At 37.4% G+C, this 489,221-nt stretch overlaps 1 protein-coding gene and 1 pseudogene across 2 annotated transcripts; one reads left to right on the top strand and one right to left on the bottom strand.

Moving 5' to 3' along the window:
• Positions 1-47,111: 47,111 nt before the first annotated feature.
• Positions 47,112-478,557, top strand: Arid1b (AT-rich interaction domain 1B). Its single transcript, XM_087193427.1, is given in 23 exon segments — positions 47,112-49,273; positions 49,370-49,964; positions 97,155-97,349; positions 189,195-189,344; positions 222,699-222,809; positions 359,594-359,837; positions 391,627-391,716; positions 407,900-408,079; positions 416,564-416,891; positions 418,896-418,995; positions 418,997-419,025; positions 433,234-433,379; positions 440,243-440,352; positions 441,077-441,235; positions 447,121-447,330; positions 450,095-450,299; positions 455,510-455,648; positions 455,897-456,069; positions 461,063-461,213; positions 466,411-466,507; positions 468,303-469,086; positions 471,461-471,591; positions 473,948-478,557. Coding segments are annotated over 23 exon segments (7,305 nt in total). The 5' UTR covers positions 47,112-48,014; the 3' UTR covers positions 475,667-478,557.
• LOC101704259 (dnaJ homolog subfamily C member 21 pseudogene) lies at positions 462,400-464,083 on the bottom strand (annotated as a pseudogene). Its single transcript, XR_015444013.1, has one exon. The product of XR_015444013.1 is annotated as a dnaJ homolog subfamily C member 21 pseudogene (transcript).
• Positions 478,558-489,221: the final 10,664 nt, after the last annotated feature.

Genomic DNA, 489,221 nt, shown 5'->3' with positions numbered 1-489,221 from the left:
TGCAACTTACTTTTACAGGAGTCTGGTATTTTTCACCTTTGAGGAACAACTTGTCCATTTAACCCCTTGAGCAAAAGTTGAGAACAGATAATCCCAGAAAGCTGAACTGTTTTTATATCCACACCTTTAAATCTTGGACTGTGCTTTTGGTCTGTTTTGTATACATATGATCAAAATAAGAGAGGTTGTCTTGTGGTTTAATGTAATAGTATTTATTTACAAACCACATACATTGCAAGTTACATAATTGGACACTTTACAAGTCACACATATCTTTAAACATGGGGATTCTTTGACTTGAACAAGTTAGAATTGCTAATTTTTTTTTTTTTTTTTTTTTTTGGTACCAGGGATCGAACTTGGGACCTTGCGCTTGGGAGGCACGCACCAGAACCACTGAGCTAAATCCCCAGCCTTACAATTGTTAATTTTAAATGCCTTTTGAGCTGAGGAGAAATACTAGAGAAGAATTTCCTATAAGCCAAATTAATACACTACTTCCTATTTTGTTTTTTTGGCAGCTTTGTTTCTGCTGGAAAATATTAGTTCCTTAATGTTACTCATTGTGCACTTAATTGAATATAATATTCTATTACTGTACATGCACTTCAATATTTGTAAACACAAATGCTTCAGAGTGAGAAACCACCATAAGCTTAAATGAGGGAGATGGAGAAGTGAGTGGGCTCATGAGTGGTGTTGCCCCTCTGAGTCTATGGAGAGAGTACTGTGATGAGCCTGCAGTTGAGGGCTTACATGTCCTTTTGTATAATTTGGCAAATGGAAGATACATGTCATCGTAAAACCATCTGGGGTACTTGGGGCAATGATAATGTTTTCTACCTGATTTATTCATATTATATTATCCAGGATGGGCTTGATTTTAAAATTATATGATTTGTACCGTATTTGACATTTCTAAGAACACAGCTAAAAGGAAAAAGAAAAATGCTTATTATGTATTACATAATACTTGCTCAATCTACCTCATAGGACTGGCATGAGAAGCAAATAAATTTGAAAGCTCTGAAGACATTGCAAACTGAACTATTCACATGCATGGATAGATACATCTTTGAATTACATTTTAGCATTCAAGTAAACATGAAAACTTCCAGTGACCAATTTAATGCATTCCCATGAAAATGTTGAACACAAGGTTTTTGGGTTTGTTTGTTTGTTTGTTTTAAATCTTTAGCAGCTTTCTTAAAGTATAATTTACATATTATGAAATCCTCTCACTGTAAGTATACAACTGTGTGATTTTTTAATAAATGTATACAGGTGTGCAGCCATCACTAGAATCCAGTCTTAAAACATTTCCATGATCTTTGTTTTGTTTTGTTTTGGTACTGGGGATCAAACTCAGGACCTTGCACTTTCGAGGCAGGCAGTGGAACCACTGAGCTAAATCACTGGCCCCATTTCCATGATCTTAAAGGTTCCTTCATGCCATTTGTAGTTAATCCCTCCTCTTACCCCCAGCCCCAAGTAGTCAATGATGTGATTTTTGTCAGTGTAACTTTGCCTTTTCCAGACAAAAAACACAAATAAAGTCGTACAAAGAAAGTCTTTTGCATCTGGATTTTCATTTAACATGTTTTTGAGATTCAGATATCAGTTTTGGTTCCTTTTATTGCTGAATAACATTCCACTGTATGGGTATATCACATGTTATTTATCCATTCACAGCAAATGAACATTGGGGTCGTTTCCAGTTTTGGGCTATTATGAATAACGCTGCCACGAACAATCTCATACATATTTTTGTTTGTATGTTTTCATTTCTCTTGCATATATTCCTAAGAATAAATTGTTAGGTTTTTATAGTAAGTTTATGTTTAACTTTTTTAGCAACTACCAATCTGTTATCCAAAGTGGCTGGATCATTTTTCATTCTTACTAATAATGTATAGAATTTTAAGGTTTTTCACATTCTCAGCAACACTGAGTATGATCTGTCTTTTTTGACTACAGTTATCCTAGGGGGTAGGTAAACAGGTAACTCATTGTGGTTTTGATTTGCATTTCCCTAATGATTAATGATGTTAAGCAACTTCTCATGTGGTAATTAGCCACTAGTTTATATTATTTTCTGAAATGTCTATTAAAATGTTTTACCTATTAATTAAAACTGTGTCAATTGCCTTATTATTGAGTTGGACCCTACTATTTTTTTGCCATTAATTACCATTTCACCTTATACTGACTTAATGCCTTCTCTCATTCTGTCATCTTCAACTGTTACTAAATTTCTTTACAGTTAGTTGACTTTTAGTTTACATATATTTTATTTCCCTAAACTTGACTTTTAAATTCTCTCTGGAAGAAAGCTTTTTCTTTATTTTTTATAAACAAAGTTTAGGGCTGGGGATTTAGCTCAGTGGTGCCGCCGCCTGCCTTGCAAGCGGGAATTCCCGAGTTTGATCCCCAGTACCAAAAAACCCCAAAAGAACAAAGTTTAGCCACTCTGAAAATAATACATCATCAATAAGTATTTATTGCATATATGATAAAAGCTTATCTTTATGTAAATATTTTCAGAGCACCTAGTGTCACAATTTAATAAGTTGCACTGTTATTTTTTGTATTGCTTATTTTGCACATGAGAGGCTTTACTTTTAAAACCATTTTCTGGAGGAAGAAGTGTTTCAGAGTATATACTTGGACAAATTTAATTATCAGAGATAAGTTATAAGGACTTTACAGAAACATTAAAATGTATATCAATTAACTTGTTTAAATAAATTCACATTTTTAGGGCTTATTTTTTTTTTGCAAATTTCCAAGTGCTTTAACAAAAATAGCAATGACATAATTGATCACAAATGAGGACCTCTCTCACGTATACCCAAGAGTAAGTAGAAAGCAAACCAATACCTCTGCCATCACCAGTACATTAGAACAAAAGAAAAGATTTTTAATTATAAATATAAATTTACTCAAAAAAATTCACTCATGTGTAAACCTGAAAGTAAACCCAAAACAACTCCCTCTATTACTAGTAAATACAAGGAAGAAAAAAAAACTTTTGAGCCTTACCTGGAAGAATGCCAAAGATATACACTTGAGAATATTTTAAGGTAATTAGCATTTTTGTCTCTGTGTCAGTTAAAATAGGCTTTTGCCTGCTACTAATTTTCTTTGGGTTACTGAGACCATTGTATGAATGAAGGGCTGTTAAAGGCCATTTATATTGTGCAAACAGAGGCACAAATTAGAGAGGGCATGTTAATAAGGAAAGGGGGTTTATGAGTGCTCAATTATGAGCCCAGAACCTGTTTCTATTTTAGAGGAATAGAAAACACATCAATCTTGCTTTTAGAATATTTTCAATTAAAATGAGCAGCACATGGCACACTAAGAACTACCAAAGGCTACGGCCACGAGGATTTTGAAGAATTCTTCCATACCATTTTAGTATCAAAACTGATATACACATAATGGAATGAAATATAATTTGAGATTCCAGAAGACCAAGGTCCCTGAGCTGCAGAAGAAATTCTAAAGGAAAAGAAACATAAAACTGGACCATCTGTTTCACTTTTCAACATGCAACCTTTAAAGTAGAAAATTTGGAAGAAGATGCTGTTTAAAACCTGAATCAGGATGAAATGCATGCAGTACATATACTCACAATATATCATTAACTCCCTCTCTCCTAAAAATAATCAATAGCATCTGCAAGTCTAGTTCTGCATATTAAAAGCAAAGCATGATGTTAGCTGCACAGAACACAGTTCCTTTCTCCTTCTCACACTTAAGACAATAGTGAGTAGATTCCTCTCCAGCCTTAGGCAGCACCTCCTGCCTAATTGGAGTAAGAAAAGGGAGGCATCCACACCGCACAGAGAAATGTTCAGGGAGTCTAATTGTGGTGTGCATAAACAATTATACATGAGTATAGTTTTACACCTGTTTTAGCCATTATTTCCAATTGCCTAATATCATTGTTTTTGATAGGTACTTAAGAAAACATTGCAAGATACTGTTCCTGCAGCTACTTTTTTTCCTGAGAAATACCTATTTCAGAATTATAAGTAACCAGATAGCCAGTGTTTGAGTAAGAACATCCATAGAGTGGAGATCCATGAAATTAAACTGTGAAGTGGCAGTGTGGATGGGGGTGGGGTAAAGGCCTTTAGTCTCAAAGTAGAAAACCCACTAGCCCCTAGTGCTAGCCATTAAGCTTAAAGACAAACTTCTGCAATGCATGATTGTGTTGGATTCTTCGTCTTTCTGTTTCAGGTGGTGCTAGTTCTCTCTCTTGAAACCTTTGTTAACTCAAGGCTGAAGTGCCATTTAAAGAAAAAGAAAGGCAAAGAAATGAGCAATAGGAAGCCACAGTGAGTCATTTGTCAATGTATCCTTTCTTCACTGGGGAAGCAGGCTTCAGGGTGATGGGATCATAGGCTTTATTTTGAATTTGTCTGTTATAACTTTAAACCTTCCTTCAACACATAGGGTTCATGTCTGAGATATAATGTCTGTTGCTATGGAAAGATTTGTAATGAACCATATTACAGTGTTCTGTTAGGAATGGGAAACTGTTACCAGATAAAACAAAACAAAACTATGTGAGCACATATTTCAGCCATTAGAGAAAAAAAACTTTAAAGGCCTTTTTCATATTGTGTATCTTGAAAAGTTATTCTGCATCCTAAGATCCTTCATTGCTGCAAAAGCTAGGGATAATGTTATAGATGTTGATTACTCACAATATATAATTTAAGCACCTCCTAAATTTCCATCTCAGAATTGGTTCCTTATTGCAGTTCTAATTTCCACACAAAGATCTGCTGTTGCCTCCACAGAGAGGGTTCTTTTGATATGATATCTGGGTTCCTCCTTACTAAACAATTGACACACCATGCAATTGTACTGTGAATACTTGCTAGTCATGAGAGCAGCACTGTTTGAAATTGAAAGGTGGGGCCACTTTATAATCTTGGCTTTCCTAGAAAAGTGCAACAATTTTTCAGACACAATCTAAAAATGTTCAACCTTCACACTGTTCTTTTTATTAAACATTGAAAATATATAATATTCTTTGTTTCAGGGGTTTTTTTTTCACAGTAGTATGTTGTATGATGCTAACTCCTACATTAGGATAGAAGCAAACAAGAAAACACAGTTGTCAGGACTGTGTATGGATTCAGACAGCCCAGCTCTGCCACTTATGAGCTGTGAGACCCTGAGCTACATTTATAATAACTTTTCAGCATTTATTTGCCCAGACCTATACCTATAATAAGTCTATTTCATAGAGTTAAGATGGGAATTAAGTGAGATAGTTCTGGGAAAGCACTTAGAACTGTGCATGGCACATAGCAGTTCTGCAGGAAGTGCTAGTTTATTGCATCGGAGCATGTCATCATTCTATAATGTTTATTCTTGCCTTTTTTGTGACTATGCAGCCTCTTCCTTGACTCAGAAGAATTTAATGTTGTAGACTCTGTGGCAGTGTGGAAGGATGCTTAAAAAATGAAATGCTTTTCAAATTTCCATTTGAAAAAATGGGATACTTTCCAGTGCCCCACAGGTAATACTAAGAATATAATTGACAGTTACCACAAAACTGTGAGGACAGCTTGGTCTTCAATATGTAATAACTATCATTCCCTTTTGGCCTACTGTCCTGCTAAAAGCTCCATTCTGGATCTACACAATAGAAATTTAAAAACAGTTTATCTAGGTGTACATGTTTTACATATATCCTTTAAAATCTTTGTTTATATCAACAACTTTAGTGTAGTCACTCTTTCCTACTTACAATCCTTATATGTTATCAAATGTAGAAAGAGGTTTAAAATAATTTTGATGATTACCCCCAACATATGCAAGGTTTTACTGGTGTCCCAAGGTTAGTAAATGGAAACATACAGAAAGAGGCAAATAGCTCAGTCTGTACATCTATGCTGATACCTGAGGTTTCAGCCCAGCCCTGGAATTCATTGTCAGCATTTTGTATTTATCTGCAAAATTATGTTTTACTCAAAACATAATTTGGTACAGTCAAGTCAATCTGGCTCAAATTGAATAAATATTTTGTTCTTTAAATGCTTTTTTTAAAAAAGTTTATTTATATACTATCTCTAGTGTGGTCAAATTCCCCTGTAAATATTATCTAATTTATTCTAATACCATCTCTAAGAAATAGGATGCATTTGTCTTTATTATTAGCATCTGGTGTAAGGAGATTCACATTTACTTTGTCGGAAATCACCAGGAATAAATCTCATGTAGACACTAATGGAAAATATAATAGGAGATAAATACAGGTATGCCTGCAAATGAAGATATTTTCCCACCTTTGAAATCTGTTGACTAAAAAGATAAAAAGTGGAACAACTTATGATGATTGAACAGTAATAAAAAGCAGCATTTAATCTAAATGTCTCCTACCCATGATTGCAGCATGCTAAATATTACTCAGTGCTGGGAGTCTGCTGATGAGCTATGTAAATGTTTCCCAATAAAATTAAATAGATTAGATTTGGAAAGAGAATGCTAATCTTTTGAAGGCTTTTAAGGAGTCTTCTTTTAAAACTTTTCTGAAAAATATAATTTAAGATTATGTCATAGTTTCAATAGCCTTGCCAGGATGTACGCCATTATTTCCATATGGCTTGCATAGGTAGGGATGACCATAATGTTCAAGAAGTTCTTGTCATCTGTGATTCTTTATTGTTAATTTTCATTGTGTATTTTGCCTGCTACTTTGTTTTGGTTGTCAAAGTTTGTTACTGAGACAAGACTAAGATCATCCTGCTCTGACAATCACAGATTGACTCAGCGTGACACGCCATGAGGTGAGGCTAATTGCTATTAATACTGGAAGGATGAATAATCCTATCAAAAGAAGACCAGTTACTTAAAAAATAAATAAAGGGAGGCAAGGATACATTACATGAAGGGACAGCTTGATGAGGGGAAAACTATTAACCTGCAAGGAGACAGCTCCTTGCTTTTGATTTAGCAGTTGTGAGCAAGACTACATTTATATTAAGTCAAAAGGAAACGATTCTGCTGATTCATTTGTAGACTAAAATATTAGCTTTTCTTATATGTAGAAAGAAGAGATCCTCTTGTGATTCTTAATTGTTAGTGCAAAACACCATGTTAGGTGGGGTGATGGGAAAACCATCCTCTTACTGTTATGTATTGTTAATCAGTCAAAAGGGGTAACTGTATCAGGTCCAGAGCACAATAATCTAAACCAATGCTTCTCAATCTCAGATATACCTGAGAATCTCCAGGATCTCAATGCATTTCAGTCGCTGACTCAAAATCTCTGGGATGGGGCCAAAGAGTCTGCACTAGAAAAGCTCACAGAAGATTCCCCGAGGCTGACTCAGGATCACTCTTTAAAAAGTCAGGCTTCAGACAATTCTTTTAAAAAGATCTCTGCACAAATACAGTGTAACCTGTTTTGTGAAAGTCTGGGATCAATAAAGACCCTCAACTATACTGAGGATGGCTGGATGGGGAGACTCTGATGTAACAAACAACCAAGTGCCATCTCTGTGTTCTGTGCTGCAGAACTCTTAAAACAATGATAACATCCAGGAGTTTCTTTCATTAACACCAGCTTCATTCAAGTTAGGCTCATCACTTTAGGAAACGGAGTGGCATCAGGATAACAAAACAGCCATTTTCTCTGTAAATGAAAATAAAAAAAGAATAAATGTAAAACTTCAAGGATTCCTTTAAGAACAACTGGAATCACTGGTAAGGTTAAAGGTAAAATGAACTGGTGTGAAAAGGCAGAGGTTTCCTGGTTCTCATAAGAGCTTCATAAGTAGTCTCCTTCAACCCCTCTCTTCCTTATGGTCTCCGTTATTAGATCGCTACAGAAACTATTCTTCTGCCCAACAGACTTCAGGGCATTGTGCATCTCCTTCATCCTCCCCACTGACTAAGCTGTGAAGAGAACACTATAAGGATCACACAACATGTACACCTCATCCATTCAGCCTGTACCCAGGCCACGCTATTTATTAGTAGCTACATACTGGTAAGATCATCTGACACCCCTCAGCATGAAGTCTGGCATTCTGGGCTCTTGGATACATTAATCTTAATCAAACCTCAGATAGTTGAATAGGAGGGATAATATTGAATTGCTTTGAATAATTAAGAGTGCATTTGAGTTGGGAGAGTTTTAAATGGGAAAAATGAGTTTCAGAAACTTGAATGCATACTAAATACTGTAAATTTTGCATGATCACAGACTATCATTTATTCTTACTCATCCAATAAGTATATGGGTATGGCACATAGACTGAAACACAGACATACTTGAACAGATAATAGGAAAGCAAATTACAGATATATATGGACAGTATGTGCATTAAAGGTAGATGAAGGTTGATGATATCTTTCTATATATGTACAGTATATGTTACATTCATGTAACATAGATCTATATCATTGTTATGCACATTTTATGTTTGTATACATAGATTTATCTATGTAGATTTATATATAAATCTATGTATGCAGATACAAAATATATAATCTGTTGTCTTTAAAACCATGAAATTGTACATATATCACACTGATGTCTTTAAATCTGGAAATAAAATAAAATCTCTGATGATGATTTCATGACATTATTGAAGGCTATTTATTCTAAAATTAATTTATTCTCTAACCTACAGCACAGCCTTTTAAAAAGTTGTAATGCATTTATCAGCTACTAACTCATGTAATGTCTTCAGCCTACTCTACAAAGACAAATTTATTTCTGGCATTTAATACAATATTTCTTCATTCCAGTACACATAACTAGAAAGTGAACATGATATAAAATGTGACACAGAAAGACCCCCCTCCTAAATGCATGGGAGGAATAGGTGAAATAAAACAACCTCCTCCCCAGATGTTAGAACCAAGGGACACAAGTACCCTTGGTTAGAACCAAGGGACAGAGTACCCAACATCCACAAGTTAAAGGAGGAGAGGTTTAATTTGGCTCATGGATTCGGGGCATTTAGCCCATGGTTGGCTGATTCCAAGGCAAAAATATCATGGGAGAAGGGTGTGGCAGATCAGAGCTGCTTAGTCCATGGCCATGAGGAAGCAGATCAGGGGAACAGTGCCATATGAGGAAGAGACCAGAGACCACGTATAGTACCCAAGTTTACCCACCCAGATACATCTGGAAGTGTGCTTTCTGAATCTGCTAAGCAGCTTCCAAGCCAATCAAGCTGACAGTTAATCTTAACCATCATATAAAACAAAGCCAAAAGAGTTAGTGCTGGTGCTATAGATACCTGTAGGGGTTTTAGCCCTGGATAAAGGCCCCTGGGAAAGAGGATGAGCAAGAAAAGACAGATCCAGGAACAGATGATAAGACCTTAGACTCACTGAAATCAGCTCCCTGCATAAACCTGAGAGCCTCAAAAAGGAAATTTAGAGAAATCCCACTCACAGATACTCAGAAGTAATGTTTAACTAGCTATTGAGGCATCCCCTGGCACAATCAAGTTAACATAAAATTAACCATCTCAGGCTTTAACATATGAAGGGGGAAGGTGACACAATTTGTACATCTTGTAACAGAATCCTGTCTCTGAAAAACAGCTGAACCCACTAAAGATGAATACACAACAACAGCAACAAAATATTTCAATTTTAGTATGTGTGCTGCTGAAGAGAGCACAGCAACAAAATGTTATAAAGCACAAAAAGAATAAAACTGTCATAGAAAAGAAGAGATCAGAAGCAAAAATAAAGAGAATTATCACCAAAACAATTGCAAATAGCATAACAAAATCAAACACACTCTAAAATAAATGTGCTTAAATTGAGTAAAGAGATTTTTTAAAAAGAATTGAAAACATAATGATACAATAGGACACTATGCAAATAAGGAATAGGCAAATTAAAAATAGAAATGGAAACATGGTCCTTAAAATCTTGGTAGATAGGTTAAAGAGCATATTAGACATATCCAAAGAGAAAATTAGCAAACTGGAAGATACATACAAGGAAATCACCTATGATGGACTATAGGGAGAAAGAGATTGAAAGGATGAAACAGTGGTTCAGCATTAAAGATATAACAAGAAGGTCCAATATATCTCTAGTCATCCCAGGGAGACATTGGAAGAGAGTAGGAAATAGGAGAGAGGCAATGTTCAAAAAAGAAAATCAATGATTGTTTTCTATAATGGCATACAAGAATCTAAAACTTGAATATGTATACCAATTCCAAAGCAGGAAAAACAAATATATGTATAGCTTGAGAAGTACCCAACAATTCAAATATTTCCCACGAAGGAAATCTCAATAAATAGGAAAAAATTGGTTTCATGTAGAACACAGTCTCTGATCATAATACATTAACATTAGAATTAATAACAAAACAGTAGCTGATAGGAAAATGAAAATGACCCAACTATCAATAAAAAGAATGTGAAAAGCCCAGACAGTCTCCAACTTATAAAAGTTCAACATATGGGGGCTGGGATGTAACTCAGTGGCCCCACCCCAGCCTAGCAAGCACAAGGTCCTGAGTTCAATCCCCGATACTGAAAAAAAAAAAGTTCAACAATATTATAATCTCTACAGTGAGTTTATTCAGAAACAATCCAATCAGAAATCAAGGAGGATCTACATTAAAGCATAAACGGAATCTTCTTAACTACTTCTTCACCTTAATACATAAAAAAATAAAAATTTTAAGATATTTGGTGTATAGTTTTACCTGATTATTTATAATTCTAATTTCATATGCAAATACTTTTCCTTTTTCTAGTGGCTATCTTTAAGACTATTTTGTTAACTTCTATCTGATCTGGATACCAGAGGACTATATTTTGTTGGTACTTTATAAAGTACTTTTACATACATCCTGTTGTCATCTAATTTCCCCATCTCCTTAATGTAAATGAGAAATGCATTTGTGACATCCTTAACTAGCATGCAAATTACTTAACAATATGCAAATGAACAAATACTGGTAGAGTCAGAAATTTCTTGCCAATTGATTTTTACTTCCTGTTACAGTATATTAGAGACTTTATTCAAGTATCCCAGTGAATGCAGCCTTACAGAGGAAAATACTGACAGTAAGAGGACTAAGGGGCTTGAAAAATACTATTCTCCCACTAGTATTAAATATTAAATATATTTCAAAATAGATTTGTTGTTTCATTGATTAAAAAAAAGTCTAAATAGATTGGTAATGGAGTGTAGCATAAGTACAAAAGTTTTTTTCCCTTTAAAAATTAAACATGTAAGAGTTTATCTTTGAAAAAAATTAATCAATTTTAAAACTATGATAATTTTAAAATTAAAACCTAAACTTCCAGTGAGGGATATGTTCACGATGTTTCTTTAATAACCCATAGAAGTGTGCTTTGGGAGGATTTTTGTCTTTGCACATGCTTGTTAGTAAATTGTAGTTGTTATTCCAGATAAATAGGTGGCTGTGCCTTGAGAAATGTTGGATAGGTCCAGTACAATTCCCAAGCCCAGGAACAACCAAATGGCAAAGCATTTAACAAAATAATTCTCTTTGTTTGTTTGTTTGTTTGGTGTATATTATTGAAAGGTCTGCTGTCCTTTTCACTTATGTGGAGTTAAATGTTTCAGCATGGATCCTGTCTTGACATAAATCCTTTCTAGTCACAGGCTTCTGCAAGAAATTCAATCAATTCAATGTCCTTAAAGATTTAGTGAAGATTGATGGTGACAACAGGGAGGGGTTTATTCCACACTGCAAATGTTGGCCCCTGAGTCCCACTGAACATCTCTTACCCTGGGTCCTTAGCCCTCAGGGGCCCCTTCCCTGTGCCCTCTCCAGCACAGTCTCACCTAGAAACACTTTCCATCCTTCCTCCTCCAGGATTTTCTCCCCAGTGATCTTATGTGCCAGGTGCCCTTCGCCCTTACCCTAGTAAGAACAACAATTCAGTAACCTACCCTTATCCAAGCACCTAATAAATAGCCAGCCCTCTTGCTTCAGGAATTTAACTTCAAAGAGCAAGGAGGCCCACATCCAACAAGTATTCTATCACCAATAAAAATTAGTTCTTTATTAAACTACCTGTACTGAAATGTTTCCCCCAAACCATCTTTGTTTTATGAATAAATTAAAATGTAAAATAGGGTAATTTTAAATATTGACAATCTTCTAACAATAGATTAACTGTATTTCTAATTTTTTAGACATTTCATAATTAGAATTTGAACTTAGTTTGGGATAGAGAGAAACCTCAGGATTTAATCTCGTGAGACTTGGGCCTTTCTGAGCAGGTTCAAAGCCCAGTGGGTATCTAAGGATTTTAGAAATTCAGGTATCACTTTACTAAGATTTCAAATGCCTTTGAATTCAATTCTTATTCTAATGAATCTCAACAGATGCTCAATAAATATCTGTTTAATGAATGGGAAGGTCTGTATATGTTGTCACCTCCCATTAATACTTGAACAAAAAGTGTGCCTATCTTCTGATATGTCTACTCCTTTCTCTTTTACTTAATCAAAACAAAACCCAAAATGCTTTGATCTCCATTGTGCAAATAAACAAAGAGAAAAAAAATAAATATTAATAAAATAACAGTATTTTATAATAAATGTAATGTGAAATATTAAATAAAAAATGTTTTAAGCAATTCAACTATATGTGAGAAGAATAATTCTGACTACCAATGTTACATTCTCTGACTTTATTAAACAATTTGAACCTGAAATAATGATTTGATAAGCATAGTTAAATATGTTATTTCCATATGTAATCCTAGAATCATAAATTAATAAAATTTGGGGAGCTAAATGAAAGAATTCTCAGAGATTTAGAAGAATTAAGGAATTTTATTTCACATAAATCAACATTATTTCACCAAGCATCATTGTTATTAATTTTTCTACTCCAGAGCTATTTCAGAGAGAATTTCTATGTTAAGTAAAGTTAAAAATTAGCTACTGACACACCCTACCGAGGTCCCCAGTCGCGCGGAACACACGCCGAAACAGCCTGCTGCAGACAGGCGGGACTGCCCACACCCTACCGAGGTCCTGAGCCGCGCGGAAGACACCGAATCACCCCGCTGCAGACAGGCAGCCACCTGATTCCACACTACAAAGACGCACAGGACACCAGACCATCAGACCAAGGTACTGAGTCCCACTGTTCCCGGCCCAGAGGTAGGGGCTTCTGAGCCGTCGTCCCACTGCTCCTGGTCCAGAGGAAGGGGCTTCCCCGTCGCCATCCCTCCCGCTGCTCCCAGCCCAGAGGAAGAGGCTTCTGGGCCACCATCCCTCCCACCGCTCCTGGCCCAGAGGTAGGGGCTTCTGAGCCGTCGTCCCACTGCTCCTGGTCCAGAGGAAGGGGTTTCCCAGCCACCATCCCTCCAGCTGCTCCCAGCCCACAGGAAAGGGCTTTTGGGTTACCATCCCTACCGCTGCTCCTGGCCCCTGTTCCACCTCTCCCAGCTCAGAGGAGGTAATCCGTGCAGGTGCTAACAGCCCCTCGCCCCAGTCGAAATGAGAAAACACATAAATAAGTCTCAAAACCAGACTTCCAGATCACCTACAGCAGCCCCAAAGGGAAATGAGATGGAACACTCTGATACTCAACCACCTGGACCCAATGAACTGGCAACAAAAGGGGATCTGGAAAAAATGAAATCAGAAATAATTTCTCAGAGAACAGGAGAAATTGTGCCCCTAGTGCAAGACATGATTAATAAATCTAGAGAGGAGCTGAGGAACATGATGGAATCCCAACATAAGAAACAAATGGAATCCATAAAACAGATGCAAATAGATTTCCAGGACATGAAAAACTCCAATGAAAGTCTACACAGCAGAATGAGCCAAGGTAAGGACAGAATTTCAGATAGAGAAGATAAGATTGCAATTAGTGACCAGGAACAGAAAAATTGCTTCAAATTATAAGGGAACATGAGAAATCAATCCAGCAGCTGCTAGATGATGCAAAAAAGAATAACGTAAGACTGATTGGGCTCAATGAAGAAACAGGAGAGAGTGCAGATGACATAAAAAATCTCTTCACAGAAATAATGGCAGAAAACTTCCCAAGCAGGGGAAAAGAGCTTGACATACAGATAAGTGAGGCATATAGGACTCCAAATAGCCTTGATCAAAAAAAATCTACACATAGGCATATAATTGTTAAGATTCCAGAAACTCAACAGAAGAACAAAGTTCTCCAAGCAGTCAGAGAAAAGAAACAAATCACATACCAAGGAAAGCCCATTAGAATCACAGCGGACTTCTCAACACAAACCATCAAGGCAAGAAGAGCTTGGAGTGACATATTCCAAGCCCTAAAAGAAAACAGCCTCCAACCCAGATTGATGTACCCTGCAAAGTAACTATCTTTCAAAATGGATGGAGAAATAAGATACTTTCATGACAAAGAACACCTTAGGAACTTCATGAATACCAAACCAGCACTCCAAAGAATTTTACACAATAGCCTAGGAACAGACATTGAGGATCACAACCCCAGGAAGCAAAGCAGAATGAACCCATCTGGCGTGACAAGAAATTAAATGTAAAGGGGGAGAACCCAACAAAAAGAAAAAGTCATGGCAATGACAAGTCAATATGTTTCAGTTATAACCATCAACATTAATGGTCTCAATTCACCAATCAAAAGAGATAGACTGGCAGAATGGGTCAAGAAGCAAAATCCAACAATATGCTGCATACAAGAAACACACTTAATTCAAAAGGAAACTCATAGACTGAAAGTTAAAGGGTGGAAAACAATACTCCATGTGACAGGAACCCGAAAAAAAGCAGGAGTAGCTATCCTCTTTGCAGATCAAGGAGATTTCAAACCAACACTGATGAAGAGAGACAAAGAAGGACACTACATCCTTGTAAAGGGAAGAATCCAAGAGGAAGAGATGACAATCATAAATATTTATGCACCAAACACTAGTGCACCCAACTATATAAAACAAATACAAACAGACATGAAAAGTCATATACACACTAATACAATTGTAGTGGGGGGCCTCAACACCCCACTGTCACAAATAGATAGATCAACTAGACTAAAAATAAGTAATGAAATACTAGAACTCAATCGAACTCTTAAACAAATGGACTTAACAGATGTTTACAGAGTGTTCTACCCCACAAAATCAGAATACACATTCTTCTCAGCTGCACATGGGTCATTCTCCAAAATAGACCACATACTCACACATAGATCATGTTTAAGTAAGTGCAAAGGAATTGAAGTTATCCCCTGTATATTATCAGACCATAGTGCGATGAAATTGAAGATCCATAGCAAAAGGAACTCAAAAAATTTCATAAAAAAAAAATTTCATAAACACATGGAAATTGAACAACACACTTCTGAATAACCAATGAGTCACAGAGGAAATTAAAGAAGAAACCAGACAGTTCCTTCAATTAAATGACAATGACAATACAACATATCAGAATCTATGGGACACGATGAAAGCAGTCTTATGAGGGAAATTCATAGCAGTGAATACACATATTAGGAAAACAGAACAAGCCCAATTAAACAACCTGATGTTGAACCTCGAGCTTCTAGGAAAAGAAGAGCAGGACAACCCCAAAGCTCATACAAGGGAGGAAATTATAAAGATCAGAGGAGAAATCAATGCAATAGAGGCTAAGAGAATGATACAAAAAATTAATGAAGCCAAGAGCTGGTTCTTCGAAAGAATCAACAAAATTGATAAACCCTTAGCCAAACTTGTCAGAAAAAGGAAAGAAAAGGCCCAAATCCATGCAATTAGGAATGAAAAGGGTGAAATGACAACAGACCCAGCAGAAATCCAGAAGATCATCAATACCTACTTCCAGAACCTATATGCCAATAAGATGGACAACACAGAAGAAATGGACAGATTCCTAGATACATATGAATTACCAAAGTTGAACGAAGAAGACCTAAAAATTCTGAACAATCCAATATCAACTAATGAAATTGAAAATGTAATTAAAAACTTATCAACTAAGAAAAGCCCGGGCCCTGATGGCTTCACTGCTGAATTCTACAAGACATTTAGAGAGGAACTGCTGCCACTACTGTTTAAACTCTTCAATGAAATGCAAAGGGAAGCAATACTCCCAAATTCATTCCTGGAAGCAAGCATCACCTTGATCCCCAAAGCAGAGAAAGACACAACTGAAAAAGAGAACTATAGGCCAATCTCACTAATGAATATAGATGCAAAAATCCTTAATAAGATACTGGCAAACAGAATGCAGAAGATCATCCAGAAGATCATACACCCTGATCAAATGGGATTCATCCCAGGGATGCAGGGATGGTTCAATATACAAAAATCAATTAATGTAATACACTATATCAATAGAGCCAAAGACAAAAACCATATGATTATCTCCATAGACGCAGAAAAAGCATTTGACAAAATCCAACATGCATTTATGATAAAAACCCTACAAAAAATTGGACTAGATGGTCTCTACCTCAAACTGATAGAAGCCATCTATGAAAAACCAACAGCCAATATCATACTACATGGTCAAAAACTGAAATCCTTTACACTAAAATCAGGAACAAGACAAGGATGTCCACTATCACCACTCTTGTTCAATATAGTTCTGGAAACATTAGCCATGGCAATTAGACAAGAGAAAGAAATAGAAGGAATAAAGATAGGAAATGAAGAAGTCAAATTGTCATTATTTGCAGATGACATGATACTCTATATAGAAGACCCCAAGAACTCCACCCAAAGTCTTCTAGACTTAATAACCAAATTCAGTCAAGTAGCTGGTTACAAGGTCAACACACAAAAATCAATAGCTTTCCTCTACACCAATGACAGACTCACTGAGAGAGAAATAGGGCAAATAATTCCTTTCACAACAGCATCCAAAAAACTGAAATACCTAGGAATCAACCTAACGAAAGAAATCAAAGACCTCTTCTCTGAAAACTATGGCACTCTGAAAAGAGAGATTGAAGATGATATCAGAAAAGGGACAGACATCCCCTGCTCCTGGGTAGGAAGGATTAATATAGTGAAAATGGCCATACTTCCAAAACTGCTATATAGATTGAATGCAATTCCAATTGAGATCCCAGCAGCATACTTCATAGACCTCGAGAAAACAATCCAAAAATTCATTTGGAGCAAGAAGAGACCCAGAATAACAAAAGCAATTCTAGGTAACAGAGACATGGCAGGGGCTATCACAATCCCCAACCTGCAACTATACTACAAAGCTACTGTGGTTAAAAAAAAAAACAGCATGGTACTGGCAAAAAAACAGACCTGAGGACCAGTGGAACAGCTTAGAAGATGCAGAAACAACGCCAGACACACTCAGCCATCTCATCTTCGATAAAGGAGCCAAACACCCTCACTGGAGGAAAGATAGCCTCTTTAATAAATGGTGCTGGAAAAATAGGGCTTCAACTTGCCAAAGATTAAAACTAGACCTATATCTCTCACCATGCATTAAACTAAAATGAAAATGGATTAAAGATCTAAATATTAAAATAGAAACTCTGAACCAGTTGGAACAGAGGTTAGGTAGAACCCTTGAAGACATCCGTGTAGGAAAAGATTTTATGAACAAAACCTCAGTTGCCCGTGAACTAGCACAAACAATCAATAAATGGGATCTCTTCTTAGTAAAAGGCTTCTGCACAGCAAGAGAAACCACCAGCAGTGTGAAGAGACAACCCACAATCTGGGAAAATATCTTCACCTGCTTTTCCTCAGACAAAGGTCTACTATCTTGAATCTATAAAGAACTTAAAAAGATCAGACCTCCCAAATTTAAAGACCCAATCCCAAAATGGACATCTGAAATGAACAGACATTTCTCACACAAAGAAGTAGAAATAGCAAATAAATACATGAAAAAATGTTCAATATCACTCGTCATTCGAGAGATGCAAATGAAAACAACGCTGAGATTACACTTCACTCCAGAAAGAATGGCTGTTATCATGAAATCAACCAATAACCAATGTTGGCGGGGCTATGGGGAAAGAGGAACCCTGCTCCACTGCTGGTGGGAGTGTAGACTGGTGCAAGCACTGTGGAAATCAGTATGGAGATACCTCAAAGAACTAGGACTGGAAGTCCCATTTGACCCCACTATTCCACTGCTGGGGATCTTCCCCAAAGAATTAAAAGAATCATACCACAGTGATATATGTGTGCCCATGTTCATAGCAGTGCAGTTTGTAATAGCTAAAACTTAGAAACAGCCCAAATGCCCATCACCTGGAGACTGGATCAAGAAAATGTGGTTTTTTAATAAAATGGAGTACTACTCAGCCATAAAAAATGAGAAATTAGATACATTTATAGCTAAGTGGATGCACATTGAGGCAATACTCTTAAGTGAAATAAATAGGACACACATGTATAAATACCAAACAGTTTCTCTGGTGTGAGAAACTGAAAGTGTAAATAAGGACTAAAAGTATCATAGGTAATGTGAAATAGGAAGAAAAGGGGCAAAGGGGAAGGAAGTGGGAGGGATAGGGGAAAGGATAGAAGGGAATGGGATTAATAGGAGAAAATGGAAAAATAGGTACAAAATCTTTGTAAATAGGGAGGACTGGAGGGGTTGAAGGGAGGGCTGGGCAAGGGTGAAAAATAAGAACCAAGAGAGACTATGTAAAGGTGCAAATTTCCAATGATGAATGTCATTATATTGTATACCTAAAATGTACCAATGATTAGAATGAATAATCGATAATGTAAAATAGGAAGAAAAGGTCCAAAGGGGTAGGGGTAGTGGGAGGGGCAGGGGAAAGGAAAGAAGGGAAAGGAAAAAATGCTGAGAAATGGAAAAAATGGAAATAAAGTCTTTGTAAATAGGGAAGGGTGGAGGGGGTGAAGGGAGGGCTAGGAATGGGGAAAAAATAAGAACCAAGATGCATTATATAAAGGTACAATTCCCAATGAGAAATGTAATTGTGTTGTATACCTACCATGTACCAATAAAATAATTTAATTTAAAAAAAAAAAACTTAGCTACTGACTAACAGTATGCCCTGTGATCTGAGTTTCAGCAGTGGTGTTCTATAGAATTGTGTGTACTCTAACAGTTATTTTTTTTTTCAGTACTGGGAATTGAATTTAGTTTCTCATGCATGGTAGACAAGTATAGTACCACTGAGCTATATCTCCATCCCTTAACTGTGATTAATTTTTTAAGCAAGGCTTAGTCTCCTGAAAAAAATGTAAAACTTCAGAAGATACTTGAAGACATTTTGGAAAAAAGAGTATGGAAAAAGAAGGGGAATCTGGAATGTGTCCTCCAAATATGACAATGAAATAGAAATGATAAAGAAAATAATTTGGCAAAATAATTAAGGACAAAATTGTAAAGAAGGCTTCAAATCTCCATGAACATTCTATGCCTCATATTCTTAATTTATTTTATGGGAAATTGTGAGACATGAAGATGGTCATCATTATCTTTTACTTTTCATTGTTCTTTCCTAATTTTTCTTCTTTCTGAAATATAAATCTATCTTTGGGATAATGACTATATATTAAAGTTACATTAAACAACTATTTTAAGATTAAATCAAGTAGAAGAATGCACTTTCTTTAGAAAAATTTAATAAGCCCAGGTTGCCTAATGAGAGATTTAAATAGAAATGATTTTAAATCAAATTCATCTGGGATAAAGGGGCCTACTGGCAAAACTAAGAATATTCTTTCAAGTAGAATATTTATTACACATTCTTGGAAAAATGGTTTTCATATGTCAGACAAGAAGTTACTTCCTTAATATTTAAATGTTCTAACATATTAATAAAAATATAAACAAGTCACTTTAAAAATAATAGTTTTATTTGTAAGGGAAGAAACTGACCAATAAACATCTCAAAATTCAAGCTCATTTTTACGGTAGAAACAAAAATGTCTAAAACTGAGAAATGAATTTTTGTCTTTCATATTGCCAGGGATGAAAACATTTGCTATAAGGTGGAAATCTGCCTTTTCAGGTATCATCAGTAAAAGTGTAAATTGATACAACCTTTTTAGAGAATAATTTGTTAGGATATATTAAACTTTAACATATAAATTTAACTTTTAAATTTAAATAACACATCCTTTGATCTTCCAATGCCAATTAGAAATATATCCTACAGTTTCTCACACACTTAATCAAGAACAATCTTTACTATATTATTGTAAATAGCCAAAAGTAAGCTGAAGTTTCATCAGTCAGGATTTGAGTCTCTTCCACTTTATGGCACATCTTTATTTGCATGCAGATGCTTAAAAGCTGCAAATAGAGTTTTATTTATTAGCAGAAAAAAGATGTCCAAGATAAAATGTTTTGTGCAAAAAATAAATAAATGGTTTTGTATAAAATAAATATTTTACTGGGCAGTAGGAGAGTAAGAAGTACTTTTGCTTTGTACACTCTTCTGTTCTGAACCATTTTTTTTCCTTCTCTTTATGTTTTGGAGGTCATTCTGTTTTGTTTGTTTATGTGTTTGTTGCTATGAGCATGTATTATTTTTATAATATTTTATAATAAATAGTGAAAATCCATTTTACTTAGGATCAATTATTTTCTTTTTCTTTTTCTTTTTTGGTACCGGGTATTGAACTCAGGTCCTTGTGCTTGCGCAGCAGGCAGTGAAACCACTGAGCTAAATCCCCGGCCCAATATTTTCTTTTAAGGTCCCCAAATTTTCAGGGCACCACAACATATGTACTTTTTTCAAGAACAAGACTGAAAATATGATGAGCGCTTTTTTTCTTTTCTTTCATTTCATCCTTGGTTGAGAGACTCTTTGATACTATAAAGATCAAGATGCCTCCAAGGTGAGAGAAGATGTGTAAGAAAATTGGCCTCACCAGGCCTCAAAGTGGGCTTTAAAAACAAAAGGTAACTGTGCTTTTATTAACAAACAAACAAAAACATAATTACATGCAATACTTTTCCATGGCTCTTGTTGTCTCAATTGGCAGCCTTAAATTTTAAGTAGGGGAAGGCAGAAAAGAATGGGAGGCAGGAAATGCAGCAAATATTCCAAAGCCCTCTTCTGTAGGATAGATCCAATCCCAAATAGCAGAGAAGTTATTTGGGATTAGAGGAAATTCTAAACAGCAGCAACAACTCAAATCAAAAATATTTTACTTCACATCATGTAGATGTCAGCTATAAGTTGAGAAAAAATAAAATATTCATGTTACAGGAGAGTGGTTTTTGCAGACTGAAAAGTATCTATGATATACTTAGAAATGCTTACTCGTATTTCAGTGACGTTTTCTTGTATTGGACTCAATGCACCAAAAGGAGGAATAAAAAGAGAAGAGAAATAGGTTGTCCTAATAGCTGTCTTATTTTTCTCTCTTATTTTCTTATTTGATCAAATTTTCTTGCAAACTACTTTGCAGATTAAAGTTTATTTTAGAAGGCAATGCCTTGGTTGAAGCTGTTTTTCAATAAGGAGGAGGATGGATTAAATTGCCCTCTTCCTAATTGCTTTGTGAAGCCTTCCCTTCTTAATCTCACTGTAGTTTCTTAAGAAATGAGGCACTTACATATCTCAAGGGCTTAAATGGAGATTTCTGCTGCAGAGGGTAAAGTAGAGAGTTTGCTGCATTAATCATTGAATAACATCAATCAAGCATCCACTTGGGCAGTTAAATTTCTGTTGAGCAAAGTACAGAAGTACCTGGGGACTGTCTCTCTCTTTGTAAATGGTGTCATTAGAATTTGTCGTGCAGACCTTGTAAAAATAGATATTTAGATACAAACAAAATTATTTTAATACAACACAATGTTAGGCACCTAATGTGCAATATTCTACAGAAAGGTGCTAGGTAAATAAATTAAATGTCAAAATAAACTATTGAGGGGCCGGGGATTTAGCTCAGTGGTTTCGCCGCCTCCTACGCAAGCACAAGGACCCAAGTTCAATCCCCAAAACCAAAAAAAAAAAAAAAAAAACTATTGAGGAAGGACCTGAGTTTGATCCCCAGTACCAGAAAAAAAAAAAAAACACAAACAAAAAATAAACCATTGAACCAATTCCTTACACTATTAATTACCACCTTACTCCAAACTTATCTACTTATTGTGGTAAGAATACTCTTTTTAAACACTGTTTTGATTTCAGATCCATGTTCAGAGACTATAATAGGTGCGTATTTTTCCACCGAAAATCTATATTGCTGATCCATGTTGAAAGGTTTTCTAACAATTGACTCTCTTTTCTTTAATTTCCCTTTTAAAAATTATTGCACATTCACATTATTCTCACTAGGATAGAAAACAGGTGAATTTGCCCAATAATTTGTTTTTTCAGTCCAAATCAACTTCTCCCATCTGCAGTGCCTCTCACCTTCTCTTTCACCATCCAGATCAGCCCCATTCTGCTGTTACCATCTTTTGTCCTTCCAGCCAGCTTGCAGAATGCAGGTGCAAAGCAGTGTATTTACAGTAAGGAAGTTATGGAGAGTTTAATTCTGCTTTCCAGGACTTTAAGACAACTCAATGCATTCTTAATTGTCATTGTTGGAATATGAGCACATCGCAGACAAAGGTATTCTTACGACTTTCTCATTCTCACTAAAATGATCAACATCTACAAGAAGCTTCTTGATCTAGTTAATTTTGAGAAGCTCAAGAATCTCACAAAAAACCTAGAAGTGACTTCATTTGAAAATCAAAAGAAGTATATTGGTTGGAAGAGTCAATAATGGAAAAGTGTTATGTATTTGTAAATTTATACTATAATGAAATTCAAATCAAAATCCCAATTATGTTTTTTGTTGTTTTGTGGAAATATTTTTTGAAAAGCATTTTAAAATTCATCTTGGATGGGCCAGGGATTTAGCTCAGTGGTTTTGCCACCTGCTGAGCAAGCGCAAGGAACAGAGTTCAATCCCCGGTATCAAAAAAAAAAAGTGCATCTTGAGTGGTGAATTGACATTTATAGGAAATATTTTTTTAATCAGAGAGGAAATGCCATATCAATTCTTTTATATTTTTATTAAAAAGCTAGAACAATTAAAGCAATGTAATTGGTAGAGAAACAGATATATACATCACCAGAGTACAGCTGAAAGTTTGAAAATGATCTACGAACATATGAAGAATATAGTTTCCTAGAGATAACAATTTGAATCAGTAGTTAAAGGATAACATATTTTTTAAACAGTTGAAATATTTGATTAACACTTGGAAAAAGAAAAATGTTGGTTCCTATCATATGACAAAACAAATACCATATGGATGAAGAATATCAAAATGAGTCAAATAAAAACAAAACAACAAATAAAAGTACAGGAGATATTGTAGGTAAATCTTTCTCATAATATTTTACAGAAGAGACTGTTTAAAGTTGATATCAATGTCAAAGACAGAAAATTAAAAGGAAGAGAAATCCTAATAAATATTTTAAATTTTACACAAAAATACCATAAACAAAGTGTAACAACAATGAACTGCCTGAAGAAAATATTTACATATATAAGACAAAAAGAAAAAAAAGACAAAAAGATCAACTATTGAATATACAAAGAGTCTTTCCAAATCAGTAAGAAAATGATGATTGCCTTAATATAAAAATGAACAAGGAACTTACAAAAAAAAAACACAAGTGGAAAACAAACACATTTTAAAAATATTTAGCAGTATTAGTAATGACCTATTTCACTTGCAAAGATTAGAAAGAATAATATTTAGAATGGAGTTTATGTGGAAAACTGGAACAATTTTATACCTTGGTCATGGAAGACTAAGGTGGTGTAATCTTGTGAAGTAAAATTTGGCAATTCCCAGAGAATTTAAGAGGATATCATTTGACATTCCATTAGAAGCAGGGAAATATATGAATACAGGAATGCTTATAGCTGATGATCATAACAGCAAAATATTTTGGAAAATATGAACTAGTTAAGAAAATTCCAACTAGAGCTTAAATAAGATAGAAATTTATTCCCTAGCTATGTGAATAAAGTCTTAGGATAAGGACTCCATGGAAAATATGGCAATTCCATGATCAAGTTCCTTGACCTAAGCTCCTTCTCTCTTAAGTCCACAATCTCCTCAACACGAGGATTCTACTTTGTGGCCCAAGATAGATACTTGATTTCTAAGTGTCTGATACACATTCTTTTCAGTAAGGTAGGTGGAAAGAGGAAAGGCAAAGTTCTTGTCTTAAAGATACTTCCTGAGTGTTGCCCATAACACTTCAATTCAGTCACATGATCACAATGAACTGCAAAGTAATTTAGGAAATAAGTCTATTACAAACATCATTGTCAACTAAAAACTAGAAGTCTCATTACAAAGTAAGAAAGGAAGTAGGAATATTAGAAGACAACCAGCAGTCTCTGCCACATAACCAAAATGTGAGTTCATAAATAGTTCAACAATAAATAAATGATGGTATATTTAAACAATGAAATTCAGTACTATACAATTGTTAAAATGGTAATGTGAATCTATAGTTGTCAACATGGAAAGAGACACACAATGTACTATTATAATTATTATTATTAAAAAAGTTTTTTGGTTTTTTGAGACAAGGTCTTGCTATGCAGTTCAGGCTGGTCTTGAACTTGAACTCACTGAGTAGCCCATTCTGGCCTCAAACTCATGGCCATCTTCCTGCCTCAGTCTCCCGAGTGCTGGGATTACAGGCTTGTGCCACCACACCTGGCTCAGAATATATTATTGAAACACAAAAGTGGCTCAAGAAATTGCTTTTATGACCTTATCTCTTTATTTCAGCCATATTGTTTTATATATTCTATTTACCATATTATAATATGGAAGGTTTTGTTTTCTCTACTACCTACCAGACTGCTTTATTTTGTTTCCTTTTCTCCCCCTTCTATGGTTTTAGAAGATATGTGCTCTTTCCCTTTTGGAGGTCACCCAATAGTTCTCATATTTTCTCTTATCCTGTTTTTGTTGTGTGGCATGTTTCCCCTGTCTTTTAAAATCTCTCCAACCTAACCCTATCCCTAACCCTAATCTTTATTAGGGTTGCAGGGTATGCTATGCATAATAGTCTTCTTCCTTTCTAAAATTCAGAATCAATATGGAGAAAGAAATGTGGGAAGAGGCAGAGATAAGAGATTTGAAAATTAAAATACAATATTGGCTTTATTCCAGATAAGGCTGATTAGAAAAAGATTTTAGATCTGTGGCCAGGGTAGTCTTGCTGATACTTAATATTCTTGAGTCAAATGGACTTAGCCCCTAAGCTACAGAGAGACAACATGTCTCCCAGTTGAGGGTGGTTGCTCACCAGTAGAACACAGGCAGACAAGAGTGTAGCTTCCCTGGGGGCAGGCAGAACTGGAGGGGAGGGAAGAGCTGGGACTGAGCCAAGCAAGTTGAAGTCTTTTTCCTAAGCTTTTCAACACCTTCACCTTGCAGAGGAAAAGTTGAGGAATCTGAGAGAAATTAAAATTGTTCTTATATTATCACTTGTGTAGACTGGAGTAGAACTCTTCTCCTCTGTATGCACATGTAAGTGGGAAATAATTGTTTTTCTAATAATTATTACTATTATTGCCATTCTTATTAATGTTGCTTTCTATAGTTTCTGCCAAGGTTTAATTTCCCACGGAGTCAATGTGCAGCTTTGGGGCCCCTAACTTGCATGGATCTTCCCAAAATCCAAGAGAGCAGCAGCCCCAGGACAGATAGAAGAATGGGGTCCTGTCAACCTGGAAGTCATTCTTCTTGCCCTTGTGGTGATCCTGGAGCTCAAGGGGATGCAAGGGCTTTGGGTACCACTTTTGCATTTGATAGATCTCATGGAACACCAGCATCTTTCCTAAGGAGAAGAATCTGGCTGATACATGGCTCTATTCTCAGCCAAAGGGCCATGTGACTTGGCTCATGATCCCCTTGGCACACCCCACTGTTGAAAACAACCCTGGCCAGGTAGGGGTAGGAGGAATACTGGGAGTGGTGAAACCCTGTCAACCTTGACCAGCTTGCTGTGATAGTAAGATCAAAGGGTTGGAAGTATTTGAAAACTCTCCCACCACTACCAGTAATGAATCAAGAAGCTAAAACAAATGTTTCCCAACTATGACCAAATAAAAAAACAAAAACAAAATTTGACCAGCTGTGTGAGAAGAGTAATTGATCTTTAGAAGACTGATTTATCTTTTTCCTGTCTTTGTATAAAATAATATTTAAATCATTGTCACAATAAGAGGTGTTCAAACAGTATTTGGGCAAAAAGTATAAGGAATAAAATGCATTACAAGGGGGATATATTGCTTATATAAATAAAAAATGTTGTATTTTTGGATTGTGTGAGATTTTGTACCATTTAACTATAAACTTTTATTTGTTGTGGTTTCTAGTCTCAGTAAATCTAAACTTTTATACCTAATTTTTATTAGTAATTTGGTATTCTTTTGTTAAAATATCTCCCTAATTATTAAAGTCTTTGATCTTACAAAGTTGGATCTATCTCTGTGCTCTTTGTTTTACAAAACCATTGGCTGAATTTTTTGCTTGCATTAGCTTTTTGATTCACACACCCCCCCCCCCCCCGCCCCTTGGGTCTGTTTTCTTTTTTTTTGGACCGGGGATCGAACTCAGGACCTTGCGCTTGCAAGGCAGGAACCACTGAGCTAAATTCCCAGGCCTTGGGTCTGTTTTCTTTCTTAACCATTGGTATCATTTGGTGGTTCTTCCAGTGAAGGTCTGTTAATGGCATTCTCTGATAGGATCATCAGTTAGTCCTAGCTCTTGAATGAAACAGCTTGATTCTGTCCAGGATTTTTCCTCTCTTCATCACTTTACAGTATTTCACTTGTGACGTGTGCCAGAGAAATGACTTGTTTCTTTGAAGGCAGATTGTCTTTTCTCTCTGTCTGGTTGGCATTTCACTCTCCTGTACTAAGTCTGAATTTTTTATTTAACCTGCAATGGTCTAGTATACTTTTACAGTCTGAGGATTTATGTCCTTTTTCAATCTTGAAAAGGTGTCATTCTTTAGCCTTCTATGTTTAAATTGTTTTAAATAAACACTGAGCAGATACAAAACAGTATTTTTTTAAAATATGTAAAATATAAAGAGTTATGGGGAAACTTCCTTCTGATAGTTAACTGTGGTGTCAATTTGAATAAAAATACCTAGATGATTGGTTTAGCACAGTTCTGAGGGTACATGGATGGCTGACTCACTAAAGAGGGAAGACCCACCCTGAATGTGAGTTGCACCAACCAATAGGCTTTTAGCCTTGATGGAATACTAAGAGAAAGAAAAAGTTGGAGGAGCTCCAGTCTTTGCCATTGCCTTTGGATACCTGCCTCCAGCCTTCCATTATAGACCCCCAGCTTCCTGATATGAATTTGCAAGAGCCTCTGCAGTGAGCTCCAGGTCTTTGACTTTGACTGGATCCTCCAGCAATCTAGCATGCACATGGCCCTTTTGCATTCTTCCACCCTGACTCTGCAGACAACCAATGTAAGCTTGCCTTGTAAATTTTTATATACCTCCCAAAAGTATATCATACAACATCTATATCCTCACCACCAAGTGTAGGAAAAAGGCAAAAAGGGCAACTTCATTACTTTGAATTCCCCTTTGGCCCTCACTAACTCCACCTATATCCACCTTTATCTTAAACTTGATATTTATCATCTTTGTACTTTCACAAAGAATATATATTGTTATGCACATTTTAAAAACTGTATATTGTTAGACTAATGCTGTGTATATTGCTCTTCATTTTGCTTGCTGCACTCAAAATTATATTCCTGAAATTCCTCTATATTTTGGGGTACAGCTGTAATTTAGCCATACTCATTGCTATACAGTATTCCATCACTTATATTTTATGCATTCTCTCAATGGACATTGATTTTCTTCTAGTTTTTTTCTAGTAGTAGTAGTGCTTCTCCAAGCATTTTCATAAATGCCCTCTGGAGCTGGATAAGAGTGGAATTGCTAGGTCATAAAGTATGGTGTCTTCATAAAGCAAAACTGTTTCAAAAGGGTTGTACTAATTTACATACCAATTAGCAAAGTATGAGACTGCCTTACTCTACATGCCTGTCAGTGCCTGATAGTATTACACCTTGATTTTTGCCAATTTCATGAGCATATATCAAAACAAATTTGTGTTGCTAATCTGGGTGCTAATGAAATTGAGTGACATTTTGTACATCTATTGGTCATTTATGTTTTCTTTTCCATAAAATGCTTCTGTAATTCTTTTGACCACTTTAAAGATTCAGTATATCTTTTTCTTATTGATTTATAAGAATTATTTACATCTTCAGGATATGAATCTCTTGATAATTTTATATTTAGCAAATATCTCCTCCCACTCTGTGGCTGTTCATTTCATTCCCATTATGGTTTCCTTTGATAATTTTATTTCCTACAAGAAAATGTTTATATCCCTGAGACCATACAAGTATTATATTAAATTCTAAATTTGTATAGAGTTGTTTCTCACATATAGTCCATTAATGCAGTATTATGGCTTAAATTTAAATGTCCCCCAAAAGTCTCAAGTACTGTATTCTGACGTGGGGCTTTTGAAAGGTGATTGGATGGTGTGGTCATTGTACTTATCAGTATATTAATTCAGTGATGAGATTACAGCTGAATGTGCTGTTAGGTGGGGATTACTTGGGGAAGTGGGTCACTGAGGGCATGATCTGGAAGGGTGTATTCGTCTTCCTGTCTCCTCTCTTCTCTCTGTGCTTCCTGGCTGCCATAGGTTGAGCAGCTTTTCTCTGCCAGGCCCATCTCCCATGTCATTTCTGCCTTGGAGTCAGCCAACCATGAGCTGAACTCTCTCTGAAACCATGAACCAAAACAAATCTCTCCTCTTTAAGTTGTATGTGTCAGGTATTTTGTTCCAACAACAAGTAACTAACACATACATCTAGAGTTGGTTTTTGTGTGTGATGTGATATGGGGGTATAAGTTCTAATTATCTTCATATATTTTATCAGTATTTTATATGTATATTTTCTTATCTCTCATCTCACTTAATATACAAAAGATATATTACAGGAAACAGGAAAATGGCATTCTGAGGGAAATTTTTAGCTTTAACATGTACTGGCTGAAAACTATGTAGTTATGTTTTCAAATTTGGAAGTTAAAGAAATAACAGAAAAAAGAAAATAGGATAGGATAGCTCTTCAGCTTTAGGACCTGGGCACAGGTGCTGGGTGCGGGGCTGAGGGAGTGATTAGCTACATTCACAGCCCTTTTTATTTTGAGTTAGGGTCTTGCTAAGCTGCTCAGGTTGAGATGCTCCCACTTCAACTTCCACAGTAGTTGAGATGTCAAGTGTATGTTACCATGCCTGGTAACATTCATGTCTTATCTGCTCACATATTTACAAAGAACAATTTTTTATTGGCCACTGAGAAATTCTTAACTTCCCAACATAGAGAATTTGTAGTCCCTGTGCTTTGATCATGATCAAATAACACACAAATAAATTTCTTTTTTGTTTTTGTACCGGGGATCGAACTCAGGATCTTGCGCTTAGAAGGCAGGCGCTGGAACCACTGAGCTAAATCCCTGGTCTCACACAAATAAATTTTTTAAAAATAATAATAGTTCAGTGGTGAGACACTTGCCCAGCTTGGGTGGGGCCTGGGTTTGATTCCTAACACTGCAGCAAACAAACAAAACACCATATAAGCAATGGATTGATTAAATAGAAGACATACAGATGATAGACAAGCTTGGGAATCCAAAATATTCCTCTTTGAAACAACTAACAAAGTAAGTCCTGTATACTCCGTTGATACTAAAGAAAAAGAGGAAAGGCACAAGTTTTGTTAGTGACAAAGGTGTTATGAGTTCAGCTGCAATAGAGATTAAAAAGGTAAGAGAATGCTATTAATCAACTTTGTGCCAATAAAATTGAAAATTTGAAAAATATACTTTTCCAGAAAAATGTGTATTAATTTTTCATCTTTTTGCTTAACTCTCTTGTTAAGTCTCATAATTTCTGTGAGTAATTTTAGATTTTCTACATAAAACAACCATATAACATGTGAATTATATCAATATCTTCTGTCATTATCTCTTTGAATGTTTCTACAATTTGTTTTCTGGAATGTCTGTTACAAGTATGTTGGAACTTATTCTGTCTTCCAGGTCTCATAATCTCTTTTTGTTTTGGTACCAGGGATCAAACTCAGGACCTTGTGCTTGTAAGGCAGGTAGCGGAACCATTGAGCTAAATCCCCGGCCCTCATAATCTCTTTTTAATATGTCCATCTTGTTATCTATATCACATCATGCGTGGCTTACTCAGATCTATTTTTCAGTTGACTTTTTACATGATGACTTAACTATTCATTGAGTTTTTAATTTGAATTAATTACATTTTTATTTCCAGGAGTCCAATTTGATCCTATCTCAAATCTGCTTATTCTCTGTTCATATTGTCCTTTTGTTCTTTTGGCAGTACTGGAGATTTAATCCAGGGAGTGCTGTGCTACATCCTTGGCCCTTTTAATTTTATTTTTGAGACAGGGTCTGGTTGTGTTCCTAAGTCCCCCAGGCTAGGTTCAAACTTGTAATCTTCCTGCCTCAGCCTCCTGAGTGCTGGGATCATAGGCATGTGCCACCACACTGCAATTCAATCCTTCATTTATTATTACTTTTTAAAACCTTGAATCATTTTAAACATAATAATGTTTCTACTCTCTTTTGGAGTGTTCAGTTTTGGTAGTGAATCTTTTTTTTCCCCTTTTTTGTTTTCTGGGATCAAACTCGGGATCTTGCGATTGTGAGGCATAAGCTACATCCCCAGCCCAGTAGTGAGTCTTTTGGCCTTTCCTCATTTTTTCATATGATCTGTAGTTTTTATTGTGAGGTTGTATCTCATATTAAACAGGGATAGTCCTTTCTGAGAGATTTGTCTCTGTAGTGAAAATTCACATTTGGTTCTCAAGGTTCTCAGCGTTGGCAATCAGAGTTCTATGATGGGCATCAGCCCATTTTGTTTCTTCTTTTCTAACTTTTTGTTAATTTGTCAGCTGGATTCTCACTCCAGAAGGCCAGAATACAATTAGATCCCACTTTAGGCTTGGGGTTTTAATTTCTTAGAGAAGGTAGTTCATTTTGCTCCACACTCACAGCCCTGAATTCTGTGAGATTTCTAGAGACTCTCCTTAATTCAGCCTCTTCATTTCATATAATCATCTAGTAGAAACATTATGCCATGTTTTTGTGTCCATATGAGTTGACATTCCAGCTCTTATGCTTTAGGTGCAAGTCCTGTCAGTCCAGCATTAGTGCTCTGGCTTCAAAGGTTCTTTTCCTTCACCTTTGACTCTATCCTCTACATTTTTTTTCTCTACTGCAAGGAATTGAACCTCACATGCAAGGCAAGCACTCTACCACTAAGGTACATTCCCAGCCCCCTTGGTTATCTACTTTTAAAAATGTAGTTTAAGAGATGGGCACAGTGAGTGAAACATGTCTGCAGTTCCAGCTATTTGGGAGGCTGAACCAGTAGGTTCTCTTGCGCTCAGCAGTTTGAGGCTAGCCTGGGTAACATAGTGAGGCCTCATCTCTAAAACAACAACAACGAACTCCACAAAATTTGTGTATTAGTAATTTTTGTTATATTTTATCCAAAATGTCTATGTTTTTCTTTCAATATTGTTTCTGCATCTGTTCACCTTGTTGCTGAAACCAGAGTGCAAAAAGTCTGGATTGCACTCATATTTATTTATTTATTTATTTATTTATTTATTTTGGGTACCTGGGATCGAACTCGGGTCCTTGCGCTTGCACAGCAGGTGGAGAAACCACTGAGCTAAATCCCTGGCCCTACAATGCTTTTATTATTTGAGACTATAAAATAATTTCAAGTTTGAAGAAAATTTTTATGAAAATTGGATTAGTATATCATATTATCACATAGTTCAGAAAATATTTTGCTTGTAATTATTAGGTTTAAGCAGGAGATGTCACACAATGTTCTAAACTTACATTAGATTTGACCAAGAATGCATTGCAGTGAAACATTACCAATTCAGACTAAAAGAGGGAAATGAATCTAAGCTAATTTAAAATTTAAGTAGTTTTAATACCTTTTAATTTCTTCAGGTAAATCCAATAAATTGAATGGCAAATGGTATCAATTAGGAAATTTCCTATAATAAACAAATAGAACATATTAGCTGTTTTATGCTTCTAAATACAAAAAAAAGTCCCCATCTGCCTATATACCCCTCAATCCTTATATTATACTAGTTATCATTAATTTAAGTATACTTGGAATAGTTGGGCTGGCTGATAATTTTCTAATTGTCTGTCTAGGATATAGGTTTCCTAAGATCTTAGTTTTTGGTTTTGCTGGGGTTTTAAGTGTGGGGGGGCATTGTTTTCTTTCTTTCTTTGCTTTTGTTCGGAGAGAGTCCTGCTATGTTGTTCAGGCTGGTCTTGAACTTGCTATGTAGCTGAGACTGGCCTTCAACTCATGGTGACCATCCTGCCTCAGCCTCCCGAGTGCTGGGGTTACAAGTGTGTGCCATCATGCCTGCTTAATTGTTTTCTTTTAGAAAGGAAGGATAATGAAGGAAGGCAAGAAAGGAGAGAGGAAAGGAAAGATAAAACCTGACCAAATATATGTTTCATACATGTTCTTCATACCTAGCATTTGCCATTCCAAATTATTGTTATCCCTAGCTAAAAGAAGTAAAGAAATTCTTTAAAACTATAGGGCCAAATTCAGCCCAGGCAATGGAGGCAGGTGAAGCAGTGCTGGCTTTGCCAGGATCTGAAGTGCATGGCCTCAGGTTACAGGAATTCCCTGGAATGCAAACTAGCTGAAGATGCCTCCAAACTAGCTGGAGATGTTTAGAGTGAGGCGTGTGCAATCCCATGCTCTCCATTTACTGGTTGCATAACCTTTCCTAAGTTATTTTACTTCATGTTGTTCGCTGTGCTTATCTGTAGAAAGAGATATTACCCAGTTCATCGGATCCTCATGAAGATCAAATGGGATGGCTCATATAGAGCCCATTGCACCATTGTACCATGCTCCATACAGGAAACATGCTCTCCCTGGGAGCTGTTTTTTTTTTTTTTTTTGGTACTGGGAATTGAACTCCGGTCCTTGCACTTGCATAGCAGAAAGCGAAACCACTGAGCTAAATCCCCAGCCCTCTGGGAGCTGTTTTACAGTTACTGCAGCTCCGCTGGTAAGAGATAGGTGTTGGGAAGTGTTCAACAAAGAGGGAGCCAATATTTGGCAATCCGGGGGGAAGCAGCACCGATTGCAGTTGTCAGCACGTAAGGAGGCCATAGCAATGGGCCAAGAGTTGAGGGACCAGATGCCATTCCCAGCAGAGGGTGGACAGATAGAACTGACCTCCTGTAAGAGCATAGAAAAGCTCCAGGCTCAGAAAGATAGAATAACAGGCAAGATTCAACTGCTAGAACTCAACCCCAAGAAACAAGACAGGACAAGTTTAGCAAAACTGGTGGACAAAGCGAAGTCAGAATTTCTGCTACAAGGTACAGAACAGCACCGGAAGAGTAGCAGTGCAGGGAAATGGATGGCTGTCCAGTCTCAAAGCAGGTAGTCCTGGCCTTTGACATCCAGCACACGCTACCCCACCCAGACCCAATTAACTTACTGGTGAAGATTAATGCTTGTTTTTGTCTTAGCTTCATAGATTAATTTTGAATGTATACCCTATTTACATGACTAAAATGTCTTAGCTAAATAGAAAGGTGTATGTGGAAAATCTTCCTTCTACTATCCTTCTCATTCCATTCTTCTATCTTCTACAGATAATCACTTCTAACAGATACCCTTTCAGTATTTTTATTTTTACAAACTATATATTTTTATTCCCTGTCTGTTATACAAATACAGTGCACTGTATGTACTTTGGGTTTTTTTTAACTTGACATTTTATAGATTTCTCCATACCAACAGACAGAAATCTCTGTTCTATTTTATAACTGTATAATACTTCACTATGTGGACATCTCATAGTTATTTTGAACAAGATCTTTATTGCTGAACACTTGGGTAGTTCCTAATCTTTTGCTGTTATAAACAATGTCACAAGACATCCCCCTGGACATATGCCATTTTATACTTTTTACAAGGTATAGTAAGATAAAAGCTTCAAAGTAGAGTGTTTCGGTCAAAGGGTAGATTCACTGGTAATTCTGTTAGCCATTTACGAAACCTCTCCAAAAGAGCTGATCCATTTCTCAATCTTACCAGCGATGTTTGAGATTCCTGTGTCCCACAGTCTCACCAACAGAGGGTGTCAAACTTTTGGATTGCCATCAGCCTGGTAGGAATGTTATAATTTTGCAGTCTAACAAAAGGCAAATTGTATTTGAAAAGCTCCCAACAAATAATACTTTATTATTGGAACAGTGTTTGTTCTTCTTTTCCTTTAAAAAAGCAAACATCACAGCCCCAATTACTTTGTGTTTAGTTATGAAGGCTTAGTTATGAATGCTTAAACTTGAATCATTCTGGGTATAAAAAATTTGACTGGAGCAGATAAGAAAGACATGGAGAGCTGGGGATTTAGTTCAGTGGTTCTGCTGCCTGCCTCGCAAGCACAAGGTCCCGAGTTCAATCCCCGGTACCAAAAAAAAAAGAAAGACATGGAAATTAAAGTTACAATTAATGACTTTGATCCTGAAAACCATCTGGTCTTCTGTCTTCCCTTGAGTCCTCCTGGTTTCTGGACACCATCCAGCCTCTGGATCCTCATAACCCCAGGTTGAGCCCCTTTCCTGTACTGAACAACAACTCCCTGTCCATGGTCTTATCCAAAGCAGTCACCTCACACACATTTACCTGTAACATGATGGATGCAGTGGAAAGAATTGTTAAAAACTTGCGTGAACTACAATTAGCAGATTAAGAACAGAGGTCCCACATCTGCATGGCTCACATCTGAGGAGGCATAGCCCAGATTATTTTCAATAAATGACTACTTCCTCCTCCTCCTGTTGCTTTTCCTCTTCGTCCTTCTTCCTTCTTTCCTTCTTTTTTTTTGCGGTACTGGGGCTTGAACACAGGGCCTTTGCAGTGAGCTACATTTCCAGCCCCTCAACTTTTTAAATTTTATTACTTTGAGACAGGGTCTCACAAAGTCACTAAATTGCCCAGGCTGGGCTCCAATTTAGAATCCTCCTGCCTCAGCCTTCCAGAGTACTAGGATTACAGATGTGCTCCATTTTACCTGGCTTCTCTGTGGAACTTTCATATGGAGGCTTCATATACATTTTCCCCAAGACTTTTAAATTTAAAACTTTTGAAACAAAAAATTAAATCAGAACTTGACACAATCATACATGTCAAGACTGCATGGGACATATGCAGCACCTTATATTTGAATGAAAAAAAAAAGATATTAATCCAAAGCATCTGGAAAATACATCTCAACTCAGCTGCAGTTAGCCTATTTTTACATCAATTGTGCTAATAATTTTACTTCTCAGTAATACAAAGATATATCTAATATTTATATCTATAATTTGAATAACCTTGACTACTTTGGAAGCACAGTGAGAAAGCTTCAGCAAAAGTAGATTTTTCTTATAGTGCCTTCAAACAGAATCTTTTCTGTAGGGCAGCCATAAAGCCTTTTGCATAGCAGTTGTAAGTTATATATGTGCTCCTCTTTACAAAAAACTCACAGCCCCCATGTAGTTCCAGACATTACCGATGGCTAGAAATAATTAAAGCAATTTGTGACAGCTGTTTCTGGGTCTTTGCCCCTCATTTCATGGAGCAGAGAACTTTTCTTTCAGATGGTCCCAAGGCAAAATCCTGCATTTTGTGAAATAGGGAGTCTGGGGGGGATTCTCTAACTAGGGAGCAGAAGGCTGGTGTTCCCCAACTGTGGGAAAGTGGTCACTGTTACCTCAGAGTCCCAGCCATACAAAGACCACCATGACTCGGGTTCAGATGAGCAGAGTGGCTGGCACTTGTCTTACAGAAATATAGCTCTATAAATTGATTTTCTGAAATTGTTGCCAAGGTCGCAATTTGAGGAGGATTCTGCTCAGTTTCCTGAGAATAATGGATTAGGAAGGACACATTCTTATGCATAGGGTGTTTGTGGCTGCCCAGGAAGTATCATCAAAGCTCAGATATTCCAATCACATTGGTACCACACTTAGGAAAGGGGTGTTGGCATATTATTCCTCTGACCGGTTTTAGAGGTCATTCAGATATGAGAGAATCAAGTCCTATGTTAGGACCTAGAAACACACAAATATAGGGTATCCTCTGGAGCACTCATTCCAGGGGGAAATACAAATACTCACAAATATTTACAATATCATGTAGTGAGGGCTAAAATAGTGATGCCTAGGTTTCCTATTCGAATGGAGGTGTAGAATAGATCAGAAAGCTTCACAGAGGAGTTTGGGTTGAGTTTAACAGATGGTAGTTTTATTTATTTATTGTTTTGGTACTGGGGATCAAACTCAGGACCTTGCACTTGCGAGGCAGGTGCCAGAACCACTGAGCTAAATCCCCGGCCCCAGATGGTAGTTTTATACCAAGCAGTGGGAGGGAGTTAGAAAGCAATAATGTCAGAGTGGAGAGGCTGGGGAGAGCCTGGTGAGGTGAAGAATAAGAAGTGGATTCTATAGGAACTACTTCTCAGAGAGGATGGGTTGTGAACTAGACTTTGGAGGAAGTGCTAGACATTCAGGGGAGTGACATGAACAGAGGAACAGAGAAAAAAACCAGCTAAAGTGGGTCAGGGCAGACAGGACAGGCACAAGGCACTCCATCGAGAGCCAGTGGCCCCAAGGAAGGGAACCTGAAAGAGAAAGAGCAGAAACTGCCTCAGGGCCATAGGGCTGGTGGCAGGAGGAAAAATGTTGGTGAAGGAAAGGGCAAAAATACAGAAAGAACTACAGGTGAGAATGGTCTTGGAGAAGTTGGGGGGAAAGAGAAATATTTTTGAGACCCAAGAGTCATCAGTTGGCCAGCTGATCCATTCATCTGGGATAAGGAAATCAAACACTGTGCTAGTAGCAGCTTCTTTTGTTTTGTTTTGTTTTGTTTTGTTTTGTTTTTGGTACCAGGGATGGAATCTTGTGCTTGTGATGCAGGCTGTGGAGCCACTGAGCTAAATCCCCTGCCCTAGTACCGGCTTCTTTCGAGTCAAAGATTGTCATATGTCCTTGAAACTCCCCATTCCACCCCATCTTTGAGTCTCTTCATATGTATTTGGCACTTTGAAGGACCCAGTTAATCTAAATAGACCTCCCACTCTAGGTTTAATAAACTAGAATAGAATTATAGAACACCACACTTCAGAAATCAATATATATTTCCAAAAGATATGAAACTGAGGAAAGCCAAGAAAAGACAAAAGGGTTTTCCTAGAGGAAGGTCACTAGAAATCAAAGATGGAAAATTTCCAGTGGTCAGATGAGTTAGAAATCATAATGTGGCAGGAATTATGAAATAAAATGGAGGCAGGCAAACCTGTTGTCCAAGGGATTTGCCCAAAGTTGGTCAGCAAAAAAAAAAAAGGTTATTAATTGGGAGGGCTAAATAATCTCATTCATCTTTCACAGTTTTAACCTTGAGCCTAACATTTCTATGAATTTGTGAATTATCTCACATTGCTAAAGGAGTCTAGCCTACTCAAAGATAAGTGTATCAAGGGGTAAATTACAATTTGCAGCATTGTTTCTTTTAGACTCAATGTTTCCAATAACAGCTCTGACTATCTCAGTTATTCTACTCTCCTCTGTCCCTTTTCCCCTCAATCTCATTTTTCCTTCCTTCCTTCTTTTCCTCCTGCCCTTTCTTTCCTTTTTTTCCTCCTCTTCCTTGTGGCACCCTCATTGGGTGAGGTAGGATCCAATCTCCAGGTACCCTCCAATCCTTGTCATTGCAGCCAGAGGGACCCAGGAGGCCCCACACAGCATGGTATGGGTTCCAGAGAACTAGGGTTTGCAGCTCCAGGTACTTCTCTTTTCCATATGGAATGCACAGTACTTAATTATTACCTCCAAGGCAAACATATTCTGCATCACCCATTGTCATTTTAGCCACAGAATCATAGGCTTCTCTTGGGTCTTCCTAGCAAAGATTCTCTCAGTGTCTATCTTCATCTGCCAAAAGCCAATTGCAATGTAGTGGTGACAAACCCTGGGATCCCAGACTTTAGAAATGGGCTCAGGATCCACAAAAGTCAATTGTTTGGATAGAAAACAATAGTCCCCTCTCCCCATTTTTTTTGCAATACTTGGAATTGAACCTAGAGCCTATATACTTAGCTACACCCTAGCCCCTTTATTTATTAAAAAAATGTTTTTTAGAGACAGGATTTCACTTAGTCACTAAGTTGCCCAGACTGAGCTTGAACTTGCACTCTCCTGCCTCAGTCTTTTAGAGTGCTGGGATTACAGCTTGAACAACCACAACCAGCTGGTATATTATCCTTCTCTACCCTTAGTCAATTAACATTTACTGGGATTCTGCAGTGATGCTGTACAAAGTGGAATTTGTCCCCAGCATCACAGCCTCCCCATTCACTGCAGACCCTTCTCCTTTATCTCTTCTGGCTAATGCCCATACCTTCTCTCTTGTTTTCTTCTGCATTAAAGCAAGGCTTCAGAAAAGAATCTGAAATCAATTCATAATAAGGTATAAATAACTGATAAACGTTCAAGATGTTACTCGTTCCAAGCAAATTTATATTTTGACAGGGCCCAAGGCTTTTAGATACATTCTTTTTTTTTTTTTTTTTTTTTTTTGGTACTGGGGATTGAACTCAGGACCTTGTGCTTTCGAGGCAGGCATAGCACCACTGAGCTAAATCCCCAGCCCTCCTTCATACATTCTTAAAGGGGAAATTCTAATCACATAGCAGAAAAACTGTTTGGAGTTGAGTACAGTACATTGGATTTCCTAAAATCACAAAACAGATAGCTGTTATATTTAGAAATCAAACCTCTCTCTCATTCTCCTTACCTGTTTAATCCTAGGCAATATGTTAGCTTTATAATCTCTCATTTAACTCTTACCCTCCCTGTGCCCTTAACCCCATATGAAGTGATACTATTTACTGTCATGTACATATACATGTACATCCTGGTACATCAAGGTACATCCTGGTACATCCTGGTACAGCAAGGTCAAGCCAGTTGTCAAAACTTGCGGAGCCTGTAAATGTAAAGGTGGGTATGAATTCATCCTCTGTAGGTCATGAAGTCACTAGCAGTAAGGTAATACACTTTTCTTGTGGTAGGAAACAGTTTTCCTGCTTGCCTCTTGGCTTTTAAGGAACATATAGAGCTTTAAGAATTATTTTTTCAAAAGGTATCTTTAAAAATCTTTTAAAAATTTATCTTTGTTTTTCTCTGAACTCCCCAGAGTTTGTATATGTCATCCTTACAATTATGTTCCCAAAATGAAACATAGTGGCCTGGTCTATTTTCACTTTTTAGCCTATGCAGGATATAAAAAATAAACAGCAAATGGTGAAAAGTTAATGAGATTAAAAACGTGAGTTCTTAATAATCTGTAAAATAATCCATGGGCTTTTCTACATGTTTTGTTGGTCTGGTTTCAAGAACCACAGGAGTTTTACTACACTTTAGAAAAGGGTGACTATTTTGCATTATTTCTCTTGGGATCAGTGGGAAACTAATCTCACAGAATCTTGTACTAATGATTGTCTTGTTTATAAACAAATGCCATGCTAGACTAGTACACACCAAGGCTTATTGTGATGTGCCCAAGCCCTATACATGTTCAAAGCACTCTGTAATACTCTCTGCAGTTACGTATCTCATGGCCACATGATGCTCCATTAACTAACAAGAATAATGAAGAATTTACTTAGAGAGGAAGATGGGAAATTAGTCTCTGAGAATAGGAGTCCTCTGAACACAGCATATACATTACCTTACCATAATAGGTAGATCTGACTTTTTACAAAAAATTCCCTGTACCCTTTAAGTAAAGAACAAACAACAACATAGCTCAATGGTTCCTCTGCCTCCCTCGAAAGTGCAGGGTTCTGAGTTCGATCCCTGGTACCAAAAAAAAAAAAAAAAAAAAAAGAACAAAGAACAACAAAAAAGAAAGAAGTTAGGAATCCTTTTATTTAATTAATTTATTATTATTTTTGGTACCAGGGATTGAACTCAGGACCTTGCACTTGAGAGGCAGGCAGCAGAACCACTGAGCTAAATCCCCAGCCCCAGGAATCCTTTTATTTTTAAATGAGCAGTCTCACAGAAAATCGTGGTTGCCTAAACTACATAAGTTCCCTGAAAAGAAACATTGAACTTTAAAATACATGTGATAATTTTACTTGTATGTTTGTGCGTAGCCACACATTTCTCTGAACAATGAAGTACTAGGAAGGTTGTTTTGAGTGTGGGGAAAGATATAAGAGAGCACAGGGGTTTGCCTTTGAGGATAATCCAGCTGGAGAAATGGAAGATCCTCAGTAAGTTAAAAAAATTTATATCAAATACTTAGGCTGGGGATGTAGCCCAGTGGTAGAGCTTTTGCCTACTATACACAGGAGTCTAATCTCCAGTACTGCAAAGCAAAAACAAAACAAAACACTTCCAGTGTGCCAGGCACTGTGCTCAGAGATTTACAGGAACTATTTAATCCAATCACTAGCAGCCTCATGGAGCAGGCACTATTACTCTCTGTGTGTTATGTGGAAGGAAAACCAAGGTTTGAGGGCCACTTCACTCTCAAAGCACAGTTGTGGGGATTACTGTATATGAGAAAGAGTAATGGATTGAATCAGTTAGATTTGGTTTCCTACTGAAAAAAAGACTCAAACAAAACAAAGCCAGAAACTTGGTAGCTTAAACAAATAGAAGTTTGTTTTTTCTCTCATAAATGAAATCTATGAGTAGACAGTAATTGAGTAGCCTGATGCACCAACTTAAGCACGTACGAACCCCTACTGCAGAGGGAATCTGGGAAATGTAGCCTTTAAAAAAATAGTAGGTGGTCACGTACCCAGTTAAAAATTGAGGCTTCCATTACTAAGGAACAGATCTTCGTCTAGGCACCTTGCTTTTCTGCCCTGTGTGCAAAGTGCTGGACACAGCATAATTATAGTAAATGTCCAGTAATAATAATTACAAAGCCCAGAGGAGCCTCAAGGTGGCTTGCTTCACTGATTAAGCACAACTATTTTTGTCTGTCACTGTGCCCAAATAGGGAAGAGAGTAAGAAGCAAATGCTAGGTGCTTCAAGCACTACCGGCTGGAGCATCAGCTCCCAGGGCTTGCTTCTCCTCTCCCTCCTCCAGAGATGCAACGTGGTTTTCCCTAAGGTTTCACACCTGTGGAAAGATGGTAACAAGCCAAGTCATGGAGTTAAAACAAGAATACTGCCTAGTCCTGGGCATTTCCTAACCCAGGATTCTGCTTTCTTCTCATGCCTCCTTTCAGGGACTGCAATTGAGAGCTCTGGCCCCTGGTAAAAGGGAAGAACCAGGGAAGATAAGCAGTCATACTGCACAAAGGTCATTTACATCAATGACAATACACAAGATACCCCTGGTGCTGTGCAAACAGGTGCTCCAGGGAAAGGTGGCTTGTAATAACTCATGGTTAAGTGTCTCATGCAAGAGCTCATTTTTTTCTGAAAAGTTTTTCTATGGATCATCTCTGCTATAGTTTCACTCTTGAATCCTTCCTTGCCTTCTACTGTATGGTAAAGACGTGTTCCCCAGTGCGGTGCTATTGGGAGCTGGTGAACCTTTGAGAGGTAGGGCTTAGTGGGAGGTCTTTAGGTCATTGTGGGTATGACCTTGAAGGGCAGAGGGGAACCTCCCTTCTCTCTTTTGCTTCCTGGCCATGCAGTGAGCAGCTTAATTTGCACATGCTGCTACCATGGTTTGCTGCCTCACTACAGCCCCAAAAGCAACATGGTTAACCAACTGTAGACTGAAATCTCCAAAACTCTGAGCTAATATGAACCTTTTCACTTTATAAGTTTATTATGTCAGGTATTTGTTACAGGAATGGAAAGCTGACAATTTCAACCTCACATAGGCTACACAGGACAGATGACACTCAGGTCACACACACACACAGATCAGTATTATGTAGATTTCAGGAGTTGCTCTCAACTTCCTAATCTGCTGGCTTCATTTAGGTCTTATCAGAGCAGTGTAGGGTAGGAAAACTGGGTAGGAGAGGGGAATACAGTGGAACCACCCGAATAGTGGAATAAAAGCTGGATTTTCCAACTGCTTCATATATTGGTTTGGGCCAAGTAGGGGTGGAAAGGAAAAAGAAGCAAGAGGTGAGACCTTGATCCTTCCATTCCTCACTTCCTCATCTAATCAACTCCCCAAAACTTCATTGTCATTTCCTCGCTGATCCTCAGGAAGAGAGAAAGCATACAGGCTGCTTTACATAAAGTAGCAGGTGACATGTCATCTTCCAGTGGACTCATTCTGTACTAGGACTCAGTGCGTAGAATTAAGGCTCAGACTGAACCACAGCCCCCATCCATCTCCTTGGCCCTGAGCAGTGAGCAGCCTGATATTCCTGAGTGGCCAACTCTTAGAGATCAGGTTTTTTAAAATTTTGGTACTGGGGATCGAAATCCGGACCTTGCGCTTTCGAGGCAGGCACCGGAATCACTGAGCTAAGTCCCTGGCTCCTCTTAGGGATCAGTTTACTTATCCCCATCCCTTTGATTCCTTCTACTCCATCCAACTCCACCATGTCTCATCTCTCGCTTGAACTATGTTGCCAAATAAGTCTAAACAGTTATTCCTACAGTTAGGATGACCAGATTAAAGCATGTTCATCATAATTCATCTTTTTAACTTTGTGATGTATTACCAGATGATATTGCCTGTAAGGCCATATGCATTAATTTAAAAATAAATGAATTTTAAGAGTTGTTCTTTGAGAATCACACTTGTATTGCATTGTATTTTAGAGGCCAATTATATCATATCAAATTAAAAAAATGTAAACATTAAAATAAACTAGTTTGAATATCTACTTTTTCAGTACTAGGGATTTAATCCAGGAGTGCTCAATCAACCACTGAGTACATCCCCAGTCCTTTTTTATATTTTAGATAAGATCTCACTAAGTTGCCCAGCTGGCCTCAAATTTGTGATCCTCATGCCTCAGCCTCCAAAGTAGCTCGGATTACAGTGATATGACGCAGCACCCAATTTGTTTCTTAATATACTGAGTGTCAGTGTGAATTTGATTGGGATGAGTGTGGCCAGGCCTCCTTGGCCTGAGGCCTGAGCCTTAACTCCTTGGACCTCACCCTCAATCTAACACCGATCACTCTGCCTCCATGTCTAACATGCTGACCTTCCAACAGCCAGTGGATTCTTGCTCTACCCAGATCTGATGTCAGCCCCTGCTAAAATGTTACAATTATTCTTACTGGGACATAAGATCCAATTTAATCAGGTCTGCCGGACCCAGTTTACCTGCTCTACTCTACTCTTCAGCACCACCGGCCACTTGGTGTTTGTGTCTCTCTTCCTTTTCCCGGTTGATTTTTTTTTTTTTGAGACAGGGTCTTACTCTGTAGTAGTTCAGGCTGGCCTTGGACTTGCCACAACCCTTCTGCCTCAGCCTCCCAAGTGCTGGGATTATAGGCCGGTGCAGCCATGCCCAGTTTGTCCTTGTTTTTTGTGTTCAGCCCAAACCACAACTTGGGGAGTAGTGGAGAGATCCTTCACTTGGCCCCCAGACTCTTTCAGGCTCCATATTTCCCTCTTAGAGCCCTATATCTTTCCTTCAGTGCCTATTACGGTTTAGCAGTTATGCATTAACTGATCATTTGATTAATATTTAGCAGGTATTCAATGTTGTAAATTCTTATGTTTCTAGTGTAATATTTATTATACATCTTTCAAAACATGAACAAACCATAAAAGCACAATGTTTTAAAATGTAAGAATTGTTTTCTTCATTTATATCATGACTGTTACTATGTTTCTAGGGGCTTTGGAGATAAAGTGTAGTGGCCTGATGATAAGTTTGACTTAAGTTTCTGGAAGTCCAGCCTCAACAGTGACAGGTCTCTGGTGTCAAGTCAGAGATGTGTAGACTGGAGAGTTAGGGTCAGGTGCCCACTGATGGCAACAAACAAGGCACAGCTGCAGAAAGTGCTATCGGATGGGAAGGCTGAGCTCTTCTCACCACTAGCCAAATCCTCCATGACATCTAAGGGCAGACTTCAGTATGTTTCAGGGAAATTGTTCATGGTTTATGTTTTGTATTAAGGACAGGACAAAGTATTATTTATTTTTTCCAGGACAGGCACAAAGTATAGATCCTAGGTAAATTTGTTGAATGGTTCAGTGTAGTTTATCCCCATTCAGTTTACCTTCCCTATAATTTTCTAGTAAGTGTAATACCACTATTTCACATGGTTCCAAATTTATTTAAATTATTTTTACCTACTTTTTCTTTTCCAAATCTTCCCTAATTGTTTTGGATTCTGAATTTATGGATCAGTGATAATTTGCATAGTTGTTTCAAATCCAGTGCTGTATCCCGTATCTTGTACTGACTCAGAGTTATTCACTGCTAATGTCTAAATCGGAGAAGTGAAAAGGACAATTGTTTAGTGCTTTTTAAAGTCCCTGACCAAGATCAGTAGGGAAATCCCATTAGCTCCATTCATCCCATTTCTCATAAATTTAAAAGGAAAGCAAGTATCCAAAGCCTTATTCTTTAATAGTTCTTATTTGTAAAACCTTGACAAGGCTTTATTCTAAATTGCTTCCAAATTACTTAAAGAATACTGAGAAATATGATGGGCAGTGAATCGTGATAGCTTCAGTCATCGAGTAAATAAGTAGAATAGTAAAAGGGGACTAATCTGAAAGCAAACAGAGTATGATGGGCCACGACAAGGCAAAATAACAGAACTGTAGAATTCTTAAACTGCCATCTGGCTCAATCCTCTTTCAGTGGGCAAGTTGAAGAGCCTTTTATTCAGTGCCCTAAAACTTATTCAAAAGGAGCAGTATTTGAATATTAATATTTCCACATAGTAGGGAAAAGAGAAAGAAAACCTTTTGTAACCAAAAAGGAATGTTTAACAAAACACTGGGTAATCCTCCGCTACACAGGAAGGTATGGGGAGTACCCTGTGGGTGGGAGGTTTGCATCTCGGGTGCAGAGTAGCCAAGGCCTAATGTAGGCAGCTTTTGGCCAGCATCTCCATGACTTCCTTGTGATTACAGCAACTTGTTAAAGCTGTCGTTGTGGTTTGAAATTTATGCAAGAAGTGTAAGAATAAGGAACTCATTAAGAAAAATGAACAATGATTTCTATTACTTCATCAAAACAAAACAGTAAGATTGAACTGTCATATAGAATTGAGGCAAGGGACATGATAAAAATTATAAGTAATAGATGAAATTGTGTTTTTGTGAAATGTGGGCCGATTTCATTACTTTGGAACAGATTCTCTGACAATTGCCATTTTGTTTATTAAACTGTGGATTTTTAAATGAAACTAAAGCTTTTATTTTGTTTTCTTGAGAAAGTATGTTTGAAAAGTTGAATGAGTCTACTATTTTATCTTCAGCAAAGATACTTTTAAAAAGGTGTTTTCATTCCCTGTGGTTTAAGAGACAACTAAGTCCTGGTGGCTTTGTGTTGTGCTTCTCTTACAAGCTGCATTGCCTTCTGTCTGCTTTAGGGTGTGGCATCTGCCATTGGGGAGGAAAAACTGGCATGTGTCGCCTTTTATAGCAGACTGATTTCATTGTACTGGGGGGGGCCCTGTTTATTGCCTCCTGGTTCCAGTCTTCTAGTTGACTTGGTGAAGCAAATGGAATTAAAATTTCAGCTTATGGTAACTTGTTTTTCTTTTAGTTTCATGATTTTCTGACATGGAAAAATATTTCTAAGCAAAGAGCCTGAGCTAAACTTGGTGACTTATTTTCCCATTTAGAATTACTTGTGAGAATAAGTCACAACATATGGCTATACTTGTATGAATTGACTTTGATATATTTTATCAATTTAAAATACATTTTTATGATTACATGTATATATTTAGTTGACTATCAATATCCAAAAGCATTAATATCTAATTGATTTTAGAATATTTGTACTATATAGACACACAAAAGACATTTATATTTGCATATGAAAAACTTTAAAAATTCAATTTATGTGGTGCAACTGTATAATTAGTACATATTTGAATATATAGAGAGAAAAATCCAGGAAAAAATGTCAAAGGCACAGTAACAAAGATGTAGTATTCTCCTGGTGAAAACTGATGAATGATTTGGTGTGAATTCATCTTAGGTTTTGTTATTCTCTCATGATGATATACCTCGTTTTCCAGTTGTTTGCATCAAATTGCAATGTGTTGTTTCTATACTCTATAATGACCCTTGGGTGTGCACCTGATTCCCCCTCACCAATTAGTCACTTTTTTAATCTATCGTTTTCTATTTAGTCATGTGACATATCTACACTTGGTCTAGCAAAGACAATCACAGAAACTGAAATAAACTAATTTTTAGGAAAAAATGAATTAAATAATGTTGGAAAATGACACTGTCCACAAACCTCTTGTTAATTTCTGCCAGCGTGACCTCTGGGAAGCTCTGGTTTCAAATGCTTTCTCTCAATGACAACTGAGTCAACAGTAGTACAATCCAGCTACTGCTTAGGTTAAGAAGAGGTGCTATCAAAGACATTCAAAATTTTACTAGGTGGTACACTCATAATAGAGACATTTAGAACACTTAAGAGTGATAAAAAGATACTTTTTTTGAAAACAAAGTATGGAATATATCTGCTTTAGGATTTGATTCGACTGTTTCATATTATTGATCTTTGTTAAATACATTGTCTGTTTACTTTGGTTTTGTTTCACATTACTTAGCAATGAACTCATATGGAGGGTTAACTGCACACATTAACCTCTGAAATATGATGAAAGGTGTCAAATAGATTTATGAAGACAAGAGATAAACCTTAACTGTCGCTATTCTGGCATCAATGGTTAAATTGTTCACGTGAAAGTTGGATCATAACTCGCCACCTCACATATTTGAGATTGAGAGAAGACAAGGAAGTTCATTGTAGGAAAAATGCCCCTTTGGGAATACTATGGGTTTTCATACCTATTTAAGATACCCTAAAAAGGAATTACATAAACATTATCTTTGGGGCTACTATAGTCAATCATAAACACTTAGTGAGCACCTGCTGTGTATAAGGCACAGCACTCTTTGAATGCTAACCTTCACTTGTCTTTCCTAATTTTGCAGTTGGAAGAAGTTGTGGGAATTACGCTGAGGCCCGAAATCAAAGCAGAGAGGCCAAAGTTCTGAAGAAATTACATAACTCCTGGGAAGGACCGTGTTTCTGCAGAGTGCCTCAATAGTTTCTTTATCCGCTGGCTCCTCGCACCTCAGAGGCTAACAGACAACTTTGTTCCCCAGCCCTTCTCTCTTTTGTCTGCTCGTCAGACTCGTTTTCCACCTTTGTATCGCTCCTTTTAGACGTGAAAACAAACACACGTATGCCGGTTGGGAAGAAGACAGCGGCACGAGGGGACAGCGCAGCCCGCGCCCGCGCCACGCCGCCGTCTAGGGGCTGCCGCCCGGCCGGTGGATCCCCGCGAGGCTGCAAGGACGCCCGGGGCCGAGTCCAGTCCGCGTTTTGCGAGTGCGCAGGGCTCATCAGCGAGAAGTGGATAATAGCTCGCACGGCTCCCTCTCAGGCCATGCTGGGCCCGATAGGCTCAGCTAGTCGTGTATTTACCCATATCCGGGTTAGAGAGGAAAAGAGAAAAAAGTTTCATTTAAACCTGAACCAAAAACTTTCACCATGAAAGCACACAGCGGGAGCAGGCCCAGACCGTAAGGCGTGCCCCCGGCGCGGCTCCCGCGGGCCAGCGGAGGGGGAGGGGTCGGCGCTTCCCGGCGGGCCGCGTGGATGCGCACAGGAGGGGCCGCGGACTAAAAAAAGTGGGGGGTATTGTTTTCCTCCGGCCCCCGCCCGGCCGCGCCACGCCGCGGTGGCGATCATGGCCGCGCGGGCAGCAGCGGCGGCGGCTGCGCGGGTGCGGGCGGGCAGCGGCGAGCGGCGGGCGCCCCCCGGGCCGCGGCCGGCGCCCGGGGCCCGGGACCTGGAGGCGGGGGCGCGCGGCGCGGCGGCAGCGGCCACAGCGACTCCGGGACCCATGCTGGGGGGCGGCGACGGCGGCGGCGGCCTGAATAATGTGCACCACCATCCTCTGCTCCCCCGTCACGAACTGAACATGGCCCATAGCGCGAGCGCCGCGGCTGTCGCTGCCGCCGCCAGTACCAACAGCGCCAAGAGCGGCGGCTCCGAGGCGGCTCTCAAGGAGGGTGGAAGCGCCGCCGCGCTGTCCTCCTCCTCCGCGGCGGCGGTGGCGGTGTCCTCTACCTCCTCGTCGGGCCCGGGCTCGGCCATGGAGACGGGACTGCTCCCCAACCACAAACTGAAAGCCGTTGGCGAGGCCCCTGCCGCGCCGCCCCACCACCACCACCACCATGCCCACCACCACCACCACCACCACCACCACCACCACCATGCCCACCACCTCCACCACCACCACCACCACCACGCACTACAGCAGCAGCTAAGCCAGTTCCAGCAGCAGCAGCAGCAGCAGCAGCAGCAGCAGCACCAGCAGCAGCCGCCGCCGCCGCCGCAGCAGCCTGTTTCCAACAGCAGCAGCCTGGGCGGCGCGGGCGGCGGCGCGCCTCAGCTCGGCCCCGACATGGAGCCGCCGAAACATGGAGGCGCCAAGGACAGTGCTGCGGGCGGCCAGGCCGATCCCCCGGGCCAGCCTCTGCTGAGCAAAACGGGCGACGAGGACGACGCACCGCCCAAGATGGGGGAGCCGGCGGGCGGCCGCTACGAGCAACCCGGCTTGGGCGCGCAGCCGCCGCCGCCCGTCGCTGTGCCCGGGGGCGGCGGCGGCGGCTCTGCGGCCGTCTCGGAGTTTAATCATTACTATGGCAGCACTGCCCCTGCTAGCGGCGGCCCCGGCGGCCGCGCTGGGCCTTGCTTTGATCAACATGGCGGACAACAAAGCCCCGGGATGGGGATGATGCACTCCGCCTCAGCCGCCGCCGGGGCCGCCGGCAACATGGACCCCCTGCAGAACTCCCACGAAGGGTACCCCAACAGCCAGTACAACCATTATTCGGGCTACAGCCGGCCCGGCGCGAGCGGCAGCGGTGGCGGCGGAGGAGGAGGCAGCGGAGGAGGAGGAGGAGGAGGAGGAGGAGGAGGAGGAGGAGGAGGAGGAGGAGGGCGGCGGCGGAGGCGGCGGCGGCGGCAGCGGAGGAGGAGGAGGAGGAGGAGGCAGCGGAGGAGGAGGAGCAGGAGCGGGAGCTGTGGCGGCGGCAGCGGAGGAGGAGGAGGCAGCGGAGGAGGAGGAGCAGGAGCGGGAGCTGTGGCGGCGGCGGCCGCGGCGGCAGCAGCAGGAGGCGGCGGCGGCTATGGGGGTTCGTCCTCGGGGTACGGGGTGCTGAGCTCCCCCCGGCAGCAGGGCGGCGGCATGATGATGGGCCCCGGGGGCGGCGGGGCCGCGAGCCTCAGCAAGGCGGCCGGCGGCGCGGCGGCGGGGGGCTTCCAGCGCTTCGCCGGCCAGAACCAGCACCCGTCGGGGGCCACGCCGACCCTCAACCAGCTGCTCACCTCGCCCAGCCCCATGATGCGGAGCTACGGCGGCAGCTACCCCGACTACAGCAGCCCCAGCGCGCCGCCGCCGCCGCCGCCGCCGCCGCCGTCGCAGCCCCAGTCCCAGGCGGCGGCCGTGGCGGGTGCGGCGGCGGCGGCAGCGGCGGCGGCGGGCGGCCAGCAGGCGGCCGCGGGCATGGGCTTGGGCAAGGACTTGGGCGCCCAGTACGCCGCCGCCAGCCCGGCCTGGGCGGCTGCGCAACAAAGGAACCACCCGGCGATGAGCCCCGGCACCCCCGGAGCGGCGCTGAGCAGATCCCAGGTAACCCCGCCGGCCGGGCCTGCTTCCGCCGGGCCTCGCGCGCCGCCCGCGAGCCCGCCCGACTTTCTTTCTTCGCCGCGCACTTTTCGCGTCTGTTCGCGGGGGTGGCGGGGGCGCGGCCGCCTCCAGCCGGGAGCCACGAGGGCCGCGGCGGACCGGGCCTGGTTTCGGGCCCCGACTGGCACCCTCTCCGCTCCCGCGAGTCCCAGGCCCCGGGACTGGGTCGAGGCCCCTAGGCCCCACCCGCGGGGCGGTGGGCCCGGTTCGGGGCTTTTGTGCCGAGGACGTCCCCGGGCCGGTTTGGTCGGGGGCGGGGGCTGCCCAGACCCGCTTCGGTGGCGCCAACAATGTGCCTTCGCTGGGCCCAGAGGGAGGAACTTTCTCCCACCGAGGGCTACAGTCCTGCTCTTAGCTTCTGAGGTGGAGGCCGGGGAAATAGGTTAGCTTTGTGACAACCGGGGCGGGGGGGGGGGGCTTTTCTGAGGTTCGGTGCGGGCTTTGAGTTTGGATGTTTACGGGCAGGAATCAGACCAACATTTACCAAGACAAGGAGATGAAATATTCTAAAATACATCGATTCGTTCCTAAGAATAGCTGGGGAAATCCATTATTGGGTTTAGAGGCTGCTTGATAAAGAGTCACCTTCAACAGAGAGGCTATGTTAGAGGACCACATTCCGGATCGATTGAACTTGTTTTGATCACGGACTAGGCATACATTTTATTTAGTATATCTAGTAAGAAAGCAGACCTGTGAAAGTGGATCTTTTGGGGGTCGTATTTATTTGGATTTTCTTTATTTTCTTGCCACCCAAGTCCTTCGGCATTATTAGGAAGTGTTCTGCTCTCTGTCTGTTTCTTGCTAATAGGCTGAGCCTAAAGACCGACTTGATCTCCTTTGCAAGGTTTGGAATTTGAATTGTGGAGGTAAACTGGCTGTAATAGTCTCCAGACAGCTGCCTCTGAGTTGACATCTAATCTGCCATCTGATTGGCTCCCCTCTCACCATTGGGCATTTAGCACTGCTGATGTAAATAGAAGTGCTGAGCAGTACAGTCACAAAAATTCTTGCCACAAATAATAACTGAACTCTCTTACAAGTAGATGGGAGGTTGAATATTATTTAGAGCTTAAATTGTTATGAATCAGTTATTAATAAGAGGATTAAATATAGAAAAAACGTTATGTTGGTGTCCAGTATTAGACATTTACAAAACTCAGATTTTGATGACAGTCTTACAATATGGACATTAGGTGTGTCATGGTCTTTAACTGTAGGTTGAAGATATGACTATTGAAAAATAAGTCACAAATTATGCACCTTTTGAATTTGTAAACCTTTTATAAAAGTCTGCTCTTCACAGATTCACCTGTGAAAAATTTGAATTGTATCAACAGACTTTGGAGCTTCAGCCTCGTAGTTTAATTAAACACATAGTTTAACGTTAAAACATTTAAAAATTGTTGTTTAACAATATCTTTTGGTGATATTTAACTAGTTTTATAACAAGACTAAGACTGTATATTTCTAGTGATTTGTGTTTTGACAGTTGTGATTATTTTAAGATGCTTGTGAATGAGTTTTAGTTGGAATTGACATATTTGAAAACCACGAAATGAGAAAGATCTATAATTTCTGCAGAAAACAGTTATTAGGGAAACAATGGTTATTCCGTTGAAATATTAAAATCATTTTATATTTGTTTGTTATTTGGAGAATATAGAAATCCCCCAAGAATCTTTTCCCCTTAGATGAGGTAATGTGAGCCTTTATTGAACTCCTTACACAATGATTAGGAAAACTATATTAAAGGCAAATTGTACTGGGTGTGTTTCTTCAAAGTAATTTTTCTTTCATATACATCTCTATGCTATGAAAATCAAAACATTCTAATCTGCTAGAAGGGATACAGTATTTGTGTTTTTATTTAGCTCATTTATTTTAGGAAGGTGTACTTTAATAATAATCATGTATTAGAGAGACTTGTCAGTGAAGAAAGAATTTAACAAATAATAATGTGAATCCGAGGCTGAACAGCGCGGTATCTAATGCTTTCAAATTCTTAGTTAATGGAGTTTTACTTTTAATGATAATGTCTTCCTATTCTTAATAGAAAACTTATTTTATTTTTGATGAATACAAAAAAATTAAAGAGAAATAAGCTCCAGTAATTGATTTAAAAAAGATTTTCTTTGTCAGCTTGCTTTTAAATGGACAGTTTAAAACTCCCGTCTTTGTAAACTACCAATGATTGATATTAGAGGCAGATATATAGGTCTATATTACTTTAGAACATTATTATTTAATGGTACCATCATTTTAAGCATTTTGTTTTCTTCGAATGAGAGTGAATGCATTATGTCCTCAATGTGACCCTTGGCAATAGCTTTTTTTTATCTTTGAGGGGAAAAAAAGGATGGACATACGACCTAGATTCACAGATTTCTCTTTAGGTACATTACTGATAACGTGTGGAATGTGCTTTTTTTTTTTTTTTTTTTTTACTTTTTGGAAGGTTAGTTATTTAGTATTTATTATGGTAATTATACTAGAAACAGTCATTTGTCTAAAATATTATTGAGCTGTAGGTTATAAAATAACTATTGAGTCATGTTAAATTGATGAGGTTTTTGCTTTTAATACATTTAGTTTCATTTTTGATTTTAGGAAATGGATTATTTTGAGTGGCAAATGTTCTTGTAATTGAGAACAAAATGTACACACATTTAGGAGGAAGGGTCTTTTTAGAAAATTAAGAGACTTGAATAAACATTTTATGAATCAGTTTGTTACTGGATTTTTTTGAGGTATTCTGATAGAGCAGTTTCAAAAGAAATACCGAAGTCACCTCGCATACATTTTATGATAAACAGTTTTGTATTGAATTCCATTCATAGTGTTTTGTATTTTATAAAATATACAATATAATTTTAGAAAGAGCTTTATTTACCATTAAAAGTAATTAGCAGGTTTACAAAGCAGGCAGCTGCAAACTTGTTTCGATAACCTTAAGATGTAAGATACATTGTATCATAAGATCACTCTCTGCTTCTCTCCCCATGAAGTTTTTATCTGCTATTATAATTCTTTTAAAACATTTTTGCGCCCTAAATATAAATATTTGCCAAGATACGGATGGCTGCTGTATAGTTAGGTGGACTTAGTAACAGTGTTTCATAGAAAAGTCCTGTTAGTAAACACACAAGAAGGAAAAACATAACAAAATGTCTGCAGTTTCTGTTAAATGCTATAAAATTATTTTTGGCTTAAAATTGTTTTTACTGGGGACTTAATTGGTTTTTATGTTACTTAATTTTGATAGTTTTTTCTGTTATTTAATGTCAACAAATCTAAGTGATCACTTAAATTTATGTTTATATTAATACTAAAGTATTTAGGGAAGAAAATATTCTTTCTTTTGCTCTATAATGGAAAATATTAAACCTTTTTTTCCTTTGGTTTTGTTTGTATTTCACAATATGTTTTTGGCCAGGCTTTTTATACTTGTTCTGTTTTTCTTAGCATCGTATTGTATCAGAAAAAAAAAGTGTTATGGATATAAAAATAATCTGGATCATACTTAGATACTTTTACTGATGTACTTAAACTCTAAATACTGTGTTCCTTTACTGGAATGGAAGAAAATAATGTCTTTTCTCATATAAAAATAGCATTAATTTTGGTTTGAGAATGGATTTTGAAAGTATAAGACAGTGCATTGGAAGACAATTTAAACTCATTTGATTTACTATCACAGACATCTTTTAAAGAAAACAGGTGTAATAGAAAAGGGTTATCAGTTCTGTTTATGAATAGACTTTATTCCCTTATAATTTTGGGCTAAGCCTGTCTTTAAAAATGACCTCTGATGTAATAGGAACAGTAATTTCTCTATGTTTCTTTCTCATGGACCTCACCAGGAAATTGAGAAGATGATCGGTTCGTGGATTTAACCCTGTCTTCTCCTACAACTAGAGTGGTTTGATGTAAAATTTGCTACGGGGTCCATGGAATTTTCCTCCTTGTTTTGCAACCAGTTGGAGATGCAAATTTGGATAAACTAGCATAGGAAGCTGTCTTAGCTTTTTGCCTATCCTGGATCTAGAGGCGTTTCCCAGTGCTTTGCAGGAGCTGACATTCCCCAGGTCCTGAATCTGTATGCTTTAAACCATATTTTGTGGAGAAGGGGCTAATACTTCATTTGTGTCACTTTCAGTTTGGGTTGTGTGTAGATTTGTTAAATTTGAGGTTGATGTTTATGTTTGATAGAAATGTTGTGTGTCACATAAAATAACAGATTTATGGAGGCTGAAAATGAATATTAATAAAAATTTAATCCCATTAATTTTTTTTGCAGTATTTAGATTTTCAGAATGGATGCTATAATATTTTTATGACTTTTTAGAATGCTGTTTCTGCTTTAGGGCCATACAGTATCTACCTCTTAGGTCATTTTGAAATTGGGTAGGCTTTGGTAGCATGCTTTTTCAGAGGTGTCTTTTCCTGTACAGGAGGATTTATGATTCTGTGGACATGCACAGTTGCACTGCACACTTGCTGTGTTTGCATACTTGAGGCTGAGGAATCCCAAGTTCTAGTTCCCTGTGGTGTGGGGGAGGAGCAGCAAGCAGAACTGCACATCCACCAAGAATATTCTTATATGTCATAGATGTAGAATAGTTACAGTATTTTACTCTTTCCAGTTTGCAGGCTATTTGCATAAGACTAAGTAAGTGGTCCTTTTTGATTTGATTGGGTGATTCTGATCTAAAATCTTGGACATACTGTAGTGACTTCTTGTCTTAGAAATTTGGTGAAAAGAAAATGATTTAGATTATTTACTTATCACTACCTGTGTGTCCTCCTACATCTGAATAAATTGTTTATTAATAGACATTCTATAGTTTTAACCATTTATGTTGATCAGTGACTAAATTTATTAAAGTATAATATGTGGCTCCACAGTAAGTTTTGACCAAGATATGGTTTTCTTTCAAAGTCTTTGACTTGGAGTAATTCTAAGAAAACTGTTTCCTAAGACTTACTTGTAAATTTGAACAGGTTCCAACAGGCAGTTTTCAGACCCACTTCTGTGTGGATCATTGCCAAGAATATTAGAAAGCTACTAAGTTTGACAGATGAATAATGATGAAATTAATTTGTTTTTTGAATGATATTTATTGCTGAGAAAGAGACTGAGGTCTTAAAATCTTAAGTATGTCTGCTTCACCAGTAGACACTCTTATTTCCATTATTAAAATCAGTTAGATGGCAGAAGAATCACGAATAGATCTGTCATAACCCGACAGTTCTTTTGAATTGACAGATTCAGCCTCTACTGACTGTCTTCTGTAGGGCACACTTCTCAGTGTTCTGTTTGAGCTTTGAGGATGAATCTTGAAAATCAGGCAAAAAGTCATTCCTTATGGCACCTCTGGAAGGGGACCATATTTGACGAAATCTAGAAGAAAATCCTTGGTGACAATACTAACACACTTTTTTGTAGTAGGATGCTAAATAATTCCTTTAACGTGGATGTCCATTTTTTTTTTACAGTGGGAAAACATAAAGTTGATCATTTTAACCATTTATACAGTCCAGTGGCATTAAGCACAGGCACAGTCCCCACTATCCATCTTCATCTCTTTTTCATCTTCCTAAACAGAAAGAAAAATATTTTTTCTCCTTTTTTTTCCAGTCAAACTTTGAAATTATTATCCACTAGGATGTATTATAAGTAATCTTGTTTTTATGACCATTAACCTTGTTACTGCATAGTTTATTAATTGGTAAATTCTTCCTCGGGGTTCCATTGGAATGTTAGTGATTTTTTTTTTTTTTTTCAATTTGTTACTTCCTCTCCATTCTAACTTTGGGATAATTTTTTTTTTTTTGTACCAGGGATCGAACTCTGGTCCTTGTGCTTGCGCAGCAGGCAGCGAAACCACTGACCTAAATCCCCGGCTCTCTTTGGGATAATCTTCATAGATTTGGACTTTTTGAGATGTATTCAGTAGGTTAGTTGTTTCATTGCCAGATGTGTCATTAAAAGTTTAAAAGCTTTTCAGAGCCTTTTTAAAGCTTAGAGGTTTGTAGTATTTTTGTTGAGAGAGTCCTGTAACTTTGTGGGATGGTAGGTCTGGAAATGAACTCTTACCACGATCACTTACTACATTTTGTATTTCTCTCACTGTTTGCCTTTTAACCTCTTTTTGAATTATTAGTTTTATCTTTCTACTCTTAGTAAAAATCATTCGTATTGGTAAGTTTTTTGCAACCTAAAGCGAACAGCCAGCCAGCTGATGCTATGTCCATGTTCTTTCCTAGTGTCTTCTGCCATTCATATTTGTGTCTCACCTCATGTTGTTAGTTTTTAGTCCTCTACAGAACTACAAAACATTTTTTGTACATGGAAAAATTACTGAAGACTTGGCCATTTAATTAAAATTTATGGTTCACTGTAAAGGGATACTTCTTAGATCCTTTCTTATTAACAGGTTGTTTTTAGTGTGTAAAATATTAGCTATTTATTTATTGTAGTACTGGAGATTGAATCCAGAGCCTGGCATTGAATTACATCCCCAGCTCGCTTTTTACAGTTTTTGTTTTGAAGCAGCGTCTTGCTAAATCACCCAGTCTGGCCTTGAATTTGAGATTCCTCTGCCACAGCGTCCCCAGTAGCTGAGAGTACAGGCCTGTGACATGATGCTTTGCTTAGAGTTATATTTTAACTGCTGTTGCTGATGAGATGTATTTGCCTGTTATATGATCAGTTATGTATATTTATTTTTTATTTTTTGAGACAAGGTCTCACTATGTAGCACAGGCTGTTCTTGAACTTAAAGCTGTCCTTGAACTTGAAGCAATCTTCCTGCCTCAGCCTCCCAAGTGATGGTCTGACAGGCAAGTGGCACCATCTAGCATGATCTGTTAACTATTTTTTTTTTTTTTTTTGGTACCGGGGATCGAACTCGGGTCCTTGCGCTCTGTTAACTATTTTTAACACTAGATTTTCTAGAGAACACATGGGAAATGGCCTGTTATTTTAAGAGACTATACTGGGAAAGCAGTACCAGGGATTTTGGTACTGGGGATTGAACTCGGGACCTTGCACTTGCAAGGCAGGCAGCAGAACCACTAAGCTAAATCCCTGGCACCTCAACAGTTATGTCTTTAAGGTGTAAACATTTAGCATTTTTTATGGTGTGAAGTATATGCTAGGTAAATATCTGTTTACAATCAGTTGACAAGTTATTTAGTGAGCAGCCATTTCCTCAGTCAGCCTTGTGGCAGGTATAGATAGTAGCTGGCATCTGTGGTGCTGCTACTTTCAGTGCAGATAATACAGGTAGAGTACTGCCAAAGCTTGCTTCCATAGTACTGGGATCATGGAGTTTTTGGCATCATTGACCTAGAACTCCCTCTCTTAAAAAGAGTGTGAATAGTAGTCCTGTGGGTCAGCAGTCTAGTGACCTGAATTTTTGCTGTGGGGGGAGTGGATTTTGCCAACACAAGTAATTGTTGGTTGGTGTAATACAGCTGATGTTATCTAGTGACTCTTGCATTTCTAACAATCAGTTACTGGCTTTGTGCCAGGGCAAAATGTAGCTCCACTACAGAGAATAATAAGAAAGGAAAATAGAATCATAAAAATTTATATAGAATGGTCCTTTTTATTTTTTCTCAGTTTTTTATATTACATAGATTCTTGGAAAAAAAGTTAAACAGTCTGCTCAGATTTAGGAAGACACTTAGATTGCTGGGGTATTTTTGGTAACTGTTTAGATAATGTATGCTGGCTGAGGAGTAAATTCAGCTACTGCTTCTGGGTCCTGAAATAAACCTTTCAGAAAGCAAGGCACTGATGATTGGTGGAGGCAGTTCCGGAATTCTTAGCATCATCTTCTGTTTCTTTTTGTGATGAACATCTTAGAAGTTTAACCACTCAACATACTTTATAGCCTGATACTGAAATGATTGGTAATTCCAGAATTGATCTAATTTGGCATCTAGTTGTTGGAATCTGAAGAACCAAATTTGAAGTTTCAGTGACCATATATCAAACTATAAACCTATTGTAAGGTCCTGTAAATTTTCTTTTTCCAGCTCACATTTTTTATAATAAATTTATCTTACCTAAAGAGTTATGGATGACTTTAGATATAGAAATGTAAAACATTGCTGCAGCTGAGTATCTTTCTGAGGAAGTAGACTTATTTCTGAAGCAATTGGCATACTGGGTGTTCATTTATTTCGGAGTTTCTGAGGATTTATGAGAGAGTTAGACTGTATTATGAGGCATCCTGATGTAATGGAAACTTCATGGCTTGGAGCTGGTGAGACCTTGGTTTATTTGTGGGCTTCCGTGCCTCTTGTCTCTGCCATCCGGCAGGGGTTCTATTTCCTTGTCTGGAACATTGCTGTGTAGTGGAGGTTGTCAGGGTAAATCCTGTGACCTCTGTATGTGGTACGTCTCTTCTTTGCCCACCTGCCTTCCCATGGTGGAGCTGGCTTTCTTGTTCTCTGTTCCTGCCTCACTTTAGGGTGTGGTTGAGGATGGCCTCAGTCAATTAGGTGACACTAGCCCCTTCCAGCTGCAAAATTTTGTGTTCTTTTGAATTTGAACCAAGAGTGCCTATTTAGCTAAGTACTGCTGCACAGCTTATTAAAGATCTGACATATTCAGTGATTATAAACTTGAGACCTGTGCTGTGCTCAAATTTAGTGTATTCCACTATAATTTTTCTTGTAAAGTGTAGTTTGGTACTGATTAAGACTCTTGGATTTTGTTACTAGTGGAACTACTGTGGGCTTATGTTGTTGGACCCAAGTTGCCATTCCATTGACTGTTATGTTCCCTTTTAATACTTCATAGACCTTTTCACATTTGTGAATTACAAAAATGACTGGCTTTTTAGAAGCACTTCTTTTACCAAGGAATAAAAATTAAAACTTTGGAGTCTTAGCACTTCTGGGTAGTACACTGTGATTTCTTATTAGCTAAGTAACTTGCTTCTCTGTCTGCTTCATCTTCATTGAATACATTGTTCAGATTTGGTCCCTGGCAAAGTTATAATTAACTACACATGAAGGTTAGGACTGCTTTTTAAATAGTCAAAATTTGGAATGTCAAATCCAATGTCAAGGTCCTGCCTCAGATAGAGAGCTGCTTGTTTGTTTTATGCTGAGATTTATGAAACTACTACTAGGGACAAAATTCTATTGTGAACAAATACTTCCTCAGTACTACTTGGTGTTTTAGGATACAAAGAGTAGATATAGCATATGATTCATAATTTTCCCAGGTGAATTATCATAAATTTGTGGCACTTTACAAAGTGAGAATTAAAATGAATGGCTACATTATTCTGCAGTTTGTAGGCAATGACTGTCTCCCTCAAAGTATATCATCTAAAGAATGTTTGGAGAGTAGTGGGTAATGTATCCGAAATAAAAATTTCATGAGGAAGATATTACTCGATTCCACTATTAGCCACAAGGAAATCTCTTCAGTCAGTGTTGACTGTCTCCAGTGGAAGGCCAGTGTACAGAACTTGGAGATTGTTTTTGAGAGCTATGACATTGATGAGAAAGTGAACCTAATTTGTATTTTGTTTTGGATGTCTTTTTGTATAGTGATGGTGATTTTTTTTTAACTAAAATGTCTTCACAATTGTAGCATGTAGCACTTAATATTCAGGTCATTTAATTTCACCTTATTGTACAGTCTTGTGTATGTCAAGGATTTGGGATGCAAGCTTTGTGTCGTCATAGCAAGAGCATGGGCATCAGAAACGTGTAGAGCCTATTGTGTGCTTGACATCTTGTTGGATGATAGGCTTGCTTGGTGACTAGGGTCTGATGACTAAGGACAAGTAAACTTGCTACATAGTGCAGTGTAAAGGAATTAGGTAGGACATGTGTTGTTGTTAGGGAGGCCTTTCATATGAACTAGGTTAGGGTTTGGGGTAAGAGCAGAAAGCTTCTACTGATAAGCAAAGACTTGGTTTTCAGTAGAAGGTAACCAGGTGAAGAGGTGAGAGAATAGAAGGAGGGCAAGGGCAAGAGCCATAAGTGAGCAAGTTAGAGAACCCTGGAAGATCAGATAATTACTTACTAGCTGTATGACCTCAGACAAGTTACTTCTCATCTCTGTGCTTTGTATATTTCTAAAGGAGTGGAAAAGAACACTGGTGGAATTTTTGTGATTAGACTTCATAAAGTACAATGAAAGGGATATTTTAATAGAGTGACAAAAAATTTTACTTTCTCATGGATAGGGAGTTAAAATGGCATAGGTGTGGTTGTGTATTCATTAATTTATCAGCCTTTTTCTCTTAGAACAAATAGGTTAATACATAGGTCAGTAGACTAAAGAATACAGAAATAAACTTACACAAATACAATCAACTTTTGTGTTGAAGTACATAACGATTCAATGGAGAAAAGATAACCTTTTCAACAAATGTTGGTGAAGAAACTGAGCATCTCTGAACATAAAATAAATAAAATAAGCCTGAACCTTAAACTAGATCTCATGCCTCATACAAAAAAGAAAGAATAGATTAATGTTTGAAGATTTTTTTTCCCGGTTGAAATTATTTCACACCCTTCCCTCCAACCCCATGTCTTTACCTTGACAAGTGTTTAGGAAAAATAAGTTATTGGGCAATTCTAAAATACATGCTATAGTTTTCCTGTTCCCCCCTCCCCCCAATAGTCATGTTTTTAACTGGCAGGGAGAAATAAATTTAGAAGATAGATATTTGATTATAACTTTACTACCATCAACAAATACCTAGCACCTTTTGAGTAGTACACTGAACCAGATAGATATGCAGAGAATATTTTCAAATTGCTAAACATTGTGTTCATTATTTAGGATAGAGGGATGTCCTTAGAGTACTAAGTAAATATTAGTGATTAATTAAATGAAATAGTTTGTTGGATTTTTTATATTACTTACTATTCCACTTAATTAGAAATGTAGATTGAATAACTATAGCCTCATAGCAATCAAAATTTTGAGTTGAGGGAAGTTGTTGGTAGTCATACAACCTCTAAATTGGATCTTTTGCTTCTGATTAATTTTCTCCATGTATTAAGTAGGTTAAAATTATAGTCACAATTGTTAGGAGTTTTCTGGTCTTGAAAAATTTCCGTTTCCCTCTTTGTGCCAGCTCTATCTAATTTCATTTGACTGATGCAAAAAACATGGAGGAGGGGGCCTGCTTACCCAGTTGGAAGCTCACTTATAACTCCCAGGTTTCTCCTCTTTCACCTGATATCCACAGTATATAGCAAGACTGTCCTTCCTCCTCCATTGTGAGATATGTCAGAACTATGATCACTTTAAAACACTAGTATTTACTTTTATTCTTCATTTGATTAGTGAAGATGGGAAGCAAAAAGCTTTGTCTTTTTTTTTTTTCAGTACTGGAGATTGAACTTAGGGCCTTTTTACTGAGGAACATCTCCAACCCTTTTTTATTTTGACATAGAGTTACTAAATTGCTAAATTGCCCAGGATGGGTTGGAACTTGTGATCCTCCTGCTTCAGCCTCCCAGAATGCTAGGATTACAGGCATGTACCAACATGCCTACCTTGTGTTTTGTCTTTTGCCATGATTAAGTCTCTGTAATTCCCTCATATCTGTATTACTAGTGAGGAGAGACAGAAGAATGGAGGAAAATGGAAAATAATTTTATTGAAGACATTTGTATTTGAACAGTTTAAAGGAATATGATTTTTTTTTTAGTGTACCCTTTTCTGGTCTAAGTAGTTTCACACTTCATTGAAAAACTAGTACAAAGAAGTTATAATCAACTGTCAAGATTTTTTTTTTTTTTTTTTGGTACCGGGGATTGATCTTGGGTCCTTGTGCTTGCGCAGCAGGTGGCGAAACCACTGAGCTAAATCCCCAGCTCTAAGATATTTGAAACAACTTGTCAGTGTGTTGAAATTTTATTCTCAGTGCATCTAGAAATTCCATATAAATGTATTTTATGAAGAGGAAAGTGTACTAGCATGGCTAAACTGATAAAGCTGAGATGTAGGTTTGTTTTCTGTATGTGCATTTTTTAAAGCAAATTTCAAAATTTCGCACGTGAGATAAACTAGGTAGTGTGTACAGCATCACATGATCAAAATATTTTTCCCTTTGCTGCTGCCAGAAGCTATCTATTGCTTTTCAACAATCTTACTTGCTGGGCATCCTGCCAAGATGTTTAAGTCAACCTCTTACGTGAGCTGTTCCATTCTTAACCTCTCTGACTGAAGTGCCGTGACCTTCACATATGTAGATTAGCCATGTGTTCTGTGAATTGAAACTTGCTGCCTCAGGAAGAAAGGTTTTTCTTTTTATTCCACTGGGAATTTGACAGCCATTCATCCCTGACCTGGGCAGAGGTAATGCAAGGAAATTGGATTCACATGGAACATGGACAGATAACACAGGAAGGCAATGTGTATAGGCAAACAGGCTTTCCACCTGGTCCAGGATGAAAACTCCTGTGGTGTGGGTGATGAGCCCAGGTGCAGGATCTGCAAAGCAGCAGATGGACAGATTACTTGTAGTGTCCCCTTAGAAAAAGAAGTGCTCATTGGGGGCATTTCTAATTAGTCTTGACTGTTCTTTCTCTTTCTAAGTTTTTGAAATATTTTTAAAATTTTTATTTTCTAATGCTACTTGAGAATTAAATACTTTTAATATTGTGTGCTATCATGAACTTAAATATAACATTTAATTTTGATGAACCTGTCAAAGGTAGAAGTCATTAGAAAATCAGAGAGATGAATGTATGACCTGTGTTGGGAAAAATTCTTTGTGCTGTAAAATTCTGAAATGAATTGATAGTTTTGCTCACATGAGGATTCTTGCTTGGTTTTGTAATGATTAATAAATGTAATTAATAAGCAATGAGATTTTGGATTTTTATTAGATAAAACTAGTTTTAAAGGATGTTTATCTTTGCCTTGTTAATAAACATACTTGGAGTTTGACTCAGCATAAATAATAGTCATGTTACTTGATTAGGTGGATATGACAGTATTCAGAAGGAAAGTTCTCATTGAGAATCATAGATCTGAAGTGGTACTCCAGTATTTTCTTGGCAAAAGGCGGGGTGATGAGAGCAGTCTGAAATTTATGAGAGCTTTTGTGTGCCTTTCTGGCTGAGCTTTTGCTTTGCAGTTAGGGTTTATGAAATGTTATAGGTCAGAATATACCTTCACAGACATAGGGAGGAGGGGAGTCATTGTAGATACCTATCTGTCTATGTGGGGTGCAAAAGAAGTTATTCCTTAGGTCTTCAGTATGGGGAATATGCCTAATGGGCATGGTAGACTAAGGTGGAAGCAAAGTAATCTTTTGACTCAGAAACTTTGGCAAAAATAGGTGATCACGGTCATGCAGAATATGAGGCATTCAGGGACTTCCATCTTGCAGATATGAGTAAAGGTGTGATGGGCCCTATACAGCAGGGTTCCTGTGCTACCAGCATCTCTGCTGTGCTACTGGGAAGATGGATTATCAGGCACATCCACAAAATTAGATTAATGGAAGGGTAGAGGTAGAGTGGTGGCTAGCACCTAAAGAGACAAAATAATTCAGTGATTGGTGAAATAGCAAAGTGGACATGTAATTAATATCAGAGTGGCCAAATGCAGAGTGATCCTCCTGGGAGAAGGGTACATAGAATGAAAGAGAGTGGCCAGCTGGGTGCAAGTGAGGCAAGAAAAATGTCACAGTGGTAGTGAGTCAGTAGTAAAGGCTTGCATGACTTTTATATTTTATTTTTGGTACCGGGGATCGAACTCGGGTCCTTGCGCTTGCACAGCAGGTGGCGAAACCACTGAGCTAAATCCCCAGCCCTTGCATGACTTTTAAAGGTGGCCTGCCTAGGATAGTTGTGTGGGAAAGTGAACTTGGCCTCTCATTCTAATCAGGACTGATTGGTAAAGTTCTTGTAAATATACTGCTCCTCATTCTCGGTCTCTCAAAGAATGCAAGTTTAGAGACTTAGGATAGCAGTAAATAATAGTGCTATTATAAATAATAGTAAGAATAGCTGCAGCTAATGAATACCTACTATGTGTGCCAGCCACATTGTACATATTACTACAATTCTTTCAGCAGAGTGCATAGCCTTATTATTATCCTTGTTATACAGACAAGCTAACTGGTAGAATTAAGAAATATTTTCAATACCTAGGTTTGCCTGATGTTAATGTCTATATCATTTCCACTTAATGAGTATTTGCAAACCTTTTTGTGCATGAGAACCAACGAAGGAGGTGGACATTCAGGGGCACTGTCAGGCCGTTTAGTGCTAGGAGGCCCATCTTTGCCTCTCAAGAGGTCATTGAAGAGCTACAGGTAAAATTTCAGTTAACATACTTTTTGGCTGTTGTTAATACATGTAAAATTGCATAGTTACAATTGAAGAGCTTTTGTTGTATGGCTCCATCGTCGTTATTAGACAAAGAAAAGGAAGGTGTGGTACAAAGATGTAAAAGGGTACAAAGGGTGGGTATTGAGTTTTTCTGGTAGTGTCAGCAGACATAAATTTACATTCATCTGTCAGGGTAACTCTGGACTACAATCTGGATTCTTTAAGTTATCAAAGGAGACTGTGAACTGTCTGTTGATGTTTGAAGAGAAGGGTAGGTTCTCTTCCATCTAGGCTTAGGCAGTAGGAATGACTGTCTGATGGAGACCAGAAGATAAGAGAAACCAACAAAGCAATATGAGGAACCAAGAAAATAAAATGTAATGATTATTATATGCCCAAATTGCACTTGATCTTAGCCAAAGGCCGAGAAGCGGTATGTGCCCAAATTAACTATGATGATGGCCAAACACCAAGAATAGCATACTTAAAAGAATCAAGATATTAACATGCTCACATAGTTTGTATGTCTCACTGCAGGGCAGCTTGAACCACTGGTGATACATGCATGACTGTCCCATCCGGTGGCTTTTTATTAATTTTATTAGTAAAAAGTGATCAGGTCTCTTTGTATCACCAGTGGTACAAGCCGCTCAATGGGGACAGTCGTGTATATACCACTTGTGGTTCAAGCTGGTGAGAATGTGTTAATGAACAGTACAGCAAAAAACAAAACAAATACAGAAAATAAATCAGAAAAACAAAAAACCCACATATGACAGAAAACAGCTCTTATTTTTTGGCAAGGTTACTTTATGACTTTTATTCATGATTATGTCTTTCTTTGCTGATGCCACACAGCCCCTTCAGAGCCAGATTCAGAGGTGTGGGAAGGTTTTATAGCACTCAATGAAATGCCTCTTGGCTTAGCTGAAGAGCCTCTTGGCTGCATAGGACTCAGGTGTTGGGAAGGGTGCTAAACCTCTTAGTCTTTCTCTTCTACCTTATGAGTAAGGTTCTGTGCTGGGAAAAATTTCCTTTTATGTCCACAGCTGACACAGACTCTCTGTCTCTCTGTCTCTGTGTTTCGTTTCTGTCTCTCTGTCTGTCTCTTGTCTCTGTCTCTCTGTCTGTGTGTGTCTCTGTCTCTCTCTCTGTCTCTCCTTTTGAAAGACGGGGTCTTGCTTTGTGGTCCAGGCTTGCCCTGAACTCACTATGTTCCACAGGCTGGCCTCAAACTGGCAGTCCTTCTGAGTGCTGGGATTACAGGTGTGTACCACCATGCCCAACTCCTCCTCTCTTTTAAAATTTGTCAGTAAAGCCAAATCTCACAGTTATAAGAAAATCAGTTTGGCTCATAACCTTGTCTTAAGCAAGCAGTGTAAATTAAATTCCACTTAACCAATACTGCAGAAGTGCCTGCATAGTATGAAAGATCAGAATGCTGGCTGTTCATGTATGTTTTCTGGGTTTTTGACTTGTGTTTTCTTTGCCTCTTACTCATTAAGATTCCTTAATTAATGGTCAGACCATTTCCAAGTAACATACCCTCATAATGTTGTTTTTAGTATAATTAAAGGAAAGTTTTACTTCTTATGTTCTATATTATAATTATATTTTATGTTACTTTATTGCTTATAGTAACATATTACTAATTCAATCCTCAAGATAGTTGAACCAGTCATCTTCATGGAGGTGGTTCCCTTTTTATAGGGCAGTGGTCAAGGGGGATTAAAAAGAATTGAACATGTTTACCTAGTAGGCAGATATGGATAGGTGGAAGAAATACTTACTTGCAACCCAGAATTCATTGTTTAGTATAAGTCATGATACATATAAGAAGGAATATTATGATATATAAAATGGTTTAAAATGATAGATATATTGATCCATAAACATTGGTTCTAGGACTGAGGACCTGATAATTGAAAAGCATAGGACATGAGAAAAAGACTGGATACTTTCAAAAATTAGTTATTTTAGTAATGGGGCTATATGTGAATATGTAACCAAGATCAATTAGGAACTATCAGAGTTATTTCTGAAATCTTGCAAATGCTCAGCTTACACCCCATAGGTCACAGTACAGTTATCAGAGGTAGCATTACTACTCTTTTTTTTTTTTTTTTTTTTGGTACCGGGGATCGAACTCAGGTCCTTGCGCTTGCAAGGCAGGTGATGGAACCACTGGGCTAAATCCCCAGCCCAAGCATTTTTACTCTTGGTAGTTGAAGTAGAAAGTTGCAGACCTAAAGTCACCTTAATTTCCTTGAGGATGGGAGGACAAAGTGGTACTGACACAGAGTTCTTGGTTCTACCCCAGAGGTGAATGGTGAATTGTACAGTATTATAGCTTGTGTGTGTGTGTGTGTTTGTGTGTCTGTGTGTGTGTGTGTGTGTGTTGCCAAGGATGGAACCCAGAGCCTTCTCACTGAGCTGTGTTGCCAGCCATTTTTAATTTTGAAACAGGGTCTTGCTAAGTCTCTAAGTGCTGGGATTGCAGGAATGTGATCCCACACTGGTGGTATGGTAGTTTTTTGAAGGTATTGTTGCTTTTGGATCATTCTGTATGGTTAGTTCTGGACTGTGGTTTAGGACATACTGGGTTTGAGATGTGTTCCAGACAGTTAGTTCATTGGATGTATTTGAGTTGGTAGAATGTTGTTTTTTTTGTTGTTGTTGTTTTGGTACCGGGGGTCGAACTCGGGACCTTGCACTTGTGAGGCAGGCACTGGAACCACTGAGCTAAATCCCTGGCTCTGAGTTGGTAGAATGAAAACAGGGATTCCGAGTGAGGATGCCAACTTTGGTCTGTTGTTGGTGTTTGTGTTGAGAGGGGGTTCTTGAGATTGCCCTTGGGAGTGTGTACATGGAGGAGAGAGAATGCTGAAGACCTTTAGGGAGCACTAACATTTAAAGATTTGCAAAGGAGATGGAAACTTTGGAGAATCCATAGCAGCATGGGAAATGAAGGCTTCTGGCAGGAAGAAGGGCACAGCCGTGGTGAGTGCCAAGGAAAGTCAATTAGAGTAGGTGATGCCGTGGCTGCTGGAATCCAGATCTGTGGAAGATGATCAGGAGGGAGGCAAGTTGCAGTGGACCAAGAAGTGAACATGAAATTAGAAAGAGGCTTTACATTGGTTGGAAGAGGGGTGGAGATTTTTGTTTTTAAAAATCTGTTTAGTGGGGAGAGAGGTAGAGTAGTCCTTTTGACAGTCATTTCCCTCTGTGCCCAGGTGCTTTGTGGGCTTCTTCACGTCTGGGTTTCCTAAATGTCTCCTGACTGGGAGCTGCTCAGATGGCAATGGGAAGCCTGAGTGTCTGGGTGGGGTTGTGTCTGGAATATGGGAGGATTCCTTGTGCACTTATGATCTGGAGTTCGCCTGTTTAATCCTTGTAACAATCCTAGTTGACAGTTGTTTTTTGTCCTCATTTAGTAGATTCTAAAGAAATGCAGAATGAGGGCTGAGGAGACTTGTGCTTTGACCTGACTATCAGGTGATAGCGAGGAGAGTCAAATCTTAGTTAACTCCCAAGTGAATGCTGCCCTTTTGTTTCTTTAAAGGGGGTGTTTTTTTTTTTTTTCACTAGATTTGTAGGCTGAAGGAAAGAAGTCATTTTGTATGAAGATTATCTGCAAACATTTCCAGAAAATAAGTTTTGTGATATATTGAACTACCAGTGTGTTTTGGGTGTTCTTTATCTCTTTGTTCAACTGGTTCATCACCTTGAAATAATGTGTCAGGTGGTCTGGTGAAGACTTCTCTGTCTGGAATGACTTCTTAAAGCAGAAATCATTGCATTTGGGGAATCAGCTCTGTTGCCATAATCTTGGCTTAAGGCAGTGGCCAGTGGAGGTAAAAATCTTTACATTTTTTTTTCCTTAAATTCTTTTCTTGGAAATTTTTAGGTATTCAATACATTTATATTTATCATTGGGTGCTTGTACTTGTACATGATGTATCTTGGTTTTTATTTTTTTCCCCATTACCTGTGCATCCTTCACCCCTTCCACCCTTCCCTATGTACATAGACTTTGTTTCCATTTTTTTTCTTTTCTCATCATTTTTCCTTTCCCTTCTTAAAGGTCCAAAGGGGAAAGGACTTTACATTTTTCTTTACTGTCTCTATAAAGTCTTGTGTTTGAAGGTGGTCATTTTAGGATTGAACACTAAATACATTTTCTCTTTGTGTATAGGTTATTCAGTGATAGTATTGGAATGTGTTTTCTTCTATGCATTTATAACGAAACCACTCTTTAACTTACAACCCACATAAGTGTCTACTCATAGGTATTATAGATTATAGGTCAAATTCTCTCACACTACATGGATCCTCAAAGGGAAATCAATTGTTTTGGCATTGTGCTGAAATATTAAGTATTAAATAATGAATAATATGATTTATTGAATGAGGAGTAGATGTCAAGCACAGTGCATTTCTATGTGGTGCACTCACTTTACAGGGATGTAAGCAATGGCCCATTTGGGGTGAGACCATGGCACACATCCAGGACACAGAACCCAGTTATTCTGATTCTGCCTTTTCAAATAATACACTTTATTTCTCTCAGCTGTGGTTGAAATTAGTAGAACCGGACAAGTGGTCTGAATTTATATTGTAGAAATTTAAGTATACTAGTATTTCTTATTTGTCTGCTTGCTGGCATGGATATTACTTAATACTCTGCCAGGTACTGAAAAAATTTATGAAGATCTCTTTTCCTCAGGGGATGTCATTTGGCTAGATAGCGATATAAAACAGAATCGTGGAAGAAGCTGCACAATACTGTGACTCTTAGGCCATAGGTGAAACAGGAAAGTCATTTTCTTCTTTTGGGGGTCCTGGGAGACAAGACCCAAGATTGCCAGTGGGATCCCCTTACCCCATGGTAAATATTGTCATTGTGTATGTCCCTTTCACCCTACCAGCTAGGAAGGAGTTTTGAACTGTAGTTTTTTTTTTTTTTCCTGATGAAAATGTGAAAAGGATCTTTGTATTTGGGCTAGTTTCCATTATCATCCCCTTCCTAAAGGAAAACTTAGAATCAGGACATATGACCAAAGAATCTTTTTTTCTAGCAAAAAGCCTTTTAAGCATTAAAAGTAAGCTTTAGAACTTCTCTGTCAAGTATGGTAGTCTTTCCACATGTGACTATTTAAATTGAAATAAAATAAAATGAAAAGTTCAGTTCTGCAGTTGCTGTAGCCATGTTGTCAGTATGCAGTAGCCCAGATACAGCATCAATCTACAACATTCTCATCATTGTAGAAAGCTCTGTGGAATGGTCCTCTGGAGTCTTTGGTTGCATTTGGTAATATTTAAAGGAATGTAGGCAAATGAGTACTGTGCACTGCTGTCAAAGTGCAGAAGATGAGCGCCTTGTATTTTGGATGCCTATAAATAGATCAAGATCTTAAATAATTATTTTTGAAAACTATCTGTGGTGTAATCAGCAGTATGCATACAGTAATCTCAAATGAAAAATAATAACAAAAACAAGAACACAATATTGTAAAAAAAGATTTCTTTTTGTTCGGAAGCATTCTTTCAGGGCTCTGCTGTGCTAAGTATCTTAGGAACAGGGAGGGTGTCTGGTGTCTCTTTCTCTCCCTCTCTCTCTCTCTCCCTCTCTCTTTCCCTTTTTAGGTTTTATTTGCTTATACCTTTTCCCTCCTTGTGGTGATGAGGATTGAACCCAGGGCTTTGTGCATGCTAGGCAAGTGCTCTTTGAACTGCATCCCTAGCCCATCCTTTTTTTTTTTTTTCTTCTTTTTCCTTACCTTCCCCCTTCTTGTTCCTCTTCCTCCTCCTGCTGCTGCAGGTGCTACTCCTGCCTCTCGCTTTTTCTTTTTGAGACAAGATCTTTATGTTGTTCAGGCTGATAGGGAGCTCCTTGGCTCAAATGATTCTCCTGCCTCAGCCTCCCAGGTAGTTGGGATTATAGGCACATGCCACTGTGCCCAACTCTACTTTTCTTAAAATAGAAGAGATGTTGCTGCTATTTGGAACCCAGCATGTAGAAAGCTCTTTCACTGGATTTTATTTTATAGACACTGAAAATACATGTAAGACTCGTTAAGTGTTTTCTGCAGCATTTGATTTTTATCTGTGTCACAGTTTGAACTTTAACCAATGAGCTATTTATGAATTTTACTGTGGAAAAAAATGGAATTGCTTTCTCAAGATTGACTAAAATGTTTTAACTCTTCATAGCAAATGAGGCATGAAACAAATTGTCAAAAGGATACAAATCAAATTATTGTACTCCTGTGTGTTTAGCTGGCTGATGCTGTTCTAGTGAAGGTGAGAGAGCCCAGCAGATAAACGTGTCATCGGCACCTTTCTTCATTTCTCCTGCTTGATTTCTCACAGTTTGGCTTTGCTAAAGGACCTCACTCTATGTCAGAAAAATCACAGCCCTTCTGAAAGTGTTAGATCATGGCGTTGCCATGAGGAGTAATTAGGAAGTGCTGTGGGCTATGGATTAAAAGAAATAAACATACTGTTTGCAAACATTTTACTTCACATCATCATTAGGTGAAGCACAATTTTTTAGTGTCTTTGAAAGCTTGATTGCCTGTAAAGTATGTCAGTAGTTCTTTATGCCCAAATTCTTTTCTATTCATTCAGTGTGTATGTTCTTCTCAGAATAATACCCTGCTTTGTAAGATTCTGTAATTTGAATAATAATGCTTGAACTCAGAGGTAATGAAGTATTTAAGTTTTGGACTTTTTACTTTTAAAACAGCAAATGTTAATTTAAGCATTGCTAGAGGCATAACAAAGAATAGATTTTGGCTACTCTTTCATTTTTCTTTTTCAGGCTTCTATTTAGGTTCTTAGGTTAGAATATCTTAAGGTATAGCAAATAGAACATTACAGCTGTCCTAGCCCATTGGGGCTTTTAATTTTAAATGTAGACCATAGCATGGCCAAAGTAGTTGTTCTATACTGATTGTGAGGAAAGAAGTTTTAAATAATGAGAAAGATTACGTTTTGGTCTTGTTTTTTGTGGTTAAATATTAGTTAAGGTTTTTAATACTGTATTAAAGTACTTTTAGTATCTTATAAGTAGAAGAATATATGAATAGATGTAAACTTAGGTGTTTGAGTATGTATGACCTGCGTACTTTGTATCTGTATACATAGAATTAATTGTATTTAATATAGTCATATTTAATATAACTACAAATATAGAAAACAGAAAAAGCATAAGCCTGTTACACTAATAGAGTTGATAGTATTTTTGCATCTTTCTATATAGCTTTCATTCCTAATGGGTGTATATGTGATTGTGAGCACTTTTTTCCATCCTATCCCCCTTTAACTTAACATGATAACAGTAGATATTTATAAAGCATATAATAAATTGATTATACAACCCCCAATCAACTGTGCTTCCTTTTTCTTGGACTGACATAATGGACTGACTCTCTAGTATGCAGAGTATGCAGAGATGATTGAAATTTTTGCATGTGATCTTGTACCTTTATTAAACCTTTTCAATGAAGATTTAAGAACCAGCATTTTATGTAAGGAATTTAGCCCATATTTATGAAGTTATGTGATAGAAATGCTTGTGTATTTCCTGTGAGTTTTTACATATTCAGAAGAAAAAGGATCTTGCAAAGATTGTGGTGGCTGATGTTTGCCTTTGTTAGAGGGCACCAGAATATTTTCATTTCCCTCTCTTTTGCTTTGCTGTCATGTTTGAGCTGTGTAACTATAGCTACTTTTTCTCTTCATCCTTCTGTATACTTACCTTATACTTATCTAGACCTCATTTGGCTTTTGTTTTTACATTTATTTATGATTTCCCTCCTTTCTCTTCAAGTGAATGTCCTTTTTTTGCTTTCATTTCAACCCCCTCCACCCCCCCACTCCCCCTTCCTTGGTCTAGTTTCTTTTCTTTTTCTTTTTTGGTCCAGTTCTTCTCCTTCTCAGCTGCTCACATCAAGTGGATCCATATTTTACCTTGGGTGGGTTTTCACTTTACATTTTTCTGTTTGTCTGCTGATACCTTTTGCCAGTCACATGAACAGTTTGGCTTCTCTTCATCTTTTATAAACAGCTACATTTTTTTCATCCGCTAAACAGGAACAGCAATACCTAATTTTTGTAATTGTTATGGGGACCAGATTAGATGACATATGCAAAGCATATAACACAGTATAAAACAGTCCATTAAGTGCTAGCAACAGTAGAGGTAAAAGCTGTAATGAAGAATTCCCTGATACAACAGAAAATGTTTCAAAAGAAAGCCATTTGATATTGGCCTGAATCAGGGGCAGATCAAAAAGGGCTTTGTGGATCATAAAAAGATTATATATTTTTTTATAGACAGTAGAAGCCACTGAAAAATTTTATCACCAGGTGATCTTATTACCAGGAGATGTGATTTGGTTGGCTAAAAACCCTCCAAAACAAAACAAAAAATGAAAGCCCTTTTTATACGTTAAGGGCTCTATCTCTTTTTCCTCCTAAAACTATAAAATTTAAAGATTGGGTGGTGTTACTAATTGCAAATATTTATGATGTAACATGCAATTAGAACAAGAGTTTAACACGCAACATCTTGCTAAGTAAGCTTCAGCACCCTCCAGACAAACCCTTAACTGCTTAAATGATAATTGCTTATTATAACTGCATTTGTTTACTTATACTACAGAACACACTTCCCTCAATGTAACCTAAGTATTGCTGAGTGTGGGGAGGCTTTTCTGGGGTGAACCTTTGTTTTTCTGAGAGTGTGGTCTTGGCTTCTTGGATTTGAGTCTTCAGGCACATCTGACGTGGACATTGCTCTCAGTGTCCTTGCTAGACTGGGTACTTAGCGAGGATGTAGACAGAAGGTATTCAGTCCACCTGACTACCCAGCTCTGCCGCTTACATTTTATGAAATGGTATGATTACAGTCCCTAGGTTCTGGGGGTGGTTTTGAGGGTTGAATGGGGGAGATAGTATGTTAAAGCATGTAGGAAGTATTCTCTCACCTTGGCTACGATTAGTACCTCTGCTGCTACTAGGAAGCTTATCTGTGGGCTGGTGAGAGTTTACCTGTAGGAATGTTCTCTCTGTTTTTAGAGGTCTTAACCAGAAAAATTTTTTTATCCACATGTCACCTTTGCTTTTTTTCCCATTTCCATACTAGGATGGAAGGGAAGAGTTACCTACATTTTACAATTTTGGAAACTTATGATGTGATGTTTTTCCAGTTTTCATTCCTGGTTTACATAATGGCCAATCTGCCTCCATCGCTTTCTCTAAATTATGTTCAATATTTGGTCCCTAAATCTTAAGCTATAAACATTCTTGACCTTCTGCTTCCTTGTCCATTAAATGGGGATCAAGTAGGCTTCCACTTGTGTGCATTGCATTATCTAGGTTCTCAATAAATGATAAATTCACATACAGCACATTAAAGAAACTTTGAAGCATTTATTTATTTATTTATTTATTTTTGAAGCATTTTTTTAAGAAGGCAAGGCTCACTCATTTTTGGAAAGTACTTCTTGTTTGTGAGGTAGGGATATTGCCTTCCATTCCCTGGATAAAGCAGATTCTCTCTGTGCTTGCCTCATTGCCTGGCGACTGGTTTGGAGGCATCCTGCTCTCAACTAGCCTTTTGTCTTGAGAGCACTTTTCCCATGAGAATACATTTCACAGGCTTTGTTAGAGCATCACTTTCCACCCAAAGTTCAAATGTAGATTGTTTTATTTTATAATGATAATTTCCAAAGTGCTTCTCTAGTCCTCTAACTTTGGGAAGTTTGGTTAATATTCCTGTCTTATATGGTGCTGTATAGACAAGGTCTATAACATTGTATTAAAGATGCACAGGACTGTACAGAAAAATAAAGATGGGTTGTAAATCTGAACAGTGGGTCATAAGTCCAAACAGTCATTAAATGGGTTGTTAAATGAGGAATATCTATATATGGCTGAACTGAAGCACATTGTCTTGGTTAAGGATACAGCATGGATTCATACTAGATCTTGTGACCAGATTTGGCCCAAGTTCTGTAGTTTGCTAACTCCTGGACAGTATGCACCACTTCTTTACAGTTTTCATTCAAAACTTGCACAGTATTTCCACCTGGGTACCTCTGTTTACACAGCTCTGTATTCCCTAGGATCTTGGTTTAAGAAACAGCACTTGGCTAGCATGGAGCTAGGAGGACTTTAGATTATCAGATGAAGAACCTGGGGTCCAGAGAGAAGTGTATCATCCAGTTTTGGAAATGGATGAATAAGAAGCATGGACATCTTAAGCCAGGTTTCTTGATTCTCTAGTCAGTAAGTGTCTTTAATTTTTTACTTCCTATCTTTTATTTGAGGTTCTTTTGTACTCTAGGCATTCTGTCAGTTCCTTAAAAATTTCCCAAAGGTTTGAGTTTTATTCTTTTTTTTTGGTACCAGGGATCGAACTTGGGTCCTTCTGCTTGTGAGGCAGGTGGTGGAACCACTGAGCTAAGTCCCCAGCCTGAGTTTTATTTTTTTGTTGTCAGTGCATATTAGTTATACAGAATAGTGGGTTTTGCTTTTGCATATTTGTACATGCATGTAACATACTTCGATCATTTTCTCTCCTTCCCCATTACCTCCCTTGCTCTTCTCTCCACCCTTGATTTTTATTGTTTTTTTTAAATTAAAAAAGTATAGTATGTGAATACATTTTCATCATAAAAGATTGAACATTGGCAAAAACATATATATCAACAATTTAAAATATCTTTACACCTGGGTGCAGTGGTACATGCCTGTTAGGAGGGTAATACTATTCCAGGCAAATTCACAAGAACTTGTCTCATAGTAAAACAATTTAAAAAAAAGAAAGGATGTAGCTCAGTGTAAATTACTTGCCTAGAATGTGTGGGGTCCTGGGATCAATCCCCAGGAAGGGGAAAAATTTCTTTTACTATTTTCCAGACTGTTATTATACTTCTTTCTAGTTGACTTTTTATTTTAAAATATTGCATGTGAACATATACAGTGGTATAAACATAAACACATATACGTAAGATCATACTTCTGTATATGTATTCTTCCACTGATTTTTTTCCCCCTTCTGCAGCCTCTTTTGGGCACATCCTACTGGGTTTGCCTTTTTCCTTTGGGTGTTTTTTATGGGGGGTGGGTAGGAAAGATTCTCAGTTGTCTAAGTAATCACTGAATAATGAAAATGCTAAAAGTACTGGATATTGCACCCAAGTGCTTTAGCATTAAGTAAGCTATACTCTCCCCGCCCTTGTTTTTTTAGAGATAGTGTCTCACTAAGGTGCTCCAACTGACATAAAACTTGTGATCTGTCTACTTCAGCTTCCCTAGTAGCTGAGATTACAGATACTGGCCACCATACCCTGCTGTGACATCGTTTTCTGATAGCCTTAGCTGTAGTTCTGGACATTGCCAGGGTTTCTACCAGAGTGTGATACAAAAATGCAAGCTGTCAGGCAGATGCAGACATTTCAAAGTAACTGAATTCAGTAATTGAAATTTCAAAAGTAATTGAGAGAAGATGCAGGCATTCCTATTTGGAAGGAATCAGGTTTATTTTATTTTGCTAGTTTTGCTGATGTATATCATTTTCATTATATCTAGTTAGCTTTAGAAATAAGAGTGGGGTGAAAAGAAAAAAGGATGTATGGTGATACAGATCTTGAAGTAAGCTAGTTCCTGTACATTTTTAAGTGCACACTAACTAGATAGCCAATTCAAATGTAGGTTATAACTTTTAATAATACCTCTTGAAGAAAAAGGAGTCTTCACCTCCTTGGCAGTCAACTACATGGTGCTTTTGTGGGCTTGAGCCCTAGCCTGAACTGACCATGAGGCAGAATGGCTAAAGTCAGTTCTCTTCTAGTCCGCAAACCATGGATTGCTTTGGAATCATATCTTTTTTCCATTCATTCTTTTTTTGTAATTCAACTTTTTTCATTTTCAGCTGAATTTAAAAAATGTATTTTAAATATAACAGCTTTCCATAAAAAGCTCTTTGTGTAATCTGTATGCCATACATTCAAATTGAAAATAAGAATGCTATCTGAGTTGTTAATAAAGACTTATTACCTGATTTTAAAATACAAAGCAGTATTCTGCTTTTCTCTGTTTTTTTTTTTTTTTTGGTACCAGGGATCAAACTCCGGTCCTTGCTCTTGTGAGGCAGGTGGCAGAACCACTGAGCTAAATCCCTGGCCTCCTGCTTTTGTTTTTAATGAAAGGAAGCTTTTAAAAAATTAACATTTTTAGAGGCAGTAAAATCTTTGATTAAAAACAATGTTAAGAATTTTTATTTAATTGGGCTTTGGGAGAAATACTTTAAAGTTTGTACAGTTGAGTTTGTTTTATCTTTATAATTCTAAGTTAATCAAAGTAACATGGCTCTGGGCCTGGGATGTAGCTCAGTGGCACTGCACCTGCCCCATAAGTGCAAGGTCCTGAGTTCTATCCCCAGTACCAAAACAAAACAAAAGTAGAAACAAAAACAAAGTCACATGGCTCTGAAAATCTGAAATATTATTTTTTAGAGATTTAAAAATTTGTTGTACCTGTTTTTTTCAATTGCTTTACTGTTACTCTTTGAAAAGCAAAACACTCATGACCTAGCTTTAAGTATCTGATGTCTTATTTTTGGCCTCCTTTTGTTGCTTTGTGGCATCTGAAGGTTGAGTCTGTTGTACTCTGTGGACTGTTGTGCACTGTCACACCATGACCGACCTGATTACAAAGCAAGCAGCACATGATGTCCACATAAAGTCTTTTGGCCTTTGCTTCATATATTTGTGAAAGATGTGGCCATTCTATATTCAGGATGTTTAATGGAATATTGACATTTTGCTGATCTAGAAACCTGTGCATAAATTAGGTTTTCATTTAAAAAAAAGAAATTTTACACTTATAAAGTTTTAACCCCATTTTAATTTTGAGATCTAGTTGAATAGTCCCTGGAGTGCTCTTTCACTACTGCAGTATAATTTTTTCGTATGATACATGATTTAGTTGGAAACAAATTGGTAACAGCATGCTTAAAGGAAGCAATTTAATAAACAGGATTTTAGAGAAACCTAATCAGAATTGTAAAATATTCGTGAGTCAGTTTCATTTAATGGAATTGCTAGGTTACATGTAGCATTTAGATATAAATTTGGGCAAATCTGTGACACCATTTTTAAGAGCATAGAAATGGTGAAGTTAGGCATGTGGTGCGGATATACAATCCTCTGGAGAGCTGAGGCATGAGGATTGCAAGTTCAAACCCAACCTGGACAATTTAGCAAGTTAGAGAGACCCTGTCTCAAAAAGGGGGTGGGGTGTAGAGAGGTAGCTCAATATAAAGGTCAGGTTCAACCCTCAGTACTGCCAAAAGAAGAGAGAGAGGACCCTCCACCTTGAGTTTGTTGGTTCATTCAGAAATGGTTCAAAAATAGCCTTTTTCAGATCACTTGGTCTAAGGCCAATTAGACAGTGGTGCTAACTGGCTATAGCTTGTGACATGGTGTCCCAAATTAAGGTCAGCATGCTGGGCAAAGCCAGCTGTTTGAAGATGGGCAGTTTGTTATGTGGTCAGGCAGCATGAGAAGAGCAAAGAGATGCAGCCTTAAACTTGAGAAGTTAAGCAATCACCTGGGAAACCAGTAAGACAGATCACCAAAGAATAGGATTGCAGGATGCAGTGGCAATTGGCAAGTGGCAAAAGGCTGTGATTTATAGCCTCTTTGCTGCTTATGTGAAGTTTAGACAGTGAAATCTAAACTATTTTAAGTCATTGTCAGCAGATAGGAACTATTACATAGTTTCGATTAGTTTTGACCACTTGCTTTCAAGCCACAAGTTTGTGCATGCTTTCCTATATTGGTATCATTGCTAGTATTTCTGTGGGTTTTTTTTTTTATGAGTTAGAATTTAGGTTGACCTCTAAGTGCATTTTAATTGTCATATTTAAATGACATGTACAGTGCTAGGTTCTGGGTATGAAAAGTAGTAGCTGCCACTTAATTTCAGCCCTCCCTGTGGCGCATCCTGGTTTGATTGATTAATTGATTGATTTAGAGACAGTGTCTTGCTGGCCTTGAACTCACTATGTAACCCAGGCTGACCACAAATTTGTTTCCTGCCTCAGCCTGGAATGCTGGGATTATAGGCATGCCCCACAATGTATGGCCTCATCTTGTTTTCTAGAGGAGGACATTGAGGCCTGTAGAAGTTGAGGAAGTTGCTTTCCTCACATCCTCCTCATGAGGGAGCCAGAATTGGGTCCCTGCTCCCAGAATTGGGCTGGGAATTCTTTTGCTCATCTTGTTTAATTCAAACAGCAGTCCAGGAGACGAGTAAACAGACAATTGCAACCAGAGCTCCTAATATTATAATAGATACTTCTTCCTAGTGCTCTGTTTGTGTTAAGGATTCTGGTTAGTGAAAATACCAGAATACCAATACCACTACTTTGAGCAGTGAGTCCTACCTGAAGGAGGTTAGGAGCAAAACTTGTTTGGATGTGGGAACAAGGAGCAGCTGTGTGAAATGCATATAACTTGTACTAACTTGTGGATTAGTTTTCTTTTGCCACATAACAAATTTAGTGGTTTACTTTATTATCTCATACTTTTTTATCTTAGTGTGTCTGTGGGTCAGGAGTCTAGGCAGAGCTCAGCTGCCCACTGCTTAGAAGTGCAGAGGCTGTATGGCATTCTCTTTTATAGGAATGACAAGGCAAGGCTTTTGCAGTCTGTTGGCAGAAGTAACCTTGTTGCTGTGGAATTCTGAGTAACTTGTTTTCAGTACCCCAATGGAGGGAGAGTCTTTGTCAAGCTCTACTTTCTTCTTTTGTTTCAGTTTTAACTTTTTTTATTAGTACATGTTTGCAGTATATAATGATTACATTCCTGGTGGGGAGTTGGTACATGTACATGACACATCGTTTTTCACCCCCTTCCCTTCCCCTCCCTATCCCCTCCTACATCCTTAGTCTTCTTCTCTTTTGCAAATAGGGAGTGTTTGCAAAATATAGGCAAACACTCCCTGTTTTCCTATTATCTATCTCTTTATTTTGCTCTTTATTTATATTTTGGGTTTCTCATATAAGAGAAACCATGCCTGTTATAAGAGCAACTGTGTCCCTCCTTTTCCAAACAGACTATTATAATCCTGAATGTACCTTTCTAACTGCACTTTCACTTTGGTCCTCATGCCTGTTTGTGCAGCATCCATTTTTATTAATTTTGTAAAGTTTTTTATTAGTACATGTTTTCAGTACATAATGATTACTTTCATTGTGGGGACTTGATACATAAACATAATGCATTTTATTCCTATTTTACATTATCGATTATTCATTCTAATCATTGGTATATTTTAGGTATACAATATAATGACACTCATCATTGGAAATTTGCACCTTTACATAGTCTCTCTTGGTTCTTATTTTTCACCCTTGCCCAGCCCTCCCTTCAACCCCTCCAGTCCTCCCTATTTACAAAGATTTTGTACCTATTTTTCCATTTTTTCATATTAATCCCATTCCCTTCTATCCTTTCCCCTAGCCCTCCTACTTCCTTCCCCTTTGCCCCTTTTCTTCTTATTTCACATGACCTATTATACATTTAGTCCTTATTTACACTTTCAGTTTCTCACACCAGAGAAACTATTCGGTATTTATTCATGTGTGTCCTATTTATTTCACTTAAGACTATCACCTCAATGTGCATCCACTTAGCTATAAATGTCTCTAATTTCTCATTTTTTATGGCTGAGTAGTACTCCATTTTATAAACCCACATTTTCTTGATCCAGTCTCCAGTTGATGGGCATTTGGGCTGTTTCCAAGTTTTAGCTATTACAAACTGTGCTGCTATGAACATGGATGCACATATATCACTGTGGTATGATTCTTTTAATTCTTTGGGGAAGATCCCCAGCAGTGGAATAGCGGGGTCAAATGGAAAATAGGAAGAAAAGGTCCAAAGGGGTAGGGGTAGTGGGAGGGGCAGGGGAAAGGAAAGAAGGGAAAGGAAAAATGATGAGAAATGGAAAAAACGGAAATAAAGTCTTTGTAAATAGGGAAGGGTGGGCGTGAAGGGAGGGCTAGGAATGGGGAAAAAATAAGAAATAAGATGCATTATGTAAAGGTACAATTCCCAATGAGAAATGTAATTGTGTTGTATACCTACAGTGTACCAATAAAAGAATTTAATAAAAGAAAAAACATAATGCATTTTAATTTTTTTCACCCCCCTCCCCCCATTTCTTCACAACTGTTCAATTTTACCTCTTGGAATTCTCTCACTGATTTTTGGACATATTGTAGCTTTTTGTACTTGATATGCATCTGACATTGTGACCTGTTCTAAACAGTCATTGTGTGTGGCTCAGTGACTCTAGAAACGAATTCTTGGTACTTCTCTCAGAGAATTCAAAGCCCTTTGTAAACATTACCTTATCAAACCCTTAGGGTGAGCCAAGTGAACACTGGCAACTACTAGTTACCCAGAAGGCGGGTGACAAGTAGTACAGAGACTAAGGAGGGCCTGCCCTTCTGCCCAAACACAAAGGTATGCATGCTGGTCAGATTGTGCCTAAAAGGCCCCTGATGGGCTGTTGCCATGTTTGCCAGTGGTACAGGGGTGGGAGGGTGGTGGTGGGGTGGAGTGGATGTGCCAATTAATTCTCTTCAACAAGCCAGCAAATAAAACACCTTTCGTTACAAGATAATAGTGAATTTGTAAGGTGATCCTTCTTTTTAAAGGAGTTCTGTGGACACACATAGGAGTCAAAATTCAGGTCAATTCAAAGTGACTCATTTAAAAGAGGCCCTGTTTGGAATTGGATCCAATGGGGATTGTTTTAAATCAGTCTCCCCTCTACTCAGGAAGTTATTTTATACCTTTGAAATGAATCAATTTAGGGTCAGCCCTGCTTTTCTGGAATGCTGAGGATGTGGAAATGCAGCTCTGAGCTTGAGGGGGAAGTTACCAGGTCCCTGATACTTAAGAACTTTTGAAGAATTGGGTATTCTTTCTGAGGAGGCATAATGGAAAAGCCAGTTTGATGCTTACCTGAGTACATTTTTTTTGGTACTGGGGATCAAACTTGGGTCCTTGTGCTTGCGAGACAGGCGGTGGAACCACTGAGCTAAATCCCCAGCCCTGAAATATTATTTTAATGGTAATACAGGCACACTTTTGGAAGAATCATAGGTACTTAATAACTTTTAAAAAATCCCCTCGTTTATCCCTTGTTGTATAGTACTCTTATCACTTTATTTTACATGAAATATTTTATATCCTAATATCTCTTAATTGATTGTGAGGACAGGTTTTAAGGTCAAGACCCATCAGTTATAATGGAATATTGCATAGTAAGCAAAAATTTAAATGAGCACATATCTAACAATAATAGATTTTCAAATATTTTTGAAAGGTGAATTCATACTTAATATGTTTCATGTATGCTTAAAATGTATATATTTTGGTATCTTGGACATAAATTCCTAAATTTTCTGGCCCTTTGTTTTTATTGGAAAGTATAAGAAAGGAAGAGTGTGGGACATCGAAATGGTGGGGAGTAGAGAAGTGGTCTGCCAATCTGAGACAGTGCTGTGTTTCATCTTGATATGGCTGGAGCAAGGTGTATATTTTGTAACATAGGTCAGAGCTTAAGTGTACTGGTAAATCTGTGCTTTTACATGTAGGTATTTTTTAAGACAGTAAAAATCCTGATTTTCTGAACTCTAGATTTGATATTAATTTTTGGCAGGAGGATGTGGATCTGAGTTTAAGGATCATGAAACACTTAAAGCTTTCAGGTTGAAGAGTGTAATATGAATTATTTGATTTTTCTCCTTTATCCCTTTCTCCCCTCACTCATTTTTAAAATAGCAATGCTTTTCATACTGTCAAAATTTCATGTTGTGACACCCTACTCAGAAGTTATGACAGCAGGGTAATGACAGCAACTGCCTCCTGAGAATCAATCAGGCAATTAATTTTGTAAATGAAATGCTGATTATACAAAGCTTCACATGAGAGGCCCAGTGATTAAAATCAATTTAACAAATTGTTTCAGGTGGGACTTGATTAATAATTTGCAATAAATGGTAAGGATATATGACCAGCATACCTTGATACTGTTACTATCCAGGTATATATAAAAATCTGAAGGCAAGCTGTATGTTCTTAGCTACATAGAAGAGGTAGAGCTTTATGTTCTTTATACTTTGTCTAGACCTAGCCAACAATGAAATGGAATGCATCATTATATTTTTATATCATCCTAGTTCACATTTGCATGTGTTCTACTTTAAAAATAGTTAACCGACAGGATTGAATTCACTAAGTGAAACAGGTGTTTTTCTGTATAGAATGTTTTACACTCTTCTTGTGGTAACCATGTTATGAGTCTTAAAGAGTAGCATGTACTTTTTAGACATTTTCCATTCTTAATTATGGTACTACCAATCAACATAGCTTGGGAAATATTGTAAGAATACTAGAAAGAATGACATTATGCATGGAAATAAAAATGTGTGTTTGGAGCATTATAATTTGAATCCAAGAGAAGTCACATTTAGAATAGACACAGCTGGATGTCTTTCTAGCATTCATACACTAAACATTTATTAAGTGCCTGTCACAAGCCAGACTGCATATCAGCTTTCATGATTGTTGTTATTTATGATTGACACCTCTAGGAAGCTGGTATAATATTACTTAAAAGAAGATGGCTTGGAGAAAGTAAGGGTTTAGGCACACTTGGGTTTCTTCTAGCGACTCTACTATGTTAGAAGTTGAGGCTATGAGGAGAATTATGATGAACAAATATTTCTGGCCTGAAGAAGCTAATTGATGAGAGAGACACATAAACCTAGAGTTGTAGTTGGCTGTGAAATAAGAGTTGTGACAAATGATGGGACTCCTAAGAAAGTAGAATATTTTATGCAGTGTACTTTATAGGTATTGGAAGAGATGTTTGGGTTTACAGAGTAGTCAGAAGTATGCTGGGTATGGGGCTGGTATTCTAGACTTGAGATGGAGTTGTGTTCTGGAGAGGGGCCATGAAAGTGTGCAAGAGAGCTGGGCTAAGACCACAGATGTGCCAGGTGTGGTACTTGAGGTCAGCCTGGCTTGGACTTTTATATCTGGGTTTTGACTTTTTATTTATAAGATTTCTGGTCGAAGAATGAGGCAGAAAGGAGAAATATCTCCAACAGTCCACATTCTCTTTGATACCATGACATTTGGAAGGTCTGTTAGAGAGGAGGGCTAATTCTAGAATTACAGAATGTTAGAACTTCAAGGGGATTCTCCATTCAGCTCATCTCATCTTTCCCATTCCCTCGTCTTACATCTGAGAAGCCTGGAGACTCAGAGGTGTGAAACTGGACAGTAATAGTCTCTGACACTTCTTTGAGCACCTACTCCTTCCAGGTATTGTGTTGTTTCTTATCTACTTTGTTCTAAGAATTTCATTAGAAGTAGGCATTATTATTATGCTAACTTTTCCACCTAGGAAGCTGAAATTAAGAAAACTTGTGGGATCTGCCCAAGATCACACAAGAAATGGCCAACCAGGTTGCAGGCCAGTGGCCTTGACTCACGCTATGTACCTGATGCAATCTACTGTCCCAAAGCTTTGGAAATTCCTCTAACTAGAGTTGGAGATTTAGATGTAAAGCCCCCTTTTGCTTAGCTCAGACCTTCTTCTAACATAGCATGCTCCCAGACTGTTAATTAGTTGACTGTTTCGGAATTAATCTCAGAATCCTCTATTTCCATAGAGGTTCTGTCAACTATGGCTTTGGGATAAAGTCCATACTGAATTTTAAGAATCCCAGGTGTGTTTCCATGTAGCTACTTTCCTTCTTTTGAACTTGAGTACCTGCCAGACTGCCCCCTGCCCTATGAGGCCTGGTCATGTTTCATCCTCTCTTTATAAGAAAGCCAGGCTCACATGGAAAAAGTGGTGATCATAGAAACATTTCTTGAAACTTCTAAAAAAAAAATATGGGAGAGTTCTGGGTTAAATGAGGGCATGTTTTATACCTCTACGGCTAATTTGAGATTTTTTAAAAAAAGCATAATGCAGTAATGTAAACTAAAAGATTATATGTTGACTGTAAAAACCTAAAAAGGTAATTTGTGGGAACAAGAATATACCTGGGTACTTCTTACCCCCCAGGTCATTTTTAAGGACTTAAAAAAATGTGTTTGAATATATATCTTTATTTATTTATTTATTTTTTTGGTACTGGGGATCGAACTTGGGACCTTGCACTTGCGAGGCAGGCACCAGAACCACTGAGCTAAATCCCTGGCCCTCAATTTTATTACTTTAGGGAAAGGACCCTCACCTTAAACTTACAACATACACATTTTTTTCCTGAATATATTCTTTTGTAGATTTTGGCTTTGTTACTTCTCTGTGTTTCTTTCCTCCTTGTTTTCTTCCCTTCTTTTAGCCTCTTTAGGTTTAAATCTGCCAGAGTCCCAGGGACTTTGCCCAGTTGTGGTTTTCAGTTCTGTGGAGCTGGGCAATCCCCTTGTAGAAGTGAAGTGTAGTAGTACTCATTTTGGTTGCCATTTATCCTTCGTCTCTTTTATTTTGCCTGTTTTAAATTTATAGGAAAGTTGCAAGAATAGTAATCACATACTTTTTGCTCTGATAGGTAAAATTTTAACATTTTTCCACATTTACTGTATTATTCTGTCTGTACATCCTTCTGCTCATCCATAATACATTTTCTCAAAATCTTTGAGGGTGAGTTGCATACACATTGTCCCTTTATTCTTTAATTCTTTAGAGTGTAATTCCTAGGAATAAGTGTATTTAGATACCTCAGTGCAATTATCACTGTCAGTAAATTTAACTTTGATAGAATAGTTGAACTTACACTCCAAGTTGTAATTTTGCCCATTGTTCTAATAAGTATCCATGGTAATACTCTTTCCTTTATTAGGATCCTGTCTAGACTTATATTTTGCAATTAGTTGCCCATGTTTAGAATATAATATTCAACTACGTATTAGTCATGTTACTTTTTTCTTTGAACATCCACATTAAAGTCAGTATCCAAGGTGTGATTAACATGTACAGTAGATGTTTAAATATAAATAATTTATTGCAGTAAAAGACACATTTAATATTTCCCTTTATTCTATCGTTCTTGCCACTTTCTGAACGCAGTACCTTAGACTGCTCGGCCATCCTGACATCTTGACAGTTTCTTAAACAGTTCTGAATGTCCTTTTTCCTGAGTGTCTTTAAGAGGTATGATCCAAAGTACAGTGAATGCTGCTGCTGAGTGTATCCAGTGAAAAGGCAAGTTTGTAAAAACATTACAGTGTGTGCACATCCACTTTATTCACTGCACCTGGCACTATGCAACTTCTGGCTCATCCTCAAAGTTAAGCTAACTATGACAGGTACACATTTTAAATCAATTCAGGACATTGAGGCAGCCATGACAGTGCAACTAAAGTGGACTTTCAGCGAAGGTGGACTTCCAGAGCTGCTTTAGAAAGTGATAAGAAGGATGGGATAAGTATGTTCAAAGAGAGGGGGGAGTATTTTGAGAGGGGTTAATGGCAATCTATCTTTCACTGTTTTTTAAAAAAGATATAAACATTCACCAAATTTTCTAATCACCCTGCATATACTTTTACTTAATTATGTCTCTGATAAAGTAGATCCCTAATAAAGGTATATCTCTGAAAAGCATTTTAAAGTCAGGGGCTGGTAGCTTGCATGTCAGTATGGCATATACTCCCCCCCCGCCCCGAAATAGGCAATTCAGTTGGTGGTTTAATTGGCATTTTCTATAATACAGTTTTAAATTTTTTAATTTTAAAAATTAGTAAAGTAGGGATGGCTTATTGGTAGAACACTTGCATACATGTGCAAGACCATGAGTTTGATGGTAAGTTTGTGAGAGATGTGATGGCAACCAAGCAATAGTGGAGGAGAAGTCAGTAACTTTTCTGGTTTCAGATACAGCTCTGATACATCTTTGGAATTGTTTTTCCATGCAAATCACACTTAAAAGTCTTTCCAATCATTGTCTGTAATGGTTATTTCCTCTTAAAAGATGGGAAAATTGAGGCTTAGAGCTTGTGAATAAGTTACTCCACATTAAATAGCTATTTAGGAGCAGCAGAGAGAGATGAACCCAGACCTGCCTGATGAGAAACTTGGTGCTCTTTCTATTGTGCTAGATGTGGCAAGTTGGTTTCTGCTTGTGTGGAGAATGTGATAATTGGCAATGGCTGCTGCCCGCAGCTCCACTGAGCACTTGGGGAATTAGTGCTGGAATTGATTAGCAGTGTCTGTCTTCTGCACAGTGGTGGAAGAGTGGAGGGTTTCCATGCCTCACAGTGATTATTCTGGCATTATTCTTCCCTCTAATAATGTTAGTGCTAAAATCCATCCTCTTTAAAAGCCTTTTATAGCTGGGTGCAGTGGTGCATACCTGTAATCCTAGCACTGTGGTAGACTGAGGCAGAAGAATCACAAGTTCAAGCTTAGCTTGGGCAACTTAGTGACTTAGCTGGTATGCAGAGAAGTCTGCTGGTGGCTTTCCTCAGCACCACATAGCAGCAAATAGTCGGGGAAAATTTGGCACGTTCATACAGATCTTCCTTTCTTGATTTAGATCTGTGTTTTTAAGGAAAATACACCATGTTATTCCTTTCTTAAGAGCCTGCTGAGAGGCTGTTACTAATGACATATGATTATGAACAATATTACATGCTTAGAGATGTAAATGTTAGAAAATGGTAAGGCCATGATAAAAGCATAACAAGTTTTAGGGGGCTGCAGGATAACAAATTTTAGGGAAAATGGAAATATATTCCATTACTATTTTAATATTTCTTTTAGATCTAATTTAGTCTTGAAATAAACAATATATATGCACTTTCATTTGTTCATAAAGTTACTATATTTGCTAAATTGAGTTTAAAAGTGTAGCTTAGTCAAACAGTAATTTACTAATTGAATTGACTTACAAGCAGTTGAGCTTTGGGGGATTATGCTGATAATAGGTTTTTGCCAAATTTTTTTTTTGGTACCAGGGATTGAACTTGGGTCCTTGTGCTTGCGAGGCAGGTGGTGGAACCACTGAGCTAAATCCCTGGCCCTGCCAATTTATAAAAATCAGACAAAAACTGGAAAACCCAAATAGTCCTTTCTGAACTTATTCTAAAGATACTAGATGATAGCTATAAATGAGCTTAGTATTGGTTTTCCCTACTTCATCATTCATATTCCTATGGGACAGTCTACATAAAAAAGACATTTATGAAGTAGTAATACAAATAAATGTCATTACAGACTTTAATTGGTGCTCTGGAGGATCAGTGCAAGGATTTTCTGAGAGGATCCTGCCTGAGGCTGGTGTTCAGGGAGTGCTTCTCTGAGGTCATCACGTTGGACCTAAGTTCTGCCAGAGAGCAGAGTTGATAGAAGTAGTCACATATTTATATTTGAAGGCCCAACACTAGGAAAGTATTTGTTTTTTCTAGAGCCTCATGGAGGCTGTTGTAGTTAGAGGAATGGGTATCCAGCTAACTGACTTGGGGAGGAGTTGGCATGATAGAGAGGGAAAGAAGGGATTAGAGTTTGGAAGAGTTGGAGAGTGGAGAGAAGATCGAGGCAAGAATGCTGGATGGCAGTTGGGTGTAGAACTCAGGCTCAGAGGAACCAGCTGAGGGTGACACAGGTATATGGGGAGATAATGAAGCCAAGGCTTGCATGAACTTGTGGAAAGTGAAAATTTGTCTACAGTAATGCATGATTCTTTGCCTCTTTTACTTGCCATCAAAAAGCATACATTCATACAGCATACATGCTATATTGAGGAAGCTATTCCTTTTTCTCTTCAACATATGTCAAGCCAGGGGATTGTACTAAGTGCTAGGTATGAAAAGACAATGTATAAGACAACATTTTCAGCTTTAAGAGTCTGCAGGGGAAACAAGAAAATAGATTAAATTATTGAGTGATTTTGCTGACTTCATATACTAATTTGTTAAGAGAAAAAGAAGAGATTTAGGAAGCTTTTGCTATATGATAAATCCTGTGGCATCTCATTTAATCCCACAGCAGCACTCTCAAGATGAGTGTGACTGTGTTCTATTAATGGTGAGCCTAAATTTACATAGCTTGATAAGTAGTATAATTAGGATTCACATCCAGGTTTGTCTGACTCTAAACCCTGTGCCATTTCCCTTATATCTTTTTGCTTCAAGTTCTGTTTCTAATCTTTGGACTACTTATTTTGTATATTAGAGAAGATAAAGGAATTTGAAGTTCTTGAAAGATTGTCACCCAAAGGCAGATATGGCAGGTCTTCTGCTTGTACACAAGAGTAGAAAGGGATGAAAAGTGTGTTGGGCCCAGTGGAAAATTGATTGATGAAGATCATCTTCTAGATACTGATGCCTGGATTTATGTAAATCTTTATGAATGGTTCTGGTGGTCAGCCCGAGGTTCTATCTTCTTCTTGTACCTCTACAGTATTTTTATGTCAGTGGAGTGGATGAAGAATTGAATGAAGTAGTATGCTGATCTCAATGATGGTTGCTAGGAAATACAGTTAATATGTTGGATGTCAGAATCAGGACCTGAAAAAATAGTCATCGGTATAAACAGTGATCTAAATAAACACATTGGAAATAAGCAGAGATAAAGAGAAACCTCTGGTAGTAGGGTCACTTACCTATCTGATGTAAGATAGGGGAAGTGGGGTTTAGTCACAGCCTGTGGAGAGGTGGGAATGCCACGGAGAGTGCAGAGATCTTATCTAACCCTAACCCTAACCCATTGGTACAAATGTAGGTTCTAGAAAAAGGTAATCAAGAACCTGACCATACTAGCTTTTGTGTTAGGGGACTAAGAATGGCGTATTTCACTCAGAAAAGGAAGATAGCTATAGCTGTTTCAAATAATCTGCCAAAGGACCAAAGTAGAAACCATAGGTGCAAATTACTAAGAACTGACTTTGTAATGTAGGAAGAGGGAGTCCATAGCCTTCATGGTTGTAGACACTTTGAGGAGATTCATACATGCATCAGTGTGTACCAGTGAAGTTCTTCTCAGTTCTAAGGTTCTGTGTTTCATTGCTGAATCTTTTGAGGGTGTCTTAAGAATTATGATTGTGCAGGAGTGTATGAAAGTACTTTGGAAGTACATGATGGCATTTGTTTTCATTATTTGATAATGCAAGTCAGGGTCTTTGAATTTCAGGAGGTGGAATGTTCTATAGATCCCAGATAGTATATGCTAAACTTGGAGTGTCTTTTTTTTGGTACCAGGGATCGAACTTGGGTACTTGCACTTGCGCAGCAGGTGGCAAAACCACTGAGCTAAATCTCTGGCCAACTTGGAGTGTCTTTAAATCATGGATACATTTTTTTTAGTGTCCTTAAGAGTTGAGAATCATGGCTGATACAATCATAGACTTTTACTTGTAATCAGTAGTTTACTTTGTATGTAATTTACAACATGATAATATTTTATTGATAATATTAATTTAAAATGAGAATCTGATTTTAATTTACACTCACAAAAATATGTAGTTTGGAAAGAATACTGTATTATATATGTCTATTTCTGGCCTGTTTAATAATAATATACATATGAAAAATGAGCTTTATTAAAACTTATACATCAAAACATGTCTATTTCAAATAGCAGCACAATTAGAAATTGCCCATTGTCCCTTTTTTAATAGTACCACTAATTTTTACATGTGATTGCCGTATATATATGTATATGTATATATATGTATGTATATGTATATACACACACACACAGAATTGACAAAAAAATTCTCATCTTGTGCCCTTTGAATGTCACTCTTTGATTCCAAAAATACATTTGTTCTTAGCTCCTTACCTAAGGAATTCAAAACCAAGATCAAACAAATTGGCAGTGTTCATCTTTTGAAGTAGTGTGAGCTCTCTCTACCTCTTCCTCTGTGTTGTTGATGCCATCATTGTTAGAGGGCACAGTAAAATATCCTTTCCTACTTGTCTAATATCTTAGAATTCTTCTTCTCCTCATTCCCTTCCCTTCCTTCCTTCCTTCCTTCCTTCCCTTCCTTCCCTTCCTTCCCTTTCCTTTCCTTTTCCTTTCCTTCCTTCCTTTCCCTTTCCTTTTCCTTTTCCTTCCCTTCCTTCCTTCCTTCCCTTTTCCCTCCCTTCCTTTCCTTCCCTTCCCTTCCCTTCCCTTCCCTTTCTTCTTTCACTTGCTAGCTATACTGGTGATCAAATCCAGCGGTATTCTATCACTGTGCTACATCCCTAGCCCTTTGGTTTTTATTTTGAGATAGAGTCTGAGTTACTTAGGCAGGACTCACACTTATGATCCTCCTGTTTCAGCTTTCCTCAGTGCTGGCATTGCAGGCATGTGCTACTGCACCTAGCTACAATTCTACTTCTTGATTCTTTCTCTACCATTGAATAATGTGTCAGGTAGTCCTTTGTTGACAGAAGGCCTTCTTGCAGTGTATTAGTAACAGATTTGAAATGCTGGTGTTTTTGTTTAAGTCTTAAAAAACAACCATTTTGTCATGAGTACAAGTAAAACCAAGTGTGTTTAGATGCAAGGCTGTGTTTTCCTACCCCAATCTGGTGATCATGTGTGAACCTCTGATGTTCTGCCACTCTTAATGTCCTGCCACTTTTTTTTTTTTTTTTTGGTACCGGGGATCTAACTCGGGACCTTGTGCTTGCTAGGCAGGCGGCAGAACCACTGAGCTAAATCCCTCGCTCTTCTGACACTCTTAATGTTCCGTGTGTTAGGTAGAGGAGAGAGTCACTTTGGTAATTGGCTCTGTGGTAACTGAGAATCTTGAAACTTTACGGCTTGAAGAGGACTAGGCAACTCTTTATGAAATGAGGGAAGAGAATCTTTGGTGTCTCACTCTTACTTTTGGTAAACTGGTTTTGTGGCTATTAGGTATACTGACCAAGAGTGTCAATTATATATATATATATATATATATATATATATATATATATATATAGCATCACTAATTTTTACATGTGTCTGATGTAGCAGATATGTAAAATTAGTGATGATATATAATTGACACTCTTAATTGACAAATGTCTAGTTAATTAGTAATGTTGAGGGTTTTTTTTTTGAGAATATTTTCCTTTATGTGATCAGTCAGCATTCCCAAAGTTATTGAGTAAATACAGTCATCAAAGTCATTTGTGTGAGGGCCGGGGATTTAGCTCAGTGGCACCAAGCCTGCCTCACAAGCACAAGGTCCTGAGTTTGATACCCATTGCCAAAAAAAGTGTAAAACCTAAGACATGGCCATTTGGGTCCACATGAAAGGTAAGAATTCATGCATAAAAAGTGAAAAAGTAATACATGAGTGAAACAATACACGACAACCCAGAAGTCTGTCAAATGCCAGCATCTGGGAGATCCCTGACAGGTGCTACCCACAGGAAGTGCTGCTGGGGTGTGGTAAAGGGGACAGGTGACTGGGCGAGGTTGCTGGTAGGGATCAGGGTCCTTTGTACCCTGTTGATTCTGCCCAGAGTGGGTGGATGCTAGACAGACAAATGCTGAACAGCTGATTGTAGTCCCCATTCTCCTTTATCCTCCAGCCAAAATAGTGTTTATACTATGCTTAGGGAAAAATAGAGGCTTTTTAGAGCTGTATTTAGACAACATCACAGAAAAGCCAATGCAAATTGCTTCAAGATATGACAACTATTTACAGGTCACTGTGGCTGCCCCTGATCATTATTAACATAGTTTTCACATAGCTATAATTTGTGTGCATATCAATTTTTAAAATTTCCTATTATTTTCTGTGTACTTCTTGGGTCTCTATACCTACTGTGTTGATAGGTTTTTGCTTGGTCAAAGCTTGTGTAACTGTTGAGTAGTTGGGTTATTTCACTTTTTCTTCTTTGAACAGTTATAGGCAGATGCAGGATTCCAGGTACTAGGTAGCCCCTTTCAACTCTGAGATCCTGTATGAGTCTTTACTAATTTGATGTTCACTGTAATTGTGAAGGTAGGTAATGTTTCTCAATGAGTGAGCAAACTGACACACTGCTTAGTCAAGGTCACAGATGGTGGCAAGTGGTGGTCTGTGTGATGGTGTGGTGAGTCCTGCAGCTACAGATACCTCTGGGTGAAAAGCCCTTGCCCCACTGGAGCAAGAGTGCACAGGTGGAACCGGATGTTACCACTCTGAAAGTGTAGTTGTTACCAAATTATCTCCAAAGGAGTTTTATATTATTTTAAATCTATTGGTTCAAATACTCATATACTCACATCAGGTTTGAGTACTTTGGCTCATTTTTTTTTGATAAGAGTATTGAAAAGTTTTCATTAGTGACCAATATGAGAACATTTTCCCAATGATTGAAAAGGAGAGCTGTTTCATTGTGTGATTTCTTTATTAATCCAGATATGTACATATAATTGTAGATCAAGATATGATAATTCTCCTTTCTGTGGGTTTTTGTGAATCCTTTCTAATATTTGGTTTAAGGAATTGGGTTGAGAAAATCATAAGGAAACCTTTAATAAACTATGCCTTTAATTGATATTTAGGAACAAATGTAACTACATATTTTTACTATAAGTACATGTGTAGGTGTACTGTATAAGATTGACACTGAAGGAACTTTTAAGTATAAAAAGTACAAAGCCATATCTAAAGTATACTAGAAGTGTGTATTAAGTGAGTTGTCCTGTATCTTGGTAATCTTAAAACAGTACCTGGATTCCTAGATCAGCCTCAGAAATCCTACTTTTTGCTGAACTGTGCTACACAGTATGCTTAAAATCTGTACACAATTATACATTGTACTCCTGCTTCCTTAGTTAATAATCACACAGATGGGAAACCTTAGGCTATTGGAAGATGTAGGGACTCAAAGAAGACCCAGCAAAGAAAGGCTATCTTTCTCTCTGTGTGTGTGTGTATGTATGTGTGTACATACATATGTATCAAAAGTTTATTCGAATATGGTGGAATTACATCGAAGTTTTATCAAGTAATAAAATTGCTTTAGAAGCTCAGTAATTAAAACCAGTCTAGACTGGGTAAGAGCTTTTTGAAAATGGTGGGCTTCAAAGCATTTGTCTTGATGGAATTGAAAAAGTGCAGAAGTTGTAGGATGCTATCTAGAAAAGAAAAATATGCTTGGAATAACCTACTTGGACAAGTATTTGAAGATCATTCTTAACGTAGATGGTGTCCCTGATACAGCATAAATTTTGTGTGAGAAGTAAAAATGGTTATACTCTGGAAATACATCAATGGAGGATAGATGATAAAAATGTATAATTGTTTCAGGTTATGTGACTATGAGGAACAATTATCCTCTGTGTTTTCCAGAAGACTCTTAAATTTGACTTGGATTTTGGTTTCTTTAAAGAGCTGGTAGTAAAAAGCAGGGGTTGAGGTACTGTTGTGAATATTTTATTTAAAAATAGTTAAGGGTACACAGTGGAGTGAATTTGAATTGTAGATGAATACTTAATAATAGACATAAGGAAAGTTAAAATTAAATAATTTGTACTATTTGAGTATCTGTTTTCATATCTAAAGTCCCATTGGTTTGATGAATTTTGAAAGGTTAGATAAACTATTTCATGCTTTTGATTTTTAGGACTCTCAGGGTTAAGCTAGCATTTTTTACATGAGTGCAAATTAACTGAATTTTAAGCAGAACTGTGAGTTGGCAGCAGAGATGAAACAGATATTACAAAACAGTTTTAGACGCTGATAGATGAATTTGCTGTACTATAGCATTATCTATAGTATTAAAATATAGAGATTATAATCATTTTCCCATTTAAAGTTTTTGGTTTAATTAAACCAGTTTTTGTGGGGCACTATTAAAAGGAAGTAAGAAGACCTTTCTAATGCCTTGGGCTCTCTGGATCAAATGGGAAGATAGAGCTGTTGCAGAGCCCCATGTTGGACAATTAGCTTGAATTGTGATTTATGCAGCCCTTCTGTGGGCAGCTTATTCCCTTGGCTGGTTTTAAAATCACCAGCCCAGCCTTCAGTTTTCACACTTCTGTAGAAAGTTCTGTTTTATCTTTTAAAAGGAAATCTGGAAGATAATTACATTTTGCTTTTCTCAGGCGTAATTTGTAATGTAAATAGTTGTGCAAAAACTTGTACTCCTAGATTTTGGTGTTACCATATCTATATCAACATGTGTTTATGTACATTTGGTTGTGAAGCCAGCATTGGTTGCATAATAGCAATCATTGCATTGTTTTGAATGAAACCATATGTTCTCATCCACCTTCTGTCATTTTAAGTATGAACTTTTTCTTGGCTGATGAAGATAATAGTTAAATTCCATAAAATTGTGAATTTGGAGCAGATCTGTTCCCTGTAGGAGGTTGAACCTAGAGCAAAGCATCTGTTTCCTCCTATATTCTCCACCCATCTCTGCTGCCCTCAGTTGGAATTCTGATGGTCTCCTTCAGTACATGTCCAGGGCCACCACTGAAGCTGTTCATATTCCTGCTTCTAGTGCCTGGCACAGTGTGCATAGTCACTAGTGAAATCATTAAAATCAGTACATATAGTCCAGTCACATCATTAAAATGAATGTCAGTTAACAAGAAAGAGGAAAGGAAAATGCCCACATGCGGTCTTGGGGTGGGAGAAATATGAGTGGAAGGAGACTGGTAGTTCTCCCAGCCTTTTCAGTTTGGGTTTGGGAGCTCATCCCTGGCTCTGCTTTCATCTCTGCTTCCTGCCTCCATTTGTAGAGTTCTGGTTTTCATCCTAATCTCTTGAGACTACCACTGTCCTTGCCTAGGTCATTAAGTACCTCTTAGTCAAGTGTAGTGAAATCTTTTAACCTTCACCTTAGTGGACTCCTGTGCTGCATGTGACAGCCCTGTTTCATCAGAGCATATGACTTTTCTCCCATGACACTATACCCTGTGGAATCTGACCACAGTTTCTGATAATTCTTTGGCTTCTTTATGGGCTCATTTTCCTCTCTTTTGCTTATATGATGATCTCTAAGACTTGTTTCACTACCCATGGTTTTCTTTTCATATAGTCTTTTAAAATAAAGTTTGTGGTTTTACTTCCTTCCTCTTTGATAATTTATCTAGCATTTATTGAGCATTTATTACATGCCGAACACTTGTTTGACTTATGCCCTGGAGAGGTAATAGTGAATAAAACAGAAAATCCCCTGCCCTCTGGGTGCATACTTCATCAACATGAATTCTCTTCTCATTTTCTAGATCAGAACTTACTCCCCTAGCACAAACTCAGTGTGTCATTTTCTTCTGAGTATTTTTACCTGGAATTCCCACTAGCACCTCAGCTTTCATGTGTAGAACATGGGAGAGGGTGGCGCCACTCTCACTGTGTACACCATCTCACTTGTTTTACCACCTGTCTTCTGTCACTTCCTAGTCTTTAAGTCCTTCTGAGTGTGACTGGAATCTGGACTTGGTGTTTCCTTGCTTTGCTGACAGTTCAAGACTGCAGCTGCACCTGACAGTGCAGTACCCGGACCTGCTTTCAGGTACTTTCTGACAGAGCAAGTTTACTGACTGGTGGCTGTGAACACCAGCCCTCTGTAAAAGCACTTAGTGGTTCATCCATAAGATGATATCAAGTGACCTTTATGCACCAGCCCCCTCCTGTTTTCTGCCTCCTTCAGCTGCTTTTCTGCAGACTCCTGCTTCAGTTGATCCAAACTGCTTACATTTCCTCAATACACCAGGCAGTTCGTCTCCCTTGAGCCCACGTCTTGTGCTGCCTTGCCCCTGCTTGAACCTGTTATTCCCATTTATCTTGGTAATACTCAAGCCTTCCATTGAATCCCTATGTACCATGTAAATATCTAGTCTGGCACACGGTAGGGATCACTGCATGGTTTTGAAGGAAGAAAAGATCTGTTGAGTAGATGCCATTGAGCATTGTAGGTTTGGATCAGGGACTTCTTGCACTATTCACTCTGCCTAGGGTTTAAGGGCCCGCTGAGGCCCAGCTCCTGGCTGTCCTCATGCTTCGGCCTTGAAGCCCAGGAACTGATGCATTAGACCAAAAATAAAACTCAGAGTCTAGTTTTGAACTGATTATGTTTGATAAGATGCTTACTTATGCAGGGAAGATGGCTTGTGACTGACTGGTAGTCTGGAGCTTATTCCTGAATACCAGTGCTCTTTGAAAAATTTTACCCTAGAAATTTGTATTATCTAAAATCTGCCCTTTCACTTTTTAAGGAACACTCAGATATGGTCATGCTTGATCAGGACTTGCAGACTCAGGTCTAAAGAGAAATTGTTCTAAGGACATGTTGAAGTCAGTATTACTAATCACCTAGTATCCTTTGCCCTTATTCCTAGTAAGTTGGAAAGAGTGGAGTGAGATTAGTAACTATCATGTTCATTTCCTATATGCATAATAGAATTTCCGATGCTTAGGATGCAAAAATCTTCCTTTGTATTGTTTACTTCAGATCCTTCTTAATTGTTAAAACTTTCCTAAAAGTTAAAAAAAAATTTTATCCATTTAGGTTTTTTTCTAATATTCTTCTGGATTTTTGGCAGATCATTGGTTTAATATTTTCAAAATTAATAGTTGTGTTTTGGTTTTTTTTTGGTGGGGGGTATCGGGGATCGAACTTGGGTCCTTGCGCTTGGGAGGCAGGCGGCGGAACCACTGAGCTAAATCCCAGGCCCGGTAGTTGTGATTTTAATGTGTTAACATAACAAAACATTGTCTGTAATGAATAATAAATTGATAAACCTACCTCTTTGTATATTTCTTCACAGGGCAGTCCAATGGACCCAATGGTGATGAAGAGACCTCAATTGTATGGGATGGGCAGTAACCCCCATTCTCAGCCACAACAGAGCAGTCCTTACCCAGGAGGCTCCTATGGCCCCCCAGGTGCACAGCGGTACCCCCTCAGCATACAGGGCCGGGCTCCAGGGGCCCTGGGAGGCATGCAGTACCCGCAGCAGCAGGTGGGTACTAGTTTTTCTGTCCTCCCTCCTTTTTTGCTGGTAGCTTTCTCTGTCTATAAGATTGGTGTTAAGAGAATTAGGGACACTTCACTGGTTACTGCTTTCTTTTAGTTTTTGTTATTTCTTTAAAGATAGAAAGTTGAACATCTTACAACGAAGTGGACAAAATGCTTATTGGTAGAAAGCCAGTAAGTGCTACTTTTATTTTAAAGATGGGTCATGTCATAATTTTGCAGACAGTTGTATAGATGTAAGCTCTGAAGTGAAGTTGGCATTCTCACATTTCTGAGGTCACTGCCAGATTCTGAGTTGTGAATAGGCTATCGTTAGGTGAATTTTCAAGTCATTCAGAAGTCTTCTGGGAAGATAGCATTAGCTTGAAAAAATTAATTATTTTAATTATTTTGCTTTCATTTCTTAGACTTTCTTCTATATCTGTTGAAAAAGATTTATGTATTTTTTTATGGGGATTTGATCTAGATTTTGATGAGTTTTGTGTTTTTACTTAAATACAAGACATTTCCTGTTCTTGAACAAAAGATCTGATCTTTTTCTCCTTTTCTCCAGAATCAAAGGAGGAACTGGAAATGACCATGCACCTTCTAGCAGTATAAACCTACAGTCTTGGATACTTGAGAATGTGTCCTTGTTATGTTGACCCAAGGAAACATGAAATTTGGAAAAGACTGAATTAGATTTAGACTTGTTAGGGTATTTAGTTTCTAGAAATACCAGAAAGGCTTATTTATAAATTGCCATACTGTGCCTGACACCTCCAGGGAGTACATCAGGCTGGTGTGTGCTTTGCTACCTTCGGACTAGAGCATGTCGTAATGCTGCCCAGTAACCTATTCTGGAGGTTAACAGCACTTTGTCTCAGGAAATTCTCTGTGTTTGCTCAAAAATCTTTTATAGGGTAAAAAAGGTGGATAGCCTTTGCTATTGTCAGGAGATTTCACTGCCCAATTATTAAAAATTAGCTATTTAGAATGCCAACAGTCACATACTTAATTGTACTTTTAATTTCCCCACATTACTCCTTTCTTTGAGCAGTATTTTGGTTCTTTGAGTAAAAGTCTTTAGTTGAGGCTGCCAATTTTGAGAAAATAATTTGTAAATGATAAAAATTAAGTCCTTTTTGTCTCTGTTTCTGATTACCTTTCACCAGTCCCCCAACCCCCAGGGAACCCTTTTAGAGTTTTAGAACTATGTCTTTATGGAGGGGAAGAAATCCTAGGCAGGTAAAGTCCTCCTTGTCTTCTATAGTTGATTTGATTTGGAGCAGATAGTTCCATATGCTACTCTGGCCACAAAAGGAGAAGAGGCAGAGAGGTAGTATGCAGTAGTAGGGCTAGTGGAAGAAGTGCATGCTTGCCATGCTGCCTTTTGTTTCAGTACCTTCTGTCTTATCATATCTTCCTGATATGAATGAGGTTGGAAAGTTGTTTTCAAATGGTACTTTTTAGGGCAAGAACTAGGTGCTCCTATATCTCTTTTCTAATTTTAGTATATGTGCTGCCGAAGCAAGCACTTTTATCTCTTTTCTGAATACGTTAGTCTTGCTAAAAGTTTGAGACATTGACTCAGATTGTAGAACTAAAGTGGCAGTGAAACAAATGGAGAGAGTATGTGAAGAATAATTTCTGAACCTGGGAAATTTTATTATCTCCTCTCCAATAAATAAGGCTAAAATTAAAGGACATACAAAAATATAGTATGTATAGGGTCACTCATTTTTGTTAGTTTTTGGTTTTATTTAATCTTGGTGACTATTCTATACTTGTATAATGTAACAACTCTTAGTTGAGGGAAGAAATTTGTGAATATTGCTTATCAAGTATTTCAGCAAGTTTTTAATTAAGATTTCAGGTTAGACATTTTATTGATAGTGAAAACGAATAGCTAGCCATTTTATTGCTAGCCAGTTCTAAGTGCACAGTTCTTTCTGATAATGAGAGGAAAACAGTTTGTATCTGGTATGAAACTGTATATCCTGGCTGCGAAAATGTCAGGTTTTCATATTGAGTTAATTGTAATCAAGGGTCTGAATACTCTGTATTGCTTTTTCACCCTTTCTTTTAGTTATAATACAGCTTTGAAATACAGTATCTTGTTTTGAAATTTAAAAAGCTAAAAGTAGCTGTGAATACATTTTTGAATGTGTGTAACATTTTAAAGGAAATTCAGAGATTTTATAACATAGGTCCATGTGAACAATTCTTAATCGATTTGAAATGGAAAAGAATTAGTGAAGGATTTGAGTAAAAGTTGTTACAGCGTTGTTTTGTTAGCTTGAATCTTTGGTGAGGAATTTTCAATGAGTTGCTTTGTTTACAGGTTTTGGGAATTATAAGTGTGTCCACAAACTAGTTCCTGGCACTGTGATTGGCTGCTAGTCCTATCCATTTTCTTCCAGGATTAATTTAATTGGCTTAGCATTGTTATAGTTGTGACTGCTAATGTTCTTCAGGGGAAGAGTTGAAAAATAATTATGATGTTGAGTATTTATTGAGTGGACATCACCACCTAGACATGACTTTGCTTTGGATGCCTTCCAGAGCTTCCTGTGTTTGGTTTGTGAACCTCTAATGAGCTGAATCCAGTTCATTTAATATTGCTCATATATTTCTGCAAAGGATTAAAATGTAGGAATTCAAGTTTGTAAATTGAGTTGCCCACTTACAAGCCGAATGGTAAGTTGTCTTTGGCTCAGAGGTCACAGTTTGATTCTTGGCTGGCATTCCATTCCTGTGATAGGAATTTTAAATGACTGTTCTGTTAAAAAGAACTGCAGTGCTTGTATGAAATTTAACATGGATAATATCTTACTTTTAAAATTGTTTTTGGTCTTTGACAGTCAGGAGGAACTTAGCCACTGGGTGTTTGATTTTAGTACAGTATTAAACTCCTGATTCTTGATTTGTATGGTGATAATTTTATTTTTAAAATGTACTCATCACTGGATCATCAAAGCATGACATGACAGTAGTATATCATTTTTGTCTTTATTAACCGGAACTAGATTTGTGATCTTTCACTTGCTGATTCTCCCATGTCATCAGGCAAATACATGCCTAAAGAGATTAGTTTTGCATGTTTTCCTAAAAACTGGTCTACTTGGGTTTTTATTGAGCTGAGATGGGAAATGAATTTTCTATGCCTCTGTGGAGAATGTTCTGCCTCCAGGCTCCTGGAATTCAAAGCTGGGGATGGTTAACAAAAATATACTGGTTGATTTCATTTAATGCAGAACTACATAGATATATAATTTTTAAGGTTACTAGAATCTGTTTTTTGGATTTTTTTCTTTTTCTTTTCTTTTTTTGTACTAGGGATCAAACTCATGACCTTGTGCTTGCAAGGCAGGCGCCGGAACCACTGAGCTAAATCCCCAGCCCTGGATTTTTTCTTTTTAAAGACACCAAAGTATTTATTTACTGGATCAGGGTTGTGGGTGAGCAGAAGTTTATTCCATTTTTCTTGTCCTCCGTGAATATTTATTCATATATGAACTTTTGCTAGCTTGCTTTAAAAAAGGATTTTTATGGCCTGGGGATTTAGTTCAGTGGTTCTGCCGCCTGCCTCTTGAGTGCAAGGACCGGAGTTCAATCCCCAGTACAAAAAAAAAAAAAAAAAAGATTTTTATGGCTGAGTATGGTGGTGTATGCCTGTAGTTCCAGCTATTTGGGAGGCTGAGACAGTAGGATTGCAAGTTCAAGGCCTGCCTGGGCAACTTGGTGAGACCTCATCTGAAAATGAAAAATAAGTAAATAAAAAAAATGGGTTGGGGTAAAGCTTAGAGGTAGAGTACCGCCTAAGTTTAATTCCTAGTAATGCAAAGCAAAATAAAGACAAACAGAAATCCTAAAAACAAACAGAAAACACTCAGGATAAAACGACTACAGAAGTTGAGTTTTTTATTTAAGTGAAGCAGATTTTAATTATGCAATGTGAGATTTTTTCCCTGAGTTTTCAGGTTGATATTTTAACTATCCTTACTTTGTTGCAGATATTTGATAGTGTGATGCCTGTTGAAATTATACAATTGAGGAAAGGGAAAGAAAATAAAATGAGCAATATAATTTCATGAGTGCTTTTATAATGAGAAGAAATGATTTAGTTTTTTTGTTTTTGTACCAGGGATCGAATTTGGGACCTTGCACTTGTGAGGCAGGCAGCGGAACCACTGAGCTAAATCCCTGGCCCATGATTTAGTTTTTTTTTTTTTTTTGGTACCAGGGATCGAACTTGGGTCCTTGCGCATGATTTAGTTTTTTAAAAATCTATATTGTGAAAACCTTTACAACAAACAGTGGAATATGCTCATTCTTGAAAGTGGCAAAATTAAATAGAAATGTTATTTTTGTTATAGTGATCTATCTGAACTTAGCACTTAAAACTAAAAAGTGGATTAAAAACAGGTTCCTTTTTGAAGAGATCTTTCAGAAGCAGTATTCTAATTTGTGTCTAATTTATCATCTGTGCTCTTTGGTTATATCTATTTTGCTGCGTATTTTTTGAGTTAAATACTTATTTCAGAACATAAGCATTTTATTTGGTAGCTTCTTTACAACCCGACACATTTCTTCCAGTGCAAATGTTTATTTTGGCAGTAGTTGTTTCTAAAAAAGAGATAAACATTACAATCATCTGACTAAAATAAATATTTTCTCTGGGGTTATTAAGGCTGCCAAGCAATTTCTAGGATTCACACCTTTGTTACTTTATATTATTGGTCAATTCTGGGAAATATTTTCCTTTTGAGTGTGACTGAAATCATATTTTGATACAATGTTAACAATATCTCTAAAAAGAAAGAATAAGTAGAGAGAGGAGGGCTGCTTAAAGACATAAAAATTCCGGAGTATTTTTGACATGAAATGTTTGTTGGACTTGGTATATGAATCCTAAATGTGATTTCAGGGGTCAAGGCTTAATTTTGGTTTTGTCTAAAAAACAACTTAGACCTTATGTTTTTGAGAAGTGTGATAGGGTCAGAAAGGAAGACTTGACACAGTGGAGAGGAGTGAATGTCCAGGATCTGTTTTATGTTCAGACTTAACTTTTGAATAGTGTCTGTATTTACTCAGAGACATTGACCTGTGTCTTTATGTACACATGTGCTTGCACATATATTAAAATAGAATGTTTGTATGATGGTATTCTCTCAATGAGATATTTGTGTTCATATTAAATGTTATGTGTGTGTATATATATATCTGTAAATACACAACTAAATAAAATGAAGGTGATTATTCTGGCTATCAAATAATGAAATGCTATGGGATTTCATTAGTTATGATATCTACAGCATTTTCAGACATTCATGTTTTATACTGGGAGTGATTCAGAGCCAAGCAGCTTTGCTTATGCACCTGAAATGTTTGAAGTCCTTTCAGCTGATTGCACGTTGGTATAAACAGTAGCCTTTTGTTGGGCATGTTTTGTCTTGGTTTCCTCAGTTGTTCATCAGCACTGAACATGAAGATATTTAAGGTTTACCAACAAAATGCAGTTACACCTTACATTTCTGCTTCCAAGTAGATAACAGATGCTACTAGCTTTGATGCCAAAGTTTCCTATAGATGGGAGTTTTGTATCACAAAAATATTTTTGAAAAGATTTATAGATATGGTAATTTTTATTTTCTCCTTAAAGTTTCAATTTCTAGAATACTTACATGGTTTTATTTACCTTTTTTATTATAGTTGGAAATAACCATATTTGGTTTTTTTTTTTTGGTACCAGGGATCGAACTCTGGCCCTTGCACTTGCGCAGCAGGCAGCAAAACAACTGAGCTAAATCCCCAGCCCCGGAAATAACCATATTTGAAACATCCAGTATATCATTGGTAGACCTGTGTTAGAAGAGATTGCATTTTTGAGTTAAATATAGATTTTTAACTCTTTAGCCTTTTTCCTAAGAAAGGAAGACAAGATCAGATTATAGTTGAAAATTTAATGAGAAAACGTAAGATGATTTCACTTTTAGTTTAGGAAGCTACTATAGTAGGAAGTTTATATTGATACATTTGCTTTTTACTGGAACATTTATATTCTAGATATCTTGAAGATTATATACAATGTAGAGTGCCAGTTCTCTGCTGATAGTTTGTAGTATTTCATCATACATATGATTTCTATTATATATTTTTCCACATGCAGACTTTGAACTTAAAATTTTTGATAAGCTTTTCTATTAGAGTTTTATTTTTGAGATCTAAATCTTAATTGTATGCTTCAAGTTGTATTGGAATTATTTGAGTATATTGGAAATAAATTTCACTTACTTGCTTCTACCAAAGAAATGTTAAGTATGATATTTATGTTAAATTTTAATAATTCAAATAAAGGCAACACTTACCATCTGTAAAATCAACCATCCACATTACTTAAGTTTTATCTGAAAAACATTGAACCACAACAAAAGTTCCATGAAATAAATTGAAAAAGAAAGCAGTTAAGTGGTATATGTCAGATGAGTATCAAACTTTGCTAAATGTTAGAATTTCCTAGGCCACGTTAGACATCCCCTAGGAATGTCCAGATCAATGCCATCTGACTATGGGTGTCTCATTTTCAGAGGTCCCGGCCCATACCCACATGACTGCTCTCGGCAGCCTTGAGTTGGAGTTAGACCATATGAGTCATAATGAGCTGCTCATGCCCTTTGAAAGCTTGTTAGAGATCCACATGGATCAGAGATTCACTGTGTTCTAGAGGGGTGAAATTGGCCCAGGATCAGGGGAATTGGTGCAATAAATTTTTTTCTAGTTTTTAATTTTACTACTTGTAAAGTTATTCTCAGGTAACTTCTTTTGAATACCTGTTGTGCTATATGTAGCACCTTGGGAATCCTTATTGACATATGGAAAATTTCAAGGTTGACACACTAATTGGAGCCACAAAAAGAAGCAAGGAGAGACCTACTTATCTGTTACTTACATACATTACCACTGTGAAAGTAGTTCCAAAAATAAGTCCATATAGTGCATCAGTGGGATAAATTGTATAAAATTAAGTTGGACTTTTGAAATAAGTTTCAGATTTATGTTATATGCCATTACTTTCATTTCTCTTTAGCCACCGTGAGGGACTAGATGGCTTTGCTTGTTTTTTCTTTTATAACAAGTTTTTTTCTAAGGGTGCAAAAAACTTGTTTCTTTATATTTATAGCAAACCAGTAGTTAAATTCTTTACAGCAAAATATTCTTTATAACATTTTGATTATTTTTATATGCAACAAATTTATTAAGGGTATTTTGCCCTTCTAGTTTTGAAAAATAACTTTAAATCTCTCGTAAATGAAATTAATTTTAAAAAATGCTACAGCAGAAAAAGATGATGGATGGGAACCTGAGGGGAGAAAAGAATTCTAAAGGAAAAGATCCAGAAAGAGAGAAGAGGGCAGCCCTATTTCTGTTAGAAATGCCCTGTGAGTCCCTCCCTTAAGCCAGGGAGTCTGGCCTAATGCAAGCTTCTCCAGGAAGAACTACCCACTGGAGCCAGTATTAGAAAGGTGTGAAATTCTGGTGCTGAGACCTGAGTATGGGAAGTGTATATGTATGATACCTATATCCCTTGCGTACTTAAATAGCCTCATCCCAAAATTTTAGTCATCAGATACTCATTTGCAACAATGGCAGTTACCCAGCTTCCCGGTTACTACAGAGAAGTATGTTTAATGTAGGAAACAAACTGTAATCCAAAGAAGTAGCTGAAGTCATGTCTCTTTATTGGTACAGTATTGACCGAAAACAAGAACAATAACTACTTAAACAGACCACCCAGTGAAATTGGCTTTTGTGGATTAGTCAAAGGCCAAGATCCAGGTCAAATTCTGTAAAACTTCAAACATACAGAAAGAAAGCAAGGCTAGGTTAGTACAAAAATATACAAATATTAAATGTAAAAAAATGGTCATTTTAGTTAATTAGTAGTAATTTATTTTTACTTAATGATCTTGAGACTTGGCAAAATGAACTTTCCCTGGACAAATTTAGGGATGAGACAGGGATGAATACTTGCTGGTAAAGCAACTCCCATCTCCAGAAAGCACTACAGAAAGGACAGGCAGGGAACATTTGCCTGCACCAGGCACCAGCGATAGAGGAAGCAAACTTGCCAGCAGTAGAACTTAGAAGGCTAAAAGTCAGAATTAGATATTCCATTATAATCATCACTACCATCATTTTCATTGGTTCAGGGAGACCTGGGGAAAAGGAAAAAGGGCAGAATAAATAATTATTGGCCCATGGGCTCTGTGAACCCAGATACTTTCATAGAGTAGGCAGCCAAAAGATGGACCTTTCTTTCCTTTAATTAGCATATTGCCTTGGAATTCCCAGCATGATTTTCAGATATCTAAGTAGCCATTTTCCAGACATTTTAAATGTTTTCCTCCTTGGAGGTTCTCAGTGTCCTGGATTTCATGGAGAAATAAGGCTTACCAATTCTTTCTACGTGAACATCCTTTGCCATTGGTCATGGAAATGACATGGTCTTATTCCTATGAAACTAGCTAAATTTTGATGGTGTAGACTCAGAGGAAAGTCTAGAATTCTCTTCCACATCATCTTGGGTGCCAGGGAGAGCAGACTATTTTTTTTCTGGAGTCTTGCTGAGTTCTCCCCCATTATTTTTTCTGAGAGTAAAAGAAGGCAGAGTGTTACACTGGCGACATCATTGGCCTTCAGGACATCAGATGCATCACAGCACACTTAGAGTAATTCCAAGAATTAAAGTATGTTTTCTACTATATGTATCAGGCCAGGAGAGTAATAAAGTACAGAACAGAGGAGGAGGGAGGGGACTTGAGGAAGATTCACCTCCGCCAGGAAATTAGTAATATTGCCGAAAGACTGAAATTTGGAAATAAGAAACATGCATCATTTACTTCTGAATCAAAATCTTCTATGATCAGTCAGACAAAGAATTTGTCACTTGAATATATCCAGTTTGGGAGAGAGGCTGTGAATTTGATTATTGAGTTCTAAATTGTGGAGGCAGAGTTTTTTTGTTATTAAGTTTTTATAGAGAACACACAATTATTTTCAAAGTTCCAAAATTTCCCTCCCTTTATCTCCTTTTGTGGGTTTCTTACCTCAGTACATGGCAGCCCCATACTTTGTTTTCAAGGGCCAAAACCCTTGTCATCTGCTTTTTCTCAAGCTTTTACTCTGTTAGATGAGTCCATTGACCCTTCAAAATACATTCAGTACTGAGCATTTTTTACCACCTCCCTGGGTCTACTGCCTTAGCCCATATGCACTGTCTCCCATGTGGATTGTCTCAGTGGACTCCTTGCTGGAATACCCTTGCCACACCAGAGTCTGTTTTTAGTATATAGCAAGATGGTTCTTTCAGAGGTTGTATGGCAGGCATTAGCTGTTCTCCTGATATTCTCCATTTTACTTTGAGGCCTTAGGGCTCTACCACCTTTACACAATGTGTGCTTTAGCCTTCCCGGGACTGTCTTTCCTTCTGGGAAACCCCTTGGCCAGAACTTGGCAGGGCATTCTGTCTTTCTTTTTTAAGATATGTCCTTTGACTTCAGTGAAACTGTATGCTCTTTCTGCTTACTACCTGTTTTATTTTTTCCCCTCCTTGTGTCACCACCTGGGCTGCGGTTGTACCTTTGTTGTCTTAATTTTCCTCTTAGAACACAAGCTCTGGGATGGCAGGGACTTTGTTTTACTCCTGTTGTAGATTTATCATCTAGAACTGATATGGTACTACACAGTACTTTTAACAAATGAATGAAAGACTTTGCAGAATTCTAGACTTTGGCCAATGACATCTATCCAGCCCAGTGCAAAAATGTCCCAAGTGTTTTAGTGGTGTGTCAACACCCATGATCAGCTGCAAGGTGGACCGCTAACAAAGGCTCTCATAGACCCCAGTGAAATCCCTGCTTCTGGTGCGCTAATACAAGGTTATAGATGGCCATGAGGCTAGAGGTTGTCTTTTTAACTTTGCCTTGAGATTCTCAAGGAAATTGTAGTGTGCTAGCAGGCTGGTTTCCTGTCTTGCTTGTTACTGTAGGTGTAACTTCAGTGGCTTCTTTCTTGTGATATTAATTCTGTTCAGTAGATTGGAAATGTAGTTACTTTACTTCATAGCAAATCATGTTTTTGGGATTCTCTCTTGTACCAAGTATAGTAAGTACATGAAGCAGGTAAGCAGAGAGCCTGGAGAATGGGTGAATTAGATCTTTACACTAACACTGGTCATTGACAAAGCATGTAAAGGAAAGCCCCCAGATAGTTTTTATGCAATACAGACAATAATTCATTTCTTTTTGGTAGGGATTTGCTGCCCTACAGAACAGGATTCCTTCATAGTGAAGACAGAACTCCATGTTAGTGGAAAAATGGGGCTGGGAGTTTAGGTATCAAGTCTTCTGTGTGGGACTAGTCATATCATGCTTACATTGGAATTGGGGAAAGGTGTCTTTATGGAGAAAAATCTTTTATATGACATTTTAATCATCCAAAGCTGATAGGTTGAGCCCACTATTCTTACCAGACATTATTTTCACATGTTTTATGGGGCCAGAGCTCTTCTGTAAAACTTAGCTTTTAGAAAGAGTGTGTTATAGATTTGGACTGTTGCCAGTAAGCTTATACTACACCATAGCCTGTTCCAAAAAGTGGGGGTCATGACCCCACCTAGAATGAAGTTGGTTACACTAAGGAGTAAAGGAGACAGATTTAGGTTGCTTCCCTAAAAACTATCTGTGACCTTTGTTCTAGAGGAGGATCTAAGAAAATGAGTAATTTTTCCTTTTAAGGAAGTACAGGAATTTAGTGCCTCAGTGTAAATGTTGTTCTTACAGTAACCACCATCATCATGATCATGTTCATTATTGTCTTCTTTCTGAGCCCAATTTTTTTAAAATAAGAGAAACTGTCACCTACATAACAATAATAACAATCTCTTTGCCAGGTCTTATACCAGATACTTCCACACAGATGCTCTCATTTAACCCTTACATGATTTTGTTTTTCTCTGTTTTATGAATAAATGAATTTTATGAATGATAGCTTATTTTTGTCAAGTGCTTACCCTGTATGTGGTCCTCTTTCATTTGGATTAACCTACATGGTCCTCATGATGCCTTTGGAGATAATTGTTGTTACTAACTCTAACTTAACAGGTGAGGAAATAGGGAAGTGAGGTTAATCAAACTGCTTAAATTCTAATGCTTGCTACGTGGTAGAGCAAGGATTTCAGATCCATAGCGCTTGAACTCTGCATCCATTCTAGCACTGATTATGATTCTAGTAGAACTACAGTGCTTCTCAGCACTGAGAGGACAATTCATTTGAATTTTTAAATAGACTGATTATAGAGTAGCTTTATCTTGACATTGAATGCTAATTTCATGGAAAGTCTTACGTCTTTTATCATGTTGAAAACTGTTATCTACTGTGTCCATTATTAGTGGACAATTTTTTGTGGTAAAATTCACATAGTATTAACTATTTAAAAGTATACATACATACTGTGGTGTACTAGTCACCTCTGTCTAGTTCTCAGATATTTTCATTGGATCTCTGTACCAATTAAGCAGTCACTCTCTGTAGCCTCCTTTCTCTCAGTTCCTGGTAACTGCTACTTGCTTTCTAACTCTAGATTTATTTATTCTGGATGTTTCCTAGATAATACAATCATACAACATGTGACCTTTTGTGCCTGGCTTTTTTTTACTTAGCATAATATTTTCAAGATTTATCCCTGTTGTAGAATGTGCCAGCATCTTTTTCATGGCTATATACTACTTTATCATATGGCTATACCACATCATATTTATCCATTAATCTAATAATGGACATTTGGGTTTTTTCCATCTTTTAAGTGTCATGAATAGTGCTGTTATGAACATTTGTGCACACATATTGTTTGAATACTTGTTTTCAATTCTTTTGGTTACATACCTACAAATGGAATTGCTGGATCATTGGTAATTTTAAGTTTATTTCCACAGTGACTGTGCCATTTTACATTGAAAGCATGGGATTTTAGCATTGGTTTTTTTATTTCCTGAGACTTTACTAAGTACCAGGGCATCTGGCTAAACTCCATATGTTATTTAATTCTTACCAAATCTATAAGATGAGTAACACCACTTAGTTTGCCAGTGGGCAAATAGAGGTTAGGTAGTTTGCCCAAGGAAAGTAGTGAATTTTGCTTTTCTTTGTAGAGAGTGTAACCTTGAAGACTGTCCAGCTCAGAATTTCTCAGTGTGTGTGACATTCCACTGGTGTTAGAGCCATTTTGGGTGTTGCAGACACAGCATTACCTAACATTGATCATCCAGTAAGAAAGTTCTTCTCTCTCCCATTTAAGACCAAAGGGTCATTGGCCTTAGAGTGCTTTAGCACCATCCTAGCACTTCCCAGCCTCTCTTACCCGCTGTTCTCCTTCCCCAAAACAGGTCTCACTTGGCTTTGGGCAAGCATCATTATCCAGTTAAAGTGTAGTTGTACTGTATTGTCTTCATGGTATTTAGTTTTTGTGATTATCTTCTATTTATGGCAGATAGTACTGGTTTTACATTTATGGTGCTAAACACATAAATTTTTTTTTGTTAAAATACAATTATTTGAATAAAATGATTAACTTTAGAGAAAAACAGTTCATACTATAAGTTGAGTGTACTTTCAGTTTTACATAGCACATATATCTTGAACGTTTGCTGTGTGTTTTCATGTACCAGTCACTGGGGAACATCAAGATGCTATAACCAGGCCTTTGTTTCTGAGGACCTTGGAGGGGACACTGCAAAGAGAGAAGTTGAATAGAGATGTAAGTTGAGTAGTGAGACTAGGTATAGATGATTTTCCTTGTGCAGTAGTAATATGGAGCAACACTTACATGGGTGAGGTAAGAAAGGGGGAGCTAGTAGAGCCGTTGGCCTGTATGAGTGAAAGTTGATCTTTTGCATTCAGGTAAATTTGATATACTTTTGTTTTTAGTTCATTGAATTGAGAGACTTATTAAGGTCATTAATGGTTTAGTTTAGTTGTCATTAGACATTTCTATGTCACAATTCCCTTCTCATCCAATTCATTGTTGGTGTACACAAATGCTAATAATTTTTGTGTGTTCGTCTTGTATCTTGCTGCATTGCTGAAATTCATTATTAATTCTAAGGGGTTTTTTTTTGGGGGGGGGGCTGGGGATTGAACTCAGGACCTTGTACTTGCCAGGTAGGCGTGGTGCCACTAAGCTACATCTCCAGCCCACTAACGGTTTCTTTCTTTCTTTCTTTTTTTTCACTAATGTTTTTTTGATGGAGTTCTTTGGGTCTTCTATGTAGAGTATCATGTCATTTGCAAATAATGATAATTTGAGTTCTTCCTTTCCTATATGTGTCCTTTTTATTTCATCCCCTTGCTTGATTGCTCTAATGTTTCAAGTATTATGTTGAATAGAAGAGATGATAGTGGACATCCTTGTCTTATTCCTGATTTTAGGGGGGATGCTTTTAGCTTTTCCCCATTTAGTATGATGTTGGCTATTGGTTTGTCAAATATAGCTTTTATCATATTTAGGTATGGTCCTTCTGTACCTTTCTTCAGAGTTTTTATCATGAATGGGTGTTATATTTTGTTCAAAGCCTTTTCTGCATCTGTTGATAGGATCATACGGCTTTTGACCTTGCTTCTGTGTGTGTGATGTATTACATTTGTTGACTTATAAATGTTGACCCATCTTTGTGTCTGAGATGAAACCTACATCATCGTGATGTGTGATCTTTTTGATTATGTCCTGCATTCTATTTGCTAATATCTTGTTGAGAATTTTTGCATCTGTGTTAATTAAGGAGATTAGCCTGTAGTTTTCTTTTTTACTTGGGTCTTTGTCCAGTTTTGGGATCAGGGAGATACTGGCTTCCATAAATGAATTTGGAAGCATTCTATCCCTTTCACTCTTTCAAGAGCTTGAGGAGTATTGGTGATATAACATCCTTAAAGGTTTGGTAGGATTCAGCAGTGAATCCATTGGGTCTTGGGCTTTTTTCAGTTGGTAATTTTTTTTATTACTGTGTCAATTTCATTGCTTGCTATTGTTAAGCATTCTTATGTCTTCTTGGGTTACTTTTGGTAGTTTGTATGTATCTGAAAATGTGCCCATTTCTTCAAAATGTGCTAATTTGTTGGAATATAATTTTTTGAAGTAGTTATTTTCTTTTGGATTTCCTCAGTGTCTGTTGTGATTTCACCTTTTTCATTTCAGTTGCATTGATGTGAGTCTTCTCTCTTTCTATTGGTAAGTCTCGCGTGGAGCTTACCTCTTTTATTTATACTGTCAAAGAACCAGCTCTTCAATTTGTTCATTTTTTTTTTTTACTGTTCTTTTAGTCTCAATTTTATCGATTTCCACTCTCATCTTTATAATTTCCCCCCTTAATTTTGATTTAGGGGTGGTTTGTTGTTTCTTAAGTACCTTAAGATTTCTCATAAGGTTGTCTATTTGAGCTTGCTCTGTTTTCCTGATGTGAGCATTGAAGGTGATGAATTTTCCTCTTAGAACTGCCTTTAATAGTGTCCTAGAGGTATCAGTGAGTTGTACCACCATTGTCCATTAATTTCCAGAAGTTTTTAAAATTGCTTCTTTGATTTCTTTTGTGACCCATTGGTTGTTTAGGAGCATATTGTTCATTTTCCAGGAGCTTTTGTGTTTTCCAAAATTTCTTTTATCATTAATTTCTATTTTCATTGCACAATAGTCTGGTAGTATGCATGGGGCAATTTCTATTCTGTTATATTTATTTGAGCAGGCTCTGTGGACTAGTATGTGATCTATTTTGGAAAAAGTACCATGTGCTGCTAAAAAGAATGTATACCCTGTTGTATAGGAGTGGAATACTCTGTATATATCCATTAAATCCATATGTTCAAGGATGTGGTAATTTATTGTTTTTTTTTGTTTAGTTCATCTATTTTTTTGTGAAAGTGGGGAGTTGAGGCCTCAACTCTTCAATTAAAAGACACAGACTGGGGGCCCAGGATTTAGCTCAGTGGTTCTGCCGCCTGCCTCATATGCATACGGACCCGAGTTCCATCCCCAGTACTGGAAAAAAAAAAAAGACAGACTGGATAAAAAAACAGAATCCAACAGTCTGTTGTATTCAAGAAAGTCATCTAATCCAAAAAGATATTCATAGACTAAAAATTGAAGGATGGAAAACAACATTTCCTGTGCCAGAACCCCCAAAACAAACAAGGGTAGCAATTCTAATATCAGACATGGTAAACTTCAAGGTAAAACTGATTGGAAGAGATAAAGACGGTCACTACATAATAGTTAAAGGAACAATCCAACAAGACAGCATTGATAAACAACACATATGCACCAAATACTGGAGGACCTATCTTCATAAAACAAAAACTGCTGAAATTGAAAGGTCAAACACTAACAAAATCATAGTAGGGGATTTTAACACCCCACTTTCGCAAAGAGAGCTTAATTTTTTCCACAGTTCTAGTCGCGAACTGAATTGGATGAGAACTGAATCAAATTTCCCTATAAAGTTAACATTGAACCTAACCATTGAATTTCTTTCGGTTCTTGTCTAATTTGGTTTGTGACCAGAATTGTGGAAAGAATTAAGTTCATGAATTGAGGTACCACTCTATATGGAGATTTTTAGTAGGATGTTGCCTCCCCATGAAGAATTTTTCAGCTTTGTATGTCCAATGCTTGTATTTACTTCTTTTGTTATTTACTTTAAGTGCTTTTGACTTTGTCCCTGTGTTTTGCTGAAAGAATTACATCTGGTTATAACAGCCTCCGCAGATTCAATCTTGCTACACTTTTATATGATAGTCTTTGCAGTTACACTTCCCCCTTTTGTCCATTTTTTATGCATGACATGATAGTTCATTATTTGTGGTTGTTCTGCAGTGAGGTAAGTGAGGCGGGGTGGCGAGAATGGAAGGTGGTTGGATGAGGAGTTTTAGACACTTAAGTGGGGAAATTTGAAGAGGGGAGTAGTGGTAGACGGGAAGAAAAGGTTGATGTGGGGTCTGGTTTTATTGGAGTACTTTTAGTTGAGTTGAGGGGTTAGTATTGAGAGTTTTCAGAGGATATTTTGTCTGGGCAAGTGTGAGACGAGAGAAAGGGGGTTTATTTTGTGGTTGAAGAAAGCTGTGTGGTTGTCAGAAATTGCTGGAATGGAGGATAATAAGCTAAATAAGATTTGAAAGAGCTAATGGGTTAGAATGGGGAGGATCAAGGATTAATACTAGAGAAGATAGAAGTGACTGTGAGAGGGCTAAGTATGGGGAATTTAAAAACTTGGGAGGAGGACTTTGTGTGTTTGGAAAAGAATAAAGAAATATGTTAATAGTATTGTCTCAGGAGTTTGAGGTGAAGAAACTAGGTAGGGAGCTGAGATGGAGGGAACCTAGACACCTATTAAATCAGAGCCAATTAAAGAACAAATACCCCAAATAACGACCTAATAAACATAGGAAACCATAAAAGCACATAACATAATCCCATATTACTAAATAAATGAAGAAACATATAAAAACTTAAACCTAAAAGATGTCCAATGGGAGCACAGACTAAATATTCCAATGAGACATTGCATACGTGATTCCCAAGTAGCTTCTTTGCCAGTAACTTTGTCAGTAACTTGTCTGATCCTTCTACTGCAATACTGAAACTAGTTCAGACTCAGGAATTTTTTCCACCAGGTTGCAGGCATTCTTTTGGAGTCAGAGCCAGTCTGAGTTCTTGGGTTAGAAACTCTTGCTGTCCCTCTTCCTGGGTGTAATAGTGGATTCAGCAGACAGATTCACTAGCATGAAATTGACCACTGAATCAGGATTATTCCTATGCAATCAAATCAGCCACAATAGAAACAGGCTAATCTGTTAACTGTGGTATCTGTTCGGGCTAGTTGAGATATAACATATGATGAGATCCTGCTTTGGGGTCTACCTTTAGTCTAGAGAGGAAATCCACAGTTATAGTAGTATAATTCTTCATGACAACCCAAACCTGGATCCACAGTTAATATGCAACAAATGTGATGACTGTATCTCCTGTAGTGCAGTATTCAACAGTAATTTCACAAAATCAGTTATCTAAAGCCCAGGGTGTTGGGGAATGAGTAATGCCAGAGAAGGGAAGAGAAGAGAATAAAGAGAAGAAAGGTGATTTTTTTGGGGGGGGTGGGGGTGAGTGGGTAAGTCTTCTGCAATGTGGTATTCCAAAACGGTGCTGGTGTAGAGATCTGCTTACAGTGAGAACACGGCGCCAATGTGAGCTTCTATTCCTGTGTAACTCAGGCTGAACCTGGCCTCTGACCCCAGGCCCGTGATCACCAGCTCCTGCCTCTCAGTGGGACTCCTCCCAGTCTGCTCTCCACCTGCTGACTGTCTCTTGTGGTGGTTTTTCCCCTCTTCCGTTCTGGAAACTTGGGAGTGTGAATTGTGGTTTGGGGCTGCTAGGCTTCTCTGGGACCTAGGTTCAAACACTCGGCCTTCCCCTATAGTGATGTCCCCTCCAGCTCTCGATCTGTGATTGTGGCTGTGGATGCTGCATTCACCAACTGTTGACGGTGGAAGGCCACTCTGGCAGCAGTGTCCCTCGTTTTCCTTGGTGGTTCCAACTGCTGATGATTTTTTGGTCAATGCCATGCTGTTCTCTGTGAGCAAAAACAGTTGTTAGTTTCGCTTTGTCTCCCGTCTGGCAGCTAGCCAGCCATTGTCAGTGGCACTGCGCAGTTTCTCCTTAGCGATGTGATCTTTTTCTTCTGTATCACTTAATCCTATTTTCTTCTCCTCTTGTCAGTTCCCTCCTGGTTCTTGGTTAACCTCCACTCACTTTGATTCTTCTCCAAGCTATTATTTTCCAGACTGTAGATGCTGCCCTGGAGAAGCTGAGTTGCTAGCACTCATTGCTCTGCCATTTTGGGAAAACCCCAAAATTTTTTCTTTACCCTGCTCTGATATTTTGATTGATGAGTTCAGAAAGCAACAGAAATGCAACTTACAGACTGGATGGATCTTGTTTGATTTTTTTTTCTTTTATAAAGAAGAGAAAATGAATAGCCAGCATTTAAGGCTTCCAGAGTAGACAATACCTCCATGTATTAGGAAGGAACAAAAATGTAGTGTGTCCCCCAACATTGTTTTAATCCGTACTTTTAAAAAATGGGCTGTGATGTCTGTTAACTTCATTTTCATCTCAAAGACCATACTAAACTGAGCCTGTATCATTTAATTATAGCACTTCTATGGCAGTTAAATTTACTTATAAAAATAATTCATACATAGCCAGGTGTGGTGGCGCACACTTTTAAACTCAGCACTTGGGAGACTGAAGTGGGAGGATCACTGAGAGTTCTAGGCCAGCCTAGAATCCATAGTGAGTTCAAGGCCAGTCTGAATTACATAGGGAGACTTTGTCTCAAAAGGAAATTTTTTTCATATTTGGAATGGCACTGTACAATGCTAATGAATTTTGCTTTTAGAGATAGAGAAGCCACCAAAAGTCTAAACTAATATTCAGATAATGTTATCAGTACTCTAAACTTTTAGTGTGGCATGTGTATTTAGGTGAATGATATGGAAATACATAAAGAGGATGAATTTTGAGTAAAATCTTACTTGTCCTCTCCCATTCCTCTATCATCTTTTTCTGTCACAATTTTTGGCTTAAATGAGTGTTTAGCATTTACGTTCTGTATATAAAATAGGGCCAGGGTTTTAGCTCAGTGGCATGGTGACTGCCTGGCAAGCACAAGGTCTTGAGTTCAATTCCTGGTACTGGGGTGGGGGGAGACTATATAAAATAACTGTTGTTGAGTCATGAACTGTGAATGTATTTCCTTAGGGTGCACTTTGTTTTTTCCAGTTAGTCTGACTATAACAGACATTGATTTGGAAGTAAGCACACTTGGCAGGTTGCTTATTTCCAGTTTCCTATGACTTTCTACAGTAGTGGAGATTTCCTTGTCAGTTGGAATGCTCCTGGAAACCGCCCCCCCCCCCATTCCCTCGGTTCTGTCCTTTATTACACTCACAGCCTGTTGCATGTGTATGGAAAGACATCCTGTAATTCTTGGAAATACTTTGGCCTTCTGAAGGTTGTGTCTTCTGTGCTTATTTCCATATTTTGGTGGGAAGCTGGATATGGTGGTGGTATATGCCTGCAATCCCAGCACTTTAGAGGGGCTAAAGCAGGAGAATTACAAGTTTGAGCACAGTCAATTTAGTGAAATCTTATCTCAAAAAATGAAAGATAGGCTAGGGGTATAGCTTAGTGAAACAAGGCCCTGGGTTCAATCCCCAGTACAGGAAGGGTGGGGGAGGGTGCAGGGAAGCGTTAAGTTTCTCTGTGTGTTAGAAAGATGCCCTTTCTACCCCCACATACCCTCTCCCCTCTCCAGTGAGTAATTTCTTTGATAATTTCCTCATCTTTATTTTCTTTGTTCTTGCTCTGGAAATCATATTAGTTGAATATCATAAATACTGTATTGATCTTTTAATTTAAAATCTTTTATCTACTTTTCATTTGTTTATCTTTTCTGTTTTATTTCATGGCAAAAATGACTGGTTCATTTCTCAACTGTTCTAGTGAGTTTTAAAATTTCTGTTTTCATAGTTTCACTTTCCACAAACCTGTTTTTGTTCACCCAAATGTCCTTTTTTATACCATCTTATTCTTATTTCATAAATACAGTAGTTTATCTCACTGAAGATGGTTTTTAGGATTTTTTTTTTAAAAAAAGGTTTCTTCTGTCATTGTCTTTAGCTGTGACTGTTCTGCTGCAGTTTTGGGAACTGGGACTTTTCATTTGAGGACCCTCACTATTGTTTTCTGTATCTCCCTTCTTCACCAACAACTCATTTGCTTTCAGAGAGGAAATGGGTTTATCTGGAGATCTTGATGCTGAATGGGAGATACCTGTTACCCATTTTGTATCTCTTTTCCTTCAGTCTTTCCAGATGGTAATCCTCTTCTAATTTCTCACGGATTGGGTTGAAGATTGGGAAGGGAAGCTCAGAATTACTCCTTGTACTTTTTTTTATCCAGCCCCCTGTCACCATCTGATTCTTGAGTCTTTGGGTTCTGTGCTTTAATTAGCTTGCTTTTCATCCTCTCTTGTAGAATAAATTAAAACTTTATCACTTGTCTATCTGCTTTTCACTTCCAAAAAAATTTTTTTCTTTTGGTACTAGGGATCGAACTCGGGTCCTTGCACTTGCAGAGCAGGTGGCAGAATCACTGAGCTAAATCCCCCGGCCTCACTTCCAAAATTTTTTGACCTCTTATCTGCTATTGCCTCACCTCATGTTTTCGTTGTTCTTGTAGATTTATACTTTAAAGCATTTACTTTTTTATAAACTATCAATTTAATGGGATTCTATGAGAGAGTAGAGATAAGCATGTGCATTTAATTCGTCTGATTACTGGGAATCTCTTTTTTTGGGGGGGGGGGGTACCGGGGATTGAACTCGGGACCTTGTGCTTGTGAGACAGGCAGCGGAACCACTGAGCTAAATCCCTGGCTCTACTGGGAATGTCTACAAAGACATTTTTAATAAAGCAGTTTTCTTGCCAGCTTGTCATCTACATGTGAGGTTTTACTGTGTGCTACCTGGTAATACTGGAGTTTTCATTTGCTGAGAGAATTTGTAGACTAAGTCTATGAATAGAGGGATGAAGGCCACAGCTGAAGTCTCTGGTTAGCAGGGACCTACCCTAAGAAGCTGTGTGAGGCCATGGCATTTGTTTAGTGAAAAAGCATCATGGAACTAAGGAAGTGCTGTGCAGTGGAGAATGACCTCCCAGCTGTGTGGGACCAACAAGGTGGGTAGGAAGTGGGGGGCCATAGGCTTCATCCCATCCAGAGGAGGGAGTGGGGAGTCTGGGCTCAAGTAACCATGAGGGAGAACTGAAAGGAGAATCTCGCAGACCAGGATGTTGTGGAGGGAGAGTTTCTAGGTTAATGTGGGGGAGAGTAGATAACTTTATTATAGTTAAGGACACTCCTAATATTTTAAATGTTAAGGCTATACTGAGTACGGATACATTCTGTTATGTCTTTAATGCACATTTAGAGGTAGACATAATTTTTGTGATTGTCTTTTGCTTTTAGGAGAAAAAACTAAATTAAGTAAAATATTTTAAGGTTGTATTTAGTCAAAAAAGAAACTTTGGGCTGTAATCTGGCTCTTCACAGATCTCTGTGCTCATTGATGCTGGTGGTTTTCCAAATGCTGACAGCTGCAGAGCCCTTCCCACCTCTCCCTGAATCCCCTGAAAAATCCAGCCAATGAAACAGTAAATGAGGGAGTGGCTGCTGTGATTGAAGTCTCTGGCTTCTTGATCTCCATCTTGTCTTGTTATGTGACCATTGTGTTTTCAAAATGTTATTAAGAATCATGACAGACTTTCCCAGTTTTCAGTCCTCAGAGAAAGATGAAGGGCTGATCATTTAAGACAGAAAATTTTACTCATGTCTATGTTTAAATGTAACTTTTAGCAATAAAAAATGAAATGAAAAGAACCTTCTGATTAATACTTATTAGCCCAGAAAATTAAGTTAACCATAGTAGCATAATCTTCGAGCTCTTTAGTATTCAGTTGTAATGTTGTCATGTTTGAGGTTTAGCTAAGGGAATAGCTTCGTGATATCTATATGTGTGGCCTATTGCCAAGACCAGTGTGAAACTAAAAACAACAGCAAACTGTTAAGAGTAATTATAACAAAAGTCAAGTTTGCAGCCTTATGTGTCAGGAATAAGAAACAAGAGTCCAATTTATTTGACCATTGTTTAGTGTTGACATTACTGTTTACATAGCTATCATATGGTCTTTGAAACTGAGCATGATCTTTCATCATGAACCATTACTCACTTTTATCAGTTTTCACAAGTTATCTTTTATGCCTTCATTACTGTTAGAACACTACTGGATTGGTTAGTGAGCAGAATAGCTTAGAAACAAATCTTACATAGAGACCACCATCTTTGTTGGAGGTTGTTAAACTTCTCAGTGCACTGTTGGTTCCCTGGTGGTGGCCTTATCCTTAGGCCCCCTTAACTTAAAAATACTAGGTGTGTGGTCTTGCCAGCTGGCTCAAGGCCAAGCTTTTAATAGTCTTGTCTGGCCTGGGAATCTAGCTTAGTGCAGGGAAGTGCACAGGGGCTTCTCCGGCTGGATTGTAGGGAGGCCATGCTCCTTGCTAAGTCTTATCTCTGTCATCATAAATAAAATACAGGAGTCATCTGATGCCAACCTTTCACTGATATCTTTTGGTAAGATATTTGTTAAAATAACCGAGGAAAGACAACTTTAAATAAAATTTCCAAAATTTTCTTTTTTGGAAGCCTGTTTTACCATCTGCTATAGAGAAACTTCGCTGCCTAAAGTGCTTGTACTTTAGCTAATTAATTGAGTACCAGGATCCTGGAGAAACATATTTATTAAATGTCAACAATTTGGGTACATTTATAATTCATTTTTGGTCTTCTGTGTCCAGTGACATTTTTCCTGAATTATGTCCAGAATTTCCTTGGGATTCTCTGTGCTACTTTTTATTCTAAATTGCTACTTAAGATTGTTTTGAAGGTATTCATTTGTTGCCATAATTATTCTCCATCTTCCCCTAATAGTACCTGGAAAACTATGTTTGTCTCCTTTTTTTATGCCCTTTTCATACTAAAACCATGGTGTTAAAATTTTAAAAAATCTATAAAGTAAATAAACTCCAAACTTTTCTTTGTTATTAAACATTGGTCAGGGATTTGGCAACGTAAAGAATAATGTTACTGAATTTTTATTACAAATAATTTTTAAGTCATATCCTATAGTCAGTCAAGATGTGTGTGACCCAGTCCTAAGACTTGCAGTGTTAAATACCAGAATATCACTTAATTCATTGAGTGAAGTGTCTACATTTATGTGGTCTAGGACACTCAAGTTTAAATACTTCTGTGTAAACTGTTTCTTTGCATGTATTTTTGTTCTGAAGAGCATACAGTCACATTAAATCACTTGATAGAAGGGGAATAAGAAAAAGACAAATATTTGTGTGAGTTTTTTTGGGGGGTTGTCTTTTTTTGAAAAGACCCTTTAAAGAATGTAATTGGTAAGCCAATTGTCACAGATGGGTGGACTTCAGGGAAGGGAGACCGTGTCATTAGCCTTGACATTGATTATTGAGGGATTGTTGTACACTTTCTTTTGGATTGAAAAATGCATGAAAGGACTTTTTTGCTGCTGTGCTTGCCGAAACCTCGTGACTGTCTTTCTGGTATAATTCCTGTGACTGTTTTTCTATAAATTGGTATTAGCTTGAGCTTGAAGTATTCTTGCTTGACTCTTTGAACAGATAACCCTTGACAGATTTAGCAGAGTTACTCAACACAGAAGTGCTCACCATAGGCAAGAAATATTTACGTGCATTGAAGTTGATGTCCAGAGGGCTGTGTGGCTCGTGCAGGAGCCTGTACAACTGCTATGCTTCTGTTTTGAGTCATCACCTCATTCATTCAACATAGAAAAGGTTGGATGGAGAATGGGAGATCTCAAAAGTTTAGGAATAGTGCTGGTTAAACCCAGGTGAACTTGTTAGTAAGAGTTTGTGTGTTCTTATTATAGCATTTTGGGTGATTTTGGACTTCAGTGTTTTTATTTATGACTGAACCCTTTCACAAGAAATTACTTAAGTATTTTTCCCTTTGAGGATCTGTTTCTAAAACCTAAGCTTTTTGTGAATTTATGGCAATTCCTAATTTTGTAGGATGAGAAAGCCATTAAAACACTCCTTTTTGAGCCGTCCCCAGCCCCAAGGAAGAGCCTCCAGAGCCGCTGTACCACTGTCCCCAGCACGGAGGAGCAGAGCTGCCCCCAGCGACAAGGAGGTGAGCCCTGCGTGCACCAGCAGCAACCCCTGCCCCCTGTTGAAATGAGAAGACATGTAAACAAGTCTCAAAACCAGACTTGCAGATCACCTAAAGGAACCCCAAATGGAAATGAGATGGAACAATCTGATACTCAATCCCCTGGACTCCTTGAACTGGCAACAAAAGAATATATGGAAAAAAGGAAATGAGAAATAATTTCTCAGATAACAGCAAAGATGGTGCCCATAGTGCAAGACATGATTCATAAATCTAGAGAGGACAGATTAAAAAAATAGAGGCGCTGAGGAACATGATGGAATCCCAACATAGGAAACAAATGGAATCCATAAAACAGATGCAAACAGATTTCCAGGAGATTAAAAACTCCATTGAAAGTCTACGCAGCACAATGAGCCAATGTGAGGACAGAATTTAAGATACAGAAGATAAGATAAGATTGCAATTAGAGACCAGGAAAAGAAAAATTTCTTTAAAATAGTAACGGACCACAAGAAATCAATCCAGCAGCTGCTAGTCAGTGCAAAGAGGATTAACATCAGACTAATTGGAGTCAATAATGAAACAGGAGAGAGTGCAGATGACATTAAAAAAACTGTTCACAGAAGTGATGGCAGGAAACTTTCCAATCAGGGAAAAAGAACTTGACCTACAGATAAGTGAGGCATATAGGACTCCAGCTAGCCTTGATCAAAAAAAAAAAAAATCTATACATAGGCATATAATTGTTAAGATTCCAGAAACCCAACAGAAGAACAAAAGTCTAAAAGCAGTTAGAGAAAAGGAAAGCCCATCAGAATCACAACAGACTACTCAACGCAAACCCTCAAGGCAAGAAGAGCTTGGAGTGACATATTCCAAACCCTAAAGGAAAACAGCGTCCAACCCAGATGGAGGTACCCTGCAAAGCTATCTCAAAATTGATGGAGAAATAAGATACTTTCATGACAAAGAGCACCTTAGGAACTTCATGAATACCAAACCAGCACTCCAAAAAATGTTAGACAATGTCCTAGGAACAGACAACAAGGATCACAACACCAGGAAGCACATCAATGAATCCATCTGGCATGACAAGAAATTAAATGCAAAGGGGGAGAATCCAACAAAAAGAAAACGTCATGACAATGATAAGTCAATACGTATCAGTTATAACCATCAATGTTAATGGTCTCAATTCACCAATCAAAAGAAATAGACTGGCAGAATGGGTCAAGAAGCAAGATCCAACAATATGCTGCATACAAGAAAAACACTTAATTCAAAAAGAAACTCATAGACTGAAAGTTAAAGGGTGGAAAACAATACTCCATGCAACGGGAACTCGAAAAAAAGGAGTAGCTATCCTCTTTGCAGATCAAGTAGATTTCAAACTAACACTTATTAAGAGAGACAAAGAAGGACACTACATCCTTGTAAAGGGAACAATCCAAGAGGAAGAGATGACAGTCATAAATATTTATGCACCAAACACTAGTGTGCCAAACTATATAAAACAAATACTAATAATACACATGAAAAGTCATATAGGCACTAGTACAGTAGTAGTGGGGGACCTCAATACCCCACTGTCACAAATAGATAGATCAACTAGACAAAAAATAAGCAACAAAGTACTAGAACTCAATCAAACTGTTGAACAAATGAACTTAACATGTTTACAGAGTGTTCCACCACACAAAATCAGAATACACGTTCTTTTTAGCTGTACATGGGTCGTTCTCCAAAATAGACCACATACTAATAGAACATGTTTAAGTGCAAAGGAATTGAAGTTATCCCCTGTGTATTATCAGACCATAGTGCGATGAAATTGGAGAGCAATAGCAAAAGAAACCACAAGAATTTCATAAACACATGGAAACTGCACAACACATTTCTGAATAAACAATGGGTCACAGAGGAAATTAAACAAATCACACAGTTCCCATAATTAAATGACAATGACAATACAACATATCGGAATCTATGGGACACGATGAAAACAGTCTCATGAGGGAAATTCATTGCAGTGAATATGCATATAAGGAAAACAGAGCGAGCCCAGTTAAACAACCTGATTCTGAACCTCAAGCTTCTAGAAAAAGAAGAGCAGGACAAAGCCAAGCTTATAAAAGGGAGGAAATTATAAAGATCAGAGGAGAAATCAATGCAATGGAGACTAAGAGAACAGTACAAAAAATCAGTGAAGCCAAGAGTTAGTTCTTCAAAAGAATCAACAAAATTGACAAACTCTTAGCTAACCTTATCAGAAAAAGGAAAGAAAACTCCCAAATCCATGCAATTAGTAAGGAAAAAGATGAAATTAACAACGGAGCCAGCAGAAATCCAGAGGATCATCAATACCTACTTTGAGAACCTATATGCCAGTGAGGTGGAAAACACAGAAGAAATGGACAGATTCCTAGATACATATGAATTACCAAAGTTGAATGAAGAAGACCTAAAAATTTTAAACAACCCAGTATCAATCAATGAAATTGAAAACGTAATTAAAAACTTACCAACTAAGAAAAACCCAGGCCCTGATGGCTTCACTGCTGAAATCTATAAGACATTTAGAGAGAAACTACTGCCACTACTGTTTAAACTCTTCAATGAAATTGAAAGGGAAGCAATACTCCCAAATTCATTCCTGGAAGCAAGCATCACCTTGATCCCGAAAGCAGAGAAAGACCCAACCGAAAAAGAGAACTATAGGCCAATCTCACTAATGAACATAGATGCAAAAATCCTTAATAAGACACTGGCAAATAGAATGCAAAAGATCATCAAGAAGATCATACACCCTGACCAAGTGGGATTCATCCCAGGGATGCAGGGGTGGTTCAACATACGCAAATCAGTAAGTGTAATGCACTATATATCAATAGAGCCAAGGACAAAAACCATATGATCATCTCAATAGATGCAGAAAAAGCATTTGACAAAATCCAACATGCATTTATGATAAAAAACCCTACAAAAATTGGAATAGATGGTCTCTACCTCAAGCTGATAAAAACCGTCTGAAAAACCAACAGCCAATATCATACTAAATGGTCAAAAACTGAAATTGTTCACACTAAAATCAGGACCAAGAGAAGGATGTCCACTATCACCACTCCTGTTCAATATAGTTTTGGAAACATTAGCCACAGCAATTAGACAAGAGAAAGAAATAAAAGGAATAAAGATAGGAAATGAAGTCAAATTGTCATTATTTGCAGATGACTTGATACTCTATATAGAAGACCCCAAGAACTCCACCAAGTCTTGTAGACTTAATAACCAAATTCAGTAAAGTACCTAGATACAAGATCAACACACAAAAATCAATAGCTTTCCTCTACATGAACAACAGACTCACTGACAGAGAAATGGGGCAATCAATTACTTTTCCAATTACATCCAAAAAATTAAAATACCTAGGAATCAACCTAACAGAAGAAATCAAAGACCTCTTCTCTTAAAACTATAGCACTCTTGAGAAAAGAGATTGAAAAGGATATCAGAAAATGGAAAAACATCCCCTGCTCTTGGGTAGGAAGAATCAACATAGTGAAAATGGCTGTACTTCCAAAATTGCTATATAAATTCAATGCAGTCCCAATTGAAATCCAAGCAGCATACTTCACAGACCTGGGGAAAACAATCCAAAAATTCATTTGGAACAATAAGAGACCTAGAATAGCAAAAGCAATAGTAGGCAATAAAGACAAAGTGAGGTTATCACAGTCCCCAACTTGAAACAATACTGCAAAGCTACTGTGATAAAAACAGCATGGTAGTGGCAAAGAAACAGACCTGAGAACCAATGGAAGAGATGAGAAGATGCAGAAATAACTCCAGACACACTCTGCCACCTCATCTTTGACAAAGGAGCCAAACACTCTCACTGGAGGAAAGATAGCCTGTTTAATAAATGGTGCTGCAAAGAATCAATAACTGGGATCTCATTAAAAAGCTTCTGCACTGCAAGAGAAACCACCAACAGAGGTAAGAGAAACCTACAATGTGGGAAAAAATTTTTACCAGCTATTCCTCAGACAAAGGTCTGCTATCTAGAATATATAAAGAACTGAAAAAAAATCAGACCCCCCCAAATATAAAGACCCAGTTCAAAAATGGGCATCTGAAACGAACAGAAATTTCTTAAGCAATGAAGTAAAAGCAGCAAATAAACATATGAAAAATGTTCAACATCACTGGTCATTCGAGAGATGCAAATGGAAACAACACTGAGATTCCACCTCATACTAAAAAAAATGGCTACTATCATGAAATCAACCAATAACAAATGCTGGTGGGATTGTGTGGAGAAAGGAACCCTTATTCATTGTTGATGGGAATGTAGACTGGTGCAACCTCTGTGGAAATCAATATGGAGATACCTCAAACAAGTAGGATGGAAGTCCCATTTGACCCTGCTATTCTTCTTCTGGGTATCTTCCCAAAGATTTAAAAGAATCATACCACAGTGATATATGTGCACCCATGTTTATAGCAGCACAGTTTGTAATAGCTAAAACTTGGAAACAGCCCCATTGCCCATCAATTGGAGACTGGATAAAGAAGATGTGTTTTTTTTTAATAAAATGGAGTACTACTCAACCATAAAGAATGAGAAACTGGAGACATTTGTAGCTAAGTGCATGCACATTGAGGCTATACTCTTAAGTCAAATAAATAGGATACATGTGTAAATACCGAATAGTTTCTCTGGTGTGAAAGAAATTGTAAATAAGAATCAAAATGTATAATTGATATCCTGAAATATGAAGAAAATGTCTAAAGGAGTAGAGGAAGTGCGAGGGGTAGGGGAAAGGAAAGAAGGGAAAAGAAAATATATGAGAAAAGAAAAAACATGCAAACAAATCCTTTGTAAATAGGTGAGGTTGGAGGTGGTGAAGGGAGGGCAGGGGAATGGGGAAAAAATAAGAACCAGGATACATCATGTAATGGTACAAGATTCCAATGATGAATGTAACTGTATTGTATACCTAAAATGCACCAATAAAGTAAATGGAAAAAAAATAAATAGTGCTGGAAAAATTGGGTTTCAGCTTGCCAAAGATTAAAACTAGACCTTTTGGGGCTGGGGATTTAGCTCAGTGGTTCCAGCACCTGCCTCGAAAGCACAAGGTTCCGAGTTCGATCCCCAGTGCCAAAAAACAAAACAAAACTAGTCCTGTATCTCTCACCATGCACTAAACTAAAATAGAAATGGATTAAACATCTAAATATTAAAAGAGAAACACTGAACTGGTTGGAACAGAGGTTAGGTAGAACTCTCGAATTCATTCATGTAGGAAAAGATTTTATGAACAAAACCTCAGTTGCCCATGAACTAGCACCAACAACCAACAAGTGGGATCTCTTCTTATTAAAAAGCTTCTGCACAGCAAAAGAAACCATGAACAGTGTGAAGAGACAATGCACAGTGTGGCAAAAAATTTTTACCTTCTGTTCCTTAGACAAAGGTCTACTATCTAGAATCTATAAAGAACTTAAAAAAATCAGACCTCCCAAATTAAAGACCCAATCCAAAAATGGGCATCTGAGATGAACAGATGTTTCTCAGACAAAGAAGTAGAAATAGCAAATAAACGTATGAAAAAATGTTCAGCATCACTGATCATTGGAGAAATCCAAATGCAAACAATGCTGAGATTCCACCTCACCCCAGAAAGAATGGCTGCCATCATGAAACCAACCAATAACAAATGCTGGTGGTGCTGTGGGGAAAGAGGAGCCCTGCTCCACCGCTGGTGTGTTGACTCGTGCAACTCTATGGTATAAATCAGTATGGAGATACCTCAGAACTAGGACTGGAAGTCCCATTTGACCCAGCTCTTCCCCTGCTGGGTATCTTCCCCAAAGAATTAAAAGAATCATACCACAGTGATAGATGTGCACCCATGTTCATAGCAGCACAGTTTGTAATAGCTCAAACTTAGAAGCAGCCCAAATGCGCATCAACTGGAGACTCGATAAAGAAAATGTCTTTTTTTAAAATAACATGGAGTACCACTCAGTCATAAAAAATGAGAAATTATAGACATTTATAGATAAATGGGTGCACATTGAGGCGATACTCTTAAGTGAAATAAATAGGACACACGTGTAAATACTGAATAGTTTCTCTAGTGTGAGAAAGTGAAAGTGTAAATAAGGACTAAAAGGTATAATAGATAATGTGAAATAGGAAAGAAAGGGGCAAAGGGGAAGAGGAAGTGGGAGGGGTAGGGGAAAGGAAAGAAGGGAATGGAATTTATATGAGAAAATGAAAAAATGGAAACAAAGTCTTTGTAAATAGAAAGGCATGGAGGGGTTGAATGGAGGGCAGGAGAATGGGAAAAAATAAGAACCAAGAGAGATTATGTAAAGGTGAAAATTTCCAATGATAAATGTCATATTGTATACCTGAAATGTAACAGTAAAAATAATTTTTTAAAAAGTCCTTTTTTTTAGGCTGTTTCTGTTTGTAACCTAAGGGTATATTGTAAGGTGCTGAATAAGAACCATTTCCAAATCATATTGCAGAAAAAAATTTACAATAATGAGCTATGTGTAACTAGAAAGAGATTTACTTTATTTCCAGGTAAATGATGGAGTCTTCATTTGTTGGGCAGTGAGAAAATTGTTTTATTTTTTTCTTTTTTTCATTTTAAAGTACTACTTATAAAAGATTTTTCAAAAATTATTCCAATGCAAGAAGTAAAAGGCTAAATCCTCAGAAATCCCGGAGATAAAAAAGTCTGTGTTTTATACTTCCTAATAAAGTTTTAATTGATAGGGTATAATATTACAGATACTCCTCTGCAACTTTCTTTCCTTGGTTAATCAATCTTAGACATTTAAAGTATCATTCCTTTATCCATGTTTAGATAATGCTATGCAGTATTCTTTTGTGTGTATCTGTCATTTAATGAAACAAGTTTCTGGTTGTGGGATGATGCACTTGATTCCAGTATAGAACAATTACGAGTGATGTTGCAAAGAATTCTTCCTCCTATCTTTAAATAGTTTGGGAAAGTAATTCTTTAAGATAAATTACTAGAAATAAAATTGAAGGGTCAAACAATCAGGATCCCTGCTCCTGTGTGAATTCAACTTTGACTAGTCATATATGATTTGAAAAGTATTCTTTCCTGTATCATTATAAATTAGGATCATAGCAAACTACTTTTGGTGGAAATTTATTTTTTGGATTAGTATATGGTTCAAAATGGGATTTTTTTGGTCATATATTATTGTCTTTTAGCCTTTGATCTGCCATTGAAAAGCCTGAAGAGTTTAAAAACTTTAAATTTTGCTTGCATTTGTAATAGATGATTTAAAGAATGATAAATACAGTCCATTTAGTGTGGACATTATTTTCTCCTGTTTTATAATCTGTAATAGATACTAAACATATTAAGAAACATCTTTATTTTTTGCCTTTGAGTTTTTTTCTTTTGGATTTTATAGTCAATGTATGCTAAATTAAAATACAGAAAGTAGACAATGTCCATGGGTCCATATTTATGAAGTAATCACTGTTACATGCTTAACAGAATGTGAGACAGTTTGGATCTTAGGCCCCTGGGGAATTTTTAAGGCATTATTGCCTGAAAGGATGACAAGTAAGATGATAGAATAGGGTAAATTGAAACACCATAATCATTCCTTATTGTGAACTGAAAAGTGTAGTAATTTTTAATAATCATGAAGTGGTTCCTCATTATAATTAATGTTAATGGTACAGATAAATATTTAACACAGAGGAAGTTTTAAGTCTTTTTTTTTCTCTGAAAATTGGAGTCAGACCTAATATTTCATAATTTCCTATGGGCAGGAAGAATTATATATTTAACTTTTATCAAGCTTAAATTGGTTGATGATGCCCAATTTATCATTCCTTCTTTGAAACCATATTGAATTTAAAAATTGAAAGGGAAATGTCTTAACCTTTTTTCCCTTGACAGGAGAAATGATAGGTGTTTATTCTGAAATATCCAGATAAGATAAAAGAGTATGCAGGCACAAAAAATTTCCAGTTGTCCTTCCACCCAGAGATAACAACTGGTGGTTAACAAGGTGTTGTTAAAGCTTCAGAACTTTGCATATTTGTTTAATAAATATTTATTAGCAGTACTGGGTTCTGTGTGATCATATTATTACCATGTTGGAATGGACAAGCTCTGTACACAGGGAAGACTGCCATAAAACTAAGCCTTGAACAGGTAAAAATCAGTAACATGATGCTGTGTGTGTGGAAGTTCCAACCAGGACAGTGAGCAGTCTGGGTCTTCATGCAGCTGAGATCCAGGGTCCAGAACTTCTGAATTTGAAGTGGAAAGATACCTTACTTGTTCTCCAAACACTGTCCAGTTGTGTAGTTTATCCTTTTCCTTTGTATTTTTTTGGTAGTCTGTACTTGCTGGTTTGCTTTTCTACTCCTATTTAATTGTATATTTAGGAAACAACAAAAAATGTGTATGTTTATGAAGAAAACATTTTTTGACAGAATCTTCCCCTTCTTGATGGTGAAGTATTGCTTCTAAAGGCTCTGGAGTCTAGGTTAGTACAGGGCTTGCCTTCTTGGAACTAGAACCGTCCAACTAATTGTTGTGCTATTTCAGACCTGACTTTAATGTTCAATCTGTAGGGTGTCAAGAGTGGTTTTGAAGTGGGCCTTCATGATGTAATATGGAATTTTGCAGCTATTATGAAAGTTAATACTTTTGCAATTAAATGACTAAATACAGTAAACTTCTTACTGCCATAGTTAATTTCTTTGAATATTTATTGGCCGAGTGCTTTTTTCATAGAAGAGTAAAACAATGAAAAAGTCCAGCACAAGTTCAGAGCTGATTTGGCTTTTTAAAGGATTTGAATGCTTGAATAAGTTGACTGGCAGTAAATAGATCCTTGTAGATTACGGCTTGAATCTACCTCTTATTTTTTATAGGTATTAGGGAGGTATTGTTACCTTTTAGTGTTAGGCTGGGTTAGAAAAGGGATACTTTCAGATGTGCACGTACTTGTTATTTACATATTTCCTTTATAATTTTGGAAAATTATCTCCAGCATATGCACATAGAAACTTTGAATCAGAGTATTTTGCTCAAATTGTAGACATCTTCATAAATTTAGTTTTTTTTAACTCTTTACTTAAGTGATTTAGACTTTCATTAACTCAGCTGCTGCTGCCACACCTTCTCACCTGCTCCTCTTCCTCCACTTCCTCTCTCTTCTCTTTTCTTCTCTTCTCTCTTCTCCTCTTGGATTGATCCCCACTAGGCAAGCACTCTACCACTGAGCTACATCCCCACTCCAATTCAGCATTTTCATAACAGTTGGTCTTACAAGACTGTGCCTCTTTTCAACCAGAAGAATATAATTTCCTCTCCTCTGACCCTAAATTTTACCAAAACTGACCCCTAAGAAATATGTCAAGACTTAACTCCAGATGATTATACAGCAGATTAAACTGTGATTTAATTACAGTTGACTCTCTGGCTGTATAATAGCTAATGGCTTGTATTAGACTTTCCCATGCCTTGGAGCTATGCTAATTTAGACCTTTCAGATATACTCATTTGCTGTCTCAATACATGGCTCAAAATAAGACCCTTTCTTTTTATTTTTGTGTAGTTCTAATATTGGATGTTTTTCCCTCCTTTAATTAAGGGGACAAAGGCAAAGAGGTTCACCAAACAAGCAGGTTTGAAAACCCTAACCTTCCTTTTACCTTGGTGAACTTGCTGTAAAATTGAGTAGAATGCTGAGAAGGGATAATGCCTAGAAACTGTGTTTCCTTAAGGAAGGTACTCCATACATCATTTGCACTTAAAGCAATCAGTGTGACTGCTGGAATTATCAAGAATATGGTACAGGGTGGTACTTTATAATCTTTCAGTGCTTAAGGACTGGATGAATAATTAGAAATTTAGAACTCTAGTCTTAACTCTGCTTTAAAGCTTAACAAATTGGAATTGTAGTATTTAGGTATGCTGGTATTGAAATGTGTTGTGAGGATAGGTGAAAATCTCTATAAGAGTGATTTGAAATACTTTGATATAGTCTTTAAAATAATCTTAGTGTTGAAGGTCCTAAGACTGTCCTGAGGATGAACTTTACTTCCACTGTGGGCATGATAATGGATCCCAATAGTAGTTCCAGGCCTCTGAATTGGTCCTTTTGGGGCCCACACTTCCTTTCTAGGGAGGCATTGGTTTACACAAGAGTCCTCCTATAGGTTGGGGTAGATCACAGCTGGAAGCTGCTGGAAGCTTCTTTCTCTTTCCATTTACACATTTTGTGGTAGAAAAGGTGGATAGAAATGTTTGACTTGTTGTTTTCTCTGATTAGCCAACATAGTTTCCCTTGTCCTGTGTTGTTTCATTATGTGACTAAGTACTTCTCATTTGCTTTTGAACTTTCAGGTTCAACCTTATCCTGAGAGGTGATTTTTTCATTTATGAAATGGGTCTGATGATATTACTTGCTCCATAAATTTTTATGAAGGTTAAGTGACATGCATAATACAAGGAATATAGTGGTGTAACTCACTTAAAACTGTATTGTTTTTGTGTGGAAATGTGAATGTTTGCTTAAAACAATATTTTTGGTGAATTGAAAATTGTCACATTCTTTTCTTTTATGAACCAAAGGTAGCTAACAAGTACTCATTTCTCCTCTTCCTCAAGCTCCTTTTTCTCCTCCTCCTGCTCTTTTTGGCTAAGGATCGAACATAATTGCTGTAGTGAGCTTACAATAAGCTTGAAACTGCTATTTTTTTGCTTTTGAGTGATTATTGCCATGTATTTGGGGATTTTATATGGAATTCAGGAAATTATGATTCTTTGTGACCCAAACCTGAGGCAGTTTAGGAAGCTTTGGGGGCTGGGAGGTCATTCCATCTTCCCTACTCTTTCCTCTCAACCCCTAAAACTCATGCTTGAGTATATGGGGCTCATTTAGCCTTTCCAGACTGAAAGGGGTTGTTGAGTCAGTTCTCAGGATTGACAAAATTGACTCAGGCCAAGGAAATTTAGATTATTCTGTGGCGCTTTAGATCCAGTTGACATAAATGATTGAGGAGAACCTATCCCTAGCCCAGTGATCCAGTTAATGTGGAGTTGTATCTGTCTCTGGTATCAACTAACACGGTACTCTATGGGTGTTGTGTCTGAAATATATAGGACACAGATGAAACAGTAAAAGATTTGAGAGGTTTTATTATTATTGAGAGTTCATTTCTTTTGCAAAAATGTTATAGCACATTAACTGCTATAATTACCATAAATAATTAAAACAAAAACATCATCACCAGAATAAATGAACAAATGTGTTAGGTTGTAACATGGGCTTCTCTGTTTGATTGCTTCGTGCTGTTAGCATTCAGCTAATTATTAGGCAGTTTTTGTTCATTTGGGCCATTTGATAAGACCTTTGTATAAATTATTATGAAGAGAAGTTGGGGATGGGAGTAGATGCTTATTATATGTAATGGAATATATGCCATTGAAAGTAAAATCAAAGTTGTAGTAATGTCGCCAGTGCCAGTTTGAGTTAATAGGAATAAATGAATGAACAAACCCTGTGGAGAAATAATAAAATTTCAAGAGGATATAGATACTACTTCTAGAGTCAATTAATGAGCAGATTGCCTTTTGGTTTATAAGAGCTTGGAAATTAACCAGAATTTACTCTGAAAGCGGACATTAAATACAAAAATACTGCTGTGGGGCTGGCGATTTAGCTCAGTGGTTTCGCCGCCTTCTGTGCAAGCTCAAGGACCCGAGTTCGATCCCCGGTACAAAAAAAAAATACTGTTGTGTTCAAGTGGGAATGATTTCACTTTCTGCAGAAGATGGGTATGTCTTTGTAGAAGGTGTGTTCATGTAGATGCATATGGATGAGGTACGCAAAAGGCCTGTCCACTTTTGTGTGTTTTACATAGCGTTAAGACATGTCTACTTTTATGTTTTGAGAAAATACTGTATTATATATTCTAGGCAGTTTTTCTGATAAAAGTTGTAAAATAATTACATTAAAGTGAAATTTAATAATCAAGGCAAGCAATATGGTAGCTATATGAAAATTGCTTAACAGTGAAATAAATCCTAAGAGCATCAGAACAGCCCATAGTTTTCAGTGGGCTCCTCAAATATGGTGTGTGTTTATCTTTTTAAAATCCCACAATTAGAGATGGAAATATGTAATTGATTTACATCAGAGAAGTTAGCTCTGGAATATAGGAACCATCTGGCTGCTGTCTTATTCTTGAGATCCTTAGAGATGCCACAGCACTTCTATGAAAAAGACAATCGTGGAAATACCAGAATGAAAATAAGATCATGTTGTTTTGTTCTCTATGATCAGAATTTTAAGGGCAAATTTGGTTATGTTAAGAACCTATCATTTTCATGTATCATAATGATACCTGTGTTCCCATGGACTGGTTGTATAGACCGGGGGCTCTGGACTTACCTAGGTGCTGGGTTTTTTGTAGGGCTATGGTGAGAATTGAATGTGTTCATGTGTACTGAGCTCTCAGAACAGAGTCTGGAACAGTGTACATACTCAGTGCGTTTGTTTTGTCTGAGGTTAATTCAGTTGAACTTCTTGCAAGTGCCACGAGGAGAGATGTCTACATGCTTAAAAACAAATGCAACTCTATGCATTTGTAGGAGTACCTATCTGTATGTGTTGGCATATGTCTTGCACTTTTCAGGATGCATTGAATGATAATATTATAAAGACATAACTGTCCTGCCCTGTGTATGTCATATGCTGGTCTTAGTATTTGTATATATTAAGTCATTTAACTTCATAGTGATTCTATGAGGTGTGTGCTCTTACCTCATTTTACAGATGATGAAAGTAAGGCAGGGGAGAGATGAAGTAACTTCCTAAGTACTTCTAGTAGAGAAGCTGGGATTGAAGCCATGTAGCGTGGCTCCAGACTATTATGTTAACCATTGTGCTGTGCTGCCTCCCAACATTACACATTCCATCTTGTGCTCATAAACTTGTGTTCTCACCCTCTTATATCCACATGTTTGTATATGTGTGTGTGTGTGTGTGTGTGTCATAGCCTGTTTATTGCCCTGTAAGTGTATCATCATATTCACATAAAAATAAATGCTGTCAGCTTTTAAAAATACTTAAATGCTTCAGTCTGATAAAATGCATTACCTTTGCCTAATTGTAGAAGGTATCATTCATATTTTGGTGAAATTGTGGCATAAAATGCAAGAGGAAGAAATGTGGGAAAAAAACTGGAGAAGTGATTATGCATCTCTTAACTTGAACAGCTGAGTGGGTGGAGTTCTGGTGACCCAGGGTTGAGATGGGCTCTGGCCTTAGCTGTTACTCCAAGGTTTGAGGGGCCCAGGTAGGCTTGTGGTTGAATCTTGTGGTGGCAGCATTGTGCTTTAGGAAAACGTGTATTTCTTGCCCTAGGGTTATGTGACGTATCATGACAAATAGAAAAAGTAGTAAGATCCAGAGTTTGCTAGGTGATTTTAAATTAGTAATCTCAATTGATTGTCATCACAGCATCCCTATTAGGGTGCTGACATTATTATCATTTTTTGCATAAGGAAATGGAAGCTTAGGGTAAGTGACATTCCCATGGTTTTACAGTTTTGAAGTGTCAAAGCAGAATCATGGTTTTCTGATGACAAACCATGTTTTCTGTTTTTGTCACCTATAGTTTTAGGAGAGTGTTACACAGCCCTATCTCCTCCAGTGTGTGGCCCCTTCAAAGCTGAAATGCCAGCTATTAGCTGCACAACAGAAAAGACAAGGGGCTCAATGGATAGAAGCAGAGGCCCTAATCTGGGTCCAAACTTCTGTGATGGGGTTTCTGACAAATCATCTTGCTCAGGAACATTGTTATTTGTTGGCCTCCCTGGGCTAACAGCATGAAGGAGGACTTTTCTGAAATTTGTTTGGATTGGAAATTCTGGGTGGAACTGGAGTTGGAAGAGGAGCTGAGTGGCTAAGGTGCTGATCATTTTCCTGACACTGCTTTTATTTTCTGTTGTTGAAGAGGCAAAGAGACACATAGCTTTCTGCTCCATTGGTAAAGATGTGGTTAGTTTTGCATTTGAAATATAGATGAGTCAAAAATGTGTAATGTTTTTCTTTTTTGTTATCCTCAAACCTTTGACCTTAACTCTGAAGTGATACTGTGTTGGTGAGCCCTTGGTACTGCCACTTGTTCCCTGGCCATATATAAGAGCTAAGTGCAGTAAGAGCTTGGCTTCCCTTAGGAGTCGGTATTCCTTGTGCAGTGACTTGCATAATACTTAGATTTTTAAAAATCTAGTCTTTCTTTAAATGCTTCAGTGTTTGCTGGCATGCTGTTGTGTAAATGTGAGAAGAAAACTGTTGAAAATGTAATTATTTTATAATTCATATACCAGCATTTTATATGGAATGATGCTTAAGGCAGCTTCTCTTTCTCTGTGTTAAGTGGAACTAAAGCTTTTCTAAATTAAAAGCTATAGGTTGCAAAACATGACGTGGGTTTTTTTTTTTGCATATGCAGTTATTTCTGTATCACTGAGTTGTCCTTTCAAACTTGGTCTAAATGTGCTTAGAGATTACCATCTCCTTCCCGCAGTTTGGAGGGGACACAGAAAGACTAAGGTAAAAATCTGTCATTTCTAATATTTTCATTCAAACTTTCACACCTTTCTTGTCTAGATACATAATTGCATTCCGCAGGAGTTGTTTCAGCCATTTGGTCTTGTTTTTATTTGTGTGAGAGGGGAGGTAAGTGAGGACGTGAGATGATAATGAATAAAAACATCTAAACTTACGGATACATTTTCTTATTATGTAGAATTTGTTTTCTTAAGATTTTCAATACTTTACTCTCAGATTCTGTTTTCTGAAGTTGGTATAGCATTGCTTAATGGTTTAACAGTTCTTCACAATTGTATTTAATGTTCAGAATTTGTATATAATATTGGGAGGATTTGGGATTGCTTGGATAATTTATTTTTGTAATGTCCTTTTTTTAAAACTTAAAAATCTTATCTATTTTGGCTTCAATTAGAATGAATGGCCACAGTAGGATTTGGAAATGAAACATCGTGGAAGCCTTTTAGTGTAAACTGCTAATGATTTGTAATAGGAACAAGATGACCATTAAAAAGTGGGATTTATGTCCATAAAAGAATAGCATGATAAAAGGATCTTATTACTGTAGTCCACAGCTGTAAATTTTGATCTTCCTGCAAGTTAATTATCTAAAACCCATACCAAGCTGAAGGCAATTGTTCACTCTTTCATTTTTCTGGGGAATGGCTGTAAGAGAAGAAAAGGATTTTAGGCTTTATTTGGCAAAATGGTGGCTCAAACTTGTATTTAATGGGATGTTTAGTAATATCAATAGAACATTATTTAGTTAAGATGTAAATAATTGATTCTTGAGGAATAGCATTCTATATATTTTATAATCAGAACAGAGCACTTAAAATAGTAATCTTTTTTTCTCCTGATACTCTTCTAGCCTGAGGAAATCTGAATCTTTTTGGTAAAAGCCTTTGGTCTACCTGAGCAATCCCTTTTGTTCCTGTTACTTGACATTTTGTGCAGACAACATTCTTAGAATTTCTCTAATGCAACAAAGACTTGGTTTGGAAAAAGACATACATTCGGGGTCCTCAGAGAATAATAGAAAGGCTGGTATATTGACAGCCTTACACACTCTGGTAATTAGTAGAATAGAGATATAGAAAGAGCTGTAGGATCACAGGTGATACTGATTGTACAAAGGATAGCATAGGTAGGCTTTATGGGAAAGGTAGATCTGTTAGCCAGCTTTCCATTGCTGTAGCAAATACCTGTGATAAATCAATTTACAGACAGGAAAGTTCCACATTTTGGAAATTTCAGTCCATGGTCAGTTTTGTCTATTGCTTTGGGCCTGTGATAAGGCAGCACCTCATGACAGGAACACATGACAGGGGAAGTCCCTCAACTCATGGCAGCTGGGAAGCAGAAGAGGCTTATGGTCCCAGTATCCCCTTCAAGGGAATGCTCCCAGTGACCTAACTTCCTCCTAATAAGCCCTACCTCTTGAAGTTTCTACTACCTCCAATAGTGCTCTAGGCTGGTGACATGAGCTTTGATGGGCACTTATCCAGACCATAGTTGTAGCAGACATCTGAATTGGGTTTTAATGAAGGAATAATAAGACTCTGTGTATGTGTGAGAGTGTGTGTATGTGTGTGTGGGAGGTGGAGGGATATTCTTGAAAGTGGGTGTGGTTTATTTTTTATGATCTTCATGTGATGTTTTGTATTGATGAACAGTAACCTGGAGAACATGGTACAAATTTGGATTAGGAAAGTAGACTGGGAACCTGTTGAGAATGTGAATAGTTTGACACCATTCCAACAAATCTGAACTATCATGTTCAAATAGCCCTTTCTGTTTTTATGGAGATTTTTATTGAAGTAGTTCTGAAGTCTGTACCTTCAAAAGGTGATATTTGGCAGAGTGAAGCGTGGACTAGACAAGAAATCTGGAAGAAGGTGGATGACAAGAGAATGACACTTAGGGCTTGTGATGTGTAGAAGCAGCAAAACTGATGGAGAGTCTAAGCAAAAGGGCATTTTGAATACTGAATACATGGATCTTTGTGACCAACTGAGGATTGAGTAAGGTAGGGAAGTCTTTCAATATGATTTTCTAGGGTATAGCTTGGGTACCTGGGTAGATGTTAGTACAAAATTAAAGGAATCCAGGAGTGGGGACAGGTCTAAGGGAAGATAGTGACTTTCCTTTTGAACATAATTTGACTTTATGGTGGAAGAAAGCTTGCAGGAAATGAAAGTAGTCAGTGGTGAGTTAGGAATATGAGTCTGGGGAGCTGTGGATGTTGAAAAAGAAATTTGAAGTTCTGTTCTAAAGTTATTGTGTGGTTCAGTGGTTCTATGCCTGGCCTCCCATTAGAATTACTTAGGGCACTTTACTAAGTATCCACTGTGAACCCCATCCTTTAGTCCCTGGTGGTCCAAGAATCTGTAACCAGAGTCAAGAATCACAGTCGTGGGCTGGGGATTTAGCTCAGTGGTTTTGCCACCTGCTACGCAAGCGCAAGGACCTGAGTTCGATCCTTGGTACCAAAAAAAAAAAAAAAAAAAAAAAATCACAATCGTAGGCCCTTCATAGAACTCATAGCAAAGGAAATGTGTACATTGCTCCACAAAGAGGCTTGGACAAGCCTTGCTTCTCAGATGTTTACAGAGTGATTGGCAAAGGAGGAGACAGTGCAAGGTATGATCAAGAGGGCAATGAGAGGAAAACCAGAAAACAATGGTGTGCTGAGAGATGGGTGCGTCCTTCGAAAGGCTGGAGGGGCAGGGCAGTAATATCATGTGGTACAGGAGGGTCCTTAAGTAGTAAGGATTAAGAGGTGATCAGAGACACTTTTTGCAGTAATTTGACTGTAAAAACCAAATTGTAGTGGTTTGAGGGGTCAATGAGGAAAAGAGTGCGAGGAGGCAGTGGATGCAGATTGTTTGAGACCACCTTTTATTCTAAGAACTGGGAGTGTTTCTGAATTATTGAATGCCAGTTATGTACTCACATGGTGCTGGAACCTCAGAGTGTAAACTTAGGACCAAATCAGTCTTCTGCTTTTGAGGGGCAGTCTTCCAAAGAGACAGGTGAATGAGTGAAGACTTAGTTCAGATGATGAGATGAATAAATAAGTCATTAAGAAAAAGTAGGTGGGCAGAAAGAATAGCACGAGGCAAAGGTGTGGTGAGGTGTTAGTCATCTTTGAGTGGCACAGGGTCCTGTACTTTGTTACATGGGAGATCATACTGGAGGAAGTACCAGGTCATAGAGAACTGCGAAGCCTATGTTGGGAAGCTTGACTTGATCCTGTAAGCAGCAAGGAACTTCTTTAGTTCTGAGAGTGTTTGAAATCAATGTTTTAGACTGCTCGATTTTTTATTACTGCTTGTGGGGGCCAGAAGAATTTAAAGAAAAAGAAGCTAGAGACAGGAAACCATCTAATTGGAGTTCCTGCACAAAAGACCAGAATAAATTAGGAGCCCATTGGGTCAGTGTGGCTATAAGTAGTGGGAATAGAATGGAAAGGGATATCTGTAAATCTGTTCAGAAAGGAAATAGGGTATGGGGGTTGATTATATTTGTATAAGTAGTTGCAAAATGGGAGAGGAGGAGTTTTGGATGGCTCCAGATTCCTTGCCTTGGATGGAAGGGAAGATTGTATAACTAAGAGCCTGAATGTAGAAGCAAAGGCAAATTTGAGGGTGATAATGAGTTTAATTTTGGATCTATTGAGTTTGAAGCTATTATGTTAGTTATACATGCAGTGTGGGTCTCCTACATATCATAGTTTGACTTGGGATTTTTTTTGACTTTATGATAGTGTAGTAGCCTAGCCAGGCAACATTTCAGTACAGTGTTTAGTAAATTAGGTAAGATGTTTAATAATTATAGAATAAGCTTTGTATTAGATGACTTTGCCCTACTGTAGGCTGAGCACATTTAAGTTTTCTGAACACATTTAAGCTAGAGTAAACTAGAGTAGGTGTATTAAATGCATTTTTGACTTAATGATGTTTTCAACTTACAATGGGCTTATTGGGATATAACGCCCTTGTAAGTCGACTAGCACCTGCCACTGAGGATAGTGGAGGGAGCATTTTCTTTTTTCTTTTAAGAATCTTAAAGCAGCATATCTACTCCATTATCGTAAGTGTTCTTATGAAATACAAGACAGTTGTATTTCTATTTTGTAGATGGGGAAACTGAAGCAATTGAAACATAACGTGATCCATGAAGTGGATCCCAGGTTAATGAATACTCAATTCTGTTTTCTAATTAATAGAATAATTGCAAAAGTGTGAATTTGCCTATTGGGTGGCTGAAGGGCACATTATTTTTCTGTCTGTGATGCTGCACACAGCTCCTATGCAGTTTGGTTGGGTACTAGATCTCTCTTTTTTTTTTTTTTTGGTACTGGGGATCGAACTCGGGTCCTTGCGCTTGTGCAGCAGGCGGCGAAACCACTGAGCTAAATCCCTAGCCTGGGTACTAGATCTCTGAGCCCTTGTCCAGACTCCATCTGCAGAACTAGATTTGGGGGCTTGCAGTGGGGTGGAGGGATGCCAAGCACTCTGAGTCCTTTTCAGCTTGAACTATCTGTATTTCTATACTTGCAGTATCATCATCTTGAAACTGCTCTTTGAAGTAACTAAAAAGTCTTAAACTCCTAACAAGTGACTTATTTTCTTTCTTTTTTTTCCTGCAAGGACAGAATGAAAAAATTATGTTTGAAGAACACAGTAGGCTGGAAATCACTTGTGAAAACTACTTTTATATTTTCTTAAAACTAATCTTCATAGAAACAAAGTCGAATGAGCTCAAAGTTACTGAATGGAATGCAGGGTATACTGGGAATTGTAATGTTTTTGTTTGTTTTTTTTTTAACCTCTTGGTGTTGTGAAGATTAATAATCTTGAAGTCCTCCGAGGGGGATAAGGAGACCGACAGATTGTTTATCTTGTCTTTCAAAAGTGTGATTTGAGGGCTCGGGATTTAGCTCAGTGGTTCTGCCACCTGCCTCGCAAGCGCAAGGTCCCAAGTTCGATTCCCGGTACCAAAAAAAAAGTGTGATTTGAGCAGTGAATAGACTCTCACCATCTCCCTTTGACTTTTAGGTTGATTCTAGGTAATGGTAAGACACACACACGCATGCACGCATACACACACATATAGTATGGCTTTAAAATTTTCTTAACCTATGATACTGTACTTCCTTTCAACTAGCAATCTTTAGGTATTTCTTTTAAGCTAGATTTAAAAGAATATTAATTAAATTATATATTTAAATGGTTAGAAAAAGCCATGGTTCTACATGATTTGTCGTCAGAGACAGAACTTACCACTCTTTCTTCCCTAGTTCCACCCCACAGGCAATCATGTAAATCTCCTTTAGCTGTTACTTGCAGTAAACCTTCATGTTTGGATATTATCCTTGTGTTGCTATATTTTTCAATTAGTGTTCTCTGTTACTTTCCCACCTGGAAGAAGATGATTTAGGACTCTGTTCTCTCCTTACTTTCACAAGGTTTGACACTTCTCATCTTCTCATCCTCCCAATATAGATTTGCTTTAATTTTGATTTGATCACTGTTATATTGTTGAGACTGTTAGAAATGAGCCATGTATCAAATTATTACTATTTTCTATGCAGCTCTTTGTCTTCCTGGAGTAAACAGTTTACCTCAGCAATTTCCTGTCACTCTGCTTTACAATCTTTATCAGCTATAACTTCCCATCTTTCCTTATGAGATATTTAGATCCATCAGGTATGTTATTATCATATGTTCTAGAGGCTTCTTTTAGAGCTTTCTGGCTTTCTGCCATCTCTCTGGGCTCCCTCTCTGTCTGAGGTGCAACTTTTGTCCTTGGATCTCCCTTTATTATCCTCCTGAAGATTTTCTTCACCTTAGGTTGGATTTCTTTTTGGGGTGGGTACCAGGGGTTGAATTCAGAACCTTGTGCTTGTGATGCAGGCACGGCACCACTGAGCTAAATCCCTGGCCCTGGGTTGGATTTTTTTTTTGGTACTGGGGATCAAACTCGGGACCTTGTGCTTGCGAAGCAGGCTTGCGGAACCACTGAGCTAAATCCCTGGCCCTGGGTTGGATTTTTGATTTTCTGTATTCTGTATCTTCCTTGTTTTGATTGGAGTCCATCCTCCAGCAGCTTTACAGAAATGTATAAAGAAGTAAAACTTTAAGGTCTTGTATATCAGAAAATGTCCTTATTTTACCCTTATACATGGCTTATAGATTGACTGGGAATAGAGTTTTGAAAAATGTCTTCCTTCAGAATTTTGAAGCAATTCTTACCTACCAGTTTCACTGTTATGAAGTCTAAAGCCATTGTTTTTGCTTACTGATCCTTTGCATGTGACCTCTATAGATACTGTCTCCTCCCACTCTCTAATGTTATGGGAACTTTTTTTCTTCCAGTGCCTTTAATTTTCATCTTGGTCTAGTTTTGCCCATTGCCTTGTGCATTCTATTCAGTTATGCAAACTCTCTTGAATTACTTCATTTCCCTTCTCACTTTATTTTTACTCTTCTCTCTTTCTAGAAGTCTTTATCACTGGATATCATGGACTTAAATTTTTTTTTTTTTTTTTTTTTTTTGCAGTACTGGGGATTGAACTAAAGGCTTTGAACATGCTGGGCAAGTGGTCTACCACAGTTATAACCCTGGGCCCTTTCTAAGAAATGTTATTTTGAATTAGGATCTCTCTCAGTAGTTCAGGCTGGCCTGAAACTTGGCAATCTTCCTGGTTTAATTTCCAAAGTAGCTGTGGCTATAGGTGTGTACCATCACACCTTGCTCTGTACTTCTAACTTGTTATCTTTTTTACTATTTTTCATGTCTTCTTGTTCCCCTTTCTAGAAGAGTTGTGGAGTTCCAGTGTCAGATTTTTAATTTCCAGGAGCCTGTTCTGATCCTCTCAGACTCCCTCCCTTCCTTCTTTTCCTCCTTCCCTCTCTTCCTTTACTTTCTTTTTTTTTTTTTTGCTCTTTTGTTTTAATAGAATCCTGTTATTTCAGGGTTGACTATTTTATCTCTTTGATATATTAGTAATTATATTCCATTTTGCATAGTTTCATATTCTTCTTATTTGTTCTTTTCTGTTTGTTTTGGTTTCTACCTTTGTCTTAAAGGCTTTCCTAAAACCCCTGGTTGTTTGAGTTTCTGGGAAGGACTCTCCTGTGGGGTAACTGATGGGCTGTGTAGGGGTATTGTGGGCACTCTAACCCCAATCTATGTTGACATCTGTGCTGTTGGACTGGCCTGAGATTGACCACAGGAAGAAAGTTGATGGCAGGTTGTTGTTCAAGGGAGTCTCAAGGATCAGTAGATGTCACTGTTAGACGTTATAACATTGATCCCGAAGAACCTCTGGTGTTCCTTCTGCAAGGAGTAGATCTCCGGGCTTTTGTCAGGATGAAAGATGAAGAGTTAGGCTTAGTGTGAGAGGCTATTTCCCAGTCAACAGGGTTAGCTTTTAACTATTCCTCCTGATTAGGTGTCATCCCGCCCCACCCCCATCTCACCACACCCACATATTATCCACCACTCTGCCCCCAGTAATTCTGATGCCACCAAGATATAAGCCTCTTGAAGATTTTTGCCATTGGGTCCAGAACTTACTGTATTTAGGTGGTTAAGTTAGTATTCATCTGTTGTGGTTTCCAAAATTTTGTTACTGTTGTTTCTGTTCTTGTGGATTTTGTTTTTATAAAAACAATTAATAGGCAACAAAATGCAAGCTTTATTGGTATTTTTGTTTTTAGGAAGGAATGATAGTAGATTTTATCATTGAATCTGCTATCTTTATCCAAACATTTCCCTGAAGGTCATAAATATGTAAGTCATAAAATTAAAACAGTTTAGCTACTTTTACATTTGGAGGTCTGACTGATGTTGTGTGCCACTTTATAAATAGTTTAGTGATTTATGTGAATATGTACATAAAACTGTGGGTTACAATCTGTCTAATACATAAACAGTTTTCACAGACATTAAAATGTAACAAACAGCTACCAAATAACTATCTACACTCAGTGATCTTCTTTGAGTGGTTTATACTATTTGCAAAAGTTGAAAACTCAGTTGATTTTGTGTCATGGAAGTTACTTCATTTAAGTGCAACTTAGTGCATTTTTTTTTTACAGACATCTGAAAATTACTTGTGACCACAGTCTCTGTATCTGAATTGAGCATGGTCAGACACAGTGCTGAGCTATTATAATGCTGTTTCAGAAATACTTTCCTTTAAAAATGTGTATGTGTGTATCTTTTCCTTTCTCCAAGAGAACAGCATACTCTCTCATCCCATTTCAGGGAATGTGCTAGGTTGTCCCTAATGCTGTCACCAAGTACACCTGGCAAAAGGTATATAAAAGTTATTCCTGGGCCCACTGAAGAGTAATAAAGGAAATTATCTTGATGGATATTAAAGTGTTAGGTTTTGAGGTGGCCTGAATTGTTTCCATTGAAAAGTTTGGGACTGAACTGGTAGGCATTCTAGGACAGGTGGAAACCCTGGGCTGTACTTGGAAGCTGCAGCCTGGGAGGCTGGGGCTACAGCCATAGGATGCTGAGCGGGAGACACCTCACTGTTAGTATGTGGACAGCATTCCTGGGAACTCATTTCCTTAGGTGTAGACTGTACAAGGAAGAGTGGGACTCTTCTCACCTGAATGATGTGAGGTGCAAACACACAGATTCCTGTAGAAAACTGGTCCAGCCATTTCTTTGGAATATGTTTGAGTTTTTAAAAAACCGAATATAGTGAAAAGAACCTGGGCTGTGTCATTATCAGAAATATTATGTTTCTTTTCTTTTTCTTTATATATGAACTTCTCTGAATGTATTATTTTGAAGTTTCAAAACAATGCTTTGGAATTACTTATGTTTCCTTTAGGCTTTCTAAATGTTTATCTCTTCAGAGTAAGCATAAGGAAGAGAATCTAGTTTTGGTGTGACTTTTTAAAAATAGCACTTCATTCTAGAAGTCATCCAATAGATCTCAAGCTCCTCTTCTTCACATGCCGTTCCCTTTAAATCTCATTTTATTCATTGAGTCCAAGATTCAAGTCCTCTATGGATAAATAAGCTTTTATGAAAAGGATGGAAAAAACCACATATTTCAGAAATGAATTTAGTGTTCAGAATGAGTTGCTATATTAGTAGTGGATGAATTACTACTTTATCATTCAGCATTATTGCTACAGATCTCAGTTTATTGGTGTTACAGCAGTTGAAGTAGATGGGTCATTTTTTTTTTTTTTGGTACCTGGGATCGAACTTGCATCCTTGTGCTTGCGGGGCAGGTGGTGGAACCACTGAGCTAAATCCCCAGCCCTCATTTTTTAACACGATGTTTCTGTGAGAAAAATCTTGTAACAAGCTGCCAAATGAATATCTAACTTATTACCATTGATCAGTTTTCCACATGGTCTTTACCACTGGCCTGTTGGACCGTTTGGGTAAATTGTAACTTAAAACATATGCTTAATCATTCTTCTTTTTTCCTGGAAAGAAAATTGAGGAAATGATGTGTTTTGTTGGTTTTTGTCACTGATGTATGTGGGTGCTTCTATTGTATCATTATAACGTTAGGATGAATGTAAAGGATGAAACCTAATGTGATGAAGAAATGGCTATAGAATATAAATACTGAAAGGATTTGTCTGTCTGTTCTGACTGCTGTAACAATAATACCGTAGACCTTGTGGCTTTATAAACCATAAACATTTATTTTTCACAGTTCTAGAGGCAGGAAGTCAAAGATCAAGGCCTTTGCAGTCATTGGTGAGCACTGCTTCCTGGCCTTGTCTTCCCTTCCCCCCCATCCGTGGTGGCCTCATTCATGGTGGGTCTGCCTTTATGACCTATTGCCACACAAAGGCTCCACCTCCTAATTCCATCACCTAGAGTGGTAGAATGTTAGCATAGGAATTTTGAAGGGGCACAACCATCAGACTGTATCAGTTTAAGAAAAAACAGATAGCTATTCTAAACCACTTAGAATTATACAGGTTGAGTCTTTAGAAACAGACTTTAAATTAGACAATTTTGGTCAGTTTTTAAGAACTCTTATGGTGTTTTCTGATACCATAACATCAAGGTGAAACTGAAAGACTTAAGAAGAATTTGGGAAAATTGCTATGATAGAAGTACATAACATTCTAAGGTTAGTGATTATCAGGGCATATAGTTTTATTAGAAGTGGCTGAAGGAAAAGATATTTGATGGTTTTAAACTTAAAATGAATATAGTCTTTTTACTTGTAATGCATTAAATTGTCCATGCTGTCTGTTGACATCTTTTATTTTATTTTGTTATACTTTATATGATTGATATATATATTTAAAGATTTGGAAGTCTGTTTTCAAATTTATGTCAGAAGTGACCATATTCTAAGATTTAATACCTTTATCTTTTTTTCTAATGATATGCCTTAATTATTTTCTCCTTCCTGAGACAAAATACCTGACACCTGCAACTTTTAAAGCAGGAGATTTTTATTTTGGCTCAGTTTCAGAAGTTTCAGTTCATGGTTAGCAGGCTCAAATGCAGAAACAGCATGATGGTAGACAGGGTAGCAAGCTTCTCACATCATGGTGGCCAGGAAGCAAAGAGAGAAGGGGAAAGAGGAGGGAGATACAGTATACCCTTCTAGGTCACACCTACAGTGACCTGCCTCTAACTAGTCTCCAAAAGCCCAGGCTCTGAACAGGTAAGACTGTCAGTGGACATTCTCGATCTAACCCATAAAATACAGTGGTACCTTGGTTCATAAACTCAGTTCTCTCCACAATTCTGGTTGCAAACTGAACAGGATGAGAACTAAATCAAATTTCCCCGTAAGGTCAACATTGAACCTACCCATTGAATTTGATTTGGTTCTTGTCCAACTCCATTTGCAACCAGAATTGTGGAAAGAATCAAGTTTGTCAACTGAGGTACCACTGCATTTCTTTTGAAAACAACAAACTGTTTTTTTGTCTCTCATAATTTGTCTTGATATAGTTCATTCATCATCTATTGTTTCTACATCTGTTAAAATTTAATAATAGTGTCCTCTTACTGGAAATTTGTACCTAAGTTTTTAGATGAAAAAAATCTGTTTAACTTGAAGATAAACATTGATGACTCTGTTAAAAATACTAGCAGGATTTTATAATCAAATTAGTGAATTTATAATTTGTTAGTTTGCACAAATTTGTTTTTTTTCAAAAGTATGGAATTAAGTTGCAGTGACCTGTATTAACTTTTATTCTAAGGGATTGGAGCATGTAAAAACCAGTCATTTTGATGTTTTTCTTCACACTAATATGGTAGACTTCTGAGCATACAAGTGGAAGACCATCAAAAGTTAATAAAAATGTCAGATAATATGTAAAGAGATAAATTGTCTTGAATAAGCTATAAAGTGAATTTCTATATAGCAAATTTTATAAGCATATTGAAAGTCTTTTTTAAAAAAGTGATGCATTCTTAAGGGGGAAAATTGGTTCTGAGGGCTAGTAGTAAAATTACACTTAAAAACTTTAGACACCTTGAAACTAGTTATTTAAAAATAAGAATATCATTTCCAATTATATTTTAATATCTTTAGCAATAAGATAGGGCAAATGGTTATTACAGGTATTACTGGTTTTCTGGTACATGGTCTTCATACAGCAGTCAGTAGTGGGGCTGGAGCAGGGCTAAGGCAAAGGCCAAGATGCTGATGTTGGCCTTCCCAAGGAGTCATCATCCTGGTGGCCTGCTTGATTCAGGACTCTGCTGCTTCTGTCACTCACATTGCTCTTTTACCTCCAGATAGTCCTAGCTGGGTGTAACACCCAGGATTGCAGTGTTTCTGAAAAGTAGGAAAGCCAGTGTCTAAAATGCCACTCCTAGCCTGACCTTGCTTGCTAATGGAGATGCTTGTCCTCTGTTCTGTTGGGCAATCACAGAGGAAGCCCAGGAGAGCTGCTTGCTTCACAGGGAATGCCTTCCCCATACTTTTGTAGTGTACTAGCAAGTCTTATTCTGGACCCCACCCCTGGCTAAGGTGGAGAGGCAGGTGGGTTCTGGAGGGGACTCTAGTAGCTTTCTGATGGCTATTTATAGCCAGACCCTACCTGACTGTGAAAACAGAGCATCCATCTATAACCTGATGCAAGAGGCCCAATACACCTGCAAATGCTATCTTCAGTGGTTAGGGTAACATGGAACAGATACAATTGCCACTTAAGAAATTATTTAGGCTTTCATTTTTTTTTTATACTTATGGTTTTAAATTTTTCCTATGCTTTAGAGCTATATTTTCAAGAATTTGCTTTGAATTAAGTTTGCTAAGAATTCAGGGTTGTCAAAGACTGAGTCCGTTTGGGAACTTAGAACTCATGGAAAAATGTGGTGCCTGGAAAATAGAAATACTTTTGAAGTAGTACTTAAAAGTGTAGCATTTATCCCATAGGTAGAGATAAGAACCACTAATTATATTGTATTTGGACACAATATATGTTTAAACATTTAAAAAAATTGTGTCACATTGGAGTCTAGAACCAATCAGAATTAGAAAATTTTTCCATACCTCTTATCATCCTGGAGTAGTATTTAGTAATGAATCTTTTTTCTAAAAATGCTATAAAACTTTTGATAATCACCCAAAACTTTTGTATATGTTTTATATTTGAGATTTTCATTCTTGTTTTCTAGGACCTTAGGACTTTTTGACATTGGCCAGAAGGGGCTTTACTGTTTCTCTCCAGAAGTTTTATAACTATAATATATGTGATTTTTTTCCTCCCTTTTTGTCAGCCTGGAAAAAAGAAAGACTGCCCATTAGTGAAGATACTCAAACAAATTTGAATCTACAGCCTATGAATTGTGCAGCCTGTGTACTGTTGTTCTTTATGTTTACCCTGTACATAAGAGGTCAGTCTGTGTTGTAGTAAAGTGACATTTTTGGAGGTCAAGGATACCATAGCTTATGCATGTCTTATATTTACTGGCATAGCCCCTGACAAGTAGTAGGTGATGAATAAATACTTATTAAAAGAAGACATGAAATGAATGCTAAGTGAAGCACATGGAATGGTATTTACTTATGCAGAGGACAGTATAAAAAATAGTCCTCGACGGAAAGAAACTAGATTTCTTGGACAATGCTTTGAACATTATGTAAGGTATAGTGACTAAAACCTAAGATACATAGGACCTGAGACATTCTGGAGTGATTAAGTTGCCCAAGGCCACATCATTAATAGGTGACAAAGCCAAGATAGAATTCTGGTCTGGCTGAATCTAACCCTATTGTTCCTAATTATTATTTCATCCCACATTTATGAATTTGTAGGTGCCACATGGAAAGAAATAGTCTGATTTGAGAATGTTACCTTCATATATGCTTTTATGTGCTTGAAGTCTTTGGAACAGTGTATAAGAAAGAGTAGGATAGTCTGTGTGTCTGTGTTATCCTCCCACCCCCACTGTAAATGATGATTTCTTTGTTGTAAGGTTTTGGGATGGTTACTCTGCAGGCTTATGTGTGATGATATCAGTACCTTGCAGGGTGTAACATTCACTTGAGTTTTGCTTTTCCTCCTTCTTGGGGAACCACATTGGCTTCTTGTTATGTGAATAATCTGTGTGTGTGTGTGTGTGTGTGTGTGTGTGTGTGTGTATGTGTCTGTCTGTCTGTCTGTCTGTCTAGTACTGTAGTACTGGGGATTGAACCTAAAGCCTTTCCACTGAGCTACATCCCCAGTCCTTTGTAATTTTTTTTTTTTTATGGTACCAGAGATCGAACTCAGAACCTTGCACTTGCGAGGCAGGCGCCGGAACCTCTGAGCTAAATCCAGCCCCTATCCTTTGTAATTTTTGAAAAATTTGAAATGGTTCCTTGTTAAGTTGCCCAGACTGGTTTTCAACTTGTGATCCTCCTGCCTCAGCTTTCCAGAGTGCTGGGGTTACAGATGTGCCCAAACATCCAGCTGGGATATGTTTACTTACATGAAGACTTAGTTTTCTCTTTTTGCTTTTCTCCATTTTCTTAAATTAAAAAAAAAAATTGTTAAGTGAGTTAATACTTGAATATACACATATATGCTTGGATGATTATGTATTATATATGCACATACTCATTTACTTAATACCTATGGCACTGAACTGTGCTGCATTAGAGAAAGAGCTGGAGTAGAATCTTTGTGGAATGAAATAGACCTGTCTTAAAGCAACAGTTGCTTCTGAAGATGAGGGATCTTACACTGCAGTTTCTTTTTAGTAAACAAGGGTTGTGAGTATTAGATGAGGATTTCATGTGTAAAAGCCTGGGACCTGGCACTTACTGCTTAATGCTCCTTTTCCCATTTCATCTTGTCTTAGAATCACTGCTGGTCAGATTAATTCCTCAATCTTTAGTCTGGTTTTTTTAATGGTTTTATAAACTTGCATTGATAATTTCCATTTAGCAAGATAGAGCTTTACAGGAGCCCACATAGAGTGAGATAGATTGTGAGAAATACCAAGACCTCCTAAGCTTTTCCCCCACCTGCCACCCCTATGCTGGAGATGTTGATTCAGCCCATGAGCCTACTGGAGTGGTCATCCTGTTGGAGTGGTCACAAGCTGCTTCTTACCTGGAATCTCTACTTATCTTCCCATCCACACTATGTGTTGGACAGGCTTATGCTGTAAGATTGGTCTGTGCACTGCACATTTCTCAGGCTTTTTCTTTGGTATCCTTCCTTCCACCTTTCCATAGCAGCATGTAGGCTGATGTGGTGACCACATGGACATTTCCTGTTAGCCAATAAGCTCACCAGGAGCTGGGGAGTGTAGCTTTCTTGTTCCTGGCTCTTGCACAGCACTTGACAGATACAAATTTCTTATGGAATATGGGTTCAGTAAGTGGGACCTGCTTGTACATTTTGAAATACATGTAAGGCTAATATGTAGCTTAATGACTGGGAGATTCTGGGTTTGTCCATTGGATAGAATTGTCACTCTAATTGTGTGATAGTTTGACCAAGCAACTGCTACTGACATATTATAAGTTCAGAGTAAGAAATTTCTTTTCTTTGAAAATATCCGTCTTAAGAAGAAGTTACCACAGTTTGAAAAGAGTAACTAATACTAGACTATGATTACTTTATACTTTAAAAATAATTAGACATGAGCATCTTTGTAAATTTTGATGGAAAAATTTGTGACTGACATCTGAACTGGAGAAACAGTGATTCTCAGTATAAGTGAAAGAATGACTGTATATCCCCGAAGATACAGAGCAATATATTTGCACTCTATAGCTGTTTGTTTTGGTGTAGTCTGTGTTGTTCTAGTTTGTTTACAGATTAGCACTGTGATGTGCAATGTGAATTATTTAACAAATATAAAAGAATCTTATGTAGTTCTTTACTGTAATACTTTAAGTACATTAAGGACTTCTCTTCACTGAGTGTGTTTGACTCTTGTTTTCTAAAAGATAAGCCTGATTTTTACTCCTCTTATCCCTGTTGACAGTCCAAGGCATTCAGAGTCAGGGGGTTTTGGATCTGCACTCCCACTGTCTCCAGCCTCAGTATTACCAGCTGCCTACTATCGTGTTCCTCAGGTGTCCTGAGTGTCCACAGAAACAGCTACTCCTGTACTTTCCTGGCCCATGATGCTACCCTCAGTCCTCGGTGACTGTGCAAAAAATCCTACCAGATTGTGTCGTTTTCCTGTATTAAAGGCTTTTTCAAATTCAGGTTATTTTATTGTATGAGATATTACTATACCCCATTCTGACTGATTTAGTAGGCATTTGGTCTGGGGATTTGTTACATAATTTATATATATATATATATATATATATACACACACACACATATATATGTATATATATGTATGTATATATATATGTATGTGTATGTATATGTGTGTGTGTGTGTGTGTGTGTGTATATATATATATCAATCATACTCTGGTATTACACATTCCTCTAAACTAAAAAGTCAACAAACAGACCTTTGATACCTGGCTCACTGGCATCTCCTTTGCGTGGATCTTTTATGCTGGCCCCACAACCTCCCCTCTCCATCCCATTCTTGTTTCTGATTCCTCTTACATATGCCCCCACACTTTTTAATGTACCCTCCACTGTGACTTGGAATTGTGACTTGGAATCCTTCATCTCTTTTCCTGTCTCTCTGGTGAAACTCCATTCCCTCCTAGGAGCTCAGCTCCATTCTCCTTCACGGAGCTTTTTGCTTTATACAATACGTGTCATTCCTTAAGTGTATAGTTACTGCATGCTGAGTCTTGAAGGTCCTTAGGAGCAGGAGCCACAACTTGACTATATTGATTTGGCATGAAGTAGAATAGCCTGTTCATAGCAACTGATTGTCTACTTTTACCTGATAAAATTTGCAGTGTTCTTGGAAAGGCTATTTTTAAATTGCCTGTATGAGTGCAGATTGAGTATCTATTTTCCAAAATGTTTGGGGTCAGAGTATTTCAGATTTTGCATTTTTTTCAGATTGTAGGATAAGTTACCTTGAGGATAGGACCCAACTCTAAACACTATTTTTCATATATACATGATACATATAGCCTAAAGATAATTTCATACAATATTTTTGGTGCACCTGTGTTTTGACTGAACCATCATATGAGATCAGGTGTGGAATTTTCCATCTGTGGTGACATCAAGCTAGAGGTCAAGAATTTTCAGATGTTGAAGCATTTTGGACTTCAGATTTTCAAATTATGGGTGCTTAACCTGCATCTGGATAGGAAGTAGTATCTAGATAAATCAGTGAGGCTGTTAACCATTCATTTACTCATTGTTCCTCATTCTTTTATTAAACTGGCAGGATACCGTTGTGCTATGAGGTGTCATGTAGCAGAAAACTTAGTATATATGTGGAAAGAAAAGAGTTCTTTAGTTTCAAGAAATAGTTGTGAGTATATATTGGGTGATCAGGTTTCAGAGCTTTACAAAATAATAAAGAGTACTGTAAGCCTAATAATTTGTATCCATCTTTCTGTTCACTTAGTGACATCTATATTTTATTCCCTAAAAAAGGAAAGAGAAATTTGCCAGTTATTCAAAATGAATTATACTTGTATTATTCAATGATAAAAGCTAAGTGAAGTGGAATGATTCATATTGATCAGCTGAAATGTATTCCAGATTAATGTTTTTATTATTTTTATTGCATACTCCAGATTTAGTGTGAAAATGATGGAACCTTAACATTATTATAGTCTTTCTCCCTGCCAACTTCTCACAAAGATGCCAAACTTTGCTCAGATTTAAACAGTATCATGCTTTTTGCTAGTGAGCTGTTGCTTAAAATGAATTTCTTAGGAAAAATCACAAAAAAGATGCACTTATTGTGTATGTTTTCTTTTCCTTAATAGAAGAATGGCTTACTGCCATGCTTTGTTGTTGTTTAATATTATAGAGGTTTTACTGCAGCTCTGTTGGTGATTACAAGAGTGCTACATTTTGGCTAACAAATGTAGCAAATGTGATGAAAATCCCCTATGTTGTACATCGCTGTGAATAAGATGTTTATATAACATGCTAAATACTTCTGTTAAAGAATTGCTTTTCTGAAATTGCAAATTCCATTCCAGATTTTATTATTACTGAAGTGTGCTATTGAATTCCAAATTATATGGGCATTTTAAAAGCATCTTTAAAATTTATTGTCATACACTATCCTTTTTGAAGTTGGCCCTCAGAAAAGATGGAGAATTGTATGTTTAGCCAGCACTATTGGCTTCCTTATTGTACCTACTAGGCACTAAGTGGGGTTATTTAAATTTGTGGAGGTCTTATATTTTGGAGTAGACAGCACTTATGTGACCATGCAGAAAAATCCTGTGCATAGAAGAGTCAATCTGTATTTTATTTGTAAAATGCTGTAATGGTGTTCTGACCCTGAACTTGAGGCCCTGTTGCCTCAGCCTCACCCATTCTGGCCCTGTGACCATTAGGTTGAGTCCTGGCTTCCCCCATGCACTTGAACACTGCACATATCCACATGTAGTTTTTATCCTCTTTTCCTTCACCCAGAGTATGGCCTGCCTAGCTTTCTTTCTTATAACTAGCTGATCATCTCTACCAGGATGTGTCCCTGGTAACTCCCCTCTGGGTGTCCCATTGGTGCTTCTTTCCCCACTGTATCATTTGTTTTATAAAATCACGGCATTGCTCAGTAACGTAAACCATCAGCCTGGAAGTCATCCTGTGTGTGTTTCCTTATTGTTCACTTCCAAAGATTATACCAAACATTTTCTATTCTCTTTTTATAGCCTCTGATGTGGTTGAGACCATTGCCATCTCTAGCATGACAGTTGCTATAGCTTGTCAACTGGTGTCTTTGTTAGTTGTCTCTCACTTCCAGATTATCTTCACTTTTAGGATGACGGTGTAAGTCCTTGGAATTGAATATTAAAAATTTCTGTATATGTGTATAGATATATTTTTATGGTAATTATATTCTCAAAGAGTCATTGAATCCCAAATGGTTGAGAATTGATTATTGTTTAAGTATTCTTTCCTGTAGCGCTTTCCCAATAGTCTTGTTGAAATAAAATGTAAACATATTGTTACTGTCCAGCTTAAAGTTCTTCAGTGAGCAAATACCTGCTGTAAAATAAATGCAAACTTGCTAGCTTGGCACCTCTAAACTGACTCCTGTCTTTTTCTACTTTCTCCTCCCAGCCTTCCATCCTAGGGAATAACTAAGGGAATAACATGTTACTGAAGTACCTGCAGCTGAAATGCTACTACTGTGTGTTATTGTACTCATGTTTTGTTTCACCCTTCCCTCTGGCTGAAATTATTGCCATGCCCTCCTCCTGTTTGCTTTACATGTCCTTTCTCTGTGTAATCTTCCTTGCCTCCCAGCTCCTATCTGCATTCACACACATCTACTTCAGTTACCAGTTATCTCCCTAAATTAAAATTACTTGTGACTAAATGTGTCTTCTACTGTACTTGTACTTTTCCTTAGTATTTTCAAATTCTTGCATAAAAGGCTTCCATAAACAATAATAATGAATGCATTAGAACTGTCTGCCTCAGAAAGCTGGGTACATGTGCTCTCTGGACCTTTTTCATAATTATAAATCCTTGGCTTTTGATCAGTTACCTAAAATCTTTTGAAGGATTGGGCTTCTTTCTCTTTTCCTATATATTTAATCAAGTGGTTGCCCTTTGCCATGCCTCTGATAGCCAGGTATCATGTGCCGTCTCCCGTTTTTGGTCTTCTGTGCTCTGTTGTGGAATACTGTAATAGTTTCTTTGTTTAATCTTCCTATCATTTGAGAAACTACCTTTACCAGGCAGAATTCTTAGTTGTAAGCAGCAAAAACTGAGTGTGCCCAGTGCAGGCAGAAAAAGAATTATTGACAAACTATTGGGAAGCTCGCAGAATTTGCCGGAAAGCTGAAGAACTTGACCAATAAGGAGAGTAGGAACAAGGGAGGCAACCACTCTGTGAAGATGGTCCCTAAACCGGGTTACAGCTACAAAGCAGTTATCCTGCCACTGTCACTTAGCATGCAGTGCCACAACTTATACCTCCTTTCTCACCCTTCCTCTTATCCTGGTAACACGTACATGAACACACACCTGACATTGGGTATTACTGTGCACACTGCTAGGAAATATTCCATCTGTCTTCATTTCCTTGTGTTACAGCAGCGAGTCAAAGACCATATGCATTTGATTGGCAGAGTCTCAGGCCAGTGCCCAAGTTGGCAGTAAGTTTGGGAAAACTGCCTTTTTGAGCTCCTTTTATTAGACCCATAAGGTGAGGAATTACCAAATTATCAGAAGAGCTTCATAGACTGGGCAGCCAAACCAGGTACAAACACTATTGCTTTAGTACATGGCCTGCATGTACTTTAGGAGAATTTCATTGGGGAGATAAGTTGTATTGTCACATTATTGTTTGCTTTTGACCACTTAAGATGTGTTTTTGCATCAGCATCCTTTTCGTTGATCTTGATAAGAGTATTTGTAATGTTTTATCAAGAAAGAGGTAAGTAGACTGCCCAGTAGAGTCTTTACAAAGGACAAGTAGCAGTTAAGGACAGCTGAGCAGCCTCTGTCTCCTAAGCTCAAGGTTATCCCTTCCATGCTAGCCTATCCATTCTGGGCCTCATGCAGTACTGCATAGAGGGTTGGGAAGGTGTGTTCACATGATACCCCTCACGCGCAAAGGCCTGAGATTGTGCATGAGTGGATCTGGTTCTGTGAGGGCTAATTTGGCATTTTATATTCTTGTTCTATCTACTTGTGTTGTTTAATGTTCTAACAACTCTCTGGTTGACTGCAGCCATATGTCATTCAAATGAAACCTGCAACTTTGGCATTGGTCTGACAATCAGTGAGCCGTGGATCACAGCAATAAAAATTATGAAAACTGTCTGTTTATTAGACCAGTGGAATTTATAAGCACTGTTGCTGTTGTGCCCCACAACTCTACATTCTGGCAAATGATAGTACAGTAGATTAAGCCTTTGTACCCCCTCCCCCACCGTGAATTGTGTATTTCTTCCGCACTTGCAGATTGCTGTAAAAGCCAGATAGATGAGTACTTTAAAAGATTATAGCAATGGAAAATGTGTTTTGGGAATGAATTGCCGCAAAACAAATATCATAAGCGGTATTCTAGCGGATTCTTTTTCATATCACATTAAATACTTGTGAAAACTCTTCAGAATTTTATTTTTTAATAGTATTGGCTAGTACTTCTGTTATAGGAACACAGAGGGCTTTTGTAATATATTATGTCAGCTCTTACTGGGAGTTAAGATACAAACACATTCATGCAGAGGTGTGTGTGTGTATGTGTGTCTGCGTCCTCGCGTGCATGCTTGTTTAGTGTTTTGAAGGATCCAGACTAGTGATCTTTCATGGGTAAATGAAGTCAGTTCTTCATGATGGTAAGAGAAGAGCAAAGAAAAACTACAACAACCATAATCTCAAACCCTCCCTACAGCAGCAGATGGCAAACTGTAATCAGAGGAGACAGACACTCCCAGCATTAAATTTCAGAAGTCTGTTGTTCCGTTGTGAACCATGGGCCCCCAGCATCCCAGACCCCTTCTTGAGAATGCATTTGAGTGGTGAAAGAGGCCAGGGTAATGTCACCCAGAGAATGAGTCTGGGAGTAAAAGGAGAGGAAGACTGGGGTGGAGAGTTTTTCTTGTGGAGGGAGACTTAGTGTGAGAGAGTGATTAGGTCAGGGAGAATCAAAAGGCCTCTCTCCCTGTGATAGGAGAGAGTGTGAGGAGATGGAGGCAGAAAACAGAATAACAATTGATAATGGAAAGTGAAAGAAAAATAGGGAGAATAACCTATGATTGCTTTGAGGGAAGAAAAGCTCACTATAAGGTATTTGTAAGGATAGTAGATAGGACATGATAGTATGTATGTATACATTTGTTTCTTAGTTATTTCCCGTAGTGGAGATGGAATTCAGAGCCTTATGCCTGCTGGGCAAGCACTCTACTGCTGTGCTCTATCTCCAGCCTGATGGTATAGTATTTAAGAAATGATTATAAATTATTTAAAAATTTATTGTGTAAGTTTTACATAAGGAAAAACAGTGATGGTTTTTGGTGAATGGTAGTTTTAAAGTTTTATTATTTTAGGGCATTTTTGTGTGTGTGTGTGTGTGTGTAGCAGGAGTTTCCAAATGTTTGGTAGGTGACTTGGCTTCACGAAGTCCTCCTTCACTGACATACCCACCCATCCAAGTACACACACCTATGGCCATGTGGCGTGGAACAGCTTTTGTGGGCCTTTCTCTGAACCTCAAAGGGTTGATTTCTTTTAACCATAGCTGACCTGAGGAGTTGCACATTGCTGCTGGCAGAAGCTTGATTATCTTGACCTGCTCAAGATAAGTTGATTACTATATCTTGACCCAAATTGGGGTCTGGAATATGGTATTTGAAATTCTGGATATACAGAGTTTTTGTTTTGTTTTGTTTTGTTTGGTATTGGGATCAAACTCGGGACCTTGTGCTTGTGAGGCAGGTGATGGAACCACTGAGCTAAATCCCTGGCTGGATATACAAATATTAACTTTTAAGTTCTGGCATACTGTATTTGAAAAAGAATGACATAATTTTAGTAGGTATATTTTTCAAAGCTTTGAAAAATAGTCTCTGTGCTTATACTGTCTGTTAAAAAAATATATGTTAAACACACACACCACATATACTTGAGTTCTTTCTTTTAGATGTTAATGTATGTGTTGTTTTTTCTAAACTAAAACTTTAGTATTCAGGTTTAATTGCAGTGTTGGTGCTTTGTGATAAATAAATGGGCTTTCGGTTGCATTTTGGGCACTCATCTCTAAGAGGTTTGCTGTCACTGTTCTATAAATAATGGTATATTGTCTTCAGTTTTGCACCATCCATTCCCAAGTTTCAATACCTGACCACCTGCAACATCCAGCATCGGAGTTTTAGTCGAAATAGTTCATGTTAGTGTTATGTCTAGTGTTTGTTCATGGCCCCATTAAGGTGGAGCAGATATGTCAATAATTCCAGATGGTAGATATAAAATAAAAATTGCCTCACAGTTTTAGAATGCAATATTTGATTTGGGGAGGCAGCAAGTTTAGTCCTTGCTCATAGCTAATTTGAGTTAATATGAAAAAGATATGTCTTTGGCTAATAATATGAGAAGGCATCCTGATAAAGGAGAATTCCTAATGGGCTTAAGTATCCATACTTAATATTCTTTTTCAAGAGCCAGGAATCAAACCCAGAACCCCACAAATACTAGGCAAGCACTGTGCAAATGAGTTATATCCCTAGCCCCACATTTGATATATTGAGAATTAAGTAGAACTCACTAATTTGGGTAATAATTCATATGCTTGCATTTTAAAATAAATTGAACTAATTTATTACAGACTCAACCATTCATATGGCCAGTATTTTAGCATCTGCTGTATGCACAGCATGGCTCTGGGTATTATTTAGAATCCTTCTGTGTCATTACCTCATACTGGCCTGAAATGTTCCTTGGTCCCTTTCTGAGTGCCTTTCTTCCCTACCTGGGTTGCTAGTAGTACCCAAAAGTCTTTTTTTTCTTTTCTGCAATGTCAGGTCCTTCCAGGCATAGGTCCAGAACTTCTGGTCTTTCCCCCCCCCCCATTAAATTTATTGGTACATTTTAGGTATAAAATACAGTTACATTCATCGTTGGGATCTTGTACCATTACATGAGTCTCTTGGTTCTTATTTTTTTTCCCCTTCCCTTGCCCTCCCTTCACCCCCTCCACCCTTCCCTATTTGCAAAGACCTTGTTTCCGTTTTTTTTCCTCTTCTCATATTTTTTCCTTTCCCTTTTTTCCCTTCCCCTACCCCTCCCAATTCCCCTGCTCTCTTAGACTTTTTCTTCCTGTTACACAATATCAGTTATACATTTTTTAAATTACAATATTGAGATCTAGGAGACATTACCACAGATTTTACAGAATTTAAAAGGATATAGAAAGCATATTACAAAAATCTTTTTTGAAATAAATTTGACAACTTCTAAGAAGTAACTTAGAAGAAAAATTAATGAAACTAACTCTGGAGGAAATATAACATTTGAATAGCACCTATTAAAGAAAGTTTATTCCTAGCTTGAAAACCTACCTGTATGACAACAGCAGGCTCATAAACATTTTAACTGATAAATTATATCAAACATTTAAAGCAGAAAAAAAGAAGGAACACTTCTCCCCTCATTTTAGGAACTCAACATTGTGCTAATCCTAAAACTGGATAAAGATAATAGAAGAAAAAAGTATGAACATAGATAGAAATTTGTTTAACAAAACAAACTATTAGAAGTCAGATCTGGCAGGATGTAGAAAGTGGTTTTATTATAGGGATGGCAGTGTTGGTTTAGCATTGGAAGATCCACCCCCAGAAGTAATCATTTTAACAGAGGAAAGGAGAAAGCCATATGATCCTGTCACTAGTTGGAGAAAGAGTATTGGACTAAATTCTACAGCTGTTCATGGTAAAAGCTATCAGGAGACTAGAAGTAGAACAGAACCTTCTCAACAGATCAAAGACATGTACTCCATACTTCCAACAAAAACTCCTTCTATGAATGGAGACAATACTATGCTTTCTCCCTAAAGTGGGGAACAAGGGCAGATATGGTTACTCTTCATCTGTCCATTAGACTTTGAAACCTAGGCCTAAACCAAAATAGTCTGGCAATAAAATGACACAACTAGGATAGGATTGGCATGGGAGAAGCAAAATCACTATATGTAGAAGAAATGATCATCTACAGAGAAAATACTAAGAAATCTCTAGGAGGCCCTAGAACTTGTACTTGAATTTAGCAGGATTAGAAAATACAAGGTATATATAAAAATTCCGGTCTGTGTATACTTGCTATAAATGAAGAACTGGATATTGAAATTTAAAAGTTATGTAGGAGTACAAAGGACCCAGAAAAGCCAAAAACTAAAACAGCGTTGAAAGTCATTTAGCACCCAATTTTAAGACTTTTTCTAAAGCTACAGTAATCCAGGCAGTGTTGGTGTAAGGAAAGACATATAGATCATTTGAATAAAACAGAGAATCTAGAAATAGAACCACACATATATGGTCCACTGAGTTTTGAAAGATTATTTAACATTAGCATATTATAGACTATAAACGTGATTCAAGAGCCAAGGAAGAGATAGTGTCTTCAGCAAATGGCACTAGAACACCTGGTATCCATATATAAAAAATTAACCTCAACCCTTTTTTTCCATACATGAAAATAACTTGAAGGGATCTATGAACCTAAATAAGAAAGCCTAAAAGTCTAAAACTTTAAGAAGAAATTATAAGGGAAAATATTTATGAATTCAGGGTAGTCAAGAACTACCTAGGATACAAAAAACATGATGTATAAAAGAAAAAAATTGATAAATGAGATTCCATCAAAATTTAGAACTTTAAATGACATCATTAAAATGAAAAGTCCTTAAACAGACCATATTTACAATACATATAACCTATGAGCAGAATATATAAAGAATTCTTAGAGCTCATTAATAGACAACCCAATTAAAATGTAGACATAAGATGATAAATAGTATAGCACAAGGAATGGTGTGCAACTGTAGAATCAGAAGAATACTAATCAGTACAATAATAAGATTGAATTATACACTCATTAGGGAGATGAAGTCAAAAGTTTTAAAAGCCTTGTCATGACTTTTTCTTTTTGTTGGATTCTCCCCCTTTGCGTTTAATTTGTCACGCCCAATGGATTCATTCTGCTGGGCTTCCTGGGGTTGTGATCCTCATTGTCTTTTCCTAGAGTATTGTCTAAAATTTTTTGGAGTGCCGGTTTGGTGTTCATGAAGTTCCTGAGGTGCTCTTTGTCATGAAAGTATCTTATTTCTCTATCAATTTTGAAAGATAGTTTTGCAGGGTACATCAGTCTGGGTTGGAGGCTGTTTTCCTTTAGGGCTTGAAATACATCACTCCAAGCTCTTCTTGCCTTGAGGGTTTGCATTGAGAAGTCTGCTGTGATTCGGATGGGCTTTCCTTTGTATGTGATTTGTTTCTTTTCTCTCACTGCTTGTAGAATTTTATTCTTCTGTTGGATTTCTGGAATCCTAACTATTATATGCCTATGTGTAGATTTTTTTTGATCAAGGCTAGCTGGAGTCCTATATGCCTCACTTATCTGTATGTCAAGTTCTTTTCTCCTCCTTGGGAAGTTTTCTGCCATCACTTCTGTGAAGAGTTTTTTATGTCATCTACACTCTCTCCTCTTTCTTCATTGACTCCAATCAGTCTTATGTTATTCTTTGCATTGCCTAGCTGCTGCTGGATTGATTTCTCATGTTCCCCTACAATTTTAAAGCAATTTTTCTTTTCCTGGTCACTAATTGCAATGTTATCTTCTATATGTGAAATTCTGTCCTCACATTGGTTCATTCTGCTGTGCAAACTTTCGATGGAGTTTTTAATCTCTTTGGAAATCTGTTTGTATCTGTTTTATGGATTCCATTTGTTTCCTATGTTGGGATTCCATCATGTTCCTCAGATCCTCTATTTTTTTTATCTGTGTCCTCTAGATTTATTAATCATGTCTTGCACCATGAGCAAAATCTTTGCTGTTATCTGAGTAATTATTTCTGATTTCATTTTTCCCAGATACTCCTTTGTTGCCAGTTCAGAGAGTCCAGGTGGTTGAGAATCAGTGTGGAGAACTTCTGGTCTTAATAGCATTTCTTAACATTCCAGGACCTGTTGTCCCAGTTCCCTCAACGGAATTTGCCAGCTGTCTTCTCTGCTGTGCATCCCTGTCACTGCTCAGTCTCATTTGCTCTGATTTTAAGTAGGCATTATCATCTCTGTTTTCTGCTTGTACACTGTTTATATACATTGATTTTGTATTATTGACAGAACCTTGTTGAATCGATATATATGATATTATAGACATGACAAGAGGTATTTAAAATCCATTTCAGAAAACAAAGCATAGATGCAGATACCAGATAAGCGAGTCTTGCTATGCCTTTTCTTTTGGTACATTGGCTTCAATCAGGAGACCAGAAATCTAGCACTAAACCATCTCCAGTGAGCCATACCATAGATATGTTGATTATTTTCTGTGAATGGACACTAATTCTACTCTTTTTCATAGGAATGTCACAGGGTTCAGTGACATCATCTATGTGTAGTATTTAAAATGTTTCAAAGTTCAATGTATAGAGTATGCTACTGCTTTTTGGCAGAGCGAGCTGACAATAATGAAAAAATGTTATGAAGAAGTCTGTCTGGTAGTTATTATAGTAGATATTTCTAGAGAGGAGAGAGCTGATTAACTTTATGCTGGGTTTTGTGGTACAGGGACTTTAGTGTTGAGACATCAGGATAGACAACAAAGTAAGGTTATGATAGACTCTTACCAGGAGAACCTGACTGAAGGAAAAGTTAAGTGGCTTAATTTTTGTCTTCTCAGGGTAGATCCTCAGTGAACAGCTTGGGTTTATCTAGCTCCTTGTGAACCACTTGGTCAAGGGAAGTTCATGAAACACCTTTAGGCATTCTAGATTTACAATGCTGTACTCAGTGGCTCTCTACCTATATCTGTCCTTCAGTGCTGTCTTTATTCCTGTTATGAGCATTATTGGAAAATTTGAATAGTAGTTATTTGCTAAATATTCATCTACATTTGGCAAAAAACTTATGGCCAGGGAGCCTCAGAGTTCTTACAGGGGCTTGTTGATCAGGATTCCCAGTCAGGACCCCCCCTCCCCAACTAGGTTGCTGAGTCCCCATGATGCTTTACCCATTTTGGGGGATCTGTGAAGAAAATCAAAGGAAGTTATAGACTGCTTCTGTCTTCCCTCTCCCCTCTTCCCTCTTCTCTCCTCTTCACTCCTCTCCTCTTCTCCGTCTCCTCTGTCTCCTCTCTCCTCTCTCATTTCCATCTCTTTCTTATGCCTACCTCTGGAACCAGATTAGTTCTTTGCTTTTTCTTCTCCAGCTGTAAATTCTCAGGCACTTGTTTCTTGCTCACCATTATAACCTATCCTCCCCTTACGACTGACACCCAGTTGCTTCCAGCTTTCTTCTTCACCTTTTCTTGCTTTATTTACTCTTAATTTCTTCCAGGCAGTGCTGCCACCTCTGCTGTGGGCAACAGGGACTGGAGGTAGGTTGGTACCTTGTTCTGATTGAGTGGCCTTTCCTCAGATGGCAGTGGTTTCTGTCAAACTGCTCCAGCAAGCCAGCCTGGTGGAACCAGCTATAAAGTTTGTTCCTCTGGTAATGGCATTTTGTTTCAGCAGCAGCTGTAAGTTAAGAGATAGACATTTAAAAAACTTCGGTAGGTCAATTACCCATGGACCATGATTTATTCTGATACAATATCATGGAGACAGTTTTCTGAGATTTTTTTGAAAAAAATAGCATACTTCAATAAAAGGCTTTATAACCTACTGATCGTATCCATTAAAGAGCAGGAAAATAATGCATTAAGCTGCAACCACTAATGTGTTTAAAAAGGGAAGGAGGGGCCAGGGATTTATTTAGCTCAGTGGTTTCAGCACCTGCCTTAAAAGTGCAAGGTCCCAAGTTCAATCCCTGGTACCAAAAAAACCAAAAGGGAAGGAATTTGGCTTAAGGAATAGAAAGTAGGAATGTATCCTATCCTATGCAGTGAGTGTCTTGTGTGTTCAAAGTTGTGATATAAAATGTTTCTTCTTTTGAGTTGGAGTCAAAACATTTAAAAGCTGTTGCTGTAATTAACTTTCAGCATTGTAAGCTCCTTTGATTCTTATCTCCCCTTTCCCTTTTAATGCTAATTTAAGGGCAACTTTTTTTTTTTTAGTTAGATAAAGTAGATTTAAAACATGGTCTATATTTCAGGACAACTTGCTGGAAAGTTGAAACCATAATTAAGCGATTTGCCATTTGTAAGACAGATCTCCTATATTCCGACATGCAGCACTTTGCCACCTACGTAGAGGGGCTTCCCACCAAAGCCTCAGTAGGCAGCTACTTGGACATGGTTTGTGGGTGGGAAGATTAGGATACATAAGGATGGAGCACCCAACCCCTAACAGTGGATGTGTCCTGAATAATACCATACTAATATCATGTGCGGTGTGGTTGTAGTTTGCTATGGGAATGCTGGGAACATTACTAGGTTTATTGGGCTACCACCATTATGGGGCATGGCGTACACTAGAAAGAGATTCTGAGTTTCTGGAGCCATCAGATGATCAAATATTAGTATTGCCATTCTTTTCTCTGGCAGTAAGAAATAAGTGTAGGTTTTATGTGATTCTGGGTGATTATTAACAATAGCATCTCTGGTCAGAAAATACTGCCGTTTTTTTCCAGTTTCTTACACTATGAGCCAGGGAAATCCTGCTTGACCACAGTGTTGTTTTATCTTATTGTGCTGGAATAGATTTTCACGGCTCCTTTAAGAAATATTTTTTTGAAAGGAAACTTAAATATGTCAAACAAATAATGGGAAATTGCACTTCTTTTTAACATGTACAGTGTATCTTTTAAATTTAAATAATTAAAATTCAAAGAATTTAATAAAGTGAAAATTATTATGGGATACTGTTTGAAACTATTCTTTTTGATGATAATATGAGAAATATAGTCAAGGTTAAATTAGAAAGATTAATTACAAGACTAATAAATATTTTGGCCCTGGTTATACTTGTCTTTGGTTTGTATCAATTTTGTACCTGTTAATGTTCTAGCAATACAGCTAAATGGCTTTTGTATTTCACTGAAGCCACCTGAAAAAGTGCATAGACTGGGCCATCCAAGTTAAATCCACGTTGAAGTGTTTTGAGGACAGTAATGATTTTATAATTGTTTATTTTCAAATGCATATTTTATAAATGCATAATCTTAATGTTTTGCTACTGTTACTCCAGGGAAAAGTGGGAAGAAGAGAAATGCTTAATTTCTTGAAAACTTTTTTTTTTTTGGGAACTCGTAAGTAAATCCTTTTCCTTTTCCTCCTGCCCCCAGGTATCTTTCATCCTATATTTTTTTGTGAGCAATCTTTGAGACTATTTGACACATATTGTTTTACCTAATGAAATAAAGTAGCAAGTCATCTTTTTCAAGGGAAACAATTTTTTTACATAAGCATTTACTTTAAAATATTTTAGATTTCAAAGGCTTTGCTCTTTAATCCAAAACATCATTTCTTTATATTGCCTCAGCCTTAAATTCTTGTTTAAAACTATGGCCTAATATCACAAGTTTTTCATATAAGCTAAATTTAAGCACTAAATGATACAAAATGATGGACTTCCTCCCCTCATTCCCAGTAGCTGCCCCACTTTTGCCTAGAGTGTGTGCTTTATGTTGGTGGAAATTCTATATTCAAATGCAGGTTGACCATTCCTATTTGAAAGCCTGAAATCCTTAATTCTTCAGAATCCGAAATATTTTCACCCCTGGTATGATGTTCAAAATATTTCAGATTCTGAAGCATTTTGGATTTCATCTTTTTGGAACATGGATGCTCAATCACTAATGTTTATGCAAATACTCAAAAATCTGAAACACATTTGATCCCAAAATATTTTAGATAAGGGATACTTGACTTGTATTTTTAAATTAACTGAAACCACACAGGTTTTTAAATTTTCAGTTTTTAAAATTTAAGAGTGCATGTATATTTCTCATTTGTAGCCTGCCTACCTTTTCTCCCTCCCACTCTGCTGCCTCTCTTGTGATCTCTGTGCTCCAGTGCTCGTCCTTTCCTTCACTGCCCGCTCTAAGAAGACTGCCTCTAAAGTGTCTTTCCCTTCTTGTGTCCCAGTCTGAGTGCTGCTCCATCTCTTTCATATTTTACTTCTATGTCCTTCCCCAGTCCTTCTCTCTAGTGACTGAGTAGAATAAGTGCTCTGTGACTCAAGTATGTGAAAATGTGCGGACTTCTTAATCCAAGTCTATGGTCGAACCATTTATCTCTGAAAGTAATTCCCATTATTTTTTAGTAAAGTGTAATTACCCATCCTTCCCCCAAATAAAACCTAGCTGGAAAATAATTAGCCTTGAAAACTAGAAAGCAAAAATACCAGCCCCAATCAGCCTGCTGCCTTCCTACATCAAATTAGTATGAATGCCTTCAGATGGGGAGGAGGGGCAGGAGTGTGCCAGTGAGGTCGCAGGGCAGGTTCATCCCAAGGGACCATCTGTCTTTAGGTTCTGCAGTTTCCAGGATTCTGAGTCAATTAGGAGCCAGGTTTGGGTGTTGCCTGCTGTATTAGCTTTCCTGTTGCTGGACACAATACCCAAAACTACAATTTAGAGGAGGAAAGGTTTAATTTAGCTCACAGTTTGGAAGACTCAGTCCATGGTCAGCTGACTGCAAGGCAGAAACATCCTGGTGGAAGGATGTGGCAGAACCAAATGGTTTAGTTCATGGGATCTGAGGAGCACAGCAGGGAATTGCAGAGAAAAGACCACACCTCCATGACTCACCCAGGTACACTCAAATCTGCTAGATGGTCCTTCATCCAATTAAATTGACATTATTAGGATTAATAGTCACACCTGCAATCTGTGGCCCAGTCTGACTTTTTCATTATCATTGCTTTTACTTTCTACATTTATATATTTTTCATCTTATATATAATTTAAATTTAGGAGTAGATTTATGAGTACACTTTTTCCCTTTAAAAAACTTGCATAGAACACCTGATTGTATTCTTTAAAATTTTATTTTATTAGTAGACATGTGTAGGACATAATGCTTACATTCCTTTTGGAAAGTTGCTACATGTACATAACACACCTTATTCCTTTTTTTTTCCTTAAATGCTTTTATTGGTACATTTTAGGTATACAATACATTTACATTTATCATTGGGAACTTGTACCTTTACATGATGTATGTTGGTTCTTATTTTTTCCCCATTCCCCTTCCTTCCCTTCAACCCCTCCAACCTTCCCTATTTACAAAGACTTTGTTTCCATTTTTTCATTTTCTCATATTAATTCCATTCCCTTCTTTCCTTTCCCCTACCCCTCCCACTTCCCCTTCCCCTTCGCCCCTTTTCTTCCTATTTCACATTATCTATTATACCTTTTAGTCCTTATTTACACTTTCAATTTCTCACACTAGAGAAACTATTCGGTATTTATACATGTGTGTCCTATTTATTTCACTTAAGAGTATCGCTTCAATATGCATCCATTTAGCTATAAATGTCTCTAATTTCTCATTTTTTATGGATGAGTAGTACTCCATTTTATAAAAAACCCACATTTTCTTTATCCAGTCTCCAGTTGATGGGCATTTGGTCTGCTTCCAAGTTTTAGCTCTTACAAACTGTGCTGCTATGAACATGGGTGCACATCTATCACTGTGGTATGATTCTTTTAATTCTTTGGGGAAGATCCCCAGCAGGGGAAGAGCTGGGTCAAATGGGACTTCCATTCCTAGTTCTATGAGGTATCTCCTTACAGATTTATACAGTAGTTGCACCAGTTGACACTCACACCAGCGGTGGAGCAGGGCTCCTCTTTCCCACAGCACTGCCAGTATTTGTGGTTGGTTGGTTTCATGATGGCAGCCATTCTTTCTGGGATGAGATTGAATCTCAGTATTGTTTGCATTTGGATCTCTTGAATGATCAGTGATGTTGAATATTTTTTCATACTTTTTTTGCTATTTCTACTTCTTTGAGAAATGTCTATTCATTTCAGATGCCCATTTTTGGATTGGGTCTTTAAATTTGGGAGGTCTGATCTTTTTAAGTTCTTTACAGATTCTAGATAGTAGACCTTTGTCTGAGGAAGAGCAGGTAAAGATTTTTTTTCCCCACCTTGTGGGTTGTCTCTTCACATTGCTGGTGGTTTCTCTTGCTGTGCAGAAGCTTTTTAGTAAGAAGAGATCCCACTTGTTGGTTGTTTGTGCTAGTTCACGGGCAACTGAGTTTTTGTTCATAAAATCTTTTCCTACACCAATGCTTCAAGAGTTCTACATTCTCTGTTCCAGCCGATTCAGCGTTTCTATTTTAATATTTAGATCTTTAATCCATTTCAATTTTAGTTTAGTGCATGGTGAAAGATAATAGGTCTAGTTTTAATCTTTGACAAGTTGAAACCCAGTTTTTCCTGCACCATTTATTAAAGAGGCTACCTTTCTTCCAGTGAGGGTGTTTGGCTCCTTTATCGAAGGTGAGATGGCTGAGTGTGTCTGCAGTTGTTTCGGCATCTTCTAGTCTATTCCACTGGTCCTCGGGTCTGTTTCTTTGCCAGTACCATGCTGTTTTTATCACAGTACCTTTGTAGTATAGTTTCAAGTTGGGGATTGTGATACCCCCTGCCATGTCTCTGTTACTTCGAATTGCTTTTGCTATTCTGGGTCTCTTCTTGTTCCAAATGAATTTTTGGATTGTTTTCTTAAGGTCCATGAAGTGTGCTGCTGTGATTTCAATTGGAATTGCATTGAATCTATATAGCAGTTTTGGAAGTATGGCCATTTTCACTATATCGATCCTTCCTACCCAGGAGCAGGGGATGTCTTTCCATTTTCTGATATCATCTTCAATCTCTCTTTTCAGAGTGCTATAGTTTTCAGGGAAAAGGTCTTTGATTTCTTTTCTTAGGTTGATTCCTAGGTATTTCAATTTTTTGGACGCTATTGTGAAAGGAATTGTTTGCCCTATTTCTCTCTCAGTGAGTCTGTTGTTTGTGTGGAGGAAAGCTATTGATTTTTGTTTGTTGACCTTGTATCCAGCTACTCTACTGAATTTGGTTATTAAGTCTAGAAGACTTCTGGTGGCATTCTTGGGGTGTTCTATATAGAGTATCATGTCATTTGCAAATAATGACAGTTTGACTTCTTCATTTCCTATCTTTATTCTTTTATTTCTTTCTCTTGTCTAATTGCCGTGGCTAATTTTTCCAAAACTATATTGAACAAGAGTGGTGATAGTGGACATCCTTGTCTTGTTCCTGATTTTAGTGTGAAGGATTTCAGTTTTTGACCATTTAGTATGATATTGGCTGTTGGTTTTTCATAGATGGCTTTTATCAGATTGAGGTAGAGACTGTCTATTCCACTGCTTTGTATTTTTTTTTTCATAAATGCATGATGGATTTTGTCAAATGCTTTTTCTGTGTCTATGGAGATAATCATATGGTTTTTGTCCTCAGTTCTATCGATATATTGTATTACATTGATTGATTTGCATATGTTAAACCATCCCTGCCTCCGTGGGATGAATCCCACTTGGTGAGGGTGTATGATCTTCTTGATGATCTTCTGCATTCTATTTGCCAGTATCTTATTAAGGATTTTTGCATCTATGTTCATTAGTGAGATTGGCCTATAGTTCTCTTTTTCAGTTGGGTCTTTCTCTGCTTTGGGGATCAAGGTGATGCATGCTTCCAGGAATGAATTTGGGAGTATTGCTTGCCTTTCAATTTCATTGAAGAGTTTAAACAGTAGTGGCAGTAGTTCCACTCTGAATGTCTTGTAGAATTCAGCAGTGAAGCTATGAGGTCCTGGGCTTTTCCTAGTTGGTAAGTTTTTAATTACATCTTCAATTTCATTGGTTGATATTGGGTTGTTCAGAATTTTTAGGTCTTCTTTGTTCAACTTTGGTAATTCTTATGTATCTAGGAATCCATCTTATTGGCGTATAGGTTCTTGAAGTGGGTATTCATGATCCTCTGCATTTCTGCTGAGTCTGTTTTAATTTCACCCTTTTCATTCCTAATTGAATGGATTTGAGCCTTTCCTTTCCTTTTTCTGATAAGATTCGCTAAAGGTTTGTCAATTTTGTTTATTCTTTTGAAGAACCAACTCTTGGCTTCATTGATTTTTTTTTTTTTTGTATTGTTCTCTTAGTCTCCATTGAATTGATTTCTGCTCTCATCTTTATAATTTCCTCCCTTGTATGAGCTTTGGGGTTGTCCTGCTCTTCTTTTCCTAGAAGCTTGAGGTGCAGTATCAGGTTGTTTAATTGGGCTGGCTCTGTTTTCCTAATATGAGTGTTCACTGTTATGAATTTCCCTCGTAAGACTGCTTTCATTGTGTCCCATAGATTCCGATATGTTGTATTGTCATTGTCATTTAATTAATTGTCTGATTTCTTCTTTAATTTCCTCTGTGACCTATTGGTTATTCAGAAGTCTGTTGTTCAGTTTCCATGTGTTTGTGAAGTTTTTGTGGTTTCTTTTGCTATTGTTCTCCAATTTCATTGCACTATGTTCTGATAATATACAGGGGATAACTTCAATTCCTTTGCACTTCAACATGTTCTCTGAGACAGTATGTGGTCTACTTTGGAGAACCACCCATGTGCAGCTGAAAAGAATGTATATTCTGATTTTGTGGAGTGGAACACTATAAACATCTGTTAAGTTCATTTGTTCAAGAGTTTGAGTTCTAGTATTTTGGTGCTTGTTTTTTGCCTAGTTGATCTATCTATTTGTGACAGTAGAGTATTGAGGTCCCCCACTACAATTGTACTAGTGCCTATATGACTTTTCATGAGTATTAGTATTTTTTTTTATATAGTTTGGCGCACTAGTGTTTGGTGCATAAATATTTATGATTGTCATCTCTTCCCCTTGGATTATTCCCTTTACAAGGATGTAGTGTCCTTCTTTGTCTCTCTTAATAAGTGTTAGTTTGAAATCTACTTGATCTTCAAAGAGGATAGCTACTCCTTTTTTTCGGGTTCCCCGTTACATGGAGTATTGTTTTCCACCCTTTAACTTTCAGTCTGTGAGTTTCTTTTTGAATTAAGTGTGTTTCTTGTATGCAGCATATTGTTGGATCTTGCTTTTTGATCCATTCTGTCAGTCTATTTCTTTTGATTGGTGAATTGAGACCATTAACATTGATGGTTATAACTGACACGTATTGACTTATCATTGTCATGACTTTTTATTTTTGTTGGATTTTCCATCTTTACATTTAATCTCTTCTTGCACCCGATGGGTTCATTCTGCCGTGCTTCCTGTCGTTGTGATCCTTGCTGTCTGTTCCTAGGATATTGTCTAAAATTTTTTGGAGTGCTGGTTTGGTATTCATGAATTTTCTGAGGTGCTCTTTGTCATGAAAGTATCTTATTTCTCCATCGATTTTGAAAGATAGTTTTGCAGGGTACATCCATCTGGGTTGGAGGCTGTTTTCCTTTAGGGCTTGGAATATGTCACTCCAGGGTCTTCTTCCCTTGAGGGTTTGCATTGAGAAGTCTGCTGTGATTCTGATGGGCTTTCCTTTGTATGTGATTTGTTTCTTTTCTCTAACTGCTTGTAGAACTTTGTTCTTTTGTTGAGTTTCTGGAATCTTAACAATTATATGCCTATGTGTAGATTTTTGTTTGATCAAGGCTGTTTGGAGTCCTTTATGCCTCACTTATCTGTATGTCAAGTTCTTTTCCCCTGCTTAGGAAGTTTTCTGCCATTACTTTTGTGAATATTTTTTTTTTAATGTCATCTGCACTCTCCTGTTTCTTCATTGACTCCAATCAGTCTTATGTTATTCTTCTTTGCATCATCTAGTAGCTGCTGGATTGATTTCTCATGTTCCCTTACAATTTTGAAGCAATTTTTCTTTTCCTGGTCACTAATTGCAGTGTTGTCTTCTGTATCTGAAATTCTGTCCTCTCATTTCCTTTTTCTGCTGTGTAGACTTTCAGTGGAGTTTGTAATCTCCTGGAAATCTGTTTGCATCTGTTTTATGGCTTCCATTTGTTTCTTATGTTGGGATTCCATCATGTTCCTGAGCTCCTCTCTAGATTTATTAATCATGTGTTGCACTATGAGCACAATCTCTGGTGTTATCTGAGAAATTATTTCTAATTTCCTTTTTTACAGTTCCTCTTTTGTTGCCAGTTCAGGGAGTCAAGGTGGTTGAGTATCAGAGTGTTCCATCTCATTTCCCTTTCGGGTTGCTGTAGGTGATCTGAAAGTATGATTTTGAGACTTGTTATGTGTCTCCTCATTTCGACCCGGAGTGAGGGGGGCTGCTGCTCACCTCCTTTGAGCTGGGAGCGGTGGGATGGTGGCTCCAAAGCCCCTTTCTCTGTGCTGGGAGTGGTGGGATGGATGTCAACCCGGAGGCCCCTTCCTCTGAGCTGGGAGCAGTGTGATGGATGGTGGCCTAGAGGCCTCTTATTCCTTTTTTAATCCCTTTTCCCTTTCCTCCCTCCCCTGTCCACTCATCTTTTGATTCTCTTGCCTTTTTTTCTGTGGTACATGTCTGTAGTACATATTGTTTATATTCCTGTTTGGAGTTGATACCTGTACATAATACATCTTATTTGTTTTTTCATCCCCCTTTCCTCTTCTTTCTCCCCCTCCCTCCATCTCTTGACCCCTTCCTTTTTGAGAAAGGTATATCTCCCTACTTAAAAGATTATTTTTAAACAATACAGTTTTAAAGCTTTTTATTCTTGAGGAGATAGATGGTTTCTTCTCCCATTTTCATCAACTTAATTACCAACATTTTCTTTTCTTTTTATCTTCATTTTATTGGCAGGAGAGGAAAAATTACAGAAGCAACTACCTTCCATATCATCAGTGAGTGAACTTTAGGCTGCTTGTAACAATACAGAGGTTTCCCCTTTGAAACTTTCATGTTAAAAAAAACAACAACCTTGATTTGAGCATTATATAATGTATTCATATATCAAAATTGCACATGGGAGCCTGTAAATATGTATAACTTTTATGTGTCACCTAAAAATCCGCTTCAGATGTGTGTGCACACACATTTTATATGTGGTATGAAATCCTCAAGATAGTAGTAAATGGTCTGATGTAAATGGTGTTTCTCCCCTATCTCTCTGTTTCCCCTTCTGAGCAAAATATCGGTTGCAGATTTCTCCATTGGCTCTTCTAAAATTCTGGTTTTCTTTTGATAAATTATGATCCGTCCCCCAACCCCAGCCCCACTCAGTAGTTATCTCAAAGAGAACAGTCTTCCATCTTGCATTCTGTGCACACGTTCAGTCATGTGGTCATAGAATTGACATTGCAGCCTCAGCAAAGGTTATCTCTTTAAAAATTCTCTGAATTTCCCCTTTGGCACATCCATTTTGGCAGCTGAGTTTATATGGAAAGTGGTAAAACTCTTGGCTCTTCTTTTTCTGCTTAATAAAAATAAAAATCTCTGACCATGGGGGCAAAGAGTCAAGAAGCTCCTGTGTAGAGTCTGTTGGTTCTGCATCTTCAGTACTTTGTATTTTAGGCTCTGGTAAATGATATCCTTATTATATGCCTGTGGACCAAGGGAGTGGGCTTTTAAAACATGAACATACTTGTGTCTGATACTTATCATTATATCTTAGTAGAATCCCCTAGTATTCAAACATGTATGTGAAGTTTGTTACACTGATTTTGACTTGATTTTGTAATTTTTGTGCATTTTAAATAAATTGATTATATTCACTTATTCACAATTACCTGTTACAGTTTTAGTAATATAATATAAGAACAAAGTTGGGAAATCCACATTGCTTTCTAGCTAGAAAGTATTACTGAGTATTATCACAGGTGTGCTTTCTTGGACCAGCACTTCTTTGGATGGAACAACTAAATGTGAGGAAGCAGCATAGGCCTTTTATTTTCAAGTCGCCTTTTCTAAGAAAATGATGCTTCTGTGAGCAGAACTGACCCATTTATTACAGTAAATTGCCTTCAGAGCCCCTTGTTTCTTTCCATACCAAGTATGACTGCCACTGGAATAGATCTTTATAAATCATGTTGATGTATTTCCACAGTTATGATTCTCTCATTTAAAGCTGACTGCCTGTGCTTGGTATGGAAAATAGTTATTTCTTAGTTTTCTTTTCAAATAGAAATATTGGTAACTTTGAGGCTAGAGCTTTGACAATAGAAATGAGCATGGCAACTTGTACTGTAAAAATCTTTTTCCTGCTTATATTACATAAATAAGGCATGCAAGCTCATGAGAAGGTGAATTGCCTCCCCATCATTGATTTAGGAAAGATTTTAGATCACTCTTTTTGATGGTAGTTCTGTTTCTTGTGAATTAACAATTGGTGTTCTTTAGTGCCCTCCTCTCTCTTGCTATACCAAATTTATTATATACATTGGAATTGATAAAAATTTTAGAATTATCACCCTGTTTATTACACACACTTTTCTATCTCAAGCTACAATTTTTTTTCTTTATGCTTGTTTTTTTATCAAAATACACACTGTAGACTTTATAGATCCATGGTATCAAATCCCCTCTATGGATCCTTGGGAAGAAAGTACATAATTTTAAAAGTACATTTTTAAAGTACACAATTAGGGCGCTTGAGCATAAAACTACAGTTATACACTTGTGTGTTAATTTTGTGTACAGTAAGACTTCAGTTCAATGCTGGTTGTAAATGAGAGGAAGCATTTTACTGCCAGTGAATTCCTGCATTTTATGAATGCTAAAGTGAAATCTATTCTAATTGGCTGACCTGGAAAGGAAGGTGAAAATCTATAGTTAGGTGGTAGAGGAGAATATAAAATGTTACTAGAGATTTCTTTTGATTGATAACTAGAAAAGTAATCCTACTCTTGTGAACAACAGAGCTTCCTGTGCCTTTGGAATCACTCATGCTATTTTACCTGCTATTTCATAGCAAAGACTAACAGAGTGAGAGCAGTTTATGTAAGCCAGTGAAAATAATGAAGATCCAGAGTGGTATCCATACCAAATTCTTTGATCTGGTAAAGGCTTTGGGATGATGTGATTGAGACTTCTTGGTTGACCATGCATTTGTGTTTTCTCTCTCTCTCTCTCTCTCTCTCTCTCTCTCTCTCTCTCTCATAGGATAATGTTTATATTCCTTGTGATGAATTAGTACATGTTCGTAATATATCTTAATTCCTTTTTTTATCCCCTTTCCCTTCCCTCCCTCCTCCTACCCATACATTTGTTTATAAAATTCTATGCATGATAGGGTATACTATTTGAAGCTTGAAGGAGTTAATTTTATGAAAATTAAAAGATGTACCACTTTACAAAATAGTTAATAGTATTGCCGAAGTTATAATCCTAAAGAGGTAGCATGGAGTGGAAATATAAATTAATTTGAGAAAGGTATAAATAAATTCATGGGTAATAGATTCATAATGGTTATTAAGAGGAAATAAAGGCTGTTCAGGACATATCCCTGACTTCTGGAAATTGAGGTCATGAGAGACACTAACATTTAGTTCCCACAGCTATAAAGACTATTCACTCTGAAGAACATTGGTCTGACCTACTATTCGCTTAAGCTGTGATTTGCCAAATATAACACAGTTCAACTTAGAATAAGCAGTGAAATTTTGTAGGCAATTAATAATTGTAAAGCAATCCAAGTACAAGTGGATGCACATTGAGGCAGTACTCTTAAGTGAAATAAATAGGACACACATGAATAAATTCCGAATAGTTTCTCTGGTGTGAGAAACTGAAAGTGTAAATAAGGACTAAATGTATAATAGGTAATGTGAAATAGGAAGAAAAGGGGCAAAGGGGAATGAAGTGGGAGGGCTAGAGGAAAGAATAGAAGGGAATGGGATTAATATGAGAAAATGGAAAAATAGGAACAAAATCTTTGTAAATAGGGAGGAATGGAGGGGTTGAAGGAGGGCAAAGGTGAAAAATAAGAACCAAGAGAGACTATGTAAAGGTGCAAATTTCCAATGATGAATGTCATTATATTGTATACCTAAAATGTACCAATGATTAGAATGAATAATTGATAATGTAAAATAGGAAGAAAAGGTCCAAAGGGGTAGGGGTAGTGGGAGGGGCAGGGGAAAGGAAAGAAGGGAAAGGAAGAATGATGAGAAATGGAAAAAAATGGAAATAAAGTCTTTGTAAATAGGGAAGGATGGAGGGGGTGAAGGGAGGGCTAGGAATGGGGAAAAAATAAGAACCAAGATGCTTTATGTAAAGGTACAATTCCCAATGAGAAATGTAATTGTGTTGTATACCTACAATGTACCAATAAAAGAATTAAAAAAAAAAAAAAAGAAATCCAAGCACGATCATATGTATATTATTTCACCAGGTTATATCTTTAAAAAATCTTATGTTGTGGGTATATATATATATATAAATATATATCATATTAAAATCTTACATTGTGGGTATCCTGTAAGGAAGTTGAATAAATAAATTTGTCATTTACAAAGTTTTATTACTGATAACATGAGAACATTGCAGTGCTTTATAAATTTTAAAGAAAGGAAATTTTCTGTCTGATAGAAAATTTTTAAACTTTCCAAGCTAAAGGGAAGGGTTAAATTATCCCAGATGGATTAGTTATTTTTCAGTGTGGCCTTGAAGTTACCTTCTAGGAACCAATCATGAAAGTGGAAGTAGGTTCCATAGGTATATGAAATACATGTAAATAGCCTGATTATGTGGTTGCCCATCTAGCCAGTTCTTAAGTGTAGGACAGTGCTTGATGCACCTTGGGTTTTCTTTTTTCTGTCACTCGAAGGAAGCTGGACAATATTGGAAAGAACTTAGCTTTAGTGTGTAGTGCACATAATGGCCGCTCAGTATACATTGCTGTCTGTTGTTTTTCAAGCATGAAGAACTAATCTCAGAAAACTATGAGATTTATTTTTTTGAAATGAGAAAGTGGTTGTGGAGGAGCATCTAGGTAGTTTTGAAATCTCAGTTGGAAACGTAGCTTAAGTGACTATAGAATGGAGCAGTTGTTAAGAATTTGACTTTGTAAACCTTATTTATTATCTTCTAGCACATTATTTTTGACTCGACATGTTGACATAATAAAATTTACTTATGCAGTTTATTTTAGCCACTCATCACATTATCATCCGAATTCCTCGCTGTGGGGAATTTTCAGAATCTTATGCATGAAAAATAGTGTTTCATCTACCTGTGAAATCAGAAGCCAGAAGGATTTACCACATTTTAATGGACCTATTGTGAATTTAAGATTTTTCTTTTGCTTTTGACCTTCCAATTTTGTACAGCTTACCTGGGAGGACCTAAATCTGTGATGAAAAACAAAAATTACAGAGCTTTCTGCTGTTAAAGGAAATTGTTAAAATATATTTTTTTGATAATCCTTAGCAGCAATAAATAATAAAATAAATTAGTTTGTTCTAGATTTGTGAAAAACTCTGGACTGGTTTAAAAAATGGTAGCAGTTAGTATATACTGTCCTGGGCTATTAATCCTTTATATACATATCACACAGTTTCATATTCAAAAACAGCATTATGTTACATGTATTTCTTGTTTGGGGAGAGAGTAACTTACTACCCCTTAAGCCTTACCTCAACAATCCATGGACAGAACTTTTTATTAAATATATATTGTCTATAATGAAAATAAATGTATATATATTTTTTGGTACTGGGGATCGAACTTGGGTCCTTCTGCTTGTGAGGCAGGTGGTGGAACCACCGAGCTAAATCCCTGGCCCCGTGAAAATAATTTTTAATGGCTATATAGTATTGTATTGAATCTCTACTCCCTCTTTTTATCAGTCCCCTATTGATGGCTGTTTAGATAGTTAGGCTCCATATTTTGGAGTGGGGCTACATTGACATCTTTGCTACAAAAATGTTTCCTTACTTGTTTCATATTTTTTCTTAAGATAAATTCTTAGAATTCTGAGTCAAAGGGATGTTGTTCCTATATGTACTTTTACCTTAGATATTAGAATTTGCATCCTCGCTGACTATTTCAGTATGCCCATTTGCTTTGTAATGTTTTAGATTATGTAAAATTAAAAATCAATATTAAGCATCTAGGAAAATTCATTATTTAATTGTCAAATAGAAAATTATATCTAGGCATGAAAAAGCAGGAATGATAATAAGCATAAATATGTTAACATGTTATGGAACTATGAAGAAATGTGAGGTCAGCAGTTACTTCTCTTGTATTAAGTGAATATATATTTTCAGCTAATATCTTAAAGTTATAATTTACTTACAATAAAATGTCCAGATCTTAGGTGTACAGTTTGATGGATATTGCTAAATGTGTACATCCATAAATATGGCATCCGAATTAAGATCTAGAATGTTTCTATTATTCCCATAAAGTTTTCTCCTGCTTTTTTTCCAGTCAGTTCCCATATCTTATGAACATTATTGTGATTTCTATGACAAAAAATTAATTTTGGCTGATTTTGAACTTCAGAGAAACATCATATGGTGTGCTGAGTACATATATCAGGTTTTTTTCTTTTTTTGGAGACAGGATATCTGTGTCATTCAGGCTATCTTGAACTCCCTGTGTAGCTCAGGTTGGCTTTGAACTCACATCAATCTTCCTGCCTCAGACTCCTGAGTGCTGGAATTATAGGCTCATATAGTTCTTTTAAAAAATATAATACTAATGGGAAATGTAAATACCTCATTGCTTAGAACAGATGGATCTGAAGCTAATATAAAAGTTATATAGAATAAGAACAGTAGGTCTTTTAAAAGAATGAAATTAAATCCTTTATATTATATCCAGAACTAATAATAGATCATAGGTCTAAGTGTAAGAGCTTTAAAAAGGCTAAGAAAAGCCATTAGCTGGTCTTGGTGGTGCATGCTTGTAATCTCAGAATTTAGGGGGCTGAGGAAAGAGGATTGTGAGTTCCAGTCCATCCTGAGCTATATCCTTTGCAAGCTCAAAGCCAGCTTCAGCTACAAAGTAAGACCCTGCCTTTAAAAAAAAAAGAAAGAAAGAAAGAAAAGAAGAAACTATGAAAGTCTTAGAAGAAGACAGAGGGAAAAACTTGCAGTGTACTGGATATGATAATGATTTTTTTTGATATCACACCAGGTGCATAAGCAACAAAAAAGATGATAAAGTGGACAACATCAAAGTTAAAATCTTTTGTCCATCAAAGGACAATGTTAAGAGAGCAAAAAGGCAACCCATAGAATGAGTAAAATAATTTTAAGGTCTTATATCTGGTAAAAAGCTAATAGCCAGACTATATAAAGCACTTCCACAACTCAGCAACAGCAAAACTTGAGTTAAAAATAGTCAAAGGACTGGAATAGACATTTTCCCTAGAAGATAATACAGTTGGTCAGTAAGTACATAAAAAGATGCCCAAAATCATTGGGGAAATGCACATGAAAATTATAGTGAGTTTGTATCACTTCACATCCATAAGCATGGCTGCTTTGGTGGGATGGGGGGAAACCAGAAAATAACAAATGTCATTAGTGATGTGGAGAAATTGGAACCTTTGTGCTGTGCTTATAGGATTGTAAAATGATGCAACTACTGTGTAAAACAGCGTGGTAGTTTCTCCAAAGTTTAAACATAGAATTAACATCTGATCCAGCAGTTCACTTTTGAGTATATGCCCAAAGAAGTGAAAGCAGAATTGCAGATAGGTGCTTGTAAACTCATGTTCAGAATAGCATTATTCACAATGGTCTTTCAAAATTAGAAACAATGCAAGTATCTGTCACTGAGTGAATGAAAACATACATATACATACAGTGGCCTAAGATAAATGAAAAGGGATACGTGCTACAACATGGATAAACTTTGAAGACACTATATGTTAATGGCTTATATCTAGATCCCCTCCCAAAGTCTCATGTGCCCATAGGTGGGGCTTTTTGGAGGTGGCTGGATCATGGGTGTGTTATATTGGATTATGGATATGTGATAACTAGATTAGTCTACTGGTTGGTTTAGCATAGTTCTGGGTGTGAATGATGGGAAGGCCTACCTTCAGTGTGGGTGGCACCAACCAAAGGGCTTATAGCCTATGTGGGATAAAAAGGGAAAGGAAAGCTCCACTGTTCGCTGCTTCCTGCCTCCCTTGCCATGAGTTCTTTCTTAACCATGCCCCTCCGCCTTGGAGCTAGCCAATCTTAGACTGAAACCTCTACAAACTGTGAGCTAAAAAAAACTTTTCCTGCTTTAACTTGTGGGTGTTGGATATTTTGTTCCAGCAACAAGAAAGACCCTATGCTAAATTAAATAAGCCAGCTACAAAATAACAAATATTGTATGATTCTACTTATAAGAGATAGCAGGAATAACCAAAATATCACAGAGACAGAAAAGTAGGATAGTGGCAGCCAGAGTGGCTGGAGCCTGAGAGAAGAGTGTGTAGTTGCTGTTTAGTGAGTTCGCTTTCAGTTTGAAATGAGGAAGTTCTGGAGGTGAATGGTGATGGTGATGGTTCTATGAGTACGAATGTGCTTAATGCCACTGAACTAAGTAAAGTTAAGTTAAGTTCTAAGATTGTATATTTTATGTATATTTTAGCACAATAAAAAAGACATCAGTGAATCTTTTAGCTGGAATGTTGAAGAAAAGGAGAAAAGTGTTATTTCATTACGTATTACAAAATTAGCATGTTCAAATTCAAAAGTGGTGCAAGCAGTGCACATCTGTAATCCCAGCTGCTTGGAATGCTGAGATAGGAGGATTTGCAAACTCAGGGCCACCCTAGGCAACTTAGTGAGATCTCATCTCAAAATAAAACAAAAGAGTTGGAAATGTAGCTCAGTGATAGAGTACTTTCATTGTATGTTCAAGGCCCTTCGTTTAATCTGTAGTACCCATGGTAAAAAATTCTGAAGTGGGAAGTTTTCATCACATTAAGATTGTCTGTGATACTTTTAAGACAATGCCAGTCATTTCTTTTTGTTCATAAATTGTTTTCCTGGAAAAAGAGAGATAAACTGATAATGTAAATAGATTTGGGTATGTATAATCAACAAGTTCATGATGAAATGAACTGTGTCAGTACGAACACTTTAAGAAATCTCACAGCTAACTGTGGTATCTGTTCCAGATGATTTTTATGGTCTGTTAATGGTGATAGAAATTGAGCTGGATGCTTGTTTAACTCAAGATAGCCATTCACATTTACATTGCTAGGGTGTGTGATTTACATAGTACTCTGGGAAGTGCAGTCAACAGATAACTTGAGCTCTTCCTAGAAGCCAGGCATTCTACCTACAGGGATGACCTAAACTGAGAAGGCCTATCTTGTGGGGTTTTGTTACTTGGGGGTGTGTGAAAGGTCCAGGTTTAAAGGTGGACAGGTTTCCTGACTTTTAAAGTGTTTCACAGATCCTTCAATGTGGAAATATTGTATGCTTTATTTTTCTCATATGCCAGTTTGCCAGACTTTTTTTGGCTATAGAACTAGTTTTGTGAGATACAAGAGGTGATCAAAATATATAGTGAATATCTAAATTTAAAAAAAATTTTTACTGTAGAAAGATTGCTATTAGGGACTAGAGATTTAGTTCAGTGGTGCCTTGCCTGCCTGGCAAGTAGAAGGTCCCGAGTTTGATCCCGGGGGAGGGGGGGGATTACTATTAATCTTCCTCACAGTCTCTTCCCTAGGTTTGAAAAACATACATCCCATTGTTTTTGTCCTATCTGAAGCAGTTCTGGAAATCCTCTTTCATATTTTTATAAGATGTGACCAAAAATACTGTGAATACTGCCACTGAAAGCCATCCAATGGTAAGGAAGGCTTGTAAAAAAAAAGATGGTGTGTCCTCATCTACCTTATTTGTTGGATCTGGCACTGTGCAAATTCCGACTCTTTCCCAAAGTCTAAATGACTATGAAAGGTAAATGTTTTGAATTGATTCAGATCATCGAAACAGCCATGCCAGCACAAGTAAAGACACAAACAAAACTTTCAGAACTGCTTCAGAAAGTGGCAAGGATGGGTCAAGTATGTCCCAAGTGTGAGAGAATATTCTGAGGGTGATTAATGGCAATATGACTTTCACTATAATAAATTTTAAAAATTTAAACATTAACTACATTTTTCAATTATATACCTCCTGTCTTGTACGATTAGTGTCCCTTACAAGAGCCCCAGGGAAATGTTGACCCAGCGTCCTTTTCATCGGAGACTTAGCAGCATAGGACTCCCAGCATAGGACTCCTCTGTGGAGAAGACCACAGAGGAATCTTTCTTTTAGTCCTGTCCTGGGCTCATTCATTTCAGTGAGGGATCAGGTCTCTGGAGTTGAAACCTGGTTAGGCCTATGCGTAATGCAGTGGACAGAGGTGCTCTGCAAAGGACTCTCCTCAGTGACCCTTGCCTCTACGCACAGTTTAGAATGTAAAATTGGGAACTAATTTAAGTAAGCATAAGGGAAAGACTAGGAACAAACTTAACATTTTATGTAGTCACAGAAAGATTATAGGCCCTAATAGTTGCTGTGTCCTCATTGCATGTTAGGCAAGTGCTCTGCCACTGTGCTACACCCCTATCTCCATCTCTTTCTTTTTTTAAGCAGAGGAACAAAATGGAAGGCTGAAATCCCACCCCATCTTTCCTCTCCTCCTTCCCAGAGAGAGTCATGCATTTCTTTTTTGGCACATGTTTTTGTACCTTTACTGTATGTGCTTTCATAAATACATACTACTATTTTGTATATTAAAAAGTTTGAAAATGATATGACAGCTTTAATGTTTTGTAGGTTTTTCAACTCAACATTGTATTGTTTTTAGATTTGAGTCATTTTGATACATGTTCTTATATCTTCCTTTTACCACTGTATAGAACTTAATTGCATGATTATGATAAAGTTAATTTTTCCTATTTACTTTCTATACTAAAGTTAGGTTGTGTCTCTTCCTGGTGATTGCAAATATGACTGCATTGAATATCCTACCTAAGACAAATGTGAATGTCTCTTGAGTACAGTATACACAAGGTGCATTGCTGGGTCATGAGGTCAACGTACCTTTAAACTTTGTGGAAAACTGCTTTCTAAAACTTTTTTTAGAAAAATAAAGGGGAAGAAGGAAAACTTGGATAATTTCTTTAATTTTGGAATGGGAGCAAAATGTTTAGGGTATGGTGAAGTGAAAAATAGGGCCCATAACTCTTCACACTTAAGATGATACAGAAATGTTAAAATTAAAACTTGTATCCTTTATTGGGATAGTTTCCTAAAGTAAATATATGAGGAGTAGAAATCATTTTTAGTTATATTTCCCCTGTCCAGTAATGTTTGGAAGGATTTACTTTTTAAAAAATTGGAATAATTTTTCTTTTATTGTGTGTACACATGCATCTCTTAAAGATTTCTTTATTTAGAGCACATGAGAGAAATTCCTCATTTTAAGTAATAAACAGAATAAGTTCTGAACTTGTGCATTTTCTGGAGATTTCAGTTCAGTTTAGTGATATTCTTTTTACTTGAATGATGCTAAAAGCACAGAGCATTTGCTGGGCAATAATGACTTACTAGGGTTAGAAATTAATGGCAAGGGGACTGTGATGGTTAACACCCCCGCCATTGTTAGTGTAAAGGGCAGTATATTCTACTGTTGGATGAAAGTGAAAACATGTATTAGATTTGAATATTACAGGTGATTTCCATTTTATGATGTGTTGCTGGATTGTTTTTATGTAATTATGGCCACTTTAGTAAACCATTGAGCAGCTATGCTCTTTCTCCTCCCTCCCTCCCTCCCTCCCTCTCTCTCTCCCTCCCTCTCTCTCTTACTCTTCCTTACTTTCTCCCCCCCACCCCCACCCCTTCCAGTCCTGTCTTGGGGATTGAACTCTTGGCCTTTGCACAGAGCTAAATCCCCAGCCCCCTCCTCCTTTTGAGACAGGGTCTCATTCTTTAGATCAGGCTGGCCCTGAACTCACTGTGTAGCCCAGGCTGACCTCAAACTCAAGATGATCCTTCTGCCTCGGCCTCCTGAGTGCTGGGATTGCAGGTGTGCACCATTATGCCCTGCTTTATGTTCTGTTTTGAGACAAGGTCTTGCTGACTTGCTTGGGCTGGGATACATCTTGCTTTTTTTTTAACCTTGATTTTTATTTTTAAAAATTTTTATTGGTACATTTTAGATATACATAATGATCACATTCATCATAGGGAATTTGTACCTGTACATAGTATATCTTGATTTCTTCTTTTTTCGCCAATCCTCTCCCCTCCCTTCAACCCCTCTTCCCCTCCTTATTTACAAAAACTTTGTTTGGATTTTTCCTTCTATTCTCTTTTTTTCCTCTTCCTTCCCCGCTCCTTTCTCCCTTGTTTCCTTTCCCATTTGAAGATTTTCTTCTTGTTTCCCATTATCTTTTATACATTTTGGCCCTTATTTACCCTAGTGCTTCTCACATTAGAGAAATAATGCGATATTTAAATGTATGTGTCCGATTTATTTCTCCTAAGAATATGGTCTCAAGGTCCATTCATTTACCCACAATGTTTCAAGCTTATCATTCTTTATGGCAGAGTAGTACTCATTGTATAAAAACACATCTTCATTCATTCATCTGTTGATGGGTACTTGGGCTTTTTCCAAGATTTAGCTTTTACACATTGTTCTGCTATAATCATTGGGTGTGCATGTATCCCTATGGTATGATGCTTTTAATTCTTTTGGGAAGATATCAAGAGGGAGAGTACTTGGATCAAATGGAAACTCTAGTTCATTTTTTGAGGGATCGCCACACTGATTTCCACAGTGATTGCACTAGTCTAGACTCCCACAAACACTGGAGCAGGGTTCCTTTTCCCCCACAGTCCCATCAGCATTTTTTATTGGTTGATTTCTTAATAATAGCCATTCTTTCTAGAGTGAGATGGAATCTCGGTGTTGTTTTAATTTGCATCTCTTGAATGACCAGTGATATTGAACATTTTTTTCATATATTTATTTTCTGTTTGTACTTCTTCATCTGGGAAGTGTTTATTTCAGATGCCCATTTTTGGATTGGGTCTTTAAATTGGGGGGAGGCGGTCCTGGTTTTTTTAAGTTCTTTATTCTAGGTATTAGTCCTTTGTCTGATCCCACTCTGTGGACTGTCTCTTCACTCTGTTGGTGGTGTCTTTCACTGTGCAAAAGCTTTTTAATTTGATGTGATCCCAGTTGTTGATTCTTTGTAATATTTCCTGTGCAATTGAGGTTTTGTTCATAAAGTCTGCCTACACCTATGTCGTCAACAGTTCTACCTATTCTTCCAGCAGATTTAGTGTTTCTGTTTTAATATTTAGATCTTTGATCCATTTCAATTTTAGTTTAGTGCAAGGTGAGAGGTATGGGTCTAATTTTAATCTTTGGCATGTGGAAAGCCAGTTTTCCAGCACCATTTAGTGAAGAGGCTATCTTTCTTCCAGTGAAGGTGTTTGGCCCTTTGTCAAAGATAAGGTGATTGAGTGTGTTTGCAGTTGTTTCTGTGTCTTCTAATTTGTTCCACTAATCCTTGGGTTTTTTTTTTCTTTGCCGCTACCATCCTGTTTTTATCACAGTAGCTTTGTAGTGTAATTTTCAGTCAGGGATTGCAGTACCTCTCGGCTTGCCTTTGTTGCCCAGAATTACTTTTTTTATTCCCTTCTGGTTCCAAGTGAATTTTAGGGTTCTTTTCTCTAGTACTATGAGGTATGCTATTGGTATTTTGATCAGGATTGCATTAAATCTGTATAACAATTTTGAAAGTATGACCATTTTCACTATATTTATTCTTCCTACCCAAGTACAAGGAATATCTTCCCATTTTCTGATATGCTTTTGATCTTCTTTTTCAGAGTGGTAGGAATCAATCTAATGCAGGCAGCAAAAGACCTTTACATTGGGCTCAAACTTGTAATTCTTCTGCCTCTCCCTCATCGAGTGCTGAAATTACAGGCATGTGCACCATACCAGGCTTCAACTAGTGTTTCATAACTGTTAGATTTGCTATTGGTATTTTGATCAGGATTGCATTAAATCTGTATAACAATTTTGAAAGTATGACCATTTTCACTATATTGATTCTTCCTACCCAAGTACAAGGAATATCTTCCCATTTTCTGATATGCTTTTGATCTTCTTTTTCAGAGTGGTAGGAATCAACCTAATGCAGGCAGCAAAAGACCTTTACATTGGGCTCAAACTTGTAATTCTTCTGCCTCTCCCTCATCGAGTGCTGAAATTACAGGCATGTGCACCATACCAGGCTTCAACTAGTGTTTCATAACTGTTAGATTTGCTATTGGTATTTTGATCAGGATTGCATTAAATCTGTATAACAATTTTGAAAGTATGACCATTTTCACTATATTGATTCTTCCTACCCAAGTACAAGGAATATCTTCCCATTTTCTGATATGCTTTTGATCTTCTTTTTCAGAGTGGTAGGAATCAACCTAATGCAGGCAGCAAAAGACCTTTACATTGGGCTCAAACTTGTAATTCTTCTGCCTCTCCCTCATCGAATGCTGAAATTACAGGCATGTGCACCATACCAGGCTTCAACTAGTGTTTCTTAACTGTTAGGTTGTCTTCTACAGGGCATACACTGAATGTGTGAGGTTATATTCTGGTGATGAGAACAGCAAATACATGAACACAGAGATACAGGCTTACCTAAGTTAGTTGTTGCCCCTGTGGTAAAATAAATAAGTAAGGATATAAGGATGGTTGTGTTTAATAGTTTGACTGATTTTGGACTTCTAACTCAGATGTTCCTATAGGGAAATGATCTGCTTTAGTTACTTAGGGGACTGGCACTGGGGCCCTGGTCTACTGGACTGCCCACTTACATTGTGTTTTAGATTTCCTCATTCTAACTAGGCTCACGGAGGGTGAAGTGCCAGTGAAGTCTGTCACCAAGGAATGAATTAGACCAAGTATGTAAGAGGACAGCAGATTGTTTTTTAATTGTGAAAGATTTCAGAAAGGACTCCAAAGTATATGTTTTAGATGGTTTGCCTTGTTTTGCCTGGTTACTGCTATGGCTCCCACCTAACCTCCTGGGCCCCTGACCTGCCAGAAACTTTCTGGAGCCAGGACAGATAGTAAAAGAGTCTGATAATTTGTGGCTGCTGTGATACCAGTGGGTTCCTGCAGTATGTCCTGTTGTTGTTGCTGTGCTTAGAAGACAGAGTCCCCTCCCTCCCCAAATGATGCTTTCACATTGTGTGTGAGGGTTTCTGCAAACCAGAACGTCAACATGTTCCTAGGGAAGTTGCTGGCTTGTGATGACTGAGCTTTATAGTCATTTTAACACTGGCAGAAGTGTTATCCTCACTGCGTCAAATTAAACTGCAAAGATGCTTGTGTGAAATACAGTATTAGATAGCAAATCAAACATATGGGCACTGAACTGGAGGGTGTGTTTTGTGGCAGTGTATGGTATTCTAGCATGTGGAGTAGTATTTTATGGAAATTCTTTGGCTTGGCTTGTGGCAGGGACATACATTCATTATGAAATACCAAACTGTAAGATAAATAAAAGCAAAGAATTCAGCTGTTCTGTTTAATGATTTTTAGTTCAGAGTCATCTGCTCTAACAGCCCAGCCTTTGTGATGAGAGGTGTTATAAGCCATTGTAGCTACTCTTTGTTTTCATTACTGATAGGTTTTGAAAATAATCAGAATTATGTTGAAAGAAATGGAAACTTTAGCTTTAAATATTATTTTCCTTTTATTCCATTGTATGTACTATAAATTACTGTATTAATTTGTCTTAGAGGGGAAATGTGTTAAGATTTTCTTTATTGTTTTTTCTTTTTATTTATTCAGTTTTTCTGTAGTGAATTTGGCTTTTAAGTGTGTATCTGGTATGCCTTAATTTCTTAAGCATGTGAGCTTGTGGGGATCAAGTTCTTGGAGTTCTCAAATGGACCGTATTGTGGCATTAACAGAGTGACTTCACGATTCTCAGCTCTAGAATGCTCTTTGTTTTGATACCTTGTCCTCTCCCCTCTCCCCTCTCCCCTCTCCCCTCTCCCCTCTCCCCTCTCCCCTCTCTTCGTTAGGGGGAAAAGTCAGTAGACTATTCATTTAAAAAAATCAGGAAATAGTATCAATAAAGTGTTACACAAGAAAAGATTTTCTTCTGAACAGTAATTTTGAGAACTTTCAGGCTCATGTAAATTAGGGAAGATTGATTCAGGTTATTTTGGTGTGTATCTCTAGTGTTTATAGTGCATTATGCTTCTTTTTTTTGCATTATGCTTTTTAATGTGGCCTATTTTATCAACTAAGAAAATACTGTTCTCTGTTACATATTCATGAATTTCGCTCAACAACTCATATTGGTGGTTGTATATACATAGTGCTGTTTTCTATGTGTTTGTGTTAGCTTTCCATCATGATAAGAAATACTAGAGATGATCATCTTATAAAAAGAAAAGGTTTATTTTGGATCACAATTTTGAAGGCCCAGTCCATGATTGGCTGGGCCCATGATTTTGGGTCCATGGTGAGGCACACATCATGACAGAGAAAAAGTGCTTACCTCATGGCCAAGGAAAAAGAGAGAGGGGAGGGGGGCCAGGGTCCTACAGTCTGTTTCAGTGGCGTGCCTCCTAGACCTGAAGACCTCCCACTAGGTCCCAGTTCTTACACATGCCTGTAACACATGGGCCTTTGTTTTCACCCAGTTCCTTTGGTGGCGAATGTGTCCCCAGCCCCTTGCAAAAACTGTAAATGAAATCGCTAATGTAACTGGCCCATATCTGATAGAATATAGTTGGGACATTCTAACTTTTGTTGTTGTGAACTTAGAAACATGTGTACTGTATTAAGCAACCAAACCACAGGCATCCTACAGAACATTAATGAGTTAACTTGGACTGTGTGCGTTCATTTGAATTTTTAAATGTCAGTATTAGGAACTTATTTTTCTCTACTAGATTTTTATGACATCAGTACTTGATGTCTGATAAAATATGATTGTTTAAGGCAAAGTCAAATTATCCTTTGTCTTTTGACTTCATTGATAATATGTGAATACAAGGCAGTATGTTAGTTCATCTAATGAAGAGAGGATTAAAAATATTAGATTCAGTTGCTTAGCAAAAGTCCTACTTCGTATTAATAAATCGAAACCATACTTGATTACATTTAATCGCATATTTGATTTTGTCCTTTCTTTGTTTAATTTTTTGACAGATGCCACCTCAGTATGGACAACAAGGTGTGAGTGGTTACTGTCAACAAGGCCAGCAGCCATATTACAACCAGCAGCCACAGCCCCCGCACCTACAGCCCCAGGCACAGTATCTGCCATCCCAGTCCCAGCAGAGGTACCAGCCACAGCAGGTGAGCACAGCCTCCGCTCCCCAGCTCTTGTTTTCTCCTCCAGCTCTATGTTCAGGGGCAAGCCATTCTCTGAAAATCCTACCGTTCTATTCTGATAATTGTGTTTACAGGGATGGGGGTGGAGTGGGTGGTGATGTTAGTTTTGAGAAAATGCAAACTCTAACCTAATCCCTTCTTTCCTCTTTTCCTCCCTCCCTTTCTCTTTCCCCTTCTCCCTTCATTCTTTTTTTTTGGTACCAGGGGATTGAACTCAAGACCTTGCACTTTTGAGGCAGGCTCGGCATCACAGAGCTAAATCCCCAGCCCTCTTCATTCTTTTCTACATGTTTGAGATTGAAGAGTGGGAAGAATGAGTAGTTTAATAGCAGCTTGCATACTTCTTGGTGATAGCAGAAAGTGTCACTCCTTGCACATTGTTATTTGTGTTTGAAATCTTTCAGTAAAATGTTCTGACACTTTGTTAAGGCTTACTCAGGAAAATGGTTTTGCTGATCATTTAATCCCACTACTTGGCAAGTGCATGATATTTTTATCTTGACGTTTTTGGTGTTGTTTCGATGTTAAGTGCTACTGCATGAAAACATTGTTGCCTGTTTTTTTGGGGGGGGTTGGGGTACTGGGGATCAGAACAGGACCTTGCCCGTGTGAGGCAGGCGTTATGCCACTGAGCTAAATCCCCGGCCCCATTGTTGCCTTTTGACAGTAGTATTCTCTTTAAACTAGCTTATAAACAGATAATTACTGGAATTACAACATATTAAGCTACTATCAAGAATCATAAGTATATTAAGCCATTTCTCGTTTGAATCGGGCTCTTTAAGTACTCTTTTAGGTTATTAGGCTATGTATTTCTGTTTACATATTAAGAAAAATAGTACATAGGACATAATGTATTTGATAAAATGATTCAGTTTCATTTTGTTTTCAGACTGTTACTCATGAGTGGAGTGAGGAGGAGTTGTGAGTGCAGGAGTGTCATTCTGGACACAGATAGGACTCACAGCTTTTTCAGTCTTAAGCACAGGAAGCACAGGAACCATTTCAGTCTTTTCCTCCCCTCTTTTTTTTTTTTCTCTTGTGGGGTAGGGTGATAAAGAGAAGATCATATATGACATGGGATTTTATCTTTTTATAGGGCTTCTTACATGGATTGGAGAGGTTGACCTTAAGCCAACTATATAAATACATTGAGTTTAATTTTAATCAACTTAATGAATTTCTTAAGTATTTTACTGAGTTTTTGGGATTTTGATTACAGAGTTCTAAAGTTTGTGGATTTAAAGAAAATATGTTAACCACTGGAGAGTTTGATGATTCTATGCAATCTAACTTTCTGTATATATATTTCAATGTTTTGGTAATATATCTGGAGTTTATAGAAGTAGGGATATACATTATTTGAGGATTAACTGGTGTAGCTTTTATTAAAGTATGTGAACATTGTAAAGCCCCTCAACATCAGCTCTTTTTAAATGGCAGACTGATAATCTAGCCTTTTGATAGATAAAGTTGTAGGCTTTTTAAAGAGGCTTTTAGAACTTTATTGAACTTATCTGTAGACATAGAATGTTTTGTCATGTCATCAAAATTTAAGGACTCAATAGAGGGATTACATTACTCATTTTACTCTAGTGTGCTGAAATGAAATTTTGATTGTAAAACCAATGTGATTAAGAATTCTGAGTGCCTGTCATTTCCTTTAATATGAAACTCAAAATTTGTTTCCTTTATGAAGCATTCACTGATGACTTCCAGCAGATGGCAATTAGTTATTTAATATCCTTCACATTTAAATATGGAAAGCATACTACAAATAAAATCTTTTAAAAATGAATACTATTTTAGTGTGCTTAGTTTAGGGCTTATACTTTGATACTATCATTATTTTACTGATTTGAATACAGTTTTATATGGTATGAAATACTATACAGCCATGATCCTTATATTTATATGGTCATTTTTGTTTATTCTGAGTAAAATCTAACATTACTCAAAACACATTGCAAATTTTTTGTGTGTTCAAACTCATGAGCTAAAGAATATCTAGGTTAAAAATTTCATTAAATTCATTGTAGGGTTTAAAAAAAAGGTTGAAGTTGGAGACATTTAGGTGACCTAGCCAGATGGTTTGATAGGACAGGAATAGTCTTGGTGATTAGGGAGTTGAAAGACCAAGTACATACCTAGAAAGTTTCTCTAAGAAATGAGATCTAACATTGCAGATATAGTTAACACCTCTAAAACCCAAATAGTAACTTCACATTAATTCTAAAATGAAGTAAAAATTACTAATAGAATATTAACAAAATTAAGCCAAATTTCAATAAGAATTTATTAAATTAACTAAATTCACATTTATGTTTAAATGCCTAAGAAGCTTAACTATATTTAATCAGCCAGGATTTTATAACGATCAGAATATTCCTTCATGCAGTCTGTTTTTTTCTCCAAACATACCTTACACAACCTATTGATTTTATAGAAGATGGTCAGCAATAATATTTTATGTCTTTTGTTAATGCAGTTGATACAGAAGTTAATTTTAGGGTTTCATTAAGGTCTCATTTTGTGTCTTTAACATTTTTTATTATACTTACTTTTTTGACTAGTGAATACAGTCACATGCTTCAGAGATTAAAAAGCACAAGTAAAGGATACAGAGAAAAGTATTTTTCCCATTTTAGTTCCCCCTACTCACTTCACCACCCACCCTACCCTTTGCCAGATAACCATTCTATTAGTTTATTGTATGTTTTTCTGGATTTTGCACAATGCTGTATTCAAATTTCTACCCTATTTTTGTACAAATGATAACATACTATTATTACTATCCATATTCTTGTGTTTTTTTCTTCATCTCTTTTCTATTCCTTTAAATGTTTTCTAGAGATCTTTCCAAAACAGAACATAGTTATCCCTCATTATTTTTTATAGCTCTATTCCATTTATAGACATACCATAATATATTTAACCAGTTCTCTTTGATGGGCATTTAGATTATTTCTAGTTATTTGCAATTCAGATAGTGCTGCCATGATGAACTGCGTGTGTGTGTGTGTGTGTCTCATTTTATAAATGGATAATAATATCTGTAGGATAAAATTGCTAGAAAGCAGCATTGCTGGGTCAAGGGTGTGTGCATTTGCTCTTTCTGGTAGATATTGTTAAATTACTCTCCATAGAGAGTGTACCAGTTTATTACATGTGTGACAGGGTGGTTCCCTACACATTGTCAATGTTTGATAATACAGTTGTAGTTTACATTAATCTTATTAGTGGCAATCAATATCTTATATATTTAAAACATTTTTTAAAATGGACTGTACATTCATGTTTTTTTAATCTTGGTTTTTATGATTCAGTGTTTGGTCTTTTAAAAATTGATTTATGAAAACCCTATATGTGTAGGGAAGTTGAATGTTTGTGATGAATTACTGCTGCCCAATCTTGTCTTTTGACATTAATTATAGTAGGGTTTTTGTAAAGCAGAAGGGTTTCATTTCTAAAAAATCATTTTTATGTTGTCAAAATTACCAGTCACTTCTTTGTATGATCTCTGTATTTTATTTTTAGTGATTCTAAAGTCCTTCCAATTTTTCCTTGTTATTTGTAGCATTTTCATATATTCATTCTTACATTTCACTTTTTGCAGTCTGTGGAGAGAGCTACAGTCCCACTTAGGGGTTTTTTTTTTGTTTTTCCCAGATGGCTACTTGGTTATTTAGCCACCTTTTCTTGTGTAGGCTGTTGTATTAGGATTCTCTGGAGAAATAGAAGCTGTAGGAAGTGTGTATATGTGTGTAATTTATTATAAAGAATTGGATTATACAATAACAGAGCCCAAAAGGTCCAAAACCTGCATTGTGGGCTGTCTTGGTGGAGACCCAGGAGCATTGAGGGTGCAGATGAGGTCGAGGTCCAAAGGTGGGCTGCTGAAGTCCCTCCTGCTGAGGAAAGCTTCTCTTTTTATTATAGTCTGATCTTCACAGTGATTGAGTGAAGCTTGCCCACATGATGCAGGGCGCAATCTGCTTTACTCAAGCCACCAATTTAAATTGTTAAATTTTGCACAAAAATACCTTCCAAGCCAACTTGATGGGGCAGGGGGGAGTGTCATGTGGTCATGTGATCCTAGAGGTTAGACCCAGGATCTGGTGCATGCTAGGCACTACCACTGAGCTACAGCCCAACAAAATTAACTTTAACTGCTGTCTTTCCTTCATTCATTGGAAATACCACTTTTATCGTTTGTTGAATTCCTTTAGGTACAGGTTTTTTGGTTATTCTGAGATTTCTGTTCATTTTCATTGGTCATTCTATTACTGTATTAGTACTATAGTGTTTTTAATCATAGCTTCATATCTGGTAGTATTAGCATATCCTCATTATTCCTTTTCAGAGTTGTCTTGGCTATTTGTGTTTGCTTATTTTTTAATTTTTGGTACCAGGGATCGAACTCAGGACTTTGTGCTTGCGAGGCAGGCGTGGTGCAATTGAGCTAAATCCCTGGTCCTGATTAGCTTATTTTTTAGTCTGAACTTTTCAGTTCTTGCTGTACTTGTCCTTAAGAATTTTGTCTTTTTGTTATTATAGTTAAGGTTTTTCTTTAATTATATATTTTTTCTTTGAAACAGGTGGGACTTATAAAAAAAGATAAAACAAAAAGAAGTACCTTTCTTGTACAATCAGATGGGACTTATTAAAAAAAAAAGATGAGGGCCGGGGATTTAGCTCAGTGGTTCCGGTGCCTGCCTCGCAAGCACAAGGTCATGAGTTTGACTCCCAGTACCAAAAAAAAAAAAAGATGAAACAAAGAGAAGTACCTTACTTGTACAATTTTGTCTTGGTGAAGCCCATTGATCAAAGGCCAGACAAGTCATATAAGGTTATGTTTATTTAGCTTCAGGTGCTGCAGGCCAGGGAGGATGCTATTCCAAGGAGCTTCAGGAGCATCATGAAAAGGTTGGGGGCAGAGTGATGAGGTTGAGGAAGGCTGTTTAAATAGGATTTTGTGTGTCCTGGAGGACTCTCTAAGAGGGGTGAGCAAAGCAGTGGTTAGACCTCAGTTTGCTGCTGTCAAGGAGCTAGGAGCATTTTGGGGATTGGATATTTTCATTTTTATGAGGAGGCAGGAAGATTGAAGTGGGCCAGGGTGTCATTGGTAAATAAGGGTGTTAGAAGAGGGATTGCTTAACTATTCTTATGTTTGGCCCATCCTCTTGTTTCATTACTTGGTGTGCTGTAGGAACCCTGCAGTCTGCAATGTTCTCATAACTACATCCCACATCCCCACTCCCCGTCCCCACTCCCCACCCCTCTTTCTCCTGATTGGTGCCTCTCTCCATTTATTCAGATAGTTTTAAATTTCTTGTATGATATTCTTCAAAAAAGAGCTGTTATACTTGTTAGGAATATTTATGGTTGCTATTATAAATTTTATCTTTTTTTTTTTTTTGGTCCAGGGATCGAGCTCTGGTCCTTGCGCTCGCGCAGCAGGCAGTGAAACCACTGAGCTAAATCCCCGGCCCCGTAAATTTTATCTTTTTAAAAAATTACACTATCTCATTGTATGCCGATATAACAGTCTTTGTATATTAATTTTTTGTGTGTGTCTAGTAACCTAAGTTGTTACAGTTCCTAATTGTAATTACTTGTTGATTCTTTTAGATCATTGATGGTGAGCTTTTTAGAACATTAAGTGATACAAACAGCCTGCTGTGGCATGTGTGCCATAGGTTTGCCACCACCGTTTTAGGTTTTTCTTTTTCTTTTTTTTCATCCCAGGATGGGGTGCTTAATTTGTTTGCACATTTGTGAAATGCTGCTATTGATGGTGAAAAGGATAGGTTTTATTTCTACTTTTGTTTTGTGATACTGGGTATACAGTTCAATGTAGTAGAATATTGACTTGCTTCACTGAGTTTACCATATACATACGTGACCATATATATATATTATATATATCTTTATGTATATGTATATATATGTTTGTTTTGTTTTATTTAAAAACTTATTTTTTGGTACTGAGGATTGAACTGGGGACTTTGAGCTTGCGAGGCAGGAGGCAGAACCACTGAGCTAAATCCCCAGCCACCACCCCCAACCCCCACCCCCAATTTTTTTTTTAATTAAACTTTTCTACTTTTTTGTCTTTCTGCAGACTAGCTTCTCCAAAAGTATTGTTTGAGAACTAGGTGACCATTCTTAAGATTATCCCTGATTAAAATGATGGCCATCAGCATTTTATAAATTACATATAATATTTATCCCCCCCCCCCCGATAGCTACTTACTTAAAATCCCTTTATTCTCTAGTTCCTAAGATTTCTTTTTTTTTTTTCATGATGGATGCTGAATTTTATCACTTGGTTACCTATCGAGATACTATTTCACTTATAATTATTACTATGGTAAATTTATTCCATTAACAAAATTTATTAAACAAGACTTGCATTGTGGGCTTTATACATTATCTTTATGTGTTAGATTCAGTTTACTGTTTTGATTTTTTTGTATTAGTGTTCATGAATGAGACTGAATCGTAATTATCTTTGTGAGTTTTTGATATCTATACTGAAGAGCTTTGCAAAATGATTGGAGATTAGTACCTTTTCTAATTTATTGGAAGAATTTGCACTGTTTGGAATTGTTTGTTATTTGAATATTTAGTAGAAGTGTTTGTAAAGCTATGAAGGATTGTATAGATCTCAATTTTTAGCTTTTCTCTGAGCCTTGTGGCCGCCCCCCCCCCCCCCCGAATCCAACTCAGGACCTTGTGCTTGCCAGACAGATGCAGTGCCACTGAGCTACATCCCCAGCCTGATCCTCACTTTTGTTTAATTTGAATTCTGTTTCTTCTTTCTTTTTGTGTTTACGGGCATATTCTAGTTATACATTTCTTTTAAAATCAGTTTGTGTGTATATATTCCTGTATTTTGGGAATTTATCCATTTCATCTAATTTTCAACTTTTAATAACATAAAGTTCATGATACAATAGTCTTTGTTACTTTAATCTCTGAAACATCAAGAATTAAGACATTTTTATTTCATAATGTCCTGTGCAGCAGCCTCCTGTGTCCTCTTTCTTTTTTGTGGTTCTGTGGATTGACTCAGAGTCTTTACACTGAGCTATACCCCCCAGCCCTTTTTTATTTTGAGATAGACTCTTGCTAAGTTGTCCAGGTTGGACATGAACCTGCAATCTTCCTGTCTCGTCTTCCTGCAGTGCTGGTATTACAAGCATGCATCACCATACCTATCTCTTCTTTGTTCTTGGTAAAAGCTTTTCTAAAGCACCTTTAAATTTTGTCTTTATTATATAACCTTTAAAATTTTTTGATTAAGTTTTACTCTTATCATGATTAACTCTTGTGTTCTACTTTACTGATGTTTATTTTGCTCCTTTTTTCCTTATTCAAGCCAATGCTTTGCTTATTTGAAACTTTTGTCTTATAAAACTAAATATGACTAAAAAGTTCCCTCTTAACTGCTTTGGCTGAATCAAATTTTGATAGGCATTAGTTTTGTTCTCTTTTAGTTCTGAGAATTTTCTTAAATTTCTTTTTTCTTTTTTTTGCAGATAATTTTATTGAAGCAATTTTTTTTTTTTTTTTGGTACTGGGAATGGAACTTGGGACCTTCCCCTTGCAGGGCAGGTGCCGGAACCACTGAGCTAAATCCCCAGCCCCAGATAATTTTATTGAAACCTGAATTTCCACTCTGCTTCCTCAGAAGGATTGATTAGTTTTTGCTTTGGTAATTGCCTGTGGCACCTGAAGCATGTTTTGTCTTTTATTTTATGAAATTTTTATTACAGAAAAATTCTTAATGTACAGATAAATAGAATATTAGCAGTATACATATGTTATATAGTTATATCATGCTCATTTGCTTCCTTGCCTCCCACTGTCTCTTATCCACTGCTGTCTTAAAAATATTTTAAGTCAAGTCAAAGACATGACATTTTATCTCCAAATAGTTTTATATGTGGCTATAAAAAATAAGGTGATTTTCTATATAACCACAGCTCTATCATCACATTTTACTAAATTGAATATAATTCCTTTCGTCTACTAATTTTGGTTCATCTGGCTATCTACAGTTGTCCTCAGAATGCCTTTAAAGTTCATTTGTTTCAAGCAGAATTTAAATGAGATTAGTAAACTGACTTGGTTCTAGCCTTTTAATCTAGAACATTCCCCATTCCCATTTGTGCCTTGACATATGGGAAAAACTGGGTCATTTGTCCTGTATAGTGGCTTTGGTTTTTCTCCTGATGTGGCTGAACTTGGTCATCTATTTCCTGTACATTGTGATTTAGGTCCAGGAACTTGAAGAAAACATTTGTTTGTCTTTTTGTAAATCATGTCCCCTATATTTTAGATAGTGCCCTTGTTCAGAGGAGGGATCTGTGACCCTCCACTTTTGTGAGTGGACTCCACATGGCTCTAGCTTCTACACCTATCCAGTGGCTGCTAGCACTCTTTCTTTAGCTGAGGCCTTGGAGACTTTGACGTGCAGACCAGCCTTCTGCTTTGTATTTTGTTCAGTTTCCTCCCCCACTTCATTGGTGAATAGAATCCATACTTGTGCCTTTCGGCTGTTGCCTGTGCGGAGGTCCTTTACACATCATTACTGACTGACCTGGTATACATACTGAATTTAATATATCATGACATAATGCTTGATTGTCGCAAAACAGTGTAGATTGATTGGAGGGTTCAGATAAGAGTTGCCTCTGGGACCACTTTACATGAAATTCTTTTTTTGTGGTTTTGCAGACCACACTTGTAAAGTGTTAATTTTGACCAGACACCCCTGGTGGTGGTTAGTTGGTGGTTGCTAATTCTCTAAGAAAGAATGCTTTTTATTCCTCCCACCTTTATGTACCAAGCTCAAGACATGAATTTCTCTCTTCTCTTTAGTGGGCTTACCCTGCCTTGACTGGTGGGAATATCCCTTCTTGGTCTCTTACTTATATGAGAGGTGTTGTCTCCTATTTTGCTCCAGTTTGGCATGCCTAGACTCCCTCTCCTTTCCCTGTTTCTTGTATAATTAGCAGAGAGAAGGTACAATCTGTAACACAAGTGAGCTTCTGTTACTCTCCTATGTTCTTTGTGCCACTCACATTCATGCCAAGTCCATGATCCACCTAAAAAGGATGTGAAAAGTTGTTTTACCCAGTAATTATAGGTATTTTAATCATTAGACATTCAGAGGATCTGATTTTTTATATTGCTAGAACTGGGATTCTTAAATTTTCTAGTTGATTATTTGCTAACTTCATATAATTTATTTATTTTTTTTTAAATTAATCAATTTATTTTTTTTGGTACCGGGGATTGAACTTGGGACCTTGTGCTTGCGAGGCAGGTGCTGGAACCACTGAGCTAAATCCCTAGACCATAACTTCATATAATTTAAAGCTATATAAACATGTAATGTTTATATATAAAATTTAGAACATACAGATAATACTTTTTCACTTTATAATAATCCTTCTCTAATGCCTCTTTATTCTTTTAAAGAAAAGGTTCATAGATGATATAACTGCCTACACACAAAATTTCATCCAAGTCAGAATAATGCACCAACTCTGGCAGAATGAAAGTAGCATATAACAAAATATTGTATATCAAGCAAATGCTCAGGCGTGGCCACATTAAATTTGTTTGACAATGCTTGTTATCAATGTGGATCATTGTGACCTTGACAGCACAAGGTGAGACCAACACAGGAATATTATATTTACCCCACATATCTCAAGTAGGGTTTTCAGTGGTGATGTTGCCTTTTAAAATGGTGAGCAACTCCTGTTAAAGTTCATAATCTTTCCTCAAATGTAGGTGGTAGTTTTATTGCTGGAAAATTCAGTACATGCTAAAATGATTTTACGAATACTTTGTTCTTAGACGTAAAATGGAGTTGGTTTCTAGATGCAGATAATTTGCTGTTTGTATTGTTTTGTTTTTATATGTACAGTAAAACCTTGATTTGCTAGAATAATTCATTCTGCTTTCCAAAGCATTTGTATACTAAAGTAGAGAGAGAGAGAGAGAGAGAGAGAGAGAGAGAGAGAGGAGGGAGAGGAGGGAGAAAGAGAGAGAGGAGGGAGAGGAGAAAGAAAGAGAGAGAACCCGTTGTGATTATGTGGCAGTGTAACATATTGTAAGACATGCTCGTTTATCAAGTTAAAATTTCTTAGAAATGTTGTAAAATACTGGCAGACCAAGTTACCCATAATTCAAGGTTTGACTATACATGGATGTTGAGAGTTTTGAAAGTGGTATGGGATGTGGGAAGATGATCTGTAGGACCAGTGTCTCTTACACACTGTGGAAGAATCCAGCAGTCCTAGCCCATAACCACTAAGTCTCATTGCATTTCTTTACCTTTGTGACAGCTAACTCCTCCCTTGAAATCTTGTCAGTGCATATCAATTAATATGTTTCCTTAATTTTTCTGAATTAAAATTGTATCTATATAATATGTATGTATGTAAGCTCCTATATATAAGATGTCAAATATATGATGACATAAATGTAGTGGAAAGGAATGCAAAAGGCCACTTATAATAAAATATTGTATTTTTCCACAGTAAACACTTGCATGAGAAGACTTGTAAAACAGGTGGGGCCCCTCAGTGTGTGATAACTGTGTACTCTACAGGACAAAGGAGACCATAGAGTGACTAGCTCAATATGTCCAAGCAAGCCAGGCATCCTGATGCATGCCTGTAATCCCAGCACTCTGGGAGACTGAGACAGGAGGATAACAAGTTTGAGCCCAGCCTGTCCAACTTAGCGTGAGACCTCATCTCAAAATTTAAAAAACAAAAAAATGTACAAGGGAGGCTGGGGATGTAGCTCATTGTAAAGGATTTGGGTTCAATCCCCAATACTGCCAAACAGAAAACAGCAACAACAGCACGTCTGCCCTCAAAAAATTTAAAAATTTCACAAAATCCTTGTAGGCAATGAAGCCACAGGATCAAGCACCATGCAGCAGTAATTATGCCAAATGAAAATATAGGTGAACATTTAAAATAATATGTTCACAGAAGTATTTGATAAAGGGCATATTATCCAAAAGTATTGGAATGGCCTAAATTTACAATAAAATAACATATAATAAAAGTAAGAATATTTTTAAATTATTAAAATTACTTTTCTTTTTGCCTTGTGTTTTCTCAAAGAAGTAATGACTCATTGCATTTTTTTACTGTTGTAACTTTACCCAGTGATTATCATGAACAAATAATGTGTATAATATTTTAAAATATTTTGTAAAGGCTACCACTTTAAATGATTATAAACTATAACATATTACTAGTTCCAGCAGTATAGCAGATTATAGTCTGTCTCTGTGGATCAAAATATCTAAAATGGTGGCTTAGTTCTTCAATATAGTTGATTCTCTCTCGTTTGTAGTTTTTTACACCTCTCATGCCATCTCCTTACTTAGGTGAAATTTTTAGTGCATCATTATCATCACTCTTTTGCAAGTACTCTTATATCACACCCACCTCCATATATTAGAAACCTACTCATGCAACCCAGAGGAAGTCCAGTTCCCCACCCGTTCAGTGCAGGGTGTGTGTGTGTGTGTGTGTGTGTGTGTGTGTGTGTGTGTGTGTGTGTAAAATAGTAACATCTGGTAATCCTTTAATTTCACAGTCACAAACTTCAGGTAATCTTTGTCCTGTGTTTCCTCAAAGCTGTTTCATATCCCTTCTCTCTTCAAACCCAGCAGGCTTACTCTCTAACCCTCATTGCCTGGTGATGTTGCTTCCTTTTCATTGAAGGAATAAATCAGAGAACTAATGCCTACCACCAGCCTGAGTCTCCCATCTCCTCTGCCTTCCTTGGCTTACACACTTACACACTTTGCTTTCCTCTGCAGGCCCTTCCCTGCCCTTGGAACACTGATGAACCTGGATTTTCCTGTGTTCTCTCTCTTCTGGCATTATTAGTATCCCTTTCTGTCATTCCTATTGACATTAAAATGTGCCAACATTTATCATACCAAACAAATCAAAACAAAACAAAAAAAACTAGGAGCCTATTTTTCTCTTTTCTTGCTCTCCTAATTTACTGTTACCCCTTGAATTTCCTCCATGATAACCTTTTAATTCTACTACTTTACTGAAATAGCTCTTTCAATACTGTTTTTATTTTTCTTTATAAACTGATAGGTAAAATTGTATGTATTACCATGTATATCACTATGTTTGAAGTATATATATACACTGGAATGACTGAATCTAACTAATTTAATGTGTTACCTTACATGGTTATTTTTGTAGTGAGAAAACTTTATACCTATTCTCTTAACAGTTTTTAAAAATGCAGTATGTTATTAACTATAGTCACCATATAGAATAATAATCTCTTGAATTTATTCCTTCAAACTGGATTTTTGTCTCCTTTGACCAGCATGTCAACCACTGTTCAACTTTGCTTCTGTGTGCTGCCCCTTTGAGATTTCACATAGAAGTGAGACCAGGTGGCACAAAGCAGCTCTTTTCATAGCTACCAGTGTGCACCTGTCTTTCCTTTTCTTTGACTTCCTGGGAGCATTTGCTATAGCACTTTGCACCTTCCTCTCCGAAGCTTCTTTTTTGATTGATTCCTAGGTCTTTCTCCTAGCTCCGGTCTTACGTTGTTGCCACTTCTTGCTCCTTTCTGGATTTTCTTCATTCCTCTGGCCTCCAAGTGTTGGGCTGTGGTTAGGGCTCAAGGAAGGAGACCCTTCTCTTTTGTCCTTTACACCTTCCATGCCTGTGAAACCCCATTCATTTCTCATGTTATTAGATATCTAGAGGGTGATAACTTTCAAATGCATTTCTGCAACTTGGCAACTTGGGCTTTCTCCTCCTTTCTATATCTGTGTATGTTCAACTCCTCTTCAACATCACAGATACAAAACATCTGACAGATTTTGGACACAGTACAACCCAAGCCACATTCTTGACTGCCCCCATCCCTTCTCCACAAATCTGCCCCCCTTTTCTGCTCCCCATAGTCCATTCTTCTTAGCATTTTGGTCAGATACTTTGAAATACTCCTTGACTTTTATTATTGTTTCAGACCCATTCTGCCTTCAAAATCTGTTCAGAATCTGGCTGTTCCCCATGGGTTCTCATGCCGTCACAGTGGTCTGTGCCCACGCAATGCTCAGTGTCACAGCCCCTCTCCCTGCACCCCTTTTCACTTTGCTTCACTTTTCTCCAGAGTACCAATTATGTGACATGTCACACCTGTTAGATATTTGTTAGCTCTTCCCAGTGGCTCCCCCATTAGGAACTGAATTTTATGAGAAAAGGGACTTCGTTTTGTCACTGCCCTATCCCTACTACTGAGGTCAGTACCTGGCACAGAGAAGGAATATAGTGAACATGTTGAAAACTGTTGATTTAATAATCCAGAATATCTTATTTGCTGACCTACAGAAAGCAGACCTTACAGTATTGAAGAAGATAAACATTTGCTGCTAGATATTAAGATTTTATAACTTCTTTTGGTATTGCTGAGTGGTTCCTTTTTTCAGTTTTTTTATTAGTGCATGTTTGCACTACATAATGATTACATTCCTTGTGGGGAGTTAGTACGTTTACCTAATGTATCTTCATTCTTTTTTCATCCCCTTTCCCACCTCTCCATCGCCCCTCTCTCCATCTTTTGGTCCTCTTCCCATTTGCAAAAGATCTGTCTCCCTGTTTCTTATTATCTGTCTTTTGTTTTGCTCCCCATTTATATTTTGGGTTTTTTGAACATGCTTCTAGCTGGCTCTTTCATGCATTATACATGAATGTGCATGGGCAGACCTCAGCTTTTGCCATCTAGCAAATGACCAGACAGAATTGCTGGGTAAAAAGAACAGTCATATTTTAAGCTTGGTGTATTTTTCCCAATTCCTCTGCAGAAGGTTTTAACAAATTATACCCTCTACCAGCTTCATGTACATACATTTTAATATATATTTCCAGTGGTTCTTATTCTGTTTCTTTTATTTTTAGCAGTGGTTCTTTGTAGGTTTTCCAGCCAGAACAATGTTAAAGAGACCCCATAGAATTCTGAATATGATCTGGATGTGCCTGACATATTATTGTGGTTCTGGGATGCATTGATCAAGGAAATTTAATTTCATTGAGAAGAAGTACCATTGGACATTTGTACTTTTCTGATTTGCTGTTCACCTAGAGCCTCCATAAATATCACACATCCTTACTGTTTGTTTTTTCATTACCATTTGTTGCTCTTTGTCTTCTGGGCTGGAATAGAAATCCATTCAAAGGAGAGGCCAGGTGTCTTCCTCCTGTGTAGACTCACAGGATCACTAGTATAACAGAGAAGGGCACTGTCTGTTCACCTAACATTGTATTTACTCAACATTCTGACCTTTCCTTCTTTAGAAATGTATCTATTTTTAAAGCCTTTAAAAAGAATAGCTATTTGAAGAAGTTGTTTCCACATTGAATTTTTTTTTTAAATTCTAGCTTACTTCCTCAAACTGCATTACTTGAGATTTTATATTTTTTTTATAGTAGAGAAAACCTCTTTAATGCCATAAGTTTTTAATTTGTTTTGTTTTAAAGTTCCTAGTTGCCTTCTGTCTATCATTTTGAGGTCATGATAAATATTATACAGAAGGTTGCGTCCTCCCCAGTTAGCAAACTCTATCTTCCGTCTTAACTCTGAGCACGGGTAGCATGAGGTAGAATGGTACACATTTTCCCAGGAACCTTTTACCCATTGGCAGGTGTGGTGTCAAAGGCAGTAAAGCCTGAGGGAAGCCCCTGTGCTGTGACAGGGGACTTCTGCCAGCACAGTTCTACCTCTAGGACTGGACGATCAGCAGCCTCTTATAATCTGTTCTCTCTTTTCTTGGCTTCAAGCAACACTGCTGCTTTTATAGTTAGAAAAACCTTTCTTTTCTTAGACAAGAGCTGTACAAAATAACTTCACTTAAGTAAGTCAGAATGTATTTAAAGAGGACATACCAGGATGGATCTTTAAAAAAAATCCCTAGCCTAAAGAGCATTGAGGAAATTTCAAACTTTGCTTTTTTAGGTAAAGATTTTTTATTTCAAGCTGTTTGAGATTCTTGATGGAACTGCTGAATATCATGAATACATATTTCTGAAGGTATAACTTTTGCTTTTAGCTTCAACTCTATTGGAAAAACCACAGAAGACAACACTGTTAATAAAAGCAGTATGTAAACATTCCATGAATGCTTTGTACTTGGGAGTGTCTCATGCTGGCAGTTCAATGATTACAGAACTTGTCCCTGATCAGAGGAGCTCCCAGCAAATGGAGGGCCACAGACCGTGGGCAGGATGTGTTTTCCAGCTATGGCTGGTAGAAGAGTCTCTGAGGAGGTTTTGAGGAGTGAGTGAGTTTGGTGCTGAGACATGGGGATCTTGCAGTAGGACCAATTCAACTATTGAAAACGTGGAGTGCTCCTCCTTGAATGATATAAACTTTAGACTATAAGATCAGTAAGCAGTCCAAATGGTTTAGAAGGAACAGATTAATTATGATAGGACCTGGTAGTCTCATGCTTTTTCCTTTATGATTATAAAGGAAAGAAAATATTATTGTACTTTTTTAGAAAAGAAAAAAAGTACCAGTTTAGCAGTTCAGTTCTAGTCATGGATGAAAGTCAAAGTATCCTTTCAGCTATGAGGGAGAGGACCATGGTATTTAAATGATATTTTCTAAAATATCACTTTCTTAAGCCATCTTCATGAACAGCAGTTTTGAAATGGAGATACAGTGAGATAGAAGTATTTGACAATGGACATTCATTTTGACAAGAAAATAGCATTGGAACATGACAGTAAAATACACTGAAATTATTTAATAAAAAATATTCACCATAATCAACATAATAAGTAGAATCTTTTAAGAGTTTAGCTTAGAAAAAATACTTATATGTTAAAAATCCAATGAAATGTATTTCTGAATTAAAACTAGTAGCAACATGCCACTCAAAATCCCTGAAGGAGCTCAAAAGTCATATTAGCTGAGTAGTTGTGATCATTGTAGTATCAACACTTCTTTGTTGCTGTTATTTGACTGTGTGAATCTGTTTCTTTTTTATTTATGTGACAGAAAGTTAATTTACAAACCACTTTTTCTCCTGCAGCTCTTAGGGCCAACTGACTTCAGTAGTGGGCCTGTGTTAAGTTACTGACATGCACATTTCATTTGTGTTACAAGATTTTTATCATAAGAGCAAAGACAAGGACATGTATTGTTCATTGTCATTAATTGCTTAGCTTTTAGATATTAACACAGAAGTCCATTAATAACTTGATAGGAAAAACTATTGGAATGTAGGTTGATAAACATTCTTCTTCTAAAGGTTGCTAGTAAAGGCAGGTCATGTTTGAGTTTTGAATCTCCTTCTTGGTCACCCTATTTGCAGTTGTCTTACCTTTGAATACTGGTGGGAAAATTTCCTTGTAAGTAAGTTGAATTTCTGAATCTCTCAGGAGAAACCTTTAGTTACTTTGAGGAGGGGGAAAAGACTACTCCTGACTGATGGGTGACCTCATCCTGCCCACACGGCTCTGCGGTTGGCGTTAGAGCCAGCCTGGAAGTGCAGAAGTGGGAAGCAGCTACATTCCCTATGGATCAGGACATAAGGAGCTATCCTTTTCCCTCTGGTCTGTCTTTCCTCTCTTGGGGTAGAGCGGTATAGTTCAGTTTAACACTTGCAGTGCTACCCAAGCATTTCATTTCCTGTGGAGTGAAATTTGTGTGTGTGTGGTGTGTTTTTTGGTACTTTTGGTGATCGAATGGGATGTAACTAAATTGTCCAGACCAAGCTTAAATCTGTGACCCTCCTGCCTTAGCCTCCCAAAATTCTGAGATTATCGGCATGTGCTACCACACCTTGACATGAGTTTGTGTTTTGGGGCTTGTTATTCCTGAGAGCTTCTTGGGGAGAAAAAATCTGTTGAAGAATGCAGGAAAGTGTTTTAGAGAATTTTAGAATGCCATTTAGAATGCCATAGACTTTTTTCCCTTAATTGCTAAAGAATTGGGGTGATTCTATCTTTAGTTCCAAGTGTGTCTGCCTGGACCTTTGCTTTCACTTTGTAGCAGTGAGAAAAGCAAAATCCCTCACTTCTTCTTGTACACGTCTCTTGCAGTATTTGGGTATTTTTCACTTTTAATGGAAAAATTTCAATAGTTATTCTTTGTATGTTTTGGAGTTGTAAGTGGGAATCGAGTTTCATTAGATTATAATCTGTTAGTGCTTTTTATTTTCATGTTTAACATATTTTTAAAGTAATACTTTCTAGTAATTGAAAGGAAACCCACCCAGGGAAGTAAGGAGTTACATAGTAATGACAATGTTTTCTATAGTCAGTTCATTTTTAGAAAGGTGAAGAAGGAAGGCTTCTTCTGAGGAGAGCCATCTAGAAGCCAGGGCAGACCTGGAGTGTGGAAGCCTTTCCTTGGCTGGGAGCATCTTATGCACTGGCCACAGGCATCTGCTTGGCAGAGTATTGGGACCATTTAGAAAGATATGAGAGAGCATATCAGCAGGTCATGCTTGCCTGCCTATCCACCTCCCATGGAGACAGTGTAGAAGACTCTTAGATCCTTTAAGATGTGTTTCATTCAATGCTAAAGAAAGTCTTCACCCAAACTGAGAGCGGTTTAGTTCTAAAGATCAGCTGAGCTCCACATCCTTCCTTGTGTTTATAGCATAACTCTAAGGGTAGGTGAGCTTTTTTTAAGCATCAAACTTCCTTATCCCTGTGTCATTCTTTCACAGCCTTTTTCCTCTTTCTTTCCCCACCTCCATTACTGTCTCTACTAATTGAGAAGGATTTAGGGACTAGAACCAGACATGCTGGCACATAAATAGACTTGCACCTCTTGTTCTGTATAAGTACCGCACACCCACTGATTGTGCCACTGGAGCTCTGCGCCTCTGTATCTTAGTTCTGGTTCTACAGACCCAGCAGCTGGAGACAGATGCTTTTCTGTCTACTCCAGGATGTTGTGCATGCAGGATGCATGCTCCCCTTTGAGCATGGTTCTTCAGTCTACCCTGCAGTCCCTCAGGCCTGACTGCTGTCTGCTCTCCTCATTGATGCCCCTGGACAGAGTTAAGAAGAGATAGGTATGCAAGTACTGTATTATTGAGGCTCATTATATTTATTCATATAATTCTCTGTCCTTGACATGTGTATTCAAACACAAAATTGGGGAGCCTCCCCTCCCATTGTTGTTTTGCTGCTCTCAGCTGTTTTCATTTGTCTTTAAAATACTCATTTTAGTGTGTTAAAATATGAAAAATGAAAAAAAACCTAATTAAGATATATGTTAAAGTTTTCTTCATCAATTTCTTTGATTTTAAAAATTCTTAATTAGAGCAGCAAGCTGTATGTATATTATATAGAGAAAAATTGTCTGCAGATGTTTGAAACATGGTGTGACTTCTGGAATTTGCAAGTATGGGCAATGGCTACCCATTTTTTTCTGGAGAGGAAAGAGCCAGCTTCAGTGCACAGACTGATTTCCCACAGTGTTTGGCTTTTGGGTGAAGAGTAGGTTCATGTCTCTTTGGATTATCCTTAGGTATTGAAGGAATTCAGCTAAGAAGTAGTGAAAGAGCCAGCATGATGATACATCTGAAATTCCAGCACTCTGGGAGTCTGAGGCAGGAGGATCACACGTTTGAGCCCAGCCTGAGCAACTTATCAAGAGACTCTCTCAAAAAAAAAATTAAAATGGGACTGGGGCTGGGGCTGGGGCTGGGGCTGGGGCTGGGGCTGGGGCTGGGGATGTAGCTCATACAAAGGCCCTAGGTTCAATCTCCAGTTCCTCAAGGGGAAAAAAGGAGAGAAAGGAGGGGCAATTGAATAAGGTGCAGCTGTATTTTATAAAAAAACAAAAAGAAGGTCATCAGAATTACCTTGGGTGTTTACTAAAGTGAGTCCTCTTACCCCCAAATTGCTGTTTTGGGGGAATCTTGGCATCTGTTAAACTCTATGGGCGATTTGATTGCATTTCAAAATTTGAGAGCCACTGTTGTGTACAGACCAATGAGTGCTTTCCAGTCTTATTCCTAGCATGGCTCGGCTCATGCATATTATCTCATTCATTACTAGGAACCTTGGGAGGTCACATAGAAAGAAATGCCTAATAATGGTGGAGTTTGGGTTTGAATCCAACTCTTTTAACTGAAAAATGTAGTTTCTTCATTATTGTTTATAGCAGAGATGTATTTTGCATTAGAGATAGATAGTCAAGCCTGAAGGTTATTGGCAAGGGCCTTGCCTTTTGCTAACTAGCCTGCACATTAAAATCACCTGAAAGGCTTGTTGAAACACAGATTGTTGGACCTCACCCTCAGAGTTCATGACTCTGCATCTTGAGGGTGCAGCCTGATAAATTTTGGATCTCCTGAGTCCCCAGGTGTTGTAGTTTTTTGCTGTTGCCTATGCAGGGATCCCCTTTGGATGGGCTTCAAAATGGATATAGCTTATTGTCCTTTAGAAGTTTGAGGTGTTTAACAAAATGACTAAAAATACACATCTTCTTTTACTTCAGTTAGGATATACTTCATGGTACACCTCAAATTTCTAATTTTGTCTTCTTTTTCCCCCCAGAAGTAGAAGTTTAATTTACTCTTTAAAGGGTAAGAATTTTCTTATATTTATAGCAGTACTTAACTGTATATATTTTCAGACACTGTGAGGGGATCTCTCAAAATATTAGAGATTTTTATGTGTGGGAGGTGCTTTTTGTTTTTGTTTTGTTTTTGTTAAGGCAATATTGGAGATTGAACCCAGGGTCTTCGCATTGAACTACATCCCCAGTCTTTTAAAAAAAAAATTAAAAAAATTTTTTTTGTTGTTTTTGAAATAGGGTGTTGTTAAGTTGCCCAGGCTAGACTCTAATTTGATTTTCCTGCCTCAGCCTCCCAGAGTGTTGGAATGTGCCACCAGAGTCATGTGCCACCACGCCCTGGTTTCAGGTTTCTATTATTTCTTAGAGAAGGGATGCTATGGCCTAACTTCTGTCAAAGATTAATAAAGAATAGACGCTAAGACTTCAGTTTTTTAACATGTGGTCTTAAAATTAATACTTCAGTGGAGAAAGAATTAATTTCATAGGTTAAATATCCATTTTAATATTTTTAAAAGTTATAAATTTTATGTTGTACTCTGGTTAAAAGAATCTAACAGAATCAGATTTGCTTCTTGCATTTTGAAAACATTTCTGGTATAATGTGAAAGAGCAATAGATACCTAGCTCTTTTTATTGCATTTTGTTATATTGCTTCTGGTCCTCCCCCCACCCCATTCTTTTAGCTTTTGCTCCATGGCACATCACAGAGGAATTAGACAACTTTTAAAAGTGATTCCCTGTGCAGTTTTAGGGATGAGTTGGCAAAGCAGGCTTGAGACAAGATCTTTGTGGCTCTTTTCACTCTGCCAAATTCAAACTCTGTATGTTTCAGAAATTCTGTTTTCAGCAGGTTGCTATCATGTCACTGGTGACTTTTATGTTATTCTTCTGATTTAAGTGTATGCGCATGATTCAGGGTCATTCTATATAGATAACTCTTCAGACTAGAGTTAGTCTGAAGGCAGCCTGAGTATTTATTGCGTATTTGATTTGAACACTAACAATATATCTGGAATTCTTTTGTCAGTATATTTGGGAATTCTATAGTAATTTTATTATTATTTCAGTTGTGTAGAAAAAATATAATGTTGAATGCAGTTATTTGTGATGAATCTCCTTTTATAAATCTTAATGAAATAGTGTTCTCAGTTCCAGTGAATTTCATTGATAGTGTCTCTGTTCTTACTCCTCAACATTTTTTGTCCTTTGGGAATCCGATGAAAGCTATGGATCCTTGCCCCCAGAAAATTTACATATCACACAAAACTTGCTGTATTTTCAGAAAAGTTTTCAATGCCTTGCTCTCCAAGAATGCAAGTCCTCAATGTGAGTTGTGGTCCTACCTTCTAGGAAGAGTGACCTTGGTTTTCTACTTAATGAAGGCCCTGCTGGGCCCTGGTCTATGCTCCTGTGCCAGAATGACATGCTTTGTGATCTGGAGGGAAGGGACTTGGATTGTTAGAGTAACAACCAGTGCTCCAGAAATGAAGATGCAGCTCAGTGGTAGAGTACTTGCTTAGTGCACCTAAAACAACACCCCCCAAAATGCCCTAAAAATAACAGAAAACAAAGCAAAAAAAAAAAAAAAAAAGAACCAGTGTTCAGAGGTTTGAGAAGCCAGTACTAGGCTTACTTCATTTCAGAACTGATGATCGTTTCAAGAGACACTGCAGCCGAATGAAGATCTAGATAGCCATCTCTGGCCTAAGTGAGATGGAGAGAGAAGGGCAGGCCGACTGAGGTCTACCAATTTTACATCCTAAAAGGCCTGGTGCATAAGACTTTGCTAATCATTATGGTAGAATTCTATACTATAGATGGTAGGTGATTCTCACTTTCAGATGTGTTTAATTGATCACTTAAATTTTGCCGGGCAGGCCAGGGATTTAGCTCAATGGTTCCTCTGCCTGCCTTGCAAGTGCAAGGTCCCAAGTTCTATCCCTGGTACCAAAAAAATTTTTTTTTGTCAGACACAATGCTAATGCTTAAAAGTGCAGTGTATTGTTATCATTATTACATTAGAAAGTAGATTCTTATATCTTGGCTTTATGGATAAGAAAAGGAATTCTTTTGGGGCCAGGGATTTAGCTCAGTGGTACTGCCACCTGCTTCACAAGCACAAGGTCCTGAGTTTGATCCCCGGTAACCCCCCCCCCCAAAGAAAAGGAATTCTTTTGGTAATAAGTTATGAAACTGAGGTGTTGTATAGATATTTTTGAATTACTGTTTATACATATACTACTTTTTCCTACAAAATTACAAATAACATTATTGTAGCTCATTGAGTTTTGTGAGTTTTTAAAAATAAATTACTAAAAATCTTAATTACTTTAGTCCTTAGCTCCTGACTATCTTCATACTTCTTTTTGGTATTTTAGGATATGTAATTTTAGGCACTCATGTGGCTTTCCTTTTTACTCTGGGCACACTGGTTTTTGAGGAAGAAGTCCTTGTGAGGACGGAGGGAAAACAAAATAGAAAACTTTCTATGTCTTGAGTGTGATGTGACATCTCCAGGATCCTAACTTGGGTAGTTTAGAGGTGGCAGCTGTGCTCTTGTCTGCTCTCTGAAGGCTTCATTCATCTTTACTACAGCCATATGTCACAGTGACATTCTTTTTTTTTTTGGTACTGGAGATCGAACTCGGATCCTTGTGCTTGCGCAGCAGGCGGTGAAACCACTGAGCTAAGTCCCCGGCCTTACAGTGACATTCTTGCTGATGACAGACTTGTGTAGTAAGGAACTTGTTTTCAATATTACTGAAACTGATTAGTAAGTAGTGTTGAGGGGTACCTTTTAGAGGCCTGTCCTTTTTCTGGAACCAGTTTTTAAGAATATGGAAAATAATTATTCCTTTGAATTAATAGAAACTAATGTTCTATCTAGCTTTTGGACTATCTGTTGCCTTGGAATATGACATTAAGTTTTGAATTGGCCTATTGAATTAGTAGCAGTAAAAAACCATTTGAGCCTGGCATGGTGGTGCATGCCTGTAATCACAGCACTCAGGAGGCTGAGTCAAGAGAATTGCTGCAAATTTGAGGTCAAACTGGGCTATATTGAGTGAGCTTTGGTCATGTGATTTCTAAGCTATGAGATTTTAGGAGTAGGGACAAGGAAGATGTGGGAAAAAGTTTCGATATGGATTTGGAACAATAAAGAGATTGATGGTGATGATATTGTTCTTCCCTTCCCCTTCTCGTTCCCTTTCTGCTGCTGCTTCGTCACCTACACAAAAGCCCCCTTTCAACCCCTGTTCTTTGAGGACCTTGCCTCAGATAAGCTGAAGGAGCAAAAGGGAAATCATGTACACTTAGCATGCATGAGGCACCACATCCAGTGGTGTCACCAAGCAGGAAACCAAACTCTTAAAGGTCACATGAGTAGTGAAGAGTGAAGGTGAAATTTGAATTTGGGCTTGCTGACTCAGAGTCTTAATGTCTCTATGAGATATCTGTGGCTACAAAGGTTTTCTGAAGTCTGTGTAATGGAAGAAGCAGGACTCAAGAGGTGGAGCTAAGATAAGAGTCTGTGTCAGATTTTGCCTAAGTAGGAGATGAGACTGAGCAAGGATCACTGAGCTAACCAGAAGAGCAGGTTTCCCTGGAATCTAGAGGGAAGATGAAATTGATAAGGTTAATTTGATGGTGATGACCGATGGATTTAAAAAAAGTATTTGGTTAAGACAGTTAAACGTTAGGGATAAACAGTGCAGCAAACATAATGAAGAGAAAAATGGGGGGTGTTAAGAAAATGGAAGATTAAAAGATTTATACTTAATATGTTTTCACAGGGAAGGAGGGGTTGAAGATAATTAGCAAGTTATTATAGTTTTTGAGATGAAAGCCCAAGTCCACATTAGTCTCGCTTCTGGATTCCCAAAGTAGTCTTTCATGCCATTAACTCCATTTTCATTTAAATGGAAATTTCCAAACATAATCTGAAGTAGGACAGTATTATAATGAACCCCATGCACTCATCTCTCAACTTTCAACAATTAGGTGGCTGTTCTTGTTTCATCTATTCTGTCCCCTCCTGTCCCCTCTAAGCCCCTGCTTCCCTCAATATTACTTTCATTTTATTTTTTTGGTGCTAGAATTGAACCCAGAGCCTTCTGCATGGTTAAGTATGTGCTGTACCACTGAGCTAAAACCTAGCCCTCCAGTACAGTATCATTTTAAAGTAAATTCTAAATATCTTGCAATTAATCAGTTTTTCATTATGTACTTCTAAAAGGTAAAAATTAGTTTCCCCCAAGGTTTACCATAACAAAGCCTGTCCTTCTTCCCTTCTCCTTCCCTCCATCCTTCCCTCCTTTCCTTCCTTACCTCTCATTAGTGCATGTTAGCAATACAGAGATCTGTTACGGGGTTTAGGGGTGCTGGACTCTCCTTCTGGAGGTTGTTTCTAGGTTCTTTCTGTCCTGAGCAAAGAATTGGTCAAGTCAAGAGAAAACAGTAGCAAAGTTTTATTTATTAAAGGTTGGAAAAGATACAGGCTCTGAAGAGAGGGTTTTAGCCAGATAAAAGTAGGAAAATAAGTACACCCTGTAGCGCGAGGGTGGGCCACCATGCAAGACCAAACACAGTGGCAAAAACTCAATGTAGATTGTTGTTTATCTATCACCACCCAGTCCTCAGGCTGACAGGCCATCCAGTGGAAAACCTGCTTGAGTTCTTGTGAGAATTCCACGTACAGGGTTTGGGAACTGTTCTGCACATGTGTTCTAGGATTTTGTAATTAACAGGTCATACCTAACTACCCCAGCTAGCTTTGCTACACCTGAATCTCCTATCTCAGGTTCAATTTGGGAAATTGGTACACACATATAATAGATCTTAATTGCTTTCAATTCCCCTTTCTGTTTTCTTCCTCTCCCTTGATCCTCTTCTGCATCTCCAGGTCTACCTTCTAATTTTCCATCATCTCTCCTAAGATAAAGCACTTTTTAAAGGAAACATGATAGAGTTCCCATGATTGCAGTACAATTTATTCCTGTCAGTTATCTAGTAGTTCAAATCTGTAGGAGTCTAATGAATGAAATAAGCAAGTATCTGTTTCAGGTGTTGAATACTTTGAATTAGAACTCAAAGTCCAATCTTTGATTAATGTCTTTTAACCTGTTTTTTAGGATTTCCCACCATCTGTTCTCCTAGGTTTCCTCTCTCTTTTTATTTTAGTATCATTTATTTAAGAAACTGAGTCATTTGTCTAGTGAAAATTCCCACAGTCTTGAGTATACCATTTGGTTCATTATGGTTTAACTTGTTCCTTGATTCTCTCTTCCCTCCCTTCCTTCCACTGTATAGCCTAGACTGGCCTCTTGCTTCAGCCTCCTGAGTGCTGGGATTACAGGTATCCACCACCACACCCAACATATTTCTTATAAATTAGTACAGTAGTTTGAGCTGCAGCTTTTGTGAAGCTCATTATCTTTTTTAATTTTTGAGTCTGTTTCACTGCTAGTCTGTTCATATAGGCACAGAATTTCTTGTCCTTCCCTCACCCCCACCCCCTTTTAAAGGAAAAAAAATAGTGTTTTATTAACTACCACACCGTTATAATACACTTCAAACATATAATAAGGTAGCCTTTAAATTTGAGGTGGTCTTAAAGATAACAAATGAACAGAATTCCAAATTTTTGAAATAGGTGAACTGCTGCAGTTATAGGTATACATTTAAGAAAATTGTATAGCTCTTACAAGACCAGCAATGTAACTTTATTTTGTACATTTTTAATTGAAAATATAAACAATAATTTGAAAATACAGCATAATAAAAACATACATTTCTCAATGAAGTTTATTGGATGCATATAAATTTTAAGGGAAGAGGCAAAAAAGGGAAAATGGTTGATATTTAAGTGCAGATCGACTACCTAGACTAAAAAAAAAAAGACTTAAAAATATCATAAAACCGCTAGTTCTTTGTGACTAATATCCATATGATTGGAGTATTGTCACTATGGACAGTGATTTTGTTACGTTTGCATATGTTATACTTTACTGGTAATTTACATAATGGCTTTTAAGGCCCTGGCAGACATATGTTTTTTGGAAACAAGATTCGATAAAAATCACTGCTAAGAAGCAACACACTATTTTTTTGGTCCTCTAATATTCACGAAAAGGGATAATTCACTATAACATTTTCTTGCCACCCAAATGCCTCAACCTATACATTTTAAACTTAAAAAAAAAAATTGGTTATATTGCCCAATTTCATTACTGAAAGACTATTAACAAGACATTATTTTGGCAAATTAAATCTTAAACATGGCTTTTCAACAGGATTTAAAAGGTGACTGTCCCTAGAGTTCCATGTTAGAATGTAATTTTCAAAATCTTACAAGAGTAATGCTTAAAATATTGTACATAGTTAACCTAATTAAAATAATTAGCTTCAAAATGACAAATTGATAAGCTAAGTAAAGCCTACACTATGTAACATTTGCTTGGAAACTTGATTTGTCAGTTATGCATAATAAAAATTCCAGTCATCAAGAAAATTACAAAAATTTTTATCATAACATGATTTCTTTCTCCCACCAACTTTTTTTTTAATCTTACAATAGATAAATACCAACATGTTCTCATTTTTACACTAAACCACACAGGATTGATGCATTTGCTTAGACTACCATTCACAGTGTTTTTTTAGTTTTGGTACCGGGGATCAAACTTGGGTCCTTGTGCTTGCAAGGCAGGCGGCATAACCACTGAGCTAAATCCCTGGCCACATTGTTAAATTCAGTTTTTCTCTTTATATAACTTGGTAAAATTTCATTTCTTTTAGATTCCAAAAGTATCTACAAAACCTATGCAATTTTACCATTTTTAATATATATGGAATATCATACAAAGTAATGCATTTCAGTGTCATGTATAATTTACTGTCAATCCAAAAATTTTTGCACATCAATAAAAAGATATCTAAGAACTTAGGAACAATATTCCTCTCACTGCTATATAAAAATAAGTATTTGTGTAATATTTATTCCATTGTCTCATTTCCAGAAACTGTGAGAAGCTGTAAAGGTATTTCAGTGTAGGTAAAGGATATCTTGATTGCTGGTGGTGCAAGTATTAACAGTTCCTATCCCTGAAACAGAACTTGGTTGAATATTTGCAAGGATAAGGGTTGTTTCTCCAGCAATAATCAAAGTATCATCTCACCCAGCTTCCACAGATGCTAGTACCGCACTGCTAGAGTGAATAACTTTTTTATTTTGATGTGTTTTAGTATGTTTGGCAAGGTGGTCATTTCTCAGAAAGCAATTTGAGCGTTCTAGACAAACAAATTTCTTCTCACCTGTTTATGTTCTTCTGTACCTCTGTAACTCATCACTTATAGTAAATCTTTTACCACAGAATATCCAGCTACAAATAAAAGGGTGCTCTCCAGAATGCCAGTGCAAAAGTGGTCTCAGATATGAGCTCTTCCCGTAAACTTTACTACATCCTGGTATATGATAAATGTGTTCTTTTTCCCAAGATTGGTACCTCTCCCATCACCTTCTTTACAATCAGGACAGGTGCAAGCTACCCTCCGAAGTCTTTTTCCTTCTTGATGTTGTTGGTCCCCTTCTTCATCTACCACCTGTACTCTTAAGCATGTTAGGTCATTGGTATTCAATGTAGAATCACCGCTGAGCTGCCACTCTTCAGGATCAGGTTTTTCTTCCTTGATCCTAATATCTGCAGGACTGTCAGCATTCTGTCCTGGATGTAGCTCCTTAACCCCTTTTTTAATGGTGCCATTGCTGCTCTTCACAGTCTTTTCCTTCTCTTAATTTTTAATATATTTTTGCAGCATTCTTTTGCAGTAATCCTTTTGCCTTAAGACTGTCAGTAACAAACAAACAGCAAAATGTGTTTTGTAGCACATTGCTTCCAGGTGGTATAACTGTTAACACAATAAATATTCTTGAATATAACCTCAAGTTGCGTTCAGATATGTGTTTATCCCAAGCTCCTAGAAACTATTCAACCAGTGATTCACCTGTCATTTATTGAGCCTCTGTCAGCGGTGGGCATTGGGCATCCCAGAAGACAGTAGCCCCCTTCTAGAAAAATTGAGGGTCCAGTCTGGGAGAGTTGAATATAACAGTGCTACTTCTGTAAGAGACTTGTTTCTGAAGTTGGTCTTAGATAGTTATCATGAGGAGCATGGTGAAACTCCTTTTTTGCAGGATCTTAATAGCAGCCAGGTGCTCTTCAGACACGGGAGAAAACAGAATGTCCACTTGGGAGCACCCCCATAGAGCTGCAGGTACAAAGATGGTAGGTGTAGGGACTGCAAGGCCCTGTGGGACCTGGAGCAATGAAGAGGTAATAACCGCTTGCAGTGGCTGTGGTCCCTTAGATGAGGCCAGAGTCCAGGTGCTACAGAAGAGATAATGTATATGGGACATCTCTCAGAAGTCCCATGTGGGAGATGGGGCCTGAAGAAGGAAAAAGATTGGGGGCATGGTTAGGAAAGTCATATCTGGGCAGGACAAGTGCAAGGGGCTGTCTCTACAGATCAATATGTTAATTTAATTATCCAGTTAAACCATAAGGGACCAGCAGTAGACATGTAGGATCATCAGGTAGAGGTCAGTATGGAGTCCTTAGGGTATGGATGAGAGGACACCAGCTTTTGGAGGCAGGCAGAAGGAATTACCAATAGAGAGTCTTAAGGAATACAGTTGGTTGGATGATGGGCCTCTGTCTTGCTTCCCATCTGTCTTGCCAGTGGGTTTTGTTAACTGATAATAACTAGTGGTAGGGAGAGTGCTCTTTAATTTTAATATTATTTATTCATGATATTGAAATTGAGTGAGTGTTTTTGACAGTCCTGAAGCTTATACTTTTCAAGAACTACATATAAAATCTTTAAGCTTATACTTTTGAAAAAGTATATTTAAGAGAATATATAAAAGCTTTGATACCTTAAAAGTTAAAGTTATATGAAGTCACTTATTCTATAGTAGCGTTTGTAGCTTTCAGTTTTCTCTAAAGCACACTTACTGTAGAAATGAAATATATCCATCACTGTGAGACACCCCAGCATTGTGGCCATATACTAGCCAAGCAGATTACTTCAGTTTTTGTTGCATTGTAGGATAAAAACCAACACAATAATAGGAACTATGTCATGGGTAGTTGATAGGATGAACTGTGCACAGCAGTTGTCACAAAGGCACCTCTTGCACATGTCAGCTGCCCTTGTTAATATTTCTGTTGGGGCTTTTCTGCGTGAGCAGGGGAGTGAGTATGCCATTCTTATACATTGCTTTTCTTTTGGAAAAGGGTATTTAAAATTTATCTACAGATGGAAAAATAAGGAGAGATTATAATTCATCAAATTTCTTCAATTTAGGAATAGTTTCTCAGAGCATTGGCAACCCCTAGCTCTAGGCATCTTTGTGGGGTGGTCTGGTCCTTCTCCCCAACTAAAACATCTTACTTGTCTGGACAGTTTCTGTTTTCCCTTTAGTAATGGAATTGAGAGAAAGGGAGCAGGAGATTATTCTGAGCTAGATAACACAGGATTTCATGAGGGTAAGGGTGCATGTTCCCTCACCCTGGACTTTATTCAGTGTCTGCATAGTACATCTGTACTTCACAAGATCTTTGGAAAAATTTTTCTAAAGTAGTGTGAGAATTGTTTTATATTCCAGATCCCAAAGCCAGAGTTGCCCTCTGTTGCTTTTTGTTTCTAATCTGAAGCTCTCCTTTGAAGTATTAAGGCAGGCAGATTTTTTAGCTTCTGGAGGTATTGTCATTAACCTCCTACTTAGTCCCACTACCATTTGTTTGGTGATGGTTGAGGAATTCTTTCTCCTTGTTTGTTCTTCTTTGGTTTATGGTCCATATGCTCTTAAGTTCTTCTTTTTGCGGGGGAGGGTGCAGTTAATAACTTACTCGCCTCTCCACTGTGTTGGCTTTTCTATATTTTATAATATGGTTGGATATATTTTAATGCTAACATAAACATCTGAGTTTTGTTCTATTCCAAAATGATGGAGTGTTAGTGTAAATTAACACTTAACTTTATTAAGAGCACTTTGCCTGGGTCTATCAAACTATTAAATGTACCACCCATTTGACAGAGTTCTAATTGCCTAGATTATGCTGTAGAAATATTTCACATGAAAATCTGTGCATGAGGATGCTTACTATAACGTTGTATAAAGTAATGAAAGATTGGAAATAACAAATGCACATCAGCTGGGGACTGTTAGGTAAGGTAGGGCTTCTACAAATAATGCAATATTGTATAGCCATAAAAAAGAATAAAGTAGATGTTTAGTTGTAGATATATAATGAGCTATACAGGATATTAAAGGACCAAAAGTTGTGCCATCTACACAAAGTATTCTCCAGTTATATGCAAAGGAAAAAAACAGATTTAAATTTACGTTTATACTTGGTAGCACATTTAAAAATTATGGAAAGGTAAAAACTGTTAAAAAAAATAGTAGCCTTTGTGGAGGGATTGGAAATGTCTTCCCATAGAAATGTTTTCCCTTAACTTTTTAAAAAGTGTCCCTGACATTTTAGTTTTTCTACATTTTCTTCAAAGTCTTATGTTGCTGTTACTAGTTAATTCATTTCATAATAAAAAGAAAGCAGAAGTAACTCATGCTCTTGGCCCTTTTGTGATAGTCTTAGTCTTACCCTTTTAAAAATAGAAATGGGACCCTAGCGTATTCATTCTGGTCAAGCTTAATACTGTAGTGTGGTAAAGTACCCTCATCCTTAGTAGGCATTCAGTCAGTGTTGACTACTTTTGTTTGGGAGTCAGCTTCCCTTTTACATTTGACTCATAAAGAAGATTAAGACCAAGATCAGTTGTTAAGTATGTAGGTAAATGTTTGAGCATGAGGACTGATTTAACTGAGAGGTAAATGTAGAAAAATAATACTGGCAAGGAATTGTAAAAAGATAAACCACATTCCCAGTGCTTTGTTCTTGTATATTGCTGTATTTTCACAGTATTATATTCTTTTAAAAAGTCATGACTTTTTATGTATAAGGCAGATAAATGTAGTGATTATATGTGTGTATTAGTTTATAGACTAGTGTGTACTAGCTCCAACTTACAAATAACTGAAGATGGCAATGGTGTTTTAAAATTTAAAGCTGTGCTTATTTATTGTTTATAAAGTGAATTATAAACCCGTTCTTTATTTTCTGATACTGACACTGCTTTTGTTGTTCATTAAATTACTTGTATTTATTGTTTGTGAGATGAAAATAAGTACATGCAAAGAATAAATACAGCTTTGAACGTGAAAAGGCTTCTTTTGTTATGGGACATAACTTTTTATCCCTTTATTAAAAAATAACCAAACATAGACACCCAACATTATATATAGATGATAATTATTATAGGTTAGAAACTTCATACCTTTTCTGCAAGCTCGAAGTTAAATCATACCTGGTGCTCAGACATAAACAATTTCCCTTTTCAACAATTTTCTCTAAATTTTATTTTGTTTTATTTCTACCAGTATTTTATAATTGAAAGTTTCTTTTGTTTAGGAATAATGTTTGAGACTTTAGTGGACTCTAATAATCTTGAACTTTTAAACCCTTAAACATGAAGGCATAGTAAATTTTTCTGTAGCTTTCAGTATGTTAGTTCATCATTTGTTTTAGAGGGGACAGTATCTAAATTGGAGTTTGTATCCACTGTGGGTCTTAGTGTCTTTCTAATATTCTTTAAAAGGCAGTTTATTTACTATAAAGAAAAAATGCAAAGCCATGTAAAAGGCTAGCAAGCATGTAGCATGTAAGACTGCTATCTTTGCACTAAAGTTTACTGAAGAAGGCCTGGGTACTGTCTGTAGCACATGCATATATGCCAAGGGGCTGCTATCTCTGCACTAAAGTTTACTGAAGAAGGCCTGGGTACTGTCCGTAGCTCAAGCATATATGCCAAGGGGCAGGCCTGCTCACTTCTTTGCCCATTGTGAGACTGTCCTGTCCTTTTGTGTGTTTCTGTAACAGGGTAAAGGCCCCTGAATGGAGGCCTTGTGCCCCACTTGATTGGAAATCCTGGCTGTTAATCTCAGGAAACTGCAGGGCACCCAGCAGGAAGCCTCTGTGACAAGTGGAAACCTAGGATCTGCCAGAAACGTGGTTTATGGGGGAGGTTGGTGAGGGTGGTAATAATCCTTCAGCCCTTGTTTTTGTCCCCTACAAGCCTAATTGTTACCTTCTGCTGGCAACCAGATTGAAGAGCTGCCCCCTCAAGTGTCCTTGGCCTGCATGTGCTTACTCCCTCCTTGCTATATGGTGGTTACTGGGCGGTGGTGGGGGGGAATGGACCTGACAACTGTGATTGAATTCTCTTACCAAAGTATAGTACCAACTGGGTATTTTATCTTTCTCTCCCTCTCCCTCACAACACACACACACACACACGCACACACACACACGCACACACGCACACACAGGGGGCGGGGTGTAAAGAATAAGGGTTGCATGTGAAAAATGCTGTATTGCTGGCCTGCTCCTTTATTTTGGAGCCTGTTTAAAGGCAGTTACACCAGCTCTGGGCTTAGTATTGGCTAGTTAAATCTAGTTTTTGTATCTTGTATACTTTGTAGTACCAGTTTGTAGTCCAGAATTTACTTGGCGTAAGAAGCCAAGTAATTTTAAGTGTATATTATGTGAGAAAGGGGTGGGGCAGCAGAAACGTTTTATGGGATTTCACTAATAAATATTAATTTTCCAAGTAATATTTAGGGATTTAATAAAAGAAGTAAGACTTGTATATGATATTTCTTTAATACCAGTACCCATTTGAACTGACAAGGAAGGGAAGAGAATTTTAAGGCCATACTTTTCTCTTTTTTCTCCCTGTCCAATTAGGAACTGGTTCTTCAACTTTCAGTGCCAATTGAGACATGCAATAATAAGTCCTTACCATTCTGGTCTGCTGTTTTACTCTAGGTGCAAATGATAGTAGAATATTTCATAGCTGAGTATTCATAGTTAAGTAGCTAGAAGCCCTAGCATACAATAAATGTGGTGTGGAGTGACATTTCAATCGTATTAATATTATTTCACCATAATGCTGAAGACATGCATCTTGGAAAAATGTTCTGTAGGATGCCAGAAACCCCTGTAAAAGATTAGTTTCTTTTCCCTTGGCGGAAAATTTTTTGGGTGTATTTTGCTTCCTAAAAACTATGTCATATGACTATATGGACTTCTGTACCTGAGTGTTTATTGGTTTTATAGAAACTCCAGGATACTAATCTTAATAACAATTTATCATGTTTTGTGCATACTTGTTAGGGCATATTAAGATTCAGTTGATAATAAAGCTTTCATTAGTCATTTAAACTTTTTGAAATAATATTAAAGGCTATTTGACCAAAATCAGAATTAAGCAATACAATGAGTTTTCTATTTGCTCTGGTTTAAAGACAGTTTGGCTATACCTGACCTCCCTCCCCATGCTTTACCATCTAGGCTAAACTCAAAATACAATGCTTACTTTGTATGGTCTTATAATAAATTTAGCTTTAAATTTTATGCATATTTCTGTGATTCACTGTTTTATTTTGCTTTTGGTAAAGTGTTAAAGATACGATAGCTATCACATCTGGGAGCTGAAATGTAACATTACTTGATACTTCATGATAAATCTCAGTGCATTTTGGTTATGAAGTACCTTGTGTTTCTTTAGGACATGTCTCAGGAAGGGTATGGCACTAGATCTCAACCTCCTCTGGCACCCGGAAAACCCAACCATGAAGACTTGAATTTAATACAGCAAGAAAGACCATCAAGTTTACCAGTAAGACATTAATGTACTGATTTGCAAATGTAATGAGTTAAAGATTCTTTCAAAAAAAAACTATTGTTATTATTTTTTTCTTCTTTATATTACAACACAGAAAAGAAGTTTCTGGATTTCAAATATATTTTGTGATTTATTAAATTTTTTTAGGGCTTATTTCTTAGGAGTGCTATAGTTGTGGATAAGTCTGTTTCATTTGTAGGTATCTGTTGCAGAGTAGACATCAGTTGGAAGATTTTATTTGGCTAGTTGGTTTTATATACAGGCAGGCGTTTCTGTTGTGCAGTTGAGCTTGTTTTCTTTAGCTTGGCTTTTATTGTGGAGATAGATCGGTGACAATGTAAGTCTTGAAATTTAAAAGAAATTCCCATTTTGCAAAAGATACAAAAATGACATTATAAAACATGTGACAATAATTTGAATCATTCCTGGGACTTTGTATTTGTATAAAAAGAAATCAAAGTGTATTGTAAAGTATTTGCACCAGCAACTAGTATGTTGTGATTGGAATATATATATGTAAAAGTAGTGGCTCTCTGTGGGGTGTCAAGGTTATACCCATTAATAATTCATCTGTACTTAATTTTCTTTTTTAAATAGATGATTTAATTTAAATGAAATTTTATGAACTAGAAGAATAAATCTTACAAATATTTTAATATTCTTTTAAAAATATTTTGACTTAAAGAATTATTGTTACTGCTTAACTTCTGTTTAAGATAGAAGTTCAGGATTGTATGGTTTTAATTTGAATTTCAACTGTTTGTACTAAGTACAATTCATTGTATTTCCTTTACAAATTTAAGAGTAAGCATTTGTAATGGATATTATACATGCCACATGGCATGCATCCGACACCCATTTTAAGTTATATATGTAACCGTAGAGAAGAAGGTAAGTGGTAGCTACAAGATGTTTACTATCTTTGAATGTGTTATACATGATTTTGAAACCCTAGCTTTTACAGATTTTATTTCTGTGGTGTGAGAGGTGAAATCTTACATTCGTTTTATCTTTTTTTTTTTTTTTTTTTTTGTTACTGGGGATCAAACTTGGGACCTTGTGCTTTCAAGGAAGGCAGTGGAACCACTGAGCTAAATTCCTGGCCCTTACATTCTTTTTAATAAGGTGTGTTTACTATTTATTGTCTAGGTGTTTAGTTTTTGAAGGGATGAAAAGGTAATGGATTCTGTGTTTTGTGCTGTAGCCTTTTTAAAAACCAGGTGATTATAGGTTGAACAGCATGTAGAATGTGCAGCATATTTGCACGCTGTTAAATGCAATATTGCTGAATATTTGGAAATTGGCTTGTGGTTTTGTGATGTTCATACTGATTCATGGGAAGTAAATAAACAACGAATTCCACTTTTTTTCCTTACCTGTTTTTTAGTGTTCTTGTAGTCTGTCTTTGTAGGTTAGTTATTGGATGCTGATTTGTACTATGATACAAAGTAGAAAATTTGCTGTAAACTGATAACTGTTAGTTTGCAGTGTGTCCTGATTTCTTCATATCCATTCAAGAACTTGAGCATCACTCATTTCTCATCATGGCTCTATATTGAAATGGCTGCTTGACATTCAGCTAAATATACAGCATAATTAGGGTTAGAATAAAGTGTTGGAGTCCCAGAAAACTAACCAAAGAGTTCAGTTCAGGGAAGTTGATTATTTGAAAATAGGATGGAGGTTTTTAGGGGGTGAAACAGTATAGTCATCAATAGTTGGAATTTCATCTGAACTATTTTATATCTCTTTCTATGCATATAATGACTTACTATCTTAATGATTACCTTGGCTACTTCCAAAGCATATTGAAGGTTACTCAGTGACTCATAATACAGCTTTTCTTATGGAGTTATTAAAAAAAGAAATGCTCTACAGTACTTGGTATTTTTTTCTTTTCTTTCTTTTTAAACTCAAGGTAAACAGAAGGCTGATACACAGGAGGCTTTAATCCCATTTTGGTAATCTTTTTTTAGAGAACAGAGTTTCTAGGTTTTATGGCAAATATGTAGAGGTATCATATGACGATTAAAGGACAACTAGTAGATTAGGTAATACACCTAAACCCACAGTCTGTGGCATGATAGTTTGCTTTACTTAAATGAAGTTTAGTGCATCTATTTTTATCCATCGGGGCTTTGCATGTGCAAAAAAATCTATATGGGGTTTGCAAATACAGTTTTGTAAATGTAGATGCTCCATTCATAGGTCATTGTATATAATTAAGGTAATTATGGCTTCAGGGAATAACTTGTTGGTATTCTGTTACAGCTTTAATACTTTGCATTTTTACAATGTTTCTTTCATTAAATATTTTAGTCCTCTAACTTGGCTAGGTTGATAACTATACAGATTTTGAATTTGCTGTTGGAGCTTTTATTGATTTACTTTTAGGCTGTGCTTTTTCTTTTCAAGTGTCAGTGACATTAATTTTATCTTTTTATTTAAAGACAATCCCTGATATTTGTATTTCTAGTTTATAACTTGGAACTAAATAAATTCAAAGTCTTAGCTGAACCTTTGTAAAATATATATATAGTAATTGTAATGTATAATTATTGTCTGTCCATTATATATGTTACTGTTAACAGGTATGCTTTTTAGGTATTCCTTGATCTTTTTTGCTGACATTGAGATAGATTTTATGTTTTCCACGTTGTCATATTTTTTATTTAGCATATTATCAGCTTTCCATAAGAAAGCAAAACATTACCAGTATTTTTATGCTAGATCTATAATTTGATCTCTCAGTAAGTTGTCTTCTCATCTTTCTTAGACCTGAGTTTTTCTTGTATTTGTATGCCATAGAATTCTTGGTGGCCTTCATTAGCTAATGCAGTTGTGTTTTTTAGCTGACTTAACTATATCTTCACAGCACTCAGGAAAGAAAAAGACTGATAAATTAGTACTTATTCCCTTGTCTTGGAGCCATGACTAGTTATATTTACACTTTTCTTAAAAGGCTCAGACCTAAGCTTGGAACAAATCTCCCTTAATATTGTCCATTTATTTCTGTATCTTTTAATCATACAGTCATTTCCCTGTTATGATGCAGTAGTTCATATATGCTTGGTATTTCTATTTTCAATAAATCAGCATATTGCATTGTAGTATAAAATTAGCTTGAAGAGCTCTTCTTCCATTTGGACGTTGTCACTTCAAATTTGAACCTATTTTGTAGTTTTTTTCTACTTTTAATACTGGTAGGAAACAAAGCCAGTATTTAAACAAAAGACAGTAGATCTAAAAGAAGCTATGACCTTTTCCTCTTATTTCATAATCATATATATCCCAATGTATTGTCTAATATAACCCCCAAATATGATTAGTGCACTTTTTGTTAAATCTTCATCTCCTATGGGATTTCGTGTTCTTTTCTTTTATTACAGTTACTTTTATAATTGTCTTGGCTCTCTGGTTTAGACTTGAATCTTTTCACGGTATTTATTACATTTTATTGAGTAAGCAGTTTCCTAAAATAGTTTTTAAACAATTCTTCCCCCAGTGTGGTTCAGGAATCTATTACAGGATATTGAGTTGACATCAGGAAAGCCTATGTCTTATGTTTGCTAATGACACAAGATGATACATGGGTGAGAGAGCTGCATTGTCAAGACATTATCATTCCTAAAACCATTTTTAAAAAATCAAATGGCATTTAACTTTTAACTTGGTAACCTTAAATCTCAAGAAAAGAAGTTGACATTTTGGATAACTAAGCTAAAAATAGCATGAAAACATTTTTCTTATTAAGATTTATTTTTTACTTGTAAAACTTAATTGACAGAAACAATAATAATTCCAGTAATTGTAGCCCAGATAGATATGCTAATAAATTATTTATAAAGAAAGTAAACAAAAAATGAAGGTTTTATTTTCTTAAAAAACTAAGAGGATGGAAGAGTTTTTCCTCACTTTAGAAATAACTGACCTTGGGGCCAGGGATTTAGCTCAGTGGCACTATGCCTGCCTCGTAAGTACAAGGTCCTGAGTTTGATCCCCAGTGCCCAGGCAGGGGTTTGCAGGGAGTTAACTGACCTCTAGGCTGAGGTATAGCTTGGTGGTAGAGTGTCTGCCTAGTGCCAATGAAGCCCTGGGTTCAATCCCCAGCACCACAGCAACAGACAAACACACACAACTAATTTATTTTATCCTTTGAAGAGGCACCACTAGTTTTGCAATTCGGATGGGAGGTTCATTCTGTTTACCCAAGGTTAGGGTCAGAGTGGCTGTCATTTCCAACAGCTCTTGAGAATGGACTGCTGTGTTGGAGCTTTATGGAATGTCTATAAATACTAGCTGTTCTGGAAGTTTATCAGGTCATTAATAACTTCTTTCTCACCCTTTCTTCCTTACATAGGAAATATCCTGAAGAGATTGACATGAAAAGAGTTTGATCTTTCTTAGTAAACTAAAAATCTTAAATGTGTGGAATAGTGTTTGTGGCACTTGTGTTAAGTTTGTAATTAGAGGGAAATATTGGGCTTTAGATAAAACATTTGTTTTATGGCCATTTGTGAGAGGAAGGAGGTAGTAAATACTGGTAGTTCTTTGAAAAAGAGGGTGTTAAACAGGATATTGGAAGTCTGAAAGAGAATGGTTGGAAAACTGTTATTACCAAGAATATTCTTTCATGGGTTAGGTATTACCCAAAGTATGTGATTTCTGCTTTTAGTGAGAGAGGACTAGTCTGGTTGGGTTTTTTGTTTGTTTTAATTTTTAAGGAAATATTTATTTGAGGTCAAAGGCCATGTACTTTGGAAACATGAATACCGATGACATGTTAATAGGGACATTTGAAGTATGTTGATTTGATAATATAATCCCTTTGAATGATTGGAAACTATTGGGAAAAGCTAAGTGAAACAACTTTCTAACTGGGTTTTGCCTTTCACCAGGCTTTCAACCTAGCGTGTAGAAATATAAATTGTTAAGACTATCTTAACCTGTTTGTTGGCAGGTTTTTATAAAAGTTAAAATCTACCAGACAAATGGCTGCTGAATGAACTCTTTTGAAACTTATTTGTAGCTTGAACTTGATTAAATGGTTGTCATCAAAAGGTTAAGAGTGTAGCTGTCTTCCATTGATTGATCCCTTCTCAAATCATTGTGAACATTAAAAAAATTACAAGTTGAGAAAGACAAAATTTTACCTGTCATCTCACTTCTTTCACTGTTCGGATGTGGATAGTGCCTGTGTGCAGCTGAAGATCTAAGTTGATTGTTGTCAGCATTCTTCAAGTGTTCTTAGTTTGTTGAGTTTGGGAATTCTAGAGGAAACACTTCATAAAATTGGAAGCCTCGAAAGGGTCAGCAATTCTTTGTAGGATGGCCCTATGTCTGCTAGAACATCTGTAGATCACTTGTGTGAAGTTTCAAATTAATGGTACAAATGCATTTTTGATGTCTTGGGAAGTTTTAAAGGGAACACACAATACTTCAGTTTCTTAGGATTTACTGTGTTTTGGAATGTAATTTTAAATGCTGATCTCTTATCTAGAGACATCAGTTCCTTTTGGATTAAGATTGAGAAGAATATATATTCTACTTAGAAAAAGTGACCTGACAAATGTTTATTTTCCAACCGGATTATTTCCGTAAGATACGATTTCTGAATATTATTTTCTAGGATATTTTCATGACATTGGTAGTCATTTTGAAAATAGAAATTGAACATGAACAAGATAGGAACGGGGGAAGTGTCTTCTTTTAAAGCATATTCCACTTACATATTTGTTCTGTAAATAAAAGTTCAATAAAACATCAACAGTTGGAATTACTCCAGGTAAAGCAGGCTAAATATAATGGAAAGCTTGAATAAATTTGTACTTAAAAAGAACTGTAGTTTGTTTTATATAACTCAAATGTTTATGTGCAGAGTGTTTTGAAATTGACATTCAGTCCTGATAAAGTAAGTAGATAATTCTTTTTAAATTAAACATAAAATATTTGGGGGTGATCCTGGGCATCAAACCCAGGGCCTCTGCACAGAGTAGGCAAGCACTCTACCACTCTTCTACTCCCCTAGCCTCACAGTAGTTCTAAATTGAGCTGAGTCATTTGGTTAGTGCCAGTGTGATAACTAAAACCATTTTAAGTTAATCAGATTTAATTTAGTTAAAACAGATCTTAACTCACTATGCCCCTGCAAACTTTTTCATGCTATACTAGGAAGATTTCCATTTAAAATATTGGAGGAAATGACTTTCAACCCATGTTTAGGATTGTCAGTTAGTTTCTACAAAATTATTGAGTATGAAGAGTAACATAAAAAATAGACACTAGACAAAATTGGCGGTTAAGAAAGGCCAAAACATAAGTGATTTACATGATACTGGCTTTGATAATAGAAAGATAACGATGATCTATAGTTGATAAATGAGGCTTATTAAATAAGATACAATAAATGCAGATATTCCTTACAAATAGGCAATTCAACACACAAATTTTGCCTTAACAAGGAAGCCTGGCAGGTTTTGACCCAACTTTCAGCTTTCAGGATGACCTAGGTGAAGCCGCAGAGCACACTGCCTGGGCCATGGGAAACTCCCAGGACCAACTTAACTAGCTTCCAGCTTTGTACACCGGGGGCCCACCTCTGGCCAGCAGGCAGGGGAGGAAGAGTAGGTGCATCAGGCTTCAGAAGGCCTGAAGGACAAGCAGCAGCAGTGTAGGTGGGTATGGGCAGGGGTATAGCACTGTTTCCTATGTGAAGAAGAAGCAATGGCCCTGATATTTCCAGGTACTTTCTCACCCTAAACTGTAGTTTGGGTTTCTGCCTAGTACCTGCAGGGTCTCCATTCTTCTTCAGAGGATGGTTCTTACTGATGCTCCCTTCAGGCCAGGTGGACATTAGCCAGCAGGAGGCCACAAGTGTATTTTGCTCTATATTATCCTACTTCAGTGGGAAATAGCTTTTAATTTACAGATTTTCACTTTGCAGGTAATAGGAAGGTACACATCTGTTTCATATAACAAGGGATATATAACCAGCAGGAGCTCATAGTAGCACTTGTGGGCTGGTTATTTGCTTTTATGTTTCTTTGGACATGGAAGTAAGTATTTTTAACAGTATCTATCAGTTTGGGAGAGGAAATAAGTACATATAGAGAAGGTTCTGCTGAGCTCAAATTTTCCTTTCTTTCGTCACAATGTAAGATTTTAGAGGTGTCTCTCTCTTCTCATCTTTTTCTTTTGCCTTCTCTAAATTGTTGTAGAATAACTGAATGGTCTTGTTTTCCTTTGTTTGGGTCAAGAAATTTTAGCTGAAAATTGTTACTGTGTGAAAGAAGATTATTGACTCAACAAGCCTTCAATTTTCAGTGAATAACACTCCCACCCCTTAGCTTCGGGAACATGCCGTGCATGCATTCTATTTTAAAATACAGACTGTAATTTAAAACAGGCAGTTTGATGCCCCACTGAACTTTGTTTAAGCCTAGAATAAAAGGGAGAGAAAAGCTTTAAGCCACAAAAAAGTGACTAAGCTTTCTCAACTACTTTTATTCATATTGCATTCTATTAAAAAAAGAAAAAGCTTCCAGGTACTATTGTTGTGCTTTTCCTAAGGCCTAAATTTTTACTCAGTTTTAGACTGTACTGTGTACATCTTTTCACTTTATTTCATTATTCAGCCATCATTTGAGTTTTTAAAAAAGTGCTCTGCATAACATTCATTTGCAACGGAGTCGGTGTCCATTTATTTGTGTGTATTGTACATGCTCAGTGCATATGAGAGTATTAATTTTAAATTTATAGAATTTTTAGCATTCACTTATTGATAGCTAATTTTGTAGAGTTCTCTTGATTTAAATGCAGGGTTGATTATTAGTCTGGAATGATACAAATATTTAACTGCAGTATTATTTACTCAGGTCATTATGAAAATGATTTTTTTTTTTGGTACCAGGGGATCAAACTTGGGATCTTGCTCTTGCCAGACAGGGAGTGGCACCACTGAGCTAAATCTCCGACCCTGAAAATGACTATTTGAAGTAGTTTATATCATTTGTCCCCACTTCCCCACAGCTATTCCTCTTCACAGAAATGAGCAGCTTCTAATTTGTATTGCAGGGACAGTGGGCTTTACTGTTTTGATAAAAGTAATATGTTTTGTTTGGAAGACCTATTCTTATGGTGATGCTGAATGACAGGACTATGTCCTGCCTAATAAGCTTCTTGTCTTGAGCAGTTCATGTTTTTTGTTTGTTTGTTTCTTTGGGTTTTTTTGTGACAGATTTTTCACTATGTAGTTCAGGCTGGCCTTGAATTTACTATGTAGCCTAGGCTAGCCTCAAACTTGTGGCAGTCCTTCTGCCTCAGCCTCCTGAGTGCTGGGATTGCAGGCATGTGCCATCCCTCCTGGCTAATAGTTCATGTCATTTCTAAGAGTTTCTGTTCCTCCTCTGAAAAAAGAGTAAGGTAGATGTAGGAACCCCAAACTCTTTCTGGCTCCTAAATTTTACTTTAAAAGCTGTCTTTATTAATATATTTTATTATTTTTTTTTTAAATTAATATATTTTAAAACACTGATAGAAATATTCTTTTCTCTGCTTGTGAGAAGTCAAAAGAATGAGGAAATGCATACCTTAAAATCTTCAAAAATGGCTCATGTATGCCTCTTGGTGGTTTCCTTTCTATCTTGGGTCCCATTTGTGTTTGCAGTAGGAAACTTGGACTTATTTAGGAGTTCTGGCCATGGGAGAGCCTTAGACCTTTATGTGGAATGTTTCTTTCTCTAGAAATTACAACAGTCCCCTTTCTCTTCCCTATGTAATCAATTTGAGAATCTTGTGCTCGAGTACAGGGAAGCCTAGGTAAAAGGAGGAAAGTTCGTGGGAGAAGTTGAATGAACATATCCACCAGGTATCTTTTTGACTGCTTGCTAAAGAAGAAAGTAGAAAAATAAATACAGGAGGAAGCTGTAGGATTCTGAGGTCTTATCTTTGTAATACAAGGGCTAATAATGTCTTTTCCTACTGGGTCAAAAGGTACCCAATAGAGACAGTGTTCTGAATCAATATGATCATGTAGCAGTTGGTTTTAATTTCTTGCTGTGGGAGGAAGGCCCTGAGATCTCCTTTCACTTCCAACCCTACAGGTTTATTACATTTGTTTTACTATAAAGTAACTGAGTGAGCATTCTATGCCTCTTAAACTGAGATTTACCACAGATGGAAATATTAGCAACCTCAGGACATGAAAACTACTGTTGTTCACTGGATAATGGCTCCTGCATTTCTGCATTGTGTGCGTCTATCTGCTTTTTGCTTTGGAGCCCACTTGTTTGGATTAGGGTGAAGTGCTATTACAAGTTGAATGTTACTCTTTGTGTCAAAGCTCAGCAGTGTTCTCTAGGCAGTGCACAGGTAAATTCCTCTGTAAAGCGGGCCAGTTAGTGAGCCTGGGTCCACCCAACAAGGGACAGCAAGGTCTTACCCCCAGCTGAAACCTGTACTCTAGACTTTTTGTTGTTCTTTGAATTTTCTGATGTGAATAGGGGTCTTCTGTAGTCCCTTTTTCCTGTGGACATTGGTGGTTGAAGAGTGCAGTGTCAATTAATAACTTCTGATGACCAGAAAAGTGTGAGATACGTATTTTGTAATTATGCTGTATCTGGAGCAAGTTTGGCTTCAAAATAATAATATGACACCTTATTCATTGGACATTATTTTCAAAAGTCTTGTATAAAAATGCAAATTTCAGTTAGTGAACAGTGGACACTACTAGTAAAGGAAAAATTAAATATGTGAGATCTTGTGAGTATCATAGGTATACGGGGATGAACTTTAAAGACACTCACTCCCCCACAGCCGTCCTCTCCTCATTCTTCTATATTTTGAAACTCTGAGACCTGCAGGATTCCTAGGTAAGTGAATTATAATATTTCTTTAACTTATGCAAAGGCTGCATTTTTACAATGCTGTTGCCACCCTTTGGAGGCAGGGAGACAGCTTTAGAGTATTAACTCTAATACACTATACCCTCAATAAAGTCAAAAAGAAAGGAAAGAAATAAACTCAAGTAAAGGCATAAAATTTGCATATTACACATAAACACATATGTGTGTGAGTATGGATTAGTGGTTTCAGGGAACCTGGATTTTTAACTTACTATCGGTCTTCTCTTTTTTTGCAGTGCTGGGCATTGAACCTAGGGCCTCACATGTGCTAGGCAGGCACTCTACCACTAAGCCACACCTCCGTTCCAGAATGCTAAGTTTAGAACAGTGTTCTCTCTTTTCAGAGATAGCTTACCCTTTGGAACACTGTGTGTTTAGAGATATATTTGAATTAGCAAAGGAAATCAGGCCTTAGAGAGATTACTCTGATTTCTACAGGGGCGGTCTTCATTTTAGTGGTCATCTTCTGTCCTCTTCTCCCCCGTCAGTAACGCCCTTCTCCCAATTTTTTATTCATTGTAAAAACATTATCATTTTACTGCTTACATAAAGAGCAAAAGTTTTACTTTAGAGATTAAAAGAAAAACTTTTGGCTTAATTTGTTAAGAAAAAAATCCTTGTAAACTAAAGATGGAACATATTGTAGTATTCAAGGACAATTAATGGAACAAAACCAAAATTAATACTGATGAGTTATTAACATATGCAGGGGTCTTTGTGTATTTAGGCATGTATGTATGTATGTGTTTTTGAGCTCAAAATTCTCAGATGTGAAAATAGAGACTCACAAATAGCAAGAAACTTGCCTGGAAGCATGATAGCAGTGCAGTTTCCACCACTCTGTAGTGCATCCCATGCAGTGCCACAGCATCTCCATCCACTTGCTTTTGAACATACAGTATTACCACTGTAGTGTCCTGTAAACTTTTTCACTCAAAGCTGAGATCATCTCTCTATTGAAATAAAATTATATTTCTCATTTTGGTCAAAATTATTAGTGTTCTTCAATCTACAAAATGTGTTCAACTTCTCACAGATATTTTTGCTTTTCATAGATACTGAATTTATGTTATTCTTTAACTAGCATGCCTAAATGTTGATATCTTTTGACTAATACACAAGATCTCATATTGCACAGAAAATTCAATTTTTATTCAGATATTTATGTTCAATAAATATTTATTGAATGCCTCATGTCTAAATCTGTATATTATACATAGGAAAAATGAAATTATTTCACTAGGTTATTGTTTGTTTTCTGCTGTAGTACATTCACAGAAAGAAATCAAGAAGTACCAGTTTTCAGGATGCCTACTTAAGTCTTTAAACATATTTTTTCATTTTATCTTAATGTAGTCATCTTTATACAGTGGCTGAATTTATAGTTTCACATGTAATTTCATAGAAATGTTTTGTCATTTTTGTGGAGGTCTTGAGTATTTGAAGATCTAATAGTGGTGATGGCCACATCAGAATTATGGTCATATCCCTTAACAAGACCTACAATAATGGGTCATATGTTGTCAGTACTACTGGTTTCAGGTAAGAACACTAACCTTCTCCTTCCTTTTGAGAATACCTGTGGTACAATAACAAATGTCTGGCTTTCTTGACTGATTTCATTGTTTTTACTGCTTTGTTGACAACTTAATTGGAATTTCCAAATTTTTATAGCAATGAAAGCAAGATATTAAAGTTTTAGCCACCTTTGATACAATTCTAACCCACATGGAGGATATGACATTTTTAAAAGTGCACCTAGCTGGGCATAGTGGCACATACCTGTGGTCCTAGATACTCAAGGAGGCTAAGTCAGAAGGATCACTTGAGTCTTGAAGTTCAAGACCAACCTGGACAATACAATAGTGAGAATCTGTCTCCAAAAACCTGAAACACAAGAAAATGTATCTAAGTACATGGATCATGGTTGGCAAAATACTTTCACATATACTGTCAATTTTGGATTATAACCTAGATGGCATCTCCTTTACCACTTTACACTCACAGGAATGAAAACATACGTCAAACCTCTCATGTAGTATTTGATGCATACATAAATGTCAGTAAAGTCAATTTATTACACTTACTTTGCCTTCTGTTTTGGAATTGTATTTAGTTTTTAGGTCCTGTTAGGGTTGCTAGGCCACCAAACCTCACTTCAGTGTTTTTGACCTTGGATCAAGGAGACCTTGTGCAGAAGTCCATTGAGGATACAGAGATGTGAGCCCTGACTCTTGTCTAAAATCACCCTTCATTAACTCCTAGCTCAGTGGTGATGAACCTGTGACACACATGCTGCAGTGGGCTCTTTGTTATCATCAAAAGCTAAAAGAGTTTGCCATCACTGTCCTGGCCTGTTGTTTTATTGTTAGAGTTCTATGCTGTAGGCCTATTTGGATACAGAGTATCTTGTGAATACCACTGAGATTCTTCTGTGTTCATTTTTTTTTTTTTTTGTGGCACCCGGGATCAAACTCAGGACCTTGCATTTGCTAGGCAGGTGGCTGTGTTCATTTTTATATTTACCTCCTTAGAGAAGAAGACATTAATAAACCTTGTAATAAAACAAAATTTCCCAAAATTTTACTACTTCTTTTGGTTTGTTAAACTATCAAAGTGAAAATTTTGGGGTTGGGACCATGAAGACAAAAATAAAATGGTTCATCTCATGACTTTTTATGAAAAATTAGACATGCACTTGAGACCATCGAAATATACTGATAATTCCAAAATGTACTGTCTGTCAGTCACTCACTGGTTTATACTTACCTACATGTTGTCAGAGATAGGGACAAGTAACAAATGGCTATAGTGATTAGAGCTCACTTCTCCCTTTCTCTTTCCAGTCTATTATCACTGAGTAGTAAAATCACCTAAGAAAGCAAAAGCAAACACATGAATAGAAATATACATGTCTTGCAGTGAGGTCTGCCTTAGACAAACTCCTAAGATTTCCTACAGGGTTTTCAGGTTTCTGAGACAGATAACTGTATTACCACAGTGGTTGCCTAGGAACCAGTCTTAAGAGGAAGACCAAAGGTGGTGAGAAATCAGGTAGGTAAATAGCACTGAAGATGCCCTTTTATGTCAAATACCTAATGTTGACCCTTTATGTAAAACTTTAAGTGTATGTGTGTATAGAGGAGGTAAAAGGATGTGCCTAAAGAATTATATCAATATAGGAAACATATCTATTTGAATTCTTCTCTTGTCATCTGAGTTGATCAGATGATAAAGTAAATATGTTGTGTGGCAGGTGGTATTGTGTAGGAATCAACACCATGAAGTTTCATGCCCTGTTTTTCTGATGTTGTTCTTTCAAACAGTTTTATATATTGATGCTTGGACTGTACTTAAGACACAGTGGTAGATAGTCAAGATGTTTCTGTGCAAATTACCTGTATAGAGGAAATAAATATGACTTTACTGTTGAAAAAAGATTCATACATTTTACTTTATCCCAACTTTTTATTGACTGTCTGGTAGTATCTTTGCTATATAATATTCATCAGCACGAGCTTTACTTTTGAATTTACATGCAAACCTAATTTCTCATTAAAACAATAATAAGATATAAAGTGTGATATAATTAATGCATTTTTAGCCTTCCTAATGAATTGCTTTTCATACTTGTATCTCTAAAGTATGACCACGATATTCTGTAACTTAATGATCATAATTTAAGAATCAATTTTATAAAAGTCTTTATAAACAGTCATTTCTCTGAGAATTATAAATAAATTCTGTTTTTTAAAATGCACCACTGGCCACTTAAGGAAGAGTTCTGTTGTGACAGAACATCTTGTGATTTTTTTTGGTATCAGGGATCAAACTCAGGACCTTGCACTTGCGAGGCAGGCGGCGGAACCACTGAGCTAAATCCCCGGCTCGCCTGTGATGTTTTTGTACAGGATTTGTAACCTGTATGCTTCTGCAAGGCCTTGAGTTGACCTACAGCAGAATATTTGTCTAAACAAAGACTATTCCAAGTAGATTATAAATGATAAAAATTTCGAAAAAGAGAGAAGCATGATAATGCAGTTACCATGACTGACTATTACATTTAAGGCTGCATTCCTGACTACTGTGGTAAAAATTGAGGTCACAGAATTATTTATAAGGAAGAAATATACTTTTTTCTAATTTTGTAAAAGGAAATATTCCATAAAGAAACACAAAATGCTCCTGTGAGAATAATGAATAATGATGCCAAAATATGGGTTTTTAAATATAATGTTAAAAAGTTATTTCATGTTATTTGGGATGATTATCCACGGCCTAAATTAGGCCCTGTCACATAAATGAATGAGTGATTGACTATTTTTTCTATAACTTGCTTAACTACTTTAACTGTCAAAATTATAAATCTTAACAATTGGGTCCAAAGGAGTAGTTTGTTGAGGCCATTTTTATTTCACAGTAATATGTAAAAAGTTATTTTATAAGCATAAAATATGTAGCAGGGTAAAATCCCGTTTAGTAAAGAATAGCTGGGTTGTGAGCAGTGTTTTCGTAAATATACTTTTCTTTGTTTTGAGAGATAGATGTGTGGTGGCATTTTGTTTTTTCATTTTTCTGTCTTTGTTTTATTAGGAAAAGATTGCTAACGTTTGGGCTATAATATTATGGCTCAAAATTAATTGGTGAGGCTAATGATGGCCTGAATTTTACAGTGCAAGCATTCCACTAATGACTTTAATAGGTATAACTGTTGTACCTTATATCTGTGGCAAGAGTTATGTGCTTTCTTTTTCATGAACCTTTTAACTTGGGTGTATCAAAGAATTGGAGCCCTGTTTCCTAGGAGAAAAATGTTGCTCTATAATAGCTCACCTCCTTTGGGAGTTTCTCAGGGAGGAAGACTAAAGCTGGCTTGATTATTTTTTTTTCCTCCACCTTCTTCCCCTAGGACTGGTCATGGAGGAAACTCAGTCTCAGGTATATTTTGATTCCTATGTCTTATTCTTCAGAGACTGCATATGGGCAGTTGGCCAGTGACCCAGCAGGGGTGAGAGACACCAGCTCTAATTTAAATCCACAACTCACTTTTCCTAGGATAGAGAGGAGTAGGTCACCCTTCAGATTCTTGAAAGGGGCAGCTGTCTTGCTCCTGCTATTTATTGTAAGGAAACTAACATTTTTTGAACTCCAAACCATACAACAGAATTGAACAGAAAATTTTCATACATTACATTCTTATAAAACAATAACATTACAGTAAGACTACTTATGTTCATTTGTTGGTCCATCATTTATAACTAACTTCAAGTAAAAGAAAATCTTAAGTGTGGTAATTCATCCTTATAGAGACTCTTCAAAAAAGAATTAACTCCTTCCCTCTTACTTCTTTTGTGGTTGGTGTCCTTGAGGAAAATTCCTTGCTCAGGCTTTGGGGCACTCTCAGCCTGTGGCTCCTGCTTTCAAAACTTGAGCTGCATCATTATGAAACAGAACTGTCTGGGTTAACTGTATTCACTTAATAGTGTTTATATAAACTTAGAAATTGTTAAATTATTTTTCAGTGTTTTTTCTTCTAGGAGTTTAAAATATATCTGGAGTATGCCCAGACTAGGTTGGGTGGTTGGAAGGAAAGTGTCAGGTGCCTGAGCTGGCTCCTTGTCCATAAAACATGCTTTGACAACTGCTGGAATTTCACAAATATAGCAGTTACAGAAGTGGTTTTACAAGTCCCTTAGAACATTCATGCAGATCTTAAGTTACTCTTAATTTCAATGAGAAAAGAGATGGCAAAAACAATTTTTATTTTCTCTTGGGAAGAAGAGAAAAAGGCAGAACTCTGTACTATGTAATTTTAAAAAAACCATTGTACTCTGTTGCGACTCCTCCTTGTTTACTTTTTGTTTTACTCTTGCTGTCTTCTGATGTGTTTGACTAGTATACATCTTCCCCCCAGGAATATGAGAATATGTGGTACAGTCCGCCTCATAACCTTCCTGGATATTTTTATAATTTATCATCAGCTGACACGGCCTGGGTAGAATATTCTTACCACACCCTCTGGCTGCTGGAAGTCTGAAATTACATCTTTGTCTTTGAAGTCAGGCATACTGTTAGCGTTGCTATGGTGACAGGGTGGGTAATGGCCTCAACAGACAGGAGATTGGTATTTAAGGTTTAAACGCTGCTGTACTCAAGGCCTTGATTTTTAGAGTGGTTACTGAACTATCCCCTTTTAGTAAATGTTTAAAAATTGCATTTTTACATGGTCTTACTAGATTAATAGTCATGGTTTATTTCATTTTAACTGCAAAGATAAAAGCATTATTCCATTAAATGGGTAGCTTTTTTTTCTCTTTTGGTTTATGCATTATTAACATAAGCTTTCCTGTTTTGCATGTAACATTTTATAGACTTTCAAACATGCATTCAGCTTTGCTCTGTTGGTCCTTTATTTTTTGGACTTAACCCATTATCTGCTTGATCTAACACAATTTCAGAAGAGCCAAAATTCTAAGAAACTGAGCATTAATAATATTAAAATTTTTTTTTACAAAAGCTGTATAATAACATTGAGGCTTTTTCCTCATGAATTGCAGCAGTAACTTTAACATGTTTATTTTCTTCAGTGCTTAAAGGAAAGGTAATACATAGTTGTGAGGAATGATGGAACATTTTGAAAAGGTTGATGTAACTTTCAAAGAAATATTCTTTAATTAAATCTGTGTGGTCTAAGACCATGTACTTATGATTTTTTTAGATTTATGATTATTTTGTCTTTTAAGAAAATGGTGAATCTTAGGGGTAGTATGTATAGGTCCTTGGCTATCTGATATATAAATTGCTTCTAACATAATTTTAATACATTTTGATATGTAATTTACTATTTCATGAAGTATTTTAGTTACAGTAATTGAAGTTGTTCGGGAAATTCATCCTATATTAATTTACAGTGTTTTCTTGGATTTGGGTTCTACTTGTGTCTTCTAAACCACACTGAATAAATATAAATTCCTACTCTGTACAATGGCTATTCTTACATTTTTACAAGTTCCTTTAACTATTTTTCTCACTATGTGTTTCAAGTCCCCCTACCACCTCATTCTTCTGTTTTTCTCTCTTCTTCTTCTAAAGAGAGTAGGTCTTGCCTTTTTCCTAGTCTGCCTTCCAGTCCTTGGATTCAAGCTACTCTTCTGTCTCAATGTCTTGAGTAGCAGGGACTACAGATGTGAGCCAATACTCTGTATTCTATTTCTTTCTTAGTTCTTTGATGCACTTGATTTTGGTAAGCTCCTCCAAATTTAATTTCTGCAACCAAGCTGAAAGATATAGTTGGTAGAGCTGCTACTACCCTTTGTTCTGACGTTATGCCATGAATTATGAAAGTAGGCAGAGTCTGCCAGGTTTTTAAAGCAGCTACATCACAGTCCTGCCACTCTGACAGGTGTGGCTCTTAAGGAGTGCATCTCATCCATCCTCTATCTGAAGTACAGTTTTCACATTTATTCTTACTGAATGCTGTCTGATTTATTTCTGGCCATCATTCAACCTTGCTAACATGTATTAGGGTCCTGAACCTGGTATCTGCTGTATTCAATATGTATAGTAACTATTAATATAAAAACTTACTACCATTCATCCAGATATAGCAAAACTAGAGTTGTTACATGTTCTGAGCTATATACATTACATATCAGCCATAACACTAGCTTAAAAGACTTTGTCAGGGGCAAATTGTTTTGGAATCCAGAACAGTTAGGACTGTAGTCTTCTTGTAGTCATTGTGGATTATGCATACTTTTGTAATGAAACAGTAAGTATAAAGGCCCTATAATAATTGAAAGGTATATAATTTGCTATTGATACTTTTATCTTTATCAAACTAAGTTTTATATATCTTGCAAGCTAGTTGGTACCACCGCATTCAGTACTAGGCCTCTGTTTCCTCTTCAACACAGGAGGAACAGCCAAGATAAAACATCAAGAGAAAGTGGAAGACCTATGTCTATCCCTAGGTGGTCCCTAGAAACAGCCTAGATGTCATGGGTTGCAGCAAAGTTACTGTCCCCTGGTCTTGGGATCTTTGAAATGAAACATTCCCTTTGAGGGCCTTGGGTTTTAAGGGAAAGGACTGTTGGTCACTGAGGCCCATGGCCTCTTCTGTTAGGGTGGTCACTGGAGGCAGCAGGCAGTGGAGGCAGGGGCCTCCTCTACTTCTTCCTCATTTTTGAGTTTACCTGTGTATCTAACAACTGAATGTCCCATGCTTTACCATCCCTTGCCCACTGCCCTGCTCTGTAGTTGACAGTACTGAGAGGGTCTTGGACCTTAGGTATGTGAAAACTGGCCTAGTCTTTTCTAGAGATCTAAAAGGTGAGGAAGACGTGCACTTGGGATTTGGTATTGGTGAAGATTGCAGGGCACCTACTTCTATAGAACACAAGTGGCTCTGCCTCCGTGCTGACTGCTGGTTTAGGAGGGTAAGCCAAGTAAGTCACTTAGTAAAGACAGTCTGTTTTGAGTGGGTCCTAAGACCTTTCACATATTCATGGAGGGTAGGCACACAGTTTCTGGTTGGCCTTGTAATAAGTTTTATCTAGGCTTGTTACCCCTACTCCTTTTTTCAGAAGTCACAGTTTGAGTGAGTTCTGGAGATAGGTGGTGAAACACTTACAAATTAAAATTCTGCATAAGTTGTATAGATTAGAAAAAAATTTGCTTCAGACCAGTACTGACTGTTAGAGTGGTAGTTGGAGAATAATCTTCTGGATATGTAGTAGGAGTAGTCCTTTCCTTGGTCATCAGAAGGCCCTCTAATTGGCTGGCAGTTTTGACTTGAGTTTGCAGTGATGAATGGCCAAGCTCTTATTTAATTGAAATCTTAAGAAGATTTTCTATATTTTAACTTTCTCCCAAAAGGAAAAATATATGAGTAAATTTTGATTGTATAATATTGCCCAGTTTATAACATTTGTAGGAAAAACATGCTATTGTCCTTTGGTAATTGTGGAGGATTGGCTCTGTGGTCCGCAGTGGATTACAGAATTCATGGCTGTTCCAGTCCCTTATGAATTACTTGTACATGATCTATATATACCTTCTGATATACTTTAAGTCATTTCTACATTACTTATAATACCTAGTACAATGTAAATGCTATGTAAGTAATTGCTATATTTATGTTAGGGAATAGGACAAAAGTCTGTACATGTTCAGTATAGACAATGTTTTTTTCATTTTTCATCTGAGGCTAGTTGAAAATATGCTTGCAGAATTAATTGTTGGGTACTGAGGGCTGACCAGATATTACAGGGCCTTTTGAATATTCTAGATCAGCACTGTTCAGTAGAACTTTATACATGATAAAATGTTTGTGGTGCCCAATATGTTAGCCATTTTCACTGTTGCTATGTAGCATTGAATTATGACTAATGAGAGGAATTCAATTTAAATTAAAATAGCCACATGTGTGGCGGCCACCATGTCAGACAGTGCAGTTCTAGATTATTGATGCTAAATATTCAAATTCTTACTACAAACTGGATTTTGGTGAAAATAACAATGTACTTATATTAAGACTTTGAAGTTCCTGGTGTATAAATTACAGATTTATAGTGCATTCTGAACTAGCACTTAGATTTTCTTGTACAAGTATACAGGAGATTGAAGGGGCAAATATATTTTAGATGTTGAAGTTTTTTTTTAATCTGCTGCAGGGTTTTAGCATGTACCAATGACCAAGAATCACTGTATAGTGAATAAATGCTATACATTTGAATACTCTTTTATAAGTTAGAAAGCTGTATTGATTATATCTCTTTTTCGTGACTGAGGTTTTAGTTATCTGTATTTATTAAAAATAGTTACAACAGAGATGAATTCCTTATTGATTTCTACTGTATGTCCTACCTTCCCTCCCAGGTACACTGATATCAGAGTCAGCTTGAGCCACTAGGAGGGCACAGACTCAAGGCCAGGCTTGTGTTGTGACTCACGGGGAGCAGAATATGGCAGTTAAGGGTCTGGAGCCATAGGCGAAGTATAATTGTCTTAAGACTATAACTTGGTATTACTTAAGTGTCATCTAAGAAATAGGTTTGAAACCTGTGGTTTTAAAATAGACCCCCCTCGGACTAGGGATTTAGCTCAGTGTTGCCACTGCCTGCCTCATAAGCGCAAAGTCCCGAGTTCGATCCCTGGCACCCCCTTCCCCCCAAATTGAGCATTAAAATAACCCCCCTGAATGTGTAGGATACTGTTTTTTGATATGTAAGATATTTTACTGTTTACTTATGAAGACTATTCAGAGTTCTTTTTTCTCAAGAGTTTTAGATAATTTTATATGGATAGCATGGGACCAGATAGCAGTTTCAGGCCAGCATAGCAGTTTTCACGTCTTTGACTTTGAGGGTTGAACTCCACCTTTGCCAGGGAAGGAGAGGGCCTGTGGGCAGAGCTGGTGACACCAGTGAGGCTGTCACGTAGCCCGTCTTGCTACCTCCCATGGGGCCACGAGTTGAGCTCTGCATATGTTAGCCAACTTATATGGGTTCCTGCCTTTTCCTCCCATTGATGAGAGGGCACTTGTTCATTTTTCAAGGATCTGCATGTTCAGAATTTTCATCAGAACTATATTTTACATTCAAAATGATACAGGTGGTGTAGTTTGAATAATGTCTACTAGGATTTCTGATTTAGTTGTAACTTGTCTCCAAAACTCTGCTTTGGCTTGTTATCTATATTCATTTCACTAAATACTACTGTTTACCACTTCCAGTACAATTTATCTGTATGTGTTTATTGGAAATAGTTATTACTGTAGCAAAAGGTTAAAGACCAACTCTTTTCTTAATAGTCACCACCCCACACCTGGGAGCATCTTTTCATTGTTAGACTGTTTACTTAACTTCCCTTTTTCCCTCTTTACAAAGAAGAAAAAGCACTATAAGTGAGAAATAATACTTTCTCAATATTTCTTTAATTCTGTGGCGTACTATAAATTTCAGCAGCAAATTAGATGGATGACTTATTAAATCTAATTTATTTTATTTATGACAGGAGGGGAATTATTAATTCATTTTGCTAAGCAATTCTTGAGCCTTGGTGGTATGTTACTATGATGGATACATTTCTGATTTGAAGAAATACAGAGTTCCTGAGGTGTTAAAACACTGTTCAGCAAATATATTTTGTTGCAGTATATATTTGCCCATCTTATTGAAGGATATATAAATTTTTTTCCAAATATCTTCAGGATTTTATTTGAATGATTGTTACTTTTAATTATAATTTGGGTTTCTTTTTTCCTCTTTTACAAAATACCATTCTTTTCTTTGGGGGGTGGGATTCAGTAATCTGGATAATTTGTATTTCAACTATTAAAACCAAGGAGTGGGCCGGGGATTTAGCTCAGTGGTTTCGCTGCCTGCTGCGCAAGCGCAAGGACCCGAGTTCAATCCCCGGTACCAAAAAAAAAAAAAACAGCAAAAAAACCAAGGAGTGATTGTAGTCCACTTAATGAAACAAAGCACAAAAGATGATGAGGCCAGGAACAATAGGGAGTTCCATTACTAATGAAGCAGAGAACTTTCATAGGCGAGGAAAAATAAGGAAGTCCCTTTCCTTCCAAGCTGTTGTTGTCTGAGATTTTCACTTAGGTAAAACCATTAACTACTTATATGTGTCTCAACCTAAACACAAACTCACAAAGACTGTTTAATTATCATACTTTGTTAATATGACTAAGTTGTTAAATGAGACTTTAGGACTCGTTTAGGAAAGATGCAGTCTGAATGAAATGCTATTCTATATTAGTAAGAATATTTGGCTTGTGTTGTTTTATAATGAGGTGGGGTAGGTAATACCTGTGCTTTTAGTGTATGTGGGAAGGGAGATTGCAAGAGCATGATCATTACTTCACCCTGTTGAAGAGGACTTGAGATGTTTGTTGTTATCATATGTAGGGTTTTATTCCTACAGTCTCTTGAAAGGATGAATGTAGTGTCTTATTAAAAGTTACAGTAAAAGTTTAGCAGTTTACTTAAAATTTTATGAGAAGCCTTTTACAAAAAGTGACTGTTGTAACATTGACTTGTTCTTTGAGTCAGAGTTCTTCTCTTTAATTATATCATCAGTTTTAAAAACACAGATCTTTCCCTGCCTGCCCCACCAACCCACTAAAATTTGTTACAGCCCTTTTCATTATATTGGTTCTGCCTATCCAAGAACAGGGGCTATCTTTCCATTTTCTGATATCCTCTTCAGTCTCCTTTTTCGGAGTACTGTAGTGTTCATTGTCAAAATCTTTTACTTCCTTTGTTAGATTTATTCCTCAGTATTTTATTTCTCTTGACACTATTGTGAAAGACGTTTCCCTGATTCCTCTCTTGGTAGTTTGTTATTCATGTATAGGAGTTCTATTAAATTTTGAGTGTTGAGTTTGTATCTTGCTATGCTACTGAATTTGGTTATTAATTCTAGAAGTCTTTTGATAGAGTATGTAGAGTATCATACCATCAGCAAATAATGTTAATTTAACTTCTTTTTCTGTCCACATTCCTTTTCTTTCTCTTGTCTAATTGCTCTGGCTATTGTTTGCACAACTATATCGAACAGGATTGGCGATAAGAGTGCAGCAGATCATCAAAAAGATAATACACCATGACCAAGTAGGATTCATTCTTGGGATGCAGGGATGGTTCAACATATGCAAATCCATAAATGTAATACATCACATTAATAGAACTAAGGACAAACACTACATGATCATCTCAATAGATGCAAAAACAGCATTTGACAAAGTACAAACACCAATTCATGATAAAAATTCTAACGAAAATTGGAATAGAATGTTTTTATCTCAATCTGATAAAAGCCATCTGTGACAAACCAACCACCAGCATCGTATTAACTGGTCAAAAAGTGAAAGTGTTCACTCTAAAATCAGGTACAAGACAAGGATGCCCACTATCACTGCTCTTGTATTTCTTTTTTTCTAAATTTTGAAACAGTGTCTCACTAAGTGCCCAGGATAACCTCAAATTTGCAATCTTCCTGCTTACCTAAGTGGCTGGTACTAGAGGCATGCAGTACCACTCCCAGCCCAAAAATTGTCTTTGAAGATTGTCTGCTTCTTGATTTGACCCAAAACATTCTGTGCATTCTAAACTACTGTTGTGAGTTTTTAAAAGCAATGTGTCATTTACCTTTACTATTCCTAATTTTCGTTGCTTAATTAAAAATAAATGAGAAATTTCTGATTTTGGTGCGGAATCGGGCTTTATACTTATATGATGTGACATCAGCCCTGTATTGTAAAAGATTATCTTCATTGACTCATGTTTCATTCCCTGGGCACTCTAAAATAATGTGTTCTAATTTATTGTGAACTAAAAGTGTATTTTCATCTTGTAATTATATTTTTTCAACCAGTGAAAATCATGTGCATCAACTTTTGCTTCATGGATAAGGTGTTGCCCTAAAGGTACTGTTTATGTTTTTGAGTAAATAATATTTCCTTTGTAGAGGTTTGGTTATGCATTCCATGGAACCACTTTTTGTACTGCAGCTTCTTGTGAAAGATTTAAACATTAATGCAGTGGTTTCACTACTAGTGTTGTTTGCATTACATTTGCATGTATTTAAAGGAGATTTGTCAAATGGATAACCCCAAATTATTCTGTGCAAGTGAAGAGAAACAACTAGGATAGGGTCCAAAAGTTAAGAGAGGTACACAGTTTTAGGATTATAGATACACAAAGCTTTCGCATTCTTTTTAAGACATGAATTTAGAGAGAAGATTTTGTGAAGAAACAGAATTTCTTGTACATTCTATGAAATACAGCACCTGGAAGTGCATAAAATAGAAACTCACTGCATTCCTGTATCATTCAGGGTACCATTTTAAGAAAGCATTTTGAAATAGGACACACACGTATAAATACCAAATAGTTTCTCTGATGTGAGAAACTGAAAGTGTAAATAAGGACTAAATGTATAATAGGTAATGTGAAATAGGAAGAAAAGGGACAAAGGGGGGGGGAGGAAGTGGGAGGGCTGGGGAAAGGATAGAAGGGAATGGGCTTAATATGAGAAAATGGAAAAAATAGGTACAAAATCTTTGTAAATAGGGAGGACTGGAGGGGTTGAAGGGAGGGCTGGGCAAGGGTGAAAAATAAAAACCAAGAGAGACTATGTAAAGGTGCAAATTTCCAATGATGAATGTCATTATATTGTATACCTAAAATGTACCAATGATTTGAATGAATAATCGATAATGTAAAATAGGAAGAAAAGGTCCAAAGGGGTAGGGGTAGTGGGAGGGGCAGGGGAAAGGAAAAATACTGAGAAATGGAAAAAATGGAAATAAAGTCTTTGTAAATAGGGAAGGATGGAGGGGGTGAAGGGAGGGCTAGGAATGGGGAAAAAATGAGAACCAAGATGCATTATGTAAAGGTAAAATTCCCAATGAGAAATGTAATTGTGTTGTATACCTACAATATACGAATAAAAGAATTTAATTAAAAAAAAAGCATTTTGACATGGTCTACCTTTTTCTGTATTAGAAAAAAATAGTTGCAAGATGGGCCACTGATTCTAAATTTGAAAATTCATGTATTATTCAGCTGTTATGTCCTGTTGCCTGTGAAATTGATGCACAAGGAGGATTTGCTGGTTGTTTCCTGAGGTAGAAGTGGATAGGCACATAGGGTTAAGGAACATCTCTGATCTTATGTTTGGTGTTTATTAGGAATATTTTTTAAAAAAACAATATTTGGTGCATTCCAAAACAGTAAGAAACATCACAGAGTGGGAGAGACCTGCCTGTTCTTTGTTTTGAAAAATAAGTCAATTCTCCCATATCACTAGCCATATCTTTACTAAAACGGACTACTTTGTTTTATATAATAATTTTATATATACATAGCGATACTTTTAAAAAATGAACACAAAAGGGCCAAGGATTTAGCTCAATGGCACAGCACCTGCCTGGCAAGTGCAAGGTCCTGAGTTCAATCCCTGGTACCAAAAAAAAGAAAAACCCACAGAAGTATTGTGTATATTTATGGTGTATCATATGATGTTTCACTGTATGTACACATTTAGACTCTTAAAATATTATAGAAAGGAAAATATTAATTTAGCAGTACATTCAGATTTCCTTTTTCTTCTTTTAAGTTTTTAAGTAGTTCTAAAGTTTTAAAATAAACTTTAGTGTCTTCAATTTTTCTTTTTTAATTTAAAAGGTTATTTATTTATTTATTGAGACAGGGTCCTGATATGTAGTTCAGGCTGGTATTGAACTCATTATGTAGCCAAGGCTGGCCTCGAACTTGCAGTGATCCTCTTGCCCCAGCCTCCCAAGTGCTGGGATTACACGCATGCACCTCAACAGCCGGGTTAGCAAAGTTTTTTAGAAATTTATGCCTTTGTCTATTTCTTTATTTTGGTAGAGTATGTTTTAGTTAAAACATTATCTATATTAAAATTTTATCTCTACTTAGATCTTCTTTATATTTTATTTTAACCGTATTGCATTCTTGCATCAAGTAAGGAACTTGATTAAAAAATAGGAAAAAAACCTCGCTCAGTGGTAAAAATTTTTGCTTGTAAAAAATAGCTTTACGGATTATTCTAATCACAAAGTTAATATATGTCTATTATAAAGGTGCGACAATTAATATTGTCTATTTTTTCTTTGTATATGTTCATGAATATTTCATTTTTCTTAGAAAAAGTCATATCCTATGTTCTGTTTTATAATCTGGAAAATTTAACATGCTCTCTTGTCAAACATAATTCTATACCATCAGTTTAAATGATTTCCTAACATCTATATTGAGTAAGCCTATTTAAGAAAATCATAAACTTTCTGGGCATGGTGCACTTGCCTGTAATCATCTCAGGACTCAAAAGGCTGTGGCAAACAGATCTTGAGTTTGAGGTCAGCCAAGTCAAGGCAACTCAGAAGGCCCTGTCTTAGACAGACATAAAAAATGCACAAACCTAAACATACTGTTCAGTCGTTGCATTCTTGAAATATCTTCTTTATTATATTGATCTTTTTCATTCAAAATGATAGTCATTTAAAAATTCTCTTTGGTATTTACTAAAAATGATCAAATGCTACTTTAAAAGTCAAAACCATAGAAGATAAGTAGAGATGAATAAGTAAATCTTCTCAAAACAAACAATTCTCATTATTTACAGAAATCATAGAATGTTTATCTTGTAAGACAGATGTTTAATGTGCTTACAAGGTAGTTTTATAAGAAGGGAGGCTTGTATCTTGAGCATAAGCTATGAATGACCTGAATTTGGGTTCTGAAAGTAGTTTTCTGTCCCTTTTTGCTTTAGTGTAAACGTGTGCTCACCACTTAAGGAAAGGAGCTGATTAATAGCCCTTTCAGAAGTTCCTTCTACTTCACTCTTGTGTCTGCCTCATAACCTCTGTCACTCCTGGAAATAGTGACAAAGACCCACAGCCTGGTGCTGTCCCAGACTTAGCTGTGTGCGTTATTGTCTTGTGACCTTTGACTTCTGCAGACTGGGAACTATCAGACTTCCCAGAGCTCCTGGTAACATTGGTATGTGATTTGAATGGCTATAACACAAGTGCTGAGTCAGCTTTTCTCTATTCCTGGGATATTAGCAAAACAGGTGCTAAGTCTCATTTTCAAGATTTACTGGTATATGCTGGTGACACCTTAGAGACCACTGTTCTTATTGGACTAAGAGCCAAATGGAAGCTAATAGTCAGTTTTGACATTTGAAGTGTAAAATTCAGATAATTTCTTCCCCCGTTTAAGAAGAATCAGGCTTATGGACTAAGACTTCAGACAGGCTAATTTGATATTTTGTATAGGGAAAATTAGGATAGGATTAGCTTAGATATTTTTGGCTTAATGTATTTTTATGATAGCATAATTTTGTGTGTATACTTAATCTACAGAATATGTATACTCTGTGAATAAAAGTTAAGTGTGGAATTATTTCTGATTTACAAAAAATAGATACATTTTAAAGCCATCTTTTTTGAGGCTTAATCTAAGTTGCCATATGACTTCTTGTCCTTGCAAAGGTTTGTTTTTCATAAATATTTTAGGAATATTTGTTAAGGTCTACTTAAAGTCTTGTATGTGGTCTGTAAAGGTTTTGTACGTGGTATTTGGGAAGAATTATCCTTTGATTCTTTTTTATTTTAGCTTGTAGGAAATTACACATATATAAACAATCCAAGTATCAATGTAGAAGAGGTGCTAAATAAATTGTAATAAGCACCAGAGGACATCCAAATGTATTAATCTCAAAGCTACATGATAAGGGCCAGGGATTTAGCTCAGTGGTTCCGGCGCCTGCCACACAAGCACAAGGACCCGAGTTTGATCCCCGGTACCAAAAAAACAAAAGAATCAGAGCTACGTGACAATTTTTGTGTTGTTAAAGGTTAGCTTTTCAATTGTAAGACTTAATTACTTTTCAGATGAATATGTCATAGCAGTTATTTTTTCCTTCTGTATACAAATACATGCATAGTCTATTCCCCATGTGATAGATGTGGAGCAGCTGGGACCAAGAGTTTTTTTATTTTTAACCCATATATATATAAATATATATATGTATTTATATATATAATTTCTATTGTTTAAAATACAAACATAGGTGAAATGTTATTGTAATACAACTAGGGATAACTTTTACTTGCTTTTTTCCCCTAGCTCTTTTATATTAAACACAGCTTTGAAATTTTGAAATCTAGTATAGAATTGTAGCTTGTTTTGGGAGCAGTTTGTGAACAATGAACTTTTATTATTAGCTTTATTATCTCAAAATTATGTTTACGTGTACATTGGCAGTTTATTTCAGTCTGTGAAAAACTTAATCTTTGCTGAGTTCTGAGAATTTCCAGAATGGATCTAAAATTTTTTTCTTTAAGTAGTAGGCAGTATAGTCTTAATTGCTACTATATATTTTGTATATTTACATTTGCTTTTATTTTATTTACCAGCGCATTTGGATGAGATTGACCTCAGTATATGGGCCACAACTTGGTATAGCTGTTTTAATATAAGTAGGATTTACTGTTTAGTTTCTTTCCTGAATGTGGACTAGTACTCACCTGTATGTGCTGGTAATTTATCACACACCAAAACAGACCCTCAGACAAACAAATTGTAGTTAACTATTTCTTGCTTAATTTGAAATTTATAGGAAGGTTTTAGAGTGGGCAGATTCTACTTTAGTGATATATTGCTCTTTACAGTTTATCACAATTTCAGAAGGTACACTTTTGAACCTTGTTCACTTTCTTGTTTTGGTAGTGTAAATGCTTAGAAGCACTGGTTTCAGTTAGGGGAAAAATTACTACAGTAAAACATAGGTAACTTTTAATAGTACAGAGCTAGAAAAAGAAATTATTAAATTTTGAATTTGTCATTGCTCTTTGTTAATGTTGATAACAATTTCTTTCATTGCCTTGATTAAAAATCTTTTCTCAAGCATCTCTAGAGTTATATAAACCATGGTTTTTAGGGAAGCTTGAAATGGTCATAATATTATTGTATTTCAAAATTCACCTTATGTTTGAATATTCTAAGATGCGTATTGTGAATACAAATTAATTTTTATACATATGTACATTACACACAGATACATACACATACATGTACATACACATAACTCTAGATGGAATATTCACCCATATTGACCTGAATTATCATAGGAAATGTCATTAAATAAGTATGTGAAGGCCATAGAGATAAATCAGCTGGCAACCTTGAGGTTAATGATTAATTTTGAGAAGGTTTTTCTTTTCTTGATGCATCTCCCCTTTGACTGATTTTCACTGTTTTGTGAATGATGAGAAAGTGGGAAGAGGAAGATAATGTGTATACATTTGTACATTTTGTACATGAGATTTGTTTCAGTGCTTTAAAAATGTAGTGATTTAAATTTACCCTATATATTCCATTTGAAATAAAAATTTTCAGTCAGCTGTTCTGTGTTAGATCCTTTCATAATCATTGTCATATTGTCATAGTGAAAATTTAAGTTTTAGACTTGTATGAATGTGTTTAAAATTCTTTAGTTGAAATGATCCTTTCTTGTAACATGGCCTTGTAACCAAAACAGAGATACAGTATGAGTTGAACCTCCTTTTGGAAGTTCTGCTAATTTTGAAACTGGACATAAGATTCACGAAGAACTCTGATTCAACCAGTAAGGAGCTCAGTTTCAAAATTTTTGTTTTCTGTTAAGTAAATCTTCATAGTAGATGCATGTAAAGATCAGAATTGTAGATTTTGAGGGCACTGAATTTGTTTCTGGTTTTCTCATTATGTCCTGGAAATGTGTGACCTGCTTTCCTCTTTGGATTACCAGTGACCTTCCCAGTCTCTGCCTCTTGTTTTCTGGGTGGGAATGCAGGGTTCTGTGTGCTGCAGTTGCACCTGCAGTGCCTAGGTTCCACCCTCCTATCCAGCCATCACCTTGCTCAGCTTAAGTTATTATTAACACTGTTTGGTAGTCAGGATCTTAATTTTAGTATAGACTCTTTATAAGCTGATGCAAACATTTGAATATTTTTTTCATTTTGCTGTTATCTTACAAAAATGAGGGGAAGAAGGAAGTTGAGAATGAATATTAGTGATGATAAATTTGTATGTGAAAAATGTAAAATAAAGGTGTGAAAAATTTGGAGATAAATATAGTAATTATTTTGTCTTAATTGACTATTCATTGCCCTGAGCAAAAAGGTAAATTCTTACTGGAGATTGTTTTAAAAGGAAAAATGTAAATTTAGTATTTTTTTCTCCTTCATCTTTCTCATCCTCTATCATTGGTCTCTCTGGCGGTAGAACCTCACGTAGTTCCCCATGTGTTTGGCTTTTGCTCCTTGCTGTTGTACATGTTCTTATAAATATCCTGGGTGAATGTAGGATTCTTGGAATCTCACTATTCTTAATCACCTCTAGTGGTTATAAAAATGTAGTCTACTGAGGTTAACTGGGTCTGGACTACAGTACTGGCACCATCAATTCTAGCTCTCTGATGCAGGGAATTTAGTTGACTTTTCTTTTTGTCTGTTTAGCCAAAAATAGGAGTAAAGGTCCCTTTCTACAGGATTATTGTCATAATTACTTGAGATCATGCACATTTGGTTCCCCAGAAAATGATGGCTTGTTTTTGTTGCTGATGGCTACTCTCGCTGGAGGTTCTGTGCTTGTTTAGAAAGAATGAGGCAGTCCCTGGAATCAGATTCCTCACTTCTGGTGAGTAGAGTGCAGACAGCTGGAGCAGTAGGTGTGCCGGAGGCACTAGGCACAACCCAGAGGAAAGCACTGTTGGCAAGGATAGTTAGGGTCTGGTCAGATGGATTCTCTTTATGGGTGGAAATTTGTCATAGGCCAGGAACTTTATTTTGATTTACTGTATTTCTGGAAAATGCATTCTAGATTCTAGAAATTGTAACTTAGGGACTAAATTGAGTAGCATGATTTATTTGCATATTATTTCAGGAATAGACATTGAGAAGAAACAAACCTTGCCATTCATATATTAGTATATTTCTGCTTATGAGTGTCAACAAAATTATCCAGAAAGTATACCATGTGAGTACAAATCTCTATTCAAATGAGGCTCTTAGTCCAGGATAAAACTGTATCCCTTTCCTAGCCTCCAAATGCATGTGGTTGTCCCCTATCCAGCCATGTTAATTTGTACTGTCAGTGCTATTGTATATTTTGAGAGAATCAACTGAGGAAAGGTGTGTGCTCTGGGTTTAGAACACACAACAGAACTCATGTTTAAGCTACTGACTTCTTGTTGTAGGCATGAAAAACTATTTATTGAAAAGACATTAATGGGAGGGGTAGGGGAAAGGAAAGAAGGGAATGAAATTATTATGAGAAAAGGAACAAATGGAAACAAAGTCTTTGTAAATAGGGAGAAATGGAGGGGTGGAAGGGAGGGCAGGGGAAGGAGGAAAAATAAGAACCAAGAGAGATTATGTAAAGGTGCAAATTTCCAATGATGAATGTCTGTATATTGTATACCTAAATTGTACGAATAAAATAAAATTTACAAAACAGAAAAGAGACATTTTGGGTATCATAATCATACTATTGTGTTTTGTACAATACTTAGTTGAAAGCCAACTTACCCACATTTAACCTTATTCCAGTGGCTCTAATTTATAAATATTAATCTATAATACAGATGTGTGGCTTTAATACATGTGAGTTATGTGGTCAAGGAAACAGAATCTGCAACATTTATTGAAATAGAAGTTTAAAAGCATACTTGAGTATTCTGATTTTCTCAAGAAAAGACAGACTAATAAATGCAAATGTTCAATTTCAGACTGTTTTCTTCTATTTTGATGATGTTTTATTCTATAACGCCTTGTTGTGTTGACTATCAGAACCAATTCTAGGTTGAAATTCATATTTGTAAACTAAATTAATATTTACTGAGTCTTAGTGAAGATAGAAATTTATATTTAAATATTAAGATTAAAACTTCAATTTTTAGATCAAAATATTTTAAAATCAAACATTTTTAAAAAATAAAACATTTGGCATTTCACTGTTTTCTTTTACACTTGAAATATGACTTAACCAAGATTGCTCAGTGAATCTGCCATGATGTTTAAAATTTTGGGTTACTGCAAACAATTTAAGCTATTTTAAACCTATTTCATTATTACTGCCAAGTTTTTTTGATTGGAAAGCAATACGGTTTTTTTAAAACCTTTTCTTTTCTTTTCTTTTCTTTTCTTTTCTTTTCTTTTCTTTTCTTTTCTTTTCTTTTCTTTTCTTTTCTTTTCTTTTCTTTTCTTTTCTTTTCTTTTCTTTTCTTTTCTTTTCTTTTCTTTTCTTTTCTTTTCTTTTCTTTTCTTTTCTTTTCTTTTCTTTTCTTTTCTTTTCTTTTCTTTTCTTTTCTTTTCTTTTCTTTTCTTTTCTTTTCTTTTCTTTTCTTTTCTTTTCTTTTCTTTTCTTTTCTTTTCTTTTCTTTTCTTTTCTTTTCTTTTCTTTTCTTTTCTTTTCTTTTCTTTTCTTTTCTTTTCTTTTCTTTTCTTTTCTTTTCTTTTCTTTTCTTTTCTTTTCTTTTCTTTTCTTTTCTTTTCTTTTCTTTTCGTACCAGGATCAAACTCTGGACCTTGCGCTTGCGAGGCAGGCACCAGAACCACTGAGCTAAATCCCAGGCCACAGCAATACTGTTTTAAGCACATTATCATCTCTGGGACAAGATACCCAACACCCACAACTTAAAACTGGAGAGGTTTATTTTTGGCTTACTGTTTCAAGTGTATTCAGTCCATGGTTGGCTGGCTTCAAGGTAGAAATGGTGTGGTGGAGGGGCACAACAGAGGAAAGTTGTTCAACCCACAGCAGCCAGGAAGTAGAAAGGAAGGAGCCTGGGACAAGAGTACATTCTTCCAGGTCTCACTTTCACCTCTTAACAGCACTTTATTACTGTAACTTATTAGTGGATTAAGCCACTGATGAATATAGTGTCTTCGTGATCTAGTCACCTTCCAAAAGCCCTGATTCTGAATATGTGAGACTTTAGGGACACATTCTAGATCTTAACTACGATAAGCAGTGCAAAGAGGTATCCTTTTAAATTGGAAACAACCATGTGTATTGTAGCTAATGGTAACTGAATTCTCCACTGTCCAGCATTCCTACTATCTTGGCCTTTCCCCTTACCCCCTCTATCACTCCACTGATGTTGCAATAGTCAGTGCTTATACTGGGAGAGAGTGCCCCTCTGTGCTGGACCTAGTTCTCTCCCAGCCTGGCTTCACCATCCTGCATCTTTAGTAGAGAACATAATTTTGTCCCAGTGTTAGTCTGAAAGTGTTGATCTCTGATTTCCTTTGGGTCCTGACTCTTTGCTGCTGGCTCTTTCATCAGTGGAGCTGCAATGGTAGTCACACATAAATGACAAGAGTTTACTGCTGTGTCCTCTTTTACCATCACCCATCTTGAAATTCATCATTGGGGAAATTTCTTTATAATTAATAGTTATTATCAGGGAGTAAAAATTGAAAGAATGTTGGAGACACTGGGGCTTTGGATTCTAACAGACTTGAATTCAAGCATTTCTGTTTCTGCTTTTATGTGTTTTGTGATTTGGGGAAAATTATTTTTAAATTACAGTGTCCCCAGTAAAATGAGCCTCTATGCCCCCTAGTTTTTGTTTTTGTTTATTTCCAAGATCTGCAGTCTTTGAATCCAGCTAGTCATGATCTTTTTTTTTTTTTTTTTTTTTGGTACCAGGGATTGAACTCAGGACCTTGTGCTTGTGAGGCAGACGCAGTACCACTGAGCTAAATCCCTGGTCCTTCCTGTGTTTTGTTTGAATAGTTTCCTATTCTTATTGATAGAAGACTGCATGAGCTGACTGAGTGAAGACCTTAGTATAGTACAGTAGTACCTTAGTACAGCAGGACTCACTCAACTTATTTCCATGTTATTTAGCTTCAAGTTCTTTTCTTGACAGTGGGCATGACGACAAGTAACACAGAGCAATGGAATTGTGAAAAAGCTCTGTGTGTGTGTGGGTGTGTTTGTATATGTGTGTTAGTTTAGAGAAAATATCTGAACCAGATATATCAGGGAGTAAACAATGGATGAACTTAGAAATGAGTAAAGTTTTCTGCTGCTTTATAACAGATCACTTATTCCAAGATTTAAAACAGCACCATTTTATTATTGCATAGGTTTCCATAGGTCAGAACTTGGGCATGGCACAGTTGTGCCTGTGCTTAGAATTTCCTGGGGACTGGCATTAGCATGTCACTTGGGGCTTGTGATCTCACCTAAGGCTTCAGGTCCACTTAATTTCTTTGCAGTTGTAGAGCTCATGGCATCTTGCTTTTTCAAAGTCAGCCAATCTTCTGACCCTCTTTAAGAGAGCTCTTCTAATTAGGTCCAGACTTCCCAAAATAATTTTTCTTTTGTTTAATTTAGAGTCATCTGATTAGGGTCCTTGATTACATCTGTATAGTCCCTTGACCTTTCCCATATAATGTAACTAATTCATAGGAATAATACTACAAAATAGTCACAGGTCATGCCTGTCCCTCAAGGGAGTGGGTGGGTATACAGCATGGAGAACTCTTGGGGCCATCTTTTGAATCTGCCCACCAGAGTTGGAATGGATTTGGAAGGACTGTGTTCTTTAGTTCACAAGTTCTTTAAGTAGTACGTGAAGTGTTAAAAGAATTCTTTTTATTCATTTGATATGAAATTTGCCCCATAATTCCTGAGAATTAAAAGATCTAAATTCTAGAACAACATTGGGCTAATATGTATCTACTCAACAGTAGTAGTCACCTTGTGTTTATTGAGCCCTTACAATGTGTCAGGCACTGACATTCAGAAGTCTGAAAGTGTAGTGTTCAGAGTAGTAACTGTGTTTAGTAAGGCATAAGGGAAAAGCTCCAGGGCTATCCAGTTGTTAGCTTAGTCACAGCACCAGTGATGAGTGCTGGCGGTGAGCTGCCCATCTTAGCTCTTCAACTATGCTTACAACTGTTGCATTTGAGTATGACATTGAGCCAACCTAGTTTATTAAGAATGTTTAATGAGATTATATCACATTGATTAAAGATTTTCCTTAGTTACCAGTGGAAGATTAATGTTTCCAGTAAGCATGTAACCTTAGTTTAAAATCAGAAGCCCAAACATGTGATGCCTCTTTTCTAGCTGTTTATTAAAACAGGAGGCTCTCTGTCCTCCTTTCAGTTAGACACTTTGGCTTTCCTTGGTGATCTTGAGATTCAGGTGAGCTCATGAATTATAGCAGTCTCCTCATGTTCATCTGGCTGCAGCCAGCAAAACCATAAGCATTAAAAATGGGGTTACCGTTCAGAGATACTTCTCTTTTAAAACAGCCTGTCTTCTAACAACCTATCAAAAAAGTTAGGCTAGAATTTTGGTTTTAAAAAATTCCCATTGAAAACACAATTTTAAACATTCAATTTCTTTGTATTTTGATTCTGTTGAAGGAATACATAGAAAAATCCTAGAAATAAATGATACCTTATTTAATTGATGTTAATGATATTTGCCTTTTTGAAAATAATTAACATATTACAGTCTAGGGTATCACATTCTATCACTGACTGTACACATTATAATGGACTACCATAGAATAATAGTGTCATATTATATCATACAAATGAAAAGCACTCTTCTGAAACTCTGTGCTGCATGGTACAGAAACCACCAGTGACCTGTGAATAATTTGCACTCAAAATATGGCTAGTGTGACTATGATACTGAATTTTTAATTTATTTAGCTTTAATGAATTAAAATTTCAAAAGCTGTGTGTGGCTAATGGCAGTTTAATACTGAACTGCACAGATCGTAGCACATTTTCACAGCAAGTTCCTTAGAATTGTGGGTATGAGCAAATGTTGTAATTGAGTTCATATCATGAAGCCATATATAAGTGATCTTTCACATCCCATTTCTCAAATTCTGTGCTGTATTTACTGTAAATTAACTTTATATTTTAATTACATGTAGTGTTGACTGTTATTTGTGAGTTTGAGTTACTTATCTTTGCACATATCTTTTCACTTTTATCCAGTGAAACTAATTTTTTATTGTTTATTTAGAAGAACTGGTTATGAAACATTACAGAATTCCCACTAATAAATGGAAGTTGGAGGCACGTGAAATTAAAACACAAAATTCTACTTTAGTTTAGATTTTTAATCTCCAAAACCATTCTTGCTGTTAGAAAAAAAAGGTGAGACTTGATTTATTTGACTTGGGTGGTGGCAACCCCCTACACTCACTAATTTTTGGTGTACTTTGTTGTACCAGTTTATAGCAATAGTAATAACATCCCATTTACTTTAAAATTCCTTCACAGCCATTTAGTGATATGTTTTGCTGTACAAAAAGAGTAGAAATTCTGAGAGATGTATTTTTGATATGAAAATGTGTGCTATGTTCTCTGTCTTTTTTGTGGTTTTACTGCCCCAATACTTCTCGCTTGTTCTAGTTATTTTTTATATGGCTTGAGTAGAGGTTCTCTCTGTCTGAAAAGTTTTCCCTTATAGAACATTTTTCTACATCATATTACTTGAATAATTTAGGTGTGATTTCCCAAAGGACACCTGACCTGAAAATATCATTTTATGATAATGCTCAGAATTTCAGTAGATAGGAAAAAATATTTATTGGGTAGAATGTGATACATGCTTATATTGTGCTATACACCATATGTTATGAAACCCATTGTACATCTATGCAGAATTTTATATCCATTTGAGTTGTTTTCACTTTTTGGCTGTTATGAATAGTTCTGTCAAGAACAGTCATATGGAAGTCTTCCTATAGCTATAATGTTTTCATTTCTCCTGAGCAGATTCTTACATGTGAAATTTCCTGAGACAGGTAAATTTCTGCCTAATAGTTAAAAAAACTGCCAAACATTTTTACAAAGTGGCCATACCATGTTATATTCCTGTCAGCAGTATTCTTCACCACATCGTCACTGACACATGTCATTTATCTTTTGCATTATGGTCATTCTGAGGATATGTTTGGGGTTTTAATGTACATTTCTCTAATAATGTCTTTGCACACCTTTGGTGAAATGTGTATTCACATCTTTTGCCATTATTAAATTGTATTATTTTTGTCTTACTGAGTTGTAAAGGAATTCTTTATATACCATCTTTCTACCATGTGTATGATTTGCAAATATTTTCTCACAATTTGTGGCTTATTTCAGTTTCTTAAAGGTGTCTTTTGAAGCAAAAAACCTTAATTTTAATGAAGTCTCACCATTTCTTTAAAAATGTGTGCTTATTTCAGTTCCTTAAAGGTGTCTTTTTTTTGTAAATCTGAATACACCTTTATTTCACACATAGTAAAATCTGGTAAGTGCAGAAAAATATTCTGCATTGGATTTTCATGATCAATCCTCTTATTTCCATTTGGCATAGAAAACCTAGCAGATCATTCAGTTAGGAAAAAAAAAAATCACAAAAAGACCCATAGAGGAATCAAACTAATGGTTTTCTCCAAATAATAGATTTTTCTTCCTCACTGGTCAAATCAGCATCTGCTGATGGGGGAATGAAATGCAACATGACAGTGATGCTGGTTATCAAGGAAGACTAAATTTTTGCTTTCAAGTTTAAAGATTAACTTTGAATAGCAGAGAGCCTGCCTTAAAGGTGTCTTTTGAAGAAAAACAAACAAACAAGCACACACTCCTTAATTTTAATGAGCCTCAACATTTTTTTAAAAATGTGTGCTATTGGCATGAAATAGATGATTGCCTGATTTTGAAAGGTATTTTCACTGGATATAGGAATTTTAGTTTCACAGTGTATTTCAGTTTGTTAAAGATACTGGTCCACTGTCTTATTTTTGTACTTTGTGTTATATGCTTTTTCTGGCTTCTTTTAAAGATTTTGTCTGTTACTGATTTTAAACAATTGATTATTATATGACTGATGTAATTTTGTGTTTTTTTGGTTTAGTTTTTTTTTTGCCTTTTGCACCTGTGGTTTTACACTTTTTATCAAATTTTGGTAAATATTTAGCCATTATTTTCTTCAGATATTTTGTCTCTCCCCTCCCTCTTTTATAACTCCAATTGTGTGTGTACTAGACTACCTGAAGGCTTTTTCCTTTTTGTGCTATTTCTGCAATTACAGGTTTACTAGTCTTCTGTATTGTATAATCTGCTGCTAAATCATTCCAGTGATTTTTCACATGAGATTTTGAAGTTTTCATCTTTATAAATTCAGTTTGGGTTATTCTAGTTCCCTGTCTATACATAAGACATGCTACTTGAACTTATAGAATACAGTTATGATATTTTAATATTTTTGTTTACCGATTCTATCTTTTATGTCATTTCTGTAGCACTTCAATTAACTTCTATTTTTCTTCATTTGTTTGATGTTTTCTTACTTTGCAGTTTTAATAAGTTTTGATTGGGTGTCTAATATTGTGAGTTTTACCTTGTTGGTTTCTGGATATTTTTCTTTATTCCTGTACATACCCTTTAACTTTGCATGGGATCCATTTTTATTACTTGGAATTAGCTTGATCCTTTTGGGTCTTTCAAGCTTTGTGAGGTGGGACCAGAGCAGTGTATAGCCCCAGTTAGAGGTGCTCTATGCAGTTTTCACTCTCTAGCTGGAAGGAACAGGAACTCTTCTGTGTGAGTCCTGAGCATGTTTCATGTGAATCTTTTTGGGTGATTCTTTCCCCATTCAAAGTTAGTTTCTTCACACACATGTAGTGAACATTGTGGCTAGGTACTGGCAGGGAAACTCCTAACACCCGAGAGAGCATGTACACTTGCTGGCAGCTTTTCCCTCTTTTTACTCTTCTCTAGCATTGCTGGGCCTCTTGGTCTCCCAGCTCCATTCCCTTCCCTTAGGGAGATCTGCATGCTGCTTAAAAGGATACTCCAGGCCGTGAGCTGGGGCTGCTTTAGGGTACCCTTGTTTGTTTCCTGACCCAGAGACCATGGCCCTTCTTACTTGTAATTGTGCATTAAGTGTGTTTCCCAGTTCTTTTTTTTTGTAAGGAGGAAAGTACAGGCAACCCCTGTTAGAGGAATGAATAGAAGAATAGAAAGTAGAAAAGTATAGATTTCTTCATAACTAATATTGACCACATATATATTTGCATGTATGTATATCGCATAAGTTTTGATAGTGCCTGTGAGTTTTATTAAATAAATATTGTGCTATACAACACTTCAGTGTTATGTATCACTTTCAAATAAAAAATATAAAATTCCCTTTATACATTTAGAGTCCATCTCATTACCATCAAGAGCCTTTATGTTGTGTGGTACAAATTATTAGAAAATGTTGTGTGTCATTATGTAAAATGTTATTTTTAATATGCTGGTTTGGCAAGTGGGTCTTTTCTTAAATTTCCAACTCTATAGCAAGAATATCTTTGTTAATATTTTTCAAAAGATAATATAATTTGTGGTTTTGTTAATTTAAAGAGAACCATTTCCTCAGAGAATCATATATTTCATCTTCCAGTAGACTATTTTTACTATATTTGAAGTGATACGCTTTTTTGTTACTTATTTAAGGCTTTCTTATAAGGCAGAATCAAACTATGTTATTGTTTTTGTTCGATTCTCTCCATTTTTTACCCAGATGCAAACATACTCAAGTGTATATGATTCTTTACTTTATTAAAGTTTTAAGTAGTAAACCAATTTTTTTTTTTTGGTACTGGAGATTGAACTTGGGACCTTGCGCTTCCGTAGAAGGCGCCAGAACCACTGAGCTAAATCCCCGGCCCCTATAAACCAATTTTTAATGTTATGGACTTATTTAATGAAGGGAATATTTAAATATGTTTCTGCTCATTATTTCTGTTTATAAAACAAGTGATCCAGAAAGCATCCACATTATTGTTAATGTTACTTGGTTGTGATTTAAGTACTTTTCCATTTTTTAATTTTGTCCTTACTGGATCCATATTTATCAGGTGGCAGAAATCATTCCAAAATTGAGTCAATAAAGAATTTCAGCTCTGCAAAGATGCTATCTATTACATCACACAATAAAATACAAACCTGAAGTAACTTCTGAAAGGCCTAGTTGGAAACTTTTATCCTATTTTAGGTCAGCTTATAGTGAATTGTGTTACCCTTACTTACACATAACACTCTTATCCTGACACAGGGAAAGATTACCTTCCCTAGTGAGAGATATCAGAGGCCAAAAGGACAAGACAGTGCTACTGATTTTCTGTGCTGCTCTAGGGTGTTGGAAATCACTACTTGCTCTACCTGAATTTGAGCTTGGCAATAATTCAGGAAGATTAGAGATTTGCATGAAATATAAACATGGATCGTTTCAGTTATTCAGTACTTACTTTTAAACAAGATCACAGTGTGGCCTCTCCATTTTACTGCATTGATTAAAAGACTTTAAAGAGAATTATCTGTAAAAATTTATTTTTCATTAAACTTTCATCACTACTTCTTGTAATGCTTAGATTTATAATCACAATGTTGTTATAATTTCATGAGTTCATTCTCTGTGCCAGGCAGTGTGGGAGTTACTAGGGTTATAGAGGTGAGATAGGTAGTGATTTTTCTTTAAGAGGTATCTAGTTTAGTGGCAGAGGCCCACCACAAAGCAGTGCCATGTAATAAACTCTAGGCCATATTGGCTGAGGACCTCTAGGAGCTAAAGCAAGCATCCCTGTGGAGTGCAGAAAAGACCTTCCAGTCAGCCATGGGGCTCTGCAGAGGCTGGAGCCTTACACTGGGGAAGGGCCCATAATTTTTATGGAGGGATACATACATCTTGGTTTACCCTTTTACAAAAACCCCTTTTGTTGTTTGGGATGAATACAGAAATTAAATAATTTTCATTCTCTGGGAGAAACAATTTAATAATAAATCTGTTTCATTATAGATATCTCTGTTGTCTTGGCAGTTAAATAAAGACATTATTTTGGTTTAATTCATGATTTAGCAAAAACTGGAAAGGTATTTAATTTCTTGCAACTTCTAGCAAGCACCTTCCAGTTGTCTCATCCTGAGGTTGACAGGTGGCATTCTAACTTAAAAGCACCAAGTTTGCCTTTTCCTCTGAGATTGCTAGCACATTCATGTTACCTGTGGACAGGACAGGTGTATTTTGTTTTGCTTTTTTGAGGAGTAGGATGGTAGTAAACAGGGATATGGGTGTTTTTTAACTGCATAGTTAACTGAACCAGGAAATGGAGTCTCTGCCTTTCCTCACATTAAGTATATGGAATCAAATATTAGAAAACAAAAAGAAATTGAAGGCATATGTCCTTTTGCCCTAGGAAAAATTATAACCCAGGCAATCCAGGCGTGGTGGCACATGCCTGTAATTGGGAGGCAGAGGCAGGAGGATCTTGGCGAGTTCAAGGCCAGTCTGGGCTACATAGTGAGTTCAAGGCCAGCCTGCACTAAAAGGTGAGACCCTGTCTCAACAAACAAACACTCCAAAAAATTATAGTACAGGCAATCTAGAATTTCAAAAATAGATAAAACTTAAAAATATACAAATTATAGATGATAAAAATAAAGTGAAATTATCACTGTATTTTTAAAAATGTACGTGTATATGTATGCAGTCATTACCATGTTTTTTTTTTAAGATTTTTTTTTTTTTTGGTACTGGGGATTGAACTTGGGTCCACTGCTTAGCTAAATCCCTGGCCCACCATGTATTATCTTTTAAAATCTTCAATTTATTATTATTTAATGCCTTCCTAGTAGATGAAGCATAGTTATAGCTTGCTTTATGCCCTCTCTTTCCCACTCTTCACTGTCTTCCCAATATTATTCTTTTGTTGAGACCACTCGCTGTCATTTCATACATATATAAAATATGTATTACATGTATAAAGTATATATTTACACATATAAGTGTGTGTCTCCTCCTAGCAATTGAATCCAGAGTCTCACATGCTAGGTAAGCACTCTACCAGTGAGATATATCTCTAACCACATATATGTGTGTGTGTGTGTGTGTGTGTGTGTGTGTGATATATAGATATAGATATAGATATAGATATATTTTTTTAATCCGGGGATTGAACTCTGGACCTTGCACTTTCGAGGCAGACAGCAGTACCACTGAGCTAAATCCCCACCCCCGCCCCAATATATTTTTTAAGTATTGTTCACTACTAAGCTAAGTATTGCAGTAGGCTATAATTTCATTTCTTGGATAACTTTTAGTTTTGCCTGGAAGTAACAATTATATCATTTTTTAACATGTATATCATTTTTTGCATGCTTTTTTATTTTGAACATCTGACCAGGTCTTCCTATACCTTCCAACAGTTACACAGTACTCATAGTGTCATTTCTGTCAGATACAATTTTTCAATTCTGTTTTTTCTTAGGAATCATCACTTCTGGGTTTCCAAAGTTTCCTATCTCAATTTGAAGTGGCTGCTAACCTTTAGATGCATATAACTATTTCCTGAGTGCTCCTTCATTATTTTTCTAACTGTTGGCCTCATATATTTAGATGTTTTGTTTCCTAAATTACTGGCCATTTTGATTATTTACAATGAGAGGCACATTTTTGAGACCTTGTATTTTTTAAAAACACCTTTAACGCCATATGTAAATTGGTTGTTTATATAGATATAGTAATCCAAACTGGAAATAGTTTTCTCTTAGGAATTAAAAAAAAACAACTTCTGACTTCTAATACTGCCACCTTTAAGTATTTTGGCATGGGAAAGAAAATTCGGTGCCACTTTGATAACTCTTTCTTTATAGTTGATCTGTACCTCAGTAGCCTTGGAGATAGTACGATTTTCACCTGTGATGTTCCAAAATTCCAGTATGTCTTTGGATATACTTGAATGATTGATTTTTTTCCCCTCCATTTTTTTTCCTAAATAGTTTTCTACCTATGAGATAATCTCTTTATCTGCTAATCTGATTATTAATATTTTTGTATTTATTTTATAATGTCTACCTTTAGGGCACTGGTGGTAGTCTTATGGTGGCATTAGGAGCAGGCACCCCACCCTTGTGGCCCCTGCACAGTGTGGTTGACCCAAGAACATTTTGCTCACTTCTCGGAAGCCTTCTTGTATAGAGATGGTGATGGCATCATCACAACAAAGGAACTTGGAACTGTCATGAGGTCAAGGGGTCAAAACCCAGCAGAAGCTCAATTGAAGGATGTGATCATGAAGTGGATGTTGATGGTAATGGCACCATTGACTTGCCAGAATGTTTAACTGAGATGCTAGAAAAATGCAGGCAGGGAGGAAGGAATCATGAGGTATTCCAAGTCTTTGGTGTAGATGGAAATGGTGCAGACGAAACATCACATCATGACAAACTCAGGAGAAAATCTAACAGATGAAGTAGATAAATGATCAGATAAACAGTTATTGTTGTAGACAGTCAACTCTGGAGAATTTGTACAGATGGTGACTGCAAAATGAAGACCTACTCTCCCCTTCCCCCCTCAGTCAAATAGAATCTTTCACTCAGCTCTTTCAAAGAAAGGAGACAGGAAGGAAGGGAAGAAGGGAAAGCAAGGAAAAAAACCTCATTTTGTTTTTGTGTACCAAAACTAATTGTCAAAAGTATCTTCTGACCACACACACAAAATTTGTGTGTATTGATTTATGATCTTGTCCCCTAAAGAACAAGGTACATATTATTTTTACAGTATAAATATTTGTACTACCTTAAGGATATGAAGCACTTAAGTGAACTGCTTGAAGTTCCATTTGGTAATGATTAGTATATTGTTCAGACTGGCCAGTTTTTCATGCATACAGCTTGATGAACGAGCATGGTCAAGTATTTGTATTAAAATCAAAAAAATTCAAAACCTATTCAGATGTCTGCATTCTGATTGGTTAGTATAAATTATTAAAGCAAACACATTTAAGCTGAGTTTACCTCAGGATGCTATGCAGAAAGTGAGTGAAGAATAAACTGTTGAGACATAGCCCTAGAGGTAGGATGGTTCTCTTGTACTTCCCTGCTCTCTAACCCATGGTGTCAATGACACACCCTAATGGCATGCCCATGTATGTTGGGGCAGCATTTGTCTGCATTGTACTAAAGTGAAATGGATGTGAGGCTGTCATACTTTATCATAAATTTTTAATAACTCTTTACTAAGGGAGCATCTTTCTGAACCATGACTTGGAGCCAGCAATCTAGGCTGTGTCTGTGGACTTCAGCACAGCCATCAATGTTGCTGTTCAAGAAATTACAATTTATGTTCATTCCAATTTTTTAAAGTCTTTTTTTCTTCTTAAGTAACTTAAAATATGTTTTTCTTCATTTGCTTTTTTTTGAAACAGGGTCTTGCTATGCATTTCAGGCTTGCATGATCTCACATGGCATTGATCTCACTAGGTAGCTCAGGTTGGCCTTGAAGTTATGGCCATCCTCCTGCCTCAGCCTCTGGAGTGCTGGGATTACAGGCATGCACCACCATGCCTTGCCTTGTTCCTTTTACTTATTTTTTTTTTTCATGGATGCACTATCCTTTTTTCTCATTGAAATAGAATGTTGGTTTTAAATGTTTCTTCTATTCCTTGCATTGTCTCTCTTTCTTGAGTTATTCTTTTTACTTTTTTTTTTTTTTTGGTACTGGGGATCGAACTCGAAACCTTGCGCTTGCGAAGCAGGTGGTGGAACCACTGAGCTAAATCCCCAGCCCCTCTTTTTACTTTTTAACATTCTTTTGTTTGAGAGATTTACTCAAAAGTATGGGGATCTTGTTCGTATGTAAGAGTATGCACATTAAAATGCCAGTGGGAAGCTCTCTGCTGTGAGACAAGGCTTGTGGAGTGTCAGGCAGCTCTTTCAGGTTATCCTGTGATCAGCTAGCTTTTTCATTCAGGACTAGCTTATGTTGATGTGTGAAAATCTTTTCTCTGGAACAATTTAATTTTTCCAGAGACAGCCCCTGTAATTTTCTGGTTGGAGACATGGCAAATGATGTGTAGATGTGGCTGCTGACTTTTTCCAGAGTTGGGCTGGGGCAGGGGTTTAAGGGTTCAGGGTTGAGCATTTATTTTTTGTCACATATTGCCATTTTATAGATCATTTCACCCTGTGAGTGCTGAGTATTTCTTGTTCTGTGTTCAAGAACAATTTCCCTTACCCAGTAGAAATAGGATAGTGATGGGGCAATGTTCTGTTTTCATATTCTCTGGTCATTTCCCTGGTTTTAGTCTGGCACTCTTTACAGGTTATACCAGCTATATTGATTTACTCCTTATTGATATCTTATTTCCTGTGCTCCTCAAACATTTAGCATTGAACTTCCATCTAAGTGATTTTCTCGTTTCTTTGTTTTGAACTTTCCTATCTGTATATATTGTTAGTAACAGTGTACAGTTGAAAATCACCTAACACTTCATTTAAAACAATCATTTTACTATTTTTCCATGGGGGGTGTCAGGAATTTAGAAAGAGTGAAATTCAGGCTAGGCATCTTTCATGTGATTGCAGGCAAACCCTGGCAGGTGTTGGGAAAAGGATGGTGAGAAACTGGAGGTTGGTTAGTTATCTCCATGATATGTAGAGACAAAAACTTCCAGATAAGAATGAGTGAAGCCCCAGAAATATGAGAAAGCTATGGAAGAGGGGCTCATTAGCTTGATAATCATCAGAACAAATTCTCTTTTCAATTTTCTGTTTTTTGTGGGTTTTTTTCAAATTTCTACCTAAATGTCTTATCAGAATATAACTTTCAGATCTATATTTTCATCTCACAGTGCTGCTTTCCTTTTTCTTATGAGGCACCTAAACATCACTGAGGAAATTAGGACATTCTGGGTAAGCAGGAATGCCCCGAAGCACCTGTTTTATTAAATTAGGACTTGGATCTCCTAAAGACTTGTTTAATGTCTACTGGCTTACTAGGAAATTGATATTGAAAGTTTGAAGGTATATAGCAGAAGTATGATGTTGCTAGAAAACAGAAGTAGAGACAAAATTAGAATTTGTAAGTGCTATGGAAGAAGGCTACAAGGGTGAAGTGGTGAGTGAGGTGCAGTTGTGGATGAAGATTCAGTGTGAAAATGGAAGAAAAAGTCAGGTACTTTAGCTTGGGCTATAAAGGAGTTTATTTCAGAAAGACACTCGTTTTGCAAGTAAAGACTGTTTCCAGTAAAAGTAGGTTATTAAATACCGCTTCAGTGTTTTAAAAAAAAGATTTTATAGAAAGAAAGCATCCATGTATTTTACAGTGATTTGAGATTCTTTGATTCTTAGAACAGCTAAATTTTATTGGCAGCAGCCCTTCAAGAAAAGATAAACAAAGTAAAACTATAATGTAGTTCTGTAAAAAACACTCAAATGATTTGAAACTGATAGTACTTTTGGGGTCATCCTTTCTTGAAATCAGTGTAATAATATCCCTTGCTTTAATGAACATAGTTGGAAAAAATGTTTGTATTTAGGATTTGTATATAGGGTGTAATAGGAGGTTTTTAATTCAGGGCAAATTCTATATTCTGAAGAAACTACACGAATATGGAAGAACTAAAAATAAATCTCTAAACTCTAAATGCAAAGCTGACTGCTCACATTTAATTGACCCACGAATCATTTGCCACTTAACTGACATTAACGACCTGAGTTAACTCATTTTTTTAAATTGCATTGGCTGTTTATTTATTTATTTTTTTGTTAATTTCCCCTTGGTATTCAGCTTCCCATACAGTAAAGATTTTCTTCTTTATAGAGATAAACAATTCTCTTGTCTTGAATCTCTTATTAAAATTTTCACATATATATTGAGCTTAATTGCATATACTTTTTATAGCCCGAAAGCATGAGCCATATTGATAATAAAGCTCAAACATCTGTGCATTGCTGCAGAACAGTTTCTGTAAGAGAACTGCTGCCACCTAAGTATGGTAAAACTGTCAAAACTGTGCTTGAAGCTGTGATTGGCTCGCTCTGTTTTTCCTTCTCCTAAGGCTGGGGGAACAACAGCAGGCTTCTAGGTTTGCTGTGTACCTCTTAAAGCTGAAGCAGAATCATTTTGGGATATAATGTCCCAATACACTGGGTCGTTTTCTTTATCAACATTCTTACCACCTGATAGTTTTCTGTCAGTTTAGTTAATTTCTAGCAAATTTTCTGTATCTGGGAAGGCTTTTGTCTTTGATCCTTCTGGATTTTTCAGGAATGGGGAAAGAGATTTAGGGAGACTCTCTAGGTAGCTTTTCACTTTGAAATGTTAAATACAAATACAAAATTTTATTTCATTTGTAATTTCTGTTTAATAAAAGATTTTTTAAGTCTCCAAAGTTTGGTTGACTAATTATTTCTAAGCACGTTTAAGGCATAAACCTGCATAGTGAAATGATCAGGATATGAGATAGCGCTCACAGCAGGTAGGCACTTGGATTTGAGTCTGGCTCTGCCACTTACTTGGGAAAACTGTTTTAATTCTCTTTGCTTCACTTTCCTCCCATGTAAAATGGGACAGTATGACTTATGTTTGAGTTTATGATTAACATGTCATGTGCCTAGAACCTTGCCTGGATCATAGCAGTCACTCAATAAACACTTGCTGTTGCTATTACTATTGTAACAGCTTCAGATCCTTTACACATTAAATTATGCTTATCTAAGCCTCATTTTTTAAAAGGCCTGTCTTGGTCACTTTCCTCATCCCAGGCACAAAATAAGCCACACCTGCAATTTAAAGGAGACGAGGTTTATTTTGGCTCACGGTTTCAGAAGTTCTATTCTATGTTCAGCAGGCTTAAATACAGAAAAGGCCTTAATGGGAGGGCCTACCATGGAGGATAGCTGCTTGATCATGGTGCCCAGGAAGCAGAAATGCAAGTGAGGACCCTGGAAGGGAGATGTACCCTTCAAAGCCACCCCCTTCCAGTGATCTGCTTCTTCCTAAAAAGCCCCACCACTTAATAGCAAGTTAGCTACATTGCTCCTATGATTCAGACACCTCCCAAAAGCCCCACCCACAACCACATGAGGCCTTTGGGGGACATTCTCCATCTAAACCATAGTAAGGCTAGTGCTACCACATTTTTAAAAAATTAGCACATTTTAAAGTACATAATGATTACATTCATTGCAGAGAATTGGTGCATGTATATAGCACATCTTAATTCTTTTTACTTCCCTTTCCTTCTCCCCTTCCCCCTTTACATCTCTAGACTCCTTTCCCATTTGTAAAAGATTGATCGTTTCCATTTATTCATCTTTTATTTTACTCTTCAAATTATTTTTACTCTGGGCTTCTCATATAAGAGAAGCCATGCAATATTTAAGCTTGTGTGTCTGATTTACTTCACTTAACATTATGGTCTCAAGGTGCATCCATTTTCCTATGAATGATTCAAATTTATCCTTTATGGCACATTAGTGGTTCATTGCATATAAATACCACATTTTCTTTATCCATTCATCTGTTGATGGACATATGAACCAATTCCAGGATTTAGCTGTTATGAGTTGTGCTGCTATAAACATGAATATGCATGTATCACTGTAATATGATGTCTTTAACTCTTTCAGGAAGATACCTAGAAGAGGAATAGCTGGCTCGAATGGCATTGCGAGTTTCCTTTTTTTGAGATATCACCATAATGATTTTCCTAGTGATTGTACTAGTTTACATTCCCAGCAACAATCTAGAACGGCTTCTTTTTTCCTGCAGCCTCGTAAGCATTTGTAATTATTTGATTTTTTGATGATAAACATTCTGGAATGCTTTGCTCTTGTTGCCCAGGATTCTTTTTGCTCTTCTGGGTCTCTTCTGGTTCCACATACATTTTGCATTGCTTTTTCTAGTTCTGAGAGGAATGCTCTTGGCACTTTGATTGGGATTACATTAAATCTGTAAATTGGTTTTGGAACTGTGACCACTTGGATAATAATTGGTTTTGCCTATCCAAGAACAGGGGATATCTTTCTATTTTCTGATTCCCCTCTTTGATCTCCCTTTCGTTTTATTTTTTATTTTTTCCCTTTCATTTTAAAGGTCTTGCATTCCTTGGTTAGATTGATTCCAAAGTATTTAACGTCTTGAAGCTATTGTGAATTATATTGTTTTCCTAATTTCTTTCTGGGTGGGTTCATTATTGGTGTACAGAAACGCTATTGATTTTTTGTGTGTATTGATTTTGTATCTTGCTACCTTGATGAAATTGTTTATCTCAGAGACTTTTGGTGGAATATTTTGGGTCTTCTATATAAAGGATCATGCCATGTGCAAATAAGGATAGTTTGATATTTTGTTTCCTTTCTCATATGTATCCTTTTGATTGCTTTCTCTTGCCTGATTGCTTTGGCTAAAATTTTGAGTATTATATTGAATAGGAATGGTGAACATGGACATCCTTATTTTGTTTCTGATTTTAGAGAAAAAGTTTCAGTTTTTCCACATTTAATATAATGTTGACAGTGGGTTGTCACAAAGGCCAGTGCTAACATATTTGAAGAAAGTTTAACTCTGAGTTTAATGGTAGTAAAAGGAATTAAAGCATCATAAGCAATTTGTTAAATACAAAGGAGGAAGCATGTGCCTTTCTTCCATTCCATTGACATGTTAGAGCTACTCTTTACTTCCTTTAGTCAAATTAGATGTGTGTGCTAATTTGGGGTATCTCCTGCTTTTTCCATGTGGCAAAACTTATATTTCCTCAGCCTAAAGATTCCTAATTTTTTTTTTTTTGCAAACTCATCATATTCTCATTCTTGATAGAGACATACAGAACCTTTAGTCATTGGAAGGTCCATATGAGATGTCATCTATATTATTTCCTCTTAAGAATATCTTCCTCAAATCCAGAATTGTGTCCTGTTGAGACTTCATTCCTCCATTCATTTCATACTGAGTTGAATAGTCTGCATTTTGATGTTTTTTAAGTACACATGTGATATCAGTGTCATTAATCTATAGCAGATAGTAAATATTTGTGTATGATGATGATGGAAGATGATAAAATATTGTGGAAATTATTAAATGTGCTCAGTTTTGATGCTTCTTGTTTGTATATATGGGTGACCTACTTTAAGAAATTCTGATATATGAGAAATTTGGATTTGTCAACACTTTTTACATTCAAGGTAAAGGGATTATTGCACAAGGATTTAGGTGTAGATGAAATTGCTAGTTTCACATGGGGAGCTTGAAGAGTGGGAAGGCAGTTTAAGGAGATTCCCTTTTAAAAGCTACCTGTCTTGGTAACATGGTAACTGCTCAGTTGTATGCTTAAACAATTAGTCATTGTTGGGTCAAGGGTTTAGCTTATGTATACTTTATTTTCACAGTACTTCAAAGGAATACTGCTGTTATATTAAGTGAGGTGACTCCTGTTTTGTGCCATCTTATTCAAACAGTCATGGAGTTTGTTGGATGCTCTTGTAGTAAGAAGAGCAGATGTACCTGTGCAGCCCTTATGCTGGCCATGCCTTCCCTGGTGTGAGTGAGGCAGCACATCTTCTTGTCTGCCTAAAAATGAGTAGTTACACTAGCAAGTAGTTCAGAACTACCAGAGAGGCATCTTGCCTGCCAGCTCTGGTCATTTCATCGCCTTGAAAACATTATGTTTCCACATCTGACATGACTGGGTTGCCTTTTTCAGTGGAATGGTGAAGTGTGCTTAATGTGCTAAACCATCTGACCGGATGACTGGTGTTTCATTACAGAGGTTTCGAAGCTGGTGGAATCCTTAGGGCTGAGCAATATCATTCTTTAACCCCCATTAAAGAACAGCAGCCAATATAAATGACATTCAGTCAGAGAAATATGTTATTAAAATAGGGCAAATTTTTGTTTTTGTTTTGGGGGGGTTCTGTGTGTTTTGCTTTATGAGCTTGGACCCATGGAAGTATAAGGGTCATGCTGTCACGGGATCTGCCATACCTCTGTGGTCTGTTTTTACCTGCTCATACTCCCTCCCTTTCCCTCCATCTCTCCTTCCTGTTATGATATAGAAACATTGGGTTATTCCTGTTCTTCCCTATTCTTTCAGCTGCCTTTGAGTTTAACTTCATGGCCTTGGTTTATCATATTTTATCATTATTATTCTTGATTCTTTTTTATCTGTCTATCCTGCTTGCTCTGGATTCTCCAAATCATATCAGCCAAGCTATTTCTCTGCTTCTGCTTGCCTTGTACTAAACACTACTGGGAAAGAGTTGAACAGTTATGAAATTAGTGTTTCTGCTATAGAAGACCATACTGTATGAAGCATCACACCTTTGTATGGTTATGAAGATCTAAGCAAGAAGAAAAACAATGACATATTTTACTAGTCACAAGATAATGCATATTAACTTTCAACTTCTGAAAGTTGTTGAAGGTATCCTAGCTATACTACAAGGCCACTGCATACATCGAAATTCCAATTTTCTCATAAATTAATTGTCACGAATTAAAAACTCTCAGATCATACACATTTGGGTTTTAATCCCAACTGGGCCACATAACAGCCATGTGGCTATAACTAAATTACTTACCATCTTTAAATCTCTGTTAACTCATCTATAAAGTGGAGATGACAACCCAGGGTAAAGGGCTGCACTGAGGAAGGAGTGAGATAAGGTCTGCTAGTCACTTATTGGAGTGCTAAGAAACAAGTGCTTGGGCAAGGGTGGCTGTGGTGGGCTGTGTTCTAGCTGTAGTGGTAGTTGTTATGCTCTCTTCATGGTGGGAGATTCTTTTCTGCTATTGCTGTGTAGGGAATGATAAATAGCCATCTAATATTTAATCAGAGATATGTAAGTATTGTTTTGTTACAGTTCTTGTCAATTAATATAATTTTAGTCTTTACAATAATGTATTTTTTAATCTTTACAATAAATAAAGTGAAATTTTATATACACAAGTTCTTTAGGCTAACACACAAGTGGTTCAGAAATATGTGCTGTCTTGATAGGAACTGGGTTTACATTTTGGGGAGTAAATGTGACTAAGAGGTAGTTTTCATCCTTAGAGAACAGTCTAGTGAATTTTAGAGTCAATGGTTTGATTAGAGAACAGATTTCCTTAACTTTTAAACTTTTTGTTTTAGGTTTTTGTTCTCTTGTACTTATAATAATGTATCATAAATGGTTTTTCATAGCTAATCATGTTTCATAGCCACGATATGTTATATCCTTTTTGAACTTGAATAAAGGATATATTAATGAATACAATGTCAGAATACGGATTTTTAATTTATTTTAATTCGGAATAACAAATATATTATTTTCATGAATATAAACACAGTAATAATAAGTTATAAATGTCTTGACTTTTTCCTCCCCCCAAAAGTTGGTATGTGAAAAGTTTTATTGGAATTAGATGCAGTATTTGTGAACTGCTCTTTATACCTTAACTTACCTGTCAGCATGTTTGTTCACATAATACATTTTAAAATTCTTAATCTTCAAAATTGGCCAAAGAGGGCTGGGGATTTAGCTCAGTGGTTCCACTGCCTGCCTCGCAAGCTCAAGGTCCCGAGTTTGATCCCCAATACCAAAAAAAAATTGGCCAAAGATATGTAACAAGGTTTTAATCTTAATTTAATAACAAGAAAATATTTTTAAATTGTCAAATTTAGGAATAATAACCTTGAACATAGGTACTTTGTAGTTTTGTTTTCTTTCTAGTAGAAATATTTTATGCATAGTATGTAATATTGTATACTATATGTAGATTATAATAGCTATACAATATCAGATATATGGATGTAAATTACACTAATCTTGGATTTTAGCTTTTGGGTTTCATGTTATTTTCTGCTGTTAAAATTTACCAGTTATAGACATAGGGTTTTTCATGCTTGTGTGTGATGGTAAAGTCCTTCATTGCCAAAGCTGTTGGTATAATGGCAGTTCCTTTTGTTCCTAAGTTTCTAAGGTTCATAAGAACAAAACAGAATAAAAGTGCTATATATTAACATCTCATCGAGATTTTAATGCCCCTTCAAAGTTTGTGTTATTTTGAGTCTTTGAGTAAAAGAACATGGTTAGTCTTCAGTGATTCTACTGCTTTGTTCTAAAATGGATTTTGCTTTTGGTGTGCCTCTTTCTGAGTTCTTTGTTTTCATTATCAGAGGCTCTCAGACAACTGGAGGATGAATCCTAGCACTTTCTGGAGGGGGAGTGTTCAGAATAGCCTCTCATTTGTTGGGCTTCGGCACGGAAAAAACTTGTAGCAGCTGTCATGGTTACTGTCCAGAGGTGTTAGATGCAGAGCAGTCCTAGTAGTTAGGCAAAACTTAGCACCAGGTAGGAACCTGGGTGAACCATTAGCTGCAGAGAGGGTGGTGGTGGAAGGCAGCAACTGTGTGTCATTCTTCATGTATTTTGTATTAAAAAAACAAAATCAAATGTGATTTTAAAAAATAGTACTCAGTGAATTGAAAGTCAGATCTTATTAATAGGTCTAAAATGCAAATGCCTTCTGTAGGGGAGTTGAACATTTATCAGTAAAATTTAGCCATTTTAGGCATAAGTGTATTAATGTATATACAATTATTTCCATATTTTATTATTTTTATTCTATATTATATATAATGAATAGGAGTGGGGATACCCTACTCACTGGTAAATAATCTTATTGTAACAAAGGGTGGGAATTTTCTTTATTTCCTCATGTATTTTGCAGTATTTTGTGAGATGCAGTGTGGTGGTTCTGATCACAAAGTTATTTCCTATTAAGTGAGGTATTTGTGTAAACTTTTGATATTAGTTCACAAGTAGATATAATACTTGGATATAAAATATATTAAACTTCAGGGCTGGGGATTAAGCTCAGTGGTACTGCGCCTGCCTTGCAAGAGCAAGGTCCTGAGTTTGATCCCTGATACCAAAAATCAATCAATCAATCAATCTTTTAAACCCATAATGTTATATTTAAACATTTTCTCTAAAATATTGACTCTTTAGAGAGACCACTGTGAAGTTATTTACCTAAACTCAGTGCCAAAACTGCTTTAATATGGATACGCTCACTTTTTAAATTTTCTGAATGAATTAGAAATTATATTCTGTTGACAAGCATAGGATAGAATCATTGCTCTTTAGTAAAAGGCAACAAAATAGTCTGTTTGCTTACTTGTGACAATTTGCTTTTGAATTTCTGTTGATAAATATGGGTGCTACATTCTAAAATTTATAAAATCAAATGTAGATTTCAAATGTTACTACTTCTTTGTAAAATATATATTTTATTAAACATTTCACTGGATAATGTAATTATTAAGTGGCACTTAAATTATAAAATCAGTACTTATTGGAGATAGCAGGCTTACAAAAAATCATTGTACCACAACAGAAAGGATAGTTTAGGAATATAGTGCCAGATATGTAGAAAGTAGGATGTACTTTAAACTTTTGGTGATTTTTGTAGTTGTTATTGTCATGGATTTCTGTGCTCACTTTTCCTAAAATTGTTATTTGAAAATAATCGAAGCAGTGACGGTCAGTGGAAATAGTGAATGATTGAATTTGTTTCCCCTCATGAGTCAGTTGACTTGAATCATTTACTTATGGTAACGGTAGCTACCTGAACTCTGGTCCTCATGTGTGTTGATCTGCATTCTTTTGATAACAAGCTGATTTCATTCAGATGTAACTATATACACAGGTAATATGTAGTTTTAATGCAGAATGCTGTAGTGGGTTTTACAATTTAAAACACAATATCCCAGAATTTCACACACTGAAAGATGTCACTTGATTGTTTCTGGATCGCCGTAGAATTTATGAGACACCTTTATTAATTTAGTCCATCCAAAAAGATGAAATGATAGTTAAACAACTACATGTAAAAGTTAAAATACCTTCAAAAATGTTCCAAACTTTTAAAATCCATTTCTCATTCTTGTCTAATTGAGCCATTTTTTAAATTTAGAAGATTGTGTAAGTTTGTAGGATAGATACACACTTGTTACTTCTACCAGTTGCTCTTATTGGCTGCTTGTTCTGAGTCTCCTGATGTGTTTTTAATCCTCTGTCATTGCCTCACCTCCCCAAAACCTCAGATGTTCTCAGAGACAGAAGACTGATGCCAGCCCAGGGCTGCCCAGCATTTCTCTCCATTGTTTCTCTTTCAGGAGAGCTTGGAGAGGCTTGCATCTCAACACTGATGCTATCTTGCCCAGACATGTGTCAGTACCCCTACAGGTGAGCTGAGGTCATTGTTACTATCCTTCCCTCCCAGCTGAGCACGATAAGGAAGGTGCAGAGCAGTCAGGGCCACCCCTGAGCTAGCTGAGCTTGCAGTGAGCTTTCCCTAGGCATTTCTTTGCTCTGCAGGGCTGTGAGCAGAGGGAAGTCCAGACCCATACCAGGCAACTCCCTTTCTAAAGAGAACCCACAAAGTACAAAAGAAATGGGGTTCTGCCCTGTTTTCCTGTGTTTTGGGGTCCAGGCACACCTGGGACTGTTCAGGTAGTAGGAAGACTGAGATGATTTATGAACAATTCCTGAAAATGAATCTCATTTCCCTTTCTCCTTTAGTCATTTCTCACCAAAAAGAGCTCTGTTTACCTGTAAGGGAAAAAGGGAGCCAGGACAAAGAGAAAGATTCTAAATAGCTTACCTGTACTTTCCTTTACACAGTGACCTATATGGTGGCCTGATGAGGTAATCAGCTGATTGGAATTCTACACGGACAGAGATTGACCTATATAAGTAGCAGAGTTTTGGGAACTGTTCAGACAGAGCAGGCTGCATCTCAAAGATTAAGTATTTGTTGGTAGAAATATTTGCTTTGGCCAAGCCCAGGGCACTGACTGAGAATTGAAGCTTGCCACTGAGCTCACCTTTCTGAGCTCCAGTTTTTGCAGATTCAGACAGTGCAGAGTTCCTGAGATTTGCTGAGAGAAAGAGCACTAGAAGATTTAGTTACTGTTAAAGCTATACTACCTGTTATTAAGCGATCACCAGATTAGTTGGAGAATCTGCCACTTGCTAATTCGTTCCAGTATCACTGATGTGGAAGAGGGTTACAGGTATAATACAGAATACCTGTTAAATGTGAATTTCAGGTAAACAATGAACAATTTCATAGTTTAAGTATGTCCCACATTGCAGATATTACACAGAACATGTCATTAATTCTAGCAGCCCTGTGTGGAAGAGGCACTCACTTTGGTGGGAAGGGGCTTCTCTGCCTGTCAGGTGAGCTGCTGAAAACCTCAGGTTCCAGTACCCAATTAGAACTATTAAGTTTTGCTCTCCAAAGGATAGCAATGGCTAAGTCCTTTAACTCTGCACCAAACTCAAGTATTGTGAATATCTTCTATTTCTTAAAGTCTTCATGCCGCGTAATTTTGTTCGGAAGCTTGAGTGAGGAGAAGTAATCCAGAGGAGTCTGCTGCTGTTAAGCTATCTCTGCAGGTAGTAGCAGAAACTCGAAAGACTACTTTCTAAGCCCAGCTGTCACTCTGGTGGGGGTTTCTTCTCTTGAGGTGTAGGGGTTTCTTGATGAAATTCACTGGCATCTTGAAGGGCGAGTTTTAAGACTCTCCCAAGAGAGAATCTTATAAATTGTCCCTAACAACCCACCACCTTTATGGTGTGCCTGGTTACAGACAACAGGATGAAATGGAAAAAGAGTGCTGACCTTCCAGAGAAAACAGTGAGCTTTGGTTTGGGCATTCATTGGCCAGGAGAGTTAGACTTACTGTTTCACTTTCTTGGGCCTCAGTTTTTCTTCTGTAAAATGGGGATAATATATGCCCTCAAAGGGTTGTGAATCAAAATAAGTAAAAATAAAATCAAAATATGTCCAGTATTTGGAAATTTTTGGTACCTTAATGTAGCTAGCTGCTGGTGGTATTATTGTTAGGGTACATTTTGGTTCTTGAAAGTTTTATCAAATGTTTTTCTAACAAATGTGAATTTTAAGCCTTATCTATGTCTCATGTTGACTGAGATTTTTGCTGCATAACAGACTCTGGTCATTGGAATTATAGTTTTATAATTGCTTAACATTCAAATCACATCAGCATTTTAGATTGTTTTTTATTATTGTTGTTGATGTTGTTGATGATTAAATCAGACTTTTGCCTTAAGTGGTCATGTGAGTAGATAACCCTGCTAAGCTGTTACAGTGACTTGAAAATCACAGTGAAAATATGACAGTATATAATATTGAAGAGGAAAAAAGAAACATATCATTATTATGGGGTAGATAATATGGGAAAGGTGTCCTAGTAGACATCGTTTTAAGCATTACTTAAGTAATAAGATAAATTCTTAATACTCATCTCTGGGGAGTCATTATAAATCTTTTGTTTTTACAAGTAAATACTTGATGTAGTTCTAGCAAATTATCAAAATCGTTGAAAAAATTGATGCTCTTAAAAAGTGTGGTTTACTGCACATATCACATTAAGTCACTTGTGCAAATATGATTTCTCTCCTCAAAATTCACAATTTGTATGAGAGGTGCACCTTGAAAACCGTGGAAGTTTGTTTCTTTTAGATTCCTTTCATTCTATGTAAGCACCCTGTGGTCTGTGTTATAACTTTTTAGTCTATTTCCTGTTCTGTAAGTGTTGGGGGGGATTGTAGTTATACTGTTGGTAGCCCTTTTACTCTAGTATGAAAACATGAGTGTAGTTCTTTTATCATTGTCATTTTCACTAATTCTTATTTTTGAATAGCACTTATAGCTTTCAGGATGTTCAGCCTTATTTCACTATACAGAGTCCACCAAAAAAATGTATACATTAAGAAAATAAGAACTTACACAAATATATTAATACTAAATTTATTGCAACATCATGTGATTAATACAAGTTACCTTTGGCCTCTACAATTATAATAGGTGCTTAAAGTAGTGGCCATTAGCTTCCAGACAGTTATTAGTGTGGTGAACTGCTGAAGTGTGTACACATTTTTTTTGGTGTACTCTGTGTATTTATAATTATCAAGGGGTAAAAGCATCAAGCTTTTTTATCCTTTCTCTACTAAAGGTAACAAATGTAGAGAAATTCTTATTTGCAAAGTTCAGATGGCAAGTAGTAAAGCTGAAATTTAAAATGTGTTTTAATTTCTTACTGTTATTACTAGTTTATCATACTGTTTACTGCAACAACTCATTTCTAGAATTTTACACTTAAATTTACATTAATATAAAAGGCTCCATCTGAGTATCTGAAGATTCTTCAGGAAAACTGATAATGAAGTTATTTGCCTCTAAATGTATTATTTCAGGAACCTTTGGAAGACTGCAGTTGTACAGAAGAAACTGTAAGCATGAAGACAAAATTATCCCAGGAAAATTATCTGAAATAATGAATACTGGATAAGTCTTCATAAATTTTAGTATAATGGGTATAAATAAGCTCTTGTGGGAAAATATTTTATGCCCTTTATTTTAATGGTTAAGAGTGACCATGTCATGTTTGAGATTGAGTAATCTTGTTGGTCGCAGAGTACTAAAGAATATGGATTATGAGTCCAATTTTGTGTGGTAATTCTTTTTTTTGTGTGTGTGTGTGTGGTAATTCTTAAAACTGTGTTTTTTTGTGTGGACAGAAGGTGACTGAATATGCTTGTGAAGTGAGAATGTAGCCTGCCTTGATAGAGCTGTTCCATTTGGTGGGAATTCCCTCTCGTACTCTCTTTCTCCTTTGAAAGAAGCTGAGAAAAGTTCCAGGAGGGAGTATAGTGAGATAGCAGTGGGAGAGCATGGGGTGGAAAGCACCTGCACAGTCTCTCTTGCCCGCTCAGCCCTCATCCCAGGAAAGAGTGCTGCTTCTTCCCTCTCAGTTATTGAAGCAGGAGATGCCATAGAAGCAGAACTCTGTACTTCTTTACTGAAGTCTAAATTGGTCTGTTTAACACTAGTAGAGTGAAAATCAACCAGTGCATTTTCTCCAGTCTTCTGGGATAAAATAGTAACTACACGCTGTATTTATGCTGCCTGAAAAAGATGAAAAAAGCATTCTTTCTCTCCAGTTGTGGTGGAGTATGGCTCCTCAGAAAAGATTGTTGTGCATTCTCAGCAGGTTCCAATGGTATGAAACTATGTTCCAACTTATTCACCAGAGCTACTGGTCTGAATTTGGAATGGAGGAGAAGAAATAATTTTTATGTATTCTCTCCAGTGATGATTTTAGCCTCATGTGACATAGCCACAAAGTTCCAGTAGCTTTCAACACAGGAGACCTTGAAGGCACTGTGAAGTATACTGGCCTGGAGCCTGATTACACAGAGAGCCCCACGCTCATATGCATCAGGCACTAATGCTGCTCAGACATAGGGAACAGTTGCAGTGACCAGTGCATTGAGATGAAAATCTTTGTAGGAGCTGTTTATCCTTGGGGTGTGCTGTAAAGGCATACAATCCAGAGTCATATAAAGCCCAGCCATGCAACCAACTAGTTAGTGACAGTGGGAGGACTTTTTATTTCTCTGGGTTATCATTTCCTCATGTGTAAAGTATAGGTAACGGTATCTTTCTAACTGCTCTTTTGAAATCAAATTCTCACCTGTGTATGAACCAGTTATTCTCTTGTTCACTGTTGTTATTGTCCCAATCAGCAAAAACAAAGGAGAGCTGCCCTCTCATGGGAGTTCAAGACATGGTGATTTGCTTTTTTATTTTTATCGTTGGTGTGACATGCCAATCCTGGTGGTGAAAAGCCCAAGGACCACAGGCAGCAAGATAACCAGTTACGAAGCTAATGGCCGCCTTCTTGCCTTGTCTGGGTATCTCCTGCTGAGCCAGGTCAGAGGCCTATCTGTTCAACACACTTGAGACTTACCTGTAAGCATCAATAATATTCCCTTGTGCTGCTAGGAACCCAGTAGTGGAAAAGCTATCACAGTTGTGCTTCCAGGCATCTTGTGTTCTAGTGGAGGAAGATGACCAATAAATAAACAAATGAGGTAATGTCAGAGAGAGGGATGATTGCCATGCTCAGAATTAGGTGGTGATAGGAGAATAAACAAGAAGGTGGCTCATTTGCATTAGGGAGACAGGGAAGACTTGAGACTGAACCTGTCAGCTAAAACCTCTGAATAAGGAGCCAGCTGGGCAAAGATCCCAGGCCTTGATACTGGAGTGGGTGGGACATAACGAGTTTTTAGGGCACTGATGGCAAACCTGTGGTACATGTGCTGCAGCAGCCTGTTTGTATCATTGAAAGCTCTGAAAAGGTTTGCCACCACTGTCTTAGGGACTCGGTGGCAGTTTGAGAGTTTCTGTACTGTTTTTGAATAGTAGTCCAGCAAAATCACTATGGCCTAAGCACATTTGGATTTCAGAAAGATCCTTCTGACTGCAGTGTGAGAATGGATTGGTGGTGGCAAGATGAGAGCCAAAGATTCCTTGGTAGAACTTTTTGGTGTGGACATTGTGGCACTATGTTGATTTCCCTGTCCCCATGTTTATTGTGTACAGCCCAGACAGTGTTGCAGCATTGCTGGAGGAGAAATTGTAAAAGTTTGAAATGGGGAGTTTTATGATCTATATTTAGGCATCCAGTAGAGTTGGAGAAAGGGTAGGAGTCATTTCTTGAGGAAGAAGATGCAAGCCTTAGAAATGATGTTTGTGGGCCAGGGATTTAGCTCAGTGGTTCTGCTGCCTTCCCGGCAAGCGCAAGGACCGGAGTTGTAAAGGTGCAAGTAGGGATGAAGGAAGAGTTAAGAAGGTACCAGTTTTCTGACTTGGCTTATCTGAGTGGACAAAGGTGCACAGGAAAGGGAGCAAATCTATTTTTTTTTATTTGGTCCTCCTTTCATGAAGGACTAGACTATCTGTAGTAACATGATAACAGCATCTAAATAAATAGCATTATGGCCTCACCTCTGACTCCACTCTTTCATCAGTCCAAATCTAAGAGCTACTGATTAACATTATGGCACATCCCATGGTGATTTCCATGAAAATATCTCCAAGTTGGAAAGCTAAATATATGTCACAAAAATGCGTGAACTTTTCCCAGGGATTTAGCTCAGTAGTTCTGCTGCCTGCCTCGCAACCAACTGTAAGGTCCCAAGTTCCATCCCCAGCACACCCCCCCACCCGCAAACGTGAACTTTAATACTACATTGTGAATTATGTGTTTGCTAAGTGTTTAGCAAGTGCAATCATTTTGCAGCCCTTCACATGTTCAGTGGAACCATTGTTTTCCTCCTGTGAACACATTAGAAACAGAGATCTAAGTGATAAAATACCATAATTTTATGCAGTGTAATTTCTTGACATAAAGACTTAAAAGAACACTGGGACCAAGAAGCTTGCATATTAATTTCATTTCACAGATTTAAAATTTTAAAGTGTAAATTATAAAAACTTAAAAGATAAAGATACCCTCTTTAATAAGGCTACAGAAAAAAGATAGTTACTTTAGATATAGAAATGTGTGCACAGTAGTTGTGGAGTTGAACTTGGCTTTGTGCACTGAACATCTTGATACCAGAGTACTTCTGTGTGGCCATGTGGTGAGCAGTCTTCAGAAAGCACACTCTTTGTACTGTACTGCTTGCTAATTATGTTAATTTTCAGCAGTGCTGCCTAAAAAGAATTAATTGATTCTCACAATGGGAGAAAAATATCTATAGAACAGTAAAATATTTTTTAACAGGTATTGTATATATTTTAAAAATTTGGTGGCATTTTTGACACAAAGTATTTATTTTCATCTAAAATGGCAATATTTACCTTGATCGCCAAGAAGGATAGTTAACTTAATTAAGCTTTAACCAAAGATGGAAATCCCAGGACAGAGAGTAGAGAAATAGAATTGATGAAGTTATTTTTCCACAGGACACACAATAATGGTTCTTCCTCCTTCCTCTTTTTTTCTACTCATCACATATGACACCTTTGATTTTTTTTTTGAGCTGATGAACTTAACACAATGCATTTTAAATTGATAAACTAATGAAATAACTTCAGATCTTTTTTTTTTTTTTTTTTGGTACCGTGGATCGAACTCGGGACCTTGCGCTTGCAAGGCAAGTGGCGAAACCACTGAGCTAAATCCCCAGCCCATAACTTCAGATCTTTATAAAATGTTTTCTGAAAGTTTGGCCTGCATTTCAACCCCTTTCTGTATTCTTTCACTTTACTACCCACTAACTCAGAACTTAAAGTACTCTGGGATTGTTTTACATTACTAGCTTCTAACTTTCTTAAGCTTGGAATTACGTATTATGGCTACTTTATTGTGTCAAGAGGTCCCATTTGTCAAAGTTTCTCCCTTTGTTCTTTGTATTCTTTGTCTTCCCTCTTTTTTCCATTCTCCTTTCTAATTCCTGCCTCTCACCCTGCCCCATTTCCCTCTACCTCTTCACCCCATTAAAAACACAAGCTTTTCCTTTTGGTATTCAGTGGTTCAGAGACATCCTGTCTTCCTGTTACAGAGACTTAATTCAAATATTAGCTAAAAAATACCCTTGCCTCTGAAACCCAATTTAAAGACAATTTGAAACCATCTTTGGGTTCTTCCATTGATAGTGCAGTTATATGCAAGCTGTTCATTAATAATTTTATATCAGAATCTCAATGTATTGCAAGTCGTTTTATTAAAATGCCTGTGAAGGGAGTAATGTGGGTGATGTGGAGTAATGTCTGATATCCTCCTCACAACTAAATTCCCTCTTCAGGCATTGAAATTGTCATTCTGAAGAGAGAAATTATATTGAGAATTATAGCATACAGCCAAAGTTATATTATTTAATTAAAATATCACCACAGTACAGAGATGCCATTATAAGGGAGTACCGTTTTCAATTTTTTTTATTTTATGAAAAAATAAAACAAAATATCATGACTAATCGAAAGAATAGCAAGTTATTATACTGTGTATCATTTTCTTTAGTGCAGATATCCAGCATACAAAACATAAACCAAAAATATACTTTTAAAAAAAGGAAGAGATCTTTTCAATGAGCTTAGATAAACTAGTGGTATAAATGAGCGAAATTAGCATACATGTGAATATTTATTTATTTTTGGTACTGGGGATCGAACTCAGGACCTCATACTGGATATTTTTAAAACAATGGAATATGTAATTTGGGGAAGTATTTGAACTTTTTCTGGCTTCCTATTTATATCTCTGCTATTTTGTGCTCTTCGTGTGTGTGTGTGTGTGTGTGTGTATTAGAGATTTTCTCATATAAGAGAAACCATTGATATTTGAATTTGTGTGTCTTAACTTCACTTAACATTATGTTCTCAAGTTACATCCATTTATCTACAAATGCTTGAAGTTTATCTTTCTTTTTAGCAGCATAGTACTCCATTGTGTATAAATACCACTTTTTCATTATCCACTCATCTGTTGATGGGCATATATGCCGTTTCCAAGATCTAGCTATTATAAATTGTGCTGCTATAATATGTGTATGCATGTATCCTTGTACTATGATGATTTTAACTGGGTCAAATGGAATTTCTAATTTTAGGTTTTTTTGAAGAGTCTCCACATTGATTTCCTTAGTGGTTGTACTAGTCCATTTTCAATTCTAATTAACCATACTTAATTAGATAATGCTTTGCATATACCTAAGAGAGCATTTTCAGTAACTAATGTAATTACAAATAAATACAAAATTTTTATTTGATTCAGTTGTTAATTGTTAGGAAACAATATTTTTAACATTGAAATGATATCAACAAAAACTGTGTAAAGAAAAAATGTTTTCCTTTGTCTCATGTACCCAGAGCAGCATATTATGTTTTTAATTGGCTAAAGAGGAGCTGATGTTGCTGCCCTTTTTCATAATGAGACTTAACACACAGCTGTAATGTCTAGGTTGAATATTTTCATTTCAGAATGGATAAAGAAGACAATTCATAAAAAAGTCTAGTTGCCGAATTTTTTTGTTTTTCTTCATGCAGCAATAATCACAAACTACTCTTGTTTAATTGGATATAGTACCACTTATGTATTTTTTAAAAAGGCCATATATTCTAGGTGCAGGAGTGTATAAAAACTGACACATACACACAAAGTTTATCAGACACCATAGGCACAATGTTGTCACACTTCAGTTTTGAAGTCATATTTCTGAACATCTTTCCTATGGAAATAATCCGTAATGTTGGGGAAAATCTGTGTGCATAAATTTGTTTCTTTGCATCTCTTTTAGACTGGTGAAAAACTGGAAGCAGCCTAAAGGTATCATAGAAGGGACTCAGTTCAATGGATTTTCACACATCCCTTCAAGTGAAAATTTATATGTAAAGATAATAGCTATAAAAAGGTTTAGGATATTGGAAAAATGCTTGTTTTAAATTTAAATTAATTTCTCTCATTTTCTAAATTGTCCATATTTGTACATATATTACTTTAATAATGAAGAGAAAGTATCCAAACTATTATATTCTATATAATTTTAAATTTTGAAAAATATTGAAGATTACTTCCTAACAAGGGTTCATGATTTTAGGCACTGTGATGCTTTAATTTTCTTTTTTTTTTTTTTTTGGTACTGGGGATCGAACTCGGGACCCTGTGCCTGCGAGGCAGGCGGCGGAACCACTGAGCTAAATCCCTAGCCCTGATGCTTTAATTTTCTTTAGTTACATTAATAGGTTTAGAGTATTCTGGAAGTGTTTTCCTGATTTCAAGCACAAATGTTTAGAGAAAAAGCAAGAAGGAAATGTGTGTGTGTGTGTGTGTGTGTGTGTGTGTGTGTGTATATATATATGTTTTTAAAGTTCCAAGAGAGTTTTTGCAGTAATAGTTAAAGAAGCTCAGTTGCTGATTTTTAAAAGTTTAAGCAAAGAGCCCATCAAAACATTTAAATTTCAAAAGTAAATAATATTAGAGATACATTAGCTTTATTCTTCCTTCTTTGTGACTCCCCACCCCTTTCTGTCCTCTCCTTTCTTTTTTTGTGGTAAAATATACATTGCATAAATTTGCCACATTAATCATTTTAAAGCATTAAATACTTCCACATTGTTCTGTAGCCATCTCCACCATATATCTTAATAACTAGTTTCCTCACCCCAAATTGATAATTGCTACCCATTTAACACTAGCTCTTTGCTCTCCAGCTCCTGACAACCCTTTCTATATTGTCTGTATATACTATTATGGGGACCTCTGAATGTTTCCTTTGTTTTAACCTAGATGCCATTAAGGAATGATTATTCAACTCACTTGCTTATCCCACAGTTGCATCTCCCCACTCAAAAGCTCTAATAATCTGCTCCAATTTGAGAATCAGGAACCCATTTGGATTTAGTCTGTTTAGGACACACAGGTTACTACAGTCAGGAGTAAATTGTGTTATAAAAGGCAAAGCAAAAGTAGTGTAGTTCCTGTGGAATTAAGTGTCTTATCTGTAGATTGAAGAAGGCAACAATTAGAATGTAGCATACCACCCACCCTGTGGGACTTGCATTCATAAAGAAGATTCTGGAACCCCAGTGTCCCTGTTAGGAGTCATATTTTATTAAGTGTTTGTAGTAGTGATTTGTTTGTTGCTCTTGTTTTATATTGGTTTTGAAAAGTAGTGATAAATCGGCTCAGTCATTGCCTTCCCGATCTTTGTGCAAAATCCCCTGTTGTCACCTGTGCATGGTTCTGTTTAGGGGGTAGGCCAAATAGTTTCAGTGCATGAATCTAGGAGGGCATTCTGGTTCATAGTCCATGTAGGAGGTTTACAAACCTAGATTTGCATCTTGATCTAATTTGCTGACTAGCACCAGATTGTTGAGATTATATGTTTTCATGACTGCAGGCCCCGGCAGTTGGAAGGATCTTAGGCAAATGTGTGACAGTGAGTGAAGCTGGACCTGGTGAGATGTCTCACCCACCAGTGCTCACTTAACACTGTTTTGATGCTCATCTCTTTAAAGAAGAGCATTCGGTGGTAATTCTACCAGTGACCTGTCTAAGGTCTCACAGTTTATAAGTAGACTGGAGCTGGCAGGTTTCAGTTTGACTTAAGCACCCATGTTCCTAACTACTCTCATATGGCCTTTTGGTTAATATGTTTGGGCTTCTTCATCATGTTTTAAGAATATACATAGTTTAATTGCATTCTGTCTTGAAGTCAGTGAATTTAATAATTCACTGACTAGCATAATAAGATTTATTTAGTTTCAAGGCTGACCCCCTGTACAATCAAATAATCAACTTAATTTCAAATACCAGTCTCTCTTTATTTGGCCTTGAAGACAATCTTTGTTCAGGGCTTAGAAGAGGGAAGATCTGCCTATCACTGAGCCATCACTGCACATTGAATGCAGAGGCATTAGTGTTACAGTTACAGGAAACCACCCTCATGGACAAGAAATTGTGCAGAATGTAATTGAAAACACAGTACTATTTTGAGTAAAATAGGGTTCACCCAGGAAGGAAGGCTTGGGCAAAGAAGCTGGCCAAGTAGGAAATGGGAAGGCCATTGCAGGTTTTTGAGCAGATAAGTGATGTACATACAGATGTTAAATATCAGGATCTCTTAAAAATCTAATGGCCTGGAATGATGTGGCTATAAGTGAGGGGGAAGGTTAGGAAACTGATGAAATACACAGTGCTGAAACTTGGCCCCAGAACAGGTGATAGCACTGAGGTTGTAGTACAGTTCCCCTCAGCACAGGGGACAACTGTGTAATCTAGAGGCTCTGCATATCTAGTTTCATTGAGTAAGGATTTATTTTGTGTTACAGCATTTGAACTAGCACCACATAATTTCCTCAACTTTATATAACAAAGTAAAATGCTCATCACTTCAGACATTTTATTAGTGTTTAATTGCTGATGGCAATATTAGTTACTTTTCTAATTGTTTTATATACATTAATTTGTTCAATCCTCTTTACAACATCTCTTGGATATCATTAGTTCTTTCTATTTACAGATGTGGACAACAAAGCACGGAGAAGTTAGGTAACTCCTAGCTCAGTCCCTCTGGGATATTATTTGAACTCAAGCCATCTGCCCACACAGCTTATGCTTAGTCCTTCTCTTGAGCAGAAGTCACAGTGTAATATAGCCAGGATCCATGTTTCTGCTCTTCAGCCATGTAACCTATGAGGCAGTCTTAGCATTTCTGTTACTTCTCATACCAAAGAGTGCTAGAGAAACCTAGGAGAAGAGAATTTCTAAAATGAAATAGAGTGAACAGTTTGGATTTTTGTAAAGCAATATAAGGGAACCTAAAGTGAGCACACTCTTTGTTAATTCACTGGGTTTATCTCAGGGTAGTGTTTGCTGGTTTTTCCTTTCTTTGTCCTTAGGTAACTTAGAGTAGTGCAGAACTAGTCTCTCTACTAATAAGTGTATATTCTAGATTTATTTATAATTTTGTAAACCTTTATGTGTTTCAGTCTCATTGCTTGTAAAAATAACTATTCTGATGCAACAAAGCTTCCTATCAGTTTAGGGAGAGCAACTTGTGTTAATTTATCTAAATTGAGATCATACTTGTGTAAATCCTTCCTCCGAGTGCTTAATCCTTCACTGCAGGAAAGTGTAACCTTGATTTTAACTAGAAAATTACTACTTCATTATTTTTAGTTTTGTAGGAAATCTATAGATTGTGATCAGTAATAAAAAAATCATAGAAAATTTATTGGTTTAACTTTAACAAAATACAAGAGGGAAAAGCCCTCTGTGGTTAATTATACCTGCTTTTACAATAGTCTAAAGGAGGTTCTGAGGCCAGAGCATCTCTCAGTTTTTCTTTTTTTGTGATGTGTGTGTGTGTGTGTGTGTGTGTATTCACACCCACATGCTTTAGAGTAGGTGTGGATGGGCAAAGTGAAAGCTGAAACAGTTTTCTCTCTCTCCCTCTCTCCCTCTCCCTCCCTCTAGATGCAATAAACTCTCAATGGCTGGTGGTCAGGATTTTTGTATTCTTGTCCTTGAAGCATGTATATATCATTATTTTAAAAATTAGAAAAATAAACATGATTGTAAACCAAATTGATATTCAAGAAATTTGCAACTTCTTTGAGCTGTAATTGTCTAAAAAGTATTGTAGTTCTTTAACAAATTCCTTTCCATGTAAATGCTACACCTTTAATTGGTAGAGCCAAAACAAAATTGTGCATTGGTTATGCTTTAATTAGTTAAGGTGATCTAAGTGTGGAAAAATTAAAAAGAAAGCCTAAAAAGTGTGAGCATTGTATTATGTTATAGGAACTTTAATGATGAAATACTGTATAAAATAAAAACATGGTATAGCTTCATTTTTAATCATTTTTAATTTTAAGTCTTTGAGGAAAAAAACACCTCATCATCAAAAAATCATTGTTTTATTAACTCTCTGGTCCTTGAACTGTTAATAGAGACATAGTAGTCCATGGTTTAATTGTAGATATGTTTCATTTATTTTTGTGTGATAATGTTTGATAGTGAAGAATTTGTCCTTGTTAATATATAATTTACATAGTTAAAGGCCATAAAATTAATTATTCTTGTTCTACTCTATAATCTTTTCTGGTTGATGCATGTCTTGCATTTTTCAAAAGTTACAATTATTTCTCAGAACCTATAAAAACAAAAAATTTATAGATCCAGAAAGCATAGTATATTGGAGGTTTAATTAGGAAATCTAGGTCTATACTTAACTCTAAACCTTTAAAGACAAAGAGTCTTGAAAGCAGCCATGGAAAGTAAGCAGGTCACCTATAAAGAAATAGGATAACAACAGGCTTCTATAGTTCTTTGGAAGCCAGCAGAAGAATGTGTACCAAGTTAGAACTTAGCAAAATTATTTCGAGTACTATTCAAGAATTAATGATAAAATGAAAAGATTAGAGATAAGTATAGCTGAAGCATTTAGTATTACTAAAAACCTCTAAAATTCCTCTATAAAGACAATATAATACAGGAGAAAGGGAAATTACCCCAGAAAGAAAACCTGAAATATAAGGTGGACTAATACACATCTATAATAGCGCACATATGGATAAACCAAAGAAACATGATATAAAATAATTACTTTAAGCTGGGAGTAGTGATGCACACTTGTAGTCTCAACTACTCAGAAGCAGAGGCAGAAGGATCACTTTAGCCCATGAGTTCAAGGCCAGCCTGGGCAACATAGCAAGAACCTCTCTTTTTTTAAAAAAAAAATCTAGTTTATAGAAATAAAAATAAAAGGACTGAAATGCTATCCATTAAGAGATTTTGTGCTGAAAGGAGTCATATTGCAACTAAATTCCTTTTACTATCCAGAAAGGGAGATTTTCTTTAGTTATTCTTCTATGGTAAAATTTGAAGAGAAAACCACTAAAAGAATAGGAAGATTGGAAAAATTACAAAACAGTAATCAAGGGGTGGGGGACAATAAGATAGAATACTAGTAGTCTGATAGTACTCTTCCAAAAGCCAAACAAGCTGTTCTCAACTAGAGTATCTCAGAGTTTTTTTTTTCTTAATCAACTTCATTGAACCTATTCCTAATTGTGAAGATCTATAAACATTGATAATGGCAGTTGAATTGTAAAATTTAAATATCTTAAATTGAATTTATTTACAGTATTGATCATTTTAGGAAACTTTTTTTATATCAAATTCATTCCATATTACTGATGCCAAACTTACTGAGGCTTTAGTGTCCTTTATGAACTTTGTGATTCCTAAAGGTATGGCTAACGTTCCTGGGAATGGTGCTTATCTTAGGAAATGGGTATGATAGATGAAAAGGGAATGAGGAAGCATATACCTAGTGATAATGGTCAGTAATAATAGTCACTATAGATGCTGCTTGTGTTTTTGTTTGGCTATTTCATCTTTCCTCTACTTTTAATTTTAACTTCATTTACTGACCATTAGTTTGGTCTAGACATTTTGCTCGTTGCTTTACTTCTTAGTCCTTACAACTCTGCAAACATAGGTATTATTTTGCTCATCTCATACATTAAAAATTCAGTCTTCCAAGAGGTTATCCTATCCAAGTTTCCATAGTTGGAACATGGCAGATAAAAAATCCAAATCCAGATTTGCTTCACTTTAAAGTCCCATATGATTTCTACAACAGATTGCCTCTCAGCTCCTCACCTACTCTTTTTAAAGTGAATAGTAGGGATAAATCTCCCCACCCCCCACCTTTTGGTTAATCTCTGGGTCATCTTTTCTTTCTGAGAGGCAGTTTCTGTGTTGAAAAGAACAGTAGTAGAAGAGAGAGATGTTTGTGATCCCCTGAGGTGTCCTTATATGGAAGCCAATTGCTGTATCTTTTATTTTATGCAAAAGCACCAAATAGTCTGGGAGCCTTATTCCAGAGACATGGAAAGGTGTTGACTATCTCGATTGATAGCACTTACTTCCTAGGAGAGAAAAATGTGACCCAGGGTGTCTTTCACACAGTCACTTGAGTTCAGACTTTGAAGTATTTGTGAGCTCCACTGCACTGCTGTATATAGGAGGATGGAACTTCCCTCTATATAATGCCTCTGTGGATGCCAGTGAGTGGTTCCCCATCTAGGGAACAAAACACTGGCCTTCTACAGCCAGTCTTTTGCTTCATTTGAAGGAAGATACTTTCCAAAAGAGTACCCATTCTCAAAGAGTTGGAATTCTTGGGCATGGAGGGAGTAGGATGTTGAACATATAAATTCCCATAATTCATAGCTGGTGGTTCTGGAGACACTGCACTGCCATGCGAGATCTCCAGAACCTCAGACCATATCACTACCAGTCTCCCACTCAAAAAGACCTGCTCTGTGGCCCACATTCTTCTCTTTACTGCTTTTAAGCAAGTCACTGCTTTAATTTTATAAGCATTCCCAGTAATCCTAGGTAATAGTGATAACATATAAGAAAAAGAATGTAAAATATCATTAACATACTATTTATTGATTACAGTTTTAAAGGTTTTTTAATATATTAAGTCAGATAATATATATTACTAAAATTAATGTCATCCTTTTTATTCTTCCAGATGTGATTATTAGAAGATTTAAAATTATCTATGTGAATCACACTTGTGCTTATATTTCCATTGTATAGCACAGGTCTAGAAAATTTCTCAAACCAAATTTCTTTACCTGTGCAATGATTCTTGACGTTGGCTCCAGAATCTTTGAAGGTACCTTGTATCCAGGTCATACTACTGATCAGTACTTGGGAATCCTAGTAAACAAGATGGTAAAGATGACTGTGTAACTTTTTAAGGCTCCCATAAATCCATGACTTTTCTTCCTTATTTGTAGCTCAGCTAGTTTAGTTCTTTAATTGGACAACACTGGCTGTTCTCATGTTTAAACTGTTTTCCTTGGGTTACCATTAAAACTCACTCCTTGTTGGTATACTCCATAAAGAAAGAATTAATATATTAATATTTTGAGAAGGATGAAGGCACATTCATTAGAAGTGAAAGCTGAGAGTAAGTCAGGATCTCACATTATTCCACCTGCTGATGTACAGCTGGCCTTTGTTGTCACTGGCAGAGCTGTCTCTGGCCAACTATAAATAAAAGGCATTATTATAATGGTGTTATTTAGTACAAAGCAAAAGACCTGAATATTAGCTTGATTTTCTCAAATAAGTGTATGTGACCTTGGATAAAGTTTCAAGAAAAAGGGTGATGGCTTAGTGGGTCCTGAAAGAGGCTAGTTAATTTAGCTTGGAGTTCGCCCCCAAGAAGAGTTCCCAGAAGTAAAACTTGAGTTTCCAGGAATGTGAAAGTTTCCATGTTGTGTGAGAGGTGGTCTCACCAGTTGGTACAGGATTTTCCTTCTCCTCAAGCTAGTGGTAATATTTTGAATCCCAGAGGTAATTGGTTCATGTTGAAGAACTCAACAGGCAGTGTAGGAACACAGAGCACGTTATGGGTGCCCTATTCTCAGCAGAGAAGTGACATAGCCACTTAGATTGGGAATACGTGACAGTGATTGGGCCCACTTTTTGATGGATATACAAGAGTCCTGGAGGCTATAAGTGCTTCCTGGATAGGTAGCCCCCTAATGTGCAAGTGGCCTTGGTTGTCACTGGCTACCTCCAGCCAACTCTAAGTAGAAGATATTATTAGAATGATACCATAGTAGAAAGAATAACAGATTGGTGTGAAGAGACCTGTGTTTTAGTGTGATTTTCCCAACTACCTAACCTCAGACAAGTCACAATTGATTTGGCTTCCATTTCCATCATCTATGAAATAAGCTGTTATAGCAGAGTATCTATATTCTTTTCAGGTCTATGAATATCACTGCAAATTAATGATGAAAGCAATAAATGTAGACAAGGAATAAGTATGGCATGACAGAAAGGATTGTGATTTTAAGCAGGTATGAAGTGTTTGAATGAGTTGCCTCACTGTTCTGAAGCTGTCTACTGGGTTCTGTGACAGAGTGTAGGTAATCAGTGCTTCCAAAGCTTTAGTTATTCATCTTCTAGAGTGATCCCTGGAGCCAGCCATTATCTTCCCTAATATTTAGGTCCAGCACTTTTTAAAGTGTACTTATTTAGTGTTGTTTATCTGGTGTGGAGTGATGGCAGGAAAATAATTCAGTACTGTATTGGACGTATTGCATCTCAAAGCTGAGGGCTCAGTAGAACATAATGATAAAAAATAAAAGGGGAGGTTTGCTGTTACTGCTTCATATCTGCTTCATTTGAATAGTCAAAAGGCATTTGTCAGACTAGTAAACACTACAGACATGACATATTATGCCATAATTTTCAGTGTGTCTTTTGCTCAAAATGAGTTTGTTATTCAACATTCACATTACATATCAACAAGGGTTTTGGCTGAGTGTGTTGTGAAGGGTGAGGGGTGCTTGAACACAGTCTCATGAACTTTTTCCCCTCTGAACTGACAAGAAACTGATTGTACCATAGCCAAATTAGATGTCAGCACAAAGGGAATTCAGGGGCAGCCCTGAACAAAATAGAAGTGCAAGTGAAAATCAATTAAAATAGCCACATGAGTCTGCTCTTTAACACAAACTAGCACTATGGGAATCTTACACTAAGCTTCTTGCTGCTGATCAATGCCTTCACTTTATGCGTTGCTAATGTGCACACACAAAACCTTTGAGCATCATCAAATTTTTGATGACATATTGAATAGTGAATATTTACTAGATTTTTTGGTTTTGTTTTTGGGGTGTTCCACATATAAACTTGCTTTCTTTTGAGGACAAAAGAAAGTTGTGAGACTTGGTTAAAGGAAGCCTTGTATTTCCACTGCTGAGTTCCAAGAAGAGAGATCTTAGAAGCTTTTGAGAGAGCATGTGACCGAGTACTGCTGTAAACTGGTGCCTTACTCAACTGCATGGATGTACAGGGTCTAGCAATATTGTCAGCATTCTGTGTCCTTTATTGGAAATGGTGATAGTGACGTTCTGGGCAAATTATTTCTGTTGACTCATCTCCCTTTGTTCCCACTTCTTTTGCAGTCCTGGTTCTTTACTACCAATTCTGTGGGCCATCCAATGTTCTTTCATGAAATTACCTTTCTTGATAAGTTGGCTAACTTGGTATCTGTTCTTTCTCTGAATGATGATTGGTACAGTAGTAAATTAGCTATCATGAGTAACTTGGGTCCTGCCAGGTAAGTGATAAGAAACAGTCTTTCCATCTTTAAATCAGCTAAAATTTATGAGAAATATAAGATTTTTCTTCCTTTTTATCTTATACAATGCTGCTACCATTAGCATTAAAGGTGGAAAACTTTATATGTGGGTTTCTAGGTTTTGACAGAGTTGTCTGTTCAGGTCAGTGTGGGATGATGTTATGAGCACCATTGAATTAGCTTTTTAATAGAAGACTAACCATCCAAATTCCAACTTTGAGGACACATTTATTTAGTTTTTATTTGAATGTGAACCTTTAGATTGCTCTCATATCTGGAAATATTAAGTCTCCTTTGTAAACTAAAAAGTAATAAATCAGGGCCGGGGATTTAGCTCAGTGGTTCAGGTGCCCGCCTTGCAAGCACAAGGTCCTGAGTTTGATCCCCGGTACCAAAAAAAAAAAAGTGATAAATCAAATCTACTTTTTTTCTACATTTAATCAACCAAATTTATCAAGTACTTTCTGTATACTAAACACTGTCCAGGTCTCTGTATTATGCCACAAATAAGGCAAATAGCACAAAATGTGTTATTCTGTATTTTCTAGGACTATGCAGTTGGCTAAAGTAGAAAACAACTAGATTATTGTAATTCAGGATTTTGAAGTTTTCAGCTAACCTGATTTAAGATTGTCAGTCCGGGGGAAAAAAGAGATAATATTTGAATATTCATCTTTTATGTTGAGCATATTTCCCCAAATTCTTCGTACAGAGTAGGTACTTAGAAGATGATTGTGGATTAAGTTTGAACTGTGCCTTGAAGAACAAAGAGTTGATGAGTACCTAAGTTAAAGGAGAAATAATGGAAAAAGAGAGTGGTGTGGTTTCTAATTGTAGCAGTAAAGGAGACACAGACAGATATTTGAACTCAAGCAGATCAGTAAATTGCCAGTAACTGACAATGTAGGAGATGACTAGAGATCATGGAAAGATAAGAGAAAATTGATGTTGATTTTTGACTTGCTAAATTCAGTTTTCAAGGGGCATCCTCATGGGACTGTTTAGTATGTAGTTGGAGATGTTTGGTCAGTCCTGAAGCTCAAGTGAAGATAAAGCTTTAGAAGTAATTCATCTGGTAATTCCAGCATTCTGAAAGACTGAGCCAGGAGGATAACAAATTCAAGCCCTGCCTGGACAACTAAGTAATTTAGCCAGACTCTCTCTTTCTTTCTTTCTTTCTTTCTTTCTTTCTTTCTTTCTTTCTTTCTTTCTTTCTTTCTTTCTTTCTTTCTTTCTTTCCTTCCTTTCCTTCCTTTCCTTCCTTTCCTTCCTTTCCTTCCCTTTCTTCCCTTTCTTCCCTTTCTTCCCTTTCTTCCCTTTCTTCTCTTTCTTTCTTTCTTTCTTTCTTTCTTTCTTTCTTTCTTTCTTTCTTTCCTTTCGTACTGGGGATCAAACTCAGGACCTTGTGCTTGCGAGGCAGGGGTGGAACCACTGAGCTAAATCCCTGGGCCACTAGACCCTATCTTTAAAACAACAAACTTACAAAAAAATAAAAGCTGGGAATGTAGCTCAGGCCCCTGGGTTCAATTCTCAGTACCACAAACAAACAAAAATTCACTCACCTGAAAATAAAGGTCATTCATTTCTTTTGAATGACAATACATGAGTAAAAAGGACCTCGTATTCTCACATTTAGAATATGCTTTGAGGTTAGAAGTAAACATACCCCCAGCTCCATCTGCTGTGGTACAAATGTTTAGAGCCTAAGCATTTATGGAAAGTGACTTTTTAATAGCAAGGAAATGTTCAAAAACAAGTTGTAATTTCTGAAAATAACTGCCTCCTTTTTATGATAAAGAAAACTCTATTATTTCCTGGAAACACCAAAGCTCAGCTATTAAATGATTGCCCATCTACATATGAGAAAGATAACCTTTGGGTCTCAGCCATACTCTACTCCTTTTTACACACATGAGGTCTTCTACTGGTAGAGTATGAGAATTTCTGATTCCCAGCCCCTCTCCCTCATTTCCACATAATCTGTTAGCTAGATTACTCTGTAGCACACTTTCTAAGCATTTTCCAAGTAGGAGAATCTAAATTAATCCAAATAGATGGGCCTTTTCTTCATGGATATAATGAAGAAAATAAACATATTTATGGTTACATATAAAATTATATTAATCCAGCCCAGTAATGTGTAAAGTGTACTACATTCTAAGGATGGCAGTCAGGGAAGAAGTCATCTTGGGAGGAAACGTGGGGATTTTGAAAGGGCAGAATTATAAGATCTGGAAAAAAATATGGTAGCTTTAGTGCATAAGTCACCAGAGACGGTGATATTAACATTTCATTAATGAGTTCAGGGGGATGAAACCACATGGCAGATTAGGAACAGACTCCCCCATGGCCCTTTATCCCAAGTAAGGAGTCTAGAGCCAATTCTTATGGTATTCTCTGGGATTTTAACCTGAATGACATTCACATCTTTGTTTGCTGAAGGCAACACTGGGACACTGTGAAAGATGCACAGTAAAGAGCTTGGTGCCAAGGAAACCAGTTTCATGGTATTGTAGGCTGAAAAGCTGAAAGAAGGATCCCAATTTAAGACACTGAAATGGGAACAGAGGCTGGGATGGATTTGAAAAACAGTATATAGGGAGTCATTGGGTAATGTTCATAGGGAACACCTGGTAAGCTCATTGAGTTCTCATACCTGTACCAACTATCTGAGGCAGCTATCATTACTATGTTCATGAGGAAGATGAGGTACAGATGCTAAAAACTTGCCAAGGATGCACAGATAGTGCTTGGAGAAGTTAAATTCAGTCCCAGGTAGTCTTGCCTCAGGTCCCATGTTTTTGTTTCCTCTTTCTCTAAATATGGAGAAACAATTTCAGAGTCCTAAAATTTGTTGTTTAGTGCCTCTTGCTTCTGTCAAGGAAAGAGGAAAGAACTTGTCCTTTAAATACTTATTGTATACGAAGGTTCTGTTAGGTTCTATTTGTATTTCATTCTGTATTCTTTCCTGTGATAAACTTAGCCATCCATTCTCATGAACTCACCAATCATCATGTTGCTGGTAAAACCTTTATGTATGTTGTCTCCAACTGTACCCTGCCTTATTATTTCCCTGCTACCTGGCCATCTCCTGCTTGGGTGCATCTCACATGCCAAAGTGTTAATTATATGACCATGCTGTTGTTTGACCCAGCAAGTTGAATATGTGGGTGTCGTCATGACTCCTGTCTTACCCTCATATGCAAACATTATTTTATTAAAACTGTAACTATCTGAAAACCTCATTAAATTCTCCACCCCATCTCTTCTGACAAAGATAAATAAGTAAAACAAATTGGCAACATTTGCAGGACAGAAAAGCAGCAAAATGCTGAAAGCTATCAAAAGGTATAGGAAGATAGAGAGTATATTGACTGGAAAGAGGGAAATGTGCATTTATGATGAGAAATGTGCTCTTAATGAAATGTTAACTGTTTATGACTTATGACAATAGAAAACCATTTACTAAAGTGTGTTTCTGTGAAAATTGATACTATATTTAGAAAATAGGATAAAAATAAGTTTTAAGCATTCTCTCTGATAAAGAAGTGGCCTAAGATGGATTTGGATAGTTCTTTTTAACCTTGGTACATACTGTTACAATATTTTACATATGCTCTTCTTTTACTTGCTGATACAAGTTGAACACTTACAAGTGATATGTCATTTAAATATTAAGACAAAAAATAGTACACGGGCAAATCTTTTTACCTGGGAAATTTTGTATAACCATGTAACCAAATGGGACTTTACATATTTTATCTAAAATAAATTTAATAAATATCATCTTTTTTTTACTAATCCAAATTTTAACATTTTTAGAATAGTTTGAAAATATTTGCGTTGTTAGTGTATTTGCTGCAGTGTATGTTTTTCTGTTGATATTATTGGTACTATGAATAGTAGTTAGGATTGAATGAGAAATAGCATCACATAAACAATGAAGCCTAGTTATTTCTCTTATTGAAATTGAGATTCAAAAATATTAGAATGGTGATTTAAAGCTGTGTAGTTTCCTCAAAAACTTTTTTCTTTCTTTAAGCTTTTTCCTTCTCCTCCAATCTTTTATTACCTTTTGTCGTATAACTCCTGATTATAATTTGGGAAAATTCTTCTTTAATTAGTGATGTATGAGTTTATGCTGCATTTCCTTTTGCTGATCTACCTGATTCTTTAAATTCATTTTAAAAAGAAATGACCAGGAATTTGTGATTGTGTTGAATTATATATAACATTAATAAACAGGGTGACAGAATGTTGCTTATTTGCAGAACTTGATAATTAAATTAGACCACACATTTTTGAAAGCCAAACTAAATCTCTGTCCAGAGAGGCTGCCTTGCAGCTAGAGTTGCTGGCCGGCTGAAGGGAGCCCACCTCACCCCTCCTACCTAAAGTCTACAGCTGTCCACTTCCTCCTCATCAGAACCCTGACACTACCTGGTTCCTTGCCAGAATCTGGTTTGAATGAGCCTACTGCACGTTTGAAGCATTAGGCCCTTGGAGCCACCAGCCTTAAGCCTGCCCCTTCTGCTTTGGTTTCTTTTGTTTTCATACCAACCATGTTTAACAGCTGACACATCCAGGGACTTGACACTCAGAAGTATAAAATCATCAGAAGGATTGCATAGGCTATTGCAGACGCCACGGTGCTGAGACTCAGTTGAGATGGGGGTCTGTGTGGCTGTGTGGGACAGGGCACAGCAGCTTATGTGGCATGCATAGGCTGGCCTTGTGCAGCTGAGCCCGCCCTCCCCCAGGGAGGGCCACATCCCAGTGGCAGGCACACACGTTTTCTGCAGTTTCTGCTGACACAGCTTACTCATAGCCAGTCTGAAGAGGGCGCCCAGCTCCAGCTTTCCCAGGCTCTGCCTTCTGACTGCCTCTTCCTGCCCCTGTGCTCACAGAGTTGTTTTTCCCCTACTTCTTTGGTCAGTCTCTTTTATTTGCTCTGACAAACAGTACTACCCAAATGTCCAGAATTGGATATTTTGCAACTTTTTTTGTGTAATTGAAATAAGTGGGCAACAGTGGAAAAGCAAAGAGCAGGGAGGAAGAACACCCTGCTGTGTGAGAGGGCAAGCCTCTGCAGACAAGGCAGGGCCAGCAGAGAGGGACAATGCTGGCATGGCTGGTGGAGGGATTGGGTGAGATTGGAAAAGTGACTGCTACTTTGGGAGCCAAAGTGTCATGCTCTTCAGTTTTCTTTAGCAGGAAAGCCAACTCCCCCATTTTTTAAAAGTGGAGAAAAAGCCTGAGCTTGTAAAGTTTCATCTCTTCTCTGTAACTTTCCTGTTCTCAATTAGATGCTAGAAAGCCTTTTGTGTATATTTCTTTTGGGCTTTTCAAAAAGCCTTTCTCTGTCATGATTCAGGGCTCACTGAGTACCCTTTACTCCTCTCGAGGCATTTTCAGTAGAATGTCACAATCTGAAGACGTTTGACAACTTTGCAAGTTTGCCAAACAGCACATAATGCTGTACTGTAGTAGGTTAATCAAGACATGCATTCAACCCAACTAGGACTGTGGCCTGTTTGGGTTTTACAATTTATTCCACTGTATGGATCATATAATTTTTATTGCTGATACCACTTATGCATATAAATTACTATTTGTTACCATGTGAATTCTGTTTTCTGTCACATTCAAATCAACTTACTTGATAGCCTGTTTTAGGAATATAATCTTAAATTAGTTATCAGTGTTGGTATTTATACAGAATATTAACAATGAGTGTTTGAATAATATAAATGACTTTGGAGAGGAATTCTATATATTAACATTCTTCAGCTTGCTCTTATGCCCTATAATATTTACTGAGCATATAAATATAGTATTTTCACATAGCTCTTTATGTGTTTGTGGTATGGATGCAAACCAGAGGTTTTAAAAAAATATTATAGAAGGGATATTCCTAACGTTCATCTTTGTTGCTCACTGATGACACTTGACAGTTAAAGTTTAAATCTATTTTGTAGAAAAAGGAGTGAGTTGTATACCAGGATGTATACTGTTGTGCTCTATACCCTTTATTATTCCTGCTCTTGAACAAGAAAAGCAAATGCAGTTTAGGGCAGACACTCATTGGTCACTGTCAGGAAGACTCTTTTTAGATTTTTGAGTTTGTATAATAGTTGTTAAATTGATGCCGGTCAGTAAGTTCTGAGCTTTTAACTCCCTAGATTTGTGAATATTGAATTAATGGGAAGACTTAATTTTCAGAATATCTCAGAAGAGATAAGTATAATTAGAAAACAACAAGTTCTTTCATACAAACTGGTATAATTTGAAAACAGTGTAACATGAATTGAATAAAAAATGACTTTCCCTCTCTTTCAGTGTTTTGTTACACTGACCCCCATTGGTGAAAGTGGATTCAAAATTATAGGTGTATCAAACTGTTTATGATTCACCATTTTGTTATTGGGACTGTCTCAGATTTTAAAATCTAGACCCAAATAAAAGTCAGCACACAAAATATATCTATTTGGAATTGTTTACTGACTTTTATGTCCAAGAGCAATTTCTGTGTGCTGTAAATAATTGCCCGGTTTATGACAAATTTGAAACTTAAACTTTGCCTACTTGGCATCATAGTGAATTTGAGATCCACCTGCCCTCCCATTTCTTGAAATAAACTTGAAAAAAATAATGCATTTGTTGAGCTGGAAATGTAACTTAATTGTAGAGTACTTGCCTACCATGTTTGAGGCCCTGTGTTTGATCCTCAGCACTACGCAAACAAATAAATAAATTTCAGAGTTTCATCAGAAAAATGATTCCTTTCTAATTTCACAAAACAACCTATGGTTGTTTCTAACTGAATGAAAAATTTCAAAAACATCAGCCTCCCCCAAAAGAAAATGTAGCCGTTCTCAAATTATGGAGAAATTTAATTCTATATTCTGGAGTATTTTATCAAAACAATTAATGTGCCATACAAAGAAAATTAAAGACATTTTTAGGATTAGACATGCTACTTTAATTCTTGTATGTATATTTATAAAAATTAATATTTCCTGAATATTTTTGATTACTGTGTTGTAAAATACAAAACAATAATATGTGTAGTATTCTAGTAGAACATTAGAGCATTTCTCATAGAACATTTCTGTTATCTCTGAAAGAGTCCCCATTTCCTTTGTAATTAGCCCTTCCATACTTAGCTCCTTACAAACCACATGTTTTCTTTCTCTGTAGATTTCCCTTTTTATAATGTTATATAAATAGAATCATACAGTAATTAACTTTGTAAATCTGGTTTATCTTAGTGTAATGTATTAAAGATCCATCCATGTTGTTGTTTATATTAGAAATTAAGAGTAGTGTTCCATTGTTTGAATGTAATACAGTTTCATTTATTCACCAGTTGAAGGATATTTGAGTTGTTTCTCATATTTGTCAATTATGAATGAAGTCTATGTAAACATTCTCATACAGGTTTTCATGTGAACATATTTTCATTTCTCTTGGATAAAATGCCTAGAAGTTAGATTATTGGTTTGTTTGGTGGGACTATGTTTATCTTTATCAGGAATTGCCAAACTTTAAAGTGTCTATAGTATTTTGTTGGAACATATTATTTTATGTAGCCCAAACTGACCTCAAACTCATGGCAATCCTCCTGCCTCAGCCTCCCAAGTGCTTGGGTCATAGGTGTGTGCCACCACTGTAATCCCACCTGGAACAGATTATTTTTAAAAGTCAGTGCTTCTCTTTGACTCATGATTTTATCAAGGAAATAGACAAATTGCTCTTATTCTCTTTTGTCCAATATAGTACTTCCCCTAATCCTCAGAGGGTATGACCCAAGTCCCCAGTGGATGCTGAAACTGAAACCTTTAGAGCAGTGTGGTGAACCTATGGCATGCATGCCATTGCTGGCTGTTTGTATCACTGAAAGCTCTAAAAGGTTCCCCATCACTGTTCTAGAGTTAGTCTGATAATCAAAATGGCTACTAAGTAATGACTAATGGTGGGTAGGGTATAAAATGGGGATATGCTGGAAAAAGAGATGATTTATATCATAGCTATAACAGTACTACTCAGAGTGTTGTAATATTTAAAAATTATACATTATTTCTAGAATTTTCTATTTAATATTTCTGGATTACAGTTGACTGTAAGCAACTGAAACCATGGAAAGTATAACCACTATATTCAGGTAATATATTCTTCGAGGAAGCACTATACGCATATGCAACTAGAATTTTAGAAAATGACCTGGTTATGTAATGCCAAGACATGCCCCTGGATGTGAGGTAGTTTCCTTAATGTAGTTACAGAGCCGGTCTAACCTGACCTCAAGAATTGAGACGCCTGTTATGTTTCTAGTTATCTCTTTGACTTTTTTCTACACTAAAATGCCAATCTTTTGAATTAACTGTAGTTCTAGAATTCATTAGGTACAAGATGTTTAAGGCATTTTATTCTAGAAGGTTAATACTGAGCAATTTTGAACCTCAAAGGGCATTAAAATAGCAGAGAAACTTCACAGGACTAGTGCCTAATTTTGAAGACTTTCTTTCTTTTTTTTTTTTTTGTACAAGATATGCCTATTTTGAAGACATGAAGGGGAGCAGAATAGAATAATGGTAAACTCAGTTGCCTTGAAAATTTCAACTACTCTTTTTCTTTTTTTGGAGGGAGCGAGGATCGAACTCAGGACCTTGAGCTTGCAAGGCAGGCGTGGTGCCACTGAGCTAAATCCCAGCCCTATCAACCACTCTTTCTTAATTTAGCTCTTTCTAGAATACCTTGTAGTATTTTCAGTTTCCTTCAAATGACCACATACATGATTTTTATTATTTTCTCTTAGTGGGTAAGGCTATATCAAGCAGTTTTGTGTGAAAGAGAATATGGGATGACAGTGGCTAGTGTGGAGCCAGTGTAGTTATGGTTCTTTGAACAAATAGGACTTTAGAGGACTATGAAAAGAATTAAAATGTGATTGTCTTCCCCAGGGAATTCTCTCTTACCCATGTTATTACCATGTTTATCTAATTAAATAGGCAGATTTTTCCAAAATAATTTGTCTAAAATGAAAATTCATGCTCTTAGTAAAGGGGAAAACTTGTAATTAAGTTGAAATATACATACCTTATCTTTTATTTTTCCTTTTCTAATAAACTTTCTTTCTGTTTCTGTTTGATAAGCAAGATAGTTCCATACAGTTTAATTGATTGAAACTTCATAAAAGGCATGAAAGGTATTCTGTGACATTTGGTTGTAATCACTATTCTAGTGGGTTTTATTTTTGTTTTGCTTTATTTTTTGTAATCTATTTTGGAAGAAGTATTTTAAGACAAGGAAAAAGGTTTTCCCATTTGTCATTTTTCTTAACATCCAGGCCAGGTGACAGAATTGGGGCCAGGGACATTTTAGATGGAGGACAGGGCAGGAGAAAATAGAAACAATGACATATAGTCAAACTAATATGTTCACATTGTCATTTTCTGGCAACATAAAAAGTTTAATATGTTGATTTTTAGAATGCATTTGTTTTAAAAACACCTTTCCATTCTAACATCAGTTAAAGTCATGCAGGGCTTGAGTTCCATGTGTCTGTATCTGTTGGCCACCTTGTCCTATGTGTCTAGAGTGTCCCCTCTTTCACATAGTGACTTTGTAACAACTTTCAGCTTGCTGTTGTGACTAACCTCAGTGGTAGAGTGGAATGGGGAGAGTGATTTAAGTGTGACTAAACAGTATGCTTGCTACATTTTATCTTTCAGAAACTTAGTTAACTTTTCAAGGTATTTTTAAAATAAAAAGATCCTTTTATGATAGGTAATTAATATTAGAGTATTAGCTTATGTTTTTAGAACATTTAAATTTATCTAACTAATACAAATTTGACAAACTGTATATATGTGTGTCTCTGGGTGGGCAAATATGCATGAATAGGGGAGTATTGCTTAAAATAGCATTGAATTATGATCAAATTAGATCATCCAATGCAAGGTAAATATTTAGAAAATGACTCAGTATTATTTCACTTTTGATATCATTTAGATAAACTGCAACTTAGTGTTCCAAAGTTTTTCAGTAGTACTTCATTGCCTAGATATTTATAGTAATAATTTTGCCTTATCAGATCTTCTAGAATTTATGAATAAGCATAGAAAACTTTAAAGTATAAAGAAAAAGCAATCATATAGAAATAATGTACTGAATAAATACTAGTTTTTATGTGTGTATGTTAATGAAATATGATATATAGAAAGAATTAAAATTAAATATGAAAGCATTGCCTTTTGTTGTTGTTGTTTTTCTTGTGTTGTTTTGAGACAGTCTTGGTAATTTTCCCAAGTAGGTCTTAAACTTGTGATCTTCCTGCCCTCAGCCTCTCAAAGTACTGGGATTACAAGTATGCACACCATACCTGCTTTATACTGCTACTTTTAAATCTCTCTAAACCAAACCTTAAAAACAAAAATGGCACCATGAATAATCTCATTTTGTTGTTTCTGAAGTAGAATTTTTCATACTCATTAAAAGTATGATCTGTTATCAAAGTTTCGTTGACAAATCTAGATTACTTATATATATTTATTGTGTTGGAAAAGCCAAATCAAATCATGAATTGATGCATTTTATTTTATTCTATATTTTTCATAATTCCTGTACTGTATTTTAAAAATTAATTTATTGCTACATTTTAGATACACATAGTGATCATATTCATCATAATTTGTACCTGTACATAATGTATCTTGATTCTTCTTTTTTCCCCAGTCCCCACCCTTCTCTTCAAGCTCTCTTCCCCTCTTTGACAAAAGCTTTGTCTCAGTTTTTTCCCTTCTATTCTTTCTCTTTTCCCTTCCTTCCCCTCTCCCCCTTATTTCCCTTCCCATTTGAACATTTTCTTCCTATTTCTTGTTAAACACCGAGAAGTACAGAAATAATTTCATACATGTGATTTCTTTAGGTATAGTTGTTTGTTTGGTTTTTTGTTTGTTTGTTTGTTTTGGTACTAGGTATAGAACTTGGGACCTTGCACTTGTGAGGCAGACTTCAGCACCATTGAGCTAAGTCCCTGGCCCTAGGTATAGTATTCTTAATGTCATCAAATCTATAAATGTGTTGATCATGTAACTGACAGGGTCATACTTATTCCACTGTTCCCGAAAAGATCATCATGGAATAGGTTTGATACTGTGACCACTGGCCAGTCATAACATAGATAGCATGGTCAGAATATTCTCACCATCTGCTGTATTGGTGGGCCTTTGACCTAAATACAAGTCTGAATTTTACTTTTAAAATTAAGTCTGGAAGGGCAGTAGATGATGTGTATTTTTTATAAAATACTTACTGTAATCTAACTTTGGTCATTTCTTGGTGTAAGTCTAAAACAGTGGTTACCTCTTAATTCAGGATTGATACATCTGTCTTTTTGCTTCATACTTTCTTCACTGTTACCAAATTAAAGACCTAGTCTTTTTAAAGGATTAAAGAGTAGATTAAAGTCTACTTTTGGCTAGAGAGATGCATAAAATTTCATATATATATATCATTATTAAACAGCAAAAGTGGTGTTTGGTTTGGAGTGATACTAGTATAGAATACAAGATAATGTCATCAGCCAAATGGTACATAAAACTTTATCCTAGTAGGAGCTATAGCCCAGATTGTGCATGTTTTAAATCTTGTTATGTCTGTACCTGTGTCATAATGAGCTGTATAAAATTTGGGTTCATACACATTTATATTTTTATTGTTTGTATTATAACCCTCAATGCATTCATTCATACACATTTATTTGTTCTGCAAATAATCATTGAGGTCCTACTCTGTGTTTGGCACTCCTTCTAGGTAACAGCAAGGTAGGCCAGGTCGCTAATTTTATGAAGTTTACATTTTAGTGAATGGGGAAAGGCTATCTATGAATATACAAGAAAATTTCCAGTAGTAATAAAAAAGGAGAGAGCTCTCTGAGGAGTGAGTGATTCAAAGAGACTAGTAGTAGGATGGTTTGTTAGTTGAGTGTTTCAGGAGGTTGAACAGCAAGTACAAAGGCCTTAATTAAACCTTAGAAGTGGCTGTTTTGAGTAACAGGAAGAAAGCTATTGTAGCCAAAGCAGTTTGAATCAGTGAGGCAAGCCGGGAGCTACTTTGTAGCTTTTCTTGTGAGCATGGTAAAGAATTGAGATTTAATCTCATGATCATGAAAGCTTTTGGAAAGTTTTAAATAGGGAGAGGAGATGGAGGAAGCACTTGGCTGTGTCAGGGTCACCAATACTTTCTGAACTGTTAGTGTCATTATGTTCTCATCTGGAACTCTGCTGGTAAACATATGACACCTAGTGTTCCTTTTTTTGAGTTGTACATATAGCACTTAGCCTTTTCTGTTTGACAAACCAGTTCAGTGCTTAGTATATACAACAATTGTTTAGCTTGTGAATTTACGGTTTCGCAGTTTGGCTTGGGTTCAGCTGCATAGTTCTATTTCTGCTGAGTTCAGGCTCCCTTCTTTAGTTGAGCTAATGATCCTCCAGTAAAGGGCTCTGTTTATTGGGATTGACTGGTTTTTGACTAAGGCAATATGGTAACAGGACCACGTGTCTCTTGTCCTGCCCCATGCAATCTGGGCTTATTCATATAGTGGCTGGTTGAATTTCAAGAGAGTGATTAGACATGTATGTACATAGCCTCTTGAATCCTAGATTCAAAGTGGCACAGTATGAATTCTGCTGCTGCAGTTTGTTGATCCGGGAATATCACAAGTGTAGGTCAGATGGAAGGGCGGCAAAAAGGACTGCTCTGTGCTTCTCTTTGGTGGAAGGGACTGTCAAATCTCCTTGTACTTTTTGCATACTTTATACTATAATCAGGTTCATCTCTGGCATCTTTTCACTGCTTTGAGAATCCAGAGTGAAGGTATTTTCATTCACTTAGAGGAGAAGGTAATTAGGAAAGACTATTACTACAATGCTGTGTCAGGCTTTGGTTTACTTTACCATATGAAAATGTAGCTGATGTCCTAGTATAATGGATAATATGAGCTATCACTTGTGGTGAAAAGCACAATTATAACATACATACTATGCATAGTGAACTCATGTAACACAGTGCCAAGTATATTAGAAATGTGTTACCAATGCATTTCATCATTGTCATCAATATTTATCAGATCCCTATTTAAGTTTTTAGTTAACATAAAATACACTCAGAGAGTGGTTGTTCCACTCAGCAGCTTTTCACAGTACGAGACATCATTGTGTGTTCTTTCTGTATGTAGTGAACCAAACACTGAACAGTTGTAGCAAGCATATCCTTGAATTGTTGTGTAGACTGTACATACTAATGAGAATTCATAAGCAAAAGAGCTGGCAAAATTCATATGGTTTTTTAAAGGGCCTTTAAAAATGGATTACTAAACTAAAAAAATGGTAGTAAAATAATGAAAACAACTTCAATAATAAAAAGCCAAAACAACTTTCTTGCTTGCTAAAATTAAAATTTTGCATCCTAGAGTGAGACTTTTGTATATCAATTTGTATGTGTGTGAGACAGCAATATTAAGATATGCTTATCCTGCAGATAAAATTATCTTAGATCCTAAAACATTATATTTTATTAGTGTCTGTTTTTCCTTAATGTAGATAAAAGTGTGATTAACATATTCCTGCCAGCTTGAACCACCAATGGTACATGCATGACTGTCTCATGTATCATTGGTAGTAGAAGTAGTGCAGTCACACATGTGCCACCAGTGGTTCAAGCTGCCTCACAGTGAGACATTAATTATGGCCCCATTGTGAAAGTGTTGTAATGGGATAGGTTCTAGCAGGTATGTTGACATTTTTATCTTTTGGACACTAGTGTAGGCAAAAGAAAAAATTTTTTTTTCCAAGAATATCTAAAACCTTAGTAATACTCTTATGGATAAATAGTATTGTGACTGAAAATTCGGTTAGTTCTTGTTGATTATTACTTTACCTCCACCCCTTTAGGTTGAATAGCTCACTTGGGTAACTTTTCCTTTTCTATCCTTGCCTGGGATGGAGGCAAATTTCTTTTTATCATTTTAATGTTAACTATAGTAAAGATATAATATCTATAATCACTGGAAATAATGGATCATTCTTCACAGTTACTCAAATGGAAAATAAGAACTGAGTCACTACTCTCATTATTTTAGAGTAAATCACATATGGATCAAATATTTAAGTGTATAAAAATTAAAGCCAACCCTTCTGAAAGAAAATATGAATGAATATTTTTTAAATCCTGGAGTGGGGAATACTGATTTCCAGCAAATTCTAGAAGGCATGGAGGAAAGATGTGGGTAGATTTAAAATGCAAATTTCTGATATTAGTCCTGCTTTAAAAAATTTAATATAGTATAAGTGTTTTCTTGTGTTATGATATATTTCTTGAAAACTGAGTTTTTCATGGTTACATAATGCTCTATCATACACACATACTATAATACTTTATTCAACCATCCCTTAGTTTTATACACTTTTTAATTTGTTATTTTAAATGCCATCATATACATGCTTAATATACAAAGTTTAAATGAATTTTCTTCCCTTAAAATAGACTTATCTAGCAGTCAGATTCTTGAGTAAATGGTTTAGGGCTGGGGATTTAGCTTGGTGGTTCCAGTGCCTTGCAAGCGCAAGGTCCCGAGTTCAATCCGGAGGAAAGGAGAGGAGAGGGGAGGGGAGGGGAGGGGAGGGGAGGGGAGGGGGGAAAAAAGGGAAAAAAGGGAAAGGGAAGAGAAAGAAAAGAAAGAAAGGAAAAAATGTAGAATGGTTTAAATTTGGAATGCACCCCCCTCCAGTTTCCTGTGTTCAGAAACAGGGCTTTTGGAGGGTAATTGCATCATAGGGACTCTATATTCATCAGTAGATAAGTGCATAGCTAAATGTGCTGTTGGGACTTGGTTGGAAGAGGTCACTGGGGGTGTGCTTTTTTTTGTGATTATATTTCCTTTCCAGACTCCTTTTTACTGTCTGATTCCATGCCATGGGTTGAGGAGCTTTCCTCTGCTGTGACATTTCTGTCTTGGAGCCAGCCAACCATGTACTAAAACCTTTGAAACTGTAAGCCAAGTAAACCCGTCCTTTAAGTTTTGAGAGTCTGGTACTTAGGTGAAAAAGCTAATACAAATGTGCTTGAGGTTACTGGTATACAATGGAAGATGGTTTTCTTATTTACATACCTAAGTGCTAATGAGCCTGGTTATACAAGCATTGACACTTCTACATTTTAAGATTTTATCCACTGCAAAGGTAAGACATTTACTTTATTTCTATCATTGTTATTGAACAGCCTTTTTTTTTTTTTGGTAGCAGGGATCAAACTTGGGTCCTTGTGCTTGCAAGGCAGGCAGTAGAACCACTGAGCTTAAATCCTTGACCCTATTGAACAGCTTTTTATGTTATTAGTTATTTAAATAACTTTTAATTAATCAAGATTTTACACAGTGGTTAAAAAAATGTTACATTGAAAAACAAAGACAAATATGTTCTTCGTCCAGAAGGCAATCACTGATACATTTCTTGCATACCTTTTTGGAAATACTCTAATTATATTAAGCATGTGACCCAACTCTTGTTTTTAATCCAGATGATAGCTTACTATGCACTCTTTACTTTTTTTTTTTTAACTTGATGGAATGTCATAGAACATTTACCTTAACTGCATACGTACAGTTTACCTTCTTTTTTTCTTTTCTTTTTTTTTTAAGATAGGTTCTCACTATGTTGTCCAAGCTGGTCTTCTCACTTTGTTGCCAAGGCTGGTCTTGAATCTCTGGAATTAGTCTTCCTGCCTCAGCCTCTAGAGTAGTTAGGACCATAGACACATGCCACTCCACCTAGCATTCAATCTTTGTAATATCAGCACAATATTCTGTTTTTGTGATTCAGAAAATTTTTAAATACCCATTTGTTGATGGTCATTTGGGTTGTTTTCAGCTTTTTACTGTTAGAAACAAACACTGTAAACATTCATATGTATCTTTATTTTTTCCCTTGAATATCAATGGAACTGTTGGATTATACTTAACCAATTCCATGTACATTTTGGTAGATACTGCCAAATTGTACCATATTGCAATATATGTTCTCATGAGTAATGTTAAGACTATTCATATGAGTACCCAAACCTTTGTCAATATTCCAATTACCAGAATTTTGTATTTTTAGTAATCTGTTGTGAGGAAAATTGAGTAAGGTAGTTTTATTTGCATTCCTATAATTGAGTAAGGTCCTTTATACATGATTATAAATGGGCATTATTTTTTCACTTAATTTCCTCTTTTGTGACCCTGTAATCCTGATCTTAGAATTTTTTTAAAAAGTTGAAGTGCAGCATTACTTTAGCATTGCTTTATTCTAATGAAAATACTTCTGGAATTAGTATTCTTTGTACATTCAGTGTGTGCTTTATAAGCAAAAGTGAAAAATAGTTTGAATTACAAACAATTCCACTTGTAAATTTGTAAATGCATGTGTTTGCAAGTTTGTTAGTAGAATAAGTGGAGATAACTTTGATTTTTGGTTTAGACAAGGCTTGGGATAGTTGAGAGAGAAGGTCAGTGGTTTCACTGCTACTGAACTTGCAGATTCCCCTTTCAAAATGCTCTTGGAAGGTCTTTGCAGATGGAATCCATTTAGGCATCTGTGTTACTGATACAAAGCACTGATTGTATGGTAGCATCATTTGAAAATGTGTGATTTAATGGAAAAAGTTTTGTCTTTGGAGTTGCGAAGTCTCTGAATAATATCACAGTCGTGCTTCTTCACATCTCTGTACAAGAGCAACCCTTGAAGTTTTTTGTCTCCCTGAAGGTCAAGTGTGTTTCTCATCAGATTAAAGTCTTTGGAGAGAAAGAGAACATTGACCATTATATCCTAATTTTACTCTGGGTGAAACCTGTAAATTTTTTTCATGATTTTAAATAGTACAGCTCTATGGTTAGTTTGTTTTGTTTTATTTTGCTATTTTGTAGTATGGGGGATTGAATTCAGGGCCTTTGTACTGAGCTACATGCCCAACCTCTTTTATGTTTGAGGCAGGGTCTCACTAAATTGCCTAGGCTGGACTCAAATTTATGATCCTCCTCCTTCAGCCTCCCAGTATGCTGGGATTACAAGCTTGTACACCGTACCTTGCTTATCTTGCTACTTTTTTTTTTTGGTGCTGGGATTGAACTTGGGTCCTTGCGAGGCAGGCAGTGGAACCACTGAGCTAAATCCCCGGCCCCCCTGCTACTTTTTTGTTTTCCTAAACAACCTGAAAAATAAAAATGTCACACTATGAGTAATCTCACCTGTTGTTTCTGAAGTTGAATTTTTAAAAATTGTATAATGGCTGTTTGAATACATTTCACTCAGGTATTTATATGAAATTCATCACTTCTGTCTTACCACTTTAGGCAGAAAAGCTTACATGTAATAAATGTCCAGAAAGTATTTACTGATGAATCACCAAAGGGTCTTCTTTTGGAGAAACTTAGAGCAGATAAATGCAGATCATAGTAGAGGCAAAGAAAGAATTAATATTATGGAATCTTTCCAATACATGATCAAGTCTTTCCACTGAGAATGTACTCATTTCCCTGAGTTGTACTTTCTAGTTTAAACTTAAAGTTTTGATTACTGTGTAGCTAAATTAAATTTGATGATGTTAGTTGGCTAATAACTCAAATCTCATCACGTGAACACAAAAGTTCTAGTTTATATAAAAGACTTACAGGTGTTTGTGGCTTGTGAAATACAAAATAATTATCAACTTTTTAAGAATTTTAAATGTGTGACAAAGGGGACAAAGGGAACAAAGAAGCATGGCTACTTTCTGTTGATAAGTTTAATGACTACCACTCACTTGAAAATTATGTGGAGGTTGAAATACTCCCTTACTCCCACTAGAGGGGGATTCCTTCCAATTTAGGTAAAAATGCTCTCTGAACCAACATGAAAACCTTATGTGACATTGACATTTCCTTAATATTAAATTGAGGCTAACCTCATGTTTTTAAAATCAGGTACTGCAGGTACTGAAATTACAGTCTTACAGAAATACAAAATATAAAGGATACTGAACTAGGGAACATATGTTTTTAAATCATAATGCTTTTGAACAAAACAAATATTGTCATAAAGTTGTGTTATTTAAATTGGTTTAAAAAGTGTAATACATAGGAATTTCAGAACACCTCTCTGAGTCTTGTTAGAGATGGAACCTGAGGTGAAGGATGTACCCAGGATTTCTGTCTGCTGAGATAGCCACATGGAGAATTGCAAATTGAGCATGAATCTTTGCTTTGTATCACCTCCAGTTGTATCATATTAAAATCTTATATTTAGATTTCTATTTGTTACTGAATTTTCTTGCTCTGTTTTTATAATATGTTAAAATACCCAGAACTCACCCTATAGGTGGTTTTTTCAAACTTAAACTTTAAATGTTTAAACAATAATTGTATATACACCTTAGGTGAATGTACTGACTGAGGTATGCAAAAAATGATCTATGCGTATGATTTACTAATAAGTATTGTATAATGTTCATGATAAAGTTCAGTAAATCTGTTTTTCCTTTCAAATAAAAGCTTCAGTGTTGCTTGGGAGTTGTAATTTAAAAAATATTTGAGGTTAGTAACTTAATGTTGTTGAAGGCAGGACTTGGAAAATTCAGACATATGTAAAATCCAAATAGTTTTTGTTGTTGTTGTTGTTGTTTCCTTAAGCTAAAATCTATAATAAAGCTTATTTCTAAATTCAAGTTAGGCTTGGAAATTGAAGTATATAAACAGAAATTCTGTCAGTGAATCTTATAATGATTTTGCACTATAGTTGATCCAACATTTCAGTCTTTAGCTGAAAATCATATTTGATATCAGCAACATATGGTTTTCATCAAGATGCTTCTGCCCATCTTCTGAGTCCCTAATCGAGCCTGCCTTTAGTTTTGTGCACCAGTCTCTATCAGAACCGTTGGGGAGTATGGGGGGCGATAAGCTCACCTCACTTTCAGTAGCAGTTTTGTTTTAATCCCTTTCTGTTCACACTAGATGACAGTCTTACTGAAATTATCCTTTTTTTCTTTCTATATTTCTAAATCCAGGGAAAAAAGTCCCAATTTTTTTTTTTACAGTAAACATACATTGGATAGGCCTGTGTGCTTTCTGCTTAAACACACACTAAAACCTAAATTTTAAAAGTTAGAACCCATGTAAAACCAGTTACAGTCTGCTAGTATTGCTGCACAGCCATACTTTCTTCACTCTTTATTCAGGTTTGTTCTTTTGCCTTTTTTCTTTGCTCTTTTCCATCATATATTGGTTCTTTGTAGTAGTCAAAGTTAAAAGCTTTATACACCAGACTGAGTAATTATGTTTAAAAAAACAGTAATTATCAATACAAGTCTTCTTCCATGCAGCTTTTGAAATTCATGTTAATGAGCTCTGTCTTCTAATGCAGAAGACTGACAGCGAATTTTGAAGTTTTGCCATCTTTTCACAACTTGTTGAGTAGACTCTGCCTGCTTTTTCCAGAGCACTGCTTTCAGGAACTCTTGCTCTGCAACATTCCAGAAATTCAGCACTGCACTGATTTGCGCTGTGATCTGAGCAGGACAAGAAGCTACTCGCAGCAGGCCAGCATAGAGACACTCCTTCACCTAGCATAACTTTCCACTCACTGCCTGCCAGTAAAAGATCAAAAGGTACATGCAGCATCTTGTGATGTGAGTTAGAAGGATGGTCATGTTGAGGGACTTCCATCAGTGTGTTTATAGCAGGGCAGGTGGAGTCCTCTGATTGGAGCCACCCTGTTCAAATATTGAGGAGACCTGGCAGTGACTGGGGTTCCCACCAGCTTGGAAGAACATTCATAGATCTCTCTACCCTGACAGCTGACATCACAGACTGCCACAGTCCTCAAAACTCCAGACCAGGCCATGCCTCCAATCTAGTTCCTGTGCCTGGTACTCAAAGAGGCTCTCAGTAGTGCTGCAATTATTTTTTCCTTATGATTTCAGGTTGAAATCTTGGCCTCACAGGATGCGACCTTTGGAGTCAAAGTGTGTAGTCTAGAATAGTTTATTGTGCAGATTTCACCCATTCCCTTGGTGGCTTTGAAGGCTCAACAGAGAAGACTCAGTTTTTAAATCAATATGGGGGTTTCAAAATCTTGACAAGTTTGAGATTGCCCTCTCTCTAATTATGATTCAGATTAGATTTAATCATGGTGTTATTTTCTTTACCTCTTTTCTTTGTTATGGAGGACATGAGAAGTAATACTGGAAACCTAGAGTTTCCTATAGTAGTAATTGACCTTTAAATATAAATTACCCACGTAGCAAGATTTTCTGAAATTTTCTCCCAGTTTGGGGGTACTGCAATATAATGGCTCAGTGTTATAAGAGTGCTGTTTAGTTCGTAGCTCCTGCTTTATAGATTGATTTATTCATCATCCTTGCTTCACACTGACCCTCTATGGTCTAGTCACAATCAAATTAAAATCCAGTACCTTCCCTTAAGAAGCTCATGCTTAGTTGGCAGAGGAAAGGCTTATAAACGGATGAATTGACTGGCAGTGGGCTTGTACCCAGACTGTAAATATGCTCGTGGCTGCTGAAGTGAGTAGAGAGGAAGGGAGAGTGGCCTGGGCTGTATTTTGAGGGCTTAGATTATGTTGAGCCAAGAAAAGAGGGCAGGAGGAAGGAGAGAGATTTTCAGATAGGAGGAAAACCATGAAAAATTTTAGAGGGAACTAAAAGTAGTTAAATTCTACCTATATAGTATAGTTGGAGGTTGGCGAGGTTAAATATAATCTTAGCCTATAGAAAATGGAAGCTGTTAAAAGATTTGTAAGCCAGTTAGTAGTCAGATATGCAACTTAGATGACTTTGACCATGTTTTGGAGGATAGATTTGCCAGGGTCCGGTCAAGGGCAGTTGAACAGACAAGGTGAAAGCTAATGTGGCATGCACTGGAAGAGAGGAAGGCGTGTCAGGGGGACATTCTCAGAAAGTGTCTGTGAGGCCTGGTGACTTGCTGGTGTGTGCAGCATCCATGGGATGGGAATAATTCTGGATGAGGGATACATGATTGCACACTGAGACAGAAAACACAAGAGGAGGAATTGAAGAGTGTTTAGAATTACAGTCTTCCAGAGCTATATTTGTTTTGATCCCTTGCCTTTTGTATTTATTCGCTATTTGTTGTAGTATATCAATAAATTGGAAGTACTTATGAGAGTAATCTAATTTGATTTTCATATAATCCTATACAAGTATGGAATATAGAATAGGGGCCATCAAATACTTTGCATGTCAGGACATTAGAGAATAAGAAGGTTAGAAAATTTAGAACACAAGGCTGAGGAATTATTCTTGATTCTTTTATTCACTATATTTTTGTCATAAAATTAAAATTGGTTATTTATAATTTTTCAGTTTTTTTCTATTTGCCATTCTGTGTACTGACATTTTAAAACCACAAATTAATAGTTGCATTGTAATGACTGATATGACTATCAAAATCTACTCATCAGAACTATTCTGGTAATAAACTTAGTAAGATTGTATTATGGATATTAATTAAAAGAAAAAAGATAAGTTATAGAATAATATCATACATATTTGAGATAACACAGGTTTATAACCTTAATGTGTGTTGATTTTACATTTGTCAGAAATTACTAACAAATTATTAATTCTAACTAATTCAGTATTATTTATAGTACTTAACATATGGTCATCTTCTGAATTTTTCATTGTTTACTTATTGCCCAGCATGCATGTGGAATATACATTACATGTGTAATAAACCTATGGGGTTAGCTCTTATGAACTCATCTTCATAATCCTTTATACTCATTAAATATGCAGCAAAATTAAAGATAAGCAACATATTTGGTAGTCTACTGCATGAAGACTTTGTATCTATTGTATAATAAACCCAGCAGATTGCTTTTGTAGCCCTAAATTCAGTTTGTAAAAGCAAAAGTTCAAAACTTTTCCCCAACAACTTAGTGATTTTTCAGAGTATTTATTAGGTACTTTTCATTTCTGTGGTTCTATAGCAAAAAGTTTACACATGTACTTAAAAATAAGAAATTTGAAACTCTTTACTGCTTTATTATCTAGAGGTCAGGAAATATATTTTTGAATTCCTCAAATTATCTTATTTCTTTAAAAAAATCTAGTATTCAGCATTGGTCAGGGTTGTTTTTTTTTAACACATCTGTAATTGTTGTCTTTGCTTGTATTTATAATGGCTGGGAAAAATAATTCAAATATTTTGATTCACTGGTAACACATTAATAAGATCTCCTTGGTGAATGGATGTACATTTCCGAGGCTATTGGAATGTGTACCTACCCCGTATATATCCTATGCTTTTAGTGATGATCTTGAATGAATCTTTGATCTTTCCTTGGATTATTTTCTCTTTTTTTGCTTCTATCTTATTTCCTCATCCCTTGTCTGCTTTGCATCTCCTAATCCAAACTAAAATCTGGGAGCTTAATGTTGATTTAAGATTGAAGCATGATGTTTTCAGTCTCAATGGAAAGGGACTTAACATGTTGGGAACCAGAGATGCAAATAACGTTTTTGTATATGAATATGTTGAAACAAAAACCCAGGAAAACAATTTTGTAATACCCCAAAAGTATTGTAACTATTAGGCCTGATTTGAGATTATTTTTAAAGATACCCTACTGGGAAATATCTCTGTTCTTCTACTTCTTAAATCCTACTTTCAAATAAGTATATTTTTTTGTTTTTCTAGGCTTACCTCTGTTAAAATTAACTTAAAATTTAAAATGCTTAGGACAATTTCACAGTATATTCATCACTTTTTAGGTATTTTCAGTGGTTCTAATTCTTTTTCTCCGATTTTATGTGATTTTCATTTTCTTGAGTTTTTTCCTATGTAGATCTAGTTAAGATGCCTAATTACTCTTACATTATGGGTAGTTGTAAAAAAAAACAATTTTGGTGAATAGAAAAAGGACTTCAAAATAAAAATGGGTAAATATATGCCTTTATTAGGAAAGGGAAGTTCTACAAATTATAGGCCACTATTCTTGACTTGGGCTTTGGTCAAGACTTAAACACATTAAAAACTGTGTAATCCTATAGAAAAATAAATTTAAGTTCCAGGGGCAGTCAACATGGGTTATTTTTACAACATTCGTGTGTCTTCTGTGTCCTTAATTAATAAAGCTGCCAGTGATGATGAGATATTAAAACAGCTAAACAATTGTAGTGTATTTATAAAATTACACTGTTAAACATAGAAAAAAGGTTTAAAAATTACTTTTGTCACATACAAATTTTACCATGAACTTAAAAGAGAAGTAAAATATCCTTGGGTCATTTTGGGTCAGTCGGTCTCTCTCTCTCTCTTTCTGGGCAGGGAGTTGATTTTGGTTTTGTTTTGGCGGGCAGGGTCCTCTTGTATTGCTCAGGCTGACTTGGAACTCTAGGGATCCTGCCCCTCAGCCTCTTAAGTAGGTAGGACTATAGATGCATCTGTGCCTAGCTTCATAAATTTGTTAAGGCATTTTATCAATACATATAAATTTCTCTAAAATTTCATGACCACAAATAGCGTCACCCTTCTAATTTTTTATTGATAGCCATGTTAAGAATTGTAAAGAAGCTGATTTTTAATCCAGTCTACATGAAGTTTGAGCACTGTTATTATCCCCTGTTGTTTAGGTGAGGAACTCAGAGCACTAAATAGTTTTCTCAAGTTCACACAACTCTTCACTGACAGAGCTGGGATTTGCACCAGGAAGGTTAATCCCATAGACTCTTTTATCCTGAATGTGCTGAGAACTGAGGAGGCCACGCGCTGTCGCTTGCATCTCTCTTCACTTCCCCCTCATCTTTGGCACCCTCACCTTCATTCCCTCTCCACCTCTCTTGCTAATGTCTTCCTTAATTATAAATCTCAAAGGAGTGTTCTGTCCTTCTATTTTACTAGCCACAGCAGCATTTGACTTTATGACCTCTTCTACTTTGGAGTGTTCGCTTCCTCGATAGCACTTTGCTGATTCCTCTTACCCTTCTGGCCTTGGTTTCTCAGACTTCCCTTCCTGTCTTTCCTACACTAGGGTATATTCTTAAATCTCTTACAGAATGAATGAATATACATAAAGCCAAAAATGAAGAAGATTAAAACATGCACCTCTATTTTTCTACACAACATATACTCTCTAGTGAATTATTACTGGTTACTTATTTGGCAGTAATATATTTTGTCAAAGTATAAAATAATTTTTATAACTTTTCCCTTTGAAAAGTATATTGACAGAAATATATATTACATGTTACTAGTTCTTTGTTTTCTATACATAGCTTCTAATTCTAAATGTGTAACAGAATCTCACAAATTAAAAAAAATATATATATATATAGATATATATATATTTTGGTATCAGGGATCCAACTTGGGACCTTGAGCTTGCAAGGCAGGTGGCAGAACCACTGAGCTAAATCCCTGGCCATTCAGAAATATGTTGATAATGGTTTCAACTGGCATATTTTCTAGAAGAAGAAAATCTTGAATTTTATTCATTTTAGATTTTTTAACACCACTGCAAAAAATATATATATATGTACTTTCCTTCAGACTTAGCTCCTGCACTTCCTCTCCTGTGACATCCTCTCTGGCAAAGTCCTTTGAGTGCTCAGTCTCCTAGCCCAGCAGCCTTTACAATACACTTGGAATTTCTCTTAGATAGAGCATTTCCAACTTCATAATAAGTTGTATTGCCAAGAGCTGGGCTAGAAAAAAATTTTTATACATTTATATGACAGAAGACATTTTAGCATAATACATTTCACAAGTAGAACAGCCATGTTTTTAATTGACTAAAAAACTGGGAGGTAGAGAAGTAGGAGAAATTTGCTTTTCTAGGAAAGTGCTGTGAAGTAGAGGGATGTCTGTTCAGTAAAGAATATAAACAGTGATTAAGTTGACATGCTCCAGTAGATTTTTTTTTTTTGGTAACAGAGTTAGAACTCAGGACCTTGTGCTTGCCAGGCAGGCACAGTGCCACTGAGCTACATCCCTGACCCTTCATTAGATTTTGAGAGTAGAAAAGTTTTAAACAGTGTAATGAAATTAGGCATCTTTCCAGTGGCAACACTTGCAGTGTGTCATGTATTCATTGATTGGCCCGGGGTTCTGCCCTTGGGCTACATGTATAGTATCTCAGAATTAATATAGTATGAATATAGTGTTATCTTAGTTGAATATAGTATGATCTTCACTATTAAAATAGTTTTTCCTTTTATGAATATAAACACAGCTAGGGATATATTATTAAATTTCTGTTTAAAAACATTTTTTTTTTCTTGTCAAGTTACATTAGCTCTGATCTTCTCAGTTCTTACCATCTGACTAGGGTGTATTTTCTAGGGAATTTAGCTATCTCAAAGTGGCTAATTTAGCTCAAAGTATCTTTAGGGTAATAGTGTCATTGAAATGAAATAAGCAAACAGCAAACATTTTCTTTTGGAGTTCATGTGAACTCATGACATTAATGTGAAAGGTTATTTTGATTTTTTATTTAGTTAAAATCTCCTTAGAGAAATAGAGGAACAAGTTTATTCTTTATTGTTTTGGTCATTAAGTCTAAATGTAAATGTTAAAATATATATTGGTAAAATTTGCTATTTTCCCATAAAAGAAAGACTCAAGAAGAGGGGGAAAAAATGGCCCTCAGTCACAATCTGGGTATCCATATTGAGTTGTTGCCTGCTTTTGTTCAAGAATTTCCCAGCCTCTGCTCTGCCATCTGCTGGTGATTTAAATGTTTACATGTTTGATTTTAAAATAACTTTGCTTTATTATTATTAGGAAAGAGTTTTTTGAAAGATATTTATATTCACCTCTAATGTTTTGATGCAGTTTTACTTTCTGTATTTACTTTAAAGGCTATTTTATCTCCTTTTTCAAATCTGTCTTTATAATAATAACATGAATATAAAACTTAGAAAAAGAAGACTCAGAAGGCCAGAGCATATGTAGTTTGGAGATAAAAAGACAAACTTGTTGGTGAAGGGCTTGGTGAGAAGTTATTTTTGAGCTGATAAGGTCTTACCTGATTTCTGGATCTGGATTAAATACAAAATAGGAATTTAGTACTGCCAGTTCCAATCAAGACTACTTGACTGAGACTTGAACAAACCTGTCTGTATTCCACTGTAAGTCCCACTATAAAGTTGGCAAAATGATTTCTAGATATTTCTAAAGGTCTTTTCACCCCTATGATTCTATAAGTCTGGTAATTCTGCCAGGTTTCCTATATTTATTAGTGGAAATCATCAGTTCTGTTCTTATTTTTATTATTCTTTCTTGTGTTTACTAGTCTACAGTATTCTTATTATCTTGGAGGGAAAAATGGAAATATTTTAAATCCTGTCATTAAGTAAAGCCAGGCAAAAATTTTAAATGAGAGACAAAAGTAAAGAAATTTTATTTCCTGCCACTTTTTAATCTCCTTTCTAAATTTCCTTTAGAGCTACCTTGACTGATTATAGAACTGTGGTCAGTTGTTTTTTATCATTTTTTCAAAGAGGAAAAGCAACTCAAAATATTAATCGTTACCTTTTTTTTCACAATGAGGAAGAATAAGAGGTAAAGGTATTTATTTTTAGCCCTATGTACTGGTAAAGTAGAACAAGAACCCAAATTCTGCTTCCCAAGCATGTGCTCTTTATATACAAAGTTCCAACAATGCAATAGTCTTCCCAAATTCAATAGGTACAGAATTGTGAGTTTCAAAGGTTAAAAATGACCTAATGTTGGCAATTTCAAAAGGGTCAACTCAGTTATTAAGACTCCTCTAAATCATTTCAGATTATCATTCAGGAATAAAAATAATACTTTTCTTTAAAAGTTGTACATCTCAATTGAAATTGATGTGTGTACTCTTTGGAGTAGTAGAGGATCACAAGATGTTAGTGAGATTTAATTGACATCGAAGTTCCCAGTAGGCCACATAGCCCAGTAAAGGATATATAATGATTCTAAAACATCCTTTGACATTATATGGAAAAAATCAGAACTATGTCATGACCAAATAGTTTTTAGTGTAACAAGAACTCTGTTTCTGCTAGATCAAATATATTCTGTTTAATGATGGTAGATGACAGGCACTAGATAGATGCATTGACTGTGTGGCATCTGCCAGAGATTCCTTAAGTGCACAGTGCAGAAATGTTTGCCTTACCCTAATGGTGTTGATATAGAAAATGAGTGAGGGGGGCCGGGGATTTAGCTCAGTGGTTTCGCCGCCTGCTGTGCAAGCCCAAGGACCTGAGTGTGATCCCTGGTACCAAAAAAAAAAAAAAGTAAGAAAATGAGTGAGGGGGACCATAATCAGCATAATTCATGCCTACTTTTGTTAAGATTCTATGTTTCTAAAAAAAAATGTTAGCAATTAAGCATGGTCTCAGGTGCTCTAGGTCTGAAAACTGGTCTTTTTAAGAGCAAAGAATTATGCTGGAAGTAAGCTTATTTACTTGTATAATTTGGAGTTTTACTCTATTTTTTCTCTGGAGATGTTATTTGGGCACTTCTTTTTGAGGACTTAATTTTCTAGTATAATAATAAAAATATATATCTTGTACTATCCTCATCTTCAAACTTGTTCACTGGGGATGTGCACATATAATTCGAGACATGTTTCTGGGCTTGCTGGTAAAATTTCTTTGCAAAGAGTTACTGTGATACTAAGCTGCATGTGATTTCTTAGAAAGAAATAAAGAAAACATCCTGAGAAAATAGGGACTGATTTTGATTGTGCATATTTTCAATTTTTTTCCAATGCCAAATTTTCAAGCTTGCTCTATTTCTTCAGATGATGAAGGCCCTCTTTTACCCTTCCCCTGACTTAAATTTGGCTTCTTCCCAAACCATGTCAGTTTTTTCAAGCCAGTTGAGAATGTCAAAGTGGCTGGTGTTGAAAGAGCCAGTAATGTTGAAAGATGCTAAAAGTCAAATAGAACATTTATATGAATTAAAGAAAATATTAGGCAGTGATTTTTAAAAATCAGATTTAGGAGGGGGGAAGACCTGTTGAATCAATACTTACATAACAGATACACTATTGATAAATATTTGCAAACTATATTCCCAAATAAGCAATAAAATTACTATTTTATAACTGAAATAATATATCCTATGATTACACTATGCCAATAAAAATACATGCAGAGTTTTTTTTGTTTGTTTGTTTTTGGTACCAGGAATCAAACTCGGGACCTTGTACTTGTGAGGCAGAAGGCAGAACCACTGAGCTAAAGCCCCAGCCTGCAGAGTTCTTGAAGTGATAATGCAAATAGAAGTTTCATAGTGTAACTTAAAAATAACAAGTTTGGGAGCAAGAAAAAATCTGGAGGATATTTGTTTTGTCTAAATTCTGCTTTTACTCTGGCCTTTGTAACAGTTGCCCTTTTGATCTTATATTATTGCCTTAGTGTGTTTATGTGTATTGGCAGACTAAAAGAATTATGGTTGAAAAATTTCACAGCTTCTAAACAAAAATAATAAATATCATATCTTGTTTGCTTTGTTGTCATGATAGTTTCTCATACTTTCCTGAATTTTGTTGATGTCTTTATTATTGAATCAGGAAGCAGAGGGTTTGCTACATACAATCTACTCATTCGCTTATAACGAATGTCAATGGCTGTGTGTCTCATTGTGCCAGGATACTAAGACATCATTTGTTGTTTCTTTGCTCAGCAAAGCCACTGCCTGTGCTGTTGCTGGACTCTGGCTGAGGGAATTTGAAGCCTTGCCTGTGTCTTGCAGAGCAGACCACAAATGTGGCCTTCCTTTCCTAACTGGGCAGCCTGCTGCTTGCATGGGTGTTGCCCTGGGTGGGTATGTGAAAAGAAGTAAGACTTGGCCTCTGTGTGATAGAGTATGGTAAATCATACAGGATATTTCTGGTTTTCCTCCTAGCTGCACATGGCAGTTTAGAGCATTTAATTGACTGCCTCCTAAGAAATTATATACATTTTTATAAGAAATGCCTTTTAACCTTCTTTCACCATTCCAACAATTAAATTTATACTTCAGAATACTTTAATTTCATAATGAGGTAAAGGAAGGATGTAAAATGAAATAACAAATGAATACATGTTAATTAAAATAAGAATTGGATATGAGCTTAGACTGGATATTGTACATTAAATATAGTAAAATCAATAACATCTTAAATATTCATTTGGTCTGAAGGCCACACATCTGTAATTCCTAACTATTTGGGAGGCTGAGGCAGGAGAATCACAAGTTGGAGGCCAGCCTGGGCAACTTAATGAGGTACTGTCTCAAAATTTTTTTTTTTTTGGTACCAGGGATCGAACTCTGGTCCTTGCGCTTGTACACCAGGCGGCAAAACCACTGAGCTAAATCCCTGGCCTGTCTCAAAATTTTTAAAAGAGAAAAGTAATGTAGCTTAGTGAAAAAGTGCTTGCCTTGCATGGGTTCAATCTCTTAACACCTAAGTAAATAAGTATATTTTTAAAATAATGTCAAAACAAATTTCCTGATTATCTTCAGTTTAAAAAAAAAGATATTTTAAATTTGCAAGCTGTTCCAATTTTTTACCACATATCCATATATCATACACCATACATTTTTATCTTATTTTCATCTTCTTATAAAATTATAAGCTTCAATTATTAACTCTGCTTAATATCTGATAAAATGTTTTAAATTTTAATTTAACAATTTTTAAATTTAAATTTTAAATTTTAAAAATTTAATGCTGCTGTAATACAAAAATAGGTTGTTCAATTTAAAAAATTAACTGTGATAAATGAGCAGTTTGGATAGAAACTGAGAAATCCTGAGTTTAAAGATGTGCAGGGTATTTACTTAGCATATGGACACTTGAAGGACTTCAGTTTTGCTGATAAATAAGTAACTTTTATAAAAATATTTCATTTTATTTTAGTGTGAGCCATGAATTAGAACATCTGATGGCATTGGACTGATGAATGACTTTTTTCCTGGTTAACAGTAGAAACATTTGTGATGTGCTGTTTAATAGCGTATGCAACCATCACAAGTACAAATAATCATAGGCATATATATGTACCTGTCCTGTAATCAGTACTCCATATCTGTACATGCATGCATTTTCTTCTTTTATATTGGCCATAGGAAGGAGTTGACCTCCAGAAAGGTTAAGTTCTAAAGGGAAGGAAATGGAGATCTGCCAGACTTGTTGGCTAGAGTCATGGACGAGAGCAAGGCCTGTCTGAACTGCCACTCAGTTTTTATTCTGCACATTTGCAGGGCTGGTGATTAGAGTGGCTTTCGCCCAATTATGCTGTGATTATTCTGCTGCACTGTAATTGACTGGGGAGATATGCTAATACCTGTCATTTGGGATGATAAAAGATGAGCGGGGGCCGCAATGCATTATTTAGCTGGCTGTGTGATAGATGAGGGATGCGTAGAGTGCTTTAATTGCTGAGAAGAGAGGTTAAGCTGAACGAACGGATGAATTAGAAATGAGTTTTTTTATGGCTTGTGGAAAAGTGAAATAAAGGAAAATGTGCCTTAAACTAATGCAGCAGATAGAAATGAACACAAGGAAACTAGATCTTCCAGGAACCTTGCTTTATCAGTTTAAATGTGAACAAAAAAGTGCAGTTTAGAGGTCAGTAAGTAATAATCAGAATGAAAATATACAAGATTCTCATATAAAGCAAAAAACCTTAAAAATCATTTTATTTTAGATGACAATATCTGATTTGTAGCCTCCTAAAATCATAGTTTTAGCTTATACTGAAATGTAACATATGTAAGTTCTGAATTTTCTACTTTGTGTCTTTTGAATGTTAGCATAGAGGCATTTAGATTTCTTGTGATTGTGCCCTTTTCAATAAATGCAGGTAGAGGAGGATGACATGAAAAATGAGTATTTGTTATATTAGAGGAATGTAATAATATAATTAGAGTATGTACAGATAATTCTTAAGTGACAGGAGCTGAAGTATTTAATGGTATTTTCTTATGGACCACATAGTCATGGAAAACAATGCAGGAAAGAGTGATATTTCCTTTTTTCATATTGTTTCCCTTTGTCATACCCATATATAAACTATATCCATATTTCAAAAAAGTATTTAAAATATTCTGTTGTTGTGCTCACTTCAGCAGCACATATACTAAAATATTCTGTTGTAATCTGCTTGGTTATTTATATAATGTTGGTGTATTCTTTATCTTAGTTGTATGTAGTTAATAGGAAATTATTTTGAAAATACAGGCCGATCAGCAGTTTGCAGAAACTGACTGTTAAAGACAAAGGTAAAGGCCTTGCACACACTGTAGACTTCCAACCACATCATACTTTAATGATATAGGAAAATATCCCCACTGGTGCTGTTTTTTCTTGTAGATGAAGCAATGGAAATATAGTGTAGCTGTGGTGATTTTTTTTTTTTTATAAAATGAAAAGAATGACCCTTATATATGATTGCATTGTCTTCAGATAGCCAGGCTTCTCAGAGCTGTGTGGTCCATCTAGCATAGCAGCCTTGGCCAGGGGAATACTGTAGCTTTCAGCCAGGTTATTGAATGATCAAGGTTTGTCTAGAACCAAGTATTGTCGTGGAATTGGATATCACCTGCAGACAAATATTGCACTCTGCTACTCAAATCAGTTTCGTTAGAGCTGATCACTTAGTTCCAACATAATTGGCACTTTCCCCCACATTTCCTCTGAAACAGAGTGAAATTTCTTATGGATCTTTTCTGTTAGTGTCCTTGGAATCCAAAGTAGATGCTTAGAATATCTTATAAGGCAAAATAAAAGTTCTAAAGGAAATCAGGAAGCAGTTGGCTTCAAAGAATTTAGGATTAAATGAACAAAGCTAAGACAAATGCAGCAACCTACATCAAACAGCACCTAAGTGTTGTTCTCATAAGCTTGATTTATACCTTGAAAGTAACCATGTTTCAGAATGCAAGGTAGCTACGGTGAAGGACAGCAGTAACACTTTGGGTACCTGCTGTCTTGACTAGTTTTTGTCAGTAGCATAAAGAGAACAATATGCAAACCTGTGTGCTTTTATACCTTTTAAAAAATACTGTATACTATTTTTTCTTCCTACTAGGCAGTTATTTGATACTGTCTGAATCTCAGCTATATTTATCACCTGAATATGGCAATGATTCCTTTTTTAAGGTCCTTACTTTGAAAGGGTTTTACTTTGTCTTATAATGGTATGAAAAATCATGTCTGTGGCTTTTTGTGGTTTACTTGATATAATATGTCTCACTGCAAATTTGATTTATGATAGTATGAAATTGTTCTTTTACACAATTGGATGGCCGGGAACTGTATGATGTCACTGTTCTTTGTCTTAGATCAAATTCTTCCCCCTTGAATATGCTGCATCTTAAAACTCAGATTTATAACAGGAAGAAGCATAAAAGTAATTTCCTTAGCATCTTTACTTACTACCCAGTATCCTTACTGCTGCTCCATTAAGTTGTTTGGGTTTTTTGTTTTGTTGATGGGTTGATTTTTGGTGTTTGGATTTTTCTGTAATGGTCATGAGTTACGTCTTTAAAAATTACATGGTTAGGGCCGGGGATTTAGCTCAGTGGTTTCGCCACCTGTCTTGCAAGCACAAGGGCCCGAGTTCGATCCCAGGTACCAAAAAAAAAAAAGTTACATGGTTATATTATTTTATAATAAAAATATACATCTTAGGATAAATTTTAGAGCTGCAGAGAACATGAAAAATTAGGTAGTCCATTATCATCATGTTACTAAGGTAGGAACTAATAATATGAGAGAACACTAAACAGTGAGACCTTCTCTCACCTTCCTCACTGGATCTGCTGCTTCTGTGTCTGCGCAAGTAGTTCTTGCCTAGTAAGTGAGATCTGTGGGATATAGCTATCTACACTGGGCCCTGAAAGGGAAGGAACCACAGCCTACACCTTCTTACTCTGTGCATGAGGTGGGTGGTCAAGTTGGCTAAAGCAGGAATCACCAAAAAAGAACACATATATTTGATTTAACACAGAACAACTGAATGCATATGTGTACGCACCCCCTCTTGCCTGTCTTTGCACTTGCCTCAGTCATGCCTGATGGCAGTGTCTCAGTACTGTACTTTGTTGGTCCTTAGTGGAGTGGGTCTTTGTTTCAGCACCCTCTTTTCATATCTATATATTACTTAGTTCCTTCATTCAATTTTATAACTGGAGGAGCATGGAACATAAATATGCTTAGGAGGGAACAAAATTAACTTTTTTGGGGGGGGGTTATGCATTTCCAGTGGCTGACCTGAGATACAGGGGACCTTTCCATGGAGGAGCTGCCCCATGACCAAAGCCAGTGAATGCACAGATAGAGCTGAGTTTCTGGTGTATGGACAAGGAGAGCATGTACATGGCTTTCCCTTCCTAGCTAGCTAATTTCCTTAAATAGCAAGTTACCGCCTTTCTTCATCAAGCCTAGTCTTCAGGAATGTATGCTACTGAAAAAGATGTGGCTCAATTTTCAGTTTATTAAAGAATAACTGCTACTATACCCACCTCATTTTATGGTTTCCATTTGCCTTCTTACCTGTATGACACTGGTTTTTTGTCTATGTTCATCATTTAAGTTCACTTGTAGAACTTGCACAAAGCATCCTTTAGAATAGCTGCTCAAAATCTTTGCTTTAAAAAGAAAACATAATTCTAGATAGTAGACCTTTGTCAGAGGAACAGCTGGTGAAAATTTTTTCCCACATTGCGGGTTGTCTCTTCACACTGTTGGTGGTTTCTCTTGCCGTGCAGAAGCTTTTTAATAAGAAGAGATCCCACTTGTTGATTGTTTGTGTTAGTTCACGTGCAACTGAGGTTTTGTTCATAAAATCTTTTCCTACGCCATTGCCTTCAAGAGTTCTACCTAACCTCTCTTCCAGCCAGTTTAGTGTTTCTGTTTTATTATTTAAATGTTTAATTCATTTCAATTTTAATTTAGTGCTTGGTGAGAGATATACATCTAGTTTTAATCTTTGGCAGGTTGAAACCCAGTTTTTCCAGCACCATTTATTAAAGAGGCTATCTTTCCTCCAGTGGGGGTGTTTGGCTCCTTTGTCAAACATGAGTTGGCTGACTCTCTGGAATTGTTTCTGCATTTTCTAATCTGTTCTACTGGTCCTACAGTTTCTTTGCTGGTGCCATGCTGTTTTATCACAGTAGCTTTGTAATATAGTTTCAAGCTGGGGATTGTGATACCCCCTACCTTGTCTTTATTGCCTAGAATTGCTTTTGCTATTCTAAGTCTCTTCTTGTTCCAAATGAATTTTTGGATTGTTTTCTCAAGGTTCATGAAGTATGCTGCTGGGATTTCAATTGGGATTGCATTGAATCTATATAGCAGTTTTGGAAGTATAGCCATTTTCACTATGTTGGTTCTTCCTACCCAGGAGCAAAGGATGTCTTTCCATTTTCTGATATCATCTTCAATCTCTTTTTTTTTCAGAGTCCTATACTTTTCAGAGTAGAGGTCTTTGATTTCTTTCGTTAGATTGATTCCTAGTAAATAATTACCTTACATGTCAAACCTTTAGAGTTCGCTGAAATAATTACATCTTGGGATCTTTTATCTTCCTTAAATTTGATTATAATACTTTTGGTAAATACAGGAAACTAACATCTACCTATCTTTTTATCTAAAGCAACATTCATAACTTACAAGTGACCTCTGGTTATATTCTACAGGAAAGAGAAGTTGTGAATGTACTTTATTAGTTTTCAGCTGCTGAGTAACAGATCATGACAAATTGAGCAATGTAAAACCATACTCGTTGATTGTCTCACAGGTTCAGTGGGCTAGTAGTCTTATAACTGGGTTCCTTGCTTGGGGTTTTGCAAAGTTGAGATAAAGATATTGTGAAGACTGGTCTCATTTGAGGTTCAGAGTCTTCTTCCAGGCTAGCTGATTGGCAGAATCCACTTTTTTGTGGCTCTAATTCTGAGGTTCCCACTGTCTTGCCATCTCTTAGAGATTGTCTTCAACCATGGTATCAACCTGTATTCCACAGCTACATGGCCTTCTCCTCCATGTATAGGCAGTAGAAGTGTGCTTCAAGTCCCCCTACCTCTTTCAAAGAATTCACCTTTTAGATCAGGTCCACCCAGGATAATCTGCTTTTATTAATTACAAGTCAGCCCATTGGGACCTTACTTACATCACCAAAGTCCCTTTTGCTCTATAAGTAATATAATCACAGGAGTGCCCTCCATCATCTTTACAATCCCACTTATACCTAAGAGAGGAGATTATGTAGAGTGCATACACCAGGGGGAGGAAGTCTAGGGAGACATTGTAGAATTCTGCCACCCATAGCTACTGACTCATATTTACTGTCAGTTTTTAGTGATACATGTACTTGAATTTTTTTAAAAGTAGTTTTCAAAAAATAAAAGTAGAATATAATAGAACAACATGAAAAATAAAGGAGAATCATTTTTAGAATATCTATCACTGCTGCAGTATTACATTTTTAGATTCTGAGGCTCTGCCGTGGAGCAAGAAAAGTAATTTCTTACTGTACATTCCTATTGTGCAGTCTTGAATTCAGGGTGGGCAGAGAATGCTATGCAATTCTGTTTTCAGTGCTTCTGTCAAAAAGTTATGGTCATCTCAATCTTTTTCTAGTAGTTATGTTTGGTTATGACTTTATGAATCTCTGCAGGCATGCCAATAATAGAAAATAAAGTCTTGTCTAAGTCTGGTTAGTTTTAGATACTTGAATGATAAAGTAACATCAATAACATGAATAGCTTATTGTATAACTAGAATGGAGTGGTTTTCTATATCTTAGAGTAATTACTAATGTTGACATGAATTGTGCCTTGCAGAACTTTGGGGGTTTTGATGAAGTATTTTATGCATCCACTCATCTCTGGTAATCAGTATGACTGCAAGATGAAATCTATATGTATTTTAGAAAAGCAGTGGTATGATATACCAAGACAGATTTCTACCTCATATGCAGATTGAAGTCTGTTCTGTTCAGCCCTATTCCTTCCTTATCACCCCTGCACCTTGCCTCTAGTGTAGCTCAGAAGATATGGTAGATGTCCAGACTGACAGCAGTTTTTTCTCTTAATGCGTTATCAGTCATTTCCTGATCCTTGTGGTAGGTTATTTTGTGTGACTGTGAAGGTCACCCTCTTTTGGTAGCATGATGCAGTACAAGCAACCCTTGTGATCATAAAGGAGACAGCTTTTTGCTCACAGATTTTTGTCTCATTTACCTTGTTCTAGGTGCTGAGGACACCAGGGTGAGTAATACCTGGTTCCAGTTCTTGTTATTTGTGGAGTGGTTGGAGAGATGTGATCACATAGCACATGATAAGTGTAAAATAGTTTCTGTGACATTGAGAGGAAGAGAAGTACAGTGTAATCTGGGACAGTAGAGTCTCATGAAGGGGATTTAACTTATGAGAAGAGTGATCTCAGAGATGCAGGAATGAAGAGACAAATTTGACTTCTGTAAGAAAGACTTGGAGGACATAGGGTACCTTGCCTTGATGTTTGAATGGGATGAGTTGTAACCAAAGGTGCTTCAGCTTGAAAATGAGCTTTTAAACAAAATAAGTAAATATATTCATTTGTTAATAGTGAATGGTATATATTGGCATAAGAAAATATTTTTGAGATGACATAGTGATTAGTTGTGTATCTTTAATTTTTTTAGAATGGAATGAGAAACATGAAAATTCTTGCAAAATTATAAATTATATAAATAAATGTACATTATCATGTATAGCAACTTGCTATATAATATATTTATGTGATGTCAGGAATAAAAGAAACTGGTGTATTTATTCTGTTAGCTAGAAAACTAATATTCTGGTTTAAGATGAAGCATCAGCCCACCTGTGTCATTGTTTTTTTAAGGAGATAGCTTAGAAGTCAGGCATGTCTTTGCTTTTTTTCCTGAAATCTTTAATACATATAGAATTTGTAAATATTCAGCAGTAGGCAGTAGAATACATGGCTCCTTAAAGGTAAAGTCTGATTAACTTAATGGAAATTAATACATTGATAAGTGAAAAAGTATTTTCTGGTGTTTTACAAAAGTTTTCTGAAATTAGAGTGTTGACAGAAAGGTTCTGGGACTAGTTCATGCAACATAATAAATTAATAAAAGTGCTTTCCATGGGCTAGGCTCACTGAAAAACTCTTTAAGTTATAGTGATTACCAAGATCCAAGTAATCATTAATTTTCTTAGCTCCTGAATTCTGCTACCTGGGTGGACTTGGTAGCCTCTAAGCCCCCTGACTAGTTTGTATATGTGAGAGGGGGCATTGCAGAGGTAATTGGGGTTTTTTTTGGTACCGGGGATCGAACTCAGGACCTTGCGCTAAATCCCTAAATCCCCGGCCCACTGCTTTTTTAATATTAGTGATTCTGCCTTTGTCTGCATGTCTCAGAATTCACAGAATACTTTCTGGGATTTAAATGAGATATGCATTTGGTTTTAGGAAGGACAATGAGGAGAAAAAATTATTTCAGTGTGTGTTGCTTAATCAACATCTACACTGCCTCTTGACAACAGCTTCTGTCTTTTCCAAGTGAATTAGTTCTTGTGGGCAGCCTGTTAAGAGGAAGTGTATTGTTCCTGGCAGGGGACTTGAATTTCTAATTATCAGATTCCTGACCTAATTGCAATTACCTGGACACCCAGTCAGGTTGAACTTTTGGAAAAGAATGTAATTAGTGAATAAGAACAGGAACTTTGCTACTAGCTCCTTGTCTAGATACCAGCACTAAACAGAGTACTGATAAGTCCACATCTGTAAAGATAGTCCATCAGCTAGTAAAAATCACTCCTCAAGTAAATTACCATAGAGCACCTCAGGTTTAATTCCAGAAACAACTGTGGTACTAAAGCATAGAATGTTCTTTTCCTTTGGGCAGTTTTTTTTTGGTTTTTTTTTGGTACCGGGGATTGAACTTGGGTTCTTGCGCTTGCGCAACAAGCGGCGAAACCACTGAGCTAAATCCCTGGCCAGTGTTTTCCTTTCAAATAGAGCACAGTTCCCTTGTGTTTATTTTTTAAGATAAGTGATTATCTAGAAGACAGAGATTTACAGTATTTGCCAAATAGTCTGTCTATGCAGATACAAATATTACATACATTGATTAATAGGCATAAAATCCCAAGGTCTGTAGGCACTGGAAGAAAAAAAATTATTTTCCAGTGTTCAGTTACTACAGTAGGTTTTCTTAAACGGTACCTAAAGATTAAAGATTAATTCATTAAAGATTAATTTACTGACAACAAAAAAGTTTTAACTTGGTTACACAAATATAGATTGAAACTTAATTTTAAAGTATGTTAATATTTTAAAAGCAAAAATCAGAAATACTTTTCATTTCTCATATTTTCTCCTGACATCCAAGAGCCCCACCCACTGTCTCAGCACAGATTCAGTCCTGAGATGCACTGAAATCTGCCTATGGTTTATTTGACACATTTTTATTTAGTCCTCAACCACCTGCTATTTTTCCCTCCTCAGCTTCTCAGAGCTCTGTCCTTCCTTTCCATCTCAACAGATTCCTTGTCTACACCAAGGTTAATTTTGTCCATCAATGGTTAGTTAACTCACAAATGATCTTTTACAGCTTCTTCCCCATGGAGCTGCTGGTACATTTCATTTTCAGCCTTCTAAAAAATGTTATAAAGTGGAGTTCTCTACCCACCCCTCATTACTGAAGAAGTCTCTGGATAGCCAGAGGCTCTGCCAGTGACTTGCATAGTCTAGCCGTATCCTATAGAGTCTACTCAGGCTATCCCCTCAACGAGACAGTCTTGTTTCATTTTTACCCTAAATTAATTTCTTCTGATCTTTTAATAGAAATAAGAACATCTTCTAGTTGTATATCTCTTTGCATACATTTAATTATGTTTTTATTCTCACAGCAGTAAGGTAAGAGCATATACATGTACATTTGTCAGCTGTTTGAATAATGGCAAAGTGAAATAGAGGAAGTATACGATGGGGTAATAATAGTAAGTGCTTCAGAAAGTTGAAGAGATAGAATGTATTGCTCTTGGATAGCAACTAAATGTACCTAGCATATTGGAAAGCACTGTGTGTGTTGTAGTTGCTACTGTGATTTCTTGTTACCTGGCTCTCAGCCCTGCCAGGTGGCTGTCACAGGTAATCCCATTTCACAGATAAGAAAGCAGAAGGATCAAGTGGTTAAGTCATCTCTCAGTGTCACACATCCTGTTGGGGTAAAGCATTGGGCTTATGTATTTTAAGTCATGGTTCTTTTTTTCTTTTTAAACTCATAGTTCTTATGGCATTTATCATCTTAGAGCTGCCAAATTTATGGAAAAAAGCAGAATGAATTTTATAGAACATTTAATAAAATTTTAGTGTAGCATAAATATCACATGGCATATACTTATACTAAAATTTTACTTATTTCTCTGATATACAAATTTACCTGGGTTCCAGTATTTTATCTAGTAACCCTAACCTTCACATACATAGTGCCCACTCAGTGACAATCCTTAAATGATAGACTAAAGAAGCTAGCTGATCCAATTTTTTCTGGGTTTTATTATAACAAAAATATGAATGTTGTAGGTAGAAAGTATTTTTATGATAGACACACCATGGTAAACTTTCCCAGCAATTAACAAATACTGAGTTTGCAGTAGGAAAAGTCAGACAGTAAATATGAAAGGAACTAAAGTTAATGTATGTGTAGTGTAGTGTTAATATATGTGTAGTATAGTTAATGTATGTGTAGTGTAGTGTATGTGTAGTGGAGATAATACATTGTCACAACTATTGTAATATGCTGAATCTACTTTTCCAACTATGTAGCTAAAACATTAGATATTTTTGCTTTTTATTTCTTTGTGCTTCTCTGTTTCTCTTTCTGTTAATTGCTATCAATTGCTGTAGACCTAAGTTTGGTTTCAAATTTCTTTTGAGTAACTTATAGAAAGTATGAAGCAGGAATACCGTAAGAAACTGATGATGGTGCTCTGATTAGGATTCTCTTCTCACCTTGGTCCTTCTCTGATATTTGTTGTTTTATACAAAGGGTCCAATAATCCGATAATATCTTATATTTAAAAGAAATATGTAACATTTCAGAATGTCAGAATGAGAATGGATGATGCAGTTGGACCAACATTTTATAGTCAAGTGCCAAGAGACAGAATGGCTGCTGGTACAGGTGAATTAGCTGCCAATCATTTTCATCCTAGTGTGAAATATGGGGTATGAATGGAAAGAGGGAGGGAACTAATATTTATTGAACAACAAGTAAATACCCGACAGTGTGCCAAGTACTTTGCAAGTACTTTTTCTTTTAACATCCTACCTTAGTAGAAGAGGGGCATAATGCTACTTTGATCAGTGGACCATCAGCCTCAGAGGTTACACAGGCACTATAGGCCATGTGGCAAGAAGATGCCAGTGCCTTTTCCACACCAAGATGCTTAAAAGATAATTGTGTTATTAGTTGATTTGTTCCTACACAAAAGTAATGTAATTCTATTATCCTATGAGAATTGCTTCAGTGGAAGTAGTATATTAACTTAGGAGGTATGTATAAGTTACCAAAACAAAATTGTGTAATGTGTAAAGTGAATATAAAGTGAGTCAGACCTCCAAATTTTGGTTTAATGGTTGCTTATATACAGGACTGCTGCCATTGGATAGACCTAACAATCTATTACATATAGAACTTCCAAATGGCTAGAGTGTTACTGGGGAGAATTTTATCACACTTTCTTTATCATGAAGTCATAATTAGCAAGTATCTTTAAGACAGGATTTGCCCTCATATTAACAGAATTCTGAGAGCAATTTTACTAGGCGAAATCTGAGAGATGGAGGACCCATCCTTGGGGAAGATCCAAAGCACCTCAGGTGGCCAGGCTGCAATCTTCCTGCCAGTGGACCCTCACTGAAGAGGGTACATTGTAAGCATGGCATCTGAAGCAGGTAGTTAAATGATCTGAAATTCACCATGTCTGACTATAACAGCCAAACATCTCCATCTCCATGGCAGGGATTCCACGCAAGTTGTACAGTCATCGTTGATATCCATTGGCCTGGATTCTTTCTCCCAGTGTCGCCTTTGTCTAGGAGAGCTCCAGTGATTCTTCTAAGGCTGGTCAGCCCGTCATTCACCAATAAGTATTTTTCTTGAGAGATCAGTCAGTACATCTGGTCTGACTGTAGGAAGATACTGCTAAGCTAGGCGTTGCCCTTGCTCTTTCAAGTAACCTTGCTGAATTGGAATAATTATTTTCCATGTATTTGTAAACACTGAGAATCTAAAGCCAATTTTTCTTAGTGTTTCTTCTGTGTTTTGAATACATTGTTAGTCACAGAGAGTACTTTTATTTGTTTTAATTTTTACACTTCCAACCCTTCTATTCATGAGTATTTGCAACTCAACCCAAATCAGTCAAGTGGAGAACATACATTGCTAGCTGGAGCCATAGAAAAGACTTTCAAATGCTCCCTTAGCTACTGTTAGCCTAGAGTGTCATACCCTACCTTCTGTACATCCTCTTCTCTCCTCACCAGCCAGAATGAAATTCACTTGAGCATAGTGGCACTGGCATAACTCAGTATCTGTCCTCTGGGAAGTTAACAGACTCTCACCAAGGGCTCCTCTTGTTCCCTCTTTTCTCTTCCTCTTCATCTTCAAGTCTCATTCTCCTTCTTTCTGGTGACTATTCCTTTCCTTTCCAGTCTATACAAATAAGCAGTGGAGGAAGTTAACCTATCTCCTGTTCTTTTTTTAGGAAAAGAGTACAGTTCTATCACAGTCCTTCATCTTCAAGTCCAAAGAGAACGTTTACAACAACTTCAGTCTACATTCAACTAGGGTAGCTTAACAAAAATAACGATGATGATGATGATATGTATGGGAAAGGAAAGAATTATGGTTAATTAAAATGAATATCAAGCAGCATTTGTTTATGTTTAGTGAAATTTACTTCTCCAAGTCCCTGTATATCCCATAATATCTGTCATGTTCAAAGTCCTGAGGGGAATACAAACCAAAAAGTCCAGATTAATGAAAACTTGAAGAAAAATGTAAGAGAGAAATAGAAAATGCTTTCAAATACAGTACTAAAGACTATAAAGCAAAATTGCCTTCTTTTTTAGTTAGAACTATTTGGCTCTGGGTATTGTTGGTTCTGTACTTTAATTCAGATATATCATTTCATATGTATATACCTGTATGTGTTAATGTAAGTGATGATGATATTGTGGTTTATACTTTTATTTAAATGCAGAAGTCATCTTTAATTGTTTGAAAGGTATCTTTCTGGTACAGTTATATTCCAGTGAACAAACACTTCTTGTGTCAATTCTTGAGCATGTTGGTCTTTGACCCAGACCAGGTAAATGAACCTTGCAGGGAAATTATTACAGAATTGGAAAAATTATGGTAGTGGGATCAGGGGTCAAACCATTACCTACCAGAAATTTGTGTTTAGATTAGATTCCTTATTTTTCTGGAAGCAGATCATATTTTCAGAGAGAATGCTGAAAAACAGCACGTTAGCAGTAACCTATGAGTATGAAAAGGGGCTGGGAGGATTATGGAGATGATTGGTTTGTTTCTTCTATGTCATGCCAAATAACTAGGTTGTCCTTGTCTAGAAGTCAGTTTAAAAAATATAAATACTATGGAATTACAACATAAATAAAAGAATGTATACAAACAATATACATAATTTGATACATTTTCTGAAAATGAACACACTTGTATAATCAGTACTCAGTTCAAAAATACCACCAGAGGCCTCTTGTGCCCTCTTTGAGTTATTCTCTATCCATCACTCAGTCCCTACCCACCAACGATAATTACTGTCTTGAGTAAAGTCTGATATTTCAAATTGTCAGTGGTCATGATAGTAGGCCATTCTTCCTTAATCTCATTACAAAAAAATAATCTTAATTCTCTACTTGAACATCTAAATAGTTTTGTGCAAAGAAAAACTGAAGGAATTTCTATCAACATAAGTTTTTTACTCTTTAATATAGCTTTAAAAAGAAATTTTAGAAATGATAGATGTCTTGGATGAGAGTATTCTTTCCTTTGCATTGAAAATCAGTTACTCAAAAGATGCAAAAAGAAAGTCTTAATTTAGTTCCTTTCAATTTTTTTCTACCATTCTTCTTCTATAGCTATTTTTTGAGGACTATATACAATCTCAGAATTTTACATTGTCTTCTAATAATTAAGTATAACCTAAATATACTTTGGCTTTACAGTACATTTTGTTAAATATCTAAGTATCTCAGGGGAGGATGTCTTAATTTTAATGACTTCAAGCGAAAACACTATCCTGCTTATAGAATGGCATAATGGCCTTTAACAAGTTACTTGAATTTAAGGCAGTCTCTTATTACAATAAATGAGGCACATTTCTTTAGTTAGGATACTGGTGGTGGTCTGTCACCATGTTCTGTTCCAGTAAAAGATCTAGAAGCTAATTGCAGTGGGGGAGATTTTTATTTTCTATCAGCAGAACTAAGACTTTGGCCTGGAAAAGAAGAAGATGCACTTGGATTATTAAATGATTTTCATTCTGGAAAAACAGTGAACTTCCTGGAAAACACCAATAAAGCAGAGTTTATTTTCTAGTCTTTCCTTTGGTTGGAAGAGTAGGAATGGTAGCAAGAAGAAGAAAAACACATACTGGACTAAGGAACATCAAACACGGGCTTTGAAACTGAGAGGTAGACTGAAATCATGGCTGGGTGACTGCACCCTTTCAACTTGTTTTCCTTTGTATAAAATGTGGTTGGTTGTCCCTACTTAATGAGACGGTTGGCAGGATTAAATGACATTAAAAATGGTTTGGATAAAAAAATACAATAAGAGTAGCTACCACTTATTGTATTTTCCCTAATTGCTAAGCAGTATTTCACGTACTTGCTTTTTTTCTCACTATAAACAAAGATTTAACAACACTCTCACCAGTTTATCAATGAAGAAAGGAAGATCTCAGAGAATTAAGCAATATGTTTAAGGCTGAATGGCTAGTAGTAGAAAGAAGAAGCTCTTTCAGCTCCTCTTGGTCGAAGTAAGTTCAAGCTGTCTTCAGGTGCCAAGCAGGCTGACAATTGTGGTGCCTCTAGTGTCAAGTTTTTGAGGACAAATGCGGCTCATAACTCACCTAGTACACACTTAAGTCAGAATCTCCCAAGCCATTTCTGAAAAGGAATTTGAGTTTCTTCCTCAGAGGCCTCTGGCTCCATGGCCTTCATTTGCCCAGTGGGCCACCTCTTCTACTTCTCAATAGGTGGCCTCCTGACCAAATAAGTATGTAGAATTTTCCATACTCCTTAGCGTAGTGATAGATTACAGTCTAAATGCTTACAATTTGCCAAATCTACCCAAACCTTACTCTGCTTTTCTTGCTTTATTTCCCAGCATGTTGACATTGATTTATTCATTCATCCATCCAGAAAGTATTTAGATGCTTACTATGTGTACTATAGTGTGCTTTCCTATGTTCTGTTGCCTTTTCCAGTTTTCTTTCTGTCCTTTCTTACTCCCCTATTTATTCATGTTTTTGTGTTCTGTGCTATATAATTATAAGTACGTGTGGCCAGGTTTCCCATAGGTACAGTTCATTCCACAGTTGTCACTTCTCAGGAATTTAAATTCAGTTTATGATAATCCCTATATATTGATGACTTAAAATAATTATAGGTACTTTAGAACTCAAAACCATAAAATAAACTATCACATCAAATTGTACCAGACATCATTGTAGGTTGAGAACTATACTAGGTTACAGAGCTATACTTCGAGGTTTATGATCACATAAAACAGTCTGTCTCCACCAGGCATGGTGGCTCATGCCTGTAATCCCAGCACTTGGGAGGCTGAGGCAGGAGGATCGCTGTGAGTTCGAGGCCAACCTGGGCTACATAGTGAGTTCAGGGCCAGTCTGAACTACAAAGAGAGACCCTGCCTCAAAAAAAAACCAAAAAAAAATCTGTCTCCATAATTTAGTTCTCTTATATTTCATTCTTGTGAATCCTGTGGGGATTCAGCAGACAAAATGAAAAAAAAAAATCTGATGCTTTATCAGCTCAAGCAAAATTATTAGCATTTGTTATAAAATACATTTAACTTACTGCTGTATGGATTCTCTCGAAATTTAATTATGAATCACTTTGCTGTGTTAGAGATGGGCATCTTGCCCAGATCAGGTAGGATGTTAAGACATGTATATTCTACCTGTGACAGTGTGTGTTGTCCTCCAGTGTATCAGTTTATGGTCTCTTGGTTTATGGCCTGCGCATGACAGCTGTTAAGACTCACCCACCAGGAAATGAAGAGAATATATTTGCAAGCCCAAGAAATTGGAGAACCAGAGAAAACATTCTATGGGACACACCAAAGGGTAGAAATTAAGAATAAAAGATGTATTTGAAATCAGCAACGGATGTATTAAACTATATTCTATTATACATATTGTGACATATCTTTTGCATAGTTTGTGCATTTTGTTCATCCTTTTATGTCTTACAAAGTCGTGTTCTTTAGTCAGTGAAACAGGATTTTGAGATAATACTGTCCTAGATACACAGTGTGAAATAATAACTGTTAGAAAATGTATTTAGCTACAGCACATACACAGACACACAGACTTAAAACATACCGACACACTGTTTTCACTCTTGTATGAATTGCCCAGTATACATGTTTGTGTCAATAATGAATATACCTAGAAAACTGTATCCTAATGTAATCTGTGTCTATAGAACACATGCATAGTTTTGATATAAGTAATTTAGCCTCTCTGAACTTCAGTTTCATATTTTTAAAACCCACAATAGGAGAAAAGGTTTATTATAGCTTGTTTTAGTCCAGAAAATTCTGTACAGTTCTTAATATCCAGTTGTGTTTCTATTCCAAGGCAGTAAAATTTAGCCTCGCTTCACATTTTATTATTTTATCTTCTACCGGTGTTTATCTGAAATATTGTGGGGTATTTTTTCTCCCTGTACTTTATTACAAACCCCCTTAATATCTACTAGACAACTCTAAGAATTGATAGTCTGTTTTTTGATACTAGGTTAGCTGTCAAATTGTAAATATAGTTCATTTTTCAAATGTACTGTTCTTGTCCTGAGTGTGTTAGATATTGGAACCTTGTTTTTTTTATTGATCAGTATTAGAAGATATTCAGTAGTAAATTCCTAAAGACTGTTTATAGCCCAATATTGCCAACCATGGGCTACCTGAGTATAAAACTACTAATTAAAGTAAAACTTAATGTGACATTTGTAGCCTATTGCAAATTTAGTGCCAAGAATTTCTTGCAGGGAGGCTCTAGTTAATGCAGTTAGTGAGCTGCTTCTGAAATGTTCTCTAGTGAAACCCACTTTCCCCACCAATGTAAAAAGTAAGGCCTGTCTGGGTTTATTACCACTCTTGAGCATGCAAACGTTCCTTTTCATCATTTATTCATGTTTCTTGAACCAGCAATGTTATGTAATTCAAGGACAATCCTGTTTGAAAGCTAAGAACATAGACCAATTGCCAGAGTGTAAAGCAAACATGGAGAATTTTCTCTGAAGAATTCAACATCAGCTTGACACTAATAATCCTGAGTGGTAGGTAATGAAAGCCTGTAAGCTAGTGAGAAGTAATTCCACAAACACACCTTTCTTTGTAACAATCATCATTTAACAACCCATCGTCTGGTGGCTAAGCCCTACACAAGACGAATTTTAGCATTCTAGCCTATGAGACTAGTATTTTTCCCTTGGAAAGTTTAATTGTTCTCTTGAAAGAAGTGAGGTAACTTATAATTAAATTTTAAAATACGCACAAATTGTAGAACTGAAAGTCAGTTTGAATGTCATTTTGTTTCTAAAACAAAAGGTTCACTCTTGAACAAGGAGAGCAGGGAGGTCAGTTGGTATCTTATTTTTGTATGTACAGAATATGTGTATATATATTATGCTCAAAGGTAGATTTTTTTGTACTTATGAAAAGACTAAAAAATATGACAAAATGTTAGAATTTAAGTAAAAAGACAAGGAAATGTAGCAAAAGAGAATTTGGTTAGCCTCAAATGGTGGGAATAATTTTTGCATGTATGTCATGTTTTTAAGAATAAGCTATGCTATTTTAAAATTTAATCTTTTTTAAAGAAACTAATGACAGCATAAAAAATATATAGATATATAGATATAGATTTTTTTATTGCTAATTTTTGTTTTGACTCAGTAGTAAATGAAGCCAAAGCAGATTCTTTCTCCACTGGCTAAAATCTCTGTTGAAATTATTGGAAGTCTTGATATATTTTACTGCTGTTAGAATATAAAAATATAAAATTAAGAAAGAATTGAGATTTACATTTAATTTTTTAAGTATTAAATCTCAATCTTCTCCTTTAAGAACCACTGATAATTACTCAAAGATATAGATTTGTCTTATGCAAAAAATAGTGTCCATCTTTAAAAGTCTAGTAATTTTTATTTTTTAATTACTAAAAGTCAACTTCCCTCCATATTGCTAATGCACCTCCTTTTTTGTTACTCATTAAAAATCTTTGGTAAAATAAAGTTAGCACTAAATGTCACTTCATAATTGCAGTAAAGATCACACAGCTGTGCTTCGCTCAGTTTATAACACATGTCAGCATCAGTTTAGCAGCGCAGCTTCATTTTCTGCCCAGATACAGTTCTCGGGCCTGTTACTGTGGTGAGGAAGCTGAGCATCTTGTTGGTCATTCCTGGGGGATCAGCCAGGCCAGGAGCCAAGGTATGCCAGTGCTGGCCTGCAGTGCTGTGCCCTACGTGTATTTTTGAAGCTTCGGTTCCTCATGTTTATTTGCTTGCTTGTTTCTTTATTTACTTACTTTGCAAGTATTTTTCTTGGCTAAGTTAAGAATCTTTTTACTTATGAGTATGTGAATTTTCAAGGAGGAACCCTTACACTTAAATGAACCTGTAAGAAGCCCATAGAAAAGCAAGTGCCTGCAGCGCTAATAATGAGAACTGACAAGGCAATCCTGCTGAGTTTATTTATGACCTTCTGCCTTTGTTAGCTCTTGTGAGAAATTCCTTTCTAACCATAACAATATTGTTGGAATTTGGCACTATACAGAGAAATCCTACGGAGCCTCAAGCCCACAAACTGGCACTCATTCAGCGCATAGCAGATTGTTGTACTTGTAGTAGTTATAATTTTTCCTTCACTCTTATTTAATTCTTTAGTACTTTTCACCAATCCTCCCCTATATATATATATATATATATATATATATATATATATATATATTTTTTTTTTTTTTTTAAGAAGATACTGCTTTTATTCTCAGAGCCAAAATCCATTTTATCCTCAGCACAGTGTCTTACCTACTTAGGAATATTTTGGAGGAAACTTCAGAAGAGAACAGAATACAGTATAAAAAGCTAGAAATAGGCAGATCTATTCTTTAAAAGGACTGACCATGCATGGAAAGTCATTTCACATTTTACAAACTGATGGACTCTTACAGTGCTCCAAAACAACCTCACGTGGTTATGCATTTTTGGAATAAAGGTGAGCTCATTAGAAAAAACTGACCTCAGGTTATGATTTTGTTATACTCTGGTTATTCAGCTCCCTTTCAGTACTTTAAGGCTCTGTGTATCTCTACCTTATTTACTTCTACCGTTTTCAAATGAAATGATTTTTAAAAGCATCCATTCACAAAGAGAATTGTCTTAAAATTGCAAATATTTTGCAAGTAAAAAAATTGATAACATTAAACATGTAGCAAAACAAATTGAGAACATTAAACGTGTAGCCCTTAAAACAAGACAACTGAGAATGTTGTTTCTTGTGGCACTGTTAGGAGCAGAGGAGCTGCATAAACCTGAACCAGTAGCAATCACTCTCTCTGATCATTGGTCATATTGCATCAAGATGCCCATAATTTACATTAAATTATTTAAAGTATTAATAGACAAGTGACTTCTATTTCTTCCAAGAATCTTCAGTTTGGAGATGCCAGCTTTGTGAGGAGCAAGCTCTGCATGGCCCATTTACTAAAAGTGCTTGTTTTGTTTGTATTTGTTGTTTGTGGGAAGGTTGAGTCCTTTGTCCAACTTTGTCATTTCACTATAAATTTAACATCTGTTTTGCTAATATGATTTCACGCTACTGATATTCAGCTATTTCACATTTTTAAAATAGATTTTTTAAGTCATTTATTATTTACTATACACTAGGCAAAAATTAATATAATTTATTAAATTTTGCCATGACTGTGTGCTACATGATTCTGTTTCATTTTACAAAACAGCTTTAGAAATAATTAAATTGATAACTTCTCAAGTGCAAATAAGTGAAAATCCTGATCACTCAAAGTAAACACTGTTGACATTTTATTAGGCATCAGCCTGTACTTCTTAGGCATTAAAAAATATAGCTATGTACCTACACATGTATTTTATATTTTATATGAGTAGGTAAATAAGTATATTTCATACTTTCTTATATAAATTTGATTGTGATGTTTATTTCCTATTGATTTTTACTCAGATTTTTCAATAAAAATTACATTTAAAAATATATTTTAATAATATATATTTTAAAGTTGTTCTGTACCAGATCGAGATTTTAAGTGGTTTCTAATGCCATCTGCCATTGTCTGGTTTTATTTCTTTTGAAAAATTACTTCTATACCATATAATATATAATCAAAATCATGACAGTACTATTTATTAAATAGATTCTTTGTTAATTCTCAGCCTCTTTGACACAGGTCTGTTTTATAGTTGAGGAAACAAGATTAAGTATGTTAATTCGCGTGCGTAATGTCTCCCGACTAGGAAGTAACACAGCACAGATTTGAACCAAGGCTTCCCAATGTGGGCTGGTTACCTTTTCCAGGCAGTGCACTCCCTGGTGTACACTGTTGGTACATTTTCATAAAGTACTAAAGGCTGATCATCATGGTGGCCCATGCTTGTGATCCCAGTTACTTGGAAGTCCAAGTGCAAGGCCAGCCTGGATGACTCAGAGAGACGTTGTCTTCAAAAAATTTGTGAAAGACCATTTATTTAATATTGTTAAGACATTCTTTGCCTAACCTAATTCATAATTGTCTGCTAAATGTTCATTGAAGAGTTGAAGTCTAAGGGGCTGGGGATTTAGCTCAGTGGTTACACCGCCTGCCTTGCAATCACAAAGACCCGAGTTTGATCCCCCGTACCAAAAAAAAAAAAAAAAAAAAAGAATTGAAGTCTGCATTCATACTACTTCTCTCTACTCCCCATCTTATGAGATATTTTTCTAGAAGTAATTTATACATTTCTTTTTTTCCTGTACTCACAGTGCATTTTATATCATAAACAGCATTTAAAAACAAATTGTGTGTCTGAATTTTATGCTTTTATGTGTGCATTTAATGTGCATATAGTCGTAACTGTTTACTGAACAGTTATTGTATGCTTAAGATTTTGTACTCATAGTTGTATTTAATCCTTGCCATGATATAAGTACTGTTTCCCTCATTTTTTGGCAGTGAAACTGAGGCTCAATGAGGTTAAATAACTTGCCTAAGAGTAGGTGAAGAAATGGGGGAGCCAGGCTGTGATTTCAGATTGCTCTTGCTCCAGAACTCCTACTAAAGGAAATCCCAGCTGTGTTACTGTGTAAAGCTTCCATTACTATAGATATTAAATGAGCCTTTCTTCTAGGACCACGCCTCACGCTGGTGCTGTTTTATCCACAACCTCTCACCTAACTCTGCCAGTAATACCTTGAGGCCATTACTTTTATGTTCCCATGCTGCACACAGATGAGAAGTATAGACTTAGGGGTGATCTGCACATACAAGAGGTAGGCTTAGAAGGCAGACGTCTCTTCACTTCTTTGTGATCATCTCCAGCCCCCAATGCAGATGAATACCATTACAATGGGTGCAAATGTTCAAAAGAAAACTAACATCTAACAAGTGCTTTTTGGATAGAGAATGAGATGTAGCAGTGGAATAGAAGGCTTCCCACACCTTCTAAACATTTAGGACAATGACTATAGGGTTCAATTCCAAGTTTACTTTCAAAATTTATGATTTACTAGGATAAAGAGGAATTAGGCCATATGGTAGGTTTGCAAGTTAAGTTATTTAGGTCTCTCCCTTGTTCAGAGATATTATTAGAGTGCAAGTGAAATGTGAATTTCACTCTGGTGTTTTGGGGAAACTTAGTCTTTGTTTATGCTGTCTTTGAGAATGTTCACAGTGGAATGATCATCAGATCGTGCCAAAGAACACACTCCAAGCCACATGGTGATTTTAAGAGAAAGGTAACATAATACAGTACTTTTGAGGTGGCCTAGAAATGGTCTGCTGGTGGCTCTAGTGATGGGATGGGAAATGGGCCTAATTCAGGCCACTGTTGATAGTATTATTTTCATCATTATTATCATGGTCATTATTACCAATATTGGAAATGTCTGACTGAAACAACATTTTGAGCAGTATTTTTTTAAGTAACATGTTATAAAGTGCTTATGTGCTCTCAGAAAAAATTATTATGGCCGGGGATTTAGCTCAGTGGTTTTGCCGCCTGCTGCACAAGCGCAAGGACCCGAGTTGGATCCCCGGTACCAAAAAAATATATATATATATTATGTAAAAGTGCACTTGAGTGTTGTGATCGGTGGCCCCTCTAGGTGAGTCTACGAATCGTAACAGAAAGTTAGAAAAATACATGTTTTAAAATTTGACTTTTAGGAGAGTACTGCATGTGTTGAATTTCACTTTAAACTATAAATATAATCTTCATAAAACATTTCCATCTTTAATCTGATTTAGCCAAACATGTAAAAATTTCTGAGTTCTCTATTTTCCAAAGTCTTAAAAATTATTTTTATAAAAACTGAAATTTCAGCATTTTGATGTAATGAATCTATCAGACCATTGCTATCCATTTAACAATCTTCATATTTTTATTGACCAAATCAAGTGATGCTTGTTAATAGCGTTTGGGAGGGCATTATCATAAAAGAATATATGTACTTAAGGAAAAAATTGAGACTCAAATTGATATGGTCTTAGTATTTATTTCATTGTTACTCTATTTCTGGGTTATTCTTAAAAGAGGAGTGATTTGAATCCTATGTCTAACATATAATTTAGTATCAGAGAATCACATACTTTAAAACTGATACCCTTCACATTTGCCCTATCATGTTTTTACATTTTATTGACCCATTGATAGAATAAACATTATCATTGCTTTTACAGTTTAATCAAGATTTGCATTTTTTACACTCACAGCATCAAGCTTCAGCTTCTTTTACATTAGTATTCTTTTTACTGCAACGTTTTATTTTATAGTAACATTTTATTTGTTTTGTTGTACTGTTAACAGCTTAAGTACTAAAATATTTGTTACACCCTTCATTGATAGAAATATATTAAAATCCACATTCATAAATAAGAAGGCAGGCAGTCATTGTCTTACTCATAAGGAGCTTGTGAGTGATTGACATAGCTAGGTTACCTAAAAACTAAGCAAACTGCCTCTTTGTAGCAGAATTCCCTCTTCCTATTGCTGCAATCTGGACTTCCCTGTTTTTAAACCTGATTCTTGACTCTCAAGTCCCAACCTGTCTTAGCTTGGTTCCGATGGGGCCTGTAGAGCCTTTGTCAGTGCCTGCTGGGATTAGGAAAATGGACATATTTTTCTTCTCACTCCTTCAGCCACTGTGATAGCATTGTTTTCTTGGGCTGTACACCCAGTTGCACAGAACTTGGGCCCTTTCTGCCCTCTAGCCTCTCTCTTAACTGTTAATAACAAGAGCTAACAAAATCTTGCTACACTCATTCTTATACTTTTTACATTTCTCAGTTAGTCTTCACATAACTTTTTGGCAAGTACTGATATTTTTCCCTATTTTATACTTGAGGAGTGAGGTATGGAAAAGTAACTTTGCCCATGATCTACCAATCATTAAGTGGCAAATTCTGAGTTTGAATTTAAGTAGTCTTTCCCCAGAGTTTGCATTGTGACCGGTGCTAACAGTTCATTAATGCTCCATAGGAGTTTCATAAATAAATAATAATTTATAATAAATTACCTGGATCATGAAAGAAGGAGCTGCGTTGCTCAGTTTGATGCTGTAGAGGTCAGGGATGACCTTACCACCTTATGGATGGCTTTGGGAAGAAATGGGGCTTCATCAAATGACCAGATGGTTAAGGGCTTTGGCTGCCCTGCTAACATATTAGGCTGCTATGAGGATAGGGAAGCCCATGAAATTACTGTTGCCTTCTGCTCTCCATTTCATCACTCCTTTGGTTCTTTGCTTATTGCCTCTGCTCTAGATTCTTGATTTCCACTATCATGTTTATGATCCACTGCTCTCTTTACCTTCTCTCCTGTCTTAGTGACCTTTTGTTGCATTTTGTTTTATTTTCAGTGTTGTGAGATTTGTGTTTTACGTCTAGCTTATTCAATTTCACTAATGTATCATGTTCCATTTCTAAATACATCTCAAGTTACTTGTTTTATATTGTTGAAATATAAGTTTGTTCCAGTTTTTGCTCTTACAATATAGAAACGATCTTCTGTGCTTGCATACATCTTCTTATGTACAGGTATCATATTATAAACCAGGAGTGGAATTTCTTGGTCATATGGTAAATGCATCTTTCTCTTTACAAAGTACTGACAGTTTTTTTCCCCCAAAGTTGGTTATGCAAATGTTTATTCTTTTTAAAAAATTTTATTAGTACATGTTTGCAATTCATGCAGTTTACAATCATCTTGGGATTGGCTACATGTACATATCACACACAAATGTTTATTATCCTTGTGTATGCAGTGTTATAAAATGTGTTTTTATAATCATGACATCTCAATTTGAAGTATCACTGTTGTTTAGTGTTGATAAGAGTTTCACTCAGTTATAAAGGAACTCATGTTACCCCAAAATTATCATGTATATAAGAAGTAGTTGTCTTGACCATGTAATAATGGATGAGCAAAGGGCAACTCTGCCTTACAAATTCCAAGTGAATCTAGAAAGAATGAAAGAAATAGAAAATCAGCATTATAACACCAAAGTAATAATCACTGCAGTTAAAATCCACTGGTAAATGCAAAAACTATTGGGTAGAACTATTGAGGAAAAACAGGACATTTGCCTAGCTTCAGATATATCCCCCAAATGGTTATTCCTGTGTTTATTTAGGTACAAGTTGTTGATACTCTTTCTCAGAAGGCAGAGTTCATTTCCCTCCCTTGCATGTGGGCTGGACTGGGTGACTTCATCCTACAATAGAGTATGGCAGAGAAGATAGTCCCTTAACTCTGGAAATTCCTGGACAACAACCCCTTGCCCAGAAGGTTAGGTTTACTAACAATGAGTCAGTGTTGATTTCATACTGTGATGGGATGACGTGAAGGTGCTTATTGCTGTCATGTTTTCCCCAAGAGTCTGTAATCGTAGTCTAATCACATGAAAACAACTGATGGTAAGTGGAGGACATGACGAGTACTCTTCAGATCTGTCAAGGTCATGAAAAATAGGAAAGATTGAGAACCTGTCATAGAAGGGAGGAGACTGAGGAAAAATGGGAAGTTATTGTTACCGAGTTGGATTGGGTCCTGGAACAGAAAAATGGCATCAATGGAAAAACTGGAAAAGATATGAATTACATCTATCATGTAGTTAATAGTTCAGTGCCAACATTAATTTTGTACTTTAGAAAAATGTGCCACTGGCATATAAGACATGATCCACATGATCCAGGTTCAAAGTGCACAGAAACTATTAATACTGTCTTTGCCACCTTTGTGTAGATCTAAAGTCATTTTAAAATAAATAGTTTTCTAAAATCTAATGAAAGATTTAGAACAAATCTATATGTTTATGTGATTCAAATGAATGGAGAAAATACCAAAATAACCAAATTTTAATGTTTTTATAAACAAAACTTCTCTTTATTCCTTATGGACTCAGTGTAATTTGTGAATTGTATGTTTTTCTGTTACTATTTTCTTAAGTTGCTAATTTGCAGTTTCTATAGGTCTTAACCATTTTAAAGAATTTTGCTGCTGTACTGCTGAAGAAATAAATGTCTCCTGAGGGTTCATGCCTTTTTCTTTCTAAGTTTTATTTTCTGAGTTTCTGCATGCTCAGCATTAACACCTCTAAGATAAACAGTGAAGTTTTTACCATGAGAGATGCAAAAGGTGATGTTGATGGCTTTCCTGTTCTGAAGATTTATGGTATACTTTCAGTGATAAAAACTGGAATCAGTAGACAAAGTCTCAGTCTTAGATATTTACAGATCTTGTTAGTTTGTCAGTTTCCTTTCAGAGCACAGAGGTCATTAATATTTATGGGCTGATACCTGGTAATGGTATTTGTGAAGCAACAACCCAATAAGCCAGTATCCCTCCTGCTCAGTATTATTAGGTAACTCTCTCTTTCTAACTAAATGCCTGGGGATTTGTCACCAATGGTTTTGGAGTAGAGTATAGAATTAAAAGAATATATTCTATTAAAGGCAGATGTAATTCATAATTAGTTTTTAGATACTGTTGTGCTGTTTTGAGGTTTTCATATTGATTCTTACATAGAACTGAAATGAGGATGACTATAGACTCATGAAGATACTGCAATCTAGAAAGCACGCTACTCTTCAGTTACACTGTAGTCACTTATTATTCTCATTGTTTATTTGTGTAATTTCATACAATGTTAAAAATAGATTTCAAAATATTTTTTACAAATTTATTCTTGAATGGTACCTGCAATTTTAATCATGTTTAAAGGATCTTTGTTCATAAAACTTGATGATGATGATTTTTTTTCTTCAAGAAATTTAACATTTATTTGACACCTTACTGCGCCGGCGCCCCCCCACCCCATCCTATAAGAATGTTAAAACTTGCTTTTTAGATCTCTGTTGGCTCCCTAGTTCTTAAAAATGTAAGCCTACATTTCCTGGGACAGGCATAGGTGAGACCATGCCCAGCTTCCCCCTGAGCTGTATGAGCCTCACCCTGTCACAAGCAACCTGTTTTCGGGCACCCAGGCCTCACTGCCCCTCAGTGAGCACACACTCCGGAGCCCTTGCTCTCCTATCTTATCTCCTGTCCACCCCCCAGTGCCACCTTCCCACCACTACCCACAGTGCTCTTCATTCTAATCTTGGCCTGCCTGTGACAACAGCCTTCAGGAAGTGTTCCTTACTCAAGATACAAAATTCTGTATGCTACAGCACTTACAAACATCCCCACCGTCATAGAACTTTCTGCTTTTTTACATAATTTATCTAATGCTTAGTATCTGTCTTCATTGAGACCAGTGACAGAAGGACATAGAAGCATACAAGCTCACAAAGGACTGACCAGCTGAAGTATGGAATACATACAAACTGCTTTCTCCCAGTCTCGCACAGCCCCTAACTCATTAAGTGGAATGCATGTGCCTAAAGGTGACTCTTTCTCTCAAGTTATAGATTCTCACTTTGTTGAACAGTTCAGTTTCACCAGAACACTACATCAGAGGGTGTGATTTTTAAAAATACAGTGAATATTTAGAGGGTTTTTAAAAATTGCAGTGAAAGACACTTTGCCATTAATCCTCTTCAGAATACTCCTTCTCACTTCAAACCCATTTATTCCATCATTCTTACCACTTTCTGAAGCAGTTCTGGAAGTCTTCTTTAATGAGTATCTTTAGTTGCATTTTCACGACTCCCTCAATGCTCTCAATCTATTCTAAATGTTTACCCTTCATGATCATTTTGATGTTGAGAAAGATCTAGAAGTCTCATGGTTCCAGATCCAGTGATTAAGATGGATGTGAACACACTGTAATGATTTTGCATTCATTACATTCCTGCCATTCCGTTGGATGCACTCTGTCGCACCATTCACCATATTTTTTTGTAATCACAATTTGCATTGATACTCATTGAAAGAGAACTTCCAGAACTGCTTCAGAAGGTGGTAAGAAAAATGGAATAAATGTGTTTAAAGTCAGAGGGAGTATTTTGAAGGAAATTAATAGCAGTGTGTCTTTTACTGTCATAAATTTTTTAAATTTAAATATTCACCATGTATGTTGATTACCCCTTATAATTTGTATTAAAGATCCCATGGCGTTTGGAATAAAAGGCAACAGTTTTCACATTTGACTCTTTTAGGTTAGCAGCATTGGGTTAGGCCTTGACAAGAACAAGAAGGATTTTCACTAGTTGGACAGTGAAATCAAAGGAAGAATACTTTTTCTGGTAGGAACAATGAACTACAGCTAACAAGATAGTATAGCTTCTTCACACACAGAAATGTACATATCTTAGGCCCATAGAAGTCTAAATCATGGTACAAGTAGTTGCTAGAAAAACATTGTCATGGTCATCATCACTCTCATTTGTGAGGGTAATACCAGAGTCTAACCAAAAAGTGTAATATTTCCAGTTAAAGGTTAATTCCAAATTGCATACAACCAAAACAAATTCAAAAACTTTCTCACCAAAATATTTTTAAGTTCAAGGCTGCTCTTACTGTGTTTAAAAGGTCTAGTCTATACAGCTTACAAGGAGTATTTTTAATTGTAGAAGAGCAGAGAATCTCTTGGGTAGATTTCAAAAAACAGAACAATTTTATGAATCCCTTAGGCCTGTGAAATGGAAAAAAAACCCACCTCTTACATGATACATATTTCATACTTACATTATTTACCACCTCTCAATTTAGAATGGCATCACGTTTCCTATCAAGAGTTTCAATCCAGGTCCTTTTGAGAATAATTTTTATTTTAGGTGCTAATTTTTAAAAAGCAAAGGAAAAATAACCATGCTTTTGTATAGTGTCAGTTTAGTTGATTATTCTGTAAACATTTCTTTAAAATGAGAATTACCTATAACTGGAATCAGCTTGAGAAGGAATGCAAGTGAATGTAATTCTTGGCTAACCATCTTAAAATGAATTTTGACTCAAAAAGTTTCTTGTATTATCCCTTGCTTTGAATATGGTTTTGTCATTTGTGGAGCTTCTGACTATTTTTAAGTTAACATCACATATTTTTTTCCATTTGGCTTCAAACATCTTAAGGATTATCATATTCTGTATTATCATATAACATCTTATGCATTATCATATATAATAAAGAGATAAATATTTATATGGACATTTAAAAATAAAAAGTAAGACATACATAACTTGGAAAAAGGATAGGTTTAAGTAAGTCCTAGAAATTAATACTTCAAAGGATTGTGTTTATGGATCCTGTCCTTCAAGTTTCTTTGCATTTTTCTCATTTAGACAGGAAGTCTAAGCTTTTAACTCATTTACTGTCTACACAAATAAGAACAGCAAGGCCTTAGGTAGATATCTTGAAATACACTGTTACTATGGGGGTTTGTGCTAAGAAGCGTCATGGAAATTAAACAGTCACTGTAAGGTTTTTCCTTTTGTGTGTCAGTCAAATTACTTGCTCAATTCTAGTATCAATTTCAAGGTATATTTGTATTACCTGTCTAAAACACTATTCCCAAAATAAGGTTGGAAGGTATGAAATCATTTAACAGTGCATTTCAAAAGAACTAAGAACCTAATGAGGCTGGATGCTTGACTCTTGGGATGTTGATTGGGAGGGAACAGAAGGCTCAGAATTCATTGCTAAACCTTAATAGCTAGGTCAGTAGTTTTCATTAGAGTGATTGTGGTAAATATTTAGAAGTACAGTATTTGCTTGTACATGCTAGATTATGTCATGTAGTATTTATAGCTGTATTTCATATAAAGCATGTGGATTTAGTGACTTTTGCCCCTGAATAGTCAAATGTTTCCTGTTTTTGTCCCACATCTGGCACAGGAGTCACACTACCTTTAAGAAAGTTAGGGTCTGGTTGAAAAGAGATATGTCGTACTTACTCTGAAAAGGAGAAGAGACATTCTTTCTGCTTTTGAAGATGACTGAGAGATTTTTTTGAAGACCATTGAAATGGCATTTTAACCTGTGCTTGAAACCCATGGGAAGTCACAGTGAGAAATCATTAACTGTATCCTATTAAAACTTGGAAACAAGAGACCTGAGCTAGTCACATTGATTGAAATATCTTTTCTATTTTTAACTCAGTGTTTATCCCAGTGCTCTCTGGGGGGACTTCTGAGCATGAGATGCCCAAAATGTGCACAGCACTAGGGCAGCTAGCTAGCAGTACTTATCTAATACCATCAACTAATTGTGCTGAGAACCAGAGCTTAGTGTATTTGGAAGTTCATTTGCTTTTTTAAAAATCCATTTATTTAATTAAGCAAGGGAGTAAAATTTTTAAACTTATCCCCAGTTCTTTAAGACAGTAAAACATCACTGATATTGACTGAATTTATCCTTTACGAGGCTAACTTATGCTACATTAAACACCATCAAAGTCAAAGATACCTTTTCAGATAGTCATAATGTATTAATATAAAATATTCTGAGGGAGGTTATGCAATATACGAAATATATAAACATGAGACAATATTCATACCTAACGTCATATGTCTGTTTGATGGACATGTAGATCTTTAAAAATTATTCCTGTGTGCCTTCTTTCTAGAATGTCCCCATATACATTCCTTCTGTCACTGCCTTCCTCATCCCTGACCAAGTGCATTGAATTAACATATACACCATTGTTCTGTATTTTCATTTATAAATGTTTCTTTTGTCAGAGTCTGATAAGATTGTTACTGCTCTCTGGTGGCCTTTCATTCTATAGCAAATTAAATCTCGTATATCACTTGGGTTAGAATTAAAATTTTACAGGGACAGAGATGGGGCGAAGCCAGTGATGGTTACAGAGGGAAAGTCTTGGCAGAGAACTTTCAGTTTTAAAATAAAAAGCTTTGTGGTTCTTTGTTTTTGTTTTTTCGATTTCTGGGTTTTTTGAGACAATGATTTTTTAAAAAATAAGCATTAATAGTAGGGGTCATATTATTTTTGATGTGTTAGAAAGTATTATGTATTCTAAGTGATGTTAGACATTGAAAACCCAACTTGATGGCAGGATTTCCCAAAGTAAATTATGATGGCGAAATAGTGACTTTACTGTGTGAGGCAGTGAAGTTATTGCCTTACCTATCACTCCATCAGGCATCATGGAGGGTTTAAGGAATGCTGTGGGGCAGGGGACTCTTCAGACTGAGGAGTCCACCCTGCAGCTTCCCTACCTCCCAGTTGTATGGCAAAATAAATGGAAGCACTGTAGCTTGAAGGTGCCTCTGCTGGAATGAGATGCAGAGAGGCCTCTCTGTTCTTTATAGGCACTATAGATCTAATACTACTTATGAAAAAGGGAGTTTGTGCCCTGCTGACTAAATTGACCTCTAGGGGAGTATTAGTTACAGAGCCTCTTTGTTAACTAGGCTGAATACTTAAACCACTTTGAACTTCTTTTATTAGTGTGTTTTAAGATAGCTCTACATATGTATACCCTAGGTAACTGAAGAATGGGAATATTTTCATATAATTTACATATAAAAATCACATATGTATACCAGTAGTATAAAATTATATCTTTTTATTACTCTTCTGTTACACCAACGTCTAGTCAGCGCTGAAATTCTGATGACAAGTGAACAAAAAGAAGCCGCCATTTTTATATTTTCCTCTTGATAGTTCCTTGATCAGCTTGTTGAATAACAGAAATGTTTTTGATGGCTTTGCAGTTTAAATGAAATTCTCTTAGCACCCATCGATGTTACTTTTTCAACCGTAACATGGAATTTTAAGGGAGGACAAGGAAGGAATTTGTAGCTTATGTGGAAAATCACAAAAATTTCCAAGCAACATTTTGTTTGCGTGAAGATTTAACTGTGATAGATAGTTTTTTTAAAAATGGAATCTTTATTTTATTTTCTAACTCCATATGTAGTATAATAGAAAATACTTGTATATCTAGTTATTTTCCAGATTAGATTTTCTGTAGAGAAGCATAAGGAAACATGTTTCCTCCTGCCAAGTCTTGTCTGACTGGCATTTGCTTACTAGTGTTCCCCAGTAATTAGGTGTTATGTAAGCACCTAGCCCATGGAGGCTGCCTTCCATCCTAATGGGAGGCCCAGTACTTTTCAGATGGTTGTGGTAACAGAGTAAGTTGTTGTTCTTGGTATAAAGTTTGTGCAAATCACAATATATAGTGAGGCCTTTGTGCAGTTCATCCGAGACTTCTCGATTCAGACTTCTCCTAATGAGGAGGCAAAGTCAATAGAGGCAATACTAGTGTACAGGGTTCTTTTCAGTCAAAGGTCAGCAGTCTTGTCCTGTTAGGGTCACGTGGTTAACATTATAGGCTTTGCAGGCTACAGGGTCTCTGTCACATGGTTTCTGTCATCACCATTGACCTGGAGCAGGAATAGGCAACACAGAAAGACATGCACATGGCTTATATAGTGAAGTGCTGTGAATGCCATACTTTTAACTTCATATGTTTTTTGTATGTCACAAAATAATATTTTAAAGCCTTTTTCAAATATTTAAAAATGTATACATTTGGGAAGAGTAAAAATAGCCCACCTTCAGCCCACAGGCCATAGTTTGCACTCTCCTATTTTTAAACAGAACCACTGCAGGTGTGTCCCTTCACATGTTTCTGACTTGGTTACATCAGTTAGGAAGGGAAGAATAACACTGGAAGAATGACCTGAGACTCTGACCACACTACATCGTGGAGGTTGTACACAGTTATAAATCAGCAGGCAGCCTGGGGCTGGAGGAGTGGAGAAAATCAGGTACCATTTTTGTCTTTGAGCACATCGGTATATGTGCATGTCTATTAGCCATTTTTTTAAGGAACTCCACTAATTACCTTGATTGCTGAAGTGTAATTGCTTGTGTATATACCATGTTACTGGTTTAGTAACTTTCCTCTGTCTCTACCTAGCTTCACAAAAGTTGTATTTAATTTGGAAGGTCTGCATGGAGCTATTATTGAACCCAACAATCAAATCAAAGTTTTACCCACTGAACATGTGCAAAATCGTACATCTTATGTGCCCTGAGCAGAAATGTTTATTTCTGAATTCTGAAAATCAGATTCAACTTACATAATTTTTTGTTAAAAAATTGATATTTCATCCAGGTGTATTTTTTTTTCAGTCTGCCCTGTTGCCATTGTGTTGTTTTTCATAAGCAGTAATTGTTTGACAGTGAAGATTACTCTTTATTTCAAATGAGGATTGAACCTAAGGCCTCATGCATGCTAGGAAGCATTCTTCTACTGAGCTACCCCCCTAGCCTTCGTATTTAATTTAAGACAGGGTTTCACAAAGATTCCCAGGCCAGCCTCAAACTTGGGATCCTCCTTTCTCAGCCCTCTGAGTAGCTGGGATTACAGGAGTGTGCCACAGTGCCATAACTGAAGGTTACTCTTTGTTTTACTTATCTGTTACTCTTCTTAGCACAAGACTTTTTTTTATAATATTCATTTTTTGTGAAGTTCTCATCAGCTGTACCTTAGAATATATTTTTAAATTGTGAACAGCTTTGGTGTTAAACAAGAGAAGTTAATTATATACTGTAACATAGATCAACAGATAGCTGTCCTGGGGAACTAGGATCCTAATTCTGAATTTGCTTTGTGACACCATTTTGGGGTATCTCGATGAGCTGTGACCTTGCCCCTTTCATACCTTCTAGACTACATTTATTCTTAGAACTAGAAGCATCTTCCTTCCACCAGTTTTCGGAGCCTTAGTTTCAAAACTCCCTATTGTAAGCAAAATTAAAATTGAGAAAATAGAGAATATCTCTTAGGATTGAATATGTCTTGCATGCAATAACATAACTAGGTATCTCTGATTCCATTCTACAGTATTTAGTTCTACGTTATTAGGACAAAATTTTTTTTATACTTCAACTCAGCTTTTATAATGTACTCAGCACTGAGCTCCCAGTTTTGATGGGGTTTGCAGAGTTAGGGATTGGCTGTCTAGTCAGTCCAGCAGGCCTGAAACTAGTTACTGAGCATCTGTTAGTTACTGAGCACTCTAGGCCATTGGGCACAGCAATAAATGGGCCAAAATAAAGTCTTCATCCCCCTCTCATTCTGGTAAAGGTACAGAAGACCATTTCCTTCTTTCTCTTTCTCATCTTTCCTTGATTTTCTTTAACACCTGCATTCTGTCCTTGGTAATGTGATATTCAACAATAACTTTGTGAGCTTCAGTTTTTTCAGTCTGTCAAATAGAGATTTTGATAACTGCCCCCAAAAGGTGTTATGGTCATATTAAATGGTCTTACCACCATAAAATTGGTGTGTAAAAGATAGTGTTTAACAATAAGACTGATTTCTGCCAACATAACTTTAAAGGGACTTATTTTCACAATATATAAAAATACAAATATCATTGTATTATAATGATATTTTATTGTCATTTAAAATGTAAAAACCTGTCAACACAAAGTTTGGTTAAAATTTTGACTGTTTAATACATTACAATGTCCTAGTTTGAAATTCAGTTTGCCAATATCTAATTCTAAATTAAGGGGTCCAGAGCCTGTAGTAGCTCTGTTCATTGAAGTCCTCATTTAGGAGCCAGGCATACCATGCCTATGGTAAGTCATCTCACAGAGGGATATTCTGTATTGCACTTGGAATAGTCCACCAGGCTCCATGCTAGTAGTAAAGAGAAGAGTTTCAAGCATGGTTTTATGCAAGAGACACAACTTTCCTCATTTTTTATGAGATGCCAAATCTTATGAGTTTATTTAAAGTTTTCTGATAACAAGCAGCCATAATCTGAATTGTGGGAGTTATCCCAAAAACCTTTTCTCTGACGTTAATGATTTTCAGATAGTGTTTTGATTAGATACTGGTCCAAATATGTATTACTGTATAAATACATGCTTGCTTGCTTTCTCAGGACCTGTCTGGCTCCATTGATGACCTCCCCACAGGAACAGAAGCAACCTTGAGCTCAGCAGTTAGTGCATCTGGGTCTACAAGCAGCCAAGGGGATCAGAGCAACCCAGCTCAGTCACCTTTCTCTCCACATGCATCGCCTCATCTGTCCAGCATCCCGGGGGGGCCGTCACCTTCTCCAGTTGGCTCTCCTGTAGGAAGCAATCAGTCACGCTCTGGCCCGATTTCTCCTGCAAGTATTCCAGGTATTCGCTTTTTTAATCATTATGGTGTTCTTATTAATAAAGACAGGTATAGTTTTCATCAGTGGCACTCACATTCCATTACTTTATGTTACTGTTTAAAAACCTAGGGCTAGGATTGCATGTTAGCCACATAACTACATTCTCACCAAAGGATATCAGTGTCCCAGTTCCCAAAGACATTTAGCAAATGGATGTAACCACCCATTTAATAAAATGACCAACTACTTTCTTCAATTTTTCACAAACCACAAAGCTACTTATTCTCAATATATCTTTTGTAATGATTCTGTTAAAGGAGATCCTCTTAAGTATACTAAAGTGAGATTGTTGACTAGTATTGACCTTTTTATGGTTTTTCTTGATACATATCACAGAAGTTATTTACCTAATTTATTTTTGAGTTTATATTTATCTTGTCTGATCATGCTCACATATTGATCAGTGTCAAAACATTTAAAGCATCACTACTTTGTACAATATACAACAGAAGGTGCAAACTTGTAACTTCTTTTCTGATATAAGGAGTTTATGTTCAAATTAACCCATGTTCAATTTTTTCAGTTGTCATACATCCTTCTGTATCTTCTACATCTTGTATTATATTATTGGCGTATTTATTTGATTATTTGTCAGTTGCTTCATTCGCATTAGCTTTCTTATACCAGATGTTATCCATTCAAACCCACCAAGCAATTGGATTTTCTTTATCGCTAAACTTTATGTAGTTTTTTTCTGTGCAATTTTTGCTAACATGATGTAGATGGCTGCCAAAAAGTATGCTACCAGGATGGATATGAATCCCTAATAAATTTTTTGATAAGTGATTCTGTCCTCAAAATCATAGGTGATTAAATTTGCCCCCTTTTAAAACATTTTATCCTTTTCATATTTTTACGAAACATTTATTATGGACTCTATTTATACATTATAATATTACAGGATATTATATATAAGCATAGGTATATGCTAATTTATGAATAAAAACTATCAAATGAATATACAGGGCCCTACCATACAGTTTAGAATTGGAGTATCACTGGTGCTGTTGTATCTACCTATAAAATCTTTCCTTATCCTAAGCTATATTTCTCTCCCTACCTCAGATATTCTCTGTGTTTTATAATAATTCTTTGCTTTTGTATTTTAGAATTTTATTACAAACATTCATAGAATATAGGTTACTAATTTTACTTAGTAAATTTCTTTGCAGAAATGTATCCTATTTAAGATGACTAAAATTTTGCATCCAAGCTGAGAAACTTTTGAACGTGTAAAGGTATGCTGTTCATAATTACAATAGGACAACAAGCATAAAGTAGAAAAATCCTCAGGAAATCAGAAAATATTGTCTCTCAGTCATGCTGTACACTTACATGTGGTCTGCTACATTTTGCTTTTTTGACTAAAGATTATTTCTAAGATTCATACATAATTTGGATATAGCTGTTGTTAAATGCATTTTGATTAAGGCATTTTGATGTTACTTCTCTGTCAGTAATATTTATTTGTACTTGTAATGATTGCAGTAAAATCTGGATTGACATGTTTTTAGAAGTGTGAAAGCTGTGAATACAACTTACTCCAGAATTCCTAAGGCAGGTTTGGTATGCAGATATTTTTTGAGGTGTCATCTACCTAAAGGATAAAAAGTTGTGTATAAAATATTATATCCCCTGAAGAAGGGCTTACTCTTTTATTCCAAATTGGGCCAAAAAGACTGTAATTAATAACCTAAACACAAACTTTGCTAAGGTGTAATGACACTGTAGTTTTACATTTTAAACCCCTGATGTGGGTAATTGACCATCTGAAGATTCTCATACATGCATTTGTCATTCCAAGTGGAGATTTCTAAAGTTTTATTTTCTTTGATTGGATGTTAATGTGATATAGAACACATAACTTAACAGAAGAGCTCACTTTGTACCTATGATCTCGGATAAGCAGCCATTTTTGCTTGGCAGATATAATTAGTGGCAAAGTCCAGTTCAGCTACGTCTTTGGGAGAATAAAAGTTGGTCAGTGAATTACAGACACTGTCTCTCCTCCCTATTAAGTTAACCACAGGTGGGGACATGGAGAGGGAAACAGGAGCTTTCATATCATTCTCTCTGCACAATCCTTTTGTAATGGAAAACTATCTACTTTCATAGAAATATTATCTAAAGCACATAGCTTGTTTTTAAAACTCACATCAACTCAGGGTCTGAATTGTGTTTCACTCTGCCGTGCCAAGTCAGCTCTACTCTAGCTCACTTCTACATGGTGCTTGATCATACTGTTTAGTGCCCATTAGTACAAGGAAGGAAATTAGGCAACAAAAGTTTTACCTTTTTGGGTAGCATAGTCTTGAAATAATTCCTTAACTATCTTTGCCAAAGGTGATAGTATCTGGTATATAGTATCAGTAATATAAAACATTTCTCTCTCTTTTTTTTTTTTTTTGGTATTGAAGATCGAACTCAGGACCTTGCACTTGCAAGGCAGGCGTGGTGCCACGGAGCCAAATACCCGGCCTTAAATGAAACATTTCTTAATGTTAGTGTTGCTGTAAGAGGAATGACCTCTTAGAAAATCTTATGATTAGTTTTGACATTTGTTCACTTTTCTCACAAGTGCAGTAAACTTTTGAGCTAAATGGATGAACTTCCATAACATCTGATCCCGTTCCATTATAGAGCATACTAGCTGTCTAACCTAGAGCAATCTTCTAAGTTTCTTTGTGCCTCAGTTTCTGCATCTGTAAAGATGATAACTGCATCTCACAAGGGTCCTGCAAAGATCAAATATGCTGCTACATGTAGGACAGGTAAATGGTAAGCATTTGATGCATGTTAATTCTTGTCACTGCCATCACAGTTACTGTTATTACTCAATCTGAGGGCACCGACAGACTTTTCCATGGTCATTATCATCCACAGTAGTTCATTCGGTTTAGACAGCAAGTCTTCTGATTCTTCATCCATTGGCATTCTTAATACAGTTCAGAAGGCATGTGTATAAAGGTTCCAGGGATGTTTTGATGCGTGCTTTGACTTGTGTCTAGATGGTCCCCCCAAAGCCTCATGTGTTCATAGGTGGGGCTTTTTCAGAAGTGGCTGGATCTCAAGTGTGTGATGTTGGGATTAAGGGTGTGTGATTACTAAATCAGTCTACTGATTGGTTTGGCATAATTCTGAGTGTGTATAGTGGAAAGGCCCACCCTTCGAGTGAGTGCTACCCACCCTAAGGGCATGTAGCCAAGATTGACTATAAGGGACAGGGGGCTGTTGCTGACATTTGCTGCTTTGCTGCCTTCCTACCTTCTGCCTTCTGCTCTGCATGAACCATTTCTCCTCTGCGGTGCCCCTCTGCCATGCTACCCTGCCTTGGAGCCAGCCAACTATAAACTGAAACCTCTACAAGCCGTGAACCAAAATAAACCTGTCTGCTTCTAACTTTACTTGTCAGGTATTTATTCTCAGCAACAAGAAAAGTAACTAAGACAATGTGTTTTCTGAAGTTGTTCAGAAGAAGTACCACAACTAGCCGTAAAAGCATAATGTATTTTCACAGAGTTGAATCCATTTTTCTTCTATGTAAGAAAAGAGAGAGAGAGGGAGGGAGGGAGGGAGAGAGAGAGAGAGAGAGCAAACAAACACAGGTCTGCATTGATGTTCTTTAGGGTTGGGACTGAGAAAATGAAGAGGAAACCCAGAAGATAAGACTGCCCCTCAGAGGTTAGCAAAATTTTTACTATTGTCACATAAAAATTTTAGCCAGAAAGTTAACCCTTGCCTCATATCACAGGCAAGTTGATTTCCATGTGATAGGTGATAGGGAGGCAAGTGTAAAACTTAACAATAGATGCAGTTTAGAATCCTGGATTATTTCTTATTCTTTTTGCTATATAATAGTGACAACATCAACTTAACTTTGAGCAATCTTCCCCACCCTCCATGACCTTGGCCAGGGTTGCCACATATTCCAGTAGGCTGCTCCTTGTACCAGTGCATGTGTTCCAAGGGCAATAGGGGCTGATGGTCATCCTGCTTTCTTGTGGGGAGGGCCACCCTTTTCTCATTCATCCAAGGGAGCCAGCTAACTCTTAGCAGCTTTATCTTGAAGCTTGGGAAGTAGTCCCAAGGCTTTAATCTAGGTCTTCCCTATTTCTCTAGTCCTACAGCTAAGCCTAGCAACACTCAAAACATGAGTTTTTGATAAATGTTTAACAAAAATTTTATATGATTCTATCTTAATGGGATTTATTGAAAATCATAACATGTTTTGATTGAAAAAGTTTTCACCTTCTATTTCCCTTTCTATTCACCTGGGCTATATGTGCTTCTTTTTAAAAACATTTTCCTGAAATTCATATCTGTATTCTCTGGAAGTATTAAATATATTGAGTTCTCCACCTAATGTATTATGTCATGCATTTGTGTGAATTTAGTTATAGGTAATAGACCATCCTTTGGAGTTGATTAGAAAGTTGATGTTTTTGGTTCTCATCTACTTTGAATTAGATGCAAATACTTTAATGTGGAGAATAATTTTTCCCTTTTACCTCCTTTTTCCATCTCACCTCCTTAAAATTTTTTTTAATCTCTACATTGGATGCTAAGATAATGTATGGTCTCCCTTCATTTATTTCTGAGTCTGTACTAGTGAAATGCAAAGGTCATGTAGAAATTGCATAGTTTACCAGGACGTAATTCTCAAAGTGCTACTTTGAGAAAATCTGTTTAGAATTTTGTTTTATTTACTACAAGTAATTTTATGCTTTCTTTCCCTCCCCTTTTTTCTTCTCATTCTCAGCACTAATTTTTTTTTCTGACTTCACTTCTCTCCCATCTGACCTCACTTTTGTCCCATTACCTTCTGCCCTGCCTTGCCACTGCCTCTCCATGTCACAGATTGGTTCTTTCAGTCATGTCTCTCCAGCGAGTCATTGTAAAACACACAGCTGGTGTGTAGCTGATAACTGGGATGAGGTAAAGCCAAAATATTGTGGGGGATTCATGCTAGTCTTGCTTTCCAGGATTAGTTGGAAAAGAGCAATCATTTTCTCCATCTCTGCCCTGGTAAATGAAATTGACAGCTAATTAGAGGTATCACGAAGGCAGATAACCAAAGGACAGTAAAGCATCCTGAATGGCAGATTGTGATTCTTGCCTGTGAAACCATTCCTCCACCCACTGCCTTTTGTACTCCCATTATGCTGCCTCAAAAATGAGGTGAATGTCCTGTGAACAATTACTATGAGACATGGGCAAGGCATTGGCCCTGTTACATCCCTCACTCTATGGGTCTTTTCATTCCTGCATTCTTTCAAAGACAGGATAGAGATTTCCTGTGGTTAGAAGCCACATGGATTCTGTCCCTTTGTTTGCATATAACTGAGCTTCAACATTGCAGACATCTATAGTTTGAAGGTAAAGAATTTAGCCCTGGTTATTTAATCTGAACAGGCAGAAACCAGCCTATTTATTGTCTTTCCCCCAGTGCCATTATAAACTCTATTGTTTTCTACTTATTCTGCCTTCATTTCTCTCCCTTTCATCGTGATGGATTTATAGAGAGAAATGAAGTAATCTCCATCTTTCTCACTGGTAGTGAGTATGTATACACACTTAAGCAATTCTAATGTCAGCTGCAGTTCATTCTGCAATATATGATATTATGTTTCTCCTCTAATAAATGAGGATTTATGCTGTTTTATGAGTTATATCCTGGAGTTACGTGCTTTGATCTAAGGAGAAAAACGTACTGGGTTTTGCACATATTGGAGAGATCTTACATTGGGCCTCTTTGCCCCAGCAAATAGTGGAAGCTGACTTAGAAGACCTGGCTGTTGCCAGATGAGTCAGTGGATATTAATTTCACTCTTCTTACCTCTTAAGGCAACTATTACAGTTTACTAACAAAGCAAAAATGCAAATAGGCCAAACTTTCTTTTATTTTTATTTTGTTGGCCAAAGGCTTTTGTCAGCTTTTTCCTGCATGTGCTATAAGCAGCAGCCATGTTTAAATATTAGAAAAGGAGCAAACACCAAAGGAGGGGGAAGGGCAGCCATATATTAACTGTTCATAGCCTGATAAACATTTTTATATATAAAACTTTATTTAGGCTGTTGATTATAATTCATTGGTTTGTTAATGAAGATTTATGGGTAGTAACTACAAAGTCCCAAGCAGATTTTTCCTTTTTTGGCATTTGGCATGTGTACCAAGTCCAGTTTTAGGTGGAGTTAAGTCACTTCCATCTGTCCTCAGAAGACGACTGACTACAGTAAATTAGAACCCCAAATACAAAATTAGATATTTGCATTAGCACCACACTAAATGAACACTGATTTTACAGGCACTCTCCTTCCATGGTACTAGGTGTTTATTATAAGACCAACTGAAGGCACTTCTTCCTGGCAGTTAGAAACAGCAACAAAGAAGAGTTGCATCAAATGTGCAAGTTAAATTCCTTTTTAAGTTTCACACGTTTTGCTGTGTATATTGCTATTTGAGGTGGCTCACCCCCTTCCCACCCACTTACTATTAGCTGTTGGAGTGAGGGATGGGTCAGGGTGGTTTAAGAGTTCAGTGACCTTGAAGGAGGGTTAGGTTGAGAGAAATCTTTTCATTCTTCTCTCATATTCCCTCTTTACTCACTTCTTTCTGTCCATACCTCGCTTCTCCTGTTGCTCTCCTTTCCCTCCCTTTCCAGCTGGCTGTTTCTTCACCAGCAGCCCCACACATATGTCCTCTCCTCAGCAGCCCCATGCATGTGTCCCCTCCTCAAGATGGGGTTTGCCCTTCTCTAACACAGACTTCTGCCTGACAAGCACTTCTGGCCGCTTTTGTGAAAGTAGCAGTTAGCAGGAGCCCATGGAGAGGATTTAGCAGGGATAGCCATGGAGTTCCACTCACCAAGCTCAGGGTCTGAGGGTCTGTTATGTCAGCTTCTAGATGGTAAGCGTTGCATCGTACATACCAACTTGCCATGAGGAATTTGTACCCCTCAGGAAAAGCTCAAACACTAACACATGAAGTTCCAAAAATGGTGGTATGCATTCAGTTAAATCGGGAAATAACTTCTTGGCCAGCACTGTGGTCTATTTAGTGCACTTCCCACAGCTCCACCGTCTTTAGCAAGTGGGAGCTAAGTGGATTTCTTTATGAGCTGATATAGCTGCAGATACAAACAAGAAGATATTCTGGTCAGAAAACAAATTTTCTTGCTTAATTTGACATTCAGACAAGCAGATTCTGGAAGGGTGCTATAATAGGAAAGAGAAAAATGAATTGCATTGAATAGTCATAGGCCAGAGTGAACAGGAAGGATTTTAGTGAGAGGAAATGATAGTTTCTGGTATAATTTGTCAAGATTAGTACCTATAAAATGAACAACAGAGGATGCAAATTGGTTTCTCTCTTTTACTTAATTCATTCTTCATAGATTGTGAAATTTTAAGGGCTGAAGCCTAACCCATCCTAAATAAGTAAAATTTCCATTTTCTAATTTATCCTCACTCAGTAAAACTTGGGGTAGAATTATACATTCATTTCTATATGTAAATGGTTCTAAGCCAGTTTTCTTTCAGGATAGCATTAGCACACTCTAAAATGGCACTGCTGTGATGACAGAAATTTTTCATTTGAAGATCTTCATAGTTACCCTACCTGACTATCTTCTTTCAAAACATTTAATCACATGTTCTTTTTTTGGCTTCTCTGGAGGTAGAAATCCTGCAACAGCTTGTTGCAAGGGAGATGCATGCTGCTTATTGGCAAACTGAGCAAGAAAAAAATTAAACACAAAATGCCATTGATATATCAATGTTTTTAATCTGTGGCAGTACAGAAAACATCAATTCAGCAGTTCTACAAGGGAGAGAACTTAGCCAGTATTTTTACCCTTACAGAGTAAAATATTTGTGTGTTATACAAAATAGTCATTTCCCATCCTTTCTAAATGATGCTTAGTAGCAGTAGCAAAAGCAGCCATGCATCTTGTCTTTTAGAAATCAAGCAGCTCTGGAGAGCTTCATTGTGGTAGTATGATGCACAGCATCTCCCTTCAATAGTCTGTCTTAAAATTCAGACCACGATCCTGGTTCTGGAGCTCCATCCCAGCATGAACTCAGTGGAGTTTAGAGGGTAGGCTCCTGCTGCTGCTCATGCCAGAGCCTGGAGCAGAAGCTGCTGCCCACAGTTCTGTGTGCACCCTCTTTTTGAGGTGGCATTCCAGTCTAAGCCAGGCATTCTTAGTCTTGGGACAAGAAGATGGCTTTTGTTTTCCCAAAAGCACCCCTCTTTTTAATTCTTCCATTCTAACACATTTCAAATTAAGCCTTTCCCCTTCTCTTTCCTCTACATTCAGAAATAAGAGAGAGTTAGGAATTTCTCAAAATGCACCTGTCCACTTGGCCTCACTTCCCCTGTTAATTAAAAATAAGCTGTGTTGTTCCCTTTAGCTGTCTTGTCACCTTCTGTTCCTGTTCTCTGGACTATGTGTGAAGCTCCCTGAGTGCCTCTGTTGCAAAGACAGTGCTGTATCCCCTGCTCTTACTGTCATTCCAGTAGTGATTCATCCTTTGCATGCCTTGCTTATTATTGGTTTTCATTTCTGGCATTGAGGAGACTCACTGCTCCAGACCTGTGCTCAGCCAAGTCTTACTGCTTCTTGAATCATCAGTGTACTGCCTGTCAAAAAGATATTGACATTGATCTGCTGTATTGAGAAGTCAACATGGGGAAGTACAAAGCTGTTATGAATTAATTTTAGCCTGGAAAGAAAGAGTTTTAAAAACTATTTCACTACCTTCTGGGAAATAGTGATAATATGGGTAATGTTTGGTAGCCAAGATATTCCTAAACTTCTGTTGTATTACTGTGTTTTCTAAAAAGGAATAAGTTGCTTTTATAAAAAGGAATAAAATTATTTTACAGAACATTGTATTTATTTCCCTATTTTCTGATAACCCAGGAGCCAGGATTATCACAATGTGTTGATTGACTATAGCTGTTAAATCTCTTACTAATCAGTATCATCGCTTTTTCTCAATTTACACACTTGTACCTTTGATTTCTCTTCCATAAGAGGGTGATGTGGGTTGTCATTGACTAATAAAGAGGAGAATTGGTTTCAGCATGAGACAAACGGAATGCCGACACCAATCCTAAAATGCATTAATCTTTAATAATCCACATCTGCATGTTTATAAATGATATAACCAGAGCTTATTAATGGTTGATAGTCTCCCTTCCAAACAGAAAGTGACATAGGAATTTGTAGATGCAAACCACAATAATTGTATATAGCTGAATGCCAAGAGTGTGACCTTGCTGAGGATGCCAAACATACTGTTTCATTAAATGGTTTTAGGAAAGAAACATGTTTCACTTTTGCTACTGGATACATTCAGGTGATATCCTGCAGAAGGCCGATTAGCCCAAGTGTCTATTTTCTTTTCTTAATTTATCATCCTTTTGTCTCATTAATTCAGCCAAGTGCTGAGTGTATAGTAGGCTACAGGAACATTTCTAGGAACTAGAGAAAATGCTCTGAACATAAATGAATAGAGCCCTGTCCTCATGGAACTTAAATTCTAATGGGAAAGACTGAAAATGCACAATCAAATATATACTTTACTCTTAAGGATTGTTAGAAAAAAATCAGGTTGCTTCCTTAGATAGCAGTAGTTAGGGATGGTGTCTCTTGGAAATTGATGTTTAAACAAGAGACCTGAAGGAAGGGCAGCAGCAACCCATATAAATATCTAGGAAATCAATGTCAGTCAGAGAAAAGATCAAACCTGAACTTTGTGTGCATGATAGAGACACACAAGGAAGCCATTGGGGTTAGAACATAGTGGAAAAGGGAATAGGAACAGAACTGGTGACCAGTCATACCGGAGTGTAGCTAAGGGCTGGTTTATACAGTAGTTTCCCCTTACCCACAGTTTTGGCTTCTGAGGTTTCAGTTGCCTGTGGTCCAAAGATATTAAATAGAAAGTTCCAGAAACAAATAATTCATAATCTTAAATTAGACAGTCTTCTGAGCAGCATAATGAAATCTCTCACCGTCTTGCTCCACCCCACTTGGAATGTGAATCACTCCTTTGTTGGTCATATCTACACCTGTTTCTTAGTTATTTAGTAGCCATCTTGGTCATCAGATTGATTGTCCTACTATCTTTGTGCTTGTGTTCAGTTAACCCTTATTTTATTTAATAATGGCCCTGAAATATAAGAATAATGATGCTGGCAGTTGATATATGCTAAAGAAAAGCTTATAAGTGCTCCTTTAAAATGTGAATGTTCTCAACTTAATATGGAAAAAACTTACTTAAGTTACAAAGCTGTATGGAAGAAATTAATCTTCTATTGTAAAGTAGTAAAGAAGAAGAGCACTGAGCCCCAGGAAGTCCTGAACCATGTAACGATCACTTGAAACAAGGGGCACCAAGCCACTCACTGCAAGAAGGAATTGTGACACAGATTCAGAAGTGTGTTTGGGCTGAAAAATAAAAAAATGAAAGCAAAAAAATAGGGCTGGGGATTTAGCTCAGTGGTTTTGCCGCCTGCTGCGCAAGCGCAAGGACCTGAGTTTGATCCCTGGTACCAAAAAAACAAAACAATATTACTGAAGAAGCTGCATCTGCCAATGAACAAGTTACAGTCACATTTCTAGCAGGCTTGAAGAAGTTAACTGAGGAGAAAGATAACATCCAAAGCAAATCTTCAGTTGATGAGACTAGACATTTTTGGTAGAAGATGCCCAAACGAACTTCCGTTCATAGAAGAGCAAGGGAGGTACCAGGGCCTAAGATATGAAAGGATATTTTAAATTTAGTCCTGTGTGGCATTGCAGCAGGACACATGTACAGAGAGAGGGTGTAGTAGAGTATACAGAGAGAAGAACCCATGTACTCTCAAAAACAAAACTTAATATTTTGAGAGACCATATTCACATAACTTTTACTAGAATATATTGCTATCATTCTATTTTAGTTATTGTAGTTAGTAGCAGTTATTGTTGCTAATTTCTTACTGTGCCTAATTTGTTTGTGAAACTTTATCATAGATATTTATATATAGGAAAAAATAGAATATATGTAGAGTTTGGTATTACCTGCAATTTTCGCATCCATTAGGGGTCTTGAAACATATCGCACATGGATAAGGGGAAAATACTGTGTAGGATTTTATAAATTATGATTAAAATTTAAGAAAGTCCTTTAAGTATGATGGAAAACACTGGAAAGTTGAGCAGGTAGGGAATGGCAAGATCTAATTTAGGTTTAAAGGACCTTTCTGGCTGCTAATTGGGGATTTCAATAGAGGGCAAAGGCAGGTACAGGGAACCCAGAAGCCTCTGTAGAATCCTAGGGAAGGTTGGTCATGGCTAGACATGCACACAGCAATAGTAGGGGCAGAAAGTTTTTGGCTAAAGAAATGAATAAATAGTAATTCTGTACCATGGAAGACAAAGGACCAAGTGTTTGAGGGGGGAGTCAGGAGTTTGGTTTTGACTGTTACCCTTGAGTTTCTTGTTAATCATCCAAAAGGAGATTTTTGAACAGGGAGTTGGATATAAGAATATGGATTCAGGGGCAGTATTTCAGTTTTGGTAATAAACTTGGGAGCCATGAGGATTCTAAGAACAATCCTAGGTACTTGTCCTGCATCAGAATCCCCTGACAGGCTTGTGAAATCAGATTGCTGAGTCCCTCTGCCCATTTTGTGACTCAGTAGGTTTGAGATGGATCCCAAGAACTGGCAGTTGGGGAAATACCCAGTTGATGGTGAAGCTACTTGTCTGGAAATTGCTAACCTCTAGGGAATGAGTGAACTCCAGTGATTTTCAACAGTAGTTGACCAGAACTTATAAGAAAGGACCTAGCCTGGGCTCTGCCATGTAATTATTAGCCTCACTGGCTCCATGTGGGGTCGTGGAGCAGTATTGTTTTAAAACTTTTTGGGTGTTTGTTAGGTGCAGCTGAGGTTGAGAAATATTGGGGGGAGAATTCTGAGGGTTGAACCATAGGGTATTCAAAAATGTTACCTGAACAGGAAAAAGAAATGGAAGAAATGTTTTTAGAATATGGAAGATACTTCTGGTGCCCAGCACAGCTAACTTTTCCCAGAATGTTCCTTGGGCATGATTTCAGAGAAAGCCAGTATTCACAGTTAAGATCATGTGTTTATTGGTCACAGAAAATTTTAGGGATAAATGCCTCCTCCTTTTTTTAAAGTATAGCATATTTAAAAGCATCTGGACCTTTCTAGACCTAAGTTGCAATTCAGTTGGAAGTATCATCACAGATGGAAATAATTGTCACAGAAAAAAAAAATTCTAGTGATAAAATGTGCTTCATTTCTTGGGCCTAATTAAGTTAGATGTAGAGTCCCTTATCTTCAGTTACTATTTTGAATCCATTTCACACAAAATCCAAGGATCATGTCATTTAAATTCTGCTTGAAAAAGGCAAATATGTAGAGAACTGAACCTCGGTGTATAGTTGCTGGTTTTGTTTTTGTTTTTGCTTTAGAAGCAGCTGAGGAAAATAACTCAGAATTTCCTATTTCAATACTACTGACCATGACGTTGGGCCGGATCTTTGCCCATATTGCTTTCTTTTTTATTTTTATTTTTTGGTTTTGAGAGAGAATCTTTCTGTGTAGTTCCAGCTGACCTTGAATTCACTATATACCCCAGAATGGCCTCAAACTCACAGTGATCCTCCTGCCTCAGCCTCCCAATTGCTAGAATTACAGGCCTGCCCCATATACCCTCCCCATATGGCTGAATTAAAGAATACTAATGTATTTTTCCTTTTGCCTGGAATATCCATCCTACCTGTTATCCTGGCAAACTATTTCTCCTTCACAATCAAACTGAAATCTGTTTTTTTTTTTAACCAGGTCTTTACTGACCACCTCCGGCTGGAATCACCTCTCCCTAGGGTACTTGAGGGCAAGAGCAACATCCTCTCTTTTCATCACCAGTGCCAAGAACAGTGCCTGGCTAGCAGGGTATGCTCAGTAGACGAGAGCCAAATTGAAGAACACCAGTTTTGGAAAATGTACAAATCCAAGGAAAGAAAGTTCTAAAATTGATTACTTATATAACTTTCCTCCTATGGCTTAAAACAATCTGCCTTTGGGTTTTCATATTTTATTTGATCGTTCTCCCCTCCCTCCCACTTAACTGTGACAGTTATTCTACTTTCTTTCCTCTTAAAAACAGAACTTGAGCTGAGTATGACAATGTATACTTGTAATTCCAGCACCCTGGGAGGCTGAGGAAGGCGGCTAGCAAGTTCAAGTCCACCTTGAGCAATTTAGCAAATTAGCAAGACTCTGTCCCAAACATTAAAAATAAAAAATACTGAGTGTAGGTCAGCATGAAGGCCCTTGATTCAGTCCTCAGTAGCATAAAAAAAAATAGCATTCCAAAACTTGTTAATCTAAACTAGACCTTTACATATTTACAACTCTACCTGATTCTAATAGATTATATAGACAGAAATTGTGCCTTTAAATGTTGCAGCAAAATTCTGGAATTCTCTAATATCCAGTTTTTTCGTTGTTAAATTTTTAAAAATAAAGTTTTTAAAGTCACATTTTCACAGAAAATGGCCAGTCTAGAACAAATTCTTTGTGCAAGTTTTGTCACTACCTGGCTAATATTCCCATTGCCACAAAGCCAAAGCCACTGGCTAGATGAAATAGTGAAATTCTAGCCAGAACTAGAATTTCAGCTCCAGCAATACATAAATAACAGACTCCAGACATTTGGGAGTGAGAAGTAAATAAAAAATGATATTTATTAAAGTGATGCACAGTATTTCAAAAGTATGTATATTTGCTGAATATTTAGTTAAAATCTGAAATGTGCTTTTTCTGGGGTAACGGATCAAATTCAAGACCTCATGCTTGCCAGGCAGGCCCTGTGCTGTTGAGCTAAATTCCCAGCAGTTGAAATCTAAAATAAAAGTATAAATGGAATACATGAGGATGTGATAGAGATCATATTCCTTCCTCTCCATTCCTCATGGTCTTTTTCATACCACCCTCAGAATGGTTCCTGTTATTAGAGGAACTTGTGACCTGGACACAGCCTAGAGAATTTAGCTTTGCCATTGGCTGGGCCCTATCTCTGGCCAAATTTTATCCCTGAGAAGATGCTCACTGCCTTGCCACCTGGGCCACCCCAGTGCTAGAGGGGTTGGTGGTCCTGAGTTGTCTCCCAAGACCCACACTTTCGAAGAGTTGGGTGTTGCTGAATCCAGGTTTCATCCTGCATCTTTTACCTCTTGGAAAAGCATTGCTTGAAATACCCAAGGTATGTCTTGCAGGGAACTGTGATGTCAGCAAGCTAAGCAAGTCTTTATTACCTTTAAATGTAAACGGGCTGGGGATTCAGCTCAGTGGCGGCTCGCCTGCCTCACAAGTACAAGCTCCTGAGTTCAGGTACTGGGGGGGAAAAAACCTTTAAGTGTAAACAATAGTGCTACTCTTTTTAAAACTCCAAGTTTTTCAAAATAACACAGTGCTTTATTTGTCTCTTCACTTTTAAAAGTTTTCTAACAAAGGTTTATAAGTTTTATCACAAAAATATTCTTTTATTCTTCAGCATAATACAAATGGAATTAATTTTAAAAGCTTTTAGAATAAAATATATTATTTTTGTGCTTAAAATTGGCAGTTCCATAACTAGGAAATGCAAGGGGTGATCAAAATATACAGTGAATTTTTAAATTAAAATACTGCACTAAAAAATACATAGCCATTAATCTCCTTCAAAATTCAGCCCATATTGCTGAATTAGAGAATAATGTGCTTTTCCTTTTGCCTGAGATATCCGTCCCAACCTGTTAGACCTCACTTCAAACACTCTTCGAACACACTTATTTCATTGTTTTGCCACTTTCTTTTTCCTGAAGTTAAAATGACCATGAAATTAGTAAATATGTTGAATCTATTCAGGACATCAAGGCAACCAAGACAATAAAACTAAAGACTCATGAAAGAGGACTTCCAGAACTGCCTCAGAAAATGTCAAGAACAATGGGATAAGTATATTTGAGGCAAAGGGAGGATTTTGAGAGGGATTAATAGCAGTACTTTGTTTACTATACTAAAAATTTTTAATTTAATCATTCACTGTATTTTTTTTTAATCACACCAGGTATACAGAATCCAGGTTGCCCAATGTGTTCTAGTGTTTTTAATGTGTTGGTCCCGATTTTATATATTCTGTGCTGCTTTCTTCCAATTCCAGGATTCCCAAAATGTATATCATTTTTCCCTCCTCTCACATCCAGGAGCAGTCAGGATTCTTGCTGATCAGCCATGTGTACCACCTTTGGCCTGGAAAATGTGGTCCCTTGAATCCTACAGGCCATACCATGCACTTATACAGTATATTCTCTTTTAGATGCAAATGACTCCAAAGGAGGGACAGGGTATGTGGCACTTTCATAGCTACTCATGTTTACAGGCAGAGTTGTCACAGAGTGTTGGGACCCAGAATGAAAAATTTGTGACAATGAAGGATGGAAGTGAACAAAACTTTTATTAAAGGAAGAAAGTGCCTGGGCTTTCAAAAGGGCTGTCTCCATCTGACAGTACAGAACAGCTATCAAGTGGAAGAAAGGGAGCAGGCAGGCACTCAGCTAATCTTTCTCCTGGGGGCCCAGGTGGACAAATTGGCAACCCTGTTCACAGCTTTTTTTCCTGTCCCCTTTGTATCATAAGAACTGCTAATCGGATCCATGCTGCTGCAACTGTGGTTAGTTATTAACAGAATAAAAGCAGATTTCTTCAAAAGAGCGGGTAGGGGAAACGACTATACAAAATTGCAAGGTTGTTAGAATCTTAAATGCACAGCAGTCGATTTTTTCCCCTTATTCTGAATTATACGATGAATACAAGTCTTTCGTCTGTCACCATACCCATTTCTTCAGAAGGCAGCCAAATATTAAACTTCTTAAACAAAAAAGGAATAATATTGAGGAGGAATAAAAATGGGTAAGGGGAGCTGATTAGGTTTTGTTTTTATTAATTTGTCCTAGTGAGAGAAATGTAAACTGTCTGCTCTATTTGGTTTCCCTCTCCTGCCTCTTACATCAAAGCAAGGATTAAAATGGATTTAGTGGGTAGCTGTTCCACATTTCATGTCTGGTTCTCCATGAGTCAAGTTCAGAATCTACCACTTTTGCAGTAGACAAAGAGTGCTATGGATGTAGCCTTGCTGGGTAGGTTATGTTATATCCAAACACATAATATACTTTCCTGTCCACAACTGGGATTTTTACAAACCTAAAAGATTTTTGAATTGTAGACCAGAGTTTTAAAGCTATGAAAAAGGGTGTATTTTGGTGAGAATGACAGATTTTCAGAGTGCTAGTTTATATAGTTCAACTCTTTTGACATTCAGCAAGGGGTATCTCCCTGATCCTCCATGTCCCCAAAATAAAAGGGGTTACTGTTTTCAACCCAGTCACATCATTGTACCTATTACTATTTCCTATTCCTGTCTTCACACCTAAAGTTAGCTCAGGTAAACTGATATAGTTTCCTTGAAGTTTTGTCTTTTATTTAATGGCTATTTTTTCCATAAAGGAAAATAGTTTATTTTTTTGCTAGAGTTATTAGGAAAGAACAGGTATACTAAATATTACTGGCATACAGAGTGATTGTCCAGGTGTGTATGCCTGTCGCTGGGTCAGGCCAGAACTTGCAGTCCCACACCCCAGAACATTTAGCCATATGGTCCAGGTGAAAAATGTTACATCTTAATGCTCAGAGTCTACTGCATGTAAATGCTTTCAGAGAGTGGTTTATCTGCAGTCAAAGCTTCCAGTCATCTGAACAATAAAAGTCTGAAAGTCTGTGTTTAGCCTTCTGTTCTCTGATTTAACTTGTCATGTGCCTTGGTAGAGCCTTTTTAGTTTCCATGCCTCAAGTCATCTGTAGAAAAGTGTCTACTCTAAAAGACTCTAATGGGTATCAAGTGATCAAACTATTATACTGACTTCTATGTGACAGACATTATGTAATTTAAGTATATTTAAATTAATGAAAGAAAAGGTGGTAATAGCAAAAATTCTCATTGAATCTAGTAGAGTAGACGAACAACAATGTATTATTGAAAGTTTGCCTTTTAATTGAGGAAAAGTACCCAAACACCACAAGCCAAAGCAGAAGTATTGGCAGGACTCCTGTGGCTGACTGGTTTTTACAGAGACTACATTATACTCATTTCTGATTTTTCCTTGTTACCTGATAGGCCTTTGTAGCTGATCAACTTGGGATTCTAGCAGAGAGGTTTATAAAAACGCTCATAGCAGTAAGGAATGAGGAGAATAGCTGAAAAATCTTAATCCAATAAGTGTTTGACTGTTTGCTTAGAATAACGGTATATTGAAAAACTGTCAGGTTCATAAAATCAGAAATCTTCTCATTCCTTTAATGGCTCAGGTGTATACATATCAGATAGTCCTCTGGAGCACTGATTTATATGTATTTTAAGGACAAAATGGAACTTTTGAGCCATAACATGTGTAACATGGAGAGGCTTGTGTTCTAAGACAGGCTTAACTCTAAAACTGGAAATGTGAACTTGCTGTGGCCCTGCATCTTCTTTTAGAGTGGAGAGGGGAGTGCCTTCTTTTCTGTTTTATACTGTTATGTTTTATACAGTTCTAGTTGGAGGTAGGACTATTTCACAATAAAGAACAGGGTTAAGAGTGTGCTTACAGTCACTGCCCCCATACACTGTACCTAACACCATACCTTTCAGCATAATTGAGATTATTTTTAAAATACATAGAGACACGCCTGCATACACCGCACACCAAACGATCCTAAGTATTTTAAATCTATATTCAAGCACCTCAGATAAACTGGTAACTAACCATGAAGCTGAGACATGAACAGATTCTGTATTTTAAGTGTCTGCTTTGAAACATTTTGAAGCTGTATTCAATCAGCCTGCTTCTTGATTCTGAGAATGAGTTTGTTTTAATCTTGAAGCAACTGAAATAGAAGACCCTGATCACAAGGATGTTATATCAAAATAATTTGTTGACTTTCCAACTCAACTAAGTAAGTGCCTAAGACTAGGACACTTGATGAAGTTAGGGACTACCAAAAACACATTTTTTACTCTAAGCAAGTCTGGATGATCACAGTTGCCAGGGCAGTTTAGCAACTTAGCATGATCCTGTCTCCCAGAAAAACAAAACAAAACAAAAAATGATTTGAGAATACAGAGCAGTAGAAAGGCCCTGGCTTTCACCCACAGTATGAAAAAAATTTTTCTCATGTACATCATTAGGCATTATATATGGTAGTTTAAAAAATGACTGGTGAAATTATTGCAGAATTGCTTCATCCCATTGTGATCCAGTCTACTACTGAGGTAGATAAGGTGCTTAGCAATTTCCATAGATGTGGAGTACATCATGCAGTACCATATGCTTTCTTTAAAAAAAAGTCAGATTTGTCATTTATCATGGCAGAAGACATTCCTACCCAGTACTTCATGTTTCAGAAACTGAAGGATTAACTAAATAGAGCTCACAGGAAGAATTTATATGGCTCTCACCAGTGCGATTGGCAGAGTATAAGAAATTCATGCTCCAGGAGATCTGTAAAGTCAGTCTGTGGCATTGAGACCATAATCTACTTTCAAGATTTGAGAAGGAGCTGACATCCATGAAGTGATACCAAAGTAAAGTGATCTAATGTCTTTGTTTTGGATACAACAGAATTGAATAAAGTCAGAAGAAAGTGTAAGATGAACATTGATCTTAGTGATGTTGTATATTTGGTAGCAGTATTTTGTTTTTGTTTTCACACCTTAGGAGTAAATGACTCCACTAAGTAGAGGAATAAGTCAATTGCTAATTGCTGAAAGTGGTGAAATGCTTACTGATTTTGTAGCACTATTCCAGAGAAAGAACTGGTTCTAAATTATAGAGCTATTTGCAAAGTGTCCCGAAGCAGTCTTTATTTTTTCAAAAAATTTAAAACAGCGCAATCTGTAATTCATATGAGTTCACAAACCCTACTTTTCTAAGATTAGGTCTGTCTTAACTCCTGTCAGTTTCAATGAATTTATAAATAGAGCCCAAATCTTTGGCACTAAGCACCTCATGCTGCTCACTGTGTATCCTGAAGATCTTATTAAGGAAGATTGACCAACAAAGTTGTCCAGTTTCCATGGTTTAATATGTCATTTCATGTTAATTATAATAAGTCAATCTTCTTGAATTACTAATAGAAGAGTATAATTCAGGACATTGCCCTGTACATAAGTACTCTGGATTTTCCTTTTAAATTTATTTTAGACATGCAAGCTTACCATCTCCAACTTAATCTGAGAATGTGTCAGACAAATATATATAGGTATATAGTTATATTCCTCTCTTTCTATTCCTTTATTTACCTTTGTCCGAAGTGATCTAACATGGGGAAATTGGGGGAGGTGGTGGTTTCTGGTGCTAATACTGAAATCTAGTCATATCTGTTATTCAGGCTCCATATTTGCTCTATTGACCAAAAGGGGATGAATGGTTTGTTTGCCACCAGCTCTCATAGTTCACAGTTAATGTTCTGGTACTCTTTGAGTTTCAATAATCACGTGCTGTACTAATGATGAGAGGAACTAACACAAAGAAATTTTTACCTCAATAAAGACTTAACGTGGAAGCCTGTTCATCTCATGCTTACTCTCTGCCATCCCAATACAGTAGTAGTAGAGCATAAACTTACATGATAGCAACTGATCAGTAGTATTGATTTGCTTGTGTTGGTCTGACCTAAGAGTTGGGAAAATAAAACTGCAAGTATCCACTTACCTAAAACTTTACCTTTTAAGGGTAGATGCTATTTAAATCTTAGACTTGTGCTTATATTAAATGCCAAGGAATTCACTGCATCTACTAGATCTGATTTGGTGATGACATAATCCAATTTCTGTTATTGACATGTATTTGTTTTCATGTTCTTGTTAAATATGAAGGAGTATATCAGTTTTATATCTCATTCCTATTGTTATTAAACACTGTTTTGTCTTTATTGCCCTTCTGAGTAAATGTCCCTGAATGTCTTGGTGATACTGTCATTTATTACAGGGGCCAGCAAACTATAGCCTGTTGGACAAATCTAGCTTATTACCAATTGTACATAAAGTTAGATTTATACTGTTTCTTTTAAATGTTTTCTATAGCTGCTTTTGAACTACAACAGCTGAGTTGGATAGTTGTGACAAATAACATCAGGCCTGCAAAAGCCTGTAATAGTTTGCCTAATCTTGATTTAGACTAGTAACTTATAAAGATCTAATTATTAGTTTGAGCTTCCTTTTTGAAATAGTCAGCTGCACATTTATTTACTCATTCATTCATTCATTCACTGGACAAATATTTATTGAATACTATGGGTCTAGTTCAGGAGATACAATTTAGCAGGAAATAAGACAAATTTTCTGTTATCATGGAATTTACATTAGTGAGATGACAAATAATAAACAGAGGTAAATTGAGAACTAGGAAGAGCTGATACTGCATCCAACTTAAGAAACTGAGCTTTATACTTGTTAGTATTGACTGCTTTACCACTTTGCTCTATAACATGCATTGAGCTATAATATATTCACTTATTAGCTCATCCATTATAAGTTATATGGATGTATACTAATTTATCAAATACATACATATTAGCTAATTTTCTCCTAACTTTGTTATATACTAAATCCCAGTGCCTTGCTGCTAGAACCATTTATTTAGTGATGACTATCTTGATTGAATTCTTAAAAGCTGCTTTTAGTTAGAAAAATTACCCTCAAAACTCAGCATGGTATAAAATTGTAATGAATATATTAGCAAACAGAATCCAACAGTATGTTAAGATACTAATGTCCATGACCAAATAGCATTTATCCCAGAAATTCAAGGTTGGTTCAATATTAACAACTCTGTTGATGATATATAAAAATAAAACTAAGCAGAAAAAAATCATCATCTTTAACAAAATTCAAAACTCAATTGTGATTAAAAAATATAAACACTCTGACTGGGGATTTAGCTCAGTGTTTCCTCTGCCTGCCTTGCGAGTGGTAGGACCTGAGTTCGATTCCTGGTACCAAAAAAACCCAACAAAACAACAAAAAATATAAACACTCAAGGAAGCACAAGTGAGGGATGCTTCTTCTAAGTGCTGAAGTATGTGGACCTAAGTTTTAATTATATAATGAGGAAACTTAAGAGACATTTTCACTAAAGACATAATAAGGCAAGGATTGCCACTATCTCCATTAATATTCAACAGTGTACTAGAGGCAGAAGCCAGTGCAGTTAGAGAAGAAAACTCAAAAGCATAAAAATGGGTATAAAAGAAATAAAAACCTCTCTTTGTAACTGATGTAATAATATGCCTGTAAAACTGAAGAGAATCGATTATAAATTAGTTTAAAAATTCAGTGTAATAGCCAACAGTTAAAAGACATAATAGTAGGAAAAAATCTCTTTTATAAGCAACAGGGAAGATTAAGTGGTACTAATTTCACATAAAGAATGTAAAACTTTGTACCTGAAAGTGACTCCAGAGAGTCGGAAATTAAAAGTATTTCTTGTTTTGAGGTAAGATGAACTCAAGTCATCAGTTCTCTCCAAAGTAACTTATAATTTCAATGCAATACCCATAAGAATACCAGTAAGCTATCACATAGTTAGACGAGTTGATACTAAAGCTCATATAGAAAAAACAGATATGCAACAAAACCTAGAAAAATGCTGAATATGAAAAGGCAGGGAGTAGGGGGAGATCTGTCCTTATTAGATGTTAAAACATTGTTTGAAGTCATTGTGATTAAAAATAGTGTGGTGCTGGCACATGAATAAGACAAAGCAGTGAAATCAAATAGGAAGTCTAGAATTAAATCCAATATATATGAAAATGTGGTAACTTATGAAGGTGGCATTTCAAATCACTGGGCTAAAGATGAATTTTTAAAGTAAATAATAGTGGAATAATTGAGAGACCATTTTCAAAAAGACAGAATTAGATCTATACCTCACAACATAATCAAGAATAAAATCCAAATAGGTGAAAATGAAACTATGCAGGTACTTGAAGAAAACTATGATGAATTCCTCTTGAACTATGTTGAAAAGAGCTTTCCAACTATAAACTCAAAATCCAGGGCAATAAAAGTAAAGACTGATAAGTTTTACCACACTTATTTAAAACTACATTACAAAAGACACCATAAGCAAAATCACAAGACAACTGACAAACTAGGAGAAAGTATTCACAGCTGACACCATAGAGAAAAGGCTAATACCCCAAAAGTACAAATCACTCTTAAAAATTGAGGAACAAAGGCCAAAGGGCATAAAACCAACATGGAAAAATGGGAATAAGATATGAGCAAACATCCCTCAAACATGGAAAAGTAGTCAGATTCACTCCAAATTAGATTGAAAATTGCTAATGCCATTTCTCACATAATGGCAAAATACAGTATTTAAAAACAGTGACACTTTCTGTTAGAGACATTATAGAGATACCATATCTTCATACATTACTATGGCAGTGTAATTGGTACCAAGTTTCTGAAGGTACGTTTGGAAATTCATAACCTTTTGATTTAGCAGTCCCACTCAAGTTTACTCTTCAGATTGACCTCCAGTAATACAAAAATACCTATTCCAAAGATTAGAAGCAACCTAAATGGATGTACATAGAAGAGAGTTTAGTAACCTATGGAGCACTCACTCAAAGTTGAACATTGGGGTTATTTTTAATAATGAGGAAGATAAAGAAAATAACATAAGGAAATATATAAGCATTCATACAAAATAAATATAGGAATGATAAGCCAGAAACTGAAGATTAGTTATTTGTGAAGGGCAGTTTGGAAAGGGCTAAAAAGAAGGTGAAATGGGAATAGGGTAAGAAGGTTGAGCAGCTGGGCATGATGTCACATGCCTATAATCCCAGCACTTGGGAGGCTGAGGCAAGAGGATCACTGAAAGTGTAAGACCAGCCTGGGCTACATAATGATTCCAAGGCCAACCTGAACTACATAGTGAGACCCTACTTCTAATAATAATAATAATAATAATAATAATAATGATGATGGTTGAGGAGATAATGACACTATATATAACATACTGTTTTTGTATAAATTAACTCCTAAAACCTATAGAAGTATTTCACATACCCCCAAAATATTAAAATAGTTACACTCAATCAGTATGTAAATGAAACTCAAAGTTGAATACAAAACACTAATAATGCCTTGTTTTTTCATGAGGCTATAGTTTAATAACTCTAAAATAATTTCATATGTATAATAGAATCAAATAAGCAAATCTTTAAATAATGAGAGTTGAATTTGTCACAGTTGAAAAAACTACAAATAAGGCTAAAGTGCACTCTAGTTTTGGACTGGAAGTACAGATATTTACATAAACTCACGCTTATACATATATACATACACAAATATCAAAACATAGGTACATGTATATGGGTGAGTTTTAGTGTTCATATATATAGTTCCTACCTCTGCCCACTGAGAGGACTAAAAGCACCAGCACCCCAGTAACTATGAGGCAAACAAGTACCCAGAGCTTATTTGCAGAATACTACTCTCCAATAAAAGAAACCAAGGCTTCTGTAAGGGCTGGGGCAGGAGAAATACAAGGTGACCCTGGAGTATGTTGTGCTTCTAAAGAAAAGTTAGAGGGGAGCTTGTCTGCAGAACACAAAGACCAAGTGAAAAAGACTTCTAGTGGCCAAAGCTGAAACATTTTGAGCAACAGAATAATGATAACACTGGATTTTAACCCACAGAACAAAATATTTTTGAATGTGTTAGTTTTCTGTTGCTCTATAAGAAATTGCCATAAAATTTAACTGCTTAAAATATTACACAGCTTCCAGGGCCAAGAGTCCAGACTCAGCCAAACACAGTCCTCTCTGCTCAGGGTTTCACAGGGCTGTACTGAAAAGTGTGTACAGTCCATGTTCTCATTTGGAGGCTCAGGTAGATAAGAACCTGCTTCCATCCAGCTTCCTTCAAATTATTGCAGAATTCATTCCCTTTTGCTTATAGAAGTATATTAGTCAGCTTCCCATTCCTGGAACAAATACCTGAGCTAAATCAACTTAAGAGAAAAGATTTATTTTGGCTCACAGTTTTGCAAGCCTGAGTCTGATCTGTTGGCCTAACAAGTTCCTTGCCTCATGGTACTCAAGAAGAAAAGAAGAAAGAGTAAGAGACTGGTATCCCACAGTCTCCTTTGTGAGCACACCCCCAATAACCTAAGACTTCCCACTAGTCCCCACCTGTTAAAGATTTCATCACCTCTCACTAGTGCCAACCTGAGAATCAAGCCCTCAGCACATAGGCCAGTGATGGCAAACCTTTTAGAGCTTTCAGTGATACAAATAGCCCGCTGCACTATGTGTGCCATAAGTTTGCCTCCACTGATATAGGCCTTTGTATAACATTCAAGATCAAAACTGTAGCAATGAGTGAGACCCTCAGGTTCTGAAGAACTTCTGTCCTCTTCTTGTGACTCAGTTCACATCGTAGGCACTTAAGCCCTCAAGTCAGTCCCATACAGTCATCTCCCTTTTGATCATTTAAAAATTACCTGATTAGGAAGTCTAATTGCATTTACAGAGTGCATTCACTTTTGCTACACAAGATAACGTAATTACTACAGTCATAGTCCATCATATTCTTGTCATATTCTTTGGTTAGAAGCCAAATCAAAAGTAGGAAATTACACAGTGGTGTGACTCATTGGAGGTCACCATATGGTGTCTACCCCACAGTGAGTCCGTATGGCTATAAACAAAGAAGAAAGTAGAGATAGCTTATCCTCAGAATACAAATCCAAATAAATGTAGAAGGAGAAGGGAAGTGGAGAATCACCATTAGCAAACACTACTCCAGTAAATGGCGTAGGCATGATTTTGTGTACATGCTAAAATTAGTAGGTGTAAGTTTGAGGAAACACAGGATTTGCAGTCTCAAATGACTCCCTTCCTATATTTATCAATTACAAAGAGAAAGTGAGTTAGGAAAATAACTCCTAACCAGGTGTGGTGGTTAATCTTCACTGTCAATTTGACTGGTATAAGATGCTTAGGATCTTTAATCCATTTTGATTTTAGTTTAGTGCATGGTGAGAGATATAGGTCTAGTTTTAATCTTTGGCAAGTTGAAACCCAATTTTTCCAGCACCATTTATTAAAGAGGCTCTCTTTCCTCCAGTGAGGGTGTTTGGCTCCTTTGTCGAAGATGAGATGGCTGAGTGTGTCTGGCGTTGTTTCTGTGTCTTCTAATCTGTTCCACTGGTCCTCAGGTCTGTTTCTTTACCAGTACCATGCTGTTTTTATCACAGTAGCGTTATAGTATAGTTGCAGGTTCGGGATTGTGATACCTCCTGCAATGTCTCTGTTACCTAGAATTGCTTTTGCTATTCTGGGTCCCTTCGTGTTCCAAATGAATTTTTGGATTGTTTTCTCAAGGTTCGTGAAGTATGCTGCTGGGATCTCAATTGGAATTGCATTGAATCTATATAGCAGTTTTGGAAGTATGGCCATTTTCACTATATTAATCCTTCCTACCCCGGAGCAGGGAATGTTTTTCCATTTTCTGATATCATCTTCAATCTCTCTTTTCAGAGTGCTATAGTTTTCAGAGAAGAGGTCTTTGATTTCTTTTGTTAGGTTGATTCCTAGGTATTTCAATTTTTTGGATGCTATTGTGAAAGGAATTATTTGCCCTATTTCTCTCGCAGTGAGTCTGTCATTCATGTAGAAGAAAGCTATTGATTTTTGTGTGTTGATCTTGTAACCAGCTACTTGACTGAATTTGGTTATTAAGTCTAGAAGACTTTTGGTGGAGTTCTTGGGTCTTCTATATAGAGTATCATGTCATCTGCAAATAATGACAATTTGACTTCTTCATTTCCTATCTTTATTCCTTTTATTTCTTTCTCTTGTCTAATTGCCATGGCTAATGTTTCCAAAACTATATTGAACAGGATTTGACCCCACTATTCCACTGCTGGGGATCTTCCCCAAAGAATTAAAAGAATCATACCACAGTGATATATGTGCACCCATGTTCATAGCAGCACAGTTTGTGATAGCTAAAACTTGGAAACAGCCCAAATGCCCATCAGCTGGAGACTGGATCAAGAAAATGTGGTGTTTTTAAATAAAATGGAGTACTACTCAGCCATAAAAAATGAGGAATTAGAGACATTTATAGCTGAGTGGATGCACATTGAGGCGATACTCTTAAGTGAAATAAATAGGACACACATGTATACATACCGAATAGTTTCTCTGGTGTGAGAAACTGAAAGTGTAAATAAGGACTAAAATGTATAATAGGTAATGTGAAATAGGAAGAAAAGGGGCAAAGGGGAAGGAAGTGGGAGGGCTAGGGGAAAGGATAGAAGGGAATGGGATTAATATGAGAAAATGGAAAAATAGGAACAAAATCTTTGTAAATAGGGAGGAATAGAGGGGTTCAAGGGAGGGCTGGGCAAAGGTGAAAAATAAGAGCTAAGAGAGATTATTTAAAGGTGCAAATTTCCAATGATGAATGTCATTATATTGTATACCTAAAATGTACCAATGATTCGAATGAGTAATCGATAATGCAAAATAGGAAGAAAAGGTCCAAAGTGGTAGGGGTAGTGGGAGGGGCAGGGGAAAGGAAAGAAGGAAAAGGAAAAATACTGAGAAATGGAAAAAATGGAAATAAAGTCTTTGTAAATAGGGAATGGTGGAGGGCGTGAAGGGAGAGCTAGGAATGGGGAAAAAATAAGAACCAAGATGCATCATGTAAAGGTACAAGTTCCCAATGAGAAACGTAATTGTGTTGTATTACCTAAAATGTACCAATAAAAGAATTTAAGAAAAAAAAACAGATGCTTAGGAAATTAGTAAAAAACACTTCTGAGTGTGTTGTGGAATGTTTCCAGAGTTGATTGACAGGCCGGCAGATGGGGGGGGGGTGCCCTGATTATGGATGGCACTCACTCTCTAGTAGAATTTCAACCCAGGCAGAATGAAAAAGGAAAGAGGAGAAAGCCACTTTGCATTTGAAAAGCTCCATTATGCTTAAGCAGGTACATCTTTTGCTACTGCCATTCCCTTTGAACATCAGATTTTAACTGCTTTAGCCTTTCAACATAGATTCACACCGGTGACTCCAGGAAGCTTCCAGGCCTTCAGTTTTGAACTGACACTACATCCTTAATTTCTCTTTTTCTGAGGTTTCCACCTTCCTGGCCTGAGCAGATACTGGATCCTCTGGCTCTCAAAAACCAGCTTTTTGTACTAACATAGTAGAAAGATGCCTTGAGGGCATCTCAGGTATTGGCTAGACTCCACCAATGGCTGCTTCAATGAGGTAAACACCTTTGAAAGACTTTGCTTTAAGAAAGGAGCTGCAGGGTGCCCAGCTCATTCAGAGCTACTTAGGGAAGTGTTTCCCGAAATTCAGAGATCCAAGAAACCAGAAGCTGCATCCATGTAGTACTGGTTTTACAGGCATGCAAAATACGTGAGTTATAGGGTTATAGAGCCTTCCACCCAGATTTCAAAGAAAGATGTGGGAGACCAGTCAAAAATGTGTGACAGGATCTGATTCCTGCTGAGAATCCTCTGAGAGGAGAATCCATAAAGCTGTGAGAGTGAAGACAAAGGTACAGTAGAGACCCCAAAAAATGCAGATGCCAAAAAGGTGGGTCATTTGCCAAGGAAACCTGTAGGGAATGGGCAGAGCCAGCCACATGGGCTACAACAGAAAGACCATAAGGGCAGGACAGCCTAATCCCTTTAGAGCTTGCATCTTGCCACCATATGACTTAGATGGTGGACATGTAGCTATGGCATTTACTATTTGCCTTCTGGGTTTCAGTCTGCTTTGGTCTGATTGCTTTCTGTTCTCCCCATTGCTCCCTTTTGGAAAGGGAATGTTGCCATGGTATGTTGGAAATATTTAATTTTCTTTTACATTTTTACAGCTCAAAAGAGTTTGCCTTGAGTCTAAAAGGAGACTTTGGGCTTATAGTTTGTGAGCAATACTGAAACTGTTAAGACTTCAGTGACTCTTTAAGATGAATGAAATGTATTTTGCATAAGGAGATGGACATAAGCCTTATGTGGGCCAGTGACAGAATGTTACTTATTAGATCTAAAATGTTTCTCAGTATTCTAATGTATTCAGAAGTGGAGCTTGTAGAAGGTGATTAGATCATGGAGGAGTAGTATTCATTAGTGGTTACCCCAATGATGAGTTCATAGCTGAATGTGCTATTAGGAGGTATGGCATAGTTGGAAGGGGTAGGTTACTGGGGCATGCTGTGGAAAGGTATATTCTTGTCTGCATCCCCTTTCTCTTCTCTCCTTTCTCCTCTTTCTTACTCTCCATCCTGGCTGTCATGGGTTGCACACCTTTTCTCCACTATACCATTCCTACCTTAGAATCAGCTGACAGAATGAACTGAGAAGGGCATGATGTTTTGTTGTCTGCTTCCCAAAATGCATATTCTTATTTCAATGATGAAAATATGTCAGCCCAAACCAGATTGGGAATATTCTACACAATAATATTCTGCAAAATATTCTTCAAAAGTATAAGATCATAATGCATAAGAAAAGATGGAAGGACTTTTATAGGCAAGAAGAAACTAAGGAAGAATAACTATGTACAGTGTGGAATGATCCCAGAGAAAGGACCTTTACTGACACATTGGCAAAATTCTAGTAAGGTCTGTAGGTAAACTTTTCTTCTAGATAATTATGTCAGGTTATATAGGATGTTTCCTTTAGGGGAGGTGGACTGCAGGATGTAATCTTGACTTTGTGACTTTTTTCAAAATCTAAAAATAATTCAAAATTTAAAAAAAATAATAGTGTATACTTAGGCTATATTTTTAACTCAGCAACAATAAAAATTAAGGTAACTTATTGATGCTTCATGTTTCTTGCACCAAATTTTTGCACAATAATGTATATGCAGTTAGTAAAGAATAAATAGGTATAAAATGGTGAAATTTATTGGAACTATAGAAGTATAATTTTTCTCATTTGTATTTATTTCAATTGTGCTATATCATTATTGACACAGACAAAAGAAAAACATAGGACTTTTAAAAAAAAAACTGTTTGAATCTAAAGACCTCATAAAATTGGTTTGGTGACTTTACATGCCATATTTTCTTAACATAATTACCGCATTATTTAAAAGGTTTGACTTACCCTAACACATAGAACAATACACAGTTTTGGAAGTGTTTACTTAATTCAGTTGATTGAGAGAACTCTAAATTTTCTTCTTTACATGGACCATAGACATATTATATCTTATAAGCACATTCTCTGAGTCATCGTCTGCTGTGGCAGTGCTTGTACCTGTGTGTGTGGAAGATGTTATTATCTCCTAGTAAATATATTTACTTAGTAATTATGGAACTGGGTAAAAAGGTAGAAGACAAAAGAAATTTAAATTGGTTTGGACATATCTGTCTTTAACATCAAAACACTATTACTTACTTGACATGGTGAATTTAATACATGGATTTCTCATTGCCTTGAAAAGACTTTGCACCTAGAATTACACCAAACAACTGTAGTGGTGGTTGGCTGCAACAATATTTTATCGATTGTGGGATAGGTTTCTTATAGCCTTTTTTGTATTTGCTTGAAATATTGTATATAAGAGCAGTGCCTTGGGCATGCACAGTATAAGCTGAGATGCCCTGTGTTAACATAGAATTACTATTTGTTTTTACAGTCATGAGTCTATGAATCTATCCTGTCATGCAGTAGTGAACATTATAATGTAAGCACTTACTGTCTTACAGCAGCTGATTCCCCCGTGACACCCTTAGTGTTTGTCTGTGGAGTGCATTGAATTTCTAAATGGACTGTCAGATATTTCATAGGAAGCCAGTGACCCCACAGTGGACACACAGCCACTTTTGTAGCTCTGTAGCCAAGTTGACCAATAACTTATGTCCAATACTTAACCTTGAAATTCTTTTGGTCCAGAATGTTAAAAGCTTTTACTTTACATTTCATTATTTGTTTTTAATACTAACGTACCATAAATGTCTTTGGCAAAGCATATGGTTAAACAGATTCAGTGCTGTTGCTCAGGCTTTTTACGCACTGGTTATAATGCTCATATAGGAACTCATAGTGGTTTCGCAGTTCCTATTTCTTGGTGTCCATAAATTCAGGTCTTTAGTTTTTGCTTTATTTGAGAACAAAATTGGCAGTGGAACATTCAGAAATATATTCATAAGTTGTATGTTCTTCTCTAAAAGTGAGATACCTAAAGCCCCTGAAAACAATTTGAGGATTGTTTTACAGCAATATATTAATAGCTGTTTATACCTATTGTCTAAACTAAAAATCATCTTCCTGTCTCTGCTTGTCACAGATACAGCCATTATTAGTTAATCATGAGCAGCAGTCCTAAGAGAAGCTGAGAGAGACACCATGTTATAGCAACACATGACAGTTGTTGCTTGGTGTGCGTTATTACCTCCACTGGGGTAAACTGGTGGTGATCTTCAGGATGTTCATTTCCTTCTCTACTGTGATATGGTTCTTTTTTAGTGATATACTTAACTGTGGAAGAATAAATCCTATGAGATCAAAGCAGCTAGCTTTGAGCTAGCATGATCTCATAAATACCATACCAGAGAACTGTGCAGATATAAATATATGTATATACACATACATAATGACATACATATGATATATATATGTACATGTGTGAATCTTTCTTTACCTTATTTATTGTAGTAGAAGGAGAGGATAGAAGATAAAATTGCGTGGTCTTCATGCCATGAATTCTAGTGCCTTGAGGATTGTGCTAAATTCAACACTTTTTAATTCTAGTATATTTTCAGTTTTAGAAACACATCTAACCTCTGAGCTAGAAAGTGAGTTGAGATCATCAACTACTTATGATAATTTTTACATTTCAAAATCCTGTCTCTTGCCTTATGTCATCTTTTATCAATAAAATGCCTTTTCATTCATAGTCTGAAATTATGATTTATTATATATTCATCATGGTAAGTGAGGGATTAAAAGAGTGCAAGACATGTTTCTTCTCTGAAGAAGTTTACATTTTACATGGAAAAGATAAACATTAAATACTTGTAAGTGGAAATTAAATAGATGTTCTTGTTTTATTAGCAATAAAAAAGATGCAGAATAATATTTCCTTTAGTAATAATTATACTGCAATTTATTTAGTATACCCATTGTGCTTTATGTTTTGCATTGGAGGTCTTCTAAGTTTATGTTGAATCTGATTGACTGTGTAGATTTTTTTTAAAGTGTCAATACAACTATATTGATTGGATATTACCAGTGAGTAGTTGTCAGCCATTCTATATACCTGCCCACCTGAAGACTAATTAGGACTTTAACAAGCTGAGTTTGGCTTATCAGTCTTGTATTTTGATAAATGTGTTGAAGTGTATATCAGAAGGTTGATTCATCTGTGAATTTGAGAACTCATTCAGTAACAAATTTCCACAGATGTGTTGGTAAGTACATTTGTCATTTTTACTCTTCATTATATAGATAAAAATAGTTGATATCACACATTTTTTAGCCCTTTCTCTTTGTGAGTCCTTTTGTGATCATAAAATTATATGTAACTATCCTGGTTTTGCACAGTTGCAATATTAATGCAATGGATTTGCCCGTCCCCACTTTCCCTCCTGTTTTACAGGCAGTCAGATGCCACCTCAGCCACCTGGAAACCAGTCAGAATCCAGTTCCCATCCTGCCTTGAGCCAGTCACCAATGCCACAAGAAAGAGGTGAGTCTTCAGTTTACATCCTACCTGCCTATCATGCTTTGAGTATTTAAGGCTTACCTGATTCCTTATAAATGCATCACCTTATGATTCCTCAAAAAGTTTCTGTGTGTCCTTCATCAGATAAACAAGAACTCTACATAACAAAATGGAGAGGGTGGATTCTTTCATGTGGATTGGGTGACATTTTCCCAAAGTGCAGTTCAAGGGCCAAAGAATATGTCTCTGTGTAGCATGATGAAACAGAGTCTGGATGTAACTATAATCTGATTTGATCTACATATGTACTGATAACTAAATATGTTTCAGTTTGGACATTGATCCCATTGAAGTAAATTTTTAAAATGTATGTGTGCACGCACATGTTTTTGCTGTTTTGACCAGCCACTTGTTCCATCACATTTAATAGTAAAATTATAAACTCACTGCAAGACCTTAAGATTTAAAATTGTAAGGTCTTTGAACTGGAGCCGACCTGAAAGATCACAGTGCAGCTATCTCAGTTTGCAGATAAAGAAACTGAGACCCCTAGAAGTTGTCATGACCTTCCTCCTTCCCAGAAGCTAGTATCTGAGCCAGAAAAAAGAACTTGAGATTTTCCTGAAACTTTTGAACAGATGTTTTCCCACACCAGCAGACTTGCTGCACTTCAATCAGTGCTGGTAAAGCTTTTCTTGGTGTTACGTAGGTGATGGTGGTGATTGTAATCCAGGCTAGTGTAGACCAGGGCTCCTGTACCATCTGTGGTGCTGCAGCAGGTCACTTCCCATGGCCTGTGGTTTAAGGCCTGCCCACCCTGTTCCTCAAGAGATACCATTTTCCTCTATGTAGATTTGGAAGCCAGACCATGCCAGCTTGGTGACTGATACTAAAATGATTCTTGATCCCTGATATTTATGGTTATTTCTATAAGAGTGGTAAAAATGATATAATTTGCTGCTTATTAGAATTATGAGATCTAAGGCTGGGTGTGGTGGTGCACACCTGTAATCCCAGCACTTGGGAGGCTGAGGCATGAGTTCAAGGCATGGGAGGATTGCCATGAGTTCAAGGCCAGCCTGAGCTACATATTGAGATTGAGGCTGGCCTGAACAATGTAGAGAGACCCTGTCTCAAAAAAAAGAATTACGAGGTCTAAGTTATTTCACATGTTAAAAACTCAGCAGTGTTTCAGTTAGCAGTGCCAAAGAAAAGGTGGTCTTACCTATACATCATTTGTGTTGACATGAATATTTAATAAGGATAAAATTAATTTTTCATTTTCTCATAACTTATTTAACTTTTTAATTGTAATTTAAGGTATAGTTAATACTTTCATTCCTTATCAAAATGATATGATTTGTTTTAATCATGAAATAGTTAATGTATTGCAAACTTTATAGTATATGCAGGTCACACACAGGGCATATTAAAGCTTGTTGCTGGCCTGCGTGGATTCCAATAGAAAGGCTGAGCTGTGACATTTAAACTCTGCATTTCTAACAAGCTCCCAGGCACTGCTGATGCTCAAGGTTTGAGGAACATACTTTATGAAACACTGCCTTATCACTATTCTCTTAACAGTCTCAATATTGTGTGAACATGAGCATTTGTTTCTCTAAGCCCTCTCCTGCGACCTGCTATGTGTCGCTCTGTAAGTTGCTCCTCTACATCAGCTTCTCCTGTGGCTACAACCATCTGGAAGACCTTACACAAATTCATAGAGAGCTTACCAGTGCTACACTCAGGAGAATTGCATACACTCTGTTTCTTTGGCTGTGGGGTGCCTTCTATGCATTGCTGGCTCCTGGAGGAGGAAAGAAAAGGAAACTCCTGCACTGAATGCTTGCTCAGGCCAGACCTAGAGCTGGGAATATTTGTCATTTCATTAATCCCTAGTGTGGCTCTTTACCAACACTCACGCTGATGTCACCTGTGTGTCAGGGTAAACAGTTCCTTGGCAGGAAGCTCTGCAGTGTTAACCTTAAGGAAGTGCTAAGAAGGCCAAAAAGGAAACCTCTTCCTGCCTCCAACAGCATCTTTCCAATCCTTATAGCTGATAGGGGTCAAGATTTGAAAATGTAGAGAAGCAAATATGAAGGGCAGGATATTAATGCACTTTAAAGGCAAAAATCTAGGCATTTCCACTAATGTAACTTCATAGAAATTATCATGTTTGTGAATTTCTTCCTCTTATAGCCTTTATTACATGTAGTATGATTTAAGGCAACATGACAGATATGTAACAGTCTGGGTGATTATTATGACCATTTTCTTCAAGAGGCAAATATTAATTTTATAAGCTGCTAAATCTGAATTGATTTTTACAAATATTTCCCTAAACCTTCTCCAAAAGACTGTGCCTAAAGTGTATGTACACTCTATTTTGTGCTTCCTATTGGTCAGTCAACCTCCTAAAAAGCAAAACTTCATATTTTCAAATGACTTATAATCTTAAATCATGCATTGCCATACATGAGTTAAATGTCCTCTGAAAGTGGGTAGCAAAGGTGAAAACAAAGTGACTATTATTTGTGCAAATTTAGAAGAAATGTTAGTTCCTAATATTTGATACAATATAAAAAGACTTGTTTTACCATCATTTGATGTGTACCAACCAGCATACCTGGTAGTTGACAGATCAGGTGAAATCATAGTTTCTCTGTTACTCAATGCTGAAGTAACCAAGTCAAACAGTTCCTTTTACATTTACTTTATTTTAACAAACAAAATGAAGATAGTAAGATTCCATAGTGTACTCATTTTCTTTAATGTATCAGAAGATACATTTTCTTTCATGGCAAAGACAAACTCACTTTGACACAAGCCCACCAAACAAGAGGTGATGTACTACTGTATGGGGGTCCAACCCAGTATCCTCATGGGGCCCAGTGGTGTTGATTTTGCCACCCTGGAGCTAGTTCCCTCCAGGCTCAAGCAGCTGCATTCATGCTCTCTTGTCATTTCTTTCTGCTTGGTTCCTGTTGTACCTACTCAGTAAGAACATACATTATAAATTATATACTCGGTTTAAGAGTTTCACAAACCTCATACTGTCCTGGGATCTGAACTACCATTGGTATCTGTGGCCAGTTTGGTGCCCGTATACCCTGAATAATACTAAGAGGCTCTCCAAGCCCTGCAATCCCCACCCCACCCATCTCTAATTCAGTAGCCTTTTGCCAGGTAGTTCTGCTATTGAGTCTCATCAGAGGACATCAATCACCAATCCATTCTTCACACTGTACATAGATGAAAACAACTGTAAGTTTCTACAGCTTTATATTTATCATACATTTAAGGTATTTGTATGAGTAAATATGGATGTAGCATTGAAGGTTACAAAAAGGAGAGAAACACTTCAGATGTTTATTGGCCTGTTTATTTCTTTGTGTAGTGTTGTCTCCTTTACATTTTCACCTATTTTCCAATATAAAACTTGATTTAGTACTTTTCTGGTAGAACCTTTTACTAACTGGGCCAGGGATGTAGCTCAGTGGCACCTTGCCTGCCTGGCAAGTGCAGGGTCCTGAGTTTGATCCCCCATACCAAAAAAAAAAAGAACATTTTACTAACTGAATAAAGTAAATTAGTTCAAATTATTTAGTCTTCATTACTGACATAAATTTAAAAGAAGAAAAGTCAAAACTTCAGTTTAGTATTCTATAGTAATACATTTGCCATTTTGTTCTTATTGTGAATCAAATCTTCTCTCTCTAAACCTCATATAACATCTGACAAAATTGCTGTTAAAATCACCTCACTAAAAAATTAAATAATATAAATTTGGCTACTTAAGCATTGGAGGAACAGTAACAATAACCATAAAATACTAAAATAAATTTTAGAAGAAAATTGTAGTGAACAAGTTTAGATTAGTTTTACTCCTCTTAATCTTTAACATGTAATTCTTACAATTCAAAATAGAGCCATAGGAAATGACTTATTAATACATTTCTCTGTTATTCAACAGGGCTTAGAGGAGTATCCGAGTAGATAAATAAGTATAATAATTATTAACGTTAAAGAGATCACATTTTTAACTCCTGTAACATGTTAAGCTTAATGAAACTAGCAAATGTCCCTCTGGTTTATTGGATTTTAGGTGAAAATGCTGAAAGAAGGCTTATTTATTGACAGATGTAAAGGGATCAGAATTAATTTTTTGAAAACCTATTAATTGAATTCCCTTTTCATTTTCACAGTGGTGTCTAATTAAATATTCATGTTAATGTTGGTGGCTTTCCGAAGGTCTCATCTAGATCTAGATTCTCAAAATCAACACAGGTTGTTTAACCCTTTTCATCTAGTACACCAGCAGGGACTTCCTGAGCTAATCCCACAGTGTTTGAATAATTAGAAGGTAGTAATGAGGATTTAATTAGTCCTTCAGATAGGCTAGAACAGAATCCCCAAGAACTTTCCCTCTCGGACATAAATTGTGAGAAGAACTGATGCTGCTGCGGGACTGTGATGTGCTAGGAAATGTATTCTGTGCTGTAGGCAGTTCTTTGGCACCATTCTGTAACCATCAGATCTCCACAGAGACTTCCTGGGTGAAGTTTTCTGGAATTGTTGAATAGCAACACAAGGTCTTGATTTCTATCCCCCTTGCCAGCTACATGAGGACCTGTCCATTTGATGGGCAGGTTGACTGTGCCTCTTGGGAGTTGATTGTCACTCTATCTGTGGTACCAAAATTAGTCAAGCTGGACAACTTATGTTTTCCCCCCATAATTTGTGGAAGGACCAGGAAAAAAGGAGATAACAAAATTTTGCATTTTTATAAGTTTCAGGTACTTTGTCCAACCATATAGGGTCCTTGATAGCTGTTTGTCAATAGACTCACAAACACCTTTGGAATCTAATCTTCACAGTGATGCTTATCAGTAACTGTATTTTTTTTTTTTTTTTTTGGTACAGGGGATCGAACTCGGGTCCATGTGCTTGCTCAGCAGGCGGTGAAACCACTGAGCTAAATCCCGGGCCCCATAACTGCATTTTTATAAAAATAAGTAGTGCTGTCACCCAGCAAAAGTATATAATAGATAGAGGTGTGGTTGTTCTATGTGCTGCCACAAAAAGTGAATCAGAATTTCTATATTTCAACACTTTGAGGTTTCAGACTTTTGTGTTTTATGTAGACGATTGAATAGAATATGTCTTCATTCTTCTTATATTTTTCTTTTATTAACCCAAATATTATCTGTCTCGGTATAATTGTTCCCACTAATGGTGCATTTTAGCTTCTTTTCAAAGTCTGAAAAGAATTCCTCTTAAAATTTGTAGCCACATACGATCATACAACAGATCTTTCTCTTAACTTTTTAATACTGTTTCAGGGAAGAGATGTGTAAAAATGAATTAAATGTCCTTCTGTGGATTAGACAGAACTTCTTGAGGGCCTAACTGGATCTTGTTTCTGTTCTATGACAATGACAGAACTTGATTTATGAGATGTGTTCAACGCATAAAGCCCGACAGACAGGATTCATTCAGCTTTTACACCATTCCAGGATTTCGAGACTTTTCAGGTTTAGGGCTCAAAACAACCAAAGATTAAAATACAACCGAAGATTAAAATATTTATTTTTCTTATATTATACAAACTTACCTTTTGGCCAGTGTAGATCACGGTAAACATTTTTATCTCCTACCTCCCTTTTCTGCACTCCATTCTTCTCAGCGATATTTCTCCCACTAGACAGCCACTGGTGTCCTTAACTGGAGTCCCTGTATCTGGAGTTGGACGCTAAGTAAATTGTCCAGTGGCCACCTCTACCTACTCCAGCCATGTTCTTTATAACCCATAGGTATTTACTTGGAAATTAGTGAGAATTTTGAAGTTTTTAATGGTACCAACTTTTTATTGAGGTAGTTACACCAAAAATTGGTTCTGAAATTTTAAAAATTATTTTTTAGTACACTAACTGACCTTTTATTGTCAACAACAAATTACCAAGTCAGCATTGAAAAGAAGGAGGGACATCAAGATAACTGTCAAGGAGTTAGAAGTAGAGTGTGATATTTTGTTCTACATTTGCAAAATTATAGATACTATTTTGTTCCTCTTTCTATTGGATTCTCAGTTTTAAGTATGACAATAAATCTCCAGATTCTGAGAGGTTTCATAGGATATACTGGTTGTTAGAAAATGTTCTCATAACATACCTAGAGTTCTAGAGAGATGATAAGTCATTTTCCTACTGTGTGCTATGTACGTATAATAGATCAAGTGTGTTGAGCCATTAATGGTATTCTGCCCTCACCCCAGATGCAGTCAATGCACCTTCTGCTCTTAATTGGGGATCCCTTTTTTTATGATCCATGAAAAATGAAAATAAACTCTAATGAGAAGTTTTATACAAGACAGAAATCTAGACATTGCTCTAGAAAGCTGTTTCTAATTTCTTGAGCCTCAGAATTGTGCCTCTGGGCTAGATTGTGGGCCAAACCAAAGCTCATCGGTAATGGAGAAAACAGTGGCCAAGGTTTTGGGTTAGTTTTATCATCAAGTTCCTTTTAAGTCTACGGTCCAGAAATGTGTTCATCAAAAATCTGGGAAAACATATATCATGTACAATAAGTCAATTTTATATTCATGGAGCATCATGTGTCTTTTAGAATATTTTAAAAGAAAGATAGTTTCGTTACTTCTATTATGTGCCATAATTTTTTTAATTGCCAATTTAAGTGTGCTTTTAATAGTTAACATTCATTTGTAATGGGCTCATTATTCTTCAGTGATAAGTATTTTAGAACATCTGGGTCTTAGGTAATTCACCATTGTGTATTACAGGCACTGATTTATACCACCGTTTTTCTCTTGTTATTTTTATGTTCTCTGCCTCAGTGTAAAACCATGGTCTGCCTTGTGTCTGCCTTTTTTCCCAGTCTTTAAAGCTAAACCCATCCTTGATGATTTTTCTTCCCCATCTTCCCCAAATGAATGAGACCCTGAATTCTGCAAGCTCTTCTGTAATGATTTCCACCCATCTCCTAATTCTGAGCATCAATACTATCCGGATCTAGCCCACCAATGTATCTTCAGCAAACTCCAGCTCTTCTTCCTATCACTAGCCTTATTCACTCTCAGTCCAGTTTTCCATTCCACATCTAGAGTGGTTTTTCCAGAAGACTGGATTCTCCTCATAAATATCTTCAGTACCTTCATTTTGGAGAAGGGTAAACTGATTTTCTCAGTTGAGGCCCTGCCCTGTCCATCCCTGGCCTCCCTTTCTAGTCTGCCTCTCATTACACACCTATCTCTGAGCACCCTGCCACACTGAATCTCTTTTAGGACTTTAATATAAACTTGTCTCTCTAATTGGAACACTTTTACCACCTACATTACCCCAGTGTCAGTTTCACCACCCCACCACCCCCGAGTCTGCCTACTTTTCTTACTGATCCTTCAAATCCTGGTGGCCTAGCACTTAGCCTTAGGGTCAGTGTTTGTTGCAAAGACAAGTGAGTGAAATATGCTGACACTGGCCCTCAAGAGGAGAGCCACAGTACTCAGGGCCCACTTACAGTAAGGTATTCACACTCCAGGACCAGAGCTCCATGACAGCCAGGACAGTGACCTCATTTTCACAATGCAATGCCTCATATTTTACATGCTGTTTCTCACTTTAATCTGCTGGGATTTTAGAATGACAAGATCTGGGTTTAGGTGCAAACTTTACCATTCGCTAGTTTTGTGACCTTGGACAATTAATTAAAATGTCAGCGTTCTCATAATGTAAAATGAGCATCAGATTTGCTATGGACATTCTACACAGATCAAATGAGATCTTGTAATTGAAGTGATAAATTGCAAATCACTATGAAATACTACTAATAAATATAGACATCAAATACAAATAACTCAGGTATAACCTGAGTTGAAAACTGTAAGAAGCAGTTTCTTTGCTTCTAAAGAAACTCAGCACTGAAGCCAACTTATGCAGCTAAAACTTTAAAGATTTGTGTATGAGAAGGCAGGGTATTTTGTCCCTATTTACCATCTGGTTAATCAGTCTGATCCTTCCTTTGATTCTAATTTACTCAATGATAGATGATGTAAGTTTCAAGACTAGTTAGTAACTGAGAGAGTAGTGGGGATAGATGGGGACAGATTAGATGCTATTGTGTGTGGCCTATATGTAGGATGCTGCAGTAGCAAGGAAAAGGAGAATGAGCAATTCTTTTAGTTAACCTAAAGCACAGCTGGTAGAATGCAGGGGAGCCTGGGTTAAAGCCTTAAATGGGCCATTAGTTTCTGTCTTCCTCAAAGCAATTCCATGTTTTCAAGAAAAGCAGGCAGGCAAATAAACACTGAAGATATTAAAATGTAACAAGAATATTTTTTAAATCTATTTTTCTCTCCAAATGGGAATCTGACACTTATTTGTGAAGACAAATGACTCTGACTGTCTTTCCAGTTGGAGACACTCCTCTGAGGTGGTGCTGTGTGTGACCATTATTTCACACATGTGGTGAGACATCTTTTGCTAAACTGGCTTGCAGAAACAAGGCAGTTATTCTGTGAATTTTTAACAGATGCCAACATGAAAATAAATTGTCCACATGCCAAAGGAAAATCATGCTTTCCTTTTGGTGATATATGGAATCTTGTGTGTCTGACTGGTATCCGGATGCTGTATTCTCTGCTAGGTGAAGAAGCACCTTTGAGAAATTTCAGTATCGGAGAATGGGTGCTGTGCTCTCCTGTGTGAACCTGGGCACTCCATTTTCTTTCATGTAGGACAAACCATGACTTGGGTTTGGGCATGACTCACTTTTTCCAAAAGACTTCAGTGTCTAAAATTTAACATTGTAGAATTTGTTGTATCAAGAAGAAGAGAAAAAAAAGTGTACAGTTGGAGGCCATGAACCATATAGAAATATGTCTCTGGACTTAATGTTGGCAGGCTCAGTGGTGCACACCTGTAATCCCAGCTACTCGGAATTTAAAAGGCCTGGGGTTTTAACTCAGTGTCAGAGTACCTGCCTGGCATGTCTGAAGCCCTGGGTTCAGTACCCAGCACTGCAAAGGGAAGGAAAAAGAAAATCTCTTGTTTAATCTTTAATAATGAATCCCTGTAATGGAGACTGAAGTAGCATTTTCCTGAGGATTGACTCTTAAGTAACTCAAGAAATTCCCTAACCACAAGTGGAGAAGCCACATTTCAACCAGGCATCATGACTGCAGAGCCCACCTTCCCCCTGGCTGCAGCGACTCTGGGGTTGGACAGTGATACAGGTGATAGATATTTAGGCGATGGAAATAAATCGCCATGCTTTGTGAACTGTTAAGCAGTCTTTTCCTTCCTTTCCTTGCTGTCAGCTGCTTTGCTTACACTAGTCCTTTTTCAGATAGGTATCTTCCTTCCCTCAGAGATGATTCTTTGAATACACTGCAAAACAGGCGACCAGCAACATGACTTATCAAGCCACTTTTATCAGTAAAAGTTAGTGGGTTCTGAGTGAAGATGTTCTGTTATTCACTAAAAGCCCATGTGTTTGTTTCCAACTCCGTATCATACTCCAGATACCTGTTTGAGAAGATGGTGTGTTTTGAGTTTGGAGTCTGGGGAGAGAGCCAACCACAGGAACAAATGATGATGGCAGTGTAGACACCATGTAACATAACATATACTTTGCAAGTATGTGGTAAGGTCTACTTTCCTCCAGGCATGTGGCTAGAGGAAGCAGGAGCCAGAGCTGTGATAGATAGGAATGCCTCAATGAAGGGAGGTGAAGGGCCTTCTGGACATTGCATGTTCAACAGCAGCACTGCTAGCATTTTATTTCTCAGACTGCGCCTCCCATGAGTGGACATCTTTCTCCAGTGACATGTAAAATATCAGAGTGTGTTGCACATGATAGAAGTAAACTTGTTTTATAAAGTGGAGAGTGTGTGGAATGGTGTATGTATGCTCACATATGCACATTAAATTATAATATAAAATGTTTCTTAGCTGGACTTGGTGGCACACACGTGTAGTCCTAGCTATGTAGGAGACTGAGGCAGGAGGATCAGTTGAGATGACGAATTAGAAATGAGGTTGGGCAACATAGAGACTCTTATCTCCAAAGAACAAACAAAATGTTTCTTGAAGTGTGAGGTACAGTATATGCTTAGCATGAAGAGCCCTTGGGTTCATTCCCAGGCACGGCACCACAAAGGAAAAAATAAAGCTTAAACAAGCTAATATTGAACAAACCTGTTATCACATAGTACATGCTCATTAAATGTCAACTGTTTCTAGACCAGCACCTTCTGTAGAACATGAAGTAAATATTGGCTGAGTAATGGGATGTGCACTTATTTGTGGTCTGATGCAATCTAGCGCCTCCAGGCAGCTCAGAGTACCTGAGTGATTGAAACTCAGTGGGGACTCCATGGTGGGGCAGGAAGAATGGGTGGGACCAGATGCTGAGAAGACATGAGGCTGGGCTAGGAAGTGTGGCCTTCATTCTGTGAGTTATTTATTGGGTATTTATTTCCCATTAGAATGTTTTCTCCTTGTTAGCACTTGGCATTTAAATGACTGATAAATGACAAGGAATGGAAGTGATACCCCATTGGCTAAGATGTTTCCTATCTATTTCCCATTAGAATGTTTTCTCCTTGTTAGCACTTGGCATTTAAATGACTGATAAATGAGAGGCAATGGAAGTGATACCCCATTGGCTAAGATGTTTCTGCTTTTTATCATACATGAAATTATAAGTTTCTGTATAGTTTTAATCATTTTCCCTTATTGATAGGATTTATTTTCTTTTCAACTATATTTTAAGCTCCTCCAGTGCTAGAATCATATCTTTTGCTTTAAAAAAAAAATACTCTTATTCTTGGCACAGTTCTATGAATGCTGGAGTAAAATTGGGGCATGCTGGTAGAAGATTTGTGTAACATTATTGTAGATTGAGTTACCAGTTTGATAGCTTAGATGGAATTCACACAATGAATAAAAGGCTCATAGAATCACTGTAAAGGCAATAGTACTGCCATTGTATAGCATTTTCCTGGTGTTTTCCAGTGTAGAAAAGTACGTTTGCATACACTTTTCTTATTTGACTCTCAGAATGATCTTGTTAGCGCAGGCAAGAAATGCATTCTCCGTTTTATACAACAGAGCTCAAGGTCCCACTCAAGGGTTGGTAGAAGCTGCGTCTAACCCATGTTTTTTGCTTCCAAAGAGATAAGTATTTGTGTACTTTTCTTCTTCCAACACATTATGTTTGCTCTGAGAAGATCGATTTTGCCTGAATTTTTTCTTCCTAAAGAGCAGCTGATTTTTCATGTTAAAAATGTGCTTCTCTTCATTTGCATTGTGGTAACATAAGAGTTTGTGTTGTGTATACATGTAAATACAGGACTAAAAAATCTTAAATTTACTTACAGAAACCCTTGGGTACATTTATGTTAATGAAATGTATGTTATACAGTGGCATCTCGGTTCATGAACCTGATTCTTTCCACAATTCTGGTTGCAACTGAGTTGATTAAGAATCAAATCAAATTCAGTGGTTAGGTTCAGTGTTGACCTTATGGGGAAATTTGATTGGGTTCTCATCCAGTTTGGTCTGTGACCCAGAATCATAGCAAGAGTTGAGTTTGTGGACCAAGGTACCACTGTATTTTCATATGGAGTTTCTAAGAAACATTGTTTTATATAATGTAAATAAACTTACCTAATTTAATTCTTTGCCCAAGTTTGAATTTTCTCATTAGATGTTTACTTGGGACTTAAAATTCTGTAATACATTTGGTAATTGTTAGCAATACTGTGTATGTTAATAATGTATAGGAAATTCATTTATACTTTCTAAATTTCCCTTACTAGAAAGTTTCATCTTCCAAATTTAAGTGGCTTATACCTAGAAAATTTTCATACCTATTTTAAAACATGCACCTGCATTCTCTCAGCTGTTAGTTTATCTATCTTCAAACCACGTCTCAAGCTGCCATTTTATAATAACTTTCTAAAAGCAAAATAAAATCAAATAAATATGCCACCATAAGTAGGTGGAGAAGTTTTGGTTGAAACTTGATTTTTTTTTCCATTTTGGGGGAAATATGTAAACATTGATTTCATTCAAAATAAAAATTTAAAAAATGATAGACAAAAGAACTACCTCTTCCAAAAATGGAAATTACAGGCCTTATTTAGCTTTTTCCTAGGTGAAAAAGTTATTTAAACCAGAATCTTAAAGAATTTTGGCTAAAAGTGCTCCCACCACCATCAAGCGGCAAGTCCTACATTAGCAGGTTAGAAACAGAAGCTGGAAGGTGAATACAGGCTGGAGTTTGCATAGTACCTGTGGAAGGCCAGACTGACATCTGAACCTGAGCTCCTGTGACACTGGGCTGCCTCCTGCCTCTTGCTTTTGGAATGTGGTAATCACTAATATTTATTGAGCGTTTAAAAGTGCCAGACCTTTTCACTCACAGCAACTCTGTGAAGCAGATATGATTGTCCCCACTTTACAGTTGAGGAAATAAGTGACAGACATGAATAGTTTCTATAGTTACAGTGAAAAGTAGAAATTTTTAGCTAGTATCTGTCTTCTTGTTTTTCATCAACTTATTTAGAAGATTATGGCAATATTCCATAACTTAAAAATTTTTATATGGGAATTACTGTTGGCATTGAATTGTTTATTATATATTATATATTATATATCATTATCTAACTCCTAATTGGTCTTCCAACTTTTAACTTTACTGCCCTTCAGTTTGTTCTTCATTCTACCTATTGGAGTAAAGTTAGCTTCAAAAACATGTCAGTTCCTGCCACTTTGCTGCTATGATACTCTGTGGCTGATGCCAGTATTAATCAAACCAAAAGGCCAGCTTTCTACAGGATTGCAGAGCAGGGCTTTGAGCCCATCCACTGTTGGGTGGTAACAGCTTTGTGTGCCAGAGGGAATGCTTGTCATCAAGAAACAGTGACCTGGGCCGGGAATTTAGCTCAGTGGGGCCACCGCCTACCTCGCAAGCATTCTGAATTTGATCCCCTGGTACGGAAAAAAAAAAGAAAAAGAAACAGTGACCAGTGGGAAAGGCAAATGATACAAACAGACTGCCGTAGAAAGAACCCAAAGAGCTATTAAACAGTGTTCATGTTTACTGTTGATAAGAAAGATACACAGAGTAAAACACAACCACGTTTGTTCCTTTTTTGTGAGAATCTTTTTGGTTTATGTCTTGTTTCTGAGTAACTACTTTGAAAATAACAGTACATGGTATAATAATTATTGTTATTCTTGTACTACTTGATTATGAAGTTTTCTTTTATTTTTTCATAAAATAAAAAAATTATAAATACCTGTGAAAGGATTCACTGAAGCACCATTTGCCTTTGGCTGGGGAACTCCAACAGGAGATGGGGGTGGAAGGGCTGCTTCCCATAATGCACTCTTTTAACTTTTTGGAACATATAAAACACAGTTACCCAAGAATTGAGGTGATCCAGATGCCATGTATTTAAATAAAACAGACACAGAAATAAAAACCAGCTTGTTCATTCTAGCTAGAAGCTAAATTTGAATATGTGGGGTATTCAAGAGTTAAAGGATATTCTTGGCAGCTTACAAAGCAGAAAATTCCTGGGGTTATTGACGTACTTCTGGAATCCCAGCTCTTAGGAGTCTGAGGAGGGTTGCCGCCAATTCGAAGCCAGCCTGGGCTACATAATGAGTTCAGGTCCAACCTGAAATACTAGCAAGACCCTGTATCAAAACACACAAAAAAACCCAGAAAATTACCGTCATCATCTCTTTTGTATTACACAGTATTTTTTGATGTGTTCTTTCAGTTGATCTTTATAGGAAGCTCATCTTTCAGATGAGGGAACCGAAGCTCAAAGAAATTATGATTGCCTGAGATAACATAGTTAACCAGATTTATTTGTGTACAGCAGTATATTTATATTTACTCACACATCTGTCTCCCCTATTTGATTCTGAGCTGGTGACACTAGACTATAGTCCAAGCCTTCTACTCCCAACCTAGTGCTGTCAGATGGTGATGGCCAAGTCAGAACACAGGGGAATTGTGTCACCTTCCCCATTTGTGGTTTTAGGGAACACAGGGAAAGGGATGAGTCTTATAAAAAATAGAAAACAGTATTGAAAGAAGCTTCTATAAGTGGAATCATTGGAAGATAAACAGAAAGAAAATTAGTTTTCCAGTTTTAATTTCTTTGTGAAGAGGCAGATTCCATGATTCCTAGGACTTTATCCCTAAGTTATAGATTTAATGTTGTGACACATTCCCTTTTTATTGTTGTTGGTTTATTTGTTTTTGCAGTGCTGGTGATGGAACTCAGGGCCTTAGGCATGCTAGGCAAATACTTTACCTCTGAGCTACGTTCCCAGCCCTCAGTTTGAACTGATTTTCAGATGCTTTTAAAGCCTTTACACAAACTTTATTTTCTGCAGAGTGCCAATGATAAAAATGTCAAATGGCATGTTTTTTTAAGGACTGAATAAATAGTCATAAAATAAAGATGTAACTTAACCCAGGTTAGAATTCACTTGAACAAACCTTAAGCCTCCAGAATGTGTTCCAGAAACAAGGAACGGAGGTGGGATATCATCAGAGTTCTGAGTCCTTATGTTCACGTAGACACCTTGATGGTAGAAGTGAAATTGAATGCTAATAGAACCTGTGATGCTGTCCTTGTCTAATGAACAAAAAAGCAGTCGTTACGGGGTGGTGGGCAAGATACACATTCACACAACATCTATGTAGAATTGAAACACTTCTTTATTAAACAAGACTCTATCTGAAACTCGAGAATTTTATAGTAAAGCTCAGATAAATATGTAACATTTTAAGATGCAGTCATTTATACTAATTCTAGTGCCCTGATTTCTGTTTGTTTTCAGATTAGAAAAAGCAAACATTTTCTATGATATTTGTATCTAGGAGCTGTCAACTGAGCCCAACTTCATGAGATTATCTTTATAAATATATTAAATAGGATAATAAGAAATGACTCTGCTTTTATGTGTCTTTAAACAGAAGCAGTGTTAAAAGACCTCTTCTTGCTAAAAAGTTAGCCCTGGTCTTTGTAAACACAGTGTATCATATCCTCCCAAGTTTATGTGAACCTTGGATCTAGGAGTTACCTCATATTATGCTGCTACAAGAGACTTTTTTGAAAGCTGCTGCCCTAGGTTCTCAAGAGCAGGCAGTGATCTGCCTCTTGCAGGCCAGCCAGAGCCTTTCCTTGGTGAAGCAGGGACAAGTTCTTGGTTCTGTTCTTTCTTTCTCAGACTGCTCTGTTGGTGTGCTGTTTGGATAATACTAGCTTCTTTTTAGATCTGTGTCTTGATTTTAGCACTCTGTCACTCTGTGTACTCACTTAATATATTGGTTTCAGCTACTGATAAATGGATGTACCTGTTATTATAGATCTCCATAAAATGTATTTTTTTATCCGTACAAGTACGTACTATGTGTGCTAAGCAAATACTCACATGTGTATGAAGAATTTAATGTCCACTCATCCAAAAAAAAAAAAAAAACAGGTTTGAAATTTACTGTCTCCCACATACCCTGAAAGAAATTTCTGAAAGGAACACTGGGGTAAGCAGAAGTGCCACATATGAAGTGGGGAAGATGACAGGCAGAGCAAGTTGGAGGAACAAGTCAGGCTCTGGTACAATACAGGAGCCTTGTATACATGGGACCCTGCAATGGGTCCCTAAAAACCTGCTAGGGAGGGTGTGAATTAGTGCCTCACATGTTGACAAACTATTCAGGAATCCGGATGAATAGCCCTTGCCTTAGAAACTCAGAGGGAAGGAGACAGCTCTGTACACTGGAAACTGAGTGCCATTGGTGTGAAAAGGTTGGCATATTAGGGGCCAGAGACCTGGTGAGAATGGAGGTTCTCAGCTGTTACTGTTGCTTTTTTATAGGGGCCTTTTCTACAAGAATGGATATGGTAACTTGCCTTTCTGTCCCTTTTCCTTTCTCTAGGTGAAGTTCATCTTCTACTGGGTACCAGGAACTCTGAGGACTAGGGTGTCTCTGTGGTACTCTCCTGCATCCCCATCTGGGTTTGAAATGTCTTTGTATATTTTCTTAGGGAACTCTCACAATATCAGTCTTCTCCCTAGCCACCTTCCACATAATCCTGTCTTTGTATTCAGAGGTTATGAAACACCTGTATTCACATATTTTTATTTATCTTCCACTTAGGTTTTATGGCAGGCACGCAAAGAAATCCTCAGATGTCTCAGTATGGGCCTCAACAGACAGGACCATCCATGTCACCTCATCCTTCTCCTGGGGGCCAGATGCATCCTGGAATGAGTAGCTTTCAGCAGAGTAACTCAAGTGGGACCTATGGTCCACAGATGAGCCAGTATGGACCACAAGGTAAAAACATATGTTCTCCAGAATGCATTGGCAATGGGTGGAGGACATTGTGCTGATTTGCTAGTCCTTCAAGGGTTTCACATTAGAAATGCATTTTAAACTTCCCATATTTGTTACCTGATAGAGTAGGAGAGTAATGCAAACCCACAGTTATTCAGATGCCCATAACGAGGAAGAGAATCATTATAGCCACTGTTTCTTAAGCATTTATGCATTAGACAGTGAGGAGCACTCGTATTATTGAACTCATCTCGACAATGTAGTTCAAGATGTTTGTGGACAAAAAAACCACAATCCTTGTCCTCAGATTTCTAATTTAAAACTTGAATTTGTTGTGTGGAATTTGAATTTCAGCCCACCTCAGTAACCTCCAGTGGGACTTGAGCTGCTGGTTCAAGAGGGTGTCACCCTGTGCAGCATCAGGTGGACAGCAGCTGTCACTGCCCCAGTCACCACTGTCCCACTCTTAGAAAACAGGACAGTGTCTGATGCAGATACATCCTTCTCCAACAGGAAGAGGAGGGAAGAGTAAGAAAATGAGTGGAGCCATGCCCCAAATGTCCTGTTTATGTCCTGCCTTCCTAGAAGCTGTTGTAGGTTTTGTCAGATACTCATATCATCTTTTCACCAAGGCTTTTAACCTGATACATATTTTTTGAAGTAATTTTTAGCAGTAGATCATTTGAATTTAGCACCTTCTTTATATTTTGTTTAAGGCTAAAATCAGTGTCCTGGTTCTTCCCATGTTCAAATCCAACATAACCACCCACCTGGTGACAGGAAGTGACACGTGCTACACAGATTGTTTAGCTTAAGAAATGTTCTTATCTTTGCATTTCTGCTGCATTTCTTTGCATTCCTTTTAAATAGCAATCCAAATGACATTTTTTTCTTTCTCCTCTTAACTACGAAATTTTTAGTAAAACAGTCAGCTTGCATCTCCACATTACTATAAGTTTTGAGTCTCTGGAAAGATGAACTTGTGTGGAAGACAAGAGATCATTAGTCTCCTCTGTTGTCAATTGGATGACATTTTTGTAGGATTATATATTACTTGTTTTAAGAGATCTCAGGGAATGTATTATAGAACTTCTTGGGTAACCATTTTATCACCAGGAGCATCTTCTTCAAAATTGTCAATAATAAGCAGCATTTATTAAATACATCGCTTTCTGGGGTCCTGTTCTAAGCATTTTTCACATATAAACCTCTTGTCTTCACCACTTGCTATGAGATAGGTGCAGTTACTGCTTCACTTCACAGAGGAAGAAACTGCGGTGCCAAAACAGGCGAATGCTTTATCCAGGGTACACAGTGACTGACAGGGTTCAGCCCAATTCACTTCAGGCTATGGGACTCATTCTCTTGATACATAGAAAGCCTTGAGAAGTTAAGTCCTTTACCCATGATCCCACAGGCAAGAAGTGGCAGGACCAGGGTTCAAACAAAGGGCCACTGACCTCAAAAGCTGCTTACTCAGTCACAGGTTGACCATCCTCAGGCTTAATAGTACTTCCTTCTTGCTGTCCCTATATTCACTGAGCCAGTAGAAAAACAGAAGCCAGAGGACTGCTGAATTTGTTGTGTGGGATTTCAAATGCTCTTCAAGGAGCATTTTAGGAATATAGGCATGGAAATGAATCAGAAACACGAATGTAATTAAGAGAATTACTACCAAGTAAAGAATGGGAAAATGTTATATGTGTGTGTGGTGTGTGTGTGTATGTGTGTGTATGTATATAGTTAAATATATTTTATAGCTATAAAATCTGAATAATTAAATTTACAAATAAGGTGAAACCAGGCTAACTGTAAAAATGTTTAATTACAGTGTATTTTATGAAATAGTTTTCTACCTTCAGGAATCACATTGTAATAACTACCCTTGCAAAGACTTTCCAAGTAGAGAGGGCCATAGGGAGTCTTTAATAGAAAGCAATTGTGTAATTAATGTTAACTATTAATAAATAAATTTATATGTGAAAAGAAGTTACTTGTTGAATCACATTTCACAAATCTTTACGGGGGTTCCCAGGTGGCCTTCAGGAGGCTTCCTCAGACATTAGTTAAGCAAGGAAGATAGAGAATGTCTTTTTTCTTCCTCCAGGGCCTTCCTCACTGCAGTTGAAAGGCTGTATGCCTCGGCACCCGGGCACCTGGAGCTCCTGCAGGGTGTTGTGATAGTGGGAACTTCAACTCATAGACTCCTTCCTTTCTCACCATAGAGACTTTGCTGTTTTATGCTAAAGTACAGTACAGTAGTTAGTTATTAAAAGGTTTGTCTCCACAGCAGCCACATGATACATAATCTTGATGAGAAAACTGAGCTTTATGGCAAGTAGCTTTCTAAAGGCTGTGTATACAGAACCATTTCTGCTGTTACGTCAGATATTAGCATCTGGTTGTGCTCATGTGTCCCTGGGTCTGTGTCCAGCATTAGCCTTGATGATCATTTCTCTGAAGATCCACTGCTTCTTCCAGGAGAGGCAGGGAAACACACACAGCACTCTTGCCCACAGTGGCTCCCCTCTATTACTCGAACTACCACCACTCTAGAATTGTTACTGCTTTATTTCTCTTCATCATTTTTAGCACCTTGGGACCTTATCTGTATTTATTTTTCTGTCTCTGCCACCAGAGTGTAGGCTCTCTCTGTTCCTGTTCACTACTGAATACCAAGCATTTAATATAGACCCTGGCTTATAAGAAGCTCTTAATAATGATTTCTTTTTTGGCAGGGGGGGTGGGCAGGGATCGAACCCGGGTCCTTGTGCTTGTGCAGCAGGCGACGAAACCACTAAGCTAAATCCCTGGCCCTTAATAATGATTTCTTAAATGAATGAATTTTGCTAAGATACCGACATGACATGCCTTCTGGCCCCTGCCTGGATGCTCAGTGGGCTGACAATCAGTGCCCACAAATAATTTACAATACATGGTGTCTCATCCCTGGGAAGTGAAACTGAGGCTAGTTTTTGTCAGTTTCTATGGGTCTACATTTTCCTGCATTGAGCTTGCATTACTAAGTAGTCAAATTTTATAGGAGTTAATTGTTGAAACATGTATGCAAAAAACTACAAAAAGTGAAACAATGAAGTGATACCCTAAGGTAATAATTATCTTTTACACATTTCATGTAATATGGTTATCATTTTTACAGTTTAAACATTTAAAATCATGTTAATGTAGGAAAAATACAATGCTTTGTATATTGATTCAAAAAACAAATTATTTGTTCCCACAAATAGTAGGATTTAGTGTAACTTGGGCTAAGTCAACTTTCATTTTAAAACTATTTGTAATCTTCTTAACTTACTTGGTCAATTTCCCTGAATAAAAGAGTAGCATTGCATGATAGTTCTGAGTACAAAGAATCAGAAGTTTTTAAAATAGAACTTTTTTCAAGTTAAAGTACAGTAACCAGCAAATAAAATTACTGAAAAAAATAATTTGTCATTACAGAAGTGAAAATTAAAGCCAGTTATTTCTATTACATGCTTATTAGAATGACTAAATTTTTTAACCTTTGACCATATCAAGTCCTGATAATTAGAACTCTTACGCAGTGTTTGGAAGAAATGTACACAAAATAGCACAGCAATAGTTTGCCAGTTTCTTATAAACTTAAATGTACACTTACCATACAGTCCCCCCATCTCATTTCTAAGGTTTTACCGACAGTAATTTTATACACAAAGACTTGTCATAAATGTTTTTAGCAGCTCAGAAACTGGAAAGTGTCCATAGAATGGAATACTACTAATCAGTAAAAGGGAAACTACTAATACATGCAACAATGCACAAGTTCTGAAGCATGATGCTAAGTGAAAGAAACCAGACATCTGAGGTTGTCCTGTGAGACTATACGATATTGCAGAGAGGGAAAACTACAGTAGGAAAAATCAGACCAGTGGTTTGCAAGGCCCGAGTGTGGATATATGATTGACTACAGAAGGGCAAAAGGGAACTTGTTGTTATAGTAGAAATATTAGGAATCTTGATTGTGCTGGTGCTTTGCTTTAATTGCATATGTTTGTTTTTGTGTGTAAATAATATTAATAAATGTGACTTCATATCATGTAGTGGACTGCTATAAAAATGGTAAATATTGTTGGCTAAAAAGCAGTGCATGTTTAGCCCTAATTCACAAATACACTTATCATAGTATATAACTGCATATTTTTTTACCCAGGGTTGTCTGTCTAGTTTATGAAGCATTCACCTCAGAGGTGAATGATGTAGAACCTTGCTTATAGTAGTCATCCGTAAGTAATTGTTGAATGGTTGAACCTAAGAAGGAAAATTTCATGTGTGAGTAGAAACAGTATTTTAATAAAAGCAGTAAGCTTGCTGCATTGAGTATGACTACCAAATTTAAACGTTCTAGAGTCAGATGCAAAATTATTTGCAATTCTTCTAAAATAATGGTGGCAACTTGAATAATCTAACTGCTGATTTTAATATCTGATGCTTGACTATAACTCCTGTTTGGTTGAAATCTGAACTCATTTGGTGACCAATTTTCCAAAGCTAGCATGCCAAGATGAACCCACTTGAAAACTGTGGGCTCTAGGACTTGGCTGGAAGACCAGTCCAGCTGAGGTGGGCTGGCCCAGCATCTGCTGCCTTCATTGTGCTTAATGCTGCATCCATCTGTTTTCTGTCAAAGCTAGTGCCAACAAATTACTAATCTATTAGCAAAACATGGAAAAAGGATTGCACTTCTCCTTCCTGGCTTTTCCTCTTCCTTTCCTTGGCTTACATATTTAGTTTCTGTTTATTTTGGGGAGAAAGATATGCTATTGGGTATGTGTGTGGGGGTGAATTATATTTTGCCCCACCCACACGTCTTTAAAGGAAAGTGGGGAAAGATCATTTTGTTTCAATGGTGGATGACGATGAGGGCAGCTGTCATTCATTAGGGAGCTCTGCCTGGCACTACACTCATCACTTTACCTGCTCCCTGTTAACATCACCACTTTCCAGATGACAGTACCACTGTGCAGAGAGGTTAAATAATTTGTGAAGGTCGTGTACCAGAAAGTATCAGAACAAGTGCTCAGATCCCAGTTCTAAAGCCTGTGCTTCTTCCCTTGCCACCTTGGCAGCCATTTGGAGCCTTTAGTATGTATTTTTATCCAGGTATGTGAGTTTAGTGATGAACATCTTAGAAGTTCAAGGAAAAGAAAGGGGAACTTTGTACTTACTCTCCCAGATCAAAGCCTCCATAATTAGAACACTTCCCTAAATGTGTGCTTTTGTGTCAACCAAACTGATGAGAGAAAAGTAGCTGTGAGCCAGGTGCTGCAAAGTGCACACACAAGCCTTGTGTGGGCGGTAGTTGTGCTCCATGCCGGGGCTGGCGGTTAGAGTGCTTCTTGCTAAGAAACAGAGCCTGGCTGCCCAGCCAGCCCAGCTGTGGAAAACAGCTGAGCTCCTTAGTCTACATTAGGAATGAGAGCTAGGATAGGGTGGAGGGCCATTAGGCTTCTTAGTAACTTTTCTCCGTGTTCCTTAAGATACAGCCCTAAACTGCCATTAAGACCTGAGATTTGAGAACTCGGTGGAACAGCATTTCTTCGCTCTAACTATAAGCAGAGCTCAATAAGATCAAGCCTTCTTTCTCTAATAAAACCACATTATTAGTATAGCTTGCAATAGCTGTGTCCAAATGCTTGTTTTCTAAAATCAGATTAAAGTGTTAGTTCATTTCCTTCGAAAGCAAAGGACACATATGTTTTCACTGCTTACCATATGAATCACTTATCAAGCATTGGGGAGAGTGGAAAGCAGCCCCTAAGTAATAGCATGAATATGTGTGTTAATTACTTGTACATTCAAGCACTGAACCAGTATATTCATTTTAATAAAAGTAAAAGGCAAAGAGGAGCACTATATTTCACTGATCTTATCAGGTAATCTGGAGGTGAGGTACTCTGAGAATAGGGAGGAAGATAAGTCTGAATTCCTGCTCAAAGAGAAGAGCATAGGAACAGGGCAGCCCACAGGCTTGCATGTATCCTACAGGATGGGAGACTCTGAAGCACCTTTAAAACTTTCTGTGAGGAACTTGGAAATTGATTGTAACTTACTACTTATAAACAGTGTAAGCTTATTTCTGGATAGCCTGACTTTGAAAAGCAGTTTATTTTTGCAAAGCAGCAGGTTCAGTGTAAGGAGCTGCCACCAACCTGACTCCTGTGTAGTTGGGGCCCTGAAGTAACTATGCCCAGCCCTGCCTGCTCCTGTCCTCTATACCCAGCATCTCCCTCTATTACTAACTCCCTAGATCTGCTTGTTACCTCCCTTGGAGAATCCTCCTCAACTTTCCTTTAGCCTCCAAATGGTGTTGGGCTTAAAGACACTGCTGGCTTGAGCAAGGTCCACTTTCTGTTGCTAGTATAGCAGTTTATTAGCACATCCCAAGATTGGTCCACATCAAGGGTCAGCTAATCATGGTGCACGTTAGCCCACTACCTGTTATTGTAGATAAACTTTTGTTGGAACCTTCCCATGTGGATGCTGTAGGGCTACCATGGGGAACTGAAAAGTTGTTAAAAGTGACTTGGCCCACAAAGCCCAAAATACTATGTGGCCTTTGGCAGAAAAGTATCTTAACATGAGCATTGCCCTCCATATCTTCAGGAAGTAAAAAGAAATGCTTCTCACATGATATACCTAAAAAGAGCAGGCACCCAGTAAGTTGAAAAGTCTATTGAATTTCCTGCAGATTTGTTGGCAGTACTGCTGTATGTGTGTGAATTTAAGAAAAACTGATTTCACAGTCACAATAATATTATTACGTAAGTATGCTATTTCTTAGACATCAGAGAAGCTGGCGTATCAAAAGCATGGTGTTCTTAGACTTCAAGTGGCACTCACCTGCCTGGGTCCAATCTGGGCTCCTCCAGTTATTCACCATATGATCTGGGATCAAATTATTTACTATCCCTGTGCCTTAGCTCCTTACCTCCAACAGGAGGGTTACAATATCTTGTCCTCTTGTAAAAAATTGATGAGTTAATTCAAAGAATTTGGAACTAAGCCTCACACATAGTAAATATCAACTCACAACACCATGGAGTGTTCCCTGAGCCCCAGTCCCAATTAGATCTGCTCTTGGCTTGGTCTTTGTGCTTTTACTTTTGTATTTTTTTATCTTTACCCCTCCTACTCCAGCACACACATAAGTGCACACATGCACATGTACACACATAATACACATTGTGTGCTTCCAAAGTGCAGGAATCCGGGTGTGTTAACTTGTACCTGTGTCTGACCTATACCTAGAAAAGTTTCTGACATATGATGAGTGTGTACTTATGTTAGATGGATGAAGAGAGTCTTCCTAGAAGTAGTAAGATATGACTAAGAAACAGTAACACAAACTCTACAAATACTAGTCTTTTGGCATTTTGTTTGGTAAAATTTCAGCAGTCATTTATTGAAGGCACATGGTTTATCAGTTCAACACATAAGTTTCAGAGTCAGTTTGCTTGAGCTTCAGTCCAGTCTACCAGCTCTTGACTTTCCTCACTTACAAATGGTAGTATCTGTACTTCATATGGTTATTGGGTTAAATGAAAGAATTTATCAGGGCAGAGGACTTAGCTAGGTGTCTAGAAAGTACTATGGCTCAATAATTAATATTTGCTACTAGTATTATTAAAGTTCTATTATGTTTGCCTTTAATTTAATTTATATACATGCAGTTGGAATAAGAGATGTTTAGGAAAAAAGGAAAAAGCTACAGAAATTGTTGGCGCCATGCAGGTGCCATTCTCTTCCCTGAGTGTGCACCCTCTACAGGCAAGAGTGGGAAGTCAGTCATGACTTGGCATTTCAGCCTCTGCCCCTGCTTGTTTTCCCTCATGGCGCCATTTTGCTTTGCCCAGGGTCACACTAGTGTTTGGAATCTAAGATACAATACCAAGCACAAACCAGCCACTTTATCTGGAGCTCAAGCAAAATTTTTAAAAGGTAGTTCTGACATTGGAGAGAAATGGTATGGACTAATGTCAGGAGGCCCACACAACACCCTCCTCTGGGGTCTTGAAGGATAATTTTGGCCTTACATGGATGTATTCTGTAACAGTTGGAGGGAATGTGGTAGGCCTGTCTCACATTAGACTGGGAGATGAAATTACGATTTTGGTTCAAATGTAAGAATGTAAGGAGTTGAACATATTAAATCAACAGTCAGTTCTAGTATCCCACTGTAAAAATAGCCTACCTTTCCCCTCACCATTTCAGGGGTTCTTGTAGGTTTTTTGTCTTTGAGTTTACCCTCCTGGACCTTAGGATTGTGTGCAGAGAGCATGTTTAGAGACTGGTGTCCTCATCCACACCGACAGGAAGGGCTAGTAGATTATGACTAATACTCAGTGATGAGCACATTGTTGGACAAATAGTATTACCAGTGAATGCTTTCACAAATTTAAAGATTAAATAGAAGGCCTTAATTTGTGTTTGCTTTTTGTTTAGGTAACTACTCCAGACCCCCAACGTATAGTGGGGTGCCCAGTGCAAGCTACAGCGGCCCAGGGCCTGGGATGGGTATCAATGCCAACAACCAGATGCATGGACAAGGGCCAAGCCAGCCATGTGGTACTATGCCCTTGGGACGAATGCCGTCAGCTGGGATGCAGAACAGACCATTTCCTGGAAACATGAGCAGCGTGACCCCCAGTTCTCCTGGCATGTCTCAGCAGGGTGGGCCAGGAATGGGGCCACCAATGCCCACTGTGAACCGTAAGGCACAGGAGGCCGCTGCAGCCGTGATGCAGGCTGCTGCAAACTCAGCACAAAGCAGGTATGCCACTCAGGATCATGCTGGGCTGATGTTCTGTGTGTTGACATGTGATCACATAAGGAACAGGGGCTGCTTCATTTCCCTAGAGTGCACAAAAATAGCAAAATATACTTTTGCTTGGCTGTTGGTTTTTTGTTTTGTTTTGGCTTTTGTTTTGTATTTTGTGTTAAACATATTCTGTAATGTAAAGGTTAGAGAAGCATGTGACAACATGTTTTATGATCCATGGAGGAAGAAATCTGAGAAGTGGGCATGTCATTTTTGTGGGAGGGCCTAGAAATGTCTACGGATACTCATTGCAACCAGCAAAACAGATCTTGTGTAGGAAAGTGTCTGTGGTTCCATTTTTAAAAAATGAATTTGAAGCAGGAAACACCAAAGCCAAAAGCTATTTAAAATCTAAAGTACCAAAAAAGACACATGTTCTCATCTCCACTTTTTCTTAACCTTACCATAAGAATCCTTGTAAAATAGAAATTTTGACTGTGTACATATGTGTATTGTGTTTGATCTAAATGTATATGTGTAGGGTTTATATATTTCCTATTCCTTTGTTGTGTTTTACTTTTCTGGTCATACCTTTCCATCTGTCCAAATCAAAATATTATTAATAAAACAAAGATAATGTTTAAGGAACTTTAAGTTGGTAGAGCAAGGGTTAAGCTTCTGTTACTTGTTTTTCATCCTGATTCTAAATATTAATTCTTAAATACTTGGCTAAATAAAAAAAATTAGAAATTTGCAAGTCAAAGATGACTATATTTTAAAAGAAGCATGTGTAAATATATTTTTTAAAAAAGCACATAGAAAGTTGTACGTCGACATCATCAGAAGAAAAGATTCTAACTTTTGTCAAAGGAAAGTATAGTAAAAGCTAATTGTGTATGTGTGTGTATGTGTGTGTGTGTGTGTGTTTTCCAATGTGCCCCTTTGTTCCTTTTCCTCTGAAACTGCTATTTTGAGAAGGTAGGAACCTTCTCTGGTCTCATTGTTCACTCCAAATAACAATAAATTTCTCTTGAGGAACTAAAATAAAAATCTCTCTCTGTCTCTCTCTCACACACACACACACACACACACTCACACACTCACACACTCTTTCTCCTACCCTCTTCCCCTTTCCTTCTCTCCCCGCTCCCTCCCTTGCTTTTTCTCCTCCTACGTTACAGTCACTTAAAGTCTTCTGCACCCCAGCTTCTACCTTGCAGCAGAACCCATGTAGGCTCTAGGGAAGTGATGGGAAACCTTTTAGAGCTTTCAATGATAACAAACAGCTGGCAGTGGCACGTATATTATAGGTTCGCCACCAGTGCTCTGGGGATTGTTTGAATAAACCTGTCTGTGAAGGCCGGTTCAGCTGGTCCAATTGAAGTTCTAATTTAGATTTAAACTAAATTGGATTGTCCGTGGTTGAAACTCAAAAAGCACGTTATTTTCTGTCTGTTAAGTAGAAAGTATGTGATTGCTTTTGGCATGAGGCCTCTGATGGTGATTTGAGAGGAAGATAACCACAGAGATTAAGGCAGAATTCTGCTTGATTAAAGTCCTGCTGTGTTCCCTGTCTAAATCAGTGTATGTATCTTACAGAAATTAATGTGCAAACACATATGTGTGTGCGTATTTTTATTTCCTCAGCCTAATCAGTAGACCATTCCTAAGCCTTGCCTTCACAAACTGCCCATTTAAGACTGGGTTGTTTATTTTTTTTTAATTTTACCAACCTCAAATCTGTAAGGTGATATTAGATCTGAAATTAGATTTCAGATCTGAGGTTAAATTTGAGAATCTTACATTTCTCTCTCCTTTGCCTTATCCCCCACTTTTTTCTTTTTTTAAGGAATTTTACCCAGTCCCACAGCCTGGCAGCTGCATGATTCAGAATATTCTACTTATTTACCCCATTCTGTCACCCTCACACCTATGTGTGAAATAGCATGAAAAATAGGGACTCAAACTTTTGTCTTAGAACAAATCCAAAGAGGCTGTTCTTCGCTTCCACGTTAGGCCACCATACATTAGGTCACCTGCTTATCCCAGCCAGTCTGGGGCTGCCAGGCATCCCATGTTTTCTTCCCAGCACTCCAACTGTGGCAACTTCCAGGCCTTCCATGCTGCACCAGCCTGACCAGTACTGGTAGGTAGCATCACTCCCTGGACCTGCCAAGACAGGCCTGGGTGTTTTCTTTTAAACATGCCATCTGGCTGCATGAGGAACACCCAATCCAGGGATTCAAAAGATCTCCCAGGAAATCTATCTTAGAGGAGATTGTCCTTCTATTTTTGTTGTGTTTCTTTTATTTTTCTTCTTAACAGTTCTGTGGCAGTTTGGTAGAAACATACATGCCACCCTCTGGGTCTTGTCTGGATGACTTTTGGCATGGCTGCCTTCCTTCATGACTGAGAGGGAAAATAGTAACTTCTGTCTCCATAAAAGCAATGAAACCACCTATTCCACCTACTCCGGTATCCTTTCCCCCTTTGCTGCTGTTGTTTTGTGTAGGAATTTATGATGTGCAGTGCTTCTACTGTCATGACTTTGTGATGATCATTCTTGCCACCACACTAAGATGCAGCCACACCTACCTGCACCCAGAGCAGCATGGCATATGTGTGACATAAGTAGGATGATCTGGGCTGCTCGCTTGGGTATAGGAGAGGTTTCATTATGGCATTGCTCAGCCAACAACTGTGACAGAGTTCTGTTATTTTCTTCCAATGAGCATTAGTATGTCAAAATTACTAGTAAAATAAAGCAAAATAATCCACAGAGTTTTCCATCTAAACACAGTGTGGTCATTTCAATATAGGAATACTAATTTCAAGACAGAAATTACATAAGCAACAAAAAGTATCTCTCCCCTATAAAATGATATAATACCAGGTTCTGTCACTATTTTGAAGTTAATAAGTACTCTTAAAGGTTATTATTATTGAGTAATTTACTGATATCACTTGATGTATATTAATGATAACATTATTGTATACAGACTTGTTATTGGTACTTTCAGTAGAAACATCCCTCATCTTTGGTTAAAATAAAAGAGGGAACTGTCAACTAGCTTTGTTTAAACAGTAAATTTAGAGAACTATGCTTTTACTATTTTTATGGATGCATGACACAGAAAGCTTTGTAATAGTTTTATATTCAATATACATTTAGCCAGCAAAAGCATATAAACACTTTGTAATTGAGAATTCTAAATTCTGTAAACATGGTCCTTAATGTGGACCAACATATACAGAATTCTCCACCTATAATCCTCAAGGTGAAATAACAACTACTAGCCGGGGATTTAGCTCAGTGGTTCTGCCACCTGCCTCGCAAGTGCAAGGACCCGAGTTCGATCCCTGGTACCAAAAAAACAAAAACAAAAGAAGTAACAACTACAGAATGAAATAAACATGCTTATTCTTGGGAAATTTTCTTGTCTTCCTTTGTACTTTCTCTTGACACCTTCAAGGTCAGTTCAAGAGTCAGTAGGAAGTAACAGTGGGGAAGAAAGGCATTTATCATCAGCTGCTGATCCACAGGCTCTGTCCTTTACCAACTCAGGAGTGCTGTTTAGACCCACAAAGCTAGTTTGGCTGTGCCTTGCCAAGCCACATTAAGCAGCTGTGTAAAATGAGTTTAAATGGCATGCATCAGAGTAAAATCTCTTTCACTGGGGCAGAAAATCAATGTTAGCTAACCAGCACGAGAGAATCAGATCTGTATTTCAGCCAGTAGCATCCAGATAGCTTCCTTAGAATACAACACCTCCTCCTTAATTAAAAAAATAATAAGAAAAGTGTTGGAATTATAAATCTTAGAAAGTGCACTTGGCAAAGGCTTGTCTCTGCAGTCCTTGCCTGTTGGCTGTGAATTTTGCTTTTCATGTCTGCAGGATTCTTTCTAAAAAAGAAAGAAAGAAAGATTTATTTATATTTTAAATCTTCCTTCTGTACCACTTTGCAGTACACATAGCCTCTTGTGCCTTTTTTTCTAAAGCAAAATTGAATACAAGAAAACACGTGTGTTACATGTTTTAGTGCTATGAGTTCAGAGATTTGATTTTCAACATGCTTTTGCTTTCCTTATGTAATAGCTCATTGCAGCAAACTTGTGTTGCTGGTTTTGTTTTTGCTTTCTTCCCCCACTGACAACTCTGTCAGTGAAAGTGAGATTGGTTATTTGAAAAGTCAGCTTTCAAAATGTCAGTTTCCCTTTTTGAAAGGAAGCAATGGTTTGGGCCTTTCAGGAGCTCAGTATTCAGATTGTCATAATGGCCTCTTCCTCATGTCAGAGTCCCAAAGGGCCTGGAGCCTGTGAAAAAATCAGAAAAGGACAAATTAATGATCAAGGTGGGGTGTGAGTGAAAGTGTGTGCTTGCAGTTAGAAGCAGAAAGATCAGTGTAAAAATGAAGAATTATGGCAGTGATGCTTCAGGCTTTCTCAGTTAAGTTGAATATAAAACAGTATAAAAGAAAAAACACACACGTTTAACTAGTTGGAAGCCATCTTATTAATTTTTTTTTAGGAGAGTTTCTATAGGGCCAGGAGTTTAGTTCAGTGTCACTGTGCCTGTCTCCCAAGCACAAGGTCCTGAGTTCAATCTCCAGTACCAAAAGAAAAAAAAAATAATAAGTGTTTCTATAAGTAACATCCATCTGCTATGTTGAATAAGTTAAAGAACATATGTATATATAGAGAGATTTTTTATTTTGAAAAATGAGTGAAGGAATTCTTCATTTTAGTTATGACAGGAGTTCAGTAGAAGATGTTGGCTCTCATTATTTAGGGCTAGATCATCTGTGTAATGATGCCCAGTCATTTGGAGTTGACGATTTATAAGTAATAGCTATACAGAACGGATATACTTTTCTTTTCTTTTTTTCCATTAAGTTTATTGGTACATTTTAGGTATACAGTACAGTTACATTTATCATTGGGATCTTGTACCTTTACATGATATATCTTGGTTCTTATTTTTTCCCCATTCCCCTGCCCTCCCTTCACCCCCTCCACCTTTCCCTATTTACAAAGATTTTGTTTCCATGGTTTTCCTTTTCTTATATTTTTTTCTTTTCTCTTTTTCCTTTCCCCTACCCCTCCCACTTCCCTACTCCTTTAGACCTTCCCTTCCTATTTCACAATATCAATTGTACATTTTGATCCTTATTTACACATTTAATTTTTCACACCAGAGAAACTTCGGTATTTATACATGTGTGTCCTGTTTATTTCATTTAAGAGTATGGCTTCAATGTGCATCCACTTAGCTATAAATGTCTCTAGTTTCTCATTCTTTGTGGCTGAGTAGTACTCCATTTTATTTTTTAAAAAAACACACATCTTCTTTATCCAGTCTCCAGTTGATGGGCAATTGGGCTGTTTCCAGGTTTTATCTATTACAAATTGTGCCACTATAAACATAGGTGCACATATATCGCTGTGGTATGATTCTTTTAATTCTTTTGGGAAGATACCCAGCAGAGGTATGGGACTTCTAATCCTAGTTTTTTGAGGTATGTCCATATTGATTTCCACAGTGGTTGCACCAGCCTCCACTCCCAACAACGAAGAAGGGTTCCTTTCTCCCCACACCCTACCAGCATTTGTTATTGGTTGATTTCTTGATAGCAGCCATTCTTTCTGGAGTGAGGTGGAATCCCAGCATTGTTTTCATCTGCATCTCTCAAATGACCAGTGATGTTGAACATTTTTTCATATGTTTATTTGCTGCTTTTACATCTTTGAGAAATGTCTATTCATTTCAGATGCCCATTTTTGAATTGGGTCTTTATATTTGGGGGGTCTGATTTTTTTTTTAGTTCTTTATATATTCTAGATAGTAGACCTTTGTCTGAGGAACAGCTGGTATAAAAATTTTCCTACATTGTAGGTTGTCTTTTAGCTCTGTTGGTGGTTTCTCTTGCAGTGCAGAAGCTTTTTAGTAAGATGAGATCCCAGTTGTTGATTCTTTGTGCTAGTTCCTGTGCTATTGAGGATTTGTCGAACAGATATATTTTTTCCTCAGAAATTTCATTGCAGTGTTTAGAAAGCATTAATAATTAATGCAATATTATTTGGAAAATTTGAGAAACAGAATTGGAAATACTCCTTGGTCTTAGTAAAAACTCAATGTTGGTGGTTTTCTGTAGCCAGGTTGGAGGATTCTGAGCCACTGTTTGAACAGAAGAGAGCCATGGTCTGTCAGAAGTTTGGGAAAAGCCTCTGCCTCCTGAAGATGCATTGATATGAATTCCAGGCTGTAATATAGTCTTTAAGATTTTTGAATGATTGCTTTATCTGTAACTTTGACACACATGTAAAATAACTTTGCCTCAGTCATTTAGTGTGCTTTTTGCATCCATTCATTAATTCTAGGTGTCTCCTGCTAGTGTCCAGCAATTGACATTTCTGCCAAATAACTGATTTGTGGATCTGGATGTTTCAGAACTGTCCAGCTTTTTTCTTGAAAATAAGCTCCAAGGAAGAAGCATGCCTATACTGAATCTACAATAGGTCTAACAAGCCCCAGATCTTTAAGCTAGGGTAGATGGATAAACAGATTTTAATTTCTTAAAGCCTGTCACATCTAGGATCTCACATAAACTTCAAGAAAATATTAGGTGACTTGAGACTATTTGTGTCATACATCTGGCACCATCTTTACGATTTTTATTCTGTTTTCATAATAATAGATTCCAAGAAGATGGCGGCATTTCAGTTATAGAATGGTGTTATCTTGAAGCTGGAAGGATTTTTGACATTATCCAGCCTCTACTCCCTGATCATATGGTGGAAGAAACTGAGACCTCAGAGGTCCCACACTCTGGGTCACTGAGTTGGAGGCAAGGCTCAGCAGAGGCAGCATCTCTGTCCCTCTTTGTCCTATAAAGTGCTATTCCTAAACTGAATTTCCTTAGGGCACTTGAGTTCTCCTCTGTGTCTAAAGAGAGTCCTGCTATTAGGAGGCAAACCCAAGTGCATGTCTGAGTAAGCTGCTCTGCTGCACCGTAGAGGGCACAGGATCCATGTACATAGCCACACCTCCAGGCAACATGGAGATTTACTACTGGAGCCAATCGCCTTGCAAGCTACATACCAGTTACTCATTGGCACACATATGTTTGGATTTGGGGTCTTTTTTACCCTTTAATTGCTTGTGCTGATGTTGCTTCAGTATTTAACATTATTAAGACTAGCATGTTGCTATTGAAAAATTCTGAGTCATAGAAGAGGTGGAATATTTGCATGGATACATACCTGTGTGGCAAAGGGACAAAGGCCACCACCCTGTCACTATACCTGAAGGAATGTCCAGTGAACATCAGAAGGAAAACTCTCAGATTTCCTAGTTTTTAAAAAATAAGTAAATAAAAGGGCAAAATCAGTTTTACGTCTCACTGCTTTTGACTAGAAGGGAATTAATTACTAAATATTACAAATATAAGTATATGTACCTACATCTTACTGATCACATCATACCAATAATCAGGACCACTGAAATCAGTTGTTTAATATTTTTTTATTTTAGTCAAATATGAAATTGGAAGTTTTAAGTAATATTGTTGTTCCATCTTAGCCACTTATTAATAGGGTGAATAAACTCTGTAAAGTCTTAGCCAAAGATCACTAGATAACTGCCTACCCAACTACTAAACTGTCTGAAGTATCTGGACATCTTATGCAAGGATGCGGCCAGCAAGGATGCTGACTCTGCTCAGAGTCAGCTGGATCCATTTACAGAGACTAATGAGTCGTCTGTCTTGGGGTGCACAGTTGCTTGTATCTGTGCCTCGTGTGCATCTCACGTCCACATGCCTTACAGCAACTGTTCTTTATGGAGATGCATTTGTAATTCATACCCTCTGTTGCTATTTGCCAACAAGGCACTTTTCTGATGTTATTTTCTTCTGAAGCCAATATGACGCAATTCTGCTGATGGATGAGGAGCCACTGATGTGGAAATACATTAATGGAGAGAGTGCATTAAAATGTCAAAGAGAAGGGGCAGAAAACTTGTGAATGTGTCAAGCCCTGGTTATAGTGGGGTCTCTGTGCTGAAGAGCAGTGAATGATTTGTACTAAGATTTGGCCCTTTGTACTTTGTACAATTAGGTTTTGTTGTTTGTTTGTTTTTTTGGTACTTGAGATCAAACTCAGAACTTTATGCTTGTGAGACAAGCATGGTGCCACTGAGCTAAATACTGGCCCTGTACAATTAGGTTTTAATATAATAGCTATGATTTGAAAAGTCTTGTTATTGAAACACAAAGAGAAAAGATTTCAAAGGCTATCATAGTTTTTATTTCTTTAAATATAAGCCTTTGCATTATCACCTAAATGCTTTCATTTTTGGTCCTCTTTTCCTAGAGGTACAAAACTATTATGGAAGCCATAAAGTACAATTTTAAATCTTCAAATCAAAAAATAGTAAAAAAGAACAGAAGCAGTTTAATGACATCAAGGAGTCAAATTGTGAAATATACAGCAAACCTTTAAACACAACCCCAAGGGCCTGAGTTTTAACAAAGCCCCTGGACAACGAATGTGTAAAACACAGGCTCAAGCCTCAGACTTGATGCCTGGGATTCCTGCTCTGAAGAGCACTGGTGACAAGCTTAGTGAAGAAAGAGGAGAAAAGTGCAGCCAGGGCCTTTATTTTCATGTTTGCTTCCTGGTGGGCACTGAGGAAAGCATCTGGAGCTGGCCCACCAGGTGAAATTAGGAAGAGCAAGGGTTGTAGTAGAACTGATACCTTAACTTCAGCAATCTGTTCATTTGGGGCAAAGTTTGTCTCCCCAAACCTGTTGCACATTTTGCCCTGTGGTGTACTCTGGAACATCAGGATCTTCCTCCTGTCAGTATTCAGAGTCGCCCCCAACTTTACCCACCTTCTCCCTTATGAATCTCTCTCTATGTCCCTATTTGACTTTCCTGCAGCTGCTTGCTATCCTCCCCACCTGAGATTTCTCATGGTGCCTGTGAGAGATGAGGGCTCTGTGCCTCTCTTAAATGTCTAGCCCACTTGTCTTCACTTCTGCCCTTACAGCACGATTAGCATCTCTGCCTATATGTTCACATACACTCACACTAGCCTTGAGATCTAGAACCAGCATCATGGTCCACCCACCCCTGGGAAAGTTCACCGGCATTGCCCAGCAAATCTCATTTATTTAAAGTTAGAAATGGAAAGGGGTTGCTGAAATCACACATGTGTATCAAGTAGTGGTGAAGGTCTGTACTGTGAACCTACAGGCCTTTCAGGATAATACTGGAAGTGGTGAGGTTTCCTTAGCCTGAAATTGGATAACTTCAACAGTGTTCTGGGCTGAAGACAACAGGAAAAGTGTTTAAGTGATAGGATGTATTCTGGACCTTAGTATAGTCCAGTTTGGGAGTCATCATGGATGACTTTGTAAAGATCAGTGGTAGATTCTTTGGACTGCTCACGGGTACCTTGGTTTCATGGAATTAAGGACTGAAGCGCAGCTCCTGAAGTTTTCTTTTATTTAGGTCTTTGTTATTTTGAACTTCACTTATGCCATCACATAGATTTAAATAAAGAAACCAAACAAAAAACTCATAGCCATAAACCAGTAAGGTTCTGTCTCCTTCTGAAAATTAATTGAACCATACTATGTATGCTCGCTAAGATACCTGCAGGTAGGCTCTTGCCTGAGTTGATTTTCTGCTGCTTCACAGGGATAGGGGCTGGTGAGGACATGAGAAACTTACATTCTGGCTCAGCCTTCAGGTCGTATCTATAGCATTTTCTACCCTAATTTGAAAAGCATATTATTTTTATCAAGTTAACTAATTTTGTGGCTCAGGCCATCTTTAGCTCAGGAAATCTCTGAATCTTAGGAGGATTTTAGAAAAATCAGAAACAATTTTGTTTATGTTCCCTAAAATAAATACATCCTTTGTTTACACACCAAATATTGCTGTGACAGATTATATGGACACATTAAAACAACTGATATGTCCATTCGTCCATTGAGGTACAATGTATGTCACATTTAGGCTTGTGGTTTTTTGTGGGGGGAGGTTGTTTGGCAGTATATGCTAACAAAGTCACTACTCCTCCACTGTTGAAAAGGTTTCTCTCTAGAGCTGTTGAGAAATAGTGTTCTTCCTCGCTCATTCTTAAAGGGAAAAATAAAGCTGAAGGCATACCGTTTACCAAATGGAATGGGGAGTTAGTAATGTGCACCTGGAAAATGACTGTTAATTGTCCCACAAGTATTATATAGGCTGCCTCAAAAAGATCACATTGGCCAGCAAGGAAAGATCTTGGAAAAGACTCGGGAGGTCCTATCATAGGCTGCTTAGCCCTTTTTCTTGTTTCCACCACTTTCTTCCAAGGCACCATTATTTGTTACCTGGACCCTGCAGTGGCCTTGTACCTGAGGGCCCCACATCCATTCTTTCTGCCGAAAAATCCCTAATCTCTTCCTTTTTCTCCAAGAGTAAATATGAAACCTCACAGAACTATGAGCCTCACATGAGGCTCCCTTTCCTGCCATGCCCGCCCAACTCATTCTGGATACCATGGGAGCCTTGTATCAGCCGTTCTGTCCTTCTCACCCTGCCAATTCCCATCTGACCCTCAGGTTTAGGAGAGGATCATCCCCTCTTTAAGGGAACTTTCTCCCCCCTTTATTGTAAGTTCACGTGGTGCAAGGGACCTAGCTTCCATGCCACAAGCATGATTGCAGCTTCCCACTGGCTGCAGTGGTTGGTTGTTTTGTTTGTTGTTTGTTTTGGCCACTATTGTGTTCCTTCTCGCCCATTCCCATCCTCAAATCTTTGTGCAACAGCCATCCCAGACAAATGGTGGTAATTGCTGACTAAGTAGAAAGTATTTCTGATTAATTTGAGTTATTTCTAGTATTTCTCGTTGACCAAAAGGAGTGGATAGGTTTATTTTTTAAAACAGCATGTGGTTATGTATTTCATAAGAATCCAGTTTTTAAATCAGGGGCACTTAGGTTTTTCTTTGTCTTCATTTAATGATACAAATGCTGCTTTGCCTTCACAAGATTGATTTCTAGCCAGAACTACTGGCCTGTTGAAATTACAACATTATTTTGCCACCAGCATTGCTAATGCAGCTGCTCTAGGCATGCTGATGGATTAGCCACACCAAAATTTGACTCCAGCTTGACAGCCACCTTCTCTATTTTGATTGTGTTGTTTTGGGGGTATATGTAGTATTTTTCTCTCTTCAGATATTAAATTTAAAATAACTTCAACTGGGTTTCTCCTTCTTAGCATTGCTTTCAGAGGGTCACCATGTAATTCTGTTGGAAATCTGCTTCACCAGTGACGCGTGTAAAAATAATTTGTTTATAAAACATTTTAAATAGGGTATCATGTATAATGTTAGGTACACAATTGGAGCTCTCCAAAGAAACAAAATAACATATATAGAAATAAATTCTGCTGGTATTGGTGCTTTTCGGGATTTCCAGTTCTGCTTCTGTTTAGTGTAAGCCTGGTTTATTTTGTCAGTAAGCAATCTTTGCTGGCTTCATAGCTCAGTCTATACCCATATTAGCAGTTTGTATGGAGAAGGATATATATTTGGCAATCATGTGCAGTATTCCATTAAGGGTGTGTTGCTTTACATTCTCCAAACGTAACTCAGAATGGCATATGCAGTGGATATGCTGGATACCTGCAGAGGAGAGCTTCCCCATCTGGGCTTTTGAGGGGGCTTTGTTCATGTATACTGTATAAGGTTTCAGTCAAGTATTTCTAACTGCCTAATTCACTCTGTAGTGAGGAACTCTATTCCCTTTTTGCCTTCACCCTGAGCCCCTGGAAATTGTCACTTTAAAATTGGTGTTTACTTCCACCCCCCACTCCTACCAAATCAGCCCCATGTTGGCAGTTGAATGTGTAATCTCTGAGAAATCTCCAAAGTGCAAAAAGGAAAAATCTATAAAAATCTATAAAGTCTATAAAAAGGAAAAAAAAATCTATATGCGGATGTGTGTAGAATGAGAGTCAGGAGTGCTTCCAAAAAATGTATTTGCAGGTCCCACTTCTGGATTATTCTCCTTATAATATCCTGGGTTTTATTATGACAGGTCTTACGTATACCTAGTCTAATTCAAGACCGATTTAAATGAAGAAGTTTTGGTTATTCTGCAGGTCAGCAAGCTTATGTAACAAGCCCCACATCATACGGCCTTTGAAAGATAGAGGGTGTAGTGCTATAGTGCAGGCCTGACCCAGGTGGGCAAAGGCTGTGCAGTCAGCAGACTGATTCATCAGCACCACCTGACCTGGTCATCTTCACAGTGCCTGGTCTGGAAGCTACCTTAATGCCTGTCAGCAGCACAAAATAAATTGAAAATGTTTATCAAATTATGAATATCCTCTCCCAGATATGCTGGGCATTTATTGCCATGGCCATGGATTAAGAGCCTGTGGAATCTGGACAGCAATAATCTAGTCACAAAACTCTCTAAGCATGTAGATCCCTAGAAACAATAGCCCAGTGATTCACTGTACCAAAGATCCTGGCAGGACAGACTGTTTTTGCATAATGAAGATGATTTCTGCTGCTACCATGAAGGACCAGCTCCCCATTTACTCAGGTGACCAGCTGCTGTGCTTGAGACCCCATATGCTTTGTGTTCCTAGGAAGACTTGGCTTCCTTTTTCTGCTTCCCTTCTTGGACTCCCAAAAGGCCTGCAGCACACAGGGTCCACTTTTTCCTAGATATGGATGTCCAATGTTCTTGTCACATGCACTACCACCCCTCTCACTACAGCACCACTCTAGAGTCTGGATGCCAGGAATCCCATAGAGGGGACTGAGAAAGCACTGTTTTGTTGAGCTAGCTTTCCACAGTTAAAGATTCATAAATGAAACTGAGAGAATGGTATCACACAGGTAGCACTAGTGCCATCAGACTTTTCTTTCATCACATGTTAGAATTAGAGGACCTATAGAGAAAGAGAAAGAAAGTATAGTATACTGGACTAACAGTAGGTTTGAAGAATTCCGCTTTTGTCATTTACCAGCTGTGTGACCTTAGACAAGACACATTTTATTTCTCTGATCTTTATCTTTGTTATTTGTATATGTACATAATTTCATCTCCCTTACTGTAGGAATTTTAAAAAATTAAATATGTAAAATACCTAGAAATAACATCAGGCATGTTTGTAGGTATTTAATAAAATATTGATGTATCGTTACCAACCCTTCCATGGTCAGATATAAAAATTGAGACCCAAAGAAAGGCAGTGATTTGCTCCCAGACCCAAAGAGACAATGGAAGTACAGCTAGTGTCAGAGGTGAGATACTTGGCTTTCTAACCACACTTTTTAAACTACAGGTATGACCTAATTGAGGACCATTATGACAGGCAACAGACATCTGACACACAGACTTTTAAGTGTTTTACTTTTTTGTTGTTTTAAGAGTTTTGTTTTTTTTTAAAACTATAGGCTTGTATACTTTTGTCATCTCAGGGTGGCTGAAGATGGGCAATGCTGATGTGGGAAAGAATCATAGCTTAGGGTTGGATAGTTACTTCATTTAATTCTCTGCCTCATGAATTTTGTATTCTGATTCTCTTTTCTCCCCTACTATAGACAAGTCTCATACACAATTAGTTATACTACACAAGAAACTGAATTTGGTGGAAGCTTGAAAAGGTGAACATATTTTATAATGCCTTTGTACAATAATAAATATGCTCTCTATCAATTCATTCCTTTAAAATATGTTTTTAGTAACTCTTTACATGAAGGTTAATTAGGCTAGATCCTCCTCTCATAAGGGTCAAACACCTAGAAGAACCCAGACATGTGGAAATTGAACATACCTAGGAGAGAGCTTGGTACTGTACAAGGCACAGGTGTTGCTTGCATCAAGATGGCAGAGATGACTTCTAGCCTTGAAGGATGGGAAGGGTAGCAACCAATAAAATGAGTCTTAGAGAAAGGGGCAAGGTTGTCTGTGACTTGAAACAGTCAATAACTTGGTAGAAGTCTTTCAGAAAACAGCCTGTTCAGAAATAAAATGTGCTCCCAAGTAGTTTACCTGCTAAGAAATTCAAAGAATGACCCAATAGAAGCTGCTTCTGAAACTGACATGACTGTTGAATTATCTTGCATGGGAATGAAAACACCTCAGAAGGGAACACAGGATACTTGAATTACTACTAGCAGTCTACAGGATGATGCTGAGACCCAAACCACATAGCATATGTTCATAGCTCCTGTGCAGTACTCTTAGACATGTATGATAACCTATAGGTTAATATGATGTCAGTGGATAATCTCATAGCAGTGAGCCCTGTAATAGTGGTCAGCCCTCCATAGTAACCAAAGTAGGTCCTCAACAAGCTGAGACTCCAAGGCCTGAATAACAGGTCCTCTCCCAGAGATTCACTTCCGTGTTCATTTTTCAGCCTTCTGAGAATGTTCTTTCCAAGCCATCATTGAATATTAGTATGGAATTTCCTTGAATGGTTTGTTACTGAGGTGAGGGGGTCTTAAGCTTTTAATACCTTGATTTTTTTAACTAGTCCATGTTTGTTTGAATTTTTCCACAAGCCAGAAAGTCCATTGAAAATAGGTACATAAAAGGAAAAGTAGATTGGTTTCAGAAAATGATTTATGTTAATCTTCTAAGGAATCTCTTATAAAATGTTGACTGATATACATTAAGAGCTATTGCATGATAGTTTAATGGTAGTGGAGCAGAAATCAGAATTAATGTGGAACAGATAAACAAAGTGTCTGTGGACTATCAACCCTCTTCTTAGCTTTGCTCCTAATAGTAGTATTACCAAAATTTTGAAAAGTTTTTTAAAGGTATCTATTTACATAAGGAATACTTAACTATAAAGGTGTGTCTTAGTTACTTTCTCATTGCTGAGACAAAATACCTGACACCCAAAGTTACAGGTGGAAAAGTTTTGGCTCACATTTGGCAGTTGGCTGGTTCCAAAGCAGGATGGCATAGAAGAAGGGCATCACAGAGGAAAAATAGTTCATGGCAGGCAGAAGGCAGCAAAGTAGCAAATCAGCAGCAAGCAACATGTAGTTACAGCAGTGCTCTTTCTGCCTCATATATTCTATCTAGGCTCCCCAGCCTTAGGGTGGATAACACTCACATCCTGAGTGGGACACCTTTAATTCTAGCATCACACTGTGAATCATTCCCAGCATCACATCCTTAATCTAAGCATCACACGCTCTAGATCCAGCCACCTCTGAAAAGCCTGACCTATGACCACATGAGGCTTTGAGGGGACATCTAGATACAAGCCATAACAAAGTGGAATCTTTTAAAAGTTTTACCATACTGGCACTGTCTCTTGTTGCACTGGAATTGTCCCTTGGAGAAGAATACCACTGAGCTATTTAAATCATTCCCCTCCCAATCTCATTACCAGTGCCAGAGCTGATGTGTGATAGTTGTCTCCTTCAAATTAAAGAGTACTCTTTTCTTTGCAAGGGTGAAGGAAAATTGTCTCTTGCCAACCAAGAACAGGACAAAACTAAGTCACCAAGAGATGATGTCATCAGTGTGTACCAGGAGGGGCAACTATTCTACCAATTAGGGACACTTTAGCTAATCTAACTGCCTGTCTTCTGTAACAGAGAAGCTCTACCAAGCACAAGTGGAGCTCTTGTGTCTACTATGCAATTTTAATGTCAGGAAATTGGTGTGCTTTTAATAGAACCTAACTTTAAAAAGTTAAATAATAGAGTTGAGAGCTTTGGCATTTCCTTCTCCTTTCATTAAATCAGAAAATTTAGGGCAAAGAAATATTTTTTAATAACATCTCCATACTGCCCATTTGCTTTTGATTTCTTGACTTCTGTTTTTTATGTGAAGATGGTGAGTAGTGTTAGAAGGCAGATTTTTTTTTTTTTTTTTTTTTTTTTTTGGTGCCGGGGATTGAACTCTGGACCTTGCACTTTCGAGGCAGATGACAGAACCACTGAGCTAAATCCCCAGCCCAGTAGGCAGATTTTGTTAAACATTAGACATTAATTTTGCTTGCTTTTGTAATTCCTGTTCTTATTTCAAGTTCCCTATTCTTGTTTATATTCCTCTATATAACTAATAAATTGGAACACTCGATATGATTATGAATGTGTTATTTGTGTAAATGCAGTAGTTGTAATTTTTGAATGGTGTATTGCTCATTTACACAGTAGTAGAGTTCAGTGTCACTCTAGGAAATAGTCCATTTTTAGCAAACATGAAGAATAAGCCCCACCCTTACATGAGTGTGTTATTAGAGATGACTGCCAGGACAACGTGCCTGGTATGCATGGTCATTACATGTGCCTATGCTTTTATCTTCACATAGGCAAGGCAATTTTCCTGGCATGAACCAGAGTGGACTCATGACTTCCAGCTCTCCCTACAGCCAGCCCATGAACAACAGCTCTGGCCTGATGAACACACAGGGACCGCCTTACAACATGACACCAGCTATGGTGAACAGCGCGACAGGTAACCTGGCAGCTCTGTCCTGAGTGCTGCCCTGTCTTTCCCTCTCCTCCTAGGTTTCCACAGTGAATATGCCCAAACAGCTCACGAAGGCAGATCTGCTGATGGAAATGGGAATGTTAGACTACTTCCCTACTTCTGGGAAACTGTTTGGTCTACTTGAGACTTGAGGATTGTGTTATAGTTTATGTAAATTGTTTTATTCCTTCTGTATTTGTATAATATGTGCATATATTTTGAGTATCACTGGAGATTTTTTGCTAGACACCAATTTCTCCTTATCTGTGAGAATTATTAAGAGTATTAGAAAATCTCAAAACAAGAACTCTGCATTTGACAGTGGTAAACATAAACACATTTCAGAGGAAATGGTTGAAGAGTAAAACAAGGGGAATTTGGAGGGCTTCTTTTCATTTAGGGAAACACCTTTAAATGTATATATGAAAGCAATAACTTTATAAGTACTATTTGCAAGTTACCTCTATAAGAAAACTATTGTAAATATTTCATTATATTTAGTTCTTTAAAGCCACTTATCTCAGCAGTTGTGTTCTTACAAAAATTATCTCTGATTAGTACATTAGAAACATTCTGTGAGCTTGTGGGAAACATCAGGAATGTATCCAGACTTCCCATGTTCTCTGCTCTGAGACCCTTGAGCCTGACAATCAGTGGGTCCCTACCTCAAGTTCCTGAACTTCCCAAAAATATAGAGTGCTGGTTCTGAAGTAAGTCAGTGCTGTATGTTTTGGCTGAGTGCCAGAGACCCTTGTGGTGAAGTTTTCTCCTTTAGTTAACACAGAACTTGGTGTAGCTGCTCTGTGTCCTCCATTGATTTATGACATATCAGGAATACATTGTAGAGTTAGAGCCCTGGCTCCTTTGGATACCTTTTTCCATTAGGGCTGCCTTCTGCTGCTGTCCTGGCTTCTGGTCTTGGAGAAGCCAACTTCTTATTTGAGCTTCTGAGTCAACAATTTCTAAAGTCTCATTTAATAGCGGCATTCCCTAATTATTCTTTTAAAGGTTTGTGAAAGAGGCAAACATAGCTAATACTGGTAAAAAAGGAGGGTTTTTTTAATCAATAAAGTAGCCCTTCATGAGGTTAAGCAGACAGTTACTCCTTCAGGAAAGTGGGTATTTTGCATTAAAGATGAAAGTGCAAAGCTCCAGCAGTCTGTTACCAAGGAGCCTCAGCAGTGCTGTCCCAGGTGACAGAGGATTGGGGATGTGACCATCTGTGTTTTGTCTGTCTTCTAGAAATAAAATTACTTCAGACCATTTAAACTCCACCATAAATTTTTACCTATTAGCAGTACTCATTTTTTGTTTGGACCTCACAAAAAATGACCAACAATACACATGGCGCAGTGCCCTGCTCCAAAAAGATTTTAGTGGGGATTCACAAAGGATTTCTTCTTACTATTATTCCTTATCTTATATGGAGGAAATCTGTTTAGTCAAAGGCCATTTATTCTCACAGACTTTTATGTGAGGTAATAGTATATTTTTATTGCATTATGCATTTTGAAATACTGAATTTTTAATTGTTTAAACATCAAATTTTGCTCTACACATTTATGTGATTTTCTTTCAGCTTTATACCCAATAGAAAGTAATTATTCAGCATATCCAAGGAGTATTGACCACTTAGCATTTACTGGGTATCTATTGATAGGTCTGTGTGAACCTGCCATAGCTGTGTTATTCTTTGAGGCAACAGGATGACACAAGGCATTATAGTGTAGCTCCTGATGAGGATTTGAAGGCTAATGTGTACACTTGGATAGGGATGGGTCAGGAATGACTCACCATCACATCCATCTCTTTGGCTTGAGATGTTGGAGATAAATTACCAGTGATAATAGTGAAACATTTCTCCATCAAAGTGTACTTTCAGAAAAAGTAAAGATAATACAAATTCTGACCAGGGCTGAAAGTAGAATTTTCTGCACCTTAGTTAACAGCCAGTGCAACTGGCATTCTAGTATTCTCTTTTCTGAGTTTAGACAGTTGTGTTGCAGACAGTGTAGAGGGCCCAAAAAAATCTTGTTGTATAGTGACAAATTGTTACAGGGTTCAGTGAGCAAATAATTATTTAAATGGAGTCAGTGTGAGTAAAAATGTGATGACCATTTCTTTATTTAAAATGCCAGAGGAAGTTATAGGGTAAGCAGTGGGGATTTTTCCTCCTGAAAGAGCTCTTTTGGTTCTGTTTTAACTATTTAGATTAGAAGGTTAGAACTTTATGATATAGGCAAAATTATAAGTCATGTGTAACCTTGTTAAATATACCCTTATACACAATATCTGTGTTGTTAGTTGCACTGTACTTATTTGTATTCCATTTATAATATTTATTAGCCATATGTTCGTTTGCATATAAACTGTCATTTTAAAGTGGACATCTAAATTAAAAAAAATAAATCTACCATTTGTAGTTTTGAGTTTGCCTCACAAGAAGACACTTCACAAAATGTAGGGCATTTCTACTGTGTATCCTCTAGACAGTAAAGAAGCAGCCATATGCCACTGCAGCCATGTCTTTCTCTTATACAGAGATGTGGTCAAATTGCAGTAGTGAGTCTTTCTGTCACCCAGCATTGCTCCGTCCCACATGCAAAGTGTCCTATTAATGCCTAGCCTATGTAGAGTATAGTAGTTATAATAGCCCTTTACAAAGAACAGTCCATTGCACTGCCACAAAATTATGAACCACCTATTTCAGGATCTCCTGGAATGCTTGTTAAAACTACAGATTCCCGGGCTGGGGATTTAGCTCAGTGGTTCTGGCGCCTGCCTCGAAAGCACAAGGTCCCGAGTTCAATCCCTGGTACCAAAAAAACCACAAAAACTACAGATTCCCAGGTTTCCATCAAAATTTTTGAGGATGGATCCAGGAGTCTGCATTCTTAACAAACTTCTGAGGTAATTTTCATGTATGCATGTTGAAGTTCAAGAACTGCAGATTTGGGGGTACATTGGTACCTTGGTTCACAAATGGTTTTGTTTGCAAACAATTTGGTTCACAAACAAGTGTTTGGCACAATTTTGTTTTTGTTTGCAAACCGTGCATCAGGTGACAAACACAACCGTGGCCATCTTTACCACACAAATATGAACGTGGCCATCTTTTCCAAAATTGTAGAACAGATTAAGTTCATGAACCAAAGTACCACTGTATTTTGCTCTGCTGTCACCTGGCAGAACCACCACCAGCTTTGTGTGATATTAGCGGTTAACCAGACAATTTGCTGATTTGAGATTTTAAAAAGAGATTTTAAAAGATACACAAAACTGCCTAGAATGTGAACTTACCATCCAGATAGCTATTTTCTTGGAACTTTGGCACCTTCACACTGGCACTTTGGGGTCCTTAGCACTCTTGATGGTGTTTGATTGTCTAAGAAGTTTACAGAAGTGTCTGTTGGCTTGCTTTAAGTTAATGATTTTAGATGAATCCCTTCCTCCCCTGAAAACCAGCTCTTCTAAACAGGGGAAATGCATGCTGAGATCTTGCCAAAAAATACTGGTGCACCATCCCACAGGACTAGGGCTGTCCTGGCCATTCTCCTAGAGCAACCATGTGTAACAGCTTTGCTGGGATGGTTGCACAAGGAGCACCACTAGTGCAAATTAGGGTCACACTCAGCCTCCAACCTCTCACTGTCACTGTCCCCAAGGAGGTTCTCAGATAGGGATGTTTCAAGGATTTTCTCATGGCTTTGCTGACCCAGCAAAAGGGAAGTATATCCCCTGAGCTTTTTCCATATTCTTGTATGTGTCATATTAACAATGTATTTTATATTTGGCTACATATATAAATAGTCATGAACATCTACAGGTATGCACACAAAGATAGGCCCTTTGTGCTTTCAAAAACAGAGAATAAAATATTTTGCAGAATATGATATATTACCATTAAAAGAAAATAACTGAGTGTGTTTCTGATCCTGTTTTACCATCTTCTGGGAGTGACTGCAGCCCTATATGAAGACTGAAAGAGGCTGGGAAAGAGCAGGAATGAATGTTTAAGTTCAGTTTTACTTCTTTCATATGTTCTTTATGTTTTTTTGAATGTAGCAAATCGAGGGCAGAATAACTGCCTTAGGACCATGACCCAGGCTTTCTTTAAAAACTCATTCTAGCTCTTAAATTTCAATGGTATGGCCAAAGGCTGTGTTTGAAATGTATTTACAGCACTCAGGCAGCACTTTCTGTTGCCACAGATTTCTTACTGGCCCTCCTCGCATCTGAACTTTACATACTAGATTACAGTGAGAGAAGGAACAGTGACTTGGTGTAATATGTCCGTAGGGTAGTAATGGTCTTGCTTTTCTGGGAAACAAGGAAAAACTAGTGCCCCTGGAGTACCATTGCCCTAGGAGACATGCGGCTCTTTGCAGTGACTCATTGACAATTCTGGTAAGAAGTCAAAAAATAAGCATTTCATCAAAAAGAACAGTAAAAGCTATAGTAAGGAAAGACTTTATGATCCATTTGGTAAAATAAAATTTATGCTGTCAGGCAAAAGAATAATAAACTATTACTCGAAATTATATCCTTATTTATCACTCAAGATAATAAAGCAATGCAATTTCGAGGTTTTATATTTGCATATTTAAAATGTCCATTCAAATGTCCAAGCTATTTGAGGAACTTTAAACCAACATAATGCTTATGTTTTTGTAAGTCTTAATTTTTAAATCAGTGTAAATTATCACTAATTATTATAAAACACATTAGCCTAGTTCTTTATTATTAGAATTGCTTTTGTTTATTGATTACATAAAATGTGGTATTATTATTCCTATCTTCAAAATAATATTCAGACATAATTTTAATATTCATAGAAATACTGACAACTGAAAGTTATCACCATTACATGACCTCTCCACTTTCTATGTATTTGTGCTAGCTATGATTTCTGCAAACCCATTTTGTGGATTTAAAAAAAAGGGACTTGTGGAATTTCACACACAAGCCCCTCTTTTTGCACTTTGCTGCTTTTTTCTGTCCTTCTATTCTTCTAAAACGGATGTTTTTAAATGTACAGGTTTACTCATTCCTGTCTTGTTAGACCCCAGAGATAAAACTGCATGAAATCAATCTGCTACTTTGAACAAGGCGATCTTCTTGGTTGTAATATCTCTCAGCTGCTTTTTTGAGGTTTCACACATTCACAAAAATAACAGCATTTTTAGCTGATCCCAATAGATTTTTCTCTGCAGCTGCATCACTTGAAAAAGCTTTTTGTTCCAGTTCTTAAAGTCTAAGTATTGAAAGTAATTTGAAAAAAAGAAAAACATCCTAATTATGATTTGTGTATGTTGTGATGACTTTAGGGGCTGACTGGGCTGCAAATGGGCTTTGAAACACTAGCCAATGTGCCTGTGGAAAATACAGGATTTCAGAGTGTATTATTGAGTGTGCTGATGTAAACTTATGGGCACGTGGCAGGGTAGGCTCTTTTGGCAGGACCTATGGTCTCAACCTGCAGTAATACTAATGATATTAGCAAATTAGTACCAGAGAGCTTGCCAGCTAATTCACCAGAGCCTGCTCACTCTTTCACTGCTGTAATTAAAACTAATTATTTTCTAAAACATAGTAATACATGAATATGTGCAATAATCATTTTGTAGTGGGCAATCTGTGAAGCCTTTTTTAAAGCTGGTGAATTTTTGTTTTTTTGGCACACTGTGCTCCATGTGTCCTGCCTGTTTGAGCCAGCACTTGTCTTTGCAGGGTGTGAAATAAGTCCTGCACATAGACCTCAGGTTCATGTTATTTTTACAGGGAGTGTTTTCTGGCTTTCACTGCTTTATAAAGCTTGTCCTTCTCTCTCTTGTCCCCTAGCGTCCCTGCCTCACTCTGCTCTTCACACATCTGTTTGGTGTCTCCCTCACAGCCCCTCCAGCCCAGGGTTGTGCAGATGGTTTTCACAGTGGGGTTCTGTGGAAATTCAGCTGTTAGTCCCTGGATAGCTACACCAATTCCTTACTATAGCCTTGTTCTTCCTTTAAAAAGAAATCGAAACCTGTATTTTTAACCTGAAAGTATCTATTAGTATCTGCAGTAAATGTGTATGAATCAGTTGTTCTCTGGCGAGCCTTTATCTAATGCCTAGAGGAGATGATTGCATTGCTGAGTTTAGAGAGAAAGAGAATGTATTGACTCTGGACCTACTGTGTGTATCTGAGCTGGTGGTGAGCTGCCAGGGAAGGCTGATGTCTGCAGGGTTCATGCCAGACTAAGGATACCAACCCCACTGTGAAGTAATTAGAAATCCTTCCCTTCACAATTTTATTTCTGATCATTCTTTTTAAAGCCATCGGTATGATTGTGTCCCCTTATTCTAGACTAGACTGTGTACAACAGATAAGATTTTCAAATGAGACAGTAAGAAATAAAAAATAATTTTACAAACTGTAGATTACTTGGATTGAGGAAATTAGAAACACACTAAGGTAAAAGGTACACACAACCAGCATTTCTTTTCAACACCTGATGAGCAGTTTAAACATTTGGCTTCTTTCCATTTGTTGCTTACTCTGCTAAAGAAAGCTATAGTAATTTTGAAAAAAAATAATATAAATTGAACTTTAGTGGTTTGCATCTTTAACATACAAGATGCAATTCCAGAATGATTGTCTTCTTTCTTTCTTTTTTTTTGACAAGGGTCACCAGAATGTAATGCTGTTCGCAAATTTCAGAAATTCATATACTCCTAGTTATCATTTCTCTGTTCTTTTCTTTCTTCAGGGAAAACTCAGGTCCCCTATGCTTCAGTAACTCATGTTGTCAGGAGAACAGTCTGACAAATCACATGTATAATCCTGACTCTTTCTCCTGTTTTCGATTAGCATCTATGGGTCTTGCAGATATGATGTCTCCTGGTGAATCCAAATTGCCCATGCCTGTCAAAGCAGATGGCAAAGAAGAAGGCACTCCACAATCTGAGAGCAAGTCGAAGGTACTTCTTCCCCTGCATGCATGTGGGTGCTGCCTGGCCAAAGCTGCTCTGCTGTTATCTCTTCTCTGGTGTTGGCTACATTTTTTTTTTCCACTTGGTTTCTTCTCTTCTGCATGCCTTCATTTTGTGAATATATTCGTATTCTTTTCTTTCCCCACCCCCTTCATGGTGTGGATCTGAAAGTTACTAGTTCTTATGGCATTAACTCATGTTCGGGGGAGGGGGTGGAGGGACAAGACCCACCTGAGAGAACTGCTTCGGGGGTGGGGAGAAGTAAGGGATCTTGCCTGGTTTTGACACTTGCAGCCATTTTCTCTGCCTTCAGTTTATAGCTTCCTGTTTTGGCCGCCTCAGCAACAACAACATACTTAATATTTTGCTTTTCTGCCTTATTTGATAAATAAGGTGAACAGCCTTTTTTTTTTTTTCTTTCTTTCTTTCATAAGGGGTAACCCATGCTTAGCATTCCATGTAAGCTTGAAGTAAGCATGGTGGCTTTATGGCCTTATCCAGCATCCAGCAAACTTACAAAATCATACTAATTAAGAATGTTGTTTTAGTACCTTTATATATGTGTGTTTGTGTGTGTTTGTACATGTCTTCATATACATATATATATATGTATATATATATATATATCAGTCTGTTAAACTGGATGTATTTTTGTTATTTTAAATAAAGTTTGCCCTACCTTTGTCTTTTTTTTTTTATTCCTCTACCACAGGATAGCTACAGCTCTCAGGGTATTTCTCAGCCCCCAACCCCAGGCAACCTGCCAGTCCCTTCCCCAATGTCCCCCAGCTCTGCTAGCATCTCCTCCTTTCATGGAGATGAGAGCGATAGCATTAGCAGCCCAGGCTGGCCAAAGACTCCATCAAGCCCTGTAAGTGGCTCTGGTTGTTTGTTTTTTTACTTTTTTGTTTTTCTGGGGGTTTTTGGATAATTAATTCTACTTTAATGCTTGCTTGTTGATTTGTTTTATAATACTTTTTCTTCATTATTAATCCATGAAAAGGTTTTCTTTGTCAATAATTGCATTAGTAATAAAATGAGTAGAGTTTGAATTGTAGAAGTTGATTTCTAGTAATGACAGCTGCTCTATGACGAAGAAGGACTTCTGTACCAAGGTGCATTTCTGATGCTGGGCCCTAATTCCTCCACACAGAGATGTGCATTCACGGAGGGTCCTTCAAACAATTTACTTCTCTGATTACATGGGAACTAATAGTAGTCATGTACTAAGTGACGCATTTGTCCCCAGACTTGTTTGTCATGGGCTGTTCCATCCAAAACATCTTATTTTAAACTGCTTGCCTAAAACAGATGTATAAATATTACAAAATCTGGATATGGTTTAGCATAACATCAGCCTGTTTTGTTTTTGGATCATATGTCTGAAATTAACAATGAAGTGGTAGCCGGGGATTTAGCTCAATGGTGCTGCGCCTGCCTGGTAAGCGCAAGGTCCTGAGTTCAATTCCCGGTACCAAAAAAATGAAGTTGTAGAATTATTAGTGCATGTAAATTTTTAGATTAATAGTATATAGCTACATTGGAGTCAGTTGAAAACAAAACTGGTGTTTTGCACAAGACTGCTGGTAATCTTGAAAAAAGTGTTGATTGATATATGATATCTAAATGACAGAAATGGTAATATACATATCACGGAAATCTTTAAACCTTAATGTTCTTCTGACCTTAGAGTTGGGCCTTTATTTTCCTACTAAAGAAATTAATTCTGTGCCATTAAAAAAAAAATGAGTAATGTGCTGTTGTAACCTTTATTTTATATTCATATGGGGAACCAAAAGATCTTTTAAAAAAATTTAACATGCAGTTAGTTGCCAAGGAGGCTTAATTAACATGTTAATTTTTGTAAGACGATATATTGAAGAGTATAGCTCAGGCAAAGTGAGTTGGAGGGAAGAAGACCCTCGCTGTGCCAAATCTGGCAATCTAGTCAAAATCCAAAAGAAGGCTGCTATTAATTATCCATTCACTGGGTTAAACAGAAAGAGCTTGGGGGTTTGAAGAATTGCTTGTTCTAATAAATGTTTGTGAAATTCACATGGAGCTTTGGTGTAACCAGCCCCTTTCCTTTTCAGAGGAAGGAAAGGTGCTCTGTGTTCTCACCTTCCCTGTAGATGTATTTCAAGTTTGCCACACTGGCTGAAGCAGAGCTAAAGGGAAGGGAGAACCAGACCCCTTCCTTTGGATTTCTTTGTGTTATTTGCTTTGAGTCTCAGAAGGCAGCCAATATTACATGAAATTTTTCCCATAACCCACCCTTTTTGTTTTGTTTTTTTTCTTTCACTTTGTAATAGGAAAAAGCATTTTCAATCAGTACTCCTCTTAAGTGAACATGTAGACATCAAATAGCTTTCCAAAAACATTTGTGTATTGGCTGAGGCAAAACTTCAGAGATGGAAAATAATAATCTTTAAAATTTAAGATGATAATTAAGAATGATACTTATTAGGGCCGGGGATTTAGCTCAGTGGTTCCGCCTACTTCACAAGTGGAAGGTCCCAAGTTCAATCCCCGTACCAAAAAAAATAAAAATAAAAGAATGATTACTCATTAAAAACAAAAACTGCTACTAGATCATGTTATACGTTTAAATTTTCATCTTGCTGGTCTCAGAAATATAAAGAATCACTGAGATATATACTGTAACTTACTAGTCAGATTGTCTCCACTGAGTCCTGTAGAAAATTCTTGTCAGAAACTACTTTGTACTTAAATATAAAAGAATAGAAAACCAAATTGTTGACCCCATTTTGATTATAATACAATTACACTTGAAGTTGCCTATTAATTTTTAAAGTATTTCTACATACATTATCACTTCCTGAACCATAATTGTTTTTTATTTGAGATTTTACAAGCAAACTTATGGCTCCAGTGTTAGATAAGGACAAGAAAAGCTGGGTATGCCAAAGTAGAAGATGTTAAACTCTTGCTATATGTTACAAAAATGGCCACTTTTTTCCTTTAATGAGTTGGTAATTCAGGAAGGGGACAAAGGAGAGTGTAATGAAAGACTTAATATCATCTCTGCTATCAGATCACTGAAAATACATGCAATTCAGAAATACTTGTTCTTTCTGAGGTACCACTGCCATTTGTGCTTGAAATTGCTCTTAATAGTGTCCTTAATAAAGCCTTTCTAACAGCATGCCTGAAATGGTCAAAATAAAAAAGCTGCTGGTGCTTTGACAGGGAGTTATAGACCAATATTGTTTTGTTACAAAACATTCTAAAATAAAAATAAATATTTGTCCATACACATACACATGTACATATACATATTACCAAGCATATGGTAAAGATTGCAAAAATGTAAATCTGCCTAAGAGGCTTGAGAAAATTTATTTTAGGCTTAATTAAAATATATGCAAGGAAAACATTTATGGCTTCATAAGACTGTCTTGCTGAAATTTTTTAGCATTTTCCAGTCTTTTTCTGACTCCATAAGAGTTTCAGAACAGTCGGACACAGTTTTTACAATGTTGAAGCAACACTAGGTAGTCTTTCGTTACCCAGTCTCTCTGAGAGTTAGTGTCCTTGCCTGTTTTTCAGTGGGTAAAGACCTTCATCTAGATGATCCCTCCTGGCTACTGTCTAAGGACAGGTAAGGGATGAGTTGAGCCCAGTCAGAGAGGAGTGTTGATATAGGTGCTCTTTATCTACAGAGTCTCCTCATGTTCTTTTTCTATGTTCAGACACCTAAGTCCTGAATGGTAGTAATTTGGCTCCTGAGCAAACCTTGGGCCTGGGGCTGAAGGTGTCAGATGCTAACAATAATCAGACCCTTTCTCAGCCTGCAGTCTTACTGATTGCCTCCACATTCACCTTGCTCTTTGACATATTGCATGTAGGAGTTTTGAACCAGCTGTTGGTTCGTATTTGAATGCTGCCAGACGTGTCAGTCCTGTTTCGTCTATTTGGGCATTGGTAGAACAAATACCTATGGAGGGCCATCAGTACAGGACACCGTGCTAAGTGTGGGCACTTCAGAACAAGAAGGAACTTCAAGTTTAGTAGAAAGAGTGAATGTCAGACAAATAACCACATGCAAAACATAGTTTTACACACTGTAATAAAGTACTGCAAAGGAAAGAAAAGGTGCAGTGGTGGCTTAAGACTTAGGCCAGGGTTTTGCAGGGCTTGAACAGAAGCCTGACTACTTCCATTAGAGGCAAAGGTATTTTTCTACATTACAGTGCATAAAAAATGCTTCATGGAAGATCTTAAAATTATTCAAAGGAAAACTATTATCTTCATTTTATTCCTATAATTTTAGGAGAATTGAGATAGTACAAGTTAATAAAGACAAGAAAAGTTAAGCTATAGATAGACAAGCCAAGTAAATCATTATCATAGGCCTGTTTCAGTTGTAAGAATTTTCTCCTTTCAAAAGCAGGAGCAAGCATTTCTTCACCCCATTCCTCTGTTCATGACTAACTATTCATCCAGAACCATTCCCCAGCTTTAGTTTAGAGAGGACCAGGCCAGAAATGATGGATGGATATTACACTCAGTATATTGGAAAAGCTAGTTGGAATAATTTTAAATTGAAATTATTGTTTTTATTCCTCTTATCCTTAAATAGAATCTCAAACTCTGTCTCTTAGTTATTCATAAGTGAATTGAAAGAGGACATTTTTTGTTTAACTGGTTGGTGAAGATAATGTTTTTCCCTCGTGTGTCTATTTCAGATTTTCATGTTTGAAAAACACATGCCTCTTCCCCCCTTTTTTTAGTGTACCTCCCCAAAAGACAATTCAATACTGGCATTTACCTGATAATTACCCTACTGTTAAAGATGCAGTGCTACAATATAGGAATCTGGTGTTGATGTTTAGCTTCCTTTTCTACTTAAATAATCCTTGGGTGTAAGAGTATGGAACATGAGTTTTAAAGGCGTATCATTTGGATGTATAATTTTTACATACCCTGAATGTATATATTATATATAAGCACAGATAGAATTTTTTTACATTTTTATCTAAAGTAATTTCTGTGTGACTTGAAGTTTAACCCTAATACCAAACTTAGTTCTAAAAGATACTATTTTTTAACATTCCTCATTTTTTATTTATACCAACTGTATCAACCATTTTTTAATCTCTTATATACAGATTTTATGCCTTAGTGATTCTAATCCCAGAGGCGTAATATTTGGCTAAAATGGTTTTGGAGCATGGTATATTAGAGGGAAAGTGGCCACTCCACAAGCTCTGAGATCTGTACCTTCAGGTGTCCTTTCTTAGGGCCTGACTTTTACTAGGGGCCACTTTGAGACAAGGTAACATCTAACTTCAAAGGCCATCATGTTACTAAACACCTTGGAGTTGAAAAGTATGTTTTAAACTATATCATGCTAAATTAAGAAAAAGAAAAGGGAAAACTTAACAAGAGCTCTGTTTAAAATAGTGGCTCTAGGGGCCGGGGATTTAGCTCAGTGGTTTCACTGCCTGCTGCACAAGCGCAAGGACTCAAGTTTGATCCCCAGTACCCTCCCCCCCCCAAAATAAAATAAAATAAAATAATGGCTCTACATTGCCAGTGACAGCCTAGTAAATATGCATTAAAAAATGAAATTCTTGTTTTGGAGAAATCTTTATTGAGAGTTTAGCAGTGATTTTGCACAATAACCTTGGTATTACAAATATTACAAATACATACATACTATTACAAAGATAGAGATATAAAAGATAGGGAAGAAATACAGTTGGTCTGTTTAGAGCTGTGTTACGTGTGGAAATGACATAATCCAGGGGTTAGGCTCAGGTGGTATTTTACTATCAAGTATAATCATATACTAAAAGACCAAGAGTTAGAGTATAAGCCACAGGAGAACATCAACACATATACATAAAAATAAATGTAGATATTTATACATAGATGTGCTGAGGATGTGGTCAATAAATAATTTGAGCATGGAATCTAAAGTAATATGTTGAGAAATCTATTACAATGATTATCTAACAGTACCTTACTCTGACAGAGAAGTGTAGGACATTTTGAGTAATGAAAGGTAGTTATCAAGTGCCAAAGCTTTGGCCAGCCATTTATTTATTTGTTTTTTTTTGGGTTTTTTTGGGGGGGGGTGGTACCAGGGATCGAACTCAGGTCCTTGCGCTTTCGAGGCAAGAGATGGAACCACTGAGCTAAATCCCCGGCCCTAGCCATTTATTTATATAGCTCTCCAGCAAGCTTGGAGTCATACCATGGTTGCTCTGCCTTGCAACCCACTTGATATTTTTCAGCAAACACGGTATGTTTGCTCCTCCGTATAATTTAGAGTTTTCATGACATACATTAGCTATTCTTGTTTTGACAAGAAAAATTAGGAGTGCATTTAATTTGGGAGCTCTATGATATTACATGTGAAGTTTTTAATTCACTTTGACCATTCTCTGAGTTAGCACCCTTTTATTTTTAAAAATTACACAAGACTTAATTGGAATTTTGCCTTCTGGGATTCAATGCTTATATCAAAGTTAAAAAGGGTTTTATTTTGGTTTAGTTTTTTAAGTGTCTAAAAGGGGGAGTTTGAACCCTTTTTAATAAGTTAAAAGTAAATTCTTAATGAAGAAAATGTATAGTTTGTGCCTGAACTAGTAGCCTTCATTCCTAATTGTTGTGTGATAGCAGTAGTTTTATAATCTTCTTGTATTTGTCAGCTCATTGCTTTTTTCTCACCTTCTTCCCTTCCCCCTGCCCTTCACCCCCATCACCACATATTCCTTCTGGCACCAGAAGTCCAGCTCATCCACCACTACAGGGGAGAAGATCACAAAGGTGTATGAGCTGGGGAATGAGCCAGAGAGGAAGCTGTGGGTCGACCGATACCTGACTTTCATGGAAGAGAGGGGCTCCCCTGTGTCCAGTCTGCCTGCAGTAGGCAAAAAGCCCCTGGACCTGTTCCGACTCTATGTTTGCGTCAAAGAAATTGGAGGTTTGGCACAGGTAAGCATGAGTGAATGAAGCAGGAGGCATTACAGATAGGCCCTTATAGCAGATTTGGTTTGGTTTGGTTTTGTAATATGTGGAATCAGTTTTTTTTCTCACAAAGGAAAAGCAAAGCCTGTGGCAAGTCACCTTCCTTGGCCCTGTATGTACGTGCTGGAAGGAGAAAGAGTTGGGAACCCTGGCTCTGCTACCAACTCCAGTGTTACCTCAACAGGTCATTTATTTGGACCTCATTTTCCTTACCTGAAAAATCGGACAGTTAGACTAGATTTTTCTTTAGGTGTCTTGCCAGCTCTAGAATTCTCTGGAATCTGCTGTGAGTTCATAGAGAGCAGAAATATTTTGCGAATGAATGAATTATCTGGATCATATGTAAATCAAATTCGATATTTCCTTCTATCCAGAACAACTTACTAACGAAGTTAAATCACACTAGTAAAGATGGGTCCACAATCTCTGGGCAGTGAGGAGACCCATGCTCTTATTTTCAGCAAGGCTAGGCCCAGAGTCAGAGGGGCAGGAGAGACACCCACATACAGATTATGGATGGTGCATGTGCCCGCTGGTACTCGCATAGCTCTCAGACTGAGTATCCCCCAAAGTTCATGCCCTACGCATGCCACTTTGCTCACCCTAGCCCCACTATTTTTTAGTAAGGAGTGTAGTTAGTGTGGATGTGTCTCATCATAGAAACAGTCCACTGTACCTTACTGTGGTCTTTACTTTTTGTATACCGACAGGGTACCTAAAGAATAAATAGGGAGATTCTTGATGAAGTACAATAGTGTAGTGGCCCAGGCACACTCTGTACCTGGACCAGGTCTTTCCCATCTCCCAGTAGTTCTCCATACTAGCTGTGTGTAAGAATCACCTGGGCAGCTTTCTAAAGCTGTCCACCTGGCTCCCAACCCACATTGAAGAAATAGAGCAGTCTGGGTCCCTAGTTGTTTAATAGGCAGAATTAGGTACCTGGTACCCCACCAAGGTTACAGGGGTCACTGACTAGTCAGGAGTCCTCTCATCCACAAATATCACTGAGGGTCTGCCATATCTCAGTGCTGCACTTCCAGGGTTTATAGGGGGGATTTTTGAGCCCTTCACTTAGGTACTAAACATCCCATGGGAGAACTGAGGCCTTTATCTTAAACTAGCTTCAGTGCCCTGCATAATCAGATGTCAAATTTTGTGACACAGCCCACCATGTGAGTGGTTGTCAGCAAAGGACGTGACCCAGACATACCTTCAACCCATACCTGGACCTCAAACCTTCTCCCTCTGCCCTTGGACTCCCCTGTACCTACTCTTGTGACAGAGACTTTAAAATTAAGACTAACTGTAACACAGTTGGATGTCGCCCATCAGTCCAGTGTAGTGTAGCTGTTATCTGGCTACCTTACTTGACTGCCCCAGCAGTGTGTATCACCAAGTCAAGTCTGCAGAGAAAAATGTGTCTGTGTTGCATATAGCTGGGGAGCATGGGAGGCGGTATCACACATGTCCCATTTCACTTTTTACCGAAGGGTCGTTAGATGTACTTGGAAACAGATGCTGCACCTATATACAGATGAGTTCAAAGACTTGCTTCTCAGGGTGTCCCAAGCAGCATGCTTACGATTTCTGAGGCATACTCTGCAGCTTTGTATTAAGAGCCAAAAGAGATAGGTCCCTGAGCATTCTATGATTTGTTTAGTATCCATCATTTGGTCTAAGTAAATGAGGTTAAAGAGCTTTTTGAGAAAGTTTGAATCCAGAACATCAGTATTTCATAAAAAATCACTGTCTCTTTAATCACCACGCAACAGAAGAGACATCAAAAGGCACAACCTTCCCCAAGTTATTTGCACGTCTTCATGTTTCATTCATGTGTTTAACCTCTCATAACCTGTTCCCAAGTAGGAAGCTGAAATAATGTCCCAAATCTTTATGTAACATCTCTGGATCTCTCTCGCCTCTTTACTTCTTCTCCTTTACAATGGTGGTATCTCCACCCTGAGTGGAATCAGACACTGGATAATCCTACACAACACACACAAAATAAAGATGTGCCCCTGCCCTGGCTGCTGAGCCGATGGAGAAACAGACCCTGCAGGGAGTGATGGCACTGTGTTGGCATTTTAAGTTGGTGGCATTTGGTGAAGAAGCCTCATCTACCTTTGCCCCAGTGCCAACTTTGCCCATGTCACAAGAAGCCTCTAGAGCAGTGAAGCCTTTAGAGCTTTCAATGATACAAATAGCCCGCTGCGGCACATGTGCCATAGGTTCGCCACCATTGTTCTAGGGGAGAGGATGACAGAAGGACAAAGCCAGTATTATAGGCTACCTATAGGAGCTGGTAGGAGGAAGCATTATTTTTATATCAGTGCTCGAACACTTAAATTGCAAAACAGTGCAGTCACTGCTCTTTAAATTAGTTTTAAACACTCTTTTTCTTAATTGCGGGGGTCGGGTAGGGATGAATATGTGCAAGAGTATCAGTCCATTTGCTCAAGCAGCAGCTCAGGAAGAGCCTGTGAGGCACTAGGAAATGCAGCTGGCACTGACTGGCAAGTGTGCCTTTCTGTAGTGATCAGCAGGTTCCTTAATGATTTTATAACTGTGAATGCTGTCTGTGCACTACTGAGTGGGAGTAAAGAACATTAGTTAAAAGAGGCAAATGAAAAAAAAGGAAACTAAGACATTAAGTGCTTTTTTGTCTCCTGGCTTTAAACAAGCCACTTTGCTGCAAACCAATGATCCTGCCTTTTTTTTTTTTCTTTTCTAGGTTAATAAAAACAAGAAATGGCGTGAGCTGGCAACCAACCTAAATGTTGGCACCTCAAGCAGTGCAGCAAGCTCCCTGAAAAAGCAGTATATCCAGTACCTATTTGCCTTTGAGTGCAAGATTGAAAGAGGGGAGGAGCCCCCACCAGAAGTCTTCAGCACAGGGGACACAAAGAAGCAGCCCAAGCTTCAGCCGCCATCTCCTGGTAAGTGGCAGCGCTACAGTTCGGCCGAGGAAAGCCAAAGGCACCACATGGTGGAAGCTGGAGTCTGGACATCTGTGCAGGGAGGGCAGAGACATAAAGCCGAGAGAGGACTCTGGATTTTCCAGGGTGAGTGGGGTCTCATTTTGTTATTTGATTGGACCTCGTCCCCTTGGCAGTGCTTTAAGGAAGAGAAATAAAATTTGGGATGTTACCATTTGCAGTCAGCATTTTGAAGGCACTATTCTTTTGCTTTACCTTATTTAATCAAATTAGACTTTGTATTCTGAGCTATATGCCTTTATTTCTTTACAAGAATTTTTGAATATTCTATGTAACTGGACTGTGCCACCCTACAGGCCTAACACATAGCTTGTGCTAGCTCTTTCTCGGCTTGGGACACTTAGATTTATACTTTAATGAAACAAAATTTGGGCTTAATTTTCTTTGTCCCCTGCTGAGCAAGTACTCACTGAGGGAACTCTGTGAACTGCCATGGTAAAGACCTCTATGGCCTGTTTCTGAAATGCAGCAGGCCAGTCAGCTGTGGTCCAGGCCAGAGCCAGAACAAGGCATGAAGGTCACACCTCCACAGCCAGTTGCTGCTGCCAGTGTCTCTCTGCCTCTCTACCTTGCTGTTGGAGACCTGTCATTCCTATGGCTCTCCTGCTGGCCTTGGTTCTCTCTATTAGGGTTTCAAATTAGAAATTACCATGTCATATATCCTGAAAACTGTGATACTAGTGGCAGGAATAAATTGCCATCATCCTTGGTTTTTCATGGTGAATTAATGCAGGTAAATCCCTCCATTCTCTGTTTGGCCACTGACCCTGTTGGGAAATGCCTTTATGATAGATCAAGTGTTTATGCCTAGAAACCAGAAAAAAAAGTCATTTCCCTTCTAATAGTTTCCTCCAGCTGCTGTCTCAGTCAACACACTCCCATTGCGAATCAGAGGGGCTCATGTAAATACATTTATGCCCAAAGTGCACTTGCAGTGAATATGCTTAACTTTAGATCTGTAAATTCCAAGTTCAGGGAGAAATCCTCCAAACTAATCCCACCCTTCAGGATCCTGTCTTTGCCACTTAGGGTGTACCTGAAAAACTGAGAAATGTAATTTTTAAAATCACACATTATATTCAGTTCACAGAGTGAAAGAAGCTGCCTGTGAACAGCTCTGAAACTATTTTTCCAAAATAAAAACCCAGTGGGATGCAGGGACCAAAGTGGTGATGTCTGCAAAGATCTAAGGGTGTATTTTATTTGCCAGGAAAGAACTTGTGTCTCTGAATGGTCTGCAGTTGTGCATGGAGAATAGCTCTCGCAGCATGCCTTAGCCCTGGTACAGGAAGCCCTGTGGAGGCACAGATCCTCCAGAAAGCAGAGGCCTTGTTCTCCTAATAGATGGCTCTTTCCTATCCCCTTTTTCTAAACTGCTGCCTTTATGGCAGGATTATCATTTTAATGTCACAATGGAGATCGCATTGCTTATGCACTTCTTGGTCCAGATGGAGCCATGGTCCTTCCTGTGACATAGGAGGTAGTAGAAGCAACTCTCCTGTCTTGACTGTGAAGTCAATGGCCAATCTGGATAGCCCCCTTCAGAGTGCTCCAGACCTCACAGAGACCATAAAGTGAGTAGTAAACATCGGTGTTCCCACAGTCCAAAGCCAGACCTTTCACCCCTTGCACACATCAGGTGGCTTCTGTTGTTCTTGGACCATCATTGAGGAAAGTGTCACTGAAACATTTTTATTGTCAAAAAAGGAAAATAAATTATTCCTGTTTTCCATGTCAGAGTCTCATTTATTACATAATCTTTAAAAACTAATTTTCATAAAAAGTGTTTTTGGAAGTTTTCCCCTAAGAATACAATTATAGTTTATTCCTTACCAGCACATTCAGGCAAATTAAAAAGATTCATAAGAAACATTCTGGATGTTTTTCCAATGGTCTCTGAACCAACTGAAATCCTAAACCACTTGGCTATATTCTGAGAGCACCACAAGACATGAGTCTCTTGTCTGCTTTTGATTTGATGTGGCTCCTATAGATCCAGACCTCAATGTAGTTGATCACTGGAGACATGACATCCTTCACCTTTAGGGTTACATTGCAGAGGCACACTGGACCTCCAGGTGCATCAAAAGGAACCTAGGCCTTGGGGCACAATCTGCATCTCTAAGGCACCTGTAGGATCTCCTCACACTGAACCTGTGGGAGTTGTGGAGCACTTCCAGTCTAGGAATCAACCAACCCAGGTGGCCCTGCAGGCTGTAGGGAGTAGGGAGTTCAAAGGCCACCTGGGAGACGTGGGGCAGGGAGGGACAAGGAAGCTCCACTTTCAGTTAGTTAGTCTGTAACCAAAAACCCATCCATCTTTGCTGGCAGGTGGCTGACTGAATTTCTATTATTAGCTGACAGATGATGTCACAAAACCTGTCATGAATCCAACTAGGGAATCCTCAGTGGAAGATAAATGAGAAAGAGAGTAGGGTATAAACAAAGGTGCCCTCTGGTTGACCCCTAGTCACTAGAGCTGGGACACATCAGCTCTTCCCCCACCCTACTCCCCACACCTCTACCCAGCAGAACTAGGGCACCGGGTTCGTGCTGTGTAAATTATCTTCCCAGCTAGGAGCCTGGCTGTTCCATCTGAAGTGTGTGAATGTGCTTAACCTTAAGTAACCTTTCCATTGTTTACTTTAGAGTATACATTTGTAGCTTCTGGCAAAAGGTAGGGATGTCCTAGAGAGCATGCCAGCCTCCTCTGTTAATGGAGTTGCAAGAGGTTGCATTCATTTTTTTTTCCTAAAAGGAAAAGAAAAACACTGGCAAGAGTGAAGCATTTTTTCTTTCTTTTCTTTTTTTTTTATTAGCTGCAAATGTGAATACTTATAAGGGTCATTCTGAAATCACAGCCTCATAAACCATGTTTCCAGGGAAGCTATCCATGCTGGTGTGGAGTCTGCCTGATTTAAGAAGCAAATACTTTATTTGCAGCACTGTGTGCGCAGTAATGTCTGGATTATCTTACAAAAATTGTCTTAGTTACTTTTCTCTCATTGCTGAGACAAAATACCCGACACCCAAAGTTAAAAGAGGAAAGTTTTATTTAGCTCATGGTTTGTAGAACTTTCAGTCCATAATTGGCTGGCTCCAAGGCAGTGTGGCATGGCAGACAGGGATTGCAGAGAAGAATCAGTTCATGGTGGGCAGAAGGTAGCAGAAGCAACAAGGAACCATAACAGCATCTTTCTGTCCCTTTTATCTTATCCAGACTACTTAGGGTGGGTGCCATTCACACCCTTAATCTTAGTGCCCTTGAACCTAGCATTGCACCATCAGTCTGTTACAGCATCACATACTCTAGATCCAGCTGCCTCTGAAAAAGCGCTACTTAGGACTGCATGAGGCTTTGGGGACCATCTAGACACAACCCATAACAATACAACAAGCTACCTTACTCTTTTTTAATTCATTAAGTTTATTGGTACATTTTAGGTATACAATATGATGACATTCATCATTGGTTATTCTTTTATTATAGTCTATCTTTCTAATTTGCATTTCTGGGGTGTCACCAAAGTTTGATATGTAAGCAGGCATTAGTTTTTCTTCTTTCCCACATGTCCGAGAATTTCCCTCAGTGTCTGTCTCAAGTGCACAGGGCTGTGTCACATGTTGGGCCAGAGGCTAGCAGCCCTAATCCGGCTAGAAACATCTGTACTTGGTTGAGGCTTTCTGAGTAGATGTTATATTACTTTCCAATTCTGACTCCACAGTTTACTGTGTAATCTAGGATTTGTTTAACCTACATTTCCTCTGAGGTAAAATGTTAACAGTGGTAATTGTAGTGAGGGTTGGGCACTCCAGAGGAAAGGAAGTATAACCAGTAGCATGGAAATGTTATTTTTGTTAGCAGTAATCCTGTGTTGGTTACAGTTCTAAATGTGTTGATTGTGTTCTCCATGAGGGCAGGGGCTCTTGTCTTGTCAGTTTGCTGAACTTGCATATTTAAGAATTAGAAAGGAGCCTAAAATACAGTAGGCACATTATTCATTCAGTAGGTATTTGTTTAATCAGCAAACCAAACCAGTAAGTATTATATATCTAACATGCTAAGGATGAGGATAGATGATAAAACTGGAGACCACAAAATATTTTGTTTTTCCTATAAGGCAAAGTTAATTGATTTTTCAAGAATCCCACTTGAGTTTTGAAAAAACTGCTGAATTCTGAGCTGTGTTATTATAATGTAATTATAGTTTAAAGCAGAATCTCAGAACCCAAGAGCAACATTAAAAAACTCAAACCCAATATGACTTGTGCTTTTTAATAACAAATCTGATTTCATAGCTCAAAAAATAAGTGTTTTAGGGCTGTGGATGCAGCTCAGTGGTAGAAAGCTTCCCTGGGGTGCACAAGAAGCTGGGATCAATCCCCAGTACTGCAGTGGGGGGAGGAGGGAGAGGGAGAGGGAAGGACGGAGGGGTGGGAGAGAGGGTGAGAGGATGAGAAAGAGGAAGAGGAAGAGGAAGCAGGGAGGGAGAAACCCAAAGAGCAGACAGTAGATATCCAGGTTTTGGGTGGTATTAAAATAATGTAAGGCACATTATTAATTTGTGTTACTGCTTTTCAAATTAAACATTGCTCATTGCCCAACACTAGGAGCTATGTTCTCTAAATTTTACAACACCACAATAGTCTATTAATTTATGTACCAAAAATTTCATCCTATTTCCCTTTATTTACATTGACTATCTCTAGTGTAGACAACACTGAAATGAACATTTTATTGCCTAAAGCCTTCTTTTTATTAGATTACTTTCTTGGGATAAATACCTAGAAAAACAATTATCAAAAGATTTAACTGTGTTTTATGGTCTACAAATGAAACTTATTTCCAAATATTTTACTTAAAAAACTTACTAAGGGCTGAGGTTCAGTAATAGAGCCCTCGCCTAGCATGCATAAGGGCCTAGGTTCACTGCCCTGCCCACACACATACGCACACCAAAAAACTCATCGTAATTTTCACCATAAATAGCATAATAGCATTTTACTACATTGCTATCCACAGTGAACATTAGTATTTCTAGTAGATGGTGTCTTATTTTAAATTATGTTTTTTACATACGTAACTATAAGAATAAGCTTCCTTGATAACCTCTAGTTTCTCTCCCTTCCCTTTCACTTAACCATGTCAGCTAACTCAGGATCCTTGCAAGGCCCACAAACACCACAGTCAACGGGGAGCAACTCCATGGCAGAGGTTCCGGGTGACCTGAAGCCACCTACCCCAGCCTCCACTCCTCATGGACAGATTGCCCCAATGCAAGGTGGAAGGTATGTGCAGAGAACTCCATGAGCCATACAGTATCAGATTTGTTTTGTCTTTTGATTTTTTTGGAGCAACCTTCATAGAAAATAAAAATGATTTTCCCTAGTGAGTTTTAAATATTGATCAGTACTAATTTTATTCATGTAATTTATTTTGAATGGCTTATACATTTATAGATTTTAAGATTGGTTTGTTTTCTAGTATTTTTAGAGATAACTCCTGCTATATCATTAAGCTTTTTTTATCTCTTCAGAAGCAGTACAATCAGTGTGCATGACCCATTCTCAGATGTGAGTGATTCATCGTTCCCAAAAAGGAATTCCATGACTCCAAATGCCCCCTACCAGCAGGGCATGAGCATGCCAGACATGATGGGCAGGATGCCCTATGAACCAAACAAGGACCCATTTGGTGGAATGAGAAAAGGTATGGTCTAGGGGAATCACCTCTCTGCTGCTCTATAACCAGTGTACCTATTCATTCAGAGCATCTTAAGGTACCCGCCACCTACGTGCAACATCTTCCACCTTCCCTCCCTGTCTGTGACCTTGGAAAAAGTATTTAGCATCTCTGTGCCTTACTTTCCTCATCTAGAAATTGAGAAAATAACAAGACTTGCTTGAAAGGTATTGTGAGGATTAGTTAAACCTATGCCCACATAGACTGTGAAAGAGTGGTGAGCAGCCACTGATGAAAGTATGCATTTGTGTATCTGACATCACCAGCATTGTTGTTATGTCACTGTGAGCCAGGGTAGTGTTGGATTCTAGGTAGCATAGTAGTAAATCACACGTAGTCCCTATTTTCAACTAGCAGAGTCTTGGGAAGAAAAAAATATCCAAATACAACTTCACCACAAATGTGTAAGTAAAGATCATGGTTGGTGGAAGAAAGGATATAGGTAGCAATGATGCTCAGTGTGGCAGTGGGAGGCAGGGAAGCTAGGAGATCAGGTCGGAGGGGAGGGCTTTGAGGAAATGGCAGTTATGTACTCTGACCTGAAGAGTGAGGGTGAGGACAAGCAGAGAGGGCAGGAGCCCTGGCAGGAGGAACAGGTACCTGGAGCATAATGAGCATGGGGCACACAGACTGAGGGTATTGACCATTTGGGCCAGGGTCTTTCGGCCTTTATAGCAGATTGATGAGTCTGTGTTTTCTACCAGATGAGAGATGTTATGTGGAGAAGTGAGATGATTTGATTTTTGTGAAAATAAGTAAATAACTGGCCAGTATGGAGCATGCATTGAAAGGGGTGAGGGTGGATTGAGGGGGCAGGTATGCAATAGTTTAGGGAGAGAGAGAACACATTGGGGTTAGAGACCAACAGTGGAGAAAGGACCACTGTTACATGTTTTGGAAGTACCAATGGATTGGACATTGGGGCTGCAGAGCTCAGTGACAGTGATGGAAAGACATGTCTGGTTGCAATGAGAATAGTTAGGAAAGGAGCAGGGTCAAGAGGGAAATCAAGTTGCTGGGTAGTGCCCTGCATGTCTAGAAGCTGGGCAAAGGTTGGAATTAGTTGTAATTTTGGACCACTGAACATAGAAACAGTGTCTGCCACTGTGGCATTAATGACTTCATTGAGGAAGAAGGTGTAGGAGAGTTCCTAGTGACATTAGGACACACTAAGGTAAGCTATTCCTTTATGCTTGCTAACCCGAAGGCTGAGTCTTCATTGAGATTGTGACTGAGCCATTGCTGTTAGCTCCTCCCTCAGCAGGTCAGGTCCAGTTGGAAACCTGGTACTTTGCTTTTTGACATTCTTCCAAATACAGATGAGTCCTGTGAAATTAAGGCATGATGTGAATATTATTGGAAAAAAAATACAGAAAAAATTGTGGATAGTAATTTTATGCAACTACTCATTCTGGGATCCCTTAAATAATGGTACCTGTGTGGTATTTGGATGTTGGAGTATATAAACTTCTTGTTATATTATCTGAGTAAAGAGAAGCATAAAGCCCAAAGCCTTGGCTTTCACAAATATTATGGGCTAATGAGAAATGAAAATGAAGAATCTTAAAAATTTTACTATTGGCCATATACCACTAAACAACTGAGATTTATAATTATTTTGTGTGTAATTCAGATAAATTATATAAAGCAAGATAATCTATAATTTTTTCCTTTCAAGAGATTCAGGGCTACTTATTCTAAATAAAGATTTTACAGAATATGCAATAAATATATAAGCTCAGAAAGTTAAAAGCTTTGCCAACGTTAGGTGTTATTTTTCTTAGTAGTACTAGATACTAGGTAGAACATTTTATTAGTGCTTTTTTATGTCTATCACATTTTTAGACTGCAAATATTACAATAACAAACAAAAAAATTAGTACTATTTGGAATCTGGCCTCAAAATCTATTGTGAGCCACCTCAGTATCCTGCCTCTATGCAATAGTAGACAACAAAACTTGTATTTCTCTGTGTCCTTATGCCTATAGTTTTTCTTATAAAAATGAATTTGAAGGTGGAAAATGATTGTGGGGATACCTTACTAGGCACACCCATGGATATATAATGTGTTTTCATCACGTAAGTGATAAGATGACTGATATCATCTCTAGTATATTTCAGTTAACCTGCTACCTTACAATATTAATATATTTACTACTAGATTAAAATTGATAAACACAAAAATCTACAAGAAATGGATTTTCTTAAACTTAAATCCCTGTTGTGATAAAGTTTTCCATTGCTTAGCTTGCCTTATTCTGTAAGTGAGCTTGGAAGGGCTCTGATTAGGCCATCAGTGGAAAGCATGTTTTTTGATGTTTCTGCCACTGAGAAGGTGGCTGGTGTGGGTGTCCCTGGTACCATGGTGAATCTGACAGTCAGGAGCCAACCCTGCCTGTTCACCTACCTGCAGCACCATGCTCATTTCTTTAACTCACTGAGGCACTGCTGGTGGATGGTGTATAAGTGAACATATTTAGGTATCATTTAATTAATATATTTTCATATCTGTTAATATGTGTACTTTTTAATTGAATGCCTACATCCCAATACTCTAGTACTCTAGTACTAATATTTTGTTGTTCTAAACAGAAATTCAGGGATTGTTGAAGTAACACTGAAAGCTATTCCTGTGCAATAGAATAGAAATGGGATTGTTCAGTAAAACGATAGGAATTTTTTTTCCTTTTACTAAGTATTTCAGTAATCTGATAAAACTGCCTCAAAATTTAGTGGCACTAACCAGCAGCCCTTAACTCTGTCTCAGGTGTTTGTCATGGTCTGGGTAGTTCTTCACATGTTGGCCAAGACATTGAGGCTGCTGCTGGAACTGGGGTGTCTTTTGAGTTGCCATGTTATCAGAGGCTTCTCTTGGGGACTCTTCTGACACTTTTGGTGGGGACCACCCCTATGGGGCCTTTCCACATAGCTTCTTGGGTGCCCATGATGCTGTGGATGGGTCTCAGGAAGCTTCCAAGGGGACATGCCCCAATTGCAGGCTCTTTTGCACCTTGGCTTGCACCCATTTGCCAGTGCTCTATTGGTCAGCATTAGTCACATGACCCTGCCTAGAGTCATTGTAGGAAAAGACCTCCCAGGCTGTGAATTTGGGGGGTTGTAAAGGACAGCCTACCATGGCAAGTACTGGTAAAGGTTGTACCAGTTCAATGTTCTCAGCAAGAATGCATGAGTTTTCATTCTCTTACTAAGAATGAGTATTAGCAGTCCATTTTATATTTGCCAGTTAGAGGTTGACCACCAGAAAAAAAAAGCCCTCATAATTGTTTTAACAAGGATGTCTTTATTAGTGAGCTCACATATTTTCATGTTTTGAGTAACCATTTAGTTTTCTTTTTCTGTGAATGGGTTTGCCCATTTTTAATTTGTTGTCTTTTTTATTCCTATTGACTTTTAAGAACTCTTTATGTATTAGGGACCTAAGCTACTTAATTTTAGTTATGACACTTGATTTTTATCTGTTTTTGTGTCTATAAAATGGAAAGTAATTTCAAAACTGGTTCTACCACAGGCTGCCATGAGATCAGCGGGTAAAGTGGGTGGAAGCACACTGCCCGGTGACATGCACTGTTACCATGTCAGGCTTCAACATTTGCCTCACTGCCAACCTAACAGAATTTATTGGGGCACAAAATTTTAATCTGCTTTTACCTCACATGTTATAGAATGAAGAGAGGTAGTAGTATCATGTATCAGTAACAATTTACTGTATATTAAAATGTTTAATTCACCTGTAGACTAGTTTCTGGACCTGACCCACTTTCCTTCAGGCTCTGAGCTGATGCTAATTTGCATATAGAACTTCATCAACACTCGTTCCTCTTTTAGAAATAATCATATCTCATCCCATCTTGAGGTATACTTAGCTCTTATAATTCTTATAATTGTTTTATCCTGATTTTGAAGAATGTCCATGCATGTGTATTTATTTATTTAAGGTTTTCAGGGTTTTTTTCCTATAAGGAAAGGGAACTAACTTTATATATATAGTCTCATGTCGACACAATCACTTCATAATTTGGGTTTGTTTTTTTTTGGTACCAGGGATCGAACTCTGGACCTTGCGCTTGCGAGGCAGGTGCCAGAACCACTGAGCTAAATCTCCAGCCCAACACAATCACTTCATGAGACGCTATGACTGACCTCATTTTACACACAAGAAGTACACTTAGAAGTTAGTGACTTGTCTACATGGTAATAGATCTGGGCCTGTATAAGTTTCTATACTGCTGCATAACAGGTGCCCACAGACTCAGCAGCTGGAAACAGCAGAGATATAATCTCCTAGCATCTGGGTCAGGAATCCCCCTGCATGGCTGGGGCCTCTCCTCAGAGCCCACATGCTAAAGTCGAGCTCTTGGCCAAGACCAAGGGCTCCTCTGAGGCTCCAAGTCTTTTGGATTCATTCAGGTTGTTGGTAAATTTTTTATAAGCCAAAGTGGCTATTTTTTGTTGACTGCCCTCTCCTTCCTAATGTGGCCCTCTCCACAGCATGGCTGATGCTTCTTCAGTAATAGTAGAAGAAGGCCTGGAGCTAGCCCCATCTCTCACCTGTAAACCCAGATGAAAGGGCTCTCTGGATATATTACTCTCCCTTTCCTTGAATCAAAGTCACCTGATTATTTACTTTACATCTGTGAAATCTCTCTTGCCACATAACAGTCCGTAATCATGAGGTCAAGAGCCCATCATGTTCCTAGGTTCTCCCCATACTCAAGGCAAGGGGCTTATGCAAGATATGCACTGTTGTAGGCAAGGTGTCTTTGGGGCTGTCTTAGGATTCTGCTCTCATAGGACCCATCTGACTTCAGGCCTTATGCTCTCTCATTGGCACTGTGGTCAGCTGAGGACAGAGAACACAGAAATTACCAGGAGGAATCCATGAGCCCTTTGACCTTTGAAAATACTTAATTTTGTGCCTCTTTTTTTGAAATATTGCAGTGCCTGGAAGTAGTGAGCCCTTTATGACACAAGGACAGATGCCCAACAGTAGCATGCAGGACATGTATAACCAAAGTCCCTCAGGAGCAATGTCCAATCTGGGCATGGGGCAGCGGCAGCAGTTTCCTTATGGGGCCAGTTATGACCGGAGGTGAGTATTCTTTGAGAGAAAGGTAAGATGATTCACTAGAAAGTATGGTTTACACACACACACACACACACACACACACACACACACACATATCTCTGAGCCCTATCAGCTAAACCACTGATGGCAACGTAGTATCCTTTACTGCCAGAGTTATTCCTGATCTGATGTGATGGTTTAGGTTGCTTCCTTCAGTGGATGGCTATTGCACACTAAGAAGAAAGCCCTTGTTCCCAGGCAGCCAGGTGATTCTGTGTTTTTTTAATTGTTTGTTTTCTGTTTTGTATGGTACTAGGAATTGAACCCAGGGCCTTTGCACTATCCCCAGCTGTTTTTTTCCTAGCAATATCCCCAGCTATTTTTCATTTTGATACAGAGTCCTCCTAAGTTGCCCAGCCTGGACTCAAACTTCCAGTAGTCCTGCCTCAGCCTCCTAGAATGCTCGGATTGCAGGTATACATCACCACACCCAGTGGTGTGTGTTTTTATATGCCAGTGCTCTGAAGCATAAATTAGGTATTCAGGACTGGCCTGATTAAGGTAGGCATCTTCTCCCCAAGAACTCAAGAGCCACATCTGCCCCACAGCACCCCACACCAGTGCAACCAGCACCCACTTCCCTCTGTGAGGCAGCCACTGTCACAATGAGGTGGCTAAGCTGCAGCCAGATGTAACTCCTCTGGGAACTACCAGATTCCCCTGCATCCCTTGGGGATGTCTGTAGTGGTAGTCACACTCCACTCTCAGCCTTCTAGAAAGGACTTCAGGGGCTGCATTTTCAGATGTTGCCATTCTTCCTGTTAAAAAGAGGGTGCACTTCACTCTTGATAAGCATCTTTGAGAGGGCCCACCACGCAGTTGCAAAAACCTCTCCAAAGGAATTCATCTCTTTTTGGGGGGTATGTGTTAAAATAATGTAATTTCCCTGTACATTTCTGTCTACATGAGAAATCAAGATATGCACTTTACAGTATTGACCTGTTTTGCGACATTCAAGTCAATTCAGATGGCAAAAGTAGAATTCAGTCACTAGTGAAATGTTTAAATAAAAATTAAACAAAAAAGTATCTTTTAAAAAATAATCTTCCACAATGCAATAAATTGCAAATCACTGAAATTTAGATGATTTCAGTTCAGCTTTTGGCTTCAAAATTTGGACACAGTAAGCAAAAAAGCGTTGGCAGAATTTCTATCTGTTTTTGCGTTTTTCTTTCTTGCTTCAATTACTGGTTACACTGTTTAAAGACGATGATGGAGGTGCTCTTGCATGACCTGTAGCCTTGAGATGGTCAAAACGCTTATTCTGGGATAGAAACTCACTATGGCAGGTTGTACAGCTGATAAGAACATCACTCTGTACTTGTGGTTCAGCAGGTACTTGGACAGATTTTTCATATCTTTGGTTTTCTTTCCTTTGGATTTAGCAATACTTTTAGCTTCACTTTTTGGATCATCACATGGTTCAGTGGACTCTGTGACACTGACATTTTCTAGAGAACTATCTTCTAATTCTTTGGCATTGTCTTGGTTTAAGTTAGTATCCTCTAGATCAAGCTTTTCTCCTTCTCTAGTTCTACTTTTTTTTTTTTTGGTACCAGGGATCGAACTCGGGTCCTTGTGCTTGCGCAGCAGGTGGTGAAACCACTGAGCTAAATCCCCGGCCCCTGCAGTTTCACTTTCATTGAAACTGTCATCATAAGTCTGTGGTGGCTTCTGTTTCTTTTTCTTCTGTTTTTTAGGAGGCTTTTGTTTTGGTATATCTTCCATTTCTTCCTCAGAATTGGCATTCAATAGATTTTCATCTACTTGAGATCCTGAAAAATTCTCTTCCTCCTCTAACTGTTGTTTCAACGAGGCAACCATTTCCCAGTGTTTCTTTGACTTTTCATGATTCTTCATGGCCTTTTCTGACTTGAAAGATTTATCACATACTGGACAGTAAAGGTTATCATAAAACTCAACTTCCTCAGCCTCATCACTGTCTTTACCATCCTGTCCGTCTTTGAGTTCATGTTCCTCCGTTTCATTTTCATCTGATCCATCTCCAAACTCCTTGTCATACCATGCCTCCATCTCCTGGAGCTCCTTCTCCATACTAGCCATGGTCATCCAGCTCTGTTCTCTGTACTCCGCCAGTTTGGCCTGCTTGAGCTTCTGCTGCCGCCTCATCTCCTCCCCCTTCCTGGCCTTCTGAGCATTCTGTTCCTCTACAAGCTTCTGATGAGCCTGCACTCTCTTACCTCTTTTACGAATAAAAGGTACCAGCTGACACACAAACTCATTTTCTCTTTTCTGGCTTTGTCTCAAATTTTTGTTTTCTTTTTCCATGGCTCACTTTTCCCAATGGTTTGATGCTTAGGGTATCATATTCTTCCTTCTAGGCAAAGTTCTTTTGAGTACAAACACTTTGCCAATAAGCGTAGAAAGGGTGGACTACTGTATCATAATCACTCTGGGGAGTCTCTGAAAGTTGGAAAATCCTCAACATCCTCCTCAAATACAGATTCTAGTTCTTCCTTTGCAATCATTTCAAAAACATTATGATACACTGTGTAAAAGCCCTTTTCATCATCTCCATAACCAGAATAACAGTTAACAGTGAAATAGTGAAGCAAATCTAAGCTGTCATCTTGATATTCTCCATCAAGCCCTCCTTTAAGTAAGGCTTCTCTATGATTATCATACCATGCTCTTTCTTGAGGGTCACTCAACACATCATATGGTGCTTTGATTAATTTAAATTGTTCAGCTGCTTCTGCAGCGTTATCCAAATTTTTATCCGGGTGCCATTTCAGGGCCAGTTTGCAATAGGCCTTCTTGAGCAACTCGCTGGTGTCGCGCCCCACCCCCAGCGCCTTGCAGTGACACTTCATCGCCAGGCCTGACTGGGGTCTGCAGCCGGGGCCCGGCGCGGGCCAGGGGCCAAGACCAGGCCAGGGCCCGAACTGCGTCGGCGCCGGCTATGCCCTCCTCCAGGGGGAGCCAGTGAGCGCGGTGGCGCGCAGCGGTGGGCCAAAAGAATCCATCTTGACTTGGAGGTGATAGGGCAGCCACAGGACGAACCAGACTGGTTCTAGTTAGGTGAGAGGCAGGAGGATCTTTGAGATGATGAGGAGAATTCATCAGAAACCAAGCCCTGCACTGGTGGCATGGGGTGGACTTCATCTGTGCCTCAGGTTTAATATTTACTGTCACAGAAGCCCTTCCTGTGTTGGTGTATTCTCTGCCTCCTTAGTAAGGGAAATGCTCAAAGCAAGATTTAATATAACATTTATGATTCTTTAAAGGAAAAAAATGGAGGCATAGGAGAGTGCCCTTTTCCTCACCATGGCCACATTGGCATGCAGGCAGGGACAAATCTGGCTTTTGGGTCTCTACCTCCAGGATGTGGGCGGTTCAATTTGGTTCTGAAAGTCCAGGAAAAGCTACTGCATTTTTGTTGCTGTTTGCTAATGAGAGGAAAACAACTGTACTGGGACATGTATTCCTTTTTGTTTGTTTGTTTGGTACTGGGGATCGAACTCAGGTCTTTGTGTCTGCATAGCAGGCGGTGAAACCCCTGAGCTAAATCCCCAGCTCACGGGGACATGTATTCTTAAAGAATCTCAATTAAATCTGCTTGTCTGTCCCTTCTAGAATGCTTCCTGAAGCACTGCATGGCCTAGGTTTAAAAGCGGTTTTGGTTCTACCACATTAGAGAGAGATTTACCTCATTAAATTTTGTCTTCTGAGAAATACTACTTCTCCAGCTTAAAATGTATTCATGTCAATTGTACTGTATTTCTTTCTTTTCTCCAAACTATAAACTTCCTTCTAAGTAATCATGGTAGTTAACAAAAACTTCCCCTGTGCCTATCTTACATATAATATTCTAAAAATTCATTTCATTTCTTATTACTTGGTCAGATTAGGAATATATTTAATCCAATTATTCTGTCTTAAAAGATTCAGTGTTACTAGGTTAACCAATTTATTTTTCACAATTCCCAATCTGTTGCTTTTGAAAACATGCTTCTCTATATATGTGCGTGTGTGTGTGCATAGTGCCAGAAATCCAACCCTGTGCCTCACACATACTAGGCAAGTGCTCTACCACTGAACTACATCCCCAGCCCAAAATGTGGTAGTTTTGATACTATTTATACTCTCTCAATATAGTAGCGGTTGGAAAAAATAGTTGTATTGCTCATTCCTTTTCTTTTTTGTTTGTTTGGGGTTTTTTTGGTACCAGGGATCAAACTCAGGTCCTTGCGCTTGCACAGCAGGTGGCGAAACCACTGAGCTAAATCCCTGGCCCCTGTTGGTTTGTTTTTTGAGACAGTACTATGTCATTCAGGGTGGCCTTGAACTCACTATATACCCCCATGCTGGCCTCAAACTTGCAATCCTCCTGCCTCAGCCTCCCTTGGGCTCAATTACAAGCATGCACCACCATGCCCAGCTTTTTTTTTTTTTGTATTATTCTTCCTTTGTTAAAATTTAACAGGACCATAGTTAAATCATTGCTCCTATTCTATTCTGTAACCTTTTTAGTCACAGAACTTTGAAATTTGTGAATACTTATGTATATATAATTATTAACTGACTCAGCATCATTGGAATTAATTTTGAATTATGTCTTTAAAAACTTAAATGTTTTATAATCATAATGAGAATGTGAAAAGTAGAAACATTTTCCATGTTTTGGTACTTTTAGAAATACTGCTTTTGGCCGGGGATTTAGCCCAGTGGCACCGCGCCTGCTTTGCAAGCGCAAGGTCCTGAGTTTGATCCCCAGTACTGGGGGGGAAAAAATACTGCTTTTGAGTCCTAGATTCTTTTTGCTTCTTTCTTTCATCAGTGCCTCCCTGACAGCGTTGTGTGGCACTTGGTACAGTAAACTTCAGTGGATAGGTGGGGCTTCTGCCTCAAAGGCTCAGACAAGTGCTCACAGGGTGCCTGCCTGTTCAACCAGTATTCCTCTGACACCTATTAACCAACAGCCCAACCCAGGAGTTTGGCACCACTCCCAGAGGGTGTTGCCATCCCTCTTGCTAGGAGTTCCAGTGCAGCTGCCACTCAGGGAGCGCCTGTCAAGAGCCACATATGGTGAGGAAAAGACAAAGCCATTGCGAGTAGAGTTTCCAAAAATGGATTGTTCATGTTCCTGGTTACCTGGAGTCCTCTGCAAATTAAGCTTTCTTTGAATGCCTTGTTCTAGGCATGAACCTTATGGGCAGCAGTATCCAGGCCAAGGTCCTCCCGCAGGACAGCCACCGTATGGAGCACACCAGCCTGGCCTGTATCCACAGCAGCCGGTGAGTGGGCACGTGGGTGTGGGTCTCTGCATTGTTTGTTTCTCTCCTACAAGCTAAAACTCAAACTTGTGCTATCTCTGAAGAAGGAATTATCTTAGGAATTATTACAAAAATGATTAAATTTATTGAATATTCAGGCTATGTTTAATTCTAGAAAATACTCATGGAATTTTGAAGTCAGCAAATTAAAAACAGTTCTTGACATATATTATTCTGAAATATATATAATATGTAGGAACTTAAATACGTGCATTCTTGTGAATAATGGCTAGTCCAAGCTGAAGTGAAGTGTGTTATAAGCATGTGTCAGTCATGCAGTCAGCCTTCTGTATCCACAAGTTCCACATACATGGGTTCAACCAGCCACAGATCAAAAATATTTGAAAAAGTTCTTTAAACATTGCATCTGTAGAGAATATGGACATACTTTTGCCTTGTCATTATTCCCTAAACAGTACAGATACCAACTACTTACATAGTATTCATTCACACTGCATTAGGTTTATAAGTAATTTAGAAATGAACTAAAGTCATGTGGGAGGATGTGAGTGTTGCATGCAAAGCCTGCACCATTTTTCCTAGGGACTTGAGCATCCTTGGATTTGGTATGGGCAGGGGTCCTGGAACCCATCCCTCACAGATAATGAGGGGCAACTGTATACTCTTGTATTAAAAAACCATTGTAGAATAAGAATGTGTCAGTGTTTTAAAGAATATATAGAAAAAACAACTTAAAATATTACATAAAGAGTGAAAGCTGACTTTTTAAAGAAACAGGTATTAATGACTGTGTGTTTTGAGTAAATAAAGTACTATGTGTGGATAACAGTAACCATCGCAACTCAGTTGTACAAAACCCCGCCCTACAGCTCTTAGAACTGATGCTAAAAATCGTACTTTATGCTGCTGTGGCTTTTTAGACGTATATGACTTTGCTATTTCTAAACAACCTGTCAGGTCTGAGACCTCTTACAAATTAAGAGGATTTTGTTTCAGAATTTTAAATCACAAAAATAGTTTTTAAACATTTAATTTAATTTTTCAGGAGCATATATGTATAGTAAGTTGTGTTATTAAACCACTAATCTTAAACAATTTTTGGGTAAAGTGAAAGAATACTAATTGAAATACGAGCATCTCACTGCCTCCCGTCAGGAGAGTCCCACCCACCTTGACTAACCCTGGTTCCCAGAGAGTTCCTTAGAGGAGAGCTGCATGACAAGTGGAAGGAACAGCAGGGCTTTCATGAAGAGTCTGGCTGGACAAGCTGGACATCAGGCCAGGAGCCAAAGGATGGACACCAGGTGACATGGCCCAACCTGAGGAGCTGAATCCTGCTGGGAGGCTTTTCTGTAAAGTGAGGCCTGAGATAGCCTTTTAACCCAGGAGCTGCTCAGACTGGCCCTCAGTGCACTCCTTTGAGACTGATCCTTCTGGCCTGGGGGTCATCTTGGTTTAGCTCCAAGCCCCTGCCCAGTATCTGCCTGTGCAGCAGTCAGCAGCATTGTGCTGTTCCAGTGTTGCAGCCAAAGGAGAGGATGCTTTGTTTTTCTCAAATAAAGTTTCAAACACATAGAGGCAACACTCAGGAGCTCTCTTCAGAGCATGTGGCAGGACATTATATAATACTGAGATACAGTCCTTAAATGGTTAGTTCTCATGGTTATATAGGAGCTTCCCATACTCATTTTGAAATGAACATTCCACCAGATAATAACTATTTTGCATAATTTGAGTGTGTGTGATGATACCTGTAAAAGCACATCAGTTTTATTTGTCTTTATGTGAATTTCAGAATTACAAACGCCATATGGATGGCATGTACGGGCCTCCAGCCAAGCGCCATGAGGGAGACATGTATAGCATGCAGTATGGCAACCAGCAACAAGAGATATATAACCAGTATGGAAGCTCTTATTCTGGCCCAGACCGGAGGCCCATGCAGGGACAGTACCCTTATCCCTACAACAGGGAGAGGATGCAGGGCCCAGGCCAGATGCAGCCCCATGGAATCCCACCTCAGATGATGGGGGCCCCAATGCAGTCATCTTCCAGCGAAGGGCCTCAGCAGAATATGTGGGCAGCACGCAATGATATGCCTTATCCTTACCAGAACAGGCAGGGCCCGGGTGGCCCTGCACAGGCACCCCCTTATCCAGGCATGAGCCGCACGGATGATATGATGGTACCTGATCAGAGGATAAATCATGAGAGCCAGTGGCCTTCTCATGTCAGCCAACGCCAGCCTTACATGTCATCTTCGGCCTCCATGCAGCCCATCACACGCCCACCTCAGTCATCCTACCAGACGCCACCATCACTGCCAAACCACATCTCCAGAGCACCCAGCCCAGCTTCCTTCCAGCGCTCCCTGGAGAACCGCATGTCACCAAGCAAGTCTCCCTTTCTGCCCACCATGAAGATGCAGAAGGTCATGCCTACTGTCCCTGCATCCCAGGTCACTGGACCACCCCCTCAGCCACCCCCCATCAGAAGGGAGATTACTTTTCCTCCCGGCTCAGTGGAAGCATCACAGCCAGTCCTAAAACAAAGGCGAAAGATTACCTCAAAAGATATTGGTAAGAATTCTAAAGTTTGCTCTAAAAATTAATTTCAGTTGCAATCTAGTATTTTAATTTTAGTTTTAATGTAGTTCCTATCAGTATCTATAATAGGATGATATTCTAATATGATTGGAAATTATCAGGAATTTTTTTATATAGGAGCAATAGTTGGAAGCCACTGGTTTCTTAATCAAAATTTAAAAACAGTGCCAGAGAATTAAAATGGTAATGCTAGGTGTGAAAATTATTTATATGAGAGATTAGAGCTCCAAATGAGTGATCAGGGAATCCTCAGTGATTATGTACTAAATTTAGCTTTAAAGATTGGACCTTAACCATGCCACTTAATCTCTTAATCTTAATATGTGCTAAAATGATACATTGTGAAGCTAGGGATGACCTGGGAAAATTTGAAGGCAAGCTACTCTGTCTTAGTGACAACATACAGTGAATTTTCATGAGGGAAAAAAAAAAACATGGCTATGAGATATAAATAAATAAATACGTGTGTTAGCTTTCTGTTGCTGTGACAAAATACCTGAAAAAATCAACTTAAAGGGAGGAAAGCTTTATTTTGGCTCATGGTTTCAGAGGCTTCAGCATATAGTTGGTTGGTTCCATTGCTATGGACCATAGGTGAGGCAGAGCAGCACAGTGGCAGGGCATGGTCAAGGAAGCTGCTCACCTTATGGCAGCTGGAAGCAGAGAAGAGGAGGCAAAGAACCAGATGTAATCCCCAAGGTCACACATCCATGACTCACTCCCTTCAACTACATACTCTCTCGTAAATTCCCTTCATCTCCCAATAAAACCATCAGATTATAACTCCATCAGTGGGTTAATGCACAGGAGGGTTGATCCCCAGGAGGATCACAAGATTGAGCCCAGTTTGGGCAGTTTAGCAACTTAACAAGACCCTATCTCAAAATGTAAATATATTAGAAGGATTGGGGATGTAATTGCATACAAAAGCCCTAGTTTCAATTCCTAGTACTGCCGAAAAAAGAAAAAGATCAGAATCACTTGACATAAAATCATTTGTAGTGATTAGAAAATTAAAGATACTAAATTAGTGAGACAAAGGATATTTCATTTGTTGGACATTAAATACATATATGTAGAGAGAAAATATTGGGCATTTTTTATATCTTAGGGTTGCAGGGGGAGAGAATGAGATGCAGACACTGAGCACGATTTTTATACAAAAACACATAAATACAATGTATATTTGTGTTTATGTATATATTATAAAGATTTTTTAAAATGTCTTAGTGCGTACTATACCAGTGATTATCTTCAACCTAGGGAAATTTATGCTCCTTATTTTAAAAAGAAAATTTAACTTTTTTTTTTTCATTAGAAAATTAGTATGTGCCTATCTTAGAAAATTTGAAAAACAGATGCAATTAAAATATAGGAGGGAGGGCCGGGGATTTAGCTCAGTGGTTCCGGCGCCTGCCTCACAAGCACAAGATCCTGAGTTCGATGCCTGGTACCAAATAAATAAATAAATAAATAAATAAATAAATAAAAATATATATATAGGACAGCACAGGGTCTTCCCCCATGACAGATCACTGTGGGCACCCAGAGAGTGCTTTTCTGCTCACATAGTGGTGGCCATGAGAGTCTAGATAGAGCAGGTCCTCCATTCCATCTGGTGCTCATGCTCCTGAGCAGCTATTGCTGAAAACTCAGAGGTCTGAGGATTCCATTCTGTACCTTCATTGTGTGCACATCTTACAACTTTTTATCTAATTGGCCTTCAGTGACAGGAATAGGGAAAACAACCAAAAAAAAGCCTATTTCCCAGTCCTTGGCTGGGAAATGAACATGATTCCCATGTTCTTGAAAAATGTAACCATCAAAGTGCTGATACTTTCTTATTAACAGCATGTTCTAAGGGCAGGAGCACAGAAATAGAAAACCTCATGGAAAAATCAAGACTTCACCTAAGATGTTAGGATTTGCTTTTATATGCTACACACTTAACAGCCTTCCAAAGACGTCGCCTCGAGAAGCTTGTGACTGGAGAAGGCAGAGGTGGTAGAGACCTCTCTTAGGCTGGCACAATTATTAAAAGCAAGAACAAAAATGCCCCTGAAATGAGAAGAATTGTTTGCACTTAACCACACCCACTGCATCTAGAAGCACTTTGGCTTATGTTTAACTAGCAAAGCAAAAAGATCTTAAACAACAAAAGCTGCTTAGTACAACTTATCACCTCCATTTAAAATCAGAAGATGCTCATGTGTGACTTTCTGAGCATTTGTTTAAAATCAGTATTTAGCTCAACACTGTACTTCTTTTTTCTTGTTCTTTTGTTATTTTTTATTCTTTCATGCACAGAGTTAATATCACAGCCATCCTTATTCTTTCTCATTTTTAGTTACTCCTGAGGCATGGCGTGTGATGATGTCCCTTAAATCAGGTCTTCTGGCTGAAAGTACTTGGGCTTTGGACACTATCAACATTCTTCTCTATGATGACAGCACTGTTGCTACTTTCAATCTCTCTCAGGTGAGCCTGTGCCAATCCAACAACTGCCCAAATTAGAATATTAGAAAATTAAGTAATGCATAACCTTGAACTAATGCCTAAGTTAATTGGCAGTGACTAGCTAACATCTTTCGTCATAGTAGCTGTTATAAACCAATGCTAGGGCCGGGGATTTAGCTCAGTGGTTTTGCCACCTGCTGCGCAAGCTCAAGGACCCAGGTTCGATCCCCGGTACCAAAAAAAAAAAATACTAATCAATATATTGCTGTTTGAGAATTTAGCCTGGAGTGATATTCATTTCAGTCAATAGTATGTATACAGACAGCTATGTTTTTTATAAGGAAAGAGTGACCATGTATGTGTGTATAACAGATAATAACAAAGTTAAATTGTCGTATAAAATAAATGTTAGCAAGCTAGTGTGAATTAATCTAAATGTAAAATAGAGTTACAAATTTATTTATTTTGGAAATACGGTTAGTTGGAGATATACATTGCATCTTTCTTTTAATTAATAAGAAATGTTATAACATAGAGAAATGTTTAATGTATATAGAAGTAGAGAGGTGTTTGATGACCCCCCACATCCTCACCATCCAGCTAAAAGAGCTATGGACTCATGGCCAAACCTGTTTCTAGGTCTGCTCCATGTCTTCCTCCCTCTTAGTTATTTGAAGCAGTCTCATAAAGCCCACTACTTGTAATGAGTTTACTTTCCCCCTTTGTTCAGAGTTGGGCTTAAAGTAGCTTCTACCATAATGGCTGAAATAGGGAGAAATGAGAGAAATACTGAGAGTCAGCTGATCTATAGGCTTTTTCCAGCACTTTGGAGGCTAAGACAGGAGGATCATCATGAGTTTGAGGCTAACCTGGGCTCCACGGTGAGTTCAAGGCCAGCCTGTACTTCATCAAGACCCTGTCTCAGAAACAAACAAACAAAATAATTAAAGAAATATTTAGAAATAAAAATATGAAAAAGCTGTTCTCCCCTACACACAACTCTGCTTTCTGTTAAAAAAAAAAAAAAAAGAAGGCTAGCACATCTAATTTCTTGTTTCATTTGAAATAAATCCAGAATCTTTCATCTCCTCTTTTCTTTTCTCATTTAAGCCCTTGGAGTACCCCCCAGAAAGTCAATTTTCAATTGATAGAAAGTAAATGAGTAAGGTTATAAATATTGTGCGTGATCTAACACAAAGTAAATATTTGTACATTTTAGCTGGCCTTTGCTAGGGTAATTAACTTTCATCTTTATAATAGATGGGCTGTTGCTACTCACCTATTTTCATATCAAGAGTTGCTTTATTAACTTTCCCATTTCCCCCAGAAAAAAGTGAAATTAAATGGAGAGGAAAAATCTTACATATAGAAAGCTATATGTTTAGGGCCTAAACAGAAGCACTTGGAAAAAATTTGGTGCTCAGGTCCTCTAACTTCTCAACAATCACTAACAAGTCCTTCTAAAAACTAACAGTAGATATGGCAGCGTGACTGATTTCTGTAACCTTGGCATAAAGGTATTTTTTTCATTACCTGCTTATTTTCTACAGTCCCTAAATGTGGCAGGAGGTGGTGTGCCTAGGCCATGCAACCATGGAGTGTCCTGTTTTTCCCTTGACACAGATGATTGCTCAGAGGAAACACCTCATTCTCATAGGCAGTAACTTTCTCCTTGTATCTTTTGTGTTTCAGCTAGAGCTGTGAATAACTGAAATGGAAAATTGCATTTTATGAAATATTCTAATTCATTTATCAGGAACTAAATTGATTTGTTTCTTATTTTCAGTGTTTATGAGCTACTACAGTGCTGAAATTATCTTCTCCAAAAGATGTATAGAGAATGTAAATTAGGGTAATCTAGGGTACCTGAAGCAAAAATAATGATAAAATCCTAAGAATAAAAACTGTAAAAATACCAACAAACAAGTCTCAGATAAATACTATATTAGAAGAGAACAGAGTCACTTTAGGTGAAAGAGTCTGTAAAATGCACATTCTTGCTCTTCTAATAATGAGTGCATTATAGCTAAATCAGAAAAAGAAAAGGGAGGGATAAAGAACAGCAAATCACTCCCTCATTGATAATATTAGAAATGTGGAAGTGAGAAGTTGATTTTTATGTTGGCAAAATAAGAAATTCAGCAGCAAATAGGAAACATGCTCCATGTTGTTCAGTTGATGGTGTAAGTTCTGGAATTTAGTTCTCTCAGATACATAGTTTGCCTCTTATGGCTCAGTTAGAAAGGAATGAAAATGTGTATGAGAGTAATTTTTAAAATGTCCTAATAGCTTTCCGAATATTTATCCCTCCCAGTCATAGCTGATGTCATGACCTTGTACCTGTTCTTTCTTGTTCTCCTCCTCCTATTCTCTCTAGTTATCTGGATTTCTTGAACTTTTAGTAGAGTACTATAGAAAATGCCTGATTGACATTTTTGGAATTCTTATGGAATATGAAGTGGGAGACCCCAGCCAAAAAGCACTTGATCACAATGCAGTGAAGAAGGAAGATAGCCAGTCCTTGGCTGACGATTCTGGGAAGGAGGAAGAAGACACTGAGTGTCTTGATGAGGAGGAGGAGGATGAGGACGAGGAAGACAGTGAGAAGACAGAATTTGACTCCAAGGGCAGTGCTGCCCTTAACACTGTGGATGCCACTGCAGACCTCAAGGAGAAGCCCAAGCAGGCCAGTAAGTTTGACAAGCTACCAATAAAGATTATCAAAAAGAACAACCTATTTGTCATTGACCGGTCGGACAAGCTGGGCCGCGTGCAAGAGTTCAATAGCGGGCTTCTACACTGGCAGCTTGGGGGTGGTGACACCACTGAACACATCCAGACTCACTTTGAGAGCAAGATGGAAATCCCACCTCGCAGGCGCCCACCACCCCCTTCAAGCTCCACGGGTAGAAAGAAAGAGTCAGGAGGCAAAGGTGATTCTGAAGAGCAGCCAGAGAAAAGCATCATAGCCACCATTGATGATGTCTTGTCTGCTCGGCCAGGGGCCTTGCCTGAAGATACAAACCCTGGGCCCCAGACAGAAAGTAGCAAGTTCCCCTTTGGTATCCAGCAAGCCAAAAGTCACCGGAACATCAAGCTGCTAGAGGACGAGCCTAGGAGCCGAGATGAGACGCCCCTGTGCACCATCGCACACTGGCAGGACTCTCTGGCTAAGCGCTGCATCTGTGTGTCCAACATCGTGCGGAGCTTATCTTTCGTGCCTGGCAATGATGCCGAGATGTCCAAACATCCAGGCTTGGTGCTGATCCTGGGGAAGCTGATCCTTCTTCACCATGAGCATCCGGAGAGGAAACGAGCGCCACAGACCTATGAGAAAGAGGAAGATGAGGACAAAGGGGTGGCCTGCAGCAAAGATGAGTGGTGGTGGGACTGCCTCGAGGTCTTACGAGATAACACACTTGTCACGTTGGCCAACATCTCCGGGCAGCTAGACTTGTCTGCCTACACAGAAAGCATCTGCTTGCCAATTCTGGATGGCTTGCTGCACTGGATGGTGTGCCCATCTGCGGAGGCGCAAGACCCGTTTCCCACCGTGGGACCCAACTCAGTCCTGTCACCTCAGAGACTCGTGCTGGAGACCCTCTGTAAACTCAGTATCCAGGACAATAATGTGGACCTGATCTTGGCCACACCTCCATTTAGTCGTCAGGAGAAATTCTATGCTACATTAGTTAGGTACGTTGGGGATCGCAAAAACCCAGTCTGTCGAGAAATGTCCATGGCGCTTTTATCGAACCTTGCCCAGGGGGATGCATTAGCAGCCAGGGCGATAGCTGTGCAGAAGGGAAGCATTGGAAACTTGATAAGCTTCCTAGAGGACGGGGTCACGATGGCGCAATACCAGCAGAGCCAGCATAACCTCATGCACATGCAGCCCCCGCCTCTGGAACCACCTAGCGTAGACATGATGTGCAGGGCGGCCAAGGCTTTGCTGGCCATGGCCAGAGTGGATGAGAACCACTCGGAATTCCTTTTGCACGAGGGCCGGTTGCTGGATATCTCGATATCAGCTGTCCTGAACTCTCTGGTTGCATCTGTCATCTGTGATGTACTATTTCAGATTGGGCAGTTATGACATGAGTGAGAAGGCAAGCATGTGTGAGTGAAGATTAGAGGGTCACATATAACTGGCTGTTTTCTGTTCTTGTTTATCCAGCGTAGGAAGAAGGAAAAGAGAATCTTTGCTCCTCTGCCCCATTCACTATTTACCAATTGGGAATTAAAGAAATAATTAATTTGAACAGTTATGAAATTAATATTTGCTGTCTGTGTGTATAAGTACATCCTTTTGGAGTTTTTCTATTTCTTTTTTTTTTAACCAAAGTTACTGTCTAGTGCATTCAAGGGTCACTTTTTGTTTTCATGGATTTTCTTTTTAATGTTATTTTTCCATGTTGTATTGCATTTTGGGAAGCAAATTGACTTTAAAGAAAAAAGTTTGACAAAAGATGCTAAGATGGGAAAATTTCACCACACTGAGGCAAAAAGGTGAAAAGTTAACCAATTTTCTATGCTTTTTATTCTTCAGAGAATGAAAAAACTGCGTCCCATCACCCAAAGTTCTGTGCAATAGAAACTTCTAGAGCGATAGATATGGGCTCAAGGAGGTGTGTCAGTCAGTAATCAGAACTATGAATGATACTGGTTTCTTCACAGGAAAATGGTCACATTAGGCTAGGAACAAAAAAAAAAAAAAACGATGTTTTTCAAGTTAGGATTGAAAGTACATCCCCAACAGCGATCAACAGAAACTGCTTCCTCATCACTACCGCCATGTCTGCTGTCTGTCGTTTGGCCTCCACATGACAGTTCTTCACAATTCCTTTAATCATTTTTTAAATATTTTTTTTACTGCCTATGGGCTGTGATGTATATAGAAGTTGTACATTAAACATACCCTCATTTTTTTTCTTCTTTTTTTTTTAGTACAAAGTTTTTAGTTTCTTTTTCATGATGTGGTAACTACGAAGTGATAGTAGATTTAAATAATTTTTTATTTTTATTTTATATATTTTTTCATTAGGGCCATATCTCCCAAAAAAGAAAAAAAATACAAAAAACAAAAACAAAAAAAACAAAAAAAAGAGGGTAATGTACAAGTTTCTGTATGTATAAAGTCATGCTCTATTTCGGGAGAGCAGCTGATCACAATTTGCTTCATGAATCAAGGTGTGGAAATGGTTGCATATGGATTGATTTAGAAAATGGTTACTAGTACAGACAAAAAAGAAAAAATACAGCTAAAAGGAAGAAACACAACTTCAAAGATTTTTCAGTGATGAGAATCCACATTTGTATTTCAAGATAATGTAGTTTAAAAAAAAAAGAAAAAAACTTGATGTAAATTCCTCCTTTTCCTCTGGCTTAATGAATATCATTTATTCAATATAAAATCTTTATATGTTCCACATGTTAAGAATAAATGTACATTAAATCTTGTTAAGCACTGTGATGGGTGTTCTTGAATACTATTCTAGGTTCCTTAAAGTAGCTTTCATAGTAACCAAGTTATTTACAAGAAATAGGGGAAACACAGCAGCGTCCTCACATAATAAAACCCTAAGGTCAGAAATGACCTTTCATGGTTACCTACTTTGGAGTGGGGAGCAACAGTTTGATTTTCTCAAATTATTTAGCTAATTAGTCTTTCTTTGAAGCAATTAACTCTAAGGACATTGAGGTATCATAATTTCCAGTAAAAATGGGAAGTGGCTGCCGACCCACTTGAGGTGAGATCTCCAAAGCTTACTGGCCTGAAAATGTAACATTCTGCCTTTTACTAACTCCATCTGAATTTTAATCAAAGATCAATCTATCCATGTTTCTTCTGTGTGCCTCAAAGTTATTTTGCGTTTAGTTTACTCCACCGTGTATAATATTTATATTGTGCAATGTTTAAAAAAAAGTTGTTATATTGTATGTGGTGTACATAGTGCAAAGTGATTATTTCTATTTCAGGACATATTCTCATATTTCTTCCTACCTGGTGCACAGTAGGTTTTTAATACTCGTCAATTCTAACTTAGACTTTCTCTTCCTGGGTTATTGACTGTTATTGTGTAACAATCAATTTTTTTGAAACTGCTGCATAATTATGCTGTTACCGGTCCCCCTTCTTATTCTGACTCTACCTCTCTCATCCCTCTTCCAATCTCAGTATACTCAACAATTCCTAGCCCTTTGCCACACCTACTGTCTTGGTTCACATTGCTCACAGTAATATATGGAAGAGCTAGACAGGAACATGCAGTTATAATCAATATAAGATGTGACTCTCTAGTGTCACACACAAAACATAATTTTTCCTGCAAGCAGTTTTATCATCTATCAGCTCCCATATTGCTTAATCACTCTTCTTAGATAACAACGTGACCAAATATATGTTGTGTTAAAAATCCATTTATAATTATACTTTAAATACATCTGCTTATTAAGAACAGATTTTAGTGCTCCAAGCTTAGAACATGGAGATTTGCAAGAGGAATTTAATATTATTCTAATTTCTCTCTTACACAATATGAATAAAAGGTATACACAAACTCTAAAGTTATATAATATCCCAGTTCTTTTGTCGACCAGAAGAGTAAAGGCCTCATGAAAGACTGTTGTTGTCATGCTTTGAGCTGTAGCCCGTGCCCAGAGTCTGCCCACTGGGCAGCGCATGGGCACGTACTGACACAGCACAGTCTCTAGGCTCCTCCAGGAAGACGCTAGCATCCTTTCTCCACTCTCACTCCAGCATCAAGACTTAAGAAGCCCACGAAGAATTTACAGCCTGCTTGAGATCATCTTGCCTATAAACTGAGTTATTGCTTGGTCCTAAAAATTAGTTGTTTTTCTTTTCTATGAGGCTTTTCAGAAATTTACAGGATGCCCATACTTTAAATGTGTACCAAAAAAAAAAAAAAGATAAAAATAAAGGTGCAAAGAAAGTTTAGTATTTTGGAATGGTGCTATAAAATTGAATCTGTTGGTATTTGAGTGAATTTTTTTTAATGTTACAAAAGAAATATTATTGGGTGGCATATCTTTTTCAGTGTTTTGATTAAGGGTACAGAATTAGTTCTTACTGATGAATATGACCTGTTCAAAGTTCAGTTAAGTTGTTTTTTTAAAGTTACAGTAGAAAAAGTTTTTAAAGGGTGCATAGGTGGCTTATACCTTATACCTTGTAAGCTCTTAACTGCCTCTTATAAAAGCAGACAGCCTTTTCCCTGAAATCCATTCATTTGGAAACTGTTGATAGTCTTTCATTTTCTATCAGATCACAGGTACCAGTTCCCCTATCTGTTCATCTCCAAGGAAGTAAAGAAAATGTCATAAATGAGCCACATTTGCCAAACTCTATTTGCTTCTGTTTGGGTTCTGGTTGCTTCTTTATCTGGAGAGCTCAGCCCAGTGCCCCTAGCACATCAGGAGAACTTGGAAGTAAACTTTTAACTTCATAGGCAAGTTTTTAAAACTAATAAATATTTCTGATAATAGCATATGATCTGCTAAGGTAGCACATTATTCCAGCAGTGATGTACTGAGCCCATACAGTGTGCCGAGCTCTGTCAAGGCTTTAAAGGGTCAATGATGAGCAATGGCTCTGCTGAGTTATGTTCAGACTTTAATGTGAAGCTATTGTAAAACTCAACCAGTCTTCCCAGTACAGTATTTATGCATTGAGCACACTCATTTTTGTTGAAGATACAGCATGGTTCTAGTTGTTGTACCCACAGTGTGGCCTGTAGACTCAACTGTACCGTACAGATGCTCAAAGGCCCCTATTCCTGGAAGCATCTGGCTCCTGCCCAGTCTTATGTGGCACCCCCGGGCCACATGGAGAGCCCTGGGAATGCAAGATCTGACTAAAGTCCCCCAGGGTCTCCACTGACATGGATCCCAGCTGTCGAGTGTGCACCTGCCATCTCCAGGCCCTGCTTCATGCCTCCACTCAGAGATTGCCAATGTGGTTCTGCTTTATGATGATCCAGATTGTGCAGTCCTCTAAAATGCCAGAGTCGGGATTTCTCAGTTTATTCACCTTGGAACTTAAAAATATAAAACCTGGGATGTTTGGGGTAGAGGAGATCATCAAGTGTATCAAAAGCGTAAGACTTATTTGTCGTCCCAAATCTGACTTCAGTGATGAGGTTTTACCCCAGCTTTTCCCAACTGTACTCTAAGAAACAGAAGACATCTGAACAAAAATTCTTTACAGTCTTCATGGGAACCTGTAATCCGTATCACTATTAAAATGTTCTACAGAAAAGAACCCTGTTTATCCCAAGTACTTCCTTACCTAATTAGCCTGAAACCTTTAATTTTTTTTCACTATTCCCTAAAAACATGCTGCAGAGTTTGGGGGAATAACCTACTAGTAGTCAAAGATCATCCTGACGTTGCCTAAAAGGTATTTTCCTGTCCTCTGGTTTCTTCAACTGAAATTGAGATGCCTTTGTTGAAGGAGATGTCACTTCAGTTTCTCCACCTGTGATCTGGACATAACACCCACATTATAGGGTTCATAAGGGCTAAATTAGAAAATCTTTATAATCAGTGTATATTAGCCCTACATATATATACATGTACTTCCTTTGGTACTCTGAAGTATGTTCTGCATTGTTTTAAAGAGGTGCCCTAAAATAATATCTTCCTGTTTTCACAACCCATCACACAGTTTGTGTGACTTTGTCATTTAGAGTTTTTAGTAAAAGCTTTAAGGCCCTAGTTTGCTGCTTACCTGTGTTCAGTACCAGGGGTGATTCTGTACAGTTTCACTGTTGAATGTCACTTTGGATGTCAGGTATTGGAAGACCTGATCTATTCTGCAGACCTGGGGGAAGCGAATCTGGAACACAGTCCTGTGATAAGTTTGTGCTGCCTGACCACAACACATTTCAAAGGGCAGATATGGCAGGTGACTCATTACAATGTCTGACTCGATACTCCCTTTCATCTGACACACAGCAGAGTACCCGTCCACCTGTGTGTGGGCCCACCCCACTCCATCTTCCCACTAAACTGAGTGGGCTGTAGTTTTAGGACTACAAGTAGGGTTCAGGATGATCTTTCTATGTAGCATAAGGTTACTTGAATGAAGCTTGAGCTTTGCACTTTTACATAAGTTTGACATTTAGCAAGCTCAAGATCCATGTACTCTACAAAGTAGATTTTCCTAAAGCATCAAGGACCCTACCCATGAATGAAGCTTGGAGATATTCTTCACCAAACGAACAATCTTCAGGTGAGGACCGCAGCATTGCCAGCAGTGTTTTCTGGTAAGTGGTTATTTAATATTTGGATATGTTTGGCACTTGAAGGAACTTGATAGCTCCTAGTTGTCCTCTATAGAAGCCTTGATATAACGTTATCCCATCCTCTATGTAAAAAGAAAGAGGCTGACATCTTGTAATATGCTGAACTGGAACCAAGCCAGGACTCAGAATGAATATGTGCCCAAGACTTTTTCCAGTTTTACATGAATTCCAGACTGGACTAGGGATGTTTGAAACAGAAGCCATGGTGGGCCACAGAGCTGAAGCCCAAAGGAATCTTTTGTTACTACTTCAGCACAGAGACATTATGTCACCTGCTCACTTGAGGATTAAACCCAGGACCTCACACATGGCAGGCAAGCACTCTGCCACTGAGGTATACCTCTATCCCGCATGTATCTGTGCATCTATTAAAAATGGCACTGTTTTAAATCAAAACCAGGAAAGCCTAGGCAATCCTGCATCTTTCCATTGGTCTCCTCCTTGCTATCCTCTCTGTAATCCTCTGGTGCTTCATCTGCGTGTTTTGTGTTGAGAAGGAAACACAGTTTTCCCCTCCTCAGTGCCAGCAGCTTGCAGTGGAGGCCTGAGTCCACACAACCCCTTCGGCTGCCCACTCCCTCTCAAGCCCATGGTCTATATGAACTTCTGGGAACAACCTGGGTCCAAATCCTTGTTGGGTACAAGCCTGCTACTGAGGGCCAAGATTCCCAAGGCACATCAGATAACTATTTTATCACCTGGATATGCAACAAAACTTTATTTGCAATTTACATTTCTTACAAAAGTACTTTGGCCCATGAATTTCCCCAAATGGAACTCTGTGAGAAACTTAAGAGTTTGGCATTAATCAGATCCCAGCTGCCTTTTAAGGTTGAAAATCATGGTAGTCAAGGGAAAGGAACAACCCTGTATGAACTGGCATGACCATGGGCACCATGTTACTTAAGTTCTTAAAGTTCCATCAACCTGGAGCTACTGAAATACTTTACTTAGTAAATACCCATGGATGTGTGCCTGTTGGACAGCATTTAGGGTCTTGGTTTCATAGCATTTTGCTTCAACTTTTCATCCACCCATTGTGACTTAGAAGAAGACACCTGAGAAACAAGTGATAGAGGACATATGGAAAGGACACCAAGTTACTTATGTTTGGCTCATGGCTTCAAAAATGCTGGTCCCATGTGAGACGTTCCCACAGTGGGGGAAGTGACAGTATATTTTATATATTTAGAGTGAATGCACTTAGCATGATTAAAAAAAAAATTACCCATAAGTGCAATGCTTGTGTTGTTGGTTCCATGTGTTTTTCCCCAAATGTTGTGAACATATGGCCAGAACTTTGCTTGGCCATGCAAACTGAGGGGAGAAGGCTCAGGATGGCAAAGAGCCATTGTGATTTATTGAGATGAGTTTCATTTCCAAAGGGGAGCTCAGAGTGAAAGCCTCTCAGCCAACTTTTTATGTGCAATCCCCTCTCCCCACATTTAACATTTATTTGATGGTGGTAACAGGAGATTAGAATGCATCTGGAAAAAAACCAGGTTTTGTTAATTAGTGGAAGTTCATCTTGATAGGCCCTATTTTCAAAAATTAAATTTGATGTATTTGTTTGGGGCTCAGTTCTAAGCAATCAAATCTTGATATGAACTGACATCTCTTGCCACCCACCCAGAATCTGTCTTTAATGGCTGTTAAATGGTGAAATTTTAAGTGCCTATAAATTATTTTTGCAATGTGATACTTGTATGGGGAATTGGAGTTGGTTTTTGGAGAACACTCCCCTCAAAGCCTCTAGCCTGGCTCCCTTTATGGAGCTAGATGTAAGAAGTCATGCTTTCTATTTTCTCAAAAGCATATCTGAAGGCAGGTTTTGGTGGGGCCCTACTTGGCTTCCATCCCATCCTGTCCTACTGGGCTTCCATCCTCATGAGAGAAGCATGCATTTCCCAACTTGGCAGCAGATGAGTTTCCCCCATCCACTCTGGGTTCTCCTGGCCTCAAGGATGGAGTACTCCTACCCACCCAGCTAGGCAAGGGCACACCAAGTGGGAGTCAGGGGAGCATGACCTCTGGAGCTGCCATTTGGGAGGGAAACCTACCTCTGTCTTCCAGGAGGGAGGGGTTCTTTGTGTGCTCCTATGACCCAGACAAAGGACCCGATTCCAACTTTGCTCACTTCCATGCCTTCACACCATTCTGCTCAGCATACCTGGCCAAAGCCTGGGCACACAGTGTAGACATAATAAACTGTCAACACTTTTTCATCCTGAAAACAAACACTGAGCACCATCTCTTGTCTAGTGGGGACAGTGCACACACCAGGTGAGCACTGTTCCATTTGACAGCCTTGCAGAGATGTGTACAGAGCACTGTGGGAGGATGCAGGAGAGGAGCCTAGCCCTGCTGGAAGGGCAGCCTGGGAAGGCTTTCTGGAGGGGATTGGCCCATGGAGGAAACCTACTGTCTTGCCCAGGCAGCACACTCATCACATGGGAAGAGGTCCCAAAGATCCCTGGGCATCCTGGAATCTAAAGCCCTATAGAGTTCACCTGCATGTTTGAAACATGGCAGGGATATACATAAGGCAAGACTGGAGAGGTGAGCAAGTGCAGGGCCACACAGCACCTTGGTCCCTCCTGAGAACTGGCATTGGTGAGAGATCTCAATTTCAGCTCTGGAACTACAGCTTAGGTCCCCTACTAAGAAAGCCTGGACTCAAAGGAGTAGAGTGATCTCACAGGGCTCATGGAAAGGGTAGCCCAGAAAAGATGACAGACAGAGGATGTCAGGGAGGTGGGGTTTAGAGGTCAGTGCTATCAGCAACAAAAGGGAAAGTGAGATCCCAGTGTGAGTTGCACAGTCTCTTCCAGTCACAGGGCAGATCCAAGGAGAGTGGAGCCTAGTGGGCCAGACAGCAAAGCTTGGGGACAGGATTCTGTCCCCAGAGCCACATCCCACAGAGGTGTCCAGAACCTCTGCAGATGCTTAGCTGAAGCAAGGGAAATTAAGGTGGCTAGGGAGCAGACCTTAGGTTGAGATTTTGTTGCCAACTGTTCAGGTGGACCCAGGGTAATCCCAGGGTCCTAGAAAGCAGAAGAGGGCCACCAAGACTATATCATGTCACTACAGGAAGCAGGTGCAGTGATGGTGTGAGTTTGGTGCCATAGAGCTCCCTAAGGAGCTGGTCAGTGGGTGCTGGATACAAGGATCAGATTCAGTGCCTCTGAGTTGGCCCAAGAGATCTGGTGTCATCTGTGTACAGTAGTTAGCAGGGTCCCCCCAGGGGACAGCATCCTGCATGTGGAGATCTGAGGGCTGGGATCCAATTCAGATGGAGGACAGTAAAGGGAGAAGGCAGAAGAGAACAGGAGCTGTGAAGAATAAGGAAAAGGGAGGGGAGATGGGGAAGGGAGGCAAAAGGCCAGTGGGAGCCAAGGGCAGATGATCCTTAGCAGGGGCAAGGCACAAGTCTCTAGCAAGTGACTAGTGGCCCCTCGGTTTAGCAACCAGGAGCCCCCAGAGAGGGCAGTTCCAATGCTGGAGAGGGGACTCTCTCACCACTTTCAATACTGGGCTGGGGACCTTCCCTTGAGCTGCTCAGAAAAGCTGTCCAGTGTCTGGCATGGGGACTCCCAATGCACACTGCTTATTAGTTATTCCAAGGAGTCCTGTGTGACCAGCAACCTCTCTTCAAGCCTGAAATTGTAATTCTGCTTTTCTCTTCAGAAGTTGTTGAATCAAGGAGAGGACATTCAACACCGGTTTTTTCTTCTAACCTTGGAAGCTGTTCTCTGGCAGTGTTTTTCTGTACTGGAAGATATGTCATCAGCTGCCACAAGATGTGTCCCAGCTACCCACCTGGGGAGCTGGCTATGGGTTTGAGGCTGAAGCTGAGGGTCTCAAAGAATCCTAGCTAGTATAAGAGGATTGGTCTACAACACCCCAGCTAACACAGTGTCCATCCCTAGAGACGGAAGCAGGCTTTGTCAAGGTTGTCTTGGTGGGATAAACCAAGGAATTGTAGCATCCACAGAGGCCTTTATCCTACTCTGCCCAGCACCTTGGGCCCCAGGGATCTGGACCTAGCCTGTGTCATACAATGCTGGCACGCGGCCAGTCCTCATATACTTGAGCTCCTGAAGCTGAAATTCCCAGGTAACCAAGGGTGGCATAAAGCTGCATATCCCCTTGACTGTAGCCTCTTCTGCTAGCTCTATATTTCTCTTGAAGTCTGCTCTCCAAGCCACCAGTGCCTCAATACCAGCTTTTCCAAATTACTAGAACATCCCAAGGTAACATGTATGTTTATGGCACCTCTCAACTCCCCATCCAGGCACACTGGAGTGAGGAGTTCATGAATGGTCTTCAGAGGGTTCATAAACAGGCTGAGACAGGTACTGTTTGTGGCTTGACATTCCCCTGAACACCTGTCTCCTGAGAGCCTCTACACCAGCCAGGGGAGGGCACCATTGTTCTCTTCTGGGGCCTTGCAGTCTGGGGTTTGTGTCACCAGTTCACAGGGAGGTGGATGAAACAAAGTTTTGCTTTTCTGAAGCTACTCCCTATGTCAGAAGGAGATGCTGTGTGTCCCCCCGAAACACGAGTCTGTACTGTGGTGGTGTCTCCCTTCGAAGCCACTCTAGCCTCTCCTGCTCACCAGAGCCTCCCGATGCAGCTCTTCCTCTTCTGCCATGAGTGAAGCGTGTACACTTTGCACTCTCTCCATCTGCTTGCTGCAGGGCTGCCCCCTCCAGAAAACCAGCCCCCAGGATAACTCATTCTGCTGGCTGCTGAATCGTGAATGTCTGAGCTTATCCTTTCTTCGACTTCTCTCCAGTTTATTTTGTTCTTTGTTTTCCTCTTTCTCCACTGGAATGCTTATTTTCATGTCTGTTAGTTCTGTACAACATATATGAATGTTCAGTTCCTTCTGAGGAAACTCCTTCAGCCATGCTAGTTTATAAAGACCCTGTGAGGCAGCTTCTTTTCTCTTAGACCCGGGAATTACTTTGCAGACTCTCTTTTTGTTTGGGAGTGGTTTTACTTTTCACTCATTCTTTGTTCTCAGTACTTAGTTTTATGGCACTGTAGTTTCTATGTTTGATCATTTTTCTTTTCTTTTTTCTTTTTTTTGGTCATTTCTTCTCTTTTCCATTATTTCCTTTTGCAACCCCTTTTCTCCAAATCTCCCAAGCAGATACTCTGTGTTCTCACCTCTTTCTTGTCTTCCTTGTTATTCACAATTTCACTTGTTTTCTTCTGAGTGTTCCGGGAACTTCTTGAGTAATTAGTTTAGCAAAGTGCTATTTACTGCTTCTATTGAGCTATAAAAAGCAATGAGTAATTAATGTTTTACTTCTAAAAATAATACTTTTAAAACATCTCAAATTTCTCCTAGGTTTCTTTGAGAATATAAATATTTTTCCTGTTTCTTAGAGAAAGTCAACTTCATAGAAAATATTTGCTGTAATTCCTGACATAAGCCCCTTACTTTAAGGTTTCTGAATATTTTTATATGTCCAATTATTTTTCTCCCTAATCTGTTGAATTTGAGATGGATTTTGTTGGAGATTATATTAAAATATTTCAATGTCATACAGAGGAATAAAGAGAAACTATACTTTATGTATTTTAATTTTATTTTGCTAGCAGTCCATGAGCCACGAAGTCACTGTAGAAACAGCACAGCAACAAAGCCCTCTGCTCTGCTGATAGGGTACTTCGTGAGGCCATAGATAGAGTCATCCTTGGCCACTGGGCAGGCTGCCCTGCCATGTGCTCAGGTAGCACTTTTCCCCAAGGAATACACAGGGGGCTTCATAAAAGAGCTAAGCAGGATTGTGGCGGGGGAGGCTGGTTGGGGTGGGAGGGTGAGTGGAGGAAGAGGGGCTTTGAGCTGGGGTCATGGGGCCAGGTGTGTGGGAAGGAGAGGGTGGGCTGGGGGCAGGTTGTAGGTGCTGGCTCCTGCTGTGTTGGCACTGGTAAGCGTGCAGACCGCAGCTTGTCAAACCCTTCCTAACTGGCGTAGCCCCTCCGCCGGGGCCCCTATGGAACTGCCCCACTTTGCTAATCATGCTGCCTCTCAAATCAACCCTGAGGATGATGCCAGCATGGGGCCTTGAGTCAGTGGGCAAGGGTAGAACGTCCTAGGTCCCTTCCATGGGTCCCCTGCTGCCCCTGGTTAGCTCCTGGACAAGAGGCAGCTCCAACCTCCCAGCTGTGATGGAAGTGACAATCCACCTCTTTTGTTTTTTTTAATTTGTTGGCATTTTCTGTCATGATCTAGGATGTGGCCAGGTTTTTATTATGAAAGTATTTATCCAATATCTTATTAAAAACATTTTCTTTTAAAATAATTACAGATCTACAAGAGGTAAGTGGCAAAAATAGCACAGAGAGGCCATGCCCTTTGTCCTGTTGTCCTAAAATTTGAGCCCTAGATAACCACAGTGCAATATCGAAACCAGGAGTCCAACATCAGTACAATGTGTGTGTGTACACTATGCTTTTAAATACAGATGTTCCTCATTTAATAACCTCCCTGTTTAACGACTGGGCAGACTTATGATCCAGGTAGCTGTTCAGACTTAGGACCTGTCCTTTTTTTTTTTTTAGTATAGTTCTGTACATCTTGTTTATACAGCCTCAATGTCTTTTTTTTTGTACAGAGAACATTGTTTATACAGTACTATAATTTTTGCTGATTGTACTATACAGTGCAGTACTGTAGTTTTATGTTCTGTTATATATTACAGTACTGCATGTAAGAGTTATGCAAATAAAAGCAAAGCCATCAAGTTGGAGTTTCCTTTGACCATTTCTTTGTTCTAAATATTGTAATGTACATACTGTATACAATTCCTCATTTAGCAACCAATTCACTTAGTGACCTGGCCACAGGAACAGAACTCGGTTGTTAACTGAGGAGTGTCTGTATTCACATCTAATGAAAGCCTCTCTCTTCCCAGGCCTCTCTCTTTTAATGTGCAGGAGCTGACTCAGGTGAGGCATTCTGGTTGCCCTCGGATCACTGCTATCAAGGGGACACCACTCACCCTCAAGCTTGAGGCCTCCTCCATCCCGCACTGTGAGCACATGTGCCAGGGCCTGGTTCCCTGTCCTTACCTACTTCATCTCTATTTCTCTGCTGCAGCAGCCTACACACTCACATTCACAATGTCTCTAACCATCACACACACACACACACACACACACTCTCTCTCACGTGCATGCTCACTCTCTTTCACACACACAGAAGCCTGGCCTTCTGCCTGGGCCTAGATGCCCCAGCACCCAGACACCTAGCCAGCCCAGGGCATCTGTCCTTGCTCTCCCTCCCCCACATGCCAGTCTCCAGACATCTGTAAGGTCTTTTTTCACAAGTGACCTCAGCCCCTGAGAGGAACTGAAGGAATAAAACGGGCTGGGAAGCCCTTGACCACTCTGCCTAGTAGCTTCTTTCCCCAGGCTCTATAGTGTGAGAAGCTGTAGCTTTGTCAAGCTGGGACAAGAGTTCTGGGTACACTGGCCTCCAGATAGGATGGCCAACTAATCCCAGCTTACCAGGAACTTCTCTGCTATCGGTACTGAAAACTCCACATCCCTGGAAGCCCTTGGGTCTTGGGCAGACTGGGCTAGTTGGACACCATACCCCAGAGCCAAGGGCACCTGCCTGCTTCACTCCTACACAAGAGAAAAGAGGTCACTTGTGCATCCTCCCCAGGACAAGGGCTCTACTCCAAGTCCATTCACTATCTCTATTTCTAGAAGAATCTATTGGCAACTTTATATGGCAGCTGCTCTTAGCACCGGGGATCGAACTCAGGACCTTGCACTTGTGAGGCAGGTGGCAACACTACTGAGCTAAATCCCTGGCCTGGCAGCCGCTCATTCTTAAAAAGAAAATTAAATTCTCCCCATTGGGAGCCCTCTTACCTCACTCACTTGTAGCTTAAGTGTCCCAAGACCCCTTATGGACCCCATCCCACCCTGCCCAAGGCAGTGTGTTGGGGCTCAGGCAGAGCCACCAGCTTATTTGCACATCCTGAAGACTTGCAGCTCTGGAAACAAAGCAAAGGGAGGTGGCTGAAGTTCTTCCTGTACTGCCCATTTCTTACTGCAATTACACATAACTCTGTACTTTAGCTGGTTTTGAGGTGTGGTTTGAGTCTCATTGGAAATTAACTCCCTTGTCTTCATGTCACCCAAGTTTTGCTGCAGCATCTCCTGCCTCATGTCATGTATTTTCCTGCCTGCAGCTTCAAGCCCTCACTTAGGTCGTTGCAACCTAGTCTGTGATGCCATTCACAGAACTGAGTGTGGGGCCTGGCATGGCTTTCTCTGGAGCCCACACTAGCACTGGAC

The sequence above is a fragment of the Heterocephalus glaber genome, unplaced genomic scaffold (genome assembly GCF_053883595.1).
Source record: "Heterocephalus glaber isolate CG9 unplaced genomic scaffold, H.glaber_assembly_v1.0 deba00001592, whole genome shotgun sequence".
Lineage (NCBI taxonomy): Eukaryota > Metazoa > Chordata > Mammalia > Rodentia > Bathyergidae > Heterocephalus > Heterocephalus glaber.
This window is presented reverse-complemented; position numbering and strand designations above follow the sequence as displayed.